Below are 486,318 nucleotides of genomic sequence, written 5' to 3'. Positions count from 1 at the left end.
GTCACCTGAGATGAGATGATCATTATTTCAGTCATCATACTTTTTGTGGCATTTGGTGAATATGTTCTCACGTCAAATTCAGTTTGGGCCTCGCAGGTTGGTGTAAACCCGTCCCCCACAAATTCTCTTGAGGAATTTTCTTGCTCTTGCCGTAGGGTGTTAGGAAATGAAATAAGGCACTGGCTTTGATTCTAACAATATAAAATATAAAAAAACATTGTAATTATACATATAATATGTATATATATATATATATATATATATATATATATATATATATATATATATATATATAGTTATATTGTTAAAGAAAATTAAAAAATGTCTCCAAATACCAAAACCAAGACCAAAACTTTTGTTTTTATTTTGATTAGGGGGGGCATAGTGGTTAGAATAAAAGAAAACGAATAATTTTCAAAATTCTTCTATATACTTTTAAATCTATTAACAACCTCGCCCCTCCCTACCTTTACGACCTCGTCCATATTGTCACTCCATCCTGCTCTCTCCAGTCTTCTTCCTCCGTTTTCCTCACTGTACCCCTTGCCCGCCTCCGCACCATGGGGGACAGAGCCTTCAGCCACTCTGCTCCCCAGCGCTGGAACTCTCTCCCACCTGGCCTCCGTAATTGCACCCACCACCCTCCCTGTTTTTAAAATTAAACTCAAAAGCCATCTGTTCCGCCTTAACGACTCACTCTAAGTCCAGATATGTCCCTCGTCCACTTTTGTATTTAATCCAGTTTGTTTTACGTGTTGGTGTTTTTACCCCTGTTTGTGTTTTGACTTTGTATTGAGGTGTCCTGTACAGCCTCCATGAGTGTCCTGAAAGGCGCCTCCAAATATAATTTATTATGATCATTATTATTATTATTATTAAAACGGAGGGTTATAAAAGTATTTGGTTGGTATTTGCAGAGAGGAAAAAAAAGAGTTAGGGTTAAGATTCAGGGTTAGCGTTAGGTTGGGGTTCCGGGTTCAAGTTCAGGTTTAGGGTTAGGGTCTGGAGTAAGGTTTGGAGTTCGGATTTGGGGTTAGGGTTTGGGGTTGGGGTTTAGAGTTAGGGTTTAGGGGTCGTGGTTAAGGGTTCAGGTTAAGTTATTCAAGCAAAGCTGCACTGGCTCTGATATGAAATAAACTTCCTTTAAAATTATATTTAAAAAAAAGTCTCGTGATTTAATAAAAAAGGATTTTCATAAAAAAATATTTTTTTAAAACATATATATTTAAAAATAAAATGAATACACCTATTTTTATTCCAAATAAAAAGGAGATTTTTTTTTTAAACCTGACTAAATGTTTAAAAAAAAAAAAAATAATAATTTAATGTCCTGGTCCAACTGTGCACATTTCTTTTGACAAGATTATGTTTTGATGCCAGTGGAATGACCGTCGGAAAAAAGGAGGGAGAGAAGAAGAAAAGGGGGAACCTAAAAAATATCTGGTAAGGGTTTTGTTTGGGAGTGGGGTTAAGGTTAGGACACAAAAAAGGAGGAAGGGTTGGAAAAAAGATTAGTTGGGGTTAGGGATTGGGAAGGGGATTGGAGTTGGATTTAGGACGAGGGAAGAGATGGGTTGGGGTTTAGGACAAAATAAGGCGAAAGCGGGTTAAGGTTGGGGTTAGGATGAGGGAAAGGGGGGATTGGTTTTGGGGTTGGGGTGATAGAAGGGGGGTTCAAGTTGGAGTTAGGATCAAGAAAGAGGGGGATAAAGAAGAGGGAGGGTTAGAGTTAGGATAAAGGAAGGGGAGGAAATTAGGGTTGGGGTAAAAAATAAAAAGGAGGGGGGTTGAGGTTGGGATAAAAGAAGGGAAGTGTTAGGGTTGGGGTAGGGGCCAGAGTCACGGTTTAGAGTTCAAATTAGGGTTTAGGGTTAGAGTTAGGGTTTGGGGTTCGGGTTTAGGGCTTAGGGCAGGGGTGTCAAGATCCAGTCCTGGAGGGCCGCTTTCCTGCATGCTTTCAATCTCTCCCGGCTGCAACCCACCTGATTCAAATGATCAGCTCATCAGCAAGCTCTGAAGAAGCCTGATAAGTATCCTGCTCATTTGAATCAGGTGTATTGCAGCCGGGGGAGATGGAAAACTTGAAGGACACCGGCCCTCGAGGACTGGAGTTTGACACCCCTGGCTTAGGGTTTAGGTTTGGGGTTTGGGGTTAGAGGTTAGTGTTTAGGGTTTAGGGTTCAGATTTAGGGTCACGATTTAGAGTTAAGATTTTGGGGTTTGGGGTTAGAAGTATGAGGGTGAGCACCACCCCCCCCTCTCTTGGAACAGACCCCTGCGCCATAGTCCCACTCCCGGCATGCTTGCTGGCGCCGCCACCCTTAGTGGACCTCTGTCCAGCCGCCATCCATTGGTCCGTTTATTCATTTATTTTTATGTATTATTTAATTTATTTATTGAATATGAAATCTTCCCCACATACGTAATATATTGAAGTGTGCTCAACACAACATTTGGGCCCTCATTAAGTACCTTGCACATTTGGAGCAATTTTAAGATTTCTTCTTCTGCGTCTGAACTGTAATTGACTGCCTATGAGTTTTCAAACTGGCTTCAACTAAGCACTTTACCTTAAAAAAAACAAAATGTTTTTTAACATGAACACTAACTATACATTAGTGTGTGTGCGTGTGTGTGTGTGTGTGTTTCGTGAGTTTCTAGTGCGAGCTGCTGCAGGCCCTCCTTGTTGCTTTGTTGCTTGATCAGCTTCACCGCTTTTGCGCATGACTCGCTTCTGGCCTTAATCCAAAAGCAAGTGTGAGACATCGAGTGACAAATGAAGCAAATACGCCACTGGCTGCAATTGCACTGCAAACCAATGGCAGGCTGCATTGTAGTAAAAAAAAAGACAGGAAGGGTCCATTGGGTGTTTCACTCAGTGACCTTGAAGATTGTTTCTACACCATTATGCGTTATTGCACACTTCACTTGACACACACACACACACATACACGGTCATATATTCAGGAAAAAACTCGCGTTGAGCTGCTTTTCTTCTTCAAAATCTTTTTCTGAAACGTATTCAGGTCGATATGGAATCTAACGTTGGACCCGTAGTGCCCCCTGGTGGTTAAATTGATCGTTACATTTCATTGGGATTCTTAAACAGGTTTTGCGACTGTTGTATACGTTTACATTTGCACGACCACCGACGCGCCTGGTATTTCCCACCATTGCAGCAGGTCACTCATTCAAAATGTTACTATTGTACGTGATGGGTTTGCATTGTCCAATTCGGAACAGAAGTGATTTGAACGACAGCTTCACAATTTCTGAGGCTCAGGGTTCATAACTTGGCCAAAGCCGTTCTGTCTGTGTGATTTTGTATAAGTCTTTAACAAGCAGAGAAATCAGTCGAGAAGAAAATATTATCAACATCTGCACAAGGACAATAATAAAAAAATATACTGAGCATTAGCATTCTTGCGAAGTCACACTTCACGAATGTCTCATAATCTCCTTCAATGCTGCATTTGGCGTACCTTATAAAGTGACCGCTGACGTCGACCTCAAAGGGTGCACAACAAGATGAGAGGAGATGCCAAAACTTGCTAATCAGACAGACCACGTATTTTTCTTTCCTCGCTGTCTTTCGTGTCTGAATGTCATGTCAATGTTACGTTGGACTTAATATGTGAACGCAGTTCTCGCTAGATGGCAGTAAAAAGTCACGATTGCGTCCTGTAGAAAGATAGCTCAGCATGTGCAGTGTGTGGAGGTATGTTAATGTTTTCCAGAGTGTGCATCCATGCACTAAGGCAGTGTTTGTGTGTACGCGTGCATACACACGCACACACTCGCACACACGCGCACACACTCCCACTTGACATTTGAATGAATGAATGCGAGCATGCAGGTGACACGTTAATCCCCTTATACATACGACAACACAACATCTCGTTCTCGTGTGGGTTTTAAAGGCCATCAGGCATGTTGGACAGCCACATTACAAGTGACGACTCCAAAGCGAGATTATTGCCGTTGCAGCCAGATTGGAGCGAAGCCATTTCACCATTTTTATACGCTGCAACAATTTTATGGTCTTTAGGCTGCCAGGTATTGTGATGGCCACCGGTTGTGGCTAATGTTTATTGGTTTATTATTCTTTACAATGGGAAACACCAACTGCCGCACTATTTCCCTATAGTATTTCTTGCATGGAAGGGGAGAGGTGGGATAGAGTAGCAAAATAACCTTTTTTTGGGGTTATTCTATTAAGACAAAAGTTTGTTATTTTTTTGAAAAAGCTGTTTTGTCACCCCATGTGTATGAAATGTAAAAAGAACTGAAAAAAAGATTTATTGTAATATGAATTTGTAATTTTTACAAAGCCAAAAATATACCAGGTCCAATTAACACTGACAGGTGTTAAAAACACACAGATTTAATTTGATTTATACTTTTTTCCAAACAATACAACAAATATTACAATCTTCAAAATACGCTTGGTCAGTCTAGGCTGATAGGAGATCTTTTTAAAAACTACCATTGAGGTACCACCCACAATGGTATGGTACTTTAAGAGGCGGCACTAACTCCAGTCCAGCCTGTTGATTGGTGGACAGAGATTAATCACTTCCTGATCGGGTGACGTTTTCACACCCATTCAATGGATAGGTCACCAAAAGAAAACAAAGGTTGAAAGTTACTATTCGACCACGGTGCACCAAGAAACGGAAAACAGTCCATGGTGAAAAGAAGATGATGTGAGAATAGGCCTCGACTGAAAATGTTGTTAGCAGGACTGGCCAGATTCAATGTGGCGCGTGAGCAAGATTCTTTTAAGGCGCCACCCATGTATAGGAGAGCTTCAAAAATGGAACAATATGTTCTGTGTGGCCACACTCGTCTAAATAAGGGCCTCTGATGAATATTGCGTTTGTGAAATATAAATGAAGCAGCACGTAGATCCATTTTAAGTGGCTGCCATTTTGCCATTTGCTGTCGACTGAAAATGACATCATTGTTTGTTTCTCGGGCACTGAGAGCAACCAATCACGGCTCACTTGTTTGGTTCCGTGACAGTTGAGCCCGCCCACCACTGTGATGTCATTTTCAGTCAGCAGCAAGTGGCAAGAAGGCCGCCCAGGAAAAAAAAAAAAAGAAGGCCGCCCAGGAAAAAAAAAAAAAAAGAAGGCCGCCCAGGAAATGCTCTCACGAATACTTTACTCATTTTGCCATTTTCAGAAGTAAAAAGTCAATATTTTGTCTAGTAGGAATTTGTTAGATATATTATTTTTCATATATAATTAACACATTTAAAAAAGGCATTTTGCCACTTTCTGCCGACTGAAAATGACATCACAGTTGCTCAGGTAGCAAGCAATCACGGCTCATCTTGCTCATCAGTCTCATAAGACTGTACAGGTGTACCTATAAAGTTTCCAGTGGGTAAAAAAAGGGCAAAGGAAATAATTCAAGACATCTCCGCTAGATGGCAGTCAAGGAACACGTTTGGCGCTACTCTGGTGACCAAGGCCTTCGTGCACTCTCACGGCGCGTGCGTGCGCGTATGCGTGTAAACTGGGAGTGGACGCTGCCCTAATCCATCCCACATAACGTTATAAACAGGTTCTGGATTGATAAAGGCAAGCGAGCATCGGTCAATGCTTGACCTTTTGTTTGGGCTTAGTGCACCAAAAGGCTGCGTCCCACCAGAGGAAGCTTTAGGCCTGGCTTGAAATGAATGAAATCGCCGCCCTCGATGCACACGAATGTTTTCTGCAATAACGTGCAATGTGTATTCTACAGATTAGCCTCATAACAAACAATTTCCACCCTATCGTTTGTGGTCCACGCCTGACCTATTCGACAATCGAGTATTACATTTGTTATAAAAATGACACCGTTAGAATATATTGGCCTCACTTGGTCGATTATGGAATGTGTCTCTGCTTTGACGTGTTTGCCGTTTTAGGTTGCGGAAAAGCAGTTAAAGTGGCGATATTGGCTATTTTTGCAAATGTGTTTCTCAATTTGTCCCAATTATTTTTTTTTACTTAGGCCTGTAATTGATTTATTATGATCGACAACTTATTTAGCGAAGCACTTTGAGATTTAATTCCACTTTGTGTACATGTATTTTTAGACTTTATTATGGAATTACTATTTTTCAATTACAACTTATTTGGCTTACGTCTGAATTTTATGTGCACCCAAAAACTAATAGTTCATTTTAATAAAGCGTTTTATCCAATTCCAGTGACAAGTTCTACCATGTCAAACCAACTTGACATCAGAAGTCAGTAGTATTTTTGCAGCATTGGGCTATACTTCATCCATTTCATGACTTAATTTTAACGTTGTGATTTAGAGTGTGCCAGTTAATGGAGCACACACATATAAATCCTGAAAAATGTCCAATATGGTTTGATGCTAAGCTAATTTTCACGAGTTCATAAGTGCGAGTCTTTGTCGTAAACACAAAGCAGATGGCAGGCCGCAGGAAAACACTCTAAATATGTTTGCCGTCCAATGCTCAACATATGCTTGTTATAGGCGCGCCTGCGTGTCGCGCGCACGCGCGTGCGTGTTGGCTAAAATGGCCTGAGAACGTCGGGAGAAAACACAGGTGCTCTGGCTGTATTTAAGCTGCTCAGCCCTCTGTCCAGTCGGTGTGCACAGGGCGCGAGATCACAGCTTGCACCCGGTGGCCTTGCACAACAACACATGCGCGCGCCGCGCACACATGCACTCCTCCCCACGCCCCCGTATGTGGACGCAAAGGCCGGGCCCGTGCGCGCGACGTGGCTGGCTCACACTCGCTTGAGTAAGCCTGCTGCTGCTGCTGGCATGCTTTCATGCAAAGCAGATGAGCCTTGTGTGTGCAATGGGCTGCGTGCGTGCGCGCACACACTTACTCCATGAGGTTTGCGCAACAAATTAAAAGGAGAGTATCTTCAAACAGTGGGTTGAGTGTGTGCGTGTTGTTGAAGGAGAGCACGTGAGTGTCTGTGTGTGTGTTGCGTGATAGGTGAACAGCGAGCGGCAGGTGCACGGAGCGTGTCATTTACACGCCGGTGACATTATTAGCTGCAGGTCCGGAGTTCAACGGCAAAATGTTATTTGGATGCAGTCACAGCTCACATCTATCTATCTATCTATCTATCTAACTATCTATATATCTATCTATCTATCCATCTATCTATCTATCTATCTATCTAAAAAGCATTCAATGACAAAAACTCGACTAATTTTATTTAGCTTCATTTAGCTGTTGTCCTTGATACGGTCGCTTTTCGAGGGACTTAATTACCAACAACTGAAAAGGTTTAGCTCAAAATTGTCCTTTTTGCAACAAGTGAGTCACGTGATAATGAAGACAGGGAACGCGGAACTGCTGCCAGATTGATGCGTGCAGTGGAAACTCTCCAGTGAATCAAGATTATCTTCCTAATGGCCTTTCAATGCAGGACTGGTGTTCAGATGTGCCTTACACGGTGTGGCAAGTGAGTGTCGACAGTTTCCATTTGCAAGCGCGTGGTCAGATGCTTTCATGTCCCTAAAAAAAACGAAGAACTGCATGATTCCTCTTGAGTAAAAATGAAGTAGTTGTTTGCTTTACTTTTATTTGTTGCTGCTGCTGCTGCATGATTACACAACATTGGCGAACTTGTGTGCAGTTAAGCGGCGAAACGTGTGCGAGAGGGATAGTGAAACAACAGGGCAGGGCAAGTATTTCTCCCCGCCGGACTTTGGCCATGCCTCGTACGAACACCTGCCTCCCTCACGACCCCCCGCCCCCAAATTACTCCCCTGTCCAGTATTCACTTTGGAAAGGATGCACACCAACGCACCGACGTAAAAAGCAGTAACAACGTCCCAAATCGTCACGTATGTCGTGTGACAAATTACAGTGAGCAGCGAATAGTGGAATTCATGTGAAAAGTGTAAAAGGTGTGCTTAGGCGCCTCGCCGCGTGATTGTCTCACATTCTTGTCGTTGACTATCGTGTAAGTATCACACACACAGATTACTCCTCGCTAAGTTCTTTTGTGTGCTGATCCATATTTGACTTGACACATCACGAACACGTGCCCCCACCTAACACACACACACACACACACACACACGCACTGTGCATGACCCCATGCAGAGACGCGCCCACGTATGTTTTGCACTGACTCGCCCAAACCTTCGAGGCCTATAATTGGACTTCAGTATGATATCGAACACAGTTCACTATGTGTGTTATTTTATGTTTTAGCAATATTTTTCAATACGAAATGTGCACACTAAATGATTAGGACTCTTACGTTTAATCACGAACTTGATCCCCTCGTGTGATTTTTTTTAGAATGCTGCTCCAAATTTTCTCAAAAGTTAAGGCTGTGTCAATTTGGAGTTAACATGTCGTGCAAGCTCAGAAGCAGACCGATTATGATTAAATGGGACTATATTACTATAGTTGGGTATACATAATTACAAACATGACGTCATCCAATTGTCTGATTTAACGAAGGAGTCTTGTTTTGATTTCGAAAACATTTTCTTTGGGTTTAAGATAACGTTTTTGACAAAATTATGCCAATCCCTCACCCACTAAAAAAGAAAGAAAAAAAAGAAGTTTGGTGTGTATGGTCTTGCATTTGATCATGATCATAGCTAAAAAAAAAAAAAAAGCTTTTGGCAGATCATTTATTCTCGTTATTCTTTTAATACTTTTGTTTTTTGAATCTTTGTCATAAAATGCTTTTAATTAATACACACAATCGTGTTTTTAAATTAGTGTGCATAGTCGACATTTGGTCTTACAATACACTACATACACAATAAATGTATTTCTTACTAGTTAGACATAATAAATACAACGCATCCTAATGATTTAAAGCTTTTTTAAATGACTTTGAGGATGGGGTTTTTTTTTTGCTCAAAGGAAAGTTAGGGTTTTTTTGCAAGAATGCCTTTCTCCATTCAAACAGTTCACACTGCCTTATCTCTCACCCCTCTCTCTCTCTCTCTCTCTCCTTTTTTTTTTACACACTTCTCCTGCCACCAAAAGCGTCCCCCAAAACTGTCAGACCTCACAGGTCCACTTTTTGTAGTTCTTGCGTGCAAATATCTTTTTTATTATTATTATTATTATTATTATTATTATTATTTTATTATTATTTTATTATTATTATTATTATTATTATTTTTATTTTACATTTAGGACAACGTCCGAAGGCAAAAAGAGCTGCCAAAGCAGGACAGGACGCTCTTGAGGCACACTTGCATGTGATCAACACGACAAACATAAAAACCGCAAGTGTCCTGCATGGGACGAACGTGCTCCTCATTGCTTGCAGATTTGGCAGCCGAATAAGGAGAGTCTTGCTGGGGAGAAATCCCCCTCTTTTTTTTCAGAGCGATGGGAGGTGGGGATGTGGAAGGGTCTGTGCGTGTGTGTGTGTGTGTGGGGAGGGGGGGTGCTTGTCTTCCTGGGAAGAAAAGCTCTTTTGAGAGGGCCACAATAGCAGATTGGAGCAGGGGAGGAGTCCCATCGCGATTAGGCCATTTAATGGCGCGTTTACTTAATTTCTGCATTCACCAGCAACGGTAAACAAAAGGTGCAAATGGCACTCACCGTTTTCCTTTTGTTTTGTTTTGTTTTTGTCCAAATGTGTGTCGTAGGCTCGATGTACCAAACATGACTTTTTTTTTTTTGCCCCATGCGGTTTAAGCTCGGCGAGGAAAAGGTTTAGGTGACTTGTGTAACCTGCAAGCAAGCAAGCAAACAAGCAAGCATAAGCCTGCAGAGATGAGCGTTAATGCCCCCGCAATCCAATAATCATCCAATATGAACTCGTCTTGAGCCACTTAGCCCATGCATGGAGAGACTCACTCCACAACATTGCAATTAAATATTATATTTGATTATTTAAAAAAACAACAACATAAGATGCTATGATATTCACATATAAAAACATGATTTGAATGTGAGGAGAAGGAGGAGGAGGAAGGGCCACGTTGTGATATGCGCAAATGTCACGTACAGAACAGACAGGCCGAACTTGAGCACGCGTGAGTGTTTTTAGTTGAGAGCAAATATTGGATGGACGAACACCAGGTGGAGAAAAGTGAGGGAGGAGGGGGGGGGTCGTTATGTACAAGCATATTTCTACACCTTATTTTACATCGTGGGAGAAGGATGCCATTGGTAAATTTCTTTTTCGTCATCACATATAGCGACATCCTCCCATACAAAAAAATAAAATAAAATAAACAAATTTGAAAATAAAAATCTGATACATTGTGTTGACCCCGCACAGGCAGGCAGTGACAAAGGAATATTTTTTCTCCTTTTTTGGAACAACAACTAAAAAAGGTGCTTAGGACTTGAAATGATTGTCTGATGATCAAAAAAAAAATCTGGTCTGCCAGACGTCATCACAAAAATAAATGGTCCAAATGTTTATAATTCCCTCTGCTCGTTGATCCTCTGGATGCAAAATAAAAAAAACAAATTCAAAACAAAAAAATAAACGGAAGGACTATTCATGCAAGTTTAGTATTGTTGGCGTGTGAAGAAGACGAGGAGGAAGGGCGCGTAGCACGGGTCCTTTTTTTTCTTTTTCAAAGCACTTTTAATAAAAAAACAAAAAAAAACACGTGCTGTATCTTTTTTATGCCATATTTATAACGATCGGTCCTTTTTACTCCTCCATCCAAGTCTTTTTATTTTTTCCTCTCAGGTCCATTTTCCCTGTCGATAATTCTCTTTTTGTGTTGTGTTGTGCTGCGTATCATACGTCGCACTCGGAGTCACTGGAGGTGACGGAAAGGATGGAGGTGCCGGTGTCCACGCGCTCCGTCATGCTCGACACGCTGGTAGTGGGACTGGCCGCCGTCGACGGCGACTCGGCCGAGCTGTGAGGGGTCAGTCCGGCCTCGGACAGGGACCGCATGCCGCCGGCTCCCATGGCTTGATGCTGCAGCCTGACCGAAAACAAACAAATACGTCAAGAAACACTGACGCCAATTCGACTTTTTTCGTCTCTTCGTCGAGCTCCCCTTTGCAAAATAAGGACGCAAAGCTTTTTCCTCGCCTCCCGCCAATCGCAGCAGGCCCATGTATGCAAACAGGCAGCAACAAAACACGGCCGACATTGCAGGAAAGGTCGTGAGATTGCCAAATGCACTTTCGCACGTCAGTCTCCCGCGCATGTCCACGAATGAGTGACGTGGAGGTGCTTGCAATCATCCTAAATGTTGCTTCGCAATGCACTCATGATAATAACTCCGGCGTGCCGGCTCATAAATTCGTTCGTGTGTGTGTGTGGCTGTGTGGGGGTGTGTGTGTGTAGCAAGAAGACTGCCTACAGCTCATCTGGTCGTGGATTGATGTTGTTTTTTAATCAATTACCAGTACAGTGATAGCACACTTAACGTTATGAATATAGCATAGTCTGCAAATGCTTTGAAATGTAGCGATTATATTTTTCTATTATCCAAGGCACGGGATAATCTTCATTGAGAACGATGCAAAGTGACATTAAAAGACTACAAAAATGGGAAGCTGTAACAAATAATCAAGTGTCACGGTGCATGTGTAGTTTCTGATTTTAACAGTTTATTGTTTTCTATATCTGATTTTAACTTTTATGTACAGCACTTTGTATGCAGTAGTGGTTGTTTGAAAAGTGCTCTCTTAATAAAGTTGAGTACACCTGAGTGGAGTGTATGAAAAATTTTGAGATCTATTTTAAAGTGCAGAAAAAACAAAGCCTTCTCTAATCAACTATTTTTTAACCGCTTTGGAAATATTTCAAATATGTGGAAATACCCTTAGACTCAAAGTAACATAAATAAGACCACGTGATTTAGGTTACTGTGGAAAAAATCAGCGAAATAAAAAATAATTTCATACTTGATCATTTCGTCAAAAAGTGTCATTAAAAAATAGCAATTATCAAATTTTCAATTCAAAGGCGCTACCAAAGTAATTGGATTTCATGAGAAATTCCGCGTTTTAAATTCATTGCGTCGGTTTTATTAATTTTATAGAATTTTTTAAATAAGTGAAATGCGACATGAGCGCAATGTGTTGCTCTACTGGAGCGTCGGTGTGAGTGTTGGGACACTTCGCGGCGTTTGGCTTCGACCACGCACGTCAACAAATCCTCGGCTGCCCCAAGCCGCTGTCGAGTCGGGCAGCCCCGGCCGGCCGGCTGGCTCGCTGCTCCGGTTCGGTTCTAGAATCTCAACGCACATCAGTGTGGCCTCTTTAGTTTTGGGCTGAGCAGAGAAAGCGGCACCAACCTGTTTTTGGCCGCCGCGGCTCTGTCTCGTTGCCTCCGGTTCTTGAACCAGTTGCCGACCTGTGTGGGAGTGAGTCCGGTGGCTTGCGCCAGTTCCCTTTTCTTGCTGGGGTTAGGGTAGGGGTCCTGCAAGTACCACTCCCGCAGAAGGCTCCGCGTCCGCTCCTTGAAACAGTGCGTCTTCTGCTCGCCGTCCCAGATGGTCCGAGGCAGCGGGAACTTCTTGCGCACGCGGTACTTGTCCACGGGACCCAGCGGGCGCCCGCGCAGCTTCTCGGCCTCCTGGTAGTGCGCCTCCAGCCACATGGCCTGCAGCTTGCCGTGCGAGTCCTTGGTGAACTTGTGGTTCTCCAGGATGTGGTAGAGGTCCCGGAAGTTGCCCGTGTGGAAAGCCACCACGGCGCGGGCGCGCAGGATGGACTCATGCTTGTTGATGGCTTCGCAGGCACCGGGCGCCACGGGCAGAGACCAGAGGAAGCGGCCCAGCCGCTCGATGTCGCCGGTCTCCTCCAGCGTCTCGCAGACGCTCGCCACCTGCTCCGGGGAGAAGTTGAGCGTGGGTAGCTGGAACATGGACAAGTCTTCCGGGGAGCGGGCGGCGGGCGCGCTGTTCGCCAGGAGCAGCGGGCGATCAGCGAAGTTGGGCAGGAAGAAATGGGAGGGATAGAGCTCTAAAGGCGATCGGAAAACCATGGAAATGACCTGAGAGAGAAAGCCAAATTACGGAGAAAAAAAGAGGGGGCGACGAGCCCGACGCCAGCAGCCGGCACGGCCGAGTTGCGCGCCTGACCAAAAAAAAAAGCAGATCGAATGATTCAATGGCTATCGCCTAATGACACCAGCCTCATAATATCTCCCCCCTAAATCCGCCGTTGAGTGTAGCATTGAAACATTTTGTTTCCCTTTTCTATTGGTCTTCTTGGTGTCGCCGCGCCGTTGCCATGGAAGCGCTGCCAATCACTGTCAAGCGTGCCAATCATTAGCCAGTACGTAGCGCGAGGCTTTCACCACCAGTGCCTCGCGCACGGGGGGTTATCAGAGTCTTCCATCGCCACGGCAACCCCCCGCCCCCGCCTCCACCTCCCTCGCCCGCCCCCTCCCTCCCTTTTATACACCCCAGCCTCCATCGCAGCCTATCTGCTGCACGGAACGAGCAATTAGAGGCTGGAATATTATTGCCATCTTTAACGGGGCTCGTTAAAGCAACTAGCCACCCCCACCCCCGCCCCAAACACACGTACACGCAAAAATGCATGGGAGGACTTGCATGCGGACAGGCTGGTGGCACTGGACGCTTTAAACGAGGGCGACGAGTGGACGACATGCAACTCGGCAAGACTAATTTTGTAAACAAAGAAAAAGAAACATGAGCATCTTTTATTTATTTGTGCCTTTTTAAAATTGTATTTAATTCTCTTGATTTGTTACGATAGGTGCTCCGGATGGACTGTGGCGGTGGTGCCGGTGCAGGCTGCGATGTGACGCCGCTTCCCCCTGTTCGCGTCCCGGCCGGCTCACTCGGTCGGTCCCGCCTTCGTCACCTCGCCTAACTTCCTCGCTCCTCCCCAGAAAACAGCAGCAAGCCTCCAAATCAATACCGAAAAAGAAAGCTACCTTCTCATGGGTGATTTACGATGCCAACACTCCCCCCCACCCCCCTTTCCCTCTTTTCTTTTTCTTTTTTTCCTTGCATCGTGATCCAAAGGACACGATCCATATCCACATCCGCGGTCACAGGACTCGGCTTAGTGCGGTAGCCACCGCGGGCGGTGTGATTTTCATGTTTGCGGCTCAAATTTAACCAAGGGTGTTAAAATCGCGCCGATGGAGGCATAGGGACTCGCATTGAGAGCCGCCACCGCCGCCGCACGATCGGAGACGCCTAATCCGACCTGCAGAAAGCTGACATAATGATCCTAAGCCGCCTATGCTGCAAATCGTTGTGGAATTCAAAACTTTTCCTTCGCACGCTTTTTCGTGATGTGCACATTCTCCCGCACTGCCTGACCACGGACTGACCGCCAAGTTTGGACGGGGCGGAGTGCGTAAAATCACCTTTGCGCACCGACATTTTTTACGCGCGAGAATTGAGACTCTAAATTTCTTCGTGAGGACATTTGGGTGAGTGACTCGACGTCAGTTCAGGAAGGGAAGTCATTCTTCGTTACGGAAGGAGATGGGTTAGGGGGGTGGGGGGGGTCAGGGGCGGTTGGTGCTCCTTGGAGTGGAAGTAAAACGCTGGTATTTTCACGCTGGGGTTAAACCCTGCAAGCCTTCAATGCGCCTCGGCCAAATGAAGTTACAAGTGAAGGGCTTAGAAGCGTCGTATAATGCAAAGCCTCCTTACCTGACTGGCTCTGCTGGCGCACCAATTTAGGAGTGCGCCATTGAAATGTCAACTTGCAGGTGTTATCTAGCATTAGTGGAAACTCTTTGGGGGGTGTCGTAGTGTTCAACCCTCGCAGGCAATTCGGAAATCGCAGCTAGATTGGACAAGAGGTGAAATGCAAAACCTGAATGGAGAAGGGTGGCGCGGTGGCGGGAGGGAGGGGAGGGGCACTGCTAATTCACATTCTTTTACTCGCCTTTTGTTTACGTTAAGCATGTAATTAACACCCCCTCCCAAACAAGTTTATTCACCTGCCGCTAATTGTGTGTTTATCCGAGGGCTTGCTCAATGTTCCGAGCAGCGGGGGGCTTATTTGGTGGGTGGGACTGGAGGGTATGTGTCGGCTTACTTACTTACTTATTTGCATGGCGTTGAACACAAACACACCACAGGCTTGGGACAGCTCTTGGTCGTTAACCGCGCTATGGTAAAAGTGGATGAGAAGCGGCATGTGGCGTCACGACAGAGAAAGAAAGAGAGAGAGAGAGAGAGAGAGAGAGAGAGAGAGAGAGAGAGTGAGAGAGTTAACGGGAAGAAAAAAAGAAAAGGGTATAGTAAGGGGTTGCAGTTGTGACCTCTGTAAGTGTGCGTGCACGTGGGTGAATGTGTGCGTGCAAATGTGGCCACGCACGTGCACGCGCATCATGGAGCGAGGGGTCTGCCTGCATGCCTGCATGCATGCATGCATGTGGGCAGGCCACATGCTGTAGCACACACGGAGCGACGCGCAGAATCACGCAGGGACGGTAAGAAACATTTCTGTTCTATTTGGCAGAATATCTCTTGAAATGTTTTTTTTCCTTATATGCATGTATGTGTGAATTTCGTTTCGTTAGTTTTTACTTATGGCAAGAATGCTTTTTAACGTGTTTGATTTTGTTTTTTTTTTATTTTTGCGGTTGTGGTACAGCGTTGCATGCGTGGACAAAGTCGAAATTGAACAGCGGTATCATGTGAGTATCAACTCAAATGTCAACTTTCAAACATAACACATTTTTGTTCATATAATTCATGTAATTGCGCAAATGTCATAATGACGACAAATTACGAAATAATATGTAATTGGTTAATTTTGTTGTGCAGTAAATAAACTTTGTCCTGGCAAAGAATATTCCAATAAAAGTACGCCAATTCACCGCTGCAACGTTCAACATTCTTTAATTTGCCGCTTCACCCTTGCAAATGTCAACGTAAACCCTAACTATCATTTAAAATTCCAGTTTTGGATTCCGCTGAAATATTTAATTTGCATTTATATATTTCTTTATATTTTATTAGACTCCATAGATGTTATTATCTATATAATAATTATTTATTATTGTTGATAACAGTTTATGTAGCATTATTATATAACAAATTTATGTATTTCCTATTTTAAGTTTTCCAACGATTCATTTTCATTTGAGGCTTTTTTTACTTCTTCATATTTAAGTTTTTAATCAAATTTATGAACCCACAAATAAGGCTTTAGCTGCATAACATTTAGGGTTGGCCTTTTAATGCGCAACAATAATTATGACACTTGTTCAATGAAAAAAAGCACATTTTTACGGAGTGAAACGCAGCAGAACTCGCAACAAAAGTTTCCAACATTTCTCTGCTTCTTTTCTTCTTGGGACACTGACCCCCCCCCCTCCACCCCCCCCTTCTTTTTCTTCTTCTTCTGTCTCGTTTGCATTGTGTGTTCTCATTAGGGGCACTTCCTGGCAGAGCCGCGCGCTTGTATCGGAGCTGTCCAATCAGTGTATTTACACGGCTTGTTAGCGACAGTTAATGAGGGACAACCCCCCTCGCCCTTAGCACCCCCCACCCGTCCAACAAAAACCCTCCTCGACATTAAGATTCACCTTGTGTCAACTAATAACGAAACTTCATGCAAAATGTTTCCAAGTTGGGCTCAAAGGAAAGATCCTATCCTATATATATATATATATATATATATATATATATGGGGTGTATGGGGGGTCTGACTGACTAAGGTCGGCTTCTTCTGCAGGTCTGCGCAGATGAAATTGCACTTTTTGCGTCATAAGTCATTTCCATGCAGCGATAGTGACGTACGTGTGTGTTGTCTCGGGGTGGGGTCGGTGGTGGCGTCGGGGTGTTCTTGCTTGGCGGTGTGTGTCACCAGCGTGATGGATCCACCATTGTGTTCTAAGTGAGGCTTGACTTTTCGGCTTATTGCCTCGCTATCGGACGAGAGTTTACTTTACATTCTCCCACCATCGGTCATTTACGTTTTTTTTAATTTACTTATTCGTTTTATTATATTATTATCATCGATGGATATTGACTGATTTGCATGTTGTTTGATCGAAGCAAGGGATCAACTTATAAAGTACACCGTGCAAAATAATTGATATATTACAAATGATACTTCAGTTCTTTCTTTCTCTCTGTCTTTCTTTCTTTTTTTCTTTCTTTCTTTCTTTCTTTGCGGCTTCATAAGATTTCAGTAAAGTCAATTCCAAATGTTTTGCACTGTTTTGATGTGAATAATTACAAATGCATTTGGAAAACAAATTGACATTTATTGCTTATTCCCTTGTTCCAAATAATATGCGCAATGTGACATTTTTTAACTTCATTTATTTATTCCTCACTTTTGCCACGTGCAACGTACAGAAGCGTGTCTCGGGTTGTTCTATTGTCATTTAGAAATTGCTTTTAATGTTGATCAGGTCAATTTTCGCCGCCATGTGTAAATCTGACAACCTCAGCGTACCACTCCGTAAGAATGTACGTGAGGATTTTGGGAAGTATTCGTCACGAGTCATGTTGTTATCTGCCTACCTTATACATGTATACAGAAAATACATAGCAAATATTTCTACAGGGTTTATTCGTTTTCACAGACGTGCGGTGTTCACAGCAGCGTTGAATATGAAGTAGGCTGACTGTTCATGGAAATTTGCTTGTTTAAGCCTTCACAAGAGTGGCAATATCAGGCGTCGTTGCCAGAGCGCCCGCCACAGGACAAAATTAGAAACAACAGGTACTTTGATTGAACCATTGACAGATGCCCCCCCCCCCGTCCCCCGTGACGAATCGGTTCTGGCCCGCGGGCCGTAACTTTGATGGACCTGTTTTATTTCGTTTCAACATGTTTTCAAAGTTCTGTGGGGGTCACAATAAAATAGATCATTTGGAGGTGGAATGGGTGGGGGAATCCGTGTTTGCATGTCTATTTGAAACGTTAATAGTAATACGTTTTAATATTTTTACACTGTGGGTGATTTTGGGGTGCCCTCTAGTGGCAACAGCAGCCTTTGTATTCGCTCATTCGGCCTTATGGGCAAGCCGGGTCTGAACTACTCACCCCAACCGCACCCTCACCGTAACGCATCAAATAAGGAACTGTACATAAAGGAGTTTGGCCCGCTCCAAAGTGGGGATGCTGCGAAATGGTGACCCCCAAAATGAGCAAATTTCAGCGTGCAAATCCAGACTTCAGTGCATGATCTTATTTTAACCACGTCCTCAACCGTCCTTTTTCAGGATTCAATGCTCAAAATAGCAAGGCTGAGCAAAAGAGTACACTGTCAAGATAAAGTGCAGCAGTTCAACATTGCAATATTGCTTGTCGGTTGCTGTTGGAATATGAAGCATCGGTTCCAACTATCAAAATCACACAGCACATTAGAGCTGCTTTTCAGCACTTATGCTCATGACCAAATTCGGTACTCATTAGCACAACGGATAAGCCCTTTAACACCAAGTTGCAGCGAATGCTAAAATGTTTTCTTTATTGATGACCATGAATTCTTAAATGTAGGCGTCCCCGAAAGTGAATCACGTGACTCATTTTTGATTGACTTCCTTCTAAACAAAGAACGAGTTTGCCTTGAGGAATTTCATACCGATAAAAATACAACATTGTATAATAATAATAATAATAATAATAAAAATAATAACAATAATAAAAGAAGTGTAATGAAGAAAAAGAAAGAGTAATGTTAATAATTTTGCTTTTACTCATGCACAACCTGAAATGTTAAACTTTATGTAGGCTTTATTACGCGGTGCAAACAATACTTTCAGTTTAACCTGAAAGTTTAGACTTCATGTAAACCATTTTGGAATGTTGGATGAAATGAAATTACTTTCGTTAAGTGGCCTCAAATAAAGATTGAAAGAAGTCATAGTTTGATTTATTTTTCCGGATCGCTTAACCTCTTCCTTACAGCACTCACATTTGCACCTCAGGACAACTTCTTCAACATTGACATGCACAATTTCCTGTCCAACGAACGTGTGCACGCGCGCGTGTGCGCGCGTGTGTTTCGGGTGGCGGTAGGTTGGATCGCAGGCTTGCGCCGCTCTCTCTTCCAATGTGGCGGCACACAAGTCAGTCACTCCATCAGGGGGTGCCCCTAGCTTCTCGCTCAACGTCACGTGCTCCCTCGCGACTTTTGTCTTGATATTCAAAGTAACAAAATTGGACTGACACACGCCAAAGGTAAACATGTTCATTGGAGATTTCACGAGTCTTAAACACCGACAATAAATGATCGTGTAATTTATTTTAAAGTAAAAATAAATAAATAAATAAATTTTAAAAAAAGCTCCGAAATGTCATTTGTATAAGGCTTCCATATGTGTTTTGCTCACAATTCGTGAATGAATGATGCAGTCATCGGCAAATAAGAGCCTAGTCTTGAATTAATTGAAATGCTTTTCGTATATAGGCGATCACCGTATCACTCGTATTGTATTCCCACGCCACGAGCGCCATGAATTAAGACACGTTCAAAGTACACCAGACGTGGACTTGCATGGCGGGGTCGCATCATTGTCATCTTCTGGCAAGTCTTGCAGCAGCATGTCCGCGGCAGATGTCACGGCGCGGCCGCGGAGGTTGACGTGGACTTAAGAACGGGATCTTATCAAACATTCATGCGTTGGCAGCTGTACTTGGGCGTCTTCTGTGGACGCTGACCACCCCCCACCCCAGCCCCGCTTCCCCACCGTCCACGTCTCATCATCCGGCGCCCACGATTATTTTTACAGCCCACTTGACTCGTCGTCCTTTTTCAAAACATAAACAACCTGCCCGTGTGCGTGTTATTATTTATATTTTGGTTATAAATAAGAAATAAGGCTTCTATTTTTTTGCAACATTTTGGACGATGCATATTGAAAGGCGAACCTTTCGATACAGCCAATAAAGAATGTTGCGAGTCCATAAGGAATAATGCAATGTATTCATGCTATACGTAAAAAAACGAAAGGATCTTTCCTAATCATGCCAAAATTGCTTTGTCCAGATGAGTCTGAACTAAATCAAAGCGAGCAAGTGGCCAACAAAGTGCAAAAGAACAGCCAGAGATGATCAACATTTGGATTATTATTATTATTAACTAAAACAAAACATTTGCCTAAACTTCGTATTTCAACTTCATACTAGCAGTTTTTTTATGGAAGCCCATTTTGGGGAGCTCTCCACTCCAAGGCCTCAAATCATTTGGTTAGAATTCTAATTATTATATAAGTAACACCATAGAAGAATCGTAATTATTAACATATTTATAAATATGACTATAATTTCTCATTTATTGCTGCAATTTCATAACTTATGTGATTTAGTTTCGGATGTTATTCGTTGTTCGATAATTGTTTTGATTGGATTTTTTTTAAAAGAAAAAAAAAGTTGTCAAGTCATACTTGTGAGGCGATTCATTACGATGACATGCATGACTACATTTTTTCATTTCAAACGAAGTCACTTATCTCTCTGCAAGTTACAGATGCCGTTTTGTAGAGTCATAGACCGCACGGAAGGGGGGGGCGGGCAGGAAATCGTCGGAAGGTGAAAACGTGGGTTCACGGCGAGGTTAAAGTCACATGTCCACGACTCCGATGTGACCCAACCCACCCAAACAACCCCCACAAGTGGCCTTCCTTCCTATACAGGCAGCCGCTCGTTTGTTTTTGCTCGTTTATGAACCCCCCCCCCCCCTTCCTGGACAGGAAGTCAAGCAGCATCACCACCTCGCGCATGCGGGACCAAGAAGCGGCATGGCTGAGAAATGTTTTGGGTGAGTTTGCTGCTTCTATTTATAGCTTCCTGACAACCTGTGACTCAACCTCACTCAACGTTTGACTTGACAATATCACAATACAAAGTGCAATTCATAGTTCAAGACAATAACGCGAAGGCATAATGAAAACGGCGATTGTCGCGTGAATGTGACTCGATCTGAGGAGTGAGAGGTTGCTTTCTCGTCATCACAAAAGATGAGCCGCTGAGAGCTTGGAGAGTAAAAGTGATGGGATTGACGGATTGAAACAAATCCGAAAAGGTTCTCACTTCAACGTCATAACAATCATACACATCAACATTATGATTTTGGGTGAGTGCACCTTTTATCATGGGTGAGACACCTGAAGCAGAAAAGTAGATCAATATTCTATTGTTGCATTTTTACAAAGGTTGGATTTTTTTGTAAGTGTAAAAAAAACATTTCAGTTGAAACAAACTCCTTTAATAATGTGTAAGATAGTAAAAATACAACAAAAGACCTCTATTTGAATTTTTTTTTCATTTAATTGGATTAATGAAAGCATAATTATGAAAGCGCATTGCTGCCACACCAGAAAAAAAATCGGTATCACGTTTGAACAAATTTCAAGTTTGAATATGATCAATTTCACATTATGTGATAAGTTTCATGTTATAATGTGATACATCGCACATTTTAACGTGACAATTTTAACGTTGCAACGTGAAAAGTTTCACGCGTCGTTAAATTCCATGTTTTATGGAGAAAAAGTTGACGTTTCAACGTGATAACATTGCGCCATAACGTGCAATTGTTTACATTTAGCGTCACAAGTCTCACCTTTGAACGTGATATGTTTCACATGCAAATGTAATCCATCTCCTGTTTTAGTGTGATCAATTTCACACCAGTGATGAGTTTCACATCATAATGTTATTTTCATTTTTAACGGGACAATATTCACATCTTGACCTGATCGGTGAAGAGGATTACGTTTTGATGTGATCATATTTGCACGACTTGAACTTTTGAACTTGATCGACGTCACGTGAAATTGTGAGAGGAGTTGACGAGATGCGCGACTCGAAAGGGGGAAATGGAGGAGGAGAGGAGCGTCTGTTTGATTTGGACGCCTTTGTGTGCGGATTGACACATCAACTGAGCAGAGAGCGCTGGTGGTCTGCCTATCGCCGCCTCACCGGGACACCCCAGAGGCAGCACGCATGCACTTACGCTACGCACACGCAGTTGGCTCTCATTCCCTGCATCCGAGAGGCCAGGTATTAGCCAATTTTCCTCTTTGTCTGGTGTCTCTCTTCTTATTGGATGCATTTTTGAACACCTCTCTCGTGGCCAAGCACTATCAGAAGCCTTGCCTGAATATTCACAAGCTTCATTTGTAGCACTGCTCCCTCTACGTATGAAGATGGTCGATTTTTTTTTATCCAATCAGATTTCAGCCTCTCTGGGTTGCCATGTCAATCTAATCTGCCCAGGGCTTTCAGAATCACTGGTAGCGCTGACAGATGTAACTTCAGGTCATGGGGCAGTTTGTGTAACAAACGAGATTTCAAATTCCACCCTGCCAGGGCCAGTCCGCTTGCCCTTTTAATTACATTCTCGCCGGCCTCTGATTGGTTGGTCAGAGCAAAACCCGTTCCAGCTGACTTCAAAATAATCTGAAGCAGACTGCACACGTCACTACATTTCATAATCAGCATCTCTGGTGAGTAGGAAGTATTTCTTTGAAAAGTTGGATATTTTTGTCTTGTTTGCAGATAAATGTCAAGTCTCAATCACTCCATATGACGTAAGTGGCACCAACCTTGTGCTGTTACAGTCTATAATGTTCTATTTGTCTTCGTTTATATCCATTTATATTATTAGTAAAATGTACATTATTTAGTACAGTGTTTATTGTCATGTAAATAAAATGTATACAGACTTGTTCTTCCACACCAAACTCATCCATGCATTTTTATTTTATTTTGTGCAACCACTTCACTAAAGAAAATGGCAGAAAATTCAACACAATTTTTTTTTCTGTGTGCAACCACTTCACTAAATAAAATGGCAGAAAATTCAACACAGTTTTTTTTTCTGTGTAGGAAGCAGAGCAATATCAATATGCGACACTTTATTTGTTTGTTTGTTTATAAATCCTTGCCAGGGTTTCTACTTTATTTCTACAACCTTCCTCCAAATTCTCAATGTCCAATCTGCTCTGTCTTCAGAACAGGGCAACAAGCTACCTATGTGGTCTGTCTGGGCCTGCGGGCACCTGGTTGGTGAGCTCTGGTGCAGATTGCCTGCCGACATTGACACAAAGACGTACAGTACAGTATGTGATGTGTCTGCTTGTAACGTGAGAAACGGGTACACTTTGTTGACATTATGCAGTTGCCAAGCACAACAAGAGCACTTAAGGGAAACCATGGTACCTTGACAAACAATCCGCCGTAAAACTTACCGTCTACTTGGAACTCAGTGGAAATGAGACACGCACAAACACGCACGCACACACTGACACTTACACATGCCTACACGTGTACACGCACACACACGTAACTGCAAACCATTTAAGTTCAACAAAGTTTTTCTTGTGCAGGCAATATGGAGTATTTGTCAATGAAGTTAAATCATGTTGCTTAAGGCCGTGCAATTAATCGAAATTCAATTCCGAGCACGATTATTAAACTCAACGATTAAAAATTTTACACAAATGATTTTTATATACAGTATACATTGTTAAAATAGTACTAATCTTTCAATGTCTAAACTACTGGAGTTCAAATTTGAGTGTTCTGTTGAAATTTCTTATTTCAATATTACCTGTTATTTATAATAAGTGTACTGCAAGTAAACACCAATGCAATGTTTCTTTATACCAGGAAACCTTACTCAAAGTTATACATTTGCACCTGATTTTTTTAAGATAAATAAATTTGATTTGTTTTAATATTGTTTCCATTTATATATTTTTTGTGCCCAAAAAAATCATTTGAACAATCATGATTTCAATTATTACTAAAATAACCGTGATTAGTACATTTTTTTCATAATGGAGGAGCCCTAATGTTGCTATACTTTCATTTATTTATTTTTTGCTAAACAGAAATCATTCTTTTGGTGTCCGTGTGTAACTTTTCTCCAAAAGTATATTTTGAAGGACCATTTCTGCATGTGTGTGAGAGTCTGTGTGTGTGTTGGCACCAGCCAATTCTAATCCTCCATTCATTTTCCACAAGCGGTTGCTAAGGTTACAAATTACCTTTGGTGCGGGTAAGTGGTTTCTTTTATGACACTGGATGTCCTAATCCACCCCCCCTTTCATTTTTTTTTTACACTGAAAACATTTCATTTCGGATTAGCACAACAACCCATTCTGGGAATATTCCGCCACACGTCGCATATCACCTAGGCCCAAATGTCTTCATGCTAATAATAAATTCACTCTGATTGTTTAATCCATGTTGCCTTTCGTCCACAGGCTCGTGAAGACTGCAAAAAAATTCACCATTTCACGTAATTTCCAGGTTTGGCAGCTTAACAACTTTGAATGAAATAAAGCAGATGAAGCTGAAGCAACATTGACAGGCAGGCAAGGCGAATGAGATCAAAAACCCCTGAAAAGTCCACAAACATACACACAAAAAATAAAATCTCTAACAACTCAGAGTTGGTGAATGGATGAGTACGAATTTTGTTACGACAACGACGAGGGTTTATGGGGGTGTAAGAGCTTTGCGACTAGAAAAGCAGCTCCTAAATGTAGAAGCAGAGCACAAAGTGTGGAGAGAAGACAACAAACACAGTTTCACTAGTGGAAGCAGAACTTCATCCACTGGTTAATTCATGTGCAGATCCATGATTGTGGCGCATGCAGAACACGAATAGCAAGTCCAATTTTTCATCTCAAACACTGTTAACTGAGGCTAATCTGTACATCCAACAAAACTAAAAGCTCTCCTTCCCTTTTGGCCCTGACGAATGAGTGTTGATAAAGGTTGTTTCAAAAAGTGTAGCTTGAAAATGTCATGAGCGGAGAAACTTGGCGACGGAAGGGGAGGGGAAGAGTGTTATGTAAATGAGTCGAACTGTTACGTCACAATTTGACAAATTTTTTGCTTGGATACCTTTTCTTTGCACCACTTATTTGCAAACTGTTGTACAATTCTGTTTCCCCTACACGTCAACACAAGCGAGCTTTCAAGCAAATTTCAATATGTTAAGCGAAGAAAGATTGTGAATGAGCTTCACTGTTATCTGATGGCCTGAGCGGCGCATGAGAATTAGAACGCCCGAAAGGCAGCCAAGTTCAAACGATTGAATATTATATATATATATATATCTATCTATATATATATATATATATATATGCCCAAAGCTCATGCACAAAATTCATTGACAAAGATGAAATGAAGACAATTCCTGCTCAAATGTAGTATCGTTTTTTTTTTTTGAAAGCATTCCCACTTTTATTTTGTGAACAAAAATGTTTTGTCAATTTTAGTTTAGTTTGTTTTCGTACCATAATATTATTGCATACACCCTAATACTTTTGTGTTTGCGAGGTGTTAAAGTCAGGAAGGTTGCAAAATCATCATCTAAAATTGGACGGAGTGCTCTCCCTTTCCTTCCTGAGTTTTGAGGTGGCGCGGCGAAGGAGAAAAGGTAGGATTATGCCGTCATTGGCATCGTGTGTGTATTGTGAGAATGTGTGAGCATCTCAGGTGGCTTGATTGCTCAAGCATGCAGAAACGAGCCAGACTTAGTACTTAGTCATGTCTGGCTTTACAGGTGCAGCATCACTAACTCCGCCTCGTCGTCGTCGTCCTCCCTGCAGTCGGTGTGTGGCCGGGAGAGGCTCTTCAAGTGGCGGCAAACGGCTTCTGTGCTGACATTTGCTGACATTCAAGCAAGTGCATTTATCAGCGTAGTACACTCCACCTTGCTGAATGAAGTCCATTTGCCACGCGGCGATGGCGGTCCAGCTCTCCCTACCTGGCCTAAGTGGAAGCCACGGGAACGGGGGGAGGGGGCGGGGGGAACGACTCTCAAATGTCACGGCAGAGAACCAGGGAGGAAAAAAACAAAAAAACAATCTTTAATGGGCTAAGTGTAGCCTTTTCCAATGGCGACTTGTCAGCTAATGGTCAATCTGCAGCTCCCTCCTCAAAGGCCACACCACTAATGACCCCGTGAAACAACGAGAGCCGGCGATGGCGCAGAAGACAAAGGCCGCGGCTCATAACCGAGTGCTGTCCTTGAACAGGCTGAATATGTTGAGACCGCTCATTATCGTCATTGGCAACATGACACCTCCTTTTATAGGTGGTGCAAATTTCATGGACGTGAAGGCATGCTTGACACGATGGCAACACGGCAGCAAATGCTCTTGACCGTAACGCTCCTCCAACGGAACGCTTCCAGGAGTGTTGCATTTAGGAACTTAACGGCAGAGACCACATTTTTATTTTGGCAGGTAATAAAACATGACAAAAACTAAAACCAATAAATGCCATTTGCTTCTGAGTTCCACCTTAATTTTTGTCACTTGTGGAGCATAACGTCAGCTTTCAACTTTTAAATTAAAAAGGACTATTTCACCCATCCATCCATTATCTGTACCGCTTCTCACAAGTTTCACGGAGGGATTCTGGAGCCTATCCCAGCTGTCTTCAGGGCACACAAAGACAAACATCCATCCGCCCTCACACTCATACCTAGGAGCAATTTAGAGTGTCCAATCAACCTGCCATGCATGATTTTGGAATGTGGGGGGAAACCAGAGTACCCGGAGGAAACCCACGCAGGCACGGGGAGAACATGTAAACTCCACACAGGAAGGACGGAGCCGGAATCGAACCCACGTCCTCCACACTGTGGTGAACGTGCTAACCAGTCATCCACCGCACCGCCCACAATTTCGCCCAACAATGCAAAAATATCCCGAATACAGTGCTTGCTCAAATATTTATTTTACCTCTTTAACGCGATTTTTGCTCCTTAACACCAATGTTTTCAATCCAGCATGTAGCTTCTTTTAATGATTGAATAAAAGTGACCAAACACAATAGCAGCCTCAACAGCCTATAGAGGCTCCCCGATTTTGTACAATGATGTTTCAATTGTTTTGTTTTTAATGCAAGTCGTTAGGCATGTGTCAGTAAACCTCATCGACATTACGAAGCAAACATGCCAACATGTAACATATCTTGACAATACCAACGGGTAACGTATCCGCCTGTTTGGAGCGCAAAGCCCGACACGTCCTCATACCTGAGCAACGCGGCACCTGTGCGCTCTTCCTGTTTTGAGGAAGCCGTCAGAAGACAAACTGGTGTCGCCAGTTCCCCGCTGGCGTGAACATGACACACGCGGTCTCCAAGTGTGAGCTTCAAACTCCCGATCACGCTGCAGTAAGTTGTAGCGTGTTACAATAATGCTAGCTTTAGCTTCAAGGGGGCTATTAACGGCTTTTAAACAAGTGATGCAAGTTTTTCAATAAAATCATCCCAAATTAATATGAAGCAGAATGTTAAAATTGAAAATAATGAGTGAAAGCACATGGTCCACTTGTTTAAGGAAGTAAGAAATACAATAATGCAACAATAGGAATTAAGAAGTAAGCCAAATTTGGAATGTTAACCTTATTTAAAACCCAAACATTGACTTTGTCAAAGCTTGCTTTGGAACCTTCAGCCCACAGACTTGAAAATAAAAATGTAATCTAAACCGCAACTCATTTTTGAAACCCTAACCCTTGCTTGAACATCGAATGTGAAATCCTGAATTGAAGTCCTAATGCTATCATTAACCCTTTTTTTGAAATCCTAACCTTGGTTTAAAAGTTTCATATTGATCTTAGACCCTAAATTGAACCCTACCTAGACACCCTAATCTGTGTTTGAAACCCCTAACCTTGTCTTGAAACCAAACTTAGAAACGCGATTCTTTTCTTAAAATCCGGACGCGTGTTTAAAAAAACGAACTCAGGCTTGAAAGCCAAAGTGTTTGCTTCAAAACAATAAATTTGTCTATAAACACAATTGTAAAACATAACCTTTCCTAAAATCTGACTCAAACCCATGTTTAAAACCCTAACATGTCATTTGTAACCCTATCCCTGTCTTGAAACCAAAACTTAAATACGTCAGCACAAGTCTCGCGCAGAGCGTGGTCTAGCTGTGCTCATGGGTGGAGTTTTCTTTCTTTTGGCATTTTCCTAGATGCGCTCAGGTAGAAATGGGCGTTTGCGCAATTGTGGGAGTGAACACCGCAGAATTGTTTCCTGGCCAAGTGAATCGGCTCTTTTCAATCCCTTCAAATTCAGGCACATACTATACATGGCGGAAGCACAACAGACTCGCTCGCTGGAGTCCATAGAGGAGATCGGCGTGCACAAAATCTGTTTATAATGAACTGCGAGAAGATCATGATGTAAGTTCGGCCGCTGTGAAATTGGCGCTTGGAGACAGCATTCCGACCCCAATCGTGCATCTGGGTGTGCCAACCCAAATTTGAAAACCTGAACCCGGCATGAATACAACTTTCAAATTTATCGCCTATATTTTGGAGCTTGTGGTGGGTTGAGTTGAAGTCAGCAGAATTGGTTCTTTGCTACCGTGACTGTCTCGGTGGCTGCAACGACAACAACAACCCAAGAGTGCGGATTAGTGTGACATTTGTTCTTGGCAAGGATCAGCCGACCCGGCGGATGACTGACGGTGACCGTGTACATGCTACGGTACAAAAACAATACAAACCATGCAGCTGGCTCACGGTGGAGAAACCAAACAAAAATGAAAAATGACCTTATGAATAATGAGAGGATTTTTTTTTCACGATATACGGCACCCACACGAGGCAGATGTGTTTGGACGTGTGAACTTGTGCTGTCAGGCAGGCAGCAGCTAGCTTACAAACCTGAACCACTTACGCACACGCGTGCGCACACGCACGAATACCTGCGACGTGTTAAGAGCGTGCAAAAAGTGTGAAAAACAGCCATGGTTGGGCGTAACGTTACATCCCTGCTGGCGAAATGTTCAGAGCAAGTGGAAGTGACAGGAGGAGAACTGATTGACGGACTTGACCTTTTTGCAGAATCCTACTATAAATTTCCTCCGCGATGTCCACACTTGATCTTCTATTGAATCAATCGGCTGTAGCGCGACGTGAACATTAGAAAGCGTAGGCGGCGACATGTGCACCGAATGTTTTTTGAGTGACATTTTGGCATTCAAAGTGCAGCAAGTAAGGCGTCTCCAGCTCCAATTTAAAATATGTTGTCATCCTGGAAGATAATCGCATCGCTGCAAAATAACACCGGTCATCAGCAAATTTGAATGGCGAGATGGCTTCATGTGGCCCTCAATATAGATTTGACAAAATGAGGTTCGTCAGATATTTTCCTTTTTTGTGTGTTTTAAGTTGGATCTACAAAAGCTTGTGCGATACAGATTTCATCATGTGTAATTTATTGCGACGATGTTCCAGAAAAAAATCCACCTGTTGCGAACGTAACCTTTAATATATATATATATATATATATATATATATGTGTGTGTGGTGGGGGGCACGCCTCTTGTAGGGCATGGGGGTCTCTTACCGTGCAACATGGGGAATGTCAGCGAGTCATCTCGCAGAAAGAGTGAGACTGTGTGTGTGTGTGTGTGAGCGTGTGTGTGTCGAGATGGATCCGAAAAGGCCACTAGATGTCTTCCACACATTCCCCAGGCAGCCCATCCATGTAGTGCTTTTCAGTGTTTGAATCTAGGACATGTGTGTGTGTGTGTGTGTGTGTGTGTTTTTGGCAGACTTTGGCATCCCTCTAACATTGTATGTCTCTCTGTTTTGAAAAAAAAAAAAAAAAAAAGTCAGTCAACAAGAAAAACACACGGCACACATATCCCATTATTTACAAAAACTGGCATCCTTCAGAGTGGAACCTCCAAAGTTGAATGCAATAATGAAAAAGAAAATTCAGTACTGGTAAAATGTCACAGTTTAATCAATGTAACATTTTTAGTGTAAAAGTAAGTTGACATCACGAAAAAAATATATAAATAAATAACCCCAGACAGCCACCCCATGGACAACTTCACCCAGCTGTGAAGTATGCTGAAGTCGTAAGCTGGTGCTTATCTGTGCAACTACACAAAAAAAATAAAATAAAAATAAATCAATGCTTACCTTTTGGCGATGACGTAACAGCAGTGGTGTCACACCTCAATTTAACGGACCCAGAAGCAACTGACTCCAGATTTAACTAAAGGTCCAGTGTACTCAAAAGACCCCTTTGTACAGTCGCTGCCAAAGTCTGTAAGTTCCAGAAAACGTCGGCGTGGCCCAATCAGTTGAGATTGGATACGTATTTGCAGGATGTGACCCCGTTGTCACTGATATGCAGTCGACTCGAGCAGGGTCACAGCTCAAGGAACCAGCTGCACATCATTAATTGTCAACCGTAGCGCTTTGAGACTTTCCTGTGATTAACGGCTGTATGAATAAGCTTGACTTGACTCGACCATGCATCCGCAAGTTAAGTTTGGATAAACTCTAAAACATTTCAGATTCAACGTATTAACGTATAATGTACTACACTGGGAATTTTTAGGCCACATCCAAATTTGAACCATGATGCAAGACGGCAGACTGGCATAAAACAAGTCCCTTCATCTGCTAACGGATGTCTTCTTCATATAAGAGAGGCAGTCACTTTGTGTAATTGTTCATTATCAGTGGAGCGGAGCCTCACTTCTGGAGGGGTCACACCAATAAAACGGCGCTTCAAGGGCGTCGAGAGTGGCCGCCACGAAAGTCTGCGAAGAAGTGGGCAGAATGGTAATTGTTTCTAGATCAAAAGAGCCGCAATTAATTTGCTCCGAGAGCTGGACGAGGGGGGACGGAGTAATAGGAAAAGCCGTGCAAAAGCAATAAGGCCGAAGAAATGTGATGCAATGCCGCCACGGGGGACGAGGCGGCACGTCCGCACGTCTCGCCGCCATCCCGTTAACATGGAATTGAAAAAGCACGACAGCGGCGGTTCGTCCGGCTGTGTCCCTCCACTTAATAGTTCTACCGGTGCGCTGTTTAATACAAAAGGGGGCCCTGGCTTTTAAAAACTATTTAGAAAGAACACATGCAAATCACAGTGGTGCGCAAAATGGAGCGCCTTAATGAAAACGCCTCTGACAACAGCGCCCCGCGGGACGCCCGAGAGGCGCTTGGGAATGCGTGGACCGCGGGGTGCTGTATAATGACCGCGGACCCCGGACGGCAAGGTGCACGCTTGTTATGCTAAAAGGCGAGAGCGGTTGCCTCCGGGCAGCGGGAGGGCAGGCACTCGCATAAACACGGGGAGGGGACGCAACACTGGACCTTAATAAGCTCTTGCAAATGGCCGCCATCGAGGTACTGACGAGAATTCACAATCAAGACAAAGACCTCCGCCACTGAGTTTATGAATGTAGCTTTAAACTTGTATGTAATCTCTGAGACACTCAATTTAGTTGTGTTGAGAAAGAGTGAAAGGCACGTAAAGCCGTGCGGTGAGTCGGTGACTTGTTTATAAATATTTTGCCATCAAAAGCCGTTCAGTATTGTAAATGTTGATTTATGGTTTGCGATGTCAAAGGTGTAAAACAGAAAAGGTTCAAAGTCACTGCTCTGAAGGACGTTTCCTTTCACAAAATCCTGCTTTTTTTAACTTTTTGGTCAGAAAGTGTTCAACTGCTTATCACGGATGAACAGAAAAAGCTAGAAATAAACCGTTCTTTTGGTGCAAAAACAAAGTCTTAATACGTCTCGTCTGATTTCGAACGAGGTGATCGCGACCACATTGACGCTGAGACAGAGACGCTTCCTTTGCATGCATTTCTTCATCCCCCAGATTGGATTCCAAAGCGACAAAAAGGTGTGTTGCTAATCTTTGCAAGAATGTCAGGTGTATGTGTGAGACCCAGAGTGAGAGAGAGAGAGAAAACGAGCGTTGATTACACCCTCGTCTTCTACGCGGAGAGCCGACATTTCTCAAGTGTGTGTAATTACAGTGAGCAGCAAGCCTCCTAAGCATCCTGTCAATCTGAATCAGATTGGAAGACACGCACGCACACACAACACAAAGTTGTGCTGAGAGTGTGCGCCGTCAAGTGTGTGCTGTCATCATAACGTGCGTGTGTGAGTTGGTGTGCGTGTGCGCGCGTCCGCTGAACATCAACGTGAGAATTTGGCTGCAGAGACAGCGTGCATGTCTGCGCAGAGTCGCCCGGCCCGGCGTCTCGCTCCAACTCTTGCACAATGGCCAGGTTTGGGTTTCACGCACTCAAGAACGTACAATCAGGCGCAAAACAAGAGGCCACATCCATTACACTTTTTAAGCTTATGGAGCTCGCATAGCGCAATTATGCCGGGAAATGAGTATCCAGGCCCAGGGCCAAAGCTGTCAAGGGGCAGAGTTCAAGTTGGTGAAAACGGCAGAGAGGTGTGTTTACGCACCTCACCTGTCAGACAGATTTGGCTCACCTGCGTCAACACAAACATGGCGACATGCTGCAGTCATGTGGCAATCGAATGTACTTGCAATGACTCATGAGGTGAATTACGCCTTTGACCAATATATATATATATATATATATAAATACTGTACGAACCATTAGTATCAATTTGTGAAAAAAAAAAATGACCATATTTGGGCATACCAGATTAAAAATTAAGAAAACATGGGAAAGGTGCGTTAAAATATAGGGCATTTCTATTTTGTGGATTTTCAATGATGGGGTCTGTGTCTGTAACGTTGGAGGACGTATTACTGTATTTGTCTTCTGTTGAATGCTATTTGAAGTTTATTACTGTTTTACGTTTGAGCAAGAAACCAATTGATCTCGGTGGTTTCGCAAACTTAGGTCAAATACGGACGCATACTTTGTCATCTGTCGTTTTTAACATGTATGATTGCAAAAAAAAAAAAAAAGTTCTGAGGAAAACCCAAGTATGTACTTAAAAACAAATTACCCGCTGATGTTTTTTTAATATCTCATCCTGTGCTCCGTGTGATGTTTGTGGTGTTAAACATATTCATGACGGAAACCCTGGCGGCTGCTCGGCCAGGCTCCGAATTAAACGAGGGCTGACTGGCGCCGACCGATAGAGAGAAGAAGAAGCAGACGAAGAGGCGGCAAATTGCATTGTCAATTCAAATCCCCCCACTAATGCATCTCATTGAATCCGTGTCGCAGTAGTGCCGCGCGCCCGGTTATCGGCGCAGCCAGCGGAGCAGGGTGGCCATGTTTACTGCAAGCGTTGACTTGGGCCAGACGCTGGTGATGAAGCCGACATGCGAGACGTGAAAAATTCATCTTTCCTGCATCACTTGACGTGTGCGTGTGTGCGTCTACGGAGCAGTATCAGTGTAATTACAGCGAGCGCCCCAGCACGGCCTCTTTCCGACGTGAACTGAAGCATCCTCACAACGCACTCACACTAACGCGCATGCACAATCAACACATAAATAAAACCCGCAGCCCGCTGCCGTCCTCCTCCTCTCTCGAGGTTCCTCGCCCTCCAAACTATTTGAAAATCAATTATCTGGACAAAGCAGCTTTAAGGAGTGGCTGCCACTTACTCCTGAAGTGAACAACTTATTTGAAATTCATTATTGTGTGGAGGACGGCGGAGGGGGAAGGTGAGGGGGAGGAGGAGGAGGAAGAAGAGGCCGCCCGTGTGGAGTACTTCCTGTTTCTCCCTCTCTTTGGCGCTCATTGCTGTCTCCTCACATTAAAAAAAAAACAAAAAAACACACACCCACACCTGACTTGACCAATCAAAAGTCGTGTCCGCCTCCTGTCATGCAATTTTAAGCAGCTCAGGGCCATGACACGCACACACACCCCCACGCACACACACACACGCACTGTCACACGGCACACTTGATTGGCTCGTCTTATTTATTTATCAGATGCAAATGAGACACGGCAATGTTTCCATCTCTCTGCTGCTTCCACATGCATGAATATGGATGCAGAGAGGTTCGGAAAGAGGCCAATATGGACACCTCCACATACACGACAGAATAATTTTGCTTGTTAGTCATCAACATGGAGATGGAGATGATTTTGGTTTCTTTGAATCACGGTTGATGTAGTTAACGGAAACGAACGAAACTGAAATTGAAGAAACATTTTCAAGATTTTAAAAATGCTTGTAAAAAAAAAAATGCACACTTAGGCCCAATCCCATTCCTTCCCCTTTAAGCCTTTATCGCTGTCTTCCCCCTCCCCTTTATCTTATTTGGGGAGGGGGAAGACTAAGGGTGGAAAAACAATCCTCCCCGGAAATGGGAAGGCACTAAGATCGGCTAAGTCCTCACTTTGAACCGCATGCAAGTGGTGTCGTAAGCAGCTACTTTTAAAATGCGGCTAATTATATAATAATTATATTATATAATATAAGCGTTATTGGTATGAAAATGAATTTGTCAGAAGCAACAGTACTGTACGAGCTGGCTACTAGCATTGCTGTTTGCTCCGACAGCCACTCAGGTCGACATGGAGCGTTTCACTCAAAACACGTCATTGGAGCAAAGTATAGAACATCCGATAAAACCACACCTGTCACTACTTTGAAACACAAAAATATTACGTTTCGGGATGTGTTTCCCGCTTCTTCTCGTTCGTTGATGTCATTGTATTTGTTGCCGAGGGGGCGTGTGTAGAATCTCGGGAGGTCGGGGTCCGTCTTGGTGCTGAAGGGACATACATTAGAAATTTTCTGCGCATCCCTAACTTGATAAAGGAGGTTGGCCAGTTTTTCGAGAAATGTACGTACAATGTATTGACTATATTTTCGGATTAGAAGTGGCCCTTTTTTTCTGACACCCAAACTCCCTGTCTTTCTTTGTAGTTTATGGCTTACTTTAACTTCGACGAATCCTGCGTGGTCTTGTGGCCCAAGGTACAATCCTGGTCGGTAATTACGCCTTTTAGTGCTGTAAATAGTAAATACATGTTGGGGCAGAAGCTAGCAAGCTAGCTGGGCAGATGATCCTTTACTTTATTATGAGTCACAAATGAGTTGCCATGACTACTACTTCTTCTTCTTCCATTTCTTCAAGTGCCAATCCGGGCTCTACTGTTCTTGGTTTCGTTTTTTTGTATAAACAATCCCCCCCCCTCCCCTCCATATTGGCTGAAGAATCTGGTCATAAAATATGTCAGACAGTAGACTAGAATTGAATCATGCACAAGCGACGTTGCAACCTTTGATTGAAGTCAATTCAGAGCCGGATCCATCAAATCAAAATTTTACAAGAAATGATGCAACCAATTGATAGGAAGCCATGCTGCAGTTTCTTTCCAGATCATATGCAACTTTGAAGATATCCAGATGAAATATATTTTCAATTGTTTACCAAATGTTTGTTTTGTATTGCGCTTGGCATGTTTGCTTCACACGCAACAGTCGAAACTTGTGACTGTACAGAGTTTGCGTGTTGTTCAACTTTCTCCAAATGTTCCAGTCTTTGAAGGCTCTTCGTTGTCCATCGGTTTGAATGGTTGTTTGTTTCCATGAGCGGGGTGTGAAGTCTAAGGCTTCAGGTCACTCGTGACCTTCACGACGACAACTTTTGTATGGTCTCATGGTGGACGGATGTTTTGTATGCAACTTGAAGAGAAATAAGACATGTTGTTGCATTCGGTGCGAACAAAAACAAAAAAACAACGGTGGAGACTCCCAACGCAAAGTGTCCTCTAATCCTACAAGGCTGGTAAACCAGCATATTTTTGCATGTGTACATTTTTCCCCCCCGATTTTACTTTGCACTGTGGAGGGAATAATCTGAGGCTGAATGGACGCAAATCCTCTGCAAACCCGCCGCAGCCTGCTCACAAATGGCATGGAAAGCCCTTCCAGAAAAGTTGGGTATGTTTTCGCAGCAGATTAATGCCGCAAAGATTACAACAACGTCGTGTTTGTGCGGGGCACATGACTTTCAGAAGAACAGCGGCGTAAGCGTAAGTCGTGTCACTTTGAACTCGGCAGCATGCTTCAGGCGAAACAAAACAAAAAAAAAAATCTCCCTATTCACAACGGCTGTGTTTCAAAATAAGTCATTTTCCACTTTAAAAATACAAACGCAGGCTGGAGCCAAATCAACAGGTGGCGCTATGATCCTTTTTTGTACGCACATTTGAGCCAATCCGAGGGCCAAAGACTGTCATTGACGGGAAAGGCAACATCACCATTATTACTGCAGCTCACTTTGGTCTGTCTTGTTCATACACGTAATGGATGGATGGAGGATAAAATAGTACACTGCCCCCTGATGGCCAAAGCGCACACAACAGAAGGCGCTGCACAATCTACGCAAGCAGTTGAACTCTTTACATTCCGTTTGATTCATGATGGTATTTCTGTATATTTTTTTTTATCGAGTGCAAATAAAATTAAAATGAAAAATTGTATAACTGAACACAAAAATAGTCAAACAAACTTTAATTTTTTTGTCTAAAGGTAGGCTGCTAGCTTAATGCCAATATATAATGCGACAAGGCTTTAGACGTGGATTGATGTTATGTTAGTTAACCATCACAGCTGGATTTTTGTGACCCTAAATGCATTTTTGATGCTGATTTAACAAATGTCTTCACTTTTTTTTTTGTACAACATCAAGTTTTTGACAGATTTGATTTGTTTTCATTTTGAAGTCTGACCTATAAAAGTTTGCGCAGTACGGATCTTACCATGCGTTGTCATTTATAGCTCGGATCTTTCAGAAAAAAAAACCCCAACTAAACTAAAAAAAACCCTAACCCTGGCATTTTGTAGTACACTGAAGGTGCACAGCTGCAACATAATGCATTTTATTTATTTAATTTAATATTTATTTTTATTTAAACATTTAATCTTTAATTAATTGAATTGATATATTCAATTCAATTATTTTTTGTATATTATACTGGAGAGCAGAGGTCTTCAATCTTGTACACTGAGTACAATGACAATAAAGGGCATTCTGATTCTGATTCTAAATTCAAACATAATGTAACCTGTAATGTGTAAAGCGCCAACCAAAACAATCACTTCCGAATGCAATGAAGCGCATTCATTGGACATGCTGAGTGAAGTCATAAAATGCTTTGTCTTTAGGCTCCAGAATGTGGCGTGTCTCTATAAAAGAGTCACACAAGCCATTTTTCTACTTCATCTCTGGGCCACTCAGCCTACTCTGCTCAGCGACTTTGGCGTCGGCCTCATCCGATGTGGTGGCGGCGTGGAGGATCGTAACAGAGTGTGACAGCGCTGTCATGTATGTTGCAGCGCAGGCCGACGAGGACCCGTTGCAACGAGACAGGAGGTGTCATGCTCGGACGTCTCGCCACCAGCTGGACTCTCACCCGCTCTCCTCTTCTGTCACACTCCATCTTCCTCCCACCGTCGCGGACAGTCACTATGTTTCAGAGCTCGTCATCGGGCTGCAAACGCAAAACAACCGCTGCACGTATTTCGGGATTGTTTACAAACAGTGATTCTGAAACCACCAGAGGGTAAAGTTACCCACAGTCGCTCCTGTGGGTGCAGGTCTTTTATGCCACCCTTTTAGCGGCTACGTTGATCTTCTGCGATTCGGAGATGCCATCGCATGGTCCCTTTGGATTTCTAATCGTTTGACAGAAGGTAGCTGAGGCAAAATGTCAAAGTGGAAAATGGTCAATCCAGTTGGATTGCAGTTCTGATCCAAATTTCTTCAAAATTCCAGGGACTATTTTTCACAGCAACATTCCAATTAATTTTTGACTGCATACCCGCCTAAGATTTGCATCAATAACTACGTGAACCTTGGCTAAAAAGTCTGCCAATGCCGTAGGACTGCGCAAAGCAGAAACGCAAGCCACACATTTACTGCACACATGATGTCTCAGGTACAGAAACAAAAGAGGACATCTGGTCACCTTAGCACCGTTCCAAATATGAACCACCGCTCAAATTCCCACCAATGGAATTTCAGTTCGACAATTAGAGCCACACCAGCTTCAGAACAACGCATTCAGACTCCTATGCTTTTAAGTGGACGTGATCCAGGAAAAATAGGACATCTGGTCAACCTACTTATTAACGTACACCGCAGTCAAAACAGCAACTGAGACACGTGTGTGTGTGTGTGGGTGTGTTTGTGTCTACAGGTGCCGCACACACTCTGCTGATGTGAGCAGCTGTGTCACACACAGACACAAATGCACACACATTTACAGTATGCGTGTGTGCGCGTGTGTGTGTGACCGCAGGCTACAGGCGACCGCCGGCAGGAAATCGGTCAGCCCAGTGAAAACGGGGTCAAATTGGCCACTCAACTGCGGCTTAATCTTCCAGTCATTCCTAAAAAACGGCCTGCCACTCAGCAGCTCCACTCGGCAAAAAACACAAAAAGATGTGACGAGCACACAAACGGAGTGAGGAGCCGCCATCCCGGCACACCTTCCCGCACGTGCATGTTGAGGCGTCAGCTCAATGGCGGCGTCCTTTCTGCCTCTGCCGGAGTTTGTTTGCGTGGGGAAGCGCGCCAGCCCAAGGTGCAATCAATGGCAAAACCATTACGGCGCGCGCTTTAAGCACAGCAGCCCCATTTTAGCAATTTGGCCCGCATATGGAATTATTTGATCAATAGCATTGTGGCTTGATAGAGAGGAGTAAATTATATGATCAATGTTGACTTTTCCAAGAGTTGCGTGTCATCCCTGACTGCTGTTGTGTTGTCGGTCGCCCGCTTATTGCAATGAAAGGGACACGTTTCCTCAGGGGCTGTTTGTGCGGACGTGAATATGCGGCGTCTTTTGAGAGAGGTGGAAGCGGACGAGGCTATCAAATGGCGGGGATTAAAATAGAACGAGGCAGCGGTCGCGCAGAGCGGTTCAATTATTGACGCGTATCATAATGCCGGTGAACACACAACACAACGAGCCATCCTTCCTGGCAATTCGCCTTCAATAGAACACTCGCATCTCGTCGCCGACAAGTGCCATCCTCGCACATGTATCATGGATAATGTCCACACACTGCTTTCCAAATTGCCGAGGTCTTTTTCGGTTTCCTGAATAGTCAATGCCTGATATGAATACTTTATTTTGATCATCAACAGCGATGATCGATTCTGTAACAACAGGGAAACGCCATGATGACAACATACAGGATTCCAAATTATTATGCACCACAGCTAAAAAAATTCATAAAATCATAAAGTCATATTTATGTCCATCCATCCCATATGCGAGATCGCCATAAGGTTGAGGTCCGGGAATGCATTTTGCTGACATGTTCGATTGTTTATTAACTTTTGCTTGCATTGTTGTGCTTCCTTGAATTAAAAAAAAAAAAAAAAAGTTTAACTGCTCAAATTTGCTTTTGGAGTCCACATTTCTGTACAAATGATGCTGGTGTCAATTGCAGTCAATTTCGGGTTCTGAACGTGTTCAAATGTCTTTGCGACAAGTAAAAATGGTCGCCAAACATCATTGCAAGCTTCAACAAAGTCCGACAAAAACTCCAAATTCGCTACGTTCACAAGCATTTTTTTGGGTGACAAATTTAAAAAAAGGGTGCGATTAACAAAGGCTGTGGATTGATTTTAGTCCGGTCCACAAATTGGCCCTTGTGCGTGTGACGAAGCAACTTGCGAAATTGGCAAACGACAAATATTGCTTCCGAACGCGTCTTTAGCGCCACTACCAACTGTTAGTGGATGAAGAGACGTGAGAAAGCAGTGTGAGTTCAAGCTTGCCTGAATTTCCTTATTCTGACATCCCGTAACCCGCGCCTCGCACCTGCTACTCGGGCATACCATTACAAGGGGGGGGGGGGCAAACTCACAATCCATATAACACTATAATCCCTAATGATGCCCAGTTGTTAGCATGCATGGACGCTTTTTTTTTTTCGGGGGTCGGTAGCCGACAATTTTTATGAATAAGGCCGCAGGTTCGAGGCTGGAAGGCTACCCAGATCGTGGCTGGAGGGCGGGGGGGGACTGACTGGTAAAAGTGTCCAGCTCTGCCCTTTGCGTTAAAACATACAGATTTACTGCCAAAATGACAAGAACAAATTGAATTTTGCAAGTAACTTGAAAACTTCATTTGCTTTAAATGATGTGCCTCCATTTTGACGTGCCCAAACCTTCGTCTCGGCTGCTCTTTGAGAAATCACACACATTGTCAATATGATGAGCTCTTTTAGAGAACAACGTTAAATCCTACAGTCTATGCATTCTTACATGGCTGACAGTGCATTATTTCATTTTTGTGTTTGCCGTGTTTTGAGAGCAAGTGTCTCGGAGCCGAAGGGCGACTCGCACACACCTCCACGCCGAGTGCGTGTCTGTCTCCGCGGATGAGATCACTTGACGGCCTGTCACGGCCGAGCGCTGCCCGTGCGCATTCAGGCCTGAGCGCGAGTGGCATCCATCGGGGCCCGGCGATACCTGGCGCTGCTCATTGCGGGCTCGTTGTCGTGTTTGTGTCGTGAGGAAAGGGAGAGACAGGCTGATAGCTCGGCTTTGAGCCTGATTTGTTTTCAACCCCCCCCCCCCCCCACACACACACACACGTCCTCCAAACCCACTTGGCTTGTCACACGGTAAAACTTGAAGCATTGGGCGAATGATAAGCAAGCGACACGAGGAGGTTGGGCGGCGGCGAGGGGGTGACACAAAGAAGAGCCTGTCACACTCACTTAGATGCTGAAATATTAAAGCGAGCAGTCAGGTTGTAATTTTCCCCAGAAAGCTGAGGGGAGCGGAGGATAAGTGAAGCGAGAGAGGGGGAGGCGGGAGGAGTGAGGGAAGGTATCACCGCTGATCTCTCTTTCCTCCCATGCCGGATGAGACACCGCCACACTTTTAATACGGCGACTTTAATTAGCTTGGCCTTCTCCAGCTCGTCTCGCTCGGCTCCCCGTCGTTGCGGCATGTGAATAATTGAGCGGTCGCCATCAAGAGGAGACGGCGACTCGCTGCACGCCGATCGAGCGAACGCCTCGACTTCCATTTGTCTCTTGAACATTCTATGAGGCTTCTCAAAACCAGACTGCATTTGATTTGCTGTTTCGTTCATCTGCTGCCCAAAAGCTGCACATTTTGGACTCTTCACTCGCAAAAACAGGTACAAGCTGGGATTAGGGAGTCGTATTTTGGCTCAACTGATGTCCAACTGTCAATCGTCAAGAAGATACTTGTAAATGAATCGCCCAAATGCAACAACAAACAGTTTCTACCCTTCTAAACACGATAAATGTAATTATTAAAATGCAAAATGAGGAGAAAATCCTTGTGGAAACCGTAAGATCATCATGACTTCCGTTCTTCTACTTCCATACTTTCGGCGGAAGTTCTTCTACTTCGACTTCCATTTAGAAGACGAAGAAGAAGAGCGGTCGGCATGGCAACTAGCTTACGGTTTCCAAAAAAAGGATTTCCCGCCTTAACCTACCACGATTGCGGAATTCTGGTTAAGGTACTAAGCTTTAATTATCTGGACCGCTGCTCCTCACGATGGTCGCGGGGGTGCTGGAGTCGTCCACGGGCAGAAGGAGGGGTACACCCTGAACTGGCTGCCAGCCGATCACGGGGCACACAGAGACGAACAACTATTCTTGCTCACACACTCACACATCGGAGCAATTTGGAGTGTCCGATCAAACTACCGTGCATGTTTTTGGAATGTGGGAGGAAACCAGAGTACCCGGAGAAAACCCACGCAGGCACGAAGAGAACATGCAAGCTCCACCCACGAAGGCCGGAGCCGGAATCGAACCCTGCTCCTCTGCACTGTGAGGCCATCGTGCAAACCAGTCGTCCACGGCTCCACCCCTTTAAAACTAAAAAGAAAAACTTGAATGTCGTTGGTTCACGGCGCTTCGTCATCCGTGTGCGCTACCTTACGCAGAGTGCGCTCCGCTCACATTCATTTCCGAACGCAGCCTATGAACTAACAAACCCTCACTAAAAAAACTAATGACAGGTCACTGAATTAAAAAACTACCATGGAAAATCCCAATCTTTGAAGTATTTGGTTGGTTCCCACCACTGACGATCACTAACCCAGACAAGGTCAGCGATTGTGGGCCAAAGTTGAGGTGGGCCATTCGTGGTGTCATCTACGGGAGTCTTCACCGTCACTGCACAGACAGGGGATGTTGGACGTCCAAGCCCTCCCTCCCTTCTTCCGTCCACCTCCCCCTTTGTGTCTCCATTCCAATCACAGCGCGCCTCAGCGCCCACTGAGTCACGTCTGAAATAGGATCGACAAGAAAGAACTGAGTCAGCCAGGACAGCGAGCCAAGCGCAGATGAGTCAGCCCGCCGAGGTGCTTTTGTCCCGGGACCATGACAGATCTATGAAACACAGGCACAACGATGACAAGGGACTCGTCTGTCTGCGAGAGTCCACCGCTACAAAGACGCGACGTCGGCCGTGAAATAACAGACCAAAGTGACTGCTTCGCTGTCCCCTCCTTTTATTCACAAAACAGTAGCCACGCTCAATCCACATCCGGTCCACTCGCGTCGGCTGCGGCCGTCCCTAATGAAGTGTCGAGCGAGTGTGGTGTTTACGCGGCGAGCGTTCATCCCTCAAGGGACGGCCAGTAAGCCGGTCACACTGTAAGCCTGTTGTGATGTTTCAAAGCAACAAAACCGCACGCACCAAAGGCTTAAACGCTTATCACGTGATGGATTCATTAATTGGCGACCAAAACATGCATTTTATTGTTTGTTTACATCAAATTTCACATTGCCTCAAATGTAATCTCTTTTTAACCACAAATTAGAGTCAAATCAAAGGGGATGTGAATGGAAAGCCTTCTTTTAGATGTCATCATAAAAGTCTAATATAACATTTAACACAATCCAATTGTTAAAACAATTCTCACTTTGCACACTCATCATTTGAGTCCCTTTATGATAAGACTACAGAGGCATAGTAATGGATTTTTTTCTCCATCCTATTAGTGGAAATTTTTTAATACATTTACCATCTCTCGTTCATATCTAATTTTATATCGTCGACACTTTTCGCTCACAATCAGAACGTGGGGGAAAAAAATCTGGGGAGCAAAGTCTGTGCTTGTAACTTGTTTTAAAACAAAGAAACAATATACAGTATGTGCACGTTTAACAGAGATTTTAAACAATGCACAGAGCACACTGTTTTATAAAAGCAGTTTTTTTTAAACGCGACTCAATTCACGACAAGCAGCAATTTGGCAGAGTTTGAACATTTCTTCAAAAAGAGGCTTCAAGCTGTTCAATGCCACATCCCGTTGAAGTTTTCTGTAACACTCAGCATATAACAAAAAGATTTACACCTCATGTGTCTAAAACAACAACACAACTTTTCCTTCTACTAGCTTAATGCTAACGCCCAATGCAAAAGGCCATAAACGGGCTAACAAAGCGCATCACACCGTTAAATGGAGACAATTATAACAGCAGTTTACAGTCACTTAAAGTGGTTGTCTTCTTTGTTTGTGTCTTCATGACTGTAGTCTACTGCCCCCTGGTGGTCAAGTCGCATTGACCAGAAGGGCTTGCAATGAATTAGAAACTGAAATACAAATTGAATTTCTGGTCTGACTGGTCAACAGCAAATTTTGATCACAGATGCTTTCATGTGTTCCTAAATGTATTTTTGACGCACATTTGAAAAATATCTTTGCATTTTTTTCACCACATCAGGGTTTTAAGATATTTTCTTTTTTGTTTCTTGACCTCTAAAAGCTTGCCCGAGACAGATTTTTACGATTTGTTGTTATATATGACGTTTCAGAATTATGATTTTTTTTTTTTTTTGCTGAACCTAACTCTTAATTCATTAATTAAATATGAATAAATAAATTACTATATTACAGCCATATATTATTATTATTATTGTTATTATTATTATTAAATATTTTAAGGAGAAAAATTAAGACTGATTCGAAATAAAAAAATCTCTACAAAAGTTGCATTTCAGATAAAAAAAAAAGTTGGCCATTGTTCTTTAGATTCAAAATATAATAAGTAAATATTATAAAAAGGCATATTCCTTATTATTGTGTGTTTTGTTTTAGTGCTCAAACAGATTTCATGGCTTTTCAATTCATTTGAATGGGGAAAGACGATTTGAGAGTCAAGCGTTTTGAGTTACAAGTGTGCTTAAGGAGTAAATTCAATTAAAATTCGTGAGGCGCTACTCTACTACAGATTTAATTTACTCAACACATGTAGGTTAAATAATAATTGATTTCAGAAATCTATTTACAGAGGTGAAAATCATTTTGATGATCCAAACCTTGCATTAAATGTAAATTGACTTATTTTTTTCCACCATTGCCTGTCCCCTCAGATTTTTATCATGGAATGGAAAATGCAAATACAATAATAATAATAACAAGTGTGTCATCACTTTGCTTCATTTAAGAAAATTCTGACGGCATCATCAAGGCCTCGCATCCCCTTGATGTTATTGTGCGATAAACAATGGAGTCAAATAAAAGAGTCTGTGAAGCTTGTTGGACAAGCGGAAACAGATGGCCTCAGCGTTGCTGTTTGTGTTGTGATGACAATAGAAACGTCCCGGCTCATTTTGCCACTCCGGTATGAGTGGATGGCGTTTAAGGTGACACTCTGAGACATGCGTGCTCACTCTTGGCGCACTGGTGTGTCCCTCGCTAACCTGCGCTGAGGCGGTGCAAGTGATTAAATCAACGTTCATTTTTAATCCTCCTCAGCCCGAACCAGAGCCTGCGGCCCCCTTGGTGGGTGATTCCGCGACACAATCACAGTTGAAGTGGAAAGACAGTCACAGAGATGAAAAGGTGGCATTTTTGCATTTTTTTTTTTTTGACAAGCGCATCAACCCACCCAAGTTTTTTCTTATTAGTTTAAAAGAACTTATTTTAACCTCCTGGTTCTCGTGCTGGACCCAGGCCAAAGACTGATATTTTCTTTTTTTATCTCTTTAGTCCCATTTTAAACACATCCCCGTTGTCTTGGACCACTCTCATCCTTGCTAGCGCTAAGCTAGTTGTCACTCACGTCCGGCGACCGAATTTACAAAATCCCCTTTGTTGCTTGGATGACACACAAGATGGGCTTTATTGACTGACAGCTTAACGGTTGAATTTAATGCTCATTTGCCGGCCAAATATTCCCTTACACACACACACACACACACACACACCCCTACACAAAGACACGCGCACACACATACTAATTCTGGGCATCCACTGTAACATAGCATGAAGGTAGCTTTCACGCATGTGCCCTACTCACGTCGCGACGTCGCACGTACGGAGATGTGAGCGCCATCCAAACATTGCTCTCTGATGACAATACGCTATGACCCGGTCTGACTTAAAAATGAAAAAAAAATGTATTAATTTTTAACCCAATTTGAGTCACCGCTGATTCATGTACAGCCCTACCACATATCCAAATGTAATTTTAACTTGAGCTTTAAAGTACTAAATTAATCCCGCTTTCAAAAGTGAGCATATTTGTGAAATTGTGAAGTCTCGACACAGCTCTTGGATTTTATAGCATGTTTGTGCAGGAGCTCCGAATGCAAACACGAGATAATGCGCCTGGTGCATGGAGCAAAATGTGACTTTCATTTCAAAATAGCATGCATGGTATATAAGAGGCAGGGCCCACATTATATCATTATGCATGCGGGCTCAATCAAACAGCAACCCAACTCAAACCTTCATCCTTCCCCCTCTTCCTCCTTGGCGTCGGAGAAATATCGGTATTGTTTACGCAGAAGATTAGGGCCGAATTGGGCAGCAGGCGTTTGTCGTGTGATGACGGTGATAAAGATCGCGGGGACGGCCTTATCTGGGCTGCAGCCAGATGAAGTTGTTCATTGTAATTACTGGTGGCAAGAGTAGATTTCACATCCAGATTGGAGGGGAAAGAGAGAAGCAAGGCGAAAAAAAAAAAAGAAGGAAAAAAAAAAAAAGAAGGAAAAAAAAAAAAAAGTCCTTATGCACACTTCATTTCCACCCCCGCCTGCGTATTTGAGCTCTCATCTTAATGCTGCCGTATCTTAACGACCTTTTGTGGGTCTAACATAATAATGGGCATCATCGTGACTCATTGCCATTTTGCCGCTGTTATTCAATCAGTGATCTTTTCTCTCGACGCCTCTCCGCCGCTCATTCTCCACTGTGTTGTAATTATCGCCTCGGATGGGAATGTCAGCGGCGGCCAAAAGGAAGATGGAAACTCCATTGATTTGACACAAAAACTTTTCGGCTTTATCGTGCATACGGTGAATTGATGTGGATCAATTCACGTTGAAGGTACGGTGGGGAAACCAGATTTACGGGGATTTGGAGGTGTGATGCAACCGGGGAGAGCTGCAACATGATGCTGGCTGACTGAGACGCCCAGTCCAGGGTGCATCCTGACCGATGTTATTTTAGTTCGGGAATACGAATAAAATTACTAAAAGTAACATTGAAAACATATTCCAAATAAAATAAAAACAAAAATGCTAAAAAAAAAATTGACACTAACGGGAACTACATTTTACGTTTATAAAACTAAACAGCAAAAATGTCCTTCGTTTTCGCCCTCGGCAATTAATTTAAGACACGAGGCTTTGGGGTTGATTTCAAATGTATTTATTTCGAATTTACTGATTTTGATCACCTACTCTCAGCCTAAAATGCAACATTAGGTAAAAAGTATGTTCCTTTTTTCTTTCTGATATGGAAAAAAATGGTACACTGTACACCCAGGTTTATTCAACCCTCAAATCAACTTTAGAAGTTGGCAAACAAGGCATCCGAACTTGATTATAATTAAGGTGCATGCTTGCATCATGCACTGCACTTACCGTAATTCAGTCTGTGGACTGTTATGGGTTATCAAAATGTTTGCAAAATAATACTTTTCTTGAATTTTTCCTATAGAATACTTACCATGGAGTTTTTTTTTTGTTTCAATTTTGCACACCAGTAAAACACTGATTTCTTTAAAAAGGAAAACTAGTCCTAAAACTAACTAAGTGTTTTTGAAAAAACTAAAACTAACAAAGCTGCCCTGAAAAGGTGTTAAAAAACCCCAAAAAAACCTCAAAACCAAATACAAACTAATTATTATTAAAATTCAACTAAACTAAAATCATGCTGACCCCGGACTGGTTGCCAGTCAGGCATATTAGTATTCAATCGAGCTCAAATACATCGGCGTTGCGGCTTGGTAGCAGAAGGATGCATGTGACTTATTCATGTATAGGAGCAGCACCGAGTTTATAAAGGCAATAAAGATATTTTCACTGGTGGGGGCAGCACTTGGACGTTTCGGGAACACACCGACATTCAAATAACTTCACCGAGCATTCAGTTATGTTTCGCTTTTCGCAAATTAACGCTAATGCGTGCATCCAACAAAATTCAATGCTGTGAGAATGTTTACTATTGAGTCGAAATGCGTTATTATGTCAGAAGAGTGCACCAAACTTGGAGCCCTTCGCGTTAATCAGTAGCCGAGAAGTAGCTCTTGTTTCTTTTGATTTTCGGTGACCTCTGGTTTGGAGTAGATAACATAAGATTTTATTTGGCGGAAATGATTTTTTCTTGTGCAGCCTTCTAGTTCTTTTTTTTAAGCTTCCCTTAGATTTGACGGTCTCAGTCTCTGCTTTAAATGTCACGGTGCAAAAATCACAGCGGTTGACTGCATGAATTCATAAAAGCTGTTGGATTTTAGCGACGTTAGCGGCGGGATAATGGTTGCTATGTGGTGACCGGCTAATTCCACACCTTGACGCCTCAGGGTTTCCCACTGAAGTTATCAGAGTTTCTTTGCTTCTAGGAATAAAAAGAACAGATACTCAGGTAAGTACTTAAATGTGTTAATTAAAAGTTAATTAAAAGAATCTGTAGATTCAAGAAGAAATAGAGGCTCAAATGAGACGAATCTACAAAATCCCGGCTATGTACGGGTCAAGTGAAGGACAGAGTTTTGGGGATGAGGATGACTGCTTTTTTTGTGTGTGTGTGAGTTGTTTTTCCAGAATGCAGCAGCAGGCTGGTAATGCTCTTCTCATCTATCATTCATCAACGCTGACAATATGATCCAGATCATACAAACCACATTTAGCTTTCCACCCCCCCCTCCAAGTCCCCGTTGTGCGACAACCTTTTGGTTTTAGCCTCCTTGTTGTTGACGTCTGCGGGCCTACTCGTCGCTCTCGTTACGAGGTTTGCTTCCCTCCACTTGAATGACTTCCACCCGATTCAAAGGCACAATGGCTGGCGGGGAGATCGGCCCCCCCAAGCCCCCGCCCCCTGCCCCCAAGGAACGCAGTTTGTTTGACACTTGGCCAATCAGCTTTTGGCTTCTGCTTGACTGACAGCTGTGGTGTCTAATTACACAGGAATGTAAGCTAGCTAATCCTTTAAATGCCAATCCACAAGTAAAACTCTGCACTTTGGAGAACCAACGAGAACAAGTCATTATGGCTCCAGCCGGATGGGATTTACGACGGCGGGAATCCCCTCTTAAACAATTTCGGAATATTTTCCGATGGGAACGATTAATGGGTAGGTTGTGGCTGTCTGGACTCATCCTGAGGAAGGGCCACAATTACCTGGACCTGTCTGGATGCTTGGCAAAAATGCAAAAAAAAAAAAAAAAGACATTTGAGAAGGGTTTATTCAAATGTGTAATTTACAAGGTTGTCTAGGGGACAGGTGTCAAACCGATTTCTGACAGAAGCAATGTGATCACGTTTATGAATTAACACCATTGCCGTCACCGGAGACAATTTCCAAGCATCATCACGTTGCATACTACAATGAACCGCTCTTGCACAGCTTGCAATTACGTGTTTTCTGGGAAACATAGAAAACAATCGAGATGATCCAATTAACCTGAGCTGGTTTGGTAAACATCCGAGACAATTTAGAGCAGGGGGGTGCGCAAGTGCGCTCGGTCTTGGAGAGAGCCCTTATTCCAGCCTGCTTTGGTTGTCTCCCTCCCACAGCACACAGGATTCAAATGATCAGCAAGCAGAGCAAAAGCCTGAAACAATCCCGGCAGGTGTGTTGGAGGGGGGAGACATCAAAAATTGGGGGCATATGCTGAAAAAGGATTTTGTTGAATTTGACAAAATTTGTATTTTGACAAGTGGCTGCACAAAATAAAATCAGCTGGATCCAGGTACGTTATTCTAAGTAGGCTATACATCTATATGGGTAAATTCAAAGCACCCATTTTATTTTTAATTGTTGGGTCTCTCGAGGGCTGTATTCGGGCCCCCCGATTTAGGATTGTCAGTTCATCTAACATACCGTAAAAAAAATATCCAAGACGATTACGTCTTCAATGAACTTGACTTGGTTTTGTTAATATCATGAATGAATGAACCTAAGATAGATTTTTGTAAAAATCAAACTTAACCCGACAGATGGTTTTGTAAACATTACAACTTTTCTACAACCACGCAAAAATAATTCTGGAAGCACAGTTGGAGATTTTCAAAGACGACGAGTCCTCGACGAGCCCAACAGAGTCGCTTTTGTCAACAACAGTTGACTAAATTGATGTTGACAAAACCAACTTCAATTGTACTACATCCATGGATTTGTAAATGTCAAACAGAATCTTCAATGAAATTTATAACAGTCTCCAGTTAACCTCATTTCGAGTTTCATTACAACCTTCAAAGAATCCTCAAAACTATTAAAACGATTTGAGGCATTGAAGACAACTTGAAGCCATGATACCAAACTAAAGAGTTTTCGTCAAACGATGAAGACAACTTCAAATTGGGGGGGTTGACGATGTCAGAGCATGTATTCTTCCGCTCAACAGTGACTTGCATTTCTGTTTCAGTCCTGCCTCCCTGCATGGTCGGATTGCACCATAATTGACTTCTTCATCATTGAATATTAATAACTACCGTGCACATTTTATGTGCACAATTACAAGTATGCTCGTTATCATTTTTGTCCATCATTGTTTTGAAGTGAAATGTTTCTCCCGACTCTCTTTTGACAATTAAAATACAACGTCAACCGTCATATTTCCAGCATAGTGGTCAGCCGATGCAAAGCGGCGTCCTAAATGAACTAAATGGTCCCAAGTGTGCAGCGTCTGTCAACGGGCGAACGGTGTGCTTGGTGCTCCACGTGCCCGCCGCGGCTGTCAGGCCCAACTTGAGTCGGATGCGACCTGATTTGCCGACGGTAATATCACGGAGCATTAGCGAGGCGGCCGCACGGGACTTGAAGCTCTGTTTGCTTTGCTTAATGGCACTGCACTGGGATGGGATGGCCCGTCTGCAGGCAGCTCCGTGTGTGTGTGTGTGTGTGTGTGTGTGTGTGTGTGTTTTCGGGGGGAAGGCAACTACACTAGTGGGCAAAATGGAAATGTGCAAAAGAAAGAGCGCATCCATAGTCAAAAGTTTTCGCTAAATAATGCAGCTGATTATGTTGTGTTTACGCAGTGAAATGCTTGCTCACTTTGCCAGAAGCTAAAAGACTGCAGGGAGAAGATTCCCCTCATTCCGAAGAGAAGAGTCGGAGAAAAAGATGTTCCGAAGCAGAACACAATAATAATAATAAAAAAAAAAAAAAAAAAGGGGGAAGAATCAATAGCAATTGTGGAAGCGTACAGTTTGCTTGCCTTGTTTTGGGGCTTTAATGGACATTTCATGTTTGGCGAGCCATCGATCACTTAAGGGAGATGACGTGGAGATCATTTACAAGCAACATGCGAGTATGCAGGCAGTAAGCAAGAGAGATAATAGAGGATGGCGTATCAGTACAATGCAACAGGGTTGGGCAACTGGCGGCCCGCGGGCAGCATGGGGCCGGTACCCTCACTTTTGAAGGTACCTCAATTCATAAAATATTTGTAAAATATACCTAGATTTATTGATTGATTGTCAAAATTTGAGCTTTCTATTGAAATTGAAATCTAATTTAAATGTTCTACGACAATTCATATGCAAAGTAGGTGAACTCTAATGCACGGCTTCTTTATACAATGAAATCATACTCAAATTTTTACATTTTACATAACTTTTTTTTTTTTCCTAATCACTAGTTTCATAAACAATCCAGGTCACAAACTTAGTAGAATTATAGTGATTCAATGAATTCAATTTGTCTTAACATTTAAACATTTTTTTGTTGCCCCCCAAAAAATAATTGTTTGAATAATTGGGAATAAAATAATCGCGATTAATATTTTTTTCATAATCGAGTAGCACACACACACATGCACGCACGCGCACACACATGCAGAGACTCACACTCTATCCACTGTTCACTGTTTCCTACTGATCATCACACACTCGGTTGGTCCAGAAGAAAGACAATGTGTGCAGCCGCCTGCGTGTGTCCATATTATGACACAAGTGCTTATCTTAGCATGTGAGATTTGAGGTATTATACGGCACTCTGTTGTGTGCGTGCGTGCGTGTGTGTGTGTGTGTGTCTTACTTGCACTTGACTTGCCATCTATGTGAAATGAGCGCCAGTGAGGTGTGAGCTTGCCAGCCAATGTGAGCAGCGTGCATGGCGGTGAGCGAGCGACAGGAAGAAAGAGGGATGGGGCAAGAGGGAGAGAGAGTAGTGGTGGTTGTGTTGGTGTGTGTGTGGGGGGGTGCGGGGGTGGGGGGGTTGTCGCAGGGTTAATGGTGCTACATGATTACAGTCCCTTTAAGGTCAACCTGTTGTTCTGCCTGGGTTCCTCTCCAGGCCCGGCATGCACCTGCCTACTCCGCCCCGGCTTTGTGCCGCTGTGAAAACGTTTAACCGCGGCTCAATGAGGCCGCCACCCCCCCACCCCCCTCCCTCCCCGGTCCGTGCGCTACTGTGGGAGAAAGGGGGAGTGGGCGAGGGGGGCAGGATATGAGCGGTGTGGAGAGAATGGGCCAGGGGGCAACAAAGGGCACATTCTCCCCCCCCCCTGCATACTTTGGCCCACTTCATTCCGGCTCAGCTCGGGGCACAGCGCTTTTGTCTGCAAGACCAGGCCCAAACATGGCTGCCAAAGTGAACATCTCGTTGGCACACAAGGTGAAAGGGCAAAGGGGGGAGTGCACGGGTCTGAGGTGGTGCTGCCCCTGACAGGTCTCAATAGGCCTTGATAACTTATCTTGAGTGAAGCGAGCGCGATTCACTCACCAGACACTTCATTAGGTACACCGATTCAACTACTTTATTTTCCGGTTTTGCATCAAACATGGACCCATATAAAGAAAAAGAATTAAATGAAAGAATTGATTTGCCACGCCATGAAGCAGCATGTCTCTGGTGTAAACAAACTGTATCCACATGATCACTTAATTCAATGTAAACTTCCATTTCATAGCAGGACGGGCACCTTTAAAAGGAAGCACGTTATAATTTCAATTTCTGACAAAGGGATAGTCGTCTCTGAAAGCTAGCTGTAGTTGGCACGCGCAGGCTACCGTGTGCGTCTGATGGAACACAGCAACCTGTTGTGGTACGCTAACATATTGTACCGTCTACAAAATTCAGTTTTTATATAAGCGTGATTGATGACCACGCACCGAGTGTTGCGTTTCTGCACTCAGAAATCTCAACACTCAAAGTAACAACACAATTTGAAAAAAAGCTACAAACAGCAACACCTAAGAATTAAACATAACCAACAAAGGTCGTTCGAATATACTAATTTACAGTGCTAAAAAATTATATGGGTTATGCGTGTTGATGTAGTAAGAGTTGTGATTTACTAAGATAAGTGATTTCTGAGTTTTACAAATGCATCAATTGCATGATACCTTTGAGCTGGTGTATATGAAGACTTGACGGGGTTGGTTAGGCAATCTGTGTGTAGTAATATACACTGGCCCGCCTTAAGTAGGCAGCTGTGTGGTTGTGAGTGTGTGCGTGCGCGAGTGTGTAAAGCAGAGCTCAGTAACACTAACACTCGCACAAGAGGAGCCGGCGTCCATTGTTGACTTGCAAGCCTTGGCTCATTACTGGACGTATTTCATAACATCGATGTTCTCACAGACACACACCAGCCCTCTTCTGATATATAGAAACACACACACACGTGTACACACGCACACACACACAACATGACTTCAATTGTGCATTCACTGAGCATTAAACGTTCATTCAAGACATATTTTCAGTGTCTCTCTCTCTCTCTGGCGCAAACAAGCACCGAGCCAGCGCTGGGAGGAGGAAGAAGAAGAAGAAGAAGAAAAACAATTACGGTTTGTCATTAAGGCTCTCCTAATCCCTTTATGCAAAACACAGTTACACAAGTGCACACAATGAGCAGAAAGCGAGGCAGGCAAAGACGAAAATGCGAGGGAGAATAAATGACATATATCATGAAGCCTCGCCTTTTATTGGGATGTCACTTGTGATGTCAGCGGCCGGCCCGGGCGCTAATTTGAATTCAGACCTTTATCAGTCGCCGGCAGCAGATTTTGAGTGACAGCGCCACCAAACGCCGCTCGCCTTGCCGTCCTATTGATTTCGACTAAATCCTCAACAATAGCATTTGCATGCTTGTTTCTGTTATAATACAGATATGCCGGCTGCGCAAATTAAAGCGCGGCAGGCAGACCAGAGGTAACTAATTGTGTGCCTGTGTAATGAGTGCAGTTTCAATTTGATATAACCCACAGCTTTTCCCCTCGCAGGCCCGAGCTAAGTACTTTCAAGTCTTTGTGAGGAAATAATTGATTTTTTTGTGCTTTGGGCAGAGCGAAAACTATTATGATCTTTTTGAATAATGGCAGCGGGAGGAAAAGGCACGTGGCGAGCGATTTAAATTGGTATTAGAGGCGAGGAGAGGAGGGGAACGAGGGGCTCGGTGGCGGGCGGAGGTGTGATAGCGAATGTGGCGAATGCGGCGGGCGTTTGAGTGACAGGCGGCAAATGGCTGCCGGTTCGCCGATTACTCATTCTCTTAAGGAGGAAGCCGCCACAGCGTGACGGATGCTCTGTTGGCGGGCCGCGACGGCGGTGGGCTTCATCAAGTAAACGCTTCCTTAAGTAAACCTGCGCAAATTCGGCCGCCGCCTGTCAAGTCCTTCATCGTTCATTGAGAAACACCAAAATTTACTTCTTCGATAAATATACCGTACGAGCTAACAACTTTTGTGTGGTGAAGGAGTCTTCCTGCTAACAAACAAATGTATACGGCAAACAAATTTGGTAAATGCAGTAAGCCCCTTGCTTGTTTGAGTTAATAAGGTTGTGTAATTACACTGTAATAACATGCTTATTAGTATGCAGTGGTACCTTAGTGCACTAAATTGAGACTTTTCCGAGTGACGTTCGGTCGAAGTTATGCTTTGCGTTGCAAGCCAAATTTGAGGTACGAACTAATTTCAGATATGCCTCCGCTGGATGGCAGCAGCAAAACATCCGCCCAGCATCCCATAATTTGAGATATAAATACATGGAGTCAGATGTATGGCAATAAATAACTAAAACGAAACAATAAGCAAACATAACTTCTGTGTGCCAGGTGATGAAGGTTCTTTAATTGCTGTGATAACTTGATTATGACTGAATGAACACGATTAAGAGTGCTCTGATTAGGAATGGGATTCGCTCATGATGTTTGCGCATGCATGACCGTGTTATGTATTTAAAAAAAAACAAAAAAAAAAACGAACAAAATGACTTTATTGTGCTTATGAGACTGACAGCGCCAAACATTTATGTTATGTTCTGCTCTCCTGAGGTTGTTTATGACAAAAGCGGCACTTCTAAAGTCTTTCTTTGGGCACGCTCAACTTAATTCAGCATATTCAAATTTCACACTCTTAATTGTAGACAAAGATAAAAAGGTTTTGCATGTGGAGCCAAGTGGCGATGGGAGAGCAAGCCTAGGAGGAAGGTGGTGCATGGTGAGGGGATGGGGAGGGGGCCGGCAGGGGGGTGGCGTTGTTGCTGCTTCTTGGCTTTGTTGTCCGCGTGTGCTTTTTACATGACGGAGGCCAACAAGCCTTGTCCGCTTTTCAAGCCCTGCGCTCGCCCGTTTAGATGTCGACACATTTTTTCCACTTATTTTATCCCACACTTGAAGTCTCTGCAGAGTGAGTGGCAGGCATATAAAAAAAAGTATACATATATACACACATACATACACCCCCCCCCCCACACACACACATATATATATATACGCACAACTTCCTTCTCTATTTCTCTGATGGTGTCAATCAAAACTGAGCATTATCTGTACTTAAAATGGATTGTTGTAGATTGTATTTATATTGTGTATTATGTAGTGATGTACTCTTGCATATGATTAATATATTATATTTGAGATTAGTGCATACAGAGAGGTTTAATATGATTTATCAATTTTGATCCTTCTCTCAACTTTTCAAGATGTTGTGTCACTCTCTGCTTCCACTTTTCAGCTGTCACATGTGTGTTATACTGCCGGGAGTTTGACAGAAAATGCAAAGGATTTATTTTGGCGCTTGACTCCTCTTCCATCCCTAAGGTGGCCCGTTCATTCTCGGTACCCCTGCGCATTCTTATCACACGAAATAGCATCGGTCAAAGTAACTAACAAACGTTGTTTTTTTTTAATTATTATAATTATGAATTTTTCATGCTTTTTGTCGATGTGAATAAATTGCATACAACAGCTTTTGAGTCAAGGCGAGCACAATGATAAGTACTGTGGCTAATTTCTCGACATTTCTAAATTTAGGGATGCATATGTCATGCTGCGTGTTTGTGATTGCTGCACTCTCAGGCAGGCGGCAGCGGTTAATTTAGTTGGTCATAACTAATGGCGGCTAATCTGCGGCCGGGAGTCTGCTGAGGATATTGGACAGTGTCGAGGTTAATCGCGGCCCACCCGGTTTAGCCCAGGCAGACAAGAGGAGGAAGAAGAGGAGGAGGAGGAGGAGAAGGAGGAGGAGGAGGAGGACGAGGAAGAGGAGGGCTTAATTCCACCGAAGGCAAATGGCATGCTGGTTTTTATCTGGACCCCTGATAAGGCGGCGCTAATACACCGAGGAGAATGGATGCTCAAGGGCCGGGTTCTCCTTATCAGCAAACTTTACAACAGGAGCCCCGGACTAACGCACCCCCCACCGCCCCCACTAATACCGGCGCAGCCCCTCACCACACGCACACACAATAAGCACCTCATTTCACCTCTGGAGCAGAACTATCACAACACCACCACCTAGCACCCGCCCTCGCCACTTCACTTTCCTCGCTTGCCATCAAGCCACAAAAACACACATTTAGTCTGTGTGCACACACACCGAAGTGTGTGTGGGGGTGTGTTTGTTGGGGTGAGGGGTGCGGGAGGGGGGGGGTTGTATTATGAGCAGAGGGCTAATTGGAAGATCACTCCATTGCATTAAGAGATAAAATAGTTTGGCTGTGGGCCTGCAGGCCGGATCAGAACCAACACTGCGGAGGAAGCTATCTGGGCCCGTCACACGCTCGCACGTTTACACACACACACACACACACGCGCACACACATCCCCACACAGCTCTGTTGGCACTACAACACACTCCCCGCCAGTTCGACGGCCCCAGGGAAGGAGGTGTGTGTTTGTTGTGGGCGTGTGTGAGACTAAGCCCAAGCAAGGGAGGAAATTGGCTTAGTGTTATTTGATTGTGTATTTGTTTTCTAGGAGTGGCGGGGGCGAAATTGGCGTAAGGAAGAGTTGGGTTCTGTGAGGGTGGCCTCGGGTGCGACAAAGTGGGAAGACACACACACACGCGCGGTCATCCTATAAGACAAAAGACATCTGCTTGCTTACACCCCGTCTGAGTTGCGCTTCACATGCTAATCGCTTGTTTGCTATCACAGTCAGTGGGTGATTGAGTGCGTGTGTGTGTGTGTGTGTGTGTATTGGCTTGTTGACACTTGTCATCATTTACTGCTTAACAGTTGTCCCATTCTTTAGGGTCAAATAATTCTTTCCATACAGTAGCGGCAACAATTAATATTACGTTAATATGAATGGAGCCTTAAAAATGTAAATGAAATTGTTCATTTCTAAATATGTTTTTTCAAATGTTTAGTAATAATACAAATCGACATTAACCAGGGCTGCAACCACTGGTTACTTTAATAATAAATTAATCAGTTGATTATTTTTCAATTCGGATTAAAATGTTGTTTTTTTTTTGTTGTCGTTGTTTTTTACATTTTAGACGACGCACAGACCTAAATTGATTCTGATTGAGTTACTGGATGGGTCCGTAACATTTCAGAAATTTGGCAAAGCTTTGGATGATTAATCTTTCACGCAAATAAAGCAAATGTTTGCAAATGTCTTCCTTGGATTCAACACAATCATGGAGGACTAACAAAATTGGAGAAACTTTCCTGTTGTGAGGCTGAAATTCAACAATTAAACAAGGTCGCTGAGTAATAAGTATCTTATCGAAATAGTCGTCAATTAATCTGTTAATTAGTTGTCGATTAACCGCTGTACGTCGAGTTACGATGTCATTTGATTGACACTTCCCATTAAAATATTACTGTTCAAAAATAATTTTAATCATTCACATTTTTAAACATCTGTTAAATCGGGTGAGATGAAAATAGTGCTGATCATGAAATTAAACACGTTTTAAAAAGTAACGTAAATGTTGACTTTTTGGCACCTGTGGGCAGGCCACTGCAGCAGGTCTAAATGCCAGCCCTCTGCAAATACAATTTTAATAACACAATTTTTAATTCCCTCCTTAAATTGGGTCCGTGCTGATAACGAAATAAAAATGTGCCTAAAAAGTCAACAATGTCATGAAAGCGCTGGTGCCATCCCAAAATAATCTCTTTGGCACCTGTAGGCACGGCGGGCCGCGCCGCGTCGCAACAGGTTTTCGACGGGCCTTGTTCCGGATGTCGTCGGCGTTGGCATGCGCCCGCGGGCGCCCCCCCCCTTCCCGCCACTAAATGGATAACAAGTCACGGCTGCTAAGAGAAGGTGCTTACAGTCACAGCGATTTCATACCATGGCCAAGATGAGGCGCTTTAAGGGTGGCCAGCGCACGCACACGCACACATTCGCTGCGTGGGTCCTCGCTTCAGGGAGGGACAGACCTCCACCATTGTTGTCTATGATTTGCCGTAAAATCCAATTTAGTTGTGTTGTGGCAACGCGTGTCTTCCCTCTGGCTCAGCCCTCCGTTGATCCTCCCATCATCCCCTCGTTCATTCGCCACGCTTTCGCTGAGACGCTGCAGCATGCTCGACATACAATGTACGCGCGTGTAGCGTGTACACTGCAAAACAGGAAGTAAAAGAATGCAGGCGGTATCAGTGATATGAATTAATTTGGGTTTCTTTGCTTCAAATTCATCCATTCATTGTGTGTATCTTTACATACTACTACTACAAATAAAAAACAAAATGACATTTCGAGTGAAAATAAGTGCTAATGTCGACCTTTGCACAGTCCTGCATTTACTGAATAGCACATTCATGCCAGAATGTAAAAAGCCATGCCACGTTTTAAGACTACTTCAGTGTTTTCTATTAATCATTGAAAAATCAATTGAATGTTCTGCTTGTGCTCCAACAACATGTAATATTCTTCATCTATATCTTTCCAATATCGTGCAGACCTACCTCACTCTATATCGTCGCTGTCCTGTGAAAAAAAAAATTTCCATTTTAAAAATCGAATAAAAATCAGAGCGAAAATTTTTTTTTCACAGGACAGCGATGATATGCTCCCGACTTATGCAAACGATATGTTTATTAAATTAGGTTGAAATACACTCTGGGAGTGTATGCAGGTGTGACAAAGAGAAAGAAAGAAATGTGTAATATTTGAAATTCAAATTTCTTCACCTGTATAAGCTTCATGTTTATGCTGCATCTAGAAATGTTATATATGATGTATGGTGGGGAGCGTTTTTTTTTTTTAAATTCATGTATTTAATTTTAAAATATATTTTAATTATATTGCATTTATGAAATGTATATACAGGAAGTGTATTCCACTTTTTAGACACTTTTAAATTAAACAGAACAAATAAAACATTAAGAAAATATTTAGGTGAAAAAAAAATACCCAATGGAATGTTTGCATATTAAAAAAAGGCAGAATATTATGAAGAAATACATCATAGAAAACAACAAGAAAAGGTAACCCGCAAATCCAACACACCGTCGCGCACATTCTATTAACATATAAAGAAATAAATGCTGAGTGGTGAGGTCACGTGACGTTTGTGTGTGTGTGTGTGTTGCCCGCCCGCGCTCTCTGCTAATTGCTCAGGAAGATCTGTCGAGACTCATTTCAGCAGGGGTAAACAAAAGCTGCGCAGGTGCGGAGGAGACGCTTGGCTCACGCTTACAGGGGTGCAAGATGATAAATATGCAAATATTGCGATTTCCAATGAAGCGCCGCATGGCCGCAAGTCCCGCCTGTCCGGCAATATGGCGGCCAGGCCCAGATCGGAGAGCCTCGCTGAGCACGCGATTGCCAAAGGAAGGAAACATTTTGCTACTCTACTTCGTTTGATGTTTTTTTTTTTAGGCGATCTGTTGTACTTTGCTTGGTTATTTATTTTTCTGACTTTTTTTTTTTTACTTTTACACATAAAAAGGGAGACAGGCTGTTTTTGCTGCTTACTTTGTCACAGTATGCTTCTGAGTTTTTTTTCCAACCTCTGAGGGTGACGACAAGAAGTTAAAAAGCCGTAAATGGAGATAAGGTCAACCACGGTTGAGACTTTGGCCATAGCCATAGCTAGCGAGAATAAAACGCCTGAAATAAAACGCGCCATGTAACTCGATTACAAGCACTATGTACTGTTGAGTTCAGAAATGAAGGGAGCTACTGTTTATTCTCATTGCGGCAAATTGGCTATTGTATAATTATGGAAAATGTAATTAGACCTCACCTGCTTTCTGAGTCTGGTCATGTGACGATCGTAACGCGAGCCCGAGGGCCTTTGACGTCAATTTCAGTTTAAGATGAAAACAGCAGCCCCGTGAGATGGGTGAAAACGGAAGGATTAACTCGCCTCATTCTTATTCCACCAACCCAATAATCATCAGAATACTGTGTTGAGACTTGTGTGTGCGTGCGTGTGCGCGTGCGGATGTGTGTGTGTTGGGGCACAGAAACATTTTGCCATGAGTTCCCCCCTTTTTTTTTTTTTTAATTAATGACATTTCAATTCATATTTTGTACACGTGTGCACACACACACACACACACGCAGGCAGGCAGACACAACAAATCAATAGCGACTAGCGCGATGCCACCAAGGCCAAGTGTCTAATTTGTCCGCCTCCTTCTACCTGTCTCCTTCTCATGGTCTCACCTGCACTTGTCTCCTGCTCAGCCACGGCCACTGCTGCCCTGTCCTCCCCCCTCCTCTTCATTGTCGCAGTGGGACAATTGGCAGATGCAACATTTAATTACGGCGCTATCTCCTCGGGCGCCGTCGAGGCAGAGCCGCAATCGTAACGCCACTCGGAGCAAAAAAGGAGGAGTTTCATTACAATTGGCAGTCAAGTGATTTATTCGCACAACAAGGAGGGAGGAGGAGGAGGGCCCACGCGGAAGCTAATTTCTCGGCGCTCGCCGCAAAAAGGTCAAATGCTTTTTAATGACTGTGTTTTCTGATAATACAGAATGGAGAGTGGCGGCAACGGCGAATAATAAAGTTGCAGATTGCTATCACGTGGTGATGTTTTAATGGAGTCCCGCCGCCTCCGACTTCATCCGGCGGCAATATTTAGAAGTGGGGCGCTGTCGCCGGGTGTGATGTCGCCATCACTGGCGGGTCGCGTTGGACAATTATATATAAAAATAAATGAATAGCAAATGAAGCGCGTTATTATTATTAAAACCGCACACAGTCAGCGCCGCTTATTGAATAGTCATTAAAAGAATGGCCTCCACATGAAAATTCCACGGAGGAAACGATCACCCGCCGCTTTATTAGGCTCACCCACATGATCACACAATAGTGAACCCCGACTAGATCATGAATTTGAAGTAATCATTTGAAGGGTTTTTGCCGTACACAGTCCAGACCGGCTTTAGAGTTGCACGTCTTCAGTGTCCGACGAGTCACTAACCGGGTCAAGAACCGATGGACCTCGCCGTCCGTCACTGACCCACGCCCGTTTTACTGACTGACGGAGCAACAGACTTCTGACCTGAATAAACTGACGGCGTGACGAATGACGGACCAGCAAAATTGAGTAAAATGCTCACCTATTTGCAGTACTACATTGAGCCACAAAATGTCAGGCAGCATTGAGTTCTATTGGATAAGTGAGCATCCCAATTCATATCTAACAATCATTTCTATTTTAAAGTATGAAAGGGTTACACAAGTAAACGTGTTTTGACATAACGACTCTGCATGCATAAATGTCAACGACACAAATAACAATTTTGGCTGTCAATGAGTGGAAATTCTTCTCCACTACATTCCCGTGCAGCCATTTTTGAGGAGCATCGCACAACGGCGGCATCTTTTTGCAGGAAGCGCCATTTGCAGGTAAAAAAAAGCGCCTCGCAATCTGCCGTGCTTATTATCACATCACATCTCATCACGCAAGCGACTCTCGGCCATTTGATCATCGTGTTAACTTTTAACCTGCGTTCGATATGTTGCTGTCACCGCCGCAGACGCCCCCCCCCCCTCCCCCCGGCGCCATTATCAGCGGCGGTCCGTGACCTATTGTAATGGCTCCCTTCAATCACGGGAGGATTGCATTAGAATTCATAATAGCGGCGCAAGATGATGCTCATCTCTCGCGCCTCTTGCCGGAAAAAGGAGGTTAGGTGAGTGGGGGCGCTGTCATAAAAGCAGTGCATGCATTGTTTCTTTAAGTTGAATCAGTTGAAGCACTGGAGGCGGAGCAAATAAACAGTTGTACTGGAAGAGGTGTTCCCAATCCAAAACAAGCAAACGGACATACAGCAATTCAGAAAAAATTGAATATTAGTTGGAAAAAGGTGACAGTTTCAGCAGTTTTAGAAATGTAAAGATGCAATTTCAGTGACTGTCCTTTTTTTTTGCGGGTATTTTTATTATTTGCTGTCAATGAAACGTTTTCTCAATTTACGTTTTATATATATATTTTTTTTTTGGGTCAGTTTTGCTTAACTATAACAACCTTGATGCATATTGTCAGTTGAAGACACAAAGGTGGCCGCAACTGCTCAGTAAAATGCAAAAGAGTCGTTTTCTGCAGAAGATAAAGAATATATGCCCGTGAGTATTGTCATTTTGTCCGTCTACAATTCAATTCTGCACTGTTTTTGTCAAATAATCCGTCGTTTGCCGAGTTTTAACGCCCATGCTAATTTCGTGAGGTTTTGAATTGTGTGTTTTTTTGTCAGACAAAATAATGCAGAGTTGGAGTACGACTAAAATATGAAAAAAAAAAAAATACTGTCTCCCTGTTTGACATAATTTACCCGCAACCTATCCCCCCTAGCACACACACACACACACACACACACGCACCCCCACACAAGAGACCTGGCTGTCAAATAAAGATAGTTGCGTAATCCGCTGACACAATGACTTTCCCATTATTATTTCGGGCCGCTAATCCTGGCTTCTCACAAGAGGTCAATCTCCCAAATTCTTCGGTCGTGGGCCTTTTTTTTTTCCTTTTTTCTACCCCCTTCTCCTTTCCCCTTGCCGCCAATGATTGATACCTTATACAGGCGATGGCTTTCATTTGTGTTTCATTCATGGCAGAGTGGGAGAGGAAATGTGTCAGAGAGCTGACTTTGTGGGGAAGCAGCCATGTGGGGAGACCACTCATCAGAGTAATTAAAAGACTGTTCAAATATCAATGTCCCCAGGAGGAAAAAGGAGCACGTCTCGCCTTAAAAAAAAATGGGACACGCTCATAAAAGATGGATGAGTCTCGTTTATAAAAAACATAAAAATAGAAGTCTCCTTACAGTCATGTGATCGAAGGTACACTCTTTTGCAAAATGTGAATCACAGCCGTTCGCATATTTGCCCTGACAGTTCAAATCCATTCTTTTTGGCATGTTCTCCCCCGTGCTCGTGTGCCCTCACATTCCAAACATGCGTGACAGGTCAACTGAAGATGCTCAATTGAGCGGAGGTGTGAATTTGACTTGGGTTAGCTATAATCAAACAAAACCTGTTTTAAAAAAAAAAACACGAACCTGAAGAAATGAAGTTGATTTCACCCCAATAAATGACGTAAATTGAGTAATTCCGTTGAATTAAGCGCCATCGTTTAAGTCGATCCAACCCAATTGCATTAAGATAGACTTGCCCAACACTCCTTTCCATGATTTCAATGAAAGAGCCCCCTCGCCCCCGCAGTGTAATACACTTATATCGGAAGGATGGTCTCCGACACACGCACACACATTTCTAACAGTATGATTATCAACAGTGAAGATAAAACGAAACGAAACTAAACTAAACTAAATTCCATATGTGTTTCCTGATCTATGGGCCAGTCCACACCTCACCTTATTAGCCGGCACGCTCTCATTACCTTGTTTTAATTTGGTGGCTGTGTGACCGGGGCTGATCCGGTATCAGTAGCTTGCAGCTTTGCAGGGCGGCCAGACACACAAACACGTTCCTTTTAATGAGGCTGCAGCACTCACACCATTAATGTTGCATTGTTCCTATCATCAACTCCTAGGTTACACCCCGCATGCATTTTCCATCGCCGTAATCCTTAATTATTTTCATGCACCCTTAATCTTTCATATGGATTTGGTGTTTTCGCTTCAATATTTAACGGCGTGGCCGTGCGGCTCGCGTGTGTGTGTGCGTGCGAGGAAATGGATTGGAGCGCCTCCTCTTCTAATGCAAGCCTCCTCCTGCTCGTCTCGGCCTCCGGTGGAGACGCCGTTTTAATTCGCGGCAACGCTGACCTCATTCGCAATAATCCGCTCTTGCTTAATCGCTTGTGCCGCCGAGCCGCAGAGTATTTCTTCACATTTGCCAGGAAGTCAAACTAGACGAGGCCCCCAAAACCGCAAAGAACAAACGTGACAAAGAAGTTAATTACGCCTGTTTGGAGGGAAAATACAGCGGGAGTTTTAACTAGCGGAATAAGAGAGGCATCCGTTGTGTTTGCCCTTTCATTTGAGCACATCTGTATGTTAATTACCAAGACGCGAGATGCTCAATGGCATGAAAGGCGCATGTTTTTGCTCACGGTTTGGTCACTCCGTGCTACAATTTACTCTCAGCAGTATTTAGCGCAATTTTGTTTTCGCCTGATTTATGCAACTGTGCGTACTTTGGTCATGTCTGACTTCATTTAGTGTCACGGATTTATTCAATTCATTCACAAGGCTGGACTTGAGACTTATTGAACACAAATTGAAAAAAAAAGCAGCATTTTATGGCCTTGTTTGTTTTGAGTTTTGAGGAATTTTGATCTTTGATATTTTCATGTACATGTCATGAAACAATTGATTTTGTATTGATTCATCTTCAAGGTCCCATGCCGTCAAAATCCAGTTCACGGGACTGATGCTTCACATTACAGTCAGAGAAAATGAGGCATGCTTCAAGTATGACATAAATGCGGTTAGTCAATTGTGCGTGATAGGCGATAAAAGGAATTTATTTTTTGGGAAAAGTTCTGAAGTTATTTCAGAAGCGGAATTGTGCCGCGTGCGGATGACTTTGTCAATGCAAGCTTTCATCTGTCGCTAAAAATGCATTTTCGGCTCTCAGGTGGACGAGACATAGCTTCATGTGCAACCTCAAAAGGTCATACAGGCTCAACATTCACAAGACACAGCAAATTGCTCAGTGTTTGTTTGAGTCGCCAACGCTTGGCGGATCCGACTTCACGGTGAGAGTAAAGACCTGACATAGCCGCCACATGACGCAGAGTTATGGCCAACTTGCAATTAGAGGAAAGTTGTTTTGCACATTCAAACTAAGGAAAAACAGTGAGCCAATCAGAGCAAAGCTCATTAACATAGCAAATATCTTGAAGAAACTACAGAATAACTCAACATCTTGCGCAATTCCAACTCAAATTATCTTGCAAACGTGATAAATAGATAAATAAAAAAATACAAAAATTTATTGTTGAAGTGTGGCATTGGGGACATTGAAGGAAAGGTGAAATGCAGATTTATCTGGTCGGCATGACAACTGCAAAAGTGGGTGATGACTATGAGAAAATAAAACCGGCTGGACTAGTTTTGTCATCAAATATTTGCTTCATGCTGAATGAACACAAAAAGCTGATGTTGATTTTGAGTCCCATTTAAGATGTTAATACAAATTACACAAGGCCAATGTAGCAATGCAGATTAGGGAATTAAACAGTGACGGGATTTAGGTCGGAGGGGGGGAAAAAAGGTGTAAAACCATAAAACCGAGTACACAGAGTAGCAAATATGGTCACCACGTACATAAACGCAATAATAATGCTCAAAAGAACCTTTCCTGCAAAGAATAGATTGGAGATAACGTTCCGACCCGAGTCGAATCGTCAAAGGTGATCATTTCTCGGGCCAAAGCGGCAGATGGGCGGGGTCGTCGGCGGTGGGTTCAAAAAGGTGCACGTGTTTATCTGGCGCACGGAACCGGGGAACACTTTCATTCGAGCGTCGCACTCGCCCATCCGTAATCCCATCGAGTGACATGATAGGAAGCCAGATGGCAGAACTCTGCGCCAATGCCATTGACCAGAACGTGGCGCTCACAATACTCACGTCCACTCGTAGTTTAGCACGGCGAGGTGCACGCATGCGTTGGCCAGTGTTGCGTAATCCGGTTAGCGCTTGATGATTGACCGAGAAGATGAAACGATTAAGAGGCTATGATAGATGGCATGAAACGAGTTTTTTCCGGATTGTAGTTCTCAATCGCATGCTATTTATTTGCCCCCCTCGATGATAAAATAAACAACAGCTTCCTCATTAATGCCATCGCGCGGGAACAAAAGAAATCTACGAATATTGACGGATGGATGGATGAAAACATTTGATGTCGAATGTGAGTGGCTTTGATCATTCCTAAACCAAACCTTCACTCGCTTTTCCCAGGATTCTTTGGGATGTTTTGTTTTACCCTGAAAATAAATAAAAAGTCACGTTATTATTTCCTAGCTTGTCAAATTATATTGCCAGAAAAAGTGTGTTGTGAGGAGTTGACTGTCGCTCAAATCCAGGTCGCAAAATGACGAGATTTCAAGAAAATCAAAAGACACATCGCACTGCCGTCTGGTCTGTTGGCATTTTTAGTGCATGTGATCGAAAACATTTGCAACGTACTGCTGTATTTTGGCATACAAGTGACAAGTTAAAGCATAAATATTTTAGAAACGCATTTTAAAATGTTTAAAATGGTCACTTTTGTGCTGATCACTGCAAACATTCTGGACTGAAATGATACCAAATGTGTGGAACTTCGGACCTGCTTGTCATTGGTTCTTCACACTCTTTATTGAATGGATTAGACGAGAGGCGGGCATTTTAGTCAATTTTGCTGCTCGGTCATTTGTCAGTCCATCAGTCAGGTTGTCAGAAATCTGCCAGTTGGTCTTTGAAGGGACGAAAAAAAAAAAAAAAAAACGGCATCCGCCAGTGACGGCTCGGTTAGTGACGATTACAATCCCCTGCGAATAAAAAATGTTTGCCTTGAGTTCTGCTTTAAACTGCACAAATGGACTTTTCTTTACTGGCCAACTATTATTGGACTCTTCATGCGGGATTTGTGGTTGGGTTCTTGTCGGGGTCACCCAGAAGTGCGCAGTGTTGGCATCAGGCAAAAGGGAGGCGTGCATTCATCCGTGGATCCAGAGCCGCGTTGAAGGGCTCTTCTTTTGGGGTCACCCCCCCCCCCCCCCCCTCAGAGCGGACAGTATGTCAAGGCAAGAATCGTAAATAAAAACGCTAGCGAAGGACTCATCAGTGCTAATTAGCCACCTAGCATAGGGACTTTTTTTTTTTTCATTGCTAAAGGCTCTTATGTTATGTGTGCATGTGTGAGTGTGGGTGGGAGCGGGGAGTATAACACCCCCCCGCCCCCTCCCGGGTAATTGGAACGGTGTAACTCCGGAGAGAACGGGCAATTTTGTAGGAAGTGCGAACAGGACCTTTGTGTGCCATGTTTCCCTTTTCCAGGGAGCCGGCGGGGCCCGAGTGGGAACAGAGCCGCCATACCTGAGTGGGGCCAGCCGCGGCCGTAATGAACCTCTTCACATGGCCGCTCAGCCAAAAGCAAAAGAGCTGCATAAAGAAGAGAGGGGAAAGGCGGGTGCGGGCGCAGAATAGCGGCTGGGACAAAAGGTCCGGCTGGATGGTTAGGTTGGGGTGCTGGTGGGTTGGGGGTTACGTTGGGGGGGCTTTATTAGCGGTATTCTCCCGGCCCATTTGCAGCATCTCTCAGCCGGGCAATGGAGCACTTAACACAAGTGTGGCCGTCCAGCTCGCCGAGAGAAAGAAGCACAATCCTAGCCGTCAATGTTTACCATGAAGGATGTGTCGTTTGCAGATCGACCATATGTGGCAGATTAATGGGGACTCCCGTGCCCCCCCACCCCCGCCCCTCCACACTCTTTGCGGAGCACACCTTGCACCACTGTTCTCCTGGGAGAGGGCGAGTAAGCCGCAGAGAATGGAAGCTAGCGTTGAAACGCCGCATTCAGCAAAACACCGCTGCCGCCACACATCATCGCCTTTGTCACCAAACTGGGACAAAATATTCTTTTGGGTGGAAAATAATCGACAAAGCACAAGTGCAGCATCCATTCAGGAAACGACGCGTATTTACTCAAGTGTCCTCGAACTGAACAACACCTTCTCGTAATATGTCTTCTCGTCTTTTTCTAGCAGCCGGGACAGATAAACTTGGGGTCAATTCAAGAGGCTGTTTGCACAATGATTAAAAAAAAAAAAAAAGTTCTTTAGGCACTTTGCTTACATGTCGACAGCTTTATGGAGTACATAAACGTAAACATTCCTGGTTTTCGGGTCACACTCCAGCCCAGACATTGTAAACGGTGCCTTCAAGGACCTCTGGGATTTAGGAAACAATTTAGGACCACACGACTTGGGATGTAATGGGACGCTCCTCCCCAAATAAATCACACTTGAGTACAATACGGGAACATAAAAAAAAAAAAAATCTTAAAGAACACATTAGAGCTCAAATCTATTCTCATGAACGTTCAAAACAAGTCAGAATTATTTTTAATGAATGGAATAATGCAGACAAGTGCAGCAATTTCAACTGTTCACTTTGCATACCACCACCCACACTCACCATTCCAGCACTTTTAGATTTAGATTAAATATATGTATATATATATATATATATATATATATATATATATATATATATATATATATATATATATATATATATATATATATATATATACACACACACACACACACAAGATTTAGTTTCTGAAACGTCATAGCTATGAATTACAACGCAGGGTAAAATCTGTCTTGCGCAAACTTTCATAGATCTAACTTAAAAACAAAAAAGTGAAAATCTCATGACATTTGTGTCAAAAATGTATTGAGGCACACATAACGCCATCTCTGATTCAAATTTGCTGTTGACCAGTGTAATTGGTGAACAGATTCACATAAGTAGTACAGAATTAATAAAATGTTATTTGTTAACCAATTAGTCGTTTTTTTCCTATCCGTCAAAGTAATCAGAACAAGTAAACTGCTTAATCTGCATTTTAATTCAGTTTTTAAAATTCAAATTTGGCCTTGCTCAAGTGCGCCCAAGCCGCAAATAAGTACGGTTGGGTGTGGAGACAAGATTATTTCAGTTCCTCCTCTTTTTTTTTTTTGTTCAGCACCACGCACACTGGGAAAGGACAGACGCGCAGATAGAAGTGGAACAGCCGAGGCCAACCTGACCCACAATTTCTCTCTAACCCATGTCGGAGACAAAAGGGGGCAGAAAGGGGGAGCCAGCGATAGGGGAAGGCGGCAGGGAGGTAATGAGCAGGAGAGGCCAAACTTCCCCGAAGTTATCCCTCATTTCCGTTGTGCCTTTTGTGCCCCGACGGCCTCCCTCGGGTTGGCCATTGTCGCCGCTAGACGGGCCAGGAGGAGAGGAGAGCAAGCGGGAGAAAAGGCCAAGCCGGGAAAAATTTAACAACAAATTTGCAACTATTTTTGGATTGTGTTCAAGAGCAAAAAAAAAAAGTTCAAGCTTTTATTTGATTGTTTAGCTCTTTGAATACTAATGACTTTTTTGCCTCGACAAATAAAAATTCAACATAATTATTTTGAGATGTACAGCATTTGCATTGATTTAAATTGAGGAAGTGTACGTAAAGCTGCAGGTGATTAAAAAAAACTGGAGGCGTACATTTAATAATGTATTTATTTTAAGAATGTGTTTCAATTTTATAGAAAGTTCATATGAAAATGTGGATGTTTTATGTATTCATTCGGCCTTTGATTTATTATTTGTGAGTATTATTTTTCTTCATGAGGCAGCGTCGGTATATACGCCGCCGCACAGGGAGGCATAGTTTGCTACTTAAGCGGGGTCATCTGTGAACACATTTGTCAACGTTACGTAATAAAACAAAAACAACAATTATGATTGGGAACCAATTCCATAAGGTACCCTTAAGTTTTTTTTTTTAATTAATTTGAGAAATGTAAAATTGGTGATTTTTAAATGAGCTTTCCCTAATTCCAATTAGCGTAGTAGTTGCTGTAATATATTTTTTCCTTCTTTTTCCTACACTTTCCCCATTGTGGGACTATTAAAGGACATCTTTATCTTTATCTTTACAGTGGACTCTTGCGTACTTCATTGATGATTTTTTTTTTTGTATTTACAATATGCAATCTTTTTCCAGTGGGGTGTTATTGGGGGTGGGATCGGGATCAAAATACAGTTCTAAGTATAAAAAGTATATTGGATGTTTATTGCGTTTTTTTTTTAATTTGGGGGATTTACTTAGACATGGCTGAATTCCGCTTGCACTGAGCGTTATATTTCCTCCTTAACTTCAAGGCCAAATCATTTCTTGCGGTTTTGGAATGATATATAAGACAAACATAGTGCCCGACTAATATTAAATGTTTGAGTGAGTTATTTTATGTATTTAATTATTTTTTTAATGAAAAAATACACAAAATGAATTCTTGCATTTTATGCTGTTCAGCAGTTTTGTGCCATCCTTGAATGTTCGTTTTTATGCACCAGAGGTCTGCACTGGGGGAAATAAAAAAATCCCATGTTTATTTCATTGATTGTTGAAATCCTTTTTTGTTGAAGGCTAAATCTTTTATAGAAGCGCTGAGAAATCTGTTATATAAAATGAAATGCATTAAGATAATATGACGTACTTAGTTTAAAAAAAAAAAAAACAACATCAACAGATATGCACGTAATATGCCTGCATTTAAAATGTCATTTTTGTCATGCACCTGGTTACGAAGTGCATCATTTCTGACAAGTGGAGGATGAGGCTGGTGGGTGGTGTGGGGGAGCGTGCTTGTTATTGTTACATATGTCACACACAGCGGATGGGCAGGCACAATGCAGCATACAGTGAAATGTCACAACGATTAAGTTGTCGAGGAAGGTGGGGGGGTGGGGAGAGTCATATGCTAGCAAATGAGACTGCAGGAAGATCATAGAAGAGATGGTTGTGGGTTATGCGATACACGCAAGACACCAACGACAATGGCGCTTGATGCAGCAGTGACCTCCACCAAGGCTGAGCAATCTGAGCTCGAAATAGTCATATTCATTGATGATATCGCAGCAAATCTCGTTTCAAATCAGATGAGACATCTTTTAACAACAATGAGTGCAGTTTCCAACAGTGTTTTCATTTACATGTACCATTTAGAGATCGCAATGGAGCTACACAAGTGGTGTCCAAACTATGGCCCGGTTGATGGGCTTGTGGTAGTAGCCATCACACTACTACTAAAACATTCATTTTATATCCCTTCTTGATATGCAAAGACACAATCTTACTCTTTGCAAGTGAAATAGTAAAGGAATTCCTTTCATAACATTATGGTGACTATTGGATGATTCATTTTTAGAGACAAAAATGGCTTCTGCTCTGCCTTTTGCTCTGTGTCAAGGTCCAAACTGTGGACATAGCACATGAATGATTGTCAAGTATGAGCTTTAAAAATGTCATCATCATCATTTTACGACAGATTGCACTTGCAGTGGCGGTGCAGCGGCAGCCACATTCAAATTCTATACAATATCAAAAAAAAAAAAATAATAATAATATTGGCCTTATCACATTTAACATGAGAATTATTTTTTTTCAAAATAACAAAAATATAAACAACATAAAATTGCTTGATTAACTCATTTTGGCGCATTTAGTTAATTTAAGCTGAAATATTTCAAAGTGGTCCTCAGTGGAAAAAGTTTGGAAATCCCTGATCTACAGTATGAACCCAATGGAAAAAAACAACTTATGATCTCGAAATAATTTCGAATCAATGTAAATGTCCACATCCAGCAGGAAATCTGGATAGCCAACAACCAACATGTATTAGCTCAGTAGATTAATGACATTTATACATTGTTAAAATAGATTTAATTTTGTTGAAATTGTTTATTTCAATGTTGCAACAGTTCTATGGCTAATACAAAACACAGTTTCTATAGACAAGGAAAACCATACGCAAATGTTTTAAGATCAATTTAATTTGTCTAAGTATTGTTTCCATTTACAATTATTTTCCATTTTGTAATTCCCCAAAAATGTGAGAACAATTTCAATTATTACTAAAATAATCATAATTTCATAATCGAGCAGCTCAACTGGTGCTTGTGTCAAAATAAATGTCAAAATAAGATTCTGCATGTAAACATCAATTAGAACTTGCCTGGCAGGCAAAACATTCCCTATGGGCCAAACTGGGCCGAACTGGACCTCCTGACGGACCGTTTCTGTCCCGCGGGCTGTACATTTAATATCCCAGTCCTTGACCAATTTTATTATTATTATTTTTTTTTTATAAAAATAAATAAAACTTTCGAGCAGTTTTAATTTGTTGCATTTGCACGTGAAGTAGACGCAATGACGACGTGTCCCAATACTTTTTCTCCGTGTCTGATACATGCTGAAGTGACTGATGAGTTATTCAACACGACGAGTGATCGGTAAAGTGGCCCCGGCCAGGAAGGAAAAACCGGGCTGACGGACGACTCTTGACTGACAGCTGGCTGGCAGCCATTATGGCGCAGGGGTGTTCCCGCTACAGTGGAAGCTGTCAGTCGTCCCGTCGGCGCCGTGACAGGAACACTTTCGCCGCAACAGGCTGAGAAGAAAGCGTGTCATCTTTGTCCCGTTTCTTTTTTTTCTTGACGCTCTCGGCGACGTCGATAAAGGAGCGGCGGTTGGGAACAATACAAACGACAGAAGAAGAAGGGAAAAAAAAAAAGGACAGAGGAGGAAAAGGAAGAGATGGGCGAGCGGGGAGGATTCTTTGACATGTGAATTGCGTTCCCATCGCCTCGAGAACACGAGACAGAAAGGAAGAGAGCGGCGGATGGGGGTGGGGGAGGGGAGACTTGGATGTTTATTTTAACTTCACTCCTATTTGTCTGACGTAAAAAAAAAAAAAATCCACAGTAAAATGCCGGAAAGGAGAAAGAAAGTGACAAATGGAGAAGAATTGAGCTCGTCACAGACGAGGAGGGAGGGCGGCAGCCACACATGAGGCCGCGTGACAAATATGACAGCAGATTAGAAAGGCTGCCACTCACATACTGCTGATAGGCCACAACTGACACTACCTGCCCAAGACCGCGCTGCTCGTTCTTTCTTGTTTTTTTCCCCCACAGTTGCTCCTTCGGAAAACCCTCTTCCATCATGGGGGGTTTATGTTCCGGACCACCCCGTAATCAGTGAAATCCACGATAAAAAGAATATCCAATTTAGGCACTTCTTTTTTTAAAGCCTTTTAAAAAAATACAAAGGCTATTAAATGCAGAGGTACAAGGTAACAACATTGACACAAACTGTATAACAGTTTACCAATCCCGCAATTTGATTCCAGTCAACAAATGCTGTTTTTTTTTTTTTTCAGCATTAACAAACAAGACCTCCACAAGAACTCAGATTCCATGTACGTGTTGCAGCTATTTTGCAGATTTTTCTTTGTTGCACAGTTCATAACTCAATTTTGTGCTGCCTCCTTTTGGGTGTAATGCCACTTCTGGCCACTAGATGGTAGCACTCTAGATTGTTTGACACTGACTTTGAAAGAACAAGAATGAAAACAGGAAGTATGTCATCTCTGTACGTATTTCAGCTCAGCCTCCTTTCTGCTGAAGATGAGTTGGTTCGTGTTATAATGTGCATCTGAGGGCAAGAAAGTTGATATAGATTATTATATATTGAGAAAAGATAAGTTAGTTTCGAAAAAAAAATTGTTGTTAATTGCAAAGACAAAGGGATTGGTTACTTAGTCTTGCTCATTGCTCCAGCTCCTTCCCAATAGATTCTGTTTAAATGCGGCCGACGACGTGGACAACCTCAATTTTCGTCGCAAAACCAAGCCCCGCCTCCCCAAAAAACAAAATAGATGATTTCAAAAGTCTTTAAATCCTTAGAAAACTAAATGCAAAAACATGCTTAAAGTGAATTAAATTATTATAATATTCATATTATATTATGATAAATAATTTAAGTATTTTGTGAATTTCACTTATTGTAGTACGTTTTTATTTTTTTTTCTGTTTAACAAAATTTAACAACAGAGCAGGGCTGTGACCGCCGAACCCCTACACAGCGTAACTACCCCGAGCGCCGACTTCTAACTTGTCACCTCCTGTATCGGCAGGAGCGTGCGCGCGCATGCTAATGAGCGTACATGTGACACTCAACCCTCTATAACCTCATTAGAATCGTTCAGGCCCTGCTGTGCACACATCCACACAGTCACCCTGCTTTGATTCTGCAAAGTCTAAAGATGTCAATCACCTGCCACCGGCAGCCCGACTTGGGAATTGCACACACTCACAAACACACATCACGGCAGCCGATTCCCCCCCCCCCCCCGCGCGCCCCTCCACGCCCCCCTCGGCCGCTGCACTATTTGAGAGTAATTTCATGTGCCAGCGTTGCGCATAATACACTTTTAATGGACAACTAATTCTCTGCCATTACTTCGTCAACATGATTACGGGATCTGCCGCTCGCAATCCTGAGGAGTTGGGCCCAGGCTTTTTAAATATACACAAGACATTAATGTGTCTCTATTCAGCTTTACATCAGGGGATGTCAGCCATTTACATAATGCCGCCATTGAGGTCCGTGACAGCCTCCCCGCTCCCTCTCTTTCCCTGCTCTATTTTTCAACATGATTTATTTCCACAAAAGGGCCTCAGAGCGCTGCCTTTTCCCTCCCGTGAATACTGGCACTCTTGGCTAATGTCACGGCAGAGAGAGGCGGAACCGGCTGCTGCGGTTAGGGAGGGAGGCAATGAATGGGCAAAGTTTCCATTCCATCACCTGTGCGCAGACAGGATAGCGGAGAGATACAAAGGGATGAGTGCATAATTTGACCACTTAAACGGCGAGTTCATTAAGCCTGTCAGGAGAGCAGCCCGTGGCTGTCGGGAGGCGGGCCACGGATGCAAATTTGATTCCCAGGACTTTACGAGTGCTTAGATTGGGCTACTTGCCTTGCCCTTTGTAGAACTAGAAATGCAGGGGATACAATTTCCTGAGCAAAATGTAAATGTCTGAAATATGAGGCGTGTCAGAAAAGTTCTTGGGTTGAAGTATTTGGGCCAGATCAATCAGAGTCTTCAAACAGAGACACAAAATGAGGCAAGGCTCGTGAAAAGACGATGATATCTTTTTTTTGTAGATACAGTACTGTTGTATAGTTTTTCAAAATGACGTTTGATTTTAATGCTTCTCATTTTAAGTTGGCGGTGCTGAAAATGAGCCAACTTGGTCGTATTTACACTGCACAATGTCGATTACTGTGCAATGTCCCAATGAATCCAAAATATGAAACCCATGGCTCCCAGAAGAATTCTTCAAGGAGTACACAAAGACTAAAATGAGCGGAAGGTGCGCAGCCAAGACACATGCTATGAAATGACGACAGAAGACACATGCAAAAAAAAAAAAAAAAAAAAAAAAAAAGGTACAGGATTCATAAATTTCAATGGCTCAATTTGGTATGAAAAAAAACCTGCACTTCAAACTAACTAACTGGAACTAAACCAGGGGGCAATTCCGGTGCTCGAGATCCCCTATCCAGCCTGTTTTAGATGTCTCTCTCCTCCAACACACTCGATACAAATGATCAACTCACCAGCAAGCTTTGCAGTGGTCTGATAACGATCTGATCATTTGAATCAGGTGTGTTGGAGGAAGGAGACATCTAAAACAGGCTAATAGGGGGTCTCGAGGACTGCTCTCAGGCACCCCTGATCTAAACCAAATGGACGGGCTACATGGTTCCCGCCTTCAAGCGTGCATCCAGAGCACCAACGCACACATGACCCAGGAAAGACATTCTCGCGGCGCAGGAAGTTGAAGCATGTTCAACTGACTGAAGTCTGAACATAATAAGAGCAGCCCATCCGGATCGGCCCGGTCTTTGCGTGCGCTGTTTGCAGCGCCAAGGTTGTTATTGTCTCTGCAGGAGGCGGGGGTGGTGGGTTTCCACATTGGGCCGCCATTTGATGTGCGACAGCTCTCGGACGCCATTGAATCCAGGAAGTTGACTTTCATGTCGCCGGACGGCCATTTTGGCAGGTCACGGCTGGTTTACGAGTCTCTCAGAAGTTCACGCGGAAGCGCCAGCACACTAGAAGTCACACTTATTAGGAATAGCTCCCGGTATGGGACAGTGTCAACTCCAACCCCAAAAGTAAAGGGGGGAAAAAAAAATGATGACTTTCCGGATATCCGAGGACACTAAATAACTTGACTGGTTCATCAAAATGTATATGCTGTGGAAAAAATTAAGATATTGAAAAACACTGGTCCTTTATGGTAATTGTCTGTTTTCTGCAAATAAATGCTCAAAATAACTGCAGTTGTATTCAGATTTTTGCCATATAGCAGTAGTTTACAGAACACAACAAAAACTTTTGTATTTTTTTGTTGTTTGTTTTAATCAAACATATCAGTGCATAGCTAACGAAAGAGAAACTGACATTTTGCAAAGGACACTCCATTTCTTGCGTTTGATATTTATTAACTGCTTGCAAATTTTAATATTTGATTGCAGCGCAGCTTTTCTACAGCACTTGCACTGAATGCATTGCAACGTTTTTTTTAGCATATTGTTGCAGATTGACTTTGTTTGACTTGCTTTATCCATTCACTCCGTGTTTACTGCCAAATGAGATTTTCAAAGACACCCCGAGGGCTAAAGTCACAAAGAAAGAAGGACACCGGTAATACAATTCTCATCCGTCTGTCATCACGGATCGGAAAAGATCGCGCGACTTGTTTTCCGGCATCCACAAAGCCTACTTGACACGAGCGAACCAACTCTTGGACCAGAAGTGATAAAACTGCGTGAGAATGTCGGAGTCGACGCTGGAGGCAGAGCGGTAATTGCTCCTAATGGAAAGGCATATTATAGCAGGCGAGGAGGAAGGCCATATATCAGTTGAAGAGTGAGAGTACTTTTCTTTAGAAAATGGATGAAAAGCCTTCACTCGGAAGGGGGGGGGCGTTGTGTGTGTGTGTGGCGTGCGTCAATAGTACAATATAAAGTGGGTAGCAGGTATGCCCAAAGTGTCGAGTGTGTGCATGTGTGTGTGCGTGTGCGTGTGTGTTAGCCATGGAGGTAAAAGTCCAGTTGGGGAAGTATCATTTGCAAGAGGCAGCCCTATTCCAGACACCACAGGACTCAGGAGGAAGATGAGAATTTAGTCGGAAAAGGTAGAAAAAGTGAAGTAATATATCACATAAGAGAAAATTGCACATTTCAATATTTAGGCATGATCATTGACTTAATTATGAAAACAAGCAATATGCAGAGAAAAAAAGCAATAGCAACTTCAATGTAGTGGTTCAGTGCGATACAATTGACCCAACGTATGTATTGTCCGAGATACGAGCCGTTGTTCGGCTGATATTTTGCTTTGATGTGTGAGCAAAGAATCGCGATACGAGCGTTGTATCATAGCAGTGAACTCAACAATTGCTCAAAAAAAGAGACTTCAACTTGTTCAGTGCCATTCATAGCTGAGGTTTACTCTAAAACTAAACACAAAGCCAGGAGAATTGGACACACAACTAACAAACTTGAACCCTTAGAGCCCGCTAGCTCAATGCTAACACCTAAAGGGGGACGCTATACACGGGCTAACAAAAACTGAAGCATTTATTTGGTGGTGCTGTAACGCTTTAAGTAACAGATAATTGATCATAAATCGATCAACACTCATAGAGAGAAAATTGAAAAATATTCACAGGAATATATTCTTTATCATCTGTAAAGGAATAATTATTTAGGCAATAAAAACGAATTTGCTACGAACTTCATCTTAGCAGTAGAAGCAAATAAGTATGTTGTTATCCATCCAATCAACGTCGTAAACAGCGGTTAACTTTTCATCGATGACACTTCAAATTAATTAACGATTTGTTTAACGATAAATTGTGATTCTGTTGCCAGAAAATTAGAAGTTTTATCTCAACTCGACTTGAAAAGTTCTTCCCGCGAAATATGTTTACATTTCTTGCCTTCTGTGACAATTACATCTCTTGTCAACTCTTTAAGACGCCTTGCCTTTGTGCAACGTGCGGCAATATTGTTTTTCGTCCTTGTGCGTGGCGTGAAGCGGTGACAGCCGGCTGTTATTTGTGATAGCTGACATTTCCATGCATAGCTGAGTAGCGCCATTAGCAAGGTGATGCAGATGCGAGCGGTAATAGGAAGATGATATTGCTATTACCGCCTTGTCCTGGCAGATTGCATTTACATTTGCAGCCTTCGGTGGAAGCCCAAGCGCGCCACTCTCAGACACAAGTGCCGCATAGACAAACACAAAACCAACCGGAATAATCTGTGTAGATTGTAAAACGTGAGGAGCATTCGTAAATTTCTGAACACAATGCTGCACATCGTGTCTACCCTGTGCCAGCCACTTTGAAGTGGTCTGAGCCGGCGTAAGGTTAAAATCAACTTTTTCCTAAATTGTTACTGCGCCAAGCTCGCCCAACTTGGCGGGGATGGAGCCTTGTGCTGATATAAAAAACAGGACCCACTGGTATTTTTGCCCGAAAAAGAGGGCCCATATCATTCTGGTAGCCGACAACATTCAACAATTCTACGGATCGTCATTGCTACCCGGTTTCCACATGTCGCTACTCCGTGTTTTATTTTCCCATTATAAGACGCCAAGATCACAATCAATCACGATCCAAAACGCAGTTGATTTTATCTTGAAATTGAAAAAAACTAACGGGCTTGTTATGGCAAATGAAGATATCCATTTTCAAATGCAGGGGAGAAACAGCAAAAAAAAAAAAAACAGATGCATGAGAAAGCATAAGTATTTGTACTTTGCTACTTCTTACCACTACAACACATAATAAATACAATGACCCGACACCGCTCTCTTTGTTTCCCGCCAAAAAGAACGTTGTGCTGCTACGACTCTCATCCTTCGCGTCCCCTCGCTTTTCACCCGGCTTGAATGGCTTCCCCCGGTGTTTGTGTTCGCGCCGTCGTCAATGGCAATGGCGTTATCAATTAGCGCAGCAGTGGGAGCCCAATTAACAGCATCAAACAGCTAATTAATGGAGCTGTGCGAGCAGTGAAAAACGCGCCGCGGCACGCCGCCACAGAGTCGAGCCGGATGGAGCAGCCATGTTGGCAGCGCGCTGACAATTAACCTGTAAACACGCATCAAATGGAAGCAAAATGCCAAATTGCGCCACTTGTTCCTGCCTCTCATCTTACATTTACACTCTGCAAGGTCTGAGAAATGTTACTCTGGAGCTGCCTAATTAGCATCTTTTTTCCCCGAACATTAGGAACACTTGGGGAAAAAAAAAGAAAAAGAAAGCCAACACAAAAGCTGCGCCAACAAGCACATGGAAAAATAAAAACGGCAAATTTGCGCCTTACATCTCCTTACGACACAGCCGACTTTTGGCAAGTTTTATTTGGCCTGAGGGTAAATTAAATAAGTCGCTGTACAAGTTCTTCAGTGGGTGGACGACGGACATGTTGGGACGTAGACCAGCGAGATGGGTTTGGAGTTTCATTTTTCTTCTTACAACAAAAAAAAAGCTGAAAAAAACATTTCAAACCAATTAAAAAAAAAAAAAAAGATGAATGCCAAAGTGTTGAGACTAACAAGTAGCAAGTGGATCATACAAAGCACAAAAATGTATATGATGCCGTGTTTTCGGATCATTTTGCAAGCATTGAAAAGACGAGTTGGACCTGATTGTAACGCCGTAGAGACCCAACTTCACGAGCTCGCTGGAAACATGCAAGCGATTTCATTCAATCCCTCACGCAGGAGGACTAAATGTAAAGAACACGACATCTGACGACATTAGAAATGGACTTAGTGTTAAAACTGAACTTGGCGGCAACTTGACGAGGAGCTTAAAAATGTCAAAATAGGGAGGTGTTCTCGAACATCACGCAAGACAATATGCGATTCGGTTATTCTCGCAAGCAGCTAGCTTGCTAGCTCAGCATCTCGTAGTTAGCAATAGCATTCATTGTTGTTGTTGTTGTTAGGCAAACTGTTCACTAATAGCTCATGTCGAACTCTGATTTCAAATCACATGACACATGGCTCTGATTATCTTTAACACTCAGCCAGTGGCCTCGTGGCCATGACTGAATGACAGCCGTGATGTATGACGTACAGCACCAGTCCATTGTGCGTGACATGGCTTACTCACGTTCCAGAAGCCTCCATTAGGTCAACTGAGGAGGTCCAATCAAAACAGCTGAAACGTACTGGACAGCGTGGATGCACTTTCACAAAAACATGAAGATGATTTTTCATGAACAAAAGGAGGCTAGCGACACAGCTTCACGACTGACAACTGGGAACTGGAGAGTAAACAAGTAGCAGGGGAGGCAAAGGTTACTAAAGTTCAGAAGGAACAGGCTGGCACGAAGACGCCAACGCAAACAATGAAGATCTCGGGCAGGGCAAACGCACTCAGACGGATTTAAAGGCAAACCTGAGACAGGTTAAAGTAGGCCCTCTCCTCCACTCTGGTTACGTCGAGCTCAACATGGACACACACACACACACACGCACACGCACACACACACACACAAGGTTGTGCTTGTGGCTTAGGGAACACTCCAACTCTATTCAATCAGGCTACGAGGACTGAATCAGCTAAAGGTTAATTGCACCAGAGTCCTTGTGCACATACGGACGGGAAACGTGTGTGTCTCTGCGTGCGTGTGCGTGCGTGCGTGCGCGTGTGTGTGTGTGTTTGTGGGGACCGAGTGTATCTGCCCAAACACTTAGTCATTGAAGCAAAATGCCTTTTTGTTACACAAGGATTAGCATGGACATAATCTATGTACATTTGCCCCCTCAGGAGACACACAAGTGGCTATTGGAGGATTCGACCAACCCCCCACACCAATCATCCAAACAGACGGACAAAATTCTTGAGAACAGGTGCACGTCATCCAGCGCTACAACAAATGCCATGTACTGTAAATCCAGATGAAACGAGGAAACCTTCAAGGGACGACGTTCAAGTTAACCGTAGTCCGCCAAAGAGTGGCAGGAAGTATAAAAATGTGACTTTTGTATTGCTAGGAGACAACTCGTTGGGTCACTGCAGTGCCTACCAAGCCATCAAAGTGTGAAATGAAACGATTGAACTTTGTTAGACGGTGACATCACAGTTTTAGCTCATTCACATGACTGTTCTGCATCCCTCCGGGCTCCAACACAAGTTATTCAAATGATCAGGATTGTTCTCATCTTGAAAGCCTGTTGATGAGCTGATCATTTGACTCACGTGTGTTGCCACAGAGCGAGATGGAAAACAGGAAGGATAGCGGAAATTAAAAAAAAAAAAAATCCAGTTATCAAAGTCATTTCATATGATCAATGATTAGTTGTCGATTAGTCAGGACATTTTTACACCCGCGATGATGAGGATTTGGCCCCAAAATCACATCTCAGACAACGCGAGATTGTCAAGGCTGCGGTTTGTGCCCCGCGTTCACACGAACCAGCGGCGTACTGAATAATAAAAAAAAAAACAAAACTTTGCACTGTTACCCGTTGTCCCAGAGGTCATTTATATCGCCACTACTTGAATGCTAGGCAACGAGCTAGCTTGTCCTCATATTCAACTTTTTGTCTGCACACTCATCACGTGACCTTCGGGACTAACTCATTGTCAATAGTTCGTCTAATGCATTTCGTATTTATGCACCACTAAGAGATGACGTCACTGCGGCGTACTCGTCTGGACACTTTTGAACCACGACCACGTCAAAGGCCAGCTGCCATCTACGAGCAAGGACACATACTCAACCTTGTGACAATTGTCTTGATATTCGCGTGAGGTTAGACTGGACCGCATATCACCGAGCTAGACGGAATTGGCGAAGGGGCGGGGAAGGGGGATTTTAGGAGCAAAAGCAAGAGTCAGCGAGAGAGACAGCGGCAGGCGACGGCCTCGTTGACCTTCAAAGCGCAGACGAGGGCCCTCTCCATCCCGCCAGTGGCACTTGTGGCAGGAAGAGAGGCTCGTTGACTGGCCCTTAATGGCCCGCGGGAAACATGGGTCGCCAGGTCCCAGCCGTTGCCCCGGCGACCACAGCTACACACGACCACAGACAACATGTTAAAAATCGCGGTGGAAAAAAAATAAAATACTGGATGTGAAGTTTGGCTTTGGAAAGAAATACAGTTGAATGGGCTGTTTTTTTTTGTTTTTTTTGTGCTGAAAGAAAAAAAAATCGTCAAACAAGCTCAACGCAAACACTTTTGGCCGTCTCAGCAGCGAGGACTTGATCAACAATCAAATGAAAGCTGCTTAATTAGCAGCCTGTTGCATAAAACCATTGTGCAAGCGCTTACAGACCATAAAGCTGAAGGTACATCGACATAAGCGCCACCTTCATAGTCAATAATATTCATATTCATTCCTAACCGGAGCTCGGAAGAGGCAGCACATAACCCCAATTGTGGCCCCCCCCAGTGCATTTTAGAGTTCAGGTACTGGAGGTGCCGAGGACTAAGCAGAGTCTCAGAGCCTTTTCTGTTGCCGGTCCTTCCCTCTGGAATGACCTTCCATTGCCATCCAGACCACTCTTTGTCCATTTTTAAAACTCGTGTGAAGACACATTTCTATTCTCTGGCTTTTGAGACCGACACCGCTCTATTGTTTTCTGGAAAATTAAAAAAAAAAAAAGAAAATGTGCAAATCAAACTAAATCCAAAAAAGATACTCAAGCCCACCAATTAAATCCTGCACTTTTTTCCAGATCCCCATCACGAAAAAAAAAACACGCAAGTTTAAATAACTAAAACTAAATTGAAAAAAAAATGTTAACGTCAAGTAAGAGAGAGTGAGAGTGCTTTAAAAAATTTTTCTCTCTCTACCTCTCTCCCCTACATTTTTACGTTTATAAAAGTAACTAAAAAAGATGTCCTTTCTTTGAATCGGCATCAGTTAATAATTATAATAATAATAATCCTAATTCTAATCATGAATCAGTTTTATATAACAATTTTCTGGACACACAAAGACAGTTCACAGTGGATACATTCAAATTAATTCATATAAATTAATTTAATTTCAATGATGATGATTTCAATTTTGAGGGGTTTATTTTAAATGCATTAATTACTGTTTGGAAAATGTAGCACTATATACATTAAGAAAAAAAAAAAGAAAGAATTTGGGCTTGAGCAAGACAAGAAAAAAAACTAACAAAAAAGCAATTCTGCTATACTGATGTGTTAAAAAAAAAAGGACAGTAGACTGCTAGACAAATGCCAATGAAGACAAAACGCCTTGGGAGAGGTAATAACCAAGATACGCTTAAGTGAGTGCCTTCCTGAAAAGTGAGCATGCTTATTGTTTGTGAAAACAACCTTTTTCCATTTCCAGATCTCAGCTCAGTGAGCGCTACACCACAGCGGATGCGGAAACGGAAGCGTCGGCCAGCGGATTTTCCGTGTTTATGTCCTGAAAAAGTGTCTACGAGCGACACGCACACAAAAAAAAAGCTGTTTGTTTAAAGCAGATCATAATCAACACAATAAAAGTGGCGCTTTTTCCAGCAGTGCACCGCCACCATCCTTTTCCATTACTGCATTAATATCAGCGAATTGCACGTCCACTTACTCCGCAAATACGCTCGCTGTAATGGAAAACATTATTGTCATCAAGGCCAGCCTTGTGGACCATGTGACAGTTTGTGTGCGTGTTGGTGTGGTGGCGCGGCAGCTGCGGCAACACACAGTCAATGGCTTTTCACATTTAAAAAAAAAAAAAAGGAAATAAAGAAAAGGAAAAACGCTCTCAGGGACTTCTGCATTCCACTTCATGAGCACAAACAAACGGAGCAAAAAAAGCCATTCGGAGGGGAAAGGATGCTGCTTGTGCTCGGGCGGGAGTGGGGGGGGGCACTGCGGAGGGCAGATAAGGGGAAGTATGGCGGGAATGCGAGTCATTTATTACATTGGGCGACTTTGGGTAGCCTGAAAAGGCTAAAAATGCACTTCTGTCGAGTTTAGGCGGAATCTATTTAATGGAAAACAACTAATGACTTAGTTTCATGTTTCATTTTTATTTATTTTTTTGCTAAGTGTTGGGTGCTGCAAACCATGTTAGTTCCATGATTTACACAGGGAATCGATTTGATTTCATCCAGTGGTTGCGGTAAATAAAATCTTCTGGATCCAGAAAGCCTACTGAAACAAATCCTTCTGCATCCAAATGACTGGACGAAATCAAATTGAGTCGATTCACCAAAAAATGTTTTTCAGTCATTTATTATTTGAAGTATTTGCATAATTGTGATCAGAAAAAAAAGAACGGTTCAATATTGGGTTGAAAAGTGATTTCACATTCCGACGTGACCAATCTCACGTCTTAAGCGTGAGACGCAACACATTAATACGTGAAACTTATCACAACAAAATGCGAAATTTATCACATTATAGCGTGATTTTTTTTTCTCAAATTACGGTGTGGCAGCAATAAGCTTCCATAGCATTTTTAGCTATTATTTCAACTTTTTTTTTTATTTGCAAATATGCATCACCTGCATTAACGCCAAATATTTTCCACACTGTAGGTTATATTTTTAGTCAAATGACAAACTGTTGTGTGAGGTCTTTTTCTTTTTCTAAAACAGTAATTATCTTTTTTTTTAAAATGTATTTTAAATGTGCATTAACATTACACAGGAAGTGTAGATAACCGTATTGGTTATTAACTTGCAGTCGTACGCAATTGTTTTTAATGTTCAGTATTAATGGGATTATTTTAGAATAGCAATGGTCCAGTTTTGTTGCATATAAGGCACTATTTAGACGCAATGTTTATGTTTTTTAATTTTTTTTCACTACATCAGGTTCACCTGCATGTTCCATGCTTTTTTTTTTTTTTTTTTTTAAATGCTTTCGATTTGCATGATTTATTTACATTGTGATAGCAATGAACCATTTCTGTTGCATATTGAATGTGCTCCTTGCAAGGGCTGCTCAATTATGAAAAAAATTATTAAACAGAAATATTTTAGTAAGAATTGAAATCACATTTTTTGGGGGGGTACAAAATACTATATAAATGGAAACATTATTAAGACAAATCAAATTTATTTTATTTTAAAATGAAAAAAAGTGCACATGCATAAATTTGAGTATGGTTTCCTTGTCGAAAGAAACATTGCATTAGAGATTAATTGCTGTACACTTATCATAAATTGTCATTGTTGGAAGATTTCAATAAAAAATTTCAATAGAATGCTCAAATTTGAACTCAAGTATGCTCACGGTAGTATTAGACATTATAAAATGAGTACTATTTTAACAATGCGTATATACTGTATATAATAATCTTTTTTTTTCTTTTTTACAATTTTATAATCGTTGAGTGTAATAATTGTAAGTGAATTTCGATTAATTGCATAGCCGTAGTACCTGCAATCAGAGTGTCCACTTTAATTTTATTAGTTGATTTTACGAAGACAGATTGTTGTGTGTTTTGAAATATTTTCCTTGTTTTTTAATTTATATTATTTTCATAATTATTGTTGCAGAGATCCAATGCAAGAGGAACAACATTAACATTATTATGATTGTAATTATTAGCATAATAATAATAATCATCATCATCATCATCATCATGAGTCAACAATTTTTTTTAATTAGAGCTGCAGGTGAACCTTTGCAGCAACATTTTGTTGTGCTAACTCCGAATCTGTTTTTTTTTCTAGCTCATCAGTATTTCATGATAAAAATAACATAACATGTAATGTAGTAAAATATTAATGTGAATAAATTGTGGGTAAGGTTGCGCGACAGGTGGATTGTTTTCGGAAACGTCATAGCTAGAAATGACAACACACGATAAAAATCCCTATTGCGTAATCTTTTACAGGTAAAAGAAAATATTTCAAACCCCTGACGTGCTACAATAAATCAAACTGATGTAACGCACACGCGTTGTTCTAAACTCTTAAAAGTCAGTTACCCTGTTGGGTTTTAACAGATAGTGATGTGAATATAGAAGAAACTTAATCATGCCGATTGGCAATAAGCAGTTGAGAAAGTGGATGGTTGAGGGTTGTGGTTTGGAGAGGTGGATGACAGGGGCAAAGTATTGGATGCAAGTCTGATGAAGTACGCAAACGCAATCTTAATTTGACATACGGTTCATCACCTCTTAGCTTGTGTTAATGAAAAGTGCTCCTTATTGTTTTTGTCAATTTAGTGAGCAGGTGTGCCTAATCACGTGTCCATGTTACAAAAGGACACAAAATCTTACACACACATCGAAGCTTCTCGTCTACTTTTGTGTTTTCTTTCGTGAGCCATTCTTTTCCTTCGCCACTTTACGCTCTCTCTCTCTTTCTCCCTCCATCCCCGTCCTCCCTCCGCCCTCCATCTTGACACAGTGCACTGAGCCTAATCGTGGATAATTGGGTGGGAGTGGCGGTGGGCCGGTCCTGCCTTTGTGCGCAAAGGGCAAGTGGTCAAGTTAATGGGGCCCTTGTGTCGAGTCGGGGGAGCACTCTGTCTCTGCCGCGTTCGATCACTCCGTCTGCCGCTCAATCACTCGCACTTATTTATTTTTATAACGCCGGCTACTTCGATCTCGTCTCAGCATTGTGGCACTCTCTCTCCCTCGGTCGCGTCTGGAAAGGAGCGCGAGGGAGGAGAACGCGCACGGAGCTCGCTCAAATCTCAAAAGACAGATCAAGAGGCCTCACTGTAGCCCCTCCCTCTCTGACAAGTCGCCCTCCTCCTTCCTCCTCCTCCTGACCACTGATAAACAGAAGAGTGAGGCTGCAGGATTAGCTGCACTCCCTCCCCTCTTTATCCCTCTCTCTTTTATTCCCGAGGAGGGGAAGACGGTTGACTGGGCTTGATACGTGTCAGTGTGTGTGTGTGCACGTGTGAGTGTGTTAGCTTGTCTGGCACCAGTTTTGCCAGCAGGAGGCTATTGTGTTCGAAAGGCAGGCCGCAGCCAATCGGGGGGCCCGGGGAAACTTTATTACATCTGTAAGCATTTAACGCCTTAATTCTTGACAAAAAGAACACACACGAGGTGCGGACACGCCGCTTTTGCCACAAGAACGGCGCTTCGCAGGGACCGACGCTCGCTCTTTTGCGGGAAATGAATGTGTAGACCAAAAGAGGAAAAAAAATAAATAAATAAAATACTCTGAGATTGTGCTGATAGTTGTTTTTATTAAGTGGCAAGCGGATATTGTGCCGATGGGCAACAGTGAACCCGAGGTAAGTGACACGCAACTCTCGTTTCACAAGAAAAGCGGATATTGAAAACAGAGTGAAAGCTTTCCAGTCAGAGGCAAGATTTGGGATTTCAAAACCATTTTCAAAAGATAGGACATCACAGAAATGGTGACTAATGTTCTGTCGTCACATCAATCAATGGTGGCTGTCGGGCCACGCCAACTTCATATTCAAATTTCCAATATAAACGTGATGAAATGAAGACGCCCTTGCTTGTTTAATATCTAATGTTCGATATTTCAAATCACTTTGAGCTTTTTTTTTACCTCCGTTGCGCACTTTCGGTCGACCCCACGGACACAATAGCCGGGTTGACGTGGAGACTTTTTTTTGTCACGCTGACTGAAATGATTCTCTGGTCAGCTGTTTACAGGCGACGTGATATTTTACGAGCCTCGCAGCCTCGTGACACGTGGAGATCGACAAAAACCAAAAAAAAAATCACGTGATTTATCAAGATGGGGTCCGCTCATCTATTTAGCACAGTATTTGCGATTGTTATAACACTTTTATTAACGCAGCACCATTTGAAAAATGAGTTATCTGTGCTTTAAAAGAAGTTCTCGGGTCGCAGACCAGCTCTGCTATTTATAAGTACGTATACGACAACGTCACTACGCATTTACGTGCATTTGTACATTAGGCACACCTGCACAATGTCATGCCGTCCAATACGAGAACTGCGCTGACTTTTGAATGACGGTGGCGGTGAGCTCTTCGTTTTTGAGAAGTGATGGCGATGAGCTCGACGCGGTACAATATGGGGAGCATCAGGAGAAAAGCGTAGCGCCATCTTATGATCACATTCGTCTTAAAGACAAATATTTTCTGTAACCTTTTCGGGAGATGGTCAAATATTCAAAATGGCTCTCGTCAAGTGACTCGGCATGTGTACCTGATGTTGTGGCCTTTATACGCTCGGGTCCGCTCGGGATCACATTCAACGATGGAACAAGTCATTTAGAAGAGAAAGGAGTCATTCCACGCGATAACTTCAAAAAGGCAAAGACGTTTTTTAACGGCATGTATGTGAATTCATTCAATAACTAAAATGCTAACTCATCCAGAAGCATGTCTGCAACCAAGTCTATGAACAAATAAAGACAAAAAATATGGGTCTTTTTTTTTTTTTTCTTTTTTTTTTTTTTTTTTACATCCATATGAAATGCAATTCAGGTGATTAAAAATGAAAAGTTAAGACAGGTTTCTTTCATTTTAGCCAATTGAATAATGCGATTTGATATGAGAGCAATATTAGCCGCATATTGCAGCCGTTGGGCAGAATCTCTCCAGCTCAGGAAAACAAAAAAAAAAACAAAAAGACAAAATTATTGGGCCGTTAGAATTAGTCAATTTAAAACAAAATAAAATAAAAATACAAAACGAACAAAATTTGGGCATGGCAAGTTTCCAGCCAACTTGCATCTCATTTCCATTCCAAATTGGGTTGTTGTGCCACCTGTGTGAATTTTATTTATTTATTTTTTTTGTAGATGTCTGAGAAAAATATAAAATCTCATTTCTGATGCGAATATTCAAGTACATCAGGACACACGCTCATCAGTTAGGTTCCCTCGTAACGGATACAAAGATGACGTAAGGCACACTGACCGTGGACAGCAGCGGCGCTACAGCGACGAGTGCGTCGATGTTGTTGCGACTTTCGCCTTGCGTCGGCCGGGTCGTAATGTTGTTTGAACTTTGTATGAAAACGTGCAGCGTGTACCGAAACGCAAAATGTTTGGATGGTCTCTTTCGTTTTTTATGAGATTTGTAATACAAAAAAAAAAAAAAGCTGAGTTGATTTGTGTGTGTATTTTGAGGTGACTGGTTTCCTTTTTACGCAAGGTTGGGTTTATTATTTTGCAGAATTTTGCTGCTTGCCATTTGGGACACAATTTTGTTGTATACTCAAATTGAGGGAAATTAAACGTGACATCCCGTTGGGTTTCGAGGCATGACCCTTCCGACTTCTGCACTCGGTACAAGTAACCCATTTCACCTTTCAATTTTCATTTCACCTCATTTGGGTCACATTGAAGCCGGCAGTTTTACGAGTGTGAGCAAATTGTAGTGCCGAGTCTTCGACAGATCGGTTGAGTCCAAAGGGGGGACGCGCGATGATATGCATCCTCACTCGCATATACGAGCGGATCACAGTGTTGATGATAAACTAAGGTTGGCACCACAACGATCGCCACCCGCACCCACGCACCACCACCACCAGCGGCGACGTGTCAAGGCGACTCCATACTTGGTGGCCGGTTCCACTGACTTTCAGGTCCTTTGGTCAAGGTGAGGAGCACAGGGTAGTGGATGTTCTCATCGTACGCTTCTTTGCCTTCTTGCAGCATCTGGACACACACACAACACGGCGTCAGTAGACGCTTTCATCGGTACCGGCTTATTTAGGTTCCCGATTACTCCTTTTCACTTGTTTTGTAACTCAGTTATTTTGCGACCAATATTTTTCAGCTGGCCTTTCATGTGTGGTTACTTTGGCCTGTGCTTGGCAGTGCCATACCTGTTTTTTTTTTTTTTTTTTTGTTTTTGTCCAGGTATCCTGATGAAAATTTTGGTACTTTGCTATTTCTTGTTAACTCCGTACCGGTGTCTGTACTAGATATTTTCTTTAATCACGTATTTCTCAAATATATTCCTTCGCCTGTGTTTTTTTTTTTTTTTTTTTTTACCCCTGGCTGTTCTATTCACATATTTTGATTCACTTAATAAAAAAAAAAAACTTGCAACTTGCAACCATGCCGCTGCAAATTTGCATGAATATAATGTCTGTATAAAGTGTGAAATATTTCTTCATAAAACATTTCCATGTTTTCCCTCCGACCCTTAACCAGTCTGATTCCCAGAGCAACACAACGTTGACGTGACGTCTTTGATAGGCACGCGCGACACAGGAGGATGATCCTCGCAAAAGTTGCAGTCAAAGTACTTCATTTATTTATTTTTGTATTATCATTGTTATGATTTATTAATAACACCAATTTCTCTACTGCACCCTTTTATCGGTAACCGGTGATGTTGGTATCAGTTTTTTCTTTTTGAGGTAGTTGATTAGTTCGGTGCATGAATGTATTTTGGGTAGTGACTTATTGCGATATCTGTTGATTTTTGTCTACGCTTATTTCAGAACTTGCTATTTTTTTGTGGAACCATTTTTTTTTTTCAAGTGCCCTTTTATTTTGGTGTCTGGATATTTTGGCAATTGGTCCTTGTGAGCTCCGTGGTCATCCAGGTACACAGCTAGTCAAACGACCTGCTTATTGAGATGCTCAATTACTTGTAGATTCTGTTCGTTCGGAACTTTGATGACCTCAACAGTCGGCCACCCCTTTCCATCGCTTTTGCGTTATCTCCCCTTCAGAAATCGGCCAGAGATTGAACCTGTGACCTCTCTCCCTTAAAGAGAGAAGGAAGGAAGAAGAAAAGGGAGAGCCAACGGCCCAAGGGGCTGATGGACTTGGAAAGGCAGCTGCCTGCATAATCTCCTCCAAAAAAAAAAAAATCCTTGGTTGCAGTGTTGAGCAGCGTTGGCGCTGGCGATACAAGACGGAGGAAGGAAAGGAAAACAGGTAAGGGAGGGGGCGAGGCCGGCTGAGAGCTGGCAGAGGTGAAAAGTTTAACAAGCAAAGCTGTTCCTCCTGATCGCAGGCTGCCTAATCAGCTTCATGGGTGGCTGCCTAAATCGCCTCTCAACCCCCCTCCCCACTTCTTGCCTCAGAACAACCCCCAGCACCCCCCACCCCAACCTTTTCTCTCTGTCTGTCTCCTTTTTTTTTGTTTCGTTGCAAGGTGCAAGTCATTTATTTTAGTGCCACTTTGCCTGACGCTTCGGTGGCCCCTCTCGCTCTCTTGCGCGGCCTCAACATTTCGACATCGCCTCTCAGCACACCAGGGAGGAAGTAGACAAGGTGGGACTACAGATGGGAGGGGGAGGGGGGGTTACTTTGGAGGTCTGTGGTTTCGCCCACATGGTACCGTGTTCGGTTCAATTGGGCACAGTGCCAAATTCACCGAGAGAAGGGGACATCTACATGAAAATATTTTTTTTTGTGTTACCTTTCCTTTTAGATATCTGGTTACTTTGACCACTTAATATTTTAATGCCTGTTTCTTTTGGAGCAGGTTTAGTCAGACAGCCACCTATTTTGACGCCCGGTCCATTTTAGTCCTCTAGTAACCACTTATTTTGGTACCTCAATGGTTGAATTGGGTGCCTTAATATACTCATTGTGCGTTTTCCCTTTATTGGTACCAGATTATTTAGGGAGTGAGGTATTCTGGTGTCCAGTTAATTTTAGTACCTATATCTACTTGAGTACAATTTTTTTCAAATATTTTAGTACTTGGTTACTTTGGTACCTGTATTTTTATCACCTTGTCATTTTGGTATCTGGTCATTTTTCTCCCTCATTTTTATTTTTGCTGTACTTATTTTAATTAAAAGAACTTTGTTATTTATTTATTTATTTTTTGCAACGGATTATTTGTGTATTTTTTGGGTACCTGGTTATTTAAATATCCGATTATTTTGGCACTTGGTTATTTCTGCAACATACACCAGCACAGACTTCAGCACACAGTTCACTTTAGTAGTTGGAATATTTTGTTCCTGGTTATTTTTTGTCCCTTTCATTTGTATCTTTTTATTGGTTCCGAGTTATTTAAGCAGCCTAATTTTGTTCAGTTGTCCACGTTGACATGTGTTACATTGTACTCAGTTATTTTGGTACCTGGTTATTTGGGGCATCGGTGGTTAAGTCTGTCAGCACTCAGGACAGTTTCCCAACCGCCAATGAGATGAGGCATCCATTTTATATTTGAAAAATCTCACTGCACACCAAACCAAAATGTCATCAAATGTATGAATACGGAAATCATGGCTAGTCATAAACTGACTGAGGCTTCCGCTAGGGCTTTGCAATGAATCCAAATTCAATCACGTTGATTACACTCAACGATTGCAATGATATAAAACGATTGTATACAGTATATATTAATAAATATAACATTGTTAAAACAGTACAATGTCTAATATTATAATGTTTTTACTGGAATTCAAAAAGTGAGCATGCTATTGAAATTGTTCATTTAAATGTTGCAACAGATCAATGGCAATTTATAAGTGCGTCGCAAGTAACCTCTAATGAACTGTTTCTTTATAAAGGAAACCATATTCCAATTTATACATTTTTTTCAGATAAAAATGAATTAGAGCTGTTTGAATATTTTTACCATTTATACATTTTTGTTTTTTTTTGCACCCCCCAAAAATAATCGTTTAAATAATTGTGATTTTAATTATTACTAAAATAAGTTTTTTCATAATCAAGCAGCACAAGCTTGCGCCATTGAATGGAAGAGCAGTTCATTGTTGCGTCTGGCACTTTACATCGCTGGCATGGATCCATTTGAAATCCATAAATTTTGGATTTTCGGCCCAAAATATTTCCCGCCCAGGCACGCTGGTTAGGACTCAGAGTATTTCAGAGTTGGCAGCTCTCTAACTGTTCTTCATATATACCCAGGAGTGAACAAAACGGATCCAATCGGTTCTGCTCTGTAGAAACAGGATGAGATGGATGCAGCCCGAAATGCAAAAAAGGCGTTTGTGTGAATAAAGAAGCGCGCAGTGATAGAGGAAATGTGGGGAGATGGAGGCTGAAGTTTGGTGGCTGAGGGAGGTAGCGGCGGACAGATACTTCTGCTTATGCATGTGCAAAAGACGGGGGGGATGTACTTGTGCCTGTGTGTGTGAGAGAAATTAAAATTCATGACTCTCTCTTCACAACCATTTGAGTAACAAGATTAAGATGGCGGGTTCGAAAATAGCGGCGGCATTATCAGGCTGCTTGCAGTCCCTCCAGCTGCTTGCCTCTCTATTCCACAACAGTGAGGATAAGAGGATAACGCGCGAGCACTGTCGTTTGCCTGTCGCAGCGCGCGCACACACACACACACAGGCACACGCACACACACTTGCATTTTTGGGGTGTACTTTTTGAACTAAAATTCAAGCTGCAGATGACAACAATTGTGACTTGTGTATTTGGTGCACCAAAAAAAAAAAAAAAAAAAGATTTGGCTGTTTTGAATTTCCCTTGATGGATGAAAATGTGTGCAAAAAAATAACATCCAAAATGACTCCAATGTATTCTGGGGGGGGATTTATGCTGTGGAAATAATGCCCCATGGGGACTTGTTTAAAGTAAATTTTATCGGTAAATATATCATTTTTTTTCCCTGTAGTGCACATTCCTACCAATGAATGTTTTTGCAGCTGCCACGTTGGAATCTGAGATACGAGTGACCAGACTTTTTTTTTCAAGGTTTTTGGTTTGCTTTGACTTGCAAGTGCAAACCGAGCCCATAATCTCTATGGTGGCAAAATGTCACCATTTAAGAGCAGTCTGGAGACAACACACCATGGACACACAGGCTAATAATTAGCATCAATGTGGTGGTGGTGTTATTCTATAAGCAATAAATAGCTGAACACCAATGGAACGGATTGATGGCATTTCCATTCATTTCAACGGGAAACGATGACTCGACCACTACATACCAAACTCGTGTTTTTAATGCATTACCACAACTGCGTGACATCATATGTTTTTGTTGAAAGGCTGTTGGGGGGAAAAAAAAGTAAAGTTGGCAAAAGTGAAGCCAAAGCCAATAACACACAAGCAGCAAATTTTGGGGGCTGCCAGTGTGACTTGTTCAAGCTTTTTAGTGTTACTTCTTCCGCAGAATCAAGCGTTTGGTTTTGTTCTTTGATTGTCTTAAGCCAACATGACACGCAAATCCAGTGTGTGCGTGTGTACGTATTCCTCTGCAGGTTGTGATATTGTCTTGTCTTGTTTCTTGGCCCTCCCACTGCAAGTAAACACATTGAGTCAAGGAAAGCTAATCTGTAGTGCAAATGAGGAGCAGCTGCTCATTGGTGTGTGTGAGTGCGTGTGCGTGTGCGTGTTAGAGAGAGAGAGAGAGTGTGTTTTACCCGTGTATGTTTGGGTGTGATATCATCACATGGTACGTTCGCATGTCATGTCTGGCCAATATCCCGTCTAAGTGATGTCTGGTCTGTGCGAGCTAGTGATATCACTTTTTATTTTTTTTTTTAAGCCGTGTGTCCATGTATGTTTCGATAGTCTGTCTGGGCCATGAGCACATGCGTGCATGCACACACACCTGGTTGAATAATATATGTGTGGACCACACACACATTCTTTCGGTGTGTTTATCAGAAGATAAGCAGAAGAGACTTAATCACCTTCAGATATTAGGGGGACACTTCAAGTTGTCCTCATTTTTGTATGCAGCACCTGACCCCTACGTGTGTGTGTGTGTGAGTGTGTGTGCATTAATGTAAACCTGGTCAATTTGTTTCAAAATATTTTCAAACACAGTTGTAGCTGCACGAGAAGGCCAAAATATTAGAAAGAGCTTGAACCATTTTAATCATTAGCGAGTGTATTCTATCCTTGGTTAGAATTGGTTGAGTTGTATTAGAAGATTGGCTGCGGGTTGTGCTTTTTTTTTTTAATTATTATTTTTTTTTAATAATTAGTGTTAGAGGGCTGATTATCGGGGCCGATATTTGCCATTTTGCCGATTATCGGCATCTGCCTTTTTTTGGGGGACTTTCAAGGCAGATAAATTAAAAGCTGGTTTATTTTGGCCCGCTGCAGCACACTTCTCTCTCTCTGCTGTGCTGGTGGTCCTGCGTCCAGAAGCAGATTTCCCTACCCACACGTTGGTTCCTGGTGCAGCCAATCAGCAGTAAGCAGCCAGTTTGATTCTTCACCTCGAGTCACGCGCACTACACGAAGCATCAGGCAACAGACTGAGCCGAAATGTTGATAATGTCAGTCTACTACAACTCACAACTAAGAAAATTATTTGTTCTAGTAAACTTTAAAGAAACGTTTGTTTTCATTGAACTATAAGAAATGCAGCTGAGCATGGGAGCGACGTGCACTTTTTTTTCTTTTTGTTAGACTTTTAAAACTACGTTGTTGTAAATCACTAAAGTTGTGAAATAAACAAGTCAGGTTTTGGACTTGCTATTTTTCAACAAATGAATATCGGCTTCAAATATCGGTTACCGGCCTCCATGAATACTAAGACTGAACCTGGATATATATATATATATATATATATATATATATATATATATATATATATACACACACATACACATATGCACATGGCTGAGCGCCCGTTTTACAGCAAGTGTTTAATAACGCGAAATGAGCCAAAGAGGTCTCACTGAGTAACTTGAATGTGCAATTGGCGGCCCAATTGTCGAAACAGTTTCCAAATGGGAGCGCTCCTCGCTGTCCACTTGTTGTGTAGCTGCGTGCGAAAATGGAGTGACCAGTGGGACGCCGCTTCTTTTAACTCAGGTGCTTTCTGCGGCTGCCTCCTTCTAAGTGGCAGGTTAAAGCAGCTCGCTTTTGGGCCGCGCCATTCGATGGTTACAAAGGTGGAAAGAAAGACTTATTGACAATGAAGAACAATGGCACAAAGTGTCAACTGGGGTTGCAAATGACGCATCAAAATCAAATACTTTAACACGTTGGTCTCAGTCACTTAGTTGCAGTCTATTCAATTGTATTTAAAGCCCAAGCTCCTTGTTGGAAATTGGTTGGTTAGTTCCTTGAATTTGTTGTTGAGGTAGGACATGGACGTTTGTTGGTTGGTTATAAATTGTTTGACAGTTTGAGTTGTCTTTGAGCTGGGTATTTCTTTAAGTTGGGTTGGTTGACTAAAAGGTTGGGTTTGTTGGTTAACTGTCTGGTTAGTTAGTTGGGTTATATTAGAATATATGTTCTTTGATTAATTGGTTGCTTAAGATTGGTCGTTAACTTCTTGTTTAGGAGTGGTTCCGTTTGGATTGGTTGCTTGATTGTCGGCCGATGTGGTGGTGGGTTTGGTCCACTTGTTGGTTGGTTCATTTGTTAATAATCATCAACCAACTGGTTAAGCTGTGGTTATGGTGATTATTTGTTTGAGTTGTGTTAGTTCGATAGTTGATGGGTTGATGTTGCGGAGGCTGGTTGGGTTGATTTGCTGGTTGAGTTGTGTTGGTTATTTGTTTGGTTTTGGTCACGTCACTGATTGGTTGGTTGGTCGAGTCCTTGGTTAGAATTGGTTGAGTTATATTAGAAGATTGGCAGCGGGTTGTGCTTTTTTTTTTTTAATTATTATTATTATTTTTTAATAATTAAAAGTTTTGAGGCATGTATTTTTGATTCAACCAATTTTTGTGGTCAACAAAATTGAATTGGTCGACTTTGTTTTTAGTGGTTAGTTAAGTTCTGTTGGTCGGGTTTGGCTGATCACTTTGCGGGCATGATTGTCGGTTATTATTATTAGTAGTAGTATTATAATGTGTCAATATTTTTTGATCCGTGATTTATCTTTTTTTTTTTTTTTTTTTACTCTCATACGGATGCCATCTTCCAATCCTGAAGAAAGTGGGTTTACTCAAAAACAACCTTAGTGGCTAGGTGATACACTGGTCATGGAAGAACACAATGGAAGAACACATTAACGGTCAGTATCAATCTAACTTCAACTTTCGGATCACAGAAGACATTTGAGAGTTGACACTCGTGCCATTTTTTTGTCACTGCATGACCACCCAGGTTGAGAAGAGTAGCCTACCATTTGTTCTTGGTAGTAGGCGGTAGCCCATCATTGAAAAAATGAAAAAAAAAAATGCATTTAATTTGACAAGAGATGGATTCATTCGACTGTGTGACATCTGACAAAACGGCCGCCTTACCTTCAGATGCACATCCCACACCTGCGCATCGTACTGCCGGTGCTGAGCCACCAGGAGTCCCGCCTGCTGGGCCAGCTGGCAGAACATGTGCAGGGTGTCACCTCGAAGCGGGGCCAACACTAAGGCCATGCCCTGGTCAGGGAGAACAATGTCAACAATAGCTTGACACACACGCACCAGTGTTGTGCAGCCAGTGGAGGCAGGTGAGGCTGAGTCTCACCTGAAATGATTGAAAGAAAAAAAAATGCAATGGAAAATAGCCCAAAATATTTGATTTGTACAGTGCTTTGAACTATACAGTTAGTTTTTAGTTTTTGTGCTTTTTGAGGTATATTTCCTAAATATGTACATGCGTTCTTATCAACAAGTTGTCAACATTTTTATTAACCTGTACGACCTCAAAACGGCGGAAAAAAGGCAATGTCTGAGGCTTGCAGTTCTCCACCCTCAAGGTAGGGGGAGCAACGAGGCTTATACAATACAATACAACTTTATTTATATAGCGCATTTCACAACAGCGGGAGCTGTCACAAAACTTAGCCACAGTCACAGTAAGGTAGCAGGTCTAGTACAGCCATCCGTCATTCTTTTTTTGTGCTACTTTTTGTGCCAAGAACGGCGATATCGGACGTAACCGATTGTTGGCAATCAAATAGCAAAAAAGTATATATACATTAGGTTCTTACTACGTTTGTAAATTTGACTGTTGTGAAATCAGTGCCTCGGCAAACTTGAACGTCACCGACACACACACACACACACACACACAAACTTATTTCCACAAGCAAATAAATCAAAGCCGCGTGGAAAAGTGAGCGCGCACACGCAGGCTTGTGCGGTTACGTCTCAATAATCTCACAAGGAGTGAGACGTGCGCTCGTGAGGAAGAAAGAGTGTGGTGCGCGCGTGTGTACGTGCGCGCGCACCACTAACGTCCTGCAAGGACTAAGAGGATTAACAACAGGTTCAAAGTTTCTTTGAAATCCTCCAGCTTTGAGTTTTATTTCACGCTGATCGTGTTGTTATTGTTCTAATTAAACGGAGCGCGGAGACAAGCACGTACAAACAGACAAATTAGCACAAAAGCGCAGGAAGCAGCGGGGCGACTCCGTTTGTCGGACAGTTTTTGCCGTTTTGTTTTCTTTGATCCAAACGTGCCGCGCTCCATTTGTGATCCCCTCCAATGAGAAAATCAAAACACACACAAGCGGCCCAGACATGAATCATCTGACCCGGATGGCGCACCTTTGTCACAAACAACAAATTAGTGCCATTACATGAGCAAAGTCAGGCTTTTATTAATTGTTTAATCAGCTTAGCAAATGATTCAATATTTGGCCAGGCTCTTCGTGGCATCAATGTTTTGTCTGATAGCCGTCGCTCAAATCATATTAGCTGCCGAATTATCTGGGCAGGATTAAAGCGGGAGATATGATTATATTAGCGAAGGACGACAACGACGACGCGCACAGATGACGGCACGCGTGCTCGCCTTTGTTAGCACGCAGCAGGGAGCCAGTTCCGACTGCAAACACATTTTCTTTTATTTTCCGATACTTTTAAGTATAATACAACAAACATCTCAATAATAACGAGCATGGACATGTTGTGATACTGTTAGACACAACATGATAACTTCTGTTCCGCTTTTATGAGATTATAATTATTACTATTATGAGTTTCCATGGAAAATAAGACATGACGAGCAGGTACCGAGTTCAAGTGGGAAGCGAGCACACGCTTGCTAAAACATTCCTTTTCCTTATTTCTAATGAGAAATGTTTCAAAAGTCACGGAACATTTCGGGCTCTATTTTTTAGACTGGCGTAAATCCTGCGCAGCTGGTGGTGTATCCCTGCGCAGAGTTTCATTCAAACAAATGTTGATAATTTCACAGACTGACATCTGTACAAGGGAGGGCTGCGCTGCTGAGGGAGTGGTCACAGTTGACTTCAATTATGGCCAATCAAAGCAGCTCCTTTCATTCCCTTCCCCCAAAAATGTAATTCCGAAAAAATAATCCACATTTTTATTAAATGTAAATGCAATCAAATTGTGTGGTTTTTTTTCTGTAACAGTAATGGAATGCATTTAGTTTTTTTGGTATCCTGAATACATAACGGCGGCAAATGTACAGAATTTCCTTTCCGCCCCGAGCTTGTGCACACGTCGCGTCACTCGAGAATGTCGCAATTACAATCAGGTCGCCAAAGAGCATCTGAGAAAATGTCTCATGGTTTCATGAAAATCAAATACATTTTGCCTACAATTCCAAAAGAAGACAAAGAGCTTTTACTGAAAAATGATTATGAATTATTTTCTCATAATTGAAGCCTTAATGTCACTTGAATGCTTGAAATGATACGCCACAAAGCTTTTCATGTGATCTCTCTTCCAGTCAGTCTTTAACTTTCAAGTGTAATTCACATGTCAATTTCTGGTTGTCGCACGCCGTCAAGTGCGCGTGTGCGCGCTCTTTCTTCCTTCCTTTTCTTTCCATCAGTGGCGTTTTCATCTCATTTTCACAAACTCTCTCCACCAGCCTGGCCTCTGTACTTAAAACGCGACCTGCTTCCTTCAGATGAAGACAAATCTCAACCCTCTATCTTCCAGCCTTTTGCTTTTATTCCCATCAGAACACACACACACACACACGGACGCGCGCACACAGTCCCCCATCTGCTTTGGCTGTCGCAGCATGGGGTCTTATCGCAGGGCCAAAAGGGAGAAGTTGCTCGGGATTTATTATGAAGGGGAGGCCAGGAGGCAGAGCCACGGAGATCAGAGCGCTGCATAAGCATGAAAGCATAACATGATATTAATCCTGTCACACTATTAATGTGTGCTCAGGCCTAATTATGATTGAGGGGAATGGGGAGCTGATTTAGAGGAATGGGGGATAAGCACAGATATATACAGTAGACACACACACACACACACACACACGTACACTTACGTTAGGTTGCAGTAATCTCCTTATAGCATCAACCAGGCTGCTTCGGTATTGGTCGAGAAACAAACTGAGAGAGAGAGAGAGAGAGAGAGAGAGAGAGACAGGGAGGTTAGCATACCTTGTCGTGATGGCAGCTGCAGATAAGGCAGCGGCATGTTTGTTTTTATTTTGTTGACAAATCGAATCGGACTACGACACAGGGAAGGCAAAAAAACAATTTGCATGAGTTTACGGACGGGGTGCTGAGTGTGTATTGGACTCGGTCTGTTATCGAGACGCCGAGAGGAATGAAGAAGAGACCAAAAACGTGCATGGACATACACAAAATGTGTGCGTAGAGATGAAACATGGTTTGGCTTCAAACACACTTTGAAAAGAAAGAAATATACAAGTTGCCCTTTATAGGACAAGGAACTCGATTTGGTATTTGCAAGTCAAAACTGATGTCGGACAATAAGCAGCCAAAAATATTTTTTTTCTTTTTCAAAATTGATTTAAATTCTTAAAATACAACGAAAAAAAGTTTGAGATGGGTTACTCATCATTATTCCGCCAAGCGGTTGTATGAAATTACCTCATCTGGATCCCGATACATTTTTTCAGGTAATGTATCGTCTACTTAAAAAATAATAATAATGAAGTGCAAAGACTTGACGAAATAAAATTGAGTAAATTCAAAACACCATTTTTGCCAGTGTTTATCATTTAGGAAAAAGTTACTTCAGTCATGTAATGTCCTCAATGAGTACACCATAGAGATAAACAAATAAATAAATAAATAATGTTCATTCTTCGGTGCTGTTTTCGTACAAGCATTGTGGGAATTGATCATATCTGCTAATTACTGGCGGAAAATTGAAGAACTATACTCAACTATCAGAATGCAAAATCTCAAGCACAACGGACTTTTCTTTCCCAAAGTCAGTACTAAAAGTTACAATTGGAACACACTGATTGAAGTATTCATGTAAAAAAATAAAAATAATAATAATTGAAATACACTGGTGTGCATAACGATGCAAAACTGGACATAATTGAAGTGGCATCATCACGCTGCTGCCAAAAAAAAAAAAAAAGTGCATGTGCTTATAACAGATGAGATATGATTCATTTGACTAAAATGCAACAATACAGATTTGGCATAATCCTGCACATCCAACTGAAGCATGCCGCTGCAATCTGGACCTGCAAAAACAAACCAAAAAAAAAATCCAATTCCTTTTGTCAAAATGTTAATCTAATTTGCATCACGCATGAGGAAGGCCGACGACATGCAGCCGGGTCGAACAAAATGCTGCTCACCCGCAGCTCTGATGTGAAACCAGGATGTGCGCACATTGGAGTTAAGTGGAGTTTATTATTCTTGTCGGGGTGGACGGAGGTGTGAGCTTTATTTGCCTTGAAAGGTGAGAAGTTTGTGTTTGGTTTAGTTTGCCACGCGTATCAATTCGGAGAGGAAGAGCGGGCGGCGAGGAACAACAAGGAAGCGGGCTGGTTGGGTGGAGGAGCTGGCTCCGGCACACACACAACACAAGTGCAAGGGAAGGACAGCGTGTCACTGTGAGGCCAACGGACAAAAATGAGTCATTATTATGTGTGTTAAAAAAAAAAGGGGGGGGGGGCAAAATAAAAATTAAAAAACATCAAGCAAAATCTGATATAATACGGAATGAAAATTCTCTTTATGAAGAATGAATGTATGTTTGTAACATCATTTCAACAAGTGGGCAGTATGCACAACAATGAGGTGTCATTGCTCCCCGTGTTACAGTCACGGACTCTCAAATTGAGTGGCCTTGACCTTTTAGAGGACCCTATTGTCTCGCGCTGAACTCCCAAAAACCCGGGACACAAATACAAGGCAGTCACGGTCAAAGTGCACGACTGGGCTGCATGTCTATATTTGTCACGTTCAGGACGGAGGAAACAAATGACATCATTGCTGCAGCTTGAGTTCATCAAAAAAGGGAGGAAGTTTCCATAACGTATGTACTGATAACAACAACATGACGATTCATTTGACCTGATTGCTTTGCAAGAAACAAAAGGAATGTAGGAAATGTCACCTGCACTGTCCAGTATCCAGTATCATTCACTTCACACTCACACTGGTTGAACTTTTGGCTAAAAAAGAAAAAAGAAAAAGAAAAAAAAGTCCAGAAAATATGCTAATATGGTAAATGAATGAATGAACAAATAAATGAATTAAAAAAAAAAAAAAAAATATATATATATATATATATATATATATTAGTGCTGTCAAGCGATTAAATGTTTTAACAATTTAATCGCAAAGATCAGTAATTAATTGCGATTAATCACATTTTTTCTACTACTATTTTTCGTGAGGCTTTTAACTGAAATTTACTTGAATAATATATTGTAATGAATGTAAAATCACCAAATATGAAGTGTGTGATCCATCAATACGATCTAAACTGACTCATCTTGACAGGACTTTTTTTTTTTTAAACAATTCTCAAAACTTTTAGTAGTAAGCGCCACACTCCAGCATTATTGGTAACTTAAGCAAGGTGATTTGTTCTGAGATCATGTGCAAAAGATGAACAGCTAATTTGGAATTTGGCTTTCCAACTTATACAAATTAATTTTTAATTATTTTTTTTAGTTTGACAAAAATAAAACTGAGTTAACTGAGTTAAAATATTTAATCGCGTTAATTTTTTTAAAAATAAATCTGGAGTTAACACTTTAATTTTGACAGCCCTGATATATATATATGTACATAATATAAAATTATTATTAGTAGTAGTAATTTAAAAATGAATGATATTCCTTCAAGTGTTGACAGTGATGTTAACAATCATTTTGGTGACCCCTGCACTTGACCGAGCTTTCAGACACGAGGCAGCAAGCACATTCCGCACCAGAGTGAGTCTTGGTAGCCTGCACACATTCAAGACGCTGATGCAGAAATTTTGACGTGGCGTCGCAACGCTATTGTCTTGCAGCGATGCAAACGCCGCCTTCGCAGGCTTTTATCTCGACGTCTACACATGGTCGGATTTTTGGGAGACTCCAGCTGGCCAAGATTTCTGTGCCACCCCCATTCTCACAGGAGGAATGCCTCAGTCTCACACATGCACGCATTCAATCGGGCAAGCAACACAATCTGTGCGACAAGTGAGACCTTAAGTCTGTAGCTTGCTTGCTTTTTTTCTTTTCATTTTTTCTAAATTACATCCTATGCATTTTACAATATTTTATGTTTACAGCTGGTTTGTCTGCATGGGAACTAATGCTCGTTTTAGGATGCATGTTTCTTTAAATATATGAATATTTTATATTTGTATATATGAACTTTGTTGGTGGCCCGCTTTAAATAACGTTTTTTTTTTTTGGTAAGATTGGTCAGAAGTAACCTTTGCAAAATCTTGCAACCAGGCACCTTTCCCAAACATTTTTAGAATTGCAACAACCTTTCCTCCAAGTATCTCTCGGTCATCTTGTACGGTTAGGGTAGGAAAGCAAAGTTTGAAGGCAAAAACGAGATTTCGAAGCGGGCCCAGGATTCCACTAACCTGTTTTCCAGGTTTGGTCATGTGACGTTCGTGTAAGCAGTTGTGATGTTCACTTCAGTGGACAGCAAAATGCGATATTGCCCAACATGATGACCCACGGAGAGGGATGACACGTTTCATTCTTATTCCACCAACACAATATTAATCAGCATAGTGTTGGCATTGAATTTAGTTCCTCTTAGAAATTAATATTAAATAAACAACTTAAAAAAAAAAAAGAAGTACGCAATCCGAATTGGTCGAGCCATCAACACGTTTCCACTTTTAACAATATTGGCAAAAACAATAGTCGGACTGGAGAGCTCTTCTTTTGTCCAAATCAAAGATGGCGGGAAACAAGCGATGACATTAGAAGGCAATGTAGTCCTACTTCACACGGCGTTGCCCTTACGCTACTATGCATGCACGCTCTGGATGCTCACAGTTGGAGATATAATTAATCCGAGTGGATGGCGCGTTGTTGACCTTTTCCCAGGTGATCATCACAATGACTCGCCCATTAATCGGTCAGCCGTCACTCTTCAACCGCCGCCACTGCAATTATCAGACAATCGCTCAAGGATGGAGCTGGCAGGAAGCGCCTCACGCCCGCGCACACACGCATGTGGAAAGCATGACGCTCGTCCTCAATGCGGTAACTTTACGTGTAATTGATTCCTTTCTCGCCTGATTGCGTGTCAATGTAAAATCTTGCCAATGGAGCCGTTCGTTCTCTTGGGCTTTGTCGGGTTTCCGGAGATGACTATTACCTGGAAGAACTGTGACATTACAATAATAGCGTTGGCTAATGCTGCACTTAATGCATGCAGAAAGTGTTCTGGTGGACGGGCAGAGGCGGGGCCTAAAGACCATCACAAGCACTGGCCAATCTTTACAACCAAAATTGTGATATGGGTTCCATGAAATTGTGTTCAACCATTCCCAGTGTTGCCACAGTTTCTTTGAAAAAGTTCTAGTTGTAGTAATGCTAGTAAAGTAACGTCTATTATTATTGTTATAGCAAAACATTCATAATGTACATTGTTTCGAATTCGAATGATTAAATACGTTTATACAGGCACGCAGACCTTTGTGGGTCTCTCTCTTTAAGCTTGAATGTTTTTGGTTTTTGTTATTTAATTTGACTTCATTTTTGAAGCGAGATAAGACTTTTTTAACAGCACAGCGTGTGCAACATACTTTCATATTTTCTTTAGTTGAGACAAACTCACAAAAGGGACTGGATTTCCATCCTGAAAAAGCAAATCCGTCCCTTTACTCCATTGTTCATTTCCATGTGCTCAAAGACTCAGACTCAGCAGAGCTGGCCGATGGATCGTCAATTACTGTATATTTATAACAGGACCGATTCGTTAGCCGGTCAGACTTTAAAAATGGCTCTCAATTGAGTCATCATTCGTCTGTCTTGTGATTGGTCGGCCATGTCGTCTCGCATCATGTATGTGTCGCATACAATATCGCGTCCTACCACATTGTTTCGCCCGTATCATATCCATCTTGTATCAAATAACATTGTATTGTAACGATTGGTATTGCTTTTTTGCTTTTTTTTTTTTTTAAAGATGATTCCGCAACACGCCAGTTAATATTACAATGCAAGATTGGGTGCCGCATTGGCCACCAGATCTACATTTCAAAGATGGACAAGATAATGTCTGATGTTCACATTATCGCCCATTGCTCCATTTCAGTCTCTTCTTCTTCTCCTCATCTTCGCATCCGCCCCTCAAACTCTTTCTTCATCTTGCTGTGCCCGTTCCCTTGTCCAGACGCAATTATTTGCAATTTGCCCGAGTCATCCATTTGCCGGGACGCTGAGCATGAAAATGAAGCAATTTAGTGTAAAATGGAGACAGACGACCATCGGAGCGCACATATGCACGCGCGCATGTAAATGGGCGAGGTGGACTCGTCCCGGCGCTGGTGTTTTTTGTGGGTCCAAGAATGAACTGGATAAAAGAGAGTGTGCGTGCATGCGGAGGGTGCGTGTGTACCAACCAGTCTGCACACATGACCACGTCGAAATGGGCTTCTAATTCTGAAATGTCCCGCTCACAGTCCCACCTCAGCACCCTGCAACAAAACGTTGACAAAGTGTTGACAAGATGTTCCAATTTGTCACCCGGACTGACAAATGCTCTTTTCCATCTTTTCAAGGTCAATTTCTTATCACGCACAGAAGTTTGAAACTAAATGACATTTCACCAGCTGTGGACTTTTACGTGAAAGGTTCAAGTTTTCGCCTCACTTCATAGTTCGCATTTATAATTGTAATATTAGTCAAGTATATTGTGATTTAAACGCAAATACCCTTAAATTAATCTTGTTTGTTTTATTTCAAATCCAAAAGTGAGAATTAAGTCCATGTGCCAACCTTTATGGCAGTGCTTCTCAATTATTTTCTGTCTTGTTAAATTAAGCTGCTGTTGTTTGTCACAGTTACATTTTATACATGCAGTAGATGCAAAGAAGGACAGTATTTTTTTTTTCCCACAGCTTTTGAGTCTGCAAAGTGGTTTGTGGGCTCTGACGATGGTCGGTGTCGAGCCATTTTCTCTTTGCTCTCTACTCGCTCACGCTGTCAAATTGGTGGGATTATTAATTAGGCATTATTAACACTCGGTAAACAAAACATTAGGCCCTGCTCGAAACACAATCTCATATCACAGCGGGGCGTCCCACACACACACCACAACCCCCTCGAGGCCCCCTCCCCTTCCTCCTGTCATCCAATCGCTTTGCGCTCCGCCAGAAAACAATCAAAGTAATGTCTTAATTATACGTTGACTTTTTCTCTCCATCTTCCGCTTGTGTAAATATGCAAAGGAAGGAGGCGAACGAGAGGAGATTTGCGGCTTTCGGAGCGCGAGCCGCAACAATTAAAACGCATTTGGGTCCTCTCATATTGTGCGAGCCGCTGCTTTCTGGAGGAGAGCTTCCCGTCGAGAAGAATGATTGCGCTGGACGACTCAAACGCAGCCATACGCGACTCTGATAGCGCCAAGTACTTCAAGTTCCTTCGTTTGTAACGTTGATGGTTTGAACATCGGGACGAGGTTTGAGGACTTGGACTGTTGCTTCAGTGTGGAAATTTGGACCAATGGGAGTTCACCTGCTTACAATGTCACAATGTGTCCTCACGTGAAGGCCTGTACGGCTCGGGGGCCCCTCCATGAGGTTCTCATGCTGCCTCAACAGACTCTAAGAGTGCGTTTGTTTGCTGTTTTACGATGTGGGCAGTTGGTGTACAATGAAGCGCCGCCTTTTTGCGGTTTGCTCTTCAACTCTTTATGCTCCACAATGGCACAAGATAGCAAATAAACCCGAGCTAATAAAGTAATTGGTGTCAAGCAAACATTATTGAAAAGATACATCTCAATTCCCCGTAAAAGCATTAATTTTCACCGGCATGCACCAAAAAAAAATGCATATACACACGCACAGAGAGAGAGAGAGAGAGAGTGCCAGCGAGAGAGAGAGAGAGAGAGTGAGAGTGAGAGTGAGAGTGAGAGTGAGAGAGAGAGAGAGAGAGAGAGAGTGAGAGAGAGAGAGAGAGAGAGAGTTACTCAGTGTTACTCTGGACAAGAAACAGTTGTTGCTCTATTGTTGCCGTCGACCCACAGTAGCCGTGTTGTATTAATAAAAATGGAAATAACTAAACTAACTTCTGACTTCATCCATCCATCCTGAGGAGAAGCAGTACAGATAATGGATGGATGGACTTCTGACGTTACAATATGTCCCCCCAATTCGTTACTAATTTTTTTTTCCAGGCAGTTGGCACATTCTGAATGTGTACATTATATTCTGCATACCAGAGAAGCAAAACAAAACATTTTGTACTACAGTTAAATCAAAATAAAATAAAAAATCAATTCAAGTGATGAATCAATTTTATTCATATGATTTCAGTCACTTCTACATGAAAAAAATGGGTCGATACCCTAGAAAAGTGAAATATTTTTCCAAGTGTTTCTTTTAATATTTATAGGGAGTTCTCGTAATAGTGCAACTCGGAATAGTGTATAGTTTTTGGTTCCATTTAAAATGCACCAAATATTTACACGCTTGCGCTAAACATCAATGTAAATTGTGCGTGAACAATAAAAAAAAAAAGAGAAATATCCTCACCTGGTAAAGACTTGCGTCGACCCGAACTTCCCCGCTTGCTTGTTTCGCTCCACAATCCTTCGCACATCTGACGGGCAACAGTCAAGGACTCACATAGGCAATATGAAAGCAATGCATTGTAAATACGGAGCAAACTAAGTGTACACAGTGCAGCATCCCTGCCGCCGATGCTCGCTTCGAGGTGATGACTTCAATTAAGTGCTTTCCTTTCAAAAGGTCATTTTCAAGGCTGCCGAATGGCTGCGGTTGTTGAACCCGTGTACAAGTCAGCACAGTTGTTGTACATCTCTATCGTAGTACTCCAGCTTGCTAAAAAGCATCCTGACAATGCGAGCGACAATAATAAACACATCTACCGCATGTTATGTGTTCCATCAGTTGTAGTAGGAAGAAACCAAGAAAACCCCACTGGACTTCTTTCATGTCGTCGTTAGTAGGACACCAACCAAAACATTAGGGACACTTGCACAATTTAATGCCATCCAACAAGAGATTAAAAACAAAAATCGCAGGAACAGATTTCATCAATTTTTTTTTTTTTTTTTTTTTTTAATTGCCAGAAGGAAATTGTCAATTGAAAGAAAGACTATGAAATGAAAACAATTCCAATGTGATTATTTGAATGACAATTGGCTATTAGAATTTTATGAAATATCTATTTATCTGTTAGGACTCTGTGTGTGCGCATCACTCCGATGAAAGACGATTGGCTGCATATCGCAATACGTACAGTGTGATCCGGTTCAAGGACGGTACGATTGAAAGAGGAACCATTCAATTTGGTGTACTCATATCTTTTACAGCAAAAGTGATTTTGTGAGTCAAATGGTGTTTTTTTTTTTTTCTTGTTACAACCCATTGTGTAAGGTGTTCTTTGAAGCTTGATGACACACGCCAATCTGGAGGACAAACACTGTGTGACATGTCTACATAGATGCAGAGTGGACGAGCAGGTCACAGCAGCGGATCAATTGAAAGGCTTTTAACCCGCACGGGCACGCGCACGCGCACGGCTGAGCGTGCACACAAAGGCAGGCCGATTGATGTCAAGTTGTCTATTAATACACTGGCCTGTGGAGTCGCACCGCAATTCAATTAGGATTTGCTTGTCTTTAAAGCCCGCAAAGAGACAAATCCAATCGACAAAGACGCCAGGGTGAGAAAGGCATGGAAGAGCCCTGGAACAGGAGAGAGAAAGCGAGAGAGCGAGAGAGAGCGAGAGAGAGAGAGGGAGAAAGAGAGGTGTTGATAGAGTATAGATCGATAGCTCAAGAGCCAATTAAAAAAAAAAAAATAGTAGCGGCCTTCTCAGAAAGGGATACAAACAAAACCGACAGGTGTACGTTGTCTTACGAACGCAATTAATTCCATTCTAATCCATTTTCCTAATTGAGATAAATTGAAATACTATTAATCCCTTCCAGCCACCACCACCCCCCCCAAAAAAAAAACACTTTTGAAAGAAAAATAGGACTCTGTTTTTTTAAAAACTTAATGCAAACTGACCAACTGATTTTCATTTATCCATTATCTTATATAAAGATTAATTACTCTATAATTACTCTGTAATTACTGTAGTATTTGTGTGTTGATGAGAGTGTTGAAGAGGCGAGGCCGCGTGAGTGATGTAAGGAGCAGGTGTCTGGTTGGGGGGTTGCGGTTTCGTGTGTGGGTGTCCTTGCGAGTCTTATTTTCTTACAACACACCTGAAGAAGGAAAAAAATAATTTAATGGATCGGAACTCAAAAATTATATTGAGTTGAGCCAGGCTGATTAAAGTACTAATGTACATTATGTACGACAGGTTGAGGTCACGTTTGAAAAAAAAATAACACATAAATGCACACAACAAACACACACACACACACACGCACGCACCTGTGCATCAGCGTGTTGTGCATGGTGATGATGACAGAGGCTTACTGTAATCCCATCACCAGCACACCAGTAGGGGAGAGGTCAGCGCACACACACCCCAAACACACACAATAGAAGACGAGAGAGAGAAATGTTGATTTTTTTTTTTTTCTTTTTTAGTTTTTTATTTTGCTTTTTCTTTATTTTTTTTGGGGGGGGGGCAAGGGGGAGGAGGGGTTCTGGCCCAGTATGTATGTCCAGTGTTCAATTATTGGAAAAACTCCAAAATCGGTGACTCACAGTTTTGCCATTCATTGTGTATGGATGACGTGCAAAATGCTAATTTAGATGCTCAAACAGCGAGGTAAAACCAATTATTTTGAGCCTTGCTACTGTAGTTTGAAGGAGGTGTGACACCCAGCATGCCTGGAGGTACCCTTTTATTTTGGTAAATAGTTAATAATTGCTGGTGTATTGTTAGTTAATTATTTCCCAAAATAGTAGTATTTGTTTTGCGTTTTCGCCCTCTTGAATTATTTTCATTAACTATTAGATAGATAGAAACGATTCCTTTCTAACATCTTCACGATATCCATCCATTATCTGAGCCGCTTCTCCTCATGAGGGTCACAGGCGTGCTGGAGCCTATCCCAGCCAACTAATTGCAGATTTTCACGATATATATTGTCATATCACCCAGCTCTAATCATGTATTGTGAAGCAGCTGTAGCGTCAAAAGTTGCATACACGCGTCCGTTCTGGCTGCTCAGCACAATATGGCTCAAGTTGCGATCGGGTCTCATGTCAGAATCAGAATCATCTTTATGGACAGTGACAATGTTAAAGTGTCATGCTGGGCTGCCTCGGGCAAACTGCTATGATTTGTCAATCGCGAGTCAGTGAGTGAGTTGTTACATTTTACACCAACTTCCTTTTACACGACTATAACAGCTAACAATATAATTAAATCATACAGAGTCAGTTAATAAACGCTGACGACAGATTGACCCTGCAAGAAATTATTTTTATTTCCATTATGCCTTATAGGGAAAAACTGAATCACATTCGACCTGAGAGGCTTCAATTTACTCTTGGACATTGTGAAGGAATATATGCAGCCAACTTTTCAAATCAGTCAAGTAGCAGCCATCAATCATGCTTAGAGGAATATTTCCATTGATTTTTTTCTAGATGATTGTTGAAGGTCGCAGAAGTAGCACAGACTGCTGCTCTTCGTCTGTGTGTGGGTGAGTGTGTGTGCACGATGAATGAGGGCAAAAATATCTCTCCGCCACTCACACAAATCTCCTCACATGTGCTTTCATTGTAGCCTCACACAGCGGCCGTTCGCATGAGAGCAAAAATCCTACTTCCAATTTCTGTGTATGTTTTGGTTCTCGTGAAACAAAGCGGCCGGGTCAGTGGTGCATTGTTGCTGCAAGTGCGTGCAGTGCAGTGTTATTGTTTGGTCTTATTGTGATCGCTGCCGGTCGAGACATTGAGAGATTTTGTAAGCACAGCTAAATATGGAAGTACTGTATCGGTCAAAATGCGCATTTTTGCACGTTTCCTTCTTTTGTCACAGCAAAACTTGCTTTTCTTGTTTGTGTAAGCTGCATTGAAATGCCAGAGAGGGCAAAGGGAAGAGGAATGATGCAAGATGATGGGAAGGAAAACGTCTCAAGTTGCTGGGAAAAGCTGGTGAGATGGACGGACGACAGGCCTAAAAATTCAAGACAATTAATTTGGGGCTTGGGGGGGAATACATACATTATATATATATATATATATATATATATATATATATATATATATATATATATATATATATATATATATATATATATATATATATATATATATATATATATATTCAAAGATAGATATGTTAATATAATTTTTTTTTAAACATTGGCTATTAAAATCAGGAAAAAAAGATCATATTATTATGAGAAATATAACAGATATAAACAATCTTAAATAAATTGTAAAATAATTGAACTTTTTTTTCTTAATGAAAGCTCTTATAAACTATTCAATAAATGGTGGTGAGCAAGTAATAAATGCGTTATTAAAAAAAACCTAAATACTCATCATATATAACTACAGAAAACTTTTGTTTGTGAATCTGCAACCATTTTCTGAATGCGTTGTTGATTTTTGCAGCACACGGTTCTGTACAATTTGCGATTCTTTTGTTTTTGATTGTTTTGGTGAGAGAGAAAAGAAAACTACTTTTTGTTTTTTTCACTAATAAATGATTTGGAAGCGCGTCGATGATGCATTTTGCAATATTAGTCATCTGCTTCCCACGACGTTGTCTTTTTCTTTAATTGACGCTCAAGATCCGGCGAGGACGACTCGCTGGCGTTGACGCGTTCCCTTCACTAAAATCAAAGAGCAGCAGCAGAAGCGTCCCGGCGGGACCAAAGGATACTGTCGATGCACTTGTCGTTGCCGTCTGACAGCAGCACTTCCTTGGCGTCAGCACAAACGGCAACCTGAAACAAAAAGCGCCAGAGATGAGGGGAGCGTCACAGCACTTGCACAATAATGACATATCTGCACGAGACAACCGGCAACGGCCTCCCTGCCATCACCCCACTTCTATCTTCAGCCCATTTCTATGTCTGCATTATTTTAATCATTCAATCAAATCAGTCAATACTTTTATCATTGTGGCTAGCGGTGGGGGCTGCTATCTTGCTATCACTCTGTTCAGTAATTGCATTGTGACAGGGCGATGATGGCAAGCGCTGAGCCTTTTCATTTGACGCCGGCTGTTTATCGGGCCGAGCCATCACTCCCGCTCGCCGCTGTCACTCCGCGCTCGGCTCGCCGGGCCTGCCTGATGCCCTTCACATAACTTTGCGGCGCGGGCTGCGAGAGGCGTCGGAGGGAGACAGGGAACAAAAAAAAAGGAATGGAGAAGGGAGGGAATGCGGAGAATGGATGGAGTGCACACGCACAGTGTGTGTGGGAGGGGGGGGTTAGAGATAAAGAGGTGTGTGCTTAACTGTAACCCCTTTTTGGATTCTCACTCCTGGTTTTTGAATACATCACTCACTTTGTGTCAGGCTGTCACTTTTTGTGCATGTGCATATGTTGCTTTTCCATGTACACAAAGCCAAGGCAGCGTTATCTGTCAGCGCATAACACATGGACAATAAAGAAAAGTCACATGTGAAGCATGGCGGGACACACCCACATTCAGGGCCTGCAGGGTGTGTGTGTGTGTGTGTGTGTGTGTGTTTGAGGGGGTGTCCCACCATCTGCTTCAATGCAAGAAGTGACCTGCAGGGTGAACTGGGGAACCCAGCGGAAAGATCTGAAGTCCAACCTGGCAACCCAAGCGGTGGCCTGCTCGCTGCGTTACTGTTTCCTCTCAATAAGTAAAATCGACAATTAGAAAGCTGCATTTTATATTCCCTTTGGTTGTCCCAGTCCAATATTTGTTCAGCAATCTTTAGGCATGTTCCACTCTTAGGTTTATGTAGCCAATTGCGATGCCGATTATCCATGTGTAAATTTGGCCGATACCAGATCCAATAGCGACCACATTGATTAGCTGCTTATTTTTTTATTTAGAACTGCTTGGTGCTGCTTCCATGGAAATCGGCTGATAATGACAGTTGGCTGATCGACTGGTGCAATCTTGGACAAAGTGGGGAAATGATACAAAAAAAGTAATGATTCGAGAAGCGGGTGTACATGAATGCACTTTTAGGAGGCGGAGCATGGTGGAGTGCCATGTCTGAGTGTCCGGGTGAAAGCAGTGGTCAACAGCAGCGCTGGGTTAATGTGGTCATTGCATTTCATTGTCCCCCCCCCACCCTCTGGGGTTCAATAAACAGCTAAAAATGGCCTAGGTGACGGCAATAAATGTAAAAAAAAGGGCCAGCACACGAACGATTGGGGTTGGGGCAGTGATCGACCATGATTGAAGTCGTCTGCCACCAACCCCACAGCAGCGCAGCCCTCCCTCTTGCAGATCCACCGGCCAGCGCTTATCTGCAAAGTTACCGACATCGGGTGCAAGACAAGCCACGTGTTGCGCAGGATTTATGGCGGTCACCAAATTCGAGTCATGAACAAATTGATCAAGTGATCCTGAAGATGATCACGTGATCCAAAAGATTAAACTAATGATTGCAGTGTCAGTAACACACAAACACAGACACAGACACACACACGCATACAGGACAGCCAAGGAAAAGGAGGCGGTTGAACGACGGATTCCATCTGCAGCCAGCAATGTCAAAACACGGCGGTATTGACTGGCAAGAGATAAAAAGCTGCTTTTTCACACGCACGTACGCACGCGGCCGATCGATGGGACAGCAATGCCAGCGATGTGGAGGGGCCCTTAAGACCCCGGCTAATAAAGCCAAAACGTGTCAACGCGTGTGGCGAGAGTTCAAGGGCCGGCAAGCTGATGTCACCACGCAATGCACTCGTCCATGCACCACTTCATCTGGGAGAAATGCACAAATTATAAGCGATGCTTCATAGACCAAATCTGCTTTGTCATATTTATAATATGTTGATATGAAGCCACAAATGCACCCACACACACACATACATATATATATACATACATATATATATATATATATGTATATATATATATATATATATATATCTTGATCAAAAAAGTGATCTCAGGGTTATCTCTTTACATGATTTCCCATCAAATTCTCGCGGGATTAAATTAGCTGTGCTGTACTGATCTGTGAAAGACCATTTCATTAGGAAGGCAGGCTTTTTTTCCCCCGGCAAATTGTGTGTGTACACATAATGTCTTACCATGAGTCCAGCAAGACACGTCATCCCTCCTCCCAACTCACAAATGGCGCCCCTGAGAGGACAGAGAGGGGAAGTCATTACTCTGTTGAGAATGTTACTTTGATACGCACAAGCGCGCACGCACACACACCCCCCCCCACACACACACACAGAGCCACTCTTCCACTTTCATCCAGCCTTCCCCTCCATCACAAGCCTTGTCCACTTTCATCTAGCTGTCTTCATCCCTCCCTTTTTTCCCCACCCTCTTTCTGTCTCACTGACCTTCACTCTGCCGCCCGATAATCAATAGCTCTCCATCCCCCTGATCATCCCCCTCCCTCAACCCACCACCTGCCTCTTGAATGTTAAAAACAGGAAATCAAAGGGTGATGCGCCAACATCCGTGTAAATCAAAGTGTGCTTCAGGTGATTTTCAGGCCAGTGGCTGCCGTCAAATAAAAGACACCAAACGTACATGTGCATTCAAGTCATCTGAAAGGTTGGTGAAAACACAGTTAGCCAAAATATTAGCAACTGCTCCCAGGAGGATGTCGTCATTTAGGCCACGATAAGCTATGAGCACAAAGATTATTAGTTCATATTTAAAAATAAAGCCAAACACGGCGACCTCTGACGGGACAAGCCGAAAATTGTGGGATGAATAATATGTTATAATATAATATCATTGAAAATCAAGTACAAAATAATTAATACCAACTTTATTGATGAGATCTTTTTATTTCATTTACGTACTGTACATTGATTGATAAATTAAACCACAGCTTGATAGTGAACTTACGTGAACATGTGGCGATTGTGCAGGCAGTAATGAGCCATGGCCTCCTCTGACGGCCACACACCTGACAAAACACACACACACGCACACACACAACAAAAGTCAGCAAAAGCAGCTCATTATTGATTCCAATAAGACACGAGCCGATTGGACGCATTGTTTGTTTTGCAGCCTGCTTCTCTGGTGGCTTCCACCTCGCCTTGTCATCCAAGTCTTATTCCTTTGCCCGTCTGTCTGTCTATCCTAAATCCTTACAACACACTCCCGCTCGCATTGAGCGTCTTTGTGAGTGTGTGCGTGTGTGCGTGCGCGGGTGGGGGGGTGCGTGTGTGTGTGCGTGTGCGTGTGACAGGAGGTCCACTGGGTGATAATCACAGCATGCAGGCCTATCTGGCTTATCACCTCCCGTCAGCCCTTCTCCTTCTGCTGTGCATGTAACACACACTTGGATGCTCAGGCCCGCCATGTCACTCACACACACGTACGTACGCACGCACGCACGCACACACCTTGGCACCAGAAGAAGCAAACATTCATTTGAATAAAACTTCAGCTTTCTGGCTTTGAAGGAGACGCTGCGGCTTTGGATGCCACGTGCATCTGCGCATTTGCGTGTCCATTGGCGTGTGTGTGTGTGTGTGTGTGTGAGATGAGAACAAGGTTGGAGGGTGTTGCTAGAAAAGTGAGAATGAAGACGAGGAGAGCAAAAAGCAGCAAGGGACGGCGTCTGCTGGAGAAGGAGCTGGTCAATATAATAAGCGGCTTACAAACGCTTGCTCTTCAAGACATCAGTGCGCGTGTGTGTGCGCGTGCGCGTGCGTGTGCGTGTGCATGCATGTGTCACCCTCACACACTTGCTCCTGCTTGCCAAGATTAGCTGGAGCAAGCAGGATTTAATAACGCCTATTGATAAAGTGTCCAAGTATGGCTTTTCGTCATTAGAAGTAAACACACACACCCCCACGCACACACACCTATGGACAAGACACGAAACACACGCGCTGACAGCCGTAGGAGAAGTGTGCATCTGGAGAGTGTCAAGATATGTATGTACGGATGGAAGATGTTGACATTTTGAATCTTGTTGTCCCTTTCTGGCCTTCGGGTGGCGACGTGACGCAGACGACCGGCTCATCGATTGCCGCAACCACTCACTAGTTTGCTGTTGCACATACAAGTTCGTATAGAACACAAATCCAACAAAGTTGTACACTGGCAGGGATAAAGTTGCAAAGATGAGTATAAAGTGGAGCACTTTTGTTTTTTGCTGCCATTTCTTTTCAAGGGCGGAACGTGAGACTTTCATACACAAGGCAACTCAATGTGCTTCACAGAGTTAATGAACAAATTTTAAAGGCAAAATACAACATTCAATGGAAAAAGAATTAAAGATATTGGAAACAATATTAATATCAATATTAACATTAACATTAACATTAATATTAATATTAATATTAATTATTTTTAATATCATAAAAGACATTTAAAACCGAAGTTGAAAAATAAAAAGTAGTGATCTGAAACGACACATAACAATACGTTGCAAGAATATGATTTTGTTTCCAACAGAGACATGAGAGAGTGGTTCTGGTTAACTAGGCGTTGCAAATCAATCCTTTTTTTTTTTTTTTTTTTTTTTATATAATCGATGCATATTTTAAGCAGTTTAATACAAAATCGATTTTTGATGAATCTTTACATCTCTCCTCATTACCTTGAATTACTTTTTATGAGTTGTAAAGTTGAAACCACTTGAACTGGACTCCACGTGAACACATCACAGTTCGTCGTTGACTACAAACGCATGTCAGCTACTGTCCTGTTAGCAGTCCTGCGGTCCATCAAAGTGACAGTGACCTCTGAGCCCCGACCACGCCACGCCCCGCCCATCCCACTTATGCGTCGCCATGACTCCCGGATGCCCGCTGCTTGAAGAGCAGAGGGTGGCAAAGAAACGCATGTTGTCAGCAACACAACGATGATAGAAGGGCACACGCTAATAATACACGACATCAGTCGAGATTCACAATTATTCAAATTCAACAGAATCAGGTGTTCGCATCTTCCATTGAAAAGTGTGCGCGTGTGAAAGCAGCACTAAGTCGCAAAGCTTTGTAAAGCATATGTCAATCTGATAGTTAATCCCGGACTCCAATAACATTAATAGCCCAGGGTGAAAGGGACTATGTTGTGTGTGTGTGTGTGTGAGCGTGAGTGTGTGTATGTGTGTGCATCTGTTCACCTCCCAGGTAGAGTTGCTCTGCAGGAAATGAAGGGATCAGGAGTCAAGAGCAGATTACTCTTTCCTGCGGATAATGAAATTATTTCTCACCTTCAATTACGAGATGAAGAAAGCGTGCTTGTGGGGGTGTGTGTGTGCGTGTGTGGGTGTGGGTGTGTGTGCGTGCGCGTGCGTGCTTGTGTGTGTCAGCTTAATGTAGCAAGTAATCAGCGGCAGGCTGCAGCCTGTCCAGTTATAGCTTGAAAAGCATACGTGAGGATTAATCAGGCCACGCACAGAAAAAAAAATAAAAGGTTTTAATTGAGAAATGACTCCAACACAATAACGAATGTCATCGCGAGTTCAAATGCATTTCGCCGGCATAATTGCCCAAAACTTCATTTACAGTCACAACATGATGAAGTTGCACTACTTTGCTAGCTAAGCATTTTTTTTCATATATGTTTCTGTAACTTCCCCAAATGCTAAAATGAAGACAATTGGAATTTTTTTGTTCTTCCTTTCAGGGAACTTTCAAATTTGACTTCGGCAACTGAGCTATTATGCTAACGATAATGTCTCTCGCGGTTATGGAATCCTGACCGGACTCCATGAGGAGCAAGGCGAAGGCTACGTTCCTAAGTCTCATCTGTTCACGGCCCACTGACCTGCCACTCACCCTGGGAACTCCACAGGGCTGACATCTTGGCCCTGCCCAGAGCTAATCTGGCCCTCAGTAGCTGTCAGTAATCACAAGCATCCCTCTTGTTGTCTTGTGCTGATGCACAAGTGGTAACCCGGTAACCCAGACATCCTCTCAGGTGAGGGAATTAGCCGCTAAGCGAAGGGGATCCAGGTACAATTTAGGGGACTACCGCCTGAAATAACTCAGCAGCTAAGCCACTTTAAGTTAACGCCACTTAGGACGTAGGAGTCATGCTGCTCGCTTTTGTCGCAGCAGAAGTGACATTAATAAAAAAATAGTGTTTTGCTTTTGTATGTTTCTAGTCTGACTTGGGTTTCTTTTGGTGTAATATTTATGTTTTAAAATACGGTGAAAGACAATACAGATTTGTTCGTTTTTTTTTTCCTCAAGTATTGGTAGCTGGTATCAGCTGCATTGGCGACCATCTGATACGTTGAAATAAGGCCGCGATCGGCTTGTTTCGAGAGCTCATATCGGTTCTTGCCCATCCCTTGTTATAATATTAAATATTAAAATATCTATGGCATCTTATATTTAATTAAAACATGAGCCGAGAGACTGTCACTGTTCTAAAATTGGTTAAAAAAGGCAATTTTACATAAAGTAAGTATAAAATAAAAATTTGATTAAAAAACAAATTGAAAAATTTAATTAAAATTGTAATAACAAGATTTTATTAATTAAAACATGATTATCAGAGCGTGCATATAAAGTGGTTAAAATCTAATTCAGACCAAATTAAATAATTTCATTAAACGGCTACTTAAAAATAAACTATGAAAACGTTGCTTGGAAATAAATTAATAATAAATGTAAACGCTTGCATTGGTTGGAATCATTTGTCCACGGAGGGAAACACAAGTTGGGCGTCAATTGTGAAGAAAAACGGGCCGTACTTGGTTGACGACTAAAATGATGATTAGAAAGGAGGATTCTATTGGATGGCCAATCATAAACAAGGGAGCGAAAAGCTTGAGCGAGATGGTGTCAAGATGGGGTTAAGTGCGTCGTGATGTTGTTTCCTGCACACGCACTTTCGTGTCGTCCCCCCGCCCCCCCACCCCTTCCAACCAACACACATGCGTGCGCGCACACGCACACAACGTCTCTGTTCAAGCCCGTGGGTGTGTGTCTTGGGGCCGTGTGACTCCGTGGCGCTCATCCGACTTCACATTAGGCGAGGCCTCAGATAATTCCTAAGCCTCCTCCACGGCCGATCCAATAAGGGATAAGGCTCTCGGCTGGCCATGATCAACTGACAATCTGTCCTCTCACACGGCTACTTTAGTTGCAGGCCGGGATTACCCCGGCCCGAATCCACGGGGGACACACACTTCACAAGACCGGCCAGGCTTGTGAGGTGTGTGAATGTGTGTGTGCGTGTGTATGTGTGTGTGTGTGCAGAGGTAAAAAATAATTAAATAAAAAATTAATAAATGACATTTTTTTTTTAAAATGAAGTGTTGCAATTTTGCACAGTAGGTGGGGTCAAATACAACAAAGATTGGGCAGGGATGGGGACCGTTAATGTGCACGATACGCATTTGATGCATTTGATATTTATGAATCCACTGCAGTCCAATAGGTGGCAGTAGCGTGCATTACAAAGTGGCGTGCGCCAACCAAACAACTGAAGCTACGCCGTGTCTACAGTGCACAATGATCTATTGATTACTTTTGGATCAATGGATGAATTAGAATTTTGAGAATTTGGACAATTTGAAATCAAACAAGGACTCTGGACACTGACCGGATTTTAAAAGTAGCAAATTTGATAATCAATGACTTATTTTATTTGCATAGTGAAAATCTAAATAAAAAAAAAAATAGTTTTGTGGTGTCGTCCTTCAAGCGCGCCACCAGTTCCTTCAGGTTGCTCTCGCCATGTGTGTATGTGCTTTTAATGCCTATTAGGTGCAAGATATTATTCATAAAAGCAACAATGGGAGCAATTATGAGCCGCTGGCGCCAACAGGCAGCCCAGATAGCGCCCGTCGCCTTTTCTCCGAGAGGAGCAGGCAGCCGGGGGGTTGATAAGCATCGACACTGCGACCGACAGAGAGCGCCGGGGAGGCGGCGCTGATCCCTTTTTTCCATTGGAATGGGCTCATTTTGACGCGCTGTCGCTCATCGCACGCACTCTTGGAGGACCGTGCGCTGCTTCGATAAGCGCGACCACTCGCCCGCTCCCTCTCTGAGTAAACAGCGTTTTGGATTAGGCCCAGTATAATGAGAGCAGGGGGGCTATCTTCCCGCCACGCCTGCATTGTGGCACCCCCAAAGCTCAACCCGTTCCTCTCCGAGGGGGCCGGCACCAATCTTTACTCTGCTATGTATCCCCCTCCTCTGATAGCTTACTTATCGGCAGCAGCTCGCAGCCGACTGGCCCGCTCGAATGTCCTCGCAATGGCTTGCCACACACCTGTCTGCCCTCCACCCCAAAAAAAGACGTTGCATAAGTGCGCCTTGCTTTTATCTGTCCACTGCCAGACGGCCATCACGTCGGTCTGGGTGACATTCGCTTTATTTTGTTCTCACGTGGTGGCGGTACTGCGGTATTAGCAACGGGCGCATCTCCTCACGACAGCAAAAATCCAATCGTACCGTCTCGTTCACATTTTTTCACCTGTATGCGCTGTATCACTATCATGAGAAAATATTTGAGAAATTTAAGGATGTTGGGTCGTCTGTAGGGTTAGATCAATTTGTGTCCTCTGTTCCTCTTGATTTGGAAGTGATTCTCAAAGTGTGGTATGAACACCAGTAATGATACACGGGCTCCTTCTGGTGGTGCACGAAAAAAATTGCTGAACGATTTCCTTTTTTTTTTTAACATTTATTTAGGTCAGGGCTTGTCAATTATTTTCTGTTATGGTCCGCCAGGAAGATGAAAACATTTCCCCGCCATGATTAGAAATGAATAATATAAGTACGACTCATCACAAAATCCTATCATGAACATTAAAGAAAACCAAAAAGAAAAAAAAATTCTAGATTATCTTGCAAGAAAGCCAACTTTATTCGCGATTTTTAGTCTGATTTGAAGTGTATCAATTTGCCAGAAAAAAAAATATATAAAATTTAAAATAAATGAGAGGGACACTGCCAACTACTGGAGTTTTTGTGCAATAACACCATTCTAATACAGCAAAGAAAAAAAAAAGCATGTTCCCCCTGGGTCACACACGCCCCTTGGGGGTCGCACAACTATTCGAAAAAGACTGATTTTGGTTCGACTTTCAACTTTGACGCAATTCATCTGAAATGAATCATTTAGTACTTTTTCCCCACAGCTGTTGTGACAGCTCCATAACGTTGACAGTGAAATAAACACTGCTCTATCGTATACAGCTTAAAAGAACACAGAGAAAGTGTAAAATAAGAAGGAAAAAAAAAAAATATATATATATATGTATATATATATATATATATACATATATATATATATGTGCAATTTGCCGATCCTTTTGACATCTGAGTGCCGTTCTAGTCATTTTATTTCATTTATTGCTTTTTCCAGGGCTGTTTCAAACAGCGCTAACACTTTGAGTACCTTCCAAATAGGTGCTACTGTACTTAAGTGCGGCTTCAAGTTATACCGACTCATCATCGCGTTGTACATCCAGCCGCGCTCGCTCTTGAGCGTACCAAGATGAGATGAAATTGCACGCACTCGCATAATGCAGCCGTTTCTGTCGCCCTGCTCGCAGGAAGAAGGCAAGGACGTCTCACCTGCGTTCGGCTCTCTTGCAAGGAATAGCCAAAAGGCTTTTCTGTTCACTGCAGCTGCATCTACCATCTACGTACACATGAACGTGCATGTGCGGTGGAACTGCAAATGGCTCATCGAATCAGATATGATGGCTTCGCTAATATGTGGAGAAGCGTAGTAATTATAAAGTAATTATACATTTATTATAAGTCATTTCTTTCGCCGCTGCTTGAATGCTAGGCACGACACTATGTTGCGACTTTTTGATTATTCTTTTAATTTCTTATCTTTCATTTTTAGTTTGGGAATATTTACGCCTCTATTATAACATTAATCAGGTCTCGTGATAAAATGCAACACGGGCTTTACAGTTGAGGTAAGCTGTGCCGAAACAAACTTTAACAAACACGTGAACATTTTATTTGCCGATGTTTCGTCATCCTTGCGCTGAGCAAACCGTGTTTTCCGGGAGAGGCTGCGATGATGCGCAGCCAATCATCTCACGCTAAAAATCCACTCATGCTCTCATTGGTCGATCTCGTGGCCAGGAACCAATCATATCACGTGCCTTGTATGAGGTGGCCGTGGCGCCAACTAATCTATTAAAAAAAGGCGTTGACTTTCCGCAATATGGCTTTCAATTTTCTTTTTTCAATTTTATTTTGGAAACACTGAAGCCGCATGACGTGACGTGACGTGATATATATATATATATATATATGTATATATATATATATATATATATATATACATATATATATATATATATATATATACATATATAAAAATATAGTGGCCACAACTTTTTTTTCCCCTTCCCGCATGTCGTATTTGCATCTCCCTACATTGCTGTGTTAAACATCAAATTTGATGCATCTACTTAATATTATAGCTATGACCGGGACAAGGGTGGCGGTGTTTTCCTTTGCTGATGTCAGGAGGGAAATGAGACCCGGGGGCTCTCGGTTCTGCATCCTCGCTCTGAAGCCAAGCAGCACAAACAAGCTTGGTATGTGTGTGGGGGTGTGCGTGTGTGTGTGTGGGGGCGTGTAGTAGGTGTGTGTGTTCTATTCACAAGGAGGGGGGTGGGGGGGTGGGGGGGCGGTCTGCCTTAAGGCCGCCAGGGCGCTGGCGTTTCTCCGGAGAGGCAGATGAGGGTGTGGGGGTTTGCGCTGGTGGGGTGGGGGCGTTGAGGGCGCTCGGTTGCGAAGGGGGGCCCACATCCCCCGGGCGCATCGGAGCTTTATCGGAGCTGAAATAATTTTTAGCAGTCCGTTTTGGAGCGCTAACCTCGCAGCGATGTCACCCTACGCGCTGTCACCTTCCTCTCCCTTAATCCTCCTCTTCCTCCCCTCACCTTCTCCCTGCCTCCTTTCATTGTCACCTCGATGCCACTTAACGCAGCCTTTGTTATTACCAGCACAGTTGTATTCGTCAACATATTACCACGCTGTCACTGACAATATCATACAGTAACAGGATCTACATTATTCGGTATTTAGTGTTCCAAATATTTTAGCCTGAATAAAAGCAAAAGAGATCAGCATTGATTCCTTCTTTAATAATATGCAGATTTCATTTTAAGGAGGCAACGTGAATGCTCTTTTAAAGAGCAAGTTTCACCGTTTCATTGGCTGAGATGATGTCAGCCAAACAATCCGAGTTGGTATGTGGCCACACGGTGCTGTGAAAGTCGCCTAAATCTGCAGCCGCCTCTGATATTAAGCGGAGTTCCATTGCATCATCCTCGCAGGAGGTTGAGACGCGCGCTGTGCCCAGGAACTCCGAGCCGCTATCACCGAGCGTACATCCTCGCCAATCTGAGCCAGTATCACACTGGGTGGATGGCCGAGACGCTACTGTTACTCCGCCTCCTCTTGTTAGCCAAGAAGACCCCCAAGACCCCCTCCTGGGGCCACCTTGGCTGTCAGGTGGGAAATGGCATTGGAGCCATTACGAGGAAAGGTTTCCATCTGAACTCAACGGCATTATGAGAACGAGTCAGACACCCTGCCAGGTTGATGAAAAGATAAGGAAAGAAGAGAAGGGGGGCGACTTAAGTGATTTGTCCTCTGAGAAGTTTCAATAAAAAAAAAAGAAAGGCCGAGACAAAGAGCGCTCACTTATGCCAACGAGGGCACACCCCAGAGCTGGCGAAAGACCAGATTTTGTTTCACAGCTCAAGACACCTCCCAGGTCACCTGACGCAAACTGACAGCTGAGGATCTCACCACGCGGGTGACATTTGGCGCATCTTTGGCACGCCACACACCGAGCGACAAAGCCCTAAAGAATGAAACGTTGCGCAGTGTGCCGGCTTTGACCACATGTTTCCAGGAGTTGCTCACTGTCAAAATTTGAATCTACAAATGCAAATGACCTCCCAGAAAAAAAAATAAAAAAATAAAAAAGTAAATTCTGGATTTTAAACATAAGTGAGACCCAGATTGTCTTGAGTTATTATTTTATCTCATTAGAACATGAAACTTCATCACGGTAAAACATGACAAATGACCACATTTAAACATATGGATCACGGTACCAAATGAAAATGATCACGGTTAAATATGAAACATAAAAATTTATCGCGCTTGAAACATGAAAATATGAAACATAAAAAATGTGAAACTACAAAAGGATCACAAAATGAACACACTAAAACATGACAATTATGTTAAAACATGACAATTGTCACAGGAACCTAATCTCGTTAAATCACAACAGGGGATCACAACAGTGTAATAGAGGCGTAATCTCCACCCCCCAAAAAAATGTAAATAATTAGGGCTGGGTATCAATTAAAATGTCCAAAATCAATTTGATTCGATACACAAGAGCCCGATTCGATTCGCTTTTCGATTCCCGATTCCGTTTGATTTATTTTCGATAATTTATGGGGAAAAAGACATTTAAAAAATATCAATAGACATGAAAAAGTATCGATATATGGTTTTATGAATCAATATCGGGCCATGAAAAGGAAAAAAAAATTTTAACCCATGCTTAAAAAAGTCAACCTCTACTTAGCAGTTTTTCCACTTTTGGTGGGGGTTCTGGTCCCCATTAAACACGAAAAACGAGGGATTACGGTACGGGAATCTCTCTCTCTTTCTCTCTCTCTCACACACTCTCTCCCATTCAACTGTGTTGACAAGGGGCGGGGGCGCTCACACACACACACACACTCCGCCATTCTTGCTGCAAATCTGCAATGTCTCTCTGGGTGATCTTGTTATTGACTCAGAAACAATGGCGGACAGACTCTTCATACAATGGCGCGTAGGAAGTAGGACGTGCTCGGGTAGCCTTAGGACACACACATTCTCACACCGACCTCCATTGGGGTCCTCCGCATCTCGACGGGACCCTCGCTTTCCATACAGCCCGTAGGCAGATCACTGGCTCCCCGGGGCCCGGCGGCCGTGATGAGTCCATTCAGCGATTGTCTGAGCACAGCTAGCATGCAGTGTGGCTAAGCGCGGCCCATTTCCTCATTGCCCCCATGCCTCTTTTCAAGCGGCCAGGCGGTGGCGTGGTGGGCGGGGGTGGAGGTGGGTTCTTCACTGGGGAGACGCACGGTAGATTTTTTGTTCCGGATACGCCACAGTGGAACATGTTACAAGTCAGCCCTTGACGATAGTGTAAGCTCAAAACGGATGAAAGTGACAGATTTTAAATTCAAGCTGATGCCGGTGAGGAAAACTTTTTTTTTTTCTGCCTTTTTTGCCATTTACGTAGTTCCACTATGTTCCAGAATTTTCCTGCAGAAGTGAATTTGATTATTGTGAGTAACAGAGGAAAGAAAGTGTCAAAATTTGTGATCAAGCTATTTGACTCTTGTTACTTACATTTTTAAACGGATTCATATCTGATCATTTTGAGGAAACTTTTGCACCATTCTTTAAGGCAAAAACTGTTTGTGTTTGTTTTTCCGAACAAGGTATTTTGATGACTAGAGAGCAACTTTGTGCAATAAGAATGAAGTCACTGATTCTGTCCATTGACATCCATCTCAGGGCGCCAGACATTTTGGCCCTACACCGCCCTCTGCTGACGACTAAATTGACGCCACACTGCCCTCGGTCAGGCTCACATTCTGAACGTCACAAGACCAAACATAGAAAATTGCCGCGCTGTGATGGATGGAATAATTCCTTGAAAGACGCTCTTTATATACTAGTTAATAATAATCGTGTTATTAATTTTATATTGTAATATAGCTTTCCTGCCATGTGCGCCAATTGTCAATGATGATTTTAAAAAATCCACTAAAAACTCTTACATTTCTATATTTTTCTATTCTATTAATTCAGTCAATTCTAAAAATATCTACGCACACTATCAGAAAATGGAAGCGATAATGAAGTCATTCCTGAGGTTGGGACAGCAGACAGACAATAGGCAACTGTCAGAGCCTTGAGATGAGTGGGAGTGGGGAGGGGACTCGCACACGAATGCAAACGCGCGCACACACACACACACACACACACACATACACACACCCACACCCCCACACGGCTCGGGTCAGTAATTGAGTGGGAGGAATAGTGGCTCTCCCTTTCTGTTTGCCCGCTCCTCCCTCCCCATCAGTGGCCGGCTGCCGATCCCTCCCACTTACACACATCAGCTTGCAAAACAAGACCAATTTGTTGCCACCGGTTACAAGCAGCGCTTCACACTAAGTCAGCTGTCAATCGGAGCAGGCGAGGGCCTGTGATTGGTCTGGTCACCAGTAAGCAAGAAGACCATTATTTGTTTTGATTCTAACGTGGGTGGGACGAAATATGGATACAGCAGCATCCAATATGGATATTACAGCAATGTGATAGGAAGCAAGTGTGTTTCTTTATCAGTTATCTCCCGCATGTATCTCGACTGCAAATTGTCATCGTGCAACGCAAAGCATAAACGTCCAAATTGTGTTTTGTACACAAATGACACATTTGATGACATGTATTTTTTTATTCAACGACGATGGTGATCCAATAGTTGAGTGTTTCCTTTTATTTTTTTAATTGCGAGAAACTCATCTTTAAAATTGGTGAAATGGAATCCTTAGACTTGGTGAACATACTTTTTATTGGACAGTGCACACAGAAACATTTTATATTGTAGAATTAATACATCCAGCCATCCAAGCACCAAATATTTTGTCTCAAATTTCATGCATGAAAACTTCAAATTTTGTCATCATTTTAAAATCCTCTCATTTGTTTTTTTTCCCCACAATCTCTAATTGAAGATGTTCTTTGTGGTTTCTTTGCTTGAGTCTGAAAAATTGTAAATTGATGTTTGATTTCATTTTTTTTTTTTTAAATCCGTTTACGTAATATAGTGCAAATCCACTACAGAGAGAGAGAGAGAGAGAGAGAGAGAGAGACCATAGAGAATTTAAAAATGTTTTGTACTATGTACTGTATACACAAAACAGTTATGTAAGTGCAGAAAAATAAAATTGTAAGCATTAAATGTATCCAAAATACTTGCCATATTGCAGTATCTGTGTACATGCTTGAGCCTTTAAGAGGTGGGTCCCTGGTGGGGTGGCATGTGAGGGTCTGACAGCAGCTGTGTTTTACGGTACTCACAGCTTTCAATCAAAAGCAAATTTAGTCATACCGCAGCGCCAAAAGTAGTCAAGGGTACCAAAACAATATACAAGATCGCTTTTTGCCACATCTCATTGGGGCATCAACCATAATCGTACTGTACCTCAAGATGCAGGGCCTTAGAGAGCCAATTTAAGGTCCTAAATTGCAAAAAAAAATGTGCACAATTTCTAAAAAAATAAGGTATCTACAGTTAAAAAATAAATAGTAAAAAGCAATAAAAGAAATAGAAAATGAAAAGATATTGGGGCTGCCCGTATCAGGCAAAAGACTGAGATTAGGCATCACGGAGCCGAGAAAGAGAAAGTGCTATGTGAATAGTCGACGGTTAGATATCATCCATTCATTTTAAAGAGTGTGTGTCACGTTTGAGCATTCCGCTCGGGGAATGAATACGTGCGTGTGTGTGTGCGCACGCACGTTTGCATTGTGGCCCTCGCTGACACTTTGACACAAAGTAAACACAGCTCAATCTCCAAGCCTGTGATTGCCGCGGCGGTGTCAAGATAAGTCGCGGCAAGCCAGTTGGCAGACGACCGCGACAGTACACTTGCGACACAATAGAGGAAGAAATAAAGACATGGCACATCCACGGCAGACGTACTTTCCGCCATGTTGCTCTACTTACTACTGCCTTCTTGCAATTTGTGAGGAGGTAATTGCTTAGCGTTTTAATTACATTTGAAACCGGACTACTTTTGATTTACCTTACCGAAGAAGATAAGATAAGATATGAATATATATATATATATATATATATATTCTTTAAAAAATTTATGTGATTCAATATTTTAACTCAGTTAGCTCAATTTTATTTTTTTCAAACATTAATTTGCATAAATTGGAAAGCCAAATTCCAAATTAGCTGTACCTCTTTATCACCAGATCTCAGAAGAAAACACCTTGCTTAAGTTACCACTGGGCCTTGCAAACCAACACTGCTGGAGTGTGGTGCTTTTTGCATTAATTACAATATAGTATTCAAGTAAATGAATTAAACATGATTAAATATTAAATATTATTCAAATATTAAATATTATTCAATCGCAATTACGTTTTTTTTTTGCGAAAAAAAAAATCGCTTGAAAGCATTATATATATATATATATATATATATATAGGATCGTATTCGAGGATCGAAGAAAGCTATTCGAACAGTTTTTTAATCAGAGTTTACTTAATATTTAGTGATTTTACATTCATTCCAAGATATTAAGATATTATTTAAGTAAAACCTGTAACAAGCATCTCAAAAAAGTAGTATATGAAAAATGTAATTAATTGCAATTAATTACATAATTGTTTAGCGATTAATGAGTTACAAAATTTAAACACTCAATGCAGTTCCTCCCAGCGGGCACGTACAACGGGTGTGACGTCAGCATCTAAGTGGGCCAGGGCTCGATCAGTCAGCGGATCTGTTGGGCTCATAACCTGCGGCGACAGGTCCTTAACGCGCCGCGTGGACAGAGCCGCAACAGATGCCCTGCTAAGTGCCTGATTAAAACTTAATGTGCAGAACGAGCAGCGCATAAGCGTGCGCTGCTCGTGGCATGTGTGTGTCGCACAACCGGAGATGGGCGCCAGCCCTCCAGCGAGCGAGGGGCCATGCCAGCTGCTTCCTTCCCCAGAGACGGAGCCCCGGAGCTGGGCAGCGAGGCAGCATCGTCAGTGGAGGACTCCACGAGGGCCCCGCCACACAGTCACAACATACAAGTGGCATATGTGATGTGATACTCCATCTTGTCAGAGCAATTTTCGTTTTCTTATTGTCATATCCAGCCCCACCACACACACACACACACACACCCACAGACACATCCAACTTCATGCTATGGCCTTTAAAAAAAACAAGAGCAAATATATTTTTAGATTATTACTGCCCAAACAGACAGGCGATACCACCTCCATTACAGAGGAAAAAATGCCCGCCTCCTTCATTTCACTCCTCCTTCATACTGAAGTGGGCAACATGCATCACATGATCCCATGTATGTGGTACGAGGGTATGAGGAAGGCACGCAGCTGTGACACGGAAGGTAGATGAGCACTGCACCGCATCCTCAAATCGACTCTGGCAGAGTGACTCCAGAGTGCTCACGGGTAGCAGCTCAACCAGTGGCAAAAGGCTCCTCTCTTACTTCCTGGTTGGCTGATACGCATTCATGCCAGTCAATCCTTGTGAGATGATGCTAAATATGAAGTGTTTTCCATCCTAGTGCATTTCAAACTCATTGCAGATATGGCGGCTCGAGGTGCGTTTGTGCCTGGTGTGCGCCCGGGACGTACGAGCAACTTTGTGGGTCAACAAGCCAACAGCCGATAATTTGGAACATTTCACCTGTCTATCATCCGCCGCCTCATTGCACCGCATCGGTCGGTCACTCACCGCCCCATCCAACATCTCAAGCAACATTCCTCCCTGGCTGATTATGCCGTCAATACGCCGCGGATGAGAAGAGCTGACAATTGACCAGCCTGGATCAATATCAGCTAATAAGCATGTCAGCAGAGAGGAGAAAAGAGCAAGGAATCGACTGAGCCAGAACGTGATGGAGGCAGAGAAGGAAAGGGGACGGGAGCTCTGATCCAATTGGGCTGCCGGGTGTGCGGAGGTGTAAGTGGGATGATTGGTCTGTTATTGCCGGTTTAATGTTAGGCAATCAGAGGCCTAGTGGTGGAGATATCAACAAACATCCATCAAATTGCCCCTTCTTCGTCTTGATACCACCTCCTCCGCCTGACCCCGACAAACAATGCGACACAACAAAGAGAGCAGCGCCACGCCGGCGCTACGGGAGGAAGAAAGAAAAAAACAAGCCAAGTTGAAGGAGCTGACTTGCATTCGCAGCACGAGCCGAGAGAAAACACGTTTGTTTGGGCTTTGTTTGTGTCGCCCAGAGATGCTCTCTTATTTAATTTTGCTGCCTGCGTCGCGCCATGATCGCCCACCTCCTCCCCGCTACACAAGCATGCGGTTGCTGATGCTGATATAATAACACAGACAGGTGTCGCTCTGCCAATTCCCTGTCATTTGGACTTTTGCGTAAATCACCATGTATTTTTCTTTTCTTTTCTTTCCACGCGCCTCTCTCGTCAACGCCGCTCCATTTTCTTTCTCGTACTCCCGGAGGTGTCATTTTCTCTCGCTCAAATTACCTTCGCCCGTGGCCCCGAAGCGCCGCGATTTGCCGCTGTTGTATGGATACTGATGGAACCTTTGGGAGTGTAAACGGAGCAGCGCAAGTGGCGCCAGACAGTCAAAATTACTGAGGCTAACGCTGCGCATTATTAAAGAGCAACTGGAAGATAAAGAAGCCACCACAAGCGCTTGGACTAACTACCTCGTTTGTCCAACTGACTGACGATCAACACCATGCACAATCACTTGACCGACTGTTTACTCCATTTCACATTCTTCCTTTCTAGAAAGTACATCCATAGGAAAGAGCAGTACGGCGTGTTGGTGTTCGCACGTCTGTGCCGCTCACGGTCCAGAAGTTCTGAGTTCAAATCGCGGTTCGGGCCTTTCTGTGCAGCGTTATGGTTACTCCGGCTTCCTCCCACGTTCCAAAAACACAAACCCTAACCCATATTATGGGAGAAATCGACTCTCTTCACAGTAATGGTGAGGGTAAAACGGTAAAAATCACAGCCCTCAATGATTGGATGGATTCCTATTCAGACTTTACATAATTTGCTCGAACGAGAATTAAGAACAAAATTGTAGTAAAAATTAATTCTTGTACGCGACGACACTGAGCTATTTTCGAACAGCATGAAGAACACACTCCCACATTTTCACATTTCGGCATTTGCAATTACCCATTTGGGGAATTTATTTGCTGTTTTGGGTCGAGAAATGATCCATGGACATCTAATATTAACCCTGTTGTTTTCATAGCCACACACACACGCACACACACACACACTCATGCAAACCTTGTGAAAGCAAACTGTGCATATCTGGTGGAACAAACAGGTTGGTGTGTCAAGAGCATATGGGACATGTGTCATTCAACTGATTCAGTGTGCATGTGCGTGCGTGCGTGCGTGCGCGCATGTGTGTGCGTGTGCTGGGTCCAAGCCAAAATGCCTACAGACTGCGGAGAGAGTTAACTCATAAAAAACACAGTAACATACGCCATATGTCCAACATGCAAACCCAAGCACGCGTAATGCATTATTTCCATGTTAATGAAATGCCTCCCTGTCACCGGGGCAACAGGGATGATTGACAGGGGAGGGGAAAGGTTGCTGGAGAAGGAGAAGGGGAAACAAGTGCTGAGATATCCTCGAGCAAATGCATCTTGTTAACCCCAGCGTCCGCACAACGGTAGATAAAGAACAACAATTCCCTTGCAGACGTCCAATAAATGAGCATCTCCTCCACCAAAACGCTTTGGAATATTAAAAACAAACAAACAGAGAAATGACTTGCGGCGGAGAATTACACAGGTGCTGATTACATCTGAGCCCTGACCTCTGCTGTCAAGAAGTGCAAGCCCACCCGCAGCATCAAGCAGGTTTCTTTTATTTTATTGATTCATTTTTAACTTTGACAAGCTCGGCAAACATTCCTTCATCTTCAACCATTTCATTAAAGATGAAACAAGAGTAAACAAACAAGAAAACAAATGTGAGTCTTCAAAATTGGATTTACTGGTAAAAAAAATAAAAAAAACACACACACACATGTATGAAAAAGAGAGACTAGCTCGTCCACTGACATAACTACACGAGGAGTGTAAACAATCCCAGAGAAAAACAGCCGTGTGATTGGAGCCGATGGCAGATAAGACCTGTGCAGCGGCAGTTGCGTCGCCGCGACCCGTTGACAGGCTGACGTTGCGCCCGCTAATCTTCGGGACTTTGTTTGCCTTTGATTCCGAGTGCAAACTGGACTAATGTGCTGATGGATTTCCAGTCAAATAGCTCGGTCGCAGAGAAGTGCACTGCATCGTCATCACCTGAGAGGGTTTTCGAGTATTTTCTCCCCGCCCCGATCACGCCAAGAGCTATTAAGGAATGCCCCGAATAGGCCCCGAATCAACATAACACAATCAGTCAGTTATTAGTATGGCAGCAACCAAGTACACATCTTTGGTTTTGTGTTTCCATAACAAAAATCAACATTTTCCCGTTGCTGTCCAGTGGAACAGTACACAATGAATTTTTTTTTCAAGTCAGGTTTAAGTAAGTAAGGTAACATTTTCACCATTTTAATAGTCTAGAGTCATTAAAATGCCGCTTTGCAGTAACAAGTATGACATCATAAAATAACTAAAAATAAAGGATGCCCACTTCTGTATTGGCTCCAAAGTTTTGCAGTGGAACCTGTCGAGTCTAGGGCACTGCCCGGGCGGTTTTTCGTTCCAGAATTTGACAAAGGAGTCAAGAGGACATGTCATGAATTTGAAAAAATATTCAGGAAAAAAAAATACTCTGAAAAGCAGAAAAAAATTACTCCAAATTCTTTTTTTTATGTACATATATTCGTTGAGTTTAATTGCCGTGATGAATGTTTAGCCACACAGCCTTAATTGCGGCCTTTGGCAGGATTTCCACAATCATTTTTTCCAAACTCATGCTGTTGTGCTGTACTTTTCTCGAGAAATTTTAGTAAATTACTGTTTACCAATCTACTCTGCTTTGAAATCTTTCAATTAATCATTTTTTTTTTTTAAATGTCAGTCATTTCTTTATGCTCATTCATTCATCATTTACACCAGGGAGAAGCTGATGCATTCATCATGCCAGGGCCTCGCACCCGGTTGCAAAATGCATGACAAAAGCCAGACTTGCCATTGGTCCAGCAACATATGGGCGGAGTTTACAATCGCTTACATGCATGAAACAGGCTGATTTCATTCAGGAAGGCAACAAATATCAGATGTAACTTTCAACTGTGAAAAGAAGAAGAAATCATTGAGTTGACGTGCCAATTTGATCAGGACGTGCACTTGCTATTAAATATGACTACTTGAGTGATTCGCGCTGCTGAAATGAAGTTTCAGTCGCAGCGGAGGAGACCGCATGTCCTCTGTCAGATTGGCTCGCTCGCTGGCTTCGCAGTGAGCCGAGGGAGTCCAGAAGAAGCGAGCCAGATCAGAAACGTATCAGTGCTGCTCACTCGTCTGAATCCTGCAGCCCATCATTGCCGAGTCTACTCGCTCGCTTGTCCTCCGCTTCCCTCTATCGCACGCACACACACATGTACGCGCACAAACTGCTTCTAAGTGAGGCAGTTCACCGTTGCTGGAGCGGGGCTGCAGCGCTCCGGAAGAAGGCCGATTTGGCCAGGGAGTCACAGCTGAAAGGCTTTTATCGGTCGAAAGCACCGAGATGGACAGACACGGGCACACACAGCCATGCACTTGGAGTGTTTGTTTGCTCTCATAATAAAAAAGGAAGAGCGACATATTAAGACAACAGGAAGATGTTGTTATTTTTTGGAGCTCCAGGGTGCTTCGCAGGCCACCCTAGTGGCCACTTCCGGAATCGCATGTCAGGTCACACCAGAGCGCGCTATAATCCTCAAGAAACGGCCGAACCAGCGCTAAAACAACAACGCTATTAATGTTAATGCTGATTGCGCCGACGAGCGCGCGCCCAGTGTGTTGACTCGTCGGGAAAACAAAGAGTGCACTTTGGAACATGGAAGCACGTGCGCGAGAGCGCGCGGCTGTGACAGAGTGCGTTCTCATTATTGGCTGTTAGTCGTCCACGCGCAACCTCTTAATCCAAGCGCAGACAGTAAACAGCTTTCTACAATCATGAGAGGCGATGTGGGCAAAGCAAGGGGCCAAAGGGCCCAATGTAATACGGACACCGGCAACAAGCTTCTTCAAGTCCGCAGTGAGGAAAAATTCTGTTCTCTTTATGTAAATATGTGACCCGAGGTCGATACGACAACAAAGCAGCCATTGCAACAGCAAAATGACAGATAAATCTGCCATTTGACAGATAAGAATACATTTCTTAAAAATATATTTTATATTGGACTTAAGTTATGCACAACATTACTTTCAAATTTGGCCTAGTTGTGCAAGCTCCAAGTGCTTGTAAGATTCACTTAGACCCAAAAATTGACCAACAGGAAGTTTGTAAGGTAACAAAAGTCGGGTTTTGACCCAAAAATGCTATATTTTTGTCATCTCAATTTTCTATATCCTTCATAGAGATGTCTCGTCAACTCTCACCTTATCAGTACGGCACTAATATTAGTCCTTCTTTGCAGAGGATAACGAATATATGAGCAATGCTGCCCCATTTGTTCAATCCGTTGCTTCAAGAATTATAGCACCACAAGATAGATGCTATGAACCTTTTTTTTTTTTTCACCAAACGTGTATTACTTTTCTTTAGGGTTTCATGATTCTGGCCAAAATGATAATCACCATTATTTCCAGCAATATTGTACTATTAATCCCAAATATATGCCTGCATTTTTATTGCATGATTTTCAAACAAAACAATAGCCAAACAATGCAAAACGAAAACGAGCAAATGATAATTCAAAATAAAAACAAGAATTCAAAATTCAAAAGGGAGATGTTGATCCCCTTTGAGGCAATAGCTCCTCATCTCCAATTTTTGCTGTATTTCCTTCTCAGGACACGCCTCCTCATCATCAGTCGACCAAGTCACTTTTGGGCTCTCGCTGCAAGCCTTAACGATGCGTTGGCTGCCCTGGGGGATGGCTGACAAATTTTTGAAAAAATATCACCGACAATCAGGTGACTAGAAAAGCGTGGCAGCAAGATCGTGATCACGGATTCAAATATGATTCATTTGGCAGCCGTACCTGACATACACGAACGCTAATTCCCAAGTGAAAGCAAAGCAACTTCCACTGCTAAGTTTTCATCGGCACGTCACGGAAGACAGATTTTTCCGACATTTTCCTATTGACGTGCGCTCCAGTGGCCTCGAACACAAACAAATGCACCGAGGCACCCACCGCAGGGCGCTGGCGCAGTGTTTCTCCCTCGCTGCTTCCGCCGGGCCACTTATCTGCCTACTGCAGAGAAAATAGAGACAGATAGCGGCGCGCAGATGAGCCCCACTGCCCGCGTGCATGTCGATGTATTCATACTGTACACGTGCGCGTCTTCCTGTGTGTGTGTTTGTCTCTCCTTTTCCACTTATCTTGACATGCAAACCCCCGAGTGCGAAGGTGTGAGATGTGAGGAGTGGCGTCCGACGGCGAGGAGATGCGCGCGGCGGTAATATTGCGGCTTTGGGATGGCGCTCGCTCTCGGAGGGATTAACCTGAGATGGGGAAGATCTGGCCTGCCGACTATTGACGAATCCATGGCCGTGCATGATACCGCGTGAGCGCGTGACATGTTGAGGCCAGACCTTTCTACAAACACGGCACAGATCATGTACACACTTCATGCTGTGCCCTTTCGGTTTGGATGCTATCATTTCGAGGGCTCGATATTGCCACTTGCCGCTTTGCTCGAACCAGACCTATTCTGCGTTGTTGACATTCATTTGATTCAAAAAGAGTTTGCAGGCTTCTTCGTAAAGGTCTCAAATTCTTCTGTCAAAATACAAAAAGTGCGGTTCCGTCGGATGCAAATTGAGCGATTTCGCTGCCATGACAACCGGGAGCAACTAGGTCTGCGCGAAATTGTTAAAACATGCTAAAGGGGTGTTGACGATAGCAATATCCATTTTGTTGCAATATTTAAAGAAATGACATTTTTATTATCCAATGAAAGAAGTAACCTTTTTTTCAAGATGAGCAATATCATCAAGATAAGAGCAAGATTATGTCTACTGGACAGAGATGTACATTTAAGGTTTAGTCTCATCTGACGGGTTAAATGCAAATTCAAGCTTACAATTCAATAAGAAAATGATTCCACGTCTTTGCAAAACACATATTGAATAGGCCATTATCACGATAGCGATATTTTTTTAAATTCTTGTGCAACCTTTATGTTTTGTTTTGTTTCTCAGGCAACAAATGAAGCAACTTTTTGTGACATAACCAGAGGCTTTGCGGCCAGATGGCAAATAAATTCTGCATACTCATGAAGCTCACAAAGATCCAATTGTGGTGACAATACCACAATCCCAATAACAACAATTGTGCGTACTTACAATTTTTATGAATAAGGCCGGAGGGTCGAGGCCAGAACTGTACCGAGATCACGGCCGGATGGCAAGAGACTGACCAGCAAAAAAAAGGTAAAGTGCCCAGCACTGTGCAAATGGAGGCAGCACCTCATCACCAAGACCCCAAACTAGATTTTGTCGCATAATGGAGCAGATCCGTGTGGACGCATCAGCAACTAAAAAGAATAATAGCTGAATATTTAAGTATTTGCCACTAATCAAACGCTAACACTGACAGCCTTGTTAGCTAACGCTAATCTGCGATTAAGATGCACCTGTGCTTAGCTGTACGCTCTGTGTGCCCTGCAATTGGCTGGCAACCAGTTCAGGGTGTCCCCCGCCAACTGCCCGAAGATAGTTGGGATAGGCTCCAGCATCCCCCGCGACCCGAGTGAGGAGAAGCGGGACAGAGAATGGATGGATGGATGTATACAGCTCCGCTTGTGAATTGTCAAAAATGCGTTTGTGGATCAGCAGGCACACACTTTCTTATTTTAAGACCAATGTCACATAGTCTCCCAATATTCACACACACACAAGTTGCAGACGCCACGCGTTAAAAGGCCCGTTGATCCTCCATCCACCAGGAGGCAGCGTTGTCCTTGCCCCTTTTTCATGTCAAATTTGGATATTGGAAAGGGGAAAACGAGCCGTCATCTAATCTTCTATTATGTGTTTATTTAACACAAGTCAGGAAGGAAAATAAGACCATAATTTGTTTTCCTCTCGCTCGCTTTGCCTTGACACGGAAGACTTTCTTCTTCTGCTGCTACTTTGTTGGCACCTGCAGCGGCGTCGAAGAACAACAAATATCTGAAATCATTTCACGAAGTCTAAAACAGACAAAAATTGGCTCTCACAAAAAATGCTTCGGGAAAAGAATCCCCCGGCACCAATTATCTTTTGTGAAACCAACGAGGTACCAATACTGAGGTGTCGCAGAGACTAAATTAAATGGGATGCACAATGCACAAATAATTGATTGTTTCATCCAAAGCAGAGAAACTCACGTTTTCCGCATGAAAATTGCCGTCGGACAAAGAGGCAAATCGCCAACGCGCGCCGCGAGCGCACCTGGCAAAAAGCGAGACTGCCCTGGGTCAGCCGCCCACCTGTCCAGTCAACGGTCAGTCTGGAGCATCGGAATAGAGCCATTGAGTCAGGTAAATGGGTGGCCACACACAAAACCAGTGCTGGCTGCATTGAAATGCGCTGGCGAGTCGGCCCGAGTCCATTACGGCGGCTGAATAGGCACATGGAGGCTTGAATGGATGAGGAGGGAGATGGGAAAAATGGGAGAGGATAGGCGTGGGATAAGGAGCGACAGGTGGAGGTTATCTTGTAATAGAGGGAGAGAAAGAAGCTATTGTACAATATTATCTGGTGTACGGCAAGGCGGAGTGGGGAAAGAACTCATACATGCACAAACACACGCAGCTTTCGCACATGCATTCACCTCGCTAAAGTGCTTGCAATTGTCGGCGCTTGCATGGGATGGCAAGCTTTCTATTCAAGTCACTCCAAAGTCACTTCAGCATCACACAAGAGTGCATCACTAACAATATCAACAGCTATTGTTTAACAAGCTCAGTTCAAAGCAGTCCTGCCTGGCTGGATGCAGCAGTCAATAATAACACGGTGGGGCGTGTCCTGCTCAGAACTCAAGTGGGATTCAAAATAACACTTCACTGAGATGTCTCATCACCTCTCTCAACAGCAATTTGAATCAGTAACCCATTGCCTTCATCACGTCTCGGTTGAATGCACTTTATTTTGGAGTCAGCCAATCCTCCAACAAGCGTCTCCAGTTGGTCCAAAATGCTGCAGTTCGCCTCTTGACTGTTATTCGTAAGAGGGAGCTACGCTGGTGCCCCTTCACTGGCTCCCTGTACATTTTAGAGTTCTTTTCAGGATTTTATTATTTGATTTCAAATCTTTAAATGGCCTTGCCCCTTCTTACCTCTCTGAGTTCTTCCACCCTTATGCACCTGCCCGGAGCCTCAGGTTGGCGAACCAGACTTTAATCGAGGTCGCGAGGACTCAGAGGGGATGAAGCCTTTTCCGTTGCCAGTTCCTCTCTTTGGGATGACCTCCCAAAAGTCCCTTCTCTCCCCATCTTTAAAACTTGTCTTAAAACTCATTTTTACCCTTCGTTTTTTTGTCTCAACATGAGCCTTTATTTTTTTTTTGGGGGGGGGGGGGATTTCTACTGACTTCATTTTTATTCATTTCAGGGTTGTACTTTTTTATGACTAACTTTTGCTCATCAAGAATATTTGCACTATTTTGTAAAAGAGTTTGGAGATCTACACAATAATAGGTCTCAAAACTATATTAAATTATATTATAATCAATTTAGCTTTGCTAAGGATTTTTTTTTTTTTTGACATAATTTGACCATTATGTACAAAGGACAAAGCAACACAAGAAAACACAATTCTTTTTCATATGCACAATTACACATGAATCCAAAACTATACTTGACAGAAAGTAGTTTTTAAAAAGTTGAGAAAGAACTACCACCCCTCAGACAGCCTCTTTAGTGTCCTTGCATTATTACATGACAGTAATAGCTTTTATTGTTTTTTCTGTCATGTTTGTAAATGCCACTGCACTTTTTGAAGAAAATCACAAATTAAAATTGAAATATCTGTCAGAAAAATCGCAATACAATTTTTTTTCCTAAAATCATTCAGCCCTGGTATCAAAGCACTACAGCACCTGCTTTCATCCACGGAAACGCATCAATATTGATAAGAACGCTGCGGCGCCGACTAGCTCCACATTACTGGAAAGTGGCAATGGGGCAAACTTTTCGACTGCTTACATAAACACACTGGCAGGCGTGCGTAAATACAAACGGACATACTAGAGTAAATTAAGCCTAGTTATTAAAGACTCGTCACTTCACTTAAAAATAAACTTCCCCTTCTCTCGCAGTTAACAGTTTACATCTCCCCTCATTTGCCTCTCGTCCTGCGGGCTATGAACTCTGTCATATTTTTTTTTTTTGCTTCTCCTTCTACCACCCCACGCAGCCTCTCCCCACCGCAGGGCCACTCCAGTCTAAATGGAGTGATTAGTCTAAAGTGGGTGCTGTCATTGAGATCATCCCAAGATAGAGTCCTATCTGGAGTGACCTGAGCCGACAGCGGACCAGCTCGGCGCAAGGCGGAAAGGAGAGAGCCAGAGATGCTATTAAATGGAATATTTGTGACAGCTGGCTCGGGGCTGTGGCTGTCCACGGTCGCGCAGGCCCGGCGCAGAGCCTTCGTGACGGGCGGGAGTTTAAGGGAGGTGAAGCCAAGTAACAGCCGGCGCATTAACTGAATAAATCGACACATATGATCATAAATAAATACAGCGGCTTAGGTAAGATGGATTTGGAGTCCCCCCACCTGTCTGTGGCAAACACGCACGCACAGGAAACGGGCGCAAGGACAATCACAAAAGGCCGCAGAGGGGCAGCGGCGGCTGACAAAAGCCATTTCATCACACGTTAACCTCAATGACACGTTAATCGGCCACAATAGCTTCCTAATCGCATAATCCTAAGAAATTATACACCTTTAAATTATGATTGCACAGCTGGAGGGGAGGGAGGGAGCATTTGGGCTTTTTGTATTAGCGCTTACACAGCTCAACATAAACGAGTCCTTTGGAAAGTAAGCCTTTAGTCCATTTCTCAGTGACCACAAAAACAGTTCTCACAATTCCAGTGGATTACAGCGAGCAAATACAGCATGATGGCAACAAAAAGATGGAAATATGATTGAAAATTGACTGTGTGTGAAATGCAACAAGCAAGACATTGTTTTGCGAGCCGCTTAATTAGAAAAACGCTAACGCTAGCGTGAGGTCACTTCAGCGTCAATTTTAGTCAACAGCAGAATGGATTTCGGGGCCAAAATGGCAGCCTCCTGCGACGGATAAAAACGGATGGATTAATCTCCTTCAATTTGCTTCCACAAACGCAAAATTAATCAGAATATCGTGTTTCGACTACAGGCCACATACGTAGATCTTATTGGAAAAAACATTTTTGCCTCTTTGGACTTGGGAACTGACACCGTGAAAGGAAATTCAAGGATTTAAAACACATGTTGATGTGCACTCGTTTATGCTGAGCACTCACCTGGCGCAACTGCGGCATACCGAGCCACTTCCACCGCACTGATTTTTGCGCGTATTGTTCGTCAAGTGACGGGAGCACTTGACGAGCATGCCGTGGGATGTGCATTGTGTGGAAACGTGCTGAAAAAGCGATCCTGTTTACACCACTTTGGAAATTAAAGTGACTCCTCCCCACTTGAACGGCGCTAATGACGCCGTTTGAAATAGCTTCACGCATGCGACGCGCGCCTCGACGCCGCCGCGGCAACACGGCGTGATGGACAACTCGAGTGTTTTGTTATACAGAAAGCCAACTCGCATTAAGGTCGCGTTACAAACAGCAATTGACCTTGGAGTGCTCGCGCGTGCATGTCGCCGATGCATGTGTGCCTGCAACCAGACCCTTCAGTTAGACAAGGTGGGATTAAAAGCGCAGAGAGAGACGCTTCAGAGAGCCCATCACGTATGCATTGAAAAGACGAAGAAGAGGGGGGAAAAAAAAAAAAAATCCTCCTCACTGCAATTATTCAAGAGCGGCTGTTGGGCAGGAAGCGGTGAAGAGCGAGAGCAGCGTAGTGGGAGGATTAAGGCGAGGTTAGGCTGGCAAGGGTCGCTGTGTTGCCAGCTGACCGCCACAAATGAATAATAACGCGACTGCATGTGTTTGCATGACAGCCATAGGAAATGACACAGAGATACATGATAGCAGAAAACAGGTGTCAGGGAATAAAAACAATGAAAGCGTACAAAGAATCCAAGTGTACATTTACAAAGACACCATGCTTTTGTAATAAAAATAAAAAATAAAAATCCTATAAGTTCTGCTAGGATGTTGTGATTTCGTTTGCAATTGTTCGGCCTTGACCGAGGTCTGCGTTTTGTTTTTTTGTTTTTTTTTCTGTGCGTCATTCTACTTCACATTCAGAGGGTCGAAAGGTATTTTTTCCGAGCAAGCAAATAGATAATGTTGTCGAAGCACAAATTGTCCACATGATGACAATGCAGCGAAGACCTTGAATGCACAGGAGGCATTGAAACGCACGAACGAAGAAGAAAGGGACAAAGGTTTCGTCGCAGATAATCCGCATTGAAAATCAGTTCAGGCGATACGCGGCACCTTTCACTATCAACGGTTTGCTGGCAAAACGAGAGCCAGAAGGTTTCATTTGCAGCTTGTATAGAGCCAGCTTTCAAAGAGCTGACTATTATCCGGCGTAGTTTGAGTCGGGCTCGCGCGCAGTTTACGCGGTTTCATTGTTGTGAGCGGATTCACGGCGTATTGTCGCCACAGAGAGGAAATATTGTTCACAGGTCATCAGTATAAAAGCACGTGCAAGAATGCACATGTCGAAAGACGCGTCCCCTCGCTTGAACAAACAGTCTCACTTCTTTTGACAAAATGCGCGGCAGGTCACACTTCATTTGGAAAAAAGTTCCGTTCTTTCAACGTGTGAACAAATACAAGGAAGAATGTTAAATCTGGTCTCGCTTGGCAGCGAATCCAACTGATTCCGGATCATTCTGTGGCGGTTCGGCAACGCTGCAGCTTGATCGAGTGCCAAATTGCCGAATAGTCAGATGATTGATGATGGCGTTCAAAGCCGCTACGACAATTACAACACAAAACATTTCGAGTTCTTGTAATTGCAATGAATGCACTTGAATTACTTTAATGAGGAACCATCGGAAGGCAAGTCTGGTGCCAGCAGCCTCTGTAATTCAGCTCTGTATCCCAAAAACCGATGCAGTTCCAAAATATGGAAAGGCGCTCAATGAGCTATTTTGCACAGCGACAATAAGAATAGGCCGTCACGTGACAAAGAAAGGCACAATTAACAAAATACAAATCATCTTGCTGATGTGGCATCCATTTCTTCCAAAAACATCCACGGATCAGCCAAAAAATATGATTATCACAAATTTGGTCACGAAAACGAGTTTCGACGCCCTGACTAATATGGAGCCTCAACGAGTGGCCTTTGAGATCAACAGCAAACGGAGACACATCAGAGACAGAGAGACAGGATACTAAACCTTTCTCGGCTTGTTTCTCGCTCTTCCGTCAACAAGATTTGATGATTTCATCGCATTCTGATCTGATTGGCCACCACCTGTTACGAGGCAATGACGTGGTATACTTGCTCAGCCGTCCTCGTTGAGTTCTGAATTGTTTCAACTGGCACAAAATGTCCCAAAGAAAATACACGACTATTTGATGCACAGTAGGATCTGTTTGAATGTTGCTGGTGAATAAACAACAAATGATCCCGACCTTTCTTAAGGCGGCAACGTCTGTGATGTTTCCGTGACAACACCGTGTCTAGCCGTCTCCTTGGTCTCAAGTAGGTCTCGAGACTTCCCAGTCGCAGGCAGACTCAGTCTCCACAACGCCTTCGAGATGTCTCTGAGACTTGCTTGAGACTTGAAAAAGTCTCCAAAAGGACTCTGAAGAAAAAGGAACATGTTTGGCCCGGGGGACGTTGCAGAGACGTCTCCGCAACCGGCAGAAATTCGAGTCACCGTCAGGTCGCTAATTCGTCTCCAGGCCAGTGAGGCAGACCCTTTAGCCTTCCTGACAGGTTACGCTGTAACAAGGTCATCAGTGTTATTCCTCTCAACTGTCAGTGGCTTTAATCTTTCGTCAGAGCGCTGTAATTTCTGCCCCATTTGATCTGATGACTTGCGTCTTTAAGGCCCACAAAAGCGTTCTTGCAGACAAGCGAGTGTTCCCATCTGAGGAAGATGTGAAAGCTCTCGCTTGTTAATCAGATTGTTCTTGCTGCCGGCCTCGCCTCTCAACATATGGGGGCCGACACCCGGCTGAGGCTAAAAGCCTGACTTAGTCCTTGTGAATATTGCATGGCGCTAATGTTTCACAGCCTGGCACAGATTGGCAACATATAATCTCCTGGGTGAGCTGCGGGAGTGGAGAAGAAGACAGTGGGGGGGAGAAAAAGCGATAAGATGAAGTCATCTGTTTGCTGACATTCTGTAGAGCCATTAAAAGAAGCCACAAAGCTGTCGCAGGCGTCACTTGAGATCAAGAACACACAGCGACTGGCATGATGGAACATTGTGGACGTGGTGTATTTTAAGGCATAGAGCGAAACTCCACAATGTCGCAGTTATTGGTTCACAATGTGAAAAAAAATAATGTAACGGCCCCGCTTGCCAGCTACTCATGAAAATCATAATCATGTTGAATGAGTGGAAATGGTCCATGGAATTAAAAAGAATGATTGAAAATCCACTGCACGTATGAAAACACACTGAAGAGTACCCCCGCAATGAGGAAAATGTACAATATCAGAATATATATAATATAATTTAAATACTCCCTTGACATGTTTTTTTTATAGCATTTGTGGCACTTAATCTTTCCTAAGGTCGTTACACAGACTTTTAGACGAAAATATTCTACAGTGTACCCATCCTTGTTTTGACAGTAAACAAATGCAATTTTTCCCAAACATATTTAAAACTGAATATACAGCTGTCGTTCGTTGTAGGCATAAAAAGCAGGATTGAAAAGGATTTGACATTCAACAATCTTTGGCAAAGACTAGGTTGTGCGGAAATACTTCCAGTTTGCATTCTGGTTCGTTCAAATTTACAGGTTAAATAAATAGTGTGTCAACATCTAGTGGCCTACAGTGGAATTACACCCAAAATTAACAGGTGGAAGGAAAAAAATATTCATATTCCGTAAGAAAAAAAATTACCAAATAGAATACACAGTATGTGTCATGTGGTTACTGCGAGAAACATTTTATATTAAAATACCAAAACATTCACCCCAACCGGATCAGTTCATTGCTGTCAAAATGCTCAAATTTCATCTAAAACAGCATACAAGGCCCTAAAAATCTTGCAAAAATTTAGAAATCTTGCAAATGCAGTGCAGCAACACATACAAATAGAGCATTCATCAATGCTAACCGGCATCTCTTGTCTCTGCTTTGTGGGAACAAGGCACGCAAACGGTGAGCCGAGCTAAAGCAGGGGTTAACAAACACGCTGCTCTGATTTCTTCATATGACAAGTGCACAAAGTGGCACAGGGATGTGCTCCAGGGTGTCAACCAAAACGGTTTGTCTTGGTATAAATAGGACAGCGGGATCTTGACAATGTTGATTTGGAGGCCGTTGAGAGCGCCGGAATCAAACCGCCACCCGTGAGCGCGCTCGCGCACACACACACGCACACGCACACGCACACACAGCAGGGGGAAGGCCCTCATCAGTGCAAGGTGCATTTGTTTTACCCACACCAATCACATCAAGTGATTAGACGGCAGTCATTGCAGCAACACCTTTGAGGGAGGCCAAAAGAAGACGATAACGCGGAGGGGATTCCATCAGGGAACCACACAAAAGGCACCCGGGCAAATCACATATGCACAAATGCAAGCGTGCGGCGATCTCAATCACGCGCACACACAAAAAGGGACGCCACCGGGAAATCAGCAGCCAATCAGAATAATGTGACGGGGATGATGACAGGTCTGTCCGCAGGACAATCTGAAGCCGCTGTCACCCAGACAGCCTCGTTATCGCACACGCACACACATTGCTGACGTTAGCGTCCATGCCTCCTCACTTTTCACCTCCCTGGCGAAGACGCGCGGGCGACAGCCCGATTGCGTCGTTTCGATTGCGAATCCGACGAGGCGTCAGTCAAACGGGCAAACGCGTTGGTTTCCTCGGCCGTCGCATTTGGGAGGGCTAATGTTTAATAGGCCCTCCAACAGGGGGAGGTGGGAGACTGTTAATTGAGATGGACTGAGGAGGGAGGCGCGGCGGGGAGAAGTGACACAAAGTGATGTTACCACGAGACGAGAGTGGACTCTAGTGGATGCTGTCACTCACTCACACACGAACACACACACACACAGGAGAAAAAAAGGCTCCCTATATTCTCATTTGATGAGTGTGTTCGAGGACAACAAACAATTTTAGAAAAATATGATGAAATGATGATAATATTTAGTCAGGGGTGCCCCGATAACTTTTTTCACTTCCAATCTGATACCGATATTTTGGCCTGGGGTAATGTATGCTTTAATTTATTTTTTGGGGGTCATTATTTGTTAGAAGAGACTTTTAGTCAGTAACGGTAGGGATGAAAAAATATGACCCGTTTATATCAAACATTTGGACAACATAAATTCAACGACAAACATGACAAGGTTCTGCAGTTAAATAAAACGAATGAAGAATAAATCAACGCAGGGCTCCAGAGTGTTTTTGGACTGGTTGTCAACTTTTTTCACTTTACACTAGCCCTAAAGTTCAAACAATTTATGACTGAATCACATTCACAGAACTGGCAACTTACACAAATTAACTTCCTGAACAATTTATGTTAATTTTCCTATTTTTTAAATGATGTCCGGAACATTACAGCTATATTAACGCTTCAATTAACAAATCGCTCGCAGAATTATTTACTCAGCAGTGACCTTTCAACAATGCACATGGCACACGCCTGCGCACACGCGTATTTTGAATTAAATGCAGGACCCTATTTCAGTGCTGATGGCTATTTTCACGTGAAGATATTATATATACACCAAAATAAATAGTTTAAAATATCACTCGCCGCAGCTGCATTGCTGCCGTTATTCCCACACATGTTAATGACTATTACGACAGTAAAGACTCCGTCTTTGCGATCCATCCATCAATTTTCTGGATACAAGACCACGATCGCATTATGGAACGGACTGGTTGTCTATGAGTGCGCATATCGGAGATTTTGGAGTAATCCCTCGCTTTATCGCGCTTCACCTATTGCGGCTTTGCTGCTTCGCGGATTTTTTTTTTTTACGGTGCTTTTTTTGGGGTGAATCCTGGCGTTACTGTTGTCTAGAAGTGAAAAAAAAGTTAGTTATTTGTAAGAAAACGTTAATATTTCTATTTCTCAAACACATTTTGGGCCTGATAAGAGGTTTTATTTTTTGTTTCATTCTGCAGTACATTATTGCCTTGTAAAATAATAAAAATAAAGCTGACTACTTCGCAGATATCTCCTATCGCGGGTTATTTTTGGAACGTAACCCCCACGATAAGCACGAGGGGGCTTACTGTACACAGATAAAATCCGATACTGTTTTTTGGTCTGATATCGGACCGCATTCCGATACAAATATCGGATTAGGACAACCCGATTTAAAACAAAATCAATTCAATTGAGATGTAAAAGTTATCAAACACATTTATGGAGGGAAATGCGTTCTCATGGTTTCATTTTTGATTGTCACCAACACCTGACATTTCGACAAGGGACCGTGCTGACTTAATATCCGTTGTATATGAAATGCTTGGGCTGAAATAGCATTTAAGACTCTTCTCTGCTATGTCGAGGGAACGCTTGCCATTTTGGTGGCATGCGTCGTGGCGGAAAAAGGCTTACAGTTTGCTCTGAGAGCACTTTGAAGCACTAAGATGTTGTCGAGCAGGAATGCTATCGACGTTTCTACGGCAACCGAGCGGAGGATTATGTCGCCGCGCAAGGACAGAAAAGCAGCCGCGGAGACCGAGAGAGAGAGAGACAGAGAGAGAAAGGATGACCATGATGGAAGGAAGGAAAGCGGTGTTTTCCCCTTAAATGCTCTTCAATCAATCAAAGGTGTGCACTCGCCAGCCGCAACATGAGAGCCACAATGCCACAACTGTCTCAAAAATGCCTCAGGAAAGACGATAATGCGCACTTTTGATTGACGCGTCTTAGTCCTTCGTAGGCAGTTGTGATCAAAATTTGTTGCCAGTCGCTGTCCACGTTAGATGGCAAAGACAAAGAATATTCACATTTTAAAAAATGAAAGCTGCCTAACATTAGAAGCCATGAGCAAGAAACTTCAAAATGTGGTGGCTCCCATCAGTCATCAGGGAGTTTTGCTGAGAATTCAAATACCGCACCATATTGGCTCTACATCTTCAGCACATCTCGGAAGAAAACACCGGTGGCCTCACAGTGAGACACAGCAGAGGTCGTGTGTTCAGGCCTTCCTGTGTGGAGTTTGCATGTTCTCCCTGTGCCTGCGTGGGTTTTATCCGGGTAGTCTGGTTTCCTCCCACATTCGAAAAACATGCATGGCAGGTTGACTCTAAATTGCCCGCAGGTATGAGTGTGAGTGCGGATGATTGTTCGTCGATGTGTGCCCTGCGATTGGCTGGCAACCAGTTCAGGGTGTCCCCCGCCTACTGCCTGACGATAGCTGGGATAGGCTCCAGTATCCCCCGCGACCCTAGTGAGGAGAAGCGGCGCAGAAAATGGATGGATGCCACAGGATGATGGCAAGGTACTATTTTTGTCTAAATGAAGCACCTCAATGCTTCAGCGTGAGCTTGAGGGGCAAAAAAAGCGACTTTTTAGATTTTTTTCAAATCGTGCAAGATACGCTTCCGAGTGAGTTTTGGGGCTTGTTGAGGCCTCCCAAAAGGCAAGTCATACGTTTATTTGTGGGCCAGCTGGAACAAAATAACGTTCGTCAGCGCGCTCGTCCTTGCAAATGCTTGCTAGCCTTGTGAGTCTCTCTCGCACACAAGCCAAGAGAAACTAAAAATACACACGTGTTCTCTGCTTGCCTCACTTGCTGTCCCACATCAATCAAATCTACTCCCAAAATGATCATCTGTTTAAGGCAGATTATCTTAGGGAAAGCAATCTATCGAATTACAATAGGACCACTTTATCCACCTCGCCAGACATCATCCCCAGCGTGCACGTGCGTGTGCATGTGTCTTCCACAGAACAATGTCCGGCGCATGTTTTGGCCGTCGCGCACAAGGACACAAGAAGCAAAGCGCTGTCTCTCGTCAATGGCGAGAGCCAAATTGTTTGCTGTTGATTTTTGAGTGCCCGTTTGCATAATTGCATGTTATCAATGCAGTTGTGCTCGGGTGCAAAAATCAAATAACAAAGCTTAAACAAAAAAAAATAAATAAATCACATCAACAAACAGCCAAAAGAAGTCAGACTTCATTGTCAGGAGCGACAAAAAAAAAAAAACCCTTGTGACAATATTTTTGTCTAAAATTACAACAATGACAAAATGTGTGCTTGGTTACTTATGAAAATACATATTTTAAAACAGCATTGTTTTTCTTTTTTAACTTTATTTACATACAATGTATATGCATTTTATGTGTATTATTTTTATTGTATATTATTTATTTAACCGAGGTCCGCTTCATTTTTTTTTTTTAACCCTGTAGGCATAATTTTATTTTGATGATTACAAATAACTAGCTGAATATAGCGCATGTTGTGTCGGCAATGTTTTATTTTAAAGTATTGTATCACATTGCATACGTGGTTAGGTTCGCTCGTGTGATGGCTTTGTAGTACTTTTGGCTATACGGTTTGACAAACGATAGCTTGCCCCATTCTAATGAAGGTAACAGGCTGAAAGGTCTTCGCTCTCACCAAGTCATGACCCAACACTTGTACAGTACATCAATTGTATTGTTCCCCGCGAAAAGACAAAACTCACTAAAGTCGCGATTGCGGCGTCGCGAGCCGTGTGATGCTAACGACGACGCAACATCAACTCTCAGCTCTCAAAATAGCTTCATGTGGCAGAGGTCCTTGCATAAAAGGCCTGCAGCTAATCTTGGCTGCAACAACAAGACGTGTAAAGCTAGATTAGCCGCGCTGAGACATTAAGACGCGCAGGAGTGTGCGTGTGCGTGCGCGCGCGCATTCGGCGTGAACAAATGGGCTGCCTGGCTTGCGCAGACACCGACTTCTTCTGACGAGTAATTAAAAGAATTTCCGCCGCCGTTGCCAACACCACTTAATAATAAAAATACACAGCGCTGCCCGTGTGTGTGCGTGTGCGTGTACGCGTGTTTGTGCTCCTCAGCCGTGGGTCCTGCCATGTGCTGCAGGCACTCTCGTTGAACAATCAAAACAGCTCAATTTAGGCTTTATCTGCAGCTCAGGCATGCAAATAACCACACACACACGCGCACACACACGGGAATGAGACAAACAGGACAAAGTGACGAGAAAAAAAAGAAGAAAGAGGAAGAGGAGGTGGAGGAGAAGCGCGACATCAGCAGTGCGTGCGCGTGGCTGATGATGCCAGCAGTTTGGAAGGTCGGGTAAACTCTACAACACGAGTGCACATGATCAATATCTTCCGCCTCTTAAACCGCCGCACACACACATACATACATACACCCGCGCGCGCGCGCATACACGCACACCTTTTTGCCACCTAGAAATTCTGAGACCTGGTGGTATCGACAGTGTGTGTGTGTGGGGGGGCGTATTTGGATTCAAGCGCGCGGCAATCTATAACGAGAGGTCAATCAATTAAGAGCGTACATCACAAGGCGAATGCATCGAGGACGACAATTTGTAATCAAGGGTTCAGCCCTCTTTTTCTTATTGAAGTCACTTGATGGACATTACATTCATTAGAGGAAAATTGAATTGCTCCCAAAACGGAGGACAGGTGACGACGGATAAATACTGCAGCGGACTGATAATGAAGTCGACTGTTCAACAGAATTAACACACTGCCAGTGTTGAGTGTGTCTGAAGGAAACAAGCCATCACTGTCTTCCTCTCCATTTGGAGCGCAGGTCAAACAGCAGCCACTGCTGCCACCTCAAGGCCGCACGCGGCACTGCAGAGTCAAAAGTGCAGGCACCTCATGATGACGGCCACAAAAAGTCCATCACAGGAGGCATGGGATTTGATATGAAATATGTGACACAGCACAAGATGATACAATTCCATATTTTGAGTCCAGTAGCGGCACACAGTGGTTTAGCGGTCAGAAATTCTTGTCACACAGTGCACAGGTCGCAGGTTCTCCCCACGCAGTTTTGTATTTGTTATTGTTTGGCCCCCGCCATATTCGCTTAGGTTTCATTCCACATTCCAAATCACGGATGTGAGCTTTATTGAAGACTACATTTCCGGGTGTAAATAGCTGTTTGTCAACACTTGTGAAAAAAAAGGCAACTTTTGAGATTGATTTTATAGTGGTGACGTAGGTTGAGGTCATCTATGGCAGATGGCGTCTCTAAACAAACTCGGCACATCGTTTAATGTATTAATTTGCCATCTAGTGGTGGACACTGTTACTACAACTTAGAACTGCTCCGCTACCGTAAACACTTATTTTAAAAAATTAATCAGGTGCCACTCAGAGTGTGGGCATGTGTCCCGCGGGCCATCAGTTGTCCATTCATGGCCGAAGAAAATGCTGCGACACTGAATACAAAGAGGACAGCATGACACAGCCAATTATCGTCAGAGGCACCAAATATGGTATTAACGGTACAGACAAATCTAAAGTGTTATAATAATAACAATTTTAAATCACGCCATCATTACATGTAACGACCAAACTGTTCTATTTGACGCTCGACTAGAAGCTGACAGAAACATGAATGAGACAAGCTGGTAGACACAATGCTTCAAATGTATGTCAATAAACGGATCTTATCAACTGTCTGAGAGCAAACAATAAGTGTGCCTCGGCGTGTTTCTGCAGCCGCGTGTGAATGTGTTTTCTGGAGCGCAGGCTTGTTATGGCCGTGACAGAAACTTCTGGAAGCTCCCGGCCCGTTCCTGTGCGATTGTCCTGTGGAGGATGTGACGCCACATGTTTGTCCACACCCTCTGCGGCGCAGGAAATGAACCCGAGAAGAACACCGGCGTGTCTGCCTATGTGTGCATGTTTCTTCAAATGGTGTCCCAATTTGGAATATGTCCTGCTTGCTATTATAGCCTTGGTGCGCAAAAAAAAGCCTCGTTTCCACCAAACGCTACGCTTCGTTTCAGTTGGCTATGGTTTGACCAAAAAAACTGTGTGAACATTACCTAGCTCTCAACAAGGTGCGTCCAAGTGTAAAAAAAAAGATTCATTTCCAAATAATTTGTTAGTTCAGCATTGAGTGTCCACGTAACAACCGTAGCAACGTGGGCGAGCGGCACCAGCGCCCCTTCGGGCCGGCCAACGAGGGCTTCGTGACAAGTGGGCACAACAATGGCGACAAGAGCGGCGTACAGTCGCGCTGCACCGTCAGTGGATCAAACAATAGCTAGCCTCTCTCTGTCTGTCTGTAAACAAATCAAACGTGTGCATGCTCTCAAAATGACACCAAGCACAATAGGATCTGACGCTAAAATGATTTCTCAATGTTCGGCTTTCGATCATGTGATCAACCAGGTGACTGTGTGGAGTCATCGTCGGAATAACGAATGTAAGCAATAAGTGAGGCCTGACTAGTTTTGAGATTTAAGCACGAACCAGAACCACGCTGGCCTTGGCTTACCGGGAGTTCTGTAGTTCAATACAAATTTGTACAAACATTCTGTGGCCTACCACTAAACTAAGCTAAAGACACAACACTGAAGAAAGGATTCTAGTCAGCTGCTTGCGGGGAAAACACTCATGTGCCATGAATATAAAAGAATCCAATGAAAAAAAAGGTGCATCTCAATCTCAATAAATTACAACTGAGTCAGGTTCACAAAAACTAGATGAATTAAAAAAAAAACAAAAAAAAAAAAAAACATACTCAGCTGTCCAAGTACTAATTGGCGTTCAATATGAAAAACAAGACAGAGGTAGTATTACTAAAATGTATATTTAATATCCCTGTCACTTTATGGACAAAAATGAACATTAAAATAAAGTTTTACACATTTTTATAAAACTACCTCATGATTCAGTTATGAGGTATTGCATATAAAAAGTCAAGTAACGTGGTAAACTAAATGTAAAAAAAAAAAAAAAGAAAAAAGAATCACTATTGCAATAAAAAGTGGGTTTGAAGAATTGGGGACCTTCTCTGCCTCTTCCATTTCTTCCTGATAACTCGGCATATCTTCCAGTACGTGCGCGTCGCCTGTTGCGACACAACATAGTACGAAACTGAAGGCACACAATACGAAATTTGATTGCCGAAAAATGTTCCGATAGAAAAGCCGCGACACAGCACCTCCCGTATATTTGAATGCGACTCAAGACATTTAGCTGTGAACCTTCTTGAATCCAAGCAAGGCAGTTAGTTGTGGGAACGTAAACATCTTTGTTTCAGAAACACACACTTTTTGCAGTCGTGCAAAATGAAATGCAAACCATCAAGAAAACGTCTTCAAGGCGCCCCTCCCCGCCATCGTTGGAGTTTACTAATCCACGACGAGGCATACACTTCAGCACACACGAAGGCGCAGACAAGCGAGTGTAAACGCGCAAACAAGCACATGGACGCGCACACTAACACACACAAATGCGTGATGGTATAAATGGCGGCACGTGGCGGGTTTGATGGCAGCCTCCTAACAATAGGCAGCAGAGCAGGCCGGCTATCTGCCTGTCACACGGCCGCTCAGGAGGCTGTCACCACCAATACATGCGAGCCACGCTACAACAAAAATGATTACACACACACACACATAAAAAAAGACAAAAAAGCCCGTCCACGCACACACAAGCACGAACAGGAGTCATTCCGAGCGCTGCCATTTATGTGAAGAGTGCTCCGTTTTGCAGACTGTGAGTGGAAGTGAATTTGCTTTTTTTTCTGTCGAGTGCAAGTCCGGTTGGATTAAACAACACTTGATGGGTTATCACGGCGCATGTGTGTGTGTGTGTGTGTGTGTGTGCCCACAGGCGCCTGGCCGCAATGCAGGCAAACGCGTAGATGGAGCGCTTCTGTCATCTCGCTCTCATCTCTTTCGTTCAAGGTGTCCTCACGTGTCCGCTCGCTCGCTCGCTCGTCGTCGTCCTTCACTTTGTTACCATCTGCACTTTGTTGATCGCAACCACCGCGTCCTCTTCAACCCGTCTCATTCCTTTGAGCCACGGCAGCACTTAGCCAGTTGTTAAATTTCGGTAAGGTTAGAGGTTGTTTGTTTTGTTTTGTTTTTAAGAATTGAGGAGAGCATGTCGGAAGCCGCTATTACGATTCCCTCTGAGCGTCTATTAGGGCTCGACCGATTAATCGGTTAGCTGATAATCGGCCGATATTCGCAGCTTTTCAAAAATAATCACAATGAACCTGAGTCAAAGGCAAATTAAGAAATTAAGAAAAAAAAGCTGAGAAAAATTCATTACACATTTTTCATGGAAGATGTAAAATATTAACAAAAATATTGAGATTTTTTTTTTTTAAACCGACAAATATGTTAATATCTGGGTGTTTGAATCATGAGGATGCGGTTCTTCACAGCTCATTAATTGTGTTAATTATTTTTTTATTCTAATACCATACTATCCTAGTGATGTCAAGCGATTTTTTTTTCAACTAAATTAATCGCCCAAAAAAAATAAAAATCCATAATTAATTGTGATCAATCACATTTTTCAACTACAATTTTTCCGTGAAGCTTGTAACAGATATTTACTTACTATACGATCTAAACTGAGTCATCTTACAGGCATTTTTTTTTTCGAAACAATTCTCTAAACTGCGACAATACATTTAGCAGCACACTCCAGCAGTGTTGGTTTGAAAGGCCAAGGAGGTAACTTTAGCATGATGTGCTAAAGATGTACAGCTAATATGGAATTTGGCTTTGCAAAGTATGCAAATTACTTTGGAAGTAAATAAAACCGAGTTGACTGAGTTATAATATTAAAAACCCAGAGTTAACACTTCTGACAGCCCTAATAGAAACAGATTCATAGTTTATATCTAATGATTTATTTTTGCGCAGTTTTCCAGTTGAGCCAAGCCGTTCATTCTTTAAAAAAAAAAAAAAAGTAATTTTGAGTCTTGGGAGTATGCTCTCAGAGTGCGTTCAGCGGAAAATTCGGTAGCACTAATTATGATGTTCAACAACTAAATTATTCAATTTCATTCAGCTAGACTTTTAAGAGAACAGCTTTTACAAAGACATCAAATTTTTTTGGGGGGGGGACACTGTCTATCAAGTGAACGACGCAATCAAAGACAAACCATACTGAAGCATTGCTCGGTATCTACTGGAGGCTCCTCCCAGCGGGGGCGAACAGGTCCAGAGTTAAGGGGGCACCCATTGCCCCCCCCTGCCCCAACTGGAACCGCCACTGACTTCCACATGGACCGATAAATGTTCATTCAGCGTTGGGGCCACTCAAATTGACACCCTTGCACCGTTTGTCCACTAGATGGCGCTCAATAGGTAAGCGTCTTTCCCGAGACAATGACGCAGTTGGCCCGTTAGAGGCGGAACACTGGCAAGAGGCATTCACTACGTTTGTGCCGTGTTTCTCACCGTCAGCTAGTGATGGGAAAATGAAGCTTCAAATTTGCTTCATGAACCAGTTGTTGTATTTTTGAGTCATGTAGATGGCACTGTTGGCTTAAAAAATGGCAAGTCAGTGTGCTTTCAGCTCAATGTTGAACCCAGAGTGCCATCTACCAAAGTCCAAAAATACTACAACTGGTTCATGAAGCAGATTTGAAGCTTCATTTTGTTGATGAAGGGAAGTATATAAAATATTCTCAAATACGTTTGAATCCAACGTTTCACTGCAGTGTCATGGCAGACAAAGACGGTTGAACAGACAAAGCTTGTCCACCCGAACAACAAAAGATGCCGACATGAAAGGCCACTTATTTCACATCACATTGGTTTCGTCCAAACACCACCCACGGCTTTGTTAGCGACACATTCCTTCATGTTATTATATTCCTTTTTTTTTTTTTCAAAGACTTAATAATGCCAATAAAACAAAGAAAGCCTCATGTCGTTAATTAACGGTCTAATGAGGGAATCACAGAAAATAGGATAGGGGCATTGTTTCAGATTGCTGACGAGCACCTTTTGGATAGTTTCTTAAGCCGCAATTACTCTCGGCTTTAATTAAACTGCTTCTCACTTTTATGTCGGGGTAAGCAAAGCGGTACAATGGAAGTTTCTCGCATCGCTGTCATTTTCACCCATTTTACAACCCACAGTTTGCAAAAGAATAATCTTGATGGTATTACAGTATATTGATTAATTATTTGAAATATTCCCACGGTGAATGGTGAATTTGTCTCACTGAAGACCTCTTTTCTTTTTCTTCCCCCCCCTCCCAATCCTTTGAGCACCCGCAAAGATGTAATAAGTATTTCTCCTGTGGTCACAAACAATGTAATAAAGCTATTTTTGAGAAAATTGCCGAGTCTTATGGACATCAAACATCCACTTTACGACAAATAAATATTTATGTGCTGCCTTCTACTGTGTCCAGTGTATTGCCGACTGAGTTTCACGCTCAATTGCACGCCCGTGTTTCCCCCACAGGACACTGGGCCATCTGGGACAACCATGTACGTATATATTGTACATGACTTGATTAGAATGGTGGCACTAACACAACAATGCGTTGGCTCGAATTTGAAGCACTTCCTACAGTTTATATATATGTATATATCTTACTTTTATCATAAATATTATCATGATTTCTTGATTAGGTTAGGCCAGCAGTGAAGGCCTTGAAGGCCTTGACCACCCACCACTGATTTATATATTTCATGATTTTGACAAGACAATATTTGTGAGAAACATTCAAAATGACTTTTAACATGGATTTGGTATTTTTTGTTTAAGGAATCAATCGTAAAAAGTTTTTCAATTGAACTACTGAAATAAATGAAGGACAATATAAATTATTGAGATGCACTTGTACAACAGAAACGTGGGATTTGCTACAGTGGACCCACGAGACCGGTAATTGGAAATTAGCAACTGCATAGTAGCCGGCAGAATATGAAGGAGGCTCATAGGACTCATCAAAATGTAATATTTGGCAATTACATTTACTATCATGGCACAATAACACTCACTGAAATACAGTAGAGAAATTAAATTCTGTATATCTTTTGAATTATTTCATGATCTGCAACGACAAAAAATAAGTAACCATGAAATACAATACAATTAGATCAATAAATACGATGGACACAACAGCTGGCTTGATAAATCGATAAATGCATAAACAGGGACAAGACGATGAATGTTCCATATCCGGAACATCGAGTTCGAGAAGTAAAGCAGGGATGTCATTCAACACCGGGCACCCGGAACAGTGAAACTCGATGAGTAACATGAGAAAACGTCATCGTTTGTCTGGCTCACATCCGTAAATATATATAAGAATACGGTGGCGATGGAGACGGCAGCCTTGGATGTAGCAGACGTTGATCAATTATAATAATGTGAATAATAATCAGCACCTTCCGGCCTATCGGAAGCCTCACTTTGTCGAAAGCAGGCCAACGTATTTGATATCAAATAACGTGACACTCGTTTAATGGACTGATAGTTTGTGCGGCATGCAAATGCACGGTTCCTACGATCTCTGACAAGTGTGTGAGTGCGTGTGTGTGTGTGGGGGGGGGGGGGGTGCGTGCGTGTGTGTGTGTGTGTGGGGGTGCATGCGTCCCGGTGAGGCTAATGGTCCCTGGAGGCAGGCCAAGGTCCATCAGCAGACAGCAGGCATTAGTGCCCTTCCCGAGTATCGATGGAGCGCTGGTGCTTGACAGCAGCCCCTCCCTGCTACCCCAGAGTAGGATGGGCATATGCGCAATAGCCGTGTTTGTGCGTGTGTGTGTGTGTGTGTGTGTGTGCCCTAGTGAAAGGGGCATGTGCACAAAGTGGCAAGTACATAAAAAAAAAAGCACAATATCAGAGTTAAGTTTGAGCGACAGATATGTTTGTGTTACCTCTGACCCGAGGCTGTGTCATATAGCTGGCTGTGTGTAAACGTGTGTGCGTATATGGGGTGCGTGTGCGTGTGTGTGTGTGAAGGATAGCACGTCTGTCATCGATCTCACACCAACCAGGCCAGCACTTAACACTTGGACTGCAGCGACTAATATACTCACACCCGCTATTACAGCCCTACTGGAGGCACAGCGTGTGCGTGTGTGTTCCCTACTCAGAATCAGAAATCCCTTTATTGTCATTGTACTCAAGTGTGCAACGAGACAAGCCATGTTGTCGCAGTTCAGAGAGACAGACAAGATAATACACATAAAAGTGTAATGATATATGTCCTCTGCAAGATTCTTTGCACTTTACAGTTTGACTGCACTGGGAGCTCGCTGGAGAAGCTAACTGCTAGTTTAGCATCAAATGTCTGTCATTGCAGTGTGCCGGCACAGCACACTTTATATTACCAAGGTCATATCCCGCTTGTTTGACCCTAACGACTAGTAGCTACAACTGCATATAGTGTTGACTTCAGCAAGAGAAATGCATGCTCAATCGGTTTTAGGTTGGGTTATTGACTTGGTCATTGCATCACATTCAACTTTTTTGCCTTCAAAACCTCTTTGGCAGTATACTTCAGAGCATTGGCCATCTAAACTGCGAAGCGTGTTCTGAAGACTTTGGGGGAATTTGAAAAGAAAATCAAGAATACTCTAAACACTTCACACACATTAGAGATAAACCGATTATCGTCCGGGTCAATTATCGGTAAATAGGCTTCAGGACATTCAACCGAGGCGTCTGACGCCGATATTTTCCTTTTTATTGCACGCAAACGTTCTCGGCCTGGAAAAAAAAAAAATCGGTCTATCTTGACTAGCGAAATCATCCTGCAGCTTTTTCAGCCAACAGTCACATGGTCAAGAAATACAAGGGCAGCGTTTCCATTGGCGACCATACTCGCCCACCTGGCCGCGACATCCTTCAGGAGGAACGACATCAAGCGCTCGATTCGGGTCGGCGCCACCAAACAAACGGCATCAAAGGACGTAGAGTTGGCATCTTAAATCTATTCACCCACGGGGCGCGAGTGAGGGTGTGTGCGTGGGTTGGGGGGGTACTCATGTCCATTTGAATGAGATGCTGCGTCTCTTTCGCTCCACTCCCCACCATTTTTACTTTCTATGTTTATCTCGGTGACCTTGTCCGTTTTTACCATAGAGGATAAAAGGACAGTCAGCAGGAGTGGTGCGGGATTGGGGGGGGGCGAAGATAAGCAGCCATGTGACTCCTTGAGGGGGGTTATTAAAGTATATATAGAGAGACAATAGATGGAGAGACAGCAACCCTCGAGTGATCTGATTGGCCTTCACTTCATTTCACTGCCCTCTGTAATCAAATGCAAGTCTGGTTAAGGTGTGTTCTTTGGTTTCTAATACATTGCGGGGTTTTTTCTAAAGAGAAATAGTACAGAACCTCCTTCACATGTTCTCAATGGAGTTGAGGTCTGGGGATGTAGACGGCTATCGGAGGAGCTTGGTTCTGTGTCTGCTGAACCATGTCTACAATTTTCAGTATGCTGCTGAAATGAAAAGTGAATTTATTTGAAAACTTTGAACACATCTTAACCAGGAGTGCCAAGAAATATGTGGTAGAAAGTGGTATGTCACAATCAGGAGAAAAGATGACGCGGTTGATGTCGTGAATGGCGAACGGCATGTTAAAAAAAAAAAAAAAAAAAAAGTCACTGACGTTCAACATGTGGCGAGTCAGCATCGCTCACGGCGCGTTCCTTAGTTGTGCAACTGGAAACAAATGGTTTGCCATGAAAAGCTCCTTCTTAATCAAGTTTCTGTTGTTTTATAGTTGGAGGAGTCAAATAAGCAATATGCAGCCAGGGGTTAAAAAAAAAAAAAAAACAGACAAAGAAATATATTTGAGAAATACGTGGAGACGAGCATGGGAATGCTGCTTCTTGGCACAAATGTCGCTGCGTCAAAAAGTCACACAATCACAATGACGTGCGACCGCCAAACAACTGAGAGGCTTTAATACACCAACAGAAGAGGATCTGTGTGTCAAACACACACACACACACACACCCCCACACAGGCCAGCATCAGCGATAAAGACAGACTTGGAGCGCCCCCCACTGGGCCGCGGGCCACACGCGGCGAGCGCACGCAGGTGCGTATTTACATAAACGAGGCGAGCTCGGAGGATGCTGATACCTTTTATTATCGTCATGGCGCTAACGCGGCTGTGCGCATTGTTCCTCTGGTCGCGCTGTGTGATTGCACACTTCACGTCAGCCAGTTTACAAGCAAGCAAATGTTTTCCCACACACAGGGCAAAGGCCAGGTGATGCTCTCACGCGCACGCACACACACGTGCCACGGCCGATCGCGCACGCACACACACTCTGTGAAAGTGGTGCAATTAGAGCATCCCACTCCAATTAACCAGCTCTCTAAACAAATCCGCATTAGGCCCTCCATTGTGGCTGCGCTCAAAAACAGCCACTTGGGAAAATAGCATAAAAGCTTAGAAAGTGTTTCTTCTCCAGGATGTGTGTGCACGTGTGTGTGTGGTGTTAGTAAACTGTTGTCGTGATTGTAGCGGTGATGGGAAAGCTTCAGTGACAATCTCTGGAGGGTGGTGGAGAGGGTTGCCGCAAGAGGACGCAGAGGGCAACAGGAGGCAGCAAAGATGAAAAGAGGAAAATAAAGCGGAAGTAAACCCGATGGTCATTCATCGCCATTTGAAAAGTTAGTCGGTCGATTAGTCATGCAGTCCCCTAACTGCTTGACTGAGACTTTGAATTTGTCACAAGTATGTAAAGTAGACAAAGAAAAAGCAAAAGATACCGTTTCGTGTGCCAGGGTTGTCCAAACTACAGCCAGGGTGGCACTGGCAACCCAATGTCGATTTTTTTTTTTTTCTGTCCGCAGCATTTGCTAAATCATCAATTGGACATCGCATGTTTGCCTGCATTGGACTTAGGGCTCGGTAATGTAGCAAAAAAAAAAAAAAAAAAGATCAGGATTATTTCATTTATATCATCCTGTCTCATTTTTTAAATATTGCTTTTAAATTAACATTTTGAGAGCATCTGAAAACTAAAGAAGTTCGAGAGTACAGTGTTCCCTTGCTACTTCACAGTTTAGTTATCATGGATTTTCATTTGTGACCATGTACAGGAGGTCCTCGGGTTACAAATGAGTTCCGTTCCTACGCCGTAAACCGAATTGGAATTAACCCTTTAATACCCCACTGAATTGCTAAATATATGTATTATACTTCATCTTCATGAAATAAAGGAGGTCTTTCTTTCTTTATTGGGGCCATGTGAAAAAGGATGGTGAAAAAGGCGAGGATACCGAAAAAATGACGGAGCACGAACGCAGTCACTTTCGACTATGAGGCTGGAGACAAAATGGCGGATGAGCCGCAGGTGTCGTAAAGTCGAAACGAGTACCGCGCAACCCGAGGACCTTCTTTATTGCAGTTTTCCGTCGCTATTTTGTCACATTTACTTGCTATTTTTCTTCCTGCTAAAACGGACCAGTCGACAAAAGTTTTTTTTTTTGTTTTTTTTGTTTTTTTAGGGGATATTTGCTTCACAAAAACCGAGGCTAGGAAAAAAATTGCATTGGGAAAACCGTACAAAAAAGTACAAAAAAAAACAAAACCTTAAACAATGGAGTTTATAGTTAGCATCTTTGGACCATATACATAAGGGATACTTTTTTCTACTTTATCCATTATAGAAGAACATATTCACCCTTTCGCAAAAATAATCGACTCCTTCATTGCCACCTGAACAATTACAGAATATTTGAGCGTGTGTGTTATTTCACCCTCAGTGGTCAAACACAAAAGGTCAGTGGCGCCATTGCCTGCTGCGGGCAGATGGAGACAGAATGAGCAAAGCGAGGGAAGTCTACGCTGTTCATGTGTAACATGACCAGGTGTGTGTGTGTGTGTGTGTGTGTGTCTAATCGTTATTCAATAAGAAAAATAACTTCTTTTAATGTCCTCACAAGGCAGCTACATTAATATCGGCCTTATTAAAAGCTCTCAGTCCGTACTTTGGCTTTCATAGCTGCAATCCAAATGAGTCCCAGCAGGTAGAGCGCTAGCGCTAGTTAGCGATTAGCGGGCCCACTCAGGGGGCCACTTGAAAATCAGTTAGCGTTCCCCCCCTCGGAGGGCCGGCAGTAGCTCACATTAGCATTTAGCCCAGGCTATTAGTGCCAACGCCTACTGTAGCACAAACGGCTGACAGGCAGTCAAGGGCCCCCGTGGGGGCCGTTTTAGCAAAGGAGTGCGAGTGCGAGTGGATGCCAAGCCTGCTCCTGGAGCGATTGGACGTGTGAACAATGAAACCCCTGCGGATTCACGATTCACCATTTGCTAATTCACCGACTCACACAGGTTTCCGTCCAAGCTGAGTAACAACTATTCACTGAAAAACATACTTTTTCACATTATCTGTAATGCCTGAAAATGCCGCACAAAGCATATTAGCATTTGACAAGCAAGTGGTGGACACAGGCTGACGTCTTGCCGGCTTGACAGTAATGTTTGGCTAAGTTTTCCCAGTGTCACTTTTGTATGTCTTGCTCGTTCGTTTTTTTCTTTCCATCTGTTCTCGTCAGCCTGGTCCCTTGTGTCTACCAATCACATTGATTATGCCATGTCTTTGTTTTCTTTTGAAGAATTAAATATATCAAATTAAAATTACACACATATTTTGGTGCTGTCAAAATGAAAGCGCTAACTCTGGAGATTCATTTTAAAATTACGCAGTTAAATATTGTAACACCGTTAACTCCCTTTTGTAAATAAAACCATATAAGCTTTGAAGTTTCGATTTCAACATCAGAAAATCTGCTCCTGTATATACAGAGCATAAGTTTGTTTTGCTATCAGTTCCCTTAAGTGCCCAAAGTGAACTCAGGGGCGAACTTAAAACCAAGGTAAATACCGAACCGTGATTTTAAGCGGACCATTAATACCCCTTGCATTAAAACTAAATGATCATAAACACGTAAACTATTTTTGAAGACTTAGTCCGAGGACTCCATGCATAACAAGTACGTTCCATAATTAGACGCCAACAGAAGGCGATTAACCGGGGGTAATGTCGGGGTTGGCTGACTTAAATGGAGAAAAATCCAATAATTGTATCCGTCCAGAAGCAGGGCGAGCTTTGCTTTTAAGGGAAGAGGGAACAACCTGTTATTATTACTCTTGCTTTTCTCCTACACCTAATTCCACGGTGAGTGGATTTTCTATGGGGTCTAAGAAAAGGAAGGAGACATGCTTGCTGTTAAAGTATGTCCTTGTAATTAGCTGAGTATTAGTGGTGGTCACAATACAACGGCACTGAGAAGCGAAGCCCCCTTTAACGCTCTACTCATTTCCTGACCTTACTCCCTGCTGCTTGCTGGTAATAATGCGCACACACACACACACGCACACACGCAACCCATGTATCCTATCAACTCTAATGGGGATGGTGGGGGGGGCCTCCAGGGCAAAGCTACGCCCAAGAGCTCACCTTCAATCCCTATTGTGCTCAAAGCTGCATGGTGATTTACTGCAGGGACTTTTCAAGTGTGTGTGTGTGTGTGTGTGTGTGTGTTTGTGTGCGCGTGGTGTTATGGCGTCAAGTTGCATTCAACGCTAAACCGTTAACATCCCAGAGTGCATGACGACAACACGGCGACGACAGGCGAGTCCTTGCTCCTCGTCGCTTTGGCCTCCGGTGCGGAGGAGAAAATCAATTACTTTCAATTAAGTCAACTGGCCCAACTCTTTCTCAATGTGCCCTCGAGCCGCGACGCGACACTCGAGAGCTTCACTCCAAGTGCAACAATGCCGCGCTCGCACACATGTGCATGCGGCAAACCGCGCTTTTTATTCTTCAATGACAAACTATTCCTTTGAAACCTTTTTAACAGGTCCGAAAGTCATCTCGGTCAGCGTTTCAACATGCTTGCGTGTCAAGTTAAAATGGGGAATTTTGGAAATACTGTAATCCCGATGGGAAGTTTTCCATGGGTATTGTGAGGATTTAGGGCATTACATGGCAAGGTATCACATTCAAGCATAAGTGAAAAGAAGGATTTTAAACCACCTGGTTCTCAGGCCCTAATTAGCTCCTCTCAAACATTCCGAAAAAAATTCTACTGTAACGAAAAAATGAACCTCAGACACACTATGACTAGTCTCTCACCGCATGTTGTGCGCTTTCAGAACAGGAATTTTTCTTCCATTCTATCCAATGAAAACCACCATGACACAAGCCCCTCCTAGACAGAACGTGTTATAAACAGCACGACGGGGGAGCGCAAACCTTGTCACTGACACAACTGTCTGAGTGTGTCATTGCAAGTGTGTGTACGTGTGATTGCGTCTGCCAGCTCCCCCGTCATGCGCTATTATCTAACGAGGTATAATTAGCACTACGCCACCATGAGTTGACGTGATTATGCAAACAGGGTTCTGCTGAACATGATGGGTTGAGGGACACCCGATACGTCATATGACTACTCCAGACCTTCTGCGCATGCATGAGAGGTAACCATCGGCGGCGATAGTGACTGCGTAGCCTTTGACAGCAATGTCCAATAATGGCGGTCTTTCGTCAATGAGAGTGATTAATTTGACTTGGCGTCCATAGCGGAGAAGTGAAAATGAGCGAAGTTCATTTAGTTCTTGAGAAATAGCTTCAATTTTCAGTTTGTGCGCTTTCGTCACTTTCCGTTCTTGTCCAGTGCACTGATTCGCTAGCTAACAATCAATCACAGTGCTCGTTTGTCCCAATAGACCGTCCCGATTCTACGTTGAAACGGCCAAACACGCCCCCCCCCAGTCGCCCCAACAACAGCTCCGACCTTACGACATGGCGCTTGACACCAAACTGACGGCGTGTACCGACTTTGCGACGGCCGATTGGTGTGTTGAGGTCTTAATAGCGGCTGTGGCAAGGACAACTCTATTAGAACGCTTTCACACATAAATACAAGACTACATGAGCCGAAGTGCATCATGGGATTCCAGAGAACGATTTCAACATGCCAGCCATCGTGCGTGTGATCCTTAACCCCAAAGCCCCGATGTGCTCCTCTTAGCCGAACCCTCAAACAAAAAAAAATGATGTGTCGTTTTACTTAGGAGTCAGAACCCAGAGGGCGAGCACACTGTTCGTCGAAAACTCTGATCCCTCGCAGGAAACGAGCACACCTACAACACCCTCTTGAAAAACACCCTGGACAAAGCCCCTCCGTCACAATGACGAGCTCCCGCTGATGGGCGGAGAGGCGAAGGGAGGGCGTAAGGTCACAGTTCAAAAAGTTCAATGTGATCAACACAGTGGGAAAAAAAAAAATCCAGCTGCTCACTCGTAATGAGCCACAAATATAACTGAAGTTGTAGGATTAGTCGCCAAGAATTTACCCAAATCCAGTACGTGCCTGTTGAAGCTGATGCATCCTCAGGACCCAGTCACAATTCGAAAGCCACGTTTCTATCGGGTCAGCCAGTTCAGTTCAGCACACGTGCTTGGAATCAGACTTGGCATGTTTGTTGCTTTGCTTATAATATATATAATAGCACGCACTATTTGTCCGAGACCTTCAGATACAATCGAGCAGGCGTCTGTAATTCTTCTAATACGTACAGTAGATGGAGACGGACTGTACATGGTTCAAGTGTATGTTTGTGTGTGTGTGCGTTGGTCACATAAGGGTTCACAAAAAAGTGGCAGATAAGACAATTCACTTGAAAATGCAAATAGTCAAACAATCGAATATAGCAACCAAAGAAGAATTGAGCTGTTACACTCTCCATTGCCTTTGATTGCGACTCCTTGTCAGCTCTCCATGCATGGAAGTGAAACCATTGACTCCGACCTATTGTCGGCTAAGACGTCACATATTGTTCACATACATGCTCAGCAGCGGCGCAAACACAAAAGCGCAGAGGAGAGAGAAAGAGAGAGACTGGGTCAAGTCGACAGGGGGTAGCAATTTAAAGCTGAGTCGGCGTTTTAGGAGTAGTGGGCTAATCCGGCCAGGCTTTTTAGCCAGCTATTGAACAGGACAAGGACCCCTAAGGATCCGGGCTTGTCCACACCTCAGGGGTGAGGGATTAGCCAGATAGCAAGGGGAAGGTGGCCAAGGTACACCAGATGCATTGGTGGATGTGTGACACTTTTTTTTTTTTTAACGTGGGGGTGGGGGAGGTAGCATGTCATTCTGAGGGCTGCACATCAGTTGGTATGTGTGTACTTAGAAGGGTTCCTCTCCCATTTCCAGCAGAAACACAAGCATACCCCGGGGCTGTGACAGGGTCACCTCTGGTCCTTTCAGAGCCTCCTCTCAACCAGCTCTAATTGATCTCACGCATTGCTAGTCCCAAACATGGGATGGACGGCAGGGGGGTCAGCTCATTGTCTGAGGAACAAGATCTCCTCCACGCAAATGCACACATGGGCGGTTAGGTGTGAGGACCGTCCTTGACATGGTGCATTACCTTCATTTTAATCAAAGGGGGCTTTCACCCAGTGGCGAGTTGGTTCAATATGGCTCCGCGGATGCTTTCTTTGATGGTTTGATCCAGATATGATGCCGCAGAGGCGGCTTTTTAAAGGGTTTCCTTTTTCTACCACATGGTCATCAAACATCATTGCAAAAGGCAAAAACAAAAAAAGAAAAACTTGGCAATCTTGTGTCAGTCATCTGTTTTGGTTTTGATTAAAGATAGACCGATACTGTTTATTTCAGGGCCGATACAGATTGTTAATATTTGAAGCCGATATTAATTTGCGGCAAAAAGGAAAACATTTCTGGACAAATCAGAATCAGAATCAGAAATGATACTAACGCCAACACGAAATAATGAGTAGCTCCTTAAAGTTTTCCACAGTGAAGTTTACACTTAACTTTGTTTAAAATAAAAAGTGCATACAGTTCCCTGGCTTGGCTTTGAACGTTAAGTGGGGGAAAAAAAATGCAAAAATAAAAATAATTCCCGGAGGTTTACCCAATTTTAACATGATTACTTCTCAGCCGGCAGATTTTTGAAAAAGCCCGATGCCAATGATCGGCCCGGCTGATAATTAAGTTCACCCGATTTATTCTCGATCAGTCAAACTGGTGTTGAGTCTCGTTTTTTTTTTCCCCCCATCTTTCCAAGAATCGCTATTCACTGAGTTTTAAAGTTGAGGTTTGTTGAGGAGACTCTTCATATCCACACACTGATTCAAATGTGAAGTGTTCTTCCATAGGTGCGCTCTCTAGAAACTTATTTTTTCGAAGACGATCTGTAAATGACCTCGCCATAGTGACCGTCCATGCAGAGGTAAAGAAAGACCGGGCGAATCACCTCTGGCATGCCCCCCCCCCACCATTACACACACACACACACACACACAGCCTTCCTCTGCCCTGCTCAATAGATGCTCTCATCTCCGGCTGTGCTAATCCACCACTCGAGTCAGGAACTCGCTTACCCATCTGGCCGAGCATGACTCCAGCTGAGAGGAAGCAAAAACACAGAGGAAGACTAAAAGCGGAACGATACTGTAAGAAGTCGCATCAACTCCTAGGAGGCATGATGACCCATGTCTTTTTATTTGACGCAATTGTCTCCTTGGCGGAGTTTCTGCGTGAAAGTGAGGACTGTTATGTTAGGGGGGGGGGGTGACTGGACTCTAGCCACGGCCTTCACCCTTGACCCAGACTCCTGCAGTGCCATCTGGCTGGTTAACGCTAACCGAAAATCTTTGACATGGCATGGCTTTCAAGCATGGTTGCGCACAGAAGGAGGCTCTTGATGAATGGATCGCAAAGTAAAGGGAAGTCTTTTGCGCAAACTTGGGCTTTGACGTGAATGGAAGACCAAAGTTAAACTTGAAATTTGTCTGCATTTTTGACAGATGCAGCGATCTTATTACTAAGAACCATTGACTCATGAGAACCTTTGGCTTAAACGCACACATACCACGAACCCTTTTCGGTCATAGTCAGCAATAGCACGAAAATTGGATGGCTCTAAAACATTATCAAGAGGGATTTTTCTCTGGTGTGGGGTGCGTCAAGTGATTTTGTTCCCTCCCTGATCGGCTCATAAAACAGTCAGTGCGGACAACCGTTAACAAACTTGATCACCAATTCAAATAGAGTACAACATACCAACAAGCGGCCCCAATTTGAGCCCATTTACTCCTTACCGATCAGCCAATAAAGGCTAGTTTGTCGTGTGTCTTTTAAAGATTATCCTGAGTGATCATCCTGTGGCGTTAGGTGTACATTTACACGAGTGTAACTTTGAGATCACAGTGGATCTATATACAGAATGTACTTAAAAAAAAATTGCTAGGATCAAGAAAGCATTTTAAATCAACAGAAATTTCAGCATCCATTTGGAAAGCTAAACCAACTCAACTGATCCATCACATAAAAACTAAGGTGGGATTTTTTTCAGAAAGAGGCTTAGCCTTTGCAAGTGACTCAATATTTCAGAATGGCGATTTAGTGGTGGTCAGTGCGCCATCCAGTGAGCAAATTTAGCAACAGTGGGTAATTTTAACAGAAAAATAGACAGTTCTTCTGCTCTATCCCCACAGGCCAGACTGCATGGATCCCCTGCCAGTTTTGGCACGCAGGCCGTATGTTTGACAACACTGACCTAGAGTCCGCCACGCAACACAAGAGCTGTATTAATTGCAAGTATGAACAACACAAAATCATTCATCCTAACAGTACAATCAACCCATATGAACCAACTGCTCGGAACCTTTGAAGGGTAGCACCAAGCAACGTCAAAGCGTCAATCATTTGCTTAGTTGAACAGAGCGTGGGACTCATTTAACGTTGGGATTTGGACAATGTGTGTCAGGATGGATAATAGCATAAACTAACACAACACACAGTCAAGTAAGGAAGTCAGAGGTTACTCACAGACATTGCCGGTGTTGTCGAAGCTGTTGAGCACTTCGTTAACTCGGAGAGGACCCAGGTTGTCCCTAAAATATTGAAAAGAATTTCAGGACGCTCGCGTTCCAATTGGGACTTACGTTGACATGGACTCAAGTGCGCGTACCTGAGAAAGGCACCGTACTCAGGAAAGAAGACACTTCTGTACTCCACCCATTGCTCTTCTGAGGTGTCGCGGAACGCGGGCCTCGTCCTGCCGAAGAGGTCAAAGGTGGCGAACCTGCGGACAGACGCCTGTTTGACCTCAAGGTCGCCCACCTGCTTCCGAAGTAACACCTGAGGGGGGAAACGGGGAATTCCTTTTCAAAATGAGCATTTTATCTTAGCTGAGAAGCAAAGTAACCTTTTTTTTTTTTTATTCGGTCAAAATATGTATGCAGACACAATTTCTCGTAAACCAAAATTGTACACAGGGATAATCCACTTGTCAATGAACTAAAAAAAAAATAAATAAATAAATAAAAATCAACCAGGGGCTATAATCTTAATATTATTTACAATGTTTTATCAATACCATGTGTCCCATTTGTCAAAAATGACTAAATTGACCATCACACTCCAGTTGCTTGGCTGGTCAATTTTGGAATGGAAAACTGCAGCTTTCTCTCACACTCTTACCTCACGTGGAGTTATACAGGTTTTACAGCTGCAAAAATACGAGCAGCTTGGAAACACATACCTCGGGTCAAAAGTTACCAACGAGTGTCTCAATCACTGCTTTTGCAACAGATAAATATGCACGAGAGATATCTATCGATAAGCTTTCTCTGAAACATGCCGTTCAAATCAACTTCAATAAGATACGTCACATTTTATGGCTTTGATAGCGTAAATGCCTTCACAAAGGGTTGCATTACCTGTCTGAGGAGGGTCCACCTGGCTCGGGCGACATCTGCAGTAACGCCATCGTGAGACGTTTGACAATTTGCAGCACAAGACGCGTCCTCGTTCATGTTTCTCCTCTCAAAGCGACCTTGGGACGTGTCCAAATGGAGAAGTAGAATTGTCAGGCAAAGGCAGCGGGGCAGTGATATACAAAAATTGGGCTTTCTTGTTCATAAAAAGTACACCGCCGCGAATATGATGAGCTGCATCGGTGTCACCTGTTAAAGATTCCCAATGTCACACCACTTCCGTACACTTTGTATACTTGAGACAAGTTAATAGTGTTCGGAGCAGTCGAACTCGATTTCAAGGTATAAGCGAGCTACTGGCCAACGTTGGCATCGATTAGTTTTGTCTGAGATTTCTGTCTTACGTCATACGCAGCCGGCTTTGTTTAGGGAAGCATGGCCGTTGATTAACTTCCTCCAAGACAGCGGATGAAATATGAAATATTATGGCTATTCTTGCAGCACTCCGGTTAGCTGCACGGTCTGTGATATTTCGCTCACTTTTTCAAGATGTTTCTGTCACGAAGCGTGTCCGTTATCGTTACTGCACGAAAGTAAGTGTGGGCAAAAGATGAATGATGCGTTTAGGGACCACTCTCAAACTGGAAAAAAGTCCGTAGTGGTTGTCTTTTTACGTGTTTGAAAGGTTTTCTGTTTTCAGGAAACACCCTTGGACCATCTTAGTCGTGATCTTGAGCGCTACACTGACTTGAAGGCATGTTTCAAGAGACACCTGGAGGCAACTTACGGCAGGTTCTCAAACATACCTGAGCACTCAGCGGTAATCGTTGTGGAAGTGGATTGCTACCCTACTTGAGAGTCTTGCAACTTAGTTAAACATCTTGCACATTGTGATCTGTCTTGACAGGTGTATGGTCGTCACCATGTTTACTTTATGGAAGGAAACGCTATTTACAGAATGGAAAAGAGAAAAAGTAAGCAACAGTGTTTAGCAAAATGATGATGTCATTTAATATTCTGGCCAATTTCTGCACAATTTTGGAGTATCAAATGTATTTGGAGAAAGTGTTATTATTTCACGACAAGAGAATTGTGTAAATTGTTGCTGAATATTTTGTATTTTCTCTTCATGTTTATTTTTCTCTAATTTTGTATTATTTTACATTTAACATTTTTGTACTGTTACCCAGTCATTTTATTTTCTGTAATGGTTTTGTATTTTTCATGTGTGTCTATTCAATGACTATATTTTGTTGAATTTGTAATTTTTTGCGAAATATTTTTGTTTATTTTTCTCGAGGGTCTAGGGCAGGGGTGTCAAGATGCATTCCTGTAGGGCCGCGTTCCAGCATGGTTTCAATCTCTCCCGGCTACAACCCCCCTGATTCAAATGATCAGTTCATCAGAAAGCTCTAAATAGGTCTGATAAGTATCATGCTCATTTGAATCAGGTGTGTTGGAGCCCGGAGAGATGGAAAACATGCAGGACACCGAGTTTGACGCCCCTGGTGTATGGTGTTTTTAATCTATTTTTTTCTCCTAATTTTATTATTTAAAAAAAAAATCAAGTTTATATTTTTGGAACATTAATTAATATTTTCTTGTAATGGTTATTTATATTATTTTCTATTATTATTAGCATTATTGTTTTGGTTCTCGTTAGAGCGTGCTTAATGTTTTGACTTTGAAGGTACGAATTGATAAATCCCCACCATGATTTCTTTAAGCAATAACATGATAACATTGATAACCATGAATATTTTTCGCCAAATGACATGAATTGTTCAGAGTGTTTCATCTTTATTGCTAACGTAAGCAGCGTTTTACCTGCAGGTGACTCTGAACCAGAGCGAGTTCTCGACCTGCGTTGCATCTCTGCCGGTGAGGAGACACAAGCATGGACTGTCCAGAAAATACGACTTTCTCCTCAGGAGAAGCACCTTTCCGCCTCTGTGAAGACATGTAACACCGAAACAATAAGGTCAATACTGTAGAAGACAATTTTGACACATTTGTTTTGTTCAAACGAATTCATGTGGCAATGGGACATCTGACCCAGGTGCGTGATTGTGAAGCTCGGCCAAAGACACCTACTCACACTGGACAACGTCTTCAGCTTTGGTACACTTTTACATCAGCTTTTATAAGTAGAACAATGGCAGCAAGCATATAATGTGACATTTGTGTCTTGCAAGAGTGGGCCACAGATGAGGCGTTGTTTTACACCATCCAGGAAGGTCTGAAATGCCAAAACGTATATCGTCTGGACCTTACGCAAAATGGAAGCACCATACGCACGGTGTATGAGGAATCACAGCCAGAGTGAGTATAAAACAATCATTTAGAAATGACATATTTTGCCCCCTTTGACGTTAATACATTCACCTTACGAATTCACCTTTTCACCAATTATTTTAATTTTTTTAACCTGTCATCCTGTCAATATAAAAGTACTTCTTTGGCGCCAAGGAACGATATTGAAGGGAGGGGAGGAGCTTCATGTAGTCAGGCTACAGCCCTGTCTAATGGAAACACAGTGCTTTGCCACCATCGTGTGGCATTTATAAACCTTTTTAGAGAATTAGTTTTTTCATGGCAGAGGACAATTTGCACTCACTGTTGTTGGCAGCAATTTAGACATTAAAGCTGTTGTTGGTTGTTTTGAGGTAAATTTACACTACTGTGCAAGCTGTATACAGACTACTTGACATTCTAGAAATAATGAAATAGCTCCCCTCTATCGTAACGCTATTTCCCCACCTCAGTGTTTTTGTGGAGGTGTCCCTCTCGAGAGACAGCCACATGCTGAGCATCACCTGCAGCAGCAGGAGCAGCTCCGAGGTGTTGCTCGTAGACATCACCGACCCCCGTCTGGAACCCGTCCTGGTTCAGGCGCGCCAGCCAGAGCTGTTGTACCACGTGGAACATTGGCAACGCAACTTGATCATACTTGCCAACACGGGGCCTGGACAGGAATATCAGGTAGAGAGCGTGAACACAATCAGTGAAAGAATTGTTGTTTAACTTGTGCCTCTGATGTGGGGTAAAATAGTTGTTTGTTTGTTTTTTTTTTAATTATAGTTTTAAATTTAGTTTTTAATTAGTTTGTAGAACAGGTTTGTTAGTTTAAAACATTTTGGAAAACATTTAATTTTATTTACATTTTTCTTAGTTTTAGTGTTACTTGTAGTTTTTTTTTCCGAGTATTTGTCAAGTGCACGATTTAAAAAAAACAAAAAAAACACCACACCTGCCTCATTCAGGTAGTGAAGGCCCCCCTTGCCAAGACCTCGATGATGTCATGGGACGCCATATTCACTCCATGTGCTGGCACTGTGCTCAAAGATATGGACGTTGTCAGGGACCATTGCATACTGGTTGCCGTGACGACGGACAATGAGCTTGAGCTGATTGTCATCCCGCTCTCCCGACCAAGGGAAGCATACACTCTAAAGGTAAAAAAATAATAATAATAAAAAAACAACCAAAGTTGCTGAATGTTTGTTATTATATTTCACTCACTGGGTTGTACACTTGAAGCTACCCTCCTGGGCTTGCTTCGTTGAAACCAAGTGTCCAGGCTTTGCAGAGCAACGTGGCACATTGGAGTTCCTGATCTCATCTCCAGTCGGTCCCCCAGTATCCTACCGTCTTTACCCCGAGGAAGGCCTCCTTTCATCAGGCACCGGAGACGGGGCCTCTTCCGTTCCGAAGAACCAGGGGAATTACATCACTGCACGCCTGAAGGCTTGCAGCCAGGTATCAACACTTGACATGAAGCATTCCGGAGCTCACACTGGAATCCGTCAATCGGCACCAGAGTATACTTCATTTCAAAAGTTTGAAATAATTGTTTGGCAAAGGTCCCGGGCTTGGGACCAGCCTACAGTTTGTGCCCCTGTTGTAATTTAAAAAAGAAAAAAATAATATCCCAAAATTTCAATGCAACCTTTTGTATAGTAACAATAATGGGATACAAAGCATCACTGTGCAACAAAGACAATCCTGTACAATACTTTTTTTTTTAAATTGTAGCTCAAAACAATAGCGCACGCGTTCAGGTCACGGAGGTCATTTAACATTGAGAATATTTAAGTTAAACACTAATAGAGGTTTTAATTCTAATTAAATACATGATGTAGGACGGTACCTTAGTGCCAGTGACGTTGTTTCACGGCGTCACTTGTACGAAAGACACACCTCTGCTGGTACACGTCTACGGAGCTTACGGCCGGGACATCCCCATGCAGTTCTGCCCAGAGAAAAGGTTTCTGCTGGAGCAAGGCTGGGCTCTGGCCTACTGCCATATAAGGTAACATCCATCACAATCAATGGTCGGTCACATGATAGAAACATTTGCACCGACGGACATGTTGTGTAGAGGCGGTGGAGAGCGCGGGCTGGCGTGGCAGAGACAAGCTCGTGTCGAAGGGAAACATAGAGGAGTGGAGGACCTTCAAGCCTGCCTCGGTCACCTCTTCTCAGGGGGGGTCTCAAGCCCTTCGAGGGCAGTCCTCACCGGCCACAGCGCCGGGGCTGTTCCAGTGGGGGCGCTGTGCAACAGACGGCCAGACATGATGCGGGCGGTCATGCTGCAGGTATACGTTATGCGAGCGCAGACTTGAGATCGTGATTGCTGTTCGATGGCAGTGGACTCAGTTCAACACACTTCACAATAAGCAACACAGTTGGTCAAATATTGGACAAGTCATCGGAATCTGAAAAAGAGACTTCAAGCTGGTCAATGCCACTCCCGGTTTCAATGTACTGTCAAACGAAACATAAAACCAAGAGACTTAGACTTTAAATATTTTAAATTACCACAAGTTGGCTTAGCTTAATGCTAACGAACGATGCAAAAGGCAATTTACTTGCTAACGGTTGGCATCAAAACTTAGTTTTACAAACGGTGGCGCAACACATGTAGACATACAGTAATCAAACCTCCATCACGAGGGGGAAGGGAGAGAGAGAAAATATTTAAACAGCATGTGCTTCATGATTTAATGCTGCAATCTAATTTATTGTGCCGCTCCTTCTAGTGTGCCCTCCTTGGCCACAGGAGGCAGTTTAATACGGCTATGAAGATACAAAAACAACTAAAGTACGAAGTGACTCAGTAAGAAGCTGTAAAATGAATTAGATTGCAGCATTAAATCATATTGCACGGTTTAATTCTTTACATTCTATTTGTTGTTGTTTTTTTCGGAGGGGACTGGGTCAAAGTTATTGTATTTTCATGCTGGTGTCTGGTGTCAGTATAACGCAGTACTTGTGTCACACTGAAGGCAGGCAACTTTAAATTCCGACTTTTCTGTCTACTGTCAAACCTCATAAAAATGATAGCGTTAATGATGAAGAGTGACATAGCGGGAGTTCACGGTCCTTTTAAGACCCTGGTATGTTTCCCTCATTTGACAGAGTCCTTTCCTGGATGTGCTGGGAACAATGGAGGAGCCCAATCTGCCTCTCACAGTGGAGGACAGGGAGGAGTGGGGCGACCCACTGGGAAACCTGCAACACAGGCTCACCATCGCCTCCTATTGCCCAGTTCACAACATTACTCCTCAGGTACAGAAGCGCACAAATGACCACCCCCATTACCTTATTGGTTTGATTTTTTTTTTTTCTTCTTGGGATGTATAATCGTTGATAAGAAAACAGAAAAGAGGTAATAAACATACCTGTTGAGTAGAGTTGTCAGTTCTGTGTGGAGGGGGCTATTCCGCCGTAGTTTCCACAAAGGTCCTGAAGTCTGAGGCAGTGGGGGTGGCCACAAGTTCACGAACGCAATTGATTTCTCAGGCAGTGTTTTTCTTGAAAAATCAAATTAGATGCACAAGATGTGACCAGAGAGAGGTGTGCTTTTTATTTTCTCAAAAATGTGTCATTTTAGTTTTTTACCAGTTTAGTATTAGTTTTTTTTTTAATCAAAATATTTGTGGAGTGCAAGATTAAAAAATAAGTCACTAAGTATTGTGTAATAAAGTAAACTGCAATGATCAAACAAGTGTTTGACCTTTCTCCTTCTGTACGGTCGTACAGCATTACTGAGATGAATACGTTTAAAATGAAACCCGAAAAATTGTGTTTGATATTGATTGACAAAAGACAAAAACTAAGAAGATTTTTGCTATGATCATAAAGTCTGTTTTATAAATTTAAGATGTAGTTGACATTTTAGGTATTTTATTTAGTGAACAGAAATGTCTTTTCAATTAGTTATTTTGTTACTTTTTCTTAACTATAATAACCTTGCCAAACAAAAACTGTGTTTTAAAAAGTGTCTGAATTATTTTGGTGTTTTCAGATCACGTAGGTGGGATTAAATGATCATGAAAGTTTTCGAAATTGGAAATTTAAATTCACAATGAACGGGTTGACTGTTTTGGTAGACACACTTTAGGATGCGGTTTTTAATGCAATGTGGTTCCTCCTTTCCCAAACCTCTTTTAGCGCTACCCGTCGATGCTGCTGACGGCTTACGCCGATGACAAAAGGACGCCTCTGGTTGGTGTCTTGAAGTACGCCGGCAAGCTAAAGGAAGCAGTGCAAACTCACATCAACACTGCGGCCAAATCAGGTACATTCACACAGAGCCCCTTCACGAAAATGTAGGTGCAGCCATGCGTGCCGTTGTGTACTTCAAAAGGGATGTCAGAAATTGGAATGGTTCCATTCAGCGCGCGTCAGCCGTCCATCACGTGAGTAATTTCAGTTCACGCCCAACGTATAGCGGAGGTCACCTTGCGGTCCAGTGTATATGCGCGTGCTCGCTAATTGCACTCATTTCCCCACAGACGGGCTCTTTGCCCCATCTCGCTTCTAATCGGACCTCATCGCATCACCCGACTTCAGTTGTTCATACGCCCACAGCGGCGCGAGGGAGGGTGGGGGCTTCTGCGTATGTGCGCATAATCTCGGCTCTCTGGAGTCTATTTGATAAAGTGCTGATGGCGTGGAGGGCGGGCGGCGGAGGCCCATTAGCATGGTTAAGAGATAGTGTATCAGAGCGAGAGATTAGACGCCACAGACTGGGAGCTGTCAAGGTCAAGACCGCGCTTGTGAAACAGCCACAACTGCCGAGATGAGGAGGTGGAGGGTCAGGGCACAGGGGGGGGGGGGGTCATCAAAATTCAGAGAGGATGGGTGAGAAGACAGAAGACAGTGAGAGGTGGATACAGGAAGGGGACAACCAGTGCGGCGAAATTTCTTAACACTGTTTTTGTCTTCCCCTTTACTTTCTTCCAGACCCGGAACCAAATATAGTCATGAATATCCAACCTGGAGCCAACCACATGGGACCAGACGACTGGGAATCCATGCTGGAGGAGGTAAAAACCAAATCCAATGGTACAATGGAGGGACGGGCAAGGTCAGATACTCGCCTTATTTTAAGGTATTGGGTCCTCGTTCTGGAGGCGACCGATACCAGCCACAGATACGTAAGGCCAAAAAAATACATTTAAAAAAAAAAATGTCGTTAGTAAGCCATCCTTGATAATAGTTGGCGCCATACTGCAGCTAATCATCATATCCATCAGAAAGAAAGGTCTTTTGAGCAGCGTGGTACAAACATTCCCCGTTCTTACTGACTTGCAGAAGCAATTCATGCTAGCCTCATAGCTGGTGATGTACTTTACTTTGTAAAGAAACATTAGTTTTACCACAACTGCTTGTCGCACAAATCTTAGTACAGCGCAAAGTCAAATTTGTACATCAGAGCGTGCTCTGGACCATCATATAATGTCTAATCTAAATTAACACAGTAGTAAAGACACGTTTATAATAAATATTGGAAGGAAGACACTTTAAATCATTCACTACCAGACCAGTAAAAAAAAAAAAAGATGTTTGACGTCTTTAGCCGTCAATGGCAGTAAATGTGTTAAGATTATAAATATAAAGCATTAAAAAAAAAAACTAACTAATTGACCATGCCTTCTTTTTGCAAGAGGAAATATGACATCATTTAAGAAAACTCCCATAACTGTGGGACCTGTTTGATTCCCAAACTCCATTGTCACATAAACGACAATAAAAGATGCCCAATTTCTACTAATAAGTCTCCCGCTGTGGTGGCGTTCCTCTCCCTAGTGGGTAACTGAGTTTTTTTGTGTTGCTCAAATTGGTCTTCGAAAATATGATCCAGTAAATGTTCAAATTTGAGTGTAACTTTATGATTGGCTTACAAATTTCAGAAATTCTGAGGAGTTGTCAGTCGCTGCGTCAAAATAATAACGCAATCACTTAGCCTACGGACTGGATGTAAAAAAAACATTAGTTGCGAGAAGAGCAACGTGGGCAGTCGGAGAGGTTGTGTGCTTTTTAGCAATCAATTGTTTTCCTTGTAAATTTATTTGTGATGGATGGATTTTAGAGCCATTTGAAGTGCTCAATTTATTTATTTTTTTTATAAAATTCCACAAAGACAGCAGCCATTTGTCACGCAACTTATAGGCATAAGATAAACCTTGTAAAAAAAGTAAAAACAATCTAGCTGCCTTGTTGAAAGAGTCCATCCGAACGCCGCCCACTTGACTCAATTCAGTTTATTCTCCTTGATTTTATTCGCGGCTCTCTCCTTCTCTCAAACCTTCAGCCTAATCTTAGACCTGCTTAGTTTTGAATTGATCTCCATAAAGGACTAATTGCAACAAACCGTTTTTTTTCCCTACCTGACACAGGAAGCCCTCCAGCTAGCATTTCTCTACAAGGAGCTGGACCTGGAACCTCCTCGTCCACCACGCAGGAGGAAGAGATAAAGTTGTGCAGAAGACAGGACGACAAGGGATGTGATTGCAGTATTGCTTTCATATTGAGTCATGCACATCTAATGAAGTACAAAAGGAGTTGAGCATCTTAGCATGAATAGAGAATGTCCATGGCGCTTAAATAACACGCCTTCTCAGAAATGTAACACAACCCCGGGTGGTTGGTGTTAAAGCGAGTGCTTGCGGAAAATTCAATCGTCAAACCCTCTCCCGCCTCGGTGGCGATCCGGGACTTGCTGACCACGTTGCCCTCGTTGGCCCGGTTGGTGCTCATCAGAACCCAAAGCTGCTCGGGCAGCTCCGCGACTCCAGAGAGGTCTGTGACGGCCGACTGGCGGCCAAAGTTGAGCACCAGGAGGAAGGCGCGGTCCATCCCATCCAGCTCTCGCAAATAGGCAAAGACGCTGTCGTCAGCGTGGACGTAGCAGAACCAGCCCCGTTGGAGGGGCAGTTCCGACTGACGCAGCGTGCTCAGACGGCGGTACTGGGACAGCACCGAGCCTTCGTCTTGCTTCTGGACCTAGATGACGAGTGGAAACGAGTCAAAGCGCTGTTAAAATGGAATTTGTTTTGACGGGCGTGTACCTCCACGTTGACACTGCGGTAGTTGGGATGCAAAGGCAACCACGTCATGTTGGTCTTGTTGTTGAAGCCCCCATTGGGGTCGGAACTCCATTGCATGGGAGAAAGCTGAGGGGCCCCACCGGCGCTCTGCAGGAAAAACACTTGAATGTACAAAAACTGGACACCTGCTGAGTTTTGCCTCTACAAAGATAATAATCCTCATATTTGATTGACTGAGTCCAAGGTATTATTTCTACTATTGTGGTTAAGTATTATGGTGTACACTGTTCTGCATTTGGAGCCATCTGTTTTGTAGCAAAATGTGTAAACAGCAGAGCTGGGCAGTCCGTCCCGGGTGCGGAACGGTCCGACCATCTGGGCAGGCCGGACGGGAGCCGGCAATTTTTATGAATAAGGCCGGAGGGTAGAGGCCGGATGGGTACCGAAATAGCGGCTGGAGGGCGGGGGACTGCCTGGCAAAAAAGGTTCAAGTGCCCAGCTCTGGTAAACAGTATTATCTTTACTTTACATTTCACTCATCCCTTTTCTTCACAAAATCAAATATTGTTCAAAGTACAAACTTTTATCCAATGTAGAATTTCATTCAAATTAACACTTACGCGGAATAGTACTCCTATTAAACTTTTCTAGGATGTCTATGTGCTGCTTCTGCTGTGTGTGCTTTGGCCTTGGCCAAGGGGGTCAAGAGGCGCACACATGCTCATGGTAGACAAATTATAATATGACATGCAGGTGGAGTGATATTGTCTGTCGAAGTATCACATAACTTTTACGAGTACAGACAGCCTATATTGGCACTGGTATGTATTATTTTTATATTTTTTGTATTTGTAATATTTTTTGCTGCTTTTCCTTGTCACACCTGTTCACATAACTATGTCGATGAGAGAATAAATGTGCACAGAAGAACTTCATTGTGTACTGTGTGTTTGAATCAAAGTTATTAATTTCCACAATGGTCACGGGCAATCCCTTGAAATGCGTTTCTATGGTATTGTAAATAAATACAACCAAATGTATTTTACCACATATCTGTCTGCTGGGTCCTGAGTCTCGGTTACGTTGATGTTCACCATGCCAATCTCCTCGCCATAGTAGGTGGCCGGCGTACCGGGAATCGTCAGCAGGAGCATGTTGATGACCCGCGTGTAGCGCTGACCCATCTCGGAGGCCACGCGAGGCGAGTTATGGTTCCCGACCTGAAGCAAGGAAAATAGACAATGACTGCGTTGCAGTTAGGAACAATAATAAGGCAGTGATGCGACTCGCCAGCCAGTTGGGCCAGTGTCCTATGGGCATGTTGGCCATCCAGAGGTGCACCAGCTGTTTGACCCACAGGCCGCTGGTGTTGAGAGGCAAGTCCAGAAGGTAGAAGTTAAAGGGGAAGTCACTCTCTTTCACCAGAGGCGTCCCGTAGTACATCATGGTCTTTTCCACCTCGCTGCCATCATATGACTCGGTCACCATTAACCTAAAGCACACAACGCATGTGGGGTCCAAAAGGCAACTATCATATTTCCTTTATTGCAAACCCCACTGTACCTGTATCTACCCGGTTCCCGGCTAAAGATGTCCATGTGTGCCCTCCATTCTCTCAGCAGATCATGCAGGCCCAGCTGCGTGGTGGTGAAGTCGTGGTGGAGGTCTGGCTCAGAAGTCACAGACTCCTGGAACAGGACAGCGCATACGGTTTGGTAGTGTGCTATATACACCCACAGATGACCATACATACTTTTCTACAGCCTGACATGCGGGTACGCTGGAGATTATCCCAACTGACTTTGGGGTGAGAGGAGAGGCAGAGCCAATTGCAAAAACACTATGTACAATTTAGAGTTTTCAATGAAGCTCATGCGCATGTTTTTTTGAACGTGGTGAGAAGCCAGATTACCCAGACAGAGCCTGGGAAAGCATGTGGAGAAGATTTATTACGTTCACCAAGTATGGTAGATGTTTTTTCCATACCTAAAAGCTCAAAATTCTACAGGCCAAGAAACTACACATTCAATTTTGGTGTCGATCCCATTTGCGTGCCAATGTAATGTTCCTTTTTCCTTTCTTATTTTTTACAATAGACATTTCTGTTTATTTTTAGAGAGCTGAGTATTATATTTAGTTTCATATATTGTGTTATTATACTTATATGAAATCATACTTTCAAATTCATGCGCAGGAGGTCAGTATCCATAAAGTTGTACTGATTGGTGTAGAAATTGTGGCTGGGACTATAGTTCTGTCTCTAACAGCTTTTTTTTTGTTGTTGTTGTTGTTGAGACAGATCTTTTATTAGATCTCATTAAATGTGCAAGTCTTTCTGTGCCACGTGAATATGTGGGTGTGTGTGCACACGGCTCTTCATTTAAAAAGAATAAAATAAATCAATCATTAAGGACACTTGTCGGGGTTCTACTAAAACAGCAGATAGTACTCTGCGGCTCGCTTGTGAAGGTGCCATCTTATATGGATTCGAATGAACCAGCTGGCTATAATGTGTAGTAACTGATAGCAACCTGCCTTTGATTGGCTGGCTCATTTGACAAAAGACACACACACACACACACACGCACAAGTGCCTGTTGTATTTGATAATCACATGAACTCTCATTGTGTGCAACTAGGGAGCCATCACACTCCAGTGAAGTGCAACTTGGCCCTGAGTAGTGATTTGAGTGGAATCCTTCCTGCGGTATAATAGCGCTGTCGCACAACGAGTTAATCCACTCAAATATGCCTGTACTCTTTCCGCTTTTGACGCCAGCAAAGAAAAAGGTGATTTCCGAACTGAATGACAACTCACAGGGGGCTTATTGGGGTCCACCTGGGGCTCGTCCCGCAGGTGCGCGGCCTCCAGCAGGTGCTTCACCGCATCCATCCGGAAGCCGTCCACTCCCTTGTCCAGCCAGAATTGGATGGTATCCTGAAATTGAAGTCGTTAAAAAAATGACAAGGGTGGCAATTCTCACTTGCACTTTGATCATGCAGTTAAAAACGCACAAACGCAAGTTAATGTGTAATATCGTGTGGATGTGTCAGCAGTAGACAAACGGAGAGAATACTGGCAGTAAAATAGGTCTCGCTGGAATATGAAGTACGCAGAAACATCCACCTGCTTCTATCCATCTCAGAGGACAATTTTGACTCGTATTGCCAATTGCTGTCGACTGAAAATGACATCACAGTGTCTAAGGGCTCAAATAACAACCATTGTGGCTCACCTGTTTTCTGGGTCTGGTCATGTGACATTGGCAAGGGATTGCTTTCTCTGCTTACAATTCAGGCCAAAGCAATGTCTAATAAGACAATATCACTTTGGTTCAATCTTGTGACATCAGGATTGAAGTGAGGGTTTGAAGTGAGAGTTTCATTTAGTTTGGCCAAAGCCTGCTTGGATGGAAAACCTGTTTTGTTGCCATCCTGAGGCACCTCTAGGGCAATCAGTGGCAAATATCGCTTCCTTCCACTTCACAGCCGCCGATGACTTTTTTGGAACCATTGACGCCTCGAAAATGTTACGTTACAAGAGCCCCGCAACCCCCGGACATCTTACAAGCATCTCCTGGCGGACGTGAGGGTTTCGGAAGTTCAGGTCAGGTTGCTCCTTGAGGAACTGGTGCAGGTAACACTGCCCTCGAACTGCATCGTACGTCCATGATGAGTTGCCCGACACGCTAACCTGAAAGAAAGACCTAGAGTGAAGTCAATTCTGCCGTGCTGTAAATGACGCACTGTGATATTAGGTCCATTTATTCTGCTAGTACTAAGACCACACGTCAGAGTGGGCTGGTTTCCTACGTTGTCATTGGCAAGGTATTTAAGGTTTATATACACACTTGATGTCCAACTCTCTAGTTAAAACCTGCATCCTTGCATGCGCACTTGCATACATCACAGCCGTCAGTCACACTACACTTTGCACGTTTTTTCAAAATAGATTGTAATCACACCTGCCTTTTTGCGAACTCTTTATCATAAGCAAAGCAGTTGAGAAAACAGACATCTTCGAAGTGCTTGAGGCAACGAGCACTCATCGACAACGGCTTGAAATTCCCTCTTTGCAAGAACGAAATCGGTCCATTTACGTGCCCTATTTTTGTGGTTTGGCCACTCAAAAAGATGCTTCCCAGAATGCGAGAAATGCATCACCACACAGCGCCGAGGAATTTCGCAGAAAAAAGCAAAAATAACGTCAATTGAGCAGCTCACCGGATAATAAACAATGCAGTACTGTGGTTCTGCTAGCACAAAAGCGTTTTCGTTCTTAGGACGTTGCTATGGGTCTAAGTATGAATTTAGGACATTTGTATTAAAAAAAAAAAAAAAAAAGCTAACGTGAGTTCTTAAAATTGATTTAAACTAAAAATACGGTGAGTCAAGCTTACCTCACACGAGGTCTTTAAAGGGAAACTCAAGGCAAACATTTTCTTTGCAATAATGTTGTAAGTGCTCCCACTATTCTAAGCTAGGTATTGTGACTTCCGTAAGAATTGGGCAAATAATCTCTGGCAGAGCGAGGGAGTGTGGGTTGCATTAAAGGGGCACTGCCGATGGAACTTAGATTTTTAAACTTCCGAGTTTGTGATGGTAAGATTAAACATGACCCTACCCAGTTATTGGGCTTGGGTCCTGTTGCACTGCAGTCAGCCCAGACGTAGTAGTCTTGGTAGTGCGGATCTCTGGTGCGACTCAGATTAAACCAGCGGTGTCTGTCGCTGGTGTGATTGGGAATGAAGTCCATGATGAGCTTTAAACCTGGTGGAAGCAGAGAAAGTCAATTTGTGCGAAACGTACCGTCACTGTTTTTGTGAACTGGTTCAGAGCTTCACCTAATTTGTGCATCTCGGCCAAAAGGTCATCAAAGTCCTGCATGGTGCCGAAAAGCGGGTCGACATCCCGGAAATCTTCCACGTCATAGCCCAAGTCCCTCATGGGAGAGCGGTAGAAAGTACTGACCCAAACCGATTTGATGTTGAGGTACTCGAAATGGCCCAGCTTCTCCCGAATGCCTGCCATGGGCACACATGCAAACGAGGCATCAACATCACAACGGCGGAACCATCTTTCTTCATTAGTTCATTCATTACAATAAAATATGGATTATTTCAGTGCTTCCTGGCAAATTTGGCAGGCTTTCATTTTAATTCTGCCTAGCAACAAGTGTCCAGTATGTGAACAGAGTACCACACAAAGGTGATGACTGACCTTTCAGGTCTCCCACTCCATCTCCGTCAGAATCCTTGAAGGAGCGGGGGTACACCTGGTAGACGGGGGAAACCTGCCACCAGCTGAGGCAGCGGGGCGACAGCGCCACCACGCTGATAGTGAGGGCCACCAGCGTTAGCGTGCAGACGACGATCAGCCAGAACAAGATCTCCCGCGGGACTCGGTAGCAAGCCCGTGACGAATAAAGCAAGAGCACCTCCTTGGGCATGCCGGCGTACGGTTTGATCTGCGTGTACTCCTCATTAGGGTGGTCCACCACCTTCGCTTCCGGCTTCACGGGGGCATCAATTATGATGGCCTCCCCTGGCTTGCCGTCTTCCACGTCCTCCAAGGCCGGATTCAGGGTGCCCAGCTCCATGTTGTCTTGCAACTTTATGGTTTGAATGCACCAGCAGTGCTGTGTCTCTCGATGTGCGGAGGTCAGGGTTCTTTCCTTTGTTTTTATCTCTCCCACACACATGCGCACTGAGAGTTCAACCTGTGGAATGTGTGGGCAAAGTTAGCGATTACGTTGGTCAGACTCTGCAGATGAAGATGGAAGATTATTGGATTTTACCAAGTTGATCCAAACTGAGCACTGATAATAGGGCATGCATGTCTCTATTCAGACTATTCAAGTGGAATAGTCACAATGAGATTCGGTTAAATCAAAAGGAGTTTTATGATTATTTTTTAGTATTTTATCATCACATGATAAATTCCACGTTTTAACAGAAATTTTACGTTATAACATGACAAGTTATAACATGTTATTACATGATTTATTTGTTTGTAATTCTTTATTTCCTATTATTTTATTCTTTAGCTTTCGACTCAACATGAGGCTGTCACTATTCTGCCGTTCTTCTGGTATCTATTGTATATGCGTTTATGGGTTTTAATTTGTATTGTAATTTATATTACACAATATGGAAAGTGCATTACAGCTCCAGCTGCTGTGAAATGCGCAATATGAATAAAGTTGTATTGTATTGTATCACGCCGTAATTTTTGCTTCTGCATTTGGCAAAACAAAACGAAGCAATTCTTTCCAGTGAGGTCACTGGCGGTGCCAAAAGTAGTCATGTGTGTCTTCAGTATTTATTAACACTTTGTGAAAAGTGTTTTTTTTTTTTTTTTACATTACATTTTAACAATTATTTTACATGGAATTGTGAGAATTTACCAAGTCATGATACTGAACTTTGTTTCTCTAGCGTGGAAGCAATACAATTACACTATATTCCAACAGCACAATAAATTTAGTATGCATTTATGTAGCGTCTAGATCAAGACACATGGTTCCATTTACCTATTACTTGTGTACTTGCTGTGGCGAAGACTGCGGAGAACATTCTGGAGTGTCTGTGCACACAAGAACAACAAAAAAGCACAACACGCATATGCATTCGAAGACAGCAAAAAAGGGGATTTGGGTTCATATCGGTTGATGGCAACAGACAAGCCTGCTGCACTGGATTAAAAAAAAAAAGATCAAATCTTTTCACATTGGAAGGTGAAAGATTCTAAGATTATATATATAAACAAATTATTGCATCATGAGAAAAAAAAATGACATTCAACTTGAGCCATGCATAGTGAACAATGCTCGCGTGCATTTCACTAAATTATGTTGCCAAAAAAATCCATTTCTCAGGGTCGTTTTTGTCACTAAAGCAAAAACTATCAAGAATGAATGTCACTGTTCTGCTTTCTTTCACTAAAGGCTTGTTTTTTCCACTTTTGGTCAGACGCCGGTGAACCCAAGCAATGTTCTGCTGATGCTTACTGAAAGGAGGACAAGAGCCAAGATAGTCCATTCTTCACTAACAAGCTCAGTTTATATATTTTTTGACAGAAATTAGTTAAATTCGTTCTTTTTTTTTTATCTATTAATTTTGGTGAAATTAGGAAATAAATTACTTGGAAAATACTTACTGTTAATGAAGAATATGGCCACGCCCCCCTCCGATCTCTCCACGTTTATCGTGGAGTAGTAATAAAGATCCATGCCCGCCCGCTGTCTGCCGCCATCTGCCTCCTGAGAGTTGACACGACTTTAACGTAGCTAAATGTCCGAAATATAACCAGTCGGGGTTCGTGTGCGCGTTCATGCTCTTGTCCGCTTTAGCCTGTGTATGCGGAAAAGTGATCGGCACGGTATTTAAGATTTTGTCGAGGTGATGACATGAGCTCACGTTTGATGTCAATAAATCCAAACAATTGTGCCGAACGCTTTTCTACTTTCACAGGTTGAAGGGGACAAAAGTAGCAATGTGCATTTGCATTTTGGTGGCGACCGTTTTAGACAACAGAACAGATAAAGCGAGAAATATTACAACGCTTGACTCCCTGCTGTGAGCAGACTGCTGAGACCGGAAAAAATAACAAGCTGGGCTCCAAAAGGGGCTGTTCCAATTTTTTGGATATCTCATCACAAAAAAAAAATAACTAACTACAGACAGGGTGGAATTTAGTACTGATGTCATTTTGACAAGTGCCAAGCTCATCCAAGTGTCCCTTTAACAACAGAAAAAAAATGTGGGTCAACATGGAGAACTCTGCACTGACATTGGCTGGAAACTGCGGCGGAATTACTTTAAGGCAATCGAAAAAACAAACAGGCTGCAACAAAGGGAATTTGGGTCAAATTCATATTTTGGTAGCACGCACACACACACACAAAAAGAAAAAAAAAAACAATAGCTGCTGCCCTGGGTTTCAAGCAAATATTTTTATTAACGTTTTCGATCAAAATACAAGTACAAGAGCACCCATGGGATCGGTGAAAAATGCACTGGAACTTGTAAACTTACTTTTGTATTGTCTGTCAACAAACGAAACAATAGGAAATAATGTCCAGATGCCAAAGGGGCGGCCTCAAGGGGAGTTTGGGTTCATTTAGTTTCATTGCAACAGACAAAGCAATGGGTGCGCCACTGGGTTTGAAATTCTCTTTTTATTGACATTTACGATCACAATGTCCAGTACAGGTTACGCGTGTATTGATGATAACTTGGTGTTACGTACGCGCAGCCCACTGCTACTTGTAAACTTGACTTTCATCATAAAGTGACCAGACTAAGAAGGTGGCAACAACGGGAAATTGTTCATTTATCTTCCAGCTAAAACCTTGTAATATGCAAGCATGCAACTTTGGAGCCATTTCTGACCACCAGCCACCTCACATTAATTGAAAGTGATGATGATGACGATGATGAGCTACTTTGAAAACAATAACATTTATGCCAAGATTCACATCAACACAAATAAGGTGCTGAAAGTGAAAACAAGTATATTCCGTTGCTGCAACTGCATCGCGTCTCGGCATCATCACCAAAAACAAAAACTCCGTCTCAGGATGGGAAGATAGTGAAGAAATATTTTCATTGCTGTCAAAAATAACTCAATCATTCAGTCACAAAAAGTTATGCATTGCAACGAGGGGGGAAACAAAACAGATTTAGTACTACATTAAATTCAATCACAAAAGTTAGAAAAACGTTTTTCTTTGGCGACGACGTTACAGCATTTAAGCACATTTTTTGGAATGTGTCAAGAATTCCAAATGTAAAAAGTATTACCAGTTACATGATTGGAGAGCAATTGATCTTAAGTGTCGTGTTACAATGCAGCGTTACTACAAAAAAAAAAAAATACTCGTGTCAAAAGGTGTACATGCCACAAGCTTGAAACACAGCTGACACCCCCAAAGAAATTCCCTCTTTAAAAAGTAGTGGCTTGAAATGGAAGCTCTCACACAACTAATCAACAAATTCCCAACATGTTTTCAACCTCTGATGGGACCTCAACTGGGATGCACCGCTGGACAATTAAAAGTAGCTTTCGCGTTCTGCCATTGTTTGATTTTACAAAGCACAAAGGGGAGTGGCAGCACGAACAGGATCGAGTGCGTGTCCCAAAAAAAAAAAAATGACGTTCCCATTGCTTCACACATACCCACTTTGGAAGGTTACCATGTTGGAACACTGTGCACGACCTTGTGCACGAGGCATGCACAAAGACAAATCACATATGCACATTAGGCCACAAGGCTGGGTTTGAAGAAAGAACTCAAAATATAAGTATCGCTGTAAAACATTCGGAAGTGATGGTATATAAACTATCCCTGACAACAGTCATCCTACATGTGACAACAAAGTGTGTTGGGTCCTATGCAAATCAACCGAGTGGCGAGTTAAGGAAGCACGTGCAATAAGGATTTACCACAATTTAAAACACACTTGCTCAATGTCATTTTGGACTGCAGGGGGAGATTTACGAAAGGTGTCCCCCCCCCCCCTGTGGTGAGCGCCCCCCATGTGTTCTAGGTGTGGCGGTCTTTGGACTTTGTGGCAAAAAATAAATAAATAAATCATGGGATTTAAAAGTCCGTTAAGTGCCGATGCTTAGTGTTTGAATCCAGTGGAGATCATCAGTCCGCTCAGGAGTACCCAATCTCTTTGGAAATGGTTGACTGACCTGTTGTGGGGTTCTCACTCCTTAAATGTTCGTTAAGAAGTCGGAGGTGGTGAGGGGAAGTCGGACAAAATACAAACAAAATAAGTGTGCTTCTTTTTTTTTTTTTATGCCGCCGTCATAATATTCCCATTTGCAAACACAGGCCTTATTCTTTTGAATTCTGCATGGGTGTAACGAAATAGAAAGATGGAAAAGAAAAAAAAAATCAAGTTTCAATCCTGGACTTTTTCGTGTCCTTTTTAAGTCCACCAGGCAGATCAGGAACTTCTACCAGTGACACTCCAAGTTGGCGCCGTTCTGGGGGAGGACAGCGGCCAAGAGAGGAGGGGGGGGGGGGGGGGGGGGGGTGAAAAATAAAAGGAGAGAAATAAGTCACATTAGGGACAGAGGGAGGAAGAGAGAGACTTTGGTTATAATGCATGTCGACGCTTCCAGTGAGCAACCTGAACAAAAAATTAACATAAAAGCAGGCGGGTGACACTTTCCCTTCTCTCAGGCTGTTGCTCTTGTGGACAAGAAGTGACAGACAGGGACGGCTGCTGCTGTTGTGTGCGTGCGTGCAGTTGAAGAGCAGCCCCTCTATGAGAGGTCGGTGCATGCATGTTTGAGCGCACGGGACATAAAGGGCGGAGGGGGACAGTCCATTGTCGGCACACAAGACGCGCCTCCGCATGCTAGCGTTGAGTGGACACGGATGGGAGGAGGGTAGTCGACGGAAGAGCTGGCCGGCCGACATGCCTGCGAGACTGCGTGAGGTCGTATGCGTGGAGGTGTGAGAGGCAGTCGGAGGGAAAAGAGGAGGCGGGGGGGTGGGGTGTGAGGGGGTATTACATGTGTCATCACTTACCAAATGAAACAGGAGGGCTGCGTTAATCAGAGGGTGAATACAATTAGATAGACTTCACATCCCGCTATGGTTTGATGTACACTGCACAGCTCAAGTGATCAAGTGACAATTTTCATTTTTTTCCCCCATGCTTATCTTGCACAACACAACACCAGAGGTGCAACAACTCAGCGACAACTATTCAATTAAACTATTTTGATAATCAAATAATGACTTGGAGACATGTGTTTGTCAACTTGACATGATGGAACTGCACCAGTCGTTGACGCGCGCGTACTAATTAAAAACCATACAAGAGGACACCTATACAAAGAGCATAGGTTTGAACATAACAGATGTGTCCATTATCAGAGAAGCAAAATAACTGCCAAAAGTAGCAAGTGGAGTAATGCGGAGGGAGGTTACTCTTATTTGGACGAGTCAGCCAATGCCAACAAAATGCTATGCAACTTCAAATATTTGCACACTGTTGACACATGTGACGTTATTTATATACAAGCTCTGCATCTCTGCATGCGGGTGGTTTCATGCGTTCTGTCAATATTTGTGTGGCACATTTGAAATGTACAGAGAAAATTTATTGATATAGGTATTAATTGTAATTGGCCACTTGGACTTGCAGTGTAAATCCAGCCTGTGTGCGCGCGTGTACTGAACTGAACTTTTCGGCTCCAATGTGGACAACCCAGGAAGTCATGTTAGAAACAGCTCTCCGTATGAATTCATTAGTTGAGCAGAATTACCTGATGTTGAGGCCTCAAAGTGTATATTTAATAACTATACAATCAACACTATCTGGCCATACAACACAATGGGATTAATGTAAATGGTTTTGAACCAGGAATAAAAACGGACAATTTGTGATTATGCAGAAAAAAAAACCTTCCCAGAAGGGCAAAACTGTGGACCATAATATTTAGATGCATTTGAGTTTAATGTGGCAAAGGGGTTGGGGAGTAAATTCAGTATTTTGACCTAGGTAGAAGTTCAACAACAGTGGCACGTTCCCTGCAAATACACAGCTGGGAACTAACTCCAGTCAGTACTGCAGGGAGCGACAAGTCTGAGTCGCAAAGAAATACCCTTATTAAACATGGCCGACAATTAAGACGATGGAGGAGCTGTACAAATGGGTTAAAGTGACAAAAACACACATGCCTTTCAAAAATTCACACATTAACATGGTCCCACCCTTGAGAGTGGAAACTGCCAATGGTCATCACACATCATTTGGACTTGTGAAATGATGATGACGCTACAAAGTCTTGGATAGCGCGGCGGATACTGACCCCTTCTTCTTCTCTGTATGGACTTAGACTGTTGTACACGGCTTCAATCACGCTTTGTCTGCAAGAAGAACAGTAGAATTAATTAATCCAATACATGATAGAATAAGAGTAAATGTTTTTTTTTTTGTTTTTTTGACTAGTGCCACATTTTAGGAATTATATTCCGGACTTTATTTGAACTATATGCAAGTCTGTGCAGAGCAGCAGCAATGAGTTGCGGGAAGCAGATCATCTCTGCTGCGGTGAAAAATAAACTATTCCACTTACAAGTAGCGTTTTAATCAAGGACGCGAACGAGGAGTCACTAAGTGTGCTTATCGCTAAAGTAAAATACCAAGTCAGGAAAGACCCAAAAAAAGCGCATAGGTATATAGTTGACTTTTAACAGAAGTCTGGCTAGAACCGCATTAGGGCGGACGCTAGCAGCTAAGAACAGAAATGTTGTGTTACAATGAATACATATGTAGACGTATAGTCAGCTGATGGCGACATTAGCAATTTAGCAGACGCTCTCAGACTGCAACGCGTAAATGGCTGACGTCATCATGACGAAGAGGTTCGATGTCGAATGTATATTAAATATTTTACAATCTCATCAATATTTGCTCTATTTTGCACCACAAGATGGTTTTGAGATTTACAATACATTAGATCTCAAAGCTTTTAATCAATTCAGCTCTGTTAAGGAAAAATTATTTTATTGACATGATTTGACGTTTTTGTACAAAGAACATGTACATTAGTACGAAATGTAAAATATTTTGGGGTTTAAAAAAATGCATTTTCATATACACAATACACATGAATCCAAAATTATACTTGATGGCAAGTAGTTTATAAAAAACTTATGAACTGCCCCCACCCTCACAAAGCCTCTTTAGTGTCCATGCATTATTGCAGTAATCGCAATTATTGGCTTTAAAGGTATAAGGCTGTGGCACGGTGGCCCGAGTGGTTAGCACGATGGCTTCACAGTGCAGAGGTCATGGGTTTGATTCCGGCTGCAACCTTCCTGTGTGGAGTTTCCATGTTCTCCTCGTACCTGCGTGGGTTTCCTCCGGGTACTCCGGTTTCCTCCCACATTCCAAAAACAACATGCATGGCAGGTTGATTGGACACTCTAAATTGCCCCTAGGTATGAGTGTGAGCGCGGATGGTTGTTCGTCTACGTGTGCCCTGCGATTGGCTGGCAATCAGTTCAGGGTGTCACCCGCCTATTGCCCGAAGAAAGCTGGGATAGGCTCAAGCACCCTCCGCGACCATAGTGAGGACAAGCGGTACGGATGGATGGATGGATGGTATAATCGCATTTTGTGTCATGTTTGTAAATGTCACTGTACATTGTGAAGAAACACACACATACATATATGTACACATTAGGGCTGCTCGATTTTGAAAAAATTAATCATGATTATTTTAGGAATAATTGAAATCACAATCTTATTCAAACAATTATTTGTGGGAGGGAACAAAAAGGTTTAAATGTTAATAATAGTAAGACTAATCAAATTATTTGAAACATTATAAATATCTAAGTTCCTTTTGGATTGGATCGTTTATAAAAAGGTGCAACCTTTAAAGTAAAAAAACGCAAATGTATAAATTTGTGTATGGTTTCCTTGTTTAAAGAATTGGAGTTTAGAAGGGCCGGACGTGCTACCCCTTTAGGGGCCCTAAGCTAAAAAGTCAGATGTTGCTCCCCACCTCAACCCGATATTTCTTTGTGTGCGTGTGACAGTTCAGTGGATACATCCATTGAGTTACCCATTAAAAAAAAATTACTTAGTCATGTAAACGAAGCGCCGCAATATAAAAGTAATGTAACATGAATGCATTTAATTCCTTTTGGATTGCTCTAACACCGGATATGTTGAACGAGATTAATACCACAAAGAAAAATCAATATGATGTTTATTTTTATGTATTTCTCATTTGTCATTCTTACTTGCTGGCAAGGCCTCCCCCTGGCGGCAGAGCCGGCATTCCGCCGTCTGCAGACAGGTTCCTCATCACCGTCGCCAGGTCGGGAAAGCCCTCGTCGGCCGGCCGTGACAGCATCGCTGACAACGACAGCGGAGAGCGCGTTACAGTGAACCTGGCAGTTAACACGTCCACCCATCCAGTGTCAAGACAATGTGTCCACATTAGGCCAGAGTCAGAACTTATCCTATAGAACATGTTCCTTCCTCACAGAAAGAACCCCAAACCTCAGAAATGTGAGGCAGATTTATTAACCACTAGTACACTGTGCTGAAGAGCGAACAAGTCAAATGGTAAGAAAATACGCATGCATGTTAGTTGATGGTGGCAAGTTGCCATTGAAATGTTCAGCCAAAACATTCCTGTCCCTTTTTTTTTTTTGACCCAAGAAGCAAAACATTTAAAATTAGCATATGCAATACTAAATGACTTAATTCCATTCCAAGATGCCAATAAAACCATTCAGTGAACATCGATTTGTATGATTTGACCATAATTTCAAACAGCTGGAGAGCCCTTGTTGCCGGGGCGAAGAGCGTATAAGCAAACCAGCAAAATAAAAAGGCTTTATGGCTCTCTAGAGAGACAAAATGAGGAGGAGCAGAGAGAAGACACTGCATGTCTGAGCGAGGGAGAGGAGAAAACGATGTCAAGGGACGCAGGGGGGAATAAGGACGTGAGATGCTCGATGAAATGGAAAAGGAGGTCACGATGGTGTCACTCGTCCGCATTCAGTGGGATCTAACTCGGTTGGAGGAGGTTCGACAATAGAAAGTGGCTAAAATCGGGGCAAGACTGAAAAACAACAAACATCTGATAAGAAATGCAACATTCCATTGCCATTCAAGCTCACCTTCTACGCGAGACTCCAGGTACTGGTTGAGCTCTGCATCTCGCCTCACAGCTTCCTCAGACACTTTGGGAGTGTTGGGCAAACACACTAAGACAACACTCATGTTATCCCGGCTTCCCTAAGGCGGACGGGAGGAAAGAAGAAACGGGTGAGAGCCGGAAAAGCAGAGGTCATGTGAGTCTGCCAATACCCCCCCCCTCCAAACACACACAGTCACACTCACAAACAAACCTTGTGCAGGCAGGTATCCACCACTTCATTGCAGACTCTCTCCAGGTCGTCGGACACCTCCAGCCTCGATTTGACAAACTCGCATAGCTCCTCGTTGGACATGACGTCCCAGATTCCGTCGCACGCCAGGATCACAAACTGATCCTGCTCGGGGGTCCGGAGCATCTCGTAAACCTCCGGCTCGGGGCTCACCAGCTGCTCGGTGGGGCCTCTGCCAACGACGCACTTGTAGTCGTAATCACCCAAGGCCCGGGAGACCGCCAGCGACCCGTTCACCCTCTGGATCATGACGGAGCCGCCGGCGTTCTGAATGCGCTCCCTCTCGCGCGGGTTGCAAGGCTTGTGGTCGTGCGTGGAGAAGCACACTTGGGAGTTTCGGTAAAACACGGCTCGAGAGTCACCGCAGTTCATGAAAAAGAAATGCTCGGGCGACAGAAGGACACCCACGGCTGTAGAGCCGCTACGGTCCATGCCGTTGCGCAGGTCCGAGAAGCTGCGCATGTGCTCGTCGATCCTCAGGAAGCCTGCGCGGATGCCGGCTTTCACCGCCTCCACAGTGGGGGCAACCTCTGCCGAAGGGGTGTCGGTTGTGCTCTCTGAACCAGCCAGCGAGCTCTGTTGCCCACCGGCTCCAAAACTGGCAGTGATGATGTGCTCCAGAAGGTGCTTGGAGCAGTAGTTGGCAACCCTGGAGCCCGCGTGGCCATCATAGACAGCAAAAAAGGACCAGTCCGTCAGGCCGGGTGTGGGCAGACCCAGTGCGGCTGTGTGGGCATCTTCCATCTCCACTCGCCAGCCCTGCATGGAGCTCAGACCATAGCGGATGCCGTTTCCTTCGCCGTGGGCATTGTGCTTCTCCGTTTTAGGCTTGTCTAGGAAGGCACCCATGGCTCTGCTCTGCAGAAACCCACGGCTGCCTGCGAAGAGGACAGACAAGACAGAGGGCAGTGAAGCAACATTCTGCAGTAACGTGAAAATTAATTGCCTGTACTAAAAAATAAAATAGATAAATCACCCACAACACAGCGTGACCGCGAACCCAGAACCTGCGATGGAATGTGAGGTTTTCAGGGCTTGTAATTAGCTTAGTAATACCTTGGGCTGTCCTCAACTTTGGTACAGATTACAAACCTAACACTAATAGATTTAAAAACACGACTCCCAGATTGCTTTAGCAACACATTTTGGTTTGTGTAACAGTTATTTTAACAGCGCCAAATAAACAACTCAAACCAGCTGTAGTGATACTCTTCATATGCAGAAAGAGACAGGTCACTTTGGTTTATGCTGAAAAAGAAACCGCGCCATCTTTAGAGCTTCCTTGGCACCAATGGATGCCAAGATAACTCAGCTGAGCATTGGACTTCTTATTGGGCCATTCATTATGCACCTGCATTAGCTAAATGAACATCATCAGGTTGCTTGAAGGGAGGGCCACACGTTGCTCCCAGTGATATTAACTGTGAAATCAGCAACCCTCCAAAACAATTAAGTCATGGGAGTAAGTCACGACTATCGACTTAAAACCGACGTATAGAATATAACAGCAGTTCGACGTCTCCATAAAGACACAGGTTGGAGTGACAACTGAGAGGGATTACCGTGATTCATTTCAGGTGGACGCAGCATGCTAACATGTCAACGTTGGCCCTCAGCTTATCTGGGAGTCTTGCGGAAGGTGACATGAAAGGCCGAGGTCTGATTGAAAGTCAGTTGACCGAGATCAAGAAGGGTCGACGGACTCAGACGAGCAGGGCTGTTTTAACGAGCTAAGTCAATTTAGCAGTTAGCTGCTGATGGGATGCACGCAGGCCGGGATCAGCCTGTCAAGCGCAGACAGACACACAGGAGCTAACTTGCTCCTGGCTACACCACAAGCTCAGATCTCACTAATGCTTACTGTCATTAAAAGTACATTAAGTTAAAGGTCCTGCAAATTGGACTTTAGCCATCTTTACATCTCTCGTTAGGTACACAGCAAATAATCAAATCAATGCATATATGTTGAAGGCTTTTACAAGGTCTCGTCAGGGATATCTTAAATAGTACATGGTTGATGACTCATCATAAGCGGTGTATTTTCCTGGAAGAGCAGCACCTTGAATGGACATAGTCAGTCACCGTCAGCGCAGCGCCGTCGGGAAATCCAAATGCAGCTAGGTGGGAGTCTAGCCCACCACAGGAAGAAAGCGGGAAACGTGTCCTCTTTTGGACCAAGGTGAGTGGTTAGCAACTGTATACTTCCTGTTCAAAATTGATAAACTGTCCAGGTTCCCCGTGCTGCAGCCCCCAGTGTAACTTCTTCCAGCGCTTTACCATGAATTTAACTGGTGGCGTGACATCAAAATTAACAATATAATTTGCCATTTACACATCATAACATGTAGGACAAAGACATGAAAAAAAAAAACAAAGATTGTATTTGTGGTGATAGGACAAAAAATAGCATATTTCATTGCGCCCAATGTAATGGAGACATCTTTGTCCTGTTGCTCAGAGTAATATGGCTAAAGATCCATCCATTATCTCTTCGGCTTCTTCTCACAAGGGTCTCGGGGGTGTTTGTTGTGCCTATCCCAGCTGTCTTCGGCAGTAGGCGGGGTACACCCTGAACTGGTTGGCAGCCAATCACAGGGCACACGAAGACAAAGACAACCATCCGCTCTCACACTGACATCTAGGGACAATTTAGAGTGTTCAATCAACCTACCATGCATGTTTGGAATCTGGGAGGAAACCAGACTACCCGGAGAAAACCCACGCAGGCAACGGGGGGAACATGCAAACTACACAGGAAGGCTGGAGTAGGAATCAACCCCCCAACACGAGTAGAATATTTATTAATTATTATTTAAAGTTTCAGAGCACTCAGCAAGACATCAACAGAGTCTGAGAGCGATGATAACGGCTTAAATAACTGCTCAAAATTTGGAAGACTTGTTTTATATACCTTCCTTTTAAAAAAAAAATAAAAATAAAGTAAATCATTCACATTTAGCAGCGTTTAAAACCCACTCTCCTCTGTGGCATGTCAAATTCTGAAGGCATTTATTTTCACTTTACAGGATCTTTACTAGATTATTACAATTTCCAGCGGGAGCATTTTTCGGTGGTTCACCGGTGATCCTGCAAAAAAAATTTGTGTGTTCTGGAATTAAAATAATACGGAACCCAAGCTATCGAGGCAGCCAATCCAACAAGCCCTGATCGACTATTATAACCTTTGCCACTACTAACGTGAAGTTATCGACACCACAGAGGAAACCAAATGCAAACGCATAAATGGCCTTTCAAACGTGGCCACAGACTTTACAGCGGTTGGCCCCAAACTGCATCAATTTTACCAAGCTGCCAACACTAACATGTATGAAAGGCACTGGTACTCATATATTACCCTTCTCCTCCTCCTCACAATGATTTAAGCACAACACAAAATGAACAATTTTAGTTAACCGCCGAGGGAGCGTTATATTATGACTACCACTAGCACTGGGGCAAGCGGTTATAATGCAAGGCTAATTAATTAAGCCCAGGCGGATATGGACACCAATTAGGAAGTCGCAAACTTGACAGTTGTCATATTGGATACACAACATTAGCCAATGTTACGTTTGCGTCAGAGAGTTTGTTTGCCCCGTCCGTGTACTTACTGTTAACGATGTGGAGTCTCTTGGAGTCCTTGTTTGTGTGACTTCAGAGGTAGGTTGTGTTTAAGGAGCCGGGCTTGTTGTGATAGGCTTAGCGGCGCTCTTGAAACATTAGCCCCTGTCGTCCATCGGCCGCTAGCCACCTAGCACGGGTTCAAAGCTAGCCAGTCAAGTGCCCTCTCCGCCCTCTCCGCTTCTTCGTTCTGCTGCCAAAGTCATGGCAGACGACCGGTTGACGAGGAACACAGTTATTTGGACAGGATCGAAACGCTAAGCTAATGTTGGCTAAAGCTAAGTCAAATGTATGAATCCGATGACGTTCTTTTTCAACGACCAGAGGAGGGCGGAGCCATATGCCCGTTTAGCGTCTCTGATTGCTCAAGCACTGATTTGAGCTTGCGTTTTGATTGGTCGGTAGAGATGCCGTTCATTGGTCCTCTGACGTAGTGTAAACACTCGACAGCTGGCGGGTTTGGAGGAGTGGGTGTGTGGGCACTTCATTGGGTACACGAGCATTGAAAGATCTGGATATATTCACAATTTGTTGACATAATTAGATATTATAGATGTAATCTCGTTGCACACTTGAGTACAATGACAATAAAGGGATTTCTAATTCTAGGAGAGTGTGTTTATATATATATATATATATGTGTATATATATATATATATATATATATATATATATATATATATATATATATATATATATATATATATATATATATATATATGGGACATCCTTTATAGCACTTTTAACACAGAGCTGACTTGCAAAGTGAGCAGTTTAATACGACTATGAAGACACAAAAACAACTAGAGCACTTCTATTCCTCAAAGTGACTTAGTAAGAAGCTGTACAATAAATTGGATTGCAGCATTGAATCATGATGCACATTTTAATTCTTTACATTCTATATGTTGTTGCTTTTTTCAGGGCTGGGTCAGATTTATTGTGTTTTCATGCAGGTGTCTTTCAGTATAGCACAGTACTTGAATCACACTGAAGGCGGGTGACTTTGAATTCCAACTTTTCTGTATACTTTTTTGCCGGTCAGTCCCCCGCCCTTCAGCCGCGATCTCGGTACAGTTCCGCCCTCAACCCTCTGGACTTATTCATAAAACGTGTTGGGATTGTTGGAACTCACAGCGATAAGCATTGTTTATTGGACCGTATTGTGCAGGTGTACCTAATGTTGTGGGGAGTGCCTGTGTATTGCTAAATCATAGTTCCCTAAACATTAAACCCATGTGTAAATGTTTCTTGCTGTTACATTATTTAGATTATAGTATATTCCATTTTCTATTTCAGTCGGCCTGCGATACTTAGAAGATAAGTGAGATCCCTCATCAAAAGGCTTTCGAGCTATTTTTAGCCGACCGGGAAGGAACGTATAAGTGGATCTCTCAGCATGAGTGAGATGACTGACAGATAACAAGCGCACATGAAATAATGGTCCGCTGCAGCAATACAGTTACACTCCCCGCTCATGGTCATAAACATTCACTTATGTGATGCCTGCTCAGATCATTGACTGACATCACTTTATGGCGATCATTGGAGTGGGTCTTTATGTTGGCGCCTGTGAGTCTTGTTTCCAATGCTAAGTCATCAATAATAGAGGACGGGCCTTCGGTGTATGGCATAAAGCTTCCAACAAGTCAAGAATGTGCCAAACATTGATTTCACACACCATATAACGCAAGAATTTGTAACTAATCTTTCAGCAACCTCAAACTGTCTTACAAATGTGACTGCTTATAATGTATGTTTACTTAAGTAATGTTGCTCTAATTGCAATTTGCTCACGATATGCTTACAAAAACTGCAAAGCTGAAGCTGTCAATACTCACATCTCTCCAGATGATACCTGAAATGAAAAAAATTGTTCACATTTACCGTTTCTGGAATTTTTAACTTTCAACAGGTCAATTGGACCTGCAACATAACAGGTGGGTTAACAAAAAAAAAATAGTAAGTACCAAAGAAATTGAAAATAATGATTTGGCTGTTTGGATTTTGGAATTTACAGTTATACACAAGTTATGGTTCAAACCGTTTGAAGTCTGAATTATCCTGGGGGCGGGGTGTGACAATTTTTAAAAAATGTTTTAACTACACATGGTCTTTCTAATCAACTATTGGCCTCAATCGGATAGCATAGAATCTATCTTGTCTGACTGACAAGCAGTCTATGGAGTCTTTGAAAATGATGACGAACAGAATGAGCACTTTTTTGCCGCTAAAAAAGGGCGGGAAGGGCATCCAAGAGCCAAACATGTGTATCATCTGTGTTTTACTGTCTGCTTTAATTGGTCAAACCCCTGCTATTTCATTATTGTTATAAACAAATACTGTATGCCCCACTCATGTTGCTTTAATTAACCACCGTATTCAGTAGCGAGCTGCCAAATGGCATCGAGATCAATTTTCTTGATGATATTTCCCTAAAACAATTGTGTGTGTGTGTGTGGCTCAACAGAGAGTCAAGTGCTGCTTCTTTGTTTATTATACAGCCTGTGTGTGTGAAGGAGTGGGTATATGCAGTCAGTCGTGAGGCTTCCCTTCCTCTCGGGCCTAATCACCGAGCAATCACGTCGCCTCACTTTGCCCTTTTGCTCTTCAAGCACAAGAGCTCTTGAAAAGCTGATTTTCTGTCTCCTCAGAGGGCATGCAATGCTTTTGTCCACCAAGGAGACGGGTCAAAACAATAATTGTTAGCAAATTGTTCCCGCAAACGTACGACGCTCATTTGATTTGCATGTTTTTTTTTGTTTGTTTTTTTACAGTTTTTTTTTGTATTTACATGCTGTCTTTTAGACTCTTTTAATGAGTAGTGTGTAAGCGCGTTTGTGTGTGCATGGGGGTGTGTGCGTGTGTGTGCGCGTGTGGGGGTGTGTGTGTGTGCGTGCAGGTGTGTGCGGGTGCATGAGAGAGGGTAAATCTATTTCTTGGTTATATGCTTGGAAAAAAATTGGTAGCATACATAATGCATGTTATGTGAAGGGGCAAGCTGCTCTCCCTTCTTAATGGGATTAGAGTCATTAACCAACTGTTTACCAAATTTCAAGAGGACCTCTCTCTCTCTCTCTCTCTCTCTCTCTCTCTCTTTCTCTCTCTCTGTCTCTCTCTCTCAGACTTGCGGTCTCTCTCTCTCTCACTCTCACTCTCACTCTCACTCTCACTCTCACTCTCACTCTCACTCACACTCACACTCACTGACTCTTTCTCTCTCTCTGTCTCTCTCTCTCAATCTCTCTCTCTCTCAGTCTCTCTCTCTCTCTTAATCTCTTGGTCTCTCTCTCACTCTCACTCTCTCTCTCTCAGCCTCGCAATCTCTCACTCACACTCACCTCACTCTCCCTCTCACTCTCACTCTCACTCACTGACTGTCTCTCTCTCTCTCTCTCTCAGTCTCGGTCTCTCACTCTCACTCACCTCACTCTCCCTCTCCCTCTCCCTCACACTCATTGAGTCTCTCTCTCTCTCTCTCTCTCTCTCTCCCTCAGTCTCTCTGTCTCTCTCTCTCTCCCTCTCTCTCTCTCTCTCTTTCTCTCTCTCTCAGTCTTGCAGTCTCTCACTCTCACTCTCACTCTCACTCACACTCACACTCACTGACTCTCTCTCTCTCTGTCTCTCTCTCTCAGTCTCTCTCGCTTAATCACTCGGTCTCTCTCTCACTCTCACTCTCTCTCTCTCAGCCTCGCAATCTCTCACTCACACTCTCACTCACACTCACTGACTCTCTCTCTCTCTCTCAGTCTCTCTCTCTCTCTTAATCTCTCAGTCTCTCTCTCACATTCACACTCACTTCACTCTCCCTCTCTCTCTCACTCTCTCTCTCTATGTCTCTCTCTCACTCTCACTCTCACTCACCTCACTCACCTCACTCTCCCTCTCCCTCACCTCATTGAGTCTCTCTCTCTCTCTCTCTCTCCCTCAGTCTCTCTGTCTCTCTCTCACTCTCTCTCTCTCTCACACAGTCTCTCTGTCTCTCTCTCTCTCACTCTCACTCACACTCACACTCACACTCACACTCACACTCACACTCACCTCACTCTCCCTCTCCCTCTCCCTCTCCCTCTCTCTCTCTCTCTCTCTCTCTCTCTCTCTCTCTCTCTCTCTCTCTCTCTCTCTCTCTCTCTCTCTTTCCTTGGTCCCTTTTCGGTATGGCCTGGAAGTGCCTCAGGGGGCAAATACAAATGAGTGCAGCTGCCTGGTACGAAAAAACCCTTCACTTTACAGGCACGCACATATTGTATGTACAACTGCATAAGCATGATACACACATGTATGTATTTACATGTTTGGCCACTCTTGCATCAATGTCTGCTGCAAAATGTAATGAGATGAAATATCAAAAGATCCGGTAGATACGGCAGTGATTTTGTAGAATAAGAAAGAGGCACAGCACTGTATCATACTGAAGTGTGGTTAGTATTTTCTCCCTCACCTGACCCACCAACCTACCTGGCCACTTACTTAATTTACTATGTACCAATGCAGCAATTAACTAACCGACCTAACTATTGACTCACCTACGGATCCACTTACCGACTCCACTTACCATCAACCCACCAACCTACCTATACACAGATCAACTGACTGACTGTTTGTGACATGGTCTGGTTCTGTTCATGAACGTGGACCAAGTTGGGATTGAGTTAGACTTTATTTTGGAAATTGTAGAAAGGACAAAGGTGGATGTTTGGTACTGTTTTCATCTCAAAGCAGTTAAGAAAATTGCACTTGTAAGTCAATAAATCTTTATCGTTAAACTGAAACCAGTGGAATGGATTAGTCATTTAATCACGCGTCAAACCAAGCCATAGTGACCGTTTTTGATAGGCAATAGGGTCACGACTATATATATATATATATATATATATATATATATATATATATATATATATATATATATATATATATATATGTATGTATGCCCTATTAAAAGTAATACGGCAATAACACCATCCCCAGGATTGTTTGCCATATAGCATGTGACTCTTAATTTCTTGGGTTTACCTGGTTTGTCTTGTATGTCAGTGCTTCTACTTCCAGGATTTCACCCTGGCAGTGTGCGGTGTCCTTAAGCCATACTATCATACCCAGCCCCATACAGGTTTAAGTGCATTACACTGCTGCTATCAAATACGCCGCCAGAGAGAGGTCGCCCTGAGTTGGTAAATAAATAGTCCTGGTTTAGTGCGCCCACTGTGCTGGGGTCAGAGGGTGGCTGGTTGCTGGAAATGGTGGGGCCACACTACCATCTAGTGTCAGAAAGCTGTACTGCAACTTGGCTTTTTCCAAAGGAGAAGTGTACTGCAGTTCTGTGCTGAATATTGTAAAACATTTGTGCTCAAAGGCCACATTTGATTTTTGAAAAGGACCGATGGGCCAGGTGATTCGCTGATGAAAAGAACAATATGTATGTAAAATATATTTAATTTTTAAATTCAATCAAATCATCCATTTTAATTTTATTTATGAAAGAATTTAATAAGTATTTCTTTTTAATTTAATAAAATTCATTAACCAATTGAATGTAAAAATAAGAATAAATCAGCTTAGGCTCCATCACGCCCACGAACCTCGCGACGAGAAGCCAATCGGATTATGGATGGATGGATAATAAAAGGCGAATCATTTTATGAGAGCAGAATTAAACAAAAGCAAATTCTTCGAAAACATTTTAAAAGACACTTGATAATGCTAATTTCTGTGAACATCCTTTGAAGTTAACTATAGCGTTAATTCCAATGCGCTAACCGTATCAAGTGGCTTATAAGATGATTATTTTTGCATCCAAAGTTGAACTGTTCTCTGCCCAACCTCTTGTGACAAGACCAACCTGAATGGCAAGTCAGATGGCAGTAAAGGGCATCGATTGGCTGACTGCCTGAGCCCTGTAGGCCAAGGTGACCTGGGGAATGCTGTACTGTACAAGCAATCGGTCCCGAACGATATCGGGAGGAACGCTTCAGCCGGAAGAAATCATTTAACAAAGCAAGGACGATCTTCTCCCTGAGCAGGCATGGAGAAGGCCAGCGTGTCTCTGTCTAGCTCCTCATCCTCCTGTTTGTGGTCTTGCACTGTTCACTCAAGCTTGAACTGGCGGCATTTGGACAAAAATCCTCAAGGGAACAAATGTTTGTTTTGCTTGCTAATGACGTGCTCCTAATGGAATGTTCAAGAGCGACATTGTTTTTTGTCCTATTAGTCTTTCAAAGTTTTCACGGTAAAGACTAACTGATAAGATCAAAAAGCAAGTCTATCTTCCCACTTACCTATGACCTGGGCAACCTATCTTCCTCTCTGCTCACCTACCTACCAACCACCTACAGTACTCCCCTATGACAGAACAGCCTACCTTCTTAATCAGGTTTTGACCCACCTGTCTGCCTAGCGCAGTGGTCTCAAATAGTAGGGTGGGCCGATGCTGAGGGGGGCGCGTGCGACCCTGGGGAACTTTTTTTTCCGCCGTACTACAATAAAGTGTAATTGCACCTCCACTCCAGTAGTTGGCAGTGGCGCTCTCCTTACCCATTGTGCGCAGAGAGTATTAACTCCGCGGTGTCTGTTTGTTTTGCAACGAAAATGCTATTTTATATAGTTGCGGCACAGAATGGGTGGTTGTTGGGCGCGAATTGTTTTTTTTCTAGGTTGGGGGTGCGTAACAGATAAGAATTGAGAAACACTGCCCTAGCGACATACCTATCTACCTACCTTACTACCAACCACCAACCTACATGCCACCTACCAAACCACCTACAGATCTAGCTACCTGCCGACTGACCAACCAACCAACCTACCTTTACCTTCATCCTGACTATTGCACAAAGGAGTCTGCAGATGAATGACATGAAATCCTCCATGTTTATGTGTCATCATTTGGCAGTTCAGTCAGTTTATTGAAAATAAATAATTCATGTGAAGCATAACTTCACATTCAAGCAGGTATGTGTGGGTGTGCGTGTGTGTGCGTGTGTGTGTGGGGGGGGTGCGTGTGTGTGTGCGCGTGCTAGTGTGTGTTGTGATGTGAACCCAGTACACTGTGCTCTAACTTCAGCTGACAGGCAGGTTTGAGGCCTCTCTCCAGGGTCCACAGTGTGTGTGTGTGTGTGCGTGCGTGCGTGTGCGTGCGTGTCTGCGTGTGCATCTGCGCGTGGGTGTATGCGTCTAATTAGAAGCTCAGTGTGAAAGGTAGTAGGTCTCCTGCACATGCTTGTGTGCATACAGTATGTCAAGTCATACGCTCTGTCATATAAAGAGCTAAACAAGTACCTTGTGGTGGTTGTTTTTCCTCTCTACATATAACATGGGCCCAATATGCGGCCTCGTCACTTATTCATCGCCCAGCCACCTCCAGGGCCCGCGCTAACCCGAAATGACAGCTGCGTTGGGCCCGATGGAGACCCACCGACCTGATGGAGGGATGAGACGGAACGGAACAAAACAGATCAATGATGTGTCCAGAGGTTTTAAATTTGGACTGGCAATGAGGAAACACAACAAATGAGTCATAGCTACCTACCTACAGATTCATCAAAGTACATAACGACCTACTTACCTACCCAACTAGCAACCCACCAACTGGCCTTCCAGTGATTTGGAACCTGCAGCTGCGACACACTTACTCATCTGGACCAACAGCCAAACTACCTCCTCACCTTATCTCCTACTTACCTACCAGCGCACTCACCAACCTAACTACAGTACCTCCCTACCTACGTCCCTCCCAACCGACTTACCTACCTACACAGTAAATTTCACGGAACACATTTTACTCAATAAAGAATATTTTTGGTCAGTAAGCAGAATAGAATTTGAGAGTAAATTATTCAGCCTATTCTGACTGAATTTTACACTGAATTGTATGCTGAGTATTTTAATGGGCCCACATGATCACCGATGGTGTCGTGGTACACTCACCTGACTTGTGTGTGGGTAGCGTTAGATCGGTTCCCACTCAGTGCTGGTGTCGATGTGCGCCTAGCAACTGGCTGGTGACTAGTTCAGGGTGTAATGCGCCTTTCGCCCGTAGTCAGCTGGGATAGGCTCCAGCACCCCTGCGACCCTACGCCAGATAAGCATGACACAAATATAGTCTTTTTAGAGTAAAATATACTCTACAAAATGTACAGTGGACCTACCTACCTTCTCCATTCAGTAGCCCATATTAGACAGATCTTATTAAATTACATAAATAAGTGTACTTGGTGCCTTTCAAAAAGTTAATCTTATAAGGCATTTTGGACAATAAACATTAGCAATCTTATTCCTTGGAATGCATGTGTCCCAATACTTTTGTTTCCCCAACAATATTCTTTTAATCTAAGCAAATAATTGCAACTTGAAATGAGGTTATAAAAAAAGTGATGAGTGTGTGTGTGTGTGTGTGGTATCAACGTGTCTACTGGAAAGGGGTGGGGGAGGGGGTATGCCAGTTACTTTACAGCATGTGTGACAGTCATCATATGATCCTGAGACTGCGTGACAGCTGTCTTCACACCCCTTCTGCTTATACATACACTCACACACACACACGCACGCACGCACACCCACACACACACACACACACTGACAGAGCAAATGGTAGTTTTTCTAGCTACACGCATCGACAGCAGGCCAGAGGATGAAGATGAGAGCGATGGACAGATTGGAGGAGCAGACATGGGTTCGGGTCGGAGCGACTGGAGGCCAGACAGGAGACAGATACGCAGATGGACAAGACACCAAAGGGCTGGTGGACGTCAAAAAGTCAGCTGACAATCAGGAGGATCGGCAAGGCAGAAAAGGTTGCTGAATACGAATTAAGCAGAGATGAACTGGCCCTCGCTCTGAAGTGGATGAAAGTCACCCAAGGGAGGCCCGTATGCAAATATATGGGACCTCCTACTCAGCCCAAAAATGAAACGTAGTTTTCAATCGAGGAATTGTGTATTTTTTAATATTAGTTATATTAATATCGAAAAACCCAAAACAATTTCCCCAAAGTTTGCAAACCATCGAGCGACACAACCCCCCTTGACTTATTGCAGTGAAGATGCCGAAGATTTTAAGGCGCAAAAACATTGTGAGGTGCCTTGACCGGAGCGCAACGGCAGGCGGTGTCCTCTAATGCGATGCGACATTCCACGCCCTGCCGCACGCTAGCTGGCATATGCTAACCAACAATACGACGCCTCACGTTATTTGCCGCACGGTCCGGGAGGTCACGCGTTAGCATGGCGGCTGTTCATCTATACTCTCGTTTGTTTGGGTTTGACCGTCCACATCTGTTCATTCTGTCGCGGCAGATGTGTCGAATGCTCAAATCCATTGGATCAGACTATTTGGGAATCTTAGGAAGCAGCCCCCCGCCTCTCGCTGTGCTTGTGAGTGGGGGGGGGTGTTCGTCTCACAGAATAGGGCCTTTCCCAAAGCAGAGGTGATGTGTCCCCATGCACTAACGTCAACATCACAGCCAAGACCAGACCGCTGTCAAACACGGTAACGCACAACCTTTTTGAGGCGACACTAATGCAGCAAGAGTGTGTGATTATTCCAACCAAAAAACAACGCCCGCCCGCCCCTCCTCTCCCAAAAATGCCAAAAGCTTCCCCGTTCCTCCTGAAAATGTGACACGGTTACCCTATTGTGAGGCTACATTGTGTGATCTTTTCACTTAGGATATGAGAAATGTTTTCCAAAGACGTTCTGCCATATTTCACCTCGCAGTCATTTTTCTCTTTCACACCAGGTAGCCTACCTCAGCTAATGTGGGATGGACAAACATGCTTATGGGCCATATTAGTCTTTTTTTTTTAAATGGACATGTGGGTCCGGTTATTTGTAAAAAGTTGTGAACAAAAAAGGAGTTACTAGGTGCCGCTACTGAATGAGTGAGGGGTTTCTCGTTAAGTGTCTCTAAAAAAAAGAAAAAACTCAATTTCACCAAGATACACACACACACAAGCCAAATTTGGTATGCTTCCAGGCAGATTGAGGCTCTAAAAAGTTCCAAATTCCACATTGGGTGAGAATCTGTTATAATGATCATGTGAACATGGAGCCTTGACAGACTGGAGAAGACACACTGATACACTCCAAATGTGTTACAACAAATATCCAACACTGGAGACGGCACTCGTCGGAGGCAGAGAGCTTTTGGAGCGTGACAAGGTTGTCCACGCTCATACGCGTACGTGTGTGTTGGCCTGATCTGCTGGACATTTCTTCATGACGCACACCCCCTGTGAGAGAGAGTTCAAAATGGAAGTGGATGACAAACAGGAGGAGACGGCAGGGGGAGTCGTGGCTTGTTTTGGCTGCGACGGAGTGGAAAGAGTAGAGGCGGCAGGCAGAGAGCTGACCTACGACTTTCCTAGCGTACAGCTCCATGTGTGTCAGCATCAAAAGGTGTTAGACTCCACAACATTATAAAATAGCGCCATCTAGAAAAGTTACATAAAGCCATCGACATGTCTTTTGGTAGAACTAATGAAATGAAAAGGGAGCACGAAAAAGTCTCATGCTTGAAACTACTGAAGGCATTTTTGCTCATTTTTTTCAGACCAATATCAGCGCAAGTATTGTCTCTTGAGAACTCGACCATACCAAGTGTGGATACCACTCGCATTTTTTGGGGATAAAGTTTCAATCAACACAATGACAGATGCTCTAATTGTGAAGAAATAACTTTCTGGGCTCTATTTTCATGGACAAGGGCACGCATGCTCAGCGTAGAAACTGGTGCATCTTTTCTTTTTCTTTTTTTTCATCATCAATTTTCATACCAAAGTAAGTCTAATTTACCATGATTGAGAATTTGGCAGACCGTGCAGCCCCTTGCTAAGTGTTCCATCAGACTGAGGATATTTTCTATAAAATGACGCCCCGGGTGTAACATGAGTTGGTGGATTTGATCAAAGCGTAGGTACACAGACTATACACTCCGTTGATTTGTGTGGTAAATGTCACAGTATTGATAACATAAATATGATAAAAATGTACATTAATCCTTCAATCCCTCTGAATCCTCTGAATCTGCCCATTATATATTACATAATCCGCAAGTGGAGGGCTTCTTGAAGTTCCTTTTTAACATACTTGGCCCGCTTCCGCATGGAATCCAGTGAGTCTATTTCTGCTTCTGCAATGTGAAACGCCTGCACTAAATTTAAAGGGAATGGAGCTGTTTTCATTGGCCAGGAAGTGTGTTCTCACCCACAACGGCGCAAACGCCCCTTTCTACCTGCGCTAACTTGAGGCCTTACTTGATGTTTGAACTTTTTTACCTTAAGCATCAGTGGCAGATATCGGAGTTCTCCGTAAGTACCCGATGCTTTGAGTCTATTCTATTCTATTCTATTGTAAACATGGCTATAAAAGCTAACATACTTGTCAAAATGGTAAAAGGTACTTGACATGAAAGTATTGGATCTTCACACGAAATCAGAAATGGTGCACAAGGACATGCCGTGTGAATCCAGTCGACGTAGCTTTTAAGGTCCCAGCAGACAACATATCACCGGACACTGTTCTGCGGCGTCTCGGCGATTTGGAGCATCAAGCCCGCTCTGCAGTAGCGTGAAGCTGTGATTTTCACACGTATGACACCTCAGTTCACTGAGGGCCAGTCGGCCGACACGCGCTGCTGCGGCGCCATCACGTTCTCACTTCTTGATGCGGAAAGACAGACACTGATCCTCTGGGACACGGACGCACTTCTCTCCCTTGCTTCCTTCTCCGTGCCTCCTTCTTGTGTAGATGCTCGGAGAGGGATGGCCTCAAGTTAGGCGGTCGGCGATATACCGATATGCTGATGCTCTCAGGTCGCCTCCTGCGGGGAATGCTGTGGTGGAGAAGCAAGGGATGGAAGGGGAAGTACTGTATATAGAGGGAGATCAGTGACGTGCCTCTATTCGTATTCGTGATTAGATCAAACCATTACCACACCCGTGAACAAACAGCTGTTTAATACATAAATTGGCCACTAATTTTTTTTTTTTTAGATTTTCCTCTTATCGCTTTGGCGCCCTCTATAGCGCGGCGCTCCTATGCGCCGCTAATGCCGCATACATACTTTTTGCGCCACTGGTGCACGGTACTTTTGGTTTCGTTTGATAAACGCTATTTGTTAAAAAATTCGGAACACCTGCAGCAAATATGAACCTGTTAATGTTAATGATCGACCTTCTGTCACGTAAATGCTTAAGATAATGCCACTAACATACTACAACCCTTCAGTTCCCCTAAAACATGTACATTTAAAGTAGAATACACGCGTTTATAGTTCACAGGCAGGAGGGTACGAGCGTTTTGTTTATATATACTGAGGTTGTCAATGGAGGGAAGGAGGACGAGGAGGTTGTGCATGCATGAGAGATTCCTGTGAGCAAGAAGGACAAAATATTAAGTAAATAATGGATCCGGATGTTTGAATTATTGACGTCATACAGTGATGCTTTCATGACTGGGGGACCTGAGCCAACATTCCAGGCCTCATTCATGAAAAAGAGCAGTAAATGGGAGTGACTGCTACATGCGTTCCACCAAAACACACTGAGACGACAATTGGATGTGAATTCCAGAGATTCTGCAATATTGCTACATCAGCGCCAGGACTCTGTGTCTTATACACTTTAATAAAATTAAACACTTGCTTATGGATGTTAACAGACAAGAGGACCCCCCCCACACACACACACACACACACTACAGAGTCTCCCTACTGGGTACCCTACATACTGCAACATCTTTTTGAGCTGACAGGTGACAGAACAGTCCACATCAACTCTCTTTTTCTGCACACAAACCCACACAGTCACACACACACACACACACACACCCCCATACACCGCTGATGTGGAGTAAACAGCAGCAGTCATGCCAACACTGGGCATGCCCAAAGGGCAGAGGCTGCTCCCCGTTAACCTATCAGCTGGTGGCAGACGCAGGGATGTGTGTAGCTACAAGTGTGTATGTCGTGGGATGGGGATTGCCTGTCTGTCTGTGTGTGTATCTTTGTCGAAGTGTGTGTCAGTGTTTTTCTTTTTGGCAGGGGGGGACTTGGAAATAAACGTCAACATGACCCAGATTACTTTCTGGAAATAAACGTATAAATTAGAACTTTAATCAATGGCCTATAAACATGAAATTGACTTCTAAAGTTTAGCGACTACACAGGAAAAAGTCGAAACATATCTGATCCCTTAATGCTCTCGGATAAGTCCAAGGCTAAGACAACCTCAGCCTTGACAACACACAAAAGGATTTGCCATCATCAATATTGAACAGGTTTAACATTTACGATTGCCGTGACCGTTTTCCAAGCAGTTTGGGGAGGACTAAAGACTCTTAAAACAACCCAAACCAAAGGATAATCACTCAAGATTATTTCTTAAAGATGTCACAAAATCAGACCTTTGATGACTATGATTGGAAGGAAGGTACAGGATACTTTTTTGTGTTAGTCTTGGTATCTCCGAGTCCCGCACTGCTCCATTCTCAAACGGTGTTCCACAGGGTTCAATTCTGGGGCCGCTGCTGTTTTCAGTTTTGTATCTGCTCCCTTTGGTATTGGACTTTCAGATCTATGTTTCCGCAAAAAAATAAGACACTTTCTCATCGAGGCCACTTTAATCCTGTCTGGAAAAACTAAAGACCTGGATGGCACAGAATTTATTGAATTCCAATTAAAAGAAAGCAGAAGAGAGTGTTTGGTCCAAGTGGTCCTTGTACTTCCCATCCTGTTGACTTGGGCCTCCTGGGTCCTTAACTAAAGCCAATAGTCTCAAATTTGGGTCCCAAAATGGACATTGTTTATGAAATTGGACTGGCTGAAACAGTAATTCATTCATTCATCTAATCTCGGCCAGATTACTATAATGCACTTCATTTTGGAGTCAGCCAATCCTCCATCAAGCATCGCCAGTTGGTCCAGAAGGATGCTGCTCTTGACTGGTTCTCGTAAGAGAACGCTGGCGAACTTTCTTGTCTATTTTAAAGTTCTTTTTAAGATTCTATTTGTTTTCAAATCTCTTTGAGCTTCTCCATCCTTACGGACCCGCCCGGTGCCTCAGGTCTGCAGACCAGATGCTATTAGAGGTACAGAGGACAAAAAGAAGGCTCAGAGGGGATGGAGTCTTCACCGTTGCCGGTCCCTCTCTTTGGAATGTCCCGCTTTACCCCAGGCAAGCCCTCACGCTTTCCGTCTTTAAAACTCATCTTAAAACAATTTTTTATTCTTTGGCTTTTGACTCAATATGAGACTTGATTTGTGGTTTTGCTTTTTTTTTAATTTATTTTTACTGTCTTCATTATTAATTTTTTTTATTGTCTGTTGTTGTATGACTTACTCTGGCTCCATGTACAGCGCTTTATATACAGCGGTGGTTTTCTTAAAGTGCTTTATAAATAGAGTTGAGTTGAGTGGATTATTGGTAAGTGTGCACCCTGGTTTAAATATTGAACATCTTCAACACACAACAGAAAAATCTTTCAGAATCAGTTTTTACAGCCATGGCTTGCATTTTCTTTGGTTGGAAAGGGGGAATCAGGCTCAAATTAGACTCAATGATCAGTATGCGTGCAACCTGCTCAAAACATTGAACAACTCTAACATGGACAATTGTGATCCTGACTGTCTTCCGAGAAGAAGGATAAAGTGCTCTTAACACGTCACAAGATAAGCTCAGGGTAATATTTTTTGAGACATCTGATATTTGGACAAACCCTTCTCTATGAGCACAAAAGAAAATTATACAAATCCTGGGCACCAATCTCTCTAATTAGGCACTAATTCACATGTAGCCTAATTAAAATGTGTTTACTACTTATTGTGGTATCTGCCAGTAACCAAGCTTATGCATCCCAGTAGGTTGCAATGACACAGGACATGTCAGAGTGGGAGAAAGAAGACACAAGAAGGCAGCAGTCTGCCCAGGAATGCTGGCACATCAGCCAGGGGCAAGGGAAGCGGGGCCAAAGACAGCATGGCACACGTCAACCTTAGACCCCTTTGTCACATTTCGTCTTCCGCCCACAGGGTATGTTAGGCATCACGGGTACCCGTTTGCCTGGTGAGGGGTGGACAGCCATATGACAACTCCCCACCTGCGTGACCTTTACTGTGGTTGACTCCCCCGCAGGAGACGATCACCTCAAAGCAAACAGCCCTGTGGGAGCTGTGGACATAAAGCAGAGTCAGGGAGACACATGTAATAATAGGCAAGAATAGAAATGTGTGAGACAGACTGATTCTATTTATAAGTGTGCTTATTACGCTAAAAATAGAGGCCACATTTTTATTTGACTTTGTCCCTGATATGCATGGTGCAGTCATTCTGAGTGGACCAAACACTGATGCATATAGTGGCAATTGATGCAGACTACGTCAAAGTGTTTAGGGTTGCTTATATCATTACTTTAAACCTTAGATACAAAACTAACCAATCCAAATGTGCTTTTTGAGAAGTTATGTCAGTCTTTTTTTTTATTCAACAATGGCCGCACCAAAAATGTCACTGGCTCTTTAAGAATACGTCATCACAATCCAAGATGGCGCAGCACCGGTTCAATGAGCCGACACCGTCCAGACGTATTTGCTAATGCTAATAGGTGAGTGAAAGATCCACTGTAAGTTTCCCAAATTGGGATAGAAATGTCACAAATTGCTTGAAACGTATTTATGATTTAGTTAGTCTCGCCGAGTGTGAAACGGACGTTAATGACTTTTTAAATTCATATTTTCGTCTCTGCTGTGCTGCACGTGAGCTAATCTAAGTCTCTTTTGTTTACATCCCAGGTTTTACTTCGAGGGGTTAAGACGCTGATTTCTCCTTTGCTCTTTTGACAATAATGAATCCAATAATTAGACGGACAATTTCTCGGTCAGTGAAGAATCTTCTGACAGACATCGGTCCGAAGGACAAGTGGCCGGATGAAGCAGAGGATGCCTCGGCGGTCAGCAAGGATGGAATCCTAGTCCCCGGAAGAAGGGCTTCTTCTGGACAAGAAGAATTAATCACTCAGGCTTCGGCCGGGGAGAATTCAAAATTGTGCATGCTGTGCAACTGCAAGCCCGCGTGCTACACTTGCCCTCGCTGCAATTTGCATTACTGTGGCGTGGCTTGCTACCGCAGCCCTAATCACTCCATGTGCTCAGAGGAGTTCTACAAGGAGTCTGTTCTAGAGGAGTTGAAAAGCATGGGGGAAACAGATCAAGAGGGGAAGAAGAAAATGCACGAGATTCTTCTCGGACTGAGACAACAGGCTCAAGTGACAGGAGGAATGGAAAGCGTGTTAAGAGAAGCTGGGCTGGAGCAAGACGGCAACCTTGAGACTCTGGAGCTTCTGTCCAGATTAGCTGAACTTCAGGATTCTGGAGCAGATAGTGGGAGGGAGGTCAAAGACATCTTGAGAACACTGGAACAAATTGGAGGTCAGGAAGCAGATGAGGAGATGTCAGAAAGCATGGCTCAACATCTGTCTGAGCTTGACCTTGATAAGCTCTCAGAAGATGAGCTCTGGGCGCTGCTTGACAGCCGAGAGAAGGAGAAATTCACTGGTTTGCTGAGGGGGGGCACGCTTGGCGGGTTGATCCCCGTGTGGAGACCGTGGTGGGAGGTACACAACGAGGCTGGGAGAGCTCTGGTGGAGGTACTAGAGGAGGAGGTTCAGAATCCAGACCAAAAAGTGAAAAAGATTAAGAGCAAGAATAAAACTGCAAGCTCCATGTTCTCTGGTGTTCCTGCGATTTCTGCCCAAATCCCCAGACTGAGCTCCTTGTGTCCAAATCCATCTCCATTGGTCTGCTACAGTGTTGTCAACATTCTTTATTGCTATACTTTCACATTGCAGCTCTTCAACGGCGATGCTGATTCACTCCTGTTTGAGTTCTGTGACATGATGCTCACGTTGTCCGAGGTGCTGAGCTCCAGCAAGGTTTTCAACTCCGTTCAAGAGGCCATACACAGCGGGGAGACCCTCATTTTAGCTGGAGGGTACCTCAACAAACAAGAATCCCGCGCCACGAACTTGGCAGTAGAAGCCACCGCTCACGTTGTAGCGGGTAGAGACAAGGAGAATGCAGCTGGATACATTCTTGCCGCCTTGAGTCAGCTGCGTTCAGCACTCTCCCGAGCCAGAGCCTCTCTCTCGAAGGAGGGAGAAGAAGGAGCAAAGAGGCAGAAATACTTCCAGGCTTCCAAGAAGTGTGAATTCTACCAAGCCTGGACGCTGCATCATTCGTGTCGCACTCGCGGGCTGGCTTTGGAGCTGTGGAATGAGCACAGTCGACGAGAGCGCCAAAGGAAAAGTGTGCAGGAAACAAAGACGGTAGTTAAGGAGAGCTTTAGAAAAGCAAAGAGGAGGAGTAATCGAATGTTGATCCAAGAATTAAATTAACTGAGCTTCTAAAGATTTGTGATGTAATAAATAAAGAAAAAATGATTTGTAGAATTGTGTGCTTGTACATATGAATGAAGTGCATGACTTGTGAACAACTATTTCATTTTATGGCATTCCTTGTTAGAATTTTACAATAAACAATTTAAGTTGTATTCATATAAAAAACACTTGAAAGTACAAATTACTGATAATTAGTTTTATAAGATTATCATAATTTGCGCAACCATATTAAATACTACCTATTGAACATTTTTCACACGAGACCACTGCAATTAAAAAATTCAATAGTGTAAAGTTTCACAAATTTTGGAACAAAGTGGATTATCTTAATATTTGTCTGGGTGTTCTATTCATACAATTAATACTTTCAATTGTCACCATCCCTTTTTTTTTTTTTTTTAAATTATTTTTGTACCTGTGTTATTTACCCATAAAATTGACTATTTCATAGATTTCATTCATTCGTATTGGTACTGAGAATAGCTACCCAAAGACATGTACGTATCCGTATAACATGAACATTAATTTCAGTAATGTAATTCCATAAAAAATATACTATATGATAAAAATAAATGTACAATTTTCCGTTTTTAAAATAAACTACTGAAATAAGCTGAGTTTTCCGTATTGTTTCAATGGCACGTTAAAATTGCGTCCCAAGTCTCGCGGTGCTCTAGTGACGACGTAGTACGGAAGTCTTGCTCGTCATTGCCTCCTGCGACATAGCAAACATGGCCGCGCTCTTGAGATCAACCCGGTTTCTCAAGTTTTCGCCTTTGGGCTCGCTCCAAATTGCGGGGACCAGAAGAAACGGACTGCCACACAGTCGGCTGTATAGCGCAAGTGTTGGTGTCGGCAGGACGGGAATTGTGAGCCGACAGACGCGCCTGAGTGTTGGAAACGCGGCCGGGTAAGCCGCTCGCTTGGCTAGCCGCCATCCATGCGCGTTAGCCTGATACGCAGATGTCATTGAGGTTCAATGACACCCACAAAACCAGCATGATTTGTACTATTACACACACAATGATTGCAATGTTGTTATGGTGCATTTGTTTATTGTCACTGTCGTTCACTTTGTTTAATATAACATGAATATACATTGTTAGGTAATCAGGTTAACATGCGTATCAAGCGTATGATGACTTGGAATAATACAGTGAAGCACTTTTACAATTGCATTGTAATTTTTAACCATAATTTTAGATTGCGCATGAGCCGACGTAATATGGTCTTTGATTTGACATATTTTCACCGACTCATTCTTCAGAAATGCCGTAAATTTAGAAAGTAAGAGTTGTTTTCTCTTGCAGCATCTAACCATGAAGCAGCACCCGTATTACTCTCAGTTGAACGTCACTGAGGAGCTGATGGCTTTTCAGTGAAGTGTCTCAAATAGGCCAGGGCACACATTTGAGAACATAATTTCATACCATCAACTGAAAATGTCTCAAAATACTGTTCATCTTGCCTGAAATATATCCAAATCCTACCTATTTTACACAGTGTGAATTCTGCCTTCTTTCTTTTCACCAAAAAGCTATTATTCTGGTATATTAACTGCCAGCATGTGGCTACATACTGTAGGTAAATTTTACCTTCTGCCATCTAGTGGAAAAGTATGTAATTGTTCTACTGGTCACTCTATGTCACTGGCATAGATAGATGAACAAAGATACATTGTTTATAGTAATAGATTAAAGTTTTTGCACCAAGTAAGTGAAATTGAGTAATTTCGCACTGCACAACTGACAAGCTCTCACAGCACTCTAATGTACCGCAGCAAACTGGCATCACTGCTTTAAATTGTCCATAATTTTGAAAGTAAATGTCTGTGTGTGTTGTGAATTATAATCTTGGTTGATTAATCTAATTTTTTCTTTTACCCCATTCACCCGCTACAGTCATGTGTGGCCACGTGCAGTGGGATGCGTCCGCAGCTATGGAGTGGCTTCGGAGAAGAGGGACGAGCCTAACGTGACGGTGCGTTCCAAACAGGCCCAGCAGTTCGACTGGGCCTTGGCCAAGCTGGACAGTTCGGTGAGAAGGACCGGTCGGATCACCAAGACCTTGCTGCTGCGCATCTTCCACGACATCTGCAGGATGGGTAACTATGGCAGACATGAACTCCTGCAGTTTATGAGTTAAATCAAATATAAAGAGGTACAAGTAGAAAGTTGAACTGTTTTGCTTCTTTTATTAACTACAAATATGCCTGTTGTCTTTGTCATTTTTATCAGCGATAATAAACTCTGTCTCTCTATGTGATTGCAGGTTATCCGAGTGGTAACCAGGCCCTACTATTGCTGCGCAGCTGTGGCTCCCTGTTGCCAGAAATGGGCCTGGAGGAGCGCACTGAGCTGGCTCACCGCGTCTGGGCTAAGCTGCAAGAACTGGGTGAGCGAGAGGACTCGCGCAGTGGTGCTTTTTGCTCAAATCCAAATGTGTTTTAATTAGGGCCTGACCGTCCCAATTTAATCGGTTGATATAAGCTCTTAAAATCAGCTGATCTTTATTTTAATTTTGTATTTTGTTTATTTATTTAACGCTTGACGTTCAAACATCCCCTTTGGTGAACAAATATCATAATCGGCATCAGGTCTATTAATTATTTTACACATTAACACATGACGTGACGGAAGTATGTGACATGTCATGGTGAAACGTCTTATTGTAGACTAGAGCAATTGCAGCAATGGCATTTTGTTTTATTAATCCCACAAGGTGCGCAATATGACGTGAGTCACTACAATGCCTTGCTGAAGGTGTACCTGCAGAATGAGTTCAAGTTTTCGCCCACCGACTTCCTGGCCAAGATGGAGGCCGCCAATGTCCTGCCAAACAGAGTAAGACGAAGAGAGTGTGAAAAACCGTACTGGATGATGTTGCTGTCACTATCATAACAAGGACAACTGTTTTGCTTCATGCACATTGTTCTGAATTGCAGTCATTTGTGTTTCTAGGTTACCTACCAGAGACTCATCGCAGCCTACTGCCAAAATGGAGACATTGAAGGTGCCAGGTGAGCTTGTGAAGGGCATGTGTTGTGGAAATTGGACTTTAATTGGTTCTATAAAAATAGGTGGGCATCAGGAGTAGGCTGCCTGCCCATCAAGTGGCACATTACGCAACCAACCTACAACCACATTATAGTGAGCTAATTAATATATTACCAGCTCTTCTCCATCAAGCTTCTTTGCCCATGATTTAGCAGCTAGATTGGGTGAAGATCGGCTGTTTTCAAGGTGTCTAAAACAAGGTACTTGGCCTCGCCCCGGAGGGCTGCAGGTTGAGCTCTTATGCATGAGTCAGGATCGCTCCTCAAAACTGGCTGATTGTTTTAAATTGTCAAAAACACGCCAATGATGAATTGTTATCAACTGACGCAGTTGTAATTGTTGAGGATATTTTGTGTATTTTTGAATCCCCGATTGTGAATTGGTCTACTTGTTTCATTCCAGCACCATTTTGGGTTTCATGAAGAGCAAAGACCTTCCCATCACCGAAGCTGTTTTTAATGCGCTGATAACAGGCCACGCGCGAGCAGGGTGAGCTCTGCTTCCGCCTTTGCCTCTTAACCTTTATCGTCCTGTTATCTTGCAGGTCAAATTGGCTGGTTTAAAACGATAGCGAAAATGCCATGTTTCAGAATTGGCGGCATGCCTTGTTCTTAACAAATTTTTTTTTTTTTATAAATTTGTTTTATCTTTTTTTTTTTACTTGCACCATTTTATTTATTTATCTATTGATCATCACTAGGCACTAAAATGGGCATAAATACTTTATATACATTTTTTACATTCCATTTTATATTTCCTCTCTCGATCTCTCACTCTCTCTCTCTCTCACAAATACTAAAAAAAAAAAAATCAATACGTACCCCAATTTAACTCTCCCTCATGGTGTTTTTCTCTGGAACTGCAATAATGTTCCTTGGTCAGTTCGGCATTGTTTAGTTTAATTATCCAATATTGTCAGATACAAAACATAAAACCCTGAATAAAATAATTGCTCTCTCATGAACACAACTTGCCGATGAAGTGAAATAAACTCTTGCACTTGTTGATATTCCGAACAAACACAATTTTGTTCACATTAAACGGGTCAGTTTGACACAGCATAACAAAATGGTTTGTGCTCACGGATCAATTTGCTAAAAATGTTTTGTGTGCGACAGCGACATTGAAAGCGCAAAGAATATCCTGTCAGTCATGCGGGGAGCTGGAATCGAGCCGGGTCCCGAGACGTTTGTGTCTCTGCTGAATGCTTACGCCGAGAAGGGAGACATGGACAGTCTGAAGAAGGTGTGTGTGTGTGTGTTCTTTAAATTGAATATTGTATCCCTCAATATTTGAATCAATGACGATGGCTGCTCCACATCAGACACTGGAGGAGGCGGAGAGCGTCGACTGCAGTCTGATGGACCGAGACATCATGGAAGTGATGTACACGCTGACCAAAGCTGGGCATCAGCAGCACATCCCCGTAATGTTGGAGCGCTTGAGGCACGAGAGGGGTTACGTTCCAGGTGTGCCTGCATATGCGACGTTCGCTCTTTCAATTAACTGTTTGGCGCGTGCTGTTTGTGACTGTCTCTAAATGGTTAAACAATGCTCACCTTGCAGATGCGATGAACTTGTGTCTGAGCTTCATCACTCAGGGCCACGAAGACACTGCTTTCCTCATCCTGAAAACGTTTCCCAGCCTGCAGTCGGACGACGTCAACATGGACTCGGCCAACCTGGGAAACTTCTTCCTTAGACACTGCATCAACATGGACACGGTGCTTGATATTACTCATTCACAGAGTCAGTCGTAGGATCTCAGCACCTGGCACTTTTATTCTAAATCCATTTTCAAATAGTAGGTTGATCACTTGGACTTGATTATTTTATAAGTAGCTCGCATACTGAAAAAGAATGGACACCCCTGGCATACACGGTCAGAAGCTGTAGTGACAAACATTTAACCCAGATCTGATGCAGATTGCACATCTTTCACCAAAATGCCATGTCCAGGCGCTCTTGTCAAATCTCAGATCAGAGAATAAAATTGCAATAATACATTTGACCTGGTGGCCAGCCAGTCACAGAAAAATTGTATTTCCTTTGAGCGATCAAAATTTTAGTAAAAAGTCAGCCACAGTGTCAGACGGAAACACTTTTTAGGCCTTTTTTTTTAAGCTTTGTCAAATGTCTTGTTGCTTGTCGTGACCCTTTTTGTTGTTTGAATTACAGCCACTGGAGAAGATCAGCCATTACTGCAAAGAGCTGCATGACGCCCAGTTGCACACGTCGCCGCTCGCCTTCACCCTGTCTTGCGCCCTGGAGGCGAAAAAGACCCGTACGCCACTTAAACAGGATACTTTGTGTAACGCAAGGCGATGGTAACGTCTTTAAAGGCTACTTCCGGTTCTTGCAGATTTGTCTTTGGAGTTGATGAAGACGATGAAAGAACAGAATTTACCCATCAGACCCCATTACTTCTGGCCCCTGTTGACACAGCACACGAAGGACAACAACGCAGCTGGTATATGCACATACACGCACACACACGCTTGTGTAGGAAGGCTGGATAGACATTTAATATTGTAAATGCCCTCTTTTTATTGACAGTTTAAGGATTATCAGTCACACACAGTAATGCACTCAGTTACTACTATGGGCATGCACAAGCTCATGAGTAGCATTGTGACAATACTTTCCCAAAAAACAGTTTGTCAGAACGCTATATCTGGTTAGAATGGCCACTTTTTTACCTGAAGTAGTTTTTTTCTGTCTGTGGTATAGTTGGTCCTCTTTACCCTTCATTGTCTCGGACACATTCAAAGCTATTGCTGGGGTTTCACTTTTGAAAGTGAGTCAATGTTTAGTAGGAATAATGATATTATTCAAGTTTGGGCTGCCGTGAGACCCCAACAATGACAAAAGTAGACAGCAACCTGGCAAGCATCCGTCTCTATGTCCCATCTGAGCAAGCAACCATTTTGTGTTATTTTTGCAATGTAGAGAGGGGGCTTATGAGAGGTATTTTGTAGCAGAAAGAGCTTTTAAAAGGAACGCTTCAGCTCAAATATTAATGGCACAACCCCCAACTGGGACGGATTTCACCGGACCGGGGCAGCCAAGGGCGAAGAGGTCTGATCCCCCCCCCCGCGTGAGAGCGTTTGAGCGAGAGGAGATGAAGCAAACACGTGCACTCTCTGGGGGGACTCGGCCAAGAGATGGCAAAGTTTTTAGAGAAGGTCCCAGCTCCCCAATCGCGATAAAAAACACTCTTGACTTTGAGGAAATGTCATCAGATGTGAATGTTGAGTAGCTTATTTCCTCGCGGCCCTCTGATCTTTGTGGCCACCTGAATCTTTGTCTTTCCCGCCAGCTACAGTTTTGATGCGTGCAACCCATTTATTACACCTCAGTTTTCTTTGTGAATTGACTCTGTAGCATGGACATTTTGTTTGGAGAGTTTGACTGATTTATGAAGTCAAAGCTATTTATTTTTTTAAAGAACGTAATCACATAGGGCTGAAAGATTTAACGTTTTGGGACCAAAATTGGAATCTCAGATAACACAATTTCGAGATCGTCAAAGCTGCGTGTTTTTTTTTTTAAATTAAAGGGCTCTTGTGCTCCACACTCACGAAGCAGGCCACTAACCTGTGGCGCATCGGTTTAAAAAAAAAAAAAAAAAGGCGGCGCAGCAATACGGACTTCATTTGTACTATATGCAAGTCTGCGCGCAGCACAAGCTGCGTGATGCAGATCATCTCCTCCGTGGCGGCAAATAAACCACCCCACTAACAAGAAGCCGAGGAATCAAACGAGGAGTCACTAAGCTTGCTAATGTGAAATACCGAGTCAGGAAAGACCCAAAATTCGTGCTTAGTTGTACAGTGGAGCTTTCACCAAAGTCTGATGAGGACCGCGTTCGGGCGGAGAGCTATGAACAGAAATGTTGTATTGCAATCAATACGTATGTAGATATCAAGTAAGATGACGGCTACGTTAGCAATTTAGCCGACGCTCTCAGACCGCAATATGCAAATGACTGACGTCATCATGACGAAGAGGTTCAATGTCAAACGCATATTAAATGTTTATAAACTCATCAATAATATTTGCACGATCTACACAATAATAGGTCTCAAAATGTTATATTTGAATCCATTTAGCTTTGCTAAGGGCCAATGATTTTGAAATTTCTGTACAAAGGACCTGTACTGTATTTTCCGGAATATAAGCTGCTACTTTTGAACCATGCGGCTAATACAATGGTGCAGCTTTTCTGTTGATTTTTCTTTCACCGGTAGGGGCGCTCTATAGTTCAGAAAATCCGCTAAATGAATCTTGATTTTTTTTTTTTTTTCTCTTGGGTCTGTTCTGTTTTAATTAGCAAAGTAGTTGTCGTGTTAAAAGGCAGTTTTAACATCTGTTTATGTACCTTTATGTGCTTTCACAGTCCAAAATCGTTCTGTACATGCAGTAAACAACAATTTTTTTTTCAACGTAGAAAACTGCAGCTTATAGTCTGGTGCGGCCTGTATATCATTTTTTTGTTTGTTTTTCCTTCCAAAATGAGTTGCTGCGGCTTATATGCATGTGTGTCTTATAGGCCGGAAAGTATGGTACATTGGTGTGAAATGTAAAACATTTTGGGGTTTAAAAATGCATTTTCACACACATAATCACACATAAATCCAAAATTATACTTGACGACAAGTTGTTTTTAAAAACTTAAGAACTGCCCCCTCCCCCTCGCAAAACCACTTAGTGTCTGTGCATTATTGCAGGAATGGCTTTTGTTGTTTTTCATGGTAAAATGGCAATTTCTGTCATATTTGTAAACGTTATTGTCCATTGTGGAGAAAATTACTAATCAGATCGAAATGTCTGCCAGAAAAATTGCACTACTATTTTTTCCTAAAATCGTTCAGCCCTCCAATTAAACATTTTGTGTATTTAAAAGAATGGGAATAACTTGATAAAACCTTCACTTCATTTTCAATGAATTCCTGAATTCTTGTCTTGGCCTTTGAATCATTTTAAGTCCAGAATCTCACAGGATGTCAAGGCCTTCTTGAAATATCTATTTGTCTTTTTCTGGCTAAGGAATTTTCATTTTGGGAGCCGTAATATGTCCATGAACTCAGCAATTATTTGCAAGCCCATACAGTATATCCTCTCTGATTCTGATTCTTATAAAGTCTGGTCAAAGTCTGTTGATCGCTGCTTTTCTTTAAAGGATCCTTCGTCCCTTTGTCCATTTTAAACTGAGCATTTTCGTGTGTATTATATTTTTGCCAGTGACATCCTGTTAAGATGAAAATTCATCACTCTCCTTGTTTGTGAGAAACATTGTCACAGTGTCTCTAAAGTTTCTTTTCTTTTGTTCTTTGTGACAGTTTGAATGGCTCGCGACTTATGGAGATGATTCTTGCTGCTACTCTGCAGTTATTCCCCCGCTTGAGCCTCATGTTTATGTCCTGCATGAGCTTGGAGGAGCAGGGGGAGGAGGCGGAGTGGTGGAATCGTCTCAGTGGCAGATAGTCGACATTGTCAGAATTCACCACTCGTTAGCGGACTTGCTGTCAAACGCATGTCGGCGGCAGAGGCGGCTGGGCTTTTAAGTGCTTTATTTTTTACCATGCGCCGTCGTCCTCCCCTTTCTTTGGGTTTTTTAGAGCGATTGATAAATGATGCATTTTGCCGCTGTCAGCTAATTGACAGGGAGGAGGAAGCGCTCGGTCCCGCGCAAGATCAACTCCTCTTGTGCGGTCGAGACGGCTCGTCGATGCGAGGCTTTAGCGCCTGACTTGGCAGCGTAGGAAAAAGAAAAAAAAAAGAGGCATGATTTTCTAACACACACACACACACGCATGCACACCCCCTCACCCACAGAGACGCACGCACGTACGCACACACACACACACACACTGGCCAAACCGCAGCTTCTTGGGAGCCCCTCCAACGCAGGGTAGCGTCCATTTAGTCATCACGGTGTAAAACGGAAGGAAGGAAAGTGGAGAAACTGCTCTTTCGCTCACACGCTGGACTGCCTTAACACTCATGAATGATGCAGCTTCTTCCCCTCCGCTCGCTCTCACACACTCCCCGGCTGCAGGGTGTGCGGGCGTGCGTGCGCGTGTGTGTGGACAGAGAGGGAGGGTGGCCTTCCAGAGGGATGGAAGCGGCGGGAGTGGGGGGCTTTGCAGGTGATGTGACTGATGCAGAGTGACTTGATTTCATGTAAATGCAAGCGCTCTGAGGGAATTCACTTTGGATTATGCGCCCCACTGTGCACGCTCCATAAAATATTAAGCGCCGTGTCGCTTTTTGTCCACAGGTGTCACTACCGGGCAAAGCGGTCCGGAGCTGCGGAATTGGGAGGGGAGCGCAAAAGGACAGAGAGGGCGGGTGGCATTTTGATGAGGTGTGGATTTAGCGGAAGCATATGCCGGCCCGCACTGCCCACCTGCCGCCAGCTAGTCATCGCTTGTCAGCACTCGCCACGCGCAGCACTTTTTATCACTTTTGACATGGTCGAACAAGGGAGGGGGGTGGTGGGTGTAGGATACCGCTGAGGAAAGGGTGGGGGCTATTCTGCTCTTGTTTTGTGCGGTCTGCACCTGCCTGCTCATGCGACCTCACCTTGAACTCTCTTTTGCTGTCCATCTCGATTTCTCATGTCACATTTCCACCAAGAGTTTCCGTCTACTGTAGCTCAAGTAGTGATTGCAAGAAGCAAGGTACAGGTGCTTTGTTACTGCACTGAAGCAGATTGTTCAACTTTTTACTTTTACTCCCTCAATTTGAAAACGGATATTGCTATTTTCTACTGCTTAGAATAGACTTGTTACTTTCTTTCAACCAGCAAGACAAAAGAGACAAATGGAGATGCAAAGTTATCCGTGGTTGAGATATTTTTTGATTGAGGTCTCGAGCTTGATAAAGCGGGGGTCAGCAGCGACAAGGAGAAATATGAACAAGGGAATTTTGATGACGGAAACAGATGTGTTGAATGTGTTCCTCATCCCAGGCTTAACATTTAAGACAACAATGATTTCTTGTGCCGTCCTAAAAAAAAAACCCAAAAGCTTCTGGTGTACACTGGGGGAGAAATGGTGTGTTGAATTTACTCAATTTTATTTTTTCAAGTGGTTGGACCAAAAAAAAAAAATCATGTGGCTCAAGGTGCATTACATTAAAAAATTATCTAGAGCCAGATGAGAATTTAGTGCCTGAAGAAATGAAATGAAATAAATTCAACAAAAAAACATTTTCAGTCAAAAGTTGTATTTTTCATTTGTTTAGTTGATTACTTGCTCTGCTCACAACGAAAGCAGGGCCAACGCAGAACACATTTTCCTGTCATAAAAATGGGCTCAGCTCTTGCTCACGCTAAAACATGTGACAAGTACGGTGAATCCCCTCCACCCCCGTGCCTTATTTTCAGTATTAGTGCAAAAAACTTTGACAATTCAATACAACTTTATTGATATAGCGTATAATATAAATAATCAGGATATTAGAACACAAATGAAAACACATTAATACATTGTTACAGGAGGTGGACACGGGAAGGTCAAAGCAGAGATTCAATCCCAGAACCTGAGAACGGTTGGGCAGAATTGCTAACTCCTACGTCGTGGTTCTGCCCTAATTGAGAAAATTAAGCCTCAGTAAGTTGATTCAAAGCTGCTGTCAAGAATGTACCATTTGCTTGCACCGTTGTTGTTTTTCGGACACTCTTTATATCGCTGCAAAATCGAATGCACCCTCTGTAGAGTCGCAACCACAGAGTGCTGGCGCTGGGGGAAGATGGCGCCAGTGCGAGTTCGCAGGGTTAAAAGAGGAGAAGTGACAGGTACTCATGTCCAAGGTCGGGGTGGAGACGACAGCTACCGGTTGTCTCCGCTCCGCCGCTGCTCTCAGGGCTGGGCGCTCACTTCTCATCTTTTGACAGTTAACCTGAAGACATGAAGCTGATGATGATATCATGTGACCGCTGCCATCCTTAACTCACTACTTGGATACTTCTCGCCCGGATATGTGTCAGCCTTCACGTTAACCAACCTGGAGAGGACCCCTCACCGCACTTCCCCTCCGTCATCCTCCTTTGGATTCACTTCCAAGGCCTGCGCAAAAATAGAAGTTGTTCAAGACACGGCCCAAAGCTGAGGGTGTCACTTTTGAGATTGAGATGCCACATGATCTTGTGCTATTCTGTATTTTGCGTGTAGTCATATCATTTTATTGATTTATTTTTCCGTCACTCCTGGTCTTGTTCCAACTCATTCTTTTGTGGAGATTTCACTGATGGTTGTGAAAGTGTTTTTGTTTAAATTTTTTAGTTCTGAAAATGGAAACATTTGGTTTGCCTAAATTTTTGGGATCAGCATTCATCAAGTTGACAAAGTTCCACTAAACATTGTGATTGGGGTCATGTATGGTCCAGTAAAGCCTTTTTTTTTTATTTTTTTTTTTAACATTTTTGTTATCCATATCGTTGGGTCTCTGAAGTGTCTGCCAACAAGAGCGAATTACAAAATATCTGCTTGGTTGTGTGATAATTTTAAAATTTGATTGCAGCCTCACTTAGGGGTGGTCTGCAGAGTGTTCAAATAGCTACTGTAAAATTTCCCATGAGCACAATGGCTTGTGTGCAGACTTGCGCCTTTTCCCCCCAAACCGTCCCAGGTCTCCATTCACTTGTTTTCTGTTTGTCTGCTGCAGTGGGATTGATTATGGATTATTCAGCAGGAACTCCTTTCTCTTTCAGAAAAAAAAAGCAGTGGGAAAGAAGCGATTAGAGGGAGGATAAGAATGGACCAGCCGACGGCTGAATGGACGGATAGTCCATTGAGAAGGAGGAAGATCACTTGTTTGCTTGTTTTTCTTGGAAAAGGGGCAGCAAGCGAAAAGAAGATGGATAGTGAGAGGGCCCGGATGAATGAGCAATATATGGACCGCTGGGGTATAAATGGACAGCGCTGGCTCAGGTAGCCGTACCTTCTATAAGGCGGCCGCGGATTTTAATGGCGTGTAAAAGCCTGGGACTCATCTATTATTCAGCCAAAGAGCGAGACTGCCAGGTGAGCGCATACATCCCGAGAGGATACGGAAACGGAGCTCCAGATACGAGCGTGTGTGTTGTGAAACCTGAGTGGGGGGCAGAAATACACACAGCATGTTAAGGTGTGCCAACTCAAGCAATTTTAGGTAGTTTGCAGAAGGCCGCATGGGAGGGTGGTATGTGCTGGATGCGGTCATATAGATGGAGGGATATTTCCGGCGCAAAACCGCACTTAAAGTGAATGTATGTATACACACGGAATGTGTTGGGCCATTCGTTTTAGCTCTCACGGGCACGCTCGCAGACATATGCAAAGTGCTGCTGTTGTCGCTGCCTTTCATTCGTGCGTTCTCACACACACACACTTGCGTGCGCGTGTGTGTGAGCGTGTGTGGCTGTTCCATATGCATGTGGCTGTTTAGGCCTGACTTCCCTGGGGCAGGACCTCAGGGCTCTGCTGGAGAGCAGGGCAACGCTTGCAAGAGTCTACTTCAGGCCAAGTGCGTGTCGATGTATTCCACCCTAATTCAAGGTGGAGCGGTTGGCATCCATGAGCATTTAGTTGGAGGGGGGGGGGGGGGTGTTTTTTTCACTCAAAGGCTAAGAGTGTTGTGCGTATGTGTGTGTTGATTGCTTAGCTGCGCTTTCCTGCAGCTTTCACCGCTCCAGGCTTGCACTTGAGTGTGCTAAGCAAAGGCTGGTAAACTGCCAGCGCTAAACAAAAGTGTTCCTCCTTGGTTTGTCAATAAAGTTTGTGATATTTGTGTGTGTTTTGAAGGTCTTGTGGAGGTGATGAAGGGCATGCAGGGGCTTGACATCACCCCGGACCTTGACACCATGTCCAGCTACATCCATCCAGTCTTCCCCAGTGTTGAGGCAGCACGACAGGCTCTCAAGGTGCTGTGTGTGTGATAAATAAATATCCATATACACATTTTATACTTGATATTAATTTAGTTAAAATCAAAACTAATATCCAGTACTTAAGAACACTGCGGAGAAGTGGGGCTTCATGTGAAAAAGGTTATTGTTTAAACGTTCACATTACATTATAAATGCGACCTTCCATATGCGTCCCCAGTGACCCGCATGTGCTGAAAAGACGACATCACTCACAACGTAGTGTTTACTGAAGTAAATGTGGTCCATTGTGGCCGAGCATTTCTGCAGTGGAGCGATTCGATAGGAGGTAGAAAAACAGTATTTGGGAGAAATGACAACACAAGGCTTTAAAAGTCTCATTTCATGGAGACGTAATGAAGGATGATGACACGACATTGCCGCGCGTAAGAAATGAGTAGCTAAATTATTAATATCACCATAAATGTCCACTTGATGCTTCATGTTTCACATAAGGTTAAATTCTAATAAAATATAAAGTCAATAGTGTTACTCAAAACAACTTTTCAAATTTGATCTCCTAGCTGCCAGCACACTCTCTCCGCCCAAGCGGTGCACGTTTTGACCTGCGGATTATTGACGGATGCATGCGAACTGGCCGTTCAGGCTGCCTTTGCGTTCCAAAAACTCCCTAACGTATGCAATCGAGGGCCACGTATAAAAGTGGCCCGAGTCACATTTGTGTTTCGTTAAGTTGAAATGTGTTTCAAGAATGTGGCTAGCGTAAAAATAGGAATGAGATGTTAATTCTTTTCACTGTAGAACTTATTTTGATGCTCTTTTGAATGTAATATTTCCATGTTTCAGGATGCAGGCATTCCACTGGAGTCAGAGGGTTTCTTAACTTCAGAGATTCGACTGGTGGCTACTAACAACTTAGCTCAACTCTATACGTTGTGTGGGTACACACACACGCGCACACGCATATTCAGCCAATGCACGTTTACTTAATCTTCCACCCGTTCTAAACGAGTTTACCTTGCATCTTGAGCACCCGTCATTATAAGAATTGCTGCTATGCCTGCGGGCTAATTGGCCCAGTGCACGCGCACACACACATGCACACCCGCACACTCTTCGACGCTCATCAGACCTTTAAAGAGATTAGTGTGTGTGCATATGTAAAGAGCGCAGGACGAGAAGCGCATCGACCGGGCCGAGCAGCGTGGTGTAAAGGGGGCCCGGTTAAATAATGGATGACGCTTCCCGTGTTTGTCTTTTTGCTGGTTTTAGTCTCCTTTGCTCATTTTTCGCATTTGCTGTCAGCTCTGTGTCCCTTTATTTATTTTTTTAAATCTATTTTAAGAAGAATATAACGTTAATTAATTCCAGTATTTTAGCACCTTTCTTTGTTTATCAACAGATGCTATCAAGTGACGTGGCGTGGGGAGACTTCGATTTTGTTTGATTTCTGTTTCAAAATAAATGGAAACAAAGGAACTTGGAATGATCAGTTATATGGTCAAATTGTGGCTGGCAATTATCAATGTTGCACTCTAAAGTGTTAAAAAAAAGGTGAACATCTATTAAAAACAGTAAAACACAGATTTGATGATAAGTAACGTTACTTATTGTTTCTTTCTTTTGTCTTGCTCTCTTGTCTTGTATTTCTTTTTGTTGAGGCCGGTCCGTCTTTTGGATTAAGTGTCACAAAAAAAAAAGCTCAACATAATTAGGATTTTAGAGTCATATTTGCCTCCCCATGTTTCGGTTATTTTCCGAACAGTACTAATTTGATTTGTTTGGTCAGCTGGATGTACGTACTCGTGGTTAGCACTTTTGCCTGACTGGTCTGAAGTTCCATGTTCCAATCTTGGCTCTGGCTGTCTTGTGCACAATTTGCGGGTTCTCCCCATGCTTCTGCCCACACACTCGAAACAAGAATTTGAGGTTCATTAACGAGGAAGTCAAGCCAAAAATTTTACATAAAAATGAACAATTTCATTTAATGAAATTAAAACTGAATGAAGGGAGTGATGGTTATTTTCTTTTAAATTTTGAGCAGCAGCTCAGATAATGGACGGATGGCAAACATTTCATTGCATATACATGAATCACTTTCTGAATTAAGAGCGTGAATCACATGAAAATTAGATGGCCATTTGAAGACAAATCAATAGTGCAGATTAAACAGTTTTATGTATTTATTCATCTCCACTTTCTTCTCTTTTCCAGTGTCCGACCCCTCCCACCCCGCTCTGGACCTTGGGATTTTCCGCGGCAGCCTCATCCAAGGCTTCAGAAAGTGAGTCAATTAACCTGTTGTATGCTTTTTTTTTTTTGTTTGTCTCCACCATGCGTGTGTTCCTACATTTCCATATTTTGCCACGCGACTCTGGGCTAGTGTTTTAGGGAGGCCCACAGCACTATTGGAGGTCACAGCGGCATATGTTTTGCATACGACATGTGCTGCCTATCACACCATCTACCAAGCCTACGTGTGTTTGCGTGTGTGTGTGTGTGCGTGTGTGTGTGCGTGTGTGCAGCTGCAGGGGAAAACGCGGCATACGCACATGGCTGCCTCATGCATATGGAGGCTTCATCCGCTGGCCCTCACCCCAAAGCACCGTGGGAGATATGCAAATAAGCAGATGCCCACTGCTGCCCTTACCCCCTAAACCCTCCCTAAATAGCCCGAACCAGCCTTTTGGTCTCCCTCTGTTTCATCGTAGCACACACGCACGCACGCAAAGTGTCCTCAAGTTAGCCTCAGGACGCCAGTCGAACTTGCGGGCTTCATTTGAAATACGGGGTGTTTATAAATATTTTGTGTTTTGACACTACACAATTGCACACCAACAGCGCTCCCCTGGCCTCTTTCGTACTTCTTGCCCCCCCATTCCCCACCGAAGGCAGGCTGGTAAGTCACAGCAAAGTGCTAACTTGTCCGCTGGGACAAAAAAAGCTACAATATACAAAATTGAGCTGAATTTCATTTTGACCCATTAAAACCAAGAGGATGTAAAGAAATGTGCTAATAATTGATCAAATATATTTCAAGAAGTCATGTGTGGCAGTATTATTGTTAGAAAGGCCCACAGTTGAGAACAGTATAAATTATGAGTGTGCAGGACTAGATAATGGCTGCAAATGTAACTTTACAACCAGCAGCAATTTCGCAGGTAGTAAATATTTTTTTTAAAAACAGGAATAAAGCTGTTTTTTAATTCTCCTGATTGAAGTTAACTGTCAAACTAAACATAAAAGAAAGAGATACACATTGTGTGTTTCAAAACAACCACATAACGTCGCCTTAGGAAAATCTGCTAGGTTCACGTTGACAAATGCCATTGACGGGCTAATGAATAGCATCAATCCTGTGGTGTTTTAATGTTTCAAGCAGCATTTGAATACAAGCGGTGCAACAACACAATTGACTTTCTGCAGCTTTGCTGAGACAGTTGTGAACATTTTCATCTATTAGGCAAAGACACCACTGCATGTATCACTATGTAGTGGTTACAGTATTTTTTTTTTTCATTTTTTTTTTCAGACTTTTTGGCGTCTGAATGTGTTTCTCACCTCTACTTCCATTAAATTGCGCAGACACACACCCGTGCGCTTCCTGAGCCTCCCCGACAAGGTCATAATTGGGCCCGTCACATGGGACGTGCATGTGTGTGTTTTTGTGTGTGCACGCCATTGTGATACGGGGACCTGTCAAAGACAAGGTCAAGGGATAATTTAATCATTAAAGACCGCTCTTCTCCTGTCTCCTCCTCGTTGGCTGGCTGACAGCTCCAGAGATGTCACACGCCATCATTTAGCTTGTGTGTGACTTTGTATCTTTTGTTGTTTGCCGTGCTTTTTGTATCACCGTCTCATCTGTCTTGTCCTGTGGGCTTGTCTTTGCGTCGCGTGTGGTGTTTTGTGCCATACTTGTCACTTTTGTCGCCATGGTGATGTGATGGCATGGGTGCATTGTTGAGTGATTTGAGAGCCATGCAGTCAACAAATGGAGTTGATTAAAACACTTGCTACGTTGCAAGTTAATTGTAGTTGGTGAATAAGTCCCACTAGAAGACACTTCATTCTGGATAAGGGTGGAATTCATATCAGTTAGTTTATCGTTATCAGAATCTGATAAGTTTACAAATGCGAAGTGAAAACATAGCTTGTGATTGCAGTTTAATGACTTTTTTGGGATCATTAGTCAATTTTGTGGCAGAAACGGCCCAACTAAGCTGATTTTTCTCAGTATGATTTTCATGTGATGTTAAAAAGATATATACACCAGTGACTTAGATGAAGCTGTTTCTTTAGCAAATTTAGTTCACATCCTTTAAGTTTTGTGAGACAAAAGTAAACTTGCTGGTGTGCGTTTGCAATGTGAATGTGTGGCTTAAGACCTGATGCCTTGTCCTCTACTGCCCCCTACTGCAGGTCTGATGACATGGAGAGTATGGTGAAGGTAGGTGCTCAATGTCCCCGTTTTTATCCTGATTAAGAAGGAAATACTTTCACACACACGCACACACATGCACACTGCCCTTAAAGGGAAGCTGGAATTAAAAAAATATATCATTAAAGATACACAATTAATCGGCATGGAGGTGGTACAAAGAAAGATTACCATAGATGATGATCACATTACAGAGACCGCCTACTTCAACTGAAGTAACGTATTGAGAATATGCGATATGACAAAGGCCATCTGCTGTCTTTCTCTTGAATTATTCACGCCACCGAGGACATGCAAATGATTACGTGCCGACCTGCAAACACAAAGGCTGTGAATTGAAACAGCGTTGGTGAGATAGCTGCGCACTTTAAATTGCGTTTTTGTTGTATTTGCTCAGTTCTTGCGACGAATGCTCCCTCTTGTGGTAGGCGAAAGAATCACTTAATTGTATGTGACTAAAACTGACAAGGTTTTAACATAAAATGAAATATTGTGAATAATAAAGCATATTAGCAAGAAGTTGTAGCTGTTAATTGCATGCTGTTATTTATTTATTTTTTTATCTTTTTAATGATTTTTTTCGGAAATATCAATATCAATGAACGGGTTTATTTTGATACATTTTCATGCATAAGACGCACGGCATCTTTTGTGTAAAATAGTTTATTGAAATTCTTCTGCATGTTTTTTGATAGCTTCAAGGCTCTTCTGCTAATTTAAGATTGGTTTCAGGAGATTTTGTTCGTCGTGCAACTACATGCGGTTTGCTTTGAGCAAGAGAAAGAGGAGCTACTCCTCCGACAATCGGGGAAAAAAAATAAAATTAACATTGCTAGTCAATCTGGTGACCGATGGTTGTGTTATTAGTTTGGCTCCAAAATGCCAACTTCCTCGCTCACCTCTGTCCATGCCTCTTCCTATCTTGCTCAATCTCGCATTAAAAGATGGCTACGTCATTTACCTCGTTGTCCCACAGACCGCAATGATATTGTCACGTTGGAAACACCGCCAGAAACGCTCAGCTCACAATCGGTGTGAACTCAGAATTGCGCTAGTAGGACGACATTTCCCACAGTTCTAATACACCGAAGCAGGAAGTCATTCTAGTTTTGGTACGATATAAACATGTACACCTGCATGTGGATGAGAACGTAGCCTGAAATTTTTTTAATTAAAGCTGGCATCCATATCTAAGGCATGCCAAATTACAAAGGCGCACGATTGATTTTTGAGCAAATTTGATTTTAAGTGTTTATTTTTTTTAGAGGTGGTTGTTGCTGTAAATAGTTTTGAGAACCGCCGGTGTGGAATATATCTAATCTGGAATAAAACAAAACTGTTCTGGGATGTTATGACATACGGATCCAGCAAACAAAAATGAATGACAAAAAAGAAAAATTCAAATAAATGTTTAATTTTGGCTTAGTTTCAGTGCAAACTAACCCTGCCCTCACTTAGGATGAAGATCTAACCGTTTTTGTTCTTTCTTCTCACAGATCACAGAGCTCTTTTATAAAGATGAACGCTTCAGCAAAGCGCACGCCAAACCAGCAGGTAAACTCTTGTCATATATCAGCGTTCACCTTTACAGCTTTGTTGGTTTGCAACTATAATTCAACTGAAACTAAAAATAGCCGAAGTGTGTGTGTGTGTCCACCTTCAGTCTCAGTGGCCTTAGACTGCTGCCCTGAAGCCTGTGTATATTTACGTCCAGGTGTGTGTGTGCGTGCGTACGTGCGTTGGAGTGAAAAAAGGCCCTTGTTCTCCATGGGCGGAAACTGAGCTTGGCTGCTGACAGAGTGCTGAGTCGTAGAAGTGTGCGTGGACGCTGTGTAAAGAGTGTGAGATGTCCACGTTAAGACATGTTTTTGGGAGGCGTTAATGTCGCTCTGCGTCAATGTGTGTATGGCCCAGTCCCCCCGGTGCTGAAACTGGTGTGTGTGCTGGTGCAAGCGATGGAGATTATCTGTGTCACATCCCGTTAGATGACATCTGCGAGCCTTGCTCTGACTGCGTGCGTGTGCATGCACGCGTGCGCGTGTTCACATGTGCGTTTGTTGAAATAGACGCCAGCCGTCACACACTCGCTCACACTACGGCCCCAAAGCAGCCTCCGTCAGCAGGACATAGACCAAAGTATAAACACACGAATGGATGCACTGACTGACGGGGTGGCAAATGAAATGTATTCCCAAGACTGCTACTCACTGTGCGTGTGTGTGTGTGTACACGTCCAGACACGGTCGCCTACTTCCTGTACAATCTGATCGACAGCATGTCAGAGAGTGATGTGCAAGCGCAAGAAGACAAACTGCGGAATTACTTCAACCAGCTGAAGGAGCAGGTACACACCTGCACACACTTATTTGACACAAAATCATTATAGGAAAAAAGCAGTTATTAGATAATACTGAATTATTATGGCTAAATATGGTTGGAAAATACTCAGAATGTTATATATTGACACATATATGAGAAGAATATGATAAAAATGTTACAACAAATATTGGAAGAAATCCTAATATATTACAAAATGCTAAAGACAAAAAAAAAAAAATACTGAAAAAAATTTAGGAAAGCACCATTTTTCCCCCCTAGGCCAAATACATTCACAGGCAGTACAAATCCTTCATAATGCTTCCTCTTGGAATAGTTATTATTTTATGTTCTTAAATGTTCAAAAACCAAGACATGGCATACGTTTCACTCAACTATATCACTTTGTACCGTTACTACTCGTCCTGACTGACATTTTGAATGCATTTAATATTTTCTTTTATTGAATAATACAAGAAATCTAAGATTGAAGAAAAAAATGTTCTGTTTTTCACATCCAAACTGCCTGTCAGCAATTGAGCTCAGTCTGCAATCCCGATATAAATCATGCAATAATCCACATCGTAAACAGCTTGCTGTTAACATCTGCAGATTTAAAAGTACAGTCTAATTAGAATTACTTTACCGCCTAAGTTTTGTTCTTTGTCAGTCGTCCCAAGAGCACTTAAATTCACCTTTTAATTTCCATCCTCATTTATGCTCTAATTTAAATGCAAGCTGCGTGACAGCCTCTAATTGGCCCTCTGCGTCTGAGATAAATTAAAGCTGTAACCAACTTAACCGCCGCTTCTTACTTATGGCTTCATTAATGTTCAACTCTTTTGCCCTTCAGCGCAAAGTCAACAGGTTCATCGCACGTTGTGCTTTTAACCTGATCTGTTGCGTTCATTTTCATTTCACAGAACATCCTCATCTCTGCAAATATCTACAGAGGCATCAGAAACCTGCTGGAGGCGTGCCACGTTCCAGAGCTCATCAAGGTACAAATGTCCAGCACTTTTATCACCAAGTCGCTGAATTACTTTTTTTTTAATGAATGTGCTGAACTACGTCGCGCATGCAGCTCACAAACACCAAGATTTACTGAGCAATCAAGTATGTGTCGCTTTATCAGAAGCCAAAGAGGTTTGTAGACACCAATTTGTGCCTCCAACAAAATTCAATGCAGCTCTGCTTACCTTTTGTTATGGGTGGAGAAATTCGCTGTGGGGGTGGCATTTTGTAATGCCTCCAATGTGGGGCAAAATCCAAAAGAACTTGCCTATAGGCACGTTTTCAGTAAATATTACAAAATATTGACTTTGTTTTTTTCCCCCCACACTTGGTGGATGTGCTGGCACCACAGTGAGCGACACTATTTTCAACATTTCCTCAATGTGGACAAAAAAATAAAGTATTACCTGATTATACATGTTTACCTTGTGTGCCTTTGTGTCAGGATATCATCGTGTTGGTAGACCCAAATGAGCGCTTGTCGAACGGCCCAATGACAACAGCGCCCCGCCTGAATGTAAGTGCGACAACAGTGTTACACTTCTTTTTTTTTTTTTTCTCCTCCTCCTGAGTAGCGTTGACCTTTACATTTGCTTACCGTCAGGGATTAGAGGGAAAAGTGTCATTTCTGGAGGGAAAGCTGGCCGAGCTAAAAGCGGAAAACAAACCTCTGGCTTCGATGCTGAAGCAAGTCATCCAGGCTCTCTCGGCTGAGGAGGTACAATGCGTTTATATCACTTTGTGATGGAATTCTTACATGCAATGACACCTGTGCCTCACCAAACGTGCGCATTTGACACTCGGAGCTCAAAAAGACATTTATATGGCAGATGTCGTTCAAAATGTGAACATATTCAAGCAGCAGCTCTTTGGCGCTATTTTAACATCCTGCAAAGCAATTAAACCTGAAACTTCCCGAGAGCTCACAAGTGATATCAAGCCAAGGGGTCCTTTATTTACACGCAACTAGTCCTACTTATTCAAAAGTTATTTCAATCCAAAATATTTTATTTTATAAGGCCCCATAATGCTGCAAATCCAACATTTGACCGTTTTGAGTTCTTTACAGCCTGTAAAATATCTTGAAACACTGTTGAGCTTAAGAATTTGGAACAGTAGACTTTGAGTTATTTATTGAATTTATTTATTTAAAAATTCTGTTCGCATTTTGAGATTTGTTCAATGACAGTTGAAATAAACTTTTGCGGCTGATAACTGGAAAATTATATTGACTGTCATGTGCATCAATTATTCATGAAAATTTGATTAAAATGTACTTCGCAAAATACTTTGGAACGCGGTGTAAAAATACAGGACACTCTCCCCATCAGCGCCTTTTCCACTTTACAGAACCTGCAGCGCGCCCTCGAGCTGAAGCAGCAACACGAGGACGAGATGAGCGTCGGGGCCTACGCCGTCCTCATCAACCTGTGCTGCCGCCACAACAATGTGGAGGAGGCGCTCAACCTGAAGAGGGAAATGTGCGTGGAGCATGACACGCACGCATGCACACACATTGCGTTGCAACCTGTAGGAGGCCATTTAAGTTGAACTTGATCGGTATTAGGACAGACATTAATGCAAGGTCCGGTCCCACTCTGCGACAAACACAGGAAAGGCTCCCCCCGTTTCCTGCAGCCGTCACCCGCTCCCCGCATCCGCATACAATAAGATGAGTTGCATTACCGTGAGTGGAATACATTAATCTCACAATGTCTCGCTCTCTCTCACTCTCTAGGAGTCGCCAGGACTCATCAGTGGGACTCGATGCCGCTAAATATATTGCACTTGTCAAGGTGCTCGCCAAGAATGGACGAGTGGAAGGTAAGCTTGTCGTTAGTGAGTTTTCTCTCTCACTCATCTGGTTACTCTCAACTTCCACATCAATGCACTAACATGACACTGATTTTTTTTTTCTTTTTCAAACTTTAAGAGCTCTTTTCATAACCAATAAACCAATTAAACCAATGAATGTACTGATTCTGGGTTGTATTGCAGGTTCAAACTCAAAACTGGTCAAAGCAAGAATTGTCGTGTTTTTAATTGCGTACAACACAAGATATTAAAGAAATGTGTCGTCACAACTCTAATGAGTACACTTCTCAACCAGGATTTGGGGTGATAGCATTCATGCCAGAAGAAGAAGCCGATTGGGTTAGTGTGATAACCTGCACAAAATAGCACACTTTTTTCAGTTTGTTTGACCAAGAAAGCGTTGGGCAGAAAATTCAAGTATAACAACAGATACTGATACAAAATATAGATGAAAATCTGACAAATATACTAACATCTTTAATAGAAACATGCAAATGTATTCACTATCCAAATTCAGGAACAATGCATTTCAAATATAGCGTAAAAAAAAAAAAATCACATTTTAAAATATTACACGATGTACCCAAAAAAAAAAAATGAAAATTATTCAGCGTAAATTCAAAAACATTTTTGCTTGTTGTAGTCAAACACAAAATTATATCACTGGCGTAGTTTTATTTTCCCCATCAAATTGTGCTCATTTATTTCTGTCACTCCTGTCTGGGACTGTTCCAAAAAACAAAGTAACATTGAAAAACCATACAAGTCACTTGCAGTATTTTATTTCATAATGTTCATTCATGGTAATTGGAAGAAAAGTGTGTAAATTAAAATGTGTATGCGTATTCGTGTGTGTGTGTGTGGCACCAGTCCGCCCGTCTCCCTCAAAGCATATTTTCACAATGCTACGGTGGATTTCCTTCAGCCTGTCGAGCAGCCAATTACCATCAGTGTTGCTTCTTTATTTTTTGCACACAATGACAGCCAAATGTTTTGCTTGTCTTTCCTCTCTCCTGTCCTCCCTCTTAGCACTGCCTTTCCACATCTCTAGATACACGTGCACGCATGCATATGTACACACACCCCTGCATCAGCGAGAAATGAGAGGGGGAAAATTACAGGACTCTGTGTATTTTGGTGGAATTATTGAAATCCGCCTTGATGCCTATGGCAGATCATGTCCACCAAAGTGCCTGAGTGGGACACACACACATTTGCATGTGTGAATTCAAGCAAAAGGCATTTGTTGGCCGCGACAGTTGGAGTGTCCGTCTGTGTGTGGCGGCTTGCGCGTAGGCAGCGCTTAAGCATTCGCCATTAGCCAGAGTACGCACATCGGGTGAGACGCTTGTCACCCACATTAGCACACTTGGCTAACCTTGATGTTAGCGCGTCCACCCCTCCTCCTCGCCCAGGCGCTGGTGGTCTTCCCGGCTCGCAGCAGATGAAGATGATGTTGGCTGGCGTTGTTGTTTTTATCACGGCACGTCTTCTACGGGCGTTTGCTGTCTTTTACTTGAGTTCAAATCATGCCTGTTACCTTCTTCACTTTTTACTTTACTCCTTGTCTAATCAATTCAATTACGTCTGCTGCTCAATTGCTGCATCGCCGTCTCAGCTCTTTGATCCTCACATCTGTTTTTACATGCCTTTTAATTTTCATCGACTTGTGGTTCCTGTAGTCTGATGTTAATGATTTTTTTAAACCCATTTGGTAATTGCATTGATTACAATGTAATAACTCATAATTATAAATACATCAAATGATGAATACGGGACAACACATTTTATTTTCATGAGCTAATTGCTAGGGCAGATGAACTTGACATGAGCAAAATTACGGGGACAGCTAGCCCATAGATTAAATTGTTTGCAACAAAGTAAAAATGATTTGTAACAAATATATCAAGGCTGTAACCCAATTTCATGTCAAAATGTCATCCAAATTCATGCAACCAAATGATTTTGGGCTTTTCAATGTTTGAGTCTGGCCAAGTCAGTCTTTGGACGTAAACCCCGAAGAGCGTGAATTTCCCAAAATAGGAGACACCCCCACTGGAACTGCCTCTCTCCTTCACTTGTTTCCCCAATCTCTTTTCAACTGCACCTCTCCATCACCAATTGTCTCTTTGACCTTCCCTTGGCCTCCACTGCATCTGTCTTTCTTTCCCGTAACCTACTGTGAGTTGGTACTCTGCATGTTTTCACCTGCAGTCCAGTCATGGAACATTAGATTGAACCACTGAGCTGTGTGATGTTCGGCTGCCTGTCCTCCTCCCTGTCTCCCGATGCGAGTGTGTGCGTGTGTGAGAGTAGTGTGGCTCACTTTGCTGGCCCAGATGCTTGGATGCGCTGATGGTTATGCATACTGGCTAGACGGATGGGTAAAAGCAGTGATGGATGCCGGGAGGTGCAAGGTGGTTTGAATGGTGGCCGGACCGTTCCATTTAGGCAGATCAACTCCGGACCATTGGCCTGGGTGATTAGCGGGTGTGTCACAGAGTGATGGAGAGTTTGGATAGGCGAATGGAGATTTAGTGGGGGTGATAAATGAGTGAATTTATCCACCAGCAATGCGCTCTTGACCATGGGAATTAAAGGTGAAATCAAAGGATACATCACGGGGAATGTATCGAGTCCCTTGGTTGTGAAAATCCATTTCATTTTGATACAGCTCTTGGATTTGATGTTAGATTTGGTTGATGAGACAAATATTTGAATCCGATATTCATTTGTTGAAAAAAAAACAAGGTTGAAATGGTTCGAAAAATAAACACTGCAAAACTTGACTTAGTTTAAATGCCTTTAGGCATATGTTTGTTAAACAACTTTAGTCATTTACAACATGTTAAAGCTTCTTTTAGAGCTTAGAAAATGTCATTTTAAAAGTCTCTCGCACAGCTGCATGTCTTATAGTTCAATGAAAACAAACATCTCTTAAAGGTTTACTACGGCAAATGGTTTTCTATTAGTTGTGAGTTGGAGTAGACTGACATTTATTGAAATTTTGCCAAAGTCTCTTACCTTACCTCCCTCTGCTCTCGGGACCTCTCCCAAAGTGCGTGTGACTCGAGGTGAAAAAGCAAACAGGCAGCATACTGCTGATTGGCTGCTACCGACTGCACAAGGAACCAATCAGATGGTGCTGTCGGCGGGCCAATTTGCTTCGGCAGGCAAGGCCACAAGCATAGCAGAGAGAGAGAGAGAGCGAGAGAGAACTGTGCTGCCGCGAGCCGAAATAAACCATCTTTTAATTTATTGGCCTTGAAAGTCCTAAAAAAAAAAAAAAAAGGCCGATGCTGATAATCATCAAAATGCCAAATATCGATAATCGCTCCGGCCGATACTCGGTCTATCACTAATTTAACTTCAATACGTTATAATTGACCCATTTTTTTTATCCTCTCCTTTCCTGCATTCAATTCTAGTGTTAAACTGCACAATGTTGGCGTATATAAGAGAAAACCTGTGAAGCATTTTTGATGAACACTTTGACTTAACTATGTATTTTTTTCCCCAAGGTGGCACTTGGTATAAAAAAAAATATATTGAGAACCACCTTAAAAGAGTTTTTACAGCAAGCAGTTAGCAGTTTTTACGGTTTGATTTTTAAATGTTAAGTCTGGTCCAGTTTACCCAAGTGTAAATTTTGCTGTATTCACACATGCTTTATTATCATCTATTCGTAGTTAAAAACACATTACCGGTATTGTATTTTGAAGTTGAGACTCAAACAGCGTACTCTGAGCTTCACATATATTCGCCGCACGTTCACGTCATGCCCCTCGGTCATGTTGTATAGATTAGTATCTGTTTTGAAAAGCGTCTGTATCGCTGTCAACCCATTAGCAGCTGTCTAAATAGATCGTAAATGCATCATAATTACTTTACCCTCGTAATACACACACGCATTTGTGCACACTCCCCTGTTCACTGTTCAGCCCCCTCCTGTGTTGGCCAGATGGGCGCGCGGTGTGGAAAATTGCCCTACATTTCCCTGGAAAATGGACGGGCCCCTCATCCCGTTTACAGAGGTCTTGTCAAGGCCACGGCTGGTTCTCGGCACTGCATACCTATAATTTAGCCCACCCCCTCCCTTCTCCGCTTGGCCTAGGCGAAAAGACAACCTTCGTTGTAGGGGTCCGCTAATTGTAGTCTCGTTTAGAATGCCGCACGTCGCAATTAGAGCAGAGTTGGCATTATCCAGGGTTGCATTTGCATCCCCTGCTAGGAGCAAAATGCTGCTTTTATATGAGATTGTTTTCCCCGCGCGGAATTAGCTTTATTTCAACATTTGCGCGCCCCACTTTTTTCTCCATCTTTTGTTTCATGTCCTGTGTTCTTTTGTTGATCTTTGTTCTGTCCGGGGGCTCCTCTTCAGAGGCCGTGGACATCCTGAAGGAGATGAAAGAGATGGACGTGGTGTTGAACGACAGCCACCTCACCATGCTCTTCCACACCCTCAACGCCGCAGCAGTGGCTCAAGGCGGCACCCTTGTGGTCCAGCGCCTCCAAGACACCATCTTCACGCTGGGACTAGCCAAACCCAGCGCCAATCTCTGCGCACCCCTGGTCACCGCCTACTTGGACAGGTATCGCCAACTCCCCCTTTGTTTGTGAGCATGTTGCAGCATTGTTGTGCCATATCCAATTGGCAGGTGTTGGATGCGTGTAAGTGTGTATCAGGGCGCATTGCTCATCCCGCCCTGTGATCATAGCCGAGGTTACATTCCGGTTCAGCGATTCAGACAGAGAGAGGATGTGGAAATTGCTCATTTGTGTGCATTTTTGTGTTCCCGAGTGCATGTGGCCTTTTTCTTTTTGTTTTTGACTCAGCAGCTGCAACCTCTCCCATGAGCCCCCGCCCCTGCTTGCCCACCCACCGCCGTATTCCCAAATTGCATTTATGTATGGAGTGTGTGTGTGTGTGTGTGTGTGTTTGTGGTTCTCTGTCAATGCAAAATACAGATGATTGTTATCAAACATTGGCGGCCGGGTCACTCATATTGGCCCGCCTCCTCTGTGCCGATGTGCCATTCACCCCCTGTGAATGTGCGTCTGTGTGCTGTTTTTCGGAGTAGCTTTTAAGTAGATCAACTCATTAGCATGTTAATTATGTACAGAGCACTAATTGCCAGATTTACCCCAGCCAAGCTGTTAGGGGACTCACAAACACACAGACGCCGTACACATACTCTCGTAGCGTGTTTGCCTTGGAAGTAGTACTTTGCAGGTGCTCCCCGGCCACTCTTGATTTTGGTCGTAATTCTGGCACAAGCAGTTGCCAGGTTCAATTGTTAATCGCTGCCTTAGTTAGATTAGTGGGCTAATTTACTCCTGGGTCATCAGCAGTAGACCCCCCCCCCCCAAAAAAAAAAAAAAAAACACAAACGCATAGCATTTAAAAGTCATATTGTGCATCAATTAAACGCATCTTCAAAGTATCCTTCAAATTACTCTAGTTATTCTTTTTTTGTTTTGCATGCAGTCTTTGGTATACAACAGAGTTCCATTCCTACAGCCTTTTGCAAGAATGTTTTTTTTTTATACATATTTCTTGTTTTAGGTTGTCAGAGCAGCTGGTAGCATATACCCCATGTATTTTACACCAGGTGTTACATTTCAGCACAGTCTGTTTTGGAACTATAAATCCTGATCCGGTTTGACTTTCCCACTGCAGGGTTTCAGCAAAACAATCCGTTTACATTCCACATAGGCTACTTGGAATTCGTCAGACCGATTTCCACCAAGTGGTTTCAATTCACCAGTTTGCGAATTCGTATGATAAAATCCTGACCGGTTTCAGTTTGCATTGTGTGATTTCTTGGATATCAGAACATAGTACAATTCAAATATTTTGATGCACTTCACATCTTTTGACTTCAGAGCAGGATGCAAGTTATACCGTTGGGTTGGTTTTATTCCAGCACAACATTGCATTCAAAAGTTGTTAAAAAAAATGAATTAAAAAAACAGTCTTTAGATGAACCGTCATCCCCCCCCCCCACAGCCGTCATGCCTCTCCACCTGCCCCCCTTTTTGGGATTAAGTATCAGTGCACATTGCATGTAAAATGGTTGGTAATGCAAAGTAGGTTCAGTTCTTATCACTGTGCAATTCAGTGGCAAACTTCAACTCCAACTTCCTCTCTTCCTCTGTTGTTTTCATTCCGTCACTCAGCGGACAAGCCGATTGTTGGGAGGAGGCAGAGGCAGCGCGCCGATACACGAGGACAAAGCAGGCATCAGTCTCGCCCGCGCCAGTCTGATCCGCCGCGTTGCTGCTTAATGACTTAATGAACACTTCTGCGGCAGATTAGCCCTTGACAGCCCATCATACGCGCCGCCCTGTTAGCCTTCCTGCCCGTCCACGCCGTATTGTCTGAGCTAACCTGCTACCACTCTGTTTGGCAGCAAGCGCAGGCTGCCACTTGTTCTGAAAGTGATTAGTGACAGAATGCCAATGAGCGGGGGGGAATGGCGGGGTGGCAGGACAAGGACATGAATAATAATTCCGAAAATCTGAGTTGGACTTGGTCTCGGTAAATACAGTGCAGAGCTACTTAGAGAAACGCTAGCTTGCTTATGCAATGCGTCAGACTACGCCTTTTTTTTTTAAAAGCAGATATACAACCCATCTGTTTGATGTGACAAATTATGTTCAGAAGCAGAAAAGCATCTCTCTTTAAGTGATACCTTGACTACATTTTGGTTGTCATTGAAAGCAAATTCATTATTCGGAATAAATTGTTCCAGATTCCAAACGCCGTCATAAAAAAGTGTACCAACAATAGCTTTAAGTGATGTTTGAACTTTAATTATAAGGGATCGTCAGCTGATGGCAGTGGCACTTTCTTATTTGTCGTAAGCAGTGTTGAAGTCATAATTACAGGAATATTTGTCTCTATCATTAGGTTTCAAATTTGTTTTTTTTTCAGACAAAAAAACCCCACTTTTTTCCAGTGCCGAGTAAAAACTCTTACTCTGCTGACAGTTTCAGCGGTCACCTCAGCCTTCAACAGAGCTTCCACACTTAAGCGTGACGTCTTAAAAACAGCTGATTGGGCCAAGGAACCTTCAAAATAAGGCTCCCCCGACCTGATCAAAACTGCGCTCCATCCCGCCGCAGCCGTTGAAGGATGGTGTGCCAGGTGTGCGCGAGCATGAACGTCCCCTCGTCCCCATTGACTGTCCTGTCTCCACGTCTTCTTATTTCGATGGCCTCTTTTATCCATCGTTAGGATTTCTTGATGCGAGTTTCTGATATGGTGATTGTCCCCTTCTCCCAGTCCATAATATGAATATGATTAGTTCTTCTGCTATAACAAGAAATTAGCCATAAAAGACCACTGCAGAAGAAATAATCATATTATGGACTAGGAGCAGGGGGCAATCATCACATCTGAAACATAATAAAACGCTGCCGCTATCATTGTCAGGAAATGTCTCCTCAAACAGCTGGACTTCATTTGAGCTTAATCAGTGGCACTTAAAAATGGTGTCAGGTGGGCTACCCCCCACTGAACATGAGTTTGAATGTGATTTGGTAATATTGAACACTGCCACATCCCGAGTTATAAGAGGGTGTGCACACTTGTGCAACCACAGTATCCCAAATCTTATGAATTTCATTGTACATGTCATAGGTGGAATTATTGGTGGAAGCTGTTTTGAAATTAGCTATCTTGGTCTCATTGTCTACATTTTTCATATCCACTGTACATACTATTTTGTAAATTTGCTATGACATTATGTATCATTGGCTAGGGAAGAACCCAATTTGGTGAGGGCCCAATTGTCGGGTTTCCTCCCCCCCAAGCATTCTGACAAAAATTCTGGTTGATGGCCACTGCGTCAGGTTTCTCATTAGCACAACTAAATGCCCTTCTTGCGCACACGTAACAGCAGGCTCGTGGTGTCAAGATCAGCAGCTCACCCCCTCGTCTTCCCCCGCACAAGGACAGTGGCTTGATAACAGGCCTGCCCGTCTTCGTCACACAAAAGAGGGCAGCAGAGGAAGCATGAGGCACAATTAGCTTCCTTGTCTAATCTTTCAGGTTCCCACCAGCAAAGCCCCGGTTATATACTTTTTTTTTTCAAGGCTTAATTGGCTGCAAAGTGGCTGACATGCAAAGCTGGGGACATTAACCGGGCTGTGCTGTGGTAAATGGCAATGCAAAGTGACATTTAAATTGTAACGGGGGTGTGTTATCCATCTTTTGACATGCTTAGCTCTTTTTTGCAAGGGGGTGGGAGGTAATTGCAATGCCAGGGTAAGTGATGGCTCTTTTTTTAAATGTCTCATAAATGTGAAGTCTAATAGTAGGTCGAGCTCTCGAGGAGAAAGAAAAGGAGTGTTGTATACCCAAAATTTCTACACTGTATTGTTCGATCACTCTTGAGTGGCATTGCTAATATGCTTGCCCTTCTTCATCTCCCTCGTCAGAAATTTATTAGCTAACGCTTGCCAGTTCCTCTCCAGTGGCACAGTAGGTGTATTCAAGGTCATACCTGTTTGCTTTCTGGTCTTTACTGGTTTTATTTATGAAAACACACGCACACACAAATCAACAGTCATCACTTGTAACGTTTAACTTCTCTCCTCACTCGGCTTCCAATCTCTTTCTGCTTTGACCTCTATGTGATTGACATGGTAATTACCCAATCAGCAGATTGACAGCAGCACTGTCACAACACCGCCAATTGAAGTGAAGTGGTCTCGTGCACCCCGTTCCCTCCCTCAACTTGTCTTCAGCTTTGTAGTCATTTCGTTTCTTTCTCAATCCATCCATCAGGGGCACTTGTCCCCTCCGGAAAATCTGCTGACCGTGGGTCTGCATGCCAGACCTTGAGTAAGCATGAACTGCTCGTTGAATATCACACCACAGCATCTCAATTGGATTCAAATGCGGACTTTAAAACGTTAATTTTGTTCTTTTTGAGACTTTCTCTGGTGGACTTGTTGGCTGCTTCGGATTGTTGTCGTGCTGCGTGATCCAAGAGCGCTTAAGTTTGAGGGCACAAACTGATGGCCGGATGTTCTCCTTCAGAATCTTCTGGTCAACAGCGGATTTAATTTTTCCGACAATCACAGCAAGTTGTCCCGGTCCTGAGGAAGCAAAGCAGCCCCAAACCATCATTCTGCCACCGCCGTGCTTTACTGTTGGCAACATGTTGTTTGAAGAGCACTGTAAAATTATATACAATAAAGCAATAAAATTAGACAATTGAGGCTACCTTAAAATTTTGCTTGAGGTTTGAACTCCCCTTTTAAGTTTACCTGTAAAGCATTTAGGTTCATCCTGAAATAGTGAAAGCAGAGTTGATCAGGAGGAAAGCCAAATAAGAGGTGAGAAAAAGGCGCGGGCAAGGACAAAAGAAGCTTGAAGTTGGAGATGAGCAAGGAAGCTGTCTCCTGCCAAGCATCACGCGCCAATGAAAGCCTGTCTAGAGAGACATTAGCCTCCTGCTCACCGGCGTGTGGGGGGCGGGGGGTTAGGAGGGTAGCACAATTGTGTGAGAATGATGTATTGGGGCCAAAAGGCCTCATCACCTGTAGCCGTGCTGTCACGAATTAAACGGTCGCTATTGTTGCGGCGGGTCATAGTACTTGAATGCGAGGGCACGGGGTTAACGCTCTGCATTTTCTCCCCACACATTCCCAAATGATTGCACATCTAACTCGCTCACTCTCTCCCTTTTCCTTTGTGTTTGTGTGTGTGTGTGTGTTTTTTGGATGGCTTGCCGACAGTAATGACCTACCCGGAGCTCTTGACGCAGCGCTAGGATGTCAGAAGCGCTACGGCCACCTGCCACGCATCCACGACATCATCGTCAGACTGGTGGAGAAGGGAGACACTGAGCTCCTGCAGAAAGGTCTCAAAGCAACATTTTTGTAGCCTTTTACCGTAGTTGAGGACATTTAAATGCAGGATCGCCTTTCCACATCATTTCACGTGAAAGGGATCATCCATCCATTTTGCAACAACCAGTTCAATTTGTCTTTTTTTTAATCACAGAAATTATATTTGCTTGCATTTTCAATTTTATAATTGGAGAAATCAGTGAATAAATCACGATTTAAAAACCACTCGCTAGAAATAAGGGCTATGGCCACGCTCCCCTCCCCTCCCTGCGTGTTTTGGTGGGAGGCACGTCAGAGACTGATCACAATTTGTCCATTCAAAGTCATCGTAATTACGTCAATCTAACGAGGCCGACTGGCCCCAAAATATTTGTGGCCATCTCTACTTCGGCCCACTTCAACCTCTGAACACATCACAAACCAATTGGCCTTTCCGTTCTTGACTTAAAAGAGAACGAACGTTTGATCCAAAATATTACGCTTTTATATTTTCGCAGCTCGCAGTGGACAAGAACATTAATATGCATTTGAATTTTGGTGGCGATTGGTTATCGATTTAGACAACACAACTGACGAAACAAGCAATATTACCTCACTTGCTGTGATGTCTGACATCTGAGATGGGGGAAAAAAAATAACAAGGCGAGCTCCAAAAGGGGGTGTGCCAATTTGTCATAAATCTCATCCGCAAAAAAGCCCTTAAATCACACTGAGATCTTTAGTGGATTGGATTTTTAGTACTGATGTCATTTTTACATGCATATCTATTGTATATATGTGCCAATATTCAGGTGGATCAAGTGTCCCTTTAATCAATAAAATCAACACGACACCCAGCCTGAGTGAGTTTTGAGAAATGCAGAAGTGCCAGAGGAAACAATGCTCGCTAATCTAGGATGTTTTGATCCTCTTTTGATCTTGTAGTCAAGCCACGGCCGTACTCTTCGTCCTTGTTATCATTTATAGGATGTTGGTCCTCATTGCCAAAGTTGAGTGCTTGCGTACCAAAATTTGCATTGGACATGCCTATAACAGTACTTGAATATTATATTTTCACCCAAAAGCCCTCTTAGCTGCTCTTGTGTCCGCTATAACCTCCTCCACCAAATAGTCTGTTTTCCAGGAGGGCTTTATTTAGGCTTTCATTCTGATCTTAGGCCGTTTGTTGGAGAGCGCACTTGGTGGCAGTGGCTTCTGTCTGCGTGCCAAATGATAGCAACAAAATGAAAGGATTTTATTACATTTTTTTTTAAACCCTTAACTCTCTTGTCTTCCTTCCTCAGCCATGGACGTGGTGAGCCAAGAGCGCGGAGAGATGACCATGCTTTACGACCTGTTCTTTGCCTTCTTGCAGACGGGCCGCTACCGTGAGGCCCGCAAGATCATTGAGGTGAGGTATCAAATCTCGTATCTGAATAAAAGTCAAAAGACTATTTTGCAATTGATTTTTAATCCTCAATTGCACAATGAATGTATGGATGGATAGATAGATAGATGTACAGATCAGAGGTCATATTAATGGTGAAAATTATTTTGAAAGGATTTATTAAGGTTTCATTTATTTTACAAAGAGCTAGCATTTGAACAGGGGTGTGGAGACCTTTTATATATGCATTGTGTACAACTCCAAGTCCAACACTAAATTGATGAATTAATCTGCTTCCCATATTTTTTGTCCAAACTGGTTTTGCATGCTAGCCATTTCTATTTTGAGCATTTTTTTTTATTGTAGGCCCTATTATAACCTAAATATACATATTACACGCGCACCTATATGCAACATCGCCTGTCATATAGCACATAGATTAGTGTAAAAGAGAGACATGCGGGCCGATAAGAAGCGAGTGACACGCGGATGAACTGTGTACTCACAAGCTGGGTATCGGCACAGGGAGATTTGCGAATAAACAGATCAGGACATGAGACATCAGAGAGAACAAGGCCATTATGTTGTCTCGACAGATTGACGAATGTCCCTGTTCAGCCCTCTCGTGTGCACTAAAAGAGGGATTTGGGCCTCTTGAGGATTTCCCGACCCTTTGAAGCGCTATCGACATGTTATTGTGTCTGTACGTACCTCATCCTACTTACAACAGCGTCAGCGAAATGCCAACAGTGTGTGTGTGTAGGAGTGGCAAAGCTTTATTACAGATTGCAGATGAACACACCAACTGTCAAGGCTTTTGGTGACGGACATGTGTTTGAACTGTCAGAGGCACACACAATTGTCAGGCTGAAGGTTCATCACACTCCCTCAGAGGGTATTGAAACATGCAGCAGCGTAAATAATACAGCGCCTAGGCGCCGCCTACTTGAAGAGTCAATGTAGATGAAGACATGAGTTGTTTGAGTTGTGCTGGATGTTCTCGTTGGCGTTAAGTCAATGGTTGTTATGTCACAATGTCAAGTAATGTCTTAGACAAACTAAACCCTCATTGGTTAGAGTTGGTTTATTCTCTGTGCTGTATTGGGACCTTTGTGTTTAGTATACTTCCCAGTTCACATTGAATGGCATGAAGTAGTTCCAATATGTGGATGTGAGCTTTAGAAAATTGGTTATGTTACAAGAAAAATAAATGGACGCTGTTCTTATACTCCACAGTCTCTTTAGACTTTTTTTTTTTTTTTGCTCCCCCCCAAAACGTCTCCTTAAAAAGCCACACACTGTACCGGTCACTTAATACACAAGAACCTTTGCATATCTGCGAAGAAAAAGTGTCATTAATTGGCTTTTTTTTTTTTTTTCCATTTTCAAATGTTTTGCTTCATTCGCAAATGAAACAACAACAATCAAATGAATCTCAAAAAGGTTTCAAAATCTCTGGTCAAGCCAACGCACCTCTCGGCCGTCATCTATCATATCTTTAATACTTAGGGCGATAATGGATAGTTGTGTTACACTCATTAAAGCAGAAAAAGTACTTAACGTGCATAGAAGCACACATAAGCGCCGACATCTATGGAGAGGGTGTCAAGTGGTGGTCCCACTGAGTGGTGGCTCTCTTTAGGCTGTGTTTGGTATAATTGGCAGCTGATTAATCACAGCTAATTAAATGTAATGATAGAGAAAGGTGGCCAATTTTGTGCTAAATGGTCATGGCTAGGTAGGGGATTGTCATAGGCCCTATAATTGTGGCCTGCGTGTGGTCAAGGTTAGGTAGCATTGCTCAAGAGCCACGAGTCGTCATGTGTTTTTACGTTTGGGAGAGGGGTTCGGCCATGCTTGTTTGTTTGTGCGTGTGTTTTAAGTGGTCAGGTTGATTAAAGGAATTAAAACATTACCACAGGGGTGAGATGGAGAGTTGCTATTAAAATGGAGTTCTTTCTTTTAGACGTACACACATTTTTCACAACTTGAACTCCCTGCGTACCGTATGCTTTTCATCCATTATGTGGACTAAAACAAGAATAGGGTACAAAAGCGAAAAAAATGTTGCCTTTGCAAAATTAATTAAAGATTAGGGCTTTGGGGCCTGAGGGATTCCAAACGATGTGTGTGTGTGTGTGTGGGTTTGCACATGGAGACTGACAAACAAAATCAAAAGGAGTTGAAAAGATGGAAACACTTGCACTGGGCTTTGGTCTCTAAGAAGATTAGACGGTTTGAGGGAGAGAGTGAGTGCGACACATTTTAATTTGTCCCTTTGGCTGCTCGGGTAAGCGCATAATGCCTCTGCCTGGGATGGAGGGATGGATGGCGAAGAGGAGAAGGAGCAGGGGAGATTTGCTGGAAGAGTCTGGGATTGAGAGAGATTGAGAGAGGAAGCAGCAGTGAGGGATGAAGCCTGACAATCTTTTCTTGACGGTGCTCCCATCAAAAAGGGCCAGCGGGGATTGAGTGCCGTTGATCCCCTTCCTTCCTCTCTCATTCAGATTAACTTTCTGGCTCATTCTCTTTTTTTTTTTTTTTTTTTTTTTTAATAACCACTCCCTGCTCTCAGATTACCTCTGAGAGAGAGACAGAGAGGGCCCAACCCTCGTTTTACTCGAGCACCAAGAGACAGATGTAATGCTGATTGCTGTTCTTTCAAAATAATCACCTTGTCAATCCACGTATCAGACTAAATCTGTGCTACACGAGCCCGAGATCAATCTATGTCAACCCGTATTCCACACTTCGTTGGACCATTTGCCATTTCAATATCATTGTGGCCTGTATGTGTCGTTGCTCTGCCCAAAACACAGGACTGTGTTTCAAATTTTATTGCACCTTTTAAACATTTTAAACCGGTCTCTTGCGACTTGCTTTGAGAAAGGAAAACAAAGATTACTTGACCTGTTCAAATCGTTATTAGCTCGAGCTTTGTGAAATTTAAAAGTAGACTCTAAAGGAAAGTGCTCGGGAAATATTATGAGCTTTGTTTCTCACTCAGGCTAGGATTAGTCATTTAAAAGGTGAAATATGAAGGCTTATTCGAGACAAGTGTTTCGCCTTTTTCTTTCTTACTGTACTTAAAAAAATATGAATTGCAGTACATTTGTCACCCAGTTACACACAATTGTCTAATGCAAAAATGAGAATCATTAAACAATAGACTATATATATATATATTTATATACCATTTTATTTTTTACCTTGTGCCTTTTTAAACTTGGCTCAATGAAGCAGCTTTAAATTAGATTATTTTATAACAGTATTTTCACATTCATTTTGAAGGAGATTGTATTACATGAAATAATACAGCAAGGTAATTATTGTAAAATTAGGTATGAGACACCCTGCACTAACTTGTTTTTTCTTGAGGTGCGGCAGTTGTTAAAAATGTATCATTTCTTTGCGGTCTCCAGAAAAGTGCAGCACAAACTATTTCTCCTTTCTTGCTTCTGAGCAGTGTCTAAGATTTTGTTTTATTTTATTTTATTTTTTTTTTGTGTGTGTGTGGGGGGGGGTAAATAGCTAGCCGTGGTGCTGTAATTTCAGTCTGAATTTTTAAAACACCATCGCCGATGACATCCATGGTCACACACGTGTATGTGCGTGTTTTTTTTTTCCACCCTTCCCCCTCATAGACCCCTGGACTGAGGGCAAGGCCAGGACGTCTGCAGTGGTATGCTGAGAAATGCATTGCCAACCAACAGGTAACACAATCATCAACACATTGAATCACAGATTCAATGCAGAATTCTGATCCAACTCACCATTTTGCTGCCATTAGATGGAGGTCCTGGAGCAGATGGTGGATATGACCTCCAAGTTATTTGAGTGCGACCGTGATGAGATGTACAGTTACCTCCTCCGTCTCTGCAGTAAGTCCCTCTTGTATACGCCGTCGTCATGTATGGGGACCTAAGAGGAACCATGGTGTGATTGCAGCAGTGCTGATTGGACTATTAAAGCTGATTGTCAACCTATTACAAGTTCTTTTATTGCCTACACGACTGCATAGACACAGATGAGTCAGTTGATCAGATTAGTGCCTTGATTGCCCTCTTGTCAGCGTGTGCCTCAACTCCAAAACCGAAATTGTAATTCTCTCATTCTTTCATTTTAGAGGAGACTAACGACTGGCAGAAGGCAGAGGCTGTTTGGACCAAAATCCAGGAGGAGAACGTCATTCCCAGAGAGAGAACGTTACGCATGCTGGCCGATGTCCTGAAGAGTAACGGCCAGGAAGTGCCCTTCGAGGTGCCTGAGGTAAAATCTATGATATAGCTTGCGCATACCCCTAACTCTTTTAAGGAGATTATTCTTACGAATAATAGCCCGAAAGCTCCTGGTGGGGAAAGGAATTGATGGTGAGTAGAGAAATATTGAGATTCCCAGGCGAAATGGAGGAATTTAAACACGCCCGAAGTACAAGTTGACACATAACCAACACATTAACCGGGGGAAAAAGACAACTAGTTAAGTTCAACCAAAACCGTTTTGTCATACGCCACTTCTGCTACATTTTTTTTTTTGTTGTTGTTCTGAGCATTTTTTTTTTGTGATTAGCGATTTATAGGCCTAAATCAACACATAATCACTGATTTTGCCATTAATTTTTATCATTTACATCGAAAGTACCCAACTCTCTACCTTTTCTGAGTCATTTCAATTCATTTTTGTGATGTGGTGACAACTGCAATGGCGCCCCGAGGTGCGCAGACCCCTGACAAAGCCAAACCATACATGACTAGTTTAGGAATGGTAAACAACAATGGTGACAACTACAATGTGCCCCGTCACAAATATTGAGCACCTGCAAGTATGTGAGAAAGTAAAGTTTATAATTGTGTATATATACATCAAGATATCAGCAAAGCACTGCTGTTGTCTCAATGATGCGCCTCAATTCAGCTCAATATACGTTCAGGCACCAAGATGCTAGACGACCACAAAATCACTGAATCGATGAGTTTTCCAGTGGATAATTGATAATAGTTCTGCAAACCATGTCCGATTACAATATTGAAAAACCAAGTTTGGATCTGCCCTGACTTGCCCCCCTTTTTAAGTGGACTGTAACATTGAACAATACCCAGAGATTTTATTCCATTCACAGTCGTACTGCAAGTAGTTATCAAACAAATCGTCTCAACTCTCTTACCTCATACCAATGCACGTCATTTCAATATCCAAACGTGAAGTTGAACAATTAGCAACCAGCTAACTGGATCACTTAAAGAGCATGTTGACCTCACCCCCTCTTGTATTTATCCAGAGAACCCCTTAACATGTAGGGGGAGCAGGACTAACCCTCTTATCAACGCCACGACACGCTCCACTTTTCTTTTTTTTTTTTTTTTTAAGCCTCTGTTCATTACATGAAGCAGAGCAAACAGGATTGCAATGTGGTCACTCAGAGCGGCTGGCTGGCGAAAGGAATTGCAGCTGCATGTGTGTGCGCAAATCTCTAATGCCCGACTAATTAAGCCAGCAGCTAAATGCCACCATATGGCTCGCTTGCTTGCTCTTGTATGTGCATGAAAGCTGTCTTAAAAAAAACAAATTAAGACTAAGATTTAGGACAACAAACCAAGCAAGGGGAGGCTTTTTGATTTGCTGAATATTTCTCCCTCTTGTCCTTGCGCCCCAAGCTTTGACGAGACAAGAAGTGATCGCTGTTGCCCCAGGCGATGAACTAGGTGACCCCAGGGGCGCTCTTGTTGACGTCCCCGCTCCCCGCACTCTTAACATGTACGCATCTCTTTGCCTCTCCCCCGCCGGGTTCCAGCCCTAATTTGCCCCCAGCCAATACAGCTTAACCCCCTCCCCTTGCTGCTACACGGGTGAGCGAGCTTCAGGGGACCCTGGCCCTAGCCGCCCCGCATCACACACAACACACACCCACACGCACATGGAATAAGTGCAGCAACTTGTTAGAGCCAGGAAAGCGTTTGCTGTGTTTTGATGGAAACATCAGCCTGAGTTTGAGCTCGTGCACGTGTCCGTGTGTCTTTTGCAGACTTGGTACGAACAAGCTGACAACATACAGCAGGTCAAACCAGAAACACCCCCCAGAGGTTTGGAAAGTGGCCCCCAGTATCAAATCCGTATCCTGGTCCTCTGCAAGAAGGGAAAAGCCAACGGTAAGATGCTGGAGGTTGAGGCCCCCCATGAAGTGTGGAAGTTACTTTGAGCCCCCTTTACATAGAGAGTGAAAATAGAAGGCTACCTGGCCAATTTATTGCGATTTGATGAATGTTACTGGTAGAATGCTGGATAAAAAATGATTAAGGCTTGTATAGTATTTGTAGGTCCAGGCAACATTGTTGGTCAGGTAGCTAGTTCAGTAGATCTGTGACAATTGTTCACCATTCAGTGGGATAGCTTAATATGCAAAAATACAAATAGGATAGAAACGTTCGTCTCAGTAGTTCAATTTAAAAAGTGAAACTTGTATAAAGATTCGATTAAAAATACGTAAAAATACTTTTCAGAGGGTCAATTCCTACCTAATTTCCTTATTCAAAACAACTTTAGTTGTTTGTCATATTCATTCTGTCATGAATCGACCAGTATTAAATGACTTTCACTTTTTGAGTTGAATCATTGAAATAAATGAAATCTTCCATGATATCCTAATTTATTGAGAGGCATCTATCTTTTCATTAACGTTTGTATGTTCCTCTGAAAACTGAAATAGTTAGCGATGGGTACTTAGCTTGAATGTCACCTATCCAGCCCAACATTCGTCTGCTCTTGTTTTCACTGTCAGAGGCCTACAGGATGCTGACGGAAGCGAACAAACAGGGTGTGGCTTTGGGCCCTGCCGCGTACGACCACGTGATACGCGCCCTGCTGGCCGGAGGAGCTTTGGAGGGCGCCATGGCGGTCAAGGACGTGTAAGTCGCCTCCCCGTCAAGGCTGCCAAAATTATTGATCGCTTTCCTTTCATTGATGTCCCCAAAGGAGGTTTTGTTTGTTTGATGAAGGGTGACATGAGACAAGGAAGAATCCATTCAATTTTGGTGTACATCTAAGAGACTTTTTCTCTATGAATAGTACATGAGCCATCATGACAAAATCCAGGCAAGGCCAAAAAATTCCATCCAGTGCTATTATAGTTTATACCAGATTCCTGTGCACACGTGTAACAGAATGAGTTATTGCGCTGTAGCCGATATGTTACCTCCGCTAGTCATCGGAGGTAAACGAAGCCTGATGACAACTGTGTGGTTTCACACTCCTATACCACCTGGATGTGTTTTATGGGTGGAAATACCATCAATGGTCTTTTAGTTAAGTAGGTAATATTGTACAGTAAATAGTTTATATCATAAATATCACGTGGTCATTTGGCATGAGTGTGTGTATGTAGGAGTGCTGCCAATCCCATCTTTTTCTTTTTTTTCTCTCTCTCTCTTTGTCCTTCAGAGGAACAAAAGCAACCACTTACCCGGCAATGTTATAACTAATTTGTACAGGAACAAAAAAAAAAAATCAACTCTGTGTTTTTATCAGCCTACATGATTCTCCCTCTCATGTTATGAGAAATAGTACTTGAAGAGCTGCGCATTACACGTGATAACCCATCTCTGCTCTTGTTTGAACTACTTTACGGTCTCCACTGTGCCGCGTGAAAGCTTGGTGGTGTTTTTATTTTTTTATTTTATCTGCGCTCGCGCTGAGGGAGTGGAATGAGCTGAGAGGAGAGTTGGGCTGGGGAAGACGATAATGGCGAGAAATAAGGCGATCAAAAGAGCAAAGTGGGGGGAGGACAAAAAAATAAAAGGCGAGGACGTCGAGATTTAATCACAAAGAAGGTTAATGAAGACGCTATAGGCATTATTCTTTGTGCGTTTGTTTGGAGGTAATCTGGACAGAATTGAGTAGCGAAGGGGGGCGCCTATAGCCAGATTAAGGGATTGAGGGTGTGGTGATGAGCAAGGTGATGGATTCATTGGCTGAAGTGCAAATAGGCCTAGAAGCAAAAGGTGCAGCGAAAGTGTGTGCGTGAGCGAGACAGAGTGTGAGTGAGAGAGCCTCTTGAGGTTCTCTCTCACCTGATAAGAGTAATTCAGACCCCACCACAGCGACCCTGTTCCCGCTGTGACCCTGTCGCAAGTGGCTCCCGGATGCTGCTTGGCCCCCGGCGTCACCGTGGCGATAAGGACTGCCTCGCCTGATGCTCAATTGGGCGCACAGATTAATCTGCTTGCAGGGCTCTCATAATAAGTCAAACGAAAAAGCTTCTGATTGAGGTTTTAGTGGCAACGAAATGAGGACGGCATACCCCGTCTGTGTGTGGGTTGAGGAGCAGATTTGGTAGAGCATTCATCTGCAAAATGACACCCCGACCACACATTGTGCATGTGCCCTGTGGCTCACGCCGAGCAAAACATCGCTTTCACGCTGGCATCAATCAAGCCATTGATGTCTGTATTGCTGTCTGTTGGGCATAAGAGGCTCAGACATGGCATCTATCACGATGCTTGCATTCTCTCTACTTTGTCCACGGGATTAGTTCCCCCCCACAAATATGATGCCTCCTAATGTTGCAAAGTTCGAAGACAACGCCCCAGCTTAGGCGGGGGGAAGGGGCGATAGATCTGCTTTCAGTGCTGACAAATCCCTGTCCCTTGGTCATGTTGAAAGCCAACAGGCATCTCGGTTTAGCTCACTACGGTACACTTTAGAACAATAAATCTCCATCTGGAGTGCAAGTGTCAATATTTATTAGAATGTTATGTTCTTCCCGGTTCTGCGTGTAGATGATGATTTTGCTTTTCGCTTGGCCTGTGCAGTGTGTTTACCACCATCCCTTTTTCCACTCTACAGCTGCAGAGTCTAAAAGCTAAAGATTTGTTATTGTTTCTCGCTGGGGCAAACTCGAGAGGATCCACATCTTTTCATACGTACACTGGTTACTCATAGGTCCAAAATTAGAGAATTAATCGTTGATGATAAAACATAACATTTCAAACCATTGTTACCTTTTCGTATCAGTCAAAACTGATCAGCGTGTGCAGGTGACCTTTAAGTTGTGGCTGAACTCCTACTGTACATACAATACAACTTGATTAATTTTGTGCATTTCACTTGCAGTATCCTACAGAGTTGAGGCAGTGCCTCGTGGGATACAATGAGATCATCTCTGACTGTACGTTTTGAGTTACCAAAATGGTAAAACATAGCAACCTGTCATCTATTTCAGTGCGCAGTCTCACATGCCAAACTTCCAGCTGAGCGACATTGCCAACAGTTTGCTTGTGGTCACACACAGCAAGCGTGGCCAGACTAAAGGTAACGACGATGCACACCACACATGCACGAGGTCTAGCCCAACACAACATTGGATTTTGTTTCCCCGTCTCCTCAGATGCTGTGGAGACGTTCAAGTCGATGCTGCTTCAGGACCACGTGCCCACGCAGCTCGCCATCACCAGGCTGGTGCAGGCCCTCGGCAGACATGGCGACGTGGCGGGAATTACGGAGGTGCAGTCTCTCGTGGAGGGTGTCGGCACGAGTATCAATCTGTCCACCATGTTGTTCACCAACAACAAGGCCCTGGCTCTCATCAAGCAGTAAGTCCTTCCTGCGTTCTTTTTTATCCTATCACTGGTGCGTTGGATTCCTAATTGAGAATCTCGATATGTTGACATGGGTCAAAAACATCTGTTTCCTTAATTTTTACTTTTTTTTTTTTTTTTTGGCAAGGGGTTGGTGATACAGTGAACCTCCACGTATTCATGGTTGCAGGCAAAGAAGAATAGCTATACTCTAAATCGTGTTTTAGTTCAATCAGAAAAAGAAATATAAAAGGTCATCTGCTACTGTACATTTCTATTTCATCTAGGATTTCAACCACAAGCAAATCTTATGACATTCTAGATATCCCCTTAATTCTGACTTTTCATGGTTAGATTAATGTAATTAGGGCCCGAGCATGAGGTGGTGTAAAAATCTTCATGGAATCGTTGTTTCTTATTCTGAGTCAAACAAGGAACCCGCCGTTTGGGGGATCTCGGCCTGCCTGAACGTCTTCCCGAGGGTGTGAAATACACTTAGGTCAACAGCTCACTCAGTTGTGCCGCCTTCAAGGATAAAAAATAAATAAATGAATGAAATAGTTAGATTTAGCATCTTAGTCACTGGACCGTTTACAATGGGGAGGACATGTCTATCATAACAGGACACACATAAAGTCTGAAGGATCCCGCCTTGAAATGGACCAGGAAGTCGGACATTTTGATTTATAGCGGCCACGCTGGAGTCTCGAGACTCAGTTCTGTCTCATTATTTTTAGGATTCACCATGAAAAGGGGGATGCGTCGGCCAGGTGATTTCTGCTTGTGGCTTTATTTTTAATTAATTAATTTATTTTTTTTAATTGCTAATCTGTTAGCCTGTAGTTATGTGCAGGGTGGCTGCCAAACCCGTATGTTGAAAAAAAATTGAAAAATGTACATTATCCTGCAAATTATTTAGTAAAGTGCAAGTACAGCTCCTCACACAAAGAACAACAGTTTTAACACATTACCGGCAGGCATGTGCGTGACAGGAACTGTTTTGACACACTCTTAGCATAAAAGCTTAGCAAGCAAGCAAGCAGGATGTCCAGAACAAACGGGAGACACGGGCATAATAAGATTATTCATGGTTTCCTTTTAATGTCATGAAAACACCCATCCTCTACCACCGTCGCGTCGCCTCTCAAACAGCAGTGGACAAAATATAAAAAACACATTGTGCATCAAAGTTTCATCACGGCACTGGCCGCATTAGCGCGACAGGCGCCTCCGTGCCAACTCGGCAGCGCCGCAGAAAGTGGAAGAAATAGCGAGACGGCCTCACGCCCGGTTGGCCATCGTTGCTTGGCCCTGTCAGCTTGAACCTTGACCTCCGGGAGCGGCACCCTGAGCCGCTCTGACACGTGCGTCCCCGCTGTGCCTGAGTCAAGCTGACTGGTTAAGAGCCCGGGTGGGGAAGCGAGCGGCGCTGGAAAGCAAAGCGAACCGCATTTAGCGGGGCCCCCCGCTGAATTATTCAGACGGTCCCGGTCGCAACAATCAGGGTAGATATGTTCACCCACCTTTGGATAGTCGCACATACACTTCCGCATAGGCATGCACGCCGCCGCAGTTAAATATTCATCACGTTGGCGACGGTGGGAGGGGCAGGCGCAGTTAAGTGAATTCGCCAGGCCTGGTTGCCATATTGAGTCGGCTATCTGTAGAGCTTTCAATTTTCATGGCTTTGTGCACCAACATTTCACTGAGCAAACAACACGGCAGAAGTTTACAAAGTGAAGAAAATTGTGAATATCGTTGTGACATGAACTCTTTGTTGTTTTTGTCCTCAGGGGTGATTTGGAGTCAGCAGTTGAGATGCTTGAGGAAGTTTACACCAGTCCGGACAGCAAACTCCCCAGTATGGCCTTTGTCTTCCGGAAGATTTTGGAGGAAAACAACGACAAAGCCATCGACAAGCGTAAGACAGACAACAGCCACGTAATGTGCAATGACCGATGTCACCAGAAATGCCATTGACCGAAGGCGCCTGCTGTTTTGCAGTGAGTGCGATGGCTGAGCGGCTTGCCAACCACTTTGCCTGTTACAGACCAGCTATAGATCTCTTCCTCAACCTTTTGGACTTGGACAAAGTAGAGGATGCCAAGTTCATGCTCGCTGTGAGTGTTTGCCATGCGTACACCAATATGTTATGTAACTGCCATCAGACAACCATGAATGAAACATGAAGTGCAACTGAGTAGCTCGGGGCTTAGTACAAAGGATTTTGTCATTCTTTCTCTCTAAGGTCTGTTGACTGCGTTGTGTCCTATAATGACTGCAATGCTAATGACTCCATCCTCCAACCAAAATGCAACAAGTCCCACATTTCTTAGTTTTAATATCTTCCCTCTGCTCTTTCACAGCCCAATGTGAGGCTCATTATTTTATGACCTTTTTACCATCTCACCCTTTTACACCGTCTGTGAAGACACAGTCCTTGGGCTCATGGTCTTTTTTTACCCCTCGACTTTGTCAAGACCTTGTCCTTCCTCACTTGCGTCCATCACGGCTTAGTCCTGTCGCTTGTCATTTTTCAACCCCGTGACTTTGTCCAGACACTGCACTCTATTGAACTAGTGTCCCCCAGGAGCCCGTCCTGCGGCTCACGTCTTTGGTCAACCGCTTTACTGTCTGCAACCTCACTCTTTTATTCTGAAGTCCCTCAAGACTCAGTCAAGGGTATTCGACTGAAGTCTTTCCAACACCTGTCCCTCAGCGCTTTGTCCACGGGCTCTCATTATTCTTTAACTTCTTGACTGTGTCCAAAGCTCATTTGAAAAGGAGTCCCTCGGGGCTTTGTCCTGGGACTCTTCTTAATCTTGGAATACCAAATCTCCTTTTTGCCAACCTACTGCCACGCTGGTGACTCCTTTTGCCTCCCTTCTTAGACACTCCACATCTTAAGTCCTTAGTGCTTTCTGCGTAATGGCAATTAGAATCATTCACAGGAGAAAAAGAGGGGAAAGTGGTGGTGTTTTTTTTTTTCTTTTTTCTTCTTCCCCGTCACAAGTCCATCACAACATGCGTCTGTCAAGAATTCAAACCCTTGTGAGGGCCGGATGTATTCACCCACCACAGGTTTTGACTAATTTATCCAGCCTTTTGCATTTGTGTCCCACATTCCTCAGAGTCTGCTGGTCTGTGGTTGACCGACTCAGACTTGTACTTCACTTATTTACGTGGAATTCATGCATTACAGCTCGATGGTTTCGCTGTGAGTGCTGGGAAATTAATATGTAGATGGTAGATGGCAGGACGAGACAGTGACAGAATGGCGGAGAAAGGTCCCATACATGGGAGAAAGTTGCCGTTGTTTCCTTCTCGCTCACTTTCTGCGGGATCACCCCTTTGTTGTTTGCTTGCATGTGTGACTTTATCGGACACTAATGAAAATGCGTGTTACTTACCTCTTCACATCATCACTCTTTCAACAGCAGTAGACTGTTTTTTTTTTCTTAAAGGTCAGCAAATACAACTTGAATGAAGATTAAAATCATTTACTTATATCATGAAATAAAAAAATAAATAAATAAAAAAAAGGTAAATCTCTATGTCTGCGCCTACTTTTTTTTTGCAGACATCTGGGGTGATAATCCTTTTCAATCATTAAACAGGCATGTCTGACATGATGGCCTTTAATGAACAGATACATTACTACTCACTGCTCCCCCCCTTCATCAATATTTAAGCACAAACTATGGATTACATTACTCAGATGCTTTATATGAATCCTGGACAGTTTTCAGAAATGCATATATATATATAAAATAAATAAACAGGTCAATATGTGATAATCAGCAACACACAACACACTGATCACGTGCTAATATTATTATACAAATTTCTGTAGTGCTCCCCTACTTGTCGAGCTTGTGAGTTCTGACATGACCCGAGTATAAGGTTTACATCTATCGTCCCCCTTGTAGACCCTCCTTAGGCCCCACTGGAGGACCGCACAGCAAAGCAAGCCGGGCCATCCCATCACAGCTATGCGGCAAAACTCTGAAAAGCTTTTAAGTAGACAGGCGCACAATAACCATGATGAGCCTATCCAGAGAGGTGAGGGGTGTGGGCATACGCGAGCGTGTAGTCATTAAGAAGTACAACCAGGACCACGTGTAAGTAGAGGAAGGATGAGATGTGTCATGGGAACATCCCGAGCTTTTAGGAGCCGCCGGGTCGGTTCCGGCGTCACCGGCGGGGGGGGGTCTTGGAATAAAATAAATAAATAAAACACCAGGGATGCAGCCAATGTGCATAGTGTCGCTCTAATTGCATGATTGTACTCGAATCATTCTGTGTGTGTGTGTGTGTTTGCGTGCGCGTGTGTACGCTGCATGCATGTGCACATTCTTGCAGGCCACTTGCTTTCGGTTTCGTAAGAGCCAAATGTGTTGGTTTACGACTGACTAGAAATGGCATCGCTGCTCAGTCATGAGAACACACCCCCACACACACACACACTTTGAGCACAGCAGAGACAAGAAATTCACTCCTAGCCATTTGGTGTATGAACGTTTGCATGTGTTTTACACGTTGACAGATCTTCTCCTTTTAGATCAAGTAAGAAACACTGTTCACGTCACATGTGTAATCTTTATCCATGTCCGTGTATGTCCAAACAAGCCCTTTAAGATGAATCCTCGGCTGGCAACTCAACACATTTATTTTTTCATGCAATAATCAAGTTCTTACCCATATGAATGCCCCATGAGTTGCCTCAGAAATCTTATTTCCTCTCTTATTGCAGAGGGTCAATGCCTTGGCGGAGCAAAAGGAAGCACTGGTGTCGTATTTGGCGCGAGCGTCTCAGCGGCCAGGACAGGTGCAGTCCCGCTTTGTCCTCTATTTTTATTTATTTTAATTTTTTTTTAAACATCTTATACCCCCCTTTTGAATTCATATGGTTGAAGAAAAATGTATTTTGTTTTGTTTTTTTGTGCTTTTGGGCTGGACCTGTTGTTAATTTTATCAGCAATTTTTACATCTAGTCTCAGTTTTATTCCAGTTTCAATCGCGCCTGTTAGTTTTCATCGCATTTAGTCAACCTCATCCCGTTATTTCATCAGGATTTAGTCGACAATATATCGAGTATTTTAGTCTTTTAGTCGTCTATGGAAAAAAAAATGTATTCGTCTTGTTTGCATATACCAAAATTGGCTAATCATATTTTAGTCAAGACAATAATTTTACCCTTTTACATTTTTTTGGAGTTGTCAGATAATATTGAATATTTTCGTGTCCATACACTTATTTCATGGAAGGAAATGTTGGTTAAAGTTGTTTTGAATTGTGTGTGACAGAAAATGCATGCAGCCATTTGACTGCAATATGTTAATTTCGCATGTGTTGGTCATCCCACGTGACGATTGTTCTTTGTGTGTGATTTGATAGGTGGGCAAAATCAAGACCTTGCAGAGCCTGATCCCCGACTTTGCTGAGAAAGAAGTGCTCTACCCTTACTTGATGAAGTGTCACGGTAAGAGCTGCGCCATGACGCCAGGGCCCGTGTGCGTACCAGCGTAGCGAGTATGGCTGAATTAACGATACATACCGTAAACCCTCGCTCAATTGCAAATCTCCGCTCACCTGTTTCAAGATTTTTTTGAGATAGAACTAAAACGATTTAATAAATAATGCTCCTATATGCGAATTTATTTTTGCCGGCTAGACAGTGAACAGCACTGCGATGGAAGATTCCAGGTGAGGTCTGACATGCAGACGAGGCTCCCTGTGGGGTTGACGACACAGGAATTGCCCAACTAGATATTCGTTTGCAATATACTCTCAATATTTAAAAATAATAGTATACTAATCCCTCGTTTTTTCGCCGTTATGGGGACCAGAACCCCCCCCCCCAACGCGAATTGTGAAAAACTGCGAAGTAGAGGTTGACTTATTATTATTTGTACTTTTTCTTTTGAGGGGATTTGCGCCTCGATTATGCCGTTGTAAGCCCCCCACGGCTACGACGGAATGCTGGCTAAAAAGTTGTAATTTTTTTCCTAAAATTGGCTGATCTTTACAAGAATGTCATGGTGCATTTTAGACAAAGGTGCAATCCTGGTGGATTCATGGATTTTTAAACCTCTGGTGTTGTTGTGTGAAAGTTATTGTCGTTCTGCACGTGTTGCTGCTGCTTCTTTGTTGTCTCCTTATTTCCTCTTTTTTTTGCAGAACATTGTGTCCATTAAAGAAGACAAAAATTGTAATAAATTAATATAGATCCACTTACAACAAAGAATAACTTGATTAACATTTTTTTTTACTGTAACAGGTAAATTAGTGCTACTGCCACCTAGTGTCGTGCATGTGTAATTACTTTTTATTCTTGTATGGGGGGGTGGAAATGACATGCTTAGCACGGGTTTCTATTATTTGTACATTTTTGCTTTGTGTGTTATCTTGCTCCCGAAACCATTGCAAATAGTGGGTGTTCATTTTAATGTATGCGTGTGTGAAGGCGCAGTACAAAAGACATGCTGGCCTTTTTGAAGAACACATGTCCACTAATGAGTTAGCTGTCTTGCCTAGCCTAGCGTGCTAATCGCTACACGAGCTGCCACTCAGCGCTTCTTTTGTCTTACATGCCGACTGTCCGTCTTTGAACGATAATGCCGACCCCCCCCCCCCCCCGTTATCACAGCAAGGACGAGCGGACATGACTATTTCATTAGCGTTAGCCAGCTGCTCAAACAAGGCGCTCGTAGGAGACATGCGTTGCCGCGCTTGGGTTGCCTCTTTAATTCCCAATAGACAGAACCTGGTTATTTTCTTTCGAAAAAAAAAAAAAGAAGTGGAGGGACATAAACGCAACACACTATTTGTATGTACCATGAATTTTGATGATGCTCATGGTGACAAAAGGAGCCTTTTGCACACTGAAGTGATATTTAATATCCATAAACGGGCTTGTTGACTCTCGTGGGGTTTACCGGGTTCCTCTGTGTTTCAGATTCTTTCGCATACTTTGTTCAAGGTTTATAAAGTGCCGCAAATGTGGCTAAAGTGCTTTTAAAGTGCTTGATCTTGGAGCAAGCAAGGTCTGCTAATGGGTTTTCCTTCAAAGTTTCGTCTCCCCGTTCAGAAGTAGATTTTTAATTCATTTTGATATAATACTGTAATTGCGATGAAGTCATTTTTAATACATGCATAGCCCAGCCAACCCATCTTGAAAGTTGAATTTGACTTCAACAAAGTGTATAAACCCTTGAATGCACATTTAAGAGTGTTAAGTAAATATGAGCCACACTTTTTTCATCTCAAATGTGTTTGTTTGCTTCACATGGATTCCTACGGCAGTCATGGACAAAGACTTGGCGTCGGCCAGGGCGCTGTACGAGCGCGTGCAGGAGGAGGGGCTGGTTCCGGACGAGCTGTCACTCAAGCGGCTGGCTGTCTTGTATCGCGACGCAGGAGAAACTGCCCCTTTCGCCGAGCCCCCCGTGAGTCTCACCGCCGCACAACTGCCGTCAACACCCATCGGTGCACAAAGTTGCATTTATTTGATGAAAATTTTAGAGGGGAAAAAAATATTTTAAGTATTTATTTATGATTAATTCTAATAATACATTTAAATTTGGGCTGTCAAACAATTAACCATTTGAATCGAGTTAATCACAGCTTAAAATTAATTCATTAATCAATCGTAATTAATTGCAATTATACTTAAGTTTATACAACAAACGCATGCTTTAGGTTGTGATGGTAATTAAACTTGAATAGCTGAGGTGAACTTAGAATTCCTTCTCGCCATGAGTGCAAATCACTTCCTGTGTTATTTATTGTTCCATCTGTATTGTTTTTTTGTTTGAATTCCCCACCCAGAGGGCCAACCTGCTTTTCTTTCATTTCTACAATTCCACATGTATGCGTCCGCTAGGGCTGAAAAATTTTAGGAGAAAATTTTCAGGCAATTTTTCTCACAGATATTGTGATTTTTATTTAATTTGCGATTTTCTCCATAATGTTCAGTGAGATTTACAAACATGACAGAAATGTTATTTAAACCATTAAAAACAATACAAGCTATTATTGTAATAATGCAAGGACAGGAACGACAAAACGTTTTGTGAGGGAGGCGGTCCTTTTTCAAAATGGTTCAAGTAAGGCAAGAAGGTACTGTACTACTTGCCGTCAAGTATAATTTGGGATTTGTGAAATTCTGCATTTGAAAATGCATTTTTTTAAACCCAAAAATGCTTAACATTTTGTACAAAAGTACATGTTCTTTGTACGTAAAGATTATGTCAATAAAATCATTGTCGCTTAGCAGAGCTAAATTGATTAAAATATATAATTTTGAGACCTATCATTGTGTAGATCTCAAAACTCTGTGGTGCAAATATTATTGATGAGATGAAAGATACGTTTGACATCGAACCTCTTCGCCTGCCGTTTACGTGTTCTGGTCTGAAAGCGTCTGCTATTTGTGAGCTCTAAATTTCCTACTTGTCATGCCGTGGGTCACTCCCACATTTGATGTGATTCTCCCTTGACAGGAACCCATTAAAAAAAAATATACATATATATATACATACATATATATATACAAATTTCCCCATTGTGGGACTAATAAAGGACATCTTATCTTATCTTATCTTATATGTGTGTGTATATATATATATATATATATATGTGTGTGTGTGTATATATATATATATATATATATATATATATATATTTTAGCTCAATTAATTACCGCCCATTAAAACGCTGATTTTGACAGCCCTAATTTAAATACGTAATTAATTAATATGAATTCAAAAAGGTTGAAATGATTCAAATGTGCTACATATACAGGAATTCTGCATAGCGTGCTTGAAGTTGCATAACAACAAAAATCCATTTGAAATATGTTATTTGAACAGCAGTGCCGTCTTTAAGGTGGGTGACACACTTCAAAACACCCATGCTTAAACGTTTGATGAACGAAAATGGAAGATGCTGGGTCATCGCAGCCAATTAGATCATGGGATGTATCCGCTTGTGCTCATTGGTCGGGAACCAAACATTTTGGAAAAACCCGCGAAGCGCTGAAGCCGCAAAGTGTGACGTGACGAGGGAACACTGTACACCCGATATTTGTGTTATTATCAGTTTCACAGTGTTGAAACATTTTGAAATTGATTAAATATTGAATGCCGTAATTTGACTTCCAAACGATACGGGAATCTTAACTACTTGTGCTTTATAAAATGAGATGAAGTGTTTGCAGTATAGTGAGGGTGTGTTGTCCTTTTAACACATTGACTTTGCAAACCACGCAATATGGTGCCTGTGAGATGGTATCAATGAGTGCTGTCTGGATATTTCTGCTACTTTGGAGCCTTTTAGCACTTGACGCATTATGTAAGTCGTGTGGGCCTATTTTAGGGAAACACACACACACGTTTTGTTTATACACACTTAGCGGGTTGCTGCTGAGGCCCCTGGAGGTAGGTGCGCCAGCAGCCTGACTCACCTGCGGGATGAAGGTAAAAGAGGCTCTTGCATTATTTAACATTCGTCAGGAAAGTGAAGTGATGCTCGGCCTTCACGAAACAGGCAGACGTGAATGCTGTCGAACGACACTCGCAGACCACCACCAAGGCCCAATAATTGGCATTTAATTGTATGGAAGCTTTAGAAATGCACACCCTCTACATATGTCAGATTTTAGTTTTTTAAGATTCTTGCGTTATTCACGGAGAGATTGGAGAAACATTGGCATAACCAAGGACAAGTAGTTATTGAGCGTTTGGCCTTTGCCCATAGAGGTCGATAGTTAGATTCACCCGATGGAAAAAATGTTGAAGGGTATTTCAATTAATTTCAGTGTGGTATATTGATGCACCCTTTGGAACAAATTATCTTCAAGTCTAGGTGCTGCTGCACTTTCCACAAAGCCTTTAGCTAGCCAATCAAGAACAAAACACACATATACAACAACACCTAGTGTGGATAAAAAAACGCAGATTAATTCACTACGAGCAGGTCTTCAGTGTGTCGTGGGTGTGTGCGCGCGTGTGTGTGTCAAATCCCTTCTTTGTGCATTAATGGGGATTTAAAGCTGAACCGAGACAACCTGTTTGGAGCATGCTAGCTATTTAAACACTCCCAGGAGGGTCCACACTTTCACAAAACCCGACCGCCCCCACCCAACGCCACAGCACCTAAGCGCCATTTTGGGTTTCATGCCAACCTGTTTTTCTTCTTCTGCAGGAATCGTTCAAGTTCTACGCTGACAAACTAAAAGAGAGGACCGTCAAAGCTCAAGGCGTCAACGAATAAAGCTGTAACCCCATCCCTCCATTTTTTTATTATATACATGATGTAAGTTGTGTTCCACTATCTTGTCCTCTGCTATCAATATGACTGTGATGACTGTACAGAGGTATTTATGCAAATAAATGATGTTAGGAATTCACATGTGGAGTCATCAGTGCTGGGTAGTGGGGTTAATTCAGTAAACAAAAAATAAGTAATTCAAATTGAAAAAAACAAATACATTAACAAAATTAAATAAAAACGATATGAGAACTTTTTTTTTTTTTAATATTTGAGGATTTGGGGTTGATTTTAAATGTATTGACTTACACAAGTTTGTCGGAAGAAGAAGGTCGAACAGTCATCTGGGAATTGTATTCCTCTTAAAAGCTCACTTCATCAACCGGTGTTTTAAATCTTTGTAATCAAAACTAAACATAATCAAACTGTTTGTAAAATGTAATAGTTACTGTGCATCATGACTTTGCATTTAAAATTACTCAATATAATTTCCGACGCACAATTAGATTTTAAATTTTCTAAACCTGTCTCTTTTAAAAATAAAAAAAACGATCAAATGCAATCATTCTGCTGGTCAACAGCAAATTATAAAAGCTTGAGCAATACGGATTTTACCATGCGTTGTCATTTCTAGCTCGGACAATGCAGAATCTAACCCTAAGTTCATAAATAGTACTAAATATATGACTATAATTAGTATATTATGAAAACCTGATGTGCTAGAGAAAAAAAACGAGTGCAGATTCGGAATCAGTGCTAAACAATTAGAAAAGTTTACTTGCATCTCTGATTGAAAGAAAAAATAGTATACATTTGTGGGGCAGTGTAATTCTACTTACAACTACGAAATTAATTCCATTTTTAAGTGACGTTAACTCACAGAAACACATAAGTCGTGATTTGACTTAATGCTTTAACAATTAAACGTACATTTATATCCAGTACTTTTACATGTCAATTAAAAAAATAAAACGTATACAACATTCAATATACTGTTCAAGTCCAAAATCTGTATTTTTTTTATGGATTATCTTCAAGGCCTTTCAGTGATTTTTATACTGACACACAAACACACACACACATACAGTACATCTATTATTACGCTTAATAACCTTTCATCCATACAAAAAAATGAAACCAACGTGCCTCCCGTTACTTCGAATTACTGCGGGGCTCTGCTGCCATCCAGCGGCAGACTGTGGAACTCCCAACATGCGTTTCCACTTAAGCAAAAAAAAGGTAATCGCTGATACAATTCCTACCGTAGTTTGTTTCCTTTATCAAGAGCATAACTTGTCATTTTTTTCCACAGGTGGGTTGTGTGGCGTCAAACTTTATTTTGTGTTTAACCTTACCAGCTGTGGTGGTGATGATGCTGATACTGATGATGATGATGATGGGGATGGGGATGCGAAGATCTTTTCAATGAAAAGGATAATCATATGAAGAGCTACGGGGGTTGGAATTCAAACGACAGAGAAAGAAACAAGGAGTGGGGATCCCTGAGAGGGAAGAGATGCACCTGCGTGCACTCCAGGTTGGAACAGTACAGGGTGAACAAAGCACGTCATGGAAGAAATTCTCTGAGCGATCTGGGAGTTCCCTGGTGGGGAAGAAACCCTTACAAGACAGGACAGGTTCACATTCACCAGTCCTGACTGGACTTCTGCTTGATGAATTTGAGGCAGATGTAGTAGAGCACCATGAATGAAAAGCACACTGCCAGTAGCACCAGGTAGCACGAGTACAGAGGATACTGGTTCATGTTCATCACCTCCACCACCTGAATGCACACACACACACACACCGACACTTTAAGCGCTCACGGGTTATGGCTTAGACAAGCATAGACTTTGATGACGTCATTTTAGGGAGGTTAAGTTAAAGTTCATTCACCCTTTTGCAACGTACCTATCTTTAGTACGCACATATCTATATGTATATATATATATATATATATAAATACACACACACATGTTTTATTTCTTTGTTTTTTTGCAAATATATTGCACTTACATATATTCCATCCACATCCAGGGTGAAATTGCCAATAGTGACGGGGTATATATTTCCTCTGAACTGCACCAGCAGAAGCCCCTGGAAGCCCCAACGCATGAAGGAGGCGTGAGAGAGCCACGATGCCACTACGATACATGGGGGGAAAAAAAGTAGTTTTATTTTCAAACGTCATCCATCCAACCCACTCGCACCATCCCGGCTCGGCGTGTCGGCTCACCCAGCCACATGTTCTCCATGCTGATGACGAAGCCCCCGGTCAGATAGAAGACAGTGAAGAGCGCGTTGCCCATGAAGGCTGAGGTCTGTAGGGTGGGCAGCGCGGCGGCCACGAAGAGCGCCATGGCACGGCTGCAGTACACCATCAGCCACACCAGCAGGAAGTTGAGCAGGAAGCGGTCTGGGGCCTCGTTCAGACCCGCCAGCCAGTAGATGGGCAGAGCGTACACCAGGGTGAACACACAGTGCTCGGGTAACTCCCCCAGCACCTACCGACACATTTGGGCATTTCATCCCTTTCAATTGGAAACACTTTAGTCGCTAACTGCAGAGCAGAATGCAAAATCCATTCACTTTCTCTACCCAAGTTACTATCTTGTTATATGTTATCATTCTATCCCAGAATATTTGGAAAAATACAAGAAAAAAGTTTGAGGGTGTCCACTATCGATTTGCCTCAGCATTTTCTGTACTCAGGTCAGGTCGGTTGTCACATGGTGGCGTACCAACATGCTAGCATTTGATCAAGTCATTACAAATAGCAGTTAGCATTTTACGACCATGTGGCATTAGGGATATCCTTCATCGATCTGCCTTTCTGTACACAAGTTGCTGTCTTGCTATTTCGTTGGCCTAATGGTATAACTGCCCAGGTCATTTTTAATCAATTGAAAAAATACCAATGAAGTTGATAAAAGTTTTCTTTCCCTTTGTCAAGTGGACCGGGTTTGCACAAGTTGAATCAAAGCAACTGCACGCTTCTTGTTTGTAAAATTTGATGTATTTTTTGTTTTCTGAACACATGAAATATTATGCTTCCCAGCTCAACTAATCTGATCGAATGTTTTACTGTCGCGGGATCGTAAAGGCAGAGTGCAGACACGCTTTAAGTCCTACGTGGAGCAAGGCTGCCCCCTCGTGGTCTTTTTGTGTGCTGTACCTTGGCAAAGAAGTAGGAGGTTACCGAGTACATGCCATCTTCTAGCTCGTGGTAAAGCATGGCTCTCTCTGCGTGACCTACAAAAAACATTTGCTCAGAACTTGAAACATGTTAGACTTCACGTAGCGCCAACATTCTCCTTATAATGGCTTTGCTGGCATTCCTAATAAAGTGCCCAGAGAGTTGATAGTGGACTTTGGTCAAGACATGCTGGCTTCTCAAGTCATTATCTGTACACTTGATCAACTTTACCATCTTGTGACCAAATGTCAAGTAAAGTCCATCATCTTTGATAACTTATATGACTCTCCAGAGGAACGAATGACCTTGAACTGTAAATTTGATTGGGCATTTGATACGAAAGGACTCTCACATTTTGCTATGACGTCCAGCACCACAGCGAAGGGGGTGAGCGCTCCGATCATGTAGAGCAGGGCCACAGTGTCTTGAATGGACAGAGGCTGCTCCCCGGCGCCGTAGTACAGGAAGCCTACCAGCAGGGACATGAGCAGGGCCTCCAGGCCGTGGACCAGCAGGGTGACCAGGTCTCGGTAGTCGTTGTACATGTGGCGCCTGGCGGCGGAGGAGATTGTCGGTGCCACAAGGCCTTGTTTTGCTTGGAGCGTTTTTCATAGTCTGACCTGATGAGGATGGCAAACTGCTGGAGCCGGCCCGGTAGTTGGTCTCTCTCCTTGGAAATGACGACTTGGTTGTCTTCTGCATTGTCGGGCTGTGGGGAGCTGCTGCAAAAGGGGAAGCGAAACCCATCTTTTATTTGTTGTTTATGAAATGTTCACATCTGCCGTGTTTGCAACTGGAATGCTAACATACTTCACGATAGCAACCTAAGAGCAAGATACCAGTACAGAGTAGGGTGGTGTTCCAGATTTTTAGGAATTTCATGTCTCATCCTACAATCGGGCATGATTTGTAATGTTTGTTGATCAAATTCTATAATTCAACATGTTAGCATTTGGTATGCTAACATAGCGCAAGAGAGCAACACAATCATAAAAGCAGATCTTTGTGGATTTTGCCCTGCAGTTGAGTACAATTTCAAATGAGATTTGAGCAAATGGTAACTGTTAGCATGCTGAAAAACAAAGACCGGGACACGAAAGGCAAATTTGAGATTTTTCAGTCATGGTACTATTTTTAAAGAGTTAATGAAATGCTAACAGAACAGTAGGCAAATAGCAAGATAACAACCTGTTTAGAGAGTGCCAAGGCGGATCGATCTGGATTTTACTCTAGTCATGTTCTATTCCTAGTGAAAGTTGGTCATATCTGAGCGTTAAATCACATGCTATGTTCACAAACTAGCTAAATAGCAACTTCAGTGTGGAATGCACTCAGGCAGATATTTTAGGATCTTTTCTCTTCTTCTATCAGCAGGCAATATTACAAGATAACCAGGATACAATATGTTAAGGCTGTGAGATAAGGATATTTTATCTTCTCCTGTAGTTAGGTATGATTTTTAAATGAAGGTTGATAAAATGCTAACATGCTAAGTACGAAGCAACCTCTCAGAGTGCGTCTGGACTGTGCCGCTCTTCCACATGTGGTCTTCCGTGTCCTGGACCTTTTCCGAAAACTGCTCTGCCAACACCCGGGCCCGCTCCAGACACTGGGCCTCTTGCTCTGGACTACGACGGTCTATACTGATCAGGTCCACTAGCGCACAAACACAAGGAACTTGTCAGAGATGTACTACGTGGTTACACGGCTGGGATCCCTCAAGGTCCTACCATAGAAGTCAGACGGGTTGCAGTACCGCGGGCATGGGTGACCGAGCGCAGTGAAGTACGGTACCATGTCCCGGGCGGCACCACAGTACACGGCCGAGCCTGACGACAGTAAAACCACCAGGTCAAAGAGCTGAAAGATGTCTGAGCGAGGCTGATGGACCGACAGCAGAACCAGACGGTTCCCCCTGGCCAAGCGGGACAGCGTGATGACCAGGTTATGGGCCGTGAAGCTGTCCAAACCTGATGTGGGCTCGTCCAGAATCAAAATACCTGGAAGCTTAAATGGTTAGCTTGGGGATGACTCTAATAGCTCAAGCAGGTCCAGACGGTTCTCTTACCTGGGTTCCATAGGAGTTGGACTGCGATGCTAACCCGCCTCCGCTCACCTCCCGAAACCCCCCTTATGTAGTCATTTCCCACCCTGGTGTGGGCACACTGTCGCAGTCGCAGCTCAGCGATGACGTCATCCACCTAAGTGGGGAACATGGCCAAAACCTGATTAGACCTGAATGGACCTGTTGTCAGGTGGACTTACACTGGAACTTTTCAGATCATTTCACAACTACCTGACCTGGTCAGACCTTGGTTTGAATTTACCATTGCCAAAAGTCAATGGTGTCAGACAAGTCGCTCAGGAAGGGCTTTTGGAACCTTACCCACTACCGCTGGGATGGACGATTGTCAGAAGTGGTCTAGACCACCAGACTAACTACTCTGGAGCCCGTTTTAGGAACACAAGCCTCTACTAGAACAAGTCGGACTTGGATGAGCCATTGTCAAAAGTTACACTCGTTGGTTCTTGCGGCAGTATTTTGCCTTCTTCATTGTCTGAAGATAAAAGAACCAATGTGTGCAGTTATAAATAAGAATGAATGTTGTCAAGTGTACCAGACGAACCACTTGGGAATCGGTTTCTGAAACTACACCCACTTGTAGTTTCTGTCTTGTGTAGACCATAGTCAAAATGTGTCAAGACTACCTACAGCGGAACAACCTTTTGGAAACTTGATAGAGCTATCAGATCAGAATTCACAATACTTTTTAAGCAAGGCAAGGCAGCTTTATTTATGTAACACATTTCATAAACAAGCCAACTCAATGTGCTTCACACAAGCACAGACACTGGTCGACTGGGCCTTACCCTCTGGTCCCGTTGGGCCTGCGTGAAATGTGTAGGCAGCCTGAGTTTGGCCACGAAGGCGAGGGTCTCGCGCACGGTGAGGTGAGGAAGGAGGCGGTCATCCTGGCGCACATGCGCGATGCTCTTCTTTACTAGCTGAGCTGTGTTGGGGTGACCATTGATCAGAATCTGGCCGGATGTTACGCCGCCTCCCTCGTCACGACACGTGATGATGTCCAGCAGCGACGTTTTGCCACAGCCTGCAACAGTGCAACCACACATTTATCATGAGTAATGGTTATGGTAGTCCTAGTGTCCAGATTTGACCTCAAAAGAGCATCAAACAGCTGCAGCTTGGGTTCTGACTAGTCCAAACAGAGCACAGCATATTACTCCAGTCCTTAAGGCTTTACAGTGGCTGCCAGTCAGCTTTAAAATAGATTTTTAAATTCTGATACTGGTATAAGAATCACTCAATGGTAGTGATGTGTCAGTGTACCGAGTTAACTGGGAGCGAGTATTTGAAGCGCACCAAGAAAATTATCCAGTGACGTATTTGGTGACAGTCGAAGTCTAAAAACCGACCGTACCACGTGACCGGTTAAGGAAATTGCTCACAAAGTTCAGTTTCTGATTTAAGCAGCAAAGAAACGCCATGGAAGTTTCTTGTTTTTCCAAGTTTTCTGAGTTTGTAGGTAAGTTTTGTGAGAAGTTTTTAATTCGCTTGTCGATTACTGTTATCACTCATCACAGTTAGGGAGCCATTAAGGAAGAGAACGTGTTCCCCGGTTTGGGAACACTTTGATCTTACTACTCCGAAAAAGGTAAGGAAAAAAATTACAGTTGGAACTGATTTTTTTTTAACTAATTGTGTGTACTTACTTGCATACTTTCGTGGAGAAGAAGAAAGAAGAAGAATAAATCGAGGAATAAGGAGATGAATAAGAAGGAGGAGGATGAGGAGGACACAAACAAACAGACAGAGAAACGCAGGGAAGTCAAACCGTTTGACGAAACACTTCCCACCATAATAAGCTCATAATAAGATAAGCGGATCTGAATAGTAAATGAGCCAGTGAATTATTGTTATAATGAATGTAATATTGCCCCCCCCCCCTACCCCCTCTTGTAATGGTATGCCCCGGTAGCAGTTGGGAGGCGTGGGTTACGTAAGGTAATACAGGCATGCTTGAACGCACGCTGCTGTCTCACGTCTCTACTTCAATAAGCAATGATCTTTAAATAAACCTCTGCGGTTAGCATCTCTCCCACGGTGGCGGGGGTTTTTTTCGGGGGAGGAACAGGGGTCAGGGCCCGACAAGTTTGATGAATAAGGCCGGAGGGTCGAGGCCAGAAGACAACCCTGATTGTGACCGGAGGGCGGGGGATTGACTGGCAAAAAAGGGTCAAGTGCCCAGCTTTCTCTAAAACCAAAAAAGGTGAGCTTAGTGACGTATAAAACCGATCTGCTAAAACAGCCCGTTTGATAGTGCCGTTTGAGCTATGTTGATACAAACAACCATAAACAAGGGAATCATGGGTCGTTTTTCTCGCAACTTTGGGGACTTAGTCTTTCATAGATACATTTTTATTCTATAATTTCTTCACTTTTTAATGTTTGGAATGATTTCGAGTCTTCTGTTAATGTGTTTAATGTTGTCCCATTTTACCAATGAAGGTTTGTTTAATGTAGATTTTGCAGTTTTACCGGAGCTTCCAATGACGGCCAGCATCTGCCCGCTGCGGACACGCAGGCTTAGCTTGTTGATGGCGGTCTGTTTGTCGCCTTTTACCTCCCATGGCAGCTTGAACTCTGACAGCCTCTCGTACCAGGGAATCTGCGCCACTGTGTCCACCTAGCGTTTATGCACACACACGCCCTTGCTTGGAGGCGCAGGTGGAGGAGGCAAGCATACATTTGTGTGATGGACATGTTGAATTTGTCACCTCATAGTTCAGGTTATTGACTTCGAGCTGGTTGCAGTCACCGCTGTACGTAAAGTAGAGGCTGCTGTCCTCCTCGGATGAGAACAACTGAGTGTCCGTGTGCAGCTGCAATGCAAGACATTTACCGCCTCAATTAGAATATTTGTTGAATCAAATTGTATTCATGTATCCCAACAGTGTGTTGGCTTCATATTGTAGCGGTTTTCTTGGCGGTTCTGCTGCCATGACGTGGATGTGGAAGTTAGATATTTTTGTCCAATCAGATTTCAGCCTCAGTGTGTTGCGATGTTTGTGTAATCTGCCCAGGGCCTTCACAATCAGTTGTGCTGGGTGATGTAACATCAACTTCATTTGCAAACCAGTCTAATTTGTCATCTCGTCCTAAATGACGTCAGGATTTTTCTGCCTTCTAATTGGATGGTCGGAGCAAAATATCTCTGGTCAGTGTTCAGTATACTTTTTATTGTTTAGATTTTCTTACTGTTGATTTTGAAGTGCTTCAGATAATAATAATAATAATGCCTTTATTAGTCCCACAATGGGGAAATTCGAGATTCGAACCCAGGCCTCCTGGGGAGACTGGGTCCTGAACGCGGCGCCTTAGACCACTCGGCCATCCTGGCAGCCACGAGATTCTAACCCAGGCCTCCTGGGGAGACTGGGTCCGGAACGCGGCGCCTTAGACCACTCGGCCATCCTGGCAGCCACGAGATTCGAACCCAGGCCTCCTGGGGAGACTGGGTCCGGAACGCGGCGCCTTAGACCACTCGGCCATCCTGGCAGCCACGAGATTCGAACCCAGGCCTCCTGGGGAGACTGGGTCCGGAACGCGGCGCCTTAGACCACTCGGCCATCCTGGCAGATGATGTATGTGGCTCAGTTGTGTGCTATCTTATTATTGTTTCTAGATTTTTGACATGATTACTTTTGGAAGACGTCCACGCTGAGTTACATATGCCTTGCTAGACACAGCAAAAAACATCAGATTAAAATGGAGCATTGTTAAAGTAAAGCCATTCATTTGCAAACGATTCATGCTGGAGAAATGTTCCCAGAAGTGGTACCTAATGATGTGGCCGAACACTCGAATGGAGCACACCGCTCATAATAGCATGAAACACGCTCAAACGCAGCACACACTTTATTAGAACCATTATTTGTTTGTAATAGGAAAAATTTAGAAAAAAAATATTACAGCTAGATGTTTTTTTTTTTTTTTAATATTTCAGGACAAAATTAATATTATAAAATATTTTTGGGTTCCTTTTTTTAAACTTTTGATTTGTTCTGCATGTATTTGAGAGAATAAGATATAGTTTTCTGTACTGAGAGTCTGATGATGTTTGTTCTACTCTGCTTCCAACCCTACTCTAGTTATCTAACGCGAACGATCATTCATCAATCAAATCCATGCAGTAGTGAACCCGTTTTAAAACTCCCCCAATTAGCGTCCATGACTGACCTGCGAGGAGCCGTTGGCGTGAGTGAAGCTACTATTTGTGTCCATGATGACGCAATACGTGAGTTGATGTTTGTCCAGTCCGATGGTCAACGCACCCCTCTCCTCCGCCCCCCTGCTTCTTGATGACCTTTTTTCCACTCTGAAGGATTTCACCGTCTCCTTACGTCCCTGTGTCCCGTCCAGGAAAAGTCTCCTACAAAATTATGTCCCGTCACCTTCAGCTGATCCGTTCCGCCTTACAGGACACTCCCCGCATAATTTATACGAGTCTGGATCAAAGTTCCCTGAGATAAGGCCCACATGCCCCAGTAGCTTGTTTATGACTCTGTCCTGTCAGTGTGCAAGGAGCTGGGGTCTTATGTGGAAGCAGGTTGAAGATGAGCGAACGGTACTCGGTGCAGCTGGAGCGTCTCGGCCAGGACAGCGAGGCCAAAGAGTCCTTCAAGTTTGTGTCGGAGGCCGAGAAGGACGGCGGAGACGAGTCGGCTGAGGCTCAATGCTGCCTCAGTGTCAGCAAAATTACCTACACAGTCAGGTGAGCACACTTGAAACCGGAGTCCAGTACGAAGCCCGGTTCCACTTGTCTCAACCCCGGTGTTAACCCCATGTCGCCCAAATTGTGGTTGTCTGACACAGAGTTGAGGTCTCTAGTCCTAACCTTGCTGTAACCTTTATTTTGCTTGTCCGACTCTAACTTTGGGTCTCACTAGGGCCCAACAAAAAAGCAACTGGCCGGGTATATCTGATGATTCTTTTGCAAATGTTACAAATTGTCTGGAGTTTACCAATTAATGGCCAATATGAAGCAGTTCATAAGTAAAAGACAGAACATTATTCTATGTATATTCTTCTCATATGCCCACACAAGCATAATATCTGAAAGCATAGATTTTTGATGATGAGTTTTATATTTGTGTATTCTTTGTGTGCATTGTGGATGTTAAAATTGTCTCCCAGTTTCAATTGAACTCTTTCTCCAGACTGTATATGGTATTTATCACAAATGCAACTCTGTCACATGTCAAAGATTATGTTTTGATGTGAGAAAGGCATCTCTGATTTTTATTCTGAAGCCATCCCTCCATGGCAAAGAAAGGAATGGAGTACAAGAATTGTGAGTTTACATCAAGGGGCGTCGTGCAAAAATCTTGTTTAACAGAAACTTGACTCAATAGGCGCTATTTTTCTTGACAGCGCACATGTGCTCGGGCGTAAAAACTAGGCGCATCTTGATTTTCGTGCAGGTGCAGGGAATGAGAGAAACTCAATCAAGTCGTCAGTGTTCACGCGCACAATGGCGTAAATGCCCGTTTGTAAGTGCGCATGTTTGCCCAAATACCAAAAGAAAGAAAACGGCACCCATGCGCAGAGTTAGACAGTGCTTTGCGCTCGGCTTGTGCTGAGCACCAAAATACGTTCCAATAAGCTGTTTACGTACTGCCTACATGTGTGGCCTAAATCGGAAGCCAAATTTCTTTTTTTGCAGGTTTTTGAAAATTCTTCTCTGCTGTAAAATTAAACAAAGTCTTGTAAAACAGTCCAAGATTCTGCCTGTAATTCACATCTTTGATGCAGAAAAAAAGTTGTTTTAGTCACTATGGACTTAGATTAGGACATCGGAATATTGTTCTGCCAAATCAGAGTTGGCATTGACCTAAAAAAAAGAAATCCATATCAGGGCTGCTCTCATTTTAACTACACTTCTCCAACTCTTAAATTCTAACCATTTTGTTGTTCATCTTTGAAGGATTTGAGGTCTCTTGTTTCCTTTCAGCGAGCGCATTGGCCCCTGGTGGGACTTGCCCTCATACAGGAAGCGACGGACTCGGCAGATCCTCAGCGACGTCTCCTTCCATGTGGACAGCGGGCAGATTATGGGCATCCTGGGCAACTCAGGTCGGTTTCCACCTTGGATCCTGGTGCAACTTGTTGCCAGGCAGAATTTGTGGTGCCTCAAAACCAAATGAAAAAAAAAATTGGCATCCTGCTCTGCTGCCCTCACATAAGACCGAAAGGACAAGGGAAACCAAAGCCCAAACTGCTACAAAATTCTACAATACTTATTTTATGATTACAATACCATATCATCAGACAGTTTTATTTTTGATGAATGCAAAAGACTTTTCACACAAGTGCCATATTCTGGATCTTGTGGGGCACTTCAATAATTCCCCCACTTCGGATGGTGTCATTTTGGCACAGGGGGTCAATAAATGCAATCCTAAACAGATATCTATTCTTATTATACAGGTTCCGGAAAGACAACGTTGTTGGACGCCATCTCGGGAAGAATCGGCAACTCTGGAAGGCTGTCGGGCGAAGTCTTCGTCAACGGCAGGAAATTGGCAAGGAACGAATACCAGGACTGCTTCTCATACGTGCTGCAGGTGACATGACAGACACACAGTCGCTATTTGTGTTGCAAACTCCAGGAAGAAAGTCTCGCCAAAGGTTTTTGTCAGTACTTCAGTGAACTTTTTTTTTTTTTGCTCCTCCATGGCCTCCTCATGCTTCTAATCCATCAGTGAGAGGTGCTCAAGTGTATCCAAAACTGGAATTAAAAACAGTGGCTTCCAATAGCCCCTTTCTAGTTATCTACCCACTGGCTGATAACACACGCACACACACGTCTCCGTCCACGCTAAGCCTTGTCATTAACTGTGGCTGCTAAGCTGCAGATGAGGAGCTGATATGAGCACCTGATATTAAAGTCATTCACATGAGAGACTCTACCCAGGAAAGCAATTGGACCGCGTGTTAATTGAGGCAGACTGGAGGTTCAAGCGGTCCCTGTGTGTGTCTAATTGTCTTCAGTGTGGATTGTCAAGTTTCTACACACGCATCAATGTAGTCTTAACCGCAGTAAAGCAACACAGTTTTCACTGGACTGCAGCTATAAGAAATGTTACTATTTGGATAGTCTATTGAAGATTATATTGAATAATCTGATATTTGGGCACTTGACACAATTTCTTTTGCCGGTCAATCCCCTGCCGTGAAGTTGCTATCTCGGTATCGTTCCGGCCTCGACTCTCCAGCCTTAATCATAAAAATTTTTCGGCCCCTGACCCCATTCCACCTGCATCAAAAAAATAAATAAATTGTCCGTGCATGCACGCCGCTGCGGGAGGGTTTATTTAAACATCACATCATTAGCTGGCTCATTTACTTTTCAAATCCTTCTTATGGGCTTATTATGGTCTTATTCGTCTCCTTCTTCTTTCTTCTTCTCCACAAACGTGCCCAATGCAAGTAAGTACGCACTGTTGTTGTTATATGGATTGTGGTGTTGTATCAACAGAGTCTTCACCATATCACCAACACAGAGAGCATCGACGTAGAGCCCAAAAATGTACAAATGTAGGCAAAATATTCTACTTGCTTTGTTTCTTCTACCAGAGCGACAACCTGCTAAGTTATCTGACCGTGGAGGAGACTTTGACCTACACAGCCCAACTGGCGCTCAGAAAGCACTCGGCCAAGACCATCCAAAACAAGGTAGGACCAAATGCATGCACATTTTCCATATTTATTTTTTATTGAAAAGAAGAAATGCTCATCAAATATCTGTCCATTATCAGAGCCGCTTCTCCTTCCAAGGGTCGCAGGCGTGCTGGAGCCTATCCCAGCTGTCTTCATGCAGTAGACGGGATACACCCTGGACTGGTTGCCACCTAATCACAGGGAGCTCATCAAATAACGAACAATAATTCCTTCATTTCAAAAAGAAAAACGGCATGTACATACATAAAACACATTAAGTATAAAATTACGATTGATCAGCAATATTTTGTGTATTAAAACAATAGTAATATTTACAGTGTGGCGCTCGAGGGTTCTAATCTCCAGTGTGGAGTTTGCATGTCCCCGCCGTGCCTACATGGGTTTTCTCCAGGTACTCCGGTTTCCTCCCACATTCCCAAAAACATGCATTGTAGGGTAATCGAACACTCTAAATTGCCCCCTATATATGAGTGTGAGCACGCATGATTGTTCGTCTATGTGTGCCCCACGATTGCGATTGGCTGACGACCAGTTCCGGGTGTGCCCCGCCTACTGCCCGTGGACAGCTGGGATAGGCTCTAGTATGCCCACGACCCTCGTGAGGAGCAGTGTTAGATAATGGAATCATGGACAATGGTCTTTGACTTGTATAGAGCTTTTGCACCTTCTGTATCAAGGCACTCAGAGCACTTCGCATTGACTTTGCATTCAGCACCTTATGACGCAGCATCACAAGCAATTGGGGGTTCAGTATCTTGCGAGTAATTATGTCCATTAATAAGTGCAAAAACAGATTACCCTGCGCCATGTAGTATCACTAAAGTAAAAGGTCATACATTTAATACAATAGTAATTATGCAGTAATATCATAGTAATACACGTGTCATAGCATATAAGATCATAGAATCAAAAGTGTCAAGAATGAATATGGTCCATTGTTGGTGTGTGATGCATGTAACGTGTTTCAAGGTGTCAGCAGTGATGGCCGAGCTGAGTCTGAGTCACGTGGCCCGCAGTGTGATTGGCGGCCGCGTTTTCCCGGGAATCTCCGGAGGCGAGAGGAGGAGGGTGTCCATTGCCAGCCAGCTCCTTCAGGACCCCAGTAAGTCTGCACCGAGGGGATGGCAGCACAAAAAAAAAAAAAAAAAAACTCAGAGAACACCAAGAAGAAAAATGATGGAAAATGTAACGTTTGCTGTTATCAGTGCACAATGAGAACAATGGAGAGCGCTTTGAGCTCGTTTTATCAGGTCTGCACAACTCCACTGAGGACAAAGGCTAAGAATGGATTAGAATGACCACACGCACATGCACACGCACGCACCCATACAAACAGATTGTGAGGAGTTCCTGTTGGCTTCCTCTGCAATCAAGCAGAAAATGAATTAATCTCTTTTTAATTGCACTTTGAGAGACAATCTTTTAATTGTCCTCATTAGACCAATGACGTCATAAGTGGGTGCTTATCTGCGCTGGGTCAACTTTTCAAGTTTCAAGCAGGCATGATGTCATGATCTGCAGGGGTGATCCTATTGGACGAGCCCACCACGGGCCTGGACAGTATGACAGCCAATCAGATCGTGGTTCTGCTGGCCCAGCTGGCCTGCCGGAACCGCATTGTCATCGTCACCATCCACCAGCCACGCTCCGAACTCTTCACGGTAAAAACACGCCACTTCAAATAATGGGAAATGTTTGCAAAATGGCCATACACTTGGGCCACAGTGTCTCAGGTTGCAAGTTCCATCGCCACGTAGCCCCTGCATGGAAAGGTTTGGAAAGAACCAAATTTTGGTCCCAGTAGATCCCTGCTTGGATTCATGCCTTTGCATTTTCTAGATTATGTCTTTTATTTACAGGTGTTCAGCAGAATTGCACTGATGAGCCGCGGAGAGTTAGTTTTCTGCGGCCGACCCAACGAGATGGTGGACTTCTTCAGCCACTGTGGGTACGAGTGTCCGGAATACTGCAACCCCTTTGACATCTACGGTACATGTCCCACGCGCTTACATGTGAGGGAAAAGTAAACGCTCCATCACGCACCGTGCTTTCCTAAAACAGTGGACTTGACGTCGGTGGACACGCACAGCAGCGAGCGCGAGGCGGCCACCTTCAGCCGCATGCACGACGTCACCTGCTCCTACCAGAAGTCGGCCATCTTCAGGCGCATGCTGGCCAGGACGCAGCAGAGCTTGCGCTCTTGCCACAAGGCCGCCGTCCCCTTCAAGAGCAAAGAGTCGCCTGCAGGCGCCGCCAAGCTGGCTGTGCTCCTCAGGTCACACAAAAACTATATATATAGTTAACACATATGTGTATATATATATCTATATATATATATATATATATGAACAACTATAACCAAAAATTTAAATAATAAAATATTGGGGAAAAAATGTCAATTTTCCTTAGGCGAACCATGCGTAACCTGTCCAGAGACCGAATGGGGGTCCTGATGCGTCTCTCTCAGAACCTGATTTACGGCCTCTTTGTGGCCTTCTTCGTCATGCGTTTGGACGACGACGTGGCAAAAGGCGCCGTGCAGGACCGTATCGGCATCATCTACCAGTGTATTGGCGCCTCGCCCTACACCGGAATGCTCAACGCCGTCGCCCTCTGTGAGTAACGTCAGCATCCAAACCCACAACTGCATCCACTGCGGCCATATTCCCGATCAATTGTTACAGCCCCTGGATAGACAAGTAGCACAAAACAATAGGCGGGTGAGAATTGCTCCAAAAAAGATGACTGAAAGTGACACACGATTTGAAACTGAATCACTCCGCTGTATTGTATTTATATTAAAAAAAAAAAAAAGTACTATATCTAAAGGAGCATTGCACTTGCTGGAGTCCAAAATTTGCATTCATTCATTTTCTAACCCCCCCCCCAAAAAAACACCCTTACAAGACGATTGAAAATATATTCAAATAAACTTCTGCGCATTCAATATAAAAATAGCATTGGTCGCTACAAACCTGCTGGCCTAATTCAGAGACAGATGCATATTATTCATGCAGAAAAAAAAAATAGTCGTTGCTATGATTTATGAGTTTTCTTTTTAAGGCAGCATTATCAGTTAAATCTTATTGGTTTTTATTTTCCCCCGTGACAGTCACTTGCTGCAAGGCCGAATTTATCAGGCCCTTCTGTATCATCACTGCCCGCGTATATGGAGGTGGCCGACATAGGAAGTCAAACGTTTTTTCTGAGGTCCGCGACCACCCTTGCTTGCTTTTCAACTACAAACCGACGCTTGCTATTTCTAACGCCGTGATCTGCGTGTGTGTTCACTGTGCCACGGTGTGCTTTTTATGGCAGGCCGGGTGAACTGAAGTAACCTCAAATGCTCACAGCACAACACTGGGAAAGAAAGCTAGCCAGACCGATTTGGAAAAAAAAAAAACAATAGCAAAATACAATTATTTATTGTATGTTGTTGCGTTTTCCCCCCAAAAAACAAAAGTTAAGCACTATACTATGTGTGTGTGTTTGTTGTATTTTTTTTTTTTTTTTTTGGGGGGACGATATAATACTGGGCTTCCAAGCAAATGATTATTAGCCTATAAAATGGCTCAAATGTTTAAAAAAAAAAGTAGTCATGTAAAGTGATAACGAAATGAAAAAAAGTTACATGTAAGCAACGTAGGTTCACTTAACTGCACAAAAAAATCAAATAGAAATACAGAATACATATATTTTTTTAATCTATATTTTTAACATGTAAATAAAGTTGTATTGTAATGTATTAATGTATACATACTTGATAGATTTTTAACACTGTATATTTAGTCCAAATTTGAGGCCATACTAATATTTAATCGTTGCATCACTTCGGAATATGTACTCAGCATTTTTTTTTTTTTTAACAATCTGATCGGGCTGATAAGAGACAATAAAAGGCGCTTCATGAGCACCAAAACATTCTCAGGAGGACGTCATGACTCTAACTTTGGATCGGGGAGATAACAAGCGCCCGTGCGCTCAGCACTCCACCTTGTGTGGAACGAAAAGAAAAAGGATAATCAGAAGAATGTGATGATGTGTCGGCTGCTTGCAGTTCCCGCCCTGCGAGCCATCGGCGACCAGGAGAGTCAAGACGGCTTGTACAGCAAGTGGCAGATGTTCCTGGCCTACGTCTTCCACATCGTGCCCTTCAGCGTCCTCAGCGTGCTGCTCTTCGCCTCCTTCCTCTACTGGTACTCGACGCCGCTCGCTCACCGCACCCGAAACACGCTTGCGAGACTTTTTGCTGTCACTTCCGTCCTCATATGTGTTCTTCCACAGTGCACACACGCATGGTGGACCAAAACCAGATTTACACTTGCGAAATGGACTTCTCTTAGGGGAGGAGGGGGAAAGGAAGGAAAGAAGGACGGAAGGTCAAAAATAAAGGCAGGCAAATGGAGATAATGAAGGTAGAAAAAGAATAACCCGAAACCTTTTTTGACACCCTACTTTGAAATCCTAGTTGTTGTTCAAATCATTATTTTCAAACCCTAACCCAAGTTTAAAACCGTAATTCCAAACCCTAACCCTTAATTCAAACCCTACTTTCCCATCCTAACCCTAGTTTTAAACCGTACTTCAAAACCCTGACACTGAATTTAAAACTTATCATGAAATCCATAACCTTAGTTTAAACCCTACTTTGAAACCATAACTGTAGTTTAAAACCCTAACTTGAAACCCCAGCCCTAATTTGAAATATTAACCTTAGTTTAAAACCCTACCTTCAAATATGAACCCTATGTTAAAACCCTACCTTGAAGCCTTAACCCATTTTTAAAAAAAAAAACAATTTCAAACCCTAATCCTCTTTTCAAACCCAATTTTGAAATCCTAACCCTAATTTGAAACCATAACCCAAGTTTTGAGCCCTACTTCAAAACCCTAACTCAATCTTAACCCTAATTTAAAAACAAACATTTGAAACCCCAACCTTCGATTAAAACCAACTAAAGATGGAAGGAATGAACGGGGAAGAAAGGGTGGACTAAAAGAAAGCAAGAGAGGGTGAACGTGAGGAACGAAGAATGGAAGGAAGGAATGATCAAGTGGTTATTGGAAGAAGAGTGACTTTCATAAACTGTTTTGTTTTGTTGTTTTTTTGGTCGTTTCCAAGTGTGTGTGTGTGTGCGCTTTCGTCCTGCCGTGCGACCGACTCTTTTTCCTTTCAGGACGGTGGGGATGCACGCCGAGACGTGGCGCTTCGCCTGCTTCACAGCGGCCGTGATGGTCCCTCACATCACAGGTGCACTCGACTCGGCTCGAGCCTGTGTCGAGCAAGTCTCAACTTTGTTGCGTGTCTTCCAGGCGAGCTGCTGACGGTGGTCCTGTTGGGCGTGGTCCAGGACCCCAATATGGTCAACACAGGAGTGGCCCTGCTCAACATCGCCGGGATCCTCGTGGGATCCGGATTCCTACGGTGGATAGATTTGTGCATATGTGTGTGTGTGTGTGTGTTATTGGGTATTTAAGTTTGGGTGAGAGGTTTTTCTGGTGTGGAGAATTTTTCTGATCTATGCATAGCGATTTCTCATGGTTCAGTCTCTGGTGTCGTGCTATTCTTTGCACGGCGCCTTCAGATTGTTGTGACGCATTCGCTAACGTTCGAGCCTTGAATGTTTTACAACTGTCGTTTGCGAGGGCGTGGCACCTTTTACAAGAAACATTTTTACATTTGTTGGCGTGACCAGGAGCACGTTGCAGATGCCGACGGTGTTCCAGTGGCTAAGCTACCTGACGTTCCAGAAGTACAGCTGCGAGCTGCTCATCGTCACCGAGTTCCAAGGGCTTCACTTCACATGCAGTAAGCTCTCGTTTGACATTTGACCCCCGAAGCCAGTATTGCTCGTGTGGTCAAGTGGCACTGCGTCGTTTTTTGCAGACCACTCCAGTCCTCTGCCGGGACAATGCCTGATCACGCAGGGTGACCAAATCATTGACCAAGGCTACCCCGGCGCGGTGTCGCGCTACACGATGGACTTCGTGCTGCTCTACTCCTTCCTGCCCGCCCTCCTGCTGCTCGGCATTGTCACCTTCAAGATCCGAGACAGACTGGTGCTGCACTGACGTCGGTTTGGCCACACCTGCTGAGGCCAACATGTCTGATTATTTTTGACAGACACTATAAATAGGGGGTGCAACGGGGTCGGGGGCCGACAATTTTATGAATAAGGCCGCAACTCACCAGCAAAAAAGCTCAAGTGCCCAGCTCTGCAAAACACACACACACACACACACACGACTTATTACAGTAATTGCGGATATCACAGTTGTCGTCCTGCTGATTTATTTTTTTATTTTACTTTTTTTTTTTTTTTGGTAGTTTAACTACTTCATTCTGCCTCCCAGGGTGGTGTAATTTCACTATTAACCACTAGATGGCAGCAAACAGTTGTGAAGCTGTGGGGGTGGCCACTCTGTCGATCTTATTTTAACTTGTTTGAGCTCTAATAAAAGACGACATCAAATTTTGACATTGCCACTCGTTTATTGCGCCTGTAATTAAATACATTGATTCTCTGCGGCATTTTCAAGTTTTCTGTCTCTTCTTCCTTTTAAACCGCTTCAGTCCTTGCAGTTCACCCTCTGCACACCAAACCCCGCTCAAAATAAAAATTAAAAAAGCGCCTGTGCATGACTGACGATTAATATCTATACACAAACTAAATAGTTTTAACCCAATATCAGATAAGAGTGAGAATTAATGCATTTAGGAATTCTATGATATCAAATGTATCATTAGGGTAGGCCAGGTGTGGGCAAACTACGGCCCGGGGGCCACATGCGGCCCATTAAAATTTTAATCCGGCCCGCAAACTTGAAAAAAATTAAATGAATAAACTTTGTTCATGTTTTATTTTCTTAATACTGTGATACAAAGACATATATTGTTGTAATGCTTTTGTTCACTTTCATTTCAAATTAAATGCATTTTTTTTCTCCGATGAGGTGAGGAACACTCCATCCATCTGTTCCTGGTCCGGCCCCTCTGTCAAATTTTAGAACCCATTGTGGCCCCGCCAATCAAAAAGTTTGCCCACCCCTGGGGTAGGCCTACAGACCGTCCAGGATATGTGACACCTTTTTCTTTGTACACTATGGTCAACAACAGAACATAATGATTTTAATTTTTTTTGTACTAATCCATTTTTTTGCTTAATCCTTCAATTTATCAGTAATTCCTCTGAGTAAAAATAAGTGCATTTTCTCTTGCGAAAAAGATGAGAAATGCTGTAATCCAGTCAGTCTTTCAGTTGGTGTTGCTACGTGTCCAGTTGCAGGCCTTTCCAGGACTTTGCAGCGTTCTTCTTGTACTCTTCCAACTCCTGCAGACAGAAAATACGATTTTAACCTTTAAAGGTGGACTCACTCAGAAAACTAGGGTAGACCTTGAACAGATCGCCGGTGAGTCGCAGCATTTGTACCCACAAACAATGATGTTATATTGATTATTGTCTTAATAGTTGTAATTAATATTACTTTTGACTTACATTTTATATACACTACTTGCTATTTTATTGTGCAGCTGTTTGCTGCAAAAGTTGATTATTTAGGCGTAGCTAGAATGAATTCTCATTTCACAGTAAACAAAAGAGATGAATGGATTATTTTGTTTTTTTATGAATTTTTTCATGTTACTTTTACTACAATTGTACAACTGAATCCGGGTTTAATTTTGCCAGTGCTGCTATAGGTCACTGACTTCATACAATGACAAAGCAGCAAGAGCAGGTGAGAGGAAGTCATAGGTAAGCGTCATGTGACTCCGGGATAATTGTGTCATAAATATATATATATATATATATATTGTAAAGCAAATTATCGCATGTGTGTCGTTACCTGGTCTTTCTGCGCCCGCATGCCGTCAATCTGTGGCTCGCTGTACTGCAAGTCCTTGGCTGGATCCTTTATTACTTTATTCTTGCTGGTATTCTGAACACATCAAAATAAAAGGGGATGAAAAAATTGTTCTACGATATGACGTCGAGTGAAAGCCGACCTCCGGAGGGAAGATTCGCTCGTAGACTTTCTTCCAAAGGTCTTTGGGGTTCTTGGCATGCAGAGAAGTGATGTCTTTGTCCGTCGTGGGAGGAGAGCCTATCATGTTTACACATAAAGATATAAAAATGTAACTCGAAAAAGTATGTATAGCTCACAGTACTGTATAGTATTTCATGTGGTATACTGATGTTTAAGTGCATGGCTAATATCGGTCACTAGGGGGCACCGTGCTCACCGATTTGGCTGAAAGAGTCGGAGCCTGCTGGAATGATGAGAGGCTTGCTAGAATCACATGACACCGTTTTCCTACAAACAGCACAATCAACTCAGATTTTTATATCACTTTTTCTTGGTTGTCGTCGTTTATTATTACAAATATGACAAAACTGTCTCGACCCTTATTTTTCTCTGCTGATGTTTTTGTTTTATCTTTCAAACGTTTCTTTATGAATTACAAAGCTTTTAGAAGTTAAATTCACGTTTTGCACTTCATTTTTTTAGTGAACTAAAAAGTTTTACTTCACATATTTATTGACAACACAATAGATTATATTATAACAATAATAACAATGAATACTATCTAGTTCAAAATATCACTCTTAATCGAAATACACTGTATGACATTTATTTATTATATTCCTTTTATTTTTTGAACACGTTCAGGTTTTAAACGTAGATACTTTAACACCTCAAAATGAATAACTACAACAATATCGTTAATGTATCCAGAGAACTTTAGCAGTAGAAACAAAATAATTTGACTCGATAAACTACATTCACAAACGGTCCTTCAGTGGTACAGTTCCAATTTTGAATTAGAAAACTGACTAACGTACGAGCAAAATGAAGCACATTCAAATTGTATTTTTGCTGTTTTGTTGTAGTTGTAACTTGGCTTGTAACTCTTCATTTTGCGCCAAACTAACTTCCCAGTCGAGTGGTGTGGTGCTGTTAGCACAAGATGGTTCTGCGTGCTGCGCTTACCCCGTGTCCACGTTGAAGGCCAGATGGGAGAAGAAGCTTTTGGTCTTGGACATGAGGCTCTCCGACTTGATGCTGCTGAACTGACAACCAATAAAAACCACAGAGGAAGAATAAAGGAACCATGACACAGGATGGATTATGATGTCGTGAGTGGGACACATCATCTTACAATAAGCGAGGCGGCGTGGTAGTGCGCAACAAAACGCAACGTCTTGCAAATCACTTTCCTCTGGTCCGACGCCAATTCCTGTAAAGGGACAAGTTTTTTTTTTTTTTTTTTTGTCCCAAATAACATCTTATGGTGACAAATATTTTTAGTGCGTGCTTTACCTGAAAAAGGTCATACTTGCTACCGATGATGAGCAGAGGAACTGGAAAGGGGCTAATCAGCTCCCGGTCCTGTTCAATCATGTTCAATCATCAGTCATCAACGTGTGTGAGAGATGTGTCTAACTACTGTATACATTAGAGATAGAACGATTATCGGCCGGGCCGATTATCAGCGCCGATATTTGGCATTTTGCCGATTATTTGCAGCCAATCAGCAGTAAGCTGCCTGTTTGCTTTTTCACCTCGAGTCACATGCACTACAGAAGAGGTCCCATGAGCAGAGGGAGGCAAGGCAACAAACTTTGCCGAAATTTTAATAAAGGTCACTATACTAAAACTCACAACAAATAGAAAACTATTTGCCCTGGGAGATTTTAAAGAGATTTTGTTTTGTTTTAAGACATGCAGCTGAGCCTGGGAGCTCTTATTGTTAGAATTTGAAAACTAAATTGTCTATTTTCTAAGATCTAAAAAAGCTTTAACATGTAAATCACTCAAGTTTTTAAGGCATTTAAACTAAGTCAAGTTTAGGAGTATTTATTTTTCCAAATTTTGACACCATTTCACGCCTTTTTCAACAAATGAATATCGGCGTCAAATATCGGTTATCGGCCTCCATGATCACTAATAATCTGTGTCGGCCCTGAAAAAAAGCATATCGGTCCATCACTAGTATACACACATCACACACACACACACACACCCAGACACCACATAGTTTCTCAACCAATAGCACGAAAAGGTATGTCCAAACTCAAAACCGCTGGTGTCTATGTTGTTTCAATCGACATTTAAATTGTACTTATGTTCTTACATACTGTACATCAAACTGCATATTGCCACACTGCCAGAGAAAAAAGTGGAGTATCACATTTTAATGAGATAAAGTTCGCGTTTTGTGTCTACAATCTATGTAACTACACTGCTTGACTACAGTATAAAACTGTAAAAAAAAAAAAAAAAAAGGCCAAGTATTTAAAATGATTTCAAATTTAAAAGGGCATCTCTCCGAAACCTATTTTCCATGATTATATTTTTGTCAGCAGCGAGACAAAATGTTGTAAGACGTGTGCCCTTACAGGGAAGCCTTTGGGCAGGATGCGTGGGGGAAAAGGCGCAGACGGCGATTGTTTGGCTGCCGCTCGGCTCCGGTCCACTTGTCGTGTCTGAGAAGCGGCCTGCTCCACGTGGGCCTGCGCCGCCTGCAGCAACGTCTCCATGGTGGCCCAGAGAGCGGACGGAGCAGACAGATCCAGCACCAGGATGACAGACAGGGACCTGCATGGCATAGACGAATGGACGAATGAACACACTCCATCATCCAGGTCCATTTTGAGCTCTCCATTGTACATGAGAATGACCTAATGCTGGCAGCAGTGATGGGGATCTGTACCAGATCTGACAAGGAAGTGCCGCCTCCCAGCTCCCACAGGTGGGCGATGTCTTTCGGCTGGCCATATTATGTGATTGTGGATTGGACACAGTTACAGCAGAATCGCAGATAGGAATGTCAGGTTTCCATGTGATAGCTAGCTCAGATTTGACAGTCACTAGGGGGCATGTTAGCGTACTTAGTGATTTTTGTTTTTAACTACTCACTGTGTTGTGCCCTGTGGCTCTCCTGCCAAATGTGTACTCCAGAGCCAGAGTGGGCTTAGCTGGTTCGTCCCTGGTGTGTACAAAACACTTTATTAGCATCACTGATTAAATGTGTTCACGATTACTGTATTTGATTACCTGTCAAGGCATCGGAGCAGAAGAGATGTTTTACCCTGTCGTAACGAAAGACAAACGTAACGCATTTAGCTCAACATAAAATGTTTTTATAATCACAATACGGCAGGTGCGTAGGGGTGGAGGAGCTCAGAGAGGTCCGCTTGGGAGAGGCCATTTAAATATGTTTTAAATGTCAAGTAAGCAAAGAAAAAAAGGGGAAAAGGGCATACCCCAGCCTTGCTTCCCATGAGAAATACGGTCCTCTCCCCGACGGCTTCTCCCCCAGCTCTGGCGTTCTCTCCAGTGCCACTCTCCCGACTTTGGACCTCGGCAGCGGCCAAGTCCCACAACTTGTCCGTGCTGGTAAACGTGACAGAAACAAACATCGTGAAGATTTATGTTGTATCGAAGAACCACAAAATGTCCTAAAATGAAGAAACTGCATTTCCTCACCAGTTTTTTGCCATCACTGGTCGAAAGCTAACATGTTGTTGCTAAAAAGCGTCCTGACGGCGCATTGAAGCGTTGCCACGACAACCGACGCACACTGATGACGCACTTCCGTTATATTTTCCGACTGGGAATAAAAAACACAATATTGGATATTTTATGAAGGAAAAAGTACAATTGTGGATTCTTACATATTTGTAAAGCACATTTGCCTTTTAAAGCAATTAACACGGTTTCTGATGAAGCTTCAAGTCGTTTTAGAGACTCACAGAGAACGAGAAAAACAAATACTACTATCCACACTAATACTTGATTTAAAACCCCAAAATACTGAATAAAAAAAAATCATTTTTTAAATTATGTCATTGGTTTTAAACCCACAAGAAACATCATAGCTTGGTAACAAAGTAAAAAAAATATTTGGGGGGGCGGTGTTTTATTTCTCTATTGTAAAATGTACCTAAAATGTATCTATATAACATCAGATTTCTCATAATTTCACATTTTTAAAGTCTGTGGATTTCTGGGATATTTGCATTATTTTCCAAATTTGGAATATTTTTATCTAATGTCGTATATTAGTATCTTTCAATTTCTTTTCATTTATTTTTCATGTTTTTTTCGGGCTGATATTTAATATTGTTCTTTAAAATTTCTGGTTATGCCCTCTGTTATTTTTTTTTTCCAATTTGTCCATAGTAAAAAAAATGCCCATTTTCTTCAACTAGTGTTTTAGTACAAGGCTTGAATGTGCCAACTGTTCCCCAAGTTGAATGATAAGGCAGAGAAAAATCAATTGGCAAAACAAACACAATTTAATATAACTTAATTGGACAGTACAAATGAAATTAACAGCAAATTTTTCCATGTTGTAGCCATGACCTTGTTTGTCAGATCTTGATCCAAACAAAATTTGACAGACGGATGATAAGGAATTTCTCGACTTGGGTGTTGTGTCATCGGATGCTCTGTCATGACCTTTTTCGGGGCTGGTCACAATAGGGAACGTTTTCTAACATAAGATCCTCTCTGGGACGAAGCACTGTGAGGAATATTGAAATTAAAATAATCAGCAACACCTTCAGAAATGACAAAAAAAACTGTTAATGTTTGACGGGACAATTTTATGTGAAAACATGGACTCACAGAGTGTCTTGCTGCCGACATGCTCCATTTGAAGAACGCCCTCTCGTAGGACTGTTTCCACATCCGAGCCCATTTTGATCATCTGCAACAACAGAAGATTTCAGTGGTTTCAAAACTCCTCCAGCCAAGTGGCAATTACACATTTGGCTTTAAACAGTGAGCACTTCACCTTCTCAATGTTTTCCTCTGAAGATTCTAATTTATTTTTACGGAACTCCTCATTGATTTTTGATTTTGCAGCTGTCCAAAAGAATAAAAGTTAGGTATTGGATACTGCAAAGCATTTCATTATTCAAAACATGATGTCAATCAGTGACGGTAACAAACTATTTCTACGCAATTATTTTTTTCAGGTATCTTTACTTGAGTATTTTTTTCGCACGACTTTTTACTTGTTTTCCCTACATTTGGAAACAGATAGCTGTACCTCCTACGCCTTACTGCGTCAAAACAGTCTAGTTAATTTACTCAACCACCACGGATGATGGGGCGGTGCGGAAAAGTCGGAACTCGGGTGAGATAATGATTTAATGATGGATTTAATGATAATCATTGGCGGAGATCTTGGGAACTCGTTAGGTGAAATGTGAACCAGTGAGCAGGTATTGCGTAACAGATTCGGAGCAGCAAGACCTGCCAGTGCTCTCTCGTCATCTCTGAACACAGCCATCCTCGTTCTGTGCAGCGATTTGAACACGCGTAAGACCTGCACAAACATCAAGCATGGGTGTGGGGTTTGATTACACATTACAACTTCATTCTCGCGTTGAGTAAAATCGAAAATAGTTAATTCGTATTCAACTGTGTTTACTGTTTGTTACTCACCTTCACGCGAGTACCCATCCGGACAGTTTCGAGTTGACTTCCGCCTTCTAAGGGTCGTAGACCAATCAAAGTAGACGTTGTAGTGACGTTGCACAGCAGCCAATCAGATGACAGAGGGCTCCACCTACGCTGTCGCCGATACGTTAGCGTGCGACTGTGCCAACATGGCTGACGAAACAGCGAAAGCGCAGGTGGCCCAACCTGGCGGAGACACTATATTTGGGAAAATCATACGCAAGGAAATCCCTGCAAAACTCATATACGAGGACGACCAGGTAGGCTTTCATTGGTGAGCTCCAACGCGCACACGCGGCCCTTTTACTGCGGTGAGGCTCATGCTGAGTGAGTGCTAATGCTAACTTCATGCAGCTTTTGCACACGAAAAAAGTCTCCAACACTTCCACATCCCAAATCATTATGAAGGGAGTACCTGTTATGGAAAAAAACCGTCCCAGTATTGGGTCAGATTTTTGCCTTAATTATGGATTTCAAAGCGGGACACAAAAATCCCAATTGTGTATGCATATTATGCGTAATATATTTACAAGTACGCGTATGTAATTTAATTTGAAGATCAAAGTCATCCGAGTACATATTTCATTCTTTAACTATTTTTCTAAAAATGTTTATTTTCAGTTATTTTAGCTGATTTTTTTGTCCTTTTTGGTCTGTTTTTTTTTCATTAAATTTGTCCATCTTGCTTGCATAATTTTTTATTTTTATTATTTGTGTATTTTAAAATCAAATTTCACCAGTTGTAATGTTTTTTTTTTTTTTAAATGTAACTTTAAGTGTATTTCCTTGGTCTATTCATTTAGGCATTCTTTTAGATACGCAGTTCGGGTAATGGATGGATTTTTTTGTTTCTTTTTTGGAGGATAGACAGTGATTTGTAAATGCACCTTAATAATTCTTAGTGTATATTTCCTCTTTTTCAGTGTGTGGCCTTCCCTGATATCTCCCCCCAAGCGCCCACTCACATCCTGGTGGTCCCCAAGAAGCCAATCGTCCAGCTGTCCAAAGCAGAGGACGTCGATGCTGCTGTAAGGATGGGTTAGATGCGGAGCATGTATGACGTGATGGAATGCATGTGTTGTTGTTTGACCACGTGGACTCCCTCCCCCTTCTTCCCCTGGCAGCTGCTGGGTCACTTGCTGATCGTGGCCAAGAAATGCGCTGAGCAAGCAGGCCTGGCCAAAGGCTACAGGATCGTCATCAACGATGGGCCAGACGGCGGCCAGTCGGTTTACCACATCCACGTTCACGTCCTGGGGGGTCGCGGCATGAAGTGGCCCCCTGGCTGATCCCCTCCCCGCTACTACGTCTTGTTTCCTGTCGATGAAGTCAATGTAAATGTGGAGTGGTAATAAAATATGATCCACTTGTACTGAATAATTTCTTTATTTAGAAGACATCTGGCTTGGTTCTAGAGGTAGGGTGGGTGGTTTATGGGGGGTGCATTACTAGTGTAAAATTTCTCGTTAGAATATTTTCATAATTTTTTTTGTTAGAATATTTTTTTATAATTTTTGGGGCATAAAACTGTTTCATCCCACATTTTGTTGCATGTTTTTTTTGTCTGCTATATTTCTATTTCCCCCCTCATTTTAGTATTTTATTTAATCGTACAAAAACATCCCAATTGATTGACGTACAAGTACAAGTCAAGACCAACATGGAAGATTGGATGGCTCTTGTTTTATTGACAGTACAATTGCAGTTTGAGCAAATATAAAATACACAAAACATCCACAAAATATTAAAAAATAAATAAAAATTGCCTTTATTTTCTCTTTACAAACAAAATATCTGACCAGACAATTAGAAACAAATGAAAACCTACTGGTACCAGATATTCACTTAAAGTGTTTTACTTCATCTCGGAGGGGAGGGGGAATGGTAGCCAAAGTGTGACCTTGGGACAAAAAAATGCAACGTAAATGTTTATTTTTTTATTATTATTTTTTTTTTAATTGTTGCCTTGCATCTCATCAGAGTAGACGTCCGAGTCCCAAAGCCTCTCAGTGCGACTACTAAATGTCAAACAATTTCTATGATGAGAAGCAATTCGGGAAGTGGTTTAAGACCATAAAGTGGATTCATGTGGACAAAACTGCTGCGGGACCTTTGCTCGGCCCCTTGAACACAACAGTGTACATTTAGACGTAACATGAAGCCACTCGATACAATCAGAAAAGAGGGACGGAACAGAAATGTCCAGCAGCTTCTTAAAGCTCAATCTGCCACAAATTAACATTAAAATGGCTACAAAACAACATCAGTATTCAAACATTATAAAACGGCAACATTTTTTTTCCTCCTGTAAAAAGTCCAATTGCAAATCATAGAATACGTTCAGTGTTTCTACAAGCTTCATGGCACCTCATCCAACAGGCCAAATCAAGATAAGGCAGCGATGTAACAAGTTAACAATTAGCTAAGCTACATGTTAGGTCATCAACTTTGGTAAGTGGTTATTTATTAGATTTTTTTTCATTTATTTTTTTTTTTAACTGAAAATATGCTACACACAATATGTCACTCGCACATTCACATGCTACTCGAGGTCCAATTACTGGGCAAGTCAAACTTATTTTATATAAAAAAAAAAAAAAAATCAATGGGCGGACTGTCAAGTGTTGGGATGTATCGTGTATAAAACTGCATCGGTGAAATTACGGGACAGATTCCTGTAGAAACTGTTTTTCAACGTCACATTAAGGCCTCAGCTGTTTGAAATACTGAAGTACAAAAAGTCAGGAAATATGCATTCCGTTGGTCTGAAGAGTTTGGGGGAGAGTCTTGCTTGAGGGACGACAATTTTAAGGCAGGACGTTAGTGACGAATGGTTCACACACCAGGAGGAGGCGATGAAAAGCGAGTTCATTTGTAGCTCCATTTTATTAATCGTTCTTTCCGCTTTCAGTTGACAATCAAAAAACAATACAAAAAAACGTGTTTTTCAAATTTTAGGCTCAGCTCAAAAATACGAACTTTTGTTTTTCTATTTGATTTACAGGATTTTATTTGAAAATGATTTATCAGGATCCGGTGATCCAAGTCGAACAGTGGAAGACTGTTTCCCTTCATAGAATAATTGCCGATGGTGTTTTAAATTTTAAAAAATTTAAAAAATTAAAATCCTCCCAAGAAAATCAGCAATGTGCCTGCTAAAATTTGTGTCGGTTTGTTTTGTTTTTCTTTATGTTTGTGTAGATTTTCGGTCATCCAGGTCAGGCTCATCGTTAACGGTTTGTTAGTCAAAATTCTTCAAATTTGCAACTATGCTATTTGTCCTCGCTATAATGCAGCTGATGGATCATTTGCTTGCGGTCTCTATCCCAATTAGTGTGGCAGATAACTTAGTAAACTTACGAGTCTTGTAAAAATAATACGGTACATTAAATATTAAAAGGAAATTCAGTCCCGTGGCCCCCCATCTCTTTTTTTATTCATCTGAGCCTAAAAAGTAAGATTTTAGTGATAGCTGAAAAAAACCCAACTAATCATTCTATTTCTTTTGACTGCCAATTGGAACTGAAAAGAACGACGAACACACCGGTTATTTCGGCTCAATTGTGTACAAGGGCCTCCTTGCCGCTGGGTTGCATGCGGCTGAAAGGCAGTGTGCCGACGGTCGCTAAACCGAGACCTACGGAACCGTCGGATGCCGGAACCTTGGCGGGTTCCCCGGACGCCGGAAGGATTTCGGGCAGCAGCTGTTTAGCCGGGAGCTGCTTGGGTCCCGCGCCGGTGGAGGACGGAGGTGAGGTTTTGGCGCACTGAGGCTGAGGCTTGGTGGGCGAGACGGGGCTGGTTGCAGCGTCCAAGGTCCCGTCTGGGTCAAGCATCAGATTGATCACTGCGACACACACACACACACACACACACACAATGAATGTGAGCTAGCTTGTGATGATGTGCAAAAAGCAACAATTGCTTCATGTGGAGGCTTTCAACTTCAGTGAGCGTTTTTTTTTTTTGTCTAATACTGTAGAAAATTTAATGTTTGTGTCATTTTCATTGACTTCGCCTTATTTATGGATGTCGAATTGAAGTTAATAATTGACTCATTTGCTGTACTGGCTCGTTTCCCTTAATGTGCAGTTATTCGACTTACAAGCCGGTGCGCCCAATGTATGGATTTTTCTTTAGAAATAGACCTGTTCATTTTTTTTGTCTTTTTTCCTAAAATGTTTTTAAGTCGGCAATTAGCATTTTTATTTTGTTTGTATTTTTCACATTTCTTTTAGTTTATCTAAAATTTGCAGTTATTTTTTTTCTATTTTGTTGCATTTTTTGCCTCATAGTTATGAGAACAGATGAAAAACCAGAATAGAGCGAGAAGATAAAAAAAACAAACATTGGGCTCCAAAAAAAAAAAAAACTGGGGGGAAATTAAACAAAATATAAGTAAATCACAAAAATGTTACAAAAACTACAAAAAATAAATATTTAAAAAAAAATGTTTACAACACACAACAAATGAAAACGGTGTACAAAATAAGAAAATATAAAATTACTAAAAAAAATAGAGAAAAAACTAGACAGCAATACAAAAATATTAGGAACAAAAATTATTATGATGAAAAAAAAAACACAATTAGATCGGAAAAACAATCGGAAATCCAAAACGTTGAAAGATCACTGAAATGGAAAAAAGTGCACATTAAAGCACTTAATGATGATGAAGACTCTTACATGTATATTTAACCATCCTGTGACATTCTGTTGATGTTAATTGACATGCTCACATAATTTCACATATTAGATCACATTTTTTGCCAGTGAATGCATCATAGAAGGAGGTGGCGTGTGTAATGCATTTATTAACAGGACCCTGTGAGGAGTCCAAGCGTCTTCTTTACCTTCAAGCTGCTTCTCTACTCTTCTGAGCTCAAGTAGCACCGAGGAGATGTCCTGCACAGACAAACAGCAACAACACAATCACTTGCCTCCTCATACACTGAACTTGCATTACTTCTGAAATGTCAAATAGATGGAAGAGGCTTGACTACCTTGTCGGAGGACTTCAAGAGTGGTGCGTTGCTTTCTGATTTTAGTTTCTTTTCAATGTCCTCCCAGTTCCTGTCCTGATCCTTGAACAATATCCTGGACAGCAACAACAGCATCAGGATGAAATTTTATTGACTTGTATTGTATTGTATTATCTTCATGAATTCTAATAATAATGTTATCATAATAACCGGATTTTTCCTGCTGTTTTATCAGTAGACAGTCTGATCTTGGTGGACAGCTGAGAGACTGAATGGATCAGAAGGCTGTCCAAAACTGCCTAGAAGGACAGAGAAATACAAAGCGTCAACACACCATGCATGTGTGCCTCATGGGGGTGCTGTGCGTGTGCGGGTTCTCACCTCCTCTCGGTTCCACGTGCGTCTCCTGAGCGCCCGGGGCTCGTGGCCGTAGGCAGCTCGGGGACGGAGCTCCACCGGCTTGCCATTGGTCTCCGGCCCGTCAATGACCGGAGGGATGTTGCGGAATTTTAGGCTCTCGTCAAACACACGATCCACCAGCTGAACATGCGAAGAAGAAGAAGTTGGGAAGTAATGATTAATCACAGTTAATTAGGGAAATCTTTTGCAAATAGTTAGTTAAAAAATTGAATCGCTTGACAGCACTAATTTGTACAAAAAAAGTTAAATATTAGATGACATATGCAAAAAGGTGACTAAAAAGAGCAAATATAATAAAAGGGAAATACAAACAAAAAGTGACAAAAAAATTGAAAAAGAAGAAAAAATACAATAAGATCGCGTAATAAAAAAAAGAAAATTGAAAAAAATATCAAAAACAAAAAAAAATCAAAACATCAATGAAAATAGGAAAATAGCAGATGAAACAGACAAAACAACAAAGATACAAAAACATTAAAAACTGTTAGTTGAAGCAAAAATAAAACAAAATTTTATTTAAGAAAAAAATGGATAAAAAATGTGATGGGGGAAAAAAAAAAAAAAATCGATGAAAAATATAAAATTACCCCAAAATTTTAATTACATTAAAGTCCAAAACGTAAAATCATCCATCGGCAAAAGAAAAAAACAAACTACTAAAAAAATACATGAGGACATTTCATTAAAAACTGAGAACATTGGCTGAATAATGAAGAAGAAATTACACAATTACTTAACAAAAAGCAAACCTCAGACAAATGAAAATACATAAAAAGAAAAAAGACACCAATAATATACAAATATTAGTAATTGAAGAATGAACTGAAAAAAATACACAGAAAATGAAACGGGTAAAAATTTGAAAAAAAACAACCCTAACCGTATTAGATGTTGGCGAAATATTACTTCCAGGGATGTGCAATATGGCGTAACGATAACTCCAATTTAAATTTTTGAAAAATGGCGTTATGAGGCTTTGAAACATGAACGTGAGAAGATGTGATCTGACGAATGGAGAACAGCACACCGTAAAAAGTGAGAAGAGGATCAAATCAGGCACCTGTCTCATGCTCTCCTGCAAGTCGGGCGGCGCGGGCCGAGCCGGGCCTACCTCTTCGCGGGTGTCGACAGCCGAACCCGGCGTGGTGGCGGCCGTGCTGGCGGCTGTGCTGGGCGCCGTGTCGGATGAGCTGACCGAATCGATTTTGCCGGCCACGTCGTGGATTTCTCGCGCCAAGGTGGCCAGGTCCTTAGCCAGGTCCTGGCTGATCCTGCGCACACATGGGAACAACCTGTTAACCATCAGACAGGGTGATTTAGAACATTGTCAAAAACATGCAGCAGTCACTTCTGAGCAGGGCTGAACAATTCATCAAATTCAAATCCACACCGCAATGTAGAAAAATGCCATTTGAAATTTGCAGAAGTTGCAATTGGATAGAGAGAAAAAACTGCTTCATTTCAGACAGCTGGTAGGCTTTATTTTTTTTTTATACGCACGTGTATATTTTTTTTCTGCATTAATTTAGTGTCTAAAAGTGCTGTTCCGCAGTTTCCATCTCATTGTTTTATGAACCATGAAAAGTTGAAACGATAAAGCCACATATTTGTTTGCATTGTTGTTGTCATGGGACTGATTTATGTGTACGTCACAAAACATTTATACATCGATGGGTACTCGACCCTATTTTGCCGGTCAGTCCTCCGTCTGCGGCCTGATCATCGTCATCGTCCCTCGGTCCTTATATCTAATAATATATGTTCTGCGCCCCAGTACACTTTAAAAACGGACCAGTGCATGCGATAGCATTACAGTTTTTGTCAAAAACAAATACATGGAAAGAGGACCTTGCAAAAAGTCGTGTAATTAAATTGCAATAATGAGGCAAATACAAAAAAAAAACAAATTTCTCAAAATGGTTCAGCCCTACTATCAAGGATTTTACGAGCGGATCAAAACCTGGCAATCTCCTCGCTGTGCGTCGTCCAGTCTCGGATGTACTCGTCTTGCTCCTTCATGCGGTGTTTCAGCACCACTGCGCCCACCCCCGGCAGTGCACTAGAGGAGCCCGTTCCTGAGCTGAAGCCCGGAGTCGCTGTGGCGCTGGGTCGGGAACCGCGGGCTGGCACGGGGTGATGCGGCCGCGTGTGGGGGCGCCCTCCGTGCTTTGAAGAGTTGCGGCCGGAGCCAAACTCTTCCTCTGAGGTGGACGCGTACTCGGGAGGCAGGCGTCTCCACCGGTTGCTGCTGGACACTGGAAAGGCGGAATCATGACACTTTAGTCACACTTACGGCAGCCAAAAAACATCTGTTAAAGTTAATAAATGAGTCAGCCGTCAGAGTCTGTTAAACGTTCGTACAAGGAGCCGACAAATGAATTCTACTCCAATGTGTTTAGTATCATATCCTCTTGGAAAATAAAAATTGAAGGGCAACTGACTGAAGCAAAGTGTTATAAAATTAATAAAAATAAATTGCAGCAAAAGAAAATGTTTTAAAATTGGGCAACAGCAAAAAAACTGCATTAATGAAGCTGCCTGCACCATGATGAGACAAGAACGCTCTTAGGCAAGTAAAAGTGTCTTGAATACAAAACTCCACAAGGGGGAGCAATATTCCAAATCCAAAGACAATTTTTACTTGTATGTTGAAATGGCAAGAGTGCAAGTAGAGCATTTGAGCCTTCATCACAATTCGACTTGATTTACGTGAATCTAAAAGAGAACTCACTGCAACACCGCGCAAGAACCTGGGTCAGCATCTGGACACTTCATTAAGTACACAACATATGAAACCATGTGGATGTAGCTTGCAGTGGCATCATAAAATGCAAAATTAAAATGGCAAATATTAGTGCAGATCATTGTATCGAAATGAGGTAACTACAAGCAAGAACGCCGTTATCTCAAGAAAGACTTTCAATCCAGCTACATTCACTACCAGTGGTAAACTATTTCTCACAAATAAATCTCTTTTACAATCCAATTCAATGTCTTGGAAAAGTCGCACAGAAGCTGTTTCTGCGGATGCCACCCAGGTCTTGACACGCACACGCACACACATTCCTAACAAGATTCCAAAGTGCCAGTACGGTACCAACAAGTTCTTCATCTGTGTCAGCGCCGCCAGGCTCTGGATGAGAGCTCTCTGGACGATCAAGACAGTGTAAACATTGTCACAAAACAACGAGAAGGACAACAGACAAATGGCGGAAGAATCAATAATCTGTTTGAGTTCTTTGTTGTGCTTCTTTACCTGTGGGGGAGCAGTAACCAGTCGTAGTGGTCTTGGTTCGAGCCTCGTTCAGCTTGGACACGCTGTTGGCCCTCATCCTGGGAGTCAGCTTGCTCTCGGCGGGCGTAGACGAGCGCAAGCCCAGACGCAGAGCCGTCTCGCCCAAAAGGCGCGGCGAGGCAGTGGAGCTCCGCGCCGTGGCGCACTCCGAGTCGCTGCGTGCTGAGATGGAGCCCACTCGGTTGCGACGCGGCTGCGCCAGCATGTCCAGACGCGACAACCCCCCACAGCCGGACGGCGGTTTGGAGGTGGAGCTGGTGGTGGACACCTCTGACGCCACAGACACTCGGTCTGCATCGGCCAGATCAGTGTCCGAGGTGTCCCCCAGTCGGGCTCGGCGGAGGAGGGAGGCTCGGGTGGGTCGAGGTTTAGGCAGCGCGGCCTGCTTGCTCAAGGAGGACGACGTCGCGGCCTGGAGACTCCGGTTACTTTTGGAGGAACAGCTTGTGGCGTTCTTGGCAGACCTCCCGTCATGTTTGGAATCCAAGCCATGTCCAGAGTAAGTCTCCTGGTCTGACGAGAGGATGTCAGAAATGGGGAAGGAAGAAGTCTGGTCATCATCAGTGAGATCAAGGGAAGGTTGGCGGGCTCTGGAAGAAGACGGCTGAACCGAGCGGCGCGCTTCAGTCCAACTCGCCGCTTCCGCAGTTCTGCTTTTGGCCTTCCTCTCCAAGCGGTCTCGTGCACTGGCGGAGACGCTGGACTTGGATGCCGTGCTCATGTTGCTCGTCTCCCGGTGGATGCTACTGAGTGAACGTCGCTTCTGCACACTGCCGACCTTCCCCTCGGCCTCGCCGGCCACGTGACTGGCCGTGCTGGCCGTGTCCACGTCGGACTCCGGCGAGATGGAGTCCGTCCGAGGGTGGAAGCCGTAGCCTGAGACTTGACTGCTGACGCTGCTGCTGGTTTTCGTGGTTTTTGGCTCAAGCTTATTTTCATCCCTCAGTTTGGCCTCCAGGAAGGCCATGACGGCTTCGGTGTCCTTCAGGAGCGTGGCCGTGTCCATGCTTCCCACCGAGTCGCTGCGCTCGCGGGTTCCAGCGCCGCCTCTGTTGATGCGCGGGATGAGCTCAGTGGGGACGCTGCCGCTGGGTTTCTCAATGGTGAAGCTGCCTTGACGTACCAGAGGCTTCCCCGATTTGTCTTCCTCCCCCTCCTTCCTTTTCTCAGACTTCTTCCTGCGCTCGGCACTGCTGGAGCTCCGCACGGCGGCCTTGTACGGAGAGGAGGTGGCGCTTGGCTTGCGTTTGCTGGTCATGTCGCAGTTCTCCCGGGGAGGCGGTGGTGATTGCCCATCTCCCTTGTTCTCCTTCTCCTGGGGTTCTGTGTCCTGCTTTTCTCCGATCTCAGACCTCGGCGTCTGAGATTTGGCACCGCTGCGGATGTCATCCGTGGGGAGAGGTGGGAGGGTCCTTCGCTTACGATCAGTCACACTTGACGAGGATTCGCCTCGGTTGAAAGGCCCGCTGGACTTCAAGGCATCACATCCTGAAAGAGTTGAACACAGTACTAATTTAGTCTTTTAATTCAAACCACAGATCATTGAAAAGAGTGGTTTTGCAGAGTTGGGAGTGTATTACAAATGTCGAGGTCATAAGTAAGTCTCAAGGCTAAACATTAAAATTTCAAGTAAAAAATAACTAATACTAAAATTGAAAAAACATTTTCGTTAATCCGAATAAACTAAAGACATCTCTTAGCTTTGAGTTACAAATGTTGCCCGTGACCATTCGCTTCTTCACAATCTTCTCAAAAGCACAATAAACTTTGATTCATCATCACGAGGTGGCCACTGCACATTTTCAAATGAAAACAGCAACGATTGGTTGAGTACTAGTCAAGCTGAGTTTTCCTTGAATTGTAAATTAGTGACTTAAGTCAGACCTGAGTCAAGCTGTGGGACTCGAGCCGTCCACAAGTGGTGCAAGGTGACCGCGTATGCGCATACCTCTTTCTTTGTCCAGAAAAGTCGCAGTCTCGGCTCCAGAACCTTCCGGATCGGTTCGGGTGTGGTTGGCAGCCAAACTGGCCCACTGGGAGACCCAGTTGGAGTCCTGAGGGACCCGAAGAGAGAACAGGGATATTCAAGTCAAAATGCGTAACGGCAGCAGATGGTGAATGGCGTTAGTATTCATGTATAATGAAGTACGTGATTTGGAGGAAAGCAACAAGATGGATATCTGACAAAAGGAGGCGGCGTGTTTGCCTAAAATGGAGCACAAATCCCAGCTCATTTGTAGACAAGAGTCTCTCGTCAATTTATTCTAAATTTCACCTCTGGGTTAGGTGAAAGAAAAATGCTATTGACATTCTCCTTGGCGGGGGGGGGAGACAGCCAAAAATCTAAATAGCAGGAAGACTTGCTGGTGCACACTGGCCCTTTTCTTCTTCTTCAATGCAACTGCCTGCAGGGCAGAATGTCTTTGGTCTTGTAAGCAGGATCTAGGTCACTCTCAGGGAGAGCATGTCTCCTCCCACGGACTGGCGAGAAGAGGAGTCGTCCGGCCGTGGGTGTGACCGCGACCCAGATTTCTGGACTCCCCTACGACTCTTTGAACTGTTCATTGACAACACGCCTAATACGAGAGCTGCATCCACACAACACGTGATACAAAAAGATTGGTAGCCGTGATGGATGACAGAAAGAAACAGCTCTGGGTATGACACAGGCCAGCTGAACACCACAATAATAAACCGTGTTAAATGAATAACTCACACAAATCGACTGTTAATCAAAGAAAAAACATTATTGTATTATTACCCCCTTTCCTGGTTCCGTTTCCTTTCCTCTTCCCTCCCCTTGGAGGTCCAATATGGAGGAGTCCTGGTTCTGCTGCAGCCCAAATACCTGCAAATATAAGCACCCTATGATCAATTTCAGTTACCTACAACCGCATGTGAACCAATCAGACCACATCATCGTATAGGAGTGGACTGTATGGTGGCCAACCGAACCACTCCTAATGAAATTACAGAAGTCTGTTGAGGAGCCAAAAAAGATGCAATTTAGGTAAGGGGGGTGTCACTTGTATAGCGTTACTCAAAGCGCTTCACACGATTACCTCATCTACCTACTGATGAATACCATCAGGAGCAAGTGGGGGTCCAATATCTTGCTCAAGGATACTTTGACATGGTCACAGTGGCCGGGTATTGAACCCACAACCTCTTTGTCGGGAAACGACCAATCTACTACTGAGCCACGACCCCCCACCCCACGCCCAAAGAGGTAGTTGATACCATGGAAAGAAGGACACATCAACCCAACTGATCAGAAAAACTCGCGCCAGCTAACGATAGGAATCGACACAACACTTGTTGTTTTGACCATTCTGCATACAGCCCAATAATTATATCAATCCTTGCAAAGTACATTGTGTTGTAACGTGCAAAAGTTGGAATAAGTGACGCCGTTATAGCTAGCTAATCTACCTTGTCAACCATGCGTCGGGCTTCCTCCTCCTCCAGGTTGCTGTTTTCCAGCTCGATGGTGTAGGTCCCGTTATCACTGTGATCGTCCCCCGCCTCCCTTGCCGCTGCCACGGCTGCTTGCCCCGTGATTGAGGTGTCCTCGCTGAGGCTAGTGGGGCTTCCGGTCGCCAGCCCGGTGCTGATTGAGCTCCGGCCCACGCTCGGGTCTTCCGACCTCTGCTTGAGGAGCACGCGGGCCGCTGTGGGGGCGCCTGCAGCCACTGTCGCAGAGATTGGGGCCAGGACTTTACCTAAAGGGAATCCAAACAATATAGAAACATAAATGAGAAAATATCAGTATATTATTTTGAAGAGTATCAAATACAATGATGCAATAATCATGCCATAACATCACCTCAAAGTGGAAACTAACAAATAGCTCTGATTTTATCCAGATTTCTAAGTTTTCAGCTCCGCAGCAAGCAGCATATATTGTTAAAAAAAATCACAATATTAATATTCGTATTGAGTTGACTGTATTTTAAATTTTTTTTTTTTAAATACAAAGTCAAGGTCCAGGCATAGACAAACAAGATTCAGTGTTTCGCGGCTTTTTCCAACATAGTGATCATCATAAAAAAAATAAAAAAATCTTTAAAAAGTAAGACGCGTTGCTTCGAAGATACGAACGAACTTGGAGGCGTTGTACACACCCACGGGCAATCATAAGGCGTATGATTGGTTCCCGGCTCTCGAGATCGACCAATGAGCGCACAAGTGGCTTCATCCCGTGAGCCGATTGTAGCATCAATCCTTGTTTTATATACCAGTCTACATTAATACAGGAAAACAAACGGCACTTTTGAACAACGTTCTGTTGGAAAACTCATGACGTTATCCAAATGTGTCGTTTAGTAAGTCAGAGTCGAGCCGTATAAGCTGACGGTGAACAGCTGTGTTCAAAAGCTGTGAGCCAACAAGTAAGGCTCGCTCAGCACGACGATATATCGGAAAATAAAATGTTAAAGTGTTTGTTAAAGTTTGTCTTAAAACACTGACCGGCAAAAAAGGGTCAAATGGCCAGCTCTGAATGTAACATAAGATTAGTGTTAAACTCGCATGTTAAATGTTAGTTACCTGAATCTGAGGCGGTGGTCGCCGAGGTGGAAATGCTGAACACCTTGGGCTGAGAGGGGGGCTGTGGCCACAACCCCTCGCCGCCGGCTGCACTCAGCAGCGGAGCAGTCTGGGAAAAGGAATACGAGCGCCGCTTGCGAGGATTCTCCTCGTCGTAGAATTCGATCATGAAGGCCGTGCGGCTGCTGCCTCCTCGGGAGCCGCTTGCTGCGTTCTCACCGGCCGCTCCTGCTCCTAATCCCACGTGGGCGTGCGCAGCTTTTAGACGTTCCTCGAGGGCGTGGCGCCGGCTGGCGAAGCGCAGGCCATTCTCGGAGTCACTCTGAGTGCCATCTTCATGTTTACTGCCTACAAGGATGAGAAGTGATACTTAAACAACAGCAAATAATTCACACCACTCCAAAAAATGCTTCTAATTACCGATACTGTCTTCATTGTATCACAGGAAAAATACCACAAACTGATCGGGTGATGTCAAGCATCTCGCGACATTACCGTTAAAGGCAAAGTCAACACAAAAATGTTCTTTCCAATAATATGTTCTATGTAGCCCCACTAGTCTAAACATCTCATTCTGATTAACATTGCGTTTACGAAATATGAGTTAGGCAGCAAAATCCAGCCGCGGGACGGCCATTTTGCCGCTTGCACTCGACTGACAATGACATTGCAGTTGCTCAGGTAATGACCAATCACCACTCATCTTGCAAACGTCACATGAGCAGAATCAGAAAACAGTGACATACTGAGTGTAATTCAGCTGACACCAGTCGAGCTCTAAGCAGGACACGCCTCCCGCCGCCATATGACTGCATGTATCAGCCAATCATTTTACAGCTGTTGCTTTTTCTGCACCCATGTTGCCAATGCAAGCAGGGCACAATAATATACAAATAGGTGAGTTTTTGTGAGAGTGAGAGTGACCGCATCGGCAGAAGAAGATGACAATGAGGAGCCGACAGCAAGGGGGGAGGAATGGCTTTGGGGATTAAAAGAGAGGAGGGGGGGTGGTGAAAAGTGATTTGAGAAATGGGAAGCTTGTGGGGGTTGCAGGAAAAGAGGATAGGTCTGGTTTTAAGTCCGACATTCAAGTTGAAGCAAGAAGTACCCGACGAATCAGCATCTTTCTTACAAGAATGTTGGACATTTAAAAAAAAAACGTGTAATTCGTCCAAAAGGTAAGAATGCATAAAGGCCAAAGAAGCTGAGCTGATACACAAATGCCTTTATTGTTTTGTCCCCAGACAAAGAAGCTGTTAATGGAGAACAGAGAGGTCGCCTTTGAGACACGGGCGCTCTGCACTGCTTGTTACCACATGAGTCAGGCTTTTCTGCCCAAACACAAACACAAACACAAACACACTGAACACATATGCAAATGTGTGTGCAGTCCAACAAACATTCAGAATTCAAAACCAACAAGGGTTCTTCATGAGCTGTCAGAAAACACATTCAACATTTGGAATGCTTTTCTTATGCTCGCTACCGTACACCCGAGACCTCACCCAGAAAAACAAGATATGAATGCGTGACAGGGCAGGGAGAGAACATGAAGTCTGTATACATGCTGTCCAGAAAAAAATATTTCATTATTTTCCCCCCTCCATGCAGATGTTAATGCAAAAAAAAAAAAAGGCAAAGAAAAGGATAAATGAGTAAATGCATAATGCAGCATTCGAAAGACAATCTGTAGTGCTCGCAAGAAAACTGCAGTCTCAAACTCATTACTTTCTAGGTTGCTAGCTGGTCATTTTCTCTGGTTGGTCTTCCATTATTTTTGGTTAACGACGCCATTGAGCCTTCAAACTTTCGGTTCTTACAGACATGCCCCTGAGCAACTTGCCGCTAAGCTACTACGACAGTCATCTGACATTCAAAATTGCTTCTTAACCAAACAAAATAATATTATGAGTCATAACATCACTACTACATGAATCTAAGACAAATTCTACATCTCCCTTGTCTCGGCTGAATCTGCGCTTTGCTGCGCACACACAGCATCCACAAGAGAAATGATTGACAGGTGCCCTAAATCTGCTACCAAATGACTTACTTCCACACGATCCCGCGTCCGTCACGCTTTAAGTGCAGTCCGTGTCCTGTGGGTCCTTCTTTGCCTCTTAAACATTCTACAACTGCTACAACATCGCCCCCCTTTCCACCACATGGCAGCCAAAGCGACTAACGTCACTCTACTTCCCTCTTTGTCCAATCAGCGCTGGCATTCTTGCAGCCGTCAGCATTGCGGGGAGGTCCGTTCGCCGCCCACCTACTATCCGACATCCGCAGCATCCATTATAGGTTTTTTTCCCCCATCTGTCTCCTTCCCAAAACAACTTTCTCTTCTTTTGTCCAACAACACAATGTCAGATTTTGACACGGTGTTGCCTCCATTTAAGCAGCTTTCAAATAGCTCACAATCCCCAAGTCAGTTAACAAACAAAATCACCAATTAAATGAGGCACCTGACATGCACGTAGTATAACTCTGCTGCATTGAAGGATCATCCCTGCTTTCCACTCTGGCCATTTTCATCAGCCGCCTGTCTGTCAGGCGACCTCCTCCCCCCAATACATCAGCATAAATTAGCCTCCATTTAATTAACTGAGCACTCTGCACGAACACAAACGAGAAGCAGGCGTGTTTCTGCGTGTGTTTCTGCCCGATTGGTGCAATTCCTCACCTTTTAGCCTTTTGAGGTGCACCGGCACGTCACTCTTGTTGCTTTTGCTGTCGTCCTCCGTGGACTCGCCGCAGATCAACGTGGGGTCGTTCTGAGCCAGCCAATCGGCCACCTTGCTCTCCGACGCCATCATGGCCGCCTGCAATGTGCTCAGGTCCCTGCCCCCCGCCCCTCCGCTGCCCGTGCCGCTCCTCCTGGCGCGGGACCTGTGCTGGCTGGGCATGAACTTTGAGACGTGGTCTTTGATGGTGACCCTCCCTGGGGAAGTGTTGTCGAACTCTATCGTGAAGGAGGCGTGGCCTTGAGCTGTATGTGGGTTTTGTTAGAGTTTGAATATAGACACCATGTGGATAAACAGCGGTAAATAATCATTTTGCATTTATATGCCTTCCACTTGTGTATGTATTCACCTGCACTGCTGTGAGAGCCAGTCCCCTCCGTGTCCTTGGTTGGTATCTCATGGATGCCGTTGGTGGCCACGTGATGATTTTCCTTGGTAGGGATCTCCATGTAACCTGGGTTGTGCCCATCCTCTCCATGACGAACCTCTTTGTCCTCTGTGGATTTAAAAAAGAAAGAAAAAATTGCGCAATTTCAATAGTTGACAATACTAGAAATAAGGTATGGTTCATCTTTTGTGGTTCAGATTCTATTTGGCTGGCAGGACCTTTTGTGTTCACCAAGGTTGCGCTGAGTCTCGCTCTGCCCCTCTGTCGTATGGTGTTCCACATGGTTCTGTTTTGAGGCCCTTGCTATTTTCGTTGTACTTGCTGCCCCTAGGGTCCACCCTACTAAAGCGTGGTATTTCCTTCCATTGCAATGCGGCTGACAGTCAGATCTATGTCCCGCTGAGCAAAAGAGGCATTCTCCCCTCAAGACCAATTTTGACCTGTCTTGAGGAAATCAAAGCTGTGATGTCACTTTTCTTAAATTTCAATGAAAAGAGGACAGAAGTTATGGTGTTCGGTCCCAGTGGCCCTTCTACTTTCAATCATCTTTATTATTCTGAGGAGCAGTTGTGGCAACATACAGCTGTGTGATTTTAAGAAGCAAACTGGTTTATAAATCGTGAGGCATGTATTTCAGGCGAATGTGACGCATGGTCATGGCGTGCTGAAAGTTTGGAACTGCTCTGTAGGCGGCATTTTGGCAGAGTAAGCCTCTTTGGGGATGAGTGCAACTAGTGACATGTAACAACCAAATAGGAACAACAGAAATATTTCCCTTTCTAGTTTAACCGTTTGTGGAAGTGGGATGAACTGGCTTTGGTGATTTGGAACATTTCATTAGCATGACACTATCCAATAAATAATTTGCATAAGTAATCCTATAAATCCTTCAGTGGAATCGTCCTAAAAAAGCCCCAGCCAGGCTTTAAAAGCATCACAAAAACAATAATAGACTTGGTATTAGAGCTCAGTCAACCTCGTCTATTCACAGAGGGAAGAGAAAGGGATGTGCACAAAATCAACAAAATTCACAATGAGAATCTGCCCTCAATCTGTCTCCTCATCTTCACTTCACTCGGCCTCAAACATTACTTAAGTCTATTGAAGCAGACAGACTAAGCAAGTTCCTACAATTTTCAAACAAACTTCGCATAAAGATGTTTTTTCGTCAATACAGTAACACGCTGCCACACTCACCTACTTCTACAGCATTCGTCTGCGCTAGTCGGATACCGGCTTTAATAAAACCCCAATACAAACATCAAAAATTGTTAAAAAATACAATCCATGTGGAATCGGCCTGACTGGCAATAAAACCAAACCGGCAGCTGATGATGCTGGCGTAGTATCCATCCAGATGTGACGAGAGATTTGAAGCCGCTTTAGGGTAACCTTATCCGCTAAACCAGTCTGGCCAAACTGATTTGATATCGCTAAGCTCTTATACCATTGGTGCAGTCCTTAATCCTGTTACCCTTCCGAAGCAACATCCTTGAACATGACGTCGAAGTCAGACGGCCAGCCACACATATAGCGCTAGGCCTGTAAAAAAGCCAATTTGTATGCACACAAGAAACTGCCTGTAGATATAATTGGGCATTGTGTCAGACCGTTTGTGTGTCATTTTAATGATTGTGAGGTAAAATCATCTGTGAGATGTGAAACGTGAGAATAGACATATCCTACCATGCTTTTTGCCTGAGGTTTTGTTTTCCTGCTTGAAGGAGTTCTCGTCATCCGCGTCCCCGTAGCCCCACCATGCCGGCTGTCCGTACAGGGGGGTCCCACGAGGCAGCGCTGCAACATCTACTGTTGGACACAGCATGGGCACACATTTTAATGGACGTACTTTGGAATGTGCAACAAGTTTGTTTTTTGTGCCACCCATAAAATATTCATGGTGGCACAACACCATGTTTCTTTTTTTGTGTGTGTAGTAGTTCCTGTCTGCTGTGTCGGCATTCAAATCATCAATTTTCAGACCTTTTACAGAGGTATAAATTTTTTTTTGTTCCAGAGAGCCCTGAGGGGGAGGCTTTTTTTTTTCCAAAGCCTCCCTTATAATTAACGCCAATTAACACATACCTATCATGTCTACCCTTAAATACCATAGGAATTTAAATAACTGCCTATTGAGAAAAGAAAAAGACAGTGGTAATGCTATGAGTTTTTTATTTTAGAAATAGAAAGTGGTGATATTAGTAATGGTCTTTTTAAATTGTAATCTTGAGGAGAACAAAAAGGTATCTTGTTGGGACAAAAAGTCAGTTTTACAAGTATGAAGTCCTATTTTATATAATATAATGCAGTTACAATTTAACAAGAGAAGAAAGTCATATTTTAACAATTGAATTTCTAAAATACAACTCTGTTCTAATGATCAGCCATTTTATTGTGGGAAATATTTTCTATATTTTAAAAAAGCATGCCTTTTGTCGTCTAAAAAAAATAAATCAATAAAAATACCTTCAGGGATGTGTTACATTTGTGATGATAATGCAATGTAGTCGCCGTTGAAAAAAGGCTCTTGCCAAGCATCCATTTGCAATAACCTTTTCTCTTACACAGGACAGCATACAATAACGTGAACGAAAACAAGCACCCAAAATCCCACGATTAATACATTATTCTTGAAAATAAATCCTCGTCTTTCAACTTTTTTTTCCACCCAAGTGTCTTAATCACAATATAGCAGGCTAATTACGGATGTGGCCTACCAAATTGCGTGCCATGTATGTGTGGAGGTCCGTCCTAAAAAAAGAATTTGTCTAGCGCAAGCAGTAAAATCTGTGTGAGGCCTTCATTACAGTAATACCACAGTACGTCTATATAGAACCACAGGAGGCTCTCATTTCAGACGTCAAACTGAAGATGTACTTTCGCACTATTCGCCATTACATACCGCATGCGCACGTCTGTGATGGCAAACATGCGTGAATAAAAAGCAATGCTGCCATATGGGTTTGTAGTATGACGGCACTCGAGGGCCTAATCTCAAATCATAACTCAAGCTCCATTGTAGCCTCATTTGAACATCTGGAGTTTAAACAGGACCCCTGCTGGTGAGTGACGCCTATGATTAGGAACTAAATTACTCATGATGAAATGACGTAAGTGCATGTTGGGAAAGGATGTAAAGCCCCTTCCATCGGTGACCACGTACACCCCCACTGAGATAAACCCCATCAAGTGTGCATTTTCTTAAAAACCATAAAAACCTAGACAGTACACTAATCATACAAAATATGCAACTGCGTGTTAAAAAGTGCAATCTGAGGGTTGTTTTCACCATCCCGAAAAAGAATATGCCCAACAAATCCATTTTTTTCGCGAAGTAATAAAAAAAGTGTTATTACACAAGTCATGTTGATATTAACCATAAAAGCAGGGCGTATGCTTTGGTTTTGCTTTCTTTTTTTGTCAGCATAATTTCATCATAACAAAGAAAGAAAATAAAATGCTCTAGCAAGGCAAGTCCGTTTTGGTGCAGATCCACATAAAGTATTAAATTTGTCATAATATAAATCCTGATTTTTAATTTTGTGAAAAAGAGAGGAGGTTTGCCCTTTATGTTTCTCTCTTGTTCTCACCTCCAATCCTTTCTTCTGCTTTGAGAGCGTCGGAAGGTTTAGGTGGGGCCTCTTCAGAGGGAGAGACCCCATCTGTTGTTGTTTGGCCGGGCCTGGGGGTGCCGCCACTGGGAGACTTTTGCGCCTTTGATGGGGTCTTATTGGGAGACTTGCTCGTAGTAGTTTCACCTTTGGTCGACTTCTTGCTCAGCTGGAGGCCACTGGTGAATTTTTCATGCTGCAAAGAGAAGATGGATCAATGTGAAGACTGGTACGACTCTTTGATTGAGGTGGAGCTGTACTGTGGGCTGACCTTGAGCGCCTCCTCGGGCACAGTGAGCTCGCCTCTCTCCACCGTGAACCAGTTGGTATGTACGAGAGCCAGGTAAGGAAACAAACAAGTAACAGTTGCACCAGATGCATGTAACATTTCCTTGAGGAACGCCAGTGGTAGTGAAATGATGAACACATGGGTGGATGTGTGGACATGTGTGAAGGATATCATATCCAAATCTCAGTTTATCCTCCAACTTGAGAGTGATGTACATCTGCTCTTGAATGCGGACATCGTTTACAAAGGTCTGTGGGGAGAAGAACTCGCAAATCAGAGGTGGATTATCCATTATTTTTCATCCTGTCCGTCTACTTTATTTAGACCATTCTGTCCAAACCAAAGGGAAAGGTGACATTTCTGAATCTTTTTTTTTTTTTTTTTTTTTTAAATGTGGGTAGACCAAAGTCAACGTGCTCCGCATGGTAGTAAATGAAGCACAGCAGAAAGAAAATGACCCGAACAGACTACAAATCTCCTGAGTCAGCAGCCGCTAAATTCCCTTCAGTCCATTCAAACAAGTGAATAGTGGGTGACAAAGCAGGAAGCGTCTCTGACTCGGACTTCCTGTCGAAGATCTGCAAAGGATGTGGGCGACTTGCTGCGTTTGCGTCCGAATCACTGCATGTGACTCAACACCACATAGCAACTGTAAGCTCACTTCATGTCAGAAAATCCTGTTTTTTCATACAGGTGAATACTGCAACATTTGACGTATGGACACAATCTTAAAGTCTTCAGTAAACATAACATAAGAAGTCTACACACCCCTGTACAAATGCTAGGTTTTGGTGATGTAAAAGAATTACCAGGACCGGAACTTTTTCAACCATCAAAGTGATGTGTATCCAACTCACTTGAAGTAAAGATTGAATCTTTGAGGGGGAGTAAAAATAACTGCAAAAGGGGGCTTGAAATGTGTTCACACCTTGTTTTAACTGGGACGTGGCTGTTTTCAGAATGAACCAATCACATTCGAACATTCACATTAAATAAATGAAGTCGGCACACTCCTGTCACCATTCATAGTGCCTCGAACTCACCACAAATAATGATCAGCTGCTGTAGGAGACATTTTATTTATTTTTTTAATTATTTTTTTTACTTTTGAGGAGAAGCCAGAAGGTTTTGTCCTCACACTGACAGCTGTTCATAACTGCTTGCACCTTATCTCAGGCCCCTGTTTCAACTGAAGAAAAACAGCCCCTCCTAAGCATGATGCTGCCGGCACCATGCTTCACTGTACATCCGGTGTTGTTTTGGTTAAGAGCAGTGTCACGTTTGCACCAAAACAGACATTTCGGAATTACGGCTAAAAAGTTCAACCTTTGTTTTGTTTGACCATAACAAATTCTCTCCAACACGAAGGAAAATGTATAGCGGTCAGATGAAATGAGGGTGGAACAAAAACCGGGCTTTTGAATTGGGGTGTGTAGACTTTTTATATCCACTGTGCATGTTTATGCAAACATTATATGGAATGAAGGAAGGAACTATGATGAAGTTAAGGGTGTAAATGTATAGCCCTGTCTAATAGAAAAGTAGCGCTTTGTCGCCATCCTGTGGCATCTATAGGCAATTGTAAACCTGCTTGAGGGGATATAGGATTTTCACAATTCACAGGTCGTCTCTCAGCCCTTATCCCCTGCAAAGTGTGTGCGAAACACTCGCACACCGTCAATCAATAACATAGCATGTCCCAAGGGCGTCTCTGTGTAGCAATGGTGGCTGACCCTTTAGTTTGCCTAATAGATTGTGAACATTTGTACCACGAACATTCAAAATCAACCTCACGCCTGATTGATTAGGTCAAGACAGTTCATGGCTTCTATTGGTTAGTGAGAAAACAAGTTAACCTTTCCGGATGAATCCCCATTTCCCCCCATTGTCATCTTCCCATCTCGGTCTTTATTTGTATTCCTAAATCCTTTGCATGTTTTCGTTGAAACACTCACCCCATTCAGGCTTCCCAGGTCCTTGACCTTGTGTTCGTCTGAGCTGGGCTCGTAGTTGATGACGGCGTGCTGTTTATCCACACTACGCGACTGTCAAGGACAAATAAAAGGTGGCGCATGAAGTTTACAGATGATCGTTGAAAATCGGTTTCAGGTCATTGAGTGTAAATTGTTCATCGTGACTCAGCATGACTGAAGAATGGAAATCATTTCAAACGAACCATTTGAAGGCTGTGTGTGCGTTCCTGTCAAGATAAATTCTGGAGAAAATTATGAAGAATGCTATTGTTATTCCACAGAGCATGTCAGGGTCAGATGGCGAAATGTTTTCTGGTGTCAATGTCATCTTGAGTTTTGCTTTGCCTCACTCGTATAATGTAAGGAATTCCCGGCAGCCTATAAGACTCATTCCTTTTATTTTCCTCATCTGTTCTCCTTTTGAGATAGAAACGTCTCGATAAGCGCTGAAAAGTACAAGAGCGAATGTGTCGGGTTCAATCAACCTTGAATGTTCAACAGACAAGAGTCCAATTCTTGAGCTCGTGAGGAGAAACGGACAGAGATGTGCTCAGTTACAATCTCCAAACCGCTCACAATTATTCCAACAGAAGGCCTTGAGAAGCACTTTTAGCGAGCCGTCCTTAATACAGATTACCTTAGCAAGATTAGGCTGGATGAAAAGGGATCGAGATGGATCGAGCAGCTTGTTTGACCTCACGCTTGGATGGAGCCGACTTTTGTTGGCCCACATGGCAGTTTGCTCAGTAACACGTACAGATGTACACTGCATGTTCTCGTCTCCACTTATAAAGACCTACATTCTTAATGATAGTTTTCTTTTATGGCTTATTTGATGCATGACAATCAGTAGATTTTGCACTTGACTCCTTGGAGGGGTCACATGAACAACTGCAAGAAACTCCAGCCAAATTCATTCTCAACTGAACTGTATTTATAAAGCACTTCAAGACAACCACCGCTGGATGCAAAGTGCTGTACATGGAGCAAAAGTAACTCAAACAATAAAAATGCTATTATATTTATTCTAATTAATGACATGTCCCAGAAATATAAACTGGCACAAAGTAGCAGGGAATACAGGTCAATAGACATTGAGACATTTTATTTACATGACATTGCATCAGAAAAGGAGGGAGACTGTGGCAGAAACAGACTGTGACAATATTCGGGCCTGCAGGGAAAAGAAACACGGCAGGCTCTTTTTTTTTTTCTGTTTTCACTGGCTTGTGCATGATTACACAAACTTTCGGACTATAAGACGCTACTTTTTTCCTAAATTTGGAACCGTGCGGCTAATACAACAGTGCTGCTTTTCTATGGACTTTGTTTTTGCCTGTAGGGCCGCTCCATGGTTCAGAATATACGCTAAATAAATCTCTTTTTTTTCCCACTTGGATCTATTCTGTTTTAATTAGCAAAGTTGTTGCCATATTTAAAAGGCACTGTTTTGACAATCTGTTTCTGTACCTTTATGTGCATTCACAGTACAAAATCGTGCTGTACATGCAGTAAACAACAATTTTTTTTTCAACACACAAAATGCGGCTTGTTTATCGTTTGTCAATGTGAAGACAGTGATAAATGACGAAAAAGGTCAAATTTCCACCAGACACGCACCGTGTGGTCGTAAACGTGAAGTATAACATCATGATGGCAGCAAGTGCTGCAGCCTGGCACAACAGAAATAAATTTGAATCCAAATATCTGCCCCACTTTCTATTAATAGTGCAAATGACCACAAGTATTCACAAGCTCGCAGGCACGAAAGCCTCACTTACGGCTTCATGGACACTGACTCAGCATGCGTGTAAACACGTTTTGCAAATGCAGGTGGAGCAAGCACACCACTTGACTGGAGTGCACAAAATGCTTGCCTGCGTGGGAGAAACCTAAGCTGAATCTTACGCCCTTGTACTTTTAAACAAGGTAGCGTGCGCATTGTCCTCACCTGTAGCATGAGCTCGCAGTCGTCCCGCCCGACAAAGATCATCTCTCGGGGGAGTCGGTGGCGAGTCCCCCCGCTGCTCACCAGGAACCACGAGGTGACGCTCATGTCTGCACCACTGCAGCTGCTTGTGCTGCACACCTACAAAGAGGGGGACAACATATACGGAGACAAGATAAGCCCATAATGTATGATCAAGTCCATCATGTTATACAGAGACAATTGCCCCTTTTAAAACTTCATCTATAATAATAAAAAAGGCACTTCATCTCGTCCTAAAAAAACTAATGAATAAATCGGTTTATAGAACAGAGTGGCTGGTTCGGTTGTAGCTGAACGCAGTGGCAGACGGGACTCACAAAACTCTGTACTTGTCCACCATGGTCCACGCCCGTTCCTACCTGAGTGGGTTTCATCATCCATTTTGCACGCCACAATTTGGAGTCACCTAAATGTGCTGTCATCTGTGCCCTTAAAGTAATGTGGTATCTGAGCTTTTTTTTTTTTTTTTACAAGTACAGATATGTATCAGGAGGCTAATGGCACTAAGACCACAATTTTTTCTATATTGTGGTTATTGAAGTTGCTTACAGTACTCGCAGAACAGCTAAATAAGATCAAAATAGTAGCAGCAGCTCTCCCAGCTACAAACACAAAAATAAACACATCACACAAATGCCTGCTAGTAGACAAGCACAACGCATCCTGCTGGGCGTAGACTCAAGGTCCATCCTAGATTTTCATAGGCAGGTGAGCAAAAGAAGAAGGCAATGATTTGTAGCCCACATTTAGATTTCGAGTACTGTTATAACAACTGAAAATGTCAAGGATATGAATATAAAGGCATCATTTGCAGGAAGGATCTGGCGTATCAGATCAAATCAGTAAATTGTCTTTCACTTGTATAGCGATTTTGCACTTATTCAGAAAGCGCTTCACACTGATTTTTCATTCCCCTACTGATTAGTTTTTTTTGCCAAGATGGCTGCGCGAATAGACGCAGCGGCTCACGGCTCTCCCTTCCAATGCTTTTTCTGATTCTGATAACGCCGCATCAGAAGGTACAGCATCTTATTCAAGGACACTTTGACGTAATGACAAAGGCTGGGGATCGAACCCACAACCACCGGGTTGGGAGACGACCACTTTCTCACTGAGCCATGCTGCCCCAAATCAAAACATGTTCTCATCGCCATCTCCACTTGGCCAGTAGGTGGAATGAGAATGAGCAGCGCTGCAATACGATGCCTGGCTGAGCTACTGACTTCAAGCTAGCATGTATGACAGACAGATGCTCAATTTTTTTGTCCTTTTCTCGCTCTGATCACTGCCAGATGTGGACGGAGGAAGTGATGTAGGAATGTTGGCCACCCCTCCCAGCAGGACAGTTACTCCCCCTCACTACCACCCACCCCCCCCCGATCCCCTTCACATGAGCTGGAAAGGAGGTCAAACAAAAACACGCTGACTGGCAAGTTAGCTGCGGAAGAAGCTACTGAAAATAACTATTTTTTCGCTGTGGCTAAAAAGAAAACGTGTACAATGAGCGGAATTGGAGTCGTCTTGACTGGCTGCAAATAACAGCGCATTAAAGGACATTTTCGTGATTGAACTTTCCACCGCCTTGTCACATGATGACGGTGAAACAATGTCGTGCGACTGAAGCCAGACAAGAGCACGGGTTGCACTTTCAGTTTGGTCCAGGGTTAAATGTTGCTCCTGATCATTTATTTCCATTTAAAGCAGGCACTGAAATAACAGCCGTGTGCATAAAAGGTGCCAAGAAAGGCACGTCAAAAAGGGAGTTAACGATTACTGAGCTAAGCCCGTGTTCACTTGACCTCATAAGTACTCGGTATCCCAACTCAATAATCCCTTGGCTGAAAATTTTAATCAACTGCAGCCTCACAACAGTTGCAACATGAGGGAATCGAGGCAAGCAATACGTTCCAGGATGTACATTTTTAAGCTTTTTCTGACGTAGCTGTAATCTACTGCAAGAGTTTGTGTTTGACTTGTTTTTGCTAGGTAAGGAGTAAGGAACACATTAGAAGTGATGACCACACAAGAAAATGTTGGTGCAACCTCTTTGACTCATGAACGAAAACTCCCTTTGGAACAACTGGAAACTCAAAGAAAAAAAAAAGTATCTTCTGTGTGAAAACTTCCACCATAAAAACTGTATTAAATGTATAGACAATGATTAAATGAATGTAAATGCAATGTGAATTAATTTACCACGGGGTCGGGGGGCCGAATTTTTTTTTAATAAGGCCGGAACCGTACCGAGATAGCGGCCGGAGGGCGGGGGACTGACTGACCAAAAAGGGTCAAGTACCCAGCTCTGGAAACAACCATTCAGCAGAATCTCTGCTAGTTTATAGCCAAAAGACGATACAAAATGCCATAGAAGGGCTAATGACTTGCTGTATTGTATAGCCACGCTCTACGCAGTTGATATTTGAAAACTAACAATGCAGCAGTAGACTATAATACAAGAATACTGAGAGCAGGCATATATTCGTCATCCTGTGCAAAATACAAGTAATATATTTCAGATGGTGTATATGTGGACGTTCTCCTCTTGTGGGCGAGTCTGAAAGATAAGGTAGGATACCTTATGCTGATAAATGGGATTCACTGTATGTGTCCCACACAGCATTCACCACAATAAACACCGCAAGGAGAATAGTATGGAGCTAACATTTAGCTTGGTGTAGCCCATCTTGAGTACCCCCACACAATACAAACACACTTGTGTTGGGTCTCACATTTTAACCACTGGTTAATGTGCATTGAAAAAAAAGGAAGAAAAGAAAAACCGAGCATGAGCACCTCACTTCAGATTCTGCAGGTGCACCTAATAAAGTGGTCCTTGTACAGTAGCGCCTCACCTCCATTTTGTGCAACTGTGTCAGCAAAAGTCATGCTAGTGCAAATGAAGAGTAATGGCCATCTCAAGCTTTCAGATGGAATTCCCCAAGTCATAGACCCCGGAACACACACTCACACGTGCACACACACACTGGGGAGTGAAAGGGTGGGATTATTCCAAGATGACTGAATTCGTTGTGTGGGGGAGCTGCAGAGTCAGGAAGTAAGAAGAGCGCTTCCTGTAAAGGGGGGGGGGCACTCATCTTTGTCCAGCTTTTTGAATTTTTAAATGAACGGCAAGCTATTCAAGTCAACCCGGATAAAAATGGCGGAACGTGCATTCAATAAGAGAGTTATTATTCTGCTTTCAAATTGAGTACAGTTCTTATGATTTGAGGACTAACTAACTGACAGGCGCAGCATATTCGTGTTGCTTATGTAGAAATATGTGTCCTCTTAAACGGCCAGTCGCAGACACAAACGAGCGGAGGAAATGAGGTCACACGGGCGTTTCTCTACTACAATAACGTTATAGGTTTCCAATACAATGCATGACTTCTGCTCTGCGTGCTCGGGTGACGCAACATGTGGCTCTTTGGCTCAGCATCATGATCACTTGATCCACACAAATGGCCAATAACACACAGGGACTAGATGAAGTAAGAGAGAGTTGGAGTGGGAGCGGTTTGAGGAGAAAATGACAACTCTCAATGTGGTCACACTCGCCAAACTCATCTTGTATAGAAGGGCGCAGTTGTCTACAGCACAAAAGCAAGCCAGGGTTGAATTCAACATTACAAACAGCAGTAATAGTATATATTTGTTTTTATTCTGCTTCCAAATTGAGTACATAAATACATACATACAAACACAAACCCCGCCACATACACAGTTTCAGTAAAATATGACACCCGCCTCCTTTGAGGCGTGGCCCAATGTTTGGGCTGGAAACAAAAAAAAATAAGTCGCCCAGAAAGCTGCTAAATATTACGCACTGACTGAGCAAGACTGGTGCCATCTGACATTTCTTGAACAATACCAGTGAAAATATCTCAAAGCTCATATCAGCATTCAGACAATCAACTAAGACAATGAATGGGACACATGCCCTGATGCGGACGCTTTGCTTTCAGAGCATGTGAACACTCCAGAAAAAAAAAAGTGGGGAGAATCTCTGCATTTTCTTATCTTAATAGAATTAAGTAGGCCGGGAGTGCGTCACACTCTGAGACAGATGTGAGGGTAATTTGTCTTTTTTTTTTTTCTTCATAGATTTAAATGCAGGAAAAAGAAGTGGATGAACGCCTATGATGTTCCATAACCAGCTCCAAATATTTGACACTGCCTACTTTCCAGTTTATCAAAACACATCGCAGAAACGCTTTACATTTCTCAACACAGGCAGCAGTGTGAGACTCTGTCACTATTTTTAGTTCAAGAGAAACTTATCGACGACATCGGTTCTACTTCAAGCCAGATCACATTAGCATATACAGTGGAAACCTCCAGCAGCCGAGCTGACATTTTGGTTGAAAGATAAAAAGTCAAACAAAACATCGTGTGAGAGACTTTAGCTCAGTAAGCATCTTTTCGATTGTTTTTTTAAGTGTTCCAGTGATGGCAAAGACTCCTGCTCACATGCCAGGTTTTTGTGATATATTAAAAAAAAGAGAGACCAAGATTGATCAGTCCAAAACTTTCTCCACCAATAATGTGACACGTACAACTCAATTTGGGGGTGAACCACAATTGAAAGTAAAAACAAACAGATAACGCAGTTGCACAAGCATGCACAATTAATGCACGTTCAAACGAACTCATCGTTGCTGTCAAGTGAAAAACACGTGTGCAATTTGATCTTTTTTTATTTTTAATTTTCACGTTAATTGGGATGTCTGTCACGAGGGAACCCCATTGACGTAAAAATGAAAAAAGAAATATCCACGTTTTTCACAAGACAGTGACACCATGTGAAATGAGTCAGCAGACAAGCTATCGTCATTTAAAGTGCTTCTGATTAACCCAAAATAAAGTTCAAATGTTCTAGTAGTCTTTTGCAAACTATTTTTTTGTATTTTAGACTTGTTTGTCAGTTACGTGACTTAAAACATTGCCTGTCTTGTTAAAGTTTTTTATGATGCCAACAGTTCTGAATTTTAATTGAATTCACTTCAGTTGTGGAATTTTTTTAAATAAAAAATAACTGAGGTAGACCAGCTTTACGGGTCATATTGCCCTCGACTTTGGAGTTCCACTGTAAAGTGACACTCAAAACCAAACATGACATCATCACAGAAGAAAACATAAGTCACTTCCTAAACTTCCCTTGACACACAATGGCTGTGGGCAGACCACAACAACAAAGTCCTCAACTATTTTGTTTTTCTGGAACTCACATATTTTTATAAACCAATGCATACACATGATCTGAAGCTGCTAGTGGGCTTTGGAGCCATCCCCTCCACTGGTCTGTGATCAGAATTCCACATGAAAGATGCAATAACTGTGAAAGTGATACAGTTTTTGTCAGCGCCACCCTGCATACCACAGGCCACATTTGCAGGAGGAAAGGAAGAGAGAACAAAATGGTAAAGGGAGGGAGAAAGAGGGCAGAAAGCTGGACTGGATGGTATTATCTCAACATTCTATGGCTACATGCCCAAACCATCTTGCAGCTGAGGAGGAGGAGTCAGTGGCGTGCAACATAAAGCTGTACAAAAACATTTCGGTCCAGTATGGGAGAAATGCATCAAAAGGATTTGTTCTTTTGCATTTTGCTTCTGGATGCGCAGAACATGGTTTCATCATACTAGAGTAAATTTCTACACAGTTCCCCATTTTTAGGGTAATTCTGGCGGATCTGCGCAGCACAACAGAGGCACCATAACCACACTTATTTTGCAAGTTTTTCATCTGCTGCAACTGTGTATTTCAATCAATTTAGTTAAAAAAGGTCTAATTTGGACCCAATTGTATTTTTTGAGAAGAACAATCTCATCTCATCTTTCGGCACAGAGAATTGACAAAAGAACAACAGCTGCATGAAGAAAACTTACATTCATGGTGGCCCAGCCAGAGCCCAAGACCTACATCCAATAAAAACTCAGTGGGCTGACTAATATTCAACAGTGAAGGTGTAAATACAGTTCACAGCAGCTGGAGCTGTAACAAAACGCTTTCCTTATGGTGTAATATAAATTAGCAGGAAATTAGAACACAAACTAAAACACATGTAAGTTGTCTTGTTTTGTCTTAAAAAGGAAAAAGCACGGTGGACCCGCAACGGTCGTAACAGCTGACCACCGAGGCGAGCTTGCTCTACAAATCTCATTCAAGTGAATAAGAGCAGTGCATGTTTTTTTTTCAACCGTAAACTTCAATATTTTTTAAATATTGTGATTCCCACACTGTCTTCTCTAGCTCCTTAACAAGAGTAGTTGTTTTGATCACGTGTGTAATGCACGCTCGCTCTCGAGGCTGTTGGATACAAGACAAGGAGCACATTAAGGAATGGACTGCTCTATGAATGCTAATATCGGAGGTATAGTCCGATAAAATCCGATTCTGCTTTTCTAGCTGATATCGGACTGCAAGCCGATACAAATATCGGATCAGGACACGGATTTGTAGCACATTGGGGAGTAAAAAAAAAAATCACAGCATTTAGATGTAAACATTTACCCTAAATTAATATATATGTGTGTGTGTTAGGCGTGTTCACTTCCACTTTCATTATGCTTGACGGTTACAATGCCAACGCTTGTCATCATATCACAATTCCTCAACTGAAAGATTGCAGCTCTTCAGTGCATATTGTGATAGCAAATTTGAGCACAAAGAGGAGTGGGCGCATGCAGGCCAGCTACAGCTGCTCCATAAAAACAAAGACCCTTATACAAACGTAAGGTGAGGTGATATATAATACATAATATATATATATATATAATATAATATATATATATAAAATCAGAAAGCATCTTCCCGTTTATAATAAGGTACTTAAGGGGTAATTAGTATGCTATCGTGTGTAAACATTTAATCATACAAAGCATGGGCGATATGAGCGACTATTATTTGCGGTGCATTCACGAGTGGCTTGAAAAGACTTTAACCGGTAATTCAGAGAAGTGCGAATGATGGGCGGTGTATTGTGTACATATGTGGAGAGTTGTGAGAAGCGATGCTTTCTTTTGGTTTCGTCATCGACACAAGAAACAAACAGAACGGCTGGGGTGGGCCATCGCACGGGGCTCCATTTTTAGCTAACCCATTGTTTGCTTGCTTTTCCCCCTCAGAAAGATAAAGATAAAAGTCAGCTTTTGGTCTGTTTTATTTTTGACGACGTGTATGATTGCTTAAAAACGCCTAACTTATCGGAAGCAGTGCTAATGAATTTGCCGTTCGTGGATGAGCATCAGCGAGGCGACTTTCCTTGTCCTCCTCTCCTGATTTTCGCTATGGTCAACTTCACGTGCGTTTCAATGCTCGACTCCTTTCCCGGCTTTCCACCTCCGACGCCCTTTCTTTATGTAATGGATAAAAGCAAGACGTATTGGTTTGCGATGTGGCTTGCTGTCCCGCTATGTATGTTTGTGCACGAGAGTGGAGCCCTGCCCTACCGTTGCTGCCGCAGTCACGTCTGCCTCCGGCCTCCTCTCCTGCTGTTCCTCCTCAGCCGCGAGCCCGCTGCCGCCAGATAGGGCATTTCTGCAGATGTCAACACATTTCCACACATTCCGGCTTTGGCTTTTCAAAATAAAATCATCCAACTGGACAAGTATCAGAAAGGAATCCCTGCGTGTCTTACTTTATTCGCGAGTGTTTTCTTTTATTGTGAAAAGATAGATTTTGTAGTTTCTTGTTGCGTTGGACTTTACATAGCTTTTCCACGGTCTTCAGCAAACGCCTGCGTTGACACTTCCAGCCGTGGCAAGGATGCTTCCAACTCGACCAGAAGTTCCGTCAGCCCCAACCGAATGGGCGGGTTTCCTGCTCGCATTTGTCATGTCTCAAATGCCCTTAATACCGCGTCTCTAAATGGGAAGCCACACCGCTTTTTAAATTCATCAAAATATAACAAAAGTGTGAAATAAAATGTATCAGTAGTTATCTACCAATCACTAAAAATAACAATACGGTTGTCATACGGGGTCACTGATGGCGTCGTAGTTCACTGCCTGCCTCGCGTGCGAGCAGAGTGGGATCCGTTCCCGCTCACTGACGGAGTGTGTCTGCCATGCGATCAGTTCAGTCAGTGTAGTCGAAGTCAGTTGGGGTAAGCTCCTACCACCCTCCTGCGACCCCGTACGGGATAAGCGATGTTGAATATGACATGTTTATAATACGAAGTGATTTTTCACAAATTGGAGCAGCTGTTTTGTATTATATTTCGGAAGAGCGACAATTCAAGTTAAACTCTTTTGTTTGTTTGGCTTCAGTGACTACCCATCTGTGAATAAACAAACATTTTACATTATCAATCTTATTATATTGTTAGCTAAATGATATATTAATCAAAGACCTAATTTTGTATGTTAATCAATGAAGCCAAACAATATATTAAAACTATTGAGGAATACACAAATGTGAAAGGACAGAAGACTGTTTTATCCATTCATCCATCCATTATCTGTACCTCTTCTCCTCACAAGGCTGGAGCCTGACTGTATTTGTGTACTTTTACTATTTTCGTAGGGTCGTTTTCTTGGTTTCTCAACTTTGTTTTCCCCTAGCTGTTGTTCTTGTATAATATCTATCTATGAATAAAGTTAGGTAGAAAAAAAGTGAAACTCAAATCACGTCCGATTTGCCTGACGGTGACGTAATGACGTTAGCCTATTGTCGAGGTAGTCACACTCGTTGTGTTGACGTGCACGTGCCGACTCGAGGGCGGAGTGGTTTGTTTGCATTCAATGTATTTCATTCAACACCTGTTTTGGATGTTTTGTTTTACATCATATTGGTTTTCAAAAGCATTCTCGACTTACTTGCACATCCGTGTCTGTATTTATTGATGATGCTTGTCAGGACGATTGTACCTATATTACAATCAACAAATCCAATACGTGAATATAAACATTTGAAAATATTTACCGTTAACTATTGCTACTTAAAATTCACATGTCATCATAGTTCTATGCTAAATATACACACTTTTGTTTGACACTTTCGTTTGAGTATTATTGCTGGTCCGGTTGACAATAGAAACAAATCGAGCGCCCCTCGTCTATTTTGAAGTTGGATCTGGAATGTGCTTGTGCGATCCGAGCAGCGAATGAAAAAAAACATGGAGGATCAGCGGGACGTTCAAAATTCCAAACGAAACCCAAACTCCAGTCTCGTCATGTCGGGTAGCTCCGCGGTGGCCATGGAGATTAAAAGGAAGAAAATACGAGGGAGCACATTATTCCTGCAAACAGAGGTAAAAAAAAGAAAAGAAAACAGTATTGTCCATTTCCTGCTGTTTGCTCGGAGCCAAATTGACACTTTGAGTGACGCCCGATTGGATCCAAAGCACGAAACTAAACGATCGTCTGCCAACAGATCGTTAACAACATTGCTACGACATAAACGGTTGTTGAGCTCAAATAAGTCAATGATGAATTCAGTTTTGTTTGTTCGTTAAACTTCAAAGTGGGCTACCGTCAGAACGCCACCACCATTGTTGTACGACCATTTGAAATCAGCTCTGTTTATGCAGTCATCGTTGTCCTCGAGCGAATACCACTGTAATAACGCTTTTAACATTACACTGAATGACAGAACAATATCAGTAGCTTGTGTTGGTTAACACTAGCGAATAATTTGATTTATTTTTTTTCCAATGCGAAAAATGAAAAAGGACAAGCAGGAGATTCGGTCCATTTTGCGGAAGCCGTTTGAGCTCTGAGCCACAGTGCATCTTTGATTTGAATTTAAAATCAAGCTGTGAATAACTTTTACGACATGACTAAGACTTTGACGTAGGTTTATTTATTTTTTTTAGCCCGTGCTACAAAATAATATCGTAACAAATGGAAGAAATTCAAGAATATGGTAAAATGTAACAACGTACTTTGCACGTCAAAGTATTTTTTCCCGTTATGCACGCTGTACAAATTGCAATGAGAACTTTTTTTCCCCTAATATTTTGGCAACCTTATCTGGCTTGGCAAGACTGAAGAGCACATTGGAAACAACTCTCAGTATGGTGTTCTAATCTACACAAACAACATCTAAAGAGGCGCTGAACAGTGTTCTTTTCCCACTTAAATGTGTAAATCCTTCTCCTGCAAGAACACCAACATTCAAGAGAAGCTGGACTTTGAGGTGCGGATGCGGGAGGGCGCCTACAAGCTGCTGCAGGCTTGCAGTAAGAGAGAACAGATCCTCAACGCCTCCAAGAACCTGCTGACCTGCAACGCCAGGATCAAGGCATACATCGCTCACATGCAGGAGATGAAGGGGGGGCACAATCTGACAGCAGAAGTCAGCAGGTAACAGCTGCATCATACTGACATCCTCCACACTACAAAATCATGTCAAATATTACATTTAGGAATGCGAGGTATTAAAGGTCATTATTGGTGTTCAAGATTTGCTTGGACTTTTTCATTTTCAAACTTTCAATGGTCGAAGTTGGGATATAAATTCATTCAAACTGTGATTTTTGCAGAGATTCTGAGGCCCGTGTGCCATGTAGAGGAACAATCGCTCTGTCTGGTGAGTTCACTTGCCATTTTTTTTTTTTTTTGTAACTCAGAACTGAAAAACAAGCCACTAAAGTTCTGGGTTATTTCATAAATCGATGGTTCACTCTCTTGCAGGACTTCGTATTCCACTAATGTGGAAGGATCAAGATCACTTCAACAATAGAGGAAGTGAGTTTGTCCTTATTTGATTATCATTCCTACTTCCGTAATTAACTTTTTTTTTAATTAACCTTTTGTACTTACACTTGATTGGCTGTAGGCTCGCGGCGGGTGGCCATCTTCTGCGTATTGCAGATGGGCTGGCAAGTTTTTGACACCAAGATGGCCGTGGTGGACCGATCCATTACGGACATCTGCTTTGAAGAAGTCACCATCTTGTAAGTACTTGCTGCATGCTGAGGCCGCCATGTACTAGACGTTTCACTTTAGTATATATAGTTTAATTGGAACTTTTTTTTTTTGTTATTCTAATTTCCCCATTGTGGGACTAATAAAGGACCTCTTAATTTTCTAGAATTCTAAAACTACTCTTGGCTTCTCTTCACTGGCTTCCAGTGCACTTTAGAGTTAATTTTAAGTTACTTCTGTTTGTCATTTTATTCACTACCCCTATTTTCTCTACATTAATTTTATCCACTTTATCTCATCCATATTATTTATTCAATGTAAAGTTTCCAAATGGTTCCAAATGTGTAGAAATCAAACACAGCTATTTGCATACCAACGTCCATTGTCCCCCATGGCAGTAAAGACGCAGTTCCCGGGTTTACGCTGCGGGTCGAGCTTTGGAGCTGCGCCGTGCAGGATGAGCTCACCATGGTCAACACACCGCGGAAGCTGGCAAAGAAGCTGCGGAATTCCTTGGGGAAGACCGCCGGCAAGAAGCTGTGCCCTCTGCTAGATAGTCCAGACCTTGACAACTTCTTCCAGTACAACCCGTTGCCGCCGTACGTATTGCATGACAGTACAACCCTTTGTGTTTTCTTTGTTGTGGGTGAATTTGTGCAATCCACCTAGCCGCTGGTTGAACAATACGTGGTTTTTCCTGATTAATGCATTTTTAAACAAATGACAGCAAGCGACTGTTGAAATATAGCTTCCATGTTTGTTTGTTGTTTTTTTTTGAAAAAAAAAAAAAAACGGGAGGATGGTTTTATGAACTTTTTAAAGTCTGTGGTGCACTGTGACTGTATACCGAAGTGGCCATAGATCAGCACTGCATTATTCAGACTACGTTTAAGCTTTTCATTCTGCATTTGTTGTTCCAGGGGAGCCAAGTACAATCTGCTGGCCTACTCTACCCTGAAGCTGCCTGATACCGAAGGCGGCTTCCAGTCCCACTCACTGGTTGTCCTACAAAATTGTAAGAAATCTGAATATGTCATACATAGATCTCCATCCATTATCTGTTCCGCTTCTCCTCGCGAGCGGGTGTGCCGCAGACCATCCCAGCCGTCCACGGGCAGTAGGCGGGGGACACCCTGAACTGGTTGCCAGCCAATCGCAAGGCACACGTAGACGAACAACCACCCGCGCTCACACTTATACCTAGGGGCAATTTAGAGTGTCCTATCAACCTGCCATGCATGTTTTCGGAATGTGGGACGAAACCGGAGTACCCGCAGAAAACCCACGCAGGCACGGGGAGAACATGCAAACTCCACGCAGGAAGGCCGGTGCCAGAATCGAACTATAGATGAACTCCTGTGGGAAAATTCAGTTGCCCTTCCACTTCGAGCAGTCACGATAAAATCTTTTTTTTTTTTTTTTCGTCCATCAATTACTTGGGTAAAATATCCATGTTGTAAACACGAAAGTGGCTGAACGTAATTCCAGAGATCGCAAATACGCTTTACAAAGTATTGTACTTTTGAAGCATACATTTTTGTGTCGACAATTTATTGTGGCGCCCCCCCAGCCCTACTTCCAGTAGCTCCCAATCATGCATACACCTTTCAGACAACACAGGTTAAAGGTCAAAATAAGCTCAATACTTTTGCCTGCTTTCCTCCCTGTCAGCTGATTGGTCTTCCTGGCTTCCACTTTATGGCAACCTGTGTTGCCGCTTGGTGGCCCAGCCTGCGTGTATGACACAAAGCGTGATGGCCGGACACCTCAAAAGGAAGGTAATTTGTTCTTCTTAGCCAGGCCTGTTCAAAGTTCAGCCTGCACATCGGAATCGTGTGCAAAAGCATTACTGTAAAACCAGAGCATTTTTTTTCAATTATTTTGAAATGTTTTAATGCGTTCCATATTATATAAGACTATTTTCATTGAAAAAACTTTAAAGAAAACATTCCGAAGCAGCACAATGCTTCATTAATAAAATACTGAATAAGATTAATATTCTGATTGAAAATAATTTGACTATTTCGAAAACTAGACTAGAATCCCCGCATAGTCGCGATTTGACATGCAAATTGTCGAGCATTCCAAGAATTGAATGTTCTTTCAAAATTAAAAAGTGCTGTGGGATACAAGATTTTGCACTATAAAAAAAGTCGATCACACGAATAATACTTTGATTTGAAACTGATATCACAAAACTGCGCTGCAGACTGCTTTTTTTTTTTTTTTTTTCAATTATTTAACTGTTTAGAATATTGAACTCCCGCATTAGTGCTCGTTGTACTGTTGACTTGGTGCGTGGTGTCTCGCCAGCAAAGTGTGGAGGGCCTGGAGCGCCATTGCGGCCTCTACTGCGTCCTGAGTGCCGCCATCTTGTCGTGCTACTTTGGCCCGGAGGAAATCGACGCCAAAGTGCAGCCGGCGCTGCGCCTGCCAGTCAACAAGGTGGGTCGCTCAGCTTCACATTGGACACGCTTCTTCTCATTTCACGCTTGCTTGAGCTTGTTGATTAAATGACATTGCTACTAAAGGTGATTTAATAGAGATGAATAAGAAGCGGACGTTAATCTGCAGTGTTTGAAAGACTCTGACCCGTTTCTCTTGGTATTGAACATTTGCCGCCCACAATGTGCTTTCAATACATCGCGTTGGAGAGTTTTTACTCTTTCCTTTGATCAGAGCGAGAACATTAACTCTTGACGCCATGCCAACTTTTATTCAGCTCATGAAAGGAATTTCAAAATCTGGATATCATAAAACCTTCCAAAAACCAGATGGAACAGATTGCGTTCTGAAAGAGCCATGTTTGTGGTTCCTCAACAAAGTCAAGTAGCTTAGAATAAACTCAACATTTCCTTTTCTGCTCTTTGCTCCTCGTTGGTGTATGGCTCCTGCAGGAAACACGCATCCAAGTGATGGAAAAGAAGTCGGGAGGAAAGACGTTTCGGAGTCTGTCCATCATCAATCCTTCGCCAGAGGGAACCCAGACCGAAATCTTCACAGCAGACACCAGGGAGCAACTGGACGAGTGGCAGGAAGCGCTGCACCAGCACCTCTTTGATCAAAGTGAGTCTGTTCACAGTGATTCACAATTATTACGGTGGGGATACGGTCCGCGATAGGCTGAGTAAGTGGAAATTCGTTTTTTTTTTCCACTCCCATACACTTGGAACATATTAAAAACTCACTTGGATTCAATCAAGCACTCTTTAGAAAAAAAAAGGAATCCTTAGTTCCTGTTCACTGTTGGAAATGGAAGACGATCTGTGTCAAGTTGCTCCAGTTTTTGCCACGCAGCAGCATTTCCACAAACTGTTCTTCACTAAACGACCCTTTCTTCCTTTGTCATGAGGTGAAAAAAAAAATAAATATGGAAATATGTCATACTTGATTTTCCTCATACTAACTCGTTTCGCTGAACTAAATCATGATTCTATTTTTGATCTGACGAAACGAAAGGAAAAACAATCGCGAAATACCGCTATCGATGTTGTTCATGTCGTCAAAATGTTGAGTTGTTGTTCTACGCAGATCAGTGGCTGCACTGCTGCGAGCAGCTCATGAAAATCGAGGTGACGTCGCCACGGAAACCATCACTCTTCCTCACCAAGCAAGCGGACTCCGTTTACGACGACCTCAGTGAGTGCCGTGTCTTTAATTGATTTTGTTTATTTATAGAAAGATAAATGAAAGATGATGTGAGATCTGTTTTGTATGTCAAGGCTTGACCGCATGTGGTCCTTGCAGGCATCAATTCTCCGGGGAAGTTTGAGAGCATCACCGACATCATCTACAGCAAGATCCAGGAGACAGACGGCCACTTTCTGATAGGTCACCAGGAGGCCAGGGAGCCTCCTAATTGGTCCACACTCTTTGACGGCTCGCGCTCGTTAGTAATGCAGAAGACGACGAATAAAGTTCTGTCCCAAAGTCAAACCTCCACCCCATGTTCCAGCCCCAAGCCCGGCTCCAGCTCCACGCCCAACAGCGGCAAGAAACGGCGTGCTCCGCCTCCTCCTTCTCATGCTCCTCGCCCTGACAGACCTCCACGTTCTCCTCCTCTCTCGCACCCACAGAAGGAAAACACTTTGCGGGCAAAATCCAAAACGGGAAGGCCATCCCTGGATGCCAAATTCTCCGCCATCATCCAGCAGCTGCAGCACAACAACAAATATGGAGGCGCCGGAGATCCGGCGGCGGGCCGTAAGAACGCGCCGCTCGGCTTCACCCAGCTTGACAGACAAGTTGTCGACGTTCCCGTGGCCAGGAGCAATCTGAGGAAGTCGGTCCGAGAGAGGATAAACTTCAAAGCCAACATGGAGCGTTGAAATGTAACAAATACAGATGAGCCTGTTGAGAGGGATGATATTTATTTTCTCCTGTGAATTAGATGAGACGCACTTCGCACAAAAATGCCACGACTATAAGATGTCTTAGCAAGGGTGCGCAAACTTTTCGGCTCAAGACACATTTCAATTTGAAAAGGGAGACAACTCGAAATGCAGTGTACTCCCGCGACTCACAGGAGGATGGCGCCCGGCTAACGTGAATAGCGAAAATTGATGTAGAATTGACGGGCAATTTGCATTGAAAAGTATATTGTTTTAACCCCCTAAAAGTTAATTGAATAAGCAGGGATAAATTGCCAAGAAGCGTTTTCATGGAAAATAATTGACCCCCCCCACATTTCAAATTGACTGTGTAGAAAATGCACATCTTCTGTGCCTCTTAAAGGCACAAGACACTACAGTATGTACAGTATTTTCCATACATTTGATTTTTTTGATACAAATACTTTCATAGTGTGTATGAAAAAGTGTTTTAATATGTTTAAATGATTTTAAAGCATGCAGGAGTAGTAAAACGTAATTGGGGTCTTTAAATTTTCACATATTGCGGGTGGTTCTGGATTGTACCTCCTTTATCATTTTTATGATAATATAAACAGTTGTCATCTCATTGTTACATGCACCTGTAACACCAATTTTCAAATGTTTTTGTTTTGAGATTGATCTTTTTTCAATGAATGTGCCTGCATGACTGCCATTGGTTAGCCATGCCCTGAATGACGACGTATCACTGCGTACACTATTGGAGAAAGACTAACTATACCTGTACTTGTATCTACTGCATCCTTAATGTTAAGCTCACACTGAATATTTTATTTGTTTTGACTTGGCTTTTTTTATATTAACCAAAACCTCGCCTGTACAGTTTTGTAGGCAAATTAACTTACCAAGCAGATACAACACTGAACATAGCATACAAGCAGTTGCAATTGAACCTCTTTTTACAATACGTATGCATTTCAAAAAGTTACCTGTAGTTTCATACACTAGTGAATTTCTTTTACCCAAGCAGATGTAATGTTGAGCATGCAATTACTAGCAGGAGGGGTGTTTAAAATTCCCAAATGATGGGATTTTTTTTTCTTTTTAGATAAAAAGGTGAGTGTGGTCATGCTTTTCAGCAAGATGGAAGAAATTACCAATTATTTTTAAGGATAAAGTAGACTTCAGTTTTTTTTTTTTCAGAAGCATTTGGATTTCTTTAGAAAGAATTCTGACATCAGAGAATAAAATAGAAATTTGAGGAAAAAACATTTTTGAAAAAGTAATTTTTCAGAGAATCCCAAATGATTTTAAGAGAAGTAAATGGATACAAAATATTTACAGAAAACAAATTCCATTTGTTCCAAACGGAATCTAAATATATACCAATAATTATGCTTAAGGCAATGAATGATCGAATCTTTTTCCAAAGGTATTGAAAGCAAGATTAAACAGGATTTGACTTTCTATAAGCTTCAGATAAAAGGAGGCTGGGCTATAAAACAAAACATAGTATAAAAAAAACAAATACTTAGTTTTCACTCTTTTACTTCCAAATTTAATGTTAGTCTGCTGCCATCTGGTGGCAGAGAGGAAAATTACAGCCAAAGTCAAGACGCATAATCAAATATAATATAATCAATATAATAGGATGGGATGGGAACCGGTTTTTTGTATTGCAAATAAATTTGTGAAGTGAAGTGGTATTTTATCCAAGCAGACAAAAATACTTGAAATCCCGGTCAAACCCTAAATGAAACTTTTGTGTGCTAATATAATGAATAACCTTGAGTGTGCGTGCATGCGCACAATGAGAGGATTTGGTGAAAGCCTTGAAAGGAGCGAAAACAGATTGCCAATCGGGTTGAGCTTGGGAGGAGCGTGAGTGCAATTTCAAAGTCCCCGTTGTGTTGCACATAACGGATCGGCCACACAAATAAGAGTTCATCTGCGGTCGCCAAACATTTGTGTGCGATGGGATTATTTTCATTTTATGGACGCAATAAATTCAACTAGTTTGAAGCAACATTTGACTTGTAAAAGAACAATCATGAGCTCAGGCGAACTTTTATGTACTGATTTTGTGTGTGTGGTTTTTCTAGTTGGACATTTATCTTGTTTTTTTATTTATTTTCGCCAAACAAGAGATGATAGCTAATTCTAGTTTTATTTCTGGATGAGTTATGTCATTCGGGTTCTGCATGGACTGTGGTGAAAATGAACAATTGGTTTTTTTTAAATGTCAAATCACTGGAATGTTGCCCAGATGAATCAGCAAAAAGAATTCAGGTCATGCTTAAATACAAAAACTTTGAAAACACAGAAAAGCCCCTCCATCCTAGGTTGCACTTGGATTTAATTTTTTGTCCTGTTAACTCTTTTGGCCTGTTTATTTTTTGGGTGTAATATGCCAACCACCGGCGGCACACTATTTAGTTTAACACTAAATTTGCAGAAAGAAGATGGTAATAGGAAGTGCACTGAAAATATATATTTTTTTAAATTTTAGTATGTCTAATAGATGCATGAAATAAAACCATTTGGATCCAGATACATTTTAGTCCACTATAAACTATAAGAAATTAACTTGATGCAGATGATTGTATTTTCTACTTCCGTTCAGTCTTGTTATTGCTGAAGATCCTGCTTTTTTTACCAACATAAAATAATGACCGTAGGTTATTTTTCTGAAGCATATCTTGGAGCACGATTATTGATGTGATTGAGTTTGTTAGTTTGGGGAAAACAATTAGATCTGTTCACTGGAAATAGGGATGGGTCCACGATTACACTGCACAATATAATAGTATGAAAAGTTGTGTGATGCTCTTGATCCCTCACAATTTATTACATTTCTTTGTATTGGTGCAAAATTAAGAATTTAAGTGTCTATACAAACATACCTTTTGTGCGTTGTAAATCAAACTTTCCATCTTCAAAATTGCTGCTCTTCTAAAATACTGCTATAAAAACAAGGCCAAGTGTTTAAAAAATGATTTAAGGCTTTAAAAAAAAGAAGGAAAAAGAATACATTCATCCCCATAAGGCACCGTGAGTGACCTCAACCGGAAGCAATGTCAAACCTATCATATTATAATGTGAAATTTATCATATTTTAAGATTTAGGGTTTTTTTTTCGTGAGGAAGCAATACACTTCCAAAAGATAAGTCAAAATGCGCTTTCCAACCATGGGGTGGCAACAAAAGTCATTTTTTCGAGTGTCAGAAGGATCCAGAATGCCACTTGGGGCTCATCTGACCCTCTTCCCAGAAACAGCGAGGGAGGAATCTCACGGGCCAAAAACACAATTAAAAATCATGGACGGAGGCCGGTCACACAGCTGACATATGAACTATAAAAACAGTCAACACACAAGTCAAGTAAAACATTGAAATTTGAACCCCACAAAGGATGTTCAAATTGGAGAAAAAAATAGGCCTGTTGCTACAACAAAAGGAGAAGAAAAGTCAACAATTTTCAACACACATGGAAGACCTTGAGATAGTAAAATATTTTAATTAAATATACAGGAGGTCATAGCATTAAAAAAAACAAACAAAAAAAACTATTTTTTGTCTCTGCCAGCTGGCTGATTGGTAAACACATGGCTACTGTATCAAAAAACACTTTTTTGAGGATGCACAATAAAAAAAGAAAGAAAAAGCAAAGACAAAAAACAACAACTAATCCTTAATTGCAAAACGTAGTGTTTGTTAGAGGCTAGATTTTGTGTAATCGACCTTTTTCCCCCCCTTTCTTTCTTTCTTTCACGCATACATACAGATAGATACTGCCTTTGATGCTATTTACAGACTATAACAGTTTGGATAGGATAACCACCACGCTCGTGCGAGTGCGGTGTGCTATCTACAGTGCTATTTATTTACACATGCGCGCGCACATACACACACGCAAGCGCGCACGAGAAAATGAAGATGAAGACGGAAGAGAAGGAAAAGGTCAAATTGATCCTGTGTATGGATTTTTGTTTCTTTCAGTTAGTGCTTGTTCCTTGGGGCAAATAACACAAACGTATTCAATATCCTCATTAAGGCCCATGTACTAGTATACTTTTTCTACTCACTAGTAACACAGCTCAACACTTGTAGAATGTCTACAAGCACTAGTTGACATCTGCGGACTACTAGTACTACGTGTGAAGTGCTGGACATTAACTAGTAGCACACAAATTTGTCAATGAGTGCACAGTTATGCCTCAATGTGGTTTGTGCAATACTCGATATCCATCTTAACAACCGTGTACTAATACACTTTTTGTACGCACTGGTAAGAAAATGAGCGCACTAGGAGAGCAAAGTTTATTCGTAATGTTTTTCCACAACTAATATGACTTTAGGCCAACTAGTACACAATCAAACCTCACTAGTGAAGTCCAGTGATGCATTAGTAACCATACTGGTCCCAACTAGAAGGCACGGGTCACACATAGTCGCCTCCTGTTGTCCTAGTGGCGCCAAAATACCTACATAGTAGGGCTGGGCGATAAACCGAAAATTTATCGAAATGTATTACAATGACCGACATCATTTTGCCCATGTCGGTAAATTCGGTGTCTAAAAAAAAAAAAAAAAAAAGAAAAAGAAGTCTTTTCTGTCTGCGGCGATGTTCATGCCTCTTTAAGACGGCTCCAGCGCATGTAGTCACGTGACTCATGCGCTGTAGAAGAATGTAAACAGAAAACACGTTGGTAGCTGGCGATTCAAATCCTGAAGCGGCTGACACGGCTGCAGACGAAGTAACGTTAGTTGAAATTGTTCCTGTCGCGCTTATCCCGAAAAGAAATTCGACATCTGTCGTTTGGAAATGTTTTGGGTTCCATAAAGACGATGTTTGAGCAAAAGAACATGAACTACAAAGTGCATCGTAAGCACCAAAACAGCGCGTCCAACCTTTTCTTTTTCACCACCCACAACACAACCATGCTGTTGACTTGGAGCTTGTGCTAAAAGTTCAAAGTGAGGAGCAAGTTTGGACAAGTAACAACAGCCCATAACCGAGGCGACACCATACGAGAGAACGTCTCAGTGGTGGACGCGATAGCCGAGCACATAGCTCTAAAGATAGAGCTCCTCTAGTTACAGTGGAGCGCACAGGATTGAAACGCCTCATGAAAGTAGCCGACAAGAGGTACGAAAATATTTGTCGCAAACCGTACTTCCCAATATGGACAACATCGGGACGGGAGCGGAGACATGTCAAGCATTTTGCATCCACATCCGACTTGTGGTCGAGTCGCAACATGCATCCCCTGTTTGAGCCTGAGTGTGCAGTACATAGACGACAAGTGGCGACCGCGCACCGGAGTACTCGAGACGGCATTTTCCTGATGAAGCACGCGCGTTTATTTGGCACTGGCATTCCATTGACATTTTTTCCATTCTATTTAGCATTTTGTTTACAGGTGACTGGCTCCTTTGCGCATGGCATTATTTATATTGTTTACAAGGTACCTTTACACAAATCTAGGCACAATCTATTTGCAGAAAAAGATTTTGTGAGAGGTACCCTTTTTCTTCTGTTCTTTGTGACATTGTTCAAATCATGCAAAGCAAGCTATTTGGAATGTTTATACAAATGGTTTTTGTACTTTTATTTTTCACTGAAAGTGAATGTGTACCAGTTGGTCAATAAAAAACAGTTAATATGCATTTCCTGCATTTATTTTGATTTTGGTCCTCAGGGGGAATTTATTGTGCATTTATCGTTATCGAGGTAAAATTGCCCCATTTACCGCGCTATCGATTTGAGGTCATATCGCCCAGCCCTACTACATAGTAGTTTTGCATCACTATTTAAGGATATCGTTCCCTGTATTAGTACGCTCCTTCTTCAACTGGGCGCACTAGTGCAATGATTGTCTTACTGGTAACATTCTCGCCACGACTAGTGCACCGTCAAATCTTACTAGAAAACTATTCTACTGCAGTAGTAACACTACCAGGTCCAACTAGTAGGCATGCTTCATGCACTTGTAGGCTGTTGTGCTCATAGCACCAAAATTTCAACTGGTAGTTTTGCCTCAATAGTAGCATGTAGTTGTCTAACTAGCATGCCAAAATTGTTGTACTAGTGTGCAGAAATGTTACGTAGTAGTGGAAGGCAGTAGTGAGGAAAAAAGGAACTGGTAAGAGAGGCATTCTACTGGTGCCCTGAATTGGTTTACCATTACCTTGCTACCCATTTTACTCCTTGTAGTCTTAGCCATCACTAGTAGGAGAGCTTTACAACATGTTAGTTACGACGCAACACTGAGCACTAGTAGACAACTGTCATACGCGTTCTAGTGTGTGTGTATGTGTTAAGAAAGTCGACTAGTTGACATATTGCACTTCATTATCAGTACTAATAGTGCACAGCATGTCAAGGATTTTAAACGCTTAAAGCGTTTTCCATAGATGGCTGGCAATTAGGGCCAAATTGAGAATTCCAATGACCCCCCACCTCACCACCAGTGCCAAGGACAAGCAAGCCAGAAGCTAAAGTCTGAAGAGCACACATAAAGACAAAGTTAAAGCATCGATGGGATTTTCACCCGTGGAGGCAGCACTTCATCTCCAGGCTGCCCAATTCAACCATCTAAGATGGGGGAGCCATGAATGTGGCACATGCAGCGGATAAACGCCACGACACAATCCTGCAAAATTTAGAAGGGCTCCTTCATGGAGAATATGTAATAATATTAAGGGTTCTCTTCTGTTACCATGACAACCAGCGATGGAGCAAGGGCGTTGTGGCAAAGTGAGCGGCTAGAATCTAAAGACCCCACAAAGATGCATTTTCGCGGGTGGCTGCAACACATGATCACCAAGCTGCCCAACTGCTTTTGTCAATTTCGTGTGAGCACATCTGTGCATGTGGTGCATGCAGCAGACTTACCACATCACAAACGCGGCTGTAGTTCACGACAAACGCGGGCGAAGCAAAGGGCTACAAGCCCGTAGTCTGCCTAAAGGAAGTAAAAGGCATTGTATTTTCACTTGTGGCCAATAGTCAATTAGTGTTTTTTTTTCCTAATATGTCTCCGTTAAAGTGTAAATGATCAACTGTCACAGTAAATTGATGGATCTGAACGCCTGCAACCACCCACCATTTAGTGCTAATAACAACGCAAGATGGGCAAAAGGCACAAATATTTTCAAAGCATCTTAAGTGACCACATTCTTATTAAAATAAAATTCATACCGTGGCTCTTTTTTTCAGCGTGTTTGGACCGTAATTTTCAAAAGCATAAGTAATTTTCAAGTCATGAATAATAGAGGCGGTGAAATGGACCGAGCATTCCGCAGCAAGCGGCTGCTTTATTACACTCGTGCAACAGGCTGCCACTGTCCGAAGATGCCTGATGTGTAATTTCAATAAAATAATAAAACAAAAAATACAATTTAAAAATCCAACCCAAAAGCCACATTTATTCACGTGAAATGAATTTGGACATGTCCTGTCCCACAGCACCTCTAGAGGTTACTTTTTGTCGATGGACTCCACTGCACGGTACAGATTTGCCTTCAATCGCTATTGATGCTTTTCCCATTTGTCTAAAAACCTGCGAGGAAAAACCACGTCCGGTTCATTACCAGTCGAGTAGATTCAGTTGTAAAAACGTAAATTCTCATTGAGGCTGTATGTTTATTTGGTCAGTTTCAAGTCACTTGAGTGACCGTTGTTGGTCTGACTCTTTCACAAATGGGTGCATTTTGCATTTCTGACCAAAACTTGTTTTCAAAAACGCACTACCACAAACCCAGGTGATACCGTGCAGTGTAAGGGCATCAAAAAAAGTAGAGCCACTGAACGGCAGTGACGGAAAGGACACATTTGGGCGACTCCTGAATACGCATCATCCCATTGTAGTGTTTCAAGCGACACAATTTTAGCCCTAAGCGCAGTAAACAAAAACGGCGCGACTGTCCGATTCCCGCCGACGAAGAGTCAAAATCAAAAGTGAGCACATCCACGTCAGAATTGTGCAAATAAGTATACAAACAAAAAGATACAGTAAGTGGTGATAACAATAGAGAACAGTGCAAAAGATATAAACAAATGTATTAACTAATATAAAAAAATGGAATTTTCAGTCTGTCTCACGAAAGAGTTTTACAATCAGCCGCCAACCTTCCATCCGGACCCATCTGACGACTGAGCCACTGTCTTTGCTTGCTGGAACAAGCCATATGTTCCTCACAGTCTAGTGCTAGGATGTACCGAAGACAGCTGTGGAGGGGGGAGGGTGGAAAGCGGGTACAAGTGGTGCAGCAAATCCCCGTAGAGGGCCGCCCCCCCTGGGTGCCTGAAGAAGTGGTGCGGGCTGGGGGCGGACGCCAGAAGTTGCCTGTGGAGCAGCATGGAGTGGAAGGCTAAGGGGGGCACGAGGGGGGACACGGCCGACTGGCTCTTAAGGTACTGCAGGCCCGGGTGCTGCTGGAGTCCGTCTTGTGACATCAGGCTGCCGGGCGAGTACATACCGGCGTAGAGGGGTGCGACATGAGGCAGCGGGTAGGCGGTGGTGGGGTGGCCCTCGGGGAGGCGGTCGTTGAGGTGGACCGCGTGGGCCGGCTCGGCGGCTTTCAGCTCCTCCGGGTCGCTGCGTCGGATGGCGGATGCCGGGTGGATGGGCGTCACCACGCGGACCTTTCTCTCCGGCAACTCCTCGCCGTCCGGTTCCCCGAGGCTTCGTTTATTGTGCCGGACGGGGCTGGTGAGTGACGAGTCCGATGAGGATTTGGGACTAAGAAAAGGTGGTGATGGGTCCTGCTTGGGAAGCGAGATGGTCATAGGGGGAACTCTGCACGCCTTAGGGTGAGAGTCCAACCCCTGGTGCACGATGGAGTAGGGGAGGCTGCAGAAGGGGGGTTTGGAGAAGGTCGACACCCGCTGGGAGAGCGGTTTGGACACTGTGAAATCTCTGGGCTCGTCATCCGCCTCTCCGCTCTCGCCTTGAGTCTGCGCTTCATCGCTGTAGTGCGACCTGTAAGTCAGGCCTTCCTGCTCCAGGCCTCCGCAAACAAAACCCTGCCCCCCCTCGCGGTCCCTGGCGAAGTCCTCCCGTCGTTCTCCGTTAGCGTATACGGCTATCTTGTCCTGGCTCAGGCAGTTCTCCGTTTGTCTGTACAGACTGTGAAGGTGCGGAGACGAGTAGCAGTCGCCGGTTAAGCGTCGAGCCTGCAGGAGCTTTTCCGAGATGTTCTCCGCAGCGTCTAGGTCTTGCGTCCTGGGGAGATACGGCTGCCACGGGGCACTGATGTGAGGTTGCAGGATGTGGCCGCTGCTCCTCTCCTGCGGAGGCTTGCTGCTCTGCGCGTGCTGAATGACAGACGGCCGGAACATTGGCGCCACCTCCGGGACTCTGTCAGAAACGTGCTGCCTCTGACCTTCTCCTTCGCCTTTCCCCTTGTCCGCGTCTCTCTCAGGCGCAAGAGACGGCTGGAGCGCCGACGCGAACGAGAAGGAGACCGACTCACACACTTGGGCGAGGAGCTTCTTTTTGGCCAGAGGAGACATGACCCCTTGGCCACCTTTGCAGTAGGCGGCAATCTGTGCGGGACTCTCCTTCCGAAACACCCCGTAGTCTTCCTTCTCAGGGAAGGGATCCGCACTCAAGTCTATAGACTGCCTATCTTGTTTACACATGGGTAACACCTTGCCCACTCTCCCGCCGTGACTCTCCGAGGAGTCCTTGACCCTGGGGGAGGACTCTGGCAGCGCGATGTGTCCGGCGGGTTTGTTCTGGTCCCAGGCGTGAGGCAGGTATGCGCTTTTGGCCACCAGGTGGACCTCGGTCTTGGCAGCTTGAAGAGCCTCACCGATTTGTCTCCACTCGGGTTGAGGTCTGCTGGAATCGGCATCTTTGGGGCACAGCGGCGTGGGCAGCTCCCCGGCCAATGACTCCTCTTTCTTCAGCGTCACGTGAAGCTCCTCCTCCTCGATGACGATGGGTTCATCCACAGCCGCCGCGTCCAGCTTTGTGCCTGCTTCCCGTTTCACCTTGGAATCCTGCAAGTGTAAAAATTCTTGCTATCATTTGATCATTGTAATGGTCCACAAGTCCAGAAAGTTGTGTGTGCTGTCGTCAGTATTTTTTGCGCCGTTTCAATGTAAAGTGTTATTTTGAAGACCAGCACAGAAACTAAACAAAATAAAATACGTACATCAAATTGATTTAATTATTTGAGATAATCAGTTAATTGTTTAAAATCAAAATCAAATCAACTCGTCATTTCAGCTTCTCAACACTAAATATTCTCCAATTTCTCTGTGTGGAATCAAAATAAAACATTTGCTTTTCCTTTGCAAAGCTGTGATGCTTATTTTTGCCTCGTTTCCAACCTGCTACGGACCAGTGTTTAAGTGCTTTGAGTACCCGAGGTCGACAATAACGATACAAGTCAAAGTCCATTTACCATACTCGATTAGTTGGCGATTGACTGTTGCGGCCCCTGTGACATAACCAAACTGTCACAAATATGGATGAAGAAGTCTTAAAGTACATCAAGTTGGCTTGAAAAAGCTCTTCCGAGCATCGTCTCACAGCCTGCATGAGCTCCTCAATGGCTCTTGCGCACTCGCTGTAGGCGCGCCGACGTAAGCGCAAACAAACCGTGACGAGTTACTGGACGAAGGCAACGAGTGTTGCGGCAGCCGGCGGACGTCTGCAACCAACCTGTGAGTGTTGCTGGCCTTTGGCCGCCTCGCCGCGCTCCTTCCTGGCCGTCTGCTTGCCAGCGCCCGGCGGGCCCTTGGCTTTCTTGGCCCCGGCGCCTTTGGCCTTGGCAGACAGCGCCTTCTCCTGGCTGCGGGGTTTGGCCAGCGGGAGGGGCTTGTCCTGCTCGCCTTTGAGGTGCCTCTCGTACGGGAGCAGAAGCCTGCGGGGGCGGGGGAGGAAAGAAGGAACGTCGGCGTCGTTATGTCAAACACTTGTCAACTTTAAGATGCGCGGCGTCTGGCCAGGTGAAGTCACAAATGTTGCCTTTTAGTGCACAAACTATTTTGTAGGCCAACAAAATAAAGGTTTATTAGTAATATAATAGGGCAAATGGCAGCAAAGTGGAAAGCGGCAGCACACAGGAATATGAGAATATCAATAAAACGTTTATGGCAACGGTACATGAACAACAAAGTCACTAAATGAGGAAGTGACAATGACCAGCAGCGTTAAAAAACACGATCCGCTCGTCTACAGTGGATTGACAACTTTCAATGATTTGTGATTGGAGAGATTGTGGATGAATTCACGTGGGAAATCTCCAACGTCCTGGATGCTGTTCCTCCTCTAAAAACTAAGACCTGAAACACCTTGAAGGTGCACGACAAGTGTAATGACTTAGAAATCAAAGTGTAAGCGTAGAAAAATAAACTTGCAAGTTGATTTGGACCTGTACAGACCTTTGCCTTTGAGCCAGTAAAAGCTAGACAACAAAACCATCAATGTCTTTGAAGTTTTCTGTCAATGTACATTTTAGACGTTTTTGTAAGCTACTTTTGTTTTTTCTGCTTTGCTTTTGATTGTTTTTTAACACTTGTTGTTGTGTAAATGATTGGTGGAGTTGTGTCTTTGCTTGTGGGAAGCACATTGAGTTGCCTTGTCTATGAAATAAAACTGACATGCCTTGCCTAGTAGAAAATGTTTATACCGCACAATTAGGCGATGCGGGGGAAAAAAAAGAGCTGTATCGGAAAATAAAACCAATATTAAGAGGATAAAATCATACATGAAATAAAAACAAGACATGCGTTTGAGGGTGGTGTTGGCTGGAGTTATAATACTTGGCATGCAATAAATAATCCTTTTGTAATGACACAACATTAGGGGAAATCCAGTCGCACATGAATGCCAGAGAATGTGAGTGCGTGTGTGTGTGTGCGTGCGTGTGTGTGAGAGTGTGTGCGTGAGCTCCTGCTGAGACACATCACACTGATTATTATATTTGAACCTTGAGAGAAGAATAAACGCTCCGCTTTTCCTGGACATGATTACACACACTCTAGCATTTTTAAAATATTTTTCTTTTTTTTTTTTTGGTGCAGTGGAGAGGGGAATTTCACATTGCCAATATGATTCATCCCTTGAGCTGGTGTGTGGATTTTGTTTTGCTTTACCACAGCACCCCAGATGACGGGATTACATGCAGATGCTCGCAGCCAATGAAGGCCATGTAAAGCCAGCAGAAACATTGCGGGGCTCTGCTATTCCTCATCCCGACATTCCAAGAGTTCACATTTAATTCATAACGGGGACAGGATTGGGAGTTCACAATAGCTCGAGTGCAGAGTAACAACTTGAGACTTTTTGACAGCCGTGGAAAAAGAATGAGGAGGATGCCAGTGGAACAAGCGGCAAAAAAGGAAAAGAAAAAAGAAAAACAAAACAAAAAGAATGGACGTGTATTTAAAAAAGAACAAATGTGGCGCCTTGTCATTTTCCTCCACTTTTGTTAGAGGTTGGTGTTCTCAAAAATGGCGTCTGCAGATGTGAATGTGTGCATGAAATGTTTTTTGTATTTGCATCGTTGGTGAAATTAGTTAAGTCCAATGTCATCGTTAAAGAAATGCAAACTAACAGACGCCCAAATACGGCAAAATGGACAACGTGTTATCATTTGACTTTGTTTTCGATCTGGAAATACTTTCCTCCTTTTGTGTCAGTTTAAAAACGCTACAGTCCAACCTGTAAATTGATCATGTCATTCTCTGTGGACCAGAAAGATTTGCTTCTCCTCGCGAGCACAACAAATACATATTTAAGGCACATGAATAGCGCCACGTGATATAAAACTGGACATGGATACCAGTAATCAGTATCACAGCATTATTTCAAGATATCTGGATAATGAGAGCTGACAATAAAAAACCTGAGATGTAGTAAGTCTTCCTGGCCAGTCGGTGGCGCTACACTACAGTGGCTTGACGCAGGAGAATCATCATGCGCATCAGAAAGTCTTTGCTTCTGATTTTGTGATTTGAATTTTTTTGGATCAAGTACTAGTGAGATCATTATGTGGCATCTGTGCATACTCAAAGAGCAAATACTCGTTCTGTACTGGTCGGGGGGAGTGGCATCCAACATTCCATGATATCCTCTAGTAGGAGACATATTCATGAAAAGGGGGCAATCCTTTTAAAGGACGCACAAAACAATCCATCAATCATGAAGAAATGTTTTGCTTGCTCTTCAAAAAAATAAATATAATCCCTCAAAAAGAGTGTTCGCTTGCTCTTTGAACAAAAGCGCTGGCAGCAAAAAGAAGGGAAAAAAAGCAGCCAAACGACATTTCGTCCAGCTGCTCTGGCAGGCCAGCGGCCCCGAGCCAAGAAAGGAAATGTGCTATTAAACACGACTTATTGGAAAAAGCGCACGCATGACGACACGTTAATGAAGAGGTGCAACCACTGCGAAAAACAACACGCGCAATCTTAATCAGCAGCCGGGCTGGACATATTTTTTCTCAGCAATGTTTCATTAAAGTTAAGGCTGAGATCACAGTTTGTTGTCGTGTTCACATTTTTTAATACATGGTTCATTTAAAAAAAAAAAAAAAAAGACAAAGAGGGGTATTTCACATTCTACCATGGTGGTTTATTTCCCTTTTTTTTCTTTTAACAGTGAGTTAAAAAGGCATCAAGTCAATCTTTTATCAACCCCAAGGGTGACTGACACTTAAACGTGTTCGAATACTGAAGGGGTTAAATTCTTTGCACTTGTCTGAGCGCTTACAGCAGCAGAAAGTCAACACGCTCTCGGCAATACGTCATCAAGGTGACAGGCGAATACATAATTGATTGTTGTTGTTTCCCCACATTTTATTGAAGCAACTGACTTCCATTCAAACTTGGAGGTCGCTTAAGAAGGAATCAAGTTAACTTGCCCAAAGAAAACAGTCATTGATGTAAACAGTGACGACACGAGTTTTCCACACACATGCTTGACTCCTTTTTACATTTGTATCACAGTGAAGGAGGTCTTCATTTTCCGCATACACCCACAAAACAGGAACGAATGAAGTCCTAATAAAAAGCGGGTGTCGTTCCCACCGTGGGCCACATGGTGGCGCATGTTGCTTTTGGTGGGGGCTTGGAGAGTGAGGGGGGAGGAGGAGGGAGGCGGCAGTGATGATTTTCATTAAGGCGCACCAGCAACATTTTTATGAGGTCAATAAACACTTAACTTCCTCTCAAGCCAATTTATCAGCCGCCTCTTGTTTGAGCGTCCGTTTTTCCCGTGTCCATAACAAGCGACTACTACATAGAGCACGGAGGAAGGGTCGCTTGGCGAGGTGGGGGGGCTCAATGTTGAGTAAATATAGAAATAGCAGGCACGAGCAAATCTGGGAATGAGATCAACGCTGATAAAAGGCTATTATGCATGTCTGGTTAATCTTAATAAATCAGCAAAAATCCATAATGGTTCATTTAATGGAAGCTGCCAAGACGAGCATGTTGCTGGGCTCTCTCACACGTGCACGCGCGCGGGCGCGCACACATACGCACACACTCACACGCACGCACACGCGCGCGTGCAGTCTGGCAGGGAGGGAGAGTGAAGTTGGCAAAAACAAGGTTACTTTACCAGCAATGGGCTGCCCTGGTTTGCGTTTCATGTTACAGGAACAAGCGGCGTGTCGGAATCCAAGAAACAGGGGCCCTAAGTCACCAAATATGTGGAAAAAGCCTAGAGGCTGTTCCACTTCCACAACCTCCCCCCCACCATCTGCGCCCCAAATTAATTTTAGTCACTCGTCTGCGTTAAGATCACAGGAGCGGAGCGCGGCAGTGGCGGAAAGAAAAGAGGGAGACAAAAAAAAAAAAAAAAAAAAAAAAAAAAAAAAAAAAAAAAAAAAAAAAAAGAAAAGGACAATTTAAAGGGCGAGCAGAGCCGGTAGAGATTAGCAGCACAAAAAAATAATTTGTTTTATTGTATTTCGCAGGCCCGGGAGGCCATGAAATAAAAAGATGTCAACGGCGGGATAAACAGACATTCCCGCCTGGCCCCCTACCCGTCCCTTCAACTCCCCCCTCCCTCCACTTTGGATTCATGCCTCAAAGCCCTTTTTTGTCTTAAAGCCAAACCACTCGAGGTGACCCCCATTCATGCGGTTAAAAGAGGAGGGCAGCCAAAGAATGTATGAAAAACTTAAAGCTCTTTGTCACGTCTGAAAACAGCAGCTTTAAAATGACCTCTACTGTTCCTTCCTCCCTCCTCGGTTGAGGGGTGAGGTGGGGGGGGTGTCTTTGGTCTCATTAGCCGCCGCTGCTCCACTCTGCCAGGTGAACATGGGCTCGCCAAGTCGCCAATAGTAATGAAATTAAAAGCTACAAGTAGCGGAGAGCATGATCTTACACCTAGTTTCCTCTGCAAATACCCAAAAAGATGGTCAAGCTTGGACATTCCATCGACTCAAGATGGTGGGGAAAATTCAGCCATCCGTCGAGGATGCCTGGTTCTGAGTGGGACTCATATGGACAAATTCCCTAAAAGGAGTTGGTCAGACTTGTGGAATTTGACCCAAATTGTCTGCGTCAAACCAAAATGGTCGGCTTCCTGTTCAATTTCGGGCATGGGTCCTAAAGATTATTTGTGTCCTGATATGATAGACATGTTTGCCCAAGTTTGTGTCAACCAATCAAACTGGTGTCAGGAGCGAGTTTGCTTTCTAACTTTTAAAATCCTTGAAATGATCACGCCCATTTTTTTAAAATATTGGAAACGCTTGACGTGACATCATTGAGCTTTGGCGTCATGCTCCACTCACATGACATGGCGTACGCAAAACGGCTTTGCAACGTAGCATTGCCCACCAGTGTGCGACACCTGCTTCTAATTGAGGCCAATTTGGAGGAAAGGACAAGGACTCAAAATTTGCCCAAAAATGTATGCTTCAAATCAAAATAGCCAACTTTCTGTATGATTTTGGACATGGCTACTTGTGACTTTTTAAATAAAAAAAATATAATAATAATAAAAAAAAATCACTGTATGTGATATTTTCCTTAGGGTTTCCTTTTTTTCTTTTCTTTTTTTATTTAAATGTACAAATATATATTTTCGTATTCTAATACTATTTGACTCAAAAATATATTTATCAATAATTTATATATGTTCATATAATCTAAGAATATTAACAACATGATGTCTAAACGCAAAGAAAAAGTTTTAAAATAATGTTAGCACAGCCGCTAACGCTAACACTAGCGGCGTCCTGGCCAGCTCTGCAGCGTCAGGTTATTCCGGGTCGCCTCGGTTTCCCTCACCGTGAGCCGGTGCGCTACCTCGTAATGCTGACGCTGCTGCTTTTTCAGGTCAAACACTTACATAGTGTTACTTTAAGCAACGGCAGCCATTAAATCACGTCTTGCCTGGCTGTGTCTTTCTCTTCCTTGCCTTTGGCTGACAGAACCAAAGTGGCAAGTAAGATTGCCTCTAATACCCTTTTCCTGAGAGACACACACACACACACAAACACACCCCCACACACGCACGCACACACACAACGTGATGTATCTGCAGTACGGCAAGGACGAAGCAAAGAGATGCTGACAAGTGCAAGATAGTGCTGAATAACATCTGCACTTGCACAGACACACAAACACTGTACACTCCATCACAATTCCCAGCGTGCGACGCAAATATAGTTTGGGATGCAGAGAGTGACGCTTTTGCGACATCTGTACGCTGAGGACTTAGTCAATAAAACATCGGCGTATCTGAACCCATTGCATACACTCGGCTGTTTTTTTTTGTGCGCAAGCGACAGTCATTGCTCCGCTTTGGAAATAGAAATATCACTCAGAATGGCTTTTGCGCGTCGCCACGGCAACACTACATCCACACCCAGTGACAAGAGGGAGAAGAAAAGAGTGAGGTATTTTACACTAAAAACGACACGATTAAAAATGTAGGAGCTGTTAAAAGGCGCTGACCTGTATCATGAAGGCGGTGGAATTAGCACGCACGCACACACACGCGCGAGCGCACACACACGCACAAAAAAGGCCAGTCTATTTCAAGGTTATTGATGCCATCTTTTTCATGACCTCATTTTTAATTCCGAGCGTCGCAGCCCCGCCTGACAGCCCATCTCAGGGAAGATTTTTTTTTCCTTTCCCCCCCCCCCCCTGAATAAATATCATTAAAGCCTCACCAGCCGCAGCAGCAGACCCTCGGCTTATTGATTTCTTTCTAATGAACGAGTCGTTCAGCGGTGGGAGGAAGAAGAAGGTACAATTAGCCGAGGTTATCTGCTGTTCAGCTATGTTAGCGCCATTACGCCTGATTGGTGCCTCTTCCCGGACACGCGGCGTAAATACGCTCATTACGTCGTTCGCCATCTCCTCGGAAAGCAGTTCAAATGAATGATATGATTCAAAAGGGAGATATTACATCAAACGGCCTTTTGAATGGCTTGTATACAAATGGTGGGGGTCTCTGGAGTGCCTGCCCACCCCATCAAGGGTGAAATCGAACAAGCAAGTAAATCTTGTAGTTAACTGCCTCATTTTCCAAATTGTGAGCGAGCCCCCCCTGAATTTACACAGATTGCTCATTTACACAATACCGCCTCTAGACTTAGTTTCCCCGCCTATGACTTGGCAGCAAGGCTGAGTGAAGATGCGCCACTTTCAAGTGACGGCCGGACGATGCAGTCCGAAAGCAAGACAATAGCATCAAAGCCAACAGGTAAGCGGAGCTGCATTGAGTTTTGCTGGATGCGCAGATTATTGTCAGCCAACAGCGAATATGCAAATTTGAGAGTTGTGAATTTCGTAGACTGAAATTAAAATGATCTTGTTGTCAGAGTTTGATCCGCTTAGCCATCAGTAAGTTGGATGCATTTCCAGTGAGGGTTGGACTGCGCCAAGTCAGCCCTTTTGTCGCAGATTTTGTTGGGAACTTTTATGGACAGAATTTCTTGGCATAGCCATGGTGTTGAATGCATCTGTTTTGGTGGTCTCAGTATTTCATTTTTGCTTTTGGGGAAGCATTTAGTGGTGTTTTACCGTTTTTTTTAATGTAAATTAACATTTTTATCGCTACTTTTTCAAATATCCCATGTTATAACATGGAGACCGGCGGCTATTAGTCAAAAGCTGCTAATCCATGTAAAAAGTAGTTTTTATAGCTAAATTTAGCCATGGCGGCTTTTATTTGGGTGCGTTTTGTCATCCGCAAATTACGTTACTATGAATATATTCGAGAAAAAAAACTAAAAAATATATTGCCAACAAGGGACAGCACGAGATGAGTTTTTTTTTTCTGCCGTGGTTGGGGAATCTGCTCTTTTGACTAAATCATGTCTCAAGAATATTGTTCTAACACCTGCGAACTGATTTCAATTGTGTGTGTGTGTGTGTGTGTGTGTGTGCGTGCGTGCGTGGGTATATTTTGTCTCCTTTAAGCGTTAGGGCATATTGTGCATCACTTAAAGAGGCGCGGGAATATTGTGCAGTGTAACATTGTTGCTGAGTGTAGCTGAATCTTTTTTGCGCATTGACTAATGATTAAAGATGGAAAAAAAGACACCCCCGGGGAGCAAAGGCGTGCTCGGCCACGCTGGCAAACAAGCTCATTCATCACGCCACCCCGCAATGTTTGCTGAGCTAATACAAGCCGGTTAATTGCCCTCCGAGCGGCGCAGCTAAAACGACCGGCGAGCAAGTGGGCCAAAGGCAGCCGTGCATCTTGCGGATATTATTGCTTTGTAGTGATTCCGTAATATTTCCTGCCGGTTGTCTTCCGTGACCTCACAAACACAATGCCAACATTGCACGGTTGCAGTGTAGTTTGGGAATATTTTACACAAAGCTGCCAATGGTACCAAACTCAGAAACTTTTCCATCCATCCATTTTCTGTTCCGCTTCTCCTCACTAGGGTTCGCAGGGGGTGCTGGAGCCTATCCCAGCTATCTTCGGGCAGTAGGCGGGGGACACCAAAGAAACCGGAGTACCCAAAGAAAACCTACGCAGGCATGGGGAGAACACTTATACAAACGCCCTCGTAAACTTTTTTCCCAAGTCAAATTCCAGCTCACTTGCAAATCCCGGCCGAGCTTCTCTTGAAAGGTCCGTCTTGAAAATGGCCTTGTAAGTGTGTCTACAATGAAATTGACACTTCGGCCATTGTGGGTTAAAAAAGCAAGAATATAGTTTAGATGTTCAAAGTTACGTCCTTCCTGGGGGGGAAGCTGTAAAGAGGTGAATTTACGACTGCTGAACTAAAATGGACTTCCTTTCTTCCTTCTTTCCAAGCAGCATATCATGCACGGTCTTGAGTGCATTTGTGGTCACACATTTCCTAGAAAACTCACCCTTGACTGTGTAATCCCCACAGAGTATGAACATCCACCCGCTGTCCCAACCTCACCCCATATGGCACAACGGACAGCCGTGCGTTTGTGTACGTGTGCACGTTTAAACTGCGCTGATGCAACAACACGCAGCACACGCTGCAGGGCGAGACGATCAACTGCCACAGGAGCGAGCTCGCATGACTTTATTGGGAACTTGCTTTTTCTTTAACCTTGGGAAAGTGAGTGAGTGTGTCATAAGACTATGAGCCGTCCCCCTCGGGCTCATGCACATATGCTTCTTTTAATTTTGTAATAGTGTCTCTGATGATGATGATGATGAGGAGGAGGCGTTGCTGCAGTGTCTAATGGTTTGATGAGATGAATAGATGACATCAACTGCTGTTTTTGAGGGCGAGTACAGTACTTGTGTGTGTGTGTGTGTGTGTGCGTGCGCGCGTCCGTGCATGTGTGTACCCATGCAGGCAAGTGAATAATTCAAAAGACTGCGCTAAATTCCGAGCTCTTAAATCAGTGGCTCTAGGGCGCCGGCCAAAGTTAGCTAGCTAATTGGTTCCACAGAGCTGCCCAAACTGATCAATTCATCGGCAAAAAAGAAGTCAATTTAATGTCATCAGGAATTGATTACGCTCCTGAAGGAAACCATGAGGACGGAGAGCATTTGCCAGCGCTCACTTCGGCTGCGTGTGCAGCTCCCATGCGTATGGTACGCGAGGACATGTCATCCTCGTGACCGTAAGTCATCATCAGCTGGACGTGGGCGTGACGCCAACTCACCTCTCGTAGTGGCGGCGTGTGCACGTGGCGGCGCTGGTGCTGCTCGGGTTGCCGCCCAGTTCGTCGTACACGTGCTTCCACTGCCTGCGCACGGTGATCTGTGGGGCCACAAGATGTCATGTCACGAGCAACAGTGGGGAAAATATGATAAGAAGGATTTGAAGGACCGGCCGGGAAGAGAGACATCAGTGCGTGACATCATTGCGAGCGCTCAGGGAACGGCTGACTCATTGAATCCTCAACTCTTCATCTCATCATGGTATAAAGTCACTTTTTCCTGATGGGCTCAAATTCTTATTACATGATGCACACGTGGACTTGGTTGGCAGTGGTGCATAAATTGCGGTCCGAGATCCATAGTTAGGGCAGCTGATAAAATAATTGGTAATTGCTAAGCTAAAAAAAAAAGTGCATAGCTACATAATGGAATGTTCCAATAAAACATGGCAATGAATAGCACTTGCATCAACGTTTTATATGTATGGAATGTTTTTTTTTTTTGTTTGTTTTGTTTTTTTTTACCAGTTGTTGTAATTGTTATTTATCGCCATGACGTTTCTGGAAAAAAAATCTTCGATATCCTATTATCATATAAACCTGATGTGCTACAGACAGAAATAAGGGCATATTATGAATCAGTACCCAAAAAAATAAATAAAATAAAATAAAATGAAGAAAAGTTTCTGAAGTGGAAAAAAAATTGTTGACCAATGTTATTTGCTGAAAAATGGCGAATTCATTCAACAGCACATTTTCTCTCTAAAATAGTGAATTTGTTATCCCCCACTTTGTTCTTCAAAATAGACAACCTTTTGATTTCTATGGAGTTCAGTATCATTCTGTTTAATTGGCTTTTGGACTATGAGGGAGTAAATGGAAAAACGGTCCTTGCAGTCAAAATGATTGAAAGTGCTATTAGTGCTATTAGGACACACTTCCTGCAACCTTAATGCCTCTTGCGTCCCAATACTTTTGTCCAAACGCCATCACGTGAAATACGAGAGAAGATTTGAAGGCTTTTAAAACACTTCCTGTTTCCATGACATCATCAGCCTGTTATGAACACAGTTTGTGTGAGTGCGTGTAAGCGCGTGTGTGCACAACACACACTTGCAGGTACATTTCACACCATACAGTGCGTTTTTCCAACAACGGCCGGTGTTTTCTCCAAAAATGAGCAAAATGAAGGAAGGAGGTAAGGCTAGACGGATGGAAGGAGAAGAGGAGGAGAAGAAAGAGGGGAAGGCGGCGATGACGGAGGGAGGGGCGGCCCATGGTTGGGCTCGTATCCGAGCACATATGCGAGCACTTACCAGCTCATATCCTCCCAGCTTCTGCGCGGCTTGGAACATGGTCCAAAGGTTGACTGGGGGGGCAGACAAACAAGGACAAGTCAGGAACTCTGGGAAATGAAGTTCTTCTTACAATAACAACAAAACAGGTTGCTAAAACATCACAAAAAATGGACACAAAAAACACACTGAAAAATGTTTGATTTTTACTAATTCCTCACATTTCTTTTTCTTTTGAGGCATTTAACTTCATATGCTTCAGATTTACATTATTTAACAAAATGTTCCTACTTTAATGTAGCGCGGTCTTCAACTTTTGTTACCCATATTCTTTAATTGTCACTTTTATAGAAACTTTGAAATAGCCTTGACAGAAAAGAACATTCTTCGTCATGAGTACGAGCTGCTTCAGGGAAGCCGAACATGGAAGAATATTAAAAAACAGATGTGACTTTTATTGTTTTGTTTTTCTCTACATTTTAACATATATTTTGTTCACTGTATCACCGTTAAGAATGTAACAGGGGAAAAAAAAGAATAAATGCAAAAATAAATGGCTGGTAGACTTATTAAACTTTTAATTATGTTGGCAATTTGACCCCATAACAGATGATTTCAATTGCGGCTGTTGTTACTCCATTTGAACAACATATTCGCTCTGAGCCACATCAAGAAGCGATCAAGAAAAAGAACGCGCCTTTATTGTGCGTGCCGTAATGGAATAACACCACAGCTCGACTCCCTTTAAAGTTGTCAAATCAAGTCAAATAATAGTGTGCGCTGTCGGGATATAATTGCAGGGGGAGATTTCCTTTTGAAACAAGGCCAAGTGAGAATGCAGAAGAAGAGGCGGGGCGGCGTAGGAATTTTTTCTTTTTTTTTCTTTAAAAAAAAAAAAATTGTTGAGCATGACTTGCTGCAGCAGACACTCACTCATATCACAAGCTGTCCCGCCTCTTAAAGGCACATACATGTGTAGACACTGTTATGTGCACAATTTCTGGGTGTGTGTTAATCAAATTAAATGTGCTTAAATGGGGAGCGCAAGTCAAATTCTTTTGCTACAAGAATATGTTGTATGTGCCCCCACACGGTATTCAGATTAATATTGTTTTGGTGAAAAGAGAATTAAACAGATTAACCTACTCGTTTTCATCCATCTCAGAGGGCAGAAATTTTATCCTTGCACCGCCCCCTGCTGTCAACTGAAAGTGATGTCAAAGTACTCTCGGGCTCGCATTGCCAATGGCACGGCTGAGTTGTTTTGGGGGTTTGGTCACGATATGTTTGCAATGCGAGGGCGTGGGAAATTTTAGAGCAGGGTGTTTTTGCAATTCATTGTACTACAAAATCAATCAACAACACTAGACATGGCATGAAAGCAGCAATAACTACCTTGACTGTGAAACGCGGTGGGCAAAAGTACTTGGATAACCTGGAGTCTTTTCTGCTTTCAACACATGCGCTCACTTCTACTTTATTGATTTGCAAGCACAAATGAGCGCCTGCATCGTATTGGATTATAAGTGTTGTGAAAAACATTTCTAAAAATAGCCTCAATGGCAGTCTTTGAAAACGTTCTCCACTATACATTTATATTTGCTCGCTGCAACATCATCGTTTAACATTTTTATTTGTTGAGCCAATAAATAGCAAAAAAAAAAAACGGGGGAGGCCTTGCTGGGCGTAGAAATCCATCAAAATTCAATCTGTGCTTACACAAAGCCATGCATTTGTCAAAATGACATTTTCCTATCTGCGCCTTTGACAGCATTGATTTTTTTTCTTCCCTGGTGCCTCGTCCTCGTCCCTGCATCGGTAGAAAAAACAAGGTGGAATGCGAGCTTTTCCCTGATCATAGTCTCTCATTTGCCTTCGTGATGGACTATTTAAGCAGCTTGTTACGCAGCGCCTGTAATGACCACATTGGACCCACGGCCGCCTCCGTCTGCTTGTGTGCGTGCGTTTGTGTGCCTAACACAGATCAAGTGTGAAAGCGCGCACACACACACGCACGTTTCTCTTTTGTGTGGCGTCATTAACAATCGCTTCTCCTGATCCCCTCGCCAATTGAACAGCAACACAATCCGGGCCGGACGTCGTCGCGGCAACACAAATTGGCACCGATGTTCGCAATCAGATTATCTGATATAGTGTGCAAGTCGTCACACTGAAAGACTGCCATGTTCACTTGAACGCAATGGCTAACCAAAACAGCAATCCCCACCGAGAAAGGTAACTAGTCTCATGTGAATTAAGGTTGCTGTCTCATCACCAGCAAGTTAGCCATTAAGTATGAGAGATGGCATCATTCCAGTCGACGCCGATGTGTGATCGCTACACAAAGTTGTGTGTCCATAATACTGATCAACAGCAAATAGTGATCAGAAGATTTTTTTGTTTGTTTGTTTTTCATTTTTATTTTTACGTTTACATGTGGTCATTTGTAGCCATGTTTCAGGAAATAACTAATTCAACCTGCTGCGGAATCTAACCCTTCATTCATATAATACAAAATATATGACTATAATTACACATTATATTAATGTTATTAAACTATTATAACTTTGAAAACCTGATGTGCTCAAGAAAAAAGCTAAGTCAGATTTGGAAACCGTGTCAGAAATTATTTAACAACATGAGGTCAAAATATTTGAAGCGGCCGTCAGCATGATGCAGAGTGCAACTGTACATCGCTGTTTAAAAAAAAACAAAAAACACTCACACAAGAAACTACAAGATAATATTTTCACTTAATCCAAATAAAAAAAAAAAAAGTAGAAATTCTGAATTATAATCTCAAAATGTGAAATTGGAATCACAAATTAGAATTAGAAATCCCTTTATTGTCATTGTACTCAAGAGTGCAACGAGATTAGAGAAGGCTGCATGTCAGCTCCAGCTCTTGTCATGGTTCTGGTTTAATGGTGCAACTGTACCTAATGAGGGCAGCACGGTGGCCGACTGGTTAGCACGATGGTCTCACAATTCAGAGGTGCAGGGTTTGATTCCGGTTCCGGCATTCCTATGTAAAGTTTGCATGTTCTCCCCGTGCCGGTGTGGGTTTCCTCCGGGTTCTCCGGTTTCCTCCCACATTCCAAAGACATGCATGGTAGGTTCATGAAACACTCTAAATTGGCCCAAGGTGTGAATGTGAGCGTGGATGGTTGTTCGTCTACGAGTGCCCTGCGATTGGCTCGCAAACAGTTCAGGGTGTCCCCCGCCTTACTGCCCGAAGACTGCTCGGATAGGCTCCAGCATCCCCGCGACCCTCGTGAGGAGAAGCGGCTCAGGTAATGGAAGGATGGATGTACCTATTGAAGTGGCCCATGAGCATTCACTGTTTGTTTTTTGGAAGTTTAATTACCTAAATGATTGTTTACCAAACGTCATTAGTAATCAGTCGCCAAGGACAAAAGGGGACTTGTTCCTATCTTGCTCGGCGCCGTTAAATCAGAAGCGAAAACATCTGCCGTCGGCAGGTTATTGGAAAGACCTCGCTGCCGGATACGTATGCGCTTATTACAGACTTAAGAGATCAGCGGCTGTGCTCTGACATGTTTAATGCATACGAGCCCCGCGGGAGACACATATACATGAGGAAAAAAAATAACATTAGCAGTGTTTGACTTTTGTGCGGATGAGGCGGAATGACAAACGATCCGCGTAGGGATTCTTTGGAGGTAAATCACTGGGAGCAAGCTAACAAGGCCGACATCACTCAGCCATCTGTTGCTCGGCTCAATTTCATTCAAGCAAAACGTTTCATGTCCTTGCAGCGCGGTTGGAGGGAAGCAGGCCACAAAGACCGTAGATTTCTGCCAGAAGGTTGCGTTGGATTCATTTACAATTGATCCCTTTGCTTATAAATGTCAACGTTTAACTTTCTGACTAATTAGGCGAATTCTCTTGTGGAGGTCATGTCATCATAGTATGAGACCTGGAATTTGGACCATAAAAAAAAATTTAAAAAAAGGCAGACGTTCTGCTCAATTTTATGAATAAAAGCGCTATTTCGATCATTTCGATAAAGTACAATTGATACTGGTAAGTTTTTCCATTGAAGAGTATTTGGCTTCTGAGGCATAATTCTTGTAACATCCCATCTCGCGACATCTCGTAAAATCTCGTGAAATGTTCTCGCGAGAGGTTTGTTTAGGAAGTTGGACACCCGGAATTGTTTGGCAAACATCTAAGGTATTGTTATGATCACTTTGGTTGCTTCTACTGCTGTTTCCTTGACCGTTTCAAACAGAAAATGATGTGGAAAAAGTGCAGAGAATCCAGTGTTATCAAGGGAAGCGCACTTTCATGTGTCCTATCATGATGGACTTGCCACGCATTTTCAAGCCAATTGGTAAAATTGATGTCATTCAATTTTTTATTTTTATTTTTTTACATTTTCAAAATCCTCCCTCAAAAAATTATTCAACTTCGACGCTATGTCCTGCCCACTTGAGACTGCATCGAGAAAAAAAAAAGCTTAGCAGCTTAGCTTCTGTCATGTCCCTGCTTCCAGCAAGAGTTTATTCGGGAGAATTCCCAGGGAAGACTTTGGCAAAGTACGAGACCTGGAATTCTCCCAAATATGATTGCTTCAAAGCAAACGGTCCAACTTATTGTTCAATTTTCTCAATGAGTCCTTGAGATTTTTCATGCGCCCTCTTATGGAAAGACATGTCCATCCAATTTTGTGTTCATTTGTCATATTGGTGTCTGGGGGTTGATATTTGTCTTCATGTGGTTGTGTTTCTGCCACGCATTCCAGCTTCCTCTGTTATTTCAAAAATATGAACGTTAGGTGCATGGAAGACTCCAAATTGTCCATATGGGTGAATGGTTGTTTGTTTGTAAGGCTGGTGACCATTGCAGGTTGTGACCATCCTTTTGGCCAAAGTGTGATCGGATAGGCTCCAGCTCCGCCAATGGCGACACATATGAGGACAGGCAAGACAAAAAAAAAAATGATACAAGGATGCAAGTTTCAACTTGAACAGACTTCCTTAACCTGGAAATGACTTAAGTTTTGTTTCAAAAGCCACTTTCATTTTAATATATCACAAAATATTATTTTCTCTTCCAAAGAAGTCTTGCTACTCATCTAGTTCTCACCTTGAAGACTTCAAGTGAACGTCCTCTAAGAGTGTTTAAAGAACATTAAGATTATGAGGAGTCCATGTGCTGCTGATGAGAAGACATCTAATCTATATTTTGGTCCAGCTCGCGCATGAACATCCAAAGTGTCTCGCAACGCGGTGTCTCCAAGGTGCGTTTGTTTTGCTCGCCGTTTGATCCGAAGGCTCCAGAGAGAAATCCTCGCCTCCTTTGTCAGCTGTTATTCCAGAAAATCCATTTGCATTTGTTTCAAGAGACGTGCGCCGAGTGGAGCGCTTTTGAGCAATCAAAACCCGTGACTGTCGTACCAAGGTGAACTGCAGCCGTCGCCTCACCTCGCTTATATAGAGCAACCCGTTAGAGAAGGAGGCGAGCACTGCAGTTTGAAGCTGCCGCCATGATTGGTTCTTTGCTGCACCGAAAATATTTGTGGCTTAATCTGACCTGCTGCATGTTTAACATACCGAAAGAAAAGAAAACAACAAAAAAATTTTCATTTTATTATTTAAAAAAAAACAAACAAAAAAACGATTCAGTCAATATTCACTCCTTTTTGTTTTCATAAACATAAACATAAACATACATGTTTTTGTGCCTATGATATGCCCCAATAGCAGGTGGGAGGGGGCGGGTTACGAGTTGTCAGAACAAGGAAATACAGGCACGCTTGAACACACACTGCTGTCTCACGGCTCTTCATACGCAAACAGTTGGTCGTGGGGTTTTTGACGCGTTCGGAGGCAATTTTTGTCATTTGTCCGTTTCACGAGAAGGTACATCACACACACGAGGGCTGATTCGTGGGCTAGACTAAAATCCACTGCCGGCCTTTGTTAAACGAACTCTTGTTTAAAATTTGTCACTCCCCGCCCCAAAAATGGGCGTATGGCCGGGCCGGAGAGGTCGGACCGTTCGCCCCCGGGACGGACTGCCCAGCACTGCTAATTAGGAAGTGAAGTAATCAACGAGTAAGTAGCATCATTAATCAGGAATTAACCGATGAGGAAATAAGACATGAGGAAGGGAAATAACTATTCCAGAAACAAAGCAACCCATCGGGAGAGTAAAGTATGCCATTAGGACATGAAGTAACTAATCAGGAAGTAAAGTAACCAACAAGAAAGGCACGTAAGCAATAACCGAACCAGAAGTCAAGTACCCAATGAGTAAGTAAAGCAACTAGGTAACCACTCTGGAAACGGAGGAACTCATCAGAAAGTAAAGTAACCAATCAGGAAATGAAGTACGGAGAAATGCGTGACTCACTCTGTTTGAAGCCCAGGAAGGGGATCCTTTCGATGGGTGTGTCCCTCTTCTTCATGTACTTGTAGAGTTCGACCAGGAAGGCCTGCTCATCCTCTCGACTCTCCTCGGACGAGAACGCCGCCGCAGTCATCTCAGCCGCTACCACCTCCTCCTCCTCCTCCTCCTCCTCTTCATCCTCCACCTCCTCCTCCAGGGAGGCCAGCGAGGACGACGAGTCCCTGATCTCCTCTTTCTCGCTCCTATCCTCCACCATCTCCTTCAGTCGCTCCTCAGGTGCGGCCTTCCTGCCGAGGCCGCCGGTGGCTTTGTGTTTGGGGGCGGAGCTAAACTTTCCGGAGCTTAATTTTCCATTGGCTAACGCTCGACAGCTTGCTTTGACCTGTGGGGATGAGAAGGGCGGCAGGTCACACATAAGAGGGAGAGTGGGACGCGTTACGGTTTAAAGGAGAAGTCAAGTCAAAAATTTTCTTGACGAGAATGTTTCCTGTAGCTCCAAGACCCGAAACACGGCATCGTGATTAAAATTGCGTTTATGTGTTAAGCAGCAAAATCCAGCCATTTTTATCCATCTTAGGGGGCAGTCATTTTGCCACTTACTGTCAACGACTGAAAACAACATCACAATGGTGGGTGGGCTCAGGTAACGACCAATCACAGCTCAACTGCTTTCCGAGTTCGGCCATGTGACTTTCGCAAGCCGATTATTAAGCTATTTGTTATTGCATATAATAAAATCAAACATGGTGCATCAACTATTTGCGCAGATGATTTATTACAAAAAAATATTATAACATCATTGCGAATGAATAATTGTAACATTTGTTTCATTTATTTTGTTAAATAATTGGTCAAGTATTTAGAATAAAATTAAAATGAGTAATACAACCACTGCACATTTAGGATTGTTTCAATTCATTTGAATAAATATTTGGGTAATTTATTGGTAATAGTAAAAATTTATAAAAAAATTTTGTGTATTCAAAATTAATTTCTTCATTTATCAAATGACTGGTGAAATAAAAAATTTTAAATTAAAAAATATAATTAAATAAGCAAGATATATAAAAAAATATATTGCAAATAATACAAAAACCTATTTATTTTTAATTTACTTTAGTAAATAAATTATTAGTTAAAATAAGGAATTACAATTCAAAATTGATTATTATTGCTATATTAAAAAAGTATTTTAATATATTTTAATTTACAGATGCATTTTAACTTTTTTTTTTTTAATAAACTGGCACATTTGTCCCATTGAAGTCACAAGGAGGAAATGACTGACAACAGTAAAAAAAAAAGTCGCCACGTTAACTAACACAACAAAATCCTTGAATTAAATATTGACAACTTCATTTTGAAGTGTTTGAGTAATATTCTGCTACTATTGGATCATGATATTACAAATATTATCCACTGCATTAGTCACTCTGTGCCCCTTAAAAATGCATCCATTTTTGGAACCGCTCCCGAGTCATTTAATTTCTTTGCTCTATTTTCAATCGGCGGGTTCCTCCTCATTAATTCTCGGCCAGCGCAGATGCAGCGCAGATTAGAAAAAAAAACGTCCTTCTCTTGTGTTACCTTTCCGCCGAATGTCATAAAGACACTCTCAACTAGAAAAAGCGGCAGCGCTCTGTAGAGCATTTCAATTGAGGTGTGCCTACCTTGGAACTTTTGATCTCCGGGGTGTTGGGGTCGTGAGGCGTGACAAGCGCGCAGGTTGTGGAGTCCCTCCGCTGCGAAATGGACAACTTCTTCTTACGGGGCCGCCCTTTAAGGTTGGGAGCTGAGGATCCAAGAAGCACATCAAGGGTTAAACCGATCACCTTGTTAAAACAGCAAAAGGTAACATTAAGGACATTTATAAAGATCACGGGGTGCGAAGCCCAGTCCTCAAGAGCCCCAATCCAGCCTGTTTTAGGTGTATCCTATTCCAACACACCTGATTCAGATGCTCAGCTCATTTGCAATGTTACTTCTGCATCTTTTGAATGGGAAAGTCAAAAGAAATGAGCCAAGATATCGATCGGCAAGATATTTGTGGACTTGAACAAGTCTGCTCCATCCTTGGAGGACATTTTCACATTCATGAAGGTGGCAAACAAGTACGCCTCCACCAGTGACACAAAGTGACAATGGGCTGGCAGTTTCCCAATTCATTGCAAAGTTCAGAAGGTGCTGGTATATTACTATTGGAAATGGGCGAGCTCCCCGTCAAATTTGATCGGGTGTGGTGTGTGATCAACACTCAAGACTCAGGCGACGACTGCACTCAAGCACAGGTTGAATGCAAATTCGGAGACACTTCGCAAATCGGGTACCAACGTGGAGAAGTTGATTGCTTGCCTCGAAGAAGTGATCATCAACTCAGCCAACTTATGCTCATTGAGCGCACCCGTGAAAGACTCAATGCCTACTGCAATTATTGGCAGCATGTTCTCAAAACAACTTATCTTGGACCCTGGATGAGTAAGATGTGTTCATGCAAGCCGGCTGTTGACCGAGGACACAGACTTCCACACACACACACCTGATCACAATACATAACCGTGTTATCAACACCCCTAACCCCTTTCTCTCCTTCCCCAGTCATAGTCCAGGTGTGCTGAGAAGGTGCCTTGAAAGGCTGCAGTTGCCGTCCAGTACGCCTGGGCTGTTCCGTCTGCCCCCGTCCGATAGCCCCGCCCCTCCCATATGTGCAACTATTTGAGTTGTTATTCTTTGTCTCCTATTCATTTGGCTGTATGAGAGGTTTTTCACCAGTCCCATATTGTGCCCCACCCTTATTTTTTCATCCAAGAAAATCGGAATGGCAACCCGTCAGGTTTCTCCGTTGTGTTTCCCTCAGTTGATCAAAGTTTTTCCATGTCTCTTGGACAGGTTGTAAATATGAAGTTAATTCCATTGCTCTGGACTAAATTCCATTCCTTTCCAAAATGTGGGTAGAGTTGTCCAGCCTGGTCCAAACAATATTACAGATGGCTCCAGCAAGTGATGTAGACTCGCCACTTGTTCAACAGCAGAGCAACTGTTTTGATTCTTACATTAACCAAGTTATGAAGTTGTAACATTAAGGGTACAATTTCTGCATACTGTTGCTTCAATTGATAAAGCCCTGAGATATTTTTACACTCAAAACTAAAAGGACTTGAGTGCACAAAGATGTGTTTTTATAAACCTAATCCACACTTGAGCACTTTCCTTAACATTTTCGACAGTGACACTAGAAGAACAAAATGAAAGCATGGCGTCATTTAATCATTCCGCGTTTTGTGCTTCCTGTTCCATAATTGCAAACACGTGAACCTGCCTGAGAGCAGGAGGCCACTTGGAATTGATCCGTTCACATTACATTCAAATATTTAAGGCTATGCCAAGTATTTTTTATTTTTTTTGCACACACCCACGTTTGTGTCATGTAACGTTTTGGCATAGCAACACCCGCAACAAAGATGAGCTTGAGGGAAGAGAGCGAGGAACCTCAAACACATTCCACGTGGCACTAGCATCGGGATAACGTGACGGCCGACGATCGGTGGGCAGAAAATCATTACCGGCATTTTCAAGGTAGAAATTTTCATGCAGTGGATGGGCGGGTTTTGGATTAAGATGCTGTTTTACAGACCCTATACGCGTTATTTAGAGACTCGCACGGGCGGCATGTCGTTGTTTGTTTAGCAAAAGGCCAAAAATGATGACGTCAAGTCAAAAGGTTTGTAATATCAGCCGTTGTTGGGTGAATTTTCATGATGAACTTAAAATGCACTGTTACAAAGGTGCATTGCTACCATAGCAAAAAAAAAAAAAAGGTTAAATTCACTTTATAACATAACTTTCACAATTGAACGGGATACATTTCATGAAAACTGTCACATTTTTTTACATCACCTTTTACATAACATGGAAAGTTACGCATTAAAACACAACAAAATTCTCTCTCTCAAATTACAGCAGTGTTTTTTTATAAAAATAAATATAAATAAATATACTACAGCCTCCTCAGAGGAGGAGTGAATCAACAGATAAAAAAATCCTAATTTTGATCATAACACAAATTGGGCACCTCTTGCAGAAACATAAAATCATTAATTAGTAAAATTAGACCAGCATTAGGATTTCTTATTAATATGAAGGGATACGAAATGGGAAAAAAAGCTAACAAAAAATAGAACAGCTATAATAAATGTGTAATAAACAAGTAATGTGTAATTACAGCAGAGTTGTGAGTGACACCTTGTGATTGTGCCTGTTATTAGCCCTCCTGGTGACTCCCCCACGCACTTGTCGTATTGCATAAGCAGGCCAGTCTGTTCCCAATTTTTCCTCCGCCGTGCACCACGTAAGCACGCCACTACGTCACGTAACACGGCGAGGTATTGATCGAGCGAAACAACAACAGCTCCAAAAACGAGGCCGTCATGTTGTGTGGCGAACTAGTGTTGTGTTGCGTAAGGCCAAAGGCCGTCCTACTGATTTATGCCCACTTTTAGAGCGCGCCGGAACAAAGCAAAGGTTTTAAAGCACCTCTACACGTGTCTTTTTGCAATCTGTCTTTAAAAAGGGAATTGAAGTCTTCCACTAGCAGAAGCAGAAATTGTTTTGTACACTCACCACTTCCTATGTCTCGTGTCTGCGCTTTTTATGCCTCACTGACTGGACCATAAGCTGATGACTTATTGCGTAGTCACGCGTGACACTGCCAATGTTGGACCAATCAGAAGCCGGAAGAAACCATTTTTAGAAAATGTTGTAATAGTATAATAAAAAATGACGCTGCTCCATTCTAATCCTGTTGGGGGCAGTAATGCGCAGTACAAAGTGAGTGCAGTTTCTTCATTGCATTGCCATCTACTGGATGGGATGCGACACTGCAACATATGCCCAAGACACAAGCCAACTCGAATGGCAAGTAAAAAGTGGAAGTAAATATCACCACCCCACTGAAATTTTGGTAAAATGTTCATTGCCCTATGGACCACGCCTCTACCATGCAACTAATTACAAAATGCTCAATGAGCAAAAATTTAAATATGAACTGACATAAAAGCCGAAGAGATGAAAGAAAACAATAAGAAAAAAGCAAATGTATAAATAACGGTAAAATAGGGTCGCTAAAATAAAAGTACGTCAACGTGAATACAATAAATGCAAGAACAATTGAAAAATAAGTAAGGATGTTAAATAAATTAAAATATACAACAAAAACGTAACTACAAGTATAAGTGAATAAAATGTTGAATAACTAAAGAATGAAGAGTGTTCAAGTAAATTCAAAAGGACAAAATAAAAACAAATGTATAGAATACAGTTACACCAAAACAAATTTGAAAAACTACGGAAGAAATATTAAAATACTATTTATTAAAATAATACTATTATTGGTATAATTATTAAATACAAAAATTACAATTAGAAACAAAGTTGACTTTAAATGTAAAAATAAAGAAAAACAATGCAATTTAATAAATGAGTGGAGTCCAATTTAAAAAACAAGATACCTCCAAGAATACATCAAGATCAAGGATGATGGGCCCCAGTGACAACAGCTATATATCGAACGAGTCAACTAAGTAATTAATTCAATTAGCCAACTAGTTAAAGTTATCATGCTAATATTGAACCGCAGCCAAATAACTACTATCTACCTAACAAGCTAACTGAGTAATTAACTAGCTAAACTAACCAGCCAATTCCATTAACAAGACTATCTGGCTAACTAACTAAATAGGCAAGCAATTAACCTAACCAAGTTATCAAGTAGTCAACTAGGTGACAAAGAAGCCACTTAACCAGCTAGCGAAATAAATATCCAATCTGGCCAACTGACTGACTGGTTGGACTAACTGGGTGTTTAGCAAACCAAATATTCAACCAACACATGGGAGTTTAAAACAATATATTTTGCTTACATTTAAGCATAAAGTCGAGGTGAATGCTTCCACGCATGGAGAACAAATACAAATTCTAGACATATGCCGCCAATATGTCAAGATGTCTTCCAAATAGGAGCTTTATGCACTCAAACACGCCACTTTGTGAAAAAACGCCTTCTCGTCTTTAGCGCCCGCCTTGGCGGCCATCATGTTCAATTTATATTGACACATGATCGCGTAGCATTCAAGAGAAAAGAAAAAATAAACGGTATGTCCGCTTCTTTGTCCTCACTGGAAATATTTTACAGTCTCACGCAGCGGCGTTGGGAGGAAGACATCATTTCAAAGTGCATATTGCACGTCTATTTGTCTTTTGTGTATGGGCTGCTTGAGTGGCAGCGAATGCGATTAGAAAAGGGTGGTGACCACCCCGCGACCCCCACCCGCCACTGCTCATTACTATGCATGCTTGCATTAAAAAGCTATTATCGCAAACATTCATTCGGAGCGTTGTCGTCAGCTGACAATTAACAATCATCGTCAGAAGGCGACCATTCCCATGGCGACAAGCCCACATCCCAGCGACACTTATTTTCCCCCCTCTCCTCCGCCTTGTTATATTTGATAAATACTTGTTCCCATGTTTTCCTTGCGACACAGAATCCAATATTAACTACACTAATGACCCTGCCAAAGTAGAGATTTATGAAAAATACAACTAAATGTATTATGTAGCCATAATGGGAAAAAAACCTCTGAAAACAAATTACTATTAAATAATTACCATAAATGCAGTTAAATAATAGTGCTCTTACTTATATTTCTTACTCTTACTTATATTATGTACGCACACACCCGCACACCCCCACACACACACACACACATAATTCAAATGACACCACGTAATGACTTATTTCTGATTATTCAGCAGATGCCCAAGCTTGGGATCGCGAACTTGCAAGGGTCACCGGCTCCCACTTTGAGAACCGCTGCCTTTGTGCGTTGGCTGACCTTCCTTTCGTGATAAATGTTTTAGGAAAGCCAGCTCTCTCGCTCGCCTGCCCGTTGCATTTTCCAAGCGACCTCGCTCCGCCACCTTTCCGCGAATCACAATTTTCAGTCAACAATCTTCTTCAATCTAAACACACACGCACACACGCGCGCACACACACACACAAGGGCAAATGAAAGGCAATTTAGCAGACAGCGCTTTAGTCTGAATTTCTTTGCCTTATTATGAAATTCATTTGGGAGGGCGAGCCGGAGAAAATAATAATACTTTGGGAAAAAAAAAAAGAGTTGTGTGTTCTTAATTCATTAGTTGTGCGCTGTTGTGCACGCTTGGGGGGGGGGGGGGGGGGCAGGAGAGAAGCAACATTACGCTTTCATCAGATCAAATGAAGCAAAACTCTGCTGTTCCAGGAAGAGCCAATTAAGGCCTTCAAAGAAGTTTATTATTGCCACGGATTAAAAAAAATCATTCTCATCTGATTCATTGGCCCTCCGTGTGTGCGCGTGTGTGTGTTTTGTGAGGGGGAGTGTAGATGTGGTGTGTGAAGGCGCAAGCTTTCCCTTCGCAAGAACACAGTGCTAGAACATGGGGGTTTAACACACATTTCCTGGAAAAACACATCCCATACCTCAAACCTAACTTCCATAATCATCCGAGATTAAAGCACAAAATATTTTCGCAACTAAGGCATACTCCCTGTCTCTTAAATTTGATATACACTGCTTAACCAAAAAAAACAAGCCAAACACCATTAGATGGCATTTTTGCCTTTGTCAATTCATTTCCAAAATATCCATCAAGCACCACCAGGTGACAGCTCATCGCTCAAGTGTCTTGTGTGCCAACTTCTACGTTTTCAGAGTTAGAATTTGTTTGCTTTTTGTTATAAGACAACATTTTTCAAGCTTCAGATTGGACCGTTGCTCACTAAGTCACTGTAATGCTCTGGTATGTGGGCAAGAAAAACTTTCAGCTGCTTGTCTAACGGGACCAGCAATCAAACACGGTAATGAAAAAAGAGAGAACACTCGCAAGGAGCAGTCGTAGACCACGACTCACGCCCAGACAATCACACGCAGACTTAACGGCCAACCAATCGTAATATTATTCACTAAGCCACACTACTTTTAGTTGTACCTGTTAACAAGATTTAAAACACTGCTTTATTTATTTATTAATTAATTGTTATTTTATTAGATTTTTTTTTATGTTTTTAGCACAGTTTGAGCATGGAAGAACAGTACTGATTTGACATTATTTTTTATGGGGGGAGGGGGGGTGATATAAGCACTGGTCTTGTGATGGCCTCATGACGCCTCCAAGCGCTAACTAATCTTAACCCACATCTGACGGACTGACACGGTCGCAGAGGAATGCGCCGACCCGAGTCTACTTAATAATACCACCCTGGCATTTAGCTGCACACTGCGATTATGCAACGCTCTCATGGGGCTAAACTCCGGCAGGGCAAAATATCTCAACTGCTCACCTGGGGTGAGGGACTTAAACCAGCATTTGAGGAATTGGGATTTGCTTGGTTAAGAGTTATGAAAGACTCAATTTCACTTAGACTTGGTATTTCACGAGACTCAACTCTACTTAGACATGGACTTAACAAGTCTTGCCCATTTGCAATAGAAAATCTGCATTTTCAGGAAAATTCTCAAAAGAAATGCAAGACAACAACTACATCGTGTAACTTATCCGTCAATTTAAAACCCACAAAGACAGGTAAGCTACATTAACGTGACAGGTTAACTCACTAATGGCTGGTGAAACTTAAACCATGTCAGTCATACGTTTGATTGAGAAGACAATTAAGAAATACCCAATAGAAAGATGGACTGGTTTGGGAGTTGGGATCATTAAAAAAAATAAATAAATAACGCAAGGGCAGATATTGAGTGTAAAGCCACCTCTGTGCCAATGTACAAAAAGTTCAGACAGTGTTTCAAAAGTCACTTTATACTTGGCTTTCTTAAATTTGGGTAATTAAATTTTAATGAAACAGTAAAGGTAGAATCGTAGCTATCAATTTGACAGATTGGATTCCATCAGCATTTGACAGCCAACCAAATCAGAACTGAAAAAAAATAAATAATAATAATGTGCAGTGATTTTTGGGAGAGCTAGTGTTTTGACTTATAACTTGTTGAAGGCTTGATACATGTTATCTGTGACCTGCCCTATCAAATCAAGTCATTTTGTGTGTGGTCTGCTACGATTATCCCAACACAGAGCACCACATACCAATAATTGAATCCAGTTCTCGCGTGATCACACGTATCTCCCAAACGCCAAGACGAGCAAGGCACTTACATGGTTGCCGAGTGTTTTCCGTAGAGGCTCGAGACGGGAGCGTTGTACGTCGGCGCTTAATAATTAAGATTGTCGGCCCCGACTTGGACTTTTGGACCCTGTTGTCGGGACAAATCCACTCTTAACACACCTCAGACCAAAGAATAATCGTACAGGAACAGTCACAAGATAATTAGGTGTTTGACATCCTTGGTTGGAAGGAGCAACATTGGGACAAAAACAGCCCAATTTTCTTTGTGTGTAACGCAAGTAATTTATGACTTATTAAATGACTTATGAAATTTAGTAGACTCAACGCGACTGGATTGTTTTTTTTGGCAAAATAACTAAACTTGCATATAACATGCACATACAGGATGTGACATCCTCTACCTCTGCTGCTCAACAAGAGTAAGTAAATACGTGAACGTGTCACCCCGAGGAGCTCCTGAGAAAAATAAAACTCCCAACAGCGTTAAAACATTGCGTAACGCGCAGCGTTCGCTAAAACGGGATCACCTTCAAAACCGCTCGCACATCATTGATACCGACAGACTGCGACGAGCACTCAGTAGGACTGCGGGCTTGAAAGAAAGATTTCAATTTGGCTTTCGGGAGAGGGAGAGAGCGAGAGCAAGAGAGAGTGGAGAGGGTCGGTGGTGGGGAAGGGGGGCTTTGCTATAAAAGGGAGCGGTGGATAAGCTTCAAGGCTTATCCTATTCATTACTGGAGGAGAAAGAGAGCGAAAGAGAGAAATCTCGGCATCGACCTATAAATAAATGAATGGTGGGATAAACACATCAATAAAACATATGTATTCTAATAGATCACGCTCTAGTTACACTTGATGGGATTGAGGCGACCCAATGAGCTCAATCACGGCGACGCGATCATCCCGGGGAAAAGCCGCACAAGGCTAAAGCCGCCGCGGCTATAAATAACAATCAATGCCACCATAAAATAGGCCACAGCACCTCCCGTCTTCATGTTTGCCTCTTTACACGCCGATTTATTGTACTCTGTTGGGGAGCTTATTTATAATTCATTATAAAAGACTGATTTTTACGGCAAAACAAGCTTCCTCCGGCTCGTTTTGTAATCGCAGGCGTGTTGGTGAGCACTTCTTAAAAAGCTGTAAAACACCGGGCTTGATTTTCCGCTGTCATGTAAACACGTCTGACGAAGGCCAAGCGGGAAGAACCTGCGAGCGAGCGAGCAAGCCTCCACCTGCACGCCGCGTGTTTGACAAGCGCGCAGCTCAACTTTAGTGAGTGAGTCAATCACTTCAGGCAGCGACAGGCTCGTCTGGTATTTAACTTTGTGTGTTTGTGTGTGTGTGTGGGTGTGTGGGGGGGGGGGTGTGTGCGTGTGTGCATGTGGGGGGGGGCTGTTGTAGGGTGCTTGACGGGGTATCAGGCATTGCATCACAATTATTTTATTCTTTCAAAATGATGACTTGCACAGGAAGTGGTTAAGGCCACACAATGCCTACAAAATTGTGCTAATACAAACACAGGGATTATATTTGTGTTTAATCAAATTCGGGCATTTGCAAATATCTGTTTTTAATTTAGATTTTTTTTTTTTAACATACATTTTGTTTTTCATGTTATGGCCAATCCAGTAACTGAATCATAATCAGTTTGTGCATTTCTGGTATTGTTAATTTGAAATAATAAAGATAAATAAAGAGATGAAAATAAAATAAAACAAAATAATACCAATTCAAAAAAATACAATTCAGTGTTTGACAGAAGAAAAATAATAGCCAGATAAATTGGCAATGAAAATAATCCTGAACAGCAGCACCAGCGCGCACCAATTTTCAAGGTTTGCACGTTATGCGCCGTCGCTCAGCGGATTGACAACAAAGCCAGATTCGCACCGCACTGTCACAGGATCTGCGCCAACCCAGAAAACAGGTTAGCCGTGACGTCTGCAACGCGAGCCTGGCGGCCACTTTGATGTCAAGTTTCAGTCAACAGCAGAGGGCGGTGCTGCATAAAATGTCAGAAAAAAAAACGGGGATTTATCTGCTTAATTATTATGATTCAACTAAAGCAACATTTATCAGAGCCCCGTTTCGACTCGTTGCCGACCATACAACATTGCAAATTGACTTGGCTTCCACTTGAAGGCGTCATTGTTCCATTTGCAAGAGTGTTGACCCAAATTGCGCCGATCAGCCTTGATGTGTGAGAATCACATGTAGCGATGAAGCCTTATTTTAAGTAAGGTTGCTGATATTATCTCCTGAATGCAACTTGTTTCTTCCTTGGAAATCTAGCCCCTTCTTCTGTCATTATCTTTTCATAACAATCTTTCCAAAGATGACTGTTTGTTTTCCTTATTCATTTTCATTGGCTTTACTGGTTTGATATATAGGGTGGCAAAGTGGACGACTGGTTAGCACTTCCGCCTCACAGTACAGTGGTGCATGGTTTGATTCTGGCTCTGTGTGGAGTTTGCATGTTTGCATACGCTCCGGTTTCCTCCCACATTCCAAAGAGATGCATGGTAGGTTGATTGGTCACTCTAACTTTTGTCCCTAGGCGTGATTGTGAGCGCAAGTGGTTGTTTGTCTTTCTGTGCCCTGCGATTGGCAACCAGATTTAGCTTTTTCCAAGCGCCACAGCTGCAACAACATGTAACGCTGATTATGTAACGTCTATACCGATGATGGATATTATAATCACGCAGCTCTGATGAAAAGCGAGAAAAATAAGGCCGGAATGATAGAATATTGTTTACACCCGAGGAGCAAAATATCAGAAAGGGCTCACTGTGCAAAACAAACATTTGTTTTGAAATGAAATAGCTGGTGACTGTTTAGAGCACGTATGAAATCCAACAGACATGGCACAAGATGAATTAACATGCAATGAAGACGGAAGAAAACACCTGGTGTCTATTTTTACTTGTTGCGAGCTATTTATCGTGATCAAGGCAGTTAACCTCAGCCAAGCCACAGATGTTTGTTTACCTCCCGGCAATCTTGCTAAAAATACAAACAAGAAGCGACGTGGGAGCCTCACGTATATTGTCAATAAATACTGTACACGTCAATCACTACACGTGGCGGCAGCATATGCGTTTAGGTCAACCCAAGTTGTAAATGTGTTTTTTTTATACGTATTACTGGGAGGTGAAATGTTGAATAAAATAAATCAACTCCTGAATGCATCAAATCTACCCAATTTGTGAAACAAGTCAATATTTTTGCAGCTTTGACCCAATCCACTCAGGCAGCAATGAGAACTATCGCCAGATTCCAGTATGGCTTGTTTCATTTCTATAGCACAATACAGAAGTAGTGCGAATCTCAAACATGAAAAGTGAGGCAGCAAAGTGAGCGAAAACAAAAAATGGAAGTCACTGCCAAAAGAATTTTGGCCATGACTGCATTAGTAATTGTTTGATGAAGAGGAAAGACAATGACACATTTGTTGGAGTTTTGGCATTAGCGACTTGTTAAATGCAAAACAATTTTATAACATAGTCGCAAGAAGGTCAGCGCACATGCCGTGCATGCAGATTTCATTTCACCTAATGTGATTTTCATGTTTCGAAGGGCGAGCCAGTGAGCAGCTGAAGTTGTGGAAAGTGTGACATCATACTGTAAGTTCATGTTGCGCAGGAGTCAATGTTTTTTTTTTCCTGTTTTTTTCTTTTTTTTGGTATTTCTCGATGTGATATCACAGAGTGAAACATGGCCTATTTTTCTTAGTTTTTTTCCCCCCTCTCCTCCTCCTGGCACATTCTAGTGCAGGAAGATTTATGAAGCCAAAGCGTCCACAGGTTGTTTTTCATCCAGCCAATGGCGACAATATTAATCTTTAAAGCAATAAAAGGCCTTTACTCTCATTCCCTCCGCGCAAAGATTCGACTGGAGATCCCTGCTTAATAAAAAAAAGCCAAGCAGCAATGACTGAGAGTTTTCCAACAAACAAACACATCACTGCTTGAAATATAGAGTTTGACACGGCAGACAAGGACTAGATTAGAGCTGACGTGCGACGACAAGTCGTGTTTCCCAATGTGATTGCCTGGCTTCTTTCCATGTGATGAATTAAGCCCGTGTGAGGGTTGGGTTTCTGACACAAGAGGGGAACGAAGGGTCAGCACGACTCCAGGAATTGAAGGAGGTGGGAGGATGAGGGAAAAGTGTAGATCATAATATAAATCGAGTAGGCATCTGCGGCTTGCGTGCTTGAAATGGTTTCGATTTGCGCCCGCTGACCGCGGAAGTCCTTTAGCAATTGTCAGAAAGTGAGTAACTGAGTACAAATACTTTCAAGTACTTTAACTGTTATTTTTGTTTAATAGCTATTTCAGGGATTGAGTGTTTTTTTTTTTTTTTTTTTTTTACTTGTTAGTTGCACTCCCTACATTTGAAAAGTAGTATTGGTCATTAGCTAAAACTTTATTGTGTTTAAAAACATGCGGTTCTATTAATTATTTTAAAACAATGTTCAAATCCCAAGTAATGACAAAATACATGAACGAGGTCACATTTTTACATTTGAGTCCGATATTGGTGTTGAAAAAATATTTTTTTCTTGTCTTTCTTTACAAATTCTATTGTGTGAAATTATACATGGACTATGATTTATTTTATTTTTTTGCTGGTGAATTTTGTTTCTGTTGGCGATTTTGTGGTAAATAATTTTCTTTGTTGAAATTTACTTTATGTAAAAAAGGTGTCAGCTAGATAAGCTTTCCGCATCATTTTAGGCCTTTCGAATGACTTAAATAAATAACCAACAAAAACAACCAATTAATTTGTCATTTTTTTATGACTGAAATCACATTAGCAATGCTTTGGGATTTGTTTTGTTGATCAAATAAAAGATAGACCAATGCAAGACAGCTCTAAAGCAGAAAATAGGTGTGATGTAACAATTTATTATTATTATTATTATCATTATTATTATCATTATAATCAGTATGAGCGCCTATTTAACAAAAGACGGGAAACCATTATGTGCACGCAAAGATGTTTAATTTCTTGTGCCAAAATATCTAAACCAGCCTTATACAGTATTTCTTTGACAGTAAAATGTCATTTTTACTTTTCACTTTTGTACTTTTGTACATTTCATAATCTGCAAGTACTGAAGTCAAATCAATCGTTAATCTTTTTTGTACTCATGTATCTGTAAATGTACTTGCGTCGCGGCGACACCAACCTACAATTTCTGTTGCAGCAGCATGGCCTTTACAACGCTTTGCTTTTTGTTTTTTTGCCATTGAAACCTACACAACATTCCCTCTGGCGTGAGCCAACGTGGGCGTCGTCTAATCCGAGCAGGCAATGAACGTGTGCTTATAATGATATATTATAAACAATAACTGTCACCCGTGTCCTCAAGTGCACGGGTGATTTAAAAAAAAAAAAAGTTCCTTCAGTGCTACACTAACTGTTACGCTGGCTGAGAGCCTGCGAGGGAGTCCATCCCAGATGACTGAGGGCGCAAGAAATGGGATGCACCCTTGTCTGACTGGCTGCCTGCCACACAAAACAGGCATTAAGACTTATATTTAGACAAAAGATTGGACTGTGGGAGGGAGCCCGAGTAAGCAAACTCAATCCTAAAGCCATTCTAGCCAATCAGAAGTTGGAAGAAACTCACATTCTGAGAAAAGGCTCAGCAACAGCAAGATGTCTCGTACACAGCAAACTAGCTCCATTAGAGCTCGAACACAAGATATGGCTTTTTAAACAAAACATAGCAAAGGCACTCAGTCAAACAAAAGACAACCAAAACTGTTTTTGGAGACCAGAAAGGATTAAAGGCATTTCAATTCATTTCAAAAGAGAAAGTTTAGTTACGATACAGTGCACCCCGCATACTTGCGGGTCGGCACCTGCAGATTCACCTATTCCTTGATTGTTTTATTAAAAACTATTTTCAATTTTGTGAGGGGGAGCCAACTTGTATTTGTCTGAAATGTTGTGGTTACAATAAATATATAAATAAATAAATAAAATCCCTCAACCCAATAAAATGGGCTTAAATTACATCAGGATTTGTTGCTATGTGGGGGCCAGCCCGGTCCCTAACGCCACTGCGCTGGTAAATTGAGTTACAAGCTTGGCCACGGGACAAATTAAAGTCCAAAGTCAGAGAAAAGCATACAATTCCATTTGAAAGAACTAATTTCTCGCACGTTATGTGCGATACGCATACTGCATACATGTGTCATTACCCCGATGACGATATTGAGGGCGATATATTGTGCGACCTGTACCACTGTAAATAAAGACAAGATCATATCATTTTGATACTGTCCCGTGGGATTTTTGGCTTAAAAAGTCAATTTCCTAACAACAATCCCATTTGTGTGTGCTTGCCGTGGCTCTCGGGACTCCCCCCCCGACTGCCAAGAAGAGCCTTCCCGTTTCCCGCTCTGGGCTCCGAGTGCTTTAAAAGCTTGAAGAGCAGATCGCTTCGGATAAAAGCCTGATGAGTGTCTTTGCGGATATCAAGTCTTACGTCACCCACTCCACCGCAATAGTACAGTACAAAACTACACGGGTACAGTGGCGAGCGTTAACGCTGCAATAGCGGTCGGATGATGACTCCAAATTCACCTTGACAAATGGGAATAAATCACAGCGTATAAATATAAATCAAGAGTGAGCCGCTGCCGCCGCCGCCGCTTATATAACCAATGCGCCTGTACACCTACTGCGCCGCTGTGATGAATCCATAATCGGGCCCGCCAGGAATAGAGTCAATCACACCATTTTTCTTTCTTCTGTATTTCACACTGCGCTTTCTTTCATCTGACTGACCAGCTGACGCGCACAAGCCTCATTCCGTCACTTCGCTGTAGAAAAGAGAAAAGTTGATTATGTCACAGCTGGACGCCATTACTCCAGCGCCGGTATTTATCTGAATAAAAGTGGCTACGGAGCCAGGAAATGGCGGCTTACGTATGCGCAAAGCTCACAAATGTGCTTATAATAATAATAAGCCAGATGCCCTCCGAGGCCCTTGGCAGCATGATGGAAATTTGCTGCTTGTCAAGCACAAACAAGTGAACAGAGAAACTATATATGGTGGTGGAAGGGGGGAGGAGGTTGTGTTGGTTAGTGCTTGTAAACCTCCAAATGCAGAAAAAGTGGCGCTCCCCGCGGCTGATGAAAATAAACCGATGGTGGCATCGAGCCAAACGGAGGCCGCAGGATGTTGGCGTCACGATGGCAAAGTTATTTTCCAAACCCTGGAGAGTGACTGCTGAGTAATTGCCCTGTAAGAGGTGAGGCGCGAAGGGAAAGTCACTTAACTAATGACCTTCCGGCTATGCTGCAGGTCAGAATCACCCACGGGAAAAAAAAATACTCAATCACTCCAATTTAATGACACAAAACAGGGACAAGTGTTTCATTTCCTATTTTAGCACAAGTTATTCTGCAGCAAAATTCGTTTTCGCTTGAGCCCACTGGCTGCTGACACATTTCTACTTTTCACAAGCCTACATTGACTCAAACAAGTCCAAGGTCAAATGTTCAACTCAGTCAAAATATCCCAGTTAGTGTTTCTCACATTCCACAAAGGTCCAGTCATAATTCTCAAATAAATGCATTTACCCACAAGCACCTCCCCGCCCTCCTTGCCCCGCCCCTCATTCCAATGAACACAGAAATGAAAGTCAAAATTTCTCGACCTATTCAAAACATCCAACGAACTTAAAAAATTATTTCATTTTTTCCTCAGGAAAATGCTAAAATGAATTGAGAAAGTCCACTTTATTACTGACCTTTCCCAACATTTCGATTCAAATCATTACATCTTCAACATTCCCAGAATTCCTACCATTTGAAGTCCACATTTTATTTCACAAAATTCCCAAATAGGGAAATGCACCATTTTTCCACTGATTCGTTACAAACATTCCAACTTGTCGAACAAGCCCACATTTTCCTTGAGAAAATTCACAGAAAGATGCGAGAAATTAACCATTGTTGGATTTTTTCGAAACATCACAATTTCAAAATGTTCAACATTGCAAAAATTACGATTTTGTGAAGAAGACAGAAATGACGCCTCCCAGTTTCATCTCTTCGTTGTCATGACATCAACTTTTGTTGAGATGGATTCAATATGCAAAAGGTCAACATTCATAGGATGAACACAAACCGCAGCAATGACTTTGAAAGAGGACGAGCGAGCTGTTATTATGAAAGTCCCTTCGTCAGGAGATGAATCACATCTACTTGTTTTCGTGTGATGCAATCAGAAGAGCAGACATGTTGCGGCACTCCAAAAAATTCCAGAGCATAACGCTTTAAGACAGGCGAGGCTGTTTGAATGGCGGCGCTCCACTGACTCGCTTCCCGGCCGGTTAAAAACACTTTTGAAAATTGAAACAGCCAGATCCAATTCAGTGGTTGTTGATGCAACTAAAACAGCATCCATGTTATCCATTATATCATAAAAACGAAACAATCAATTCGAATTTTTATCAAAATGTGAATGGAATTACGTGCATAAAATTGTATACAAAAAAATTAAAGGCTAATGCTAAAATCAGATTTGATCATACAGGTAATGACATATAGTAAGCCGTTTTAAAACAATCGGAACATTGGGTTGGTTTTGTTTTCTGACCTTTGCAAGCAAACTGAGTACTGAAAAAGCATAGTTATATTTCCTGTTTCTTATGACAGACAAAGTCTGACAAAGAAAGGCAAAGAATCGTCATGAAGGTTTCACAGTTATACTCCAGCCACAACTCACCGAACTGGTCACAGATGCTCTTGTTGCGCAGCAGCGTGGGATGCTCGAAGGTGTCGCGGCAGTACAGGATGCGCGTGTTGGCGCTGAGCGCCGCGATGCCGCCCAGCGCCAGCACCGTGTGGTTGAGCAGAAGAGAGCTGGGCTGGTCTCGAAGCCGCACCAGCACCGAGCGGTAGCGGCAGTACTGCGGGTAGCTGAGGACCAGCACCTTCCTGCCGTCTTCTTCCTGACCTGTACAAACACACACATACACACACACGAACGCACCCCCACACACGCACACACACGCACAGACACACACGCAGAGGTTCAGGTTTGTGTCCACTCCATTCCAGAGACTGCACCACGAATTTTCAAAAGTCAAAATTTCAATAACCACTAACACTGGCTGTCACACAGTCATGAGCAACTGGGACTCGTAAGAAGGTCACACAATTATTGGCTGCTTACAGAGTAAAATCAACAAGCCACCTCTTTGAAGTGAACTGGGGTCACTAGCTTTTTTTCCTCCCTCCTTCTGTGAGAGCAGAGAGAGGATGGGTGAGCAGTTACACACAATTGAATACTCCGTTGATGTGCAGTGTCCAAAAAAATTAAATTCAGAAAATGGTCCCAGCGGTTACTAGTTAGTCGCTAGGACAAAATGAGTAGTCTGTTCTAAAAATAGCTCACTGGTGATGGGACACTGTGACTTACTAAGAAGAATTAAACAAAAGAAGAACGTTAACATTGATTTATTTATTTGTATAAACTGAACAAGGTAAACGTTTATTAATATACAAAATCTATATTTTGTTGAAAAATAGTGTGTTCAACGGGAAGGAAAATGTTTATATTTACGCAAATATTAAAAAAACAAAAAAAAAAAAAAAAACACTTTAGAGATGTAATTTTAATACCGTGATACAGCAGGGTTATCATGCCGGTCGGACTCTAATCTCGGCCCATTCCTCAGTGCGCTGCTCACAGATATATAGTAGGGAAAGTTAATAGAAAGCATGGACATTAGCTGAGCATAACCGGTAAAAGGAGCATGTGGTGTCAACCTATTCATAATTTAGGTTTTTATATATATCTATATCTCAATATCTATCTATCTACATCTCTATATCGATCTATCTACATATCTACATATCTATCTATCTATCTACATCTCTATATCGATCTATCTACATATCTACATATCTATCTATCTATCTATATATATATATATGTATATATATATACACATATATATACTATACAACTTTATTTATACAGCGCATTTCACAACAGCTGGAGCTGTAACAACATATACAGTACATAGTGCCGCAATTTAAAAAAAAAAAAAATTCTCTTCTGTGCTTCAGCGTAAATGCGCATTACAGCAGCAATGCTAATTTAAATTAAAAAGTAAGCTTTACATGCAGCCCTTCCTCATTATGAAAGAACAATTCTCAAACCACCCTCACAACAATGTAAATATAATTAAATTCAGTTCACATATTGCGTTTTTTATATATTTACAAGCCAGTAATCACCCTGTTCAGCTGTATCTGCATTGCCCCTCCAACGTGCATGTAATTAAGATGCAAACGCAATGTGAAATGGAGTGTGTCTCCGCCATATTTGTCACTACACTCTCATGTCTGTTGCAAAAAAACGGATACGCACAATGCCTAATCCACAATGCGTTAGTAGTAATCCGGGTCATCCGTGATGCAAAACAAGCACATACTGCATTTTGCATGTGTCGATTGTATTCTGCCTACTAGGGATAGGGAAGCACAACAAAACATTTTGTGTTAAGGTTAAACAAAAACTAAATGAATAAAATCAATTCAAGTGTTTATTTCAGTTTTCTTAAGCACAGTACATTTCCCTAAATATATTCTTATGATTTCCGTCTCGTCTACATTGAAAAACTGGATTGGTGCCCGAGCTAAGTCAAGTGAAATATGTTTACCAGTATTTCTTTAGTGTTTTCTTAGTATTTTTAGGTAACTTAATAGTACGAGTGCAACTCAGCATAGTGTATAGTTTTCGTTTCCATTTCAAATACATTCAAATTTTACACGTTTGCGCCAAACATCCATGCAAATTGTGTTTGTGGGTGGCTGCGGCACCACACGAGTGCATACAGACAAGCATGGCAGCGATTTAAAAAAATAAATAAATAAATAAAAAATCCAAAATATGTGTACAAATCTATGTCCCGTTATACGGCTGGCTCTGCTCGTATAGCTCCAGCATACAAAAGCGGCCGGCAACTCGCCTGACGAAGCCGCGGCAGGCAGTTGGCAACACGAATATGAATAATTCATAGTCACCCAGCTCCACTTTTATATCGCCCTTGGACATGACATTCAGGCGGATTTCCGCCGCCGACTTGTGTTTTAGGAGCTGATTCTTTCGTTATGTTATTGAGCTTGAAGGCTGATAAACCTTTGTTTAGATTTTTTTTCTTCCTACATAACACTTTTGCAGCAGACTATCAGGCCCATGAATGGCAGCTAGCGTGATGACCACTTCCAAACAAACTGCAAAGTCTAAACCTTCTGACTATGGGAAGGAAACCCATCACAAATGAGACAAAAGGACCAAACGCAGCATTTGTGTCATCGTATTTAACGAGCTGACAAGCACCATATCACGAGCTAAACTGCGAGTAATTTTCCTCCATTCCACACGGTGGTGTCACATCACTACTTTTGTCTAAACAAACCACCTCAACTCATTTCAAATTGATCTTCCACTCAAACCATTACGGTTTACGGTGAAAATCACGCAGACGGAATTTTTCACTCTGCATGACATAACCTGCGCACACACGTGCATGTTGTGAAAAATCACAAAGCCGGCAGATTTACGGTCTATTATTGCAAACATGCACTGCACTGACACCCTGTATGTATTAAATATTGCGCTTCTGACAGGTTTCGCTTGCAGGTATGGCAGCGTCTTTTCCCACACTCCCGAAATGTCACGGCTTTTATTGTGTGTGTGTCTCTCACTGTAATCCCCCCCCCCGAAACACACGCACACACATTGTACTTGATTACATTCAATTTGCAGAGAGCGCCACAGGGCTTTGATAAGCATAAACGGGCATTTGTCGAGGCCTGCGCATTTGTGCGCGCCAAGCGCATTTTGTAAGTTTCCCTCTTTGTTCTACCAACGCGACCTTTCACAATTAAAGGCCGTGGCTGTGTTTGTCTAAGCGTTCTAATTGGTCGCGGCCACGTTGGGATTGTTTTGCCAACGCTGCAGCAATAAACGGCAGTGGTGTCGGGCTCCCAACAGCGCAGTGGCGTAATCGCGCGCCAAACGTTGTCACACAACAGTGGTGTATAGCATTCGAGAGCTTTGACGCCTCACACCTCATAGGGAACATTCCAACAAAAAATGGACTAAACTACTGGTATGCCAAAGGTTGGGTCCAATAATCCATCCAGTTTGACATGGAAAAAAAATTACGCTCAAAGTTCTTTTCCAGTGCCTTTCCTCCACATTTCCCAGGGTCGGAATCATTGCTAACAATGGAAATGGCGAACATTTTGCATGAATACCTCCAAGCAATTCCTGTCGCTTTCCTGTAGCAAGTTCCAGCAATAAAAATTCACTTTGCAGATGTTATGAATAATTTGGAGGCTTAACAGTACAAGCAGAGGATCCGTGTGTGAGGTGGTCCCATTAAAATAGATATTAAAAATATTCAAATGTGCTGAAAGAAATTGTGTGCGCGCGAATGCATCACACTGGGCTCTTTGTGTAACACACACGCACGCGAGCACGTCAGTATTGTTATTTATTGATGGCACACACTCTGCGTGATTGATGCCGTTTTGTTTACAGCGCCGAGTCGCTCTCAATTAGCGGAACGTTCTGGTACATTTTGTCTCATGCCAGCTTGTACAAGCTATGACTCATGCAAATTTAATGAATTTATTTAATTGTTTATGTAACGCCGTCTTCGTGGAGAAATTGCCATTAACGGCCCCCAGGCCTCCCATTTCCACTTGCATGCACTGTCACTGACAGATGCCGTGTCCCCCCAACTACCACCCCTCTCTTTGGTCCGCTTTCAATAAGAGCAAAGCCCAAACGCCAGAAATAATGTCGCATGCATGCATGCGAGCAAGCAGAGGACGGGCGTAAGTCAGATCAGACTGATACGCCTAGACGGCCTGCGGGGAAGACGGCAGAATCGCAAACGACACCTTTCTTTGTTTATTTTTGTGTGTTTGTTTTTTTTTATTGAACCCCATGAATTCTTCAGAAAATGTACAAAAACTCCACAATAAATATTTTGCAAACGGGAAAATAAAGGGACCAAGCGAGAGAGGGGGTGTGAGGGGGGAGAGGGCGAGAGGAAGAGAATTCAAATGTAGCATATACAGTAACTTGAACTGCAAGGTATTGTAAAGGGAGAGTTAAATATATAGGGCCCAAAAACAAATTTTTAAATATATAAAAAAATACCACAAAATGATGAAAAGCACAGCAGTAGAAGAACGTTTTATCTTCAATTTGTTTGAACAAAATATATTTGTTAGGCTTTGTTCCACTTTAGGACCATTCCATTTGATCAGCAACATGACAGGTGGAATTTAAGATATTTTAAAAATATATATTTTTTTTCATAATACAATGGAGCCTTTCATACTTGAGGTTGGTACCCTCATGGATTTATGTGCTGATTTCTTTCTTCAATATTTAGAGATGTTTTTTTTTCATTTGGAGGGTGGGGCGAAGGAAGGTAACAGTGTAAACAAAGAAGACAGGAACAAAATCAGACCCATAAAAGACATTTCATCCAACCTTTCCCCCAATCTTGCTTTCACTCATTTTGTCGGCTCTTTGGCTTTACCCTGCCGTGTTTCAAGCCACATTGTTCCCATACAATTACAATACGATGCAACTTTATTTATAGAGCGCATTTCACAACAACTGGAGCTGAAACAAAGCGCTCTCCATATTGTGTAATATAATTTAGCTGGAAATTAGAACATAAATCAAACCCCATCAACACATATACAACAGATACCAGAAGAACAGCAGAACTGTGACAGTCTAATGTTGAGTCGAAAGCTAAAGAATAAAAAATGTCTTCAAACAGGTTTTAAAAATGGCTTGCCTAACATTTAATGGAAGCTCATTCCATTGGGAAGGACGGGCAACAAAATAGGCACGATCCCCTCTGAGGCTGAGCTTAGTCCTCGGCACCTCAAGCAGCATTTGGTCCGCAGACCTGAGGCAGCGGGCAGGTGCATATGGGGTGGAGGAGGCTTGAAAGGTACGCTACTGCCCGAAGATAGCTGGGATAGGCTCCAGCACACCCCGCAACCCGAGTGAGGAGAAGCGGTACAGATAATGGATGGACGAAGTGCTGCTGTCAAAGAAAGGGCTTCACTTTAGCCAGTTGCCCAATATCTGATATGAGTCATTGCAACTTCAAGAGAGGAAAAAAAAAACTGAAACACAAGAACGTCTGCCAATGTGTCATGGGTGAAACGGGATGTCCAAATTTGAATTGCGACCACAACCATAATAAGATTCCAGCTTCTGACGAAAATGCTTTCCACATCATTTAAGTGTGTTTCCTGCATGTTTCTTCTTTACTAGATTAAAATCAGTAATGAACTAAGGGTATTTTAAAAACAATTTTTTAAAATGTAGTATTTTTATAGTGTATAATAATTATTTTCAGTCACAAGATCATCAAAAGATTTATAATTTAAAAATAATCACAAAACATGTTAAAAATTAAAATGAAAAAAAAAAAATCATAAAAAATATCTTAAACATTGTAATTCAATTATTATCTACTGAAATTTTTTTTAAAATATATTAAGATTACGTTATTTTTTTTTTTTTTGGGGGGGGGGGGGGATAATGTATCCAACTAAATATTTAGTAAGAACATTTCTCAATTTCAAAAAATATTTATGAACAGTAAAAACTACGTACGTTTTAAGGGACAAAATATGAACATATTTTTAACCCCCAAAAATAATGAAAACATTAATATACATATTAGGTTTTATTTTTTTATTATTATTATTATTATTTATTTATTATTATAAAAAATTAATTGGGACAATTTGGAAGATGGAAACACTAACAATTGGCCAGACCCACGTAGACAGAGTAATCATCTGCAAACTTCTATTATAATGTTTTGTGGACTGGCTTTCACTGTTTTACAAAAAAAGAAATATTAAATAAAAACTTTATTATTTAGTTGTTGGTTTTTTTCTGCAATTTATAGCCATGGTTTGCTTGAACTGCTTATTTTTGTCCCAGGAACACACTGACGTCTGCGGCTAATGACTTTCAGGAGTTTTTGATTATAAGGAATAATTGATCGTGCATGTTGCATGCTTGAAAGAGGAGCAGAGCTGAGCAAAAATTTGATTGCAGAGTAGAATTTAATGCGATCACGTAACATCTTTAGATGTATGCACTGTGCATACATCTAACAATTTCTAAAAACTATTACGGGTTCATTTAGCTTTTATGAACGTGCTGCTTTTATGTCATGGCAGCGTGCAGCTGCCAATTATATAAGCTTGAAATGTGCGGAAAAGCTCTGCCTCATGGCAGCTAACGTGTCTAATGACTCGCACTCTGTATTTCCAGCGAAATGTGATAAAGTGGCGTGGTAAATACGCCAATGTCAAACGTTTGATCAAAAGGAAACTTGTGTAAGCCTGAAACGGGGCTGGAGATTCATTTAGTACGGCTTAATTGTCAGAGCAGATGAGAATTAAGAGCAAGTCTCAACTACCCTAGCATTGTCTACGTTAACAAACACACTGCGTTAAAACCCAATCCAGGGAGTTACTGACAAATTTATGACTTAATAATAAATTTTAATGACTTAATAAATACGTCCAGTGTCCAACTCTTCCGAAGTAACATTTTAATCACTTCTATTCACTCCAAAATTGACTGGCTAGGAGTGGAAAGCGTCAAAGCTCTCTCTCCTTGTCCATGCAATGCTAGCTAACAGACCTAAGATGAAACTACTAAACTGTCTTGTGTACATGCTGAAGTTAATTTTCCTTACTCTTATTTACCAAATAATCCACACTAGCTGTTGAGAGTCACACTATCACTTCAAGTCTATGCTAAGATACCTAATGGACCTGTTGTTAAAGTTGTTCAACACAAATTAGGAACAAATCTACGAAACAGGTTTTGCGTATATTTTACCGCCCAAAATTGATCATATTATTTACACCAGCAATGGAGAAATTCAAGTTAGCCCCTCCCATCATTGCTATGCTAACAGACTCATAGTTAGTGGCTCTGAATCAATCACCAAAAACAACTCTTGATGCCTATATGCCAAGATAACTACAACAAGTAGTTAAAATAATGTTGCCCAAGTGATTTAGCATGAATATCTGAATAAATTACAATGTGGAATGAATACTCTGAAGTTGTTCACCGAAAAACAGGCACAATAGCACTTAGCCTCTATGCTAGGCTAACCAACAGAACCGTGGCTAAAGCATTTGCCACAGTAATCAAAGAGATAAACAACATATTTAATAAAATAATACGATCTGTAGTAAGCGTTTTGGACTAGTATGCAACTTTCTGGACTTTTTCTGCCATGTTAGCTAGCTGTAATAAGGTCAATTATTGGTTTTGTTCGTTTATCATGAAACCTATTGTCTTAATAAATAAACACAATTCTTGAATATATAAGAAGACAAGATGAACTCATCCTGTGATGTGGGGTGCCTCAAAAGTTATTTTTTCCTCCTTGATCTGCTCGCCATCAATTGCCTTGACCTCGTTACGCCAGCAGTCTAATCATTGGCGAGCAAAACATGCGCTGCTTCGTTTCTTTATCTGCAAGTTAACAAGGTCTCACCACATCCTGTTGAAATGACTGTGATACAGTTTTTATTTAAGTCAGCGTTCGAGTAAATGATGAGAAAAAAATGACATCTGGAACCGTATTCTATTCTTTTGTTTTTTTTTTATCGATTTTGTAATGGTTATTTAAAAAGCAGAACTTCAGTTTGTATAAAGGATGTAATGTTATGTCAAAAAGTCACTTTTCCGAATGTACCTTGGATTTGGGGTTACGGTTTGAACAAAATGCAAAACCAGACCATAAATGTATTTAATGCTGCTTGAAAAAAAAAATAGTTAAATTAAAGCTTTGTTAAGAATGTGTACGATCAAAACACTATACAACAGATGATTTACTTTTCAGGGAAGTGGAACAAGTTTTTCTTGTTTTGGGGAATGAACAAAGATGAATGAATTACGAGAGGTTGTACGCGCTGCCAAAAGCATACGGTGAACCGTAACGTCCACTAGCCAGCCAACTAGATGCTGAGCTGCTCTATATTTGTTTACGGAGTACATGTGTGCCTAGAGCACACGAGGCTATTATGCTTCCTGTCCCGAATATATATAATAAGTGGTCATTGCAATTTGCAAAGCACTTCTGCTGCATTTCTTGAAACACAAATATCACCTGTAAGCCATCCTTTTTTTATGGTTATTTGAAAAATAATTTACTCACCTACATAATGTGTGATGTTTGCATGTTTTTTTTTAACTGAAGCCAGAAGTAGATACTTTTAACACTCCCATCCCGTTTGTGTGATATGATGCTCCAGCACCTGGAGAAGGAGGGGTGTAGGGTTGGCTTTATTTTGAACCTGATGCGCCGCTCGACGTGCAGAAAGGCACTCATCCGAATAGCGAGTGTGTTTAAGCGATCCGACAAGAGCCCTCCATGCACGTAGGCTCCTGTTCTTAATTACAGCAAAGCGCTAAAGTGCTCTCATTTGTTTCGGCACAGGGAAAAGAAGAAGAAAAAAAAGAAAAAGAAAAAAAGGAAACATTTCTCAAATTTTTTTGAGCAGTTTACACAGCAAATGGGCGACAATTCAGCTTGATTTGGTTGGCAGGGTAAACACAGGCATGAAAGGCTGCATGTCGGCTGAGGAGAGAAGAAGAGAGGACACGAGCACTTTTCCTCCAGTTGATTTATGTGATTCTATTACATTAAACATTCTTTTCCCCCGAGCGGGCTGGGCTCCCTAGCAACCGGCGCTGGCGGCGGCTCTAATGTGTCTGGCGCTGGGCCAGCCCAACGCCGCCTCGCCTTATTGATTGCCAGATTGAAAAGTTTGCATTTAATAGGCCCTGTAATACATGGAGGAGTTATTCAGCGGGGCTTTGCCTGTCAGAAAGAAAAAAGAAAAAAAAAACGACGACAACACTCAAATAGTTTTTTTTTTCTTTTTGGGGGGGGGTTGACAGGGGAAAAAGAAAAAAGGCCCTGAAAAATAAACACAGCTGCGTCAGCGGAAGAGAAGTTGTTTTTGACTGAAAACATGCGTTTGTGTAGTAATGGTGTGGACCTTCTGTGTTGCTTTTCTTCTTTTTTTTCACCCTCCCTCCTCAGACAGGACAATTGCTGAGTTTGGAAAGGGTCAATCCACTTACAGCACGCTCACTTGCGCCTGCGTAAAAAAAAAAAAAAACAAGCTGCCCCACGTGGTCCCCTGAATATGTGCAAGATGAAAAGGAGCAAACGAAATCAACTATCTTGAATGTCACTTTTAAAGGGAGGACTGACGACATCCTACAGATGGCGCTACAGACGCTACTTACAAAAAGTTGGAGCGAATTGACTTCCCAGTGAAATTTTCAGATGAACCAAAAATGCAGTGTAAGAAAGAATTTTTAATGTGCATATCTGTTTTGGGATTTTTGTTTGGTGTCAAAGTGGGTTGCGCAGATGGCAAGACGCATAATCCAAAGCAAGACTTTTTTACCACATCGCAACAACCACACCTTGGTAGACTGCCGTATATCCGGGACGTCATGCTGTACTTTAGTTTAGTGACACTATGTGTAAGGCCTGACTGAGGCCATTGCAGATATTTGGAAGAATAAAAATTACGATAAACGATTAATCTGACAATGATTTTAATCAAATATAAAGGATGAAATAAGTTCTTTTTGGGTCCTTTAACGGTTCCATCAATAAAAATATGAATTACAGGCAGAACAATATATTGTCCTTTAGTATTTGTTCAACCTTAGAACAGAAAGAAAAATATGCAAAAAACAGCAAAAAAAATAGGAGGATTTTAAAAGAGCAATCAGACAATTAAATCGACCAGTCGATTAAACGCTGGGCCCCAAATCATTTTCAGTAGAAAGCAGAGAGCAATATTGGATAAAATGACAACACCCTGGGATGGATGAATTATTTCGCTTAATTCATAATTCCATAAACACAATATTAATCACAAAACCGTGTTTAGACTAGACGGGCACATGAAATATGTTATTGCATGGGAAATGATTTGTCTTACGTTCCTCTTCAAACTATTGTTTGTCTTGTAAAAACCCCGAAAGTGGAGAGTTGATCCTCTTCTTTCCATACAGGTGACCATTTACTAACCGCTGCGATGGCCTCTTTTATTTGTCATGCATAAACCCGTGAGTACCTGTGATTAGACATCTTGGAAGTATGTCAGCATGGCGAGGAGTTTCCCCTCGCTCATCTTGGCAAATTATCGCAACCCCCCCCCACTCTCCGTTAAACCACCATCGGAGAATGACATGTTCACCTTCAAAGCGCTCATTTAACAGAACAGCAAGTTCCCATTTGAGTGCGGAAAGCAAGGTAAGAGGGGGGGGGGGGACAACTCATATCCGGAGATTGGGAATTAGGTCAGGCAAGGAATGGCATCCCATTCGACATTGAAATTGCCATGTGTGATTCCTCAAAAAGAGAGAGCCAAACCCCTCCCAACCCCACCCCCTTATCAATTCAGTCCGATTTCAGCCGGCAGGCACGAGAGGAAACACGATTTGATATGTTTCAGGATGACAAGCAGGAAAAAAAAACTGGAGAAAGAATAACACTTGAGGCTATGAGACTGGCTTCGTTCCCACTGTTAACTGGAATGACTACGCGAGGGGGCGGGGGTGTGAGGAAGTCGCTATATTAGTTGTGGGAAAGGAGAAAAATTCAAAGGCTTCAGTCGCCATTTTGGAGTTGGATTAGGACCAAATGAACACACAACGGGTCAGAAATCTTTTTTGACACTTTCCTCAAGAACATTATGGATGACATCATGGATGGAAATTTGTCAAATCCTTTGGAGTTATGTAAGCATCTAATCAGATGGCTCTGATGTCATCCCTGGACTGCTCACAAACACTTGTGGGCGCAATGGCATACTATTGACGGACTCCTAATATACTGTATGCTGTGATCTGGAAGGATCTTGTTGGGCCTTTACGGATTTTTTTTTTTTAATTAAAATTTGGAATTTGTAGCATTTTAATGCAGCCTTTTCTGGGATTTTGAAACCCACAAAGGGCACGGTAGATGGCACGGCGTAGACAGAAAAACTTGGCAATTTAGCATCATCCATCTTAGTATAGCTGCGTTTGATCGGGGTTCATTTGGACCAATTCCCTAGTAGGACTTGGAAAATCCACGGGAAATGCCCCAAAGTGGTTGCTTGAAATCAAAATAGCCAACTTGCTGTTCGATTTGTGGTATGCGACCTTTATGCTTTTTGGTGCATCCTGTAATAAAAAAACATGTCCACTCAGTTTCATGACGGTTTGTTAAATTGGTAGCTGGGGCGTTTTTCCAGTGTTTTCAGGCATGTCGAGGCCCCGAAAAAGGCGATTATATTGGTAACAAGATAAATTACAACATAACTATAAAGCGACTTTAAGAAGACTCCCGGTATGTCTAATCATTTCTGAATGAATTAGGGGGGCATCATGCTTTGGGATTTTTGTGCGTGCATTCATTACCTTGTTTTTTTTTGTGGTTGTATTCCGAGAAATTCTGACAAGCCGAAGCAGTCCAGAGAGGGCTGCCAGTAATAGATCAGCGAGATCCTCTTTCTCAACCTGTCAGTCCATTTCCGTGTTATGTACTGGCCCGAGGAGCACTTGGCAGACGAGGAGGCATTCAGCCAGTCTGGCAAACCCCCGATCAGCCCACCCTCCCCACCCCTTTCTGTCCTCCTCAGTCATGACTCCAGTAAAAGATGCTGCTTCACTTGAGCTCAGCACATCAAAAGTTTAAAAAAAATATATATATATAAATAAAAAAATACACATAAAAAAAAAGCTAGCTTGCTCATTTTATTAAACGTGCCAATGAGCAAGTGGAGGTTACGTTCTGGAAAACCAACTCCACTTTTTTTTTTTAAATTCTGACCGTCACAAAAAAGCGTGTTCTCAGAAGCCTGAGCCAAATGCTAATGATGATTCATGTTAGCGCTTAATGTCACTTCTCACTTGATTATTATTCCTCTGCGTGCAAAATCACTGCCAGTTGTCGGGTGGATTTCAGACAGAATACGCAGTGGCTGTGAGTCGAGGCGTGGTTTCATCTGGGAGACATTATCAAAACTGTTTTTTGGGTTTTTTTTGTTGTTTTTTTTACTTTGGAACCTGAAGGTTTGCATGTTTAAAGTAGGGCTGTCAAACGATTAAAAATTGTAATTGAGTTAATCACAGCTTAAAACTTAATAAATGGTAATTAATTGCAATTCAAACTCTCCAAAATCTGCCATATTTTATACATACATATGTATAAAACAAACGTGCTTTGCGTTGAGATGGTAATTTAAACTTCAATAGCTGAGGTGGAACTGAAATTCCTTCTCACCATGAGTGCAAATCACTACCTGTGTTATTTATTGTTCCATCTGTATTCTTTATCTGAATTCCCTACCCTGAGGGCCAAACTGCTTTTCTTTCATGTTTACATTTACACATGAATGTGTCCGATAGGGCTGAACAATTTTTGGAGAAAATTCAAATGCAATTTTTCAGCCAGATATTGCAATTTCGATTTGATTGAAAATGATTTGGTATGGTTGACCATTATGGTCTTGTACGCTCCATCCGTCCATTCTCAGAACCACTTACCCTAAAAACCTTTTAAAAAAAAAATCGCTAAATTGTGGATTGTGTTGCGTGTGGTTCTCAAACAACTCCCCATGATAAACGGGTTTTACTAAACTCCGACATCAAAAGACGATATTTTCAGAACTAAAACTTCCAGGTATATAAAAATAAAAAACACCAAGCATATCTAAACTGTCGTACCAGGCACTAGCGATGAATAAATCCATATCGCATTTAAACAACATCTTCGATTGTGCGCGATTTCCCCGATGAGTTTCTTTTCATCGCCTCTGGACGAGGAATCCCACAAAGCAGATGGGCTGAACGAGCTCATAAAAGATGCAGAGTTATTAACCGTACAATGTGCGCCACGTTAGCCAGCGAAATCGGAGCGCTTGTGCAGAATGCAATATGTGGCGCGGACCAAAAACAGCGATCACCTGCTGAAATTTTCAAATATTGATGTTGAGGATTTACGCATGCTGCAGATAAATGTAACATGGAGGTGGCTGTCTGGCTCAGCGTCTATTTAAGAAGTCTTGGCAGAGGTCACGTCAATAGCATCTCTCTCTTTTCCTCTATGTGTGTGTTGTTCCAGACCCGACTAATGGAGAGATGAGAGATGAAAAACTCCTGTTTGAGGCCTCGCCTCGCTTAATGGAAAGACGGAGCTTTTCATTTCCTCTGAGGCCACCCGCGCTCATTGTTTAACTGTCCCCTCCCCCTCCTCTTCCGTGGAAAAACAACATTATGGGACATTCCAGAAATAAAATAACACAAATTATTAACTGACGTCGCAGTGCGCCGACGCCGAATTTGATTAGGAAACATCTCTTTCGCTCTAACACCCCCCTCCTCCCTTTTCCCCATTCAAATTCAAGACATGCTCATACATCTAATAGATTTTTCCACCCCGGCACACAATTTACTGCTTACAGATTTAGAATTCGCTGGCTTCCGGCCAGCAGTCAGAAAGGAATTAATGATATGAGAGGGAGCGAGAGAAAGAGAGAGAGGGGGAAAAAAAACAGCTTGTGATTCTCCGAGAGTTTATAATGAAGATGCTGCCATGCGATAATGCCAGCGCACCCAAAAACACTTTCAAAGGCGATGAAGTTAGATGATCAAGAAGGATTTGGGGATATCTTCAACCACATAAATGTACCCTGCCAAAAATGGGCTTCAAAAAATCGATTACTTAAATCAAGCAAAATTATCTAGCAATAGAGAAGGAAAATTGGACTTGGAAATATTGCTGGTGGCGTGTTCTGCGAGTGTCTGGTTGTAAGCTGTGGCTGACCGCAGGTCCAGTGTGAGTGGTGCTCAGCGTGTTTCCGATGCGTTCTTGCTGTTCTTTAATAAACAGCTGAAATGTGCATCAGCGACTATGGCTCCCTCCGCTTTGCCATTTGTCAAAGCATTCCCCGCAGCAGCTGAGTCTGGGGCTGCGTGCCCTAACGGTCTGTAAAATACGGTACCTTATTAATATTTCTAGGAAGTAACACCTCGGCAGACAGAACAAGCAAATTCTGGCTTGATTTGAGCTTTGTCTTTCGCAGAGTACGAATGGTCAGCGTTTCCGTCACAACAAAGCATCACTCTTCCTCCCTTTTATCTTTTGCCTTTCCGCTCCTTCCTCGGTCCACGTGCGATGATAGCGACTACTATCCGAATATCCCGCAAATATGCTGTCGCCGTTGTCGTCGAGACGGAGGATGGCATCTGCCCGCCGCGCTTATCGCAAATCCCGACCGGTGTGAACGCTCTGACACAATCTAGTCTCCGCATCAAATTGAAACGTTCCGACTGAAATATTGTCGGGATATCGGCGCCAGCGCGTGTGCGTGTGTGTGTGTGTGTGCGTGCGTGTGTGTGCGTGCCAAGTCTGGCGCAAAGATCAGATGTGTTGGAGGGGGAAAAAAAACAACAAAAAAAACGGAATGCGGTGATATCGCTGCGTGCCTTCATACTCAATTAGTCTTCTGTACTTGTGAGCAGAACAAGCTATGATTCCTCCCCCTCCTTTGCCAAAGTGGTGATTTACTAACTTAAATTGTGACATTTTATTACTCTATATGAAAAGAATGGTGCAGATGATGCACTTTTTCCCCCCTTTTTCCTTTTCTCACATAGTTGGGGCTCTCCTGCAACATTAACATGTCCAAATAAAGTCATGGGCCTTAAAACATGTTGCTTTGGGAATCCTTTCCATATGCGATGTGTTGCCACTGGGGAATCGTGAGAAAAGTGCAAATGACGGGAAACTGAAAAACCCACACCGCCCTGGCAGCGTCACTTCGACCGCTGCAGTAAAGGGGAGAATGTGGCGCAGGGGCCAGATACGGCAAGTCTATGCTAGATTTTATGCTGCCGCCAAAATTTGGGCAGATTTTCTGTATTTGATGCCATTGGTCAGTTCCAAAGTAGGCATGTTATTTTGTACGAATTATTGACCAAATTGTGAAAAATAGCTCCCTCTCTTTGGTCAGATTTTTGAGTTTCCTGAACCATGGGTTTTGGAGACCAAGGATTCCGCCCGTCGCCAGCTATATTACATAGTTCATAAAGTGTGTAATAATTTGGACAGAAAGGTGATTTTGCCAACATCAAAAAGTCTTGAATTATGCAAACGTACAGGTTTCCTTGTTTAGCTTTATTGGGTTTCGTTAACGGTGCACAACTAATTCTTCCTAGCAAAGTGCGATCAATCCTGCTACAAGCACTTTGACACTGGAATAAAAACCTATTCCTGAAATGAAAATTCCTATTGATGCTATGAATAAATAAGTCGAAAAACTGTGTAAAAAGTGAAGGAAACATCTACTGTACATCTTCACACCCACATCGGTTAACGCTTCAAGTGCGTTAATATGTACCGCATCGTTTGATACCACCCTTGACCTTAGCCGCCGCAGTTTGCTGGTGATTCCCAGAGCAAAATTTGCCTCCATTTCTTTTTCAGATGCACGTGTGTATTTTTTGTGGTGCTGCCCCCGTTACGCCCGCAGTGAATCAAAGGCACCGCTAAGTGTGTTCATGCTGACAAAGTTGAATTTAAAAAAAATAATAATAAATAATGGGAGTGGGGGGGGGGGTGGTTTGCATGTTCGAAACAATGGAGCAATCTGCCATGATGTAATGCCCAGAGCAGATGGGGGAGCCGCCCGCAGCAGGAAAAAAAAAATGCTAATATAAACCTGCGAATGCTGTTTTTATATCTCTCTCACTGGCTTTTTAACATCAATGGTGTTGAAAAGACAATGTTTAATCTTAACAAAAAAAAATAAATAAATAAATTATATATATAATTATATATATATATATATATATATATACATATATATATACATACACACAAATTATTTATATATGTGTGTGTATATGTGTGTGTAATGTGCTAAATAATGTGGCAGCTAGTGTATATAGTCCATCTTTTAATCCTCCATTTAACGCGAAGGTCAGCCATTTCAAGTGTTATTAGCTCAGCGCACATCCTTGAGCGCGATTCACCCGAAATTAGCTCTTTAATGCAAGAAGTCCCTGTGCACAAAAGCAACGGCCCGCTACATTAACGTAAAGCAGCAAAAGCATAAATTATGCATAGTGATGTTAAGTCGCGGGGCGCTACAGTTAGCGTACGGGAGGCATTGAATGCATCCATTTGAGCGGACGTATGCCGCCCAATGATGGAGCGCTTCCAGCCTTGAATAATAATAGCTCGCAGTCATTACCATGGGACTTGGCAAAAGTAGAAATTCCAATGAAATGTTCATTTGTCCCAAGTGAGTTGAGTTACATAGTGGCGTGTGTCACTGAAAATATGAGTCAAATATCATGAACAATGGCAAAGTAGGGTTAGTTCCTTCAAAGATATTAACTCTCTCTTTCATATAATTTGCAATTCACTTCTCATGAAACTCTACAAATTCTCGTTTGTGTATAAATAGCAACGTCTACTTTTCCTCCGTACTTATAGTATGCATAGGACATATTGTAATATATAAATAATGTATAGTATGTATAGAATATTGTCCAGGTAACTATTTTCAAAGACATACATCTAATGGACAGAATTTATCAAGTCAATACTATTTTTAATTACAGTAATCAATTTTGTACAAGTGACATGAACCAGCACTACCGATTCGAAAGGTTACGGGCAGATTAGATTCACACGGCAACACAGGCCGGAATCTGATCGGATGAAATGAAACAAATTAAGAAAAAATAAACAAATCTAAATCCAGATACAAGTACTGGAAGGACGCAGCCAAGAGTAACGCTACAAAATGAAGAGAGGACAAAATTTAAATTGTAAATGTAGGCCAGGGCTTCTCAAGGTATTTGGGCCAGCGGAGGAAGCCCTTGCTGACCATGACCCACCACTGATATTCCACCCATCAAGCTGTCTGTTCGGCTATCCTTTGTTTTGACACGTGTGAAACATACAGTGAAGAAAGTGAAGGGTAGAGCATGTTTGGAATTGACGGTACAGTGTGTGTCTGAACGCCCACATGTTTACTCAGTTTCCTGTCTGCTTGTGTTAGCCTGCCCGGGATGGTGCAACACTGAAGGGTAAGCCAGGCCCCACTACAATATGACCTTGTATCTTCTAACCACTACACCAACGCAAAAATTGGCTGCTCTGTGAGCCACAGCTTTTTCATCAACATTTATTTGTTTTGCTTTTTTTTTTTATCCAGTGCTCAGTCCGACCGCTCGACCGGCCAGCTGTCCGACTGTCTTAGCAGATACAACTTGCCTGACGTTCCGCCTCGTACTCGATACGAGCAGAAAGCAATTTCAGCACGCGGCAATAAAAAGAAAGAAAGAAGGAGGAGGAAAAAAAAAAAGAGCGAATCAGGCCAGTTCTCGGGGGAGAGATAAAGGGGCAGAATGTAAACTTGCCTGGTAAGCCATCCCCGGTGGATTGGACTGTAAAAAAAACCTTAATGTGCACTCCAATACAACGTCAACTCCAAAAAAAACAAAAACAAAACAAACAAAAAAAAAAACAGTTTGCATTACTTGATTAAACGAAAGGCACTGTGGATGATGGAAGCACTGCAGCATTTAGATGATTGTACTTGGGTCTTTTCAAACAGATGACTTCAGTTCATTGGGCAAAATTTGACACACGATTGACTGTGGTCATTAAAAATGATTCACTCGTAACTTAAGGTATCACTAATCATCAGGTATACATTTTGTTTTAGTACGCTGAGATTTTTCTCCTGTAAAAGACCTGCCTCAGAATCACCGATCTAATACGATTACTTTAATGCGGCTACACTCCCTTTTGTTATCCATCTCTCGTGCCCTATTTCTGTTTGTTTATTAAAACCCACGGCGGCTTTGCACGGAAATACGCTGCGAAAGCAATCATTTTGCACATATTGGCTACATTGGTGATGCGAGTGCCTATTTTAAGTCGGTCGGAGACCTCGCTTGTGAACTCTGCCTGTTCAAAGCTGGTTTTCTGAATCACGCCGTCAATCAATTATCCGCCTCGCAGGTTTAAAAGTCACCGCTACTAATGCGGCGCCGAGGTCACCCGCTCCCTAAAATGAATCACACAATTTCTGCTCTTCCTGAGAGAGGAGATGGAGGAGGCCTTTTACTTGTAAAAGACGTGTTAAACCATGTGGGTTTTTTCCCCTTATACTATATGTTGCTACATGACAACAGAACAGCACGCTTAAGTCCCAGGGGCAGCTTGCCAGGAAAAGTCAGGCTACACAGTCAGTGTCCCCCCCAAAAAAATGAATAAATAAAAAAAAAAAATGAAAAAGCAGCTTCCCTCAACAACAATGGCAGGCAGTATTGCTTTTTAGCTGTGAGATCGTTGTAAGCCACCGCGTGTTCTTTCACCCAGTGCCCATTAATATTTGACTGTATTCTCAATTTGTGGAGGCAGCACTTCTTCGAGCTGCCGAACGACACTTTGACCAGCAGGGTTTGTGCATGTGGTGCACATTGGTAAACACGAATATGCCGAGCCCTCGTGCTGTCAAGTAAGCAAAATATTTAAACATATTGGTTCAACTTCAATTTAACTAAAAAAAAGAAAACGTCTCAAAATGTCAAAATACAAAATAATTTAAGTGGTAAATTTTAGTAAAGAACAATGATTTATTTCTAGGATTTTCCCAAACATTTTTTGGGGTATAAAAACAGAATACAAACCATGCAGCAGGATATATTTATCAATGAACATTTTGATGCACGGAAGACACAAACATAACTTAATGGTTAATGTTGTAGTTGACACATCATGCACAAAGCCCATAAATCCTACGCTCACAAACGCAACACAAACTGTATTGATTTCCCCAATTGCCACAAAGCATCCCATATTGATCCTCATTTTCTTTTTCCTTTTTATTTTTTTTTTTTTTTGCATTTGAGATTGGAGCAATATGGAGCAATCAAGGGCATTACTGCAGTACGCATTAAACACATGTCGAGGCTCGTTCTCCTTGGAAGTCATCAAGAGAGTCGTGAGAGGGGCTTGTTTTTCAAAAAACTATTTTAAAAAAAATATACATCAAAGGATTACTACAAACAGAAATCTGGATTTCAATGGGATGGCAAGAGATGGACTAAGCGACCAACTGTGATGATATTTTTAGCGGTTTTGGTGAGCATGACTGTGCCGTTATGCACATAGCGACAGTTTATTTACTCTACAGATAGGGGAGTCTTTATTGGGACAGGAGGCCGTCGACAATGTCACATATTAAAATCTACTTTGAGTATAAGTGCCGAGAAAAATGACTACTGCGGAGAAAAATGTGGCGGACCGGCAGGAAACAAAGTGAGGAGAAGGGCTTTGTCTTAAGTGCTATCATAAGAATTCCGGCATTTAGCATTTGACAACACAATGAGGGGGTACATCATGTCCTTTCCGATGATTACATTATTAGACTCATAGGCTTCCTATTAACATGAGTCGCTGAGGCTTTATGTTGTGCTTTGATAGATGGAACTCTGCGTGACACCCGATTGTGTACACGATGAAAGCGCAGCAATCCAGGCACAAAATATAGCGCGGCTGATGATGAGGTAGGAGACACACTGCCATCACACCTAACGCGTCTCAGGGACTTACATGAAAACAAACTGGTTGAAATTTCCTGAAAACGCTCAAATCAGCATGTCAGGCCAGTAGTTAGGAGTAGCCAGTGCTCGTGCCCGCGGCCGGGTCTCATTCAAGGAGGAATCCCAGCGACGTTAACGAATAACTCAGTGGTCAAGTTTTTTATTGTGCATCAATAGGAGCATGGTTAGCATATCTTAGCTCAAAGAGAGCACTTGTAAACAAGCCTAATACATCTGAAACATAGGCCCAAGGACAACAACGAGGGGTGGTGGCTTCCGGAACGGGGTCCGGGGTCGACAATTTTTATGAATAAGGCCGGAGGGTCGAGCCCGGAACCGTATTAAGATTGCGGCCGACGGGCTGACTGGCAAAAAAGGGTCAAGTGCCCAGCTCCGCATTATTGTAAACAAACAGAGGTGCAAAAATTACACTTATTAGCGGATGTCACACATAAGCATAAAATGGAATTGTCAGCTATATGATAATAAATAACTGCTATCTACCAGTTGTCAAGAGGAGCATAGTTTGCGCAGCTTAGCAGTTAGTACAGAGAAATTAAACTACTCCATAAAATCTCCAAATTACCACAATAAAATACATTTTCCCAACTTGCAGAGCTAGCAAGCAGTTGCCAGACACATAGTCAACCCAAACAAATTCCAAAAGAAAAACAACTCAGTTAAAAACAACTTTCCATAAATTATATGGAGTAACACGTCGCACACGCTAATCATATCATGATAAATCACAATACAGTATATGTTAATAGTATCTTAGCTTAGTCTAGCTTAGCACAGAGGAATCATTTCAGTGCAATTATACAAGAATAACCATAAAATGCTTTTTCTCTACGTGTTAGCACTATCAGCAGTTAGCCACATAGCCTTTCTAAACAACAATGCCCCCAGTAGAGCACAAAAAGAGGTCAACGGACTGGGAGACATACAGCGCACTAGCTCACATGATTAAAGCAATGAGATGCTACTAAATAACTCAGGTTGCTGAACCAGAAGGACAGTAAAATGGAGTTCAACACAGCTGGCAGGTGAAATGTGTCCACTCACCAAGGTGTGCCCGCTCCCGCTGGACGTCCTTGAAGTTGAGTCCGCTGGTCAGCGTGCTCTCGCGGTAGCGGTGGAGGGCCTCGCGGCGCCCATTGGTACCCAGCTCGAGTAGCGCCGAGGCCTTGAGGGGCTCCGCCTTCAGTCCGTGGGCCCATCCCGAGAAGTCCGGCACCGTCCACTTGACAAGGTCCTGGAGGCGCACGATCACCTTTTCGGACACGGCGATCACCTCGTGCTTAGGATGGAAAAACACCACAAAAAAAGTCAGTCAGGAGAAATACATCAGTGGTAGATAACCACAATGCACACATCATATTGTGACAGTGTTTTCCAACCTTGCTTGAGCAAGTCACACAAAGAAAATTTTCTCAAGCCATCTCACAAGAATTTGCCAATAATGTGAAATGAGGACCTCGTCTCAATTTACTCTCAAATTGACTCCTGTTTAGTAGAACGCAACTTCTGCCATCTTTTGGACGAACATTTCTTTGTTCTTGGTGGCAATCTGCAGCCCCGGCAGAGATAGATTGTCATTGCAAAACAATTGCAAAAGGTAGCATAGTAACATTTTATTAGCTTATTCAACATAAGTTGTTTTTTTTAACACATTAAACAATAAAAAAGGTAAGCTACTGCTAATAGATTGCAGACATAGTTTAGCATTAACAACAATGGCTGACCAGCGACAAAAAAACTACATCGTCCCAAAAAAAAACATGGAATTAATTACACAAAAGGTTAATATTTTGTTCATAACCCCGCCACAAGGCTAACACCACTGGCTTCAACTGTTCCAACAACATTTTCAAACATATTTGCGCAAAGTTAATCTCTCTATAAGTGTATCGAATAGGGCCATTAAGCAGACTCTAACGAAGTGAGAAAACACTAGAGGTTATGATTGACCAAATATACTGGAATATAGATTTCTTTGTGCCAAGCTAACTTCGCTCCTAGTGCATTTTTTTTGGACAGCTAGCCAGCTGCTAACCTAAAAACATAGCAATGCTCATTTTCCAGTTGAGATGCATCACTTCAACTTTCTTCCTCGACACTAATTACTGTCCTCCTCTTATATTTAGACGGCGCTTTGGCAGCTTCTTAAAGAGCACAAAAACAAAATTCGGTATAGTAATTTTTCAGGGAGAACACTGAAGATAGCTCCCTGAGGGAAAAATTATCTCGTCTCAGTTTACTCACAAATGTTTTGCCTTTCACTATACTGTATGTTGCTGCCATAGATGGACAGATATCTGATGATCTCCCAAGACGCTAATGTGCTGCGGCACAGCGGTTGGGAAAATCTGTATTACTGCATCTTTTATTCTTTATTTGACTCAACAATGTGCACTTTTATGCTTAATACCTCCGATTATTTTATTCTGAGCTGCTGCATTCCGGTATATATTGCACAATTGCCGTGTGTTGTTTTGAATTAAACGTTCCCCTTGTAAAATGAATTTCATGCTGCTGTAAACGTGGAACTACTATAAAAGTTTGGTTTAATTTGACAGGCCGGCTAAAGTACGAGACAGCACTTTCAGTATCACGACAGCCACAATGTAAGCAGGTCCCTTTGTATATCCCCTTGAAATTAAAAAAAAAAATAAAAACAAAAGAAATACAATATAAATTAATAAAGCATCAGTACCCCCTACCAACTCTCTTCTGGATCCCCCACACCCAGGCCACCACCTCTTCCAGCTCCTCCCCTCAGGCAGGCACAATCCAACCATACAATACAATACAACACAACATAACTTTATTTATATAGCGCATTTCACAACAGCTGTAGTTGTAACAAAGCACTTTCCATATGGTGTAATATAAAATAGCAGGAAATTAGGACACACATTAAAACACAAACACTTATACAGAAGATACGAGAAGAAGAGCAGAACAGCGACAGCCTCAAAGCTAAAAAAGAAAAAATGTGTCTTTAAACGAGTTTTAAATCATTCAATGGGACGGCAATGCATAGGGAAGGACCGGGAACAGAAAAGGCACGGTCCCCCCTGAAGCCCTCCAGCAGCATTTGGTCCTCAGCAGTTGACTCAAACTCTATAGTGGCACTATGTAAATGACAATTTTGCACATCCCAGTGGGACGGGATTACTGCACGGACCATTTTAGCTTCAGCCCTGTTCATACTTGAACAACTGTCGCTGATCAAAATTTCCCCGGCACTGTCACTTTAAAGCGCTCAAGGACTTTCTGCATGATTGCACACACACAATTACATTACATGTGCTGCCACTGGTTACTTAAAAAGGGTGCAATGATTATCTGCATCATCTGCACAACCGTCATAATATTGTAAATACTGCACCATTGACCACTTCATCTCTGCTCTTCTGACTCGCCACATTGTTGCACAGCTGTCATTGGGTGGCACTACTGCACAATATGGAAAGACTGTCATGTCATTGTTTAGCGTAGTCGCTTGTTTCTACAATACTAGTGTACCATACTACTAGAGACAATTTTTTTGTGTGTTTTATACTTTGGCAATAAAGGTGATTTTGATTCTGATAATGGATATGCCCATCCAACTTTATACACAGTATGAGTAAAACTGGTGGGTGGGACTGAGTTTTCTCCCCCAATCTTTTCAGTGTACACGCCTGCTTATGACTTTGGGGGGTTTTTTTGGGTTGGGGGGAGTCATGTTGGAGATGGTTGAAAAACAAACCAGCATATGTGAGTTTTTAGTGTATTCAGGCCATCCAAATTGTGATAGTTACTTGTTGTGGTATGCAGGGAAAAAAAATGTATGAAATGTAATGTTGAAAATGTGCACAATACCTATGCTTTATCCTGTACAATTTTATTCAACTTTTAAATGCAATATGTTTTCATTAAATGTTCATTAATGTTTGATTTCACGTTTAATATGGTACAATTTGTATTTAACAATTCAATCAATATTTAAGTCAATTTATTAATTGTCCAATATTTAAGCGCAGAATTAATGTTATAACTGTGCATAATGTTACAGTAGTTTAGAATAATGTTGAAAAAATGTAGGGATTAAAACTTCTGCTTTGTTGTTTGTTTTTTATGTTGGTCATGACGGAGATACGTTGAGAGCGAAGATTCCTTTTACGTGGTACTTGGATTAAAAAGTTGAGGACCACTGTTAACAAGAATATCAAAACGTGGAGGTGTGCCTGGTGGGCTACACAGCATACACAGCATGTGAAGTCAACGCAGCATGATATGAGGACTCAAATCTGTTTGGTTTTGTTTTAATAATTCAAAGAAGTGCCAGTTCGTTTGAAGGCCTAATAATAGCAGGCGCGCTTATTACTGACAAAAGAGTGCACCGGAAGACGGCTATTACCCAAAGTCTGGAGGACAGATGTGCTAGAGGGGCAGAGAAATGCAACACACATTACAGTGGAGTTGGATTCCGCCATTGAGGCTGCAAGGAAGAAGCAATGTCTAATAATCATAATAATAATAATAGTGACAAATGTATGCGCGAATATAATATAATATAATATAATATAATATAATATAATATAATATATAATATAATCTGCACACGCATACTCTTTATCATGAGGAAAATGTACACGAGTATGTGCGAGCTGCATTTTAATGTGGCTCAATTCACTTTTATGGCCACGGTGGTGAATTTCATTTTCCCTTCTTGAGCCAACAAATCTCTCAGTCTCTCAACTTAAGCAATGCCCTGTTGTCATATCCACGGATAATGTAATAAAAACACAAGGATCATATATTTTATGTATAAAACACTGATCCGGTACCGTGGATATACGAGTGAAAGGTCAACACAGCTCCATAAAACACTGCTTAATTTACCTATTTATGGGCACCAAGATGCCTGTGCCAAATACATGATATGGTCTGAAGTACTGCAACATTTAGTGTTTGGATACAGGAAGTGAACATCGCCATAGACACAGTTGTCCAATAGATAGGTAGGTAAGTAGTGCAGTATTGCAGAAGGTAGGTTAGTAGTTCATTAGGTAAGGAGTTTGTCAGTCAAGTCTGGAGGTAGTTAGCTTGGTTGGCATGCAGGCTAGGTAGGTGGTTCGGGCGGGTGGAATGGCAGGTCGGTTGGGGGGTTGGAAATGGTGCGTAGGTCGACGGGGTGAGTAGCTCAGTATATAGGTAGATAGTTAGAGAGGTAGGTAGTTCGTGGGTAGCTAGCTCAAGTCAGAGAGTTCGTCAGTTGGTACATCAATAAGAAGCTCTGTGAGCATGTATTTCTGCGTCCACTCGAGGTCACTAAGGTAGCCTGTGGTTCTGAAGGGTAGGTAGGTGTGTACGTGGGGATGTATTTACGTACTCTGGTTGGTTGGTAGGTAGGTTAAATATGATGGTTGGTAGGTCAGTTGGTTGTTCAGTACTTTTGACTTTAGTTAAGTAGTTATTTAAGTTGGTAGGGAGGTAGTTCAGTACTTTAGTTGCTAGTTAGGTAGTTTACGTCTTTAGTTGGTTCGTAGGGATTTAGTTGGGTGGGTACTTTGTCCATACACATGTAGGTAAGTTGTTTATAGGCACATAGGTTTAGTTGTCTGTAGTTTGGTTGGTAAGAAGATTGTTGGTGTCGTAATTCAGTTGGTCAATCATGAAGTAGCCAGGCAATTATACTTTCCAAATTGTTGCCACAAAGATGGACACATACCATGGAAAAAAATATCTTCATAAGATGAAAAATTATGATGGTCGTTGCCCAAATCCGCATCAGTTATTAATTGTTCCATTGAGTACTGAGACTTTATTTTTTTTTTTCCCAAAAAGTTTTGGAAGTTAAGCGCAACTAGCGTTGAAATACTGACTGTTTGAACTCAGGATGATTGTGGCTTGATCACGGGGGAAAGATTAACCATCAATGAATCGATTTGATTGTAATTTTACGAACTTGTGTTTCCAGTTCAACGTCGTGCACTGTTGTCCTTCTTTGGACAGCACATTAGTTGAGACGAGCACCACTGCCAAGTGAGTGGTGCACTCCATTGACTGTTTTCAAGACATGAATCGATTCCGCACGAGCACTTGACTGCACTTAATGGACACTTCTTTAGGTACGCTTGCAAATTCCAAAGAGCTGCATCACAGATTCTGCCTTTACGCAGTTGACAAAAAAATGTTAACCTCTCATTTTGGCTTTCTCCCCCCTCCCTCTCCATTTCAGTCACATTTCCGTAAAAGCAAAAAGAACACATTGTCAAAACAAACTTCCCGGCGTTCTCCCCAAGTGCTCTGTCCAAACAATTACCCATATTCAGTTCTCACATTAAGCTGCGGAGCGCGGCCGTATCAAATCCCGGCCAGTTTTCAACCAAGTATTGCCTTATAAAGGAAAAAAAAAAGCCTGCGAGGGACGGCTTGATATAGCTGCTGTGCCTCCCTCGCTCGCTAAGTAAAAACATCAAACATGGCTTTTTTTCTTCTGCTCGTCTTATAATGAGCTGTCTGGAGCTGTCAAGCGGTGGCGGATGGCTGTAAGCAACTTCTCCGTGCCATGATAAACCGACTGAGAGAGAAAGAACCATTTGAATAATGTGTCGCTAGCAGTAAATAGCATTCAGCCCCGCAGCCAAAAGCCTCATTGTGCTTCATGCGCTCAAAATGATGCAAGTGTACGTTTGATGCAATCCCATTTCGACACAAAGCAGCGTCATAATAACGCGCTCTGTTCCTCGCAACAGCGGCGGCGTAATTAAACAGCACGGCAGAGCGTGGACGTTATTATGCTGGATATTAATCATGCGTTGTTGCAGCGTTGTTGCAGCAGTGTTAACGGATCTCGTTCAGCGACATGTTTGCACTTTGCTGTGTTTTTTTTTGTTTCGTTATTTTGTTTGTGTAGCACTGATGATTCATATTCCAAATGGGTTTGACGTACTGCCAATTGTATATATCGCCAGCCAGAGGCTGAGCTGAGCTTCATTTTTGTTTATGGAGCAGCAGTCTTGTAGTGAAACAGTACAAATACATCTAAGTCGAATTTTCACTCGAGTCACAAAAATATAGATATTGTTTTTAGGTTGTTGCTGGAACAATACCATTGCGATTACTGGGTTGATTAATGAAGATATTCCGTTGTCTAATGGCATTTTATAAAATTGCTTATTTCTCATCAAACTGTCTCTGTGTAATATTGACACTTTCATCTCAATCTTGTGACTTTATTCTTTTATAACTCTATTCTTGTCAAATTGCACAAGTGGGCATCACTCAAATGCAGACAGGAAGTTCGACAGAAGAAATATTTAACGATAAAGAGTTCTTTCTGACACCCCCCCCCAGGCCTCCAGATCAAAGAACATTAACAAAAACATGGGCGATTTATTTCTTGCATCTGTGGCGTTGTGATGCTGTCATAAATCAGCACAAGAAAATTTAAATAAGAGACTATTTACTATCGCATAACAACTAACAGAGGGGGATTTATTTGGAAAATAAATATTTGACGAGTCCGGCCGCAAAAATTGTTGACGAGATGCATTTTTTAAAAGAACAACAACACGTTAAAGGAACATATTGTGTAAGTGCTACACAGAGGAAGGACCCATATTAAATAAAACCCAAATGGACGCCTCACGCATGGTAACGCAAAAGCGCAGTGCTAGCGAGAGTCTAAAAAAAATATGACTTTTTGACATCTGACGGCTTTGAACAAATTACGACTTCTTGTATCATGACCCCGCATAGTGTTGTACAACTTTATTCTCTTACTCTTGAAACTTTATTCTCATAAATTGGTGACAACTTCTGATAGGACTGCAACTTTCTTATTACCGGTACTTTATCCTCATGAAAGTATTACTTTTTGTAGTTCAAATTACTTTTTGTTTGATTGTGACTTTATTCTCGTAAATGTGTTACTTTTGTCCGATGAATTCCAAAAGAATTACGACAATGTCACCAAAGTAACATTTTACTCTGCCAAAATCGCGATTTGCAATTGTCGTAAAATAAACTCACAATTTCCTTCCCGTAATCTCTGGATTTTTTGTAATCTAATAATTTCCAAACATGCAAATTACAACCTTCTTGTCAAAAGATTTTCGTCTTGTACAATGACTTCCTTCTCTGTGAAATTATTCCACTATTGTGACTTTAGGAACACGCTCATAAATCGGTGTCGTTTCGTATTATATTGACTTCCCGACTTTGAGCAATCTGTACTTGCCTCAAAGACTCAAAAGAACCATTTTCAGGGCTGGGATAATGGAAATGCAGTCTTTACCGACTGACTAGATGTGATTGCTTGTTAAAATGTCAATCAATTGTCGTGAAATTGCCGTCTCGTCAACGACAAGGGTCACCCGGGTCGCAGTGGCCATCGCTCATCAATGAAAGAAATGCCGGCCAAGCACGGACGGGGGGGGGGGGGGGTCCTCACCGCTTGGAATGTCCAATAATAAAAAGGCAGTTCTCGTGCATGCCGCGCTGTCGTTTCCAGTTAGCCTGCGGATAGCTGAGCAAAGCAGCAGACAGCAGCAGCCGGCAGGCCTCCTGCTGATAATGTAGGTCAGATGACGGCCAGCCCAAAGCCAAGACGTGACGTCGAGCATCAGTGAAGCGTTTCGGACGCGCTCAATGCGCACTTGGGCTTTTGGTTTGGCCAAGTCCGCAATTCTGCCGCACCAGAGGTACGCTAAAAGTACGGTCTGACTGCATTCAAGTTTTTTTGTAATGTTAAAACTTTATTTTCATAGTCTTAGAATTGTACAAAAAAAGTCAATTTCTCATTAAACTACCACTTTTTCTACTTAGAATCTATTCTACATAGGGATGGGCGATTTGGAAGTAAAAAAAAAATCTATTAAAAAAAAAATAATAATAAATCGATAACAATTCGACGATATTCCACAAAAAATATTCTAAATCTCCACTTGTTTCACAGAACAATTATGGCTAGAAGGCGTTTGTGAACAATAGCTTTCGTTTATATTTTAAATTGCTTCTTAATCAGTAAAACATTGTACAATGATATTCTATAGTAATATTTAACAATGAACAACTTCAAAATATATCTCCACTTACATTGATTTTTGGGAATATTTATGTCACTTAAATGTCTCCTATTATTCCATAATGTCCGATATCATCACATTTTGATCTGCAGTACGTACTTGTGTACCACGGTCAACTACTAGAGCAATCAGAATGAGAAAAAGCATGACCTTAAAATCAAATCTCAGATTGTTGTACTATAACAAGAAAACATCAGATTAACAAGAATAATTTTAATTGTACTAGAACGCACGAGATTACAAAAATCATAGTTCTATAAGAAATGACTCAAGATTATGAAAAAAAAATTGTAGTATTACGGGACATTTGTTTAGGATTCAACAAAAACATGAATTTAATTTAAATAAAGTTGGAATTATATGAGGGCAAGCAGTCGTAAAAATTCTGTTTTAGGAGAAAAATCACAATTTTATGAGAATTAAGTCATCATTTTATGAGGATCATTTGACAAAAGTCGTAGTATTGTGAGAATAAAGCCATGAGTTTAATTTGTTCCGTGTACGAGCTTGTAACTCAATTTACTGCATTTATGTCAAATCAAATTTCCTCATTGAAATAAATTGAAATGCCATTAAGACTTGCCAGCCCCCGCCCTCAAAAACACTTATCACATGTTCTTAATACAGAAAAATAAGTCAAGATTTCAAGTTTACTTCAATTTCAAAGCACTGTATAAATTGCAAGCTTCCGCATTTGATACGATATATTCCCAGGGGGCCTTTTGGGACTCTGTGTCTTTCTTTAACAAGCACGGACGCCGACAGTTGTGCTGTCATGCTGCGAAGGTTTCAGCCGGCTGAACTTCTGATAGGTCAGCGCAGGAATTTAGCAGGCCAGAGGAGATTAGTAATTGAGTAATGGACATGGTGACACCGACAATGTGAGTCAGAGAGAGAGCCAGAGAGACAGCCAGAGAGAAAACCTGAGAGAGACGGAGAGAGAGTGTGAGAGAGAGTTCAAGCGAGAGAGAGTGTGCGAGAGAGAGAGAGAGAGAGCAACACAATATGAGTTCATTATCTAGCTCCTCCTCTACATAACTGACCTTGGCTCGTCTGACCCAAAGCAAACTTTCTTTGGATAAACAAAAAAAAAGAAGAAAAGAAGAAGCATGGCGGGTTGTCTCAGACATAACTGGCATCAAATTATATAAATATAAAATATATGGTGGGGGGTCCAGAGGCTGAGACTCCCCTTTTATTCACAGGTAGGGTGACAATGCCCAAAAAAAAAACTGACAGAAAAGTGCTGTGTCAACTGCTTCTTGGAATCTCTCTGCCTCATTGTAACCTGCAGTTTGACATCCTGCTTCCAAGAAAAGAGTTGCATGGAAAGACAACAATGTGGCCCTTTCTCGCATCAAAGCTTACAAGATATTTTCACAACAGTGTCAAGATTATATCCCCCCCCGCAAAAAAAAATAAAAAAAACTGTAATCTAATGTATTTATTACCATAATTAGGGCTGAACGATTTTAGGATCAAAATTGTATTGCAATTTTTCTGACATTTGCTTTGTGAGTCTCTCCGCGTGATTCTCTACAGTGACATTTACAAACAAGAGAGAAAATGAGAATGATCCCATTTAAAACAATAAAATATATTACTCTAATAATAAAAATGGTTCAAGTAAGGAAAAGACGTAGTGTACTACTTGCTGTGAAGTATAATTTTGCATTGTGGGTAATTAAAAATATTTTTTTATTCTCAACCAAAAGATTTTTAACATTTTGTACTAATGTAAATGTTCTTTTTACGTAAATGTATGAGTATATGTCAATATGTTTCCCTTATTTTTGCTCAAGACTTAACTCCTTGAGGCACAGATTGAGGTTTTAGCAGTACGGCCTGAAATTCATATGATGGTGTTAATTGAATCTTTTGTTTATTTGTCACCACAAAGGAGAGGAGCCGCATCACACAGCTTGTTGCTGCCGCTGGGTTGTGGACGGACTGTCCAAACAAAGTCAGTGATGCTGCGGCGCAAGCTATCTTAGCACCTAGCATTCAAACAGCCTCGAAAGAAATTACGTAATCTCATGACACGATACTTATGACATTGAAATTATTATTTTTCTAAATGTAACCAGTCCGAAAATTCCAACTTGATCAAGTGAAATATTGTAATCCAATGCTGACTTTTTCGTAATCAAATGACTATTCTTGCAATGCAGTGGGAAGAAAAGAGTCCGGCTGTGGATAGCGGAAAGGCAAAAGTAATTGACCGCTCTAATTTGTTGTGTGTGACCATCTCATTATACACACACAAACACAAAAATGAATGAGGAGCTTGTGTAGGATGCAAAAATGGAGGCAACCGTTGTTACTTCCACCGCCTTTTGAAGTCGACTATTTTCAGTGGAAAGATTTTTTTTTTTTTCTTACCTACACTGTCCTAAAAAGCTGGTAATAATTTACACGCCATTTCAGCAATGGCGAGGAATTCACTTGAGGGCAGTGTTGCGAGTTAATGACTGGCTCTGCGGCAGGCACCGGGGCCACCTCCGCCACCTCCTCAATTCCTGCCATTGTTGTACCAGCGAGGAATCTGTAATTTGCAAAACGTACACAAGACGAGGAAGCGTCACCGCCGAGGTTCACATTCACACTCGGTCGTACATCACGCAATCTATCAAAATGACGCATGGCTAAGCCATTTAGCACAGCCAGTGCATCCCACATGCCTGGATTAACCAATCAGCGCTACTCCCCCCCACCCCCGCTTCACCTCGCACCCCCCTTAGGAAAATAACTAAATCAAAGGAGCAGCAAATGAATACAATCTCATTTCCCTCCAAGCACAGTGTGGAACATGTGCGCGGTATAACGCCAGAACGTTTGCCACGGCAATCAATACAAACATTACTGCGGCGGTCCCAGGACTGTCAGCGTGCGTGTCGGCTCGGAGGAAAACAGAGGTGAGAAGAAATCAAAGGTGATTATAATAGTGCATTAACATAACGTGATCCAGAAATAATGGGCCAAACTTGTGGCGGGTACAACCACATATAATTTTTTTTTTTTTAAATTTACATTTAAATGCTTGGATGGAGACTTCACTTTGGATATTGAGTTTGGGGGGGAAAAAGTTATTTAAAAAAAATAATAATAATTTGAATAGCTTTTACAAAAGACTGCAATGAAAAAAATCGTGAAAATTTTAAATTGTACATAATTATATAATATACCGGCAATGATTATTTTTACATTGTTGTTTTTTTTTTTTAAAGTACACCAATAAGAAATCGATAAATACTGTACCAATAAAACATTTTAGTGGCCTTCAAAAAATTAGGGTATGTTTGTTCCTCTCTTTCTATCTTTTTCAATGCACTGATAATGGACGCCAGTTCTTTGTCCATTTTTGCATGTGTAGCTTCTCCGTCGTCCAGGTCACACTAATCGGCTAATCGAATCCAACCCGACTGCTCTTAGGAAAACGCTGAGAAAGGACTGGGCAACGATGCTATCAGGCTAGCGATGCGTTTGTCAAGGTGTCAAGTTAACGCCCGCCTCGAGAGGCCCCAGACGAGGGTTTGACATAACGGCCCAGCGGCCTGGCACAAAAGGCGGTTTAAAAAGCGTTGGGGCTCAACTGATGGTGGCCGGTAAACGGGGGCAGCTGGGCCCCTGGCATACAAAGACAAATTACAGCCGCCGCCGCAAAATCATGGACTTTATAGTTTACTCATATTAAAGACGTCAGTGAGTGACCAATACAAACTGAAAATTGAGGCCATGCTGATAAGAAGGCGTCATAAAAGTCAAATTGTCATTCCCGCTACTATGTAAACGCTGCTATTGTAGAGTCTGACCAATATTTGTCAAAAAAAAAAAAAAAACCTTGCCGTTGATGAAATATTTGCACAAATATGGCAAAAGAAAGTTTGTTCTACTAACCATCTTCACATTTATGCTCGCAATCTTAACTTGCTACCTTTATCAAATTTTCTATTCTCATAGTAGTCTGACTTGTATGGTAATCTTTTCAGGATGGCACGAACAGTGTGCGCTGCAGTGAATTATTGCAATTTATTTTTGGGGGGGGGGGCCAGCTGGACTTAACGCTGGCTGCCTTTAAGAGAAACTGACCTCCAACCCTGTGTAACAGAAGCGCAAAAAAAAAACCACCAGCTCAGTGGGTCACGGGTTGGTGATAAAACAAACACGCTGAAGAGCACAAAAGGCGTCAGGAGAAACAAACGTCCAGGAAATGACATCACGGAGTGAATCGGTAATGTAATTGTGGCGACTGGATTGGACTCAATGTAAGAATTGTTGTGGGAGTAGGGTGGGGGCAACATTGTCCTGCGCCTCACTCACAGCCAATTAAAATATTTAAAAAAAATGAATTAATAAATATTTTTTTTTAAAAAGAAAAAAGAATGCAACACACTTCCTGTGAGACAAGATATTGTCAAGCTGAGATCCGCGAGGGGGTCAGCGGGCAAATCTCAGACAGCTTCAGGTTACACAGTCACACAAGCAAGCAACTCGCTGGTCATTAATCGAACCCACGTGAGGACACTAAAAATGTCATTTCTCATACTGACGGCTTCACATTTTCCCACACGGGCACACTGAGAAGAAAGCAGATGGATTTTTTTTTTTTTTTATCTCGGAAATATTTTTGTAACCTAACAGTTGCCAGCAATTTAAGTTGTACTTTATTCTTGTAATATTACGGCTTTAATAGGGATTTTTTTAAATATTTTTTAAAATATTTTCTTCATGATTTTTCGTGTGATGACTTAAATCACGTGACACATAAAATACGATTTGGGAGCTTTATGCCCTGACGACCGACTATGGTAATTTTTTTTAATTTTTTTTTTTTTTAGTCTTAAGTGTATTTGCGCTGTAGGGTATGTCAATGCGGATGCCCCGCCGTCAACAGCCCTCTGTTGAAAACAACATTCAAACTGAAATAGGCTGTTTAACAGCTGACCATCAGACCATCACTCAAAAAAATAACAAAAAAAACCCTCTAAACCAGACAAAACATTTTCTCAGTAGGACTCAGTAATGAGCAGCTCCCCCGTTCTTGTGAATGATTTCAAAAATTCATTTGGGCATACTTGATGCGACCGTTTCCATGAAGCTAATGGAGTCGTCGAGTGGTAAAGATGGCTTTGCAAAGGGCATGAACTGTCTGGAACTGACGAACGTTTTTAGAAACTCCCCTTGCCATCCATCCCCAAATGTTCCCTGTGGGATTAAAATCAAGGGAACATGCAGGATAGTCCAAAAGAGTAACGTTATTCCCCCTGAAGAAGTCCTTCGTCAAGCGAGCATTGGGAACTACAGCGTTGCCCTGTTGAAAAGCAGCTGTTAGCACACAGACGAGGGCACGCAAGTCATGAGGGATGCCCGCAGCAACATCTGCACGTAATCAGCCGCCGTTTGACGATCCTGCACCACCTGAAGCTCCAGTGTTCCACTGAATAAAAAAGCACCCCGGATCATGATGTAGCCCCTGCCACTATACCGGACAAAAAACATGTCCTTGTCATGCTTGTAGCATTGGAAGCCATCTAGACCGTCAAAGTTACATTTTGTCACCGAACGTGAGTAATGAGCATTTCCGAATAGCTGAAAACGTAATTCCCCCTTGCTGTGTTGACATTTTCCCACGGTGGCAAATTTCATCAGCCCCCCCCCCCCACCCCCACCCCACTTCCTCGCTAATGTTTGTTTTTTGGATTACATGTTGCATCTGTAAACGCTTGGCGCGGACTCAGATTAGCGTCACGGGGCAAAGTCAGCGCTCTGCAAAGGTCGCGAAGGACTCCGCGCCTTGTCGGGACCAGTCCACTTCCCCCCTTGTGTTGTAATACAGCCAACAATAAAGAGTTCCCGTTCACTGGATGTACTTGAACGCACCCCCTGACACGCATGCGTGCACGCGTAAAATCGCTCTTCAAAGCAACAAGGCCATATGATGCAAGCTGCTGCATAATTCATGCAAAGCCAGAAGAGGGAGAATATTGCTTTTTGGTATTAGATTGTCTTTTTTGTTTTTTGCCCTGTCATCATTTTTCTTCAAAGAGGAGGATTCTTTTCTCTTTTGTAGTGTACACATCAAGTGGATTTGCTTGACGTAGTCAGGCTGATAAGATAGTTTATGAACATACGCACACAGAGAGGAATGTAAGCTCGGTTTAATATACACGACACACAAATCAGGGGAAATGTGTCATGCCAGAGACTTCCAGTAATTCGTTGCTATTTGCGCTTCTTTTATGTGAAGATAACAGCAGAGCAGGAAATGGAATTTATGCAATCTAGCACCTCATTATTGCCATGAAATTGTCTTTTTTTTTTTTAAGGGATTACATGTTATTCATGTCATATTTGCAAACCACTTACTTTTCTTATGTTTTATTTATGGTCATGTTTTCTGCAAAATGTCTAACTTTTTTTAGGTGTTTTGTTACATTTTCCTTGTTACAGCCACGGTTGTTGTAAACTGCACTATAAAAATAAAGTTGCATTGTAAAATACTCTAATATTTTAAATTGTTGCTGTTTTCTTCTACAATCTGATGTCAGCCTAAACCTGACCGCAAAATCATCCTTCCCACAATTTTGTGACTTTGATATTATATTATTACTATTCTCATAATGTGATTGTTTTTCCTCATGAAAATACTGTTAACTTTTGTAATGTCAACTTTGTTCTAATAAAAAAAACATTTTTTTCTCTCCAAGGAAATAAAGAATTGGTTGATCAATTAGAATTAAAGGAATTATTAAAAAAATGAGCATGAATTAATGTTTTCTTGTTGAAATTAACTATAGTGTTTGTTGAACTAATGTAGCCATTTTTTCCAGAATTGGTAAATAAAAAGTATTTCATCGTATAGTATAGTATCTCTTTTTATAATTTACTCATTGTAAATACAATTTTTTTTAAAAATAGTCAACTAAACCTTTATACACACATTTAATATACATGTTATTTTATTAAATAACTGGATTATAAATTATTAAATATGAAATTCAAACCACGAGTGAATTATTCTTGTATTTACTATTTCATATATGTTCTATCGATATGGTTACTTCCCCTCATCCTCATCATTTAGGTTGCCTACAAATGGCCTGCACCCCTAATATAAAAGCGTCGTTCATGATGGCGACATATTACCGGAGGATTTTCCATTTTACGATAAACAGTTCATTCTGTTTAGACGCCTGTACACATAAGAATGGTGTTATGGTGACAGACTGACCATGGAAAAGATTATTTCCATAATTCCCTATTGGGTGGGTTGAAAATCCATCTGCACTGGACCTTTACGCCTCCACTGCAGCAGGCAGTGGGGGGGCTGAGGTATTGCACAAGTGTGCCTTTAAGTGATTCCTAAATAATTGCAGCGTGTTAAAGGCCAATCACACATTTGCAAGGCAGAAATGAGAGCTGCTTCTTGAGGAGATGATACCCGGGGCTCATAATAGGCATCGGAGCGACAAAGATGATGGCTTGTGTAAGCTGCGGCGGGGGCCATAAATAGCCATGTTTCTCATGAAAGGGAAACGTGATAGGCGCGCTTATTACTCAAGAGGAAAGAATGCAAGTAAACCTTGAGCGGAAGACTTCGAGTACAAACACGGCTTTCTTTGTGCAACGCTCGCACACATAAACAAGACAAGAGAATCTGCGACTAAATAGGGAGGAAGGAGGGAGGGAGGAATGTGCATGCAGAGGAGGTCCATTAAAGTGCTTTCGCAAGATGAGAGCCAAAACAAAAACATCAGTACTGTATTTTTTTTTAACTTGGTTTACGAGGCCCCAACATCAATGTTTCGACATCGTGCCACCACCAATTGTTAAAAAACCTCCACAGGTGCCAAACTTAAGGCCCAGGGACCATATCCGACCCACTACATGATTTTTGGCGGCCCATTAAAGCAAATCGAGCGCGTGACCCGTGTTTCTTGTTAAATGGATTACTTTTAAACCAAAATCATAAGTTTTCTTTCCTTTTTGTTAGGGATGGGCTATTACCGGTACCAGATATCGGATAGTAGTAATTAGTTTCTGATTTCTTCCTTCATCGAAACAGAAGATTATCTTTTGTTTAATCAAAACAAGACATTCACAAACATCAGCTTTTACTTAGGAATACAATGACTAACTGAATCACTTTCAGAAAGGTTGGTGAGTACAAAAAAAACAATGCCTTGCATGATATTGCTTATTTGTTGTTTAGTTCTTGTTGTTTTTTAATCACCTAAGAACATTAATTGCTTAATGAACAGTCATTAGGAAAATTGCTTTGTAATACACTTTAATTGAAAATACAATTATATCTGATTACGCAATGGAATAATCAATAGAATAATCAATTCTAAAAATATTCAAAAGTCAGAGGCCAACTTTAGATAGTTACTTGCTTTCATTAACTGATATTCAGTGCATCAATTAGGTCGATTTTTCCTGTTGAATGCAGTATCGACAACATAACGAGTTAACTTCACCGGTGTGAATTATACAAAGTGCTACACTCACCTCTTGCCTACTTTTTTTGTACTCGTACATACCAACAATATATTTTATAACAATGCTTTGGTGCAGAAGGAACTGGTCAGCCACGAAGAAAAGTTTGTGTGCAGATTTGTTTCTGCTTAAACTTCTTAGCCCGCTGATTCTTTTATTAATTGCATCACTTATGGCTGTTTGATAGCGTGGGGATGATGATGTCACCACAGTCTTTTCCAGTTGAGAAATATTAAAGTCCTTTTGTCTGGTCAAGGGGTCGGGCGAGCGCCGACTTTGAGGTCCGGTGGTGCGCACATGTACGCACTATTTCAATTAATGACAGCATCATAAAGCAGAGAATTTTTTTTTTACAATTTAACATGACTTTGGTGGTATTGTGTTAATGTACAACAGCAAATGATGGTAATAAATGGGATGATACCAGCTTGAATGATGCAATGTTTGGTAATACAAGCAAGACGCCAATTTTGATTTACCGAAACGTAGCCATTTTGGAGAATTTGTTTTTTTTGCTCAACAGCAACAATATGCAAAAATACGAGGTGACTATACAAACATACAATGTTCCGACACATGATGAAGACGATGGATATTACAATCCACACCAAAAAAACAGCAGTGCAACAAGGTGGTCGTCGGTTTATAGAGGCCTTGACATACGACACCAAAACCATCAGAAGTCCATGAACCCAATCACACCAGCAAATATTTTTACAGTGTCAATTGTGCTGTTGCAGCGAGTGTATGAATGAGCATGTCACTTATTTAGTTTGTTCCCATTGGTTCAATAAAACGACGGGAAGAGCACCAATGGCTATGTCTATCCTTGACCATCTGAGGATGGATAGATGTTTGTCCTCACTAGCTGTGGTAGGCTACAATAAATTAACTAACAAAGTTTACGTTACAGTTTTAAGTTATGTAAGCTACTTCTGCCTTGCAGACAAATTGTAATTAATCTTCATTTTTAAAAGGTGACATGAACACAAAATATGGACATTCTCTGTGTTTTACGCACACTTGGGACACGAGTTCGTAGTAGCAGTGAAAATATTCATTGCAATACATTAAAAAAATCCCTGATATTTGTCAAACCTGCGATGCACATGTCTATATACAAGACGCGCCAACATAAGACACAGAATCAATGTTACCAAGGGTGGCAAATAACAACAGAGCCGTAACGTCAGTCCCGACATACGACGCAAAGTTGAACCTTGCAGACAGCACGAAAGGCATAACAGAGTGTGATCTGTTTACCACGTCGAGGTCCTACATAACGCTACGTACGTTTACTCTATGTGTACGCATATCTTCGTGACAGACTACGCCGCGTTCCGATTTACGTCCAACTGTACATTCGTCGCGAGCACGCATCCACACCATCTGCAAACCATGGAGCGCATTCACATCTATTGTGCAATTTCCGCCTGACTGACGTCCACAAAATAATGCATGATGCATGTTTTCAAGCGCAAAAAGGGGATTCATTCCCACGCGGAACACTCGGCAAGTGCAAACGCAGCACAATGACGAGAGAGGGGGGGGGGAAGGCAAATCACATACAGCCAAGCCAAATAATTAATGCACTAAATATTCCAAGGATCGAAATGGAGAATGGGTGGAGGGGTGGGGGGGTTATGAGACAATTAAAGCCGCCGCTGATGAATTATAAAAATATTCGCCCCTTACCTCTCCGTGGGAGACGCCGCGTCCCTGGGGAGTGTCCTCGGGTAGGAAATAAAGTTTGGAGCTGGACAAAAGTTGTCTGCTCGTCCTCTCTTCCCAGAGAAGCTGTAACTCGGCTACGCACACGGGCTCGTCCGGCTTGCAGCGCACCAAGAAAAAGTCCCCCAGCGACAGAATCCGAGCCTCGGCGTCCCGGCTCGCGAATTTGAAGGCTTTGTAGAAAATATACGGTCCGTGTAAGCCGCAAGACGAGCCCACCCACTGTGGAGAGAAAACACAAAGAAATAAGAACACAGGGGAATCAACGAGTGGCTCAACAAACATGTCACTCGCGCTCGCCGTCTGTTTATTTTGCCCGCATGCTAAGCTATTAATAGCCGTTAAACGGAGGGCGACGTTTGACGCGGATGCGGCCGACGCCGAACGGATGATAAATGTCAAAGTTTGGCGGCAGCCGAGCGTTTTAAACGCGGGGCGACAGCGCAAAGGGACGCTTCGGAGGCGAAGGTAAAAAGCAGGCTGAAAAGCCGAAGGGCTCCGCGGCGGTTTTATTACCTTGAGTGAGTTCGGCTCCATCGCGACGTTCTGAATTGATTCAAGTCAACACGCTCTCCAAACTTGCTGGCTTGAATGGATCGCCGCAGGTCCTGCAAGGTACACACAGCGAGACACTTCAAAATAGCACTCGTTGGACTTTCAACTAGCGTTTTAAATGTGTCCTTTCGAGCTCACGTGATGCGTTTCAACGTATTTGTCATGTGTGATTCATTACGTGGTGTTTTTTGCAAGTTATGCTAATTTTGTAGTCTTGCTATTAACTCGTACAGCAACGTAGACGCGATATCACGCCCAATTCGAGATACGCTGTGATATATCGCTCAAATTCTAAAATAATTTTGCTCAGTTGTACTAAATGTGACTCACCGCAATATATCCGCCCCCAAAAGTTGATTTTACATCGATTACACGTTTTTTTAAACGCCCCCCTTGTATGTGCCTTCCAGGACTTGTGTAAAAGCGAGTGAGTATGAAAGCCCATTTCTCACATAATGACACGCACGCATACACGCACACGCGAACGCGCAAACACACGCGCACACACACACGCACACACACGCTCACGAGCAGGCTTTGGATGTCGACAAGAAACAATGTTACATGAAAGTTAATAGGCCCATCAAATTGTTCCTCAAAAGGCAATGAGAGACTCGTGATGTTCCGCCTTTTCTTTGCTTTTTTTCCCACCATTGCAACCAATTTGATTTTATTGCCCCAGCAGGAAATAAACAGCTTCATATTTGCAGCAATTGCTGTCAGTCAGAAAACATTGAACAACCTCCCGCTCAGTTAATGTTCCATGGCAGATATAAATATACCAGGTTGTTATTTATAATGTACCGTTTCTTTAATCTCTGATATCTTTGTTTTGATATTTTTACAACTCATTTTTGTAATCAGCTCTGGATGATGTATTGGCTGTTTATTATGCACCACTGACAGTGCCCACAAGGCGGCGCCGTTTCTCTACAAGTCATGCACACTCACACGTACTGAATATGCACACACAAGCACGCGCATAGGCTACTGGCAATGTGGATTATGCAACACGTTTTTTTCCATCCCAGTAAATTGACATCATTTTCAGGAGTGGAACAGACAGACAGATAGAGTCACGTATAATCGGAGCATTTTTTTTCAAGTGCTGACACTTACACGCAATGTAATTTTTACATCACTCGTTTCAAGGCAGTGTTAGAATTTCAAATTAAGCGCTAGCTAGCGCTGGGTCAGTTTTTATGCAATGAAAATGTGTTCCCGCAGCTTCACTTTCGATGTGAACTGAGTCACAAAAAACGCATAATTAGCCAACGAACAACTGAAACGAGACACCTTATTGACACGTCTATGTATTGATCCAGAAACTGTGAATTTTTTGAAGACCAAGCTATTGGTTGTTTGCCACAAATCATTCTCAACATCAAATTTTCTTTTAATCAGGCCAAAGATGAGAAATGTCTTGCTTTCCGTATCTGTAGCTATTGTCTTTAACACACCCTGGGTCACGTTTCTTCATATTGATGCTGTAGCTGTTTTTTTTCTTCCTTATACGAAAACCACAGTTGACATTACCACCCCATCTATGTACTTTGTATGTCATGTCGTCGTCTGCGGAGGATGAAAAAACTAACAGCCTATTTTGACAAGGAGAGGAACGATGTAGTAAAATAAATTCTCAAGTAGACGTAACCGTAAACATGTACTTAAACACAGTAATAAAGTCGCTAGCCCAATCGCATTAGAGCATTTTTGAACGTTTTCCATGAAACAAAAAAAAAAAACACCACCACAAATCGATTCAACCTTTCACCTGTATAACTGAGAATCTCCCTTGACATAAGCAAGCACCTTAGTAGTATTTTGTATTGACATTGTGGCTATAAGTTAAAAATGACATGGGCAATTCTGCTATTACTGTATCGACTCGTTACTTGGCGCCACGGGTTGACGGCAGTAAAACGTGTGCGACAACAGCACTGCTATTCCCGCCAAGCGTGCCTCCGATGCAACTCGTCTTAGCGTTATCTCCTCTTGATTTTCCTCACTGCCATCGTAGCGGCTCAATCAATGGACCTCTATCAATGTGAATGGCGGCCTCCATAATGAAGTCGTCCCTTGCTTAAATCGATGGCATCACTCCAGCTCTTATCGCCAGCGTTTTCCGCTTGTCGCTCCTCAAAAATCTCTATGCGGATATTGACGAGAAAGTGCGCCTGTGGGGGCTCTTTTATTGGGGGGGGGGAGGTTATCTGGGAATTTTGGAAGCAGTGAGGGGAGCTTCGATACCCACCAAATGAATGAGAAAGTAGCGGCCTATAAATGCAACCACACTTGGGACGCTTACCTCAGGCTCATACATTGCTAACAAGCCAGCTTTTATTGTGCTGTTCTATTTTGGAATATTTGCACGGTCGATCTTTGGGAAATGAAACAAAAAGGAGCAGGAAGAGAAACATCAATAAAAGATGCTCACACTTTGCACTTTTTTTGTTGACTGGAGACATGATAACGATCCTGAGCAGAGCACTGAGGTTTCTTTTCAACTAGTGATGCACCAATACCAAAGTCATTATTGGCTATCAGTGCCATACAGTATCGTATGGTTACTCGGAAAAAATCTAGCACACATAGCCACCGATACATCTCCATCTTAAAGGGGAAGTCAAGTCAAAAATCTTTTTTACAAGAATATGTTCTATGCACTCCCACTAGTCTACACACAGATTTGTGATTAATATTGCATTTGTGGAATCTGAATTAAGCAGCAAAATCCACCCATTTTTATCCATCTCAGAGGGCGGACAATTTGCCACTTGCTGTCGACTGAAAAGGGTTTAGGTAACGGCCAATCAGAGTGCACCTGTTTTCTGGGTTTGGTCGGGTAACGTTTGCAAGAGTCTATCTTCAAAATGGAAATGGCCAATAACGGTGCAGCACTTCCAAATACTGTGGACGTTCGCCATCTGTTACAAGCCAAGCAACTGCGTGTGAAAATGAGTCTCGTGACCAAGTGCCTGGTTTGGCACATTGTGTAGGATGCGATCCACCCAGCCAAATGAGGATTCCAGCCCGGCATTCATGAAAGTGTGCTCATTGCAAAATGAGACCAACGCGCCCCTTGCTCGTTTTTGCCGTGCTCCACCATGTCTGTGTGTCTGTCTGTTTATGTGTGTTATTACAATAATGTAGCCTATGAATCTCCTGTTGCAACCCAGTATTCGGGTTTCAAGCCACTGTTGTGTTCAAATTAAGGTTTTAATTAAGTGTTTCAAATCAGACTTAGAGTTCCAAGTAAGCGTTCCAAGCCTGCGTTGGTGTGTTAATCAAGGGTTAGGCTTTTGTGCCAGGATTAAGGTTACAAATGAAGGTTCCAAATTGCAGTTGAATATATGGGTGAGGGTTTTAAACAAGTAGGGTTTCAAGACAAGATTAAGGTTTCAAATGACTGTTTTCAGCCTAGGATAGAATTTCAATTTTGGGTTGGGTTTCAAGGTGTTAGCGTTACTAATGAGGCTTTTGAACTTGAATTAGGGTTTCAAAAAAAGTTTCGGTTTTCAAAGTAGGGTTTCAAGCCTGGGTTGGGGATTCAAACAAGGGTTACGGTTTCAAGGCAGGGGTGTGGATTCAGATTCTGTGGAGTCGAGTACGTTTACGTCTGCCACCACTTGCCGTGCGAGTGGGCATCAATTTCGTATGACCTCTGGAGGTGTTATTTTTTTTTCGACGTCCCAAAAGATGTCCACATACATTTTGGGGCCGTTTGGTCCCGTTATTTTGATGTTATTAACGACACATTTACAATGACTTTGAAGGGACAAATTGTGATCTGTCCCTGTCTTGGCTGCCACCAAAATATGGAGGGAAGGGAGGGGGTGTGGCCATATCCATATTTCAAACCGTTATTTATTCACTGATTAATCCAAAACATATATATATATATATATAAGTAGAAAATGCAAAACAAATAACAATTTCCTGGTTCGTCATTCTAAGTAGGATTTAGAGTGGAGGCAAGAATTTGAAATGAGTGTTTCAAAATCCGGACAAGCTTATGGTTTCAAATGAGTGTTTTAAGCCTGTGTTGTGGCTTCGGGTGGTGTGTGGTGGACTGGAATGGAAAAACACAACAGAATCCAATATGGAGCCTATGTGGTGGACTTGATGTGTCGTTTCATGGACGGTAACCGGAGATCACGTGAGCGACTAATTTTAGCCTGTTGGACTCATTAGAAGGCGACATTCTATTTCTCGGTCCAATTAGACGAGTTAGCGGAGCCGCTTTTAATCAGCGCTTGAGTTGGCATTGGCGACGCTTGTTTGCGGGCCTCCTGCGGGGCATCGCTGGCCGCAGCTCATACATAATACGAGTGATGTCACCACATTAAAAAAGACCACATGCGACTACTCTGCTCAATCAAACACACACCCACACGCACACACACACGCACACGCACACACAATCACCCGGTTTGTTGCATAATTTACGCTGAGATCTGACCTCAATCACTGCAGACTGTCATGCACACAGAAAGGAAAGGCAAATGTTCGCTGCCCGGCTGCCATGACAATGAATGTCACGATGTGTGCTGCATAGTGCCAATTAACACACGTCAGATTGGATCACATGACCGAGTGACGGACGATTTTTGGTGGGCGCAAGCGTCATCGTGTGCAGGAAAGAAAAGGAATTGAAGTTGTCTGGCACTAATAGAAAGTATCACAATTACAAAACCCTTTGTATAAATGGGCACCTTGAGAAATTATTAGAAGTAGAGCTCGAAGCGAGGGTTATGGTTTCAAAATTAAGTTTTAAGACTGGATTAAGGTTTCAAGTGGCAGTATTTGAAAATATGGTCAGGGTTTGAAACCAGAATTCAAGTTTCAAATACAGCTTAAGGTTTCAAAATTGAGTTGGAGTTTCAAAAGTAGGTTTTCAAAATGAGTGTTTCAAGCCTGGAATAGGGTTTTGAACGGGTTTGGGCTGATAAGTAGGGTTTCAAATCTACTTTAGCTTTTCATGTTAGGGTTTTAAGCCAGGGTTACGGTTTCAAAGTAGGGTCTCACACCTCAAGTCAGGTTTTCAAAGTCAGGTTTTCAAGTCTTTTAGCCTTTTTGAGAGAAGTGGTTCTATTGTTTTTTTTAGATCTCAGGATTTGCTTTGTTTGTTTTTTGCCGGGGTGACCTGACCCGATGTCGGAAAAAAAGCTGAGCGGGATGTGAAAAGTGCAAACCGCAAACAAACTAAGCTGTCTGGATGCCGCAGCCATCTGCATACAGTTACATTTCATATCTCGCCATCTGAGGCGGGGATTAGAAGCGTGAATAATGGATTTATGTAAATGCCCGATGGGGCTTTAACCCAAAAAAAAAAAATGAGAAAGATTGAACCGGCTAGATTGACTTCCAGCTGCACGTGAGTCGTACGTGTGTTATCACGGAGGTTCGCCGTGTCACCTCGCCGTCTGAGCGATCCAATAAAAGACAACACGAGGCGTTGGCTGCATTTCAAACCATGCACGCTTAAGGCGGCGACCTGCATGGGGAATTTGTCCTAAAAGGTTCATGAGTGTCAGCGTGCATCTGTGATCGCCTGATTTGACGACGCGTATCGCCCTCTCCTCTTGGGGCGGTGACCCGCTTGCTCCAGCAGGTGGTGCTGTGCTGAAAAATGCAAAATCACTGTGTACATACTTAAGAGTTAAAAATTTACATTGTTCATAAATATAACACAAAAAAATCAGGTACCTGCATTAGTCACAGCTCTGCTTCACACAATATGTACTTTGTAAGCTTGAGTGTATTGTGCTGAAACTCCAAATGTTTCTTCAAATTTGTTTTTCAAGCTAGATAACACTTGGTCGACAGCACAGAGAGTGAGATCAACCTTAATATTTTCATCTTTATCTGACACAATCTCACAGGGACTGGATTTCCAGCAAGTGAACACAAACATCTCTATTTCCTTCTTGCTTCAGGTTACATGTGAGACATCAACGTGCTGAAAATCTGACTTGGCACACATATGACGTCACCCCCCAGACGAAAGGGGGTAAATGACCTCATTTCATAATGAAAACGACAAAAGAGAAGTCTTGTTAAAACCTGTATTTTGAAAACGGGGATAAATGGAGAGAAAAGAGCAAGCAAATAACAAACAACATCAACAACACCTGTTAGATCGTAGTTGGGTTAAATAGCAATTAACTGGGACAACAGAGGAAAGATCACAAAAACAACACCTGCTGGAATTCCCTGTTTGTGGAAAATAGGGCGAAACAAAGAAACGAGAAGGAAAGAAAAAGGGGAACGCACAAAGCAATAACAAAAGACAAGAAAAAAAACATGTTGGAACCAGGTTGGGGGGTGAGAAAATAAACAAGGAGGAAAGAGGGAAAAGCCAAAACATATTTGCCATATTAAAAACACCACTGTGGCAAAACAATGAATGATTGAAATGGGCACGAATCAAACGATCCTTTTCAAAGCATATTTTCAAAATGACTCAGAGGCTGCGTCGCAGAAGTAATCTCCTCTGCGCATTAACGATTTATCTCCTTTTATAAGGCAATTTAGTCACCACTCTGGGTTGCTATGGCGACGCCAGGTTTACTCGATGACCTTACGCAGAAAGCCTCTCGCTGTTTGGGACCAAATTGCTGTGGGATATGCGGCGCGTATAGCGAGGTTAATCCTCGCGCTTCTTCTGCTGGTGACAAATGAAAACTTGTTAATATCGATGTAAAACATCTGTGGGCTGTTTACCGCACAGGCAAGAGGAGGTGTGCGCGAGTGTGTGCGTGTGTGTGCGCGCGCGCGTGTTGTTTTTTTTAAGCGCATCGCCGCATAATAGCGTCCTGTTTTAATTGCTAATGCAAAATACGCATCACATTTCCACTTTATAACTTTAACTTTATAACTTTATATATATATATATATATATATATATATATATATATATATATATATATATATATATATATATTTATTTATTTTTTTGGGGGGGGTGGGACAAAATCTTATTTTTGTCAGAGATTCTACACTGGAACAGCTTTGATGAGCTTGGCTGCTCTGAATCATATTTATCTAATAAGCGCTTGGCCGCTTGCAGCTGTCGACACAGAGACGAGAAAGAGACAATGAGTCATGTGTTACCCATTTCAAGTGCAATTTCTTGCAATGCAAATGCCTGACATGTGTGAGTGCGCGCAGGCTGGCGTTTTGGCAACGAGCGCATGAGGAATGCGTGGCTACGTAATGAGACACCTGCTTCACTTTTAACCCCAATGACATTAAACAAATAAAAGAAAGAGAAAAAGAAAAAAATATTATGTAAAACTGAGAACAAAATGAAAACAATGACAGCAATAACATTTCCTGGGAACTCATGGTTATGGAACCTGGCGTAAAAAAAAGAGAGAGAGCAAAAAGCAATACCCAAAGACAGCAGCTTCGGGACATAGCTTGCGAAACCTGCGCTGGACATAATAAGGAGGAAAAAAAGAGCAAAAAGCAAGCTGAAAAGACAACACATGTGGACTGGTGATAAACAAAAAAAGAGGGGGGAAACGAAACTCAACAAAAACACATTAAGATAGGGAAGGGGCATCAAAAGGGGAAAAAAGGACATGAAAAAAGCAAAAATAAAAGACACCAACAGTTCTTGGGTATAAACTTTCAGAAAAGAGATAAAAAAAAACAAAAACCAAAGTAAAAACCAAAGCAACCAGTTGGAACATGACTACAGAACTTGGATGGACAACAAATTGGTATCCATTCAGACCCACCAAGATGCTTGAGCCCCCGACCCCAAGCACTTGATGGAAGGATCTCTAAACATAATATTGGCAATTATTTTTTGAATTATTATTTAGAATTGTTATTTTATTTCATCATTGTATTGTAGTGTATTGTATTGTATTATATTTTTGTGTTGTGAAATATTAATGTTGAGTTGTTTATCACAAAGAAGTTAAAATTGTTCTTTGATTGATGATGGGCAGTCTTATTCGAAACCCTTATTTTTTTATAAAGCCAACCCTTTTTTTTTATTTATTTGTTTTTATTTTTGTTTTTGGAAATGCTGATTGGTATTAAGTCAAGCGCCACAATGGGCGTCAATTAGTCATATATTTTTGTTATTAGCGAACCGTCTCTGTGCTCCACCGTATTGGATAGACAGTGTTGTTGAGCTGCTGTTCTTGTGATCCCTCATATTCAAATTCAGCAAGTAACAAACGTGTCCAACCACTTTTTTTTTGCCGGAATACGGAAATAAAGAAAACAATCATTTGGAAGCGGGGGTATAAACTTGTACTCACCCAAAATAAACGAGCACGTGGTATCCATTTGAAGCCTTTTTTTCATTGTTTTTTGTTTCACGTGGTGTTGAGCGCCCCCTATTGGGACAACGAGACAGCATCGTCACAGTCATCGTAATTAGCATCAACATCATCATCACCATCTTCATCATCTTCATCATCATCATCATCATCATATTCGTCTTGATGATGATGATGATGATGATGATGATGATGATGAACATGTCGGAACAAAGACAGGAAAAGTATTTCTCCCTTGCAAGGTCACAGCCAGCCTGTGGCTTCCATTGGCAGTTTGGCTGGGCCGCTTCTTTCAACACAACTCAGCATGAGCAGCGTGCGTGTGTGTGCGTGCGTGTGTGTGTGTGTGTGTGTGTGTGTGTCAGGGTGGACTTTGCCTCGCGAGTGACTTCCCGCACAGGCGAGATAATGGGATCTGTGATTAGAATGCCTGATAAGGTTTTTACGTGACTGCTGAGACAATATGAGCTGATTGGTTTATGCAATCTTATAAAAGTATTGAAAGTGAAGGCACACACAATTGATTTCATGTGCTGTTGCGTAAAAGAGGAAATGACATAACATGCAGCACAATCAGGTCAATTGTTGAGCATTCAGAAAATACAGTGATTTGTTTTTACTTTCTTTCTTTCTTTCTTTCTTTATTTATTTCCTTCTTTCTTTCTTTCCGTCTGTCTGTCTGTCTGTCTGTCTTTCTTTATGACTACTGTACTTGATAAAAAAATATATTTTTGGTTTAAAGCGTAAAGCGGGTATGTACCTCTAACCAGGGGCGCCGAAAAGGGGGGACATGGAGACAGATTGTTGAGGTGCATGATCAACAGGGACCTAGAAGGGCCCCTAATAAAGTTATAATCCTGACAAAATAATATGACACACTGTAATGTACGATTACTCATATATTATATTTACAATGTATTGGAGGCAACAGTAAGTGTAGTTGTTTAGGAAATCTTCCCAATGGCCCCCCCTCTCCATTTACATCAGATGGTTCCGTCTACCCGCTCCAGATTTTTACTTCGTCTGACAGTGAGTCAAGGCGCAGACGACAAGACGTCTTTGAAGTCCAGTTGCCAAAAATGGAAAGTGTCTTCGCTTCCATCTTAGGCCGGAGAAAGAAGCCAAGGGTCGACAATATGTCACAGAGTTCTTTCATGTGAAAGGTGGATTAGTGGTTCATGTGATGGAAAGTTCTGGAGTAGTGTGATACTTTCTAACAGTTACCACCTTTTCAAAATTATTAAGATATATTTTATTTAAATAAAAAGATTAGCTATCTGGTGACATTTAACTTTTTTAAAATTAAATTTGAAGGACAATATGCACTTTTAACTGTCGTTGCAGTCCCAGCTGTTGTGAAATGCGCTATATAAATAAAGTTGTACTGTATTGTATTGTATTGATTTTGTTTCCAGAATAAGTGCATCTGAAAGTGGAGTATCTGGAAGTAAGCGGGCTCCCTCTAGTGGTAGTCAAAAGAATCACTCCCGAAGTACATTTAACGTCGTTTTGTACAATTTGTATTTACACTTTAAGAAATGCTTGTTTGAAGAAAAACTTAGCTGGAGTACATTCTTTCATTAAACTTTTTTTGTAATCGTTTTTTAAATATTCTTTTCCAATTCAAGCGTGGTGTTCATGTTGTTCAAACTATGCACAATGCAACAGTGGCTTATATTAAAAACACACTACCAATTAAAAGTTGGAAAACATTCACTCGTACTATTGACACGCAATTTACTCATGAGAATAAAACCTTTGTCTCGTATTTTAAGAACACTACAGACTACTACGTTAAGCATTCAATTTTGGTCATGATAGTGCTACTTGAAAACCACTTCAGTAATGTTTCCACTATTACCCATGGGGAAAGTAACTTTGAACTGAGAATAATACAACTGTTTCATTTAGCATTTAAGTGTACTCAAAGTTTTTTTCCCAATGCTACCACGTTATGTTTATATGTATATATATATATATATATATATATATATATATATATATATATATATATATTTTTTTTTTTTATGACTCAGCACCGCAGCTGCAGCTATATATTTCGACCAAGTGTACAGAATTCAGAGGTCTCTGGCGCCCTCCAGTGGACATTTCACTTTTGCAAACGCAGTTCCTAAACTGCTGTCTCTGAATAATCCTCGACATCAACCAGGCAAACTGTGTCATGTATTCTAAAGCGAGTGGCTGCACGCTGCAGCTCCCACTCCCACTCAAGTGGGCGGAGCTTCAACTTTGAGGCCCTTTTTTTTATTGTGAGAGTGTCACAAACTTAATGGTGCATATGTGGAGTTTGTCAGTCGGGAGTGTGCACTGTACCGGCTAGAGGAGGGGGACGGCAAAAGATGATGCTGAGCGTGTTGAAGTTTACGTGCGCCATCGTGACCAGGGCGCTCTTTCTCTTCGTGTCGCTGGCGGGCGTGTGGCGGGTGACGTGGGTGAAGGGAGACAACATCTTTTGGCTGCTCACGCTGCTCTTCGTGCCGCTTCTGCTGGAGATGATCGTCACGCTGAAGAGGAGGAAAGGACAAGATTATAAATGGTAAAAGAAGCGCATTGTAGACTGTATAAAATATTTTTCGTTTCCCAGCTCATTGTGATCTGTAAGGTTACTGCTGCTATTGTTCGTCAGGACAATGAGGACTGAGTTGTCGCCCCCCACCCCACCCCAATAAATCTGCCCGAAATAGACGTCCTGCAATCTGAAAAACAAAAATCATTGTTGTTACTAGTCGCATGGAAGTGTGGTCCTGGGAAACAGGACACGATCGCGGATGATGAATTTTGTACATTTTATGAACACAATTTAATTTTGTTCCCACAAGACAAGCATCACACTTTTTGGGGGGAACCATCAAATCAGTTATTTGAATGTTGAGCTACATACACCTTAACTCTTTGGATTTTTCTTCTGCACTGAACCAGGCCGAGCTGTGAGTACTAAAAAATATCGCCAAAAAATTGACTGAACTAATTTTTCTGGGAACTTTATCTGAAATGCAAATACATGGCATGTAATAGACGGAAATTGACTTAGGTGAAAACCAAATCCTCTCTTTGCTCTTGTCATCTGTCCTTGTACGCGTTTTCAATGCACACTGTAAAAAAATGGGGAGTGATTTTTACTTACTCACTAAGACATTCTAAGTCAATTTTATAAGAAGAGTTTTTGAGTAAATGTTACTCATGAATGAATTTTAAAAAGCCACTTAAAGCAAGTTAGTTTTTACTTTTATTTTTTCCACTCAGCACCTTCCATACTCAAGGTTACTCGACACCTGAGTTATGGCTCTGTGACTGTGGATGAGTATATTGCTGTAATCTTTAAAAGAAGACCAAAATCTGTTGCGGTGGTGAATTCTGAGGTTTCCACCATGCAGACACCAACAATATACTAATTCACTACACTGTAGCCGTGGCATGGCTCATGTGTAGAGTGGCCGTCTCCCAACCTTGAGTTTATGAATTCGATCCTTCACCGCAGTGAGATTCCCTGTGTATGAAATGTGCTGTGTTAAAGAAAAAAATGTCTTCAACCTACAAGTGACATTTGAAAATATTCAAAAACTCTTCTTGTAAAATGTACTTCGAATTTCTGCATGGAAAAAACTTTCAAGTAAATATCACTCCCCATTTTTTTACAGTGCAAACAGGCATCGGTAAGAATGCACATGACAACAGATTGCGTCTCTCATTCTATTTCAAACAGAGGACAGCGGTGCTGTCTCTGACCAGCTGAAATGTTTCCTAGCAAGGAAAAAAAAGTCATCCAATGACATAAACACTGAATTTCAATACTCTACTTCAGTAAAAATGTGAGTGCTGTATAGAAATTGTTTATTTAAATGTTACAACGAGCAATTTATAAGTGTATACAGGACCGACGCTCTCCATACGTTTTGATATAATTTTTTTCCCTTTAAAGTAACAAGTTTGATTAGAAATCCAATCCAAAAGGATTAAGGAATAAGTCTTAATATTGTTTAGATTTAAAAAAAATTTCCACCCCCCCCAAGATAATCATTTGAATAATCCTGATTTCAATTATTAGTAAAATAATCGTGATCCGTTTTTTCCCCATAATCGTGCAGCCCTACTGCACAGAACATATTCTTTTCGAGAAAACTTTGGAGTTGACTTCCTCTTCAAGTTCTTGTTCAGGAGGAAGCACTACAGTCCATTTGTATGGTACACATACAGAAAAAGTAAGACATGAAATATTTGGATACCAGAATAGATGTCCTCTCTCATGCTTTGCTTTACCAATATTGTGGGTCTCCCTCGTGTTACTGAATTCTGAACCCAAAATATTAGAAACAGGACAGGAACGCTTTGAGAACCTTTTCCGGGAGGCTTTCCCCTGAGCTATTCCAAGACAGGATGTACAAATATTGTCGGCTCTGCTTTGTGATACTCAGGAACACTGAAGTCAGCCAATTTGCTTCATCTTGCAAGTCTTCCTACTAAATGTGAAGGGAAGTTCTGAAATCAATTCAAAGCGTATAACAGGAAGTAGCAGGATAGGAGATGAACTTTGAGAAGCAACTTTGAAAGGTGCGCTACCCAATTTTGTTGTTGTTTGTATGACCACATTCGTTCCCATTGTGCGTTCTCATGGAGAGTTTTGCACATTCTCTTTCAGGTTTTCCCCTCCAATCTTTCTCTTTCTCATCAGCATCATTCCCTCAATCTGGATCCTGGAGCTGCACTACCAGCAGGACAAAGTCAGCGACCCTCAGGTAGAAGGAGCAAATCACATTTGCATGGGCCCATCATTTTTGACAACTGTTTGTTTTGTTTTTGTTTGTTCAACCTGGTGGCTTTCTTAATCTCATCCCGTCACCGTGTTTGACCACCAATTTTATCCATTATTTATCTATATTATTTCAGAGATCCATATGCTTTTTTAGTCCTTCACCACACCCAGTGTTGTTGAAACTGCAAAAAGTGTCGGCTCAGCACAAATTTCAAAATATTCTGTATTTACCTAATCACTTAGTTTGACTTAGTTTTATGCAACTACATCAATATGAAGAGTTCTAAAAATATATACGGCCACACTGAAAAATTATTTAATAAATTTAAATGAATATATATATATATACATATATGTATATATATATATATATATATATATTTTTTTATATATATATATATATACATATATGAGTGTGTATAATATGATGATTTAATTTCATGCAACCACTTGACGAAATAAAAATGAGTAAATTCAACAACATTTTTTTCAACGTACTTAATGGATGAGTGTTGCTCTTACGATTTATATAAATTCTAGAAATATCTAATCAATTTGTTGAATGATCCTATTGAGGACAAGTCCTATAGAAAATGGCGGGATGGATTATCTAATAACTATTACTTAGATCAGGGTCAGGGAGACAACATGGGCCGTTTTTGTTATTAACATGCTGGAATTTTATTTTATTTGGCTTTGACGCTGTCAGACAATGTTCCTGTTGTCATATGATGTGATGACGTAATGGCAATAGATGATTTATTCTGAACAGGTTTAGTCAGTAGTGACAAATAGTCATCGGGCTCGATCGCACTGTCACGCCAGACTTGTTGTGAGGAGGGCTTCGTCTATTGCCGTATTGCTCATTGATAAAAGTGTCGCCAAGTGTGTTTGCTATCAAATGGCCTTTAATTAGCTATTAACAGAGAATCTACCTTGTCGCAGTGCAAGAAGCTTGACTCGTGGGAGAACGTGAAACAAGTGATCACTCTGAACGAGACCACAGGGGAAAACCTCACATACCAGAACTACCTTGAGGTAAAGATGACTTCACGTTGGTGTATTATTAGTCGGCGCTATTGCTGTGCGATGAGTGACATACATGGTCAAGATTATTCTCTCACTACTCAGCAATGTCAGGATTCAGAATAGTGACAGTAACCCAAAAATAAAGCCAATTTGTCAAAAAAGGTCTTTAGCACACGATTGGTGTCATGAGTCTGTTTTGTCTTCCGCGCTTCCATAAAAAAAAATAAAAAAAAATGCTGACAACAGGCTGTACGTGTGATTTATGTAAAGGCTTTAGTTTCAAATCATTATGCTGTTGAATTGTAGTAAATCAACAAAAAATGAGGTTTCAGGTGACAAGCTATTGAAAACCTTCAGTTACACTTTCAGGTTATTTGAATAAATGAAAGCTCAGATTTGGAGTTTGTAAAACAAACTGTTAGTTTGGAAGGAATAATCATACCTCTGACGAGCAACCAGTAAACATATCCATAAACTGTGGATTTAAGTTTGTCTTAAACTTACATCGTCAGAAGTAGTGGCGCAATGAGGACCTTTTCCTGAGCTAAAACGACACTGTATGTGTATATTTACAAGCTGAAAAAGGAAAGTTTCAAAGAATTCAAGTCATTTTCCAATAAAACCACAATGATGGACTTATTGCGAGAGCAGAACCAACTGGCTTTTGGTCCTGAAGCCAAGTTCTTAGAGCCAAGACCTTCCTGACTGAGCTCCTGCCACCCCCAACTTTGTGTCAGACTAACACAGACAGTCAATAACACGCTGACACATCATCAGTTCAGAGTCAAGAGAAAAAAAAAAACATCTAAATGTCTTAATAATTACACCAACACTGACTTGACAGGACTTTTTGGAGCGTTCAAATTTTTGAATCTCAGACAAATTGGGTTCACAGTGTGGGGAGAATAAACACGCGAAGAACATTGCACAAAGATGCGAGTGTTGACGTAATGCATGCAGCACCAGACGTCTCAAAGTCTCAGGCACAACTGACCATTGGAGGGAGTGAGACAAAGAGCCTTCTCAGGAGTACTGGCCGGAATCCGTTGGGAAAAGTCAGGGAAAAGTTGAACGGTGTAATTAAGGCGCGAGTGGATAGAAACGCCGCTTTACCGCAATATTATAAAACATAACATGCTGATAAAAATGTTTCATGTCAAATCGAAACACGATTTGTTGTACTGTGTCTGAAAGCGAAGAAATCGCCAAGAGCAAATGCAAAGTCAAATCTGTGTAAGGAGATTAGAAGTGGTCTTATAAGTGATCTCTGGGGTACTCCACAAAGAAAATAATCCATTCAAATACGAGTATCCTCTTTTGTTTTATTACCACGGTCAATAAAATTGATAATACAACACTGGATCATTTTAAAAGTAACTATTCAAGCAATTGTGAGATTACCACTACACCCATATATCCCATGAGTCATGGATACACCTCAGAACGCTTTTATCCCCAAAAAGAAAACACATGCTTGGTCCCGTTTCCTTTTCAGGGTGGGGGTAGGCTTCAATAACATCCAGCAGAGTCGTGTAACTGCGAGTGAACCCAGTTAGCTGCTTGCTACAACACTCCAAGCCAAGTGTAAACACATCCAGATGTTCATTTACAAAGAAACATGAACACACACTCACACCTCATTTCTGGTTTTCCAGAACATCAACCAGGCGTTGTGCTCCAACGAGTGGATCCTCGCTCTTCATCAGATTCTGCTCATTCTCCTCATCGTGGGAAAGTGGCTTCTACCCCTGGGGGGCGGCGTCACCAGAGACGAACTCTCTCAGCTCCTCCTGATCTTCGTCGGCACGGCGGCGGACATCCTCGAATTCACGAGTGAGACGCTGTCAGATGTCAAGTGCGTGGCTCTTATCATGTTTGCTCAGCAGGCCTACGCTGAGCTCTGTGTTTTTGTCTCTTGTCAATATGAGAACAATTGTAATTAAGTACCAGCACCACGCACCAAAAAAAACGATTTCTTTCTGTACATTGTCTTTCGCAGAGAGAACAGTCCTCAGTTGGTCTATATCATTTTAGCCGTATGGACGTGGAGCATGTTGCAGTTCCCTCTTCATTTGGCTGGTGAGTAAATTAAAAAAAATAAATAAAAAATTAACAAATATAAATATAAATAATAAAAAAATAAATAAATAATAAGAATGCAAACATTGTTTGTGCTGTTTGGGCATTCAATCCTCAGTTTGAGTCAAATTGTGGATCTTGGTGTCTCACTGGCAGAGAACCAAACCAGAGCTAGATCATGAGGTCACCAATATAACATCCATAGGTCACCGTATGCACCTCTGTTTACAAAGTGGCGCGTGACTAGTGTTTGTTGGCACCTTGCCGTAAAGTGGCAGCTGAATGTTTGCTCCAGCGACCTGCCTGCAGTCACCGCCCCCACTGCCGAGGGCATAATAGCAACGTTCTCTTTGGGAGAAGAAAAAGTTGAGAACCATTGCTGATGTTGATGCGAGAACACCTTTTGATTGGAATTATTGTTGCTGTCCAGTGGAAATAGCGTACATTAGCGACCTGATTTAAAGTGAAAATATACCGTTTTTGTCAATAATCTGGGGCCAGTTGTTCAAAGATAATCTGACTGGATTTTGGACAAAATAGACATATTTATTTTAGAATTTCTTTTAGAAACAGGAAAATAAAAATAAAATAAGAATAAAAACGATCTTGTCCCCAAACAGATTTCAATAAGCAAGAATGATATATTCAATGTTTGGGACAGCTAAACAAATATTTACTGTATAGTGATTTCAACACGATCTGTGGTATCCGAGCTAGCAACCATCAAAACGGCGCATTTCATTTTTTTTCTTCACATTTCAAAACAAGTAAAATGTGACAAGACTCAAAAGAAATGGTGATTTACACAACCTAGTTTAAGTGACATGGTTACGATTTTTTTCTGGCGCAATGAGGATTAGTATCATCGCAACATAGATGGAAAAGAATTGTATTATACTGCCCTCTGGTGGCTAAGGCACACACACCAGAAGGAAGCAGCACTGAATTGATGCAAAAAAAAAAATGAGCAAAAACAGTTTAATTATATGTCCATCCTATATCCGTACCGCTTGTCCTCACAAGGGTCGCTGGAGCCTATCCCAGCCATCTTCAGGTAGTAGGTGGGGTACACCCTAAACTGTTTGCCAGCCAATCGGAGGGCACACATAGACGAACAATTATGCGTGCTCACACTCATACCGAGAGGAAATTTAGGGTGTCCAATCAACCCGCCATGCATGTTTTTGGAATGTGGGAGGGAACCAGAGTATCCGGAGGAAACCCACGCAGGCACAGGAGAATATGCAAACTCCACACAGGAAGGCCGGAGCTGGAATCGAACCCTTGACCTCTGCTCTGTGAGGCCATCGTGCTAACCAGTCGTCCACCGCGCCGTCCTTAATTCTATGTATTTAATTATATTATTACTGCGTGTTGTTATAAGGTGCAATATGGAGCGCTAGTTTTCGTACTAAAAAACATTACAATGTTTTGGCAGGGAGGTTGGAATGGATTCATTTCAAAGGGGGAAAGATGATTTGAGACAGGAGTATTTTGACATACAAGTGTGGTCACGGAACAAATTACAAATCACATGTCAAAGCACCACTGTATTCATGTGGACGCCAAAGGTATCTGATCACATTTAAGACACTTTTCCTGCTTGTTCCGACAGTGGTGAACTCCAAGTTGGAGTTGGTGGACGACCAGGATGTACGCGAGGTTTCCCTCCTGACAAAACACAGCACGGACATTTGGGGTATCGTGGAGGCCTTGTTTATCCAGGACGGCCCCTTCCTGATGGTGCGACTCACTGTCATGACCTACTTCGACGTCTTCCACCAGATGCTGGTCTTCTTCGCCATCAAGAACTTCCTGGTGGTCATTTTGAATGTGTACAGGCTAGCCGTCATCTGCCAGGACTTTAGACCTTCCCGGAGTGGCAGTGGCCTAGGCAGTGCCATCCCATAATTAGGTGTAATCAATCAATGGGGTAAAAGCGAAACCCTGAGTGATTCTTAAGTATATTGATTAGACGATAATACTGTTGTGTTGTCTTCCTGTGTCCCGCCATGTCAGTTAATTGAGAAAAGTACTCTTTTCAGCCATGTTCTTACACTTGTTGCCACATTTCAGTGTCCACGCTTGATCCTTCTGTTGCTAAACTCACAGGACAGTTGGTCCGTTCTCATAGAAGATTGGACTAGAGTAACCGGAGTGGTGTTAAAGCTGAAGACACGAACAGGAAAAGAGGAAGAAGCACAGGAAAAAAGGGGGTGTCTGGAAGTTTCAGGATCCTTTTGAAAGTGTCAGCTCAACAACAAAAAAAGCCAAATGAAAATAGTCATCAAGCCCAGATAAGATAAGACTTTCCTTCCCATAAAAACATGAATCAAAGTGCTGCCAAATCGTGACATTGCAGGACACGTTTGAACTCAAGTCAAGAAGGTGAAACAGAACGTACTCCACTGTAAACATTGGGTAATTACTGCATTTCATTTAGTGCTGACTCAGACTGTTCGTTCTTTGCTTTTCATAGACAGTAACACACTTTTGTTATTTTCATACGAGCTATAAAAAGACAAATAAGACCATAAACATCTACTCCCCCAACCTGACTTTGTGTGATAAAACTGCATTTCTTGCTGTACAAAAAAGTGTGGCAACAAGGGATTCATTTCATTCTGTTTGTGTTGCTATGGTTTTAAAAAACACAAGTTTTAATGAGTTACTTTGAATATGCCAAAAAATAATCTGTAACTTTTGCCCAGATTTATGTATGAATTTTAAAAAGATATTAGTCTTACACAAGCAGTGATTCCAGTAATTATAATTAGAGTATATAGAGTATAGAGCTTGATTAATGTAAATGTCCTGGTATTTATAACTTGTTCCATACAAAATATGACATCTCACATATTAGTCACAATGTCAGTTCCCGTACAAAAACGGACATATGTCGCCCCGCTGAGGACATAAGGGGAGTGACACATCGCTAATGAGTCTATTCTTGAGGTAGTCAATAATTACATGACAGTTTTATGTCGGAAAAAATACCATAATTATATCAAGACCTGAAGATTCAACGACAGATAATAGCGGGACGCCGTGGATAATGAAGTTCCCAGAATGCACCGCGATTGCTCCAACGTTATGACGTGCTTTAGCCTGCCCCTTTGCGAGCAGTCAAACTATTCATTGGCAGGTCACACACCTGCGGAATTCACAACTATCGATTAAACGCACGTTCATGTTCATTTATTGGGTCCATTAAAAGTCTATTTGGCTCGCAGTGACTAGCTATTGTTTGATATCTGATAGTTTAGCCCGCTAACTAGTCAAATGGAATGTCTTCACGTGTAAAAACTTGTTGCCGTGGCAACCGCAGACAGACACGCATCGTAGATCCAACAAGTCCCAGAATGCATAGCATAGCAATAGCTCATCCTCCAGCCCAAAATCAGTTTGACGAGAAGTCATCTTTAATTCGAGGAAAAAGGGGTCATCAACTTTGTAAATGTCTTATGACGAGGTATTGTTTCACTACATTAAATCCGACACGCCAATACTGTACCATCTGGCTTAGATATCATATCAGCTTCTTCTTTTTTTAAATTTTTTTTAGTTAATATTAAAATGAGAATTCGTTTGTATGCGAGAACTTTCACAAATGTCCCAATCATATGAATTCATCTTAATGCAACTATTTATTTTTTGGTGGACTAATAACTCAATAAAATCATTTCATATTATTATTCACATTTTAGCCTCCTCACCGTGTATGCAAATTGTGTAATGGACGAATGTTTCCTAAGTCATTAGTGAGTGAGTGAGTGAGTGAGTGAGTGAGTGAGTGAGTGCGTGCGTGAGTGTTTTTGGAAAACAAAAACAAAAAGAAACAACAAAGACGAGGCCAGTTGCCACTAGTCTTCCCTTTTTGACAAGCAAGTTCGTATTTTTTATTTTTTTAATTGTGACAGTAAGTGAAAAATGACTTGGGCAATTACGCTATGAGGCTAAATATATTGACGACCAACTTAGTTCCATGTATTTGATTAATTCTTTGACGTTTCAATTATTTTGTATGTAATAAATCAAATGGTAGTCGATGAAAATCATAGGGCCAACAGGGGGCAGCATTGGGCCACACTTGGGTGAGCGTGTTTTTGTGGAGCGTGTTGGCCGCCATCGTGCGGTGAAACTGCATCACCTCACATTTGATTTCAAATCTTCCATTTCGCACCGTCGGTTTTTGTTTTTCGGAACAGGTGGACGTCGAGCCCCGCTTTACCGTGACCACCACCACCCAGGGAACAGTTGGGCTGACATCCTTGCGTGAGCGTGTAACATGACCCACTCCCTTCAACTGAACTGAACTGAACTGGGTTGGGCTTCTTTTGCAAGACAGGCAAGTCCAGCCCTGTACGTCCCAAACCAGGTTGACGGCTGCATTGCACACTCGGGTGGGGCTTCTCCCTCCCTCTCCTCCCCTCCTCGCTCTCACAAATACACTAAAAAAGCCAGCCAGCGCCGCACACCACCACAAACAGGCAGCCAGACAAGACCGCTCGAGCCTCCTGTCTTTTTCTTCCTTGACTCCTCCGAAGCTCGCCATGTTCCGCTGCGGGATCGCCTACCCACGTTGCAGGTGGATCGTGCCCCTGCTGCTGCTCTTCGCCATCATCTTCGACATCATCGCCATCGCCGCCACGTCCGGCTGGGTGACGGACGAGGAAGGCAAGACGCACTACGCCAGCATGTGGGAGCAGTACCACGGACGCAACGATCAGTGGGAGGGCAAGTCCCTCATGGAGTTTTGTAAGTAGCCCGCAACTACACCGCCGTTAAGAGTGGCAACGTGAAAATACCACTAAGAGTCATGATGCATGCGCACATCGGTGGAAAATGCAACACCTTGCTATAATAATCCACTTCAGACTGAGGGTGGGGGTAGGGAGGCCTAAACTTTGGAGTCCTCTGCCCTTCTGCCCCCCCCCTTCACCGCTCTTATCATATCCGGCCTGGGAACATAAACAGACACAAACTACAATGCCTGTTAGACAGACAAATGCCAGTATGAGTATTAACTCTTGGACTACTCCCCCATACACGGTGCCGATACCTCCATTACTTTTCGATTTATATTTATATATTTTTAACACAATAGCCGGGTTTACATGGAGACTTTTTTGTCATTGTGATCGAAATAATTCGGAATGAAGATCTCTGCTCACCAGTTTACATGTGACGTGATATTTTACGATCCACCATTTACATGCTCCACCCTGATCAGCCGTGTGACACATGGAGATCGACATAAAAATCACGTGATTTATCAAGGTGGGATCCACTCATTTATTTGGCTCAGTATTCACGATTTTTTTAACACTTTTATTAACGCGGTGTCATTTGAAAAACGAGTTATCAGTACTTTAACAGAAGTTCTCGTGTTGCAGACGAGCTCTCCTAAGAAGCTGCCATTCTAAAGTGCGTATACGACAATGTCACTACGCATTTATGTCAAGACAGAGCATGTGCAGGCCGGACGCATTATGGCTATTCCGATCGAACAGTTTCCATGACACTCGTTCAGATTGGCAAAAGGAATATACCTCCCCTATGAATCCGATTAAAATTGCATTCAGATTCAGCCGCTTTATTCCGATTGCGATGTTTATATGGAGCATTTTTATCCAGTTTTGTCATTCGGATCCTTTAGAATCGGAATACGTGGCTCCATGTAAATCCGACTGTTGACTAAAAGAATTGTGACGGATAATCATTCGCTGATGTGTCTGTGTTGCAAAATAGTGCCAACTACATCTGAGGAGGAATTACTCATCAGATTATTATTATTTTTTTGGGCCTTAAGTATTGTGGGCTGGTTTTGGGGGCCTCCATAAGTACCCAATACAGTATCGGTACTCGCCCATCCCTAATGAATACAAACAGAGAAAACACTGCAATGGTTACGAGAGCCCAGCCCTCGACCAAAGCTAAAATCTTGGACTTTAAAAGCTAAAAGAAGTTCAACTTTTCATCCTGAATAACATAAATTAGAACTATATTCAATGTCTGATCATGTTAAATTGGAACTTCTATGTTTAAGTTCCACTGTTGTTGTACGTAATATTGTTGGGCTGGCTAGGTATAAAAACATTTTCAGAGCTAATTTTGAACAACATATTTTTATTATTCGTCCTTAACTCTATAAATGTGCGTAGTGACTTGGCAACAGAACGAAAATGCTGGTTCAGAGGTGACAAAAGTCGATAACCAGTGCCTTAAAGTATCTATGCACGGCTCCAACCCCGAAGAAGTATATAGGGCTGGTGAAATGTTATCGGTGCATATTTACAAGTTTGAATTCAAGTATTTACCAAAAATGTCAGAACCAATACTTTACCAAATTGATTTTCCAACATAAGCTAGACTTGTGTTGGTTTATGACCATGTCACCAGTGAACTGTAGCAAATTGCTGCCCCCAAGATCAAAGCAGAAAACGGCCGCCGTAATTTTACTGTCGATTCAGCGTCCAAAACTGTTTAATTTCTGGATGGATACCGCGTTCAGAATGTCCTCCGTTGTCTCCATCAAGAATGTTTCCTCATCATCCCCTTTCATTGTTCAACCGCTTTGCACCCAGCACCGTGACAATATACCAGAGGACACTTTTGTCCCGTACTTGGCGGACCAGCGCCGGTGTGGTCGTTCAGCCGTAAATATTCCTCCTGACGTCTCGGTAAAGCGCAGAGGCAAACGCAGCAGGCACAGTCCACTACCTATTGAGTTGTTTGGGCCTGCTTCTTGTTTGCTGACTTTGACTTATAACTGTAATGGAAATCTGGAACAACAATCTAGTGGAAATTGTACAGATCACCAAAGTGATGTTGCATTCACTATTTTCTTTTGTGTTGCGATTTTTGTTTTGATTCTTTCACTTGCATATCAGCAAAATGCTAGTGAAAGAATAAATAAGGGTAGCCGTTGGGAATTTCGGCAGATTCCTATTCCGAAATGGGTGATCATTAGGGCTGGTGCAAAAGTAGTCTGGCAGCTCTTGCCAGCCAATATGGGGCACTCGGTTAGTGGCTAGCTGTTAGCCACTAGACGCTAACGCTAACGCTAGCAATGATGGAACTGAAAAAAAAAAATCCAAAACAATGTTTACTTTGTGTTTTGTAGTTTTAGAACCTGTAATTTAGACAGATTATATATTTTATGTTATGAAGGTGAAATTATGCACAGGAATAGGTCACGTAAACCTCCTGAAACCAAATGTGTTTAATTGGTGAGGGTCCACTGTGTAAGATTCTGTAAAGATTACACTACATGTAAATAAATGTTAGTTATCTCGTCAGAATGCAAATTCAGTGCATGAGCGTTCATCTTTAATCACGGTCAATCTCTGGCTTTGAATATAATCTGAATAGGTGGTAAATAATTCCGCATTGTTAATCATAATGTAATGCTAATGCCAGTACAATTACGAGCGTAGGGAGCAGCTAAACAGACGCCTGTTCTATGTTTGACTCAAACATTTTCGCTGGTTGTCAGCCTAACGAGATTGTTGACCAACCTGTCTAACATGTCTGGGGTGTGCATGTGTGTGCACGTGCGCATGTGTGTGAGTCATGCCTCAGGCCAGCTAGCCAGGCATGAGTTAAAAAAAAAACACACACACAAGCACACACAGGTATGAATAATTGAAGATGTTGGCTGATCTATGCAGTAACGACGAAGTGGAAGGAACACAAGGCTTGGCCAGACTGTGTGGTGCAGATACAGTAAAGCAGCTCGCTTCCACACGGAGAGGCGCACATGTTCTTTTAGCCTTCTGATTTGTGAAAACAAGGCACCTCTTTGAATATTAAACTTGCATTTTTTATAAGTGTCTATGAAGAGCTTCAAATAGGATGCCTTTCGCATATGATAACAAGGATCAGATTGGAAAGCGTGCCTGTAAGATGGCAAAATACATTCAAATGGGCATCAACTTACCAAAAAGTTGTGTTTTTGTGTGTGTGGATGACTTTTTAATTAGGGAGCAGTCTGTCACAAGCAAACAGACATGTTATTAAAAAAACAAACAAACAAACAAACTTGTTTTTGAGCTTAATTAGTAAGCATTTGGGATTGTTTTTTTTACCATTTATTTTTTCTGTCAACATTATAAAATACTGTGTACATATTTTAAAATAATCATTTTAAAAATGTTTTTAAAATGTGTACATCGTGTATTTGTGAATGCCGTATATGTACAAAAAATACTAAAGCGTACATATCCTCTTTCACATAAAACTTTATTTGATTAAAAATGTGCACACGTTATGTGCATATAATAATAAATAAATAAATGAATACAGTATATTTTGTGTAAATGCTATTTGTAATGAAAAATGTGTACATATGGTTGATTAATTGTAATCACATTAATAAAATAAAATAAAATTATGACCTGCTGTACATATTTCATTTGATCATAAAATAATGCTACAAAATCTGAAATTGTACATATTCTATGCTTCTTTACATCATTTGTTTGATAAAAATTGTAGAGAAATCCAAGTAATTGTGGACTTATACACGTGGCTGCCAGGATGGCCGAGTGGTCTAAGGCGCCGCGTTCAGGACCCAGTCTCCCCAGGAGGCCTGGGTTTGAATCTCGAATTTCCCCATTGTGGGACTAATAAAGGCATTATTATTATTATTATTATTATTATTATACACATACATATTATACTTTATGAAAATAAAATTATTTAAAAAAAAAAAGAAGAGAATCCCCCTATAAATATCCTAAACAAACGGATATTAAAATAGTAGAGGAAAGAAGCCCAAAACATATGCCGTACTTTCTCCACAAGTCAATTTTTTACATAGTACTTGTGTAATTCTTGGTGTTCGTAAAAAATGGGTCCGAACCCTGTTTGTAATATGCTGCTATACTTTCACATGAGCTCCTTTCATGGCGTGCAAGGCGAGTTATGTGATTATATTCTATACGGCTTCCATCTGGTGTGCGTCACGTGGCGCCGCAGAAGGCGTGCGTGCTGTTGTAGGTTGTGGCAGACCTTGCTTCATATCAGCCTGGGCCATAAATCATCATCACAATTAACAACTAACAACGCTGCAGGTGTACCTCATGTTACGGCCAGTACGTACATGCCGTATACGTTGAGCGTGACGCGGAGCTGTTCCATTTTTCTTCACCGGTGTCTGTGTTTATTTGTTCACATGCAGCCTGGGCGCAGGCGGTGGCCGCTCTGATGATCCTCGGCCTCCTGATCCTCATTGGCGCCTTCATCCTGGCCTGTGTGGCGCTGTGTTGCACGCTCAACGTCACTCTGCTGCCCGTCATCGGAGTCATGCTTATTGTCGTCGGTAAGAAACTTGCATGCGCATTTGAGGGAGGGCATAAAAACATCAATCACATTTGCGTCTGTGATTTTTTAAAGCAATTGCTTTCTGGGGTTTTACAGTACATTTACCATGATGCCCTTAGCCTGTGGGCAAGGAGAGCCACAGTTGACTTTTCAGCCTTTTATTTAACGCCAGGGAAAGAGTAGAACACAATAAGCACATTCATACAGAAGCTGCTGTCGGCTGGCTACACTCTCGCACCGATGCTCACACGCGGACTCGCGGACGCCACAACCACCCCACAAAGCCGCGCCCCCACAAAAGCACATGCATATGCACCGACCCGACAATCGCGACGGTTTTTTTTCTATAGATTTTTTGTGTGTGTGTGTGTGTGTGTGTGAAAATACTTTCACAATGTGTGAAAAAATTGTGTTTTAATAACTTTGAATGTGTCTAAAGCATGTGTGAGGGGTAAAACTATTTTTAAAAATTATAATTTTAAACAGTCTCACCTATTGTGGATGGGTTTGGAACATATTCTCTGCAATAAACGCCGTTTGATGTACTTTGAGCTCAATGTGAATACAGTTTGTAGAAATAACAATGAAAAGCTCTTAGTTACATAGTTTTGAATTATATTATTAAAAGAAAATAGAGAGTGACGCGATGTTAAGATGTAACACTAGTGAACCTCACATTTCATAGATGGCAAGTAAAATTCTGTATTTCGAGGTTAAATTAATAAATCCTTTTGATGTGTACGAGTGATACGTGTTGAATAAAGCTGAGATAAAATCTTAAAAAAGCAAGTCATCTTAAAAATCATTTCGCTTTATTTTGGGATCGTTTGAACAAATTTGAAACCAAAAATGCGTCATAAATAGCAAATTGCTGTTAAATCTATGTTGAATGTGTATTTTGTGGCACGTGGGCAACTTCAGCATTTTATGTAATTACAAAAAAAGCAAAAAATAATGTTCTGTAGAAACCAAAATGTCCAAACTTATTTTGCGTTTCAATTGGTATAAATGTGAACAAATGAAACCTAATGCTTAACAAACCATTGCAGCATGGAAGTGAATATATTCAGTGTTTGCAAGGCTGTATGTTTTTTTTTAACTCGACGTTGTTAGCATTAAGGGCCGCGTTACCATGGAAACAGCGCTCTACTGTAAAAAGGGCCCCTTTCCACACGTTTCTACGCTGTGTGCCGTTACCGAGGGGACCGGAGCAGTCTACTCCGTGGACGGCAAAGGCTTTGGCCTGCAAACCACTTCTGTGTCATACGTGGACATGAGGAATATTTAACACATTTATTTACCCTCCCCTTTGGTGAACCCGTTTTGTGAAAGACTTCCCTGAACGTTGAATCTTGTTGCGCTTTGCTGTGGGAGTTCTGAGGAACAAAAGGTCACACAGAGGAGTGAACGCAGTGAGCAGGAAACGTTGACGCTTTCTGTAAGTTGCTGGGAGGGAGCCAGTCCCAAAGAAAGAGGGTTGAACAACATGATGACGTATTGCATGTGAGAGCGCGAGGCAAGGAGGGCTTGGCTGAAGTGTCGGGGGTGTCGCCATTGGTGGCCTGTCGGGAAGAAATTTCACCTCGCAAGGCCACGCCTACTTCGTTGTGTTTGGAGTTGGAGTGTAACAGCAAAAAATAAATAAATAAATAAAAAATCACAGTTGGTTTGGCTCGGTTCACATTGAGTACACTAAGGGAACAAATCAAATTCATAATATGTACGATAACATCAAAAAACATTGATAAATATAGAACAGATTCAATATTTTCTTTACGGGAAAGGGCAACACCAATAGTTAGTCTTTGTTTCATGAAACAAATAGACAAGTGTCATTTAGTGATATATTTTTTTCTTTTTAGGAAAGTGCAGTAGCAATAGTTTTGTCTTCTCTTTAGGAAATGAACGATGCTGACAAGTGCATTTAAAAGGTGCGGAAAAGGCTTAAATCTTTTCTTTTTCAGTCAAATGTGCAAAATACAATACTATATAATACAGCGTTCCCGATCACGACTTCACAGTTCCGTTATTGCCGATTCACTCGATCGCAGCTTTTCATTCGTGACCATAACTGTGTGTATTGCACTTTTATCTTGCTATTTGGAACGTTTTCTTGCTATTTTTCTTCCTTCTAATGCCACCGTCAAACTTATACGGCTGTTGCCCGAGTCGCTGTTACATATTCAAAGATTAGTTGTTTGGCATGTGGGACTCTTCACGACCACCACAATGAAAATCCGCCAAGTCCGAAATTTTGTATGTCTCGTCACGTAGTGTGACGTGTCCTATGTCATCCTTTGATTGGTGCTTCGGCAATGACCAACAGGAAGACAGAAAAAAAACTAACATGCATTTAAATCACATTCCCAAAAATACAACATTTCGAAAACTGACATTAAATTCTTAGAAAGTACAAAGATGTTTACATGCAAAATCTTGACTTTTATTCAAGTGAGGGCTTCAAATGAGAGCGAGACTTCCTTTATCCATCCATCCATCGACTTGGTGCTTTTACTGGAGCCCATTTTGTGGCAGGAAGCAGCAGGTTGTTGATGACGATGATGCTCCTAATAAAGCCGCCGCTTTGCTTATTGCCTGACTCACAAAATCATTCATGATTCAGACGTCTGTCTGTTCACACCAAAAAAAAAAAAAAACGAAACAAGAACTAGTCTTTAGTTCCCTCCTGCCACGTTTGAACTCCTGACTTCCTCAAATGGTACATTTTTTTCAAAATGTTTTTTTCCTCATGTCAAAACTCTTCACTGATTAGTGTCAACGCCTTTTTCTCAAGAAGACGCAACAGTCCACCCATGAGATTGCTCTATCATGACTCACCGCCGAGTTGCTGATGTTGAATATTTTGGTCCAAAAGTGTCTCGCGTTGATGTGAACATATTTTCCTCACACTCTTGTTAGCGCTGCTGTCATCTGTCCTCGACCAACACTTGTCACCCCAAAGATGGGATGAATTATCATCATTATGTCACTCGCGTGACAAAGCCAAGGCCTCATTGCACAATAAACATCACAGATATAGCTGAATGTTTGAACAAACACTCAAAGGAATGTTCAATTTCTCGTGCAGTGGTGCTGCAAGTGATCGCCTTGATCATCTACCCGGTCAAATTCAACGAGCAGATCTTCGAGGGCCATTACTACTACACGTGGGCGTACGGCTTCGGCTGGGGCGCCACCTTGCTGTGCATCGGCTGCGCCGTGCTCTTCTGCTGCCTGCCGCGCTATGAGGACGAGCTCACCGGCCTGGCAAAGACCAAGTACCTCTACACGTCCGCCTAAAGCCCCAAAGACCAACCCCCCCCACCCCAACCACCAGCAGCTCGTCCTCCTCCATCTCTGAACATTTCTACACTTTCGCCCCAATTCAAGATGGAGGTCGCATCGGCATCGTCAGTAGTGACCGTTTTGTCCCTCATTGCTTCTACTTACGAAACATCACCAAAGTGCCTACGCTTCGATTGCAATTGATTTGGTGCAATTGATCTAGAGCTGAATTTTTGATCTGGACTTGATGATTTTGACATTTTGATGCAGAGCGATTCGATGCAGAGCGACTGATCCAGCACAAACTGCAATTCTAACAATGGGATCCAAAATGCTTATGATTTCAATTTGGCGATTGTTCTGAAGTATTTGGACGTTTGTTTTTGAGTAAGTCATCTGAAATGATTGATTTGGCGCAATTGATTCGTTGCAAATTAAATGTTCCAGAAAGAACGTTCCTAAGCATTTGTTTTCCGGGACACTAAGTTTCGAAGGATTTCTTCTGAAGCATTTGATTTGGAGAGCTTTAAGCCAGAGCGACTGTTCAAGAGCATTGGTTCTGGAGCGATCAATCCTTTCTAATCATTCTTGTGCAATTAATCAACAGAAAATGTTCCAAAGCTGATGATCCCAAGGGATTGTTCTGATGTGTTTAAAATCAAGATCAATTGCCCTGGACCTTGTTCATAACGCTTTTGTTCAGGAGCAAATTGTCTTCGGCAAACGATGTGGAGCAATTGATCATGTGCAATTGATTTGCAGCAAATGTTTTATAGCGAAATTTCAGAAGCATATGATGCAGAGCGCTTGATTTGGGAGCAATTGTCCAACAATTGTTAATGGTCCACCATTAGAGCCAGAGAAATTTAATCCTCAGAAATAGATCCATCCCACTATGAAAATCTAACAACAATGGGATCCAAAATACTTATGATTTCAATTTAGTGATTGATTAGGACGGTTTGGTCTTGAGCGATGGTTCTGGGCAATTGATCCAGAGCTTTTGATCCAGAGTGATTTTTTTTTCATCAACTAAAGATCCAGAGCAATTGAGCGGAAGAGTTTGAACTGGAGTGATTTAATCTGAATTGTTTGATCTGGAGCCTTTGATCAGCAGCTATTTGATCCTGAGTGATTAATCCAGTTCACCGTGCAATTTCAATTAATAAATGGGATTCAGAATGCTCTTTTCAGTTCGGAGATTGAAGCGAGCACTGTCATCTGGAGTGTTTGTTCCGAGGCAATTAATGTGAACTGTTGATTCCGGAGCAATTGTCCTAGAGCCAATGATCCAGTGCATATATATTCCAGAGCGATTGACTCAGTGTGATTGATCTGCAGCGATTGAATTGAAGTTTGTTCCGGAGCAATCGATCCAGACCACCACGTAAACAATTGCGCTAAAAAAATTCTCAGCATTTTTGTCATTTTGGTAATAAACAGAGTGCATATAAAATGTGACTAATTGTCATCTTTGCACCTTTTTTTACTGGCATTTGTAATATTCAATTCTTCCTCTTTTTCGCCTGCACATTCTTTATTGGTAATGATTATTTGTCACAAAGAGGCACCAGTGGGCTAAAATTGACTTTGCATTAGACGCTACGTGGCTTAATCGCGCTAAAATATAAAGTATTTTGTGATATTTCATCTTTTAGGGAAATTAAGATTTTAAAAAGATGTCAGAATGTGTGTAAGATGCCTTGGGTATGAAATTAACTTTAAGGGTTTTTTGTTGTTGGTTTAAAGGGAGCAATATGTAACCCAAAGCTTTTTTTGTCGTTGTTTTTTTTTTAATTTTTATTTTTTTATTATTATTAATTATCTGTGTTTTGGTGTTTTATTTGAACTAGTAAAGGAGGGAACTAACATCATTCAGTATGGACAACACCAAACTCCTTTGTCTGATGTGCCTTAGCTTCTCAAATGTCAGATTTTTGCATCAAAATACTGTCCAAGATCTCCTCGTTCGATATATTATGTGAGTAAAAAACTAAACAAAAAGAGCATATTCTAGTCAGCAACTGGTGTAGAAAAAAAGCTACTGTGTGAAGCATGACTGACAGGCTAAATCAAAAGATATGGTAAATATTTTAATCAAGGGATTGATCATGGCGGGTTGCATGTGTGTTGACAGCCAGGTGGAAACTACTGTACTACTACTGTATTAACGCTCTTTCAGTCTTTCTTGTGGGTGTGTCACGTATGTTTTCATTAACTATTTGCCCCTTATTGTTCTTCTTATGTAGTGTGAAGTAATTTCTGCTTTTTTGTAGTTTGTATTCTCATGCAATAAACTGTTTTGTTTTGACTAAATCGACTTGTTTCCCCAGTGAATAAAACACCAAACTTCATATAGCTTGCTGTAGGTGGCTGTAATTATTGTCACTACAACTAATAACGCTGTGTCGCGCTAGATGTCTTTGCCACATGCTGATGTTTACCATTCAACATATTATGCCATTACAATTAATTACCAGACAATATGCGATTTGGGAAAAAGATCCATTCGTATAATAACAGAACCCAAAACAAAATTGGTACAATTATAATAATTATTATATTATTTTATTAGAATACATAATTTTTCATTATTTGTAAATTTGATTTACCGTCAATACTGTTACAAAAATACTTTATACTCAGCAATCAAAAAATAAAAAAACAGACATTGGTACAGTTTTTGAGTTCAATTGAATTTGAGGTGAAGATTTTTAAAGAAAAAAAATAACAAAGTAACCAGATTTAGATTGTTCAATTTGAGAATTAAAACGAAACAAGAGGATGATGTGAAAAAAAAATCGGTAAAGAAATAATGGAAGCAAAAATTTTCTGTTTCAGTCGGGACTTCGTATGAATTATCTGCTGTGGAAATAAAAGCAAAAAACGTTGGCAGACATGATAAACCCCAGACTTTAATTATGTTGATGTTTTTGGTAGGATAAGGGTGCTCTGAGACAAATACAGCAATGAAAAAAATGATAACAGAAATGAACATTAAAAACATTAAACTCAAAGCTAAACAGCTGTCGGAAATGCTTAGAAAAATGCTAAACAAACTAAGAAAAGGACCGATAATCTTAGAGCTCACTAAATTGGACAGGAATGCTAACCTGAATGCTAAAGAATTTACAGTAATTATAGTCAGATGCTAAACTAAGAACAGGACTGTTAGCCTTAAAGCTAAATAAATAAATAAATAAATAAATCGCACAGGAATGCTAAGCTAAATGCTAAACAACTTATAATAATACAAAACTAAATACTAAACAACTGACGGGCATAGTAAACTCAGAGTTAGACATGAAAGCTAAGGTAAAGGTCAACAATTGAGAGGAATTCTAAATTTAGTGCTAAACACTGCACTACTGCTAGCAGTCAAAATGTGCTGCGCGCAAACAGGTTGCTGAACTTTGTGCTCGACTTGTCAACGCACACGCACACGCACACGCACACGCACACGCACACGCACACGCACACACAGTGATAAGCAGCCAGTGACTCACACACACTTAGCCCCACCCTGGGAAGGGCCTCTATGAGGAATCTGACTTGCTCCCAGCCCAGTGTTTGCGTGTGTGTTTGTGTGTGTGCTGACAGTTTCAGGGTTGAACGACTTGCTGAGTGAGATAATGGCAGGCGGGAGAAAGTCACACGAGAATGTGAACGTGGGAGCATGTTTTTAGGTAAGAGTCGATGTTGAAGTGAAAATAAATTATATAAAAATAAATCAAACAGGACGTTAGTTGGGTGGTGGATAACCTTTCCTGGTGCAACACAAGCTTTTCTACTTGGTTTTTAAATCAACAATTAAAAGCAAACCAGCAGCTAACGCGTTTGATGACACGCTGGTTGACGGGTTAGCACAATGGCCTCACAACCCAGCGCTTCATGGTTCGATGCCAGCTCAGGCCTTGAGGAGGTCACATTTTCTCACGGTACCTGCGTGGGTTTCGTCCTGGCACATTCCAAAACCATGCATGGCAGGTTGCTTGGTCACTCTAAATTAGCCCTGTGTAAAAATGTGAGCGCAGATAAATAAATGGGTGTTTTCTTCCATATGGCTAAATTCCAACGAGAAAAACGAGTCCTGGTTTTAGGAAATGACATTCCGCCATCTGCTGGCCGAGAGAATGTGCTGCACGCAGCGCATATCAAATCCAATGAGCTGTACAATTATAATAAGTGGAACATCAGTGTGTAGATATTTTTTAAATTATTTTTTTAAATTACTTTTGGGAAATAACTTCGTCCGATTCAGTGAACGATTCTTGTGAACGAATCTTTTTTATTAACTAATTCTAATGATTCATTTCACTTACTGCCCATCACGACTGCCATCCAGCCCCCTGTTACCTTCACAGCCTCTCTAGAGAACAGGAAACCACAGAACTTGTGAACTAATTACAAGGTCGCGACAATACAATACAAATACAGTACAACTTTATTTATATAGCGTATTTCACAAGAGCCGGAGCTGTGACAAAGCGCTTTTCATACGGTGTAATATGAATTAGCAGGAAATTAGCTCACAAATTAAAAGACAAACATTGGATACCAGAGGAACAGCGACAATCTCATATTGAGTCGAAAGCTAAAAAAAAAAAAGTGTCTTCAAACGAGTTTTAAAAGTGGAGAGAGGGGGCTTGCCCAACATTCAATGGGGGCTCATTCCATAGGGAAGGACTGGCAACAGAAAAGGCATGACCTTTTATTTTCATCCATCCATCCATCTTCTGTACCGCTTCCCCTCACTAGGGTCGCGGGGGGTGCTGGAGCCTATCCCAGCTATCTTCGGGCAGTAGGCGGGGGACACCCTGAACTGGTCGCCAGCCAATCGCAGGGGACACAGCGACGAACAATCTTTTAATTCATGGGCGAGTTCGACAGATAAAATTCATGAAACACAAACGCGAAAACAGGTAATTAAACACAGAAATAATTATACACTGGTAATTTAATGACATTTTATTCCATATTTACACTGGTAATTTAATGACATTTTATTCCATATTTAATTGAAACATTTTCAATTTTAATTTAAGATTCGTCGCTGGACGAGGGCCGGACAGGAAGCGGCGGTCGGACGGCGACGTCACACCAGCTGGACGCCGGTCAGCGTCACGTACCACACCTCCAGCCAGTTGATGCTTTGCAGGGCCGCAACTTGAGTTGTGAAGTCTAGTTGCAGGTCGTCGTTGAAGATCAGGTAGAAAATGCCAACGCCACACTTGATGACAATCTGCATGGGGACAAAACAGCGGGCTCAGTAAGCACTCCTCAGTCAGCCCAGCAAAGTGACGTGGACGTCTCCTTGTGCCCACTTCAACCGTGGCAAATCTTCCAATACCATTTTGAGCAATGTGGCGCCTTTTTCTCACCATCGACGCTTACGAAACAAAACGCTTTGACGGGAAACGGCTTCCACAATATTGGGCTGATTGTTGGACTAATTTGACCGGTTGAAGGCCGATGTCCAAGTTTGTCTTTGGCTGCCGATTGCACCACGGCGACATCGCGACGTACGTCACCTTGAAGGCGAGTCCGGCTCCAAAGGGGCGTTGTTGGGCTAAATTTTTTGTCCACTGGGTGCCCCACTTGCCGGCCAGTCTGGAGTTGAGCGCGACGGTTTGGCTTGTGAAGTCAAAATTCAGGTGTAGGGCGATCGTGACTTTGTTGTCGTTGCCGGCGTTGTCGCGCACCTCCAGGTTGACCACGAGCCTGCCGCAAAAACGCATTGTATTGGCATGCGGGCGGGCGGGCAGTTTAGGGGGATGTACTTCTCCGCTGTGGTGTTGGCTCGTCCTCTGATGACGATGCTGCGGCCCACGCTGAGACCGTCGTCGATCGCAGCTTGCAATCCGCCTTTCTGCGCACACACATTTGAGCAGGATGACAACAAGTCCACGATGCCCTTTGCGTACAACTCAGTTTATGGACAACGTGGACATTTCCCCACATGTCCTCAATGAGGTCTACATCCTGGCCTCCAAGACAATCGCTTTTGCCCATGAAAAAGAAACAAAACGCCACAAATCCATTGCGACCCCGCCCGCCCTCAAGGCAGAAGCAATTTTATGTGCAGGTTTTGAATTCAAAAGAAAAATACATCAATGCCCAACTGAAGGTGTCGTGAAATATTCGTAAAATTGACGGGCAAAAAAATGAAAGAGTAAAAATGCCTTTCAGCATCGCCTCACCTGGCTGGCAGCCATGGCGAGCTGGCATGAGCATGTGGTATTGAGAGAGGAACACGCTGGTCCGGTGGTGGCGCTCGCGCACATCTCTGGCTCCTGATTGGTCTGAGGAGGGCTGGTCGGGCAGATCAGAGGAGGGTTGGTCGGGCAGGTCGGAGGGGGGTTGGTCGGGCAGGTCGGGCAGGTTGGAGGAGGGCGGGTCGGGCAGGTTGGAGGAGGAGGGCTGGTCGGGCAGGTCGGAGGAGGGTTGGTCGGGCAGGTCGGGCAGGTCAGAGGAGGGTTGGTCGGGCAGGTCGGAGGGGGGTTGGTCGGGCAGGTCGGGCAGGTTGGAGGAGGGCGGGTCGGGCAGGTTGGAGGAGGAGGGCTGGTCGGGCAGGTCGGAGGAGGGTTGGTCGGGCAGGTCGGGCAGGTCAGAGGAGGGTTGGTCGGGCAGGTCGGAGGGGGGTTGGTCGGGCAGGTCGGGCAGGTCGGGCAGGTCAGAGGAGGGTTGGTCGGGCAGGTCGGAGGAGGGTTGGTCGGGCAGGTCGGGCAGGTTGGAGGAGGGTTGGTCGGGCAGGTCGGGCAGGTCAGAGGGCTGGTCGGACAGGTCAGGTTGGTCGGGCGAAAGTGACCTAGTAGACAGGGAGCACATGCCACTTGAAATAAGAGCACACATTGTTAAGACATACAAATGTTCTTGTTGCTCACGCACGTGTTTCAACATGACCAGTGGCCACTGGGTGACTGTCGGGACACCCGAGCTCACTGACGCTGGACTCATTTCATTGAATATTCAACATTTTGCTGAACGAACTCCTCCTTCAGTCTATTGAAAGCTCGGACTTGGTCATCTCCCCAGACCCAACAGTTGTTCTTCGAGAGCAGGTCCCTGAGCGTTTTGTCCTTCTCTGCTAGCTGCGGCACAAACCTTCGCAGCTGGTTCACCATGCCTCGGAAGCTGCGCAACTCACTGACGTTTATCGGCTCAGCCATCTCTCTGTCAGCTGACGTTTTGGCTGGATCGGACTTCACTCCCTTGTCTGAGATGATGTGGCCCAGGAATTCCATTTCTTGTACTGAGATTTCACACTTCTCAAGGTTGAGTGTCATGACAGCATCCACCATCTTTTATAGAACGGCATGAAGTCAAGAATCATGCTCCTCCTTTGTGGTCCCCCATACAAGCAGGTCATCCATATGACACACTACTCCTTGTTGGCGTCAAGCTTGCTGAAGATCTTGGCGCCTGCTAGTGAGCCCAGCGTCTGCTCAACTGTCCGAAGGATGTACTTTTCTCGCCTCACCGACTCATTAAGCTTGGTTAGGTTGACACATATGCGTAGATCAGCATTCTTTTTAGTCACCACCACCTTGCCCGAGCACCAATCTGTGGGCTCTTTCACCCTACTGATGACCCCGACCCTCTCCGTGCGCTCCATTTCCTTTTTGACTTTGAGCATTAAAGGAAGAGGAAGCCGTCGTGGAGTCTTAAGGGAATATGGCACCGGATCTGCCTTTTGCTTGATGGTGTAAGGCTGCTCAACCACCCCCAGACCGGGACTTTCTCGGGGTCGGTCGGTTGGTCGTAGAGTTGGGTGAGGGTCACTCAACCCTTAACGCACCCGTGAGTCGCGGCAACCGTGCTAACGCAATGCAGATACAAACTCAACTCACCCAAGGCGCGCTTGCAGATGGGGAGGGCATAATATGAATGGTCACAGTCACAGTCGAACCAGTGACCACTTCGATACATCGCCACACATTTTTGGTTTCCTCTGTCGTTGTCTGGCTGTCCAGAAGACCAGATGCTGAAACAAGACGAAGTTTCATACAGAACAGGTGCCAAAGAAAAGCCACAGTCGACTAGAGCTGACCTTTGGCTGCTTTTGTACGGTGGCCGAGAAAGGTCATAACAATTGCAAAACCAAAAACACAACATTGAAATACACGTTATTGAATATCCACTACGGAAATAGAAAAGCTACAACACAACTACATTTGAACCGCAGCGCTATTGCAAAAGCTACAACACAACGGAAGTACCGAGGCAACGGAGGTGAGCGAAACTCCCACAGGAGGGGAAAAGGCGCGGAATATTAAGAATACTATAACAAATTGGACGGGAGGGTTGTGCAAGAAGTAAAGAAGCGGACGTTGTGGATTTGCCATAGCGTGTATTTCAATGTTGTTTTAGCTTTTGCAATTATCAGGACCTTTCTCCGCCACCGTACCTTTGCCTTTCACACACGAGGTAGACGGCCGCGTCCGCGCACAACGTGGGCATCAGTGCCCAACACTCGCAAGGGAACAGTTTCGTTCGACACGCCGCGACGAGGGTGGGCCGTCGACGTTCCGGCATTTGTTCCGTGCCATCGGTGGCGCTAGCAGGGCGCGAGCCGGCAACAGTGGGAATGACCTTTTGTTAAATGTTAGGCTAGCCCCCTCTCTGTCCACTTTTAAAACTCGTTTGAAGACATTTTTATTCTTTAGCTTTCGACTCAGCTGAGACTGTTGCTGTTCTTCTGGTATTTGTCGTTTGTCTTTTAACTGTGTGCTAATTTCCCTCTAATTTATATTACACCATATGGAAAGTGCTTTGTTATAGCTCCAGCTGTTGTGAAATGCGCTATATAATATATAAATAAAGATGTACTGTATTGTAAAATTTTGGGTTTTAGGGATTTAAACTGGGATTGAGATATTAAATTAGGGTTTCAATGTCGGGTTTTAAACAAGAGTTAGGATTTTAAATGTGGGTTTTGATTGTGTCATGGATGGCCTTACAGCCAGCGAATAGATCACCACGCACACGTAAGGGTTTGAGAGAACCAGTTGATTTGAGCTCCAAAAGAATACAAAACCGCGGTGACGAAACGTCTTCGCAAGAACAAAACAAATACGCACTAAGAATAGTGGACAGAGGAAAGGAAGAAAGTAGGACACAAGCGAGGGGACCCAAAAAGCTATTTACAAAAACTCAACTTAAAAGAAAAAAAAAAACGCATTACGTACTCCTGGTACGCAGAAAATATTAAAACTTAAATTATAGGGTTAGGATTTAAAATTAAGGTGGCACGGTGGATGACTGGTTAGCACGATGGCCTCACAGTGAGAGACAGCATCGGGCATGGGTTCGATCCCGGCTCCGGCCATCCTGTGTGGAGTTTACATGTTCTCCCCGTGCCTGCGTGGGTTTCCTCCGGGTACTCCGGTTTCCTTCCACATTCCAAAAACATGCATGGCAAGCCGATTGAATACTCTAAATTGCCCCGAGGTATGAGTGTGACTGTGGATGGTTGTTCGTCTCTGTGTGCACTGCGATTGGCTGGCAACCAGTTTAGGGTGTCCCCCGCCTACTGCCCGAAGATAGCTGGGATAGGCTCCAGCACCCCCCGTGACCCTAATGAGGAGAAGCGATACAGAAGATGGATGGATTTAAAATTATGGTTTTAAACCAGGATTAGGTTTTCATATTCGGCTTTACTAGAGGGTTAAATTTTCAAATATGCTTTTAAACAAGATTTAGGGTTTCAAAGTAGGGTTTCAAACAAAGGTTAGGGTTAAGAGTTAGGGTTTCAATTTGGTTAGGTTTTTAAGGTGGCTAAAGTAGGGTTTTGAACGAGAGTTGGGGTATAAATTATCTTTAAATTGGTTCAACTGGGATTAGGATTTCAAATTTGTTTCAAAGTAGGTATTTTAAACAAACCTGTAGTGCTTCAAATAAATGGGTTTTAAATGAGGGTTGGAGTTTCAAAGTCGGGTTTCAAATGGTGGTTTAAACTAGAGTTAGGGTTTTAAATTGGGGTTTTAAATTAGGGTTAGGGTTTTTAAGTGGTCTTAGGTTTTGAAAGTGCTGTTTTATAATCTTGAATAATCTAAATTATTCCAGTGATGATTTTTCTCACCCAAAAGGACGGTGGTTTGTTTCATGAACAATTCTATTTTCCATCCTTAAATTATTCGCATACTCGTTTGTTTTTATAAGTCGTCGTCATCATCATCATCATCATCAATATGTATTAAGGAACGAGCTGGAGCTACCATTCGAGCGCTTCACTGTTGCGGCGTCTGCGTTCAAAAGCTTCGTTGCGCTTCCTTTCTAGAAGTACACTTACGCCTGATTCGGATTGTAAGGACTTCCGTCCCTCCACTCCCACCCGTTATTGGTTGTCTCACGCCACAGGCCGATCCAGGCCATGTCCTTTGCCAGTTGTTTCAGCCAGTACTGCAGGAAAGGGAGGGACAAAGAGTGAGCCAGTGACGCACACATGAGTGTGGTAAGAGTGGGAGTGTGAGGCGCGTCACCATCTAATGACTGTCCCAAACGCTTGTCAGGTGTCCTCCGATGGAGCGACAATACTCCTCAGCAGCCTCCCCCAATTTATAGTTTTTTGAAAAGTGGTAACAGTGGCAATTGTAGAGCTCCCAGTCGGTCGGACACTCCAGCCATGCTTGCAGCAACAACAACAGCAACAACAACGTGAGAGCCACGCAAACACCTGGCGCGCGAAAAGTCGAGTGGCTTGTTGCGTAACAATGTCAACACCTTCCTGCTTTTCTTCCGGATATCTATGTGGCCCTAGTTAAGACCAGACAGCAATTGATTTGATATTTGAAAATAAACGTATACCTCGGCAGAGAAAAATCTGAGCGTCTTCCCTGCATCCGGCCATAGCAAATTTACGCCTCACGGGGGTGCTGCGGTACAAAAAAAGTCCCAAAGTGCACAAAGCCACACTCACTCGTATAATCGAGGGCAGCAGGACATGTCCATGTCATTATCCACACCGCTTATCCTGTACACAGGGTCCCGGGCCTATCCCAGCTGTCTACGGGAGAAAGGCGCACCAAACCCTGAACTGGTCGCCAGCCAGTCACAGGATAGACAAAGACACCGTCACTGAGTGGGAACTAAACCCACGGTGCCCGTACACAACTCAGGCGAGTGTACTAACTACACCATCAGTGAGCGGCAGCAGGACGTGTTCATTTAAATATCTTGGTTTGATACACACCAGGCACGCTGTTTTCATTTTATATATTATGCGATGCCATGCGTATTCTATAATTCATTGTGTCTCGCTTTTTACGGAGGCCCATAACGGCCAGTGAAATAAATAGAAAGAATCACGTTTCCCCCGTGCGTTTATTATTATTTTAATGAACGTTAGCAGCCCGTTTCCGTAAGTGTCTCACCTGTGCAGCTCCAACTCAGGCCAAGGATGATGAACAGCTCAGCGATGATTCGCGTCCCCATGTCAGGTGACATACAGTAGAAATTGAATGCTGGTGCATCGTCGATGGAGGTACTTCAAGTGCCTGCCCTGTACTTCACGCGTGTGCCTCGTAAAGACGCCTACCATACACCACGCCATAGAAGAATGCAAAGAGTTGACGCTCTTGGTACTTTGCGTGACGTCACGTGCCTGACGTCGCTTCAAGGCCGAGTACAAGCGTTTGGAGACCAGCAAACGCTTTGATTTGATCATGTTAAAGCAAAGGGGGAAAAAAAGTAGACATGCTGAGTTATGATGGTTCTCAAATTGGGGCACGTGCGAGTTTGCAATTTATTCAAAAAGTATAGCAATTATGAGAAAAAAAAAACAGAAACAGAAAAGAGCTTGATAATGACAAAAGATCCTCAGGGAAGCACAAGCCCAAGTGTCTTCTGAAATGCAAAAAGACTCAGTTCAGTGTTGACACTTGGGAAGGTTGTCAGTCTTCTTTTATAATTTGTGCATACATATTTTAAGACGTGTTGAACAGTTTCTGTTTTTATGGAAATGAAGGATTTCTTGATGAGAACCGATCAGCGCTATGATCACATTGCTCTATGTTGATCATTATTTTAATGTCCACAGATAACGATTTATAACAAAGTTCATAATTCATTCTTTTTCAAGGTTTAGCTTTGTTATTTCTAATAGTAAAATAGAGATACCAATACAAATTCAGTTCCAGAGTTGATTAAACCAGACGCAGAAGGCACAGTACACTCAAAAAACGGACTCAAGCCCCTCTTTGATATGACACATTAATTACTATTTGATTTGCCCCAAAAAACATTATTAATTACTAAACACATGAACATTTAATTACTGTAACGTAATATTTTCACATGTGCATTAATGAACTCAAAACCAAATATTTTACATCCACATCAACTCAAAACAAATGTTTTATTTGATCTGGGAATGCGCATGTGTGAAATACAGCGCACTCAAATTAGTGACAATTTCGAACATCCGGGCATTTCCGTACCCATGATTCAATGTATCTTAGTCAGTGAAAACAATGCACTGTATTGTATTGCCTTTGCCTGTGACTAGCATATGAAGCTCAAAGAAAATCATGTCCAGTTGTGCGGTTGGATATTCCAACCATAACCTGATGGAAACTAAATTATCATCTCATGTCACTGTGTGGACCTAGAACGTCAGAGAAATTGGGTAATTGGAGTGAAGAGAGTGGAACTGGACAGTTCGGAATGGAAGCTAATCTTTAAATGCTGTCTTTAATGTTTTCCAATTCAATTTCCAGTTACATCCTTGAAATTACAAAGAAGGCCACATGAACCAGCCACAGTGACTATCTGTTTCATGTTTTTAAGACCGCAGTGCTTTGTAGTGAGCACTTCTTAAAGGAGGACAAGATCCAAGATGGCCCATTTTTCACTAACAAGCTCAGTTTATATATATATATTTTTAATAATTTTTCTTATCCATTTTTGAGATTTAAAGAAATAAGTGACCACTTGAAAAACTTGCTCTTCCCATGTTCCAGCAAGAGTCACTGAAGGGGCCGATTACAAACTCTCTATTGGAAATCATTGTACTTTCATTGCTTATAACGTCCAAGAATGGTGATCAATTGGCACCAAGATTCGTGTGGACATCCCTACCTATAACCACTTCAACATATCAAAAGGATTAACATCTCCTTGGCTGATTTGTTTGAGAAAAATGAAATGTGGAACTGAGACGATTGTTATTTTTTTTTTTTTTCTTCCTTTCCTCATCTTTGTTGTTCAACTATGCAGCTTTTTGTATTCAATATGTACCTTAATTGTTTGTATATGGATATTTTGAAATTTATTTGAGAAAAAAAACTACCATAGCGCCATCTAACGATGAAGATGCAAATGCACAACTCAGAGTGGTGATGTTTGATTATTAAAATAAATAAATAAATAAAACAAACCACAAACAAACAAAAACGTTTATAGAAGTATGAAGAACTAAAGGGACAATATTGTTGAACCAAACAATAATATTTTAAAAAAACAGTTTTGAATTATTACTAAAACAACAAGAACTGCGTGTTAGAAAGCAGAAGACTCTTCTATCCACTGTCTGTTTGAGTCTTCCCGGACATCGTACTGTTGTAAAATGCGATTGGACAGTAAACAGCCTATCAGAATCAGCCCCAGTGTCCGACTCCTGATTGGTTAATAATTGTGGCACAGTTATCGCGGCTGCATCGTAAGCGCAAATCTGCGTTTTGCAATGTAGAGAGAGAGAACCCGTAAGCGTAAAATCTAGTTTGTGCGTACGCGTGGCGGGTCTTGTACACGCAAAAAAATTTTTGGTATGTACGCGGTATTTGACATTACGCTTACGTAATTGGGGCTTGTACGCGGTATTTTACATTACATACACGCGAAACTCATGTTTGTACGCGGTATTTCACATTACGCTTACGCCATAGGAGCTCCCCCTAGCGGCGCTCAGTGTACAGCCGTAGAGATGGGTGAGGGAGGGGAGGGGGTGGGGAGAATTGAGTGAAGGAGCGAAAAAAATGGGTGGACGGAAAGTCCCTGCGTGGAAATCCCCTTGACTTGGGCTTCCCCCCCTCTCTTTTTTTCCACGTGGTTTTAAACGCTCACGTCGGCGTCCACGCGCGCACTTTGTGAACGAGAAGGCTCGTCAAAGTGCGAGCCGTGCCCCTCACCGTCACCAACTCCCCCGCCCCCAACCCCCACAAAGAAAAAAAATCGCCGAGCCGACAGGAGAAGCTCGAATGGCGCCGAGCGAGAGGACGAGGCTGCCGAGCATCCGGCGGCCTTTGTTGTAGCACCAGGCCTCCGCGCACGTCGGACAGGTAAGCTCGGCTCGACGACGCGTCTCCTTTACTCGGTTCGGGCTTGTCAGGCGAGCCCGAGGAGGCGGTGGCAGCGTGGGGCCTCTTCGAATCGGCAGAGGGGAGCGAGCGGCTCACGACAGCCATTGTTTACAAAGACGTCATCCTCCTCCGACCAGCGGGCGGTCGCGGGGGCTGTTTAGCCAGGCTCCAGGCGCCAGGAGCGGACGCTTTTCGGGGGCCTCGTCGGCCTTTGTTGTTGTCGTTTGGGATTACGTCAGCACATGTACTAATTGTGTGTCGTATGGTTGACCCCCCCCCCCCCTATTTACTTGTGCACCTGCCGCTGTTGGAGACGCGAAACAAACGACAATGGCACAGGTGTCAATCACAAGGCGCGGGGGGCCAAATTTTAGCCCCTTCGAGCAGTCTTTTCCAATCGTTATTGAGTCAAGGCACCCATTTTACTTTGGAGAAATCAAAAACGGACCAAAAAGTGTTGGAAGTAATGATGGTCTTGTCATGACTGACTCACAAGTTGACTTAGTCACTGTGAAACGTGAGCTTGTTTAGCTGAACACAGGGCTGGTATTATTCTGTTTTATGTATGGCAGCAGTTGGCTACATGGGTTTATTTGACCTTACACCTTATAGGTATGTGACTACAAAATTCAAATCTTTTTTTTCCAGCACTGTCACGGGAAAGATCTGTAATAAAGGAACAAAATGGTGTTTCAATGTTGTCAATATTGGATGTTTGTTAAGAATTAAGGGCACTATAAAAATTTTATAGGCTTCAAAAAGCATGGAATAATATAATTTTGTAGGGCTGCTCGATTCTGAAAAAAAAAATGACTCGAGATTATTTTGGTAGTAATTGAAATCACTATGACTGAAAAGATCATTTATATTGTTACAGAACAAGAAAATGTTTAAACGTAAAAAAAAAAAACTCAGACACAATCTTATCGTCTCGTAGCTATTCAAAACAACATAATGGCCTGTGAGCAAGTGTCTGTGCGAAGCAGTGTGAAGCTGTGTTGGGACAAGTATGAGCAATGAGAAGCATTTTAAGTCAAGCTACGCATAGGGAACGACTATGTGTGGCATAAAAGCCATCTCTGTAGTGTGACCGCTGTCTGCCTGTTGTTTATTCGGGTACTGGAGATTTCCACTCCATCACTGGAAACGGACGTTCCTCCCAAAATTATTTGTGATAAGTTGATATAATTAAAATGCCAACTAACTTTCAACACTTTTTGGGCAGTCGACGATGAGTTATCACACTGTGGGGGCGATAAACATCAAAATACTGCCATGAAAATCAAGAAATTATATATTCAAGACAAAAAACAAAAAAAAAGACCTTTCGCATTTGCAGAATGCGAAAGACTGTTGAATAATCATGCTTAAAGGGCATTTTAACAAAGAGGAAAGTGTATTATTTGTATCAGTATATTTTCCTTAAAATATCGCATATTGGCCACCATGAGTCCAAATAATCGGTATCAGCCCTGGAAAAACTATTCATTTTCAAGAGTGGTGACATAAAATGACGAGACAAACTTTGTAATATTACAACAAAACAAGTTAAACTTTAAAGACTACATTACAATACGCTGTCCTTTAGTATTTCTTAAACTTTATAACAGAGAGAAAAATGAACAGTAATAGGCTAATTTATTTTGGCAGGTAATGTTTGAATGTCTTTGTTGGTTGTAATGGGTAAAAATCAACCAATTTTAAATAATAAATACAATTAAAAAACAATAATAAATAAATGAATTATAATGCTGATGATTCTCTCTGTTGTAAAGATTAACACATAGTATAAAACAAAGTATTTTGAAAGTGCTCATATCAGCCAATTAAATTGGCCAGTTGATTAATTGGTTGTGTTTTCTCATTTTTATATCGTGAAGAAACAAATAATGTAAAATGACTAGCAATGAGAATTATGCTGAACTCGTGAAAAATATGTTGAAATAAGTGACAAAGTTGCATTCTTAGTAACGAGAAAAGTGTTTACCTAAAAAATGAAGAGTATTTTGTTGAGCAAAATAATTTTAGTATCATGCATGAATAAAAAGTTGTAATATTCTCAGAAGAAATGCGTTATCTTAAAAAAAGGATATCATTTACAAATGGAGTATATTTTTATGGAATAATTTACTGTAAATAGATCGAAGAATGAAATGAGAAGCAAAACTGTAGTCAATTTCTGAGAATAAAAAAAAAGTTACAGGGAGGAAAAGCATGGCTTTTCTATGCAGTGTGAAAATGTCTAACGTTACATAAGAATGTATTTTCCCCTCAGCACAATGCACAAAGAGCGCGCGGGAACTTGGAGATGACGAGTCAGACAAGCAAAGTCTGGCAGACTTTCTGACTTCTCAGCAGCAGGTTTTTGTTTGCTGTCCCATCAGCAAATTTGCATCTGAAGGGACGCCTGACTTGTCACCTGACTCGTCACCTGACTTGTCACCTCCAACTTCCTGTGCTTTTTTTTTTTTTTACGCTGTGTTGACCGCTCATTTGAGTGAAATGGACCTTTAAATGACCATAAGTTTCAATGACTTGCGTTCTCTTAATTGTCTTGTCCGAGTTTGCGTGTGGATGTTTTCTCTCCGAGCTACAAGCTTTGCAGTCATTAAATACCACTTTATTTACGTAATTTTTAATATTCATTTTAATATTATTTTTAATATTTCAAGAGCCCCACACATCTTTTGTCTTTCTCGGTATTCCTCACTTCCCGCCATTACACAATGTCCCATAAACTGAGTGGAGCTGGACATTGTTGCAGATGCAAATATGCTTTTATTTTCATTATTTATAGTTTTGAGGCAGAATATTTTTTTGGTGTCAACAATTTTTTGTAGTCAGAAAGGAAAATAAAATAATTTGCAATAACTGAAAGAAAAAGTTGCTATTTTACATGAAAAGTTTTTTTAACAAAAATATTTTGGCCCGACCAATTTTTTTTTTCGGTCGTGGCAATGTATTGGGGGGGGCATTTCTTTGAATTGTATTCTTTGTGTTATGATGTAACGCGTTAATGTGTGTGGGAATAAGTAAAGTAAAAATTAGACTGATTTTTGACCACTTTTAAAGTGTTTGTTGTCCAATTAAATTAGCTTGCCGATTAATCGCAGGGGTCATAATATGCTTGAAAGCAATGAATTATAAAAACATTTAAAAATGTAAATATGAGAAAAAAAACTTTGGGAAAAAAAAAAATCATCAATCAATCGGGTTTGTGGCGCATAAAATGGCATTTACAATGTTTTGACCCAATCCCAAAGTTCCAAATCCCCCACAGGCTGACAAATACACTGTAAAAAAACAGCAGCTAATTGTAGGATTGAAACACCGCCCCATATGAATTAACAATCCAATTAAAATTAAATAAAAGATGAGACATAGTTTCCTGGCAGAACTGACTCCACCATCTCCCTCTGTTGCAGTTTCCACCTTCTACCGCCGCCCTCTGCTGGTTCCCATTCCTTGCCGCCATGTCGCAAGGCCAGAACTTCCTCCCCAAATTCCTGTTTGTGTCCAACCTGCTGAAGGCGGTGAAGATCCGCCAGCGGGTGCCCAATGATGTGCTGAAGCCGGCGGCCAGCGGCGGTCTCATGCACCACCTGCGCGGCATGCACCGCTACACGCTCGAGATGATCGCCATGAACCACTTCCCGCAGGCCTTCCGCGAGGTGGTGCAGGCCGCCATCTTGGACCGGGCCATGCAGGCCTCGCTGGAGCAGGAGAAGAAGCTCAACTGGTGCCGGGAGGTGAAGAAGATGGTTCCCCTGCGCACGAATGGTAAGAAATGACTCCGTCGTGCTTGCTAGGATTCTGTCTTTTCCCGAAATATTTTTTTTTCTTTCTTAGTGGGAGACGCACATTTAAATCCCCTTGTCCTGAATTCAATGGTATTATTATTGTGTTTTTTTGTGGGAAGTATTGATTGGTGAGAAGTAGAGGTTGTAGCCCCACCGGTGGCTTTGTTTAAAGTGGAATGTCCACTGTCTTTCCTCCCATCGGAGTTGTGTTCTGCGATCTATTGTCTTTTTTTTTTTTCAAAGTTCAGGGATTTTATTACCGTAAAACTGTTGGTATTGGCCCGTTTTCGGAAATGTAATTGGATAAAAAATGGTTAGGTGAGCTAGAGCGACGAGTGCTTTGTGACTTGCACCGTTAAAATAGTTTAGGATATATATATATATATATATATATATATATATACACATACATATATATATATATACACATACATATACTTTTTAATTATAGTAAGTTTTTATTTGGTTTAGACTTTTGTGTTTTAATTATTTTTTTAGAAACGTTTATTTGTTTATTTTTTTTCAGAAATGGTTTGATTTAGATTAGATTTGATTGCTTTTTGTATTATTTGTATTTGTTTAATATCTGGAGTATTTGTCGGGTCTAAGAATTTTTTTTTCGTAAAATGTAGTGTCATCAAGTAAATTATCATTCTCAAATGACTGCTTGCCAATTTCCTTCTTAATTCTTCCTAATATACACAGACGAAAATGAAAGACATTTTCACTCTGCTTATAGTTTTATAAATTCAATATTTTGATTCAGTTACTTTATATGTATTTTTCTTTTGTTTTACTTCTTTAACAAAATTATATTTTTCATTTTTGAGTTATTTTGGTAGTCCAAGTTAAGTAGAATAACTTTGTTTGCTTGTACTTTCATTTTATCTGTGTTGCTATTCGGTCTTTTTCCGAACTGAACATGTCGTCTGTTGCAATTTATCTAAGTTTGCGGTTTGTTGTTTGTCTGCACAAACAATACGATCCCCTTTCCCAATTTCTTTGGTATTGTTTTCTAGTTTGTATACCGTTTCTTGATCTCCAAGCATGACGTTCGGTGTCTTTCCATCCGTATGAATCCCCTTGTCCTTAAGACGTGCCTTTTCCCATAATGACTCCTGTCTTGCCTCAGATCCGCTACAAATCGGCTAATTAGCCACATTGACAAGCTAAGTTGCAAATTTAAACTTCTAACATTTGTGTGATACAGGAGCTGAAAAAGAACGTCGGTGAGTCAGCTTTATTTCACGTTTGCTTGCGCAGTTACTGTAAATGAGGACAGTGAGGGCTTCTTGGGTCCCACTTTAGTCTTTTAGTCTCCCCTGGTTGGTTTTTAATGTTACAAAGTCATGTTTTCGTAAAAGGCACAGAACATCCTAGCGCCCACGCACCCGTTTTGAAGCATGCTGGGGAAACTCTGTGGTTTCACGTCATTTTAGTTACAACTCCGGGGTCTGCCCCCTCTTTTTCGCTGTGTGTGCAGGAGGGCAGTAAATCTCGCAGGTTCTTAAATAGATTTACGTCGCCGGGTAGATTTACACCGTCCCTTGCGCCATCAGGTGTGTCACAGCCTGATCGGCCTCGTTAAATCAAACGTGACCACGCTCTTTTACCTACCTCGTAATAAACCAAGCGCAGCTGTCAAGCCGTGTACACAAGACTCCACATGGCTTACTGGTCACTTTGAGAGTGCCCTCATACTCCAACATCACCCATGTGCAGCTGTGTTCATTGTTGTGAAAAATAAATGTTTGGTAGAGGTCCCGCACGTGATTCCTCATTGGCTTAGTAGCACTCCATAGATTTTTTTTTTTTTATTTATTGTTTTTTTTTTTTTTTTTGGTGTGGGGGGGATTCACCCCTGGAAGCCAATGTCACTTGGCAACGTGAAATGTGGTGCGAATGTCTATTATGGCTATACTTGGCTAAATTTTCCAAAAAAGAGGTCAAACCTGAAATGACTGAGGAAGTCTGACATTTTTTATGTGACCATTTTAGGATAATTTCGTGTAACTCTTCCTTTAGATTTTGTTTGATTGCAGCTGATCGTAAACTGGCTTAATTTTGAAATGCATTTTTGTCCGTGTGTGATTTGTTTGTGGGGGTGCGGGGGAATCATGAATGTCTTGTAGATTTACATTCAGATGTATATTCATCCCCACAAGTCAGTTTTACTCGGCAAAATAAACACTAGTCTGTAGACCTCTGTAAAAACCCCCAAAAAGTCTCAAGAAGCTGGGCTTGAAAAGACACGGTGGATCTATCAATTTGTTTTGTAGCAGCCATTTTCGGGTATTTTCAAGGGTCCTTCAAAACCAACTTTGAGATGTTGTTAAATTGTTCCCAATTATGAAGCGTATATTAGATTGAGAAGCCATGCTAAAGCCTAACTTACTTGGATTAAGTTTTTGTCATTATGCGTGAGCATAGATGGCTGTGAAGTATGATTATGCAGAAAACACCAAACTCAAAGGTTAGCGTTTTATCAAACGGATACACAAATAAGTCTCGAGGACTGATGCCTGAAAATGAACAAAAAGCCATTTTGACCAATTCCAGGGCAGCGTTGTTTTTGGCGGGCATTTTAGATTTTGAGTAGTCTTAGTCTTTTGGATGAAAAGGTTTCTTAGTTTTCATCACATTTAGTCATTCCTATTCGTGCTAGTTCTAGTCTATTTTTAATCGACAAAAACTCAAAAAGATTTTAGCCTGTTTTGCTTAAAAATGGGCGTGCTAGGTTTCTGCTCTATAGCACAGGCTTTATAATCAACTACTAAGGATTATGCAATACAAACAGATAGTGGTAACAGTGGAATCAATGCTCCCCACGCTCGGACCACGCCCTAATAATTTCGTCCTGTCTCGTCTCATCACCGAAAATTCATGTGCATCATGTCATTTTTTTGTCATCAAAGAGCCATGTTTAGCTTGTCATCGTCACTGTTCCAGGGCTTGTACTTTGACAAAAACCTATTCAGGAATTTGCCCAAACGATCCCCAAACCGAACTGGCTTCCCTCTAGAAATGGCTGATGCTATACTGCAATTAATTGAGTATACGCAATGAAGAGGGGTTGCAAGGGCCTGTTTGCTGCTTGAAGCTGCTTCATGAATTGCGTTGTGGGCCGTTTTATGTGCCACCAAAGGGAAGCATCAGCCCAAACTGGTGAAGGAGGAAGCAGAAGTAATGTCACCTTTTATGCACGCGTTACCATGACAGCAAAGATGAGGAACTCGTCCTGTGTGTTGACTCAGAAGCTTCTACAACACTCGCTCACACAACCTCAGTTCCTCTTCAGAAAGCACCTTGAAGTTGACAAAGCGTCCCTGGCTGCCTGCTGCCGATGACACAACGTCCTGGCGTGCGGCGATGATCTCATCGAAGTGCGACACAGTCACATGCCAGAGCTAAACGCTTGTCTAAGAAGGACCCAGATGTGACATTCAACAGAGGAGACGCAAACACACACGCACACACGCGCACACTCATTGAATATCTGCTGCTGAGTCACTGGAGCTCTACGCGCGCACGCACAAGCACACACAGCAGAAGTCCGTCAATGAAGAGCCAGTTGGAAAAGGTCATATGGAGCACGGCTCTTTGCGTCGGCCATACTAATTTGCATTTCCCTGATAGCCCAAAAATAGCTGTTAGAATTAAAGCTGCAACCGACACATGGAACTTCAGCGGCATACTCCGTCAATGTTAGTGGTTTAAATGACACTTCTTCATGTTTGGCGGCCGCTACACGCTGCCTACAACACACTCAATGCTTTCGATCAAACATTTTATCGATGGCATTTTCTATTTAGAGAACGTTGGATGACATTTTTTTTGTACCCCTCATGTCACTTTAGGGGCTGTATAGATTTAAACTCCCCCCAACCCAATTTTGTTCTCCAGAGTGTATTTGCTTGCAAAATTGTGACGACTTTTCTGGCAAATTGAGTATCTCCAAAAATAATAATAATAATGACAATGATAATAATACGCATACACACGCCTTGGCCATACAGGCTTTTCCTGATAATGCAGCGTCCAGATTGTTTTCTCACGAAACACACCTTAATCGGCTGTTTGTTGGTTTGTTGGGTGCGGTTCTGACAGTATGAAATACCAAAGGGGTGGGCAGTTCATTTTAAAAAGGAGCCATGCGAGAAACTGCAATGGTTGTCAAGGGCCACGCCAACATGCTGATCATTATTGTGTTCCATATTGTTAATTTATGTCAAGTATCAAATGGTGATCTTTCAATAATCTGGTACTTGTGCTATTACGATGACATCACTTTTTAATCAACATTTATAAAACTATCTACTAGATAATATTTTTTTTTTTTTTAAATCTGCTCTTATTTGTTTCCCGGTCACCAGGCTGCTTTTAAAATCAATTATGTTGTGCTTTGAGGAAGTACGCTGAACTTGCCACCTAGGAAGTGTCTATAAAAGTTGAAATATCGTAAGCATGAAATATCGCAAGCATGTTAAGCGAATAAAGTCTAAATCTGGAAGTACCAAAAGTCAGAATATTTGATAACAATGCCAAATTACAAGATGGAAATAAAAATAGGACAATTCAAAGCCAAATTCCTAGTAGTATAAAGTTGCCCGTTAGATTAAATGCCTATTTAACGGAGATTAAAATACCACAACACATTCAATGAATTAAAATAAAAAAGCAGAAATATCACAAGAATAAAAGAGAGGAAGTGAAAATATGGCTATGAGAATCAAGTTGTGGCGTTGCATTGTTTAGTATGGACGAACATGCTCCCAAACGGACATAAATCTCCTCGATGCCCTCCAACAAGCCTTCTCACAAGAGCCGATGACGAGTTTTCTTCCATTTTACGTGGAATGTGTCATGTCCCGATACTTTTGCCTGCCCGACTGATCGCACTTTCATTCTGACTGCCCACATGGCGTGTTAAGCAGACGCACAGTCATTCATACTTGATGTGAGTGACGATAGCAGTAGCGCTTGCTGTTACAAGATAACGCGCCAGCATTCCGCCCCCCCCCCCCCACCCCTCCTCTCCCTCCACGGAAAGTCCGGCTAAGTGCTGTGTTTGACGAGCCAGGATGAAGATGAAAAGCATAAGCTGGGAAATTCCTGTCCTCAAGTGTGGCAACAACAGGGCTCTGCACAATCTTTCATGACGCCAGAAAGACTCAAGGAGACTTTTAAGTCAGCACAATGCTGTAGTTTGATTGCACCTGCAAAAAGTACCAAGGCCTTGAAAAAAAAACCAAAAACAAACGAAACAATTACAAATCAGGCGCTGCTATGGGGTAATAAGCTAACAGGTCAGTTAGTGTAGTCCTGCTTTCTGTCTCTGATTGGTTGTTATACTGGACACAGATTGCAAAGTATGCGCTGCGGGTGATCATTCTTTTATCGACATTGAAATGCATTTATTGACAGTTTTACACAAAAATCGGCCAATCGATCAAGTTTTAGTGTATATCATGCACAACTAAGTCCTGTTTTAACATCTATGACGAAAGGTGATATCTCTTTGAAAATGTGCTAATTTCCTTCAAAAATAAATCAAAGTCTGCTAGCGTACTGAATTTTGGTATGGTGACATCACTAGTTGGGAGATGTTGTTTATTTACGTTCACACTGCTTCTCATGGCTGACCTCTAAAGGAGAAGCTCTGATTTGTTTGTTCTTTCAGACATGTGAGCATCATTTAATTGCACAATCAAGCCCACAGTGCGGAAAATCCCCACACCGATCCTTCCGCGCGCGCACGCGTGTGTGTTTATGTGTACACACAATGTACTGCAATTATCCGTGCACTTTAGTTCTTATTGCTCACATTGCCGTGGTTAAATTGTCTTTGAATGCTGTTGTTTGGTCCATTTGTTGTAAACTTGGTTTAAAGTGAGAAGTCAAAACTGCATGTGGGTAAAGTCACATTTTAGCAAGAAAATGAATCCTTTTAGGGTGAAAAATTCAAAGTATTACTACAAAGTAGAATAAAGTCAAAATAAAGAAAGTACAAATTTAATTAAACACGAGGGAAATCTTTTAAATTGTGGGGTCATTCAGTATGTCTCCTACAAGGCCCAATTATGCTCTTTTAGATTTGCATTTGACTACACACAGAGCACACATTATACAATTTGAACACCTTTGTGTTTTTTCTTTTTAGCAACTGCACATACACGTTCTGATTTCACGAGTGTGGATAGTGAGTCATTCAATCAGGATTATTCGTGACATTAATGAACTAAGTTGATGTTTAATTAAGGTTTTATGTAACACTAAATGCAGCTCAAAGTTTTCTCACAAACTTATCTATAACTGTATTCTCCGCCCGCTTCTCCCTGCTCTTCAGCCAGTGCGAGCCACCCTGCCACGGAGCCCACTGCAAAAAAAACAAAAATCCTCCTCTCACTCTGTATGGAAATACTTATCTTACATGTTCCCATACCGTTTTTATACTTTTTTATTAGGTTTAGCGTATATGGAACAAAATGGTAACTGATAGTTTTGCTAGTTAGCGTCTTTGTATGTGCATGCGCAGTGAGCCATGCAACAGGTTTGTATGCCAATGCGATCGACCGACAGCCCGCCTGCAAGCTCCTGGTCGATCACAATCGACGCTTTGGGCACCCTTGCGTTAAAGTAAAACAGCACAATTTACGGAAAATAAAAGTTGCATATGTTGGGCCGGGCAATGAACCCTGCAACCCCGAAACTCAGTAGATGGTTCTCTGAGGACAGTACAGCAAATAAAGTGGGAAGTAATATATCAATTAAGTCAACTAAAATAAAAATAGTACAATAATTAAGATGTGACATAATCACATCTTAATTCTTGTAGGGGGGAAAAGATAAAATATGAAATGAAGTTAAGATTTGGTGAGAAACGAGTCAACTGATTCCATGATTGTTGTAATTTAACGAAAAAATATTTGTGAACAATATTGCATGTAAAAAAAAAAAGTCTATTCAGAGAACTAAAATAGACTTTAAAAAAGCAAAAGTGAACATTGTGCAAGGATAAAGCCACAATTTCACAAGAAAGACAACCCTTCTTAAGAATAGCCACAAAAAATGAGAATAAATATGATACAATAAAGTTGGTACAAAAAGTTAAATTGAAACATAAATGACGTGAAATTCCCCCAATGTTTTTTTTTTTTTCAGGATAAAGTCACAACTTCTTTTATTATATCTCCATATTCTTGCAACTTAAAATTAATTTACTCTACTTTCCCTGTTGCTATTTTTTTCTTTCCAGTCAAGTCATTTGTATTGTATGCAGTTATATCTGGCTAAAGTACAGAATGATATGAAGTATTTATTTATTTTGTGTGTATATGTGTGTCTGTGTGTGAAGGCGACGGCAACTGTTTGCTGCACGCTGCCTCCCAGTACATGCTGGGTGTCCAAGACACAGACCTGGTCCTTCGGAAAGCCCTCCACGGAGTTTTAAAAGAGACGGACACCGGCGTCTTTCGGGCACGCTTCCAGGCTGAGCTTCTGCACTCCCAGGAGTTCACCCAGACGGGCCTCCGATACACCACGACGGTAACAAGACGTACCTCCATTATTAAAATGTGTACCATTCATTTATTTTGTTCAATAAATTAACAAATGTCTTGCACGGTTTCCAGAACTGGGAGGACGAGTGGGACAAGATCGTAACGATGGCGTCTCCGGTCTCCACCAGCAACGGCCTCCAGTTTGACTCGCTGGAGGACATTCACATCTTTGTCTTGTCCAACATCCTCCGCAGACCCATCATTGTCATCGCAGGTACACACGGCAAATTCAACAAGCAAGAAAGAAAGAATTATTTGGAGAATAAAGTCTCAAACTACAAGAAAACATGTTTTTAATTCAAAACAGATTGAATAAGACTTTACTTTAATTATTTTGCCTGTAAAAAATATTGTCAGACTAATTGCAAGTAACAAGTTTTTTTTTTTTTTTTTTTGGTGGGTGGTCTGGGGGTGGATAACATGGATCGGACAGCTCACGTTAGTAGGTTTTGAAGTTGGAACAGGGCTGTTATTCCTACCCTGGAAAACTGGAAAGTGATTTTCTTCAACAGACCAGGTGCTGAGGAGTATGAAATCGGGTTCATCCATCTCCCCCCTCAACGTGGGCGGGATTTATCTCCCGCTGCACTGGCCGCCAGCCGAGTGCTACAAGTACCCCATCGTGCTGGGCTACGATTCGCAGCATTTTGCGCCCCTCATCACCATCAAAGACAGCGGCCCTGGTAAGCACACAGTGTCCATTGAGTTGAATACAGTATTGCTCTTCCCCTTGTACCCAATATAAGGAATTAGCAAAAATGCACACGATCCCATCTGCCCCACCCCCTCTATCCCAAGAATATCAACCAATTGCATTAAAAAGCTGGTTGCAGGTTGCTGTAAACAGATGTTTGCTCAAATATATTACCCCCAACTCTATGTTGCCCATGAGGAGCTAAGCTTAAATTTTTTTTTTTAAACTAAATTTTCCCGTTGTTTTCCCCCTTAAGAAATTCGAGCCGTGCCGCTGATCAATCCCGGACGAGGAGGCTTTGAGGAGCTGAAAGTGCACTTCCTGATGGAGATGGAGCAGCAGCTGAAGGAGAGGCTCCTCAAAGACTACCTGCTGCTCATCGAGATCCCGGTCATCGGATTGGGATACGACACCACGCGCATCATCAACGCCGCACGGTACATGCATTCAGGAAATCTATAAAGAAAAACAAAAAAACACCATATCACATGGCTGAGCAACATTATTACCTCGTGGACAGCAAGAATGTAAACCAGGGCATATCTTAATGCACGTATATGACGATGAAGAAAGGAGTAGAATAGAGTGCAAATATTAAAATAATTAAGTTGCTGTTCCTGTGAAGAGCCTTAATTTTGTGAGTTTAAAGTGACAAAGAAAACATTTTTGAAATATTGTTGGAAATACTATACTATACTATACTACACGCTAACCAGTGCCTTAGTCATTTAAAACATAACTCGCCCGTAGTCTGGAAGGTCATTTATTTCGCCGCTGCTTGAATGCGAGGCACCAAGCTATCGTGTGCCTATATGAACATTGAACATGAAAACATTTTGGGGTTTAAAAAAAAAACTATTTTCCAATTACACATAAATCCAGAATTATACTTGACAAAGTAGTTTTTAAAAACTTGAAAAAGAACTGCCACCCCCCCCACACACAAAACCTCTTTAGTGTCCTTGCATTGTTGCAGTAAAAGCTATTATTATTTTTACTGCTATAATGACATTTTCCGTCACGTTTCTAAATGTCAATGTACACTGTGAAGAACGTTATACGCAATATCTGTCGGAAAAATCGCAGTACAATTTTTTTCTGAAAATAAACATCCTAAACACCCATACAACACAAGACAAAGATAATGACAAATGATGATGACCCCCCCTTTTTTTTATCCCAAAAAGGTTTTGCTGATTTTCTGTCTGTTGTAAAACTAAATACTGAAAAACAAACAGTCAAATGTTAAGCATGTAATTCCTGTCTTTTATAAGCTTTAAAGGATCCAGAAAGTGTTGTTATTCAATATATATTTTTGAAAATGATCGGTTGTTTACTAAAATTTTACCTTGCCAAATATCGGAATCGGCATCGTCCTCAAAAAATCCCTATCAGTCAGGCCCAAGTAAGAACCCATTAAAAAAAAAATTTAAACTGCCATTTTGCGGGGACACGAACAGTGAATTGTATAGAAACGCTATTGAAATTGTGTAGCGCATCATAAAACACACACACGCACACAAACACAAATAGAAATCAGTTAGAAGGTCAGCATTGTGATGCCTGTGGTCCAAAAGGTTGGATGAGGGCAACCTGCCGGAGGACATGAACTTGATGGAGGATTACCTGCAGCTGGTCAACCACGAGTACCAGCGCTGGCAGGAGGACAAGGAGCAGGCGTGGGCGGCCCAGCCCCAGCGCCCACCACCCTTTGCCGTCTCGCAGCTCTCCCTCATCGAAATCCGCTGCGCCACGCCACGCTGCACCTTCTACGTGTCGGTGGACACGCAGCCGCACTGCCACGAGTGTTTCGAGAAACGCCAGGCCACCACCACCGCTACCACCAGAATAGAAGGCCTGGTGCACACCAAGGGCAGCGGCGGCTCGGACAGCAGCGAGGGAAGCTCCAGAGGGGGCCGGAGCAGCAGCCCGTCATCATCCTCGTCCAGCCGGGTGGTTGTGCTGTCCAGCCCTCGCTCGGCCCCGCCGCCCACCGCGCCAAGCCTCAGCTTGTACAGCGAAACTCATGCGATGAAGTGCAAAACCCCCGGCTGCCTCTTCACCCTGAGTGTGGAGCATGCCGGACTTTGCGAGCGCTGCTTCAACTCCAGGCAGAACCACGCGCCACCCGGTGCCGGAACGGGTCCGGACGCCGTAGCCCCTCACGCACTCGCGGCACAGAATCCTGGGTGGAACCAGTGGGGGCCCCGCGAGGTGGAGACGGAGCGTTGCAGCATGTGCAGGCAGGAAGCCTTTCGGATATTCAACGGGCTGTGTCCGCCTTGCATGCAGAGGCAGCAGACCCTGGAAGCGGGGGAGCCGCAGCCCGGCAAGCCAAGGACTGAGGCTTCGTCTTCGGCTTGGAGCCAGCCCAGGGACCCCGAACGGCCGTGCCTTACCCTGACCCCGGGCCACGGCTCCGCCTGGCAGGCCCCGCTCGCCCGGCCCTGCAAAAGATCCGGCTGCCAATTCTTTGGGACGCCGGAGAAGTTGGGGTTCTGCACTATTTGCTACGTAGACTATCAGACCAACCACCGTAAGTTATTTCAACATCACTCATTCATTCTTACCATTTTCAATTGGCAATCAAAAATCAAGAAATGAAAACGTGTCTGATTATTTTGTTACTTGTTAAAATATTTGGGTAAAAATAATGAGATCAAGATAAAAAAAAAAAAGCACAATTAACGTGGAAAAAAAATCTTACAATTTTGTCTCAAACTAAAAAAAAAAGACAACAAGTTGAATATTAAGACATTTTGAGGATAAAATCTTTAACTAATAGAAAGTTAATTTTAGGTCAGAATATGAGACCAAAGATGCAATTTGATATATTAAACAAAACAGAAATAATTTGTGTGAGTTACGTCAAACTAAAACAAGAATAAATTTGTGATTACAAAAAGTCCCAATTTGATGAGATTAAAGTCAATATTCGCAAGAAAAAAAACTTCACATTTAAAAAATGAACTCTTAATTTAAAAGAAAAAAAATCGAAATTTTTATGGAAAAAATCGACATTTTTATGGAAAAACAGCCCATCGGACTGAATTAGATTTTAATACTTAAAAGTATTTTTCTAATTGAGCCATTGCTTAGTCAATTTTAAAGCCAGTATACAATGACTGTTCGTCTGAAGTGGAAAAAGATGGTGCAGTTAAGGTATGGTAATGCCCTTGCAAGTGGGCAAGGAGAGCCGCAGATGCCAGTTCACTTTCAGAAATGTATAGAACAGATCAAAGTCACAAATACAAAATGAAAACACTCACAAAGAGCAATTCGGAGTCCCTCCCCTGATGCCAATCACAAGGCAACACACAAGTACCACAATATAACAGTTATGTTCCTTTATTAGTTCCTTTACTGCCTTTTGTTTTTATACAATGCAGTACTCTTTTCTTAGTAGAACAACATACCACTGTATTAATTTTGTTGGGTAAACTTGACGGCAAAAGTTTGAACATTAGTAACGATAACTCCTTTTTTTTTTTTAAATGATTATTGGCCAATTGAAATTGAAAAGAAGGAGCGATCCACGTACTATCTCCTTTTTACGAAATTTGCGCGTTCCCGTTGCAGACCTGACACCTCCTCCCCCGGCCCCGGCACAGGGCCGACATGGCGTGGAGTCTGGCTTCCAGAACACCACGCGATGTCGCGGGCCGGGCTGCGGCGCGCTAGGCAAGGCCATGCTGGAGGGCTACTGCGACAAATGCTACGTCAAAGAGCAAAGCGCGCGGCTCAACCAGGTGGCCCATCGCACGCCACACTCTCCTCCGCCTGTCGTGGTAGGTGCCACTTCCTCTCATTTAAATCATGTCAATGTTCTCTCAGTTAAGGGGGAAAAAAACATTGAAATACATTTTTATTTTAGGCAATTTCATCCAGCCTCTAATTTTTGATAAAAAAACATGTATATATTTGGGGGAATATGTCTTTATTTGTATATGTATATTGCAGGGCACACTCGGTGGGCTTGAGAAATTTAAAGTTTTATGGCTACAATAATTTTTTTATCTTGATTTGTTTGGCCTTGAGTACTTGCGGGATAGGATACAAAATATTTATACTGTCTCCCATTGCTTGTACTTTTTACCCACACCTGAGAATGAAAATGTATTAAAAAAAAAAACACTGATTAACCTCCAGTAGGTTTCCCATAAGAATGTATTTGCTCCCCCGTAAAAAACAAAACAAAAAACGAACAAAGCCCCCAAAAATTATATATATTTTTTAAATTCAGTGACAAAGTGCGTTTTAAATTCAGTGACTAAGTGCATCCGCGGGTGCTGAATTGTAACCCCCCCCCCCCTGCCCCAAAATTTTGGAGAGGAAAGTCAGTGTCAGTCAGCGTGACCATCACTGCTCTAGTATTTGTTGTATCTTATTTGCCGTATGAATAGGCAGTTCTAAATTTTCATGAGGTGTTTATTTTATGAGCTTACCTTCCACCTTTGTCGTGTTTGCCCAAACAGCGCGAGCGAGCCACCAAACCCCGATCCACGCAGCAGTCACAGACGCAAACGCAGACGCAAACGCAGACGCAGACGCAGACGCAGTGCCGGCGGAGCGGCTGTAGCAACGTGTCCCCGGGTTGCACGGACCTCTGCCCCGAGTGCCACACACGGGGTGGGCAGGGCCGGGATGCCGGCCGGCGGGCGCAGGCGCCCAAAGAGAAGTCCAAGCAGCGGTGCCGGACGCAGGGCTGCGACCACTACGCCAACCAGGAGAAACAGGGCTACTGCAACGAGTGCGACCACTTCAAACAGATCTACCGTGGATGAACCCCCGCCCTACTAACCAACTAACTCACTAGTGTCTAACTAGTAACCTTATGGCCTGAAAATCAACGCCCCATCTGTCCCCCACCCACTCACCTTTTTACGCCCTTTCCTCCCCCATGTAGAATGTGAAGAAAGAGTGTGTGTGTGCACATGGGGGGGGGATAAGCAACCGTGTGAGTGTGCGTTGCGTGCTTGCACGCATGCGTGTGTGCGAACATAGTAGACATGGCCTCCACAATACCTCTTTGTGCAATTATGACCATCCGATGAGATGCAGCCGCACATGTATTTAGAGGTACCTGCCCACTTGTGCCGGACGCAATGATTGTACGTCAACCGTAAGCATCCAATTATTTTTATTTATTTATTTTTTTGGGCTTGATCAGTGATTCCCAACCTTGAGTAAGCTGCGGCGCATATTTCAATTGGAAAGTCTTTCACCACACGACTACACTAAAATGTCACAAAAAATGGATTCCGCAAAGCCAGTAAGTAATTGACCCCCAAACCATATTTCAAAATCATAATACACTAACCTTAAAAATAAATAACATGATGATTGCTAACACGATTTGATTTTGACAAAAATAGAAATGTGTATTTGCATACACATGGCAAAGACCATTGACTACATGATTGGCCATGGATTTGGCACCATGGTTTAGCATCATAAGACGTTACAGAAAGATGGCTGCATAAAAATATTTGTCGGAAACAAAAACTTGTGGAATTGGATGAAACACTAATGGCCCCTGGTGGTGCAGTGGTTGGGAATTGCTGTTTTAGAACACAAGGAAGAATTTCAAGCCCTCATCTCTGGACGCATCCATGCCCGTCTGTCTGTCTGTCTTAGTGTTTGTTCTCCAATGAATGAGAGTTGCAACCAATCAAAATTGTCCCCAACCTTGCATTCAAATCCTTCAATGTTCTTGCCAAAAAAAAGAAAAACAAAAGGAAAAAAACAAGCTCTAACAATCAATACAGTGTGATTGCATCTTCCACAAGTCATTTGAGGGAATTCTGCCTTTGTATTTGTTACTTCCGCTCATGCTAAACAAATTCATGGGTGTCCAAACCTACATGGGAATTTTTTCTGACAAGTATATTTTCCAGCAATTGTGATCCCTGAAATGCACTTTTTTTAAATGTTAAAATGTAAAGTAAATGTTGACCAGGGTAGAGACTTGCCAAAAAGTGTCCGTCTCCTTTGCATGATGTCACATTTAAGGGACGAGCATATCACTCAATTTACTGTCAATTCATTGTTGAATTTCTGTTTGAATGTTTTCTTGTAGATCAATTTTTCACAGCTGACATCACGTTAATTTTGCTTATTGCTTCAAGATGCTCTTCAAACAAAGAAGTGTTATTTGTGATCTTTACCAAAAAAAAGAATAATAAATTCTGCGTAAATAGTTGTATTCTTATGAGAACAAATTTGCAGTAATAAAGTTGTAATCATCAGAGTGTAAAGTCATAATCTCAGGAAAATAGTTGTAATTTTACACAAATATAATAATACAAATAATACCTATATTACATACTTGTAATATAGTGACATACTACAAAATTAATACTTTTTATAAAATTAAGTTGGAATTTTGTGATTTTTTTTTTTTTTTTTGTCCAGGAAAAAAAAAAAATATATGTATATATATATATATGTATATATATATATATTTAATTGTAATCAAGCAAGAATAAACTTGGGAAGGAAACTTTCAACACTACATACATTTTTGATAGTTTCACAATAAAAAGTTTCAATTTTTTTTTCCCCCAAGATTCAAGTTATCTTTGTAATTTTACAAGAATACAGTAGCAATCATACATGAAAAAAAAATGGTAATCATGCTGGTGTAAAATTATAGTTTTAGGAGAGGAAAGTCCTAATCTTATGCGAATTAAGTTTTTTTTTTTTTTTTTTTTATGAAATAGTCGGAATTTTAAGAGATCTTTTAAGATCTTAAGCGACTTTCATAATTGTTTTGAATACAATTTCCCAATAATCCAAAAATTACATTATAGTCATCTTAAAAAAAAAATTTAAATGGATTTTATTTTAAGATTGCCATTTTGTTTACATATTTTTTTTCTCAGAAACAAAGACCGTTCTAATATGAATTACTTTAAATCAATCGCAAAAGTACAAATTTTGTTTTAAGATTACGGCTTTTTCCTCGCTCTCTTCCTTTCACAATTCTTAATGTTGCGCGACTCAATTACTTTGCCCGTCTCTCATCTCATCATCTCCTTTTTCAAACTGGATTCCATCTCCTTTCGTTTTGTGCCACGCCAGTATATCTTATCTGCTTTCCCACTAACCCAAATGCACTTAGCGTGGAGGGACACGGTGGAAAATATACTTTGTTTTGTGAAGTCCCCATGTGCGTGTGAACTGAAGTCTGTGTTGAATCTTGAAGAGGGCAAGACAGACAGGGCAGGCCCCTTCTGGTTGTGTTGCTACGTGCACACAGAGCTTCTCCATTGTAACCAGTGGAGATGCCTTGCAGCATTTACGTTCTACATTTTCAAGCCCCACTTACTACAGATCAGTTGCCTTGGGTGTTTTTTTTGCCTGTTTACGGACCACTTAAGCACCTATACGCACACACACACACACCCACTGGCCGACCGTTTGATTGCCTACTTGGTCCGGCACAATGTACCTGAATGTGTTTGTGCTGCTGCCCTAACAGCACAATAATGTATTGGGGCTGATCCTCCAGATGTTTTGCCTTTACGACGGACCAGAGGGGCCTGATCCCTGCATCAGCGCTCCCGATATTATTCTTATTATTATAGCAACCCTCCTGTTATGTCACGAGTCATATAAAACAAAAAGTTCATTATCATAATCATTTTGACATGCAAAAAAAGTAAATTCACCTCATTTGCCAGCGGTAAATCGCAAAAATAAAAATAATCAAATTAAATTAATGGAGTTTTGCGTAAGCAACTTTGCTGCCTCCCCCGAAAAAAAAGTTTGGTATGATGTTATAACGTAATGAATTTCACGCTATAGCGTGATTAATTTTACTTTATAACGCAATTTCGATTCATAACAAGTTCTGCATTAATACGTGATAAGTTTGACATTTGAATGTGATAAGTTTCATATTAACTGTGACAAATTATTGCGTTTGAACTTGTTTAAGTTTCACATTTGAATGTGATAATTTTGACTTCACCTATGAAGTTTAAATTTGAACTTTGTAATGTGATATGTAACTTATTTTTTTGTGGCATAGCAACAATACGCTTCCATGGTTGTGCGATATTAAAATGTTTCTTTTGCTCCACTAAAAAATGTCACCAAAGACGACAGGGGAAGTGTCGTGTGATGCATCAACGGCTTCTTTGCTTAAGTTTCTCTGATTATTACACAGGAATTGACCCTAGAAGAAACAAGCTTGCTTTTTCCCCCGAGCTTCGCACGTAACAGGAGGGTTGAAGTGCATTTGTGAATATGGATCTGGGTCTATGCTGTAGGACCTTCCGACCTGATGCCTCATCTTTAAAACACATCCACACAGTCAAAACACGAGTGCTAAAACTGACATTCCTCTTTTTTTTTTTTTTCAATTTAATTCAATTTCTTTTTTCAACCAGGGGATTTTTTTTCCTTTGGAAGGGGGTGGGGTGGGGGGTTATTTCCAGATGTATTTTAATACTAGCTTTGGTTTCCTTTTTTTGGTATCCTTTGCCAAAATAATGTACATGTGCCATCAAGCGCCAAACGGTTGTCGTTATACCTCCTTAAAAATGGCCGCCTCGGACTTGCTAGACGTGGCAACGCTCTTTGTTTGATACAGTGGAATTCCCCAATGTCAAACGCCCTCAAAGTCGACTAATTTTAATTTGTGATCAGCTTGCTATTTTTTTATTTATTTTTTTATTGGGAGAAGACTGTCTTTCCTTCTAGTAATGTGTTAAAAAGTCATTTTTACTTTGTTGAAAATTGTTAATACTTTTAAAAACAACATTGTCATGCCTTGAAAATGGTCAGAGGAGCTTTTGAGCAATCAGCGTGGCCTAAAATCTCTTGTATTTGTCTCCATTAATGAAATATGATTCTCAATTATAATTTTACCAAGCAGAAGCAAATGTAAAAATATAATGCCTTATGGTTGGGTCTAAATAAGCCTTCTGAAAACAGCCCTCTTTAATCGGATTAAGGTTTACCTGTCGGCTGAGCAATTTTGCTTTACTTCACTTCTAAATAACAACAGTGACCAATCACACGCTAATTGTTCACATAAAAATGACAAAAGTTGTCTTACTAACTGTAGCCATCTTCAAAGGCTTCCTCATTTTATTTTTGTTCTAAAAAAATTATATTTTCTTCGCAAAGATTTTGAAAGAATTATTTTTTTCCATTAAAAAACAAACAAACTTCATTTAAGTGTTCTCGATAGTCTTGAAATTGTTTTTATTTGTAACAGTCTAACATGAATCGCGTTGAAGAATACGGTTAGGATGAAAATGACGTTGGACGCTTGAAGAATTTGAAAGTTATGTCATTTGGCACATTTTCTTTATTTAAGAGCCTCAGAATTTGTACTCTGTTGCTTAATTATTGAAACATCACGAAATAATTTTACTGAGCGGAAGCTATTATAAACATCATAATGGCTAAAACCTTGGGACGGACGAAAGGTTGTTTCATTCTACATTAGCTTTTCCACTTTTCTGAAATGAAAATATTAAACGTAGTTATTTAAAACGTCTTCTAGGTTGTGTGACTCTAAAGGATTAATTGGCTTTACTTTATTTCATACGGAAGGAATACAATTTTTTGACTATGCGTTTGACTTTGGAGATTGCACTTTATCGGCCCCAAATAAGAGCCGAGCGTACAGTTGGTCCTTCCTTGTGCTGGCCAAGTCTGCCTTCACGTTCAAGTGTAGTGTGCGTACACTATAGAGCTCCGTGTGCTTTAATGGCCTCCAGACCCACCTTAATCCAACCAAGGCCAGTCAGTGTGAGGTGAAATAAAAAAAAGGACTTGCGCTTTGGGATGTGTAACAAATCATGCAAGTTTTTTTATGTGTGGGACCTTTTGACAATGGAGGATTGTATGGAGAGACGAAAAACAAACAAACAAAAGCCTGGTTTTATTTGTTAAGTATTTATTCATATCAAGATATCTGTAATGTGTGATTCAATAATTATTTATATGTTGTCCTGAAATGAATTATTTTTATGAAGAAATAAGAATTCTGTCTACTGTTTAATGTGTGGCCTCATTGTTGCACTCTTCTTGCATCAAGCGTTGAATAAATAGTAGTCATGCATAATTCACGACCAAAATGGGAGTAACTTAGCATACAATATTATTGTGGTTCTCAAACTTTTTAAACCCAGGACCGCCTCCAATAATTCTTATCTTTTAAAATACAGTGATAATGGGCAAAAGTGGCGTAGCAAGTCCAGTTGACCATCTAAAATGAGAAGAGAGTTATACAGTATTCATAAAAAAAAAAAAGTACATGTCATCTTGTTCATGATACACCACAGGTGTCAAACTCCGGTCCTGGAGGTCCACTTCAAGTGTGGTACATGACAATCACTGAATCAAACTTTCCATGTTATGTTATTTGGCTGAACTTTTTTTCTAGTGTAAAAGTAGATTTTCTATTCAGCCTTTTAGTGCTGGTTCATGACAATTAGATCAATTTTGATGTGACTTTTATGCACAATACATTTGAATTGAATCATTAAGTATTGGTTTTATTTTCCTCCATTTAAGTGCAGTGTTAATAACGCAACTGTGTATAACATTGTCAAACGGCAGTCCTTTTCTGCATGCATGAATCTCTCCCGGCTGCAACACACCTGATTCAAATGAGCAGGATACTTATCAGGCTTCTTCCGAGCTGATTATTTGAGTCAGGTGTGTTGCAGCGGGGAGAGATTCATGCATGCAGAAAAGGACTGCCGTTTGACAATGTTATACACAGTTGCGTTATTAACACTGCACTTAAATGGAGGAAAATAAAACCAATACTTAATGATTCAATTCAAATGCATTGTGCATAAAAGTCACATCAAAATTGATCTAATTTTCATGGACCAGCACTAAAAGGCTGAATAGAAAATCTACTTTTACACTAGAAAAAAAGTTCAGCCAAATAACATAACATGGAAAGTTTGATTCAGTGATTGTCATGTACCACACTTGAAGTGCCTGTGAAACAACTTAAAACTGACCATATTAATATTTTAAAAGGCCCTGAAAATAAGCTACATGATGATAAAAAGCAGGCTTTATTTTTGTTGCCAAGCAAACCTCTTAAGTCTTTGAAAGGAAAACCGATATGGACGGTTCCTTTTACTCGGGCCCGCCGAAGATTCTGTTTCTCAAGAACGTAAGCGAGGCCGAACATTTTAAGTCTAGGTCGCAAATTCGGCGCAAGATTTTGTTGTCGCTCCCAAAGATTCAAACCAATGCGTGCAGGATGCAGCAGAACAGCCCAAGAACATAACAGAGACCAAGAGTTTGCTTTTCTCGCTATGAGATTTCATTTTAGCTCCCACACATTCAAGACAACTGGTGCCGGATTGTCTCAAAGCAGCCCCAACACATATCCATCCACCCATTATCTGAGCCGCTTCTTCTCACAAGGGTCGTGGGTATGCTGGAGCCTATCCCAGCTGTCTTCATGCAGTAGGCGGGATACACCCTGGACTGGTTGCCAGCCAATCACAGGGCACACAAAGACAAGCAACCACACATATTCACACCTCGGACAATATAGAGTGTCCACTCAACCTACTACTATGTTTGTGCAATGCGGAAGGAAACCGGAGTACCTGGCAAAAACCCGAACAGGCACGGGGAAAACTTGCAAACTCCACACAGAAATTCCGGAGCCGGAATTGAACCCTAAACGCCTGAACTGTGAGGCTGACGTGCTAACCAGTTGCCCCAGCACATAACTCAGCATTATTTTTACATCTGTGATCATAGTTTGTAGTTTAATTTTGTCTCATCTGTCCACAGGTTTGAAACTCCATGACTTGTCGTTATGCATTTTGGTAACTTCCTTTTCTCTCTCACAGAAGGTATCAACAAATTTGACGGTGCCATTTAAAATGAAAATAAAAAGAACATAACTCCTGCAAGCAGGAATGAGTCTCTATTATTGCGTCTTGCCATTATGAAGTTAATGCAGGCTACAAGGAAATCTCATGACTCCCGAGTCATTCCAGAGGAAAACATTTGGTTTCAGCAGCCAGTCATTCTTCCGCCAACAAAAAAAGGCAGAAAGTATGACTTAAAAAAACACCAAATTCCGAAGTGGATTTGGCCCCATCCCTAATATAGACATATATCCAGTAAACCCCCGACCTACAAAAAAAAAAAACTGGTGTAAGTGGATTCTGCAGTGGGAGGGGACATTTTGTAGCTAAAGGTCATGAGGTCATAGGTAGAGGTCACAATGTCACCATTACAACACTGTCGGTAAATCAACAAAGCCGTGAGTCACTTTTTCTTCTAATTCGGGTCGCAGAATAATGCAAAAGTCAAAAGTACAGCACAGTTGGACAAGAAACTGCCATTGTGCAATCGTAAGAGCAGTTCGAACA

The 486,318-nt window shown here is 42.5% G+C and overlaps 19 protein-coding genes and 1 long non-coding RNA gene across 43 annotated transcripts; 10 read left to right on the top strand and 10 right to left on the bottom strand.

Moving 5' to 3' along the window:
- Window positions 1-9,835: 9,835 nt before the first annotated feature.
- six3a (SIX homeobox 3a) lies at window positions 9,836-13,269 on the bottom strand. The gene is made up of 2 exons (XM_088305344.1): window positions 12,244-13,269; window positions 9,836-10,920 (listed from the first exon to the last, which is right to left on the bottom strand). The coding sequence occupies exons 1-2, from the start codon at window positions 12,933-12,935 to the stop codon at window positions 10,728-10,730; spliced, it is 885 nt and encodes a 294-aa protein (XP_088161470.1). The 5' UTR covers window positions 12,936-13,269; the 3' UTR covers window positions 9,836-10,727.
- A 1,519-nt stretch (window positions 13,270-14,788) lies between these two features.
- On the top strand, window positions 14,789-18,769 carry LOC148330248 (uncharacterized). The gene is made up of 3 exons (XR_015845097.1): window positions 14,789-15,377; window positions 15,542-15,584; window positions 16,326-18,769. It is a non-coding gene; the product is annotated as an uncharacterized LOC148330248 (long non-coding RNA).
- Window positions 18,770-86,496: 67,727 nt separating this feature from the next.
- Window positions 86,497-168,829, bottom strand: camkmt (calmodulin-lysine N-methyltransferase). 3 transcript variants are annotated; one of them, XM_088305552.1, is made up of 11 exons: window positions 168,476-168,671; window positions 167,725-167,894; window positions 167,583-167,647; window positions 114,464-114,524; window positions 113,683-113,734; window positions 111,314-111,377; window positions 107,020-107,086; window positions 104,887-104,961; window positions 99,350-99,413; window positions 96,394-96,525; window positions 86,497-88,936 (listed from the first exon to the last, which is right to left on the bottom strand). In XM_088305552.1, exons 1-11 carry the CDS (start codon window positions 168,569-168,571, stop codon window positions 88,820-88,822), a joined length of 963 nt encoding a protein of 320 aa, XP_088161678.1. In that variant the 5' UTR covers window positions 168,572-168,671; the 3' UTR covers window positions 86,497-88,819. The 3 variants fall into 3 exon arrangements, with proteins under 3 accessions (XP_088161678.1, XP_088161677.1, XP_088161676.1); XM_088305551.1 differs by lacking the exons at window positions 113,683-113,734; window positions 114,464-114,524 and adding an exon at window positions 168,722-168,829 and having other exon boundaries at window positions 168,476-168,591; XM_088305550.1 differs by lacking the exons at window positions 113,683-113,734; window positions 114,464-114,524 and having other exon boundaries at window positions 168,476-168,759.
- A 60-nt stretch (window positions 168,830-168,889) lies between these two features.
- Window positions 168,890-178,740, top strand: prepl (prolyl endopeptidase like). Of its 4 annotated transcripts, none has more exons than XM_088305452.1 (15): window positions 168,890-169,065; window positions 169,173-169,292; window positions 169,380-169,446; window positions 170,306-170,453; window positions 170,532-170,593; window positions 170,668-170,794; window positions 171,238-171,454; window positions 171,736-171,927; window positions 172,046-172,231; window positions 172,615-172,784; window positions 172,854-173,070; window positions 173,894-174,043; window positions 174,929-175,055; window positions 175,724-175,806; window positions 177,160-178,740. In XM_088305452.1, exons 1-15 carry the CDS (start codon window positions 168,958-168,960, stop codon window positions 177,235-177,237), a joined length of 2,052 nt encoding a protein of 683 aa, XP_088161578.1. In that variant the 5' UTR covers window positions 168,890-168,957; the 3' UTR covers window positions 177,238-178,740. The 4 variants fall into 4 exon arrangements, 3 of the variants coding, with proteins under 3 accessions (XP_088161578.1, XP_088161577.1, XP_088161579.1); XM_088305451.1 differs by having other exon boundaries at window positions 172,013-172,231; XM_088305453.1 differs by having other exon boundaries at window positions 168,917-169,065; window positions 169,173-169,264; window positions 172,013-172,231.
- On the bottom strand, window positions 176,883-183,445 carry slc3a1 (solute carrier family 3 member 1). The gene is made up of 10 exons (XM_088305454.1): window positions 183,031-183,445; window positions 182,655-182,834; window positions 182,435-182,580; window positions 181,379-181,504; window positions 180,629-180,748; window positions 179,374-179,498; window positions 179,101-179,302; window positions 178,857-179,030; window positions 177,832-177,957; window positions 176,883-177,766 (listed from the first exon to the last, which is right to left on the bottom strand). The coding sequence occupies exons 1-10, from the start codon at window positions 183,407-183,409 to the stop codon at window positions 177,335-177,337; spliced, it is 2,010 nt and encodes a 669-aa protein (XP_088161580.1). The 5' UTR covers window positions 183,410-183,445; the 3' UTR covers window positions 176,883-177,334.
- Window positions 183,446-185,744: 2,299 nt separating this feature from the next.
- Window positions 185,745-196,716, bottom strand: ppm1ba (protein phosphatase, Mg2+/Mn2+ dependent, 1Ba). 3 transcript variants are annotated; one of them, XM_088304708.1, is made up of 7 exons: window positions 196,363-196,716; window positions 192,713-193,629; window positions 192,482-192,599; window positions 191,594-191,708; window positions 189,649-189,706; window positions 188,360-188,376; window positions 185,745-187,809 (listed from the first exon to the last, which is right to left on the bottom strand). In XM_088304708.1, coding segments are annotated over exons 2-7 (1,197 nt in total). In that variant the 5' UTR covers window positions 193,601-193,629; window positions 196,363-196,716; the 3' UTR covers window positions 185,745-187,808. The 3 variants fall into 3 exon arrangements, with proteins under 3 accessions (XP_088160834.1, XP_088160833.1, XP_088160832.1); XM_088304707.1 differs by lacking the exon at window positions 188,360-188,376; XM_088304706.1 differs by lacking the exons at window positions 185,745-187,809; window positions 188,360-188,376 and having other exon boundaries at window positions 188,383-189,706.
- A 15,122-nt stretch (window positions 196,717-211,838) lies between these two features.
- Window positions 211,839-214,013, top strand: znhit2 (zinc finger, HIT-type containing 2). The gene is made up of 2 exons (XM_088304899.1): window positions 211,839-211,963; window positions 212,151-214,013. Exon 2 carries the CDS (start codon window positions 212,204-212,206, stop codon window positions 213,749-213,751), a length of 1,548 nt encoding a protein of 515 aa, XP_088161025.1. The 5' UTR covers window positions 211,839-211,963; window positions 212,151-212,203; the 3' UTR covers window positions 213,752-214,013.
- A 404-nt stretch (window positions 214,014-214,417) lies between these two features.
- Window positions 214,418-267,480, top strand: lrpprc (leucine-rich pentatricopeptide repeat containing). The gene is made up of 38 exons (XM_088304913.1): window positions 214,418-214,664; window positions 215,656-215,858; window positions 216,026-216,148; window positions 216,476-216,597; window positions 216,715-216,773; window positions 217,213-217,299; window positions 217,929-218,055; window positions 218,135-218,279; window positions 218,377-218,534; window positions 218,989-219,094; window positions 219,173-219,280; window positions 226,602-226,720; window positions 227,531-227,621; window positions 228,899-228,968; window positions 231,107-231,134; window positions 232,622-232,679; window positions 233,363-233,469; window positions 234,365-234,442; window positions 234,901-234,972; window positions 235,060-235,173; window positions 235,806-235,936; window positions 236,194-236,279; window positions 240,652-240,862; window positions 246,021-246,145; window positions 247,418-247,524; window positions 251,145-251,213; window positions 251,291-251,381; window positions 251,627-251,769; window positions 253,523-253,646; window positions 254,276-254,402; window positions 256,715-256,803; window positions 256,880-257,084; window positions 258,863-258,990; window positions 259,074-259,189; window positions 261,823-261,897; window positions 262,467-262,551; window positions 264,375-264,517; window positions 267,276-267,480. Exons 1-38 carry the CDS (start codon window positions 214,486-214,488, stop codon window positions 267,342-267,344), a joined length of 4,278 nt encoding a protein of 1,425 aa, XP_088161039.1. The 5' UTR covers window positions 214,418-214,485; the 3' UTR covers window positions 267,345-267,480.
- A 1,376-nt stretch (window positions 267,481-268,856) lies between these two features.
- On the bottom strand, window positions 268,857-277,098 carry abcg8 (ATP binding cassette subfamily G member 8). Its single transcript, XM_088305300.1, has 14 exons — window positions 277,037-277,098; window positions 276,797-276,989; window positions 275,335-275,439; window positions 275,096-275,243; window positions 273,409-273,647; window positions 272,606-272,738; window positions 272,268-272,537; window positions 272,043-272,193; window positions 271,158-271,259; window positions 270,890-271,089; window positions 270,517-270,593; window positions 269,578-269,845; window positions 269,358-269,485; window positions 268,857-269,124 (listed from the first exon to the last, which is right to left on the bottom strand). The coding sequence occupies exons 1-14, from the start codon at window positions 277,096-277,098 to the stop codon at window positions 268,987-268,989; spliced, it is 2,214 nt and encodes a 737-aa protein (XP_088161426.1). The 3' UTR covers window positions 268,857-268,986.
- On the top strand, window positions 273,989-286,825 carry abcg5 (ATP binding cassette subfamily G member 5). Of its 5 annotated transcripts, none has more exons than XM_088304409.1 (15): window positions 273,989-274,211; window positions 274,291-274,826; window positions 275,081-277,331; window positions 278,571-278,692; window positions 279,047-279,183; window positions 280,196-280,294; window positions 281,270-281,402; window positions 281,822-281,961; window positions 282,160-282,289; window positions 282,362-282,575; window positions 282,710-282,915; window positions 284,358-284,536; window positions 285,478-285,725; window positions 285,997-286,109; window positions 286,188-286,825. In XM_088304409.1, the coding sequence occupies exons 3-15, from the start codon at window positions 277,174-277,176 to the stop codon at window positions 286,370-286,372; spliced, it is 2,064 nt and encodes a 687-aa protein (XP_088160535.1). In that variant the 5' UTR covers window positions 273,989-274,211; window positions 274,291-274,826; window positions 275,081-277,173; the 3' UTR covers window positions 286,373-286,825. The 5 variants fall into 5 exon arrangements, 4 of the variants coding, with proteins under 4 accessions (XP_088160535.1, XP_088160536.1, XP_088160537.1 ...); XM_088304410.1 differs by having other exon boundaries at window positions 274,291-277,331; window positions 284,358-284,496; window positions 285,478-285,551; window positions 285,614-285,725; XM_088304411.1 differs by having other exon boundaries at window positions 274,291-277,331; window positions 285,478-285,551; window positions 285,614-285,725; window positions 286,188-286,371.
- Window positions 286,756-292,428, bottom strand: dync2li1 (dynein, cytoplasmic 2, light intermediate chain 1). Of its 2 annotated transcripts, XM_088304412.1 has the most exons (13): window positions 291,791-292,428; window positions 291,568-291,697; window positions 291,359-291,393; window positions 291,221-291,290; window positions 290,983-291,071; window positions 290,701-290,899; window positions 289,622-289,690; window positions 289,461-289,538; window positions 289,292-289,371; window positions 288,543-288,613; window positions 288,306-288,403; window positions 288,146-288,238; window positions 286,757-287,631 (listed from the first exon to the last, which is right to left on the bottom strand). In XM_088304412.1, exons 1-13 carry the CDS (start codon window positions 291,802-291,804, stop codon window positions 287,569-287,571), a joined length of 1,089 nt encoding a protein of 362 aa, XP_088160538.1. In that variant the 5' UTR covers window positions 291,805-292,428; the 3' UTR covers window positions 286,757-287,568. The 2 variants fall into 2 exon arrangements, with proteins under 2 accessions (XP_088160539.1, XP_088160538.1); XM_088304413.1 differs by lacking the exon at window positions 289,622-289,690 and having other exon boundaries at window positions 286,756-287,631.
- Window positions 292,429-292,583: 155 nt separating this feature from the next.
- On the bottom strand, window positions 292,584-293,958 carry lyrm7 (LYR motif containing 7). 2 transcript variants are annotated; one of them, XM_088304415.1, is made up of 5 exons: window positions 293,759-293,958; window positions 293,567-293,639; window positions 293,103-293,173; window positions 292,934-293,015; window positions 292,584-292,866 (listed from the first exon to the last, which is right to left on the bottom strand). In XM_088304415.1, exons 1-5 carry the CDS (start codon window positions 293,774-293,776, stop codon window positions 292,781-292,783), a joined length of 330 nt encoding a protein of 109 aa, XP_088160541.1. In that variant the 5' UTR covers window positions 293,777-293,958; the 3' UTR covers window positions 292,584-292,780. The 2 variants fall into 2 exon arrangements, with proteins under 2 accessions (XP_088160541.1, XP_088160542.1); XM_088304416.1 differs by having other exon boundaries at window positions 292,584-292,829; window positions 293,759-293,939.
- On the top strand, window positions 293,864-295,145 carry hint1 (histidine triad nucleotide binding protein 1). The gene is made up of 3 exons (XM_088304414.1): window positions 293,864-294,033; window positions 294,697-294,801; window positions 294,898-295,145. Exons 1-3 carry the CDS (start codon window positions 293,866-293,868, stop codon window positions 295,060-295,062), a joined length of 438 nt encoding a protein of 145 aa, XP_088160540.1. The 5' UTR covers window positions 293,864-293,865; the 3' UTR covers window positions 295,063-295,145.
- A 291-nt stretch (window positions 295,146-295,436) lies between these two features.
- Window positions 295,437-325,552, bottom strand: cep170aa (centrosomal protein 170Aa). 8 transcript variants are annotated; one of them, XM_088304733.1, is made up of 22 exons: window positions 325,465-325,552; window positions 317,975-318,112; window positions 316,006-316,095; window positions 314,222-314,300; window positions 314,033-314,091; window positions 313,741-313,957; window positions 311,837-311,959; window positions 310,112-310,258; window positions 309,702-310,007; window positions 307,019-307,366; window positions 305,903-306,192; window positions 305,232-305,318; window positions 304,419-304,524; window positions 302,432-303,958; window positions 302,273-302,323; window positions 301,136-301,430; window positions 300,236-300,467; window positions 299,137-299,295; window positions 298,966-299,054; window positions 298,777-298,870; window positions 298,627-298,678; window positions 295,437-297,620 (listed from the first exon to the last, which is right to left on the bottom strand). In XM_088304733.1, the coding sequence occupies exons 2-22, from the start codon at window positions 318,077-318,079 to the stop codon at window positions 297,331-297,333; spliced, it is 4,746 nt and encodes a 1,581-aa protein (XP_088160859.1). In that variant the 5' UTR covers window positions 318,080-318,112; window positions 325,465-325,552; the 3' UTR covers window positions 295,437-297,330. The 8 variants fall into 8 exon arrangements, with proteins under 8 accessions (XP_088160859.1, XP_088160863.1, XP_088160861.1 ...); XM_088304737.1 differs by having other exon boundaries at window positions 300,287-300,467; XM_088304735.1 differs by having other exon boundaries at window positions 300,236-300,446.
- A 1,541-nt stretch (window positions 325,553-327,093) lies between these two features.
- rtkn2 (rhotekin 2) lies at window positions 327,094-334,503 on the top strand. Its single transcript, XM_088304696.1, has 12 exons — window positions 327,094-327,266; window positions 328,121-328,312; window positions 328,480-328,546; window positions 328,651-328,704; window positions 328,796-328,913; window positions 329,283-329,483; window positions 329,805-329,899; window positions 330,556-330,662; window positions 331,198-331,329; window positions 331,782-331,950; window positions 332,416-332,523; window positions 332,632-334,503. The coding sequence occupies exons 1-12, from the start codon at window positions 327,120-327,122 to the stop codon at window positions 333,210-333,212; spliced, it is 1,971 nt and encodes a 656-aa protein (XP_088160822.1). The 5' UTR covers window positions 327,094-327,119; the 3' UTR covers window positions 333,213-334,503.
- A 6,786-nt stretch (window positions 334,504-341,289) lies between these two features.
- Window positions 341,290-419,240, bottom strand: arid5b (AT-rich interaction domain 5B). Of its 2 annotated transcripts, XM_088304694.1 has the most exons (11): window positions 419,128-419,240; window positions 418,759-418,850; window positions 418,207-418,464; window positions 399,995-400,229; window positions 378,917-379,147; window positions 362,651-362,772; window positions 360,984-361,362; window positions 354,624-354,676; window positions 353,311-353,408; window positions 343,895-344,096; window positions 341,290-343,227 (listed from the first exon to the last, which is right to left on the bottom strand). In XM_088304694.1, exons 2-11 carry the CDS (start codon window positions 418,777-418,779, stop codon window positions 341,416-341,418), a joined length of 3,411 nt encoding a protein of 1,136 aa, XP_088160820.1. In that variant the 5' UTR covers window positions 418,780-418,850; window positions 419,128-419,240; the 3' UTR covers window positions 341,290-341,415. The 2 variants fall into 2 exon arrangements, with proteins under 2 accessions (XP_088160820.1, XP_088160821.1); XM_088304695.1 differs by lacking the exon at window positions 419,128-419,240 and having other exon boundaries at window positions 418,759-418,886.
- A 10,108-nt stretch (window positions 419,241-429,348) lies between these two features.
- LOC148330233 (transmembrane protein 26-like) lies at window positions 429,349-437,293 on the top strand. 2 transcript variants are annotated; one of them, XM_088305138.1, is made up of 6 exons: window positions 429,349-429,657; window positions 431,758-431,854; window positions 432,817-432,909; window positions 434,556-434,755; window positions 434,900-434,979; window positions 436,595-437,293. In XM_088305138.1, the coding sequence occupies exons 1-6, from the start codon at window positions 429,461-429,463 to the stop codon at window positions 436,888-436,890; spliced, it is 963 nt and encodes a 320-aa protein (XP_088161264.1). In that variant the 5' UTR covers window positions 429,349-429,460; the 3' UTR covers window positions 436,891-437,293. The 2 variants fall into 2 exon arrangements, with proteins under 2 accessions (XP_088161264.1, XP_088161265.1); XM_088305139.1 differs by lacking the exon at window positions 429,349-429,657 and adding an exon at window positions 429,860-430,048.
- A 2,062-nt stretch (window positions 437,294-439,355) lies between these two features.
- perp (p53 apoptosis effector related to pmp22) lies at window positions 439,356-449,907 on the top strand. The gene is made up of 3 exons (XM_088305199.1): window positions 439,356-439,737; window positions 444,164-444,304; window positions 447,395-449,907. The coding sequence occupies exons 1-3, from the start codon at window positions 439,533-439,535 to the stop codon at window positions 447,604-447,606; spliced, it is 558 nt and encodes a 185-aa protein (XP_088161325.1). The 5' UTR covers window positions 439,356-439,532; the 3' UTR covers window positions 447,607-449,907.
- A 2,717-nt stretch (window positions 449,908-452,624) lies between these two features.
- LOC148330231 (galectin-4-like) lies at window positions 452,625-454,028 on the bottom strand. Its single transcript, XM_088305331.1, has 4 exons — window positions 453,792-454,028; window positions 453,372-453,460; window positions 453,123-453,312; window positions 452,625-452,833 (listed from the first exon to the last, which is right to left on the bottom strand). Exons 1-4 carry the CDS (start codon window positions 453,873-453,875, stop codon window positions 452,687-452,689), a joined length of 510 nt encoding a protein of 169 aa, XP_088161457.1. The 5' UTR covers window positions 453,876-454,028; the 3' UTR covers window positions 452,625-452,686.
- A 7,280-nt stretch (window positions 454,029-461,308) lies between these two features.
- On the top strand, window positions 461,309-480,189 carry tnfaip3 (tumor necrosis factor, alpha-induced protein 3). 2 transcript variants are annotated; one of them, XM_088304857.1, is made up of 10 exons: window positions 461,309-461,867; window positions 465,314-465,668; window positions 473,043-473,233; window positions 473,320-473,461; window positions 473,760-473,930; window positions 474,198-474,378; window positions 475,519-476,155; window positions 476,234-476,477; window positions 477,521-477,729; window positions 478,417-480,189. In XM_088304857.1, the coding sequence occupies exons 2-10, from the start codon at window positions 465,362-465,364 to the stop codon at window positions 478,723-478,725; spliced, it is 2,391 nt and encodes a 796-aa protein (XP_088160983.1). In that variant the 5' UTR covers window positions 461,309-461,867; window positions 465,314-465,361; the 3' UTR covers window positions 478,726-480,189. The 2 variants fall into 2 exon arrangements, with proteins under 2 accessions (XP_088160983.1, XP_088160982.1); XM_088304856.1 differs by having other exon boundaries at window positions 461,323-461,867; window positions 475,519-476,477.
- Window positions 480,190-486,318: the final 6,129 nt, after the last annotated feature.

The sequence above is a fragment of the Idiotropiscis lumnitzeri genome, chromosome 9 (assembly GCF_059441095.1).
Source record: "Idiotropiscis lumnitzeri isolate Australia: NSW breed Sydney's pygmy pipehorse chromosome 9, RoL_Ilum_1.0, whole genome shotgun sequence".
NCBI lineage: Eukaryota > Metazoa > Chordata > Actinopteri > Syngnathiformes > Syngnathidae > Idiotropiscis > Idiotropiscis lumnitzeri.
Note: the sequence above shows the minus strand (reverse complement) of the source record. Positions and strands in the feature narration are given on the sequence as shown.

Coding starts and splice junctions, on each gene's coding strand:
- prepl (XM_088305451.1), top strand. CDS start 168,958: ATGGCTATTCTTGCAGCACTCCGGTTAGCTGCACGGTCTGTGATATTT. Junction 170,795..171,237: donor TATGAGGAATCACAGCCAGA/GTGAGTATAAAA, acceptor TCCCCACCTCAG/TGTTTTTGTGGAGGTGTCCC. Junction 174,044..174,928: donor TTCACAACATTACTCCTCAG/GTACAGAAGCGC, acceptor AACCTCTTTTAG/CGCTACCCGTCGATGCTGCT.
- perp (XM_088305199.1), top strand. CDS start 439,533: ATGTTCCGCTGCGGGATCGCCTACCCACGTTGCAGGTGGATCGTGCCC. Junction 439,738..444,163: donor CAAGTCCCTCATGGAGTTTT/GTAAGTAGCCCG, acceptor GTTCACATGCAG/CCTGGGCGCAGGCGGTGGCC. Junction 444,305..447,394: donor AGTCATGCTTATTGTCGTCG/GTAAGAAACTTG, acceptor TTTCTCGTGCAG/TGGTGCTGCAAGTGATCGCC.
- dync2li1 (XM_088304412.1), bottom strand. Junction 288,404..288,542: donor CGACTCTTTCAGCCAAATCG/GTGAGCACGGTG, acceptor TAAACATGATAG/GCTCTCCTCCCACGACGGAC. Junction 288,239..288,305: donor AGCGAATCTTCCCTCCGGAG/GTCGGCTTTCAC, acceptor TGATGTGTTCAG/AATACCAGCAAGAATAAAGT.
- hint1 (XM_088304414.1), top strand. CDS start 293,866: ATGACAGAGGGCTCCACCTACGCTGTCGCCGATACGTTAGCGTGCGAC. Junction 294,034..294,696: donor TCATATACGAGGACGACCAG/GTAGGCTTTCAT, acceptor CCTCTTTTTCAG/TGTGTGGCCTTCCCTGATAT. Junction 294,802..294,897: donor CAGAGGACGTCGATGCTGCT/GTAAGGATGGGT, acceptor TTCCCCTGGCAG/CTGCTGGGTCACTTGCTGAT.
- znhit2 (XM_088304899.1), top strand. CDS start 212,204: ATGAATCCAATAATTAGACGGACAATTTCTCGGTCAGTGAAGAATCTT.
- camkmt (XM_088305552.1), bottom strand. CDS start 168,571: ATGAACGAGGACGCGTCTTGTGCTGCAAATTGTCAAACGTCTCACGAT. Junction 113,735..114,463: donor CACAATCGCCACATGTTCAC/GTAAGTTCACTA, acceptor CTGTCCTCTCAG/GGGCGCCATTTGTGAGTTGG. Junction 99,414..104,886: donor GTGGTCATGTGTGCAGACTG/GTTGGTACACAC, acceptor TCTCTCTCTCAG/TTTGTTTCTCGACCAATACC.
- slc3a1 (XM_088305454.1), bottom strand. CDS start 183,409: ATGGAGCTGGGCACCCTGAATCCGGCCTTGGAGGACGTGGAAGACGGC. Junction 179,499..180,628: donor TGGACCCCAATAAGCCCCCT/GTGAGTTGTCAT, acceptor GTCCTGTTCCAG/GAGTCTGTGACTTCTGAGCC. Junction 179,303..179,373: donor CGGGAACCGGGTAGATACAG/GTACAGTGGGGT, acceptor TGTGTGCTTTAG/GTTAATGGTGACCGAGTCAT.
- lrpprc (XM_088304913.1), top strand. CDS start 214,486: ATGGCCGCGCTCTTGAGATCAACCCGGTTTCTCAAGTTTTCGCCTTTG. Junction 219,095..219,172: donor CCTGGAGGCGAAAAAGACCC/GTACGCCACTTA, acceptor CGGTTCTTGCAG/ATTTGTCTTTGGAGTTGATG. Junction 246,146..247,417: donor CACTGAGCTCCTGCAGAAAG/GTCTCAAAGCAA, acceptor TTCCTTCCTCAG/CCATGGACGTGGTGAGCCAA.
- ppm1ba (XM_088304706.1), bottom strand. CDS start 193,600: ATGGGTGCCTTCCTAGACAAGCCTAAAACGGAGAAGCACAATGCCCAC. Junction 192,600..192,712: donor TGGATACCTGCCTGCACAAG/GTTTGTTTGTGA, acceptor CGTCCGCCTTAG/GGAAGCCGGGATAACATGAG. Junction 191,709..192,481: donor CCTGGAGTCTCGCGTAGAAG/GTGAGCTTGAAT, acceptor TGTCGTTGTCAG/CGATGCTGTCACGGCCGGCC.
- lyrm7 (XM_088304415.1), bottom strand. Junction 293,174..293,566: donor TGACGAGAGAGCACTGGCAG/GTCTTGCTGCTC, acceptor TCTTTTGGACAG/CTGCAAAATCAAAAATCAAT. Junction 293,016..293,102: donor CAGAGGAAAACATTGAGAAG/GTGAAGTGCTCA, acceptor CTGTTGTTGCAG/ATGATCAAAATGGGCTCGGA.
- six3a (XM_088305344.1), bottom strand. CDS start 12,935: ATGGTTTTCCGATCGCCTTTAGAGCTCTATCCCTCCCATTTCTTCCTG. Junction 10,921..12,243: donor GCCGCGGCGGCCAAAAACAG/GTTGGTGCCGCT, acceptor GTTTTCGGTCAG/GCTGCAGCATCAAGCCATGG.
- LOC148330233 (XM_088305138.1), top strand. CDS start 429,461: ATGATGCTGAGCGTGTTGAAGTTTACGTGCGCCATCGTGACCAGGGCG. Junction 431,855..432,816: donor ACAAAGTCAGCGACCCTCAG/GTAGAAGGAGCA, acceptor ACCTTGTCGCAG/TGCAAGAAGCTTGACTCGTG. Junction 432,910..434,555: donor CATACCAGAACTACCTTGAG/GTAAAGATGACT, acceptor CTGGTTTTCCAG/AACATCAACCAGGCGTTGTG.
- cep170aa (XM_088304733.1), bottom strand. CDS start 318,079: ATGAGCGTCACCTCGTGGTTCCTGGTGAGCAGCGGGGGGACTCGCCAC. Junction 314,092..314,221: donor TAAACTGAGATTTGGATATG/ATATCCTTCACA, acceptor TGGCTCTCGTAC/ATACCAACTGGTTCACGGTG. Junction 311,960..313,740: donor AGCAGAAGAAAGGATTGGAG/GTGAGAACAAGA, acceptor TGTGTCCAACAG/TAGATGTTGCAGCGCTGCCT.
- tnfaip3 (XM_088304856.1), top strand. CDS start 465,362: ATGTCGCAAGGCCAGAACTTCCTCCCCAAATTCCTGTTTGTGTCCAAC. Junction 473,931..474,197: donor CATCAAAGACAGCGGCCCTG/GTAAGCACACAG, acceptor TTCCCCCTTAAG/AAATTCGAGCCGTGCCGCTG. Junction 477,730..478,416: donor ACTCTCCTCCGCCTGTCGTG/GTAGGTGCCACT, acceptor TTGCCCAAACAG/CGCGAGCGAGCCACCAAACC.
- abcg8 (XM_088305300.1), bottom strand. CDS start 277,098: ATGTGGGCCTTATCTCAGGGAACTTTGATCCAGACTCGTATAAATTAT. Junction 275,244..275,334: donor TCAATAACCTGAACTATGAG/GTGACAAATTCA, acceptor CATAAACGCTAG/GTGGACACAGTGGCGCAGAT. Junction 271,090..271,157: donor CAGTTTGCCATCCTCATCAG/GTCAGACTATGA, acceptor CTCCGCCGCCAG/GCGCCACATGTACAACGACT.
- LOC148330231 (XM_088305331.1), bottom strand. CDS start 453,875: ATGTGCGCGAGCGCCACCACCGGACCAGCGTGTTCCTCTCTCAATACC. Junction 453,461..453,791: donor TCGCCATGGCTGCCAGCCAG/GTGAGGCGATGC, acceptor GTGTGTGCGCAG/AAAGGCGGATTGCAAGCTGC. Junction 452,834..453,122: donor GAGCCGGACTCGCCTTCAAG/GTGACGTACGTC, acceptor GTCCCCATGCAG/ATTGTCATCAAGTGTGGCGT.
- rtkn2 (XM_088304696.1), top strand. CDS start 327,120: ATGAAAAAAAACATGGAGGATCAGCGGGACGTTCAAAATTCCAAACGA. Junction 328,705..328,795: donor TCACTTCAACAATAGAGGAA/GTGAGTTTGTCC, acceptor GATTGGCTGTAG/GCTCGCGGCGGGTGGCCATC. Junction 328,914..329,282: donor TTTGAAGAAGTCACCATCTT/GTAAGTACTTGC, acceptor CCCCCATGGCAG/TAAAGACGCAGTTCCCGGGT.
- arid5b (XM_088304694.1), bottom strand. CDS start 418,779: ATGGAGCCGAACTCACTCAAG. Junction 400,230..418,206: donor GCGGCGTCTCCCACGGAGAG/GTAAGGGGCGAA, acceptor TTCCATCCTAAG/CACGAGGTGATCGCCGTGTC. Junction 344,097..353,310: donor ACACGCCGCCACTACGAGAG/GTGAGTTGGCGT, acceptor CCGCCCCCGCAG/GCTTCTGCTCCCGTACGAGA.
- abcg5 (XM_088304409.1), top strand. CDS start 277,174: ATGAGCGAACGGTACTCGGTGCAGCTGGAGCGTCTCGGCCAGGACAGC. Junction 278,693..279,046: donor GGGCATCCTGGGCAACTCAG/GTCGGTTTCCAC, acceptor CTTATTATACAG/GTTCCGGAAAGACAACGTTG. Junction 285,726..285,996: donor GTGGGATCCGGATTCCTACG/GTGGATAGATTT, acceptor TGGCGTGACCAG/GAGCACGTTGCAGATGCCGA.